Raw genomic sequence first — 576,716 nt, 5'->3', positions numbered from 1 at the left:
GAAAAAGTGGAAGGAGTCAAAACTGATGCAGTGCTTATTTCTGGGGAGCAAAGATGTTTAGCCTTTGCTGTAACATTTCCCTTTTTGCCAAGACGATTTCTTTCTTTCTTTTGGGGAGGACACACCTTATTTACCATTTACATACCATAAAATTCACCCACTGAAGGGTGTAAATAAGTGCTTTTATTTTTATTTTTTAAAAACATTTATTTATTTATTTGACAGAGAGACACAGCGAGAGAGGGAACACAGCAGGGGGTGTGGGAGAGGGAGAAGCAGGCTTCCCACCAAAAATAAATGCTTTTAGTACATTTGTAGAGTCTAGAGCCATCACAATCTAACTTCATAACATTCTCATCACTCATTTCCCAAAACCCTTGTACTGGTTAGCTCATTTTCTCCTTCACCTTCCACCCCCCCACCTCCTGCACTAGACAACCACCATTTCCTGTTTCTATAGATTTGTCTATTCTGGACATTTCATATGAATGGAATCATACCGTATGTGACTGATTCCTTTTTGAAAACATGAACAGTCATGTTTTCAAGGTTCACCCACACTGTAGCATGTATCAGTATATCCTTCCTTTTTATGGCAGAGTAATATTCCATTGTGTGGCTAGACCATGTTTTTTGCTTCTCTGTTCATTGGTTGATGGACATTTGGGTTGTTCCCACCTTTTGGCTGTTCTAAATAGCACTGCTGTGAACATTCATGTGCAAGTTTTTGCGTGGACATGTTTTCATTTGTCTTGTGTGTAGACCCAGGGGTGAGGCCTCTGCTTGGACGGTAGTTTTATGTTTAATTTGTGAGGAACTGCCAAACTGTTTTTCATGATGGCTGTACCATTTACCTTCCTAAAAGCCATGTTTTTGTGTGTTTCCTGACAGGTTAAGTAACACAGATGTTCTCAGTCCTCCATCTCACCACACGGGGCCCCAGGCCTTCCTCAGCAAGTTCCTGCCATCTTCCATTCCTCTCTGTGTTCACACCCTGCATCCAGTCTGTCAGGCTCTACCCTCACCACACATCCCGAATCCCGCTTCCTCGCCCCACTCCATGGGTACCACACAGAGCCAGCCCCCCAGCATCTCTCACCTGTATGCTTGCAGCAGGCTCCCCTGAGAACTGCCTGTGGACTCCTACAGTCTGTTCTCCAAGCCAGAGGATCCCCTTCTCTCTGCTGAGGAACCCCTACAGGGACTTAAGGCAAAGTGCTCACATTCCCCCTAGCCTCCCCCTCATCTCCTGCCATTGCCCTTCCCCCCTGACCTCCTTGCTGTTCTTCTAACTCACTTCAGGGTATTTGCAGCTGCTTCCCCCAGATGTTTACCTCCTCAGGCCATCACCTCCTCAGTGAGGCCTTTGGTGACCCTGAAGGCACTCTGCACCTCTGACAGACTCTGTCTCCCTGTGTTAAACTGTCAGTCAGCCATGAGGGTAGCAAAACACGTCTGTTCCCCTGGAACCGTGTCACTGAAAGGAGACAATCAGCCTCTAACTTCCTTCTCAGCTGCCTCCCTGGTTGCCCTCGGGAATGGTGGTGTGTATTGCCTTCCACATATTTTCTTTGCCTGTAGATGATATGTATATCTTTTATTTGTATTATTTATTATGTATATTTTTTCAAGGCAGCTATTACGCCGTGTTGCTGTTGATCTGTGGGCCTCACATGCATGAGGTCTGAGCTTCAGGAAGCCAGGAACCTGGTGTCCCTCGTCCCAGCAGGGGCCTGGCACAGTGTAGGCACTGATAATGTCGGTTCGTATGAACACACATTTGTAGCAGTGAATGCACTGCATCATATGGGAAGACTGCCTCTGGTCGGCCTTGATGGGATTTGCTGTCCTTTGATCCAGCGATGTTGGAATCAGGGAGACTCCAGACGTTGGTAGTTGATTGGATCCCCAGCTGGACTGCAGAAGCTTCTAGGCCTGGAGCCCCATGGCCTGTGGGTTTGCCTTGTACATTTAGGACAGGACTCTGGAACTCGGCTCTGGACCTCTGAGTTGCATCTGTGCAGTTGAATCTGATTTGATTTCATGTTAGTGCTGAGAGCAGGCAATGAAGCAAGACTGCTGTGCTCCCCCCTGCCCCTGGCACTGCAGTGGGGGGCTGCTTTTGGCGAGGGAATCCTTTGAACAGTAACGTTCCTGGGCCAGTCAACATTGAAAAGAAAGCCTTTAAATATCTGGCCATGGAGCGGTGCCTGGGCCTCCGCCCCCCGCAGCTCAGCGGGGGCCAGGGAAGTCAGGGTTGATAATGGTGCACTGTCAGGCCTGTCTGTCTGCGGGGCAGTGTTACTAGGCGCCTCTGAAATCATTCCCGTCGGACCCACAAGGTTTTTGTTGAAGGTTTGAAGTGAGCAAACTCAGAGGTCTCCTGGGCTCTTTTGTCTGAGCTGGGGGATGGGTGTGTGTCTGCGTGGGGGAGCAGAGGCCCTGGCAAAGAGATGATTTTCTGAAGTCAGTTCACTATTGTTTGAGCCATTTCAAAAAGTATATTGTTTAAAGTGTCTTTAAACATCCCAGAAAAAATGCTTGTTAGCACAAATCACCACCAGAAGAGGGGATCCCAGATACTCTTAATGTATTTGTTTTGAGGCGTTTTCCATGCATTTGGGCATGAAAGAACTTCCCTGGGGTGGTTGTTACACGACTGTATACATCTGTCAAAGCCCTTAAAAAGGGTGAATTTTACAGGATGTGAACTGTAGCTCATTAAACTCAACATAAAGAAACACGGTTGAAATGCTGTTGCTGGGATCTTTGCACATCGACCATACTTCCCAAACAGCCTTGCCATCATTAATACTCCTTTGCAAATGTTCTCAAGCACCACTCATGTTCCCTCTCACGACTGAGCTGTGAGGTTCTCCATCGTCATCCCCCAGGGTTGCTCATCAAGGTGGTTTGCAGTTTTTCTCCATTAAAACCCTGTGAACTGTTGACTCTGTGTCCCGAGTGATTTACTACAGCGCCGGGGAGTTGGAACATTTTATGCGCTCTTGATACTGTCAAACCGTTTTTCAGAAAGCTTTTGTCATTCTGTGCAGCCCCCTGGAGTGTCTGGGAATGTCTGTGAGCCATCATTTTTAGTGACAAAGCTTTTATATTTTCAGGAGTCTTGGTTAGTAGATTTGCTTAGTGTTCAGACACCAAATTTTACTTCTACTAAAAATCGGACTGAATTAGGCAAAGATTTCTTAGATACAACACAAAGTGAATGGTCCAAAAATGAAAAAAAAATCAGTAAATTGGACCTCATCAAAATTCAAAACTTTTGCACTTCAAACAGTGGTGGTAAGGACGCCATTAAGAAAGAGAAAGGACAGGCAGGAGACCTGGAGAAAATATTTGCAAAACATAGATCCCATAAAGGACTTGTATTCAGACTTTACAAACAACTCCTACAACTCAAGAAGAAGAAGAACAACCCCATCAAAAAGGGGGCAAAAGACAGGAACAGACGTTTTACCAAAGAGGATATATGGATGGCCAATAAGTCCATGAAAAGATCTCAGTATCATTAGTCATTAGGGAACCACAAAGTGAAACCACAGTGGAATCCTATTTCATACTCATGAGAATTCATGATTAGTTAGACTGACAATAAATGGTTTCTGGAGGGTGTGGAGAGATAGGAACGTTCATACTATGATGGCGGGAACGTGAAACGGTGCAGCCACTTTGGTAAAAACAGTTTGGCAGTTTCCCAAAAAGAGAAAGCATGCAACTGCTGATGTGGAAATACTGGGGTTCGGGAGCGAATGGTCAGGAAAGAATTCTTGAGACATCTTTGGTGCAAAAAGGTGGTTTTATTAAAGCTCGGGGACAGGACCCAATGGCAGGAAGAGCTGCAACGGGGTCATGAGGAGCGGCCCATTATATACTTTCAAGTTGGGAGGGGGTTAGGGATAGCGTAAGTCTCTAAGGAATTTTGGAAACAAGGTTTCCAGGACCTTGAGGGGCTAGCTGTTGGTAGGAAAAGGTCATTTATTACAGTCTAGTAAAACATCAGTCATGAGACCCTTCAGATATTTATCAGTGTGCCGTATGCTTGGGGGGTGATTGCCAACAGGTATCTTGGTTGGGGGAGGTAGAAATAAAGGACGTTTCCAAAGGAATTTTTTTAATCTTTTTTAAAAATTAATATATATTGTATTATTTGTTTCAGGGGTACAGGTCTGTGATTCATCAGTTTACACAACACCCAGCGCTCACGACAGCACATACCCTCCCCAGTGCCCATCACCCAGCCACCCCATCCCTCCCACCCCGCTCCCATCCCCAACCCTCAGTTGGTTTCCTATGATTAAGAGTCTCTTATGGTTTGTCTCCCTCTCTGGTTTCAACTTGTTTCATTTTTTTCCTCTCTTCCTCTATGATCCTCTGTCTTGTTTCTCAAATTCCACATATCAGTGAGATCATACGATAATTGTCTTTCTCTGACTTATTTCGCTTAGCATAACACCCTCTAGTTCCACCCATGTCGTTGCAAATGGCAAGATTTCATTTTTTTGGTGGCTGCATTATATTTCATTGTGTGTATATATATATGTATATATATACACACACCACATCTTTATCCATTCATCTGTTGATGGACATCTGGGCTCTTTCCATAGTTTGGCTATTGTGGACATTGCTGCTATAAACATTGGGGTGCAGGTACCCCTTCGGATCACTACATTTTTATCTTTGTATCTACTATCCCTAGTAGTGCAATTGTTGGGTCATAGGGTAGCTCTACTTTCATTTTTTTAAAGATTTTATTTATTTACTTAATTGACAGAGAGAGAGAGAGAGACAGCAAGAGAGGGAACACAAGCAGGGGGAGGGTCAGAGGGAGAAGCAGGCTCCCCGCCAAGCAGGGAGCCCGATGTGGGGCTCGATCCCAGGACCCTGAGATCATGACCTGAGCTGAAGGCAGTTGCTTAACCAACTGAGCCACCCAGGCACCCCCTCTATTTTCAATTTTTTGAGGCATCTCCATACCGTTTTCCAGAGTGGCTGCACCAGTTTGCATGCCCACCAACAGTGTGGGAGGGTTCCCCTTTCTCCGCATCCTCGCCAACATCTGTTGTTTCCTGAGTTGTTAATTTTAACCATTCTGACCAGTGTGAGGTGGTATCTCATTGTGGTTTTGATTTGTATTTCCCTGATGCCAAGTGATGTTGAGCATTTTTTCATGTGTCTTTTGGCCATTTAGATGTCTTCTTTGTAGAAATGTCTGTTCATGTCTTCTGCCCATTTCTTGATTGGACTATTTGTTCCTCGGGTGTTGAATTTGGTAAGTTCTTTATGGATTTTGGATACTAGCCCTTTATCTGATAGGTCATTTGCAAATGTCTTCTCCCATTCTGTTGGTTGTCTTTTGGTTTTGTTGACTGCCAAAGGAATTTTTATATGTAAAACGAGAATTACAGGATCCTGGAGGTCTGGCCGATGTTAAGCTAAGGTTGCCTTTTGCCTCTAGCCAAGTATTAACAAGGAGGCAGTTGAGTTCCTAGAGGAAGGTCACTCTGCCTGTCTCAAGGACTTGTCAATGGGCTGTAAGTAGTAAGGGAATTTAATTCTTTTTCTTTTGCCTTTGTTCCCCACATCACTACCACATCACCCAACTATTTTACTCCAAGTGTCTACCCAAGAGAAATGGACACATCTGTCCACACAGAGAACTTTCATGGGTGTGTTCATGACAGCATTTTTCATAAATGTCTAAATGTTCAACCTCAATGTCTATTAACTGATGATCGGATGGAAAAAATGTAGTATATCGCACGATGGACCGTTATTCAGCCACAAAAAGGAATGAAGTATTGATTAATGCTACAGCGTGAATGAACTTAAAAAACATTCTGCTAAGCGAAAGAAGCCAGTCACAAAGCCAAGCCATGTATCATATGGCTCCATCTATACGAAATGTCCAGAAAGGTCACATTTTTTGAGATAGAAAGTAAATTAGTGGTGGCCTGGGCCTGGGGCTCAGAACAGAGATTAATCGTAAATGTGCGTGAAGGGTCTTATTAGGGAGATGAAAATGTTCTAACACTTATTTATGGTGATGATTTCATCACTTGGTAAAATTACTTAAAATCATTGAATTCTATACTTGAAACGGGTGAATTTTATGATAGAAAATATACCTCAACAGAGCTATTAAAAAGGGGGGCTAGAGATGGCAAGGAGAAGGTGGGTATAGCTGTTCCCCAAATATGCACCCAACTGCCGGAGGCTTGGGAGAACTCCAGAAAGCCCTCTGGGTGCCCATGGGAGCTCTGGGGTTTCTCTACCCTGAGAGGACAAAGGACGCAGTGAATGAATGCCTTCAAATTGCTCCCATCCAAGGGATGCCTCTCGGCACTGTGGCTTTGCCCTTCTTCCTATCCAGATGTGGAGTTAGTTCCTCATCCCCTTGAGTCTTGGCTGGTCCTTGTGACTTGCTCTGGTTAACGGATATGGCCGAAGTGACGCTGTGCCATTTTAAGCCTAGGTCTCAAGAGACCTTGTAGCTTGCACCTTTGCTTTCTTGGACCCCTGCCCTGAGAATGCCTTCTGAGGGAGGTAGTCCAGCCTGGTGGAGCATGAGGGGCCACATGGGGGGAAGAGGGGGAATTGAGGTCCCCCAGCCAAGGTCACCAACCGCCAGACATGTGAAGCCATCTTGGACCTTCCAGCCCTATTGATACAGATGATACAGCCCAGTGAGTGAGCCCCGGCCCCACCAGTGAAGAACCACCCAGCTGATCCAGAGAACTGTCACAAATAAAGAGCTGTTGTTTTATGCCATTAAGTTTTGGGATGCTTTCTTATGCAGCAATAGGCAACTGGGACACACACTTTGACTTTGCCTGTCCCGAAGCCATCTTTGTTGCGGTGAGGTTGTGGACCCACCTCTCACACCTGAGTACGAGGCGGCACACCTTTGCCCTCACTCCATCCCATGACCTCCGGGGCTTGACCTAGACACCATTTCTCTCAGGGCAGTGGTTATAAACCTTGGCTATGCAGTAGAATCTTCGGGGAGGTAACTTTTTAAAATTATGAGGTATGTTACAGTCATTTATTATTGTGCAATAAATCATCCTAAACCTCAGTGGCTTAAGACAACAATAATTTACTTTGGTCATAAATCTGCAATTTGGGGAGGGCCTGATGCTAACAGCTGGGTTCTGCTACATACAGTGTCAGTTGGGGTAGCTCAAAGGCTGGGAGCTGGGATCATCTGAAGCCTGGCACTCTTGCATGTCTGGTGGTTGAGGCTGGGAGTCAGCTGGGAACTGTTGGCCAGAACATCTACATATGGACATAACATAGTGGCTGGATTCTTAGAATGAGCTCCCCAAGAGAACAAGGCAGACGTACATGGAGTTTGGATGAGCTGGCCTCAGAAGTCATAGCGTCACTTCTGCCATACTGTGTTGGCTGAGATGGTCACAGAGGTCTGTCTGGGTTCAAGGGGGAAGGGCCTAGACCCACCACTGGATGGGAGGAGTACCGACATCACTCTGTAAGAACTTCCAGAAGGAAATCTATTGAGGTGGCTAGCTTTGGAAAATACAATCTGTTTCTGGTTCCTAAGCCCCACCCTGGAGAATCAATGCTGAAGGTCTGGAGTGAAGCCTTAGGACTGAAGTTTTTACATGTTCCCAGGTGACTCTCTTGTATAACCAGGACCAGGCAATGGCCCTTTGTCTAAGACCCATGGCCCCTCAATCCTGAACTCAGAGCTGTCCCCACAGGAGGTGCAGCAGAGATTGGCTGTGGCCCTGCATGGTAGTGTGACCAAGGACCCTTTGGAGGGAAACCAGCCTCAGGCCAGCAGGGGGACCCAAGGAGCCAGAGGCCTGCTCTTGTGCAGGGGAGGGGGGTGTCCCTCACCGGCCCTTCTTGATGGAGGGGGGTGTCCCTCACCGGCCCTTCTTGATGGAGGGGGGTGTCCCTCACCGGCCCTTCTTGATGGAGGGGGGTGTCCCTCACCGGCCCTTCTTGATGGAGGGGGGTGTCCCTCACCGGCCCTTCTTGATGGAGGGGGGTGTCCCTCACCGGCGCTTCTTGATGGGACCTTTTGGGAGCCGGTGTATCCCAGTAGCCTCCTTCCGACCCCGTGTGTGTCTCACTGGCACTTCCTGGCTTGTAGACGGTAGTCTCCAGGCTGCTGGTGGTACAGTACAATAGGGTGGCAAGGCATTTGGTGGGCAGAGTTTCAGTCCTTCTCCCCAGGGTGCTCCCTGCCATTTGGTGATTTCCCCTCCCAGCTGTTCTCCAGCTTCAGTTTGTTTAGACTGATGCACGCTGAGGAATGTTGGAGGACTGCAGTTGGTGGGCAGTGTTCTCGGAGGGGCTGCCCGCGGCCCCTGGGGGTAGACTGGGAGGCAGGAGATGGGAGGAAGGGGACCTGGGTTTCAGCTCCAGCTCTGCTACAGTTTTGCTCTTTAGCCTTGGGTAGGTCATATCTCCCCTCAGAGCCTCAGTTTCCCCAACAGTCACATGTGGGGAGCCTCAGCTCCCATTCTCTTAAATGACCTGTGTGGAGTGGAGCTGCACTCCCTTGACAGAAAACCTAATGTGGCTCCCCATTGCCCACAGTCTTGGAGCCCTGCCTGCCCTCCACACCTGTGTACCAGGGGCCCTGCCCACCACTCCAGCCTCATCATCCCTTCCCTGAACTTGCCATGCACCTTCACCCCTCTGGGCTTTTGTATATGTTGTTCCCTCTGCCTGGAATACTTTCTCTTGCTTTCACTGCCTGGCAAACCCCAAAGTTTGGCTTTTATCACCTCCTCCATGAAGCCTGCTCCCTCCTGCTAGTTACCTCTGTGGTGTGTCCCTGCACCCTACCCCTTGGGTATTCTGTGATCTACATTGGGAGCAACAGCTAGCCTCCCAGCTGGGGGTGGGGCGCGGATTGAGAGAGGAGTGTTTGCAGACCAGCCCAGGCTTTGGAGTCAGTCTGGATTTCAGTCCAGCGCTGCTGCGACACACTCGCCTGTGTGACCTCAGGCAGGTCGCCCCACCAATCTAAGCCTCAGTTTCCCCATCCCTGAGTTGGGGCTCATTATCACTAAACAGAATTCTCATGATTTTTTAAGGACATCAGCGACAGAAGCAGAGAGTCTATGTGAAAGAGGTTTGGGGTGGGGTAGAGTTATCAGAGTTTTCAGAGCTCGTTGCTTCCCTTGCCTTTATCGAAGAATGTGGAGGTATAGGGGGAGCCGAGACCCCTGTTCCCTGTAGTGTAGGGAAGGGCGAGGCGTATAATAGGTGCTCACGTTCAGAGTAGGAATTCCTCAAAGATTGAATGAATGAGTGGATGAATGAATGAGTGAATGAAACGAGGCAACTAGTTTCTGAATTTGGATACACCTTTTTGCCAGACCTTGTCTGTGCACCTGGTCCGGGGACGGCGGCCGAGGCGGGAAGTCCCGCCCCCAGGAGCCCCGCCCCCGGAGGAGCCCCGCCCCGGGGCCGGAGCCCCGCCCGTCTCCTAGCAACTGTCAAACATAATTGCGCAGCGGCGTCCTGCTCCGGTGGGCAGATTGCGTCCTTGGAGCCTCCTCGCCTGGGGGCCGTGACGCCCAGGCTGCTAGCCAACGCCTTCCCTCGCAGGTACCGAAGGTCCCTCTCTACCTGCCGCTCCAGCTGGGCATCCCGTGCTAAACAAAACGTTAGCCCGGGTTCCTCCTCCATGGACCCTGAGCTTGTGCCCTGAACCCAGCACTCAGGGCCCATTCGTGCCTTGTCTCGCGGGGGGGGGGGGGGGGGGGTGTCTCGCTCTCTTTGACCTCACCAGACTCTTGCACGTGCTGTCCCCTCGCCCGGTTCGCCTGTCCCCACATTGCAAACTCATCCTGGGCTTTGGCGCTGCCCTTACCCTGAGGCCTCCCCTAGTTGGAAGCACAGGGTTTTCTCCCAACTTTGCGGTTCTTGGGTAATTGCGCTTACCTGGAGCTGGCATTCCAGAGTGCCAATGATTGACTCGTGAAAGGAGGAGCAGCTGGGGCTGGGGGAGGATAGAGACTCAAGTTGGAGAAACGGGTTGCTTGTTATCATGATTACTGCAAGCCACCATTCTCTGTGGTTCATTGTTGAGTGCCTACTGCATGCCAGGCAGTGTCTGAGGCCTTGGCTGTTCAAACCAGGACGGGACAGGGGAAGGGACGGAGGGGAAGGGTGGGTCATCCTGAAGGAGGCAGGGCTTACCTCTTGGGAACAGAGGCAGGTGACAGCAGCGCCTTTATTTTCTTGCAGCCAGGAGTGCCACGCCCGTGGGTGCTCTGCAGAATGTCGCTGCGTGCCTGGGAGTGGGAGGGTGAGGACAGGGTGAGCATGGGGCCCATGTCCTCCTTGGCCAGCTTTTACCAGTCTGGGAGTGAGTGTGATATGGAGGAGTACCTGAAGGTCAAAGCCCAAGCCCAGGAGTCAGACTCTGAGCACCCATGCAGCAGCGAGTCCTCATATGGGCCTGCCAGCACCTTCAACTCCGATGTGCCCCAGATTGTCCCCTGCAAATTCATCATCTCACTGGCCTTCCCAGTGAACACTGGTAAGTGCTGGAGCAGAATCCCAACACTCTCCGCAAAATGGGGTGCGCTAATGACCTTCTCCCAGAAGTTTGGGGCACCTGAGCTCCCTCCACTGGTTTCCCCAAGTGAGGTGGCCAGTGCCGGCAGCAGAGGTCAGGAAGGAAACTGCAATTTTAGGAAACTGCTACTGGGATACACCGGCTCCCAAAAGGTCCCATCAATAAGGGCCGGTTAGGGACACCCCCTCCTCTGCACAAGAGCAGGCCTCTGGCACCTTGGGTCCCCCTGCTGGCCTGAGGCTGGTTTCCCTCCAAAGGGTCCTTGGTCACACTACCATGCCGGGCAGTTTCCTTCTTTAAAATTTACAATTTTAGGCTCCAAAACTGCAAGGAAACCCCCACTGTGGGCCAAGCAAGGGAGTGATTAAATAGGCTTCACCTGCTTAATCCTCTCAACAACCCTAAAAAGCAGGTGGTATTATATCTGCTTTTTGTGGATGAGTAAATGAGAAAGAGGTTACAGCATGGGTTCTCATAATCTAGCTGTGCATCACCAAATTCCTTGTTTAAATTCTCAGATGTATTGAATGAAAATCTCTGAGTGTATAGGTATATCAATTACCTGTTGCCCCCCAAATTCTGTGTAACAAACCCAAACAGCTCCCCAAGTCAGGGGCTTCAAACTGGAATCCCTTGTTCTCCTGGATGAGCAGATCAGCGGCTCCAGGCTAGGGTCCCTGCGGTGGCTCTGCTCTGCTCCCCGTGTCCCTCATCCTCCTCCTGGACACGTGGGTCAGCCAGACACATTCTTGTTACAGAAAGGCAGAGACACATGAGAGGGCAAGCCCAGACAACGCAGAACTCTTCGAGTCTTTGGGCACCTCCCACCTGCTCACATTTTTTTGGCCAAAGGGAGTCACATGATTGAACCTCTAAGATTAGGGGCAGAGAAAAGAACTCCACTTTTGATATATATCTATTTTTGTCTACTTGCACTAACCCCCCTGAAGATTAATTTCAGCTTCTCCTTGTAGTTCTATCCATTCTTGCCTCAGATATTCTGGAGGCTCTTTGGTTAGATGTACATATACCATGTTTAGAATTAACCCGTCTTCTTGGTGACTTGAACTGTTTTTACCGCCAAGACCACGGGGAGGCAGGTGAAGCGCCACAGGTGAAAAATGTAAGGAGGCGCTCCCTCTCAGCATCATGCAGTGAATTTCTGCACCCTGTTACTCCACTGGCTAGGGGGCCTGGACCTGCATCTCAGCCCCAAGTGGGGCAGACAGCATGGGGGTGGGCGGCCTCCCACAGCATCAGGCTCTTTTTTGGTTCCAGGGAACTGTGGAGACGGGTGTGCTTTCCCATGTGAGGCTCAAACAAGACTCATTAAATCCATGTCTTCTAGGTTATAAAGGAAAATATACAATTCTGATGGAAAAATATAGGAAACACCCTAAAATGGACAAACCTGCTGCAAAGGTTCGCCGTTACTACCACATTGAGTATTTCCTTCTGCCCGATGATGCGGAGCCTAAAAAAGTTGACATGGTGGTGTTTCCAATGGTGGCCAAAGTGTTCCTGGATTCAGGAGTAAAGGTGTGTGTGTGTGTGTGTGTACACCTCACATGCAGTCTAATACTACAGAAAGTGTGCTTGCTTCCCTTGGAGCTTGTTACCAAAGGGGTGTGTGTGTGTGTGTGTGTACATACACCTCACATACAGTCTAATACTACAGAAAGTGTGCTTGCTTCCCTTGGAGCTTGTTACCAAAGGGGTGTGTGTGTGTGTGTGTGTGTGTGTGTGTGTGTGTGTATGTATGTATGTGTACATACACCTCACATACAGTCTAATACTACAGAAAGTGTGCTTGCTTCCCTTGGAGCTTGTTACCAAAGGGGTGTGTGTGTGTGTGTGTGTGTGTGTGTGTGTGTGTGTGTACATACACCTCACATACAGTCTAATACTACAGAAAGTGTGCTTGCTTCCCTTGGAGCTTGCTACCAAAGGGGTGTGTGTGTGTGTGTATATATGTATGTGTACATACACCTCACATACAGTCTAATACTACAGAAAGTGTGCTTGCTTCCCTTGGAGCTTGCTAGAAATGCAGGATATTGGGTTCCACCCCAGACCTACCGAATGAGAATCCACACTGACCTCATAATACCCATTACCAGACTATATATCTTTATCTTGTCATTTCTTTGGTGTTTCAAAAGTTTTTGCCACTCTTGTGATTTCCTTCTCTGTGTGAGTACTTGTGTGTGTCCATGTGTGTGCACACCTGCCTGCCCGCACACACACCCACCCTCCTGCCTGTGGCCTGACTCTGGGTCAGTGCTTGGAAGTTACTGGAAAGGGCACGATTGGCAGGTAATTGCTTTGACTCTGTCTTTTCCGATGAACCCAGACGTGTGACGGGGCCCCGGCCAGGACACCCATTTCCTGATGTGAGGTGGGGGCTGGGGGCGCGCCAGGCAGAGAAGGCAGACAGGTGGAGAGCAGCACCCTGGAGGACGAGGCTGGCGGGCGGAACCTCAGGCTGCTAAGCCTCCCAGGCCTGCACTTAGAGCCTCTTGGTGTTCTTTTACACAGACAGTGAGGCCGTGGCACGAAGGGGACAAAGTCTGGGTATCATGGACCCAAACTTTTAACATCAACGTGACGAAGGAATTACTAAAGAAAATTAATTTTCACAAAATAACCTTGAAGGTCTGGGACACTAAGGACAAGGTTTCGAGAAAAGTCAGGTATTATCGGTTAAAGAATACTGGGTATTCGGAAGATACAGGATCTTTCGGTAAGTCATGTATTTGTGTTTTGTTTGAAACATTTCTCGAGGCGTGTGACTTCTCACCGCTAACAGAATCAAAACCAGTGTCCCCTCCTTTACTTCATCTCACTTTCCCAGGGCGCATGTGGCTTTGGGTGTCAGTGGTGCGTCATCCCTCCAGGACAAGCTTGAGCATCAGGAAGTACTGCCCCCTGGAGTTGTGTCTGAGGGTGGGCAGTGTCTGTGTGCATGTGCATTGGTCACCACCTCTACCTCCATCACATTTCTGGACTTCCTGTCCCCAGGCAGCACCCACATGTGCATTCCCCACCGGCCTGTCTCCTGGCTGAGTATTGGGTGTTCACTGACAAAAAAACACCAGGAAACAAGAGAAAACTTAGGAATCTCATGACCCTGAGACCACCATATGAGTCTTTTCATATAGACCCTCGAGATTCTTATTCTCACAAACGGGGGTTAGGGGCAGAGGGAGAGGGAGAAGCAGGTTCCCCACTGAGCAGGGAGCCCGACGCAGGGCTCTATCCCAGGACCCTGAGACCATGACCAGAGCTGAAGGCAGATGCCAACTGACTGAACCACCCAGGCGCCCCTGGGTAAATATTTTATCAATGCCAGAAAGTCTCCTTTTGAGCTCACCTCCAAGGAGAGAGCTAGTAGGACTGGAAAGATCCAGGCTTTGAAGTCAGCCAGCTCAATTCAAACTGTCTCCTGTCTTGAACTAGCCAATGACCTTGGGCACCTTCCCACTTCCTCTGCTTATATGCCCCGAGGCAGGGTGATGGGAGTGCACCGCCCCCCCCAGCAATAAAGAGAGTGTGTGTTGTCTATATTTAAAAACTAAAATGCTGCCAATTAAACTATGCTGTGGGGTTAATTGTAAGATGCATCCAGTTTTTTGAGATGTCAAAATGTCATGGGGATGTGCATCCGAGAATGGAAGGAGTATGTACTATTGTCACTGTTGTTGGTGGCTCCAGATAAGTATAGTTACCCCCATTTTACAGTGAGCAAAGGAGACTGACCACCTGCTTCAAGTGTGTGACAGCGCCAGAATCAGAACCCATTTTTTGGTGACTAGAAACCCTCTGCTTTCTCTGGCTTTCTAGCCTGCCTTCTTGGGGAGCCTTTCTGGCACCGGGGACTTGGCACTTCTGACTGTTCATCTTTCACTTACATCTGGGGTTTCTTAACCTAGGTGCTGTTGGCATTTTGGATCAGATCATTTCTTTTTGTGGGAGCTGTCCTGGGCACTGTAGGATGCTCAGCAGCATCCATGACCTCCACCTGCTGGATGCCTGTAGTAGCCTCCCAGTTGTGACAACCAAAATTTTCTTCAGACATTGCCAAAGGTCTCTTGGGGAGGGGAGCAGAATCACCCCTGGCTGAGAATCATTGGTTTATATCTAAACTACTCATTGTAGGGTTTCTGTGTAAGAAAATGGGGTTCAAGGTGACTTTTCTTGCTTGGACCAAATGAAAGACCCACATCTTCAAAGCATGGGGTTCAAAACCACCTGCGTTAGATGCATTTGGAGGGCTGCCCAAATGCAGATTCCAGGGCCTGCCCCAGAGCTGTTGAGCCAGAATTTCTGGTAAACATCTGCCCTGAAGTGAGCTCGCATTGGAGCAGGGGTGCTGGGGCAGGTGTAGCAGGAAGGATTCCTGGAGAAGGGGCCATGGGAGGCAAGTGTGGAAGGGTAAATGGAGTCAGCTGGCCAGAAAAGGGAGGAGGAAGGGTGTTCTAGACCCTGCAGGGAGGGCCATGGGCCTTTGTGAGTGTTCTTGAAATGATAGCACTTGCCCCTCCCCAAGCCCCATCTCACACCTGACATCACTGCCTCTTATGTTAAATCATTTCTTTCCATAAGCAGTGTATGTTCACTATGTAAAACAATTTAGAAATTAACTAGCATATGGGCACCTGGGTGGCTCAGTCGGTTGGGTGTCCAACTCATGATTTCTGGTCCGGTCGGGATCTTGGAGTCGTGGGATGATGGTCTCAGTTGGGCAGTTGGCTTTTCTCCCTCTGCCCCTCCCCACGCACGTTCTCTCTCTCCTTCTGACATAAATAATCTAAAAAAAAAATTGACTGGGACAAGGGAGAAAGAAATAAGATCACATGATGCTTGACCAGAGGTAGTCATTGCTATCATTTCCCTGTGCATTTTATATGTAAGTAGAAAGAATATTTTAATGAAAATGCATCTGGTGTACATGTTGTCTTAAGTCCTGCCTTTTTTCACCTTAAAAGCTATCTTCTTGAAACTCTTGTCTGTGGGAGGGCAGAAACAGCATGAGAGGTTTGGCTCATGTTCCAAAGAGGATGGGAAATGTATTTGGGTGAACCATAGGTCCCATGCCCAGAACTGGTTAGTTTTCAGCCTGCTGGTCTTGAATGGAACATCCCATCAAAAGTCAGCATTTTTCCTCTATTAAATCTGCTCGGCTTCTTGGTTTCTCAGTTACTGGACAAAGACTGCACCATTCATGAAGCCCTAAGTCCTATGTGACCCCGGCTATGCCCTTAGCTCTTGGCCATCACTCCACCCAACACCTGGTTGGTGTCCCTGCCTGTGTGGTGTCCTTTGGGACTCTCTGCCCCTCAGCTGGCTCTTCCCTCTGCATCCAGGTCTCTTCCCCATCTCCTCTCTCCTACCACTGTTCCCTGACTGGTCTATAGCCCTGCTTTGACCTTGGCACTTCATTGCTCTGAACCTTTTTATGGCTGCCCAGCGGCTTAGGGAACCAGGTCCATTTTCTGAGTCTGGTCTTGAAGGCATCCTCTAATTTGTTCCCCAAGCCTCTTTTCTCACTGCTATTCTCACCTTCACTCCTGGTCCCTGAAAACACTAGGGTTTTCCCCATTGTGAGACCTGCCTTCAGCTATGGGGCCATACCTCGTGGGCCCTTAGCCTCATCTCTTTCTCCACAATTGGTACCTCTCCTTCAACGGTGAATCCAATTGCATCTCTTCTTTTCTTCACCTCTTTCTTGTAGCTTCCATTATCTGCATTCATTATTCCTCACATGTTGGTTGCTGCCACAAGCATACAGAGTCCCGTATTGATAGAAGTGAAAGATAGAGGGCTCATCTCCCTAGCTGGCTGCAAGGAGCCCTGGGGGGTGGTTCTGGCTTAATAAGTACCAGCTCTCTGACCACAGGAAAGTTATGTGTCATACTCCCCATCTGTAAACTAGGGGAAGTGGGAGTGCCTTCCTTCAAGTGAAGTGCGATGATTAAATGGAAGGACGCATGTCAAGTACGTAATGGTCTTAATCTGGAAGAAGCCATTGCCAGTTGAGGTTTGGATTTCCTGATATTTTGAAGCAGTGCCTAGACAACTGCTCCTGGAGGGCAGGGGCCCTGCCTGTCTTATCCACCTGCTCCATCTACAGCACTAGGAGAGTGCCGTACACATAGAAGGTGTTTGGTAAACATTTCTGATTGAGTCAATGGTTCTCCTACATTCTAGAGGAAGTGAAAAATTTGGTTTTAAATCAGAGAAGGTTATCTGCACAGGCCCCACACATCAAAGAGGAGTGGAACCAGGAGGATGCGCAAGAAAAAGCAGGAAAACACATCAAGTCTTTGCATGGTGAGTGGACATGACTTTGTGGACAAGCTGGGGGAAGTCAATGGCAGGGAAGGGGATGGATGGGTGTTGCTGGCATCGTGCATGGACACTGGGATCCTTTCTGTGTATCAGCAACTCCTGCTGGTGCTGGTTCACTCTAGAAGCCAGTGCTGTTTCAGTACGGGAATCACTTTTTGTTGTTGATCCCTTTTTTTTGTTTAATTTTTATTTCATGATTTACAAAACTTTTCTAACTATAGAAGTTATATATGTGTTTTTTTTTTTTTTTTTTTTTTTTTTTAGAAAAGTCAGTGAATATAGAAAGTATAAAACAAGCAGGGAAATCGGTCTGTAGTTCTATCACCAGGAACAAGCATTGTAATTTTTTGGTTATCATGGCAAATTCCTTTGTTGTAAGATTTTTTTTTTTTTTTACATAGATAGGGTTGTTCTGGATACATAATTTTGTATTCTGAGATTAACGTGTCCCTACATGCACTTTCCTATTTACTTAAGAACTTTGCATAAACTCCATTTGTGGTGACTACATAAATTTTCATCTGCTGGTAGCACTGTAACGTTCCCTGTAGGTGGGGAATGTAAGGATCTTGGGAGTGTTACCAGTATCCTCTAAAGTAAACAGTGTTGAATTGGACAACTGAATAGATAATAGACTTTTTTTTCCCCTCTGTGGGATATTATATAAGAAATTGGAGGCTCCCTCTTGTCTCCATTTGTCCAAATAATCCTAATTAGTCTGTATATTCATTCATTTACTCGTTTATTATTAACCAGCCTTTTTTTTTTAAAGATTTTATTTATTTATTTGAGAGAATGAGATAGAGAGAGCATGAGAGGGGGGAGGGTCCGAGGGAGAAACAGGCTCCTTGCCGAGCAGGGAGCCCGATGCGGGACTCGATCATGGGACTCCAGGATCATGACCTGAGCCGAAGGCAGTCGCTTAACCAACTGAGCCACTCAGGCGCCCCATATTAACCAGCCTCTTTATGCTCACCACACACCCATCCCTCTGCTTGGTGACTGCCATTACAAAATGGGTAAAGGGCCCTCGTTTCTTAATGAACTAGAATGGAACAGGAAGTCCATTTGCTAATAAATATTATCAGATTCTCACCCAGCAGAGTCTGAAACTTTGCCCAAGATCTCCGAGGAATATGAAAAGATACCCAGAATGGAAGATCTTGCCACAGTTCGGTAAGGATGGACCTATGTTATTTTAGGGAGTGGGAGTGGAACCCCCTCTTGTACAAGCCGTACAGACTCACCAGGAGTCATGTGGATTTTTAGTAACTTAGAGCTCATGCAATCCAGGTGAAATTAAAGGATAGAGAAAGGAATGCTGTGTTTATGAGGGCAAACATGCACTGTGCTTTTGCACTTGTTGGTTTATCTCAATCCTCATCATGGTCAGTCTGTGAGGTGGTATTACTATCTGTTTTCTTCACAACATAACAGAGTGGTTAGTGATTTGCTCAAAGTTTTAAAATTGGAATTCTTGGGAATCTTGGGAGTGTTGGTAAAGCCAGGACTCCAGCCCATATCTTCAGATCACTGAGTCCACAGCATTTCCTGCTGTGAGTGCAGTTACTCTTAGAGCCTAAGAAGGGTCTGGAGATTCCTTGGATGCTGTGGGGACCAGAGGTAGAATGGAGACCCAGCTGGTGGCTTGGGAGAAGGGAGAATGGGATGGGGAGAACAAAGGGACCTATGTCATTAAAAAATCTTGACTTTTAAAAAATTTTTTGTGTTGAATTTATGCACTAATTTGAGAAGAATTGTCATTTTTACATTGTGAGCCTCTCGCATCCATGATTATGGTATATCTTTTCATCTAATTCAGCTCCTTTATGATTTTTAATAGAGTTAATTTTTTTTCTTCCTATAGATGTTGGATAATTCCTGTAAATGAACTCCTGGATATTTTAGAGTTTTGACTGCTTTCATAAAAATATATTATTTTCCATAATATTTCTAGTCAGTTAGAAATTGATAGTAAAAATGTGGTTTGCCGAGCAGCAGCATTGGCATTACTGGGAACTTGTTAGAAATGTGGAACATCAGATCCACCCCAGGCTTACTGAACCATACCTGCATTTTATTTAACAGCATTTCCAGGTGATTCATATGCACATTGAAATTTAAGAAGCATTGGTTAGAGGAATGCAATGTCATTTTTTTTTTTAAGATTTTATTTATTTATTTGAGACAGAGAGAATGCGAGAGAGAGAGAGAGAGAGCACATGAGAGGGGGGAGGGTCAGAGGGAGAAGCAGACTCCCCGCCGAGCAGGGAGCCCGATACGGGACTCGATCCCGGGACTCCAGGATCATGACCCGAGCCGAAGGCAGTCGCCCAACCAACTGAGCCACCCAGGCGCCCTGCAATGTCATTTTTTAAAAATCTGCTCACAGGACGCCTGAGTGGCACAAATCGGTTAAGCGTCTGCCTTCGGCTCAAGGCATGATCCCAGGGTCCTGGGATCGAGCCCCACATCAGGCTTCTTGCTCAGCGGGGAGTCTGCTTCTCCCTTTGCCTGTCACTCCCCCTGCTTGTGCTCTTTCTCTCTGACAAATAAATAAATAAAATCTAAAATAAATAAAAATCTCACATTTGGTGCAGTAAATAGATTCTTAGATTTGGTCCCTGATTTTTTTTCACCTTCATTTATTTTTCTCTCTGTGTATTTTCTAGATGGAGTATTTCAAGAGAAACAGCTCTTTCTTTGGGAGCAGCATCTGGGATGGAGATGAAGGAATTAACTGAGAGATCATCATTTAACAGCTTAACAAACATGTTAGAAAAGCAAAAATTTCAAAGTAAGTTAGGATGGGATTTTGGAATTTTATACTATAACTAGACTCAGAAGAATTATGAAATATTTCAAATTCAGAATACTTCAGAAAGATTCTTTGATATCTGGCCAAATGTTACTTGAAAGTAAAAGAACACTACATACACTTTCAGCTTACCCCTTCTGTCTCGCCTCACCCAGCTGTTCCATCCCACCTCATCGCATTCACTTACCCGCATCATCCCACCCATCCGCACAACATCCCTTCCCACTCCACCAGTGTTTCCGTGCTCCTGACTCACGATGTCGTGAACATGGGGGGCATGAAAATCCCTAATGTTGACTATAGACTTTCAAATAAATAACTACATTCCTATGTGATAGATGCTGTGGTAGGGTAGGTAGGTATGTTGGGGAAGCACAAAAGAGTCAGGTTTATGGAAGGACCCTCGGAAGATAAGAAGTTATTTGCTTCTCATGGTGGAATGGGGGAAATAGCATCCCAGGTCGCAGGAGCCACTCATGCAGAAGCTTGTAGTCTTAGGGACAGACCGAGAGGCAAGGGTCCTCAGAAGCCACTACATTGACCTCTTCATTCTTGACCTTGTTCTCCTCACCAGTTTTTCAGCAAGCAGTTAGGTTTCCAGTATGAGGTGGAATATTCTAGAGCCCTTGCACTTGCTGCCTCCTGGGATGGTCCACTTCCTGTTTGTACAGCTGTAACTGCTACAAATCATTTCCTTAACTCTCTATCAGTTAATCTGCTTTTCCTGGTTCGAGTTCAACACTCCAAAGCTGCAGAGAGAAATGACTGCTTGAGGCGGGCTCTCTGCCAGGCGTCGGAAACACAGTTGCTCACATTCCTTTTTTAAGGCCCTAAAAGACTAGTCCACACTTTCATATCTGAACACCATCGACTTTTTCTGAGTTTTCTCTTTTCCAGATTAAATAGCCTCGCTTTTCAGAAATAGTCTTTAAGCATTTTAATGAGATTTTCAAACCATCTTTTTTATTTTGAAAAAAAAAAATAGAAGAGTACACACAAAAAATAAACAGTGTATGTACAATTTAGGTGTTAATATTTTGCCACATTTCCTTCATTTCTTTCTTGCTCTTTCCTTCTTTTTCCTTGCTCTGTCCTCTCCTTTCTTTCTTCCTTTCTTCCTTTGTTTCTTTCCCTCCTTCCTTCATCCCTCCCTCCCTCCATCCCTCTCATCCTCCCTTCTTTCTTTTTGAAAAGAAAAGCTTACATGGCGCCTGGGTGGCTCAGTTGGTTAAGTGACTGCCTTCGGCTCAGGTCATGATCCTAGAGTCCCAGGATCGAGTCCCACATCGGGCTCCCTGCTCAGCGGGGAGTCTGCTTCTCCAAACTCTGACCCTCTTCCCTCTCGTGCTCTCTATCTCTCATTCTCTCTCTCTCTCTCTCAAATAAATAAAATCTTTTTTAAAAAAAGAGAGAAGTTTACAGATACAGGGTGTCTCTTTTGCACACTGTGCTTTTAAGAAGCATACCCTAGGGGCGCCTGGGTGGCTCAGTCAGTTAAGCATCTGCCTTTGGTTCAGGTCAAGATCCCAGGGTCCTGGGATTGAGCCCCGAATCGGGCTCCCTGCTTAGGCCAAAATCTGCTTCTTTCTCCCCCCTACTTGTGTTCTCTCTCTTTTTCTCTCAAATAAATAAATCTTAAAAAAAAAAAAGCATACCCTATCCTACATAGAAATTGGTGTGACCCTTCCCTGCCATCCCGTTCTTTCTGACACATTCATACGATGTCATGTTGATTTTTGTTTTTATGAGTTACAGAAATGATTTCATACTGTACATATCTTCCTGCAACTTGCTCTTTGCATTCAGCTTGATTTTTAAAGTTCATTTGTGTCCATATATGTAAGTCCAGCTCCTTCCTTGTAACATAGCCCCATCAGATGGCTATGCCATCCTTCACCCGTGGACTCCCCACCGAGGGACATTTGAGTTGTCTCCAATTTCCCACTGTCACCAACACTGTGATAGCAAGCATTCTTGTGCAGGTCTCTGTGTGCCTGTGCCAGAGAGTCTAGGGCATTTGCCCAGTGGGGTCATAGGGCATGCGAAATGCACCTTGACCCCTCAGGAGGTATTGCTGGTTTTTACTCTCTGGATTGTACCTCTTTGCCCTCCTGACAGAAGTCCTGAGAATTCCAGCTTTTCCACATTATCAGCCATGCTTGACATGGTCAGGGGCTTACTTCCTAATTCCTCATGGGGTTGATATCATCTCATATGCTTATTTGGTCACAGTCTTATCTGATTTACTTATTCCTGTTTCTTTGCTTATTTTTCTGTTGGGTCTTACGCTTTTTTTTATTTTTTTATTTTTTGAAAGATTTTACTTGTCAGAGAGAGAAACAGGGAGAGAGCGCAAGCAGGGGGAGCGGCAGGCAGAGGGAGCCCTATGCGGAACTAGGTCCCAGGACCCCGGGATCATGACCTGAGCTGAAGGCAGATGCTTAACCGACTAAGCCACCCAGGCACCCCTGAGTTTTACATTTTTTCTTACCGATCCATAAGCTTTATTCTTTAAATCTTCTGGATAATTATCATGGTTACTTACATGCACTGCAAACATCACAGGCCAGGGTCTGTAACTTACCCTTTTACTTTATTTGTGCTGTCTTGTTTTGCATACCAGTTATGTAACTATTCCTTTCTAGTTTGTATTTTTGGTAATGTTTAAGAAATCCTCCTCATCCGGACATCAGTAGAGTCTCCTATACTTCAATTATTTTGAAGTTTTTTTGTTTTGCACCATTAGTCTGCCTTCCGCTTTGCATATGGCACGAGGTACCCAATAATTTCATTTGCCTCCAAATGGATAGTCAGTATAATTAATTGACTAGTCCATCCTTTCCCACTGATCTGAGATGCCTGATATCTGTTAAGTCCCCTTATACATACAGTGTATTTCTGGGCTTTCTATAGTCTGTTCCATTGGTCTTTGTATCACAGAACAAATAGTTCATGGCTTCAATTACGTTAGATATATATGTCTCCTCTTTCCTCCCCCTGGATCTGAGCTCAGCACAGAGCTGAATATTTTATGTACCTTTGCTCATTTACTCTTCTCAACACCCTACAAGGAAGGTGCTATTGCCCCCATTCTACAGATGAAGTGATTGAGGCTCAGGATGGTTAAGGATGGGGGAGACCTGGTTCTGGAACCTTGGTGGTTCAACTCCAAAGCCCAAACCTCAGCCCTACACTGTGGTTAAGAGCTGACTTGGGGGAGAAATTTGGTATGTGGCGGTGCTGATCATCATCCAACCTCAGCCCCCTCTGCCCGTGTTCTCGGGTCGGACTGGGTGGGGGATCAGGACGGCCCTCACGTTCTTCCTGCATGTAACTGACAGTCGGTCTGCTCTCTACACATCGACACATTTTCTGGTTGCAGGGGAAGGGCGGCAGCACAAAGGACAACCTCTGCCTTCAAGGATTTTCCAGAATCTTGTATGTATGCATGTATGCTTTCACATATGGTAGCTTGGATATGAGCTCCTTTGAACGCTTATGTCCTTCCTTTGATTTCACAGTTAAACAGAAAGACTCAGAGGGGAGAAAGAAGAGCCAGAAGAAAAGGAAGAAGTCTCGAGCAGAAGAGGAAACTGACCTCAAGGTGGAAGGAAATTGGAAGCATGGTACCTTTTCCACTGAGCTGGTGGTGACACCGCTCCTTGCAGGTGGCTATCCCTCGTCCCAACAGGTTCTGGTTGTCTTGTCCTATGTGGCTTGAATGTCCATAAACAGGATGCTCGCATTGACCAAGCCTCTGTTCTGCCACCGAGCTTCACACTCACAGTCACTTCAGCAAAAGTGCCGGTAAGCCTCTCTGTTGTACGGAGGAGGAGAAGGAGGCACAGGGAGCTCAGATGTATTGTTCCAGATCACACAGCAAGTAAGGGCAAGGCCAGGGTTTGAACTCGGGCCTGATTCCAAAGAAACCTGTGAGAATAGTTGTGCTGATTTTGTTTGCTAAATAAGATGCTGCTTTTTAGAAACCCCGTCCTATAGATTTTTACGAAAACATCTAGTAGAGGAAATGAGGGAAGGAGCCGGTATTTCTGTCCCGTCCTTTATTGCTCATGGCAAACTCTGAGCCTCCCATTGAGCTTAGAGGGGGGCTGAGGGGCGCCTGTCCTATGTCCTGTGAGGAATCAAAACTCGGAGAAGGCATAGCAACTCACTTGAGGTCACATAGCTCAGGGGCAGAACAGGGGTTTCATTCTCTTGCTTTGTAAGATCTATCACACTTTGGAAACTAGATTTTCTACGGTTTGACAAATAAGAAGGTATGCATGTTATATCCCTAGGTTTTGACAAGGGAAAGCTCAGAATGTATTTTGGGTAAAATTATATGACTTCATTTTTAAAATAGTAACATGGAGGGGAAACCCTCTTTCTTTTCAGAGAAAATCATTTCAAGCCTATTTCATTGTAGGCGGTTTTTTTTTTGCCATCAGGGTGAATGTGCGCCCTCTACTGGCCAATCTGCAGAAATCTAGGCTACGATCTTGAGCTGGAACGAGCCCTTGCAGCGGCTTGAGGTTTTACCCCAGGAAAGTCAGCATCAAGTTCCACAGGTGCCAGGAAAATCGAATTCTCACAAGCTCTTGTGTTGATGTTGATACATTCTGAGGAAATACTATTAATTTTTTAGTTTTCACTTTCTTTTTTTTTTTTTTTCAAGAATTTATTTATTTGACAGAGAGACACAGCGAGAGAGGGAACGCAAGCAGGCGGAGTGGGAGAGGGAGAAGCAGGCTTCCCGCGGAGCAGGGAGCCCGATGCGGGGCTCGATCCCAGGACCCTGAGATCATGACCTGAGCCAAAGGCAGATGCCTAATGACTGAGCCACCCAGGTGCCCCTAGTTTTCACTTTTAAATGGATTTTTGAAAACCCGCTCTCACCTAAAGTTGGGCCTTTCAGGCTGTCTTAGCTTTCCTGCGGCATTGGAGTCTCTTCTAGAAAAATGAATTTTCAGAGACGCATACCCACTCTCAGGCTGTGCTCCAGGAGGACCCAGCCTCCGCACAGCAGTTGCACACTCCTGCTCGGGGCACACATCTCTGGGGAACACCTTGTGGGCTGAATCCCCAAGAGAAACCTGGGCCTGTAGGTGGGTGAGCTCCGGGTGATCCGCTGACTTTGGGTCGAGGTTGATTTTGCTGCTTAATTTTGCTGTGGGAGGAAGGAAAAGCTCAGATGGTCTCAACCATCTCGACGTGACTTTTTCCAGCAGGGTGAAGCCCAGAAGTGTCTGGGCTTCCCCTCTCTCTAACCTGCACTGTCACGGCCCTGTAAGGAGACAGTGATTCCAAGAGCACCAGTGACAAACAGACTTTGAATCTTGGCTCAGCCACTGCCCAGCAAGTTGCCCACGTTCTCCAGGTCCTTCGACTCCATGTCCTCATCTGTAGAAGAGGGGTGAGAATTTTCACCCTGGGGGGGCTGCAGGAAGGATCACATGAGATAATGTGTACAAACTTGTACACAGTAGGACTCAGAGAGGTTACTGGTATGGAGGTGGCAGCTGCTTCTTCAGAACATTTGGGTGGGCTGGGTGCAGGGTGCTGGGCCTCTAGCAAGGAAGGTAGAAAGGTAAACCTCCTCCCTTACACCGATAGCATGGTTTAGGGTCCTAAGCTAAGAAGGGTCTTGGCAGGCCAGCTGGATGTTTGTTTTTGCCATAGAATAACACATAAGATCATTCCCAAAACCAGCACGATAATTTTTGGTAATCATCTTCGATTTCAAATTAGGCCCTAGGCTTTGCATCCCCTAGTGGTGAATATTTGTTGGCCAGTAACCCATTAAGGGTTTCGAAAGACTCTGGAATGAACTCTTATTTTTTGTTGCGTAGTGGAGGGGCCAAGTGTCACCAGGCAGGCCTGGTTTGGACATGGGTCCCACCACTTATTGGCCGAGAGACCTTGGATGACTTCTGAACATTTCCGACTTCAGTTTCTCTGTCTACGAAGCAGAGATGGTAGCAGCCACACAGGGCTGTTTTGAGGATCAAATGACGTTAAGGCACGCTCAAGTCTGGCTGTTGGAGATGCACGCACCTTGTGGGGTCTGTTTCCGGGCGCCTTTTCTCTTACTCTGGAGCTGGGCTCCTCAGCCTGGGCACTTGTGCCCCTAGGGGGACATTGGGTCATATGAGGAGGTAGTTTTGGTTGTCATGGGTGGGGGCAGAGGGATGCTGCTGTCCCATGATGCACAGGACAGTCCCCGCAGCCGAGAATCTCTGTTCTCAAGTGTCTGTGGTTTTGAGATTGTGAAACCCTACCCTGGAATTATGGCTGATGCCTCCCTAAATTTCTGAATGATGATTTGAGTGCACGTTTGCCCTGGAGATTTCTTCTAAACGGGGCAGTCTTTTCCATGAAAAGGTTTACACAGTTCTAGAATACAAATCATGATTAGTTATGGCCTTAACGAGTGAGCTTTGTTGAAGAGAAAGTCGTGGGAGCCCTGGGGGCTGCCCCCAGGGGCTGCACGTGGTCCCATGCTCAGGCCCGTGCACTCAGCTGCACACCCCGGGCCTGTGACTTGTTTTGGAAGGGAAGCTCATTCTGAGCATGAGTGACTGGGCCTTCGTGTGCACTATAAATACATTTACAAGCCTTGTGAAAGGAGCAGAGCTGATCTTTTTGAGCACCTGCTATGTGCTGGGCAGTGTTCCCAGCAACTTCTCCTACCGTAAACCCTCTTAATCCTTTACCCTAAGCATGGTGGGATCTCTGCCCATTTTGCACAGGAGGAAATTAAGCCCCACAGAGCCTCTAACTTGTGGTAGGCCACGTGATTACTAAGATAAGAGAGCCAGGATATGAGCCTAGGCCTCTCTGTACAACTGGAGGATTTGTTCTTCCCCCCAGTCCCCACACCAATATGTCTCCACCTGGTAAAATGTATGGACCCCTTTCATGAGAAAAATATTGTCCCAGCTATGTGTGTGCCACGCAGTGGCCTCCATTCACCCACCCTTTTCCCTACTTGCGCTATTGCAACACCGTCCTAGCCGGAGGTGGGCCATGTTTGATTTGGCTCCGATGTACCAGTTCTGTTCGGTATCAGTACCTATGCTTTTCTCATTGGACCACGCCTCTTAAAGCAGCACCACTGGCTGCCATAACAGAGACCCTGGCATTATGTGTTCTTGAATGTGTTCTGTTCTAAAGTAATTGCCTGGAGCAGCACTCTCCAAGAGAACTTTCTGCAGTGATGGAAATGTTCCAGATCTGTGCTGTCTGGTCCAGCAGCTCATAGCTATGCATGGCTATGGAGCATTTGAAATGTGACTCGTGTGATGAAGGAACTGCATTTTAAATTGTATTTAATTTTATTTATTTATTTACAATTTTTTTAAATTTATTTGTCAGAGAGTACAAGCTGAGGAAGAAGGCTCCCCACTGAGCAGGGAGTCTGATGCAGGACTCGATCCCAGGACCCTGGGATCCGAAGGCAGATGCTTAACCAACTGAGCCACACAGGCATCCCTAAATTGTATTTAATTTTAATTTAAATTTAAGTAACCACAAATGGCCAGTAGTTACTATACTAGAACGGTGGTTCTGAATCACCTGGGGAGCTTTTATAATGTTTTTTAAAAAAGATTTTATTTATTTGTTTGAGAGAGAGTGAGAAAGCACAAGCTTGGGGGAGAGGCAGAGGCAGAGGGAGAGGGAGAAACAGACTTCCCACTGAGCAGGGAGGCCAACGTGGGACCTGATCCCAGTACTCTGGGATCATGACTTGAGCAGAAGGCAGACACCCAACCGACTAAGCCACCCAGGCATCTCACCTGGGGAGCTTTTAAAAACCCTAGCATGGGGACGCCTGGGTGGTTCAGTCGGTTGGGCGTCTACCTTTGGCTCGGGCCATGATCGGGCTCCTTGCTCGGCAGGGAGTCTGCTTCTCCCTCTGCCTGCCTCTCTCCCTGCTTGTGCTCTCTCTCTCTGACAAATAAATAAATAAAATCTTAAAAAAAAAAAAAAAACAAAAACCTTAACATGGAGGCTACATCTCAGACCAAGTAAATCAGACTGCTTGAGGGTACCACCTAAGCATCGATATCCCTATAGATGATTCAGGAAATGCTTATATTACAAGATGATCATCAAGATTAAATCACAACAATTAAATTCTCTTAGGGAACTTATGGGACCTCAGTTTGAGAAACTGGCATATAATATGCTGCCAGTAGGTGTTTGCCAATTCTTTTTTTTTTTTTTTAAGTTTTCTTCTTTTGGTTATAATTTAACATTGGCTTTTCTCAGGTTGCTTGAACCCTTTGTACTCGTGTTGGGCTGTCATGAGTAACGGTCTAATGCTGTGCGTATTTCCCTCCCCAACCCCCAGGATGGCAAACTGTTGTGAGTCGTGGCAGGGGGAAGTCTGCCAGCATTTTAGATTGTTTTTTGACTTTAGAAACAGAAGTTCCTATCATGACTGAGGAGCAAAAACAGGACTTAAATCCCCTGACCATAAAGATCAAGTGTGTTTCCTGCCTTCCATCACAACCTGTTCCCCTCCATGAACTAGAGGTAAGAATGAGCCAGAAAAACTGATTGGAGAGCTCTTTTTCCCATCCGGTTGCCCATTACATGTCATCTCTAATTCCCCCCCAGTGGCCTTCTGTGAGATGTATCATCATCCCCATTTCACCATTTAGGATCTCACAGCAAGACATGAGAGATTGGTTTCCTGGGTTTAGGAGCTACCAACTCTTGATGTCTCCCCACTACACCAAAGGTGTCCTTCAGATGCAGATAGTGATCCTCCCTTCAGAAGGAGCCCCCAGGCTTCATGGATACAGCAGCAATGCTCACATAGATGCCACTCATTTTGAACCAACTAGGTTTAGTACTGATGTTAATCCTGGGAGTTCCCTTTTTCCTATTGTAGTATCCTTGTTTCCTGGATTCTGTCTTCCTCTTGCTTGTTTGCTCTCTGGTTTTGCTGGAACACATCTTCCTGTAGCTTCTTGAGAAAAGGTTAATGAGAGATACTTGTTTTGAGGTCTCATGTGTTTGAAAATATCTTTAATTCTACCCTTACACTTGACTGATATTTTAGCTGGGTATAGAATTCTCATTTTCCTTCAGTTTTGAAGGCATTGTTCTATCCTCTTTTATGTTCCATATTGAACCTTTGTATTTGCTTTTTTTCTTCTCTCAAAGCTGTAGGATCTTCTTTTTGTTTTCTGAAACTGCTTGATTATGTGTCTTGGTGTGGGCATACCATATATTATACTTCCATTTTGAAATAAAAATTCAGAGGAAGTTGCAAAGGTAGAGAGATCCTATGTACACTTTGCACAGTTTTTTTCAGTAGTTATGTCTTATATAACAATAGTATAATATCAAAATCAGGTTATTGATAAATGTGTGTGTAGTTCTCTGCCATTTTATCGCATGCATGGATTTATGTAACTGTCACTGTACTTAAGATACAGAACTATTCCACCACCACAAAGTTCTCTCATGCTACCCTTTTATAGTCACAACCACTACCTAACCTTGAACCATCCCTAACCACTAATATGTTTTCCATCTGTATAATTTTGTCAATTTGAGAATATTATTGTTGTGGGTTGAATTGTGTTCCCTCAAAAAGGTATGTTGAACACTTAACTGCCAGCAACTCAGAATGTGACTTTATTTAGAAATTGGGTCTTTGCAGAGTTAATCAAGTTAAAATGAGGTCATCAGGGTAGGCCCTAATCCAATATGACTGATGTCCTTATGAAAAAGGGAAATTTGGATGTAGAGACCGACATAGACAGAAGGAAGAATATATGAAGAGATGTAGGGAGAATGCCATGTAGTGAGTAGTTATGTTGTCACAAGCCAGGAAATGTCTGGGGCTACCAGAAGCTGGAAGAGGCAAGGAAGGATGCTCCTTTAGCAACTTCAGAGGGAGCATGGCCTTGCTGACACCATGATTTTGCACTTTTAGCCTCCCAGAACTGTGAGACAATGAAATTCTGTTGTACTAAGCCACCCAGTTTGTGGTAATTTATTATGGCAGTCCTAGGAAATGAACAGTTATATAAATGGAAACATCCAGTATGTGACCTTTTCAGATTGGCTCCCCTGTCCCATTCAGCATAATGCCCTTGCATTTAGCTGAGTCATTTTTTATTTACTTTTAATTGTTTTTAAGACCATTTACATTTAGTGTAATTATTTTTTTTTTAAGATTTATTTATTTATTTTGAGAGAGTGAGAATGAGAGAGAGAGAGTACATGAGAGGTGGGAGGGTTAGAGGGAGAAGCAGGCTCCTCACTGAGCAGAGAGCCCGATGCGGGACTCGATCCCGGGACTCCAGGATCATGACCTGAGCCGAAGGTAGTCGCTTACCCAACTGAGCCACCCAGGCGCCCCATTTAGTGTAATTATTGATATTTTAGAGCTTAAGTCTGCCATTTCAATATTTTCTGTTTTCTCTGGTTTTTTGTTTCTTTGTTTTCTTTTTCCTGCCTTCCTGTGGGTTATTTGAAAACTTTTTAGAATTTTATTTTGATTTATCTATATTATTTTTATTTTTGAATGTATAGGTTTTTAGTGGTTACTCCAGAAATTACATTGTGCATACATAACTTATCACAGTCTACTGGTGTCAACATCTTTCCAGTTTGAGTGAAGTATAGAAACCTTACCTTCCTTCAAATCTGTTTACCCTATCTCATTTATAATTGTCTTAAATATTTCCTCTATATAGACTGAGAACCACATCAGATGATGTTATACTTTTTGCTTCGACTGTCAACTGTAATTTAGAAAACTCAAGAGGAGAAGAAAAGTGTATTGTATTTACCTATACATTTGCTCTTTCTAATGTTCATTTTTTCTTTCTGATGTTCCAAGATTTTGCTTTTTCTTTTTAAATTATTTCTGTTTCAAGAACTTCCTTTAGTCATTCTTTTAGGGTAGATGTGCTGACAACAAATTCTCTTAGTTTTTCTTTGTCTGAGGACGTCTTTATTTCTCCTCTATTCCTGAAGGCTAGCTTCATTTGATTTAGAATTTGGGGTTGACATTTCTTTTTATTCAGCATTTGAAAAAAGTTATGCCACTTCCTTTTGACCTCTATGGTTTTTTGATGAGAAATCAACTGTCATTTGTGTTGTTCTTTCCCAATACGCTGGGTGGCACTTACCTTTTGAAGCTTTCAAGTTTTTTTTCTCTTTGTCTCTGGTTTTCAGAAGTTTGTGATGTCTCAGTATAGATTTTTTGGGGGGTTTATCCTGTTGGGTTCACTCAGTTTTCTGAGACTTAGGCTTATGTCTTTTGACATAAAATCCCAAATTTGGGATATTTCAGCCATTCTTTTTAAAAAATATTTATTTTGAAGAAGGGGGGGCAGAGGAAGAGAAAGAGGGAGGGAAGCAGACTCCTCGCTGAGCATGGAGCCTGACGTAGGGCTTGATCACAGGACCCCAAGATCATGATCTGAGCCAAAATCAAGAGTCAGATACTTAACTGACTGAGCCACCCAGGCATCCCAGCCATTATTTCTTTAAATACCTTTTAGCACTACCTTTTTTCTGCTCTCCTTCCGGGACTCCAATGTCATGACTATTAGTTCATTTATTATAGTCTCACAGGTCCCTGAAGTTTTGTTCATTTGTCTTTAGTCTGTTTTCCTCTGTGTTCTTCAGATTGGATAATTTATATTGTTTTATCTTCAAGTTCACCAAGTCTTTTCTCTGTCCCTTGCATTCTGTTATTGAGCCCATCCACTGGGTGTTAAATTTTTAGTTATTGTATCTTTCAATTCTAAAATTTCCATTTGGTTCTTTATATCTTCTATTTCTTTGATAGGACTTTTAAGTTTTTTCATTTGATTCAATCATGTTCACACTTGCTTTAAAATTCCTGTCAGATAATTCCAAGGTGTATCATTTTGGTGTTAGCATCTGTTGATTGTCATTTCTTGTTTAAGATGGGATTTCCCTGGATCTTGGTATGATAAATGATTTTTAAATTGTATCTTCGACATATTAAATATTAAGTTATGAGACTCTGGATCCTATTTAAATCTTCTGTTTTAAATATTCTGCCAGTGGAAGAAGGGGAATGCTGTCTTATTTCTGTCAGGTGGAGGTGGCAGTCCAGGTTCCCCACTCAGCAACCATGCCCTAGGAGCAGGGATGCCTTGCTACTACATGCTTCCCACATGATCTTCACTAACCACCACAGTGGTGGGGAGGCCACATTACTGCTGGATGGTGGGGAAAGATTTTGGCTTCCACTCTGCCTCCCTCAATGCCTTGTTACTGCTGGGCAGGGATGAAAACCTTGACTCCCCACTTGATCTTTTCTCATGGCACTCAAGTGAGGGGAATTGTTACAGTCAGACAAGGGTGGAAATCTGGGTTTCCCATTTGACTTTTGCTTATGGGAGTGGGGTGGGCCTGGTTTTCTTCATGGTCCTTGCCTGGGGTAGGGCAGTTACTAGCCTAGAAGTTTTCTGGCTCGCTAAGCTGCCCCATTCTTGTTTCTTTGGCTGGAGAGAGAAGACTTTCGGATTTTTCCTACCTACTCCCATTAGCATTTCTGAATTTCTGTCTTCTCCAGCACCTAGTCTAGAATATGTGAGGCCAGTAGAAACCCCAGAGAACTCATCACTTGTTGTTCCTCAGGTCCCACAGTCCTTAACTTTCTTCTCTCCATCCGAGTCTCCTTATGTTTGTTTTACATATAAAGCCCCGAGTTTAAAGAATCTGTACTTAGCAGGAGAAATAGGAAAAAGTGTGTCTATTTCACTGTGGTCCAGAACAGGAAGCCTGTGGGTATAGAGATATAGATATACATTTAAGATTTTTAAAAAGATTTTGTTTTTAAGTAATTTCTACACCTAATGTGGAGCTTGAACTTACAACCCCAAGATTAAGAGTTGCATGCTCCACCTGAGCCAGCCAGGTGCCCCTAGAGATAGATATTTTTTGTTTTTATTTTAATCACCTGGTGCTCATCATGTCACATGCACTCCTTAATTCCCATTACCTATTTTCACCCATCTTCCTCACCTCCCCTTTAGGAACCATCAGTTTGTTCTTGGAAGTTAAGAGTGTTTCTTGCATTGTCTTTCTTTCTCTTTTTCCCTTTGCTCGTTTGTTTTGTTTCTTAAATTCCACATATGAGTGAAATCATATAGTATTTATCTTTCTCTCACTGACTTATTTCGCTTAGCATTATACTCTCTAGTCCTATCCATGTTGTTGCAAACGGCAAGATTTCATTTTTTATGGCTGAATAATATTCCATTGTATATATATACCACATCTTCTTTACCCATCCATCTATCAGTGGACACTTGGGCTGCTTCCATAATTTGGCTATTGTAGATAATGCTGCTATAAACATCAGAGTGTGTGTATCCCTTTGAATTAGGTTTTTTTTTTTTTTTTTTTTTTAATTCTTTGGATAATACCTAGTAGTGTGCTTGCTGGATCATAGGGTAGTTCTATTTTTAACTTTTTGAGGGAACTCTATGCTGTTTTCCAGAATGGCTGCACCAGTTTGCAAATTCTACCCACAGTGCAAGAGGGTTCTTCTTTCTCCACATCTTCACGTTATAACCCCTGTTCTTTCTTGTGTTTTTTATTTTAGTCATTCTTTTTCTGGGGGGGGAGTGTGCGAGCATGGGGGGAAGGGCAGAGGGAGAGGGAGAGAGAATCTTAAGCAGAGTTCATGTTCAAGGTGGAGCCTGACATGGGATTCAATCTCACAACCCTGAGATCATGACCTGAACCGAAATCAAGAGTCAGACACTCAACTGACTGAGCCACCCAGGCGCCCCTGATTTTAGCGATTCTGACAGGTGGGAAGTGATATCTCATTGTAGTTTTGATTTGCATTTCACCAATGATAGGTGGTGATGAGCATCTTTTCTGTATCTGTTGGCTATCTGTATGTCTTCTTTGGAAAAATGTCTGTTCATGTCTTCTGCCCATTTTTAAACTGGATTATTTGGGGGGGGTTGTTGAGTTGTATAAGTTCTTTATATATTTTGGATAATTTTATCAGTTATATCATTTGCAAATATCTTCTCCCATTCCACAGGTTGCCTTTTAGTTTTGTTGATTGTTTTCCTTCGTCATGCAGAAGTTTTTTTTTTATGTAGTCCCAATAGTTAATTTTTGCTTTTGTTTCCCTTGCCTCAGGAGACATATCTAGAAAAAAGTTGCTACAACGAATGTTAAAAAAGTTACTGCCTTGTTCTCATCTAAGATTTTTATGGTTTCAACACTCACATTTAGGTCTTTAATCCATTTTGGATTTGTTTTTGTGGGTGGTGTAAGGAAGTGATCCAGTTTCATTCTTTTGCATGTAGCTGTCCAGTTTTCCCAACACCATTGGTTGAAGAGACTGTCTTTTTCCCATTGGATATTCTTTCATGTTTTGTCAGAGATTGACCATAAAATTGTAGGTTTACCTCTGGGTTTTCTCTCCTGTTCTATTGATCTGTCGTTCTGTTTTTGTGCCAGTACCATACTGTTTTGATTACTACAGCTTTGTACCATAACTTGAAGTCTGGAATTGTGATTTTGGTGTTAGCATCTGTTGATTGTCATTTCTTGTTTAAGATGGGATTTCCCTGGATCTTGGTATGATAAATGATTTTTAAATTGTATCTTCGACATACTAAATATTAAGTTATGAGACTCTGGATCCTATTTAAATCTTCTGTTTTAAAGAAGATTTGCTTTTCTTTCTCAAGATTGCTTTGGCTATTTGGGGTCTTTTCTGGTTCCATACAAATTTTCGGATTGTTTGTTCTAGTTATGTGAAAAATGCTGTTGGTATTTTGATAAGGATTGCATTAAATGTGTGGATTCCTTTGGATAGTATAAACATTTTAACAGTATTTGTTCTTCCAATCCATGAGCATAGAATGTCTTTCCATGTCTTTGGGTCATCTTATCTTGAATTTCTTTCATCAATGTTTTTATAGTTTTCAGAGTACAAGTCTTTCATCTCTTTGGTTAAGTTTATTCTTAGATATTTTATTTTTGGTGTAATTGTAAATGGGATTGTTTTTTAATTTCACTTTCTGCTGCTTCATTATTAGTGTATGGAAATGCAATGGATTTCTTTACATTGGTTTTGTATCCTTTGTCTTTATCGAATTTGTTTATCAGTTCTAGCAGGGTTTTTTTGGTGGAGTCTTTCAGGTTCTCTATATATTGCATCATGTCATCTGCAGATAGTGAAAGTTTTACTTCTTCCTTATGGATTTCAATGCTTTTTATTTCTTTTTGTTGTCTGCTTGCTTAGCTAGGACTTCCAGGACTATGTTGAATAAAAGTGGTGAGAGTGGACATATTTGTCTCTTCCTGACCTTAGGGGAAAGACTCTCAGGTTTTCACCATTGAGAATGATATTAGCCATGGGTTTTTCATATTAAGGCCTTTATTATGTTGAGATATGTCCCCTGTAAACCTACTTCGTGGAGGATTTTTTTCGTGAATAATGTACTTTGTTAAATGATTTTTCTGTACTGAAATGATCATATGGTTCTTATCATTTCTCTTATTGTTGTGATGCATCACATTGATTGGTTTGCAAATACTGAACCACCCTTGCAACCCAGGAATAAATCCCACTTGATTGTGGTGAATGATTTTTTTAATGTATTGTTGGATTCGGTTTGCTATTTTTTTTTTTTTGAGGGATTTTGCATTCTATGTTCATCAGAGATAATGCCCTATAGTTCTCTTTTTCTCTGGTATCTTTATTGGGTTTTGGTATAAGGGTAATGCTGGCCTCATAGAACAAATTTGGAAGTTTCCCTTTCTTTTCCATTCTTTGAAATGGTTTGAGAAGAATAGGTATTAACTCTTCTTTAAATGTCTGGTAGAATTTTCCTGTGAAGCAAATGGTCCTGGACTTTTGTTTGTTGGGAGTTTTGTGATTACTGACTCAGTTTCTTTGCTGGTAACTGGTCTGTTCAAATTTTCGATTTCTTCTTGATTCAGTTTTGGTAGGTTATATGTTTCTAGGAATTTATCCGTTTCTTCTAGGTTGTCCAATTTGTTGGCATATAGTTTTCATAATATTCTCTTATACTTGTTTGTATTTCTGTGGTATTGGTTGTTATCTCCCCTCTCTTATATATGACTTTATTTAATTAGTCCTCTCTCTGTCTTTTTTGTTGAGAAGCCTGGCTAGGGGTTTATCAATTTTATTATTTTTGATGAACTGGTTTCATTGATCTGTTTTATTGTTTTGTTTTTTGTTTTTTTTTTTTTTAGTTTCTATGTCATTTTTTTTCTCTGCTCTAATCTTTATCATATCCTTCCTTCTGCTGGCTTTAGGTTTTGTTTGTTGTTCTTTTTCTAGCTCCTTTAGGTGTAAGGTTAGGTTGTTTAGTTGAGATTTTTCTCACTTCTTCAGGTAGGTCTGTATTGCTATAAACGTCCTCCCTAGAATAATTTTTGCTGTGTCACAAAGGCTTTGAACTTTGCGTTTTTGTTTTCATTTGTTTCCATGTTCTTTTTTATTTCTTCTTTTATTTCCTGGTTGACTCATTCATGTTTAGTAGCATGTTATTTAACCTCCATGTATTTGTGGTCTTTCCAGGTTTCTTCTTGTAATTGACTTCTAGTTTCTTAGCATTGTGTTCAGAAAAGATGCATGGTATGATTTCGATGTTCTTGAATTTGTTGAGTCTTATTTTGTGGCCTAATATGTGATCTATTCTAGAGAATGTTTCATGTGCACTTGAAAAAAATGTGTATTCTGTTTTAGAATGGAATGTTCTTTTTTTTTTTTAAGATTTTATTTATCCATTTGAGAGAGAGAGCACAAGCTGGAGTTGAGGGGCAGAAGGAGAGGGAGAAGCATGCTCCCCACTGAGCAGAGAGCCCAATATAGGGCTCGATCCCAGGACCCTAGATCATGATCTGAGCTGAAGGCAGACACTTAACTGAGTCACCCAGGTGCCCCTAGTATGGAATGTTCTAAATGTATCTGTTAGATCCATCTGGTACAATGTGTCATTCAAAGCCATTGTTTCCTTGTTGATTTTCTGTTTAGATGATCTCTACATTGATGTAAGTGGAAGTGTTAAAGCCCCCTACTATTAATTCATTATTATCAATTAGTTCCTTTATGCTTGTTATTAACTATTTTATGTGTTTGGGTGCTCTTATGTTAGGTGCATAAATATTTACAGCTGTTAGGTCTCCTTGTTGGGTGATCTCCTTTATGATTATATAGTGCCCCTCTTTGTCTCTTGTTACAGTCTTTGTTTTAAAGTCTATTTTATCCGATGTAAATACTGCTACTTCAGCTTTCTTTTGACATCCATTTGCATGATAGATGTTTCTCCACCCCCTTACTTTTGATCTGTTGGTGCCTTTAGGTCTATAATGAGTCTTTTGTATTGATAGTTCTGTATTTATTGCTATTTTATTACTTGTTTTATGGTTGTTTCTGAAGATTTTCTCTGATTCTTTCTTGTCTTTCTCTCTTTCATGGTTTGATGATTTTCTTTAGTGATATATTTGGGTTTCTTTCTCTTTATTCTTTGCATATTTATTAATGGTTTTGATTTGTGCTTACCATTATGTTTGTATAGCAGTTTTGATGGTTGCTTAAGTTTGAACCCATTTTTTACTCCACTCCCCTCCATGTTTTAGTGCCCTATGATGTCATATTTTACATCCTTTTATTTTATAAAATCCCTTGACTGATATTTACAGAAATGCTTATTTTTAATCCTCTGGGTTTTTTTGTTTGTTTTTTACTCTTCATACTCACTTGTGTTGTTTCCATTCAAAGAGTTCCTTTTATTATTTCTTGCAGGGCTTATTCAGTGGTCATGAACTCCTTTAGTTTTTGTTTGAGAAACTCTATTTGTCCTTCTATTCTGAATGATAGCCTTGCTGGACAGAGTATTCTTGGCTGTAGACTTTTCCCTTTCAGCACTTTGAAGATATCTTGCTAGTCCCTTCTGGCCTGCAAAATTTCTGCTGAAAAATTTGCTGATAGCCTTGTGGAGTTTCCCTTGTATGTAACTGTCTCTTGCTGCTTTAAAAATTTTTTTCTTTATTGCTAATTTTTGCCATTTTAATTACTATGTGTCTTTGTATGGACCTCCTTGGGTTGATTTTTTGGGGTGACTCTGTGCCTCCTGGATCTGGACATCTGTTTCCTTCTCCAGATTAGGGAAGTTTTTAGCTATTCTTTTTCTTTTTTTTAAAGATTTTATTTATTTATTTGAGAGAATGAGAGAGAGAGAGCACGAGAGGGAAGAGGGTCAGAGGGAGAAGCAGACTCCCCGCCAAGCAGGGAGCCCGATGCGGGACTCGATCCGGGGACTCCAGGATCATGACCGGAGCCGAAGGCAGTCGCTCAACCAACTGAGCCACCCAGGCGCCCTTTTTTTTTTTTTTTTTAAAGATTTTATTTATTTATTTGAGAGAGAGAATGAGAGAGAGAGAGCACGAGAGGGAAGAGTTAGCTATTATTTCTTCAAATAAATTTTCTGACCCCTTTTCTCTCTTCTTCTGGGATCCCTATAATGCGAATATTATTATGGAGTCACTGAGTTCCCTGAGACTATTCTCAATTTGCATATTTTTCATCTCATTTGCTCATCTTGGTTACTTTCGATTACTGTCTTCCAGGTCATGAATTCATTCCTCTGCTTCATCTAGTGTTTTATTTATTCCGTCAAATGTATTTTAAATTTATTGTGTTCTTCATCTCTGATTGATTCTTTTTTATCTCATTGTTAAGGATTTCACTGATGTCCTCCACTATTTTCTCAAATCCAGTGAGTATCTTTATGATCATTACTTTAAATTCTCTGTCAGGCATATTACTTTTGTCTGTTTCGCTTAGGTCTCTTGCTGTGGTTTGGTCCTATTCTTTAATTTGGACATATTTCTTGTCTCCTTATTTTGTCTAACTCTCTGTGTCTGTTTCTGTGTGTGAGGAAAGTCAGCTACTTCTCCTGCTCTTGAAGGTCACGGCCTTATGAAGAAGAGGTCCTGTAGTGCCCTGCAGTGCAGTGTCCCCTGTTGCCCAGGACCTGGCGCTTCCAGGGAATGTCTCCTGTGTGTGCTGCCTATGCCTTGCTGTTGAGTCCTGCCCCCCCCCTTTTTTTGCAGTCCAGTTGTCTGCAGAGGCTCTCTTTGCCTGTTATGGGTAGTATTTGGTCCCCAGCAAGGGTGCAGCGCATTTTAACTAGGTGTACACTGGCTGTTTCTGAAATGAGACCTGCCGACACAGCTGCTGCCACTGGAACTGAGGTCACGAGGTGAGGTGTTGGTGGAGTTTGCGCCCATTTTCTGGGGGAGGGGCCCTGCAGTGTGGGTGCTGAGGCAAGCATGAGTGGGAAGGGTGGACCTGCCGAAGTGCAGGGGGTGGGGCAGAGGGCTTGGTGTAAGCAAGTTAGATAGTGAGTGTCAGTGGTGCACTGGTTCCCACAGATGGCCTTGTGTTTATGCTGGGGGGCAGGGGGAGGAAATAGCACCTGCCAACTCCTTTGTTCCTGGAGGGGTCTCCCAGTGATCCCTGCCTCTCTGGGCCATGCTCTGAGATGAGTAAATTGCTCTGACTCTCATCTGTGCACCACCCCCCCGCCATGGCATTTTTTTAAACTGCTGCTTCTAGGCTGTATCTGCATGAGTTGTTTGTCATGCTATCTCTTTAAGGGCAAGGACTCTTCTTCCTAATGCCTTCCAGGCTCCCCCAGGACTGAGATTGCTGATTTTTAAAATTCCAGGCTTTAAGTCTCACTGGTTGTAAGAACTCATGAAATTTGGCCCCTCTTGCTTTCAGTGTCAAATGTTATGGGGATTTGTCTTCCCCTTGTGGGCTCCCCAATATGCAAGTCCATTTTTTACTCTTCTCTGCACCACTGGCTCCTTCCGCACCACAGATGGCCACAGTCCGTCTCGCTCCCAACTCTGTCTTTCTCCTTCTTACCTTCTTTGATGTGGTCTCTTCTCTACCTTTAGTTTTGGAGTTCTGTCCGTCTTCAGATCATTTTCTGGGCTATTTACACTGAAGTGAGTGTTATCTAGTTGTATCCACGGGAAGAGGCACGCTTAGGGTCCTCCTATTCTGCCCCCTTCCCAGCCTCCTCAAATATCTTTTCTACACATTTCTTTTCTTCTGGAACTCCGATGATACAAATATTAGACCTTTTGATATTGTCCCATAGGTCCCTGAGGCTCAGCTTACTTTTACTTTTCAATCTTTTTTCTCTCTGTGTTCAGATTGCGTACTTTCTTTTAAAAAAAGATTGATTTATTTATTTTAGAGAGAGAGGTAGAGAGTGTGTGTGAGTTGGGGGGTGGAGGTAAAAGCAGAGGAAGAGAGTGTCCCTAGCAGACTCCGTGCTGAGCACAGAGCCTGACATGGGGCTCGATCTCATGACCCTGACATCATGACCTGAGCTGAAACCGAGAGTCAGACACTTAACCAACGGTGCTACCCAGGAGTCACTCAGATTGCATACTTTACATTGATCTATACTCAATTTCACTACTTATTCATTCCTCTGCCATCTCCATTTTGTTCTTTGGATCATCCAGCGAATTTTTAATTTTAGGTATTATATTTTTCAGTTATAGAATTTCCCTTTGGTTCTTATAGTTTCCATTTGCTGAGACTGGCTACCTTCCATTTGTTTCAAGAATGTTTGCAGTTACTTGGAGAATGTTTATAATTGTCTTAAAGTTTTCATCAGATAATTCCAGTATTCAGGTCATCTCAGAGTTCGCATCTGTTTGTTGTCTCTCCCCTTGATAATTGGTCAGCATTCCAGCTTCTTTGTATGTCAAGTAATTTTGAGTTATATGTTAGACATTTTAAATACTAGGTTGTGAGACCCTGGGTCTTGTTTAAATCCTATGGAGAATGTTGGCTTTTTGTTTTATTAGACAGTAACCTTAGGGTCAAGCTGTAATTTCCAATTTACCCTCTGTGGCTGTGGTTTTAAGGCCAGTTCAGTTTTCAAAGATTTTGTAGTGAAATCCAAGTCTGTCCTGCATGTGCGGTATTCAGGGGCCAGTCAGACCTGTGCCATGGTTTCTATAGTTCAGTTCTCAAAACCCCGGGTATGCTGCTTAAGGCCAGATCCACACATGCACAGTTCAGGGATAAGCCCAAGTTTACACATAACTTTATGGGACCCCTTTCTTGATTTCCCCCCCTTTCTACACTCTCCAGGTCCTAATGAGTCCTCTTCCTGGTCTGCTGGCTTGAAAGGTGTACCTTTAGTGTTTCCACTCTGACATGCCCTTCCTTGGACCCAGTCTGCCTCTGAGGACAGGTGGTGGGAAGATACATAGAGTAAAGACAATACTGAGGGTTTACCACATACTTTTTGTATCACAGTTCCTCTGGTCAAAAAGGATTTCCCTCTCTCAGATTTTCAGGTCCCTGCCCAGCTGCTGCCACTGCCATCAGATTGTAGCTTTGGAACTTGAGCTTGCATGAGGGCAGGACCCGGAGAGAAAAACAACATAGATCCCTCCAAACTCCCACTCTTTCTATCCTATGGGGGTCCTTCCTCCCATTCCTTAGAACAGAAAGAGCTCCGACTGTCCATGCCTGGTGCACAATTCTGGGATTCAGGCTTCCTTCTGAGTCCAGTCTGTGACATACAGGAGGAAAATAAACCCAGGAAATTCATAGCCTCGTTGGTTGTACTTTGAGTTTGGTTTCCATTCCCAATTTGCCCATTACCTTTTACTTTTCAGGGGCCTCTGACAGCTGCTCCACACATTCTGTCTATGGTTTCTGGTTGCATTCACTGGGAGATTCAGGGTGGGGTGTGCTTATTCCACTTAACCAAATTTTAAAGTTCATCTTTTACCATTCTTAATTTTTTCTCTTTTACTATTGTTTTGTAGATGTTCTTTTTATATTCTGTATACAAGTCCTTTGTTTTATATATATATATATATATAGTACATATTTTATGCCAGTCTAGGGCTTGACTTTATTTGATAAAGCAAAGCCCATTTTATCAGCTTTGGCTGTTATAATTAGTGTTTTTTGTGTCCTGTCAAAGAAGCATTTTCCCATGTTCATGAAGATTCTCTCCTATGTCTTCTTCTTGAAGATGTATAATCTTAGCTTTATATTTAGGTCTATGATTCATCTAGAATTAATTGCATTTTCCTATCCATGAAAATTTATATTTCTCTATTTAGATTTTCTTTAATATCTCTCTGCACTATTTTGTTCTTTTCGGTGTGCAGGTCTTACACATTTTTCATTGCATTTCTTTCAGGCATTTTGTTTTTATGCTATTGTAGGTGATATTTTTAAATTATTCATTGCTAGTAAATAGAAATACAGTAGATTTGACTTTGATGATATTCCTTTTTATACACATAACTAAACAAATATATTTATTTTATGTATCTGATCATTCTAATATCTTATGGCATTGTGCAACCAGTTTTACTAGTAGTACCTTTTATCTTAGGTATTTTGTAATTTTTACTGTGGTTTCACATTTAATTGAACTTTCTCCATGGGGATTCTTTGAAGCCTAGGTTGAAAGTAGATTTCTCTAGAAGGTTTTTTTTTAAAAGATTTTATTTATTTATTTATTTATTTGACAGAGAGAGATAGCAAGAGAGGGAACACAAGCAGGGGGAGTGGGAGAGGGGGAGAGACAGGCTTCCCGCTGAGCAGGGAGCCCGATGCGGGGCTCCATCCCAGGACTCCGGGATCATGACCTGAGCCGAAGGCAGACGCTTGATGACTGAGCCACCCAGGCGCCCCTCTAGAAGGTTTTTTGATAACTTCACCAGGTACCTGGGAGCATATCAACCCAGGATTATTTAAAAGTTTCAGTGTAAAATAAATAGTACACTTGGAGTATGAATTCAGATCACAAACTTGCATAAGGGTGAACTTTTGATTACAAAATCTTAGCATCAAGGTTAAAATATGCAAGATACCCTATTTTCTGTCCCTCCTTTGTGTCTCATTTTCCATGCCCTGTTAAACCCCAGACCTCTGAGCCCTTCTTCACCTTGTTGTAGCTTTCCGCTTGGATACCTATTAATATGCCAGAGGTGAGCTTATGCCAATCCTCCAGATGTCTGGGAAATATGGATTACCTTTTCTAAAAACCACTTATCTCCACCTTTTCTGCACCTAGCCTTGGGCTTGGAGGTAAAAATACAGATGTGCAAAATGCACATGGCCTGTCTTCATGGCACTCAGTTTGGGAGGAGGCAATAGTGACTTAATACTTATTAAGCCCCTGTCTTGTGTCAGCCACCATCTTGGTGCTTTCATGTATGTCACTTAATCCTGGGGATGACCTAGCAGAGCAGGCTCTTTCATTGGTACTTTTGCGGGTGAGAAAATCCAGGCCACAGGGGCTGCAGGTGGCAAATGTGGCACTAGGATTTGAGCCCCCTGTGGGAGCCTGCCTTTAAAGGGGAGGCAGAGTGACCACCATTGCAGCCTGTTGATCTGTTGTCACTTCATTCTCTCCTAGAGGCTGTGCATCCCTGTGTACTGCAAGTACCAGTTCTTTAAGACTCCGGTTCACAGAACAGAGGGGCGGCCCCATGGAATCCACATCTACTTCCAGGACATCAATGTCATCTTTCTCGGGGCGATGCAGCCCAGTGACCTGAGGGAATATCTGGAGGGGCCCCCCATGGTGGTGCAAGTTCATGACAGGGACCGCAAGTTAGAGGAGTATTCCCGGAAGCCCACCTTGTTTGGGGATGACCCCTTGGATGCATACGTCAACCTCCAGTCCCTCATCTCTCCGGAAGAGACAGAGAGCAACCCCTTTGAATCCCACAACAAAATATGGGACCCTTATGGGGTTGCCCAGGTCAGTTTTGCCGACCTTCTCCTTGGCCACAAGTACTTGAACTTGGTCGTCCCCATCCACAGCTGTGAGCCCAAGCCCACACACCGTGGCCAGAATGGCAGGAGCAGGAAGGTTGTGGGGTTTCGGGTCCCCACAGATGGCTTCCAGCACAACTCAATGCCGATGGGTAATTACCTCGAGGCCAACTCTGTGCTCAAGCTGCGGGTGGACATCGCTGTGCCACTGCGGGCCAGGGCTGAAGCCCCTGACCCAGAATTTACAGGTGCCCAGTTTGGCCGCATCGTTTTCGTGTTTGACTCCAAGAAGATCTCCCTCCTCCATGACCTGCTGCAGGACATCACCATGATCAATGCCAAGGCCCTTGAATTGGAGGCGTACCCTGTCAGGAACATTCAGCAGATCCTGTCGGCCTTTAAGGTGCGGATGAAGATCCAGGAAAGGCAGGACCTGGATGTGCTCACTGGCTTCCACCTGCTGGATGGGAAGATCCACCTTCTCATTCTGGAGGGTTTAGCTGACCAAGGCTTGAAGCGGCTGTGGGACAGCCATCAAAGCCGGTGGGTGCGTGGTTTTTTTGTGTTTTACGTAAAAGTCATGATGCCGGGATGCTGAGTGTGTGGAGTGGGGAAATCTTTTGAAGCCAGGCTCAGGTTTAGTGTCCTCATCGTAAGGATGAGAGAAAGATACGTTGATCCAGTTCCTCTCGGGGTTTATTATAGAGCACTTCACAGGGCTCCATCATTGGCTTTGATCCCAGGAGGAATTGCTTGCCTTTAGATGAAGGGAAGCCTTTAGGGGCATGTAGAAGAGAGGGTGGTTCAGGAAAATGGGCCCTCCCTTCAGACTCCTGAGGGGCCTACTTGGCTAACCGGGAGAAGAAAGTTCTGTATGGCCCTAAGATGGACACCACAGAGGAATAGATTTCCACCCAGTCTAAGGAGACCTATCTGATGATTTTGAGGCTGGAGAAGCTGCCTAGGCTGCAGAAAGTTCCCCTTCCCTGATGACCTTCAGGTGCACCTGATGATTGCTCAATGGGAATATTGTAGAGACGATTAAAGTTTCAGATTCTGGGCTGGAGCGGGTGGCCTCTTATGGTCCTTCCATTCTTTAGTTTTGGCTTCATGACAATTCTCTTTTCCTTTCGTTATTTGCAAGTATCCTAGTTTGGATTTAAAGGACCTCTTTTCTTTATTTTTATTTTTTAGATTTTATTTATTTGAGAGAGAGTGAAAGAATGAGGTGGGGGGGGAGGGAGAAACAGACTCCCCGCTGAGTGCAGAGCCAAACATGGGGCTCAGTCCCAGGACCCTGAGATCATGACCTGAGCCAAAGTCAGACGCTTAAACGACTGAGCCACCCAGGCGCCCCAGGACCTCCCTTTTTTAGTCTGGGAACTCCCCCTCTCTGTCTTCGAAGTTCAGGTGCCTCAGGACCCAGATGTTGAAAACAGCAGGCAGTCCTGAGGTTGAGTCCATTCATCCAGGAGGGGAGAGCAGCCCTGTGGGGACCTGTCTTGATGTGTTGGTAAGCTGAGAGGCACGGTGCAGAAGCTGGCACTGTGTCTAGTTACCTGCCTAAGAGAACTGAAAACAGGTCCACACAAAAAACTTGTATGTGAATGTTCACAGCAGCATTATTGATAATAGTCAAAAAAGTGGAAACAACTCAAATGTCCATTAATCAATGAACAAAATATATGTCCATATAATAGAATAATATTCAGCCCTGAAAAAGGAATGAAGTACTGATATACACACTTCAACATGGATGAACCTTGAAAACATACTGAGTAAAAGATGCCAGACATAAAAAGCCACATGTTGTATGATTCTGTTTATGTGAAATGTCTAGAATAGTCAACTCTACAGAGATAGAAGATTAGTGGTTCCCAAGGTCTCAGGGGAGGGACGAAGAAGTTAATGGGTACAGTTTCTTCTTGGGATGATGAAAATTGTCTAGAATTGGTATTTATGATTGCACAACATTGTTAATATATTAAGAACCACTGAATTGTAAATTAAAAAGGGTGAATTACAACTAAAAAGAGTGTGCAGTGAAGAATCTGGCCTTGCCCCAAAAGGTCTGGCCTTTGCTTTTGGCTTCTGGGAGGTGATATGTCATACCTAATAGGAGTGCCTTTGCTTAGCTTGGGGGATGACTACACCAGAACTTAGGATAGGATGGGACCACCGCACCTGACAGTCATAGGATAGAGGTTGGCCATGCCAGAAAGACCACCAGTGTGATTTTGGGTTAGGGCTTTGTTCTTGCAGTGTCAGTTGATCTGGAGATTGGGATTGCCATGTGGGCAATCAAGCAATTAATCAGTCATGCCTCTGTAATGGAGCCCAAATAAGAACTCTATATACCAAGGCTCAGGGGAACTTCTCTGTGCATATTGTCCCTCAGCAATGTTACCAGGGCAACGCATCCTGATTCCATGAAGAAAGAGCAATGGAAACTTGGAGTTCAGAACCATCCTAGACTCTGCCCTATGTGTCTCTTCCTCTGGCTGATTTTAATCTGTATCCTTTCCCTGTAATAAGCTGTGAGTGTGAGTATAACAGCTTTCAATGAATTCTGTGAGTTCTTGTAGGAAATTGATGAGCCTGAGGGTGGTATTAGGAACACCTTGAACTTCAGTTGGTATCAGAAGTCAGGGCAGTTTGGGGAACTATGACCTAAACTTGGCAGTTTGGCTAAGTCAGGGGGTGTGGTATGTGAATGATATCTCAGTGAACAATTTTGTCCCAGTGGAAGAAATAATATAAAATATGTTCACTGGCCCCAGTTCAGTTAAACTACAAATAAAAAATCATTAACCAGGAAAGAATTTCACATGCTTGGAAATTAACAAATACCTCCAAATAAGCCATGGGTCAAAAGTGAAACTGTAATAGAAATTAGACATTATTGAATTGAACAATAATGAAAATAGTATAATATCTAAATTTGTGGGGTGATGTTAAAATGTTAGAGGAAAGTTTATAGACTCAAATGCTTATATTAGAAAAAAGGCTGAAAATTAATGATAGATGTTACATTGAAATAATTGTTTTATTATTTTTTTAAGATTTTATTTATTTGAGAGAGAGAATGAGAGATAGAAAGCACGAGAGGGAAGAGGGTCAGAGGGAGAAGCAGACTCCCTGCTGAGCAGGGAGACCAATGTGGGACTCGATCCCGGGACTCCAGGATCATGACCTGAGCCGAAGGCAGTCGCTTAACTAACTGAGCCACCCAGGCGCCCCGTGAAATAATTGTTTTAAACTGTCAATAAGTTTAAATATGTATAAGAAATTCCAAGAATATAAAAAACATTTTCAGATAAGATAGTTTAATGAGGTTTCTGGATACAAACATTAATGTAAAAATCTCTCGAATTTCTGAATACCATATACATACAAAAAATCATTTTTAAAAAAGTTAATGCTTTTAAAGAATTATAAACATGAAATTCACATGAATAAATTCAAAAAAAAGGATTAGAACATCTCTATCATGCATATTATAGAACTTTTAGAAACATTAAAGAAACCTAAATAAGTGAAGAGACCTACCATGTTCGTGGATTGGAACACTCAGTATTATAGAGGTGTCAATTATCCGCAAACCAGATATATCGATTCAAAGCAATCCCAGTTTTAAAAGTATGGAGCTTGAAAAACTGATTTAAAAATTTACATCGTCATGTAAAAAAAAAAAAACACTCTTGAATAACAACAAGATGGGAGAACTTGTTCTACAAGATATCAAGGCTTCTTATAAAACTCTAGTGATTAAGACAATTTATTGGATCAAGGATAGACAAGCAGACATATGGAATATAATAGAAAATCCAAATACAGACCTACATGTAAGCAGTCACTTGACATATGACGTGTGACATTGCAAGATCAGCAGCAAATGAATATACTAAAACCATTGAATTGTACACATTAAAAGGATGAATTTAGATAATTTGATACCACTTCACACAGACCGGTTTGGCTGGAATTAAACATGTCAGATAATAGGAAATGTTGACAAGGATGTGGAGAAATCAGAATTGTCATTCACTGCTGGTAAGAATTAGATGAATTAGATGGTAAAGTCACTTTGGAAAACAGTCTGGCAGTTCCTCAAATGACTAGAAAGAGTTACTGTATGACCCAGCAGTCCCACTTCTAGGTAAATGCCCAAGATAACTGAGAACATATGTCCACACTAAGTAGTATATAACTGTTTATGAGAGCACTATAAGAGCCATTAGATGGAAACAATCCAAATGTCCATTAACTGCTGAATGGCTAAACAAAATGTGACATAGAAATACAACGAACTATTATTTGGATATAAAAAGTAATGAAATACTGACTCACACTACAGCATGGATAACCCTTGAAAACATTAAGTGAAGTGAAAGGAGCCAGTCACAGAAGACCACATATTGGACGAGTCATTTATATGAAATGTCCAAAATAGGCAAACCCTATAGAGACGGAAAGAGGGTCAGTGAATACTTAGGGCTGTGGGTCAGGGGGTGAGAGTATTAGGGGGTGATAGGTTTCCTTTTTAGGTGATAAGAAAGCTTGAAAATTGATTGTGAAGACGGTTGCATGTATCTGAATAGACTAAAAATGATTGAATTATACACATTAAATGGATGAATTATAGGGCACCTGAATTAAATCTCAATTGAAAAATACCTCTGGCAGACAAAAAAAAAAAATCTGTGAGAAAAGGAGAAACTTTTCGAAAAATGGTGTTGGCAAAATTGTTTGTCCATAAGAAAAAAGGAAAATAATTTCCTACATCAAACCATTCACAAAAGTCACTTCCAGCTGCATTAAAAATCTGTGTACATTTTCAACTTTTGAAAGAATTATAGACTCACGGGAAGTTTAAAGACTGTTGCAGAGATCCCACACACCATTTCCCCACACTGGTTACAACTTACTTATAACTATAGTGCCGGATCTAAGCCAGGAGACCAATGCCAGTACAATGTGCGGGTTGTTTGTGCCAGTTTATCACATACAAATCTGTGTGACCACTACTATAATGAAGACCTTGAACTAGTTATACCACCGCAGAGAACCCCCTCATGCTGTGTGTTCATAGCCATGCCCACCCTCTTTAACTGTCTTGTTTTCCATCTCCATAATTTTTTCATCTGTATGTGATCTTACATATTAGTGGAATCATATAGTGGATGACCTTAGGAGATTGTTTTTTCCCACTCAGCATAAAGTGCTAGAGATCCACATTCTTGCATGTATCCATAGTTTGCTCCCCTTTGTTGCTGGGTAGTGTTTCATGGAACGGATGTGCCACAGTTTCACCATCTACCTGTTGAGGGACGTTTTGTTTAGATTATTACAAATGAAGCTGCTGTGAACAATAATTTACAGGTTTTTGGGTGGGCATGTTTTTTTTTCTTTTTAATTGGATTATAATTGACTTACAATATTCTATTAGTTTCAGGTGTACAAAACAGTGATTTGATATTCTTATACATTGCAAAATGATCACCATGGTAAATCCAGTTACCATCTGTCACTATACAAAGTTATTATAATATTATTGACTCTATTCCCTATGCTGCACATTACATCCCTGTGACTTATTTATTTTAAAACTGGAAGTTTGTACCTCTTAATCCCCATCAGCTGTTTCACCCATTCCTCCCCCACTCCCAGCCCCAGCAGCTACCAATTTGATCTCTATACCTGTGGAATGTTTTGTTTTGTTTGTTTGTGCTGGTTTTTAGATTTCACATGTAAGTGAAATCATACAGTATTTGTCTATCTCTGTCTGACTTATTTCACTGAGCATAACACCCTTTAGGTTCATTCATGTTGCAAATGGCAAGATCTCATTCTTTTATGTGGCTGAGTAATATTCCATTACACACGCACACCCCCCACATCTTTATCCATTCACCTATCCATGGACACTTAGATTGCTTCTATATCCTGGTTATTGCAATAATGCTGCAATGAACATAGTGGTGCACATATCTTTTTGAATTAGTGTTTTCATTTGCTTTTGGCCGAATAGCCAGTAGCGATTTGCTGGATGATAAAGTAGTTCTGTTTTTAAATTTTGAGGACTCTCTATGCTGTTTTCCACAGTGGCTGCACCAGTTTGCATTCCCACCCATAGTGCACAAGGGTTCCCTTTTCTCCACATCCTCCATCACCAACACTTGTTATTTCTTGTGCTTTTGATAATAGTCATCTGACAGGTGGGAGGTGGTATCCCATTGCGGTTGTGATTTGCATTTCCCTGATGTTCAGGGATGTTGAGGTCTTTTCATTGTGTCTGTTGGCCATCAGCTTCTGTTTAGCTGCTCTGCCCATTTTTTGATTGGGTTGTTTGCTTTTTTGTTGTTGTTTTTGAGTCATATGAGTTCTTTATGTATTGTGGATATCAATCCCTTAGTGGGTATATTGTTTGCGAGTAGCTTCTCCCATTCAATAGGTCACCTATTCTTTTTGTTCGTTTCCTTCACTGTGCAAAAGCTTTTTAGTTTGATGTAGTTCCATTTGTTTATTTTTGCTTTTGTTGCCCTCGCCTGAGGAGACATAACCAAAAAAATATTACTTAGACCAATGTCAAAGAGCTTATGGCCTGCGTTTTCTTCTAGGAGTTTTTTGGTTTTATTTAGGTCTTTAATCCATTTGAGTTGGTGTTTGGTGTAAGCAAGTGGTTCAGTTTCATTCTGTGCATGTAGCCGTCCAGTTTGCCCAGCACCAGTTGTTGAAGAGACTGTTTTCCCATTGAATGTTCTCTCCTCCTTTGTCATGCATTAATTGACATCTGAATCCTAAGTTTATTTCTGGGCTCCTTATTGTGTTCCGTCGATCTGCGTGTCTGTTTTTGTGCCACTGCCCTACTATTTTGATGACTACAGCTTTGTAGTATAACTTGAAATCTGGAATTGTGAGACCTCCAGTTTTGTTTTTCTTTTCAAGATGGGTGGTTCCATACAAATTTTAGGATTGTTCTAGCTCTGTGAAAAATGCTATTGGCATTTTGATAGGGATTGCATTGAATGTGTGGATTGCTTTGGGTAGTATAGACATTTTAACAATATTTGTTCTTCCAGTCCATGAGCATGGAGTGTCTTTCCATTTGTTTGTGTCATCTTCAGTGTCTTCCTTTCCAATCTGTATTTCCTTTGTGTGATGGAGAGGACCTGCAGTCCTGTTATACATATAAGAGTGGTGACATCCTTGCCTTGTTTCTGATCTTTGATGGAAGACATTAGTCTTTGCACATCACAAATATGATGTTAGGTGGGTGCCTAGGTGGCTCAGTTGGCTAAGCAACTGCCTTCGGCTCAGGTCATGATCCTGGAGTCCCGGGATCGAGTCTCGCATCAGGCTCCCTGCTCAGCAGGGAGTCTGCTTCTCCCTCTGACCCTCCCCCCTCTCAGGTGCTCTCTCTCTCATTCTCTCTCTCAAATAAATAAATAAAATCTTTAAAAAAATATGTTAGGTGTAGGTTTTTTGTAGATGTCCTTTATCTTTGAGGAGTTCCACTCTGTTCCTAATTCACTAAGAGTTTCCTAATTCGCTGGTTCACACAATTCACAAAAATAAATTCCAGATAGATTAAAACCCATTTGGAATAATTATAGATTCACAATCAGTTGCAAAAATGATACAGGGTAGTTCCATGCACCCACTACCTAATTTCCTCCAATGGTGACATCTGACAAAAATAGAATGCCTTATTGATGGACACAGTGCAGTCAACTAGACCACAATTACCTGATCTTATTCAGAGTTCACCAGAAAAGAAAAATCCATTTCCGAAAAGCAAAATGAGAAAGCATTTAGATGAGTAGGATAAAGAAAGATTTCTTGAACAAGACAGAAATACACAGGATAAAGGAAAAAGATGCTGGATCCAGCTACATTAAAGTGAATAACTTCTGTTCATTCAAAGATATCATAAAAATTATGAAAAGACAGACTGAGAAAAAAATTATTTGCAGTGTGTGGAGCTGGTATCCTGAATATGTAAAAACACCCATGAATCAATAAGAAAATGAAAACAGGCCAAGGGAAGAGTGGGCAAAAGACTTGAAGAGGTACTTCACCAAAGAGGAAACCCCATGACCAAACACAGAGTCACCGAGGGGATAGGCAGGGTCTCTGCTGCCTTCCCTCAGTTTCCACGAGGTGCAGGAGCGACATGTACCAACACAGGGGAGTGGCGTAGTGGGGTGGGCTTAGAAACTCTGCCAGGCTGGGAGTGCCAGCGAGCCAAGCGTGAGCAGGGACAGAGAATGGGAGCGGGGGCAGAGCAAGAGGAAAATGAGGCAGCGTTCAGGATTCTCACTGCCAAGCTTTGGAAAGATCATCTATCAGCTGTTTTACTATTTTTTTCGGATGATTTATTATTAATGCATTCCTTTTTTTTCGTGTGTTTTTAAACAAGCAAAAAGAGAAAGAAAAAGGAAAAGAAAAAAGTTCTGCCACAGGGCAAAACCGCAGAGCATTCCAGGAGCCCGCAGAGCAGTGCTAAAGCCCTGCCCCGTGGCCTCCTTGCAGAATCACCAAAGTGGAACAGGGCAAATACAAGGTGCTCTACAACTCCGCGCTGCGGTTCCGCCACCGCCTCTATGCCGACCTGGAGACCATCCTGTACCAAGTGCACCTCTTCAAGCCGCTGTCACAGCTCATGAAGCACTCGGCGCTCTACATCCGCAACAGCGTTCTACAGAAGGCCTTCCAGGCCCTGACCAGGTGCGCCAGGCTGCCACGGGGGTGAAGGCCACCTCCCTGGGGGTGCCCATGGGGGGGGTGCACCGGGGCGTGCAGGGGTGCCACCCGTGGTGGTGCAGGAGCCCCTCCAGGGGCCAGGGGCAGAGGCAGAGGGAGAAGCAGGCTCCCTGCTGAGCAGGCAGCCCGATGCCAGGCTCGATCCCAGGACCCCGGGATCATGACCTGAGCCGAAGGCAGACGTTTAACGACTGAGCCACCCAGGCGCCCCAGTTTTTATTATTCTTTATGCCCAAAGGAGCCGAGCCAGGAGTGGACCCCGAGCCTGTGTCATTCCCAGTGACACACGCTCTCCCAGGGGGGTTTTGGAAACACTGGGGAAAGAAGGGCAATTTACTCCAACACAGGTCACACGAAGTTATCTGCTGTTCTTGGGGAATAGCCTAGAACAGCCTGAGCAGTGAGTGATGAGGACCAGAACCAGATCCACCAGGCCTGCCACAGTTTTCTCTACCAACTGAATGTTTGCTTTTGTTTGCTTCTCCCCTAACCTGTGCAGAAAGGCATCCCCCAAAGATCTAGATCCTCCACTATGTGCATGCCTTTACCTGTGCTGTTCCTGTGCTGGGCACCACCCATCCCGCCCTGCCCCCAGGCCTTCTGCTGGTGACCCTGCGAAGCTGTGAGCTCCTCCCGCTGGATTGAGCGTGGCTCATTGTCTGGGAGGGCCTTCTCCATTCATGTAGGGAGCAGGAGGGCTGAGCGAGGCACCCCCAGTTTGGAGTGGAGACTGACAAAGCGTAGTGCACTGGGGTCCCTGGGACCATGGCCAGCCTGTGCTGGGCTTTGTGGGGGCAGCGAAGGACAGTGACTGGTTCTTTTAGGAAGTCACGAAGGGCTGACCTTGAGCGGCAGTGAGCAGGCCTTCATCAGGTAGACAGTCCACTCACTGTAGCCTGGGGCTGAGGGGGCAAACCATCTCTCTTTAGGCTTTAAAACCAGCAACAGCCCTGGTTGGGAGTTGGCTCCCAGCTTATCAAATGTGTTAATAAAGGAGAGGATGGAGCCAGGAGGGAGAGGAAGGGAGAGAGCCCAGCGACGCGGAGGGGACTTAGTCCCATTATCCTGCAGCTCTGCCTGAGGGGCTAGGCAGGTGTGGGTTGGGAACCCCACAACAGTAGGCCGAAGCTGCAAGTCAAGAAGGGTGGACGGTGCAGTGGGCCTCAGCAGGTTCGTGTTGGGGAAGTGCTGGAGCATTTGGGTGTCCAGAGCCTGGGCAGTCAGTGAGGGGACGCTGGGCCCTGCCCTGCCTTAGGGAAAGAGAAGAAAACTGCTATTTATTAAGCATTCACAGCATCCCGGGCAGCTGCACATTCATCATGGCTTTATTCACATCTGAAAGGCCAAGGGGTGGGCCAGGGACCTCAGCTGGTGAAAGGCAGAGACGGTCCTCAGGCATATGCGCCTCACACTGGACCTCAGAAGTGCCAGAGACACTGAGCAGCGAATAACAACTCCTGACACGGATTCTGCAGAGCGTCAGCGTGAACCGAGTGCCCACAGCACAGCGGGCCCCTGGGAGAGGGCTCAGTCCTTGAGCTTTGCTGAGATACGAGGCTGAGTGTGAGGTGCCCTCTTCCTGTGGCGGGAGATCTACAGCCCCGATGGCTAGCTGGCTGGGCTGCTCCCTGGTGGGCTGTGGGGTTGGTGACAGGCATGGAATAAGGCCACAGTAGCAGAAAAATAATCAGAGTGGATTGTGGGAAGCCTTTAACTTCTGGGGGCTGGGAGGAGAGCAAAAAGGAGGCATTCTCTTTTGTGGGCTCGTCCAGGTGGAATCGAAGCTTTGCATCTCTGAGTTCTGTGACCTGGGATGAGCTAAACAACTCCTGAGCTTCATGTTCTCTTGAAAAATGGGACTGGTTTGATGGATCTTGAAAGGTAGGTGAGGCCATGTGGGTGGCCCTCTGCCTTGCAGGATCTACTGCATCTGCCATCACAGCACCAAGCTCAGGGAGGTGATCACCAGAGACCTGCTGCCATCCTCCGCCATGGTCAAAGACTTGAGCCAAGAGCTGGGGCTGCCCATTTCACAAGACGATCTCACAGATGGAAAAGTGATGGTCTTGCCATCTCAGCCGGCCCCCTGTCTTGAGCGCTTCCTAAGTCGGAAATCCACTCTCGCTTATGAGATCCAAGCCCACAGGGACAAGTACCTGCAGTGGCGGAACACCATGGTGCTAACTAACAAAGGCCGGGAGCCCAGCCTGATGCAGGTGGGTGCTCTCTCCTCCCCAGGTCAGGGGTCCCAGGCCTTGGCTCCACTTGGGACTGTCCAGTCACCTGCAGGGAGATGCAGGCTAGATGACCCGTGCCTATATCTGCTCTCCTGGGATCCTGGGCGGGGTGGGCAGGGAGTATAGGCCGCGGGGCTGAACCGGGTCAGAAGCATGCACTCCCAGCCCTCAGGGGGAAAAGAAAGCTCTTTACCTTGGCCCTAGAGTTCATCTTAAGAACTGGTGTGTGTGTGTGTGTGTGTGTGTGTGTCTGTCTCTCTGTCTCTCTCTGTCTCTCTCTCTCTCTCTCTCTCTGGTGTGTTAAATGTGTTAGAAGAACAGAATAGGAGCTAAGGAGCTGCCGAGGTGTAAGAAGGCTGGGTGTGCTGTGGCTGAATGGCCAGGGAGAGCCTCCCTCATTCCACACCAACCAAAAAGCTGCGACTTGAAGTTGTCCATCCAGGGGCTCTGTGCAGTACCCCCACCCCAATCTCTAGTTGTCCATCCAGGGGCTCTGTGCAGTACCCCCACCCCAATCTCTAGGAAAAAGAAAGTCTCTCAAGTTTGTAAGCTTTCAAAGTGTATATTGTTTATGAAAACCAGTGAAGAGGCTTTTTCCCCATTAGTGTTCAGGTTTTTACGAAAGAACCAGTTCTTGGATCTGTCAATCTGCTTTTTCTGTTTTTCTATTTTCTAATTAACTTTAGCTTTTATTTTTTATAATATTTTAAAACTATTTTTTCCTTTTTTCTAGTTTCTTTAAATTTTTTTTATTATTGAAGTATAATTGGCATATAATGTTATGTTAGTTTCAGGTGTGCAACATAGTGATTAGATGATTCTATACATTACTCAGTGCTTATCACAATAAGTGTAGTTACCATACAACATTATTACAATATTGTTGACCATATTGAATCCCTGTGACTTATTTTGTAACTGGACGTTTGTACCTGTTAATGCCCTTTATCTATCTCACCCATCCCCCCACCCACTTCCCTTTGGCAACTATAAGTTCTCTGTATTTAAGAGTCTATTTGTTTTTGTTGTTCATTTTTATTTTTTAGATCCCACATATAAGTGAAATCATATGGTATTTGTCTTTCTCTGACTAATTTCACTTAGCATAACACCCTCTAGGTCCGTGCACCTTATTGCAAATGGCAAGATCTCATTCTTTTTTAAGGCTGAGTAATATTCCACACACACACACACACACACACACACACACACCACGTTTCCTTTATCCTTTCATCAGTCGTTGGACACTTGGGCTGCTTCCATATCTTGGCTGTTGTAAATAATGCTGCTATAAACATAGAAGTGCATATTACCTTCTCAAATTAGTGTTTTCATTTTCTTTTTTTTTTTAAGATTTTATTTATTTATTTGACAGAGACACAGCAAGAGAGGGAACACAAGCAGGAGGAATGGGAGAGGGAAACGCAGGCTTCCCGCTGAGCAGGGAACCTGACGTGGGGCTCGATCCCAGGACCCTGGGATCATGACCTAAGCTGAAGGCAGACGCTTACCGACTGAGCCACGCAGGCGTCCCTAGTGTTTTCATTTTCTTTGAGTAAATACCCAGTAGTGGAATTACTAGATCGTATGGTAGTTCTATTTTTAATTTTTTGAGGTACTTCCATATTGTCTTCCACAGTGGCTGCACCTTTCTAGCTTCTCTTTTTTAAAAAGATTTTATTTATTTGTTTGAGAGAGACCATGAGCAGGGGCGGGGGTGGGGGCAGAGGCAGAGGCAGAGGAAGAAGCACATTCCCTACTGAGCAGGGAGCCCGATGTGGGGCTCTATCCCAGGACTATTTCATTCATTTTTATCTTTTCTTGTTTAATAAGAAAGGCTACAAATTTCCTCTGTATACATCCTTGGAGATATTCTGTAAAGTGTAATATGTACTGTATGTTCTGATTGTTATTTGCCTTAAATTCCTTATAAGTTACAAAACAAGACCAAGGTACAGGCTTGTAAAAAAGTCAAACAACTGAGAGTATTAGTAATCTTCCCTTACTCCCTTATTCTACCTTCTCAGTGTACTTACATATGTACACACATGGGCACACACACACAAGTACGTGAATATATCACATCCATATATGGATTAATACTGTTCTGCTCATGTTATTTAACAAAGGGTCTTGAAGATTTTACAATAATAGGGCTGTACAAAATGTTATAATATGTACAATTTACTTAATAGTTTCATATCACCTATATTTTGTTGAAACCACTTGGAAATATTGTTCCAGAGTTTTGAAAAATTGTTTCTGTTGTTTTAGTTATTGCTAATTTCAAATGACCTTATCCATACTATAAGCAATAATTGAAACCCAACCATCATTTAATTTTGTTCTATTTTTACTCTGAGATGTAATTTACATACGATAAAATTTAATCATTGTAAGTATATATAAATCAATAATTTTTTTTAGAAATTTATTTTGGTTCGGCAGTTTAAGATTTTTTAAATTTACTTGTCAGAGAGAGGGAAGGAGCACAAGCAGGGGGAGCTGCAGGCAGAGGAGAAGCAGACTCCCCACTGAGCAGGGAGCCCAACGCAGTACTCAATCCCAGGACCCTGGCCATGACCTGAGTCGAAGGCAGACGCTCAACCAACTCAACCATCCAGGCGTCCCTAAATCAATAATTTTTAAGTAAATTTACGGAATTGTACAACCATCACAATCCAGTTTTAGAACATTTCTATCCCCATAAAGTTTTTCCTTATGCCTGTTTGAAGTCAATCCCTGCACCCACCTCCAGCCACAGGTAACTACTGATCTGTTTTTTGTCTCTACAGATTTGCCATTCCTAGACATTTCATGTAAATATATGACCTTTTGTGTCTGGCTTTTTTCACTGAGCATCACTTGAGGTTCATCCATGTTGCAGGATGTATCGATAGTTCCTTTTTAAAATTGCTGAATTTCCATTGATTGAATGTACCACATTTTTAATTTACTCATTCCCCACATGGTGAAATTTGTATTGTTTCTAGTTTGGGACTATTATGAATATCGCTGCTATGAACATTTGCAAACAGATCATTACAAGAAAATGTTTTCATTTCTCTTGGGTACAAACCCAGCTATAGAATTGCTGGGTCCTGTGGTAAATTTAACATTTTAAGGAATTTTCAAGCAGTTTTACAATGAAGTTTACTGCATCATTTTACACCTCAGAATGCAGCACATGAGGGTTTTGGTTTCTCCACATCCTCACCAACGCTTGTTATTGCCAGTCTTTTTGATTAGAGCCATTCTATTGGGTGTGTGTAATGGTACCTGATTGTGGTTTTAACTTGCATGTTATAATTATTAATGATTTTGGATAGCTCTTAATGTACTTATTAATGATTTATCTCTGATAACTTCATATATTTACATGCATTTTAAAATCAGGTTGTCTTCTTGTTGAGTTGCAAGAGTTTTTTATTCTGGATATATTTGCTTAACCAGAACTATGATTTGCAAATATTTTCTCTGTAAGGAAAAACTCTTGAAGAGTGAAGCCTTTTAATTTTGATGAATTCCAGTTTATCAGTGTTTTACTCTTATTGATCATGCTTTTGGTGACATAGCTAGAGCTCTGCCTAACCCAAGGTCAGAAAGATTTTCTCCTATGCCTTCTTCATGGCGATTTAAAGTTAGCTTACAATTAGGGCTTTGAACCATTTTGATCAATTGTGTGTGTGTGTGTGTGTGTGTGTGTGTGTGTATGATGCAAGACAGGGGTCTAAATTCATCTTTCTGCATGTGGATAGCACCCCTTTTTTTAAAGATTTATTTATTTATTTGAGAGAGAGAGAGCATGCATGCATGGGAGGGGCAGAAGAAGAGGGAGAGAGAATCTCAGGCAGACTCCTTGCTGAGCACAGAGCCTGATGTGGGTCTTGATCCCACGACCCTGAGATCATGACCTGAGCTGAAACCAAGAGTTGGACTCTTAACCAACTGTGCCACCCAGGTGCCCCTCTAGCACCATTTTTCAAAAAGATTATACCCCCCATTGAATTGCCTTGGCACCTGTGTCAAGAGTCAGTTAACCATAAATACAAGAGTTTATTTCTAGGCTCTGTTATTACATTCCATCGACTTAGATGTCTATCCTTATACTAGCCCCACATCATCTGGATTACTATAGCTTTACAGGCAGTTTTGAAATTGGGTTGTGTAAGTCCTTTAACTTCTTTTTCAAAATTGTTCAGCTGTTTTGGGTCCTTCACATTTCTGTATAATTTGCCAATTTCTACAAAAAAAAACTAACAGGGATTTTCATAAGGCTTGTGTTGATTCTATAGATCAATTTTAGGGAGAATTGCCATACTGTCAATTTTGAAGCTGTTAATCCATAAACATGGAATATTTATACTTTTATTTGGGTCTTCTTTAGTATCCTTCAGTAGGTTTTGCAGTTGTCACGTACAAGTCTTAACACCTCATGAAATTAATGCTGTTATGAATGGAATCATTTAATTCTTAAATTGTTGTAAGAATATAGGAATCCAATTGGTTTTTGTATATTGCTTTCATATCCTGAAATTTTTTGAAGTTGGATCATGTCATCCGTGGGTAAAGACCGTTTTACTTCTTCCTTCCCAATCTGGATACCCTTCCTTCCTTCCTGAATTAGTCTGTGCAGATTGCCATACAGAACTTACCACAGGTTGGGTGGCTTAAACATCAAAATTATTTTTCTCACAGTTCTGGAGGTTGGGAAGTCAGGATCAACATGCTGGTAGAGTTGGTCTCATTCTGATGCCTCTTCTCTTGGCTTGTAGGTAGCTGGATCTCGCTGTGTGCTCCTTGTGTGCAGGTGTGGGGAGAAAGACAGTTGGCTGCCTGGTTCCTCTTCTTATAAGGACATTAATCCTATTGGATCAGAGGCCCATCCCCCACACTCTTATGACTCATCTAACCTTAATTACTTTCTTATCCAAATACAGCCGCATTGGAGATTAGGGATTCAATGTATGAATAGGGTTGGGGAGCATTCATTCCATACCTCCCCCTTTTACTGTTAGAGCCTCTAGTATAAAGTACAGTGTCAAATAGGAAGTGGTAAGAGCAGACGTGCTTGTTTTCTTTCTGATCTTGAGGGGAAAGCAATCTTTGACCATTAAGTTGGATATTAACTGCCGGTTTGGGGTGCACTTTATCAAGTAGAGGAAGTTTCCTTGTAGTCTTAGTGTGTTGAGTCTTTATCATGAGTAAATGCTGGATTTTGTCAAATGCTTTTTTTCTCTGCATATATTGAGGTTCTCTCCTTTATTTATACAGTGTATTACATACGTGATGTTTGGATGTTAACACAATCTTGCATTCCTGGGATAATCCCACTTGGTCATGCACATGATCTTTTATCTGTATATTTCTGAATTTAGTTTGCTAATATTTTGTATTTTTCTTGTGATAGCTTTATCTGACCTTGGTACCCATGTAATATTGGCCCTGTAAAATGAGTTGGTGTGATACTCTGGTTTCTTTTCAGATCGCATAAACCTTTTGCCTTTTACTAAAATGAGTTAGTGTTTCCTCCCCTTCTATTTTCTGGAAATATGTGAAATGTTGGCATTCATTCTCTCAGTATTTGGTAGAACTAACCAGTGAAGCTATCTAAGCCTCAGCTTTTCTTGGTGGGTAAATTTTAAATGACTCATTTGATCTCTTTACTTGTTATAAGTCTATTCAGGTATCTCTTTCTTAAGACAGGTTTGATCATTTGTGTCTTTCTAGGAATTTGTCCATTTCATCTAAGTCACCTAGTTTGCTGACATATGGTTGTTTGTAGAATTCTCTTATAATCTTTTAATATCCATAAAGTCAGTAGAGTGTCTCCTCTTTCACTCCTGATTTTACTAATTTGTATCTTTTCTCTTTCTTTCTTGGTCAGTCTAGCTAAAGATTTGCCAATCTTGGTCTTTTTGAAGAACCGTTTTTGAAGTTTGTTCATTTTCTCTATGTTTCTATTTCATGTTTTTCTACTCTAAACTGTATTATAACAACTTCTTTCTGCTTATTTGGGTTCAATTTGTGACTCTAGTTTCCTAAGGAATGAAGTTAAGTTTTTGATTTGGATCTTTTTTTATATATGTATTTACAGCTACAAATTTCCCCCTAAACACTACTTTAGATGCATCCCATAAACTTGGTTTGTTGTATTTTCATTTTCACCCACCATAAAATATTTAATAATTTCCATTGTGGCTTTTAGAAATTTAGAATTTAATTTTGTTGTGATTGGAGAACATAATTTGTATGATTTCTGTCCTATGAAATTTATTACAATTTGTTTTATGGCCTAGATCCATCCTTAGGCTTGAAAGGAATATATATTCTTCCGACACTGGGAGGAATGTTATATAATGGCATGTAATATTCAGGTCTTCTGTGTCATTGATCTTCCTTCCAGTTCTATCAATTGTTGGGATTGAGGTATTAAAGTCTCTATTCATGGTTGAATGATCTATTTCTCCTTTCAATCCTGTCGATTTTTGCTTATTTTGGGCCTCTGTTAGGTATGTTTGTGTTTATAATTATATCTTCCTGATGAACTGACACTTTAAATCATTATGAAATGTCCCTTTTTGTTTCTAGTAACATTTCTTAAAAACCATTTTGTTTTATGTTAGTCTGCTCCCACCAGCTCTCTTTCAGTTTGCATACTACATATTTTTTTCACCCCTTCTTTGACCTTCAAACTGTTTGTGGCTTTGCATCTAATATGTGTCTACTTTAAACAGCAGATAACTGGATCTTTTAAAAAAAAATCCAGCCTGACAATCTTTGCTATTTGACTGTCCATCTATGCATAATATAATTGATAAGGTTGGATTTATGTCTTCTGTTTTCTTAATATATTTAATATTTTGATCCTTTGTTCCTTTACTGCCTCCTTTTGTGAACAGATATTTTTAGTGCACCGTTTTAATTCCTTCATTGAATTTTTTCCTTAAAAAAGTTATTTCTTAGTGGTTTCTCTAGGAGTCTTCTGTAATATGCATCTTAATCACAATCTACTTTAGATTATTACTAGCTTTATTAGGGTAAAATGTAGAAACTTCTATAATATAATTCCATTTCCTCCCCCTCCTTTATGCTGTTGTTATATATATGTATATATATATATAAAAAACACATATACATTATTATGTTACTATATGTGTATATATATATATAACAATCCCCAAATACAGTGTAGTTATTGTTTTATGCAACCATGTCTTTTAAATTAGAAATTGAGAGGAAAAATATATTTATATAATATTTTGTATTTACCACATATTTATCTTTTCCAGTGATTTTGTTAATGTCTATTTTAGTTATCATCTGGTGTCATTTATTCTCAGCTTTAAAAGACCTCCTTTAGGGGCGCCTGGGTGGCTCAGTTGGTTAAGCGACTGCCTTCGGCTCAGGTCATGATCCTGGAGTCCCTGGATCGAGTCCCGCATCGGGCTCCCCGCTCAGCGGGGAGTCTGCTTCTCCCTCTGACCCTCCCCCCTCTCATGTGCTCTCTCTCTCTCATTCTCTCTGTCTCAAATAAATAAATAAAATCTTTAAAAAAAAAAAAGACCTCCTTTAGTGTATCTGTTAAAGCCATTCACTACCAACAAATTCTACCTTTATCAGAGAATATTTCACTATCATTTTTGAAAGATATTTTTTGCTGGACATAGAATACTTGGTGTTTACTGAGAATTTTTTTTCTTTCAGCACTTTGAAAATATTATTACATTGTTTTTCTGTTGTTTCTGATGAATATTAAGTCATTAATCATATTGTTTCCTGATACATGATGAGTCATTTTTTTTTTCTTGCTGTTTCCAAGATTTTCTCATTGTCTTTTTCTTTCAACCATTTGACTCTAATATGTATAGGTGTAGATCTCCCTATATTTACCCTACTTGGGGTTCATTGAGCTTCCCTAGATCCATAGGTTAATGTTTTGGGCCTTAATTTCTTCAATACTTTTTTCTGCTCCTTCCTCCCTCCCCCTTCTCAGACCTCCATTATGTGCATGTTGGTTCACCAGGTCTTGAGGCACTATTAATATAAAAAAATTCTTCTGTTTCCAATCCTCAGACTGGATAATCTCTATCTTTAGGTTCAGATTCTTTGTCAGCTTAAATCTGTTATGTCCCCCTAGTGCATTTTTCATTTCAGTTACTGTACTTTACAACTTCAGAGTCTTCATTTAGCTTTTTTTGAAAATATCTCTTATTCAGGTTGTCTATTTCTTGAGTCACTGTATATTTCCTTAAATTTCTGAAATAATTTTCTTTAGTTTGTTTTTGTTTTCTTAAAGATTTTATTTATTTATTTGACAGAGAGAGACAGATAGAGAGGGAACACAAGCGGGGGGGGGGGGGTGGGAGAGGGAGAAGCAGGCTTCCTGCCGAGTAGGGAACTCACTGCGGGGCTCGATCCCAGGACCCTGGGGCCACGATCAGAGCCGAAGGCAGACGCTTAACAACTGAGCCACCCAGGTGTCCTAGTTTGTTCGTTTTTATAACAGCTGCATTGAAGCCTTTTTTCTGTTAAGTCAACCAGCTGAATCCATTGGACAGTTTCTAATGACTGCTTTATCTTCCTGAATAAGGTTTACATCTTACTATTTTTTTGTGTCTCCTAATTTTTGATTGAGAACTGGACATTTAAAATGTATTGCAGCAACTCTGGATTCTGCTTTTTCTCCCTAGGGGTGGTGGTGGTGGCTGTCATTTAATAACTTGCCTGCACAAAATCTGGAATCTGTCTCCTCAGTGGTCTATAGCAAGCTCTGATATCTTTGCTGGTTTTGTTTTTATTTATTTTTATTTTTTAAGATTTTATTTATTTATCAGAGAGAGCACAAGCAGGGGGAGCAGCAGGGGGAGCAGCAGGCGGAGGGAGAAGCAGGCTCCCCACTGAGCAAGGACCCTGATGTGGGACTCAATCCCAGGACCCTGGGATCATTACCTGAGCCCGAGGCAGACGCTTAATAGACTGAGCCACCCAGGTGCCCCTGTTTTGTTTTTAGAGAGAGAGTGCATGCACATGAGTGTCCGGGGGAGGGGGACAGGGAGAGGGAGAGAGAGAATCTTAAGCAGGCTCCACACCATGGGGCTCGATCTCATGACCCAAACCGAAAGCAAGAGTCTGTCGTTTAACTGAGCTACCCAGGCACCCTTCTTTGCTGGTCTTTAAATTGTTTTTATTTTAAGCCTGGCTTCCTTGGGGACACCCCTGTGTCTGCATCAATCAGTCATCAGCCAGTAAATGGTTAGAAGTTTGCACACCTCTAGCCAGCCAGGTTTCCAGTCTTTATCAGTGGATCTGTGTGTGGGTAGGGGCATGCATTTCAAAGCTGGCTCTGGCTTTGACTTTTCACTGGGCCCTCTCAGGTCTCCTCTGCATGTGCACGCAGGCAGTCAGCAAGGGATGTATGAAGAGCATGTCAAGGTCCTTTGTGGCTGTCTCATTTCCTGTATCTCCCTTTTGAATTTTGATTAATTTGCTTGCCTGTTGCTTGCCCCGTATAGAATTGCAACCTCAGGCCTGCTGAGCAGCTGGCCTGCTCTGTTTGTTTGCCGCTGAGATTGCTATTGTTGCTTATAATTAGCCAAGCACGTGGGGTTTTTCAAGCTGCAGTTCAAGTCAAGTAAATCTGCATTCAAGCGAGCAGGGCAGCCCCTGATTTTCCTGACTTGCACATTGTAGTAGAACTACTGCTGTAAATGCCCCGGGGTGGCAAGAATGACACCAACTCTTAGTGTTCTTTCCTGAAGTTCAGCACATTTTTATGAGTAAACACATCTAAGTTTTTTGTATGTCTTTGGACAATTTCCAATTGTTGCTTTTGACAATTTTGTCCAGTTTTATTGTTTTTTGAGGAGAGGATTGAGCTCCTTACTCCACCATAATAGAAGTCCTATCTTCCTCCTTACTACCATTTTACTTATTTCTATTTGCTATAATGTGTGTGTGTGTGTTTGGGGGGGTGGGGTGGGGGGTTGTGTCTACTTCATCCTTTGTTTTATTTTTTTTAGATTTTTATTTGGGGGGGGGCAGAGAGAGCACAGCAGGGGGAGCAGCAGAGGGAGAGGAAGAAGCAGGTTCCCTGCTGAGGAGGGAGCCCAGTGTGGGACTCGATCCCAGGACTCTGGGATCACGACCTGAGCCGAAGGCAGATGCTTAATCGACGGAGCCACCCAGGTGCCCCTGCTTTACAATTTCCTTTTTCTTTTAGGAAGTTTTTGTGGGAAATAAACTTTCAGGTGCTTGCAGGTGCATGGTTATCATTGTATCTTTGCTCTTGAATAGCAGCTGAGCTGTTTTTAAGATTATATTTTCAAACCCCTGCACACAACTCTCCTTACAACCCCCACCAAATCCATCGCTTTCTAAAATCAGTAATTACAGGTAGGTCTGATGCCCATCTGATCCCTTTTCCTTTTTATTTTTTATTTTTTTTTAAAGATTTTATTTATTTGTTTGAGAGAGAGAAAGAGAGAGAGAGCATGAGAGGGGGGAGGGTCAGAGGGAGAAGCAGACTCCCTGCTGAGCAGGGAGCTCGATGCGGGACTCGATCCGGGGACTCGATCCCGGGACTCCGGGATCATGACCTGAGCCGAAGGCAGTTGCTTAACCAACTGAGCCACCCAGGCGTCCTCCCTTTTCCTTTTTAAACTATCACTTCCTCTGGAGTCTTTTACAACTTTCTCTTAATCCTTAGTGTTCACTCTAGATGTCCAGGTGGCAGCTCGTTTTTCACCGAAACTTAAAGAGCTTTCCTCCATTTTGTTTTCCCTTTTAATTTGTACTTGGTATCTTACATTGAATTCTGCTCTACCTTCCAATTCTCTAATTTGATCTTCCCCTGTGACATCTATGTTAATTTATAATTTTAAATTGCCTCAGTCATGTTTTTACTTTACAGAAATTCTCATGAGTTCCTGTTTTATTTTCATGACCAAGTTAACTTTTATTAAATATACACATAAGAGCATATGTGTGTGTACTGTTAAAAATAATAAACCCATTATCCAGCTCAAGAAATCAAACATTATCAATACTTGTATAGTTTTTTGTGTGCACTTTCTCATCTCAGCACTTACCCAGAAGTTACCATTATCCTAAATTTCATCTTTCACTTGCTTTTCTCTTGAGGCCTACTGCCTATGTTTATGTTTTTGTGTGCTCATTTTTTTATTGCAGTATAGTTGAGACTGCATGCATATACGTCCATAAACATTTTTAGATTTGCATTCTTTGAATGCTAAAAAATGGAATGATACTGGATATAATCTTACACAGTTTTAATTTTTGCTATTAATCAGATTCAACCACGTTTATGTGTCTAAGTGTAGGAATATACCACAATTTATTAATGGGCATTTGTATTCTTATGTTTTGTTATTTAAACATATTTTTAACATAGATATGCAAGACTTTTTTGAGATGTATACTTAGGATTAGAATTGCTAAGTTGTACTTCTGCTTGCCTGGGTAATACTTTATTTTCCAAAATGCTTATACCATTATATACCTGCCAACCATGCATGACTTTCTATTTTCCTACTTCCATGCTCACATCTCTTATAGTCAGACTTAAATTATTGTTAGTCTCTAATGCATAATAGTATCTATGAAGGTTTTAATTTGCATTTCATTGTTTACTAGTGCATATTTATGTTTTCATAAATTTGGTAATTTATTTATAAATGTGTTCCTTTGAACTTTAGGTGGTTTTATTTTAATGTTCTCAGTGTTCACAATGGCATTTTATAAACATTGCAAATCTCTTTTGGTGCTTGACTTCACTCTTACTGGTGTCTTTTAATGGATAAAAGTTATTTTGTAAAATTTCCATTTTTTCTTTTATGACTTAAATTTTTTGCCTTATTTAAAATTGTTTCCTATCCCAAAGTCATATGATTCTGTTTCCTTCTAAAAAGATTTAAATTTTTGTTCATCGTATTTAAATTTTATCTGGAATTCAGTTTTCTTTAAAGATTTGAGATAGAGTGAGAGCGAGCAAGAGAGACAGCATGAGCTGGGGGAGGAGGGCCACAGAGGGAGAGGGAGAAGCAGGCTCTCCACTGAGCGGGGAGCCCGACGAGGGCACTATCCCAGGACCCTGAGATCATGACCTGAGCCAAAGGCAGACTGAGCCACCTAGGCACCCCTGGAATTTACTTTTCGTATGAAGGTAGGAATCTAATTTCATTTCTTCCACATGATCAATGGTACCAGCCCTTTGCTTAAAAGCCCATCCCTTCCCCAATGATATATACTGCCAATTCGGTCAGATCAAGTTGTTCTTTATACATGAGTTTATGGGTATTTGAGATCTTTATTGAAATTGCACTTACAAATGCATTATTTTCTTCAAAAAATCAGTATCTCTGTTGCTTTATTGAATATTGTACACTTATTTTCTACTTAATTGATTTCTACTCTTATTCCTTCCTACTTTTGTTGGCTCAAATTTGCTCTGCCTTTTCTAATTTCTTCAGATGGGTGTTTAGATAATTTTCAGACATGGATCATTTTATTTAACATATTCATTTTGGCTAAAAACTTCTTATGAACATTAAGTGCATCCTCCAAGTACCTTTTTTTTTAAGATTTTATTTATTTATTTGACGGAGAGATAGGGAGAGCAGGAACACAAGCAGGGGGAGTGGGAGAGGGAGAAGCAGCCTTCCTGCTGAGCAGGGAGCCTGATGTGGGGCTCGATGCGGGGCTCAACCCCAGGACCCTGGAATCATGACCTGAGCTGAAGGCAGACACTTAATGACTGAGCCACACAGGTGCCCCAGTGCATCCCCCAAGTTTTTATACATCATATTTTCATGATGACTCAGTTAAAAATACTTTGTTTTCCATTTTCATTTGTTCTTCGATCCATAGGTTAGTTAATAGTATACACAATTTCCAAATATTTTAGGATTTTTGTTACTTTTATTCAGTTCTACCTTGACTGCATCATCAGAGAATATATTCTGTATAATTTCTATCCTTTGTTGATATCTGATTTATGGTCCAAAATAGGTTAGTCCTAGAAAGTGTTCCAGAGTACTTGAAAAACAAAATATATCTTGTAGTTGTTGATAGTGTTCCAAATACATCAACTTTGGTGGTTTTTTTCCCCCCAAATCTATATCCTTATTTTTAAATTCTGTCTCTTCTCTCAGTTACTAGGGGAAGTCTGTTAAAATCTCCAAATATGATTACAGATTTCTTTATCCTCTCCTGTTTTTGCTTTATATCTGTCAAGCTTATGTTGTAAGTATACACAAATTTTGGACTGCTTTATCCTGTTGATTTCTTTTATAAATATAGGTCTTTTTGTCTCTGGTACTACTTTTTAGATGTATACATTAAATACAGTAAAATTAATAAATCTTAGGTATACACTCTCAATTCATTTTTATCTATGTACATATCTATGAAACCATCACACAGATCAGGGCATAGATTCTATCAATCCAGAAAGTACGATGCTTCTGACCAATTAACTCTTGAGACCTACTTTCTTAGCAAACTCCAAATATACAATACAGCACTATTAACTACTTACCATGCTATACATGACATCCCTGTGATTTACTTATTGTATATCTGGGAGTTTGTCTCTTTTGACCACATTTATCCATCTCACCCACTCCCTACCTCCACCAATCTGTTGTGTATCTGAGTTCATAGTTTTTAGATTCCACGAGTTCACTCAGTATTTGTCTTATTTTAGCATAATGCCCTCAAGGCCCATCTATATTGTCACAGAAGGCAAGATTTCCTTCTGTTTTATGGCTGAGTAATATCGCATTGGGTATACACACATGCACGTTCTCTCTCTCTCTCTCTCTCCCTCCCTCCCTCCCTCCCTCCCTCCCTCCCTCCCTCCCTCTCCCTCTCCCTCTCCCTCTCCCTCTCCCTCTCCCTCTCCATCTCCATCTCCCTCTCCATCTTCTTTGTCCATTCACCCATTGATAGACACTTAGGTTTCTTCCATGTCTCGGCTGTTGTAAATAATGCTGCAATGAAGATGGGGGTGCATTTATCTTTTTGAGTTAGTGTTTTTGTTTCCTTCAGATAAATAACCAGAAGTGGAATTGCTGAATCACATGGTATTTCTAATTTTGAGGACCCTTCATACTATTTCCATAGTGGCTGCACCAATTTACATTCCTATCAGTGTTCCATTTTCTCCACATCCTTGTCAACACCTATTATTTCTTGTCTTTTTTTAAAAATTTTTTATTGTTATGTTAATCACCATATATTACATCATTTGTTTTGGTGTAGTGTTCCATGATTCATTGTTTGTTCATAACACCCAGTGCTCCATGCAGAATGTGCCCTCTTTAATACCCATCACCAGGCTAACCCATCCCCCTACCCTCCTCCCCTATAGAAACCTCAGTTTGTTTTTCAGAGTCCATCATCTCTCCTGGTTCGTCTCCCCCTCTGACTTATTCCCCTTCATTCTTCCTCTCCTGCTATCTTCTTCTTTTTCTTTTTTCTTAAAATACGTTGCGTTATTAGTTTCAGAAGTACAGATCTGTGATTCAACAGTCTTACACAATTCACAGCGCTCACCGTAGCACATACCCTCCCCAATGTCTATCACCCAGCCACCCCATCCCTCCCACCCCCGACCACTCCAGCAACCCTCAGTTTGTTCCTGAGATTAAGAATTCCTCATATCAGTGAGGTCATATGATACATGTCTTCCTCTGATTATTTCACTAAGCATAACACCCTCCAGTTCCATTCACGTCGTTGCAAATGGCAAGATCTCATTCCTTTTGATGGCTGCATAATATTCCATTGTGTATATATACCACCTCTTCTTTATCCATTCATCTGTCGATGGGCATCTTGGCTCTTTCCACAGTTTGGCTATTGTGGACATTGCTGCTATAAACATTGGGGTACACATACCCCTTCGGGTCCCTACATTTGTATCTTTGCGGTAAATACCCAGTAGTGCAATTGCTGGATCGAATGGTAGCTCTAATTTCAACTGTTTGAGGAACCTCCATACTGTTTTCCAGAGGGGTTGCACCAGCTTGCATCCCCACCAACAGTGTAGGAGGGTTCCCCTTTCTCCACATCCCTGCCAACATCTGTCGTTCCCTGACTTGTTAATTTTAGCCATTCTGACGGGTGTGAGGTGGTATCTCATTGAGGTTTTGATTTGGATTTCCCTGATGCCGAGCAATGTTGAGCACTTTTTCATGTGCCTGTTGGCCATTTGGATGTCTTCTTTGGAAAAATGTCTGTTCATGTCTTCTGCCCATTTCTTGATTGGATTATTTGTTCTTTGGGTGTTGAGTTTGATAAGTTCTTTATAGATTTTGGATACTAGCCCTTTATCTGATATGTCATTTGCAAATATTTTCTCCCATTCTGTCGGTTGTCTTTTGGTTTTGTGGACTGTTTCTTTTGCTGTGCAAAACCTTTTTATCTTGATGAAATCCCAATAGTTCATTTTTGCCCGGGCTTCCCGTGCCTTTGGTGATGTTTCTAGGAAGAAGTTGCTGCGGCTGAGGTCGAAGAGGTTGCTGCCTCTGTTCTCCTTTAGGATTTTGATGGACTCCTGTCTCACGTTTAGGTCTCTCAACCATTTGGAGTCTATTTTTGTGTGTGGTGTAAGGAAATGGTCCAGTTTCATTCTTCTGCATGTGGCTGTCCAATTTTCCCAACATCATTTGTTGAAGAGACTGTATTTTTTCCATTGGACATTCTTTCCTGCTTTGTCAAAGATAAGTTGACCATAGAGTTGAGGGTCCATTTCTGGGCTCTCGATTCTGTTCCATTGATCTATGTGTCTGTTTTTGTGCCAGTACCATACTGTCTTGATGATGACAGCTTTGTAATAGAGCTGGAAGTCTGGAATTGTGATGCCGCCAGCTTTGCTTTTCTTTTTCAATATTCCTCTGGCTATTCGGGGTCTCTTCTGGTTCCATACAAATTTTAGGATTATTTGTTCCATTTCTTTGAAAAAAGTGGATGGTATTTTGATGGGGATTGCATTGAATGTGTAGATTGCTCTAGGTAGCATTGACATCTTCACAATGTTGGTTCTCCCAATCCATGAGCATGGAACGTTTTTCCATTTCTTTGTGTCTTCTTCAATTTCTTTCCTGAGTATTTTATAGTTTTCTGAGTACAGATCCTTTGCCTCTTTGGTTAAATTTATTCCTAGGTATCTTATGGTTTTGGGTGCAATTGTGAATGGGATCGACTCCTTGATTTGTCTCTCTTCTGTCTTGTTGTTGGTGTATAGGAATGCCACTGATTTCTGTGCATTGATTTTATAGCCTGCTACTTGACTGAATTCCTGTATGAGTTCTAGCAGTTTTGGGGTGGAGTCTTTTGGGTTTTCCACATACAGCATCATATCATCTGCAAAGAGTGAGAGTTTGACTTCCTCTTTGCCGATTTGGATGCCTTTGATTTCTTTTTGTTGTCTGATTGCTGTGGCTAGGACTTCTAATACTATGTTGAATAGCAGTGGTGAGAGTGGACATCCCTGCCGCGTTCTTGACCTTAGGGGAAAAGCTCTCAGCTTTTCCCCGTTGAGAATGATATTCGCTGTAGGTTTTTCGTAGATGGCTTTTATGATATTGAGGTATGTACCCTCTATCCCTATACTCTGAAGAGTTTTGATCAAGAAAGGATGCTGTACTTTGTCAAATGCTTTTTCTGCATCTATTGAGAGGATATGATTCTTGTTCTTTCTTTCGTTAATGTATTGTCTCATGTTGATTGATTTGCGGATGTTGAACCAGCCTTGCAGCCCAGGGATAAATCCCACTTGGTCATGGTGAATAATCCTTTTAATGTACTGTTGGATCCTATTGGCTAGTATTTTGGTGAGAATTTTTGCATCCATGTTCATCAAAGATATTGGTCTGTAATTCTCCTTTTTGATGGGATCTTTGGTTTTGGGATCAAGGTAATGGTGGCCTCATAAAATGAATTTGGAAGTTTTCCTTCCATTTCTATTTTTTGGAACAGTTTCAGGAGAATAGGTATTAATTCTTCTTTAAATGTGTGATAGAATTCCCCTGGGAAGCCATCTGGCCCTGGGCTTTTGTTTCTTGGGAGATTTTTGATGACTGCTTCAATTTCCTTAGTGGTTATAGGTCTGTTCAGGTTTTCTATTTCTTCCTGGTTGATACATCTCTAGGAATGCACCCATTTCTTCCAGGTTATCTAATTTGCTGGCATAGAGTTGCTCATAATATGTTCTTATAATTGTATTTCTTTGGTGTTGGTTGTGATCTCTCCTCTTTCATTCATGATTTTGTTGATTTGGGTCATTTCTCTTTTCTTTTTGATCAGTCTGGCCAGGGGTTTATCAATCTTGTTAATTCTTTCAAAGAACCAGCTCCTAGTTTCGTTGATCTGTTCTACTGTTCTTTTGGTTTCTAGTTCATTGATTTCTGCTCTGATCTTAATGATTTCTCTTCTCCTGCTGGGTTTAGGCTTTATTTGCTGTTCTTTCTCCAGCTCCTTTAGGTGTAGGGTTAGGTTGTGTATTTGAGACCTTTCTTGTTTCTTGAGAAAGGCTTGTATTGCTATATACTTTCCTCTCAGGACTGCCTTTGCTGTATCCCAAAGATTTTGGACAGTTGTATTTTCATTTTCATTGGTTTCCATGAATGTTTTTAATTCTTCTTTAATTTCCTGGTTGACCCATTCATTCTTTAGTAGGATGCTCTTTAGCCTCCATGTATTTGAGTTCTTTCCGATTTTCCTCTTGTGATTGAGTTCTAGTTTCAAAGCATTGTGGTCTGAAAATATGCAGGGAATGATCGCAATCTTTTGGTACCGGTTGAGACCTGATTAGTGACCTAGGATGTGATCAATTCTGGAGAATGTTCCATGGGCACTAGAGAAGAATGTGTATTCCGTTGCTTTGGGATGGAATGTTCTGAATATGTCTGTGAAGTCCATTTGGTCCAGTGTGTCATTTAAAGTCTTTATTTCCTTGTTGATCTTTTGCTTAGATGATCTGTCCATTTCAGTCAGGGGGTTGTTAAAGTCCCTCACTATTATTGTATTGTTGTCAATGTGTTTCTTTGCTTTTGTTATTAATTGCCTTATATAATTGGCTGCTCCCATGTTCGGGGCATAGATATTTACAATTGTTAGATCTTCTTGTTGGATAGACCCTTTAAGTAGGATATAGTGTCCTTCCTCATCTCTTATTACAGTCTTTGTTTTAAAATCTAGTTTGTCTGATATAAGGATTGCCACCCCAGCTTTCTTTTGGTGTCCATTAGCATGGTAAATGGTTTTCCACCCCCTCACTTTCAATCTGGGGGTGTCTTTGGGTCTAAAATGAGTCTCTTGCAGACAGCATATTGATGGGTCTTGTTTTTTAATCCAATCTGATAGCCTGTGTCTTTTGATTGGGGCATTTAGCCCATTTACATTCAGGGTACCTATTGAAAGGTATGAATTTAGTGCCATTGTATTGCCTGTAAGGTGACTGTTACTGTATGTTGTCTGTGTTCCTTTCTGATCTTTGCTGCTTTTAGGCTCTCTCTTTGCTTAGAGGACCCCTTTCAATATTTCTTGGAGGGCTGGTTTCGTGTTTGCAAATTCCTTTAGTTTTTGTTTGTTCTGGAAGGTTTTTCTCTCTCCTTCTATTTTCAATGACACCCTAGCTGGATATAGTATTCTTGGCTGCATATTTTTCTCGTTTAGTGCTCTGAAGATATCTTGCCAGTCCTTTCTGGCCTGCCAGGTCTCTGTGGATAGGTCTGTTGCCAATCTAATATTTTTACCATTGTAGGTTACGTATCTCTTCTCTCGAGCTGCTTTCAGGATTTTCTCTTTGTCTCTGAGACTCGTAAGTTTTACTATTAGATGTCGGGGTGTTGACCTATTATTATTGATTTTGAGAGGGGTTCTCTGTGCCTCCTGGATTTTGATGCCTGTTTCCTTCCTCACATTAGGGAAGTTCTCTGCTATAATTTGCTCCAATATACCTTCTGCCCCTCTCTCTCTTTCTTCTTCTTCTGGGATCCCAATTATTCTAATGTTGTTTCGTCTTATCGTATCACTTATCTCTCGAATTCTGCCCTGTGATCCTGTAGTTGTTTCTCCCTCTTTTTCTCAGCCTCTCTATTTTCCATCATTTGGTCTTCTATATCACTGATTCTCTCTTCTGCCTCATTTATCCTAGCAGTTAGTGCCCCCATTTTTGATTGCACCTCATCAATAGCCTTTTTGATTTCTACTTGGTTAGATTTTAGTTCTTTTATTTCTCCAGAAAGGGTTTCTCTAATAACTTCCACGCTTTTTTCAAGCCCAGCTAGTATCTTTAAAGTCATGATTCTGAACTCCATGTCCGACATCGTACTAATGTCCGTATTGAGTAGGTCCCTGACTGACGGTACTACCTCTTGTTCTTTTTGTTGAGGTGATTTTTTTCATCTTGTCATTTTGTCCAGAGGAGAATAGATGAATGAGAGAACAAAATGCTAACAGGTTTACAACATCCCCAGCAAATATACTGTATACAAATCAGAAAAGACCTGAAACCAGGGGAAAAGAAAGGGAAAGAAAGAAAAAAGAAAGAGAAAAAAAAGAAAAAAAGAAAAAAAAGATAAAAACAAAAACAGAACAATACAAAAAAAGCAGAATGTGATCAAATATGATCAGGCTAGTGCATAGATCAGTGCCACACACTAGATTTTGGGTGTATTTTGGTCTGTTAGAAAAAAGTGCCTCCTAAAATTTTAAAGGAAGAAAGACATATATGTACAAAATAAGGGTTGATACAATGAACGGATAGAAGATGACTGTAAAGATGAAAATTATAAAAGATTTTATAAAAGAACCTGATAAGATAAGAAGTTGTTTGAAAAAAGAAAGAAGAATAAAAAAAAAAAGGGAGAGAATGTGATCAGGCAGGAGACTAAAACAGAGCCATACACTAGTGATTTAGGGTATATTTTGATCTGTTAGAAGAAACCGTATCTCAAAATTTTAAAGAGAGAACAACTTATATATATATATGCGAAAAATAAGGGTAACTACTATGAAGGGATAAAATATGACTCTAAAAATGAAAAATAAAATTTTTTTTTTTAAGAGATTGATAAGATGTTGGTTGAAAAAGGGAAAAAGAAAAAAAAAAACAGTTAACAAAAATTAACTTTGATGAACTAATGAATCATGGTAAAAAAAAAAGCCATGAATTCTATGTGCAGTATTCTCCTAGCGCTGGAGTTCTCCCGTTCTCCTTGATCGGTAAACTTGGTCTTGGCTTGCTGGCTGTTCGTGCTGATCTTCTGGGGGAGGGGCCTGTTGCTGTAGTTTCCAAATGTCTTTGCCGGAGGCTGAATTGCCCCGCCCTTGTCGGTCCGGGCTAAGCAAGCTGCTCGGGTTTGATCTCAGGAGCTTTTGTTCCCTGCAAGCTCTCCGTACAGCCTTGGAGAACCAGGGCAAAAAATGGTGGCCTCCCAATCTCCACCTGGAGGAGCTGAGAACTCGGGGCCCCGCTCCTCAGTGCGCCCCCAGAGAAAAGCAGTCACTCCCTTGTCCCCGGTCTCCGGCCGCTCTCCGTGCTCACCCGGCCTGTGACCAAGCGTTGCTATCTCTGGCCCCCGACCCCGTGTGGAGTCTCCAAACCCAGCAGATCCCTGCGGTGCGTTCCCGCGCCGCTCCTCCCCGGGAAGGAAGGGGAGTCTCCCCGGATCTGCCGCTTGTTGGGTCCCTGCTGCAGGAGCAGTGGCCCGACTGGGCCGCGGAGCACAGTTTATGGCAACCCCGAGCTGAGAGCCCGCGCCTCGGCTCCGTCTCTGCAGCCGGCTTCCCCGCTCCGATACCTGGGAGCTCTGCCGCACTCAGGCTCCCCCAGTCTTTCTGTGACCCCAAGGGTCCTGAGACCACACCGTCCCGCGAGGGTTCCACCCTCTGCTTAGTCACTGCAGCGACGTCCCTCAGCGGAGCCGACTTCTAACAGTTCCGATTTTGTGCTCCGCGGCTCTATCACTTGCCAGAAGCGGCCGGTGGAGGCCCCCTCCCCCGCCGTCTATCCTCCCAAATATCGCCTCGGATTCACTTCTCCGCACGCCCTACCTTCCAGTAAGTGGTCGCTTCTCTGTTCAGACAGTTGTTGCTACTCTCCTCTTTGATCTCCTGTTGAGTTCGTAGGTGTTCAGAATGGTTTGATCCCTATTCAGCTTAATTCCTGAGACCAGACGAAATCTAGGTCTCCTACTCCTCCGCCATCTTGCTCTCAACATTCTCGTCTTTTTTTTAAAAGAATTTATTTGAGAGAGAGAATGAGAGAGAGAGCATGAGAGGGGGGAGGGTCAGAGCTGAGTCAGAGCTGGGTCAGAGCTCCCTGCTGAGCAGGGAGCCCGATGAGGGACTCAATCCTGGGAACTCCAGGATCATGACCTGAGCTGAAGGCAGTCGCTTAACCAACTGAGCCACCCAGGCGCCCCACTTCTTGCCTTTTGAATAATAGTTCTAACAAGTGTGAGGTGAGGTGAAATCTCTTTGTGGTTTTGATTTCCACTTCCCTGATGATTAGTGATGTTAAGCACTTTTTCACTTACCTGTTGGCCATTTGTATATCTTCTCTGGAAAAATGTCCATTCAGATCCTCTGCCCATTTTTTAATCAGGTATGTTTTGCTATTGTTTGGTTTTTTGCTATTGCATTATAGTTCTTTATTTTGGATATTAACCCCTTACTGGTTGTATCACTTGTAAATGCCTTCTCCCATTCAGTAAGTTGCCTTTTCATTTTGTTGGTTTCTTTTGCTGTGCTGAAACTTTTTAGTTCGATGTCATCCCAGTTCTTTATTTTTGCTTTTGTTGTCAAATCCAAAAAAAAAAAAAAAAAAAAAATCACTGCTAAGACTGATGTCAAGAGCTAACTACCTATTGTTTTCTTCTAGGAACTTCATTAGTTTCAGGTCTTAGGTTCGTCTTATGAGTTGATTTTTGTGTATGGCATAAGATAGTGATCCAATCTTTTTTTTTTTTTTTTTTTGGGTATGTGACTGTCCTATTTTCCCAGAACCATTTATTGAAGACTGTCTTTTCTCCATTGTATATTGCTGGCTCCTTTGTTACAAACTGTATATATGTGGGTTTATTTCTGGGCTCTCTATTTTATTCCACTGACTTATGTGTCCGTTTTTATGGCAATACTGCACTTTTTTGATTACTATAGCTTTGTAATACAGTTGAATCAGGAAATGATGCCTCCAGTTTTGTTCTTTCTCAAGATTGCTTTGGCTATTCAGGGTCTTTTGTGGTTCCATAAAAATTTTAGGATTGTTCTGTGAAAAATGCCATTGGAATTTGCACAGGGATTATATTCAATCAGTAGATTGCCTTGGGGTGTTTCCACTAAATGGTGAACACTGCATAGGAAAAATTGTAGAGGCTCTTCATGATATCTTCTTCCAGAGAGGATTTAATTTTCTCATAGCAGGCAAAGGACAAATTCTCTTAAACAGGTTTATCCCTTCTTTGCCCATATTTCTAAAGCATAGATTTTCTGAATTCTGAACTGTGCACTCTGAAATCCAAATTTCTGTTTCCCTAACATGGTGACATTTTCCAAAATATCTGCTTAACATTTGAACCTCTTAGCTGCTTTTTTCTGCTTGGGGTCTTTTTATCTGCTTCATTCATCTTATTCATGTACAATTTAGGAATCAGCAAATACTTTGAGAGCAAACTGTATAGGGGAGGAAAAAAGGATTCAATGTACTTCTCTCCAGATTCTTGGCCCCTCAAATCCTGAGTTCTTCGCTCGCTCTACAGTTATGTCAAGCAGATGTCCAATTCTCTCCGCAATCTTGTCAGTTGTTGCTTAATATATTTTGAGACGACATCGTTAGGTGCAAAGGGATGTTCATAGTTATACCTTCTTGCTCTTTTTCTCACTATACAATGTCTTTTGTGGCCTCTTGATAGATTTTTACCTTGAATTATGGGGTCTGGTATTAAGAATGCCACTCCAGTTTTGCTTGTCTTGGCTTTGTGATTCCTTTTTGCCTAGTTTATATTCTTCCACCCTTTAATTCCAACCCTGTATTTTTTGTCTAAAGCAGTTTTTAAAAGATTTATTTGTAAGTAATCGCTACACCCAATTTGGTCCTTGAACTCATGACCCTGAGATCAAGAGTCCCATGTTCTACTGACTGAGCCAGCCACGCTCCCCTAAAGCAGTTTTTATAAACAGCATACTGTTAGGTTTTTAAAAAAAAATCTGAGATTAATTAATTGGCAAACAACCTGTTTACTGAGAATATTGTTAGGTTAGGCTTTTGAGGGACTGCCTCATTTTCTTTTAAATTCCTATTTGGTTCTTTTGACAAACCTGGTTTTTTTCTGATTTAAAAGTTTGCATTCTTTGTTTCTAAGGTGCTTGTCTTAAAGGCGACATTCATTTTGATATATTCCTACTGAATTGAGACTTTTTATATTAAATTTCTTTTTTAAGACAAATAGCACATTTAGACCCCCTTTTATCTTTTCCTACTCACACCCTACCATCCCTTTTATATATCAGTCTCCAGAATTTCAGTTCTAGGTTATTATACCTTCCTTGGTCCTTTTTAGACAAGAAAACTACTAGGATACTGCACACCACCACTTGCTACCTTTGTCCAAATACTCCTGGGTTTTCCTCCTCCCTTTTGAATCTTTTCTGAGTGTATTTTCAAAGGAAAGTCTCTGCATAAAATTCCCAAGTCTTGTACACCTGACACACTGCTGTCAGTGAATGGCCGTTTTGCCTGGGTGTAGTCTTAGCTTCAAGTTCTTCACCTTGTCCACAGCGCTGCTGCTGTTCACAGGTGGCCTGCTTGTTCTTCTGACAATTTTCAGAATCTGTCTTTGCCCTTGTGGTCTTACATGTCACTGTGTGCCCAGGCCTGGAATTTTCCTTAGCTATTCTGAGGCTCCTTCTTTCTTAAAATCTCCTACTCCTGCTTTCTCCTTCCTTTTGGGGCTTCTGTTATTTGAATGTTTCCACTTCGGTTCCCAGTTTCTAAACTCAGGCTTTCTAATTTTATCTCAAGCTGGTTCCCAGTCCACTAATTTGTTCTACAGCTGCCCCACTTTCGCGGGGCGTCTTGCTCGCTTGTGCCCTTTATTTCAACTCTAATGTTTTACACCCACTATTTGCGTTTCTTTAATCAGCTGCTTTTAAGAATGATTATTACATTTGCCTTAAATTTTTATCCCATCTCTTCCAATAGCTTGGCTTCAGTTCAGTTTGTGTCTGTGGTCTTTTATGCTGGTTCTACTTCTCAGGCATCTAGTTCCTTTGGCTGTGGATTCCAAATTTCCCTGCAGCCTTCAGCTCCAGGGCAGGGAACCCCAGGTGTCCAGAATAACTGCTGACCACTGTTCTCACCTCACCACATGATCTCTTTCGGCCAGAACTTCCATTTTAAACGCTAAGGAAGAAGTATCATGAAAGGAGAACTCTGTCTCCCCCGGTCGTAATCCACTCGCTCTAAGGTTTGGAAGGAGCAGGGGACTTGCACTTTAAGAAAGGAGGCCGACTCATTCAAACCAACCCTCCCACTGAAAACAACTAGAAAAACTGGACAGAATACTCAGTGCTCTATGTGTGTGCCATTACAAGGTCCCAGCTTAGATGGCCCCTCTGGCATAGTCCTCTTGAAGGTGCTCAAAGGCAGGAATTTTGTCCCTCATCCAATGATCTGTGGCCTTTGCCTCCAGGCCCTATTGCTCCAAGCTGTAGGGGTCTTGTTGCCTTGACTTTTCACTCCTGTGTGTGAGTCATAGATTTATTGAAACTTTCCCTTGATTATTTTGCATTCTTTACAGAAACTCCTCAAAGATTCCAAAGCTAAGACACTGGGGCTTGGCCTAAAGAAGTGGTTAATGTGAGTCAAGGTCACCATCTTCAGCTTAAAGGTGATTTTGCTGAAGGTTAATAGGCAAGTGACGGGCAAGCTACACTACACAGTACTTAAGAGTGCAACTCTTTCTTTTGGGGGTTCCAGCCACCTTTCCCTGCCACCTCCTGTTCTCTCTCCTCACTGCAGCTTTCATTCACAAAGGAAGCTGACAGACCATCTTGGGGGCTCTGGAGAGGTGACACTCCTGATGTAGTCAGCAGTAAAAGGTGACCATGGGCAGGGATGGCAGTCCTTGCTGCCTGAGGTTATAATCTTCCCTGTATATGCCACAAAAGCTTCAAGCTTCTCCCTCTTCTGACCATCTGAGCCCCAAATGCTATCTGTGGCTGGGTGTTGTGTGTTCCAGTTACTTTGACCTTAGGCAAATCTCATTTCTGGCCCTGACTTCCACCACGGACAGTGCGGGGTTGGAGCAGATGGCCCTTTGGTAGGGTTCTGTGATGGAATGGCAGCTCCAGAATTCGAGAGGTAATACCTGCCCTGTGGCCATGTCCCACAGATCACCTTGCTCACCACAAGCTGGCAGCTGGTGTTGAGGGGCCTATGTGTAATGACTGGTGTCTCTTTCTTCAGAAAAATATTACTGGAGCCTACCAGGTTAGCAAGAAGCCTTCAAAGGCTGTGGTGAAGGTGATCAGAATTTCAGCCCCTGCCAGAGATGCTGTTTATAACTACAGTATCCAGACCCTGAACTCCACAGAGCTTGCTAAGAAGGAGCTGTATCGAGAGATGGCCAAGGTGAGTGAGAGGCCAAGAGAGGGAGGCAGGCAGGCAATGCTTATAACTCCAGACAGAAAAGTAATTGGCTAATCCAGTGAGCTCTTTCTGCTTTTGACCATACTGCCTGGAGGTCAGCAGGGGATCTCTAGTGTGCACAAGAAAGCCAATCAGCGAGAGGAAGGAGACAAGGGACCAGGTACTGGGGGGAGAGGTGTTATGTTCCCACACTCTATGGGAATCCTCCACACACAAGGGTGAGCCGAGAGATCCTCAACATAGACTCATATGTACCTGGCTGCAAACAACTGCAGGGTCCTCACCTCTAGAAAGCATTTCATTGCTGTCACCCCAAAGGAAAAGCCTTGGCAGGCTTCCAACATGTTACCTTTAGAGAAGGGATGCTCTGTCAAAGAGAACAGGAACGTGACCCTCACAGTTCAGTTATTCTGAATGGTCCAGCTATGTTGTCAGGAACTGTCATTATGCCCCAATGTGCCACTGTTTCCTACGCTTGCTTGGAGATCAGAGGGCCAGTCAGCCCCGTCCATGGCTGCTACCAGCCCTTCTATCCTCGTGTCTGCCCCTTGTCCAGGAGCCAAGGAAGAGATTCACGTACTCCCAGGAGTACCTCTCAGCCATGGTGGAGCCTCAGGACTCAGAGGAAGAGGAGAAGAAAGCCAAGAAGAAATCCTGCCAGGCCTGGCTCACAGCCAACGGATTCCAACTGACAGGTCTTCACAGAAGCCCTGAAAACAACCATCACCTCAGACTGCCTCCCACTGGCACCGCCGCGGAGCTGAATGAGGTCCACAGGGTGGGGTGGGGTGGGGCCTCAGGTGGGGTGTCCGCAGGGCCCTCCGTCCTAACTTACTGGGGTGTTCGCCATGTAGGAGTGGAGGGAAGATGCCCGGTTTGCTACTGTGCTGGATCGAGAGAGGTGGAGCTGGGACCGGCGCCAGCAGGACTTTGACCTGTATAAGAAGCCACCGCTTTTCCTTGAGCTGCCCCCTCCTCCAGCACCAAGGCCTGCAACAGGTAACAGCGACCTCTGCAAGGCGGAGCCTCCTGACGCTGCGTGTAGTCAGGACCTCTACTGCTTCGCATCTCTGGCCTTTTTGTTTTACCTAAAGCTAGGAAGTTGAGTCAGAATAGGTCTGGCATTAATGTGCTGGGCTGGAACTCAGGAGCCCTGGATTCTAGCTCCAGCTGTAATACGAACTTGCTGTGTGACGTTGCGCAAGTCCCTTCACTGCTCCTGGTCCCTGGAACCCCACCAGATGGTTTGAGAGAGAGCACGTGCATGTGCGAGTGGGGGCGGGGCAGAAGGAATCCTCAAGCCGACTCCTTGCTGAGCGTGGAGCCTGACACAGGGCTTGAACCCACGACCCTGAGATCCTGGCCTGAGCCAAAATCAAGAGCTTCCTGCTTACCCGAATGAGCCACCCAGGCACCTCTCTGGGCCTGGTTTCTTAGCTACAAAACACCTAAGTTGGGAGATCAGTCTAAGGGCTTTCTGAGCCCCAACACACATTATGCATGTCTAGATGCCTGGCCAGCAGCTGGGGGCAGAGGCCCTGGGCACCTCTGGGACCTTCTAACTCCCTTCCTGCTCCATGATGTTGCCGTTTCCATGTGGGGGAGGGAGGGAGTCTAGAAGCATGGGTCCCTCTCATCCTTCTGTTTATGAAGATGGGCCTCCAGATCATTTACAGGTTGACAGAGAACCCAAATTTGCTGGTTGCCAGGAACTTTGTTCAGGGAGAAAGAGAGAGGAGTTTATCTAGCGACAAGGTCTGCCAGAGAAACCTTTCTCAGAAAGCCAGAACAGATAAACAAAAATGCATTTCTTTCCTCCCCCAACCCCTGAGGGCAGCTGGTAACAGCTCCATGAAACAGGAGGAAGTGCCAACAAGCTGCTGAAATTTGTTTCCCCCACTGTCTGGCCCTTGCTGCCTCCCTTCAGAACAGGCTCCGGGCTCTGGGGTGGCGTGAAGGTCTCCTGCTACCTGTTGGCGTGGCCCAGCCCAGCAATGCCAGATTGCCTCCTTGGCCCAAGTGCCGCCGCTGGGCTCCACCGCAGGCCTTCCCAGCCTGTGCTCCCTGGACATGTCCGGCAGCCTGTACCCGCTGACAGCACACCACAGATGTGCGCTGGGGCCTCTCCTCCTCACCATGTTTAAAGAAAACTCGGAAATGGCAGCTAGGAAAGGGAGATTTGAACCAGGGGTGCCCATGCCACAGGGCCTACAGTGAAGCCCCCTTTCCCAAAGGGCATGGGGTCTGGACAGCTGCTTCCCAAACTTCCCTGGCACTGTACCAGATTCGTACTCTCCATTTTGTACACAGTACTTCCTTGCCAACAAAACACTTTAAGACCTTCAGGTTTCACTGGAAAGTTACCTCCAATGTCACAAGATTCATCACCTTTTACCTTTTGAAGATTAGTTACCTAGTCCCTGGCAGAGTGCTCAGGCCAGCCCAGGTGTCTGCACAGCAGACCGACCAGTACTTGAAGGAAAAGGAAAGAGCCTGGCCTTCTCCTCCCACCTCAAGACAACAGCTGTAGTAGGTTTTCTGGAGCCCCAAACGGCCCAGAAAGGAGCCTAAAAAAACGCAAAGGCCTATTAGTGCCACCTTAAGATTCCGCATTGTCCCCCCTTCAGGAGTGGAGGCTAAGCTCTGTACAGACAGCAGAGAAAGGCCCCCGGCAGGAAAAGCGTGTGCTGTCATGTACCAGACTGTGCCGTTTTCACCCAGCACCTGAGAAGGACCAGAGACGGGCTTGATAATCCCCAGGGCACTGTGGCCTGGCCTGGGCACCGGCTCCTCAGCATGCAGGGCCCTCTTCCTGCAGGGAGAAGACAAAGCGCACTGGAGGCCATCCTCAGAGGGCGGATCTCAGGGTTCTGAGGAGGAACAGGATCAGTACAGCACAAACGCTAGAAGGGTAAACACAAACTTGTGCATTTTATATTTTTGGTTATTAAGTGCATCTGTTCCATGTACACAGTTTGTAGGCCGTTTCTTGGAGAACGCAGTCTACAAGAATGTGTGGTCTAGCAGAAGTGGCTATCCATGTCCCTGCCAGTCTCCTGCCACAGAGGCAGCAACATGAGCCCACTGCCACTGTGACATCTAAACTAGCGGAAGCCCCTCAAATCCCAGGTGTCACCAACTGCATTTTCTCGGTCTCTTCAGCACCTGGGACCAGGTCACGCAGCAGTGCCTGCAGGGCAAAGTGTGAGGAGGCACCCTCAGGCCAGGAAAAAGCCCCTCTGGTGTACAGGGGGAAGAAATGGCTCCACCTTCCGGAGAAAGTTGTCCATCGATGGGCCATGGCCTGGGGGCAGCAGGGAACACTGTCCCTTTGCTTCAGGACGTCCTGTCCAGAGGGTGGGCACAGACGTAGGCTTGCTTCTCGAGGACCTGCTGGGACACTTTCTTAATCTGCTCATCTAGATTTTCTGGAGAATCTGGGAGGAAAAAAGAATAGGCTTGTGAGGACCGAGTACTGCTGGGGCTACTGTGTCTCTGTTTTGTTTCAAACAAAGTTGGCCCACCCACTGTGAAGGAACCCTAAAGGTAACTCTCCTCCTCCACACCCCTAGGAGGTGATTCTGGCTGCAGGGAGAAAGAGGGATGGGGCTTCATCCTGAAAAACAAAGGGCTCATCCTATTAATCCCTGAGAACTCTGGATCTTGTGGGAGCAGGGGCTGGAGAAGGACCCTCTTGCCAGTCAAGCTTACGAGAGGAGCAACCATGCCTTCCCGCCACAGCACGGAACAGACACGCCAGCACCCAGAGCCAGGAGCTGCACACAACTGTGTGTTCCTCTCCTCCATCACTTGACAACAGGGCTGGTCTCTACAGCAGGGGGAACATGACATGGAGCCCTGGAGCCAAATCGACTCTAAGGGTCAGAAGACGAATCTGAGCCAGGTGTTCTCAGACATGGCCAAGGGGCTAAGGTAGAGGAGGAGCATTCCAGACAAGCAGCCCTATGAGCCAAGCCCCTGCAGAGGCTAGGGCCAAAGCCTGGGACATATGCTAGGAGGGCAGCTGCCAGACTCAGGCCAGGCACGTTGGGCCACACCTGTGGGAGCTCTGACAGTCTTCACCTGCAGGTACATGCTCCTATCTGGCAGGCCTGCTGTAGGTGCACCCGACCCTACCAGCCATCACTCAAAGGAGAGCTTGGTGAGCAGCCAGCAGGCCCTGGGAGGCTGGCCCTCAACAGTCACCTGGACTCAGGCCCACACCTCCCTCCCAAGGCCACCCCTACTCACACTTATCCAGCTGGGACAGGGTGAAGAGATTCTGGTAGTAAGCTTCTGCACAGAAGATGTTGGCCAGCAGAACCTGCCACAACCAAGACATGTTATTAAGTGCATCTGTTCCATGTACACAGTTTGTAGGCCGTTTCTTGGAGAATGCAGTCTACAAGAGGATGACGTAGGGCAACCCCCCACCTCCCCCGGTGTGTGAGTTTTAAGGAACTCAGCCAAACTCAGAATCTTGGCTGGGGTCAAAAGGCCTGGCTCAGGAATCAGACTCTTAGGTTCTAATTCCAGCCCTGACCCAATTAGCTCTGTCCCCAAGAGCAAATTACTCAACACTTCTGAGCCTCAGTTTCCTCTATGGCAGGAAGGCCATCATAATCCTAATGCCCACAGGCTGTTGTGGGACAATGCATGTAAAGACCCAGCACACAGTAGGCAGTCAGTGACTGCATCCAGCCCCTCAGGCAGGATAAGGAAGGCAGACGGGGTGAGGGCACAAGGTTTGGGACCCCATCACTCACCTACCCTCTTCCCTCAGGTAGAAAGACAAAAGAGAGTGGCCCCATGTCCTGAGCAGCCCAAACCTTCTCATCGGAGCTGACCACCAATGCTGGCCATGGCCACAACTCAGCCAACCTGCCTGCCTCCTCGGACCATGCCTGGGTCAAGGCCCTTGACTTGCCCATGCCACCCACTGACCCCCTCCCCCAACCACAGGCTTCATTAAAGTGCAGGGGATGAAGCCAGCAGAGAGGCTCACCTCGTGGTCGTGATTTCGGATCCCCACGCGGATCGAGCGGCTGGCCCTCGACAGCACAGCTGTCATGCCGTACAGGTTAATGAGAATGTTGGCTACCCGCTTCAGGACCATCTGCTCCTCCACGATGGTCTGTGAACAGAGCCCAGGGTGGAGACTCGGAACCCAGGGCCTCCCTGCCTGGGCACATCTTCAGCCATCTCCAAGACTCATTTCATGCCTCAGTAAAGGGGGGCTGACACTGCCTCTCCCGTTGGCTCACTGGCTGCCTTGTTTTCCCTTCTGTCTAGATTTGGGCATGGGTCAAGCCAAGGCCAGGTCCCAGAAACCTGGCTGAGACCACTGGCTGTTGCTTACTGTGCTTCATGTCACCCTGAGCAGCAACAGCCTCACAGAGCAGGGCCCTAGATTTGGGCCCAGGCAGGGCGGCCCTCCCTACTCCAAAGAACCTCTCTTTACCGGGAAGGTACCCACCCAAGTGGCCCCCGGGAATAGGCAGCCCCACCCCACCCCTTCATGGTGACCAAGATTTCTTTCTAGGCCTGGTCCCAAAGGCAGACACTTGGGAAAACACCCCATCTCCCTGACCCCGAAGTCGGCCTGCCATCCCCAGATCTGGCAGGGGCCCGGGTACCTTGCCAAAGCGAAGTAGCAGCGTCTCCACAGTGCGGCCAAAGTAATACACGTTCTCCTCAAGCTTGCTGGCACTGTCCTAAGTATGCCAGGGGAAAGACCACTTAGTGACACTTCCCCACGGTGCCCATCCCACCCGGCTGGGGCTCTGGGGCCCAGGATCTGCCACCAGGCTGGGTCATCCTCCCCAACACCCTGGTCACAGCCCTCTGGAAGGGGATATCCATCAGGAGGGCCCCACATGGGGGAGTATGCCACATGTGCCCACTCACTGCGACACTGGGGTGCACCGCTCCCAGCTTCCCTGTCAACCCCAGATCCACGGTTCGGCCCAGGGAGTCTCGCAGCCTCTGGCCGACGGTCTCAAGGATAGTGGTCACGTTGCCCCGTTTAAGCTCGCTGCAGAAAGCCCACGGCCCTGTGACCTCAGGCCCCACTGCTGGTTCCCATTGCCCAGCAACACCCGTTCCCTCTGACTATCCAAGGCATTCAAGGGACCAACTCAGGACCCAGGTGCTGCCCTGCCCTGGGCCTGCTGGATGCCCAAGACCTCCCCGCCTGTCAGAGAACAGCTGGTCTCTGAGGTAGAGCCACACAGAGCACTCAGTCACAGTCACAGCCAGCCCCCAGGGGGTGCCCTGGGGTGAAGGAGTCTGCAAAATGCTCTGAGCAGCCCATACTGGGCTCCAGCAGTGATTTCTAAGTGCTCCAGGCCCCTGATGGGGGGCAAGAGGAGCAAGAGAGTGAGAGAAGAGAATAGTCTCGTGTTAGCCTTTGAGCCCAGCGCCTGTTGGAGGGATGGCTCTCACCAGGTTCTGAAGGGAGCGCTCACTTCCCCCTGCAGCAGGGGGAGACGGGAGCTGCCGGGGGAGAACAGTGAGGCAGCTGGCCCCACTTATCACTAGCAGATGAAGGCCAAGCTCTAGAGCCTGGCTTTTAAGGCTCTGGTCCCCTTCCCTCCCTCCAGCCAGCCTCTGACTACATGGCTTCATGGCCCCCGTCCCAGGACAGGGATCCCCTTCTTGCCGCCCCAGGATGGACCTCTCATGGGCACATGGGGTTGGCACCTACTTGATCCTTGCAGTCAGGATGCGGCCGGCATGCTGCAGGCCTGTCAGGGCAATGTACATCCGGAGAATCTCGTTGGTTCCCTGTGGCCAGATCGGTATGGAGGTCAAGCTGGCCCCATTGGGATGGCCCTGTTTGTGCTGTGCATGTAATTGGGTTGGCCACCCCACTGCCCACTTGCCAGTGCCACGGAAGCTGCCGCTTTGGAAGCAGCCTCACACTGGGAGCAGGGCTGTGACCCGAGGGTGAGGGCAACACACTGGCTACCACCTCCACAGGGATGAGCAGGGGGCTGACCAGACAGCCGTGGCCTCCCTCAGGGTCTACCACCTCTCTATGACCAACCATACAGGACTCATTCCTTTTTCCAAGCCTCCAATTCGGCTTCTTTAAAATGGGAGAAACCACCTTCCCCAGGAGGGAGGGGTGCTGGTGCCCAGGAGCAGCAAATGCTGGGTGGGTGCCACCAGATTCCTCAGGGCAACAACTGGCCACTGAGGACGAGAGCTGGCAGCTCCCTAGTGCCAGGTATCCATACCCAGAGGGCCACCTCTCCCCTGCTGCTGTACCTGGCACACACTGCTCACCACCTGGGATTATGTCCGAGAGGTGGGCCACACCTCTGCCCGACATGCACAGTGGTGCTGCAGGTCACAGGGCCAGCACTGGGCACTGAAGCCTGCAGCCAGGCTGGGCTGTGGACAGGAGACTCCCATGGGAGAGAAGAAGAGCTTGGAGGCCTGCAGGCTAAGGTGTGCCCCATCCTGCACAGTCTCCAGACCGGAGCATTTGCTTCATACTGAGGGCTCCGTGGCCCTCCGTGCCCCACCCAGTCAGGACCAAATTCAACCGACCAAGGGGAAACGGCCTTAGAAGAAGCAGTCCTGGGGCAGCAGGAATGGGACATGTCCCCATGCCCTTGGGAAAGTGCCCCTTGTGCCCTCAGGCTGGTCACATCATATCCTGTCTGTCTCTAAGGAAGAGGACCAAGGGCTGGGATGCTGGGGGGCATACCAAGAACAAGAACAGCCATGAGTCCTTCCCCCTGGGTTGGGGCGCCCAGGAGCTGGGCCCCACCTACATGAGATCTGAAGGTGCCTTTCAGAAACCACACTGGTTGCTCAGGCTCTAAGCCTCGTCTACGGGCCTGCCTCCTACACACCCTACGACCATCCTAAAATTCCAACTGTCTCTCTCTACAGCCTCTGAAGTCAACCCTTCTCTTCTGCAGCATGCACCTAGCCTCTGCAAACCGCCCCCCCCAACCACGTCAGCCCCTGGGGAATTTCCCAGAATGGGAATGCATTCAAGTCATTCCCTGCTCAGAAACCTCTGATGGCTTCCAGTGCCTGCACAGTAAGATCCAAATTCTTCTGCTTATTGGTCAAGGTCCTCCATAGCCTGGCTACTTGTCTCCCCTTCTCATCTACCCTCTGCCCCCACCCCATCAACTTTTCTACCACCTGCCCCAGCTCCCCCCTACTAGGACTATTCACTGCTCTCACAAAGACTTGCTCATTCTACCCAGCGCTGGCAGGTAAGGCCCGATCGGGCCTGGCACATTCCATCTCCCTGTCCTTGGCCCAAACCACCCCCCCCCTTGGCCAGGCCACAGTTGTTTCTGCCCCCAAAGGCCAAATGCACTTGCTTCCTGAGACTCCAGCCCACTGTAGGGGGAGGTGCCGCTCAGGCCCTCACTGTGAGGGTATTCCACAGTCCACCCCGGTCAGCCAGGCCATTCAGTCAGACCGCAAGCTCCCCAAAAGCTTCTCTGTGGTCCCAACCCCCCTTTTCTTACCCCACCCGGGGTCTCCCCCTCACTGAATTCCCTTTTTAGGCTTGTGAACCCATGGAGGGGGGCAGCAATTAGAGAGAGAGGTGTCAGGGCGGGGGAAGCCTGTAGAGAGGACGCTGCTGAGTTGCCTCCATATCCTGAGGAGGAAAGCCAGACCCAGAATGAGCCCTGGAGGCACAACCAGGCCTCCTGTGGGATCTCTGCTTGTCCCACCACCGCCAATGGAAGTGCAGACTCAGCAGAAAGGGCCCTCACTTGGCCCCTCAGCCTCCCCTCCACCCCTGGGAAATGGGGCTACGCAGAGGTGTGAGGAGGGACAGACGAGAGCCCTTGGGGTGGGTGGCGGGAATGTTGGGCGTTCACCTCGAAGATGAGCAGGATGCGGCTGTCACGCAGGAAGCGCTCGTACGGGTAGTCCTTCACGTAGCCCGAGCCCCCGAGGATCTGCAGTGCCTCGCTCACGCACTGCCAGGCGCCCTCTGAGCTGAACACCTGCCACAGAGCCAGGACCCGGTTAGCACAGGGGTGACAGTGCTGGGTGCCTTTCACAAGGGGGGGCTTCAGCCAGGGTAGGTTGCCTGGGGACGGAGTGGGAGGCTCAGCGTGGAGAACCTGGCTCTAGGACGAGACTGACCCAGGTAGCAGCCCTGTCACAGTCTCACTGGGTGGCCTCAGGCACGTCCTTTTCTTCCTGGACCACAGTGATCAGTCGTGGCTCCCCATCTACCGTGACTCTTCCTACCTCTTGAGGCTTCCTTGGGGTGGAAGGGCCCACTCCATACCTTCCACATGGAGAAAACTCCTGTCCTTTTAAAACCCACCTCAGACTCCCTCTCCAGGAGGCCTGACCCTGCCCACCCAGCCCCATTCACCCACAGCTCACTCCTCTGCATATGAACTGCTTGGCTTGACACCTGGCTGTGGGTGACACACAAAAGTGGAAGGCCGTCCACCCACAATAAAGTCCTTCTCAAGAAAGCTCAGCTGCTATTGCATACTGATGGGAAACTATAACATGGCCTATATTTTCTCCATCTGCTATCAACTAGTAACAACTTGGCACAAACTGTGCTGGGGAGACACTGTCCTGTCCCTATCAACACACTCGACTGGGCACTGTTCCTTGCTGTTTCTCCTGTGCCATGCTGGCCTCCCCAGCTGTGTCCTAGGGCCATGCCTGGCACATGGTGGGGATGTCATAAATACTGGATCAATGATAAAATGACCTATAAGCTTACAAGAAGAGGAAGATGGCAGGGAACACTGGGTCTGAAAGGCTGCAGCTAAGGAACTATTCTGGGTCTCTCAGGCTGGGCAGGGATTACCTTCACCATGGCAGCCTCGATGGAGCAGTCAGGAAACCCTGGTTGGTCCAGCATCCCCGCAGTGAGGTAGGCCATGCTTTCCATTACATAAGCCTTCTGAGCCATCAGGGCAAACTTCTCCTGGGGTGTTCAGAAAAAAACACAATCAAGAAACAATTTGCATGTGCTGAGACCCAGATGTGCCAGCCAGCAGAGAAGGTAATGAAGTCCAGAGCCTCAATGCCCAAGAGCACCAAGCCCCAGCATTCATGACAGCGAGCCACATTAAATAAAGCCTTATCCTGTCTTCTTCCCAATCACTGCACGGCAGTCACCAGCACAGACCACAAAGGCACATTTCTCATGCCCACACGTGAAACCAATATATGCGGCACCCGTAACCTTCAGTACCTGAATTAGTCCAAATTCACTGAGGTTCTTGTTGAACTGTTTCCTCGAGCAGGCATATGCAGCAGTCATTTCTGAAGAGCAGAGTCATTAAAAAGAACCATTTTCTGGCTATCCGAAAACAATTTCCTAAGGCTATCATCATTACTCTACCAATACTCAGGCAGGAACTATGAGAAACAGGTCTGCTGAGACCAAACACCCTGCAAGACAGCGCTGCCCCTTCCTAGCATATCTGGTCAGACAGGCCTGAACCTGACACTTTTCCTTACCAGATGATAGGCCGGGCCAACAACTACCATCCCTGAACATCACCACTGACCTCACAGCATTGCTGCCAAGGCTGCCAGAGCTGCAGGTGTAAGTAAGGCACCTAGCACGGAGCCAGGGCCCTGGAAGCACCCGAAAGGAGGAGCAGGCTCATGCCTGTCACAGCTGTCCATCACTAGAGCAGGAGGGCAGCCTGTCGTGTATAAAGCTGTACCAGGTGCCCAAGAGAATATGGCAGCCTCCCAGTGGTCAGCGGCAAATGCCAGCCCCTCCCCCTGCAGTCAGCCTTCTCAAGAGTCTACCTCCTTTGGGGGCAGGCCGACCATGAGAGCCCCCATTAAGCTCTTGCATGAAGGAGTTTTCCTGATGGGGAAGCAGAGGCCCAGGGCACTTAGGCCTGATGGGGAAGTTTTCCTGATGGGGAAGCCCAGGCTCAGCTTAGCAAAGTGAGCCGAGGCCTGAGTTTGGAGTCTGACAGGATCAGCTTTTAGGCCCAAATGAGTATAGCCTTGGACAAATCACTTACCCTCTCTGAGCCTCAGGCTCCTCATCTATGAAATGGAGATAAGAGATGAAAACAAAGCCTCCCTGTCCCCACCTGGCCCTGAACTCTGAGGAACTTCATAAGCACTAGACCAGCGCCCCCCCCCCCCCCCCCCCGCAACCAGGGCCCCTTTCACTGCAGTCGCCTCCACAAAGCTAAGATGATAATGACATCCATGCCCAACAAAACCCCACAGGGCTGTTCTAAGTTCACTGACAAAACATTCTAGGTTTCAGGTATGCTAACAGAAAAAACAAAGGGAAGATCCTGAGGCTAAGTAATCGGAGTTCCACTCCTCACCCACCGAGTCTCCCACTGAATTAGCACTGATGTCTTGCTCACATCTGAATGTTTGTGAAGTAGCTCTGTTCTTAGTGGTCAGAGCAGCAACCCCTCTTGACCTCTGATGGTCCGCTCCCCCATTCCCTGACTCTGTGAGTAGGTAAAACAGGAGTGTGAAAAGGGAACATTAACCACTTGGGGGCAGATTGACCACATTTTTTGGTCTAAACCAAAGTCCGCATCTTAAACTGCAGCTGGGCTCTCTGTCCATCTGAAGGCCTGGCTCAGCAGCAGCCTGTGTAAGGACATCGTAGAGCCTCCGGGGTGGAGTGGGGGCTGCAGGGGCAAGACTGGGCCACAAAAGGCTCCTGTCCCTGACTTACCTACCAATCAATTTCTTGAGCATCCCGGCCACAGTGCTGCCCATGCTGAACCGCCCATTGTTGAGGATGTTCATGGCTACCTGTAGGGAGAGAGGGGGCGGCTCACTGCGACTGCACTCCCAAAGTGTCCTGCTCACCCCTGCTGTGCTGGGAAAAGCCCAAAGGACCTGGAGGTGACAGACCACAGCACTGCTTGTCTATTTTTACCAGATGGTTTCTTGAGGACAAAAGGCAAGTCTCTAGAGAATTCTGTGCCCACATCTGGGAAAGTTAATCATCCTGCCAATCCCCACCAGGCTGGGAGACAGTGTGGTCCCAACACATCACAATAAGGTGACTCAGTCACAAACATCCTTGGAGTCACCTCCTGATAAAGGAACTGGACAACATTATTCCAGTAGAACAGGCCAATTCTTAGTCCTCAGAGGAGGGGCAGAAACTAAGACCTACGGGGTACACCCTGCAAGCTACCAAGACTTTCCCACCAGCATGACCCTCCCGAAGGACAGCAGTGACCCGCCAAGCCCCTCCCACACCCGTGATGCCCAACTAGGAGGCCTCAATGACAGGCTGGGGCTGAGGGCAAAAAGGAGTCTGTGAACACCAGTTTTCCTAAAAGCGCAACTCCAAGTGTATTACAGCTTTTCACTGAATGCTTATGTGTGACTTGGATGAATAAATTATGCAACTGATTCTGAATTTATGATCACTTGTTAACCTGAACGGGAGAATCTCAAAGCAGACATTGTGAGGCTGGAAGCTGCTCCAACAACTGGTGGGGGGGAAGGTGAGTGCAGATTTCACCTACTGAGTCCTAGGGGACTGGGGAATGCAGGAACAAGGCCCGGCCTTGGGGGCAGAATGAGGGAGCAGGCACAGTTATATCCCACCACAGTGTGACACCCAGATCCTGGCCTGCCTCTTCTCGGGGCTGTGCCTCTGATCTCAGACTGCCTGAGTCTCAGGCCTCGGGTGTGCACTGGTCTCGGGACCTGCCAGGACTATGAGGAGCAAGTGAATTCTCCCACTTCATCCCCTCTGCCCACATGGGCTTGCAAAAGCCAGTTCATGGTTTTATGAAAGCAATCCATTTTACGGCCCCTTCAGAATTTCTTCTTACACTCATTAAAAAAAAGAGACAGAAAGAAAAAAGGATTTGAGACTAGATCTCATTCCCCAGAGGATCTTAATAGATTTTGCCCTTTTTCAAGACGGGCTCCTGAGCTCAAATATCAACCCTCCTCAACCATGGGGCCTCCCCTCCTGCCTATGAGGCACCTGCCCGCTTGACCAGCTTCTCTCCCACAGATGTCTCCTTACAACGGCATTCTACATCACACTTTGCCAGAAGTGACACACAATCCATGCTTCCAACAGCCCCTGCCCGGCAGTTCACTGACTGCCTCCATACCTCAAAGGTCTGACTATCGATAAAACCTCTGACTGGGTGCCTGGGTGGCTCAGTCGTTAAGCGTCTGCCTTTGGCTCAGGTCATGATCCTGGGGTCCTGGGATCGAGCCCCGCATTGGGCTCCCTGCTCCGCAGGAAGCCTGCTTCTCCCTCTCCCACTCCCCCTGCTGCTGTTCCCTCTCTTGCTGTGTCTCTCTCTGTCAAATAAATAAATAAAATCTTTAAAAAAACAAAAACAAAAAACCTCTGACTACCCAGGAGGAGGCTCGTCCTTTTTTTCCCACTTTAGCCAGGCGATTTTCACCTGGCCTCTGATCATTTTGTGGTCTCCGGGCACTCACTTTTTAGCATTTAGGTCAACGGGCAAGCAATCCTACTAATAACAAAGAAAGGGCTTTGGAAATCTATTTTCTTTTGCATACTAAAATAATTGTTTTTACATCTAATACAATGGGGAAAATGTCTCAATGCAGTGTGGAAAGGACTAGGGCAAGGGCCACTCCCATATAGGAACAAGCCCAACTCTCCACAGGTAACCCGGCAGCAGCGGCCAACAACTGAAAATGTTTGTGCCCTCTGACCTGGAAAGCCTACTGCTGGGTGTTTAAGGTGTGGAAATAATCAGACAAGTGCGCACAGATACAAGCAAGGAGACAGCCCACGCAATACGGTTCAGTGTTAAATGCCCGACCCCAGGAACCTGGGAACATCAAATGTGCCACCACCAGAGAAATACTCTGCAGGGTTAAATATTAGCAATATACATTTACTAGCATGAGAGAGTACTAGGATTTCTTGATAAGTGAAAAAATACAGGCTATATTACACAAATAGTATTACCAAATGTTTAAGAGACATATGCTCTTTAAAAAGGTCTAGAAAAGGGCACCTGGGTGGCTCAGTCAGTTAAGTGTCCGACTCTTAATCTCAGCTCAGGTCGTGATCTCAGGGTTGTGGGTTCAAGCCCCATGCTGGACTCCATGCTGGAGTGGAGCCTACTTTAAATAGCTTAAATAAATAAATAAAGAGGTCTAGAAAGATGAGCACCCAAACTGAACGATGCATAGCAACTCTCTTAGAATCGAGCTTCAGCTAATTTCATTTTTTCCATCTATATTCTCATCTGTATATAACATCTGAGTTACACAAATAATAAACATACCACTGTGCACACACTGCTACCTTTTTGTCCTTTCACCTCTTAAGTCATTTGGTCCACATTCACCAAGCAGCCTCTAGCCAGGGGCTTTGGCTGAACGCATTTATCAGATTCTCATTAATACCCAGGAAGGGAGAAAGATATTGCTGTGATCCCTGATTCACAGCCAAGGTGGGTGGGGCTCCCCAGAGCGAAGATACTTGCCCAGGTCACCTGGTAAAGGCTGGGAAACAATAAAGACAGCCAGATGGCAAAGGAGGGGGGCCTGGGTGGCTCAGTGGGAGTGTGCGACTCTTGATTTCAGGGTCATGAGTTCAATCCCACATTGGGTGCAGAGATTACTAATAAATAAGCTTTAAAAAAAATGGGCAAAGGATCTGAAAATACATTTCTCTAAAGAAGATGTATCAATGGCCAATAAGCACATGAAAAGATGCTCAACCTGATCACTCATTAGGAAAATCTAAGTCAAACCACAATGAGATACCACTTCACACCCTCCGGGATGGCTATAATTTTAAAAATGCCTAATAACAAGTATTGGTAAGGATGTGGAGAAACTAGACCCTCCTATGCTGCTGCTGGCAAAGGTAAGTGGTGCAGCCACTATGGAAAACAGTCTGGCAGTTCCTCAAAAAGAACATACCGTCACCGTATGACCCAGCAATGCTCCTTCTAGGTATACATAACCAAAAGAACCGAAAACATTCTGTTCACGCAAAGACTTGTATATGGATGTTCATAGGAGCATTATTGATAAAAGTCCCAATGTGGAAACAGTCCAAATGTCCATGAGCTCACGAATGGACAAATGTGGTGTGTCCCTACAATGGAATATTATTCAGCTACAGAAAGGAATGACAAGTGCTACAGCATGGATAAACCTTGAAAACATTATGCTAAGTGAAAGAAGCCAGACACAAAAGGTCGTATATGGGTTCCATTTACATGGAATGTTCAAAATAGGCAAATCCATAGAAACAGAAGTAAAGTAGCGATTACCAAAGACTGGGAAAGGGGAAATGAAAAGATATGGCATTTCCTTCTGGGGTGATGAAAATGTTCCAGAATTAGACCACAGTGATGGTTGTACAACACAGCGAATATACTAACACCCACGTGTACATTTGAAAATTAGTAAGTTTATGTGATATGAGTTTTAGGTCAATTAAAAAATAATAAATCTGACTCCAAGACAGGACCCATGGCTGTGCACTCAGAGAGACTGAGCTTCCTCAGTGCCCACTGGCCTGCTTTCTTTCACTTGCTGGAGAGAGGAATCCTATCCCTACTTGACGCAAGGGAAGCCTCGCAGTACCACACACTCCCTCTTCTGGGACCCGCCTTCTCCATCTGCTGATTTCCTGTCGGAGAACTACACACAGTCACCTGGCAAGCACACGCTGGTCAGCTACAAGCAGGGATGGGATAGGGGGAGGGGGGCCAACAAGCTACTCCATGAACCCGCGTGGCCCTCATGGGGGCTGCTGTCATGACGCACCTTAAACCCGCCTCCGACTTCTCCAAGGACATTCTCGATGGGCACCTTGGTGTTTTCAAAATGCACCTCACAAGCTGAAAAAGATGAAATTGAAGGCCTTACCTGATGAATGCAGAGCACTCGCACTGGACCCATAGGCATGAAATATAATTCATTCATTCGTTCACTCATTCTCCAGCTACTGAAAGAATAGTACAGAAACAAGGTTCCTGTCCACGTGGAGCCCCTACTTTGCTAGGGACATGATGATGTTTAAGTACTACAGATGAAATAGAGTGGTGACAGAATCAGAGGTTGGAGAGGGGGCAGATAGTAACATTTTTGTTAGGGGCTTCCATCAGGCTTTTCTAAGGGGACGCTCGGCAGAAGTTTGGAGGAGCACGAGCCAGAGGCAGAACCATGGAAGTGGATGGCACAGGCCTTCTAAGGTGCCTGGATTCAATGGGAGTGTGGGTCCCACTTAATTCAGATGCAGTCGCAGCCTGCACTGTGGCTCTGCGGAAGCAGATGGCCTTGCCCTGCCTTGCCCGCCAGCTGTCGCCAGGGGCACGGAGCCCAGCCAATGTGAGCCCCGGCCGTCCCTGTGCTGGTGTGGTCCGGCTCGGGCCGCCAGGGGCTCCTGTGAGCTGCTGTGAGAACAAGCCCCAGCAGGGTACACAAGCGGCCAACCGGGCCCCACCCACAGCCTGGAGCTGGCTGCCCAGCACAGGCAAGCTGCGAGAAGGGCTCACTGGCAGCTGGCAGCTGAGCACTCGAATGGTTTCTCAGGCAGGGGGACAGGGGCAGCCCCCAGTCAGGAAGCGCTTGGTGTGCAGAGGCAGGCAGAGAGGGGAAAGCGTGACCGCGGTGAGGACAGAGGTGGGAGGGAACAGGGGCTTTTGCACCATGTTTTCTGCAGCAGCATGTTTTTGCAGGCTGTCACATACAGCAGCTCCCAGCAACCTAACACCGGAAAAAAAGGGAGCCTCAGGACAAAGAAGGTCATGGCTCAAGAGTAGCCAAACAGCAAGCAACCAGGGCTGCTGACTTTTTATTCTACTATTCCAATGGCTTGGTTGTGAAATACAATGAAATCATCTCTCTGGCTGCTGGTCCTATTTTATAACAGATGGGCTATGGGGCCAGGCCCTCGTCCCAGTGGCTCTAATTCCTTCACAGGCTGCTGAGTGTGGGGAGGACGCTGCCTCCCTCTCTGACCTCACTTTGGGCCACTCTATCCACTCTTGTGGGGCCACTGATGATCCCAGGGACACCAACTACCCTGACTTCAGAGCGGACGCTGGCCCAGCAGTGGTGCAGGCTGCCACCCTGCTCTCTCCCTCACCCAGGTCACTCTGACCACCTTCTCCCCACCAGCACGTCATGCTCTTTATCTTGGGCCTTTGAGCATGCTCCTTCCTCTGCTGGAACGTCCTAAGTATCAATGGGCAGCATGAGTCTGGTGGTAGGTAACACCTGCTTCCATGTGCACGAAGCATTATACAGATGTCATAACACTCCCTTCCCAGGTCATGTCACCAGGTGCATTCTAGTATCACCCCTTTCCATTAGGTGAGGAAACGGAAGCATAGGAAAGTAAATGAGCTTGTTTGAGGTCACAGAGTTTCTAGGCAGTGGGGCCAGGTCAGAGCTCAGTGCCCTCTGACCCTGCTGAACCAGGCTACTATGGCAAATATTGCCATCCAGAACCCAGAATCCCTAAAGAAGAGGTGGCAGACAGAAGCGGGTCCGGAGGGGCCACCTGCAGTCCCCTGCAGCAGAGATACCCCGTGATCCGAACTAGGAGCCCCAAGAAGCAGTCTTGTAAGGACTTCATGGCAGTGCTGGTCGGGTCGGAAGCCACTTACAGGACACCAGCTTCATGGGGACCAAGTGCTGCTCAGGGAATGCAGGTGGCCCTGGGTGGGTATAAGGGACAGTGAGAGGAAGGAGGAGGGTCCAAGCAGGAAAGATGGGGTGTCCTGCAGTGGAATGTTTACCTAGGACACCCCTCTGCCTCCTTGGTGTCCATTACAGCCTTCCTCACAGGGCAAAGTGCTCACAGGGAGATCACTATGGCTTCCACATGGAGAGGGGCACACACAACATGTATTAAAAGAATAAATTAGCTTCAAGGCGCTCCTTGGCACTGCCATGGAGTCACTGTGGCATTCTTAATGTGATTTTACGGACATGTTTATATGGAACCAAAACTATTTACATCTTTACAACTGCACGTACGCACGCACACATGCGTGCTACTTACTGTTGGAGCCGCGTATGCCTAACTTATCCTCAGGTTTCCCATTAGTGACTCCACCAAAGTCTCTCTCTACTATGAATGCTGTGATTTTGTCTTTTACTGAGCTGTCGGAATCAACAACCTGTGTCTTCGCAAACACAGTAAAAATATTGGCCAGTCCTCCATTGGTGATCCAGACCTGAGGGAAGAAAGAACAAGGGCTTTGGAGAAAACCGAACTTATGCACCCCCCCATCAGCTCCACCCTTTGCCACAAGACACCCCAGAGGCCTGTAAAACTTCAGGCCAGAAACATAAAGCTCCTGGCTCTGAGGAAGCCAAACCTGTGTGGACAGAAGACGGGGCTTCACCCCAGGCTCCCCAAGAGGCACAGGTGGCCGTGTAGGTGTGTCTGCACACAAAAGGGAAGCCAATGGTACTGAGACAGCTCAAGCTCCAGAACCAAGGAGCCAGGGTTCAAGAAAGCAGAGCAGGCAGGAAGGAAAGAGAGAGGGGAAGAAGGGAGCAGGGGAGGGAGAGAGATAAGGAGACTTCTCAACAAACTGCAATGTATGGAACTTTCTGGACCTTGATTCAAGCAAACTGTCAGAAAATAAAACGGTAAGAGACAATCAGGGAAACTGGAATTCTGACTAGACAAAGAAATCAATTTTTAAATGTGAGAATGGCATTTTGACTTTGTATCTTAGTCTCATCTTGTGGAGACACTCTGAAACTCTCAGAGACGTGACGCAGGCATGGCCGTGCTGACAGAGGAAACAAGGTGGGCTGGGGGTAGTAGATGCTGAAGCCAGTGCTGGTGGAGAGGAAGCTCATTATACTAAACTTTTACATGTGTTTGAAATTTGGTCACTTCACCTCCCTGAGCCACAGTTTCTTTTTCCAGAAAGAGAGTTGCATCCACCCAAGAGCTGATGTGTACGTGCTTTACGACCCGCGGTGTGTGGGAGGTGGTCAGTGCGTGGTGAAGGCTGTGGCTGAGAGCCCGAGCAGGCCACAGAGCGCTACCTTGGAGCCATTGAGGATGTAGTGCTTCTTATCCTCACTCAGCGTGGCCCTGGACTTGATGGAGGCCACGTCACTCCCACTGTGGAAACAGAAACACGCAGCTGAGGTGAGCGACACTGGGGATGAGGAACAGTTCTGGGGGGTGACAAATGGAGGGTTTGGTACTTTAACACAGGAGTTGGCAAACTTTTAAAAATAAAGGGCCGGTTAATAAACGTATTCAGCTTTGCAGGCTACAGGATGTTCAGCTGCCCTATTCTGCCGCTGTGGCATGAGGGGGCCACAGACAACCTGTAAACAAAGGGCATGCTCCAGCAAAACCTTATTTACAAAGACAGGCGGCAGGCTGGATTTGGCCACCCCCGCTTCATCACACGAAAGAGCGGCAGTGAAAACCACCTAGCCTTAGGTTGAAATGTGGGGATGTGTACGTAGAACAAGCTCATCTGAGCTCCTGTGAGGAGGACTGCAGGGCACCCCTGGTTCCCAAGTGACGGGAAGCAGGATGGAGCGTGGTCCAAGTAATGGACTTGTCAGTATAAGTCCTGAGTCCTAAGTGGGCTGCGTGACCTTGGGCTGATGACACAACCTCACTGAACCTAACCTGTTCAGTGGGGACAGTACCGCCTGCCCTACACACTTGGAAAGTTGCTTAGGAGCCTGAATGCACTATCCTATGTAAGGGGTACTGCAGACCACAAAACAGTTATTTGATGGGTGCTGTCAGGTATGTCATCTCATTTCTAAGTCTCACTGGGCAGAGAAACAAGGTAAAGATAAGAGAATTTGAAAGAAAAGTTGCTGAGTCGACTCTCTGGAAGATTCAGGGATGGAAGAGAGAAAAGCCACCACCTATTCACCAAAACCCACAGCCCTCATCCTAGGGCACCCGGAAGATGCCCCGGGAGGCTGCCACGTGGCACCTCTTGCCAAAGGGCAGACCTGCTTGGCTCCGTCAGACAGAAGGCAGCGATGTGCTCCCCTGATGCCAGTTTGGGCAGGTATTTGGCCTTCTGCTCCTTGTTGCCAGCCAAGATGATCCCCTAAACCAAACACAAACAAGGCTGCTATCAGCTGTGGGGAGAAAATAAATATGTGAAACATGCTTGTAGAACACAGCCCCTCCTGGAGCAAACAGCTCCTGCAGGAGGAAATACCCTGGGCTCAGAGCCGGCAGCTCCAAGGGAGAAATGGAGAGCTGTGCTGCCGAGGAGCGCCCTGAAGTGTGCGCTCCGGCGTGGCCTGGGCCTGCAGCACCAGCCACGGCTTTGGGTTGGACTCAGGGATCGTCATCACTGCTCCTCCACTTCCAGGCTGGGTGGCCGTGGGCCAGGGATGTCCCTCCTCTGAGCCTCCTTCCTCTCAACTCCACACTGGCGGTAATGCTACCCACCAGAGGGGTGTCTGGATGATAGCGTGTGTCTACAGGAGTGCTGGGGCCACACCTGGCAGAAAGAAGGTGCAGAGGCAGTGTCCGAGCCTTCCCACACTCCTTCTCAGTGCCACGGGGAGAACTGTGCTCCTTCTACCAGAAGACTGCTCAGAATGTGAGTGCTCTTGGGGTGGGGGGGCCAAGCACACTGTTCACTTGGCTCCTTTCACTTTCTACAAAGTGAGCAGAGACAGCCTGAGTAGCGGGCCGGTCACTGAAAACTGTGTGTCCATGGCCCTGCCCTAAAATGCTCCAAGCCCGGGGATAAGGAAGACATGTGCACAAACAGCAGGGAGGACACACTCTGGGCCCTGGTGACTCCCGAGCTCAGCAGGGGAGGCTCGCTTCCAGCAGTGAGGTGAAGACAGGCTCCTCGGAGGCAGTGGCATCTGTTGTGGGCGTCAAAGGCGACGGGGACAGAAGGAAGATTCCAAGGGAAGGGACAGTGTGATCAAAGCAATGTGGCTTGTGTGGGGACCAAGTGCCATCCTGGGTGGCTAGAGAGAGGAGGATCACAGGGGAGTGCTGCAGGGCCCCCCTCCGAGACCCTGAGACAGCAAGCCCAAGTCACTTCATGGTCAAAGTGAGCAAGCCTCCTGCCTCCATACCCCCACGTGACTCCAGACCTTTACATAACATCAGAAGGAAACCCTAGACTTGACCTTGAGACCAATAGCCTGGTGTGCTGCCAGGGTCACAGCGATCGAGGCATCCAGGCCGACAATTTCTCCTAGACGTGCGTACATGGTGTTGGAGAGGCCCAGGCCACCTAGAGAAGAAACAGACTAGCTTTACTTATGGTCCAGACCCAAATTTCTCCCATTAAAGGCAAAGGGCTTGACTGCTTTTCCTGTTTATAAAGTAATACCACATTACCATTTTCAGAAACCACAGTACAGAAAGGTACAAAGAAAACAAAAATTACCCATAAACTTATCAGAGCATTTCTGAGTACATCCCTTCAGATTTTTGCTAGGCATATAAGCATATATAGATATATATGTTTTTATTATAAAAAGGTAACAATTAATACAAAAAGAGTACCTTCACATGCATTAAATCATTTAAAATGTTGTTGAGTATGTTCTGTCACAGATACAGATCTTTATAAATCTGACAGCTGTCTGGCAACCCATTCCCAGTATCCAGTGGGCTCTAGGACAGGTTTTCTCTGCCTCAGCACTGCTGACATTTTGGGATGGATTATTCTTTGCTGTGGGGAACTGTCCACTGCACTACAGGACATTTGGCAGCACCCTTGGCCTCCACCCAAGAGGTGCCAGTAACTCCCTTTCCCCTAGGTTTAACAGCCGAAAATGTCTCTAGACATTGCCAAACATTCCCTGGGGAGGTTAAGTCAACCTGGATAGAAATCACTCTTCTAGGGGCGCCTGGGTGACTCAGTCGTTAAGCGTCTGCCTTCGGCTTAGGTCATGATCCCAGGGTCCTGGGATTGAGTCCCGCTTCAGGCTTCCTGCTCACCGGGAAGCCTGCTTCTTCCTCTCCCACTCCCCCTGCTTGTGTTCCCTCTCTCCCTGTCCCTCACTCTGTCAAAAAATAATCTTTAAAAAAAAAAAAAAAGGATATCACTCTTCAAGGAAGAAGACAAAGATAAAAAAACAAAAACTCCACTGAGCTGATGTATTTTGCATTTCATCTTCAACTTCTAGAGGTGGCTGGGTGGCCTCTGTGTGTCTTAAAAATGATAGATTGGGGCGTAGGGTCATGTGGCCAACAAGAGCAGAGCTGGGCCTTCAATTTGGGTGGGGGTCCTAGCCCTGGAGCCACTGCACAGCCCAACTGCAGAGGGTGCCACTCACACATAAAGGGAAGGATGGTCCTGCCTGATGCGTAGTCCCCCAGGGTTCCATACCCAGGGAAGGTCAGGGCTCCAGAGTATCCCATCCTCACTCCTGCCATTACACAAAACTGTAAAACAAAACACTTTTGTGCTTACTCATTTCATATCCTGAGGGTCAGTACTGTTTGTTTAAAAAAAAAACCCCAAAACCTTCTGATGTTTTTCCACTAACATAGGTATCACCACAATCATGGAGGAACAGCAATCACATGGAGACAGATGACAAGTAGGTGGAGACTGCTGGCTGGGGAGAAGCTGAGGGGCAGGAAGGAACCACACACTAGGCAGCATGCAGGAACTGAGGGAGAAAAATCCAGGCTGAGTTGCCAAAAGGGCCTCCATTTTCCAGGATGGTGGTTTCCAGCCAGTCTTTAGAATGCTCCAGACTGGGAACATTTCCCCCAAAATTTGGGGGCACAAACATAAGGTTGCTATTGTCTTAATTTCCCAAGAAAAGATAAAAAAAGAAAAAGAAAAAAAAAAAAAAGAAAGCGAAAAAGCCCCAAACTCATCTTAGGAAAGAAAGAACACTTTCACACCAGTGAGGACAGGAAACAAGAAGAGGTGCAGACCTGTATCACCTCATGCCCACACACACACACCACCCACACATGCTGGCACGAAACACACAGCTGGAGAAAGACACATCCCAAACGGACACAAAGTGTTTGCAGATAAAATTAAGTACTTCTCCCCAATCAAGAGGCAATTTAAAAATGCTCCTGAAGGGGAAATATATATTATCACTAACCTACGTGTCTAGAGGTTTTCTTCTGCCACTTCTGTTTTCTCTAAGCACTTACTTATTTTTTTAGCTGACAGACCCACCACGGTTCCCTGGCTCTGCCCCCACCTTCATTCTGTTCTAATATTCACTGTGGACTGCACACTAGGGCAGGCGATTGCCCTGTGCCTTGTGAGCTGGGACACTGATGAGCCTCGGCTGTCTGCGCAGAGCTCAGTTTCCCCCCGCTGCACACGGAGGCTGCAGATTTGGGCCAGGAGACCAGGACGCACAGCTTCCTCCACATGTTCCGCCACCAGGGGAGGCGGCAGCAGTAATGGTTTCACATCTTCTTGCAGATGCGGCAGTGTTGTTTTTACACATTTAGAAATGTGAGGAGAGGTATGTCATAAAGGACAGGTAAGATACATTGTTTAACAGCTCAAAATGCTGCAATAAACATCCATATGAACGAAGATGTAACCTAATTAAAATCTGCCTCCGAATCTAATCAGGCATGCACTAGTTGGTCCTAAATGTTCACATCTCGTCTCAGACCAGAGGACCAGCTCCAGGCTGGGTACCAGTGGGAACTTACTCCACAGACATCGAGGGCCCCCCAACCCTGGCTGCGGAGGTGATGAGGAACAACACGGGCCTAACTTTAGTCTCTGGAGATAAACCAGGCAGGGGGACAGAACGTCAAGAAAACCTCCTGACTTCTCTATCTTGCTCTGCAAAACCTAACTCACAACCTGGTTGGAAAAATGCCCAAAGTATTAAATGTCCAAATGACCAGCTCAGAGACAGGAAATAGGCCCAAGCCTTTAAAGCACCATAGACAGCTCTTTCCCCTAAAGAGGGCTCTTAGCTGATCCAAGGGGGAAATGACTCCAGAGAAAGCTCAGGCAGAGGGCTCAGCAATGGGCACAGCGTACAGGCTATGGAACCCAGAGCCACACTTTTATGTCAAAGGGGACTGAGAGTAAAATTAAATGGTGTGTGTGTGCCCACGGTGTGACTGTTACTCTGCTCCTGTTCTTCCTTCCCCTAACCCCCCACCCCACTTCTTGCTGTCCCCTTAATCCCTACAGAATTTAGATGACCAACTCTAGATTAGGCAGAAGAGACAGTGGTAGTGATTGGCCAAATCTAAGAAGGCAGAATCACACTGGGATCCTGGGGAGAAAGGCCGGGTCTTTCATCTGGGGGCTAAAAACATCACTACAATGACCCAGGAATTACAGGGACAACCCAGAGCACAATGGGCCCTGCTCGAATGTTCTCAGTGATCTAATCTCCCACCTCAATGCACCTGTGTCCTATAGCCACGCACCTTCTTCCTCTGTACCAGGATAGGAAGCAACTGGCAGACCCCGACACCTGAGCTCTCAGCCTGTGGTCATCCCTCCAACAAAAAGGGCTCGCAGCTCTGGGGCAATTCTTCTGTGGAGAGACCAAAGGGCCTCACGGTGCAGATGACACTGGAATCAGCCAATCCGGCTTTGAGGTTATACACACCTCCTTCTCTGCTGCCCACAAGGACCTGGAGAGCACAGACATCCTGCAGTGGTCCTTAAGCCACACCAAATGAACACAGTGCAGGCCTCAACAGTTCTTCCTGCTCCTAAGTCCCTTAGTCCACACACTCACCTGCCAGCAACCCCAGATTTGGTCCATGGTGGGTGTTTTTAATTCCAGCGGTTTTATAGTTTGATCCGGGACATACTGCATTTAAAGGCCACCTTTCCCAAACAGAACCCTTTCCTGGACAAATATGGGGTACTTTCTTTCTTTTTTTTTTTTTAAAAATTTTATTTATTTATTTGAGAGAGAGAGAATGAGAGATATAGAGCATGAGAGAGAAGAGGGTCAGAGGAAGAAGCAGACTCCCCATCGAGCAGGGAGCCCGATGTGGGACTCGATCCCAGGACCGTGGGATCATGACCTGAGCTGAAGGCAGTCGCTTAACCAACTGAGCCACCCAGGCGCCCTATGGGGTACTTTCTTAAGAGCCAAACCAGCAGGGTGGTGTTTTCCTTTACTTACCATATTCTTCTGGGACTTGTAGCCCAAAAAGCCCCAAGCTCTTCAATTTCTCTAACGTTTCTTTTGGGATTTTTCCCTCCCGGTCAATTCTTTCAGAGTCCACTGCCAAGAGGAAATATTTTGATTAAGCAAAATATAAGCTACGTCTACAAAGATGAACAGAACAATTTTTGTATCCCATACAATCCCAGGGTCAGAAACTTCAAAATTGACATGTCTAGTCAGTTATTCAGCATGTGTTCAATTTCACCTAATTAGCCCAGCCAGCATTGTATTTCGAAAAATGGGCTGTACCAGGTAGTGTTCTGTTTCTTGATCTGGGTGCCATTCACATGGGTGTATTCACTGTGTAAAACTGCAGCACATTATATAAACTTTTCTGAAGGCGCATATATACCTGAATTTTTTATTATTGTTACCGTCTAGAAAATTAGAAACTAAGTACACAACTTCCAGAAATGTCCTAAAAATGTCAGGCTAGATAGCCAAACTCTGGGTAATATCTGGACCCATGTCTAACTAGTTTTCAGAAACCACAACTCTTTCACCATAGCCTACAAATCCTGAGGACAGTTTAATCTGTTCGATGCCTACTCGTGTCCATTAGCGCAGAATGGAGCAATCACTAGCATTAGGTCTATAATTATATACCTTGTACGTACACATTTTTGCCTGAATCAAGTTAATTAAAATCTTCTTTCAAATTGTCAGCATATTAAACTTCACTACTATTATAAATTTTAAAAACCACCATAACCTACACTTGGGAATTTTTATGCACATGGATCACTAATGAGAAATATGGATTCCCCAAGAGTCCAAACCCCTCATTTTTTGTTTTTTTTTTACAACTTTATTGACATATACAAGTGGCATATAATAAACCGCATATTTACAATATGTATTTTTTGAGTTCTGACATATTTGCCCATGAAACTACTCCCACCAAATAAATAAAAACTTCCTTTTCCACAAAGAGTTTCGTCATGCTCCTTTGTGATCAATCCCTCAGTCCATTTCCAACCCTAGGCAACCACTAATCATCTCCTTTTTGTCTACAGATTAGTTTGCATTTTTGAGGGGTTTTTTTTTTTAGTTTAATTGTTTTTTAAAGATTTTATTTATTTGAGAGAGAGAATGAGAGAGAGAGAGCACATGAGAAGGGGGAGGGTCAGAGGGAGAAGCAGACTCCCTGCCGAGCAGGGAGCCCGATGCGGGACTCGATCCCGGGACTCCAGGATCATGACCCTAAGGTAGTCACTTAACCAACTGAGCCACCCAGGTGCCCGCATTTTTGAGTTTTAAATCACATAGCAGGTAGTCTTTTGATCTGGCTTCTTTGACTCAGGATGATTCTGAGATTCATCTACATTACTGCATCTATCAATACTTTATCATAATACTTTTTATTGTTCAATATTCTACTGTATGGGTATAAAACAGTTTATTCATTCACCTTTCGATGGGCATTTGGATGGTTCTTGGGTTTTGGTTCTTAGAAATAAAGTTTCTATGGGCATTCATATTCAAGTTTTTATGTAGCTCTGTTTCCATTTCCCTTGGGTCACTACTTTGGAGTGGAATGACTGGGCTGTGCAGTACAGTATGCACAATAAGAAACTGTCAGGATCTGGGGAGACTCCTGCTTCCAAGATGGAGTAACAGGGATTGGAATTATCACCTTGCCTCAACATACTAAACATACAAGGCAAGCATAAGAGCAACGAGCAACGTGTCACTAGTAGAGAATGAGGCCTAGACCACGAATTCCCAACAAGGGCAACAGCACCCCCAAAGGTAATAAAAATTGGTTTGGGAGTGGGGCAGCAAAAAATACTTTTTTAATGGATAAAGAACAGAAATACAAATAATACACAGAAATATGGTGTAACTTGGAATTAAAATTTCATGAGTGGGGTGTAAACAGGAAAAAATGTCTAAAAAGGGTTGGGGGGGAGGGTCAATAATGAAAAACAGGTTGAGAAGCCCTGCTCTACAGGCTGCTCTGCTCCCACCTAACAATGCTTACAAAGCAAGCCATGACCAAAACCAAAGACACCACCAAAATTAAGAGTTCCTGAGGGAACGCTGATACAAAAATCCTCAACAAAATACTAACAAACTGAATTCAGTAATACATTAATTGGATCATTCACTATGATCAAATGGGATTTATCTGGGCATTTAAGGATGGTTCAATATCTGCAAATCAATGTGCTACATCACATTAACAAAAAGAAGATTAAAAATCATGGTCACCTCAACATATGCCAAAAAAGGCACTTAATAAAATTCAACATTCATTTCTGATAAAAACTCTCAACAAAGTAGGTATAGAGGGAATTTAACTCAACATAATAAAGGCCACATAGGACAAACCCATTGCTAACATCACACTCAACTGTGAAAAGGTGAGAGCTTTTCCTCTAAGATCAGGTATGACACAAGGATGCCCACACGTGCCACTTTTGTTCAACATAGTACTAGAAGTCCTAGCCACAGCAATCAGACAAGGAAAATAAATAAAAGGCATGAAAATTGGTAAGGAAGAACTAAAACTGTCACTATTTGCAGATGACAGGATACAATACCTAGAAAACCCTAAAGACGATTATGGAAGTTGCTTTCTGAGGTAGTGTGCAGTCTTTGTTGGCTTCCACCATGGCGTACCATGGCCAGGGCCAAAAAGTGCAGAAGGTGATGGTTCAGCCCATCAACCTCATCTTCAGATACGCAAAATAGATCTCGAATTCAGGTGTGGCTTTATGAACAAGTGAACATGCGAATAGAGGGCTATATCCTTGGTTTTGATGAGTACATGAACCTCACATTAGATGCTACTGAAGAGATTCATTCTAAAACAAAGTCAAGAAAACAACTGGGTTGGATCATGCTAAAAGGAGATAATATTACCCTGCTCCAGAGTGTCTCCAGCTAGAAATCAGTGAGAAATTCTTGAGAAGGCCATGTAGTTTGTTTTTTTAGATGTCCTTTGTTGTGAGTGTAGTTCTAAAACATTTGTTCGTATTGTTTTGATTACCTTTATGTTATTACCAGAGGACAATAAATGCTGTGGGATTGCTTTTATTTGACAACAACAACAAAAAAGGAAACCCTAAAGACTCCTCCAAAAACTATTAGAAAAAAATGAATTCCGTACAGTTGAAGGATAGAAAATTTACATTAAAATGCTGCATTTCTATACACTAATAATGAATTACCAGAAAGAGAAATTAAGGGGCACCTGGGTGGCTCAGTCGCTTAGGCATCTGCATTCAGCGTAGGTCATGATCCCAGGGTCCTGGGATTGAGCCCCACCCCACGTCAGGCTCCCTGCTCAGGGGAGAGCCTGCCTCTCCTCCCTCTGCCTGTCACTCCCCCTGCTTGTGCTCTCTCTCTCATTCTGTGAAATGAATAAATAAAATCTTTAAAAAGAGAGAGAGAGAGAAATTAAGAAAACAATCCCATTTACAACTGCATCGAAAAGAATAAAATACCTAGGGATAAATTTAACTAAGGAGGTAAAAGACCTGTATTCTGGAAACTATTAAAACAGTGAGCAAAGAAACTAAAGATGACAAAAATAAATGGAAAGACATAGAGGCATTCCCCATTTTAATGGCACTTCACAGATACTGCATTTTTTACAGATTGAGGGTTTGTGGCAACCCTATGACAAACAAGCCTACTGTGCCATTTTTCCAACAGCATTTGCTCATTTCATGTCTCTCTGTCACATTTTGTATTTCTCACAAAATTTCAAGCCTTTTCATTATTATTTTATTTGTTATGATGATCTGTGGTCAGTGATCTTTAATGTTCCTACTGTAATTGTTTTGGGGTACACGGAACTCAACCCATGTAAGACAGTGAGCTTAACTGATAAATGTACATTCTGACTGCTTCACCGACCAGCCATTCCCAGTCTCTCTCTCTCCTTTAGCCTCCCTCTTCCCTGAGACACAATAATAAACATAGGCTGATTAGTAAACCTACAATGGCCTCTAAGTATTCAAGTGAAAAGAAGAGTCGCATATTCTCTCACTTGCATTCAAAAGCTAGAAATGATTCAGCTTAGTGAGGAAGGCATGTCAAGGCCAAGAGCTAGGCCTCTGGTGCCAAACAGTTAGCCAAGTTGTGAATGCAAATGGAAAGCTTCTGAAGGAAGCTTTCCATAAAAGTGTGAATGCAAATGGAAAGCTTCTGAAGGAAGCTTTCCATAAAAGTGCTACTCCAGTGAACACAAAAGATAAGTGAAACAGCCTTACTGCTGACGTGGGGAAGGCTGTAAGTGGTCTGGATAGATCAAACCAGCCACATTCCCTTAAGCCAAAAGCTAGAAAAAGGCCCTAAGTCTCTTCAATATATGAAGGTTGAGAGAAGCGAGCAACCTGCAGAAGAAAAGTCTGAAGCTAGCAGAGGCTGGTTCAGGAGGTTTAAGGAAAGAGGCTGTCTCCATAACGTAAAAGTACAAGGTGAAGCAGCAAGTCCTGATGTAGAAGCTACAGCAATATCCAGGCAGCACCCTCCACCAGCAAAAAGGCTACACCTTACTGAAAGCTCAAGGTCATGGTTAGCATATTTAACAATACAATGTTTGGTTTTTTTTTAAGATTTTTTATTTTTAAGTAACCTCTACACCCAATGTGGGGCTCAAACTTACAACCGCAAGATCAAGAGTCGCATGCTCTAACTAGAATTTAAATAAAAACATGGAAAAAAAAAGTCTCATGCCCTACTGACTGAGCCAGCCAGGTACCCCAACAATAAAGCATTTTTAAATTAAAGGTATGTACATTTTTGGGGTGCCTGGGAGGCTCAGTCAGTTAAGTGTCTGGCTTTGGCTCAGGTCATGATCCCAGGGTCCTGGAATTGAGTATCGTATTGGGCTCCGTGCTCAGCGGAGAGCCTGTTTCTCCCTCTCCCTCTGCTCCCCCTGCTCTCTGTCAAATAAATAAATAAAATCTCTAAAAAAAATGTACATTTTTAAAGACATAATGCTAGTATACACTATTTAATAGACTGCAATATAGTGTAAACATAACTTTTATATGCACTGAGAAAACAAAAAATTCATTTGACTCATTTTATTGTGATATTTGCTTTATTGTGGTCGTCTGGAACCAAACCTGCAGTATCTCTGAGGTATGCCTACACCATGCTCACAGATTGGAAGAATATCGTTAAAATGTCAACACTATCCAAAGAAATCTACAGATTCAATGCAATATGTATCAAAATAACAGTGGCATTTTTCACAGAAACTAGAACAAATAATCCTAAAATTTGCATGGAACCACAAAAGACCCCAAATAGCCAAAGCAACCTTGAGAAAGAGGAGTAAAGCTGGAGGTATCACAGTCTGTGTTCAAACTACACCACAAAGCTATAGTAATGAACACAGTATGGTACTGGCACAAGAACAGACATACAGGTCAATGAGAACAGAGTCCAGAAATAAACCCACACTTTTAAGGCAATTAGTCTTTGACAAAAGGGGCAGGAATATACAAAGGGGGGAAAAGACAGTCTTCTCAAAAAACAGTGTTGGGAAAACTGGACAGCTATATTCAAAACAACATTAACTGGACTATTTTCTTATGCCATATACAAAAATAAACTCAAAATTGATTAAAGATTTAAATATAAGACCAGAAACCATAAATTTCTTAGAAGAAAACACAGGCAGTAAGCTCTTAGACCCTGGTCTGAGCAATAATTTTTTGGATCTGTCTCCTCAGGCAAGGGCAACAAAAGCAAAAATAAACAAATAGGACTACCAAACTAAAAAGCTTTTGCACAGCAAAGAAAACCATCAATAAAATGAAAAGGCAACCTACTGAATGGGAGAAGGCATTTGCAAGTGATATAACCAATTAAGGGTTAATATCCAAAATATATAAAGAACTCACAACTCCATGTCAAAAACCAAACAATCCAACTAAAAAAAGAGCAGAGGATGTGAACAGACCTTTCTGCAAAGACAACATACAGATGACCAATACACACAAGATGCTGAACATCACTAATCATCAGAGAAAAGCAATTCAAAGCCATAATGAAATATCATCTCAGACATGTCAGAATGGTTAGTATCAAAAAGAAAAGAGGGGCGCCTGGGTGGCTCAGTTGGTTAAGCGACTGCCTTCGGCTCAGGTCATGATCCTGGAGTCCCGGGATCGAGTCCCGCATCGGACTCCCTGCTGAGCGGGGAGTCTGCTTCTCCCTCTGACCCTTCCCCCTCTCATGCTCTCTCTCTCTCTCTCTCTCTCTCATTCTCTCTCTCACATAAATAAAATCTTAAAAAACAAAACAAAACAAAAACACCAGAAAAAAAAAAAGATAAGAAACAACAGGTGTTGGTAAGGATGTGGAGAAAAAGGAACCCTTGTGCACTGTTGGGTGGGAATGCAAACTGGTGCAGCCACTATGGAAAGTGGTATGGAAGTTCCTCAAAAAATTAAAAACAGAACTACCATACTATCCAGTAATTCGCTTCTGGGTATTTGTATGAAGAAAGCAAAAACACTAATTTGAAAAAATTCATACACCTCTATCTTTACTACAACATTATTAACAATAGCCAAAATACAGAAGCAACCTAAGCGCCCATCAATAGATGAATGGATGAAGAAGATGTAGTATACATAAACAACTCAGCCATAAAAGAAATGAAATCACGTCATTTGAGACAAGATGAATATGGAGGGTATCATACTAAGTGAAATGATGAGTAAGACAGAAAAAGACCATACAGGGGCGCCTGGGTGGCTCAGTCGTTAAGCGTCTGCCTTCGGCTCAGGTCATGATCCCAGGGTCCTGGGATCGAGCCCCGCATTGGACTCCCTGCTCCGTGGGAAGCCTGCTTCCCCCTCTCCCACTCCCCCTGCTTGTGTTCCCTCTCTCACTATGTCTCTATCAAATAAATAAATAAAATCTTAAAAAAAAAGAAAAAGACCATACTATTTCACTTATATGTGGAATCTAAAAACCAAAACAACCAAAACAGAAACAGACTCACAGACACAGAGAACAATATGGTGGTTGCCAGAGGAGAGGGGGGATGGAGGGATAGGCAAAATAGGGGAAGGGAAATAAAAGACACAAACTTCCAGTTATGAAATAAATAAGACATGGGAATATAATGTATAGCATAAAGAATACAGTTAATAATATGTAACAACTTTGTATGACAACTGATAGTAGCTAGATTTATACTGGTGATCACTTTGTAAAGTCTATAAACGTATCACTATGCTGTACGCCTAAAACTAATATAATACTGTATGTCAATTACATTTCAATTAAAAATATAGTAACAAAATAAAATCATTTCACACTGAAAAACATAAAGGATAAACTGGTCCTCGGGTAGTAATACATAATCCAATTTAACTGTATTGTCATAAACAATATAGGACCCTAGCTTATACTCAAAATAGTTTGAAGTTTAACAGGCATTATCAGTTGTGTCTGGGGACAAGTTTTATTTGCAATAATTTTGGTATATAAATATGAATATTTCGTATTTCATTTCTTGTTAACTGGTATATAAAATCTCCACACTTCCTACTCTGCTGTCATTTCCACATAAAAGAACAGCCACAGACAACATATGAACAATCAATAAGAAAGCTAACTTACTCCTTGGGTAGTGGGGGAGAAAGAAACCCTTCAAAGGATCAAACTGTTCCCAAGTAATTTAATGTGCCCTAGAACAAAGCTTCATAACATACTAAACACACACACACACTCACATACACACATGCACACCTGGCACAAACGATGCAGAATCCACAATGACTGGCACCCAGGAGAAAACCAGCAGGCACATGAAGAAGCAGGGAAATACAACTGATAGTGAAAAGAAAAAGCAATCAGTTGAACGTGACTCATAAGTAACACAGATAACAAAGACATTAAAAGAGTGGTTATAACTATATTCCAAATGCTTGAGAAAGTAGAAGATACAAGCATATTAAGGGACGCCTGGGTGGCTCAATCGTTAAGTGTCTGCCTTCGGCTCAGGTCATGATCCCAGGGTCCTTGGGTTCGAGCCCCACAGCGGGCTCCCTGCTCCGTGGGAAGCCTGCTTCTCCCTCTCCCACTCCCCCTGCTTGTGTTCCCTCTCTTCACTGTGTCTCTCACTGTCAGATAAATAAAATCTTAAAAAAAAAAAAAAAAAAAGGAGGCATGGAAGAAATAAAAAGACACAAGTTGAACTTCTAGAGATGAAAGCCATGGGGTGAGATCACCACCAGAGGAAACGCTGTAGAAAAGGTTAGTGCACACGAAGATGTAACAACTACACAAAATACGAGACAAAATAACAGCCTCAGTGAGCCATGGGAAACTCTGAGTGTGCGCGTGCGCACACACACGCACGCGCGCACACACACACACACACACACACACACACACTTGGAGTCCCCAAAGGAGAGGAGGGGTGGGAGAGTGGGGAATGTGGTATGGGTAGTGATAAAAATATATTTAAAGAAATAATGGCCAAAAGCTAATCAAAGTTGATCAATATGATCAACACACAGACCAAAGATGTTCAAAGAATCCCAAGCAAAAGAAACAGGAAGAAAACTACACCAACATACATTATAATCAATATCCCTAGACCCACTCAAAAGCAACCAGAGAAAAAAGAAACACTATGTAAAAATGATAAGATGGTGGCAGACAACTCACTGGAATAAATGTTAATTCAGAAGACAGTGGAGCAACACTTATAAAGGGCTGAAAGAAAAATACTGTCAACACTGAAATCTATTCTGATGACAGACTCTTCAGAAATATAAAAGCTGAAAATATTCATCCTGCAAAACTCCACAAGAAACATGAAGTCTTTTCCCACAGAAGAGGGATGGTACCAAAAAGAAATCTGGTTATACAAGAGAAAATGAAGATCATTAGAAATAGTAAGTAGATGAATAAACATAAAATCATTTTTTCTCTTTTAAAAAAATTACACTGGAGGGGCACCTGGGTGGCTCAGTTGGTTAAGCATCTGCTTTCGGCTCAGGTTGTGATCCCAAGGTCTTGGGATCAAGTCCTGCATCAGGCTCCCTGCTCAATGGGGAGCCTACTTCTCCCTCTTTCTCTCAAATAAATAAAATCTTTAAAAAAATTTTTTTAAATAAAAAATTACACTGGGGCACCTGGCTGGCTCAGTTGGAAGAGTATGCAACTCTTGATGTCAGGGTTGAGCCCCACGTGGGGTATGGAGATTACTTAAATAAACTTAAAAAAAAAAAAGCCTTTAAAAAAATGAAAAATTACAGTAAAAATAACAGCATCAGGAAAAAATTCTGAAAATAGTAGTGATCATGTACAAAATATGAAATACTTAATGCCACTCAATTGTATTCTTAACAAGGATTGAAATGGTAAATTTTATGTTATGTACACTTTACCATTAAAAAGAAGGAAAGAAAGAAAAACAGCAAGGTATTGTAGGGTTTATAATAAATATAGAAATAAAATATATGAAACAATAGCAGGTGGGTTGTGAAAGCAAAAATGTTGTAAGGTTCCTATAGAAAATGTGAAGGGATATAATAATAGCTCAAAATAGACTTTGATAAGACTTATATACCATAGGCGCCTGGGTGGCTCAGTTGGTTAAGCAACTGCCTTCGGCTCAGGTCATGATCCTGGAGTCTCGGGATCGAGTCCCACATCGGGCTTCCTGCTCAGCAGGGAGTCTGCTTCTCCCTCTGACCCTCTTCCCTCTCATGTTTTCTATCTCTCATTCTCTCTCTCTCTCAAATAAATACATAAAATCTTTAAAAAAAAAAAAAAGACTTATATACCATAAACTCTAAAGCAACCACTTAAAATAACAAGAGGTATAATTAATAAATCAACAAAAGAGATGAAATGGAAATATAAAAATATTCCATTAATCCAAAAGAAAGCAAAAACAGAAGAAAAAGGGAAGAAAGAAGAGACTGCACAAATAAACAACTAGATGATAGAGTTAAACCCATTTTAACTATAATATATATATATAAAATATATATATATATAATATATATATAAAAACTATATATATATATAATTTTAATGTGAATATTGATATATGTATGTATAATGCATATAATGTATATATCAACATTCACATTAAAACAATCACATATCAAAAACCAATTAAAAGGCATTGACTATCAGATTAGATTTTTAAAAAGACAACATTCGACTACGTTGCCTATAAGAAGTACATGTTATTTTTAAACTTTTATTTTGAAAAAAATTTCAGATTTAAAGAGAAGTTGCAAAATAATATAGACTTCCTGTACACTCTTCACCCTGCTTCTAACAGAACCTTGTAGAACCATGGTGAAATTCTCAAAATTAGGAAATTGACATTCATACAGTACTACTAAATTACAGAATTAATTTCACCTCTTGTCCATTAATGTCCTTTTTCTGTTCTAGGATTCAATCTGGGATCCTACATTGTGTTTAGTTGTGATATCTCCTTCCTACCCTTCAATCTGTGACGGTTCTTCAGTGTTTCCTTGTTTTTCATGACCCTGACACTTTTTTTAAAATTTGAGAGATGGAGGGGGGAGAAAGAGGGAGGGAGGGAGAGAGAGAGAGAGTAGAAGCTCGAGCACACAACTAGGGGGGAGGGGCAGAGGGAGAGGGAGAAGGAGACTCCCTGCTGAGCATGGAGCCCCATGAAGGACTCGATTCCAGGACCCTGGGATCATGACCTGAGTTGAAGGCAGATGCTTAACTGACTGAGCCACCCAGGCACCCCATGACCCTGATACTTTTGAAACACTGGTTACTTTGTACAGCGTCTTTCAATTTGGGTTTGCCTGATGTTTTGACCGTTAGACTGAGGTTGTATGTTTTGGCCAAGAATAACACAGGGGTTATGTGCTCCTCTCATGATCTGATAAATCCTATAGGGGTACATGAGGTCACTAAGTTTCATTACTTGGGGGGGGGGCACCTGGGTGGCTCAGTCAGTTGCTCGTCTGCCTTCGGCTCAGGTCATGATCCCAGGGTCCTGAGATCGAGCCTCCCCCATCAAGCGCCCTGCTCCTCGGGAAGCCTGCTTCTCCCTCTCCCACTCCCCCTGCTTGTGTTCCCTCTCTCACTGTGTCTCTCTCTCTGTCAAGTTTTATTACTGGGGATACTAAGCTTGAACACTTGCTTAAGGTCGTGTTTGCCAAGATTCTTCATATAAAGTTACTATTTTTCCCTTTGTAATTAGTAAATATCATAGGGAACTACTTTGAGATTATATAAACTGTTTCTTTCACCCATTAACACTAGCATCCATTAGTGGAACTTGCCTATACCAATTTTACTACAGCGTGTGCTTCATGATAATTTTGTATTTCTACAATCCCTTCTATGCTTATTAAGTCGATGAGAAACTCACTTTGAGTATAAAAGCACAAATCAGTTAAGAGGATAGAAAAGAATATAGCATACTAAGACCAATCAAAAGACAGCTGGAGTAGCATAGTAACACCAAAGTAGATTTCAACAAATGCTATTACCAGGGATTAAAGAGATCATTTCATAAGGAGTCAATTCATCACGAGGATATCATAATCCTGAATTTTCATGCACCTAATAATGGATCCTTAAAATATATTAAGAAAAAATTGATAGAAATGAAAAAAACCACACAACCATAGCTGGAAAAATCCCTCTTGTGGATAAAAAATTTGTAAGGATACATTTGAACAACACTGTCAGCCAATTTGTCCTAACTAACATTTATAGAGCATTCAACCAATGGGAGAATATTGTCTTCAAGTGCACATGGAAGAACATCTACAATGTAGACCATAATATGACCATAAAACAGATCTCAATAAATTTAAGAGGACTCAAATTATACAAAGTATATTCTCTGACCACAATGGACTACTTTTCAGGAATCTACAATGGGAATATCACTACAAATCCTACAGACTTTAAGAGGATAAAGAGATAAGAAAAGATTATAAACAACTTTAAGCCAGTAAGTCCAACAACTTGTTAAATAAACAAATTCCTTAATAGTTATGAATGATCAAAATTCACAGAAGAAATTATGTAACCTAAATAGCCTTATATCTATTAAAGCAAATGAATTAATTAGGGGCGCCAGGGTGACTCAGTTGGTTATGTGTCTGACTTTGGCTCAGGTCAAGATCTTAAGGTCTGAGTTCAAGCCCTGCGTCAGGCTCCACACTCAGCTGGGAGTCTGCTTGTCCCTCTTCCTCTGCCCCTGCTCGTGCTCTCTCTGTCAAATAAATAAATAGAATCTTAAAAAAGAAAAAGAATTAGTACAAACTTTTCCATTAAGAAAACTCAAGGCTCAGGGCGCCTGGGTGGCTCAGTCGTTAAGCGTCTGCCTTTGGCTCAGGTCATGATCCCAGGGTCCTGGGATCAAGCCCCGCATCGGGCTCCCTGCTCAGCAGGAAGCCTGCTTCTCCCTCTCCCACTCCCCCTGCTTGTGTTCCTGCTCTCGCTGTGTCTCTCTCTCCGTCAAATAAACAAATAAAATCTTTAAAAAAAAAAAAAGAAAACTCAAGGCTCAAATGGTTTCGCTGGTGAATTCTGCCAAATAATCATACCAATTTTACACAAAGTCTTACAGGAACTTGAAGAGGAGGAAACATTTTCTAACTTAGTCTATGCGGCATTATTCTAATTAAAAATTGGATTATCTTTTTTTTTTTTGCTATTGAGTTGCAGGAGTTCTTTATATTAGATATTAACCCCGTTTCTGATATATGGTTTTTACAAATATTTTCTCCCATTCCTTAGGTGACAGTTTCCTTTGCTGTGCATAAGTTTCTAAGTTTGCTATAGTCCCACATGTTGATTTTTGCTTTTGTTGACTATACTTTTCATGTTTGTTTTGTTTTGTTTTGAATTGCTGTTGGCTGTGTCTGTGCCAAGGATCTGCCCCAGGTATAAACCTAAGGTCTTCTTAGGTCTTTCCTGAGTCTATGCCTTTCCCTGGGCATGTGTGATGACTTTATAATTCCCCCTGTATATGTGGTTGCTTTGAATGTCCTCGTCTTCAATCTGGCTCCCAAAAGAGGAAAAAAAAATGAAGGGGGGGACAAAAAAAGGCACAGCATCTTAAATCCACTGGAAGTCACTTCGGCCACAGGGGTAAGGGCTTGCAACAATAAGAGAAGGTAGAAAAATGGCCTCTGCCTCTTGGTCTGTACCTCTGTGATCAGAAACAGTAATCAGAACACAGATCCCTAATATTTGATGGACAAGGTCTTTTTTTTTTTTTTTGCTACTCTGGCTCCCACAAGCCATGTGCTAGCTGCTCCAGGAATGAGTGCACAGCTGCCTGCTTTCAGGCTGAAGGTGGAAGATGGTAGCTGCTACTGTGCTCAGAGCTTACTGGCCAAATTAACTGCAATTTACTATCCTCGCTCCCCTGGAAACTGCAAGCCTTCAACAGACTTGAGATCCAAAAACAGTTACATTACATAGATTCTGCCATTGCAGTTGTTGTCCAGGTGGGGAGACAGATTCCTGGTGCTTCCTACTCTGCTACTGTCCCAGAACCTTCTGGTAAATTTATTTTTGGCAAAGGTACCAAGTGTATTAAATGGGGAAAGGATAATCTTTTCAACAAATGTTGCTGGAGCAATTGGATAGTTGTATGCAAAAAATCCTGAAATTTTACCTCATGTCATACGTAAAATTAACAGGAAAGGGGGTCATAAATCTGAATGTTAACAGTTAAAAATATGAACCTTCTAAAGGAAAATGAGACAAAAATCATCCTGACCTTAGGTTCAGCAGATTTCTTACATAAAATACAAAAAAAGAGAACCAGAAAAGAAAAAAATTGCACTTAACATTAAAAACTTTTGCTAATAAAATGAAAAAAAAAATCAAGCCACAGACTAGGAGAAAATTTTTGCTAAACATATACTGGAGAGGAGACTTGTATCTAGAATAAAGACTTCTTATAGCTCAACAATAGTAAGACAATCCCATTTTTTTAATGCATAAAATATTTGAAGGACATCTCACTAAAGATATACTGATGGCAAGTAAGCACATGATAAGATGCCCACATTATTAGTCATTAGGGAAATGAAAACTATAACCACAATGAGATACCACAACACACCCATTAGAATGAGACTGTGGAGCAACTGGAACTTTAATATCTGGTGGGAATGTAAAGTGGTAACCACTTTGGAAAACAGTTTGGCAGTTACTTAAAAAGTTAAATATGAACCTACCTTATAATCCAGATATTCCACTCCTTCATACATCCCCAAAAGAAATGTGAGTATATGTCTGTCTACACCAGACTCATAGAAAAATACTCCCAATATTTTAATGAGAAATAATATTTATTTACAAAAAAAATGAGTATGGTTTTATGGTTTTGCAGATCTTTTTAATATTTGGCTTATTATTATATGCAACAACAGATATCAGAATCTAGCCAGAACCAGGTAGAATCCAGCTGGGTTCTCATAACTTTCTGCATTTAATCTGTGATATATTTCTTACAGTTCCAGGAAAACCCCATTGGACACTCATGATAGAATTAGAATTAAAAAGGCAAAGAATATTTTACTATTATTAAAACAGTTTTGGCCCTGTGAACCCCCTTGAAGTATTTCTCTCCATGTGCACCCCCCCACTAACTCTTGTTCTGTTGCTGGTTTTAAAAGTCCCCTTCTTGTATATAAATATCTTTTATTTAGAAATATTTCTGTTTTTGTTCTAGTGGTTATCTTCCTACTTATATCTTTCCTTGTTCTTTTCCTTGTTCTTTTACTTTAACTTTTACTCTGATTTGTCAGGGTTTTCATAAGCTTTACAGAGGTATAATTGATTATTGCACCTATTCAAAGTATAGTGTTTAATAAATTTTGGTATATATGTACCCCCAAGTTGATGAACACATTGTTATGCTAGTAGTCTTTTGGACCCATATATTAGGTACAAATTTTATAGGCAGTTACATGCTTTATATATGAATTATATACTCACAATATCTTTTCTGATAGCTAAAATCTGGATACATACTGAATGTCAATTAATAGGTAAGCGAATAAACAAACTGTGGTATATCCAGATAAAGATATACTACTCAGGGTTAAAAAGGAATGAACTAGGGGCCAGTAAATTATAAATTATTTTTAATTTCTCTGGCTAATTTGTTGAAATAGTCCTAGTATGTCCACCTTATTGGAATTAAGTATATCCAAAATTTGTATTCTGAGTCAAAAGTAGAAATTTTCCCCAAATGGTATAGATTGTCCTCATCAATCTTGTCTCCCAGTGTTTGTGTTCCCTCTCCTGCTATATCTGTCAAATAAATAAATAAAATCTTTAAAAAAAAAAAAGAACCCTTGGGGTCCTCAGTGCTAGAGAAATACTACTGTCAATCAATCATCACTGAACTCCCCAGAGAGCTTCCTCAGCCAAGATGCAGCCCTGTCAAAGGGCTGGCTGAACTGTCTAAGGGAGGGATCTTCAGGCTAAACTGGTGCCCTCGACCTGCAGTCTGCAGGCTGCTAGACTATTCCTGGTTCATAACAAGCTCAGAGAGAGCAAACCTTTTTTTTTTTATAAGATTTTATTTATTTATTTATTTATTTGAGAGAGAGAGAGAGAGAGAATGAGAGATAGAGAGCACAAGAGGGAAGAGGGTCAGAGGGAGAAGCAGACTCCCTGCTGAGCAGGGAGCCCGATGTGGGATTCGATCCTGGAACTCCAGGATCATGACCTGAGCCGAAGGTAGTCGCTTAACCAACTGAGCCACCCAGGCGCCCGAGAGCAAACCTTTAAAAACACTTAACAGCAATTTTACATTGCCACACAACGAAGCCCATGATCAACGGATTTATATTTTGTAGGTCTTTTTTTTTCCTTCCATTTTTCTAGTTGTTCATTTTACTGTATTTTACAAAAGTGTTGGTTTGCAACAGTCTGGAAATGTTTAAAAGCAATCATTCACCACATATACGCTGAGAAGCACGAAACTAGGTGCCTTCTAATTAAATAGCAATTGGGATAATTTTTTTTTAAATATTTTATTTATTTATTTGAGAGAGAATGAGAAATAGAGATCACGAGAGGGTAGAGGGTCAGAGGGAGAAGCAGACTCCCTGCTGAGCAGGGAGCCTGATGTGGGACTCAATCCCGGAACTCCAGGATCATGACCTGAGCTGAAGGCAGTTGCTTAACCAACTGAGCCACCCAGGCTCCCCGGGATGATTTTTTTTTTAATTCTTTATTTAAATTCACTTTAATAAACCTACAGTGTATTAGTTTCAGAGGTCGAATTCAGTGATTCATCAGTTGTACTTAACACCCAGCGCTCATGACATCAACTGCCCTCCTTAATGCCCATCACCCAGTTACCCCAAACCCCCACCTACCCCTCCAGCAACCCTCAGTGTGCTTCCTAGGGTTAAGAGTCTCTTATGGTTTGTCTCCCTGATTTTGTCTGATTTTACTTTTTCTTCCCTCCCCCAATGTTCACCTGTTTTGTTTCTTAAATTTCAAAGCAAGTGGGATGATTCTTAAAGCAAAATATTTTCAATAGATATTATTTCTACATGATTAATGACATTCAAGAGAGCTTCTGTATACTGCTTCTAATGTAAATATCAAAGCAACCGTCCTTAAAATGGAAAATAAAGATCATACATACCCTCTTCAGTGAAGAATTTTTCTACAGGTCCCACAAACTGATTGATTTCATTAAGTTCATCTTGGCTAACTTCTGGAAACGGGAAAACTTCTTTCTAAAAATGATAAACATTTACTAAAAATTTAATTTTTAGCAACCTCCCATCATGGTAATATCAGTCAAAAGGGGAGGAAACAGAGTTGCTAGATTCCGTATCTGGCAGGCATTGACGGAAGTAGAATGCAGATCCTGGAACAGGAATTGTGCTTTAGACTCTACCACCGAGACAGATCTTCTGCCCAACTCAAGCAGGCTTATTCTTGCTTTTGAGCAGCTTTCCCTATCAGTAACAAGTTCCACTGAGGGTGCCATGAAACAAAGAGCCCTAACATTTCAAAGCCCTGGGTTCTGTTCCCTGATTTGCACTGCAGCCTGCTAACTGGGTGGCCTTAGCCAAACCCCTTCCCCTCTCCACGCTTCCACTGTCCTACCCATAACATGCAGGTAAATATTTACTCAAGGGTGTGGGGAGGATTGTGAAATCTATTTTCTATCACAAAATTCTATTGTGAAATCCCAATAGAATGGGAAAGCTCTCTACTGAAATGTAAGATTCTACGCTGGTTATTTTGGGAGTCTGAAGATGCTGCACTGACAAGAACACATGGTGGTGATGAGGCCTCTCATCTCACCAGGTTCTTACCTGGCTACGCACTGTACTCCTGCCTCCGTCCCTCCTGTTCCCAGGACATCTACTCGCAGGAGATCACTGCAGGAGACCCAGCTGTTGAGCCACATCAACCTGAATTCAACTCTGGCTCTACCACTTATTATGTGTGACTTGGCCTTTCTCAGGGTCAGCTTCCCTCTCCTCAGAAGGGGAGGCTCAAAAGAGATAAGGTGTGGCCTAGAATATGAAGAAGCTGTTAATTATTTGTATAAGACACTGGCTCTGCTCTCGTTTCTACCTCACAGCCTGGAAAATAGCTGAGCTTCAAGTCTGTCTCAAACTGTTAAATGGCCAATGTTTCTGGCTGACCTAGGATTCCTCACTAGGCCATCATTATATGCTGCCTAAAATCCTCCCGCTGTATCCTTAGCTCCTCTGGCTTTCTGGGTTCCTCCTACCCCTGCAGTTGCCAGAGCAGCACAAGGACTTAGATGAGTACTTGGATTTGGTCTCCTAACAGCTGAGAAGTGATGTCCCAGGCCACAGGCTGCCAGCCCCCAGGAGCCCTGCCTCTCCTCATGGCACCTTCCACCGAGTGTTCAAGAAAGGTCTTCAAAGCAGAGGAGTCCTCAGTCTTCCCCCTCTAGCCCCTTGTGTGTCTAGTAAGCCACCGAAGCCTGTCTACTCTAGTAACATGCTCCCAAGGCTGTTTTCTCCTCTCAGGACCCATGACTACAGGCTTGTGGTGTGTCCCTATCCAAAAGTGACAGCAGACTTAAAAGGAATTCCTGCCCCCCACCCCGCCCCGGGCCATCCCTGACCCTGCCCTCAAGATGGTCTAGACAGAAAAATATGCTGAGACTTTCATCACTCTACACCCTCTCAGAACAAAGCCAGCTGCTTAGCTGAACATACAGAGGTTCAACCCAGGCCCTTCAGAGATTGACTGGTTCCCGTGGGCTTGTGCAATAGGTGGCGTTAGAGGAAGATGATTCCCTTCTGATACCAGTGAGCACACCAGGTGAGAAAAAAGAGCCTGGCAGCTAGTTGGCCTTCACCTACAACCAAAGGGTAACTGCTGCATGCAGGAAGAGAGAGCTCAAGTGCATATAAGAACAAATCTCTGACAGCAATGTTCAAAAACCCAATGGGGTGCCTCATGGGTGCTGGGCTTGATTTCTATCAGCAGTTTTTAAATTTTTTGAAGTAGTGGAACCGGTTTCTCAAATAAGTCTACTACAGAAACCAAATACGTAAAACAGGTAAAAGCCGAGCTTTTAAGGTTAAGGCTCCGGGTGGGAAGGTCACCCAAATGCCTCCCATTCAACTCCCCACTGGCCCCTGCAGTAACCCCTGGGGCATTTCCAGGAATAGCAAGGGGCCAACTGAGGGCAGTGTGACAGCTATAGGCCTAGACGACCTTGAAGGTTTTTTTCAGAAATTCTAAGCACGTCAGATGCCATGTTCCTGCTCAAACCGCAGTAATGCTATGAATGAGAGGATGTCAGCTTGAATCAGGGCAGTAGCACGGGAGGGGCTGAAAAGTGGTCAGATTCTAAATATATCCCAAAGGTAGAGAAAACAGGATTTGCTGTTGGCTTAGACCTGGATTACAAGAATAAGAGGCATCCAAGGGGACTCCAGGTGCTTGGCCTGAACAAGTGGGACAACAGAGCCACCACCATCGATGATAAAGATGACTGGGGGGAGGAGCAAAATTGGGTGGTAACACCACGAACTCAGTTTCAGATACGCTAAATCTGAGGTGCCTATTAGACATCTAAGTGGAGCTTTTGGGTAGAAAGGTAGACATCAGGAGCCTGAAGTTCACGGGAGAAATCTGAGCTGGAGAAATATATTAGAGTCGTCAGGATACTGATGATATTTAAAGCCACAATACTGTATTAGATTAAAGGAAGAGTTGTGGATAAAAAGAGAAGTCTATAGACTGAGCCTCAGAAAACCCCAACTTTGAAACACAGACCCATACATACAGAGAACAAACTAATGGGTGCAAGAGGAGGAGGTAGGAGGATGGGAAAAATGGGTGAAGACAAGTGGGAAGTACAGGCTTCCAGGGATGAAAAGGTACAGCGTAGGGAATCTAGTCAATGGTACTGTGATAGTGTTATATGGTGACAGGTGGCAGCTACACTTGAGATGAGCCTAAGTATAGACTTGTCAAATGACTATGTTGTACAGCTGCAACTAATGTTAACATTGTGTGTCAATGATACTTCAATCAAAAAAAAGAGAAAAGTTTCAACTGAAACTAATGTAACACTGTATGTTAACTATACTGGAGTGTATAATGCTAAGTGAAATAAGCCAGTCAGGGAAGACAAATACTGTATGATCGCACTAATATGTGGAATTTACAAAACAAATGAGGAAAGAGGAAAAAAGAGAGAGAGAGACAAACTAAGACTCTTTTTAAAGATTTTATTTAAGAGACAGAGGGAACTAGAGAGACAGAGAGCGAGAGGGAGAGTGGGAGGGAGAAGCAGACTCCCTGCTGAGCAGGGAGCCCGCCCCCTGGGATCATGACCTGAGCCAAAGGCAGAAGCTTAACCAACTGAGCCACCCAGGCGCCTCAAGAAAGAGACTCTTAACTGAAGAGAACAGATGGTTGCGGGAGCATAGGTGAGTGGAGGAATGGGAAATAGGTGAAGAGGAATTAGAGTACACCTACATGATAAGCACTGAGTAATGATTAGAATTGTTGAGTAACTATATTGTACACCTCAAACTAATGTAACACTGTATGTTAACTACACTGGAATTAAAAATTAAAAACAACTAAAAAAAAAAGAAAATTCCCAACTCTGGCTAGGCTAGTCAGACTGGCCAACGTTTATAGAGGTTAAGGAGCCAAGAAAGAACCAGCATAGGAGACTGAGAAGGATCAGCCAATGAAGTCAACAGAAAAGCCAGGAGAGAATGGTTTTTTTAGAAGCCAGGAATGATGAACTGTGTCAAGGAAGATGAGAATAGACCACTAGATTTGACAACATGGAGGTCACTGACCTCACAAGAGAGCAGCTTTAGCAGATTGTTAAGGACAAAAGCTGGAATGGTCTGAGTTCAAGATGCAGCAGAGAGGGAACACTGATGTAGATGACAAAGGAGAGAATTACTGATCAATGCCCTTGAGCAGGTGAGAAGGCACTGGGTCTAGCGATCAGGCTGGTCTCTGCTAAGAGTAGATAGATATTAATCGAGTGTAGACCCTACGGGCACACATGTGGGGAGAAGGGGTAAATTCGGTGGTGGACGTTCTCCTTTGACTGCATGGGCTTTCTCAGTGAAACAAGAAGCCAAGAGGATGGGTGAGGATGGGGGAGGTGGTACATGAAGCTTGGAGAAAAAGCATGAAAGATTTGTTTTTCACCATTGTGCTGGAAGGCATGATGGACATTCCAGGATCGAGTGCCCCAATAGCCCCAGGTTCTGGGAAAAATGGTTTCTCTCAAACGTTAAAAACTGGCTTTGCACTTCCTAGTAGGGCAAGCCACTCTTGAGTTCCAACTTCTGCACCTGTATTGCCTGACTGATTATAGAGAAAGTCTAAGAAAAACCAGAGAATAACTCCTTAAACAACACAGTACCAGCCAACATTTCAGCCTACCTCAAAACATTTTATTTATTTTTTTAATAGATTTTATTTATTTATTTGACAGAGACACAGCGAGAGAGGGAACACAAGCAGGCGGAGTGGGAGAGGGAGAAGCAAGCTTCCCGGCTGAGCAGGGAGCCCGATGCGGGGCTCGATCCCAAGACCCTGGGATCACGACCCTAGCCGAAGGCAGACCCTTAACCCACCGAGCCACCCAGGCGCCTGCCTCAAAACATTTTACACACATTTTTTTTCTTTGCTTTGTATGGCACTTTTAGGAGAGGGCAAGTACCACTTTTACTATTTTGTAGATTAGCACACTCTGGCACAGGAAAGTGAAATGAGTAACTCAAGGTCACAGACTACTAAGTGGTGGCGCCGGCAAACATTACCTATTCTGTTGCCTCTTGCACCGACACAGTACCAGACAGTTTAAAAAGCATTTCCGCACACTACAAATCTCACTGTACAACACATCTGTGAGGCAGTACATATAACTAGCTTCATTTTAAGGCTGAAAGAACTGAGGCTGAAAGTAACAGAACCAAGGTCAAATCCATTAACAAGAGGATGATGTGTGCTTGATAACGTAGCTGTTAACTATTGAGTAACAGCTAGGTTACTACTGGGTTCTACCACCTATGGAAGGGACCGGGTGTGGAAGGCACCTTGGAGCCAGCCCGCTGAGGCAAGGGGAGGCGCTAGAAGTCAAGCTGTGAAAGCTAAGGAGCCGCTGGAAACGGACAGGAGAGCGCTACGGTCACGGTCTGAGCTGTTTAGGAAACAAGAGAGGAAGCCCCGCACGTTTCGGAGGCAGAACGCTGAGTTGAGGGTTGCCCAGTGACCACCTCGCCTAGGGTTTCCCAAACTGACCTAACAAGAATTAGCCGTCAGAACTGTAGACTGATTGTCAGGGCCCCGTAAAGGACTCTCCCCTTTCCCTGGAAAGATTCCAGTGGGACTCGAGAACTTGGGAGTTTTAGCACACGCGGGCGTATTTGTCAGCCAGGTGTGGGGACTCTCACTTCGACCCCTCTTTCCTTGCTAAATGGCAAAAAGCGGGAGGCAAAAGCGAGGGTCGGCCAGGGCTCGGCGTTACCTTCTCGATTTTGCCCAGGAAGAGCTCCTTGGCGAAAGCTCGGCTCGGCGGACTAGTGCGCAGCAGGCGCCGGCTCGTGGCGAAAGCCACCAGAGCCCGGGAGGCACGCGCCGCTACCGCCCGCCGCAAGAGATCCGCGACACCCATGCAGCCCGATGTGGCCATCCCCGCGCCGACAAATCTTCCTTAACGCCTCAGTCACACGCACCCTACAGGCGCCGCCCGATGACGCCACTGGCCTGAGCCACGTCCCTGGTCGGCACCACCCCCTTCCGTCGCCATTGCGCTTGCGCGGCCTCCCACAAGGCGGGGGTCTGAGGGGGGAGGTCGAAGGGGCAGGCCGGCGCCATGTTGCCAGCTTCTAGCTGGGCTGTTAATGGCCGCGGGAAGGCCTTTGATTTCAAGCGCTGGTGGGTGGCTGCGTCAGTGCCAGCAGGGGGAAACTTCTCAGCGCTCGGGAGCCGAAGCGGAGGCCCAGCTGTCTCCACTTGCTTCCCTGCTGCCAGTTGGGGCAACGAGGACGTGGCAAATCTAAGGAAAAGGAAATGGGAGGGGGATTCATAATATTGGTTATCTCTGGAGGGGAACTCAGTACGCGTAATGTTGCGTTGCTTAAGTGGATTTGTGAGGATTCCTTTTGATTCATAGGTTTCATGTATGTTACATATACTTATTTTGGAAGGGGAAAATAAAAGGCTTTGTTCTGCCAGGAAGAGGTCTGGATATAATCCTGAGTCACAACTATGGGATATGTTGAGGGAGCAGAAGGCAAGTTGAGGACAAAACACAAGCTGATACCCCGCAACCCCCACAGACTGCCCCCCCCCCACAGGTGGGATCTGTGTGACATTCCTCAGGCACTCCTGGCTGCCCTAAAGCTAAGGGAAGGAAAAACAAATGGTTAATTTACAGAGATTACAGTCCTATTAAGACCGGAGTCTCCCTCAGTTTACAAATGTCTTAGTGAGTTACAAGAAAAAAAAGCATTCTAACCTAACTTCCTAATTTTAATGTAGATAAAATTAAGTGTCCTTATAACCTGCAGCCCACTGACAAATACTTGAGGCAGGCAGAGTACAACTTTGCTTCAGGAAGCTCCCAACGGTCTGAACGTTAGTGCCTCGCTAGAGGGAAAATCAACCTTGGTTTGATAATAGGCCTCAGGTTTCCTGTGAGTCTTCTTTAGCATAGGAAAGTCCTTTTGAAACTTCCCTGATCTTTACTTCCCCCAGCCCCAAAGCATGTCATCAGTTCCTCCTCAGAAGCCCAGGGCAGCAGCTCTTTTCTGCCCATGGGTCCTGACCCTGTGCTTTAATAGAACCACTTTTTTGCACAAAAGACATCTCAAGAATTCTTTCTTGGCCATCCGCTCCAGACCTCACTTACATTCCAAAACTACATCAAGAAACACCAACTTAAAAGGCAGGCGGAAGAAGAGAGACCACGGAGGGGACCAAGAAGGGGTGTGTACACTGGGATGGGATGGGAAAGGCCATCGAGCCCAGGTAGGAGGGCCCCAGCAACCCCCCAGCGCTGCATGCCCAGGCCTGGCGATTACCTGACCGGGGGCAAGTGGGCGCTTTCTAATGGTCTTAAGTCGGCCTCTTCCAAGATTTCTTCTCGTTGTGCTTGTATTTACCACAATATTGGAAACAGCTTTCTGCCTCCGTCACGTTGGTGAGGTTCTGGAATATAAGTGAGGTTCAGTGGCGTGGAGTCTGGGGCCAACGACTAAGAAAGAATTCTTGAGACGTCTTTGGTGCAAAACGGTGGTTTATTAAAGCACAGGAACAGGACCCGTGGGCAGAAAGAGCCACCGCCCCGGGGTTGTGAGCGGTGGCTGATTATATACTACGGAGTTGGGGGAAAGTAAGTAAAAAGGGAGGTTTCCAAAGAACTTTCAGATGCTAAAGAGGACCTACTAGATACCAGAGGCCTTGCCATTGTCAAGTTAAGGTTGTTTACCCCTCGGGGCGTCTGGGTGGCTCCATCGTTAAGCGTCTGCCTTCGGCTCAGGTCATGATCCCGGGGTCCCGGGATCGAGCCCCGCATCGGACTCCCTGCTCCGCGGGAAGCCTGCTTCTCCCTCTTCCACTCCCCCTGCTTGTGTTCCCTCTCTCGCTGTGTCTCTCTGTCAAATAAATAAAATCTTAAAGAAAAAAAAAGGTTGTTTACCTGTCTAGTAAGGCATTAACATTAAGATAGTTGGGAACTTCCTGGAGGAACATTACACTCTGCCCACTTCAAGTATCTGTCGATGGGCTGGTTTATAAAGACATTTAATTGTATTTACATTTGCTTCTGGAAGCTATTGCTAAGGGTTTTGTAAGTAAACTGAGGCAGACTCGTGTCTTACTATTTGTTTTTCTTTTCCTTAGTTTTAGGGCAGCCAGGAGTGCCTGAGGAATGTCACATACATCCTATGGGGGTGGGGGGGTTGTGGGGTGTCAGCTTCTGCTTTGTCCTCAGCTTGCCTTCTGTTCCCTCATCATTCCCCCCCCCCCCCCCGAGCAATTTTGACCCTTAAATCTTTAAGGCTGTTGAAGGTGGAAGGTCTTATCTTCTGTAACGTCTTCCTGCTGTATAGGGGCGTAAAGAGGTCCCTACCTAAGGGTCAATATTGGTCAGGTGGGGAATGTGTAGGGGAGTTACAAAAGGGGGAGGCAGCTGAATCCAGCGCCGTCAACATATGTGAACCTCCTCGAGTAGAAGAGATCATCTGTTAGCTGGAAGTTACGGCAGTGAAGGAGCCTTGACACTAGGCGGGGAGACACCAGAAATGACAACAAAATAAGGCTAATATTATAATGAGAAAGAAATCTGAATGAAAGATCTTTGATATTGTTGATAATTTTCTTCCAGTCCAGGAGTTTAAAGCAATCCCTAAAGTATTCATGTCAGATAGAAACCCAGAAGTCTTTTATGGTAATCTGGACTGTACACACAGCATTCTGTCTTTGTAATAGCACACATTCCACCTTGTGTAGCCGTTAAAACATCTAATGTCATTCTATTGTGTAGAACTGCTTTCTGCATTTGAGTCATTTCAGTTTTTAGTAGAGAAACACTGTTTGGGGCGGCATTTAGGGCTTTGACCATGTACTTAGGAGTTTCCGTGTGTCTCCCATCCAAGTACTAACCAGGCCGACCCTGCTTAGCTTCCGAGGTCAAACAACATTCTCCAGTCTCAAAGACGTAAAAAGGATGGATGCTAGGTGGCTATATCAATGAGACACAGAACATTGTCCACCATGGTTTTAAATTTCAAGGGTTAGCTGGGTTGGTAAAGGTTTTAATAATGCATCCATGCATCCAGGCAAAACCCAGAGTACAGTGGCCTATCCAGTCTGGGGGAAGCCATGGCCACAGGTTAGAGCTGCATAGCCACTCGGTCCCAGCCGGGAGCCAGCCGTTTAATACTGGGCCTCCTTGAACTGCAGTCAGGATATTAAGGGTTATTCAGTTTTGGAGGGCCATCCTTTGAATTTGTAATAATTTCAGGCCCATATTTGATTGGGGAATTATGGCTTGATAATAATCCCTTTTTCTTTAAATTGCTCCAAGGGCATATAAGACTAGAAAGACATTATTTGGAGTCAGTATAAAGATTTTTAAGGCTTTTGCCAATAGCAAAGCACAGGTGGGTGCTACTGATTCTGCTTTGGGGGCAGACATGTTTGCTGACAGGGTTTTGGCCTCAACAGTCTTGAGTTTGACTACAGCATACCCAGTTTTTCTTACTACCTTTTCCATGAAACTATTGTCATCAGTAAACCAGCTGTCATTTGCAATTTTAATAGGGGCATCTTAAATCTGGTCAACTCGATAACCTCTGAACAGTTATGCTCATAGAAGTACAATGGTCAGGTCCAGGCATAAGGGTACCTGTGTTTAAAGTGTGACAGGTTTCAAGTATTATTTCAGGCATATCTATAAGCATTGCCTGTTGTTTAATAAGTCAGCCTCCTATCATCTACCGGTGGCCTTTGGTCTCTAAGACATTCTGGACCTGATGTGAAGTCATTACAGACAGGGATTGTCCCATAGTGAGATTTGAGGCTCCTACCAAGAGGGCTGTTGTATGCTTGGTTAAAGCCTCTACTTGTAATTGTACATTTATAGAGGTGGCTTCTAGGATAAATGTAACTATGAGGTATGAAGCCATCAAGAAGCCCTCTTTGACTTTTTTTTACGTCTGGACTTGGGAGGCGCAACCCTGGTGGTAGATCAAAAATGGGCAGTCCCCGACCTTGTCTGAGACTGAGCAGTACTGTGCCCAGGTGGTGCTGTGTGCAAACCAGATTAGTGAAAGAGGCAGGGTTCTAGTACTGAAAATCTTCAACTACCATTCTGTGAAAATGCTTAGTTTTCAAAATATGGTCCCCTGCAGGAACAGTGGCTCTCAGTGGTGTAACGGAGCTGTTACCTGGAGATGTTGAGATGCAAAGGAAAATTCCGAAACACATGAGAAGATACTTGCTGGGGAATTACTTGGTTACCGAGCATCCGGGAGGTTGATGAATAATAATGGAGCTCTGAATGTCACTGACAAGCAACCTTGTATTAAATGAGGAGTCGCTGTCTGCCCATGGAAAGAGGCCAGTTTGCAATAACCTTCCTAAGGGCTAATGCTACGAGATTTACTTGTATGAAAAACATAAGGAAAAGCTCTTCATTTTACTGACATGGGAAGGAAACCTACAAATCAAGACAACATATTGATTATTTATTTATTTATTTATTTTTAAAAGATTTTATTTATTCATTTGAGATACAGAGAGAGAGCACACGTAGTGGGAGAGGCAGGAGGAGAGGGAGAGGGAGAAGCAGGCTTCCCACAGAGCAGGGAGCCCGACACGGGGCTGGATCCCAGAACCCTGGGATCATGACCTGAGCCGAAGGCAGATGCTTAATGACTGAGCCACCCAGGTGCCCCGATTTTTTATTTTTGTAAACAGATTATGAAGCAGCATCAAATCTAATGTATCTACAAGAATTAAGCCATTTCCTTTTACTTTTGTCACACTGCCCTAGTTACAACCTGTTAATCGGATTACTTTGTAGATCTAGTTCTATTTTACAGGAATGCATACAAAACTATGTATTTTATATAGAGAAGTCTTTGTTTTCAGTTAACCAGATTTGTAATCAGATCATTCAGAATGCTTCACCTCTGGTCACCTGTTTGAATTTAAAATGTGTGATTGTAATTAAAGCTGAGTGAAAATTAAAAAAAAAAAAAGAAGCCCTCTTTGAGGTCTAGCCTTAATATCTTAATTACAAGGAATCACTGGCAAGCGGGGGAGAAGACTTGTCAAGAGATAAGGGCATCCCCAAGTGCATCATACAATCCAATCATAAAGAAAGTGGGGCCATCCATTATCTCCACAAGTCCACAGTTAACCCTGTGGAGGGGGGTATGCTTCTGGCTTTTAGGGAATGATTTCATTATCCCAGCCACAGAGAATTGGTCAAGGTGATAGCTGAGTTATACAGTCATTGGGGAATCAATCCCATTCTCCCCTGTTTAAATAATCATGTGCCCATGGGATCCTGTTATTATCCCCAGAATAAAAAGCACAAAGAATGTCTATATGAACTACTGTGCAATTTCTCTGAAGTTTACCTCAAGTTGTCTAGCTTAGGTAAACAAACATTTAAAGACGATCAGATCTAGGATTTAACATCTGCAAAGGTGGGTTATTGAACCATAAATTTTTCTCTCTAAAATAACCCTCATTTCCAGAGATAGCCGAATCAGGACTAATTTATTTGAAAAACAAGTCCATTTTTAACAAACTTGGCTTAATTATTTACATAAGCTCAGCAAGAATAGCGAGTGACCATATAGATCTTTTAGAATCTGCTTTGTTGGAACTTTTATAAGGAATCTCTAGGTTGAACTTTTAGTAGCCTCTCCAGGCCAGAAGCCATGCCAAGTACTTGCCATCAGACATGCCCGCAATACCTGCAGATTTGGGTGAATTTCCCTTCATGAGGTCCCCAAAGTATCCTGAGGTTCCTGCACCTGCCAGGAAATGACATTCTTTACTCACCTAGTAAGGTGGCCTGGAACTCTGTAAGCAAGGTATCAGGCCAACAGTTCCAAGGGGCTTTATGGCTCCAGGTTTGATAAAGTCAACCTCAATTCCTTAAAGCTGTTTGGTTATATCTGAGTCTATGCATGTCTCTCTTAAATATGACATTCCAGTCAAAGCCTTGGTAAAATAACCAATGTTTCCAGTGGTGTCCTGTTATAAGGAGAACAGATTCTTATTGAACTTATGCAAATGACTGACTGCCATGGAAGAAAGAATACTTACTGAGACCTTTTTAATTTTAGAGGGTTCAGGTAGAGAGAAAAGGTAAATGCTTCCGTGTGTTTACAAATGAGTATTTTATCACATTTCTCTAAGTCATTGATACCTTAAGAGAAAGTCTCCTGAGTCTGGAAGAGTAAACATTAGAGAACCAGCAATGTTTCAAGCAAGAGTCACAAAACTATAATCATCTTTTTAGTTCATTTAGTCACAAGTTACTGTTTCTTACTTAGTTTGAGTGCAGCTTCAGTTAGTTCTGGAAATTCTTACCCATTTCAGTTTTAGGATTTTAAAGATATTGAACACCTGTATTTGTCCTAAAAGTCCTTTTTATGAATCTCTTTGAAGATGAAACTCATTTTGCAAGAGAATAAGAACGATTATAAATGACAAAAACTCAGAATGGTTAAAGATCTGATGAGATGAGAGTTTACAATATAGCTGACAAGGAAATCAGGTTATTTCTGTGACACTTAACACTTCAATAGCCAGAATGTCGAGTGATGATGACCTTATATCAAAACATTAAAACTTTAGGAATTGCATATAACCTCTAGAATAGTTATAGCATTTACCCAATGTAACCTAAGGCTTATCATTTGTTTAACAGTACTTCCCGGGTGCCTTAGCATACCAAATAAAAGGCCTAATGAGTTAAAGAGACTTCATTTACAATTTAAATCTTGGGAAGTTTGTTAAAACCTTAGAAAGTTATAGCACATGCCTGAATAGGATTATAGATCATTACAAAACAATTATTTTTATTTAACCAAGGTGACAATAATTTGAAAGGCAAACTGTATGGTTCTATAGTTGTTAGCAAAACTTAGTTCCTTTAAAATTGAGAAGTTTTAACCAAGTGATTGAAGACCTGATAATGACAAAACATAGAAACTGGTTTTCTGGACAGACAAGAGAAAAAACCTTTGTTTACATTTTCTTATCTAGAGCAGATGAACAATTCAAGAAACCTTGTCTTTTGAACAGAGAGAATTTCAGTATTATACCAGTGTACCTTCAAAATCCATTCATTTTAATCTTAGTCCGTCCTGACCACACCTAAAATTCCTTTCCAAAGATTTCCCATCAGTCTTAATTAACATTTAGCAGAATTTTGCACTCTTCGAAACCTTAGTCTCCAGTGAAGTAGAACCAATTGTGAACTGTTATACCAGAATTCTTTAGATGGTAAATTTGTGAATCAGTTAAGCACAAAACATGTTTACCAACAGATTTAAATATCCTTAGTTTTTTGCAATAAGCAGTCAAAAGCACAAACCTACATCCAGTAATCAATGATTTAGCATTTTATCCTATTTGGAAAAGATGTAGATGTCCAACGAATTAATGCCATTTATTATCCAAGCAAACTTTAAAGTTTCAGGTTACCAAAGACTTTGAAAGCTATTTTAGCAATTACCCATGAAAACTTTGATGAGATAGACAATTAACCATCATCTTAGTCATCTTTTTGCTAACAAATTGCAACAGAGATAACACAAGCTTATTTGGCCCTCAGCGAACCTCGATAGAGTAAGTTTTCCCGTTTACTGTTGATAACTTGGAAGACATGACTATCTTAATTAAACCAACAAACTTGGTTTAGTTCAAATACTGAATTATGTTCCACCTGGATCCTCCCCATTGTCAATTTTTACCTGAGACACTGGTGGGGAAATCTGGAGTGGGTGGTGTTAAGTCCAGGGGGTGCGCTTCTTGCTCCTTGACTGTGAAGGGAGAAGGAGCCATGGTGTCTGAGGCACTGGATGGTCTATAAGTCAGTTACGCAGGCCGCACCCAAGGTGGTGCAGAAACAGAAGAAGGGGGAGGGAGACCAAAGAGCCAAAGTGCTGCCAGAAGTCAGAGAAAGCGTTCCCGGTCTTAGAGCTCAGCATCTCCAACAGAGGAGCAGACGCCATGTTTTCCTGCTAACAAGGGGGAACAGGCAGTCCATGTCAGAGAAGACTGGGAATTTCCTCGAAACAAAGGGAGTTTCGGCAGCTGCTTGGGAATATTCCTTAAAGTCCCTGTCCTGAGATAGACTAACCACAGTTGGCTTCAGTTGTAGCCATTAACCCGGGAAATGAGTGAGGGAGAGGCCCCCACATCTGTTAGGAGGAACAGAGAGAAAGAGTCAGCGTCCCTTTTGCTAGGGAGGGCCTTTGTTACCTCCAGCAACCTTGGTTTATTCGGAGGAAGCTTACTTAGATAATTATCATCCACTACGTCATGAGGGGGTTTACTAGTGGACACATTCAGGCAATCATATTCTGCAAGAGGCCCTTAGGTTGGGGTCCTGGTGTAGAGCAATGAAGGCCTAGGTACAAGCAATGAAGGTACCCCAGGTCCATTTGCCCTGTTTTCCTGCAGAAGAGATCTAACTTGATAGATCCCACTGAAGCCATGCAGTGTTACAGATCAGAACTTTCCTAAATTTTGCAATCCTAATTGTTTCCAATGGGTTAAAAGGCATCCCAAAGGAGAATCCTTGGGGGCTGAAGAAGCTCCCATCCCATGTTAGATAGGGTGCTAGAGAGGGTCCATTACCAAAGAAAATCCCCTCCTGACTCCCAGGTAGTGTCCCACGCGCAGGATATGTCAGAGGTTCCTGGCGTCAAAGCGACCCAAGGCATCCCTTAACAAAATCGCTATGATCACTGCCGCCATTAAAGGCCCCTGTAGGAGGGAGGCCTGCCCTCCCCCCCGCTTCCCTATCGCCTTCTAGACTTCTAGATGGGTGCCGGTGAATGGACCGAAATACCTTGCCTTGGGCACCTGGGTGGCTCAGTGGTTAAGCGTCTGCCTTTGGCTCAAGTCATGATCCCAGGGTCCTGGAATCGAGCCCCGCATCCGGCTCCCTGCTCAGCGGGAAAACTGCTTCTCCCTCTCCCACTCCCCCTTGCTTTTGTTCCCTCTCTTGCTGTGTCTCTCTCTGTCAAATAAATAAAATCTTAAAAAAAAAAAAAAAAGAAATACCTTGTCTTGAAGAACCCACTGTTTTAAACCATGGAGAACACTAGAAAAGTTTTACAAGGGGGAAATTATCCAATTTTGTAGCTTAAGTAGTTAGAGGACATTGACGAAAAACAGTAAAGATAGAAATCCATCATGATCTAAGTGACATTCCAACACATGTGGTCTTTACAGCCAACTTCCCTAGGAAACATCCCTGGTTGGGCTTTAATTCCATCGGGTTCTGGTTTTTGCCGGCTCCCAGTGGAGGTCCAGTGGCCAGAAGTGGCTAGACCAGGGTGTGAAGGGGATCACATTAGATCAATCAGGAGGAAACCTCACACGGGAGTCTTAAGATTGGCAGCCGTCCTGGTGACTTAGGTGGCTGTCCCGTGCCCAAGACAGATGACTTTGTGTAAAGACAGCAGTAAAGAGAGGGCATCAAGTTTCTGGGTCTTAATACCATCCCAGCCAGGGTACTAACTTCCAGCCAAAAGGCAGACTTTCTCAGCTCCCTAGAGTAGCCATGGAGGATTGCAGCCTGACCAATTGATATGAAAGTGTTCCAGTAAGACCGTACTCCTTGAAGGGCCCCTGTAATGAGAGTAAAGGAAAAGGAGAGAAAGTGCTCACCAATTTTGTACCGAAGCTCAGAGCTCAGATGTAAAGACTCAAAGCTCCACATTGGGCTCCATACGGTGAAGTTTGGGAATATAGGTGAGGTTCAGTGGTGTGGAGTCCGGAGCCAACGACTAATTCTTGAGACGTCTTTGGTGCAAAACGGTGGTTTATTAAAGCATGGGACAGGACCCGTGGGCAGAAAGAGCCACTGCCCCGGGGTTGTGAGCGGTGGCTGATTATATACTACGGAGTTGGGGGAAGGTAAGGAAAAAGGGAGGTTTCCAAAGAAATTTCATATGCTAAAGAGGACCTACTAGATACCAGAAGCCTTGCCATTGTCAAGTTAAGGTTGTTTACCTGTCTAGTAAGGCATTAACATTAAGATAGTTGGGAACTTCCTGGAGGAACATTACACTCTGCCCACTTCAAGTATCTGTCGATGGGCTACAGGTTTATAAAGACATCTAATTGTATTTACATTCCCTTCTGGAAGCTATTGCTAAGGCTTTTGTAAGTAAACTGAGAGAGACTCATGTCTTTTAGGATTGTTATCTCTGTAAGTTAACTATTTGTTTTTCCTCTCCATAGCTTTAGGACAGCCAGGAGCACCCGAGGAATGTCACTTACATCCTATGGGAGGGGGGTGTCAGCTTCTGCTTTGTCCTCGGCTTGCCTTCTGTTCCCCCATCAATGTGAACTCCTGGAGAACAGTGGGAAATCTGTCATCTCATTGTGCTTTGCCAGCTCGGCCCAATGAAAGGTTAACTTGATGACAACATCAGGGGGAAAAGAGCTCAAAGACTTTTTTGGTTACGTAATATTTGCAAGCATCTTCTGCAATCTGTGCTCTGTCCATCTTTAACTTTGAAAGGTTTGACAGATTGTTTCTTCATCAGTGTCCAATTCTTGCTGATTTCAGCACTTGGCTTCACCAGAAGGCTTTTGGAAACAACTGCCTTTGAATTAACCCCACAGGCAAAACAAGAAGTGAGATTACAAAAACTGGATTTCAAGGCTGAGCTGGTGTATGTTTTTGCCAAACCTTGTAGTGCTATCATTCAACCAGATACTCTCTCAGGTCCTGTTTAGTGTACAGACGTCTCCCTATATTAAGCAAGTGAGAAATTTAGTGGCACACAGTTTCCAAAACAAAAATTGGGGAAAATTAAAGTCATAGGTACTCTAGTAGCATGTACAGTGGAGAAAGAGTTTTGGAGTTCTACTACTTTGCCAGTTTCTAAGTTCAGTTTTCTCACGGGTAAAAATGAGTATAATATCCCTTATCTCACAGGACTTGTGGGGATTAAAATAATAGGAAATCATCTAGCACAGCAAATGATCAATGGTTGTACTATATGATTCTCATCTTACACTTGAGGATCAGCCTCTGAGAAAAAGGATGCTACTTTTAAACAGTTTGCTTGAGACGTAGAATTTCCTATATTCGGTGTTTGAAACACTCCGAGTAGCTCTGAATGTTCTTCTTGTATGATCACATCAACACAACTGATTCCCATATATGACTTAACCAGCAAATAAGCTGACACTCTTCTGTGGCTGTAATGTCAGTGTTAGCATATCAAGATGCTTGGCTTTAGCTCTCATGCACATTGAGTAGAAAACTATTCCTAGATCCTTCGGTGTTAAAGCTGCAAACCTAATGGAGAGATCTACTTACACAAATTGGGGAGCAGAAGGGGTAGAGTTGTCCCCTGTTCTAAGACTGTAAGATCAATAATCAGTTATATGAAAAATGAGTTAGTCTGGTGAAGGTTCCTGCCTCATAGCAATCAATATCCTAATAAAAGGGCTCACAAATACGTTGTGCAAATTTTATCACCAGTTTATTTCCTGCTGAGAAGTTTCTGCCACCTTACTGTCTGGAGATCAAACTTCTGTACATAGACAGGTGTCCCTTAGAGAATACTTTTTTCTCCTACACTAAATTACGTCCTTTGACTACTCCCTTTTTGATGTATATTCATTCCCACTTGGGGTAAATTAGTTATTATAGAACATGGAAGTCACAGGTTTGTTGAAAGCCACAAAGATAATGGAGTATTATGGGTTGAATTGTGTACACCCAGGATTCATTTGTTGAATTCCTACTGGTAGTATCTCAGAATATGACCTTATTCCATTCTGTTGACGATATAATTAGCTAAGTTAGGATGAGTCATACTACAGTAGTGTGAACCCCTATTCTAATATAAACTGGTGCCCTTTTAGGAAGGACCCTTAAAGGAAGGAGAATTTGAACATAAAAATGCACAAAGGGAGAACACCATGTGATTTAAACAGAGATCAAATGATACTTCTACAAGGCAAGAAACACCGAAGATAGCCAGGAAACCATAAGAAGCAGGGAAACAAGCCTGGGCAGATTTCTTCTCAACCCTCAGAAGGAACCAACTGTGCCAACATGTTGAGCTTGGATTTCTAGTCTCCAGAACTATGAGACAATGAATTCTTTAAGCCACACATTCTGTGGTTCTTTTCTTTCTCTCTCTCTCTTCCCCCATCTCTCTCTTTTTAATATACATTAAGAGGTTTATTTCAAAGAATTGACTTACATAATTGTAGGGACTGGTGAGTCTGAAATCTGTAGGCAGTCCAGCACACTGGAAACTCAAGCAGGAGCTAACCCTTGAGGCCCCTGTGGTTTTTATTAGAGCAGCCCTAGCAGAGTAATACAAGAGGTATGATTCTTGGCACACAGTGTTTTCAGAAATAAATAAGACCTAATAGTGACTGCAGGACTGAAGCTATGTTTTAGAACCTATATACCCAGGGGTGCCTGGGTGGCTCAGTTGGTTGAGCATCTGACTCTTGGTTTCAGCTTGGGTCATGATCTCATGGTCTTGGGTTCAAGCCTCACATTGGGGTCCACAGTCAACATGGAGTCTGCTTGAGTTTCTCTCCCTCTGTCCCTCCCCCTGTGTGTTCTCTCTTTCTCTCTCAAATAAATAAATCTTAAAAAAAAAAAAGAACCCATACACCAGGTGCCCAGCCCTCTTTCTTTGTTCTCTTTTCCCCATTATTGGCTGACCTGAAATATGGCCAAACTAGTCTAATAGATAAGGTCAGGAGCCCCATCGGTTCTTTCACTCACCACCTCTGCCAACTCATTGAGGGTAATAGTACTTTTAGGTCAAGATTGCATGAAGGGGTAAGCACAGCATCCATACACAGTGCTCATCATATGAGTGCTCTGTTTCTTCTTGGGTGTAATCATCAGTGTGAATATTTTGGGCTTGTCTAACAAGTCTCTCTGCCTAACGATGTATTTTCAGACAAGACACATTGTTCTGTTTTTCCCATTCCCTCACTGCCACCACGCCTGGGGCAAGACGTGACCCATCCCAGAGTCTCAGTTTCCTCATCCATAAAATGATGGAATCAATAAAAGTATGTATTTTTAAATAAGACTCAATGGACTAACATTGACTTATCCTCTCGTTTCAACCACTCTAGATTTCAGAGTCTAGCAATCCAGCTAAAAAGAAAAAAAAAAGTCTAAAAACAGGCACTTTTTTAAAAGACTTTTTTAACAAGTTGCTTTTATTTTTTATTTTTATTATTTTTTAAAGATTTTATTTATTTATTTGAGAGAGAGAGAGAGCACATGAGAGGAGGGAGGGTTAGAGGGAGAAGCAGACTCCCCGCCGAGCAGGGAACCCGATGCGGGACTCAATCCAGGGACTCCAGGATCACGACCCGAGCCGAAGGCAGCCGCTTAACCAACTGAGCCACCCAGGCGCCCCTTAAAGATTTTTTTTTAAAGATTTTATTTATTTATTTGAGAGAGAGAGAGAATGAGAGATAGAGAGCACGAGAGGGAAGAGGGTCAGAGGAAGAAGCAGACTCCCTGCTGAGCAGGGAGCCCGATGCGGGACTTGATCCCAAGACTCCAGAATCATGACCTGAGCCAAAGGCAGTCGCTTAACCGAGTCACTCAGGCGCCCTAAAGATTTTATTTATTTGAGGGAGAGAGAATGAGAGATAGAGAGCACGAGAGGGAAGAGGGTCAGTGGGAGAAGCAGACTCCCTGCTGAGCAGGGAGCCCGATGTGGGACTCGATCCCGGGACTCCAGGATCATGACCTGAGCCAAAGGCAGTCACTTAACCAACTGAGCCACCCAGGTGCCCGCACTTTTTTTTTTTTTAAGATTTTATTTATTTATTTGGGAGAGAGAATGAGATAGAGCATGAGAGGGGGGAGGGTCAGAGGGAGAAGCAGACTCTCCGCCGAGCAGGGAGCCTGATGCAGGACTCGATCCCGGGACTCCAGGATCATGACCTGAGCCGAAGGCAGTCGCTTAACCAACTGAGCCACCCAGGTGCCCACTTTTTTTTTTTTAAAGATTTTATTCATTTATTCGAGAGAGAGAATGAGAAATAGAGAGCACGAGAGGGAAGAGGGTCAGAGGGAGAGGCAGACTCCCTGCTGAGCAGGGAGCCCGACACGGGACTTGATCCCGGGACTCCAGGATCATGACCTGAGCCGAAGGCAGTCGCTTAACCAACTGAGCCACCCAGGCGCCCTTTTTTTTTTTTTTAATTTGAGAAAGAGAGAGAGCATGAGTTGGGTGGAGGGGCAGAGGGAGAGGAAGAAGTAGACTCCCTGCTGAGCAAGGAGGCTGCAGTGGGTCTTGATCCCAGGACCCTGAGATCAGGACCCGAGCCAAAGGCAGATACTTAACTGACTGAGCCACCCAGGTGCCCCTAAAATAGATACTTTTAAGTTCAGATTTGGTCCTCATGATGACAGTCTTTCAAAATCTCAATAGATTGGAAATATTAAGAGCGTTAACAACAACAAAAACAAAATACTTTTGAATTTCTCTTATGTTTCAAAAGCCAAAATAGCCCAAGATCCAAGTTCTAGAACATGTAGCCCCCACTACTACAGTATGAAAAGTGTGTGAAATAACACAAAGCTGTGTTGTTTAAACTCTTAGAATTCCTAAGGCAGTTGCTGTAAATAAGAGGCAGGTAATCACCTTAACTCTCTTGGGTCATCTGTACCTGCATGAAAGCCAGGAGAGCAAAATCTTATTTCAAGATGGCAAGGTGGCAGTACCAGCATGGCAAAACCTTAACTCGTGGGAAGTGGCACATCAAGAAGATGGAATGCCATTCCTTGCTAACGGGACTTATTACAGAGTACTACAGTCCCCCAGCACCCTTCATCTGCGGTTTCACTTCCTCTGGGTTCAGTTACCCCTGGTCAACTGCAGTCCAGAAGAGGATGGTCCTCCTTCTGATAAACGTTGGGAAGGTCGATAGTAACCTAATGCTAGGGCACAGCGCTGACATCATTCCTCTGACTTCGTCTTATCATGTGGGCATTTTATCATCTCACATCATCACAGTACAATGAGATATTTTGAGAGAGAGAGAGAAAGACAACATTCACATAACTTTTATTGCAGTATATGATTATAATTTTTCTGGTTATTGTTAATCTCTTAGTGTACCTGATTTATAAATTAAGCTTTATCATAGACATGTAGGTATAGGAAAAAACTATATGTATAGGGTTTGGTACAATCTACGCTTTCGGGCATCCACTGAGGGTCTTGGAACTTATCCCCCCCCCAACAGTGGATAAGGGATGACCACTGTATTCCTCTTCAACTCAAGTAAATAAATACTGGGGAGTATATTTGGGAAAGTGTAGCTCATCACCCTGGCGCCTGCAGGAGTGGAATCCTGACACACAGTGGGTCATTGTCAGGAAGGGTTGCCCAGCCTTTTCCCAGAAAAACCTTGGGGCTGTAGCAATGGCATTTAGCACTCAGCACTAACATTTCTTCGAAACTAATATTTTTTTGTAATGCTCTGAGCCAGTGACCGTGGGACGGCAAACCAGATAATGAAGCGCAATGTGGGGAATTCATTTTAATGGTTCACCCACTGAGAACAGAAGGTAGAGACAGTTCAGTCTCCCAAGTCATGCCTGCATTTCACAAATGCTCACTCAGCATGAGTTGATCAAGAATACAGTTTGCTCAACATTAGAGCTCAATAAAATACCTAGCAGATGACAATGTGATTTCCTATGCAGAGACTGATAATCTTCTCTGTTCTCCACGTTCTTTCATTTATCATTGCTACCCTGCCTGTCTCCAAGAAGGATCTGGAGTGTATATTCACATGCAATCAAAGGAATGAAGTGCATGAAAAACTCTTCTTGGTTGTTCCTGGAGGTTGTAAATGCGGATTACAGGACTGTGGAGATTGGGCATTAAGTAAAAAATTATTGATAATTGCTGCATCTGTTCCCTTTTAAAGACAATTACTCCTCTTAATCACTTAGTAGAACTTGGCATTCACTCAGATTCATTTTTCTTCTAGCTATAATTTATAGGAGAGGTAACTCAGTGAAACTGAACTAATTTTATGTTTTCCCCTGCAATACATTGTAATTAATAGGTTTTTCCTTTTTTCCTGAAGATCCAATATTCTATTGCTGGCCAGACTGTAGTTTGTAAATTCTTAAATGCCCAGGATTGCCGTATAAAAGGCATACAACTGATGAAGGAGCAGAAGGCAAGCTGAGGAAAAGCAGAAGCTGACACCCCGCAACTCCACCGCTCACAACTCCAGTGCAGTGGCTCTTTCTGCCCACGGGTCCTGTCTCCATGCTTTAATAAACCACCATTTTGCACCAAAGATGTCTCAAGAATTCTTCTTTGGTCATTGACCCCGGACCTCACCCCACCGAACTTCACAACAATGGGGTTTCACGATGTCCAGCCAAAGTTGTCAGACATATGGGTTGGGATTCCAGGTCACAGTGGAAGGGCCCTTTGGGGTGCCACAGACTAAGAAATAGTCCCTAGAATGAAGGCTTGTTTCTTCTCAGTGCCTGCCACATGTGAATGAGTAAGTACGTCCCTGACTTGAACACAAAATCCAGTAAATTGTATGGATTCAGCTGGTGAGATAAAGCAGTATATTCAGGCACCAACATTTTTTTTCTGGGGATACCAAATTTTTAAAAAAATTTTTTATTAAGTAAACCCTACCCCCAATAACCCCAAGATCAAGAGTTGCATGCTCCATCGCTTCTTGGCCTTTTGGCTAAGATCAAGTGAAGAGTTGCATGCTCCACTGACTGAGCCAGTCAGGCACCACTACCAAACTGTTTTTTAAGGGGATAAACAGTAATTGTAAATATACATGATAGGTTGTTGTAAAGTACGTCATCTCCATATGGGTGTTAAGGATAACGAGTTTAGTTTGAGTTCCAAATATATGAAATGGGTTTTAACTTGAGAAGCGAGAAGGACGACTATGGGGTAAAGATGGATTTTATTTTTTTTTAATATTGTATTCATTTATGAGAGAGCAGGGTGAGGGGCAGGAGGAGATGGAGAAGCAGACTCCCCGTTGAGCAGGGAGCCCAACACGGTTTGATCCCCGGACCCTGGGATCATGACCTGCGCTGAAGGCAGATGCTTAACTGACTGAGCCACCCAGGCGCCCCAAGGATGGATTTTAGATCCAAAGTTGACACAATGGTGTTTCTCCTTTACAACCTTTCCCTTGTTAATGGCTTTGATGCCAGACAAGGCTACAGGACCTAAGGGAATACTATGAAGAACTGAAAAGGATGGACATTTGGTTTATGACCAGCAAGAAATGCAAAAGCCTTGAAAAAGCTATTATGTCCTGGTCGGCGATGTGTTTCTTAGTTCACGGAAACAAGTAGGTGCTTCACGGCATGCTCTAAAACTCAGCTTTTGGAGGAAAAGAACTACACAAATGTCTCTGATGGGTTCTAAGTTTACTAGCAATATACAATAATGGGGGCAGGAAATATTTTTGAGGAAGTAACGTCCAAAATAACATTCCCACCACAAAATCCTTTGTGGGAAAAGGCAAGGTATGAATATAATAAATACGTCTTAATAATCTTTTTCAATACACAAAATCAAAACTAAAAGTCTAGGAGTTCTAGGCAAGAGAGTGGGTTGCACACATCCATCCATTTTTTTCTCCCTTCCCAGTAAAACTGGAATAAAGGTTTTTACAAGAACAGCACAAAAGATAAAACCTTAAACTTGAAGAGAACGAGAGAGGAGACAACACAATAAAAATCTGGAAGTTAGAAAACAGATGCACAAGTCGTCATTGGCATGGCATGCAGCCAAACCCTAAGCTGGGTGTGGAAAAAGCTGAGAAGCGATCTTTACACCACAGATTTCTCAAAAGCTCAGGAACTGGAAAGGCCAGTATCTCCTGAAATCAGGGTAAGGACTGGCTAAAATACAGAGGATTGGGTGAAAGGCGTTTGAGATGAGCTAAATGGATCTTTTTCCAAGTCTGCTAGGCAGTCATCTGCAAGTTAATTTCTCAGTAAAGTGAGGGAAAAAAGGCATTTTTCAGACATGCAAAGGCTCAAATAGTTTATCTTCCATGTATGTATCCTTTCTAAGGAAGCCACTGGAGGATAATGCTCCATCAAAGGAAAGGAACAGACCGAGAAAAAGGCTATGACTCCCAGGAAAGAGGGGATCCAGTACAGGAAGGTATAAGGGGAACCTTGGGCAGGTTACAACTCACCAGTCCTAGAAGGTAAGCACCTGACATTTAAGAAGATTCAGACATGTGTAACTAAGGAAAGTGTAGGGCTCTGTATCTGTATCCACCCATGAGAATAACTGGAAGCTAAGTTCTATCGATAAGATCCACAAAGATGGTGAAATATGGCTGAGAGTGAATAATAAATCATGACGAGGATGTAAGCAACGCGGATGCTTGTGTTGAAGCTTGATGGCTCTCTCAATATTTTGGCAAGAACTTTCTGATCTTCATAGACTTTATATTGGAATAAAATATCAATTTACCTGAACAAGAAGAATTCTCAACCACACACGCATTCTATGCAAGAGTATCTCTGGAAGGAATCCCAATAAGCTGGTACCAATAGTTGTCTTGGGAGAGAGATTTGGCAGGCTGGGGAGAAGAAGGAGTACAGAAAGCCATTTTACTGTTTGATTTTTGTTGTCGTTGTTGTTCGTCTTGATATTTGTACCATGTGCATGAATTACGTATTCAAAATAACAAGATAAAATCTAAAAAAAAATCATGCTTGTTGCTATTCATCACTTTATTGGAATTTCTGCCAATAAGAATTCTTGAGGGCACGATTACAAAATCACCTGCCAGGTTACTTTAGTATTTCCCACAAATTCTAATACAAGCCTTTCATTCTAGCTGTGTCACCAAGGTGGGCGGGATATTCAATTCAATGAATTTGGTAAGTGGGCGACACTAAACAGAAAGAATTTTCTGCTGCTGGTTCTGCCCCTAGAGAAATCTGTGAATCTGGAGGTTCACAGAATTTCTGTTCCAGCTCCTTGGCTTGCTAATGTTGTAACCTTTCACAAGTGACAAGCTGTCCAAGCCACCAACCTCCTCTAGGGTAAGGGTGATCTGAGAACATGAAGCAATGACACGGATGAAAGCAGCCAGCACAGTGCCTGGGGCGGTGGGGAGACTCTTTTAAAGCAGCAGCAGGATCCAAAGGAGTACTTTTTTTTTTTTTTTTAAGATTTTATTTATTTATTTGACAGAGAGAGAGAAAGTGAGAGAGGGAACACAAGCAGGGGGAGTGGGAGAGAGAGAGGCAGGCTTCCCACTGAGCAGGGAGCCCGATGCGGGGCTCAATCCCAGGACCTGGAATCATGACCTGAGCCGAAGGCAGACGCTTAACGACTGAGCCACCCAGGCGCCCCCAAAGGAGTAATTTTAACAGGTGCCATGATCTTCCTCTCTGCCATTCTTTCCTTTAACTTGGAAAATTTGGAAAATAGGATCCTTCCCGTGCCTCAGGAATTTCCCTGGCAGTCTAATAAGCTTTACTACTAAGATGGAAATAACAATAACTCCATCCCATTTAAAGGTGGTTTTTAACTGATTAATGTTTGCCCCTCAAAGGAGAACAGAGTGAATGGGAGTGTGGCAGGAGCCTCCAAGGGTGGCCCCCTGTGATCCCCAAGTTCAGGGCAGTGCGTCACTCCCTCCTGCAGTATAGCACTCCTGGTCTGTGTGACCGATAGGATGTCACCTCTGAGATTAGGCTGGAGGCACTTCAGCTTCTAACTTGGGCTCTCTCCCCGTGGTATATCACACACTCTGGGGGAAGCCGGGTCACTGATGCTCTGCCCTATGGAAGCCCTCCCCTGGTGAGTGAGGGAGAGAAGCCTCCTCTGGCCAAGAGCCACTTAAGTGAGCTCAGGGGCAGATGCCCCCTCCCTACTCCAGGCTTCAGAACCTGCAGCTCCTGCTGACATCACTGAGCCCCAAAAATCCACCAAGATAAGGATGCTAACTTTAATGCATTACCATGAGCTAATCCTCAGACCTTCTTCAGGTTTTTCCCAATCATCCCAGACTTTTCCAACAAAAAAAATGAAGCCCCTGAAACTGTGTGTTGCATTCAGTTCTTTCGATCTAGGAAAGTGCCTCAGCCATTCCTTTACTTTCATCATTTTGATTGTTTTCCTTTCATGTTTTTGAAGCCTACAGGCTGGTTATTTGGTAGAATGTCCCTCAATGTGGGTTCATCTGATGCTTCGTCATTAGATTCAGAACACGCATTTTTGGCAAGAATATCACAGAAATAATGCTATGCCCTTCTCACTGCATTTTTGTGGGTGGTGCATGATTCGGGTGGTATCTGCCAGGCTTTTTTACCGAAAGGTTGGTCTTCTTCTCACTCTAATTCATGTCTGTTGTGGGAAAGTACTTTTCTTAGTATAATACCCTCTAGATCCATTCATCTTGTTGTAAACGGCAAAATTTCATTCTTTTTTATGGCTGAGTAATACTCCACTGTGTATATTTTGTGTGTGTGTTTGTGTGTGTATGCATATGCCATATTTTCTTTATCCATTAGTCTGTGGATGGACCCTTGGGTTGCTTCCTTATCTTGGCTACGGTAAATAATGTTGCAACAAACAAAAGTGTGGTAGGAAGATACATTTTTTTTAAAGTAGGCTCTACTCATGACCCTGAGATCAAGAGTCGCACGCTCCACTGACTGAGGCAGCTAGGCACCCGAGTACTTTGACACTATGTAAATATCCCAGTCCTTATCAGATGTTTAATTAATCCATTTTTAACTTGATTTATGGATTCCTATTTTATTCAATGATCACTATAATCACTACTATAATTACTTATTTTAAAACTCAAAATATCCATATTTGTGTAGTAGGAGCCCTTTCAAGCTGGCTTCTGTGCCATTTTGAGCATGTCCTTACTTTCTGGCACAACAAAGTGCTCCAGACTCATCTTGTACTTTCCCTGCCCTTGCCCTGGAATCAGCCATTACTCCTTGGAGACCTGGTTCCTGTTCATGGAGAATAGTGTTCAGAAGCCAAGATCTGGGCACTAGGTACACTCATGGCTACCAAGGTCTTCAGTGCTCCCAATTCCTCTTAACGAACACAGTTAGGGAATATATGTATTTCGACACATTTACTTCTCTGTTTATTTCTATATTGAAAAACTTGAGTTTACACCAACTGGTAGCCAGCCTCCAAGATGGTCCTCCATGACCCTGCCTCCTGGGATTCATGCCCTTGTCAGAAAGGCACAGGGAGTGTAAGAAATGAAAAGAGGTCAATGGACATCCAAAATTCTACTGGCAGAAAACAGGCTGAGAAAATCACACAGCTGCAAACACATACTACCTTTCATGAAAAAAGAAGGATGACCCAGAGGGAAGAGCCAAGAGCAATAGAGAGTCACTCCAGGGCAGGGATAGTCCCAGTCAATGAGCGTCCAACATTTTCTTGGCTGCATTTCAAACTGCCTGGACCACTGACTGCTGTGTACCTCCCATTTCCCCCTTTATGAATAGCTGTACAGCGGCTATCCTGTGCTTTACCTCACCACTGTACACCGGTGTGTGCGCTTCGGGGGTGGGAGTGCTGATAACTTGTTTCTTCAGTTCAGGAGACAAAGGAACTGTGTTTGAAGAGCCTTGTCTGCACCTGGATGACAAAAGCATGGACTTTGAGCTGGTGCTATAATGGGATGAAATTTGGGGAAGAGGGGTGAGCATATTTTGCATGTGGGATGGACATGAATCATTAGAGACTAGAGGGTAGATGATGACAGGGAGCCTCCAGGATGGTCCGCATTCTTACCCTAGTGTAATTCCCACCCATTGCATGTGGGCTGCACTTAGTGCCTGACTTCTAATGAACAGAATAAGTCAGCAGTGACCCTGTGTCACTGAGACTAGGTCATAGGAGACCATGTGGCACTGCTTTGGTTCTTAGATCCACTGTAGGGGGAAGCCAGCTGCCATGCTGGGAGCGGTGCTATGGAGAGGGCCACATGATGAAGAGCGAATCCCCTGGCCAACAGCCACATAAGTGAGCTTGAAAGCTCCAGTCAGTCCTTGAGAGGACTGTGACCCTCGCTGACACTGTGACTGCAGCCTTGTGAGAACCCTGGGCCAGAACCACCAGCTAAGAGGTTCCCTGCATTTCTGACCCAAAGGAATTATGGGATAATAAATATGTATTGTTGGAAACTAAGTTTGGGGGTAATTTTTAGGCAACAATAAGTAACTAATACAGGGGTACCTGGCTGGCTGAGTCAGAAGAGCATGCGACTCTTGATCTTGGGGTCAGGAGTTTGAGCCCCATGGTGGGTGTAGAGATGACTTAAATAAATAAAACTTAAAAAAATAATGAATACACTCCAATGTATCCAATTTCAGTCCATCACTATGGGGTTCCTGCAATGGACAGATCTAGAAATGTCTATTTTTTAAAATCAGGAATTAATAATTCCAAATTAAATTTACATTATAGAATTTTTCTGAACACCTTTGATATATTTGTATCTTTCTACTTATTAAAATATCAGTTTTATTAAGATTCATATATTTACTTGCTTTATCTAACAATGTACATAAAGTAGTTTCGATTTACAATAACAATATTGTTAAACATAATAAAACCGAGCGAAGTTTAAGGTTTATTTGCAGTTCCCTTTGTTCTTGGACTATACCCACTGAGCATATACAGTCCAAATAATGGGTTCAAAAGTCACTTGAAATTGCCCTATGACCCAGCAATTCCACTCTTAGGTATATATCCAAAAGAAATGAAAACAGAAACTCAAACAGTGGTACATGAATGTTCACGGCAGCACTATTCACAATAGCCAAAAGATGCAAAGAACCCAAATGTCCATCAAGAGATGAATGGATAAACGAAACGTGATCTATCTCATAATTCGTTGGATGTGTAAGCAACGTCCTCCTGGGTCATGACATGTACTTTTGTCCCAGGAACAGGCTGAGATATGACCCTACTTATGGTAACAGGTGGTGGTTGTCTGGGGGAAAATAAGCATCTCTTTAATGTGCCCCAGATAGGGATCCAAGGGCTCTCTGGCAAAGGAAGGATAGTCTCCTCAGATATGGGAGCTGGGGAAGATAATTTCACTGGCATGGGAGGCTCAGAGTGATACAGGGATTCAAGTCTCCGTTTCATTTAGGTCCAACCACATGTCTCCATTCTAAGTTTCAGGATCCTATCCTTTCCCAATGAGTGTCCTAACCCTCACATAAGAAATTGCAAGACTGGGGGCGCCTGGATGGCTCAGTCATTAAGCGTCTGCCTTCAGCTCAGGTCATGATCCCAGGGTCCTGGGATCGAGCCCCGCATCGGGCTCCCTGCTCCATGGGAAGCCTGCTTCTCCCTCTCCTACTCCCCCTGCTTGTGTTCCCTCTCTCGCTGTGTCTCTCTCTGTCAAATAAATAAATAAAATCTTAAAAAAAAAAAAAAGAAATCACAAGACTGTGGATCCAACTTGCTGTAAACCCAGCAATACATAGTTTCCTTTGCGCTTGCTTTTCAACAATGCCAGCCCTGTGGCTACGAGAAACGAGCGAGTTTTTGAGGGCTGTCATAAAAGCTGTCGAGTTCTCAGACCCTGAGCTGAGAGTTAAAGAATCCAGGCTTGCCATTTTCTCTCTAGATGATCCAGTGTTGCACACAGGAAAACCCACCCGCCCCACAGTCCTTGTGTTCACCGTTAGAGCCACACCCCTTACGTGGGTTCCCAAGGCACTTTTTTCAGTTGTCATTCCATCACAATCCACCATAGACAAAGCTTCACGATTGTGACAGCACTGCTGTCCCGTTTTCCATTGGCAAGGTGCTCAGCACGACACTCAAGGCCACGCTCCATCCAACCAGTTCCCAAATCCCATCATTGTGGCTCTACGTCCTGGTACTGCTTAAGGCACCAACTTGGTACCCTCAGAGTCCAGGGAGCAGAAGGCACAGAGTAATTTGGCCAGGGAAGGTTTAACAGAAAGAATTTGTAACTAGAGGTGATTACATACTAAGAAGAGACAGAAAACATACTCTCGACAAATGACGTGGGGCTGAAAGAGATGTCTGAGGAAGAAACAAACCTGGGGGTAGGAACAGACTCTTCCCAAGACTGTACTTGACATTTCACTGGAGGAGGTCTGGTTGCAGCCCACTGGGTTGCCCTGGACCAGAGCTGGACTACAGTTACCAACCTGAGCCGGGGAACCACGGGCTTGTAGTGGTAAGCAGGACACCTCCCGCCAAAGAGCAGATGGGCAGAACCTGGTGGGCAGCGAACCTTGGGCCAAGAATGGCAAGCAGGAAACTCCCCTCTAGGGTGCAGGTGTACTAAAGAGTGTACGCAGGGCATTGCCAGTTGCAACTTGTAAACAGGAAAAACTGAGTCACCTGCCATGCAAGTAAGGCAAACTCACCGGAACCTGGAAGAAATCCCCTTCCTCTGGCAGTGCCCCTCCAGTGCCCTCTATCAACAAAGCTTAACATCATGCCAGGTGGCAAATGGAGACTCCAGCTCCATTACCACAGAGCAAGGCAAGGAGGGTGGATTTGGAGCTGAGTCAGTAAATTGATCATAATGGAGTAATTGTAAGTGAAAACTCAAGATGCAGAACGGTGTGCACGATGTGCTATCTTTTGTGGAGGAAAGTCTGGGAAATTATGTATCTTTGCGTAATTTTGCACAACAAAACACTGAAAGGATATACCTAGAAATTAGTAAAAATGGTTAACTAACTATGGAACAGCTCGGAGTGAAGTTAAGGATGGAGGGAATGGTGATGGAAGCAAGATTTTCTGAAAATTGATGTGGCTTTGACTTTTGAACCATGTATTTTATATGTCCAAAAATAGAACTAAACCAAAAAAGTAAACAAACAAACAAACAAAAACAGAGCAAACCCTAACTGGTTTTGCCATATAGCCACCATCACCAAGGAGCAGCTGACCTAATTCAGAGGTGGAATGGCTTCCTGAAAGTTACAGAGCCAGTCGGGGGGACACTACCTTGGAAAGACAGGTTCTGTGCTATAGGATGCAGGACATATTTTGAACCAGACTCCACGACATGGTGGCGTCTCCTCCGTGGTCAGAACACACAGGTGCGGACATGAAGGTGCAGAAGCGGGGGCGCGGCCCCTCTCACTGTTATACCTAGAACCCTTGCACAGAAATGTTACTTTCTGTCCCAGCAACTTTGAGCTCTGCTGATTTGGGGGTCTTCACTCCCAAGGAGGAAATGCTTCCATCAAAGGAAAGAGAGCAGATTCTGCTAAATAGCAAGATAGACTTTCACCCGGCCATTTGGGGCTCCTTATTGCCACGGAACCAACAGGAAGCAAAAGAGTTTATTCCGCTGCCTAGAGGGATTGTCCCCAATTACCGAGGGGGACTACTTCTGAGCTGCTGCTACACAATGGGGCAAGAAGGATTATGTGTGCAACCCAAGGGGTTCCTTGGGGCACCTCTTAGCAATGCTGAATCCAAAAAGGTAGGACACTTGAAGACTCAGGGCATCTGGGAAGGATGGGCTGTTATTCCACTCTGACAGGCTGAAATTTTGCCTGAGGGCAGGGGAAACATGGAACGGGTAACAGAAGAAGGAAGCCATTGATACCAACTGCAGCCTCATGATCAATTTCAAAAATGAGGACTGCAGTAGCCTCGTGCATTTCCTTGTCCTTGTCCTGCGCAGGTGTTTGTTGGCTTACGCTGTTTCCGTCTTCTCTCTCCTCCTTCCCATTTTTTTTTAAAGATTTTATTTATTTATTTGACAGAGAGAGAGAGAGAGAGAGAGAGAGAGAGAGAGAACACAAGCAGGGGCAGTGGGAGAGGGAGAAGCAGGCTTCCCGCGGAGCAGGGAGCCCAATGCAGGGCTCGATCCTAGGACCCTGGAATCACAACCTGAGCCGAAGGCAGACGTTTAACGACAGAGCCACCCAGGTGCCCCTCCTCCTTCCCATTTTTTTCAATTTATATGCAAGTTGTTGGAGGTTAACTTTGCAATTTTGTCTTTAGGTAACATGCTCAGGGAGGCTTTGATGATCTGAGGGTCATTAGTACGGCCCACGATGGGTACAAGGACTGCTCAGGTGGTGCCGCTCCTCATTCTGGGGAGGTGACAAACTTCTTCCCTCCTCTGAAGTGTGGCTGTATCTTGATAGGCACAGACACAGAGCTGTTTTGTTGTGCAGAAGGCCAAATGTGTGTAGGAAGATGCACACGGAAGGTGAGTAGCCAAAGGGGGTGGACCCATGGTAGTTCTTGATTTCTTGTCTGTCAGCTCCGAATCTCTTCATTCCTTATTCTGTGAGAATGGAGTTTGACTTTGTAACCGTTCTCCTTTGCTAGTTAGCAGTAGATGAGACGGGGCGGGGTGCTGCAGGAGGAAGAGGTGTACCCTCTTGAACGCACTGCGCATCCATCACTTTTTTGCACCTTGCCCTGTCTGAACCCCGGCAGGAGTGGGTTCCTTGGGTGTGCATTCCAGACCTCTAGCTCGCTGTCGTGGGCCAGCACCCTGGCAGGGGATCTCCTGCCTGCTGGCCTCAGCCGGGTGACTGTGTCCGCTCAGGCCTGGAGCAACCTACCATGCTTCACCATCATTTTGTGGGTGGCAACCACTTCTCCAGTGAGATGGAGCCATGGGACCACAAGAATTGCCCAGCCAACCCTTAGCCTCATGAGAAACATACATTGTTGTTGTTATTTTAAACCCCTACATTTTGGGGATTTTTTTTTTAAGATTTTATTTATTTATTTGACAGAGAGAGACACAGAAAGAGGGAACACAAGCAGGGGGAGTGGGAGAGGGAGAAGCAGGCTTCCCATGGAGCAGGGAGCCCGACGCGGGGCTCGATCCCAAGACCCTGGGATCATGACCTGAGCCGAAGGCAGACGCTTAACGACTGAGCCACCCAGGTGCCCCCATTTTGGGGATGTTTTGCAGCAAAAGCTAACTGACCCACCATTAAATTTTGAAGTCATTTCCCCAGCGATTTGTGATGCCATCTTTATTATATACTAAATTTCCACATAATTGGGTCTGCTTCTGGACTTTCCCTCCTGTTCAGCTGGTCTGATTATTCACATACCAATGCCATATATTTAATTATGGACATGTTACAGTAGTCTTTAAAACCTGGTTATACCACTAACGCTAAAAACAAAACAATGCAAATTATCCAGGACATTCTTGTCTTCTTAAAATATGAATTTTATTTATTTTTTAAAAGATTTTATTTATTTATTTGACACAGAGAGAGAGAGAGCACAAGCAGGAGGAGTGGCAGGCAGAGGGAGAGGGAGAAGCAGGCTCCCCACCGAGCAGGGAACCCCGATGTGGGGCTTGATCCCAAGACTCCAGGATCATGACCTGAGATGAAGGCAGACCTTTAACTAAGCCTAAAATATGAAGTTTAAAATAAATTTTCTAGCTCCACATTTTTTAAAGGAGTATTGACATCCTTATGTTAAATTGTGTTATTAAAGAATGTGGAATGGGGGCACCTGGGTGGCTCAGTCAGTTGAGCGTCAGATTCTTGGTTTTGGCTCAGGTCATGATCTCAGGGTCATGGGATCGAGCCGTGTCGGGCTCGAAGCTCAGCACAGTCTGCTTCAGATCCTCTGCCTCTCCCCTGCCCTTCCCCCCACTTTTGCATGTTCTTTCTCTCAGATAAATAAATAAAACCTTAAAAAAGAAGAATGTGGACTGTTTTCAATTTGACTCCAGATTTTTGTTTTTGATTATTTTAATCTTTTCCTCACATATATTGTGATTGTTTCTTAAGTTACTCCCATTTAAAAAATTACCCTGAACATGTATTTTCCCCCATTTGTTATTCTGATTTTTAATTTTTTTATTAAGTAAACTCTATGCCCAACATAAGGCTCAAACCCATGACCCCAAGATCAAGAGTTGCATGTTCCACTGACTGAGCCACCCAGGTGCCCCTTGTTCTGATTTTTAAAATATATTTGTGGCTCTTGATCCTATTATTAACTTTATATCCAATCATCTTGCTAAATTTCCTTATTTATAGTTTTTTCCTATAAATAGAAATAATTTAACTCTTTCTTTCCAATTCTCAGGCCTCTAACTGTATTTGATTGTGATGGCTAAAACCTTCACTACAACATTAAGCAGAAGTGAAGACAGTGGTCATCCATGTTTTCTAAAACCCTGATTTTCATGGAATGCATTCACTGTTTCTCTATTAAATGACGTGATGGCTTTTGGATAGAGGTACATACATCTTTTTTTTTTGTTACGATTTTATTTATTTATTTGACAGAGAGAGAGAGAGAGAGAGAGAGAGAGAGAGAGCAGGAGACCACAAGCAGGGGGAGCAGCAGAGGGAGAGGAAGAAGCAGGCTCCCAGCTGAGCAGGGAGCCTGATGTGGGGCTCCATCCCAGGACCCTGGGATAATGACCTGAGCCGAAGGCAGTAGCTTAACCAACTAAGCCACCCAGGGGCCCCGAGGTACATACATTTTATCAAGCTAACAAAGTATCCACTTAGTAAGTGTCTTACTTAGCAGGAATGGGTCTGGATTTTGATGAAGGCTTTTTGGCAACCATGGAGTTGATATGATTTTTTTCTCATTTCAATTAAAATGATTGATTATATTAGTGGATTTCCTAATATTCAACCATTCTTGCATTCCTGAAATAAACCCCTACTTGGTCATGAAGTGTATTAGTTTACATTTAATGTACCATTAGAGTTTTGCTATTATTTGATTCATAATTTTGCACTGATGGTCTTATATTTGTGCAAACTTTATCACGTTTAGAAGGCACTGCTATAGTAGCTTCTTAAAAGAATTTGGAAGGTTTCCTACTGTAATCTGAAATAGGTGGACTAGCGCTGAGATCATCTGATATGTGAAGGTTTGGAAGAATTCCCCTGTGAAGACTGATGGGCCTGGCAGGTTGTTAACTTTTTCATTTCTCTTATGGGAATTTGTCTGCTTAAGATTTCTCTCTCTCCTGAGGTCAGTTTTGGCTAATTATCAATTTCCTTTAATTCCTTTATTCATTTCCTTTAATAAGACACTTTTTTTTTAAAGGTCTGTCTTTTGATTCTTTGACAGCGTCTTGTCTTAGCTCCTTTTTTTCCCTTCACCACCAAGTCTCCAAAGGAAATCTATTGCCAAGGTGCCTCCTTTTCTCCAGCAGTGTCCTCTGCACCCCTGACTCCAGACCTTTCCGTATCTTTTCCTTTTGATTCCAGTGGGTCTCAGTTCTCCTCTCGGCATTTGTCCATGCAGGGTGGCTCTCTCTCCTTACGGGCATGAGCCCTAGATGTTACCTGTTCCTACTGCCATTAGCACCATACCATTTTCTCTTTTCCCTGCATCCCCCACCTGGATGTATATTCTGGTCTGCAACTTGATGTCAGCTCTGCTAGTTGAAGATCTTTATGTTCCCACTTACCTTTCATTGAAATGCACAGTTGTTGCTCTTTCCTGGTAAACTGTAGGTCTAAGCCACAGGGGACTTTATCTGTTCTTTTCCTGAACAATTCTTTCAATTTTTATTTTTTAATTTAAATTCAATTAATTAACATATAATGTATAGTTTCAGAGGTAGAGGTGATTCATCAGTCTTATATAATACAATCCCCAGTGCTCTTATATTGTTATATTATATAATATACTCAGTGCTGTTATATTTTATTATATTATATAATTATATTGTATAATACATCATGTGCCTCCTTAATGCCCATCACCCAGTTACCCAATCCCCCCATCCTCTCCCCTCCAGCAACTCTTAGTTTGTTTCCTATGATTAAGAGTCCCTTATGGTTTGTCTCCCTCTCTGGGTTTGTCTTGTTTCATTTTCTCCTCTCCTCCCCTATGGTCCTCGGTTTCTTAAATTCCACATATGAGTGGGATGATAGGATAATTGTTTCTCTGATTGATTTATTTCGCTTAGCATAAAACCCTCTAGTTCCATCCACACTGTTGCAAATGGCAAGATTTTTTTTTTGATGGGTGAGTAGTATCCAATTGTATATATATATATATATATATATATATATATACACACACACACCACATCTGTGTCCATTCATCTGTCAACGGACATCTGGGCTCTTTCCATAGTTTGGCTATTGTGGACATTGCTGCTATAAACATTGGGGTGCAGGTGCCCCTTCGGATCACTACATTTGTATCTTTGGGGTAAATCCCTAGTAGTGCAATTGCTGGGTTGTAGGGTAGCTCTATTTTCAACTTTTTGAGGAACTTCCATACTGTTTTCCAGAGTGGCTGCACCAGCCTGCATTCCCACCAACAGTGTAGGAGGGTTCCCTTTTCTCCACATTCTTGCCAACATCTGTCGTTTCCTAAATGGTTAATTTTAGCCATTCTGACCAGTGTGAGGTGGTATCTCATTGTGGTTTTGATTTGTATTTCCCTGATGCAGAGTGACGTTGAGCGTTTTTTCATTTGTCTGTTGGCCATTTGGATGTCTTCTTTGAAGAAATATCTATTCATGTCTTTCGTCCATTTCTTTTTTTTTTTTAAGATTTTATTCATTTGACAGAGAGAGAGTGTGCACAAGCAGGGGGGTTGGCAGGCAGAGGGAGATGGAGAAGCAGGCTCTCCGTGAAAGGGGAGCCCAACATGGGGCTTGATCCTAGGACCCTGGGATCACAACCTGAGCCGAAGGCAGACACTTAACCGACTGAGCCACCCAGGCACCCCATTCTGCCCATTTCTTGATTGGATTATTTGTTCTTTGTGTGTTGAGTGTGACAAGTTCTTTATAGATTTTGGATACTAGCCTTCTATCTGATAAGACATTTGCAAATATCTTCTCCCATTCTGTCAGTTGTCTTTTGGTTTTGTTGACTGTTTCCTTTGCTGTGCAAAAGCTTTTTATCTTGATGCAGTGCCAATAGTTCATTTTTGCTTTTGTTTCCCTTGCCTTTGGAGACGTGTCTAGCAAGAAGTTGCTGCGGCTGAGGTCGAAGAGGTTGCTGCCTGTGTTCTCCTCTAGGATTTTGATGGATTTCTCTCTCACATTCAGGTCTTTCATCCATTTTGAGTCTGTTTTTGTGCATGGTGTAAGGAAATGGTCCAGTTTCATTCTTCTGCATGTGGCTGTCCAATTTTTCCAACACTGTTTCTTGAAGAGACTGTCTTTTTTCCATTGGATATGCTTTCCTGCTTTGTCCATTAGTTGATGACAGAGCTGAGGGTCCATTTCTGGGTTCTCTATTCTGTTCCATTGATCTGTGTATCTGTTTTTGAGCCAGTACCATACTCTCTTGATGATTACAGCTTTGGAATAAGCTTGAAGTCTGGAATGATGATGCCACCAGCTTTGGTTTTCTTTTTCAACATTTCTTTGGTTATTTGAGATCTTTTCTGCTTCCATACAAATTTTAGGACTTTTTGTTCCCGCTCTGTGAAAAGGGGATGGTATTTTGATAGGGACTGCATTGAATGTATACATTGCTCTAGGTAGCATAGACATTTTCACAATATTTGTTCTTCCAATCCATGAGCATGGAATGTTTTTCCATTTCTTTGTGTCTTCCTTGATTTCTTTCATGAGTGTTCTACAATTTTCTGAGTATGGATCCTTTGCTCCTTCGGTTAGGTTTATTCCTAGATATCTTATGGTTTTTGGTGCAATTGTAAATGGGATCGACTCCTCAATTTCTCTTTCTTCTGTCTCACTGTTAGTGTATAGAAATGCAACTGATTTCTGTGCATTGATTTTGTATCCTGCCATGTTGCTAAATCGTTCTATGAGTTCTAACAACTTGGGGGTGGAGTCTTTTGGGTTTTCCACATAGAGAATCATGTCATCTGTGAAGAGTGAGAGTTTGACTTCTTTGCCGATTTGGATGCCTTTTATTTCTTTTTGTTGTCTAATTGCTGAGGCTAGGACTAGTATTATGTTGAATAGTGGTGACAGTGAACATCCCTGCCATGTTCCTGACCTTAGGGGTAAAGCTCTCAGTTTTTCCCCATTGAGAATGATATTTGCTGTGGGCTTTTCATAGATGGCTTTTATGACATTGAGGTATGTTCCCTCTATCCCCACACTGTGAAGAGTTTTATTCAAGAAAGGATTACTGTACTTTGTCAAATGCTTTTTTTTTTTTTTGCATCCATTGAGAGGATCATATGGTTGTTATTCTTTCTTTTTATTATGTAGTGTATCACACTGATTGATTTGCGGATGTTGAACCACTCTTGCAGCCCAGGAATAAATCCCACTTGGCTGTGGTGAATAATCCTTTTAATGTACTGTTGCATCCTCTTGGCTAGTATCTTGGTGAGAATTTTTGTATCCATGTTCATCATGAATGTTGGTCTTTAATTCTCCTTTTTTGGTGGGGCCTTTGTCCAGTGTTGGGATGAAGGTAATGCTGGACTCATAGAACGAGTTTGGAAGTTTTCCTTCCTTTCCTATTTTTTGAAACAGCTTCAGAAGAATAGGTATTCATTCTTCATTAAATGTTTGGTAGAATTCCCCTGGAAAGCCATCCGGCCCTGGACTCTTGTTTGTTGGGAGATTTTTGATTACTGCTTCAATTTCCTTGCTGGTTATAGGTCTGTTGAGGTTTTCTATTTCTTCCTGTTTCAGTTTTGATAGTTTATGTGTTTCCAGGAATGCATCCATTTCTTCCAGATTGCCTAATTTGTTGGCATATAGTTGCTCTTAATATGTTCTTATAATTGTTTGTAATCCTTCGGTGTTGGTCGTGATCTCTCTTCTTTCATTCATGATTTTATTTATTTGGGTCCTTTCTCTTTTCTTTTTGATAAGTCTGGCCAGGGGTTTATCAAACTTATTAAATTCTTTCAAAGAGCCAGCTCCTAGTTTTGTTGATCTGTTCTACTGTTCTTTGGTTTCTATTTCATTGATTTCTGCTCTAATCTTTTTTTTTTTTAAAGATTTTATTTATTTGAGAGAGCGAGAATGAGAGATGGAGAGAGAGAGCACATGAAAGGGGGGAGGGTCAGAGAGAGAAGCAGACTCCCCCCTGAGCAGGGAACCTGATCCCGGGACTCGATCCCGGGACTCCGGGATCATGACCCGAGCCAAAGGCAGTCACTCAACCAACTGAGCCACCGAGGCGCCCTGGTTTCTGCTCTAATCTTTATTTATTCTCTTCTCCTGCTGGGTTTAGGCTTTATTTGCTGTTCTTTCTCCAGCTCCTTTAGGTGTAAGGTTAGGTTGTGTATTTAAGAACCTTCTTGTTTCTTGAGAAAGCCTTGTATTGCTATATACTTCCCTCTTAGCCTTTGCTGCATCCCAAAGGTTTTTGAACAGTTGTGTTTTCATTTTCATTTGTTTCCATGAATTTTTAAAATTCTTCTTTAATTTTCTGGTTGACCCATTCATTTTTTTTAAAGATTTTATTTATTTATTTGAGAGAGAGAATGAGATAGAGAGAGAGCATGAGAGGGGAAAGGGTCAGAGGGAGCAGACTCCCCACTGAGCAGGGAGCCCGATGCGGGACTCGATCCCGGGACTCCAGGATCATGACCTGAGCCGAAGGCAGTCGCTTGACCTGAGCCGAAGGCAGTTGCTTAACCAACTGAGCCACCCAGGCGCCCGACCCATTCATTTTTAGTAGGATGCTCTTTAGCCTCCATGTATTTGAGTTCTTTCCAAATTTCCTCTTATGATCGAGTTCATGTTTCAAAGCACTGTGGTCTGAAAATATGCAGGGAATGATCCCAATCTTTTGGTACTGGTTGAGACCTGATTTGTGACCCAGTATGTGATCTTTCTAGAAAATGTTCCGTGTGCACTCGAGAAGAATGTGTATTCTGTAGCTTTAGGATGCAATGCTCTGAATATACTTGTGAAGTCCATCTGGTCCAATGTGTCACTCAAAGCCCTTGTTTCCTTGTTGACCTTCTGCTTAGACGATCTGTCCATTGCAGTAAGTGGGGTGTTAAAAGTCCCCTAATATTATTATATTATTTTTTAAATTTAAATTAAATTAGCCAACATATAGTGTCAACGTGTTTAATACTGTTATTAATTGGTTTATATAATTGGCTGCTCCCATGTTAGGGGCATGAATATTTACAATTGTTAGATCTTCCTGTTGAATAGACACTTTAAGTATGATATAGTGTACTTCCTCATCTTCTATTACAGTCTTTGGTTTAAAATCTAATTTGTATGATATAAGGATTGCCACCCCAGCTTTCTTTTGATGTCCATTAACACAATAAATGGTTTTCCTCCTCCTCACTTTCAATCTGGAGGTGTCTCTGGGTCTAAAATGAGGCTCTTGTAGACAGCATATTGAAGGGTCTTGCTTTTTTATCCAATCTGATACCCTGTGTCTTTTGATTGTGGCATTTAGCCCATTTACATTCAGAGTAATGATTGAAAGATATGGATTTAGTGTCATTGTATTACCTGTAAAGTGACTGACTTTATGTATTATCTCTGTTCCTTTCTGGTCTATGTTACTTTTGGGCTCTCTCTTTGCTTAAAGGATCCCCTTTAGTACTTCTTGCAGGGCTGGTTTAGTGATCACAAATTCTTTTAGTTTATGTTTGTGTTGGAAGCGTTTTATCTCTCCTTCTATTTTGAATGACATCCTTGGTGGATAAGGTATTCTTGGCTGCATAGTTTTCTCACTTAGCACCCTGAATATATCATGCCAGTCCTTTCTGGCCTGCCAGGTTTCTGTGGATAGGTCTGCTGCCAGCCTATGTTTCTACCCCTGTAGGTTAGGGACCTCTTGTCCTGAGCTGCTTTCAGTATTTTGTCTTTGAGATTTGCAAGTTTCACTATCATATGTGAAGGTGTTGACCTATTTTTATTGATTTTGAGCTGGGGTTCTCTGTGCCTCCTGGACTTGAATGCTTGCTTCCCTCCCCAGATTAGGGAAGTTCTCCACTATAATTTGCTCCAATATACCTTCTGCCTCTCTCTCTCTCTCCTCTTCTTCTAGGATCCCAATTATTCTAATATTGTTTCATTTTGTGGCATTACTTACCTCTTGAATGCTCCCCTCATAATCCAGTAGTTGTTCATGTCTCTTTTTCTCCATCATTTGGTCTTCTATATCACCGATTCTCTCTTCTGCCTCATTTATCGTAGCAGTTAGAGCCTCCTTTTTTTATTGCATCTCATTAATAGCCTTTTTGATTTCAAGTCGGTTAGATTTTAATTCTTTTATTTCTCCAGAAAGGGATTCTCTAGTGTCTTCTATGCTTTTTTCAAGCCCAGCTAGTATCTTTATAATCATTGTTCTGAACTCTAGTTCCGACATCTTACTTCTATCCATACTGATTAGGTCCCTGGCAGTTGGTACTGCCTCTTGTTCTCTTTTTTGAAGTGAGTTTTTCCGTCTTGTCATTCGTGCCAAAAGTGGTTGCTTTTTTATTTGTAGAGTTGCAGCTATTCTTTTCTTTGGTCTCTGGTTGAGTTCGCAGTTGTTCAGAATGATTTTGTAGCTCTCTAGCTGAATTCCTGGGACCAGACAAAACTAAGGTCTCCTACTCCTCTGCCATCTTGGACTATCTTCTCTCCTGAACAGTTCTTAAAGGATGTGGGGAGACATTCCAACTGAGGTGGCTGTGATTACCCTCAGGCATTTTTATTTTAGAATGGCTTCTTCCCTATTAACTCCATGGGAGATAAGAAGTATCAGTGGTCACGCTGGAGGTGAGGATGGAGCGTGTTATGAGTAACAGGAAGTGAAGAAAAGATTCCCCTAGAAATGCCTCAACAGTCATGAAGTTGCACATTAGAAATGGGGGAAATTAGCCTTCATGAAATCCCTGCCATCAGCCAGCCAATAAATCTTTATTACAGCCCACTCTGTGCTGAGAAGTGGGATGGGTTCCACTGGGAAGTGAGCACTGACTTGAATACACTGAATGAGTGGCATCTCAGCTGACACAAGGCTACCCAGAGTTGCCAAACTGGTGTCGATGTTCGTCCCAGGAACTCAGCACTAAAGTTAGATTCAGGGGTGTCCAACTTCTCCAGGACTCACATCCTTACCAGAATCACCAAACCCACTCAGAAACTCTAGGATTTCCTTCTGTGTCTTCCTTGTTCACCAAAATAACACTCTCTGTATGCCAAGTACATTGTGGAACATCCATATGATGGGCCATTTTGCAGACATTATAAACCATTGAGTCTTTCATTATAAGGGGAAAAAAAACCAAAATTTACACATACAAACTTGTACTAAACCGTATGCTGTCGAGTGCAAGAGTTCCATGGCTCAGTAAGTTTGGGAAACATGGCACAGACTGTCTTTCAGAGATTCATAATGCATATCATCCTTTCAAAGGCTCTGAGAAGTCCTGCAGTAAAAAACCAGTGTAACTTTGTCTAATCTGACATTTCCTACATCTTTTTTGCTTGTGAACTATTTGTTCACAATGGGCACCAAAGAACACTTACACAAGTTTTTGGGACATACATAGACGATCTGAACCAGGTAATTGAGAATATGTGTGAAGGGAAGATGCAAAGCAAGTAGACCTAATAATTATAACTGTTTTTGGGTGGTGGGATTGTAGGTGAGAGTTTTCCCCGCTTTGCATGAATCTATTCTTTCCAAATGCTCTAAATGTTAGAACACATTTGGTGAAAGCTAAAACAATGATTAAAAGCCTCCAACCACTGCCCCAAGTGTTCCTGGAAGTAGTGAGGAATGCCAGTAGGACTGGTTGGCCTCTCCCCAGCATCCTGGCTTCATGCTGCTTCCCTAGATCTCTGACCTCATTTTGAGCCACTAAATTACATCGTGCATTTCAGTGCTGAATTCCATCTTTGGTCCTAGGTGTTTGTTTATTCATTCAACAAACATTCATGGCAGTTCTGCTTGTGCTGCATGTTGAGATGACAGCAGGGTACAAGAGCCACCACTGTCCCAACCTGGTGATGCCCGCTGTCACAAAGTGATCACACCATTGAATATATAACTACAAGGGATGCATCTCAGAGGGAGTAATGGCTGAACTAAAGTTTGTTGGATGAACTAGGAGCTAACTAAATGAAGACAGGAGGAAAAGCATCCCATTGTTGGGGGAAGTGAGAGAACGCTTGCACAGGCCCAGCGGCAGGAGGAAACAGCTTGTCTGGGCATCTGAAAGGCTAGAGAGCAAGGGGAAAGTGAGGGTTATGTCAGATCACACGGGCCTCATGAAGGCCTTGTTAAGGATCTTTTTAAAGATTTTATTTATTTGAGAGAGACAGAGTTAGCGAGCTAGAAAGAGAGAGCATGAGTGGTGGGGGAGAGTCAGAAGGAGAGGGAGAAGCAGGACCCCAGGACCCCAGCTGAAGGCAGACACTTAACCGACTGAGCCATCCAGGCGTCCCAAGGATCTTCTTATTTTTTTAATCATACAGTCAATAGGAAGCCAGTGACTTGGCTTTAAGCGGGTTGCCCCTTAAGAAGATTCCTCTGATGCCATGTGGAGAATGGGTTGAGGGGGATGCTGTGGCATCTAGGAGACCAGTCAGGGAGCTCCAGGCCAGGGAGGAGATGTGCAGAAATGGATAGATTCAATACGTCGGAGGCAAAAATCTAAAGGGCTTGGTGACAGAATGGACTTGGAAAGTCAAGAGAAAGGACAGGTGTCAAGAACAATTCTTAAGTTCTGGTGTGTACAGCTCAGTGGTGGTGCCATTTGCCTCAACAGGGAACACAGCAGGGGCCTCGGTTTCAGGTGTGTATCTGTCTGAGACTGTGAGGTTGGTGGCAGACATAAAGAGTTTGGGGCATGATTGAGAGATCCAAGGGAACACAGGGCTTGGAACAGAGGTCTGGGCTGGACATGGAAATTTGGAAGCTGCGGGTGCACAGAAGGTTGGCTAAAACTGCAGGCCTGGAGAGAGAAGTGAAGGAAGAGGCTTCAGCCTGGTCCTCAAACCAACCTTGCAAGGCTCCACGGAGGAGTATTACCCTGCAAAGGGGACTTGAGGGCATCCTCAGAGAGGAATAGAGTGGAATAAAAGATGCCAAGGAGACAGTGTATCTTTTTCTTTCTTTCTTTCTTTTTAAGATTTTATTTGAGAGAGAGCAAGAGTGAGAGAGCACAAAGCAGGGGGAGCGGCAGACAGAGAAGGAGAAGCAGAGAAGCAGAGGGAGAAACAGACTCCCCGCTGAGCAAGGAGCCTGATGCGGTGCTCGATCCCAGGACCCACGACCTGAGCTGAAGGCAGATGCTTAACTGACTGAGCCACCCAGGCACCCCGAAAACAGTGTTTTAGGAAGGAATATGTGTGAACAGTATTGGAAGCTGCCCAGAGGTCAAGTAAAATGAAGGCTAAAAACATGCAGCACGTAGGGGCTGGAAATGGCCAGTATGAACCACTCTTGTAGAAGTCTGTGTCCTGTGTGGCTCCAGCCAGAATTCTCAATGTCAAAGGTAGCAAACGGCTGAGCGAACGGGCTTCTGTACATTTTTGAGGGTGGTGGTGATTTACACAGGCTAAGATCAGCCCAGTGGTTCTGCTATGCCCTCCCACTCCCGCTTGCAGCCATCAGCTCATTTTGAGATGCATTTTGACAAGACCAGTCCTGTGCTTGGTCACCAGACACAGAGAAGTGGGAGGGAGCTCACAATCTGGTGGGGGAGACAAATGCAATACCCAGAGAATTGTCTCCTCCAAGCGCCCGTTTAGCAGCTCACCTACACCAAGCAGCTGGGGAGCGCGGCCCTGTGGGTGCGTCGTGACATCAGACACAAAACTACAGCTAAGTGTTTCAGAGAATTTCAATGACCAGCTTCACCTCCTGAAGAGCCTTGGAGTAGCCTGGAAAAGGAATGGCCCCCCAGCTGCACAAGTCTGAGCACCTCTTTTGATCCCAAGTCACTTCTTTTTTTAAGATTTTATTTGTCAGACAGAGCGAGCGAGCGAGTGAGAGAGCACAAGCAGGGGGAGTGGCAGGCAGAGGGCGAAGCAGGCTTGCTTGCTCCTTGCTTTTATTTTATTTTATTTGTTTTATTTTATATAAATAAATATAAATTTATAAATAAATATAAGTTTATATATTTATTTTATTTTATTTATTTGTCAGAGAGAGCGAGCGAGCGAGCGAGTGAGAGAGCACAAGCAGGGGCAGCGGCAGGCAGAGGGCGAAGCTCCTTGCTTCCTGCCAAGCAAGGAGCCTGATGTGGGACTCGATCCCAGGACCCTGGCATCATGACCTGAGGCGAAGGCAGACACTTAACCGGCTGAGCCACCCAGGCGTCCCCCAAGTCACTTCTCTATGAGGGGTGGGCCACAGCTCATTTTGGTCACTAAAATTAACCTTTTTTGGGTTCCACAAATGAGATCTACCAGTTCTACTTCACTTTCTGGTACGAAATGGAAACTTGAAGGTAGTATTCTCTGGAGCTGAATTTGGTTCCAGGAAAGGAGAAATCGTACAAGCCCATCATGTTCTCACAGGTGAACCAGAATTCACCTTCCTGGTTTTTGCACATCACATTCACCATCGCGTGGGAAAATGGCTGCTTTGCCCTCATAAAATCATCTCTCCTCCAGCATCTGGGGACTGGCTCCCCCCACGGCATTCCCAGTCCATCTCAACACTTCAAAGAAGCCAGATCCTCTCTAACTCAATGGAACCACCAAATTTGTTGAAAGTGGCTAGAAATTATAAATCCCTTTGAAAACTTCCATCCGTGCCTACGCTGTGATGTGTACCTTTAAGTCTTATAGCAGCACCCTCGATTAAAGTCAGTCCCGTGTCTTTTTTTTTTACGATTTTATTTATTTATTTGACAGAGAGACACAGTGAGAGAGCGAACACAAGCAGGGGGCGTGGGAGGGAGCAGCAGGCTTCCTGCCGAGCAGGGAGCCCGATGCGGGGCTCGATCCCAGGACCCCGGGATCATGACCTGAGCCAAAGGCAGACGTTTAACGACTGAGCCCCCCAGGCGCCCCTAGTCCCGTGTCTTCCAGGAAAGCTGCTGCTAGCCGTCATGACAAGGACGGGGCCAAGTGGTCAGCTGGAGAGCTCTCTGTGCCTGCTCAATAGGGAAACAGCTGGACTTTTCAGACAAAGTAAAAACCCGAGAGTTTTAAAGGATTTATTTGATTTCTCCACATGATCACAGCTATGGTTTTACATCAATAGAGTCTGTTACTACTCACAAACAGAATGCATATTAAAACAAAAGCACTCCTTTCCTGCCCAAAGTTACACAGCGGGTACCGGGCCTCTTGGGAGCGAGGTGTCTCTCGAAGTCTTTGAACGGTATGCATTCAAGACCTGGTGTTAATTGATTAAAACAACTAGAAGGTGAACGACAGTTCCCAGGAGGAGACGGGTCCTGCGTGGGGCCTCGATGTGGCCGCAGTTAGGCTAGTGTGTGCGCCCGCCAGGTAAGGGGTACACAGCTCCTCCCGCCTGTCCCTTTTCACCACCCCCACTTCACACTGACTTGTTTCGCCATCTGTTTCCTTGATTATTGTTGTGATTGAAGACACTTGACAGAATTACTCCATTTCCGGGCAGGAAGGGTGATGATATTTTACAACGGAACTGTAAGATGCATGCTTACCTGTAGAGACACAGCTTCATATGGAATGCTGAGTCAACACCTAGGGTCATGTTTAAGTATTCGATGACTGTCTTTTCAGCTCATTTTAAAGAAAAACAAGAGGCTTCTGCTGCATGCAGCGCGGGATGGAAAAATCGCTCTACACTGGGTGACTGAAGACATTTTTAAGCAAGATGTGCACATCATATTAGGATGAACTTTATTTTTACATTGTTGTACAATTCATTCATAAACTTAAAAAAAATACAAATACATGATTTAATTGTTGTCCCAGAAAAGATTTTTGTGATGCTATCAGCCACTTCCACTATGGGTCTCCTGCTCCTGTCAGAAATTACTGTTTAATTGGAACAATTTGTGCGACTTGAGAGAAATGTCCCCAGTGTGTCCTGACAGTGCAGTGCTCAGCATCCTGCTGCCTATCGGGGGGGGGCGGGGATGGAAGACAGGCCCCCACAGCTGTGACTCTGTGGCAGGCTGGGGTCTAGAAAGAACAATCCCATGAAAGCAACACTGGGGGGGGGGGGGCGGAGAAACACAGTAATTTGTCAGAAACTTTTGCTGCCCAAACGAGACTTGGGCAGCGTGGCTCCGGCCTCCTTACTGGAACAATGTACCTTCTGGAAGCATTTCCCATGATGAGTTTGTAAATACAACACAAAGAGTGATGAAACCCCACTGACCTGAGCCCAACACTCTGTGTGAAGTTGGAAACATGGGGAGAAACAATTTGTTCAAGAAGCCCCCTTTCGCTAGATCCGGCCCTGTGACGCCCCAACAAAGCCTCAGGACACACGGATGACAGCTTTGGAGGTGAAGGTTCTGAATGGCCCATGGAGCACGAAGGACAGTGATGAACAGAGCCCCCCACCCTGGCCATCGGCTTTGCCATCTCTTCTTTTTCATTAGTGGTTGTCCCTTCGGAAAGGGCAATCTGGTGCCAAACAGCCTGTATCTTTTCTGGAACAACCTTGAGTTTACAGTTAGACTCTACTATTGGTACAGAGAGTGAAGAAAAGCCGACATATTTCATATGTTACCACTTTACTTCAACTATTTGTCAACAGTAACACTGATATAGTTTGCAAATACACAATACATAGAGTGTGGCCTCGCACGACTGACGCCGGGTGGCATGCAGTACAATTCGACTTTTCCTGGTCAGAACAACATCCTTTAAACTGCAAGACAGAGAATGCCTCGGGGAGCCTGACTCTGCAGGAAAACCAAAGAATTTAGGAGCCAGTAGGAGCGGGGAGCCTCCCGCCAGCCTGGACCAAATCAGACACACCCGTGCTTTTTACTTCTCTCCTTCTGGGAGAGAAACACGACACCGATGGGAAGATAAAGGTGGGCAGGTTAAAGTCACACTTCTTCCAAAAAAAAAAAAAAAGGCTAAACTCTAGATTGCTGTATTTGCTCTCTGTGGAGATTAACAAAGTGCTCGGTTTGCAGATTTGCTGGTATGGTGGCCTTGATGATATGACAAAGGGGTGGGTGGGGAGGGAAACGGGCAGGACCCCCTCGCCCCGCCCCGGCTGGCCTGCCAGGTGGGCTCCCCTCGGTCGTCCTGCCGTCTGGCCACGGCACGCCACGCCACGCCATCCACGGAGCGCGGAGCCCGCGGCCCGCAGAGTCCCGCACTAGCTTCGCCCTTTCTGAAAGGGCTCTCCGCCGGGGCAGGGGCCGTGGGGCAGTCCTCGGGTCCCACGGCTTAGGAGCACAGCACTGGCGGCTGCAGTGGTTCGAAGGGCTGAAACTACAAAGTACGGCCCGTGGGTGACTCAGTCACAGAACCAGACGCCTGTGGCGCCCGGCCCCGGGGGGGGGGGCAGATGGTGTCACCACAACACGGAAGCGACAAGAGCACAGCTGAGAGTCATGTTGATGCCCTGGCAGCTAAGTGGACCATGAGAAGGCAGCGGGGGGCTTCGCTGGCGAGGGCCGGCACTCGTGGCCGGGGTCAGAGGGGCCACGGTGATGACACGGTGGGGGGGGGGGTGTTGTGCTAGCACATGGCCACATGGAATCACGATGATCACGGCTACCACTCAGAAAACAAAATGGGAAACACACACACTGCCCTGGGTTGCTACATGCTAGAATCAGCGTTCGGGCTCGGAGCGGTTCCCGGCGGAAACTCGCTCGGGGGCTCGTGCCTGTTGCGGTTGGAGACAGGATGAGTAAGTTATGGTGTTGGGGAGACGAGGATGGGAGCTGGCCGTTTTCATGTTGGAGATGAACACTTCTGCCGTGGATGGGTGCCCCCCCTCGGAGGACTCTGAATGAGTGTGCATTAAATCATATGCATATAAAAGAAATATGGATCATGGAAATTCACAGTTATCGCAGCCATTAAAGTGTCTAAGAATCTGTGTAACCAATATCCTCAGACAACCAGTTACTGGTTGTTCCGAGTTGCTACTGTAGAGTTTACTGCATTTTTATCTATTTGCTTACCTGAAATAACAGAGCAGTTATAATACTGAGTACTTATGATAGTTTTCTGTTAATAAAATAAGGATTTATACAAAGCAATATTGGACTTTTTAAACAGTTAAATGCTATGTTACTTGGCACAGTTAGTAGTGATCGCGTAAAGATTTGAGCCAGTCCTGGAGGGACTTCTCTTCTTTTTATGAAAATATGGAAGTATCTGAATTTGTTCCTAGCATTTACGTTTTTGGTTTACTCTCTCTCACACATTCATGTAAGGTACTGTCTTCTTATCAGGTAAGTGGAGATCCTTGTAAAGTCTATATTGCTAATTTTGTGGACTGAGACGTTTCCTTTCACACACAAATACTACCTATACAGTATATATATATATATATTTATATATTTATATATTTATATTATATAAAGTTTACTTACGTTATTTTCATCAACCATATCAGGTCTACTTAATTTTTTGCCCATTGTCAATAAAAGAGCAATAAATGCAGCAAGTTTTGGGTTTTTTGTTTGTTTTGTTTTGTTTTTTGTTCTGTCTCTGGTTTTGTGTCTCGTTTCTTCTTTTCCTAGGCTGGGTTTTCATATGCGTGTACAGTTAGGGAGCAGAGCTGAGGGCTGCTTTGGGGTGGGGGGGGCAGTTCAACAGCTATGTGGCCGGTGGCACCGTTTTCAAGGCTGATGGTGGCCGAGGCCCACCCCTGGGGTCGAAGTGGATGGAACCCGGGACACCCACGCTAAGTGCGATCGGGAGCTTTGTGCCCTACAACGTAAGCCCTGTGGGCTCAGGGGGCTCCATCCAGGCCATGGGGAGCAGAGGGGAGAGGTGGAAACACAAGTGCCCTGGGTCTGGTCTGAGGCTGGCCGCCCCTGGGCATGACTCTACGTGGTGTGCAGTTGTTCCAGGGAGTCTGGGACCCTGCCCAGGCTGTCTACACAATTGTGCTGATGCCGCTGGGTTTGGCCTTGTTGCTGGTGGGGGGCGGCGGGGCAGGGGGCTGCCCGTGGTGGTGCGCTGCGTGGCCCGGGTGGCCCGGGTGGCCGGCATGGGCCGAGGGCAGCGGTGGGTGGCTGTGCACATGGGCCCCGTAGGGCGGGTGTCCCCCGTGGGGGCCGTGGTGGTACTGGTGTGCATGCTGGATGTGCTGGGGGGGGTGGTAGTGGTGGTGGTGGTGGTAGGGGGGCGGGTTCTGCTGCATGTGGCAGTACTGGGTGTGGTGCCCATGCACCGGGGCTTGCGGGGGGCCCTCGACAGGCCCCTGGTGATGGCTGGCCACAGAGTGCTGTGGGTGGGGCAGGCCCGGTGGGTGGGGGGGCGGGTGGGGAGGGGCTGAGGACGGGTGGGCCTGGGGAGGGGGCTTCCCTCTCTTACTCCCAAATAAGGAGCCCAGGAGGGAGGATGAATTAGGCATAGTCTGGTGTGGGCGAGATGGACACTCTCGTGTTGATGTAGCTCTCCGGCGCATGTGAGGACTGCTAATGATGGACCCCTAAAAAGGAAATTCATAGAAATCAAAATTAAAAGATCTTAAAGCACTATGTCAGAATGATTTTCTTTTCTTTTCTTTTTTTTTTTCAATGTAAAAAGTTCACCCACTGACTGCTAAGCCTTAGTTCAACTCACTGGCTGCAGAGGGCGGGGCTGGGTGAGGCTAGGTTAGCGTCACCTCCGCTCATGCTACTGGGGGCCGGCAGGGACTCAGAAGTGGCCTTCCACTGAGGGAAGTGGGGGTGGGGCAGGGCACGAGGGACCCTCCCGTCTGGTCAAAGCAGCAGCAGCAGCAGCACAAGTGTGACTTCTGCTCTCGTCCTGACACGGAAGGCGGCCTGAGCTTTCGGATCAGGACAACTGGCCTGGGGGTGCCTGTGAGCGGCGTGTGCGGCGTGGAGTGGGGTGGGCTGGTGTGCATGAAGGACCCCGTTCTTGCTCTGCTCAAATTGCACCCTACGCTCTCCTGGGTCCTCTCCACAGGTGCAAGGGCATCTGCCCTGCCTGTGTGGGCCCCGAGGTTTCCGGGAAGCTGGTGGTGGGGACAGGAGGGGCTCGGGGAACCTTGTTCTGGGTGGCCGGGCTGCCTAGGCATTTCACTGCAGCTACCTACTGCAAACCAAACAAGGAAAAAGAAGGAAACAAAAAGGTCTGCAAGCTGAGGTTAAGATGTGAACAGTAATATAGAGATGGTTGGAAGATGAATGAAATCTCATGAAATCCACACTGAATTTTTCTTTCTCTCATGGCTCTCCTCCCCCGAGCTAGCTAAGCAAGTCCACAGTGCCCTGACTGCAGACACACAGCAATAGAAACTCCAGGAAGGAAGCGATGGGGATGGCGGGGCATGGAAGTCAAGAGACCAGCAAAACCGCCCTGCCCGCCCCTCCCCCGCCCCCAGGACAGCATGGGTGGAGGGTGCATGGGCGCCTGGCGGCGGTGCCTCCCACCCAGGAGCAGTGCTGGCAGGTGGGGACCCCGGGGGGAGTGCCGGGAAGCCGGGATGTTAACCATGCTCGGGGGGCCACCGGGGACAGGGTTAAGCGGAAACTAAAACACAGAATCCAGAACCACCTCCCCCGTGGGTCCAGCCCAAACAAGCGGTGAGAGGCACGGGCGACTCTAGGTGGACGAAGCTGGCATGCAGCGGGGCGGAGGCAGGCATGGGGCGCGGGGCGTGTCTGCGCCTCTGTGCAGTGGGGGCAAGGAGGAGCAAAACAAAACAAAACGACGAGAAAAAAAAGACAACGGATATAAACCAAGGATTGGGGAAGCAACACACGACAGCCAGCTGGACGTAGGCGCTTCCTACTTACTTCCACATTGCTCTCTAGCGATCCCGCACTGCTGCGACGCCCTCGCTTCCCTGCCCAGAACATGCAATACCAGAGGTTAGACGCGGACACGAGGCCGGGCCGCCGCCGGCGCCGCCACAGGCCCGGGTAAGGGTCGGAGGACGGGCTCCATGGGGAAGCCGGCGGCAGGGCAGTAACGAGTTAAAAAAAGGGGGGGGGGTTTAAAGAAAAAAAATTCTTTTTCAACCAGCCCCAACTTCATACCCCTTCTCCCAGACTGGCAGTCCGTTGCGGGGAGGGGGTGCCTCCAGGTGGGCTGAGGCACGTGCACAGGTGGGGCCCCAGCCGCCTGCCAACAGGGGACAATGACGGGACAGGGGCAGCTCCTCCAATGGCTCAAAACAAACAAAACGTGGTCCTGCACAGCCCTGACTTTCCGTGGATTTCATATACACATGTATATGCATATTTGTACATACATATACATCTCCCCCCTCACAGGCAGGGTGGGGTTGATGGTTAGGAGGAAACTAAACTTGGCATCCTGTCTTTTCCTCCTGGGGGGGCTCAAATGTGCCTCTGGAGCCTTTTGTTTGGTTTGTGCAGTGCCCTGGCCAGGGGCAGGAGACAGGGTCAGGGGCTGCTGGGAGGGCCCTTCTGTGGGTAACCCCCCCCCCCCCCCGCCCTGGATGCTACAAGCATTCCCTCAGCTATGAGTGCTCCCTGCCAATGGTTTTTTAATATCCCCAGCACATGGCGCACAGTAGGCACTCAATATAGATTGACTATGTCAGAGGAAGGCTGTGTCTTCTTGGTTCTGGATGCCCAGGGCTCACCCTGGCCACCCCAGTCCCTCTGGAGGCTGTCTCCATGGATTTCTGCAGGACACTGAGGCTGGCAGGAAGGGTGGGTGCCCAAGCTTCGGGGTCTGGTCTCCGACCGGCTCTCAGGAAGGCAGATGAGAAGACCGAACAGAGAAGGGGTCTCCCACTTGACATTCTGTAGGCTTCCATCTGTGCAGCCCTGGCCATGAGCCAAGCACCTTTGTTCTCGGTCAAGCCCCACGGCAATGAAGGACAGGCGTCTATGCCAAGGAGGAGAGCTCTGGTTGGGGGGCTGTCTGGCCCAATTCCCACAGTGAGCAGGATTCACACCCAGGTCTGCCTGCTCACCTCTGGGGCTGGGAAGCTTGGCCACGCTGCCTTCTGAGCTGAACCCAGGCTGAGCCCAGGAGCCTGGAAGATGGAAAGGTTGCGACCTGCCTCTCCGTGGCTCACAGAGAGAATGGGTCTGTGGGTCCATGGCATCCGAGTGTACTGGACTATGCCTGAGACACAGCCTTGATCCTGGGCATACAACAGCAGACTCGGGGGGACATCTGGTCCCTTGGCTTTGCCTGCCAACCCCCAAACCCGAGTTCCAGCTGGGAGCTTTGCTTGACTCTGGGAGTGAGCTCTGAGGGGGCCTCAGAGCTCGCTCAGGACAGGGCCACATAGAAGATTAGGGCAAGAGGGTTTTCTACCAGTTGCTGAGGACCAGGGAGAACCAAATAGGACCTGGCCCTTATTCCCAGCTGGAAGAAAGGTGAAGGTCGCATATCCTCATCTTTCAGCTGGTGTGAGAAGAGGGCCTGACCTTCTTCTCTTCCTGCTTTTTGTCTCAACACAGTGGTCCAGAGACATGGAGCATGAGGAGGCCCTTTGGCTGGACAGTGACTCCACCCGGTGCTCCTTTGATTTTTTTTTTACCTCAGCTTCTGCATCTGTGAAATGGGCATGCCCCTTCCTCCGAGTGGGCTGGACATGAGCATCAGACACTCAGGATATTGTGGCATCATGCAGAAATGCCGACAGTTAGGTCTCTGTCTTTGGGGTTTTAAAGTCAGCTCTCTGGCTCCTCTAAGCCTAGAGGACTCCCCTGACTGAAGACCAGGGACAGAGGAAGGCTAGCCCACGCCCCCACCCCCACCCCTGCCAGTGCCCAGCAATGTCTTCTGACTGCCCTGCTTCTCCCAGTGGGACTTACGCCAGGTCTGGAGCTAGGTTTGGGGGCTCCATATGGTATCTAGTCTGAAGTAGAACAAAACCCTCTTCCTGCCCCATGTGGGCCAAGACTTCAGATAGTTTTATCCTGGATGTCTTTGAGTGATGTTAAGTTTCTTAGAATTCATCTTTTCAACTTCTGAAATCAGCACGAGATGTGGGGTATCCCCAGAGGAGCTCTCCGCAATCCAGTCCCAGAGCCGCTTACAGGCACAACCCACAGACACCTGCTCGGTGTAGACCTGTGTCCGGGGTGTGCACACATGCACACACCATGTACTAACGGAGGTGAAGTGTGCCGGGACAGCGGCTCTTGCCCATGCATCCACACTATCCCTCACCTGCATTCTTGACTCCAGGTACCCTCCCTCTCTCTTGGGGTCCTGCACCGGCCACAGGTGAGCCCCACCCGACCCGGTACCTCTCCTAGAGCCAGATCAGGCCAACCAGGGCCAGGATCAGAAACCATATCCGGAAGGGGTTCCCAGCATGGCTCTTCACAGCCTCCCCCTACTCCTCAGTGTCGGCACAGGATGCAGCAGGGGCTCTTGACCCAGGGTCTCACCCTGTGGCCCTTAACAATGCCAGAGGCTGAGCTGGTGCTGCTTTGGCCACTGGCTGCCAGGAGCCACCAACTCTCCCCTGAGGGGGCTGCTGTGGTACAGGACATGCAGGGCCCCGGCTAAGCCCTGGAGCAATGACAGGGGCAGGCGGGTCCTATGGCCTCTGGGAGACATCCTCTTTCTGGAGACCGGTGCTGGGTAGCTTGACTGGGAAGGGCAGGAGGATGTGGGGGGCTTGGGGAGAGTGTCCACCATGACTTGACTGATCTGGGCCACGGGCTAAGGCCCAGTCACACCTGTGTCCCTGGTCCTTGCAGGTCCTCGATCTCAGGCCGGCAGGACTCTGGTGCCACTGAATTGAGCACAGGGTCCCGGGCGATGGAAGACCATGTGGGGGGTGTTGGGCGGGGCCTCGCAGCTCGGGCCCCTCCCTCTAGCTCTGAGAACGTCAGGGGCTCCTGGAGGTCTCCTCGTGGGCCAAACTGTAACTGCCTCTTGGGTCTCCAAGGTCTCCATCTGAGGTGTGTCGTCTCCTGGGATGCTGTGTGATCGTAGGTCACTCTCTCGCAGCTGCTCTCAGGAGTGGTGACACGCCAACCGCTGAGCGCTAGCTTGCCCGAGGGGAGATGGTGCCCCGAGGCCTTGCCTCTTCTCCACGAGCTCATCTTGGTGAGGGCCACGCAGTGGGTGCAGTGACTCTGCCTCTGGAGAGCAGCACCCCAACCCAGTCCAGGGCATTGGATTCCTTGTCTCCGGCCGCTGAGCCCAGCATCTTCCGGGATGGCTGCTGACACCGGCCAGTCTCCCTCTGGAGATCCCAGGTGGCCCATTCCTAGTCTGGGTGAGGGCAGCTGCTAGCACTCCTACATCCCTTGCCTCACCCTCCAAGCTTCCTGGGTAGAGGGGGCTTTCTTCCCTGGGGATTCTTTTCATTGTCTCCTGGGAAGACTCCCCATCCCTAGAGTTTTTCTTAGCTCAGAATGCCCAAATGACAGTGGCCACAGGAACAGTAAATGGAAAGCAGCCGAATCTCAGAGCTCTGTCTCTCACGTGGCCATGGGCCTGGGCATGCGGCGGCTCTCCCTGACCCCCAGGAGCAGGAAGAGATGTGGCTGGTCATGAGGGCCATCCCGGCCATGGTGGGAGCCTGAGTTTCAACAGAGCCACAGTTACCCTGAGGGGCTGGACAAGACCCCTCAGCCCTCTGGGCACTGCATCAGAGAACAGAGAGGCCAGGGCTTACCCACTGCACAAACTCAAACAGAGGCCCCAGGCCCCAGCCTGCAGAGGCCCAGAGCAGTCCAGTTATGTTTAGCTGGGTTTAACAAGCCATAGGGAAAACCAGTGGTTCTCAACCAGGGGCAGTTTTGCCAACGAGGGGTTATTTTTGTGTCCCCCGCCCCCCACCCCTGCCAAGGACACCTAGAAATTTCTGGAGGCATTACTGACTCTTATGACTGAGGAAGGTGTTCCTGGCATCTCGTAGGTAGAGGCCAGGGACGCTGCTAAACAGCCTGCAGGGCACAGGACAGCCCCCCACAGCACTAAATGTCAAGACTGCAGGGGTTGAGAAACTCTGGGTTAACCCTCATGCTGGCAATGGATTTCTGATTTTTACTATGGAAAAAAAAAATGTGACAAGACAAAAAAAAAGCAAAATAAAAAAAATCCAACTCAAAAAAGAAAAAAAAAAAAAAGAGAAAAGAAAAAACAAACCTCTGGGCAATGACTAAGCCGCAGGGAAGCAGCACTGCTGGTGGGGCAGGGGCAGGATGGGGTCCCAGGCAGGCTCCCATCGCGGGGCCCAGAGCTGGCTGCGGGGTAGTGCCTGAGGCATGGTGGGCTGGTGAGCCCCCAGGAGGGGAGGGGGCCGATCTCGGCCTGATGGGGTCTTCTCCAACAAACCAGGGCCTTTAATCAGGCTTCTAGGAGAAGCTGCCTTGGCTAGATGGGAAGGGGGGGGGGGCTGTCCTCCACGAATCCTCTGACAGCGCTGCGGGCCAAGCAGGCTGGAGCAACACTCGCTCAGAGGACCTGGCCAGGTGGGGGCCGCCAGCAGAAGCCCCCAATGCTTTCCGCGCACCCCCCCCGCCCTGGGAAATCTGGGAGGCTTGAAGAGATGCTGCTTGCTTGGGTGTTAAGAGGCTGGCAGCAAATAAACACACACAGAAACAAAGAAACAACAACAAAAATCACAGTTCTGCCAGGGCTCTCCCCCCGACATCCCAGGGGCAGCTGCAGCCACCGGCTCTGGTCTGGATGGGGGCCTGGGCTTCCCAAGAAGGGAGACCTCTGTGAGGGAAGCAAGACCAGGGACAGCAGGAGAGGGGGGTCTCCAGACACAGTTTGGGGGGCTTCACTCCATTTCATTCATCAGCATAAAACACAGGGACGCAGCAGCACAGAGGACAAGGGACACATCCATCAGCGGGGTCTGGCTCACTCTGCGTGAGAGCAGCTTCCGGAAAACAAATAAAAGAATAAACGAAACCCCTACAAGGAGAAAGGGAGAACGGGGGTAACCTCCTGGCTGTTCTGCCTTAACAAGTGGGTCCTGTTGCCTCTGGCCTTCAGGGGACACCCGCTCTGCGTGGTCAGATGTTGCTACATTTGGGGACGGTCACGGGAAAGTGCTCTGTCTGAGCCCTGCTGCCACCACCGGCCGCCACCGCAGGCCCTTCCCGGCGCACCACGCGTGCCCCAGCTGCCTGGTCTGAGTCCTGCATGCGCTGGGATAGGAAGGGGGACCCAGCCCGGCTCTTACCCGCTTCCGAGAGGTCCCTCAGGGAGCTGCTGAGGGCGCTGCGCTTGAGGCCCTCCCCGCCCGCGTAGCTGTCATCTAGGCAGGCCCGGCTCAGCGTCCCGTTGCCCGACTCCTTTTTGAGGCTGGAGCACTGGGACATGCTGGGCCGCACGACGCCCTTCTGCTTCTCGAGCTCCGCTAAAACAGAGGGGGCGAGGGACCGGTGAGAGGAGCACAGCCTTGAGGGGACAGCCCGGGGTGGGCATGGGACCAGGGCCTTCTGTGCAGGCTTGGCAGCAGGCCCAGCTGCCATCTGCCTGGCATGGGGAGAAGTCAGGGCCCAGGGCTTGGGAAAGAGAAGGTATGAATGCTGCCTTTCACAAAGGGGAGCTGGAAGGAAACCCTGGGAGGGAGGCTGGAGAGGCGTGGGTCTTGGGTCTGCAGGAAAGATAGTCACTCTGCAGGCCTGAGGGCCGACAAGGAGACTGACTGGCCTGGGCCTGCAGATGAGCAAGGGGTAACCTGGCCTTGCCCTGGAGGGGGGCCAAAGGTGGGGATAGTCATGTGTCTCTAGGGACCGAGGCTTGGAGCCAGGAGAGGGAAGGATTATAATCAGCTTTGATGGAACCCAGGGGATGGGCTCGGCTGTGATCCCATCAGTCAGCTGGGCCTTGATGCGGAAGACAGACAAATAATAACCACACCAAAGTGCAAAGAGCTCAGCTCCAGAACTCTGGGGACGCTTGTCTCGTGGGGTGACCAGGGAACCAGGGCCCTCGCAGGACATGCCCTGTGGTCCCACAGGCAGGATGGGCCTGGGCCGTTGAAGCCTTGGCTCTCACGGGGAGGCCTCAGCTGCCCTCCCCATGTCGCCGCCTCTGGCCTGGGCAGGTGGGCTGTCCTGTCACAGGGCCGTGGGAAGGACAGGCGAGGCCGCACAGCGTCCCCAGAGATGCTGGGGCTGCTGGCTCTTCCTCTCCAGGGGCCCTGCAACTTACACTCTATCCTGTGCTTCTCCATCTCCTGCACTTCCGCAATGGACTCCCGCAGGTCGTCGGTGAACTTCTTCCGGTCTTGAGGATTGGGAGCATTAAAGTTTATTAACACTTTGATGTCTGCTCCGGGGACAGCAGATGTGAGCCGGATGCCATTGGGGTAGTCTGCAAAGGAGGAGGAGAGAAGAACCCATGGGTCCCTGTGTGACCTCTGCAATCTCCCTTCTGGTCAAGAAAATACTAAGAAGTCTGAGAGCCAGGCTCTCAGCAGACGTGTCCAGCCGGGGAAGGAAAGGCATCCACAGTACAGACCACAGGGACTGCCAGGAAATCCCCATCTCCCGACCTGGGTCCCTGTGTTGTTCCATCTGTAAGTTGGGGGCAGATATGGCTGATCTAGACAGAGGCCAGGGCCCCCATTCTTCCTCAGCCTGAAGGTCATGGAGACTGGACCCTTCAATTCAAGGTCCTTGGTCACTGCCTGAAGCTTGAGAGAGTGGCTAGGGGTGAAGTCCAGGAGTCAGAGGTAGCGTCCTGTGCTGGGTGGGGAGTTTTATCTGGTCACCTCAGACAATTCTGAGGGTACACTGAGCTCTGTTCTCTACCAAATGGCCTCTAGACTCTCAGTTCCCTTGGATGCATCATGGGTGGCCCATGCCCAAGGCACTCTACGCTGAGGGCAGTGTTTTTCTGCTTAGACCTGTCTGGTGCCACCTCGGAGCTCATGGGGTCTCTGTGGCTTTGGTCCCCTGGCAGCACCTCTCTCCTCAGTGGGTGTTTGCAGGTTCTTGGTTCAAACATCGATCCCACTTTTGCTCAGACCTCGCAGTCAAGGCTGGGTACTCAAATACCTAGAGGCCCAAGCATGCTCCCTAAATATAGGAAGCAAACCACATGAGACCTAAGAGCAACAGAGAGAGTAGGGAGAGGGGCGTGCAGCCCAAGACTGCCGCATGGGAATGCGGGCCTAGCAATGCCAAATCCCAGTTTTCAAGAGAAGTCAAAAATAACTAGAAGTTTAATATGAAGATTTAAGAATCAGCTCAACAAATTAAAAAATAAATCTATAAATAGACTATAATATAACTGAGCTGGGACTGCTCGACGGCCACCACTCTAAGATCCGTGGTATGAAGGAATGTCCCATAGAAATGTCAGCGTCAACTCTGGGGCTCCTGCCAGTGCCTTGTAACCAGGACTGAGGGCTAAACCCTGGGAATCTAAAAATGATGATGGCGCAGCTTCTGCCTGAGGATTCAGTCTGGTGGGGCCCACTGCTGTGAGCATCACGACCACTGCCACTTCTTCCAAGAGGGGGCCTGCTGCTCAGGATGATGTGGGATGGCACTATGCTCCCTGGGGCTGCCTGGTGGAAACTGAGGTAAGGCAGGCTTCCCAGCCTGGGGTGTGGCAGACAGAGCAGGAGGTAGAGAGATGGCAGGGTTGGGGACACAGCAGGTGCCAGTTCCATGTGGGACTGAGAAGGGGTAAAGAGCCCCAAATCCAACCCCTCAGGCCTCAGGGTTTGGGATGGCCCAGCCACAGGTCCCTGGTACTTTCTCAACCTGCAGATGGACAGCTGATCAGATGGTAGCTTGGCGACCTGTCCAAGAGGACGAGGGCTTCCCTGCCGCTGGAGTCACCATGACACTCCACGGGCGCAGGCCTCCCCTGGGGTCGGTTCAGAATGGGCAAGGCAGCAGGACCCAACCCCTACCCCCAACTCAGGAGGCCTGGCTCAGCCTGCAGCTCAGGGACCCCCAACAAGGATGGGACAAAGAAGGAGAGAGGAAAAGGGAAGGGCTTGGGTGTTGGACAAGGACCAGGTCAACAGAAGAAGTCAGTGGGGGTATCAGCTCCCCCACAAAATCCCTAGGCCCCATGGCCCACTCATACCCAGAGGAGACTTTTCAGTAGCAGCTAAGAATAAATCCTGTTTCAGGAGCTGTTCTAAGTACTTCATGTGCATGGACTGAGCTAAGTCTATGAGGTAGGTACTTCACAGACAAAGGGAATGGAGCCCGGAGAGGTTACACAGCTGGGCCACATAGCCACTGGGAGTGAGAGCAGCACCTGAACCCAGGCTCTCCGCTCAGGGCCGAGATCTTGTCCTCCACAGCCCCTCAGGCATGACCTCACCTGTGTGTTCACTTATGTTTGCACATCACCTATGCCATTTAACTTGATGTTTTCCCGCCAAATTTTTATTGATGTGAATACACTCTGCTCTAAATTAAAAAAAATCTTACCCCTCGTAAGCAGAAGGAACAGAAAAAGTAAATGTGATAACCACCATGTACAATGTTATTAAATTCTTCCCCATTACTGCTGCTTCTCAGACTCCTGGTCTACAAGCTGCTCTCCGCTGGTGACGCGGGAATAAGAGCACGCGTGGGAGCACCACCCTGGGGTTCTGTCCTCGGGAACCAGGCGGAAGGGGAGATCACTGGGGAGCGCAGCGCTTCCTGACTACAGGGCAAGAGCTGTGACGCCGTCTCCTGCCACATGGCGCACGGCCACGTGTGGACCAGCGCTCCAGGGCACACGCTCATGGCCAGGCCGCGGCAGGCCCCCAGCACAGACTTACACTGGTTCTCGAAGAGCAGGACCTGCATGCCATATAGGGAGAAGGACTGTCGGAAGCTGTAGGTCACGGAGTTCTTCTTTTTCTGGAAGATCTTGGTAACCTGGGGGTAGCCGGAGACAGGGGCTGAGTCCCATCATGTTCACTGCCCAGGCGCGGCTCTGGGAGCTCAGGATTCTAAGTGGGCCTAATGTCAGAACCCTTTCAGCAATTCAGAGGTCAGGGAGGCCTCTGGGGCAGGAGAGAGGGCTGTGTGCCCATGCATATCTTTGAACATGGATGCTGGCTTCTGTCCCTACAAGTCCCAGGTATCTTCCTGGCTGGCAATGACACCCCTCAAGCTAGCAGAGAGGTGATGGGCATGGTGGCATGGCATAGGACCCTGAAGGCGCCGGGCCAGGCACTTATGCCTAGGACCCCACCTGAGCACTGTAACCGCCTGAAAGATTACTTTTGAAGGAGAAAATGGAGCCTCAGAAGTTTGAAGTAACTTGCTTGAGGTCAGGGACTCTTAACAAAGGACTTGAAACCCACAGGTCCAGATTCCAGGCTCAGTAATCAGAGAGGAACAGCTGACTCTCAAGCAGGTAGGGATCAGGGACAAGGGCCTCTAGCAAGAAACCTGTGGCATGTGGGAGAGAGACAGAGACCCAAAGGATAGGTTCGCCCTACTATCTGCAGGGGCATCTTTATCTCCAGGGGCTAGCACCCATGCCACCTTTTTTCCGGGCAGGAAGCTCCTCAGTTTCCCTTTGGGGAACTCCCTCTCTGTCACCTTCAGTCCAGTAGTCCTGGGGGTGGGCAGTGACCCAGGCTTAGCCACTGAGACAGCATGGCACCTGCCTGGCCCCCGGGAGTGGCTTAGGCACTGGGCCTGGGATGCAGTGAGGCCTTGGCTCAGACTCTTATGAAGAAAATCCCACTGGTGGCCGGGGATGCAAGGAGAGGGGGCAGGTGAGGCCTGCAGCTGCCAAAGCTGACATTCCCTTCTTGGACAGAGGCTGCCTGAGAAGGGAGCCCACACAGCTGAGAGACAGTCCAAAGAGGAGTCCTGCTGACACTGTGAGCCTCCGGGAACAGTTGGGGCTGAAGGCCCAGATGCCCCTCCGGGCTTTTCCAGAAGCCAGTGAAGCCCTGTGCTCACTGGCAGTGCTGGGAGTCAGACTCTGCCTCTGCTAACCCAAAGACCGTGGGGCTAAATCCAGCCCTGTCACCCGCACCCCACCCCCACGGGTGCCTTTCCCGGAGCGCCAGCAGACGTGGCCACACAGAGACCAGAGGCACAGGTCAAGGCCACCCTGAGCCGCTCTCCCAGCCACGGCACACTGTGGGGAACCACATACCACCAGGAGGTCGTTAAACAGGAAGATTTCTCGCTGGTGCAGTCCAAGTTTCTGGGGCTTATTTGGGTCTGGAACCTCAAAAAGCCGGCAGTAGCAGACCAGCCTCCGGTGGGGCAGAGAGAGCACCTGTGTGGGGAGGGAAGCGCTGCTGTCAGTCAGCCCCCTGCCCCTTGGCTAGAGCCCAGGCAGCACACTCGGCACCCAGCCTGTGGGCCTGGCATTCGAGAATGCCCTCTCCCACCAACCGTGCGCAGCAGAGCAGATGTGTTTGGACTCCGAGCAATTCTCCCCCGCTCTTCCTCAGGAGCTCTCCTGAAGGGCCGTGGAAAGCGCCCCTGCTTCTCGTGACACCTCCTTCCCTTTCTTTCCTTCAGGCAGGTCCCAGACTTCTTAGAGCATCACACTCACATGGTAGCCCCCCCCCCCCCCAGTGAGAAATTCATGATCCCTGAGTCCCCATAAAGTGCCCGTCACAGACATAAGCCCGGTCGTCTCTGTCAAGGTTTCTTCAGAGAGTGTCTACTCTAGGTGAGGAAACTGAGGCACAGAGAGGTTGAGCAACTTGCCTCAGCCACACAACTGGGAAGGTGTAGAGCCGGGAGCAGATTCCAGGCCCCTCCTGGAGAATCCCGACGGTTCTGATGCCCGAAAAACCCTGTCCCAAGTCCTGAGCCAGCTGCCACCACTCTGTGGGGCCTGGCCTGGGCCTCCACTCTGAACGTGCCTAGCATGGGTTCATGTGAGAGCCCCCTGCCTGCCAAAGCCCAAGCTGCTCTCAAGGCCAGGTGCAACTTGTACGGTGTCTAAGGGCTGTGGTGACAAGCCATCTGGGAGGCCCGATTATGGCTCTGAGAGCACCCAGGCTCACACAAGAGACAGCAAGTTAGTAAAGGGCCAGGACGTGCTGGGTAGTGTCATGGCAGGCAGGCAGGGTCCACTGTGCAACAGGGGCCCTGGTGCAAGGATGCTCAAGCTCAGCACACCCCTCATTTAGGTTTCTAAACCCAGTCAGGATAGCGATCCCTTTCCCCAGTCCTCAGATGGGAAGAGAGTGCGTGGCCCAGGCTGGGCGCGCTCAGGGAGCGGCCCTGTTTGGAGGAAAAGTACCAAGGGGAGAGGATGGTGAGAGGTGGGGCCGGAAAGGCGGGTGAGGGCAGGTCACGGTCATGGCAGCACCCAGTGGTCTCCCTCTGGGGGAAGCTGGGAAGAGGGGGAAACGGACAGGTTTGTGATGCTGACTCTCGCAGCACAGGGCTGCCTGGCGAGAGGGAGAGACAGACACATACGGCATGTGCCACGTGACTGCCAGGTTAGCTGTGTGTCCAGGTGCTCCTGGGGTGAGCAGGCAAACCTGCTCCAAGCTGTGACAATGGAGTGTCAGGGGGCAGAGCGTGGGCGGAGTGGGAAGGATTGTCTGTTTCAGGCACAGTGCCTCCGGGTCTGGGGACAAGCCTTGGCCTCAGTGCTCAGTCGGGCTCAGATGAGAGGGAAGGAGACTATCTGCTCTAGCCTGATGGCCCAACCCGTGCCCTGCGGCCGCAGTCTCTGGGCCTGCAGAGATTCGAGGCTGGGATAATTATGAAAATCAAATTTCTTAGTGCTCCAGAAATTAATTCAAGCAGTTAGAATCGTAGATCTGGGAGCTAGGGGAGGCAGTGATGTGAACAAAGGACACGGGGGCCACCCCCAGGGCGGGATATCAGCCAGAATGTAAAAGCAGAAGGATACTCACACAGCCAAGCCCGTGATGCAAGGATCCAATCTATGCAGGAAACATGAAACAAACAAAGGTATTAATGATCCAAAAAATGCACCTGGGCCTGGAGAGAGCTGATGGGACGACATCCAAGTAGGTAAGCACCCCTCCTGTGGCTCCCATGTCCTCTGTCCAGACACGCCACACACAGTTCTCGCAGCCAGAACTCTCAGGGAGCAATGAAGGCATTCCCGGGCCACCAAGGGACCACTGCACAACTCTGGCTGTTGGTTTCTTAAGAGCCGCAGGCTCTCTTTAAATAGAACCCAGAGCCAATGGTTGTTATTCCCAAACAGCAGGGGCCACCCTACACCTGAAGTAATTCCACCACCCTGCCCCTAAGGGGCCAGGTTCCAAATGGCATCAGGGCCGCTCTCCAAAGCCGAAGCCAGTGAGGTGGGCCTGGGGTCACATGGAGTGGGGGTGGGTGGGAGTGAGGGAGCCAGGGACGCTGGGTCACCACATACCGGCTTCTTCCCCACGATGAGCTTCTCCACCTTCTGCACCTGGGACACGTGGTCCTCATTGGTCTTCAGCTCCCGCTTGCGAATGCGCTCATAGATCCCGATCAGCATCTCCCGGGGAATGTCCTCACCATCGTCCACACCTGGGCAAGAGAACGGCAGCCAGGTGTCAGGGAGGGCCAGGGCCTGGGTGGCGGTGGCAGCACTCAGCTTCGGGCCCCAGGCTCACCCCTCATTTACCAGTTTCTAAACCCAGTCAGAATGGTGATCCCTTTCCCCAGTCCTCAGCAGAACCCACAGCCGCTGAACATCTTCAGTCCATTACAAAGTGTCTCAGAATCCTTCCACCAGGACCAGGCCAGCACAGCCATGCTCCGAGGGCTTTGTGCACATCAGCTTGCTAACAGGCCTGCGCCCAAGTTCTTGCTTCACCCCTGACTAGCCATGTGACTGAATCTCTGAGCTGGGGGTCTTATTTGAAGTGGACCACCAAGAGCACCACCGGTGGCTTCCCGGAGATCTTGTGGGGAAGCCAGAGCAGCCCTGGTGTTTCCCAGAAAGTGAGAATTCCATGCACCTGCTGCTAGCTGTCATCCACATCATGGGCGCAGAAGCTGGGGGCCTGGCTTTGAACCCCCGTTGCTCTGACAACAGGCACGTACCCTTTCTGCTCAACCCTGAAAAACTGCTGTGAGGAAAACTCAGCCCCACTCAGGAGAGAAACGCAAACCCACACCAGTCCTCAGACTGCAGGCTGGCAAAAATCCAGGGGTTTGGTAACTGGTGCCGTTGGCGAGGCTGTGGGAAGGGGCCTCTCACACATTGCTGGTGGGACCCGGGCGTGGTTCCGTCCCTGCGCTGGGCCACTTGCCTGTCACAATTATAAACTCAAACCCCCTCTGGGCCACTGACTGCGTTTGGGGGGAATTTATCCCACGAGACAGGATACGCAAAAAGGTGACTCATTGCAGCATGGTTTCTAAATAGCGGAAGACTGGAGTTCACCCATGTACCCATTAATAGACTGATTAACCCGCCGCCGCGCAGGAGGGCAATGAAACACACGTGCCAGGAAAATGAGCAAGGCCATAGGGAACCGATACGGAAACATTCTCTTAGATTTGTTAAATGAGAAAAGCAAGGTGCCAAACAGACGAGGGTAAAACCAGTCACACACGGTACTTGCGAGAGCAGAGGGGCTCTGGTCGGTACACCAGGGACTGAATGACCCGGGCACACGGAGGGGTGGGAGGGGCTCCGCCACAGATCTTTCCTACTTTTTTTTTTTTTTTTTAAACAGACTACTTTTTTAGAACTGTGTTTTGTATGTGTTTTCAAAAAGATTTTATTTATTTATTAAAAGATAAATATTTATAAATAAATAAATATTTATTTATTTATTAAATCTTCAAAAAGATTATTTATATTATTTATTTATTTTATTTATTTATCACTCACTCAGAGAGAGAGTGAGCCCAAGCAGGGGGAGAAGCAGGCAGAGGGAGAAGCAGGCTCCCTGCTGAGCAAGAGCCCGATGCGGGGCTCGTTCCCAGGACCCTGGGATCATGACCTGAGCCGAAGGCGGACGCTTAACCGACTGAGCCACCCAGGTGCCCCTAGAACTGATCTTTAGAGCAGTTAAGTCCACAGCAAAATTGAGGGGAAAGCACAGTGATTTCCCCATAACACCTGCCTCCCCAACCCCCTACTACCAACCTCCCGCATCAGAGTGGTATATTTATTACAATCGGTGAAACTACACTCACACATCATTCACTCAAAGTCCACAGTTTACGCTGGGATTCACTCTTGGTGTTGTGCATTCGATAATGAATGTTTAATGGCACATACCCACCATCGTGGTGTCAGAGGGGAGAACGTCACTGCCCTGAAATTCCCCTGGGTTGCACCTACTCATGCCTCCCTCCCTCCAACCCCCAGCAACCACGATCTTTTATGTCTCCATAGTTTTGCCTTTTCTGGAATGTCATATAGCTGTGGCCTTTTCAGAACTGGTTTCTTTCACTCAGTAATATGCATTTAAGGCTCCCCCAGGTCTTCTCATGGCTTGATAGCTCATTTCTTTTTAGTGCTGAATAACAGTGCGTTGTCTGGAGGTGCCAGTTTATGTATTCGTTCACCTACTGAAGGACATCCTGGTTGCTTCCAAGTTTTGGCAACTATGAATAAAGCTGCTATAAATATCTGTGTGCAGGATTTTGTGTGGACATATGTTCTCAACTCCTTTGGGTAAATAGCAAGGAACGTGATTGCTAGGCTATATTACTTTGTTTTTGTTTTTTGTTTTTTTAACTGTGAGGATAATACCCATTGAAAAAAATCAATCTAGAGAATTCAAGAACAAATATCAATAAAATAAAAGCATTGCTCATCCGGCTTCCGTGCTGGTGAGCTATTCCTCCCCTACCCATCTTCCAACCCCCCAGAGGTGGTCCTGCTGCTGGACCTACTGGGTGAACTGGGGTGAGCAATTCCAGAGAAAATGTGTCCAGTGTATGTTGGGTGGGGGGGATGGTTTCCTCTATAAAGAACAAGCTGGATGTCTGCCCAGTGCAGAGCACCAGGTGGGCTTGGGGAGACTAGAGGCCTTCCCCCCACTGCCATGCACTTGCTGTGTGATCCTGGGCGAATCCCCTCCCTCTCTGCCTCAGTTACCCTTCTGGAACACAAGGAAGATGGAACAGAACACTCCCGAGTTCCTGGCTGGAAAAGATGGGATTTGGTGGGAACGGCCCAGGCTTAGAAGATAGAACCAGCAGCTTGCTCCACTGAGAAGTGGGATGATAATGCCCAACCCCCATGCCCCAGACTGCTGGGATGGTCACGTGCAAGGGTGGTACAAACCACAGGGCCACTGACATGAGGGTGGCTGCCTGGCAGTATCTGACCCAGCAACCCCATCCTTCCCCTGGCCTTCTTTCCTCTGGGCTAATCATTTCTGGCTCCCCCTGTGGTTCCCCATACAGGGCGGTGGGGGTGGGGGGTGTCCCAATTACATGGGTGAGGTTTCCAGGCAGAAAAAAAAAATCACAGTCAAATCACAAAGACCCTTAAACTCCCCCGGGGTCGCCAACAGCATGTCGTGTACAGCCTGCTTTCTGCACCCTGGGGCCACACAGGACTCTGTGAAGACCAGAATCAGGCTCAGCCCTGTGAGGAGTGAGGTGTAGGGTTGACAGAGGAGCGCACATCCCTGCACCATCAAAGCATCTGCTGGCCGCCCTCTTGTGCTCTGGTGCTGACTTGCGATTAAGGAAGTTCCCAGACTCCTCAGCTTCCTAGAAACTGGAGCTGAGACCTGAATTCCTCGGGGCCCACAGCACCCCTTAGACCTAGCGGAGGGCCACACACCCTGAGTGCTCAGTGCAGGGAACGGCCATCAGCTGGGTGGTCTGAACCAAGCCCTGGCCCCTGGGCTTCCAACTCCCCAGCTGGGAACAGGGGGCAGCCCAGCCAGCTCTGGGTGGGCATCCCCTTGGCCGGCTTGTTGCAGGGGTGCCCACCACCAGGGGGCGTGCTAGGACAGTTCAAACCCCAGGAGGGTCATCCTGTCCCAGGAGGGGGATGACAGAGCAGGGGCTTTGAAAGAAAAAAGGAGAAGAGGAGTCCATTTAAATGGCTCAACAAGCTCACAGACTTGGGACCTGATTTAAACCAGCTTTTTCCTTTTTTAAAAACATGACACCCTCAGGGGCGCCTGGGTGGCTCAGTCGGTTAAGTGTCTGACTCTTGATTTTGGCTCAGGTCATGATCTCAGGGTCATGGGATCGAGCCCCATGTGGGGTTCCATGCTAGATGCAGAGCCTGGCTAAGATTCTCCCTCTCCCTCTCTAAAAAAATGTGTGTGTGCGTGCGCATATCTCCACACACACATATGTATGCGCACCGGACACCTGACACTCTTTCTGAGGGGACCTCAGCCCGCTGCAGCTGGAGTTTCCCCAGGAGAGGGACAGAGTCCCTCCTCTTCCTTCCAGAGACTCTAGGTACATGAGGACATGCTCTCCCGCTAACACGGTGCACCTGGGAGACAGCTGTCCCCTTTTCAATGCCTTTCCTCCACAATGACACCAGGAAGGCCTCCCTTCCCCCTGCCCACCTTAGCACCTCAGCCTTGGGGCCCGGCCAGAAGCAGCTCTGGTGCTTTCGTCCACTGAATTCATTTTTATAGTGCCTGCCTAAGTGTGCCAAATGATACGGGCTTCCTGTTTATAGCGATGATGGAAAGTTCCTCTAAAACACACACACACACACACACACACACACACACACACACACACACACACACACACACACACACACACACACACACACACACACACACACACACACACACACACACACACACACACACACACAGGCAAGTCAGTTTCACAAGGAACGTCGAGCGTAGGAGAGGGGGGCAAGCAGTGATGGGGACAGGGTGGGCCAGCCCCGCCTGCCTGAGGTACCCAGCACCCGGGCTCCATACTGTGCTCCTTCGCATCCCCCGATCTGGCCTCTGGGGACCCTAGCATGCTGGGCCGAACTTTCTTAGGCCTGGCACCCCCTCTCCACCTCCACCTGTCAAACCCCTGTGCATCCTTCCTCCACAAGTGAGGTTCGTGGCACCACGAGACCCAGTCTGTGCTCCCACCGTGCGTGTCGCTGACTGTCATGGCAGTCAGCACTCTTCAGGGTCATTTGTGCCGTGTTTGTGGAACCAAGGCTCACCCTGGGTCCCTGTGGCAAGGACGGGGTGTGTGGGAGCCCAGCCCCTTGGCTCTGCCTGTGCCTGGCTGGGCACGTGTTCTGAGGGACGGCTGTATGCCAGAGCCCCGGGCCCAGGCCGGCTCACCTCGCAGGTTCTTGACGAAGTCCTCCAGCTTCATCTTCCGCTCAGGTTTGACATTGGGGCTGTACATGTCTGTGTTGAGCAGGATGATGGCGAATGCCAGGATGAAAATGGTGTCTGGGTTCCGGAACTGCCGAACCACCCCGGGGTTGCAGATGCAGTACCGCTGGCTGGGGGCCGGGAGAGGGAGCAGGGTTAGGACCTCTTCAGTCAGGGCAGGACGCAGGTCTGCCCCTCCCTCAGGATGGCTGCCGCTGCTCGGGCCCCGGCACTAAACAGCTGAGGCTGGCCACTGCCCTCGGAGCCTCAGTTTGCACATCTGGTCAATGGGGGTAACACCTGCTCCTCCTTACGCTAGTTACACCTCAGCCATCTGTCCTCTTGCTGGCGATAGGGGGTGGGGTGAGGATCGCTACTTCCTGAGGCTGCTGCTTCCTCGGAATTGGATGCAGCCCAGAAGGTGACCAACTTTGGGCCAGTGGGGTATGAGCAGATGGGATGAGGGCATCTTTAAGGATGTACCTTAAAGGGCAGAGTCCACTCTCTTCCCCTGCCTGGAACAGGGATGTGATGGCGGGTGTTGGACATGCTACCTGGGACCCTGAGATGAAAGGAGCCTGGCTCACGGAGGGGGTGGGTGAGGGGGACAAACTGGAGAAGAGGAACCATTGGGTGCCATGACTAAGGCAGGAGTCATCGGAGCTCAGACGACATGGGCTTCACTCCTGTCTTCTCCATTAGTGCCGCTACCTCCAGGAAGCCCTCCTGGAAGGAAGTGCCCGAACAACCCCCTCCCAGGGCCCCAGAGTTGTCCTCCTGTTGTGTCCTCATTCCCAACCTTGGTCCCACCACTGGTGATGAGCGCTGAGGGCTGGGTCAGCGGCTGACTCGTGTCTCCCACACCTAGCGTGGGCATGGAGGATCTTACCCAGCCACTGTGTACACAGTCCTGGGAAGAATGACTGTGGGGTGGTAGCTGACCTTGACTGTGGGCTCTCTGTCGTGCCAGGCACTGGGCTAAGTGTGCCCACATGCCCAAAGTGGTTTAGTCCTTCCACCAGGTAGGTGCTTTTGTGATCACCACGCTATAGGCAAGGGCATGAGGCACAGAGAGGTGAAGTTACCCGTGCAAAGTCACATAGTAAGTGGCAGAGTGGATGTTAGAGCCAGGCCATCTGGTTCTGCAGCTTGTGCTCTGAGTCACTGTGTGAGATAGGCTGCCCTTTGTGAATGGGCAGACAATGACGACACGGACTCATGAATGAGTGATGCTCATGAGGACCTGGAGGAACACAGACTGTCCAAAAGTCTCGTTCTAGAGATAACCAGCACAGCACGTGGCACACAGAAGGGGCTACTTACTGCCTCATTCCCCAGGCAAGTTCAGGGCCACCTGACCCTGCCTTGGGGACAGGGCTGGAGAGGGGGATTCCGGCCCTGAGCCATGGGCCTCAGAGCCAGGAACCTTCCTCTTCCCGACACCCACCCATGCCCTGCCCTGACCCCAACCTGAATGCCTCGATGAGCCGCTCCACCTTCTGAGCCTCCCCTTGGACCCGGATGTGTGCCTGGAACTTCCTGAGGGCTTCATCTAATTCCATGGCGGAGAAATCCATCTCATCCACCACACAGCTGAAACGAGAGACCAAGGCCCCATGAGGGTCTGCCGCCCACGCAGCCCCTGCTGGCCTTCCTGTAGGGGGCAGAGCACAAAGGGAGCCCATGCAGGGCAGGCCGTGAGCTGCCCAGAGCCAGGGGACCCGGCCGTCTCTTGCCCAGAAGGGCCCTCCGCCTGGCCTCCTCCAATCATTTCAGATTACAGCCCAAAGACCCTGTGCTTCTGGGGGAGTCGACAGACCCCCTGAAACTATAGGAAAATGTTGGCGTCCATCTCTGGGCGTAGCTTTCTACAGAGAGGCCAGAGCCTATGGCCTATGGCCGTTCCTGGTAAAGGCCCTCAGCGTGCACATTGCCCAGGGCACAGAACAGCACGTGACGGCAGGAGTCTTCTCGGGCTGTCTGTGAGCGATGCCAGCAGAGCCCGCCCATCTTCCCCAGGAGGTCGGGGCTGTCCACTAACTTGTCAGGCAGTGACTGTGCACTGAGCCCATCTCCCCACATGGAGGGGCCAGGGTGTCTTTCAAGGGGCACCTTGGAGGACCTGTGCCATCCCCATCTGCCAATCCGCCAAGGGGAGCGGAGCTTGCAGAAATGGCTGAGCGGGTTTTGTCTGGTTCCCCTCATCCCAGCCCTGCCCTTGCCCTCCGGCACGCCATGATTTGTCCTCTGAGCCAGACCCCTGAAGGGAAAAGGTGGGGTCTGCCCCAGGGACCCACTCAGCAGGCTGTGGTGTCCAGTGCATCTATTTGTAACAAAGCCATGGCCACCCCTGGTGGCGCTGCAGAGGCCTCGGCCATAGCGGGGCCTAATCCTCACTGCCAGGGCCTTCAGTCTGGGCTTGGGCATTAACTCTGGCGCCCCCGATCTTCTCTGAGTGCTCATGGCTCTGGGGGCACCATCCTTGGAGGCTGCTGCAGAGCAGGTGGGGGAGGGCAGGGGCCACACAGGGTAATTTGCCGACTAGCATCTGAGCTGGACGCCTGGTGTGGAGGGTCGGGGGTGGGGGTGGGGTGAGGATCGCTACTTCCTGAGGCTGCTATTTTCTGATGGGGGAGAACAATGCACGGATTTCCTACGGACCAGCAGCTAGCTTGGGGGGAGGGCAGGGGGAAGCCTGGGGGGAGCACAGGAATGGTTGCAGGGGGTGGGGGGCTGGCCCAAGACCATCTTAGGCCCAATTCCCTAAGGACCTCATCTGCTTTCCCCTGAGCTGCTTCCTGAGGCTGGTTTAAAAGGCGGAGAGGGGCGCTAACCATATGAACAATGCAGCAGGCTTTTTCCGCTGAGGGCCAGAACAGAAATGGCAAGCAGGGAGAATGCAGCCCAGGTGGGCACATCTGTCCAAGGAAGGGCACAGACGCCATTTGGCTGGCTGTTAGCTACAGCTGCCGCTAACGCCGTGGCTCACTGTGACCCGTGTGTCTGTGCATGTGCTGGGTATACGGGTGACTGAATGAGTATATACGTGTGCATGTGAGTCTGCGTGTGGTGGGTGGGGGGGGACCCGGGCCAGCCCTTCCCTGGGCCCGGGTTTCCTCACCTGTATAAGAGGCTGGGGCAGCTGCCCACCTCCTTCCAGGGGAGTGCAGACATGGCGGGCACGCATGTGGACAGGCTCCTCCTTATGGCGGACACGCCTGGACCCAGAAGGCCCGCTGCCCACCCCCTTGCCTTTGTTTCTTCCGTCCGATGAGGCAGGGCTGGACGGATGCAAGGTACTGCCCTTGTTACTAATGGTTCGCTCTTTACCCCACTTTGATTTTCCTGGCCTACATCTCGGTGTGTAGCTGCCTGGTCAGAAATATCCTCACTGGAGATGCTCCCCTGGGGCCTGAGCTGCCCTATTCCATCCTGTCCCATGGCTTTGGCTCCTTCCTCCTCTGTGAAAGGGGCTTAGTGAGATCCCCACACCCACCCTTGCGTGTTTGAGGATGACACAGGGCCCGTACACAGTAACTGCTCTATAAACCCAATGGTCCAAGTGCAGGGGGCCTTTCTACTTAGGGCAGTCTCAAGGAGGAATGGAGAGACTTGGGGTACAAGCTGGACAGTGCTTCTCAAAACTGTCAGCAGTTCCCAGGGAGCTGGAAACAGGGTTTTCTGCAGAGTTGCAAGTAGCTGGGAGGGCCGTGGCTGCCAGCCATGGTTGGACTCTCACCCCTAGATCTCCTAGCCAGAAGAGACGCAGGGGAGGGAGGCACTGGGGTTCCTCTAGGCTTCCCCAGGGCTCCCCCCACCCCCGAGGGCGTGTCAGGATGGTTGGCAGTCAGGCTGGGGGACTGAGTTCAGACCTCCAACCCCCCAGTGCTGTAGTGGCTCGGCCCTGCTGGAGAGGGATGGAGGGGCCAAGGGTGCGTGCAGGGGGACCCCACAGGGTCAGTGTGTGAGCTATAGCGTCCGAGGGTGGAAGCACGCATGTATGCCTCGCAGGCTGTGATGTGCAAAACCATGTGGGGTGTGTGTGTGTGTCCAGGAGCAAGAAAGAGCTAAGGGGAAGATTCGGTGTGTGTTCCGGCAAGCAGGGTGAGCCTGACGCCGCGTGTGCGCAGGTGCACACCCCCCGCCCCCCCCCCAGCCACAGAACTCACTCGAGCACGTCTCGGTTGAACTGTTTCTGTCGGTTGCCCAGGAACTCGCCGATCATCTGCCTGCTGAGGCCCTTGCGCTGCAGCAGGAAGTGGGCTACCCCCACTGGCGTGTCAGGCACAAAGCCACGCTCGATGAGGTACTGGACGCCCTTCTCAGGCTTCCTAGGGGCAGGACGAGAGACAGGCTCAGCCCTGGCTGCCCCAACCCCTCCTGGCTTGCCCTCCTCCCTGGGTACTCCGGGTGCTCTGTCCTGGTCCGTCGGGGGAACCCAGAACTGTCCAGACCCTGCACCAGGCATAGGCTGGGACTGGGCCATCAGTCAGAGCAGGGACCGTCCCCACCCCCCCCCTCAAGTTCTGCACTGCCCCGAACGCCCCTCAGTGTAGAAGTCACTGTCCTGTGTTTCACTGCCAGGCAGACTGGAACCCCTTGCCCAGCACATACTGGCCTGCCCTCCACCCACTGACCACAGTCTCTAACACGCGCCGAGCCCTTACTCTGAGCACCACTGTCTAGGCACCCTACGCCCACTAACTTCTCACACTCCTCCTGGGGGTCAGCACTCTTGTTACCTGAGCTGTTGAGGAGCCTGACAGCCGCGTGACCTTGCCAGCAACCTCAACTACCTTTCTCGTAAGGACTTCCTGAGTTAACAGTCAGGTGCCTAGAACGATGCGTGCAGTAAAGCGCCATGGAAGGTTCTCATGACTAGCCCCAATTTATAGGAGAGGAAGTGAAGGTGCAGCATTGACCCTTCCTGGGCAAAGGGGTTTCTGGGAAGGGCTGGGCTGGCCCTGCAGGGCTGATTGAGTCCACCTGCGCTGGGAGCCCTGGGGCCCAGCTGGGCTGTGGTGGAGGGAGGCCCCCTCAGGGGCTCAGCAGGGGTCCAGGTTGGCCCTTTCCTCCCTTTGGGCCTCTGTCCTCTTGCTGGTCTGTGGCATGGTACAGGCTTGGCTGACCTCACAGGGTGGTGTGAGGGGGCCGCATGTATGACCCCTGGACAGCAGGTGTCCTCTGACAACCCAGAGCCGCAGACAGGCCTGAGGAGCCGTGGAACCCTTGCGGTATACCCAGCACCCGTGCAGGGGGTGAGGGGAGCTGGGCCCCACCGCTTGCCCTGGCAGGTAGAGATCAGTGTTTTGATATCCCCTAGCAGCCTGGCAGCGAGAGTGGGTATCCACCTGTCCCCATAAACCATGCGGCTCTGGACTGACAGCAGCATCCAGCACATAGTGTGTTTCTACCTGCAAGCAAAAGCAGAGCTCCTGCTGCAAGGTGACCTTGCTATTTTTACCCCAGGATAACCACACACCCTAATATCACCTTCAGGAGTTTGGCAGGGAGCGGCTACTGGCCAGCTGGGTCCTGGCACGGCTCCCCCAGCCCTGCCACATGCCCCATTCCTCCCCTAGAACTCTGGGGTAGCCAACCAAGAGCTGCCCCAGCCCCTCGGCTGCTCACACTCCCTCACTGCCCTGCTCCACGCCAGCCCCACGGGGCCCCGCCCGTGCCCACTTCCTTCTTCCTCAACTTCTAGGTCAGAGGTCACCCTGGCAAGCCCACAGACGTCTCTTCTTTAGCTTACACGACATTAGCGAAAGGAATTCCAGTGAGTTGCCAACATGCAGAAATTGGGAGAGCTCAATCCAGAATCCAGATTTCCGGCTTCTCTTGAAAAATCAGGCCATCTGGCACTCCTGGGCCTGTGCCCCTGTGTGGCCATGACCGGAGAGCTGGGCTGGGCCGCCCCACTCAGGCACCCTGTGTCAGCCACCCAGCCCGGGGCCCCAGATCCAGGCCCGGCCTGCTTCCCCGGGGGGCTGGCTGCCCTCCCCACTCGGCCCCCTCCTGTGTTCATACACCAACATCACATAGCATCTCGGACTTCAGGATACGGAGCAGAGCGCAGCAGGAGAGTGGAACACACCACAGGAAGGAGAGTCTTATAAGGGGCCATGGGAATGCGGATTCTTCACAGATTAAGTACCCAGGGTCTACTTTTTGCTAGGTACCGCTCAGGATGACAGCAGTGAGCCAGGCTGGTCAGGAACACCCCACAATGGCAGGCTCTAATCCTTGGTCTAAAGGACAAAGGGACTGAATGATCGCTGGAGGGCAGAGGAGGGGCTCCTGCAGGTGAATCAGAGGCTTTCTCTGAGCAGGTGACCCTGGGCAGTAACCTACGTCATTAGGGAGCTTTCTGGGTGGAGGCAACAGTGAATGCAAAGGCCCTGAGGTGACAGAGGGTTTTGCATGATCCAGGACCAGAAAGCTGTTGGGGGGGGGCAGCTGAGAGTAGGGGCCCCTGGGGGAGGGCAGCTGTGCAGGCCACAGGGGGAATCTGGTCTTCCTCTGAGTGCGATGAGAAGCCCCAGTGTGTTATGAATCAGGCAGTGAGGGGACCATGCTCTGTGAAGAGCAAGGCTGGGTCCGAAGGGTGAGCTCAGGGCGGAGCTTCCCACGGGCATCCAGCCCGAAGGCAGGAGGTGGGGAGAAGCAGCCCACTTTCGAACACTGCCTGAGAGTAGGAATGACAATAATTGCTGGTGGATCCGAGTCTGAACCGGATGACTCCAGCTCCGAGTCTGAACCCAATGTGGGAGGGACTGGTTCCACCTGGCAGGTTTCACAGTGAGGTCACAGGAGAGAGGAATCTGATCTCGCTGGGCCTTGACCAGTGACCAGCAACTCGCCGAGCCACTGAGAGGAGGGATGTGGTGGCAGGAGGTGCAGGGAAGCAGCTGGGGCCGGGGGTGCGGGCCAGGCCAGGAGCTCCAGGGTCAGGATGAATAGGGCTGTCAAAGGAAGCCTCTGGAAGGCTTTACGCAGCGGAGTGGCCCACCCTTCACCATCCTCTTCAGCCAGGGCACTGGACATCCGATGGTGGGAGTCCCCTGCCTGGCAGGCCCTTGCTGGCCCCGTACACCTCGACAGGGCAGTGAGGCCCCGAGTGTGCTCTTGGGGGTCTGCCAGGCAGGGGTCCTCAACCCACCTGCCCCCTCACAGAGCTCCAAGCTGACGGAAGGGGCATGTGCCCTGGATCCTGCTAAGCGGCACACACAGTGACTTGCTGGGTGAAGAGATGAGTCATTAGTGCTGCCCACCCTTGTGGCAGTTAGGGGACCAGGTGACATACTATGGCTGATGCACCGTGAGAGAAAGGTGCGTGGCACTTCCTATGGGAGCCCCACGATCTCTGATGGCGCCTTCCCTTGACCCAGGGATCCAGGGAGCCCACCTGGAAAGGACGCTCCTGCTGTCTTGTCCCTGGGAGACTTGATGAGTACAGCCCCTGGCCAGCCTGTGACGGATGCCGACGCGCCAGGGGAACAACCCGGGCTGCGTCAGCATGCCAGAGCCCATCCAGACTGGCCAAGAAGGGTGAGTCTGGCTAGGAAACTAGGTCACAGGGCGTCTCGTCCCACCCCAAGGCACAGACACAGTGGTGGGGCTCTCCTCCCCAGCTGTGGCCTTACATTTCCTTCCTTAGGAGGGTGCTGCGGGACTTCTGTCTGGAACCCCAGGCCCTAGAGACACAGAAGAGGACACAGACTGGGGCTTACCTGGCTCCCGATCCTTAGGTCCAGCGAGGGCCAGGCTCACACAGAGCACACCCAACAGAAGCCCTGGAGAAGGCACACCTTCGCCGGTGTCACCAGGACCCTGTTTTAAAACCTTCCAGGGCCTCCCAACCCCTGCAGGACAAGATCCAGGCTTTCCGCCCCTGGATTCACTTCTTTATTCATTCCACAAACATCTATTGAGCCCCTGTTCTGGGCCAGGGGTTGTGCTAGCACGCCTGTGGTCCAAAGTCCCCATCCTTGAAAAACACCCTAGCTGGAGCATGGTAAAGGAGGGAAATAACCTCCCGGGATATAGAAATACAGCACAGCGGTCACGGGCATGTTCTCTGGAGTCAAAGCCCTGCACTCATACCCAGGCTCCACTTACAGGCTGGGACAAGTTACTTAATTTCCCCGTGCCTCAGCTTTCCTGTCTGTATAAGGGGGTCAGCAACAGTGCACACGGCAGAGGTACTGTGAAGGTTAAATGAGTTAATGCCTCTGAGACTTCAAAAAATATTGTTGGTCCTGTGGTTCCAAGAGGAGGGTCAACAACAAGCAGAACTAAACCAAAGCGTTGCTATGGGGACCTGGAGAAGGCGTGTACTTCGGCTGGAAGGGGCAGGAGGGATGATCAGGAAAGGCCTCCCTGGGGAGGTGGCATTGAACTGGGAGCCGGGAAGAGGGACCCCGCTAGAAAGAATGGTCAACGCAAAAGCCATATGTGACTCATAAGGCAAAGACGGCACAGAAAGGTCAAATAACTTGGCTCCAGGTTGCCAGGTGACAGAAAGCGTGCCGGGAATTTCAACCCACTCCTCCGCTCCAAGAAGCCCCCCAAAGTTTCACTCTGCTGTCCCTAACCTCACTGCTGCCGAAAAGCCCGTCTATCCAGCTGCTCAGCCAGCTTGCTTCTCTAAAGGGCCCAGAGTCAATAGGTGCCAAGGGGGACACCTGCGCCATCCACACCTGATCTGCCTCTGAGTTCTGGGTCCCCTGTAAAGGGTCCTTGAAAGGCATCAGCAGGACAGGCTGCAGTGGGAGAGGCCACAGCTTGGTCTTGCTGTCGGTCACCAGTCGGGGCCGGCTTTGCTCCACGTCAGCTGCTTATTCAGACTTGGCTGTGATAGGGGAGTGCGTGCAGACCACACCAGTGGTGTCTCCCACGTGCATCTCCTGTCCCTGGGCCGCGAGCAGTCAGTGGGGACGCCAAGCTTGTGGGGCTCCAGGAGGGCAGTTACAAGGCTGGGCACCACACTCACGGATCACCCAGGTGCTGGAGCCCCAAGCTGAGTGCTTGGCAAGCTCTTGTCCCAGTAGGGGTCTGCATGTCAACAACGGGCTTCTCCTGTCGTTTCTAGTTGCCCGAGCAGCTGAAGAGACGTGCAAGTGGGCGGCTGTCCACACCTCCCTGCCTGGCATCTAGCTGGCCTCCAGATTTCCCACCCCACCCACTCTGTCTCCCTGGCCCCGCGGGCTGACCTCACTCCCAGCCTGGCCAGTCAGAGCCCTGAATCCTGCCGAACACCATGAGCAGTTTGGAGCGAGCCAGCAGGGGCTGACGAGAGAGGAGAAGCTCTCTTCCTGCCGGGGTTGCTGTGAGGCTGGACCATGACCCCGGGACGGCTGGCAGGCCTCCTGCCCTGGTGGGGCACCGACAGGAGATGACTCTGCGGAAAATGGCCCGGAGATGCCCAGCAGCTTTTCAGGTCCAAAATCTGTAAGGCCTCTGCTTACACCAGTCTGACTGGGTTCCTGTCACTTGCAATGGAGAAGGCCCTGATTGACAGAGACCAACACAGGGTCTGTTTACCTATGGTGCCCAAGGATCCTCTGCGGTTAGGAGGCTGAGCCGTCCCTGTGACTGGTCTCAGTAGACCATGGGAAGAGGGACTCAGCAAGTTCAGTACTCGGACAATCTCTGCATGTCTGGAAGCGCCCTTCAATTCCGTAATCCAGGCTCAAATGCCCCCAGCGTCCTACAAAGGAGTGATGACCTTCCATCTGCTCACATACTTCCAGGGCCAGCAAGCTCACCACCTCTTCAGACTGTAGTTCATGCAGCTCTGATTTTTACAAAGCTTTTCCTGATGCCGGGAGCCCAAGCTGAATGGGGCTCGCCCTTACTACAGAGAGCAGGTGGAGGAGTTACCCTCCGTCATGACTGTCTGCCCTGCAGGGCCTGCCTTGGCATGGTTTTCTTCCCTGAGAAACTCAGCACCAGCCACCCCAGACCCAGGACATGGCCACGGACCCCCAGGGCTGTGAGGGTGGTGAGGGCCATGGGCTGGATGGGTAGCTCATGTCCAGGGGAATGGGAACCCAGCCTCCTTCTTAGTAGCTCCAAGTGCTCCGAAGAGAGCTGATCTTTCACCAGAACTCTGGAGCCAGCATGTCTGGCTCTGTGGCCTCGAGCTAGCACCTGACCTCTCTGAGCCCTGGCTCCCTAGAGCCAAGGGTCACAGGGTCACTGTGAGGATTCTGTGAGCTGACGCACATGAAGTGTCCCACACAGTGCCTGGGACCTAATATGTTTATATGGGCTGGCTGTCGTCATTGGTATTTTCATTACTCACAAGAAACACCTCACACGTGAGGAGCACGGAGTTGGGGCTAGCAGATCGGGAGCCCACCCCCAGCTCTGCTGCTCACTGAGAGAGGCTGGCCCAGCTCTGTGGCCTCTGAGCCTGCTTCCCACGCAGGTAGAGAGCAGCTAACCGCCCAGGGACGCAGGAAGGGTGAAATCTCAGAGCACCGCAGACTCACACCAGGGCTCTCCGCCTCCCTCCTGCAGAAAGGAACAACAGGCAGGGGGGGCACCTGGCAGGCCCCAGGGGCTGGGCCCTAGGTGGAAGGGAGGCCTGCCTCCCTGGGCTGGAAGGGACCCCAGGGGCCCCCCCTGAACAGCTCCCAGCCCAAGCCAAGAGTCTTAGCACACCATCACAGCAAGTGGTTGTTGAGGCCCTAACTTACATGCCCCTCAGAGACGAGGTAATCACTCATGGACGAGGGCAGCTCTGGGGATAAGCACACTCTTCCAGAGGTGGGAGAGGTCTGGCCTGGTCCACCTGGGACAAGGCTGGCTGGGGCTACAGTCACCTGGGCTCCTGCCAGAGTGAGAGGGGGCATGAAAAGAGGTGATTGATGCACTGAGGCCCGTGTCCCTGAGCATGTACGTGTGGAGCACAGAAGAGGGGATCCCATCAGGGCTGTGGGGGCACTGACCCAGGCTCCTGACGCTGTGGTGGCCCAAGGACCACCGCTCCAGGGCCGTGCGGCCTCCCGTGGGTGGTGTGGCTTTGCCTCCTGAGCTCTCCATTTACCCTTGTGGCTCAGTGAGCTGATAGGGGTACATGCGGCTACACGCGTAGTGGCCGTTCCCACACTGGAGCCGGTGGGGCGGTGTGAGTTCTAGCCTGCCCACCCCACTGGCTGTGTGACCTCAGGCAGGTGACCCGCTTGGGACCTCAGTCTACTTGTCTGCACAATGGGGTTAGTAAGAGGCTCTATTCCCCAGGAGAACGGGACTCAGAGCAAGACAGCGTGTGGAGCAGTGTCTGGCACAGGCTAAGCACATGGAACTATCAGCCACTGCCATTATCTCTGACTGTTCTCTGTTGGGAAAGCCTACTACTGGAAGGAGGTGGGAACTGGCAGCTATCTGGAAGGCTGGGCAGGCCTGGGAGGCAGTCGTGGGGGGGGCGGTGTGGGCCGGGGCGGGGGAGGCTGGGGAGGGAGGTGGTGAGGGCTGAGCCGGGAGGAAGCCTGGTGCATTGTCCCAGCCCCGGAGCCTCCCTGCTGGGCAGGGGGCAATTTCACATGGAGTCCATTGGCACCTGCCACTGGGGGCCAGCCATCCCACTCTGCCCCACACCCCGAGTGGAGCCAGACTTGCTGCTGACTGTTCCTCAGTGCTCTAGACCAGCGCTGTCCGCGAACACAATCTGTGGCAACCGAACTGCGCTAGATCGGCGCTGTCAGGCATGGCGGCCATGTGTGGCCAGTGAGCACCTGGCCGTGGCTAGTGCGCCAGAGGTGCTGGATTCGTGTTAAGTTTCAGTGAACTTTAACTTCAGTAGCCACCTGTGGCTGGACCGCAACGCGGTAAAAACACAGGCTCCCCCAAGTGATCTCTGAGCTGAAGGCAACACTGGCAAAAAGTCGGTTGGGGTTGCTCATGGGTCTTACTAAGCGGATTCCAAAATTCACATGGAAGAATACCCACCCAAAACAGCCGAGACGATTTTTAAAAAGAACAAAAGAGGGGGTTTTGCCCTCCTAAGATAACATGTGAAACCCAAGTCTGATGCTCGTGGAGGAATGAACAGGTCCTGTAACCATTAATGTGGAGCTTTGCAAGCATCTTCGTTCTGTTCCCTGATCTGTCCTGGGCCCCTAAAACACTGCCTGGTGTGTTGCAGGCGCTCAATAAACAGCTGCTGAATGAATGAAAAGGTCCCATTCATGTAGGAATTAGATGGAACTTCAAGTCAATGAAGAAAGGACTGTTGAATAAATAGTTTGGAAACAACTGGCTAATCTTTACAGAATAATAAAAGTTGGGGTACGCCTGGGTGGCTCAGATGGTTGGATGTCTGCCTTCAGTTCAGGCCAAAATCCCAGGGTTCTAGGATCGAGTCCCGTGTTGGGCTCCTTGCTCAGCGGGGAGCCTGCTTCTCCCTCTGCCTGCCGCTCCCCCTGCTTGTGCACTCTCTCTCTGACAAATAAGTAAAATCTTAAAAAAAAAAAAGTTGCACCCCTCATCTTGTGTGGTTCTCCAAAACAAATTTCAGCTTGAAGTCCTAAAGGGCATGCAAATACACTGAAGAAAATATTTTTAAAACTATACTTATGATTTGGGGCAGAGCCCCTTTTAATTATTATTATTATCACTGTATTGATGATTTGGGGCAGGGCCCCTTTTAATTATTACTATTTTTATTATTATTATTAAGTAGGCTCCATGCCCAGTGTGGAGCCCAATGCAGGGCTTGAACTCACGACCCTGAGATTGTGACCTGAGTTGAGATCAAGAGTTGGACACCTAACCGACTGAGCCACCCAGGAGTCCCCGTGGGCAGAGCTCCTTTTAAAATAAAAAACATGAAAAGCCAAAGAAACAAAACAAGAAAATATGAATTCTGCTAATTAAAATCTTCCTGTACAGCCATGGTGACTGTGCTTAATAATACTGGATTGTATACCTGAAAGTTGCCAAGACAGTAAATCTTAAAAGTTCTCACCACAAGGAAAAAAAAGTCTAACTATATGTGGTGAGGGATGGTAAAAACTTCTTGTCATCATTTTGCAATATACGTAAAAAATTGAATCATTACCTTGTACATCTGAAACTGATGTTAGATAGCAATTATCTCAATTTTAAAAACACAAAAAACTAAAAAACGTGTTAGATGAAAGAGCACAAAGTTAAAAGACATAAATATCTGAGAACCACTGAACTGTACACTTTATAAGGGTAAATTTTACAGTATGTGAATTATATCTCAAAAGAAATAAATTTTAAAAACAAGTGACAGACAGAAAGAAAGTGTTTATAATTACAAAGTATCAGTATCCCCGAACTACTAGTAAATCAACATGACAAATAACCTGAGAGAAAAAAATGAGCAAAGAATATGAACTGGGGGCGCCTGGCTGGCTCAGTTGGAGGAGCATGCGACTCTTGATTTCAAGGTTGTGAGTACAAACCCCATGTTGGGTGTAGAGATTACTTAAAAAAAAAGCGGGGGGCCTGGGTGGCTCAGTCGTTAAGCATCTGCCTTCAGCTCAGGTTGGGATCGAGCCCCGCATCGCATCATTGGGCTCCCTGCTCCGTGGGAAGCCTGCTTCTCCCTCTCTCACTCCCCCTGCTTGTGTTCCCTCTCTTGCTGTGTCTCTCTCTGTCAAATAAATAAAATCTTAAAAAAAAAAAAAAAGAAGAAGCTGGGAAATGCAAACTAAAATGACCAAGAGACAACTATGTCTACCCTTTGATTGGGGGTGGGGAGAGAACACTGAGTGTCGCCAAGCATATGGGAGAAAGGGGACCTCTCAGATCCACAGGCAGAAGAGAGCAAATGGGTAGAGACCCCCTTTTAAAAAGTAAGTTTCCAGTGAAAAACGTGCCTACCTAATTCCGCCTTTAGCTAGCTTCCCTACAGACTCTCTTGGGAGTGTATGTAAAGAATAGATCCACACTCCTTGTCATCTACGGTTGGTAATTACAGGGAAGTGGAAGCAAGTGGCCAGGTCAGTAATATGGATAGCCACACCAGGGACCACTACACAGCAGCAGGCGGGAGGGGGAGGGAGTGGCCCGGGCACACTGACAGGGGGTGGGGTGGGTGGAGATCTCCAACAGCAAGCCGTGAGGTGGTATCTCAGTGAGATGATGTCCACAACCCCAGGCCCCAGGTAACGCCAGCAAGGCCCCAGCAGCAGCTAACACTTGGGAGAGGACTTACTCAGTGCCGGGCGCTGCTCCAAGCACTTCACATAGCTGCTTCCTTCCAACTCACACCGTGCGAGGTGGACACTGTTGGGCCCAGCCCTACTGTACAGACGAAAGGCCAGGCTGTGAGCCCGGGCAGTCTGGCCCTGGAGCTGTGCTCTGAACCACGGCTGTCTGCAGTTCTGAAGAGCACACACATGCACGGAATAAAGATCTGGGAGGAGAGACTCCAAAATGACAAGAACCAGAGGGAATGTTATCCTAACTGGAAGGCTTTCATTTTCCACGGGGAATGTATTCCTGTACCGCGCACATAACTAAAAACAGAGCTTAGAGAGAACCTACACAGACCACAACTGGCTGGTGGAGGGACTGTTTTTTCTGGCCTCCACCTGTCGACCCAGCTGGGACCCCCACATCAGGATGTCCCTGGAAGCTGACAGGCATGCGGTGGGCTTGGGCACTAAGGGAGCCCCCCGGTTAGTTCGGCCCCCCTGCCCAGGAGGGCCCTGGCCTGGGTCTAAGACGACTCGGGAGCTGGCTGTGCCCAGAAGCAGGTGGGAGCAGACTTCTGGGACAGAGCTCAGGATGGGCTCAGTAGAATATGGCCCTTCCTGCTCACGTGCTGCTCTGGCCACAGGTCGTGCAGCGGTGAGGCTATCCCTACGTGCCGTGAACCACGGGCTGATGGGAGTCTCAGGAGAGAGCACCCGGGGGCTTGAGACTCGTAGTTCTCAGCTGAGTGAGGCAGTGACCCAGAGCTCCCTGGCTGCTCACATGTAGATGTCCTGTTCCCTATACCCTCCCTCTGGGACAGGCCTGTGTCTCCGAGATAACGCAGCACTCCCATGTAGCAGGGATGGTTCAAAAGTGCCCCCAAGTCTCCCTCCATCTCGAAGAGGAAGCAGAGAGTGGGGGAAGTGCAGCAGATGTGTGTCGGTCACCACCAGGCAGTCTGGCCGTGTCCCCAACCTTGGAGGAGTCAGCGCCAGGCTGACGTCCAATGACCCCCAATCCCAGAGGCCCCATGGATGGAAACGATGTGAAATATGGGAGGTTTAATAACCAGAGCCCGGCAGCGTCCCTTCCAAGGGAGTGTGCGGCCTCCTCCCCTTCCGCTTGCTATTTTCAGCCGTGCTAAGAATAGCCTGCTTTAAATATCCGTCTCCCTCCTTAAATCTGCTCTCAGGACTGCGCCCACAGCATCTTTCTAGAACTCCTGGTGGGGAATGGCCACTCAACAGACCCAATTCACACGTCTCCCAAAGGACCTTGCTGAGACATCTGTTAGCACCAGGCTTATCTGTGTCCTGCTTCCCCTGACGCGTGCCTCCGAGCCGAGCCCGCACCTGCCCTGGGAGATCTTGCTCACACACGGACCCCATCACAGCGCCGTCAGCCTTCACATTCACATTTCCTGAGAAGCTACTCTGTGCTGGGTGCTGCTCTAGGCGCCGACAGGGCCCTGAACTCCTGTCCCCGTGTTGCTTTGTCCCAGAGAAACCCCTCGTTTGGCTGCTGCTCAGCTGTGAGCCTCTGCAATCCCCACAACAGGGCCCTGGGAGGGGCCGGGCCCTGCACTCACCAGGCTCCAGTCTCCTCTACGACAGCAGCGCCGTGCCAGGTGCTGCCACAGACCCCGTTAGCGCAGTGTCACTCCCTCACACATGCTCTTTTAAACCCTCGGTGTGTGCAAAGGCCCCGGGGCGTGAGAGGAAGGCCCGCCCCACTCGGTCCTGCGGGGCTGGCAGGCACTCACTTGTTGAAGAGATTGAGGCCAATGCGGTAGTGCCTCTTGCGGATGACATCGTTGCTGAAGGCGGGTGAGTCCCAGCTGTTGCGGGTCTCCTTGTGGTAGGTTTGCTTGCTGAGTGTCTGCTCCCGCAGGCTGTCGCGGGACGACGACTCGGAGCTGCAGTTGATGGTGTCGTTGGAGTTGGATGTGCTGTTGATGCTGTCGTTGTCCCCATCCGAGTAGTCGGACTCCGACTTGCTCTGCCTGTTGGCTGAGCCATTGATGGCCAGGTGGCTGTCCAGAGGCCGGGGGGCCCGGGGCCGCAGCTCTGGCTCCTCCCGAGGAAGGCTCTTGGGGGGGCCGGCCAGGGGGCCGTGCTTGGGGCTGCCCTGTGGCCCGCCCAGGCTGCGTTCGTAGGCACTCTGCCTCTTGAGCGAGCCACGGTCTGAGCGGTCACTGAGGTCCACGGAGCTGTCACTGGGCGGCTCAATGGTGAGCAGCGGGAGGTGCTCCACCCGCAGCCGCTGCTCCTGCCGCTCCAGTGACGGTGTGCTCCGGCAGCTTGTGTCTGTGTCCCCCTTGTCGTCCTTGTGAGCCAGCGCCCAGTAGTCCTGCGCGGCCCCCCCCGGCCCGCAGCCGCAGGTCCGACTCCGTGCTGGGCGGCCGGTGTGCCGCCTGAGACAGGGGCAGGGGTGGTGACAGCTCCTCCTCGTCGATGTACAGGGTGACGTCACTGTACGAGGCTGTCATCTCGTCCAGCTTGTGGTGGTCCACGCCGTGCAGGGCTGGCTTGGGCTCGGGGTCCCGGGCCCGCCCTGCCTCGGGGGCCGGCGCCTCCTCGGCGTGCAGGCTGCGGCAGTTGAGGGCGTCATCGATGGACTCAGCCAGTGACTTCACCTGCCGCGAGAAGGCGTCCTCCAGCTCCGTGATGGCGTCCGCAAAGTCACTGGACGGGGCGGGAGACTTGAGGGTGGGTGGCTCGCCAAGGTCGCCACACTCGGGTGGCACCAGGGTCCCCAGCTGAGAGCCATCATCAGTCACCGAGACCTGCTTCCCCTCGAAGTAGGAGCTGTGCACCTTCTCTGGGCCCTCGAAGGAGAACTGCATCCTCATGTTGGACAGAACGATGCGGCGCGACATACGGTTCTCCGACATGGAGCTACGCAGGCGCTCGAAGTTCTTGTTCATCTGGTACTGACGGAAGGCCGTCTGGATGGTGCGGGCCGCATGGCGGGTCACGAGGCGGCCCCCATACTTGCGTTCTAGCATCTCCACCTGGTCGGGGGTGGGAGGGGAAGAACAGGACATTAGTGAGCACAACCCCGTGTGCTGGAGCAGCGCCATGTCCACCCACAGCCGTGCCCACTGCCCAGCCCCGCGGTGACACCATCCGGAAAAGCCTCGGCACATCCCAAAGTTGGTTATGGCAACCGCGGAGGCCTGCCTGTGAGGTTGTGCAAAACAGGGGTTCCCTGGGTCAAAGAAGATGGAGAAGCCCCATGTTGAAGTGAAAGCAAGGATGTTCCCTGTAGGACTTCCCAGAACCTTTAAAAGGTGGCGTGTTCCCAAATTTCTTTAACCACAAAAACCTTTGGCCCCAGTGCATCTTGTGGCCTGTGGTTTAACGAAACTTGGGAGATGCTGGAAGAGGTGCAGGCAGCCCCTCCAAGGAGGAACCTGAGGCATGAGCAGGTTAAGAGACCAGCCAAAGAGTTCAGTGAGATCCTGGATGCCAAGTCTTGGCTGCAGCCTTTTGGTCTTACTTCCTCTTTACAGCAGCGACCATGTGCTCTTACCAGCTGGGAGGATGTCACTGAGTTTCAGGGAGGCCTGAGAGAATCACCTTAGTGGGGGAGCAGGCTTTCAGGCCACATGCCCGGGCTCTAAGCCTGGCCCGGCCCCTCGTTAGCTGTGCTACTCTGAGCAAGGCTTGGGGCCGCACACTTCCTGTTTGCTCATCTGTAAAGTGGGGACGGTACTCAGCCCTACCTCGTAGGACCATGGTGAGCACCTGATGAGACAGACACAAGTGCTTAGCACGTGCCAAACACAGGGACAGCTGGGGCTAGACCTGCAGCTACATTCCTGGAAGGTCTTTACAGTTTGTGGGGTCCCCAACTCCCCTCACTGGACAGATGGGGAAACTGAGGCCCAGAGAAGACACCCAGCTCACAGCTGGAGGCCTCCAGACTCCAGAGCGAGCACTCATTCTGGCACCCCAGGTCCTGATGGCCCCTCTCCGTGATAAGGTACAGAGATGGGGCGGGGCTGCAGGTAGGTGGCACTGTCTGGGGCTCCCCTGTGTGACACACCAGCCTCCCAAAGCCCTGAGGCTCATGCCAGCCCTTGGTGACCAAGGACAACCCCAAGGGCTGCTAACCATGTCTCGCTCCTGCGTGAAAACATGCCCATAAAGTGGGAGCCTACCCTGTAAGAATCAAAGAAAATCCAAGATAAGGAACTGGCTCCTCTGCTAAGCCAGGGCTCTTGGGGTGTTGGGCAGAGGGGGCGCCTGATGTGGGGCCAGGAGAGGCCTAAGGCCCTCAGGAGGAAGGCACGCTTGCGCCAGGGAGGCAAAGCACCACACCCTGCTTGTCTAGATCCCGCCGGCCTATGCCGTGCCCGGCATCACATGAAAGCTGGTGGCACAGAGAGATAAGGTCCCTGCCCTCCAGAAGCAAAGAGTCTGTCAGGGAGAATGGACAGACACACATACTTAACTGAAATAAAACCAAACAGATGCCGAGCAAATCCAAGCCAAGGCCTGAGTTGGGGGAAGAGGGTCACTCAGAGCCGCTGTGGGGTGGGCCGGGAACAGAGGGCTTGGAGCCTCACATAACCCAATGCAGGTCCCGGTCCCCTCATGTCCCGGCTCTGGGAGGCCACCCACGTCAGGGATGCCAGTTCTCTGGGCCCGTGGGAGAGGGAGCAGAAGGCTCGGCAGAGCGGCTCCCTTCATAGGAGGAGCGGGTAGTGTGTGTGTGTTGGGGGGGCGGTGTGTGTGGATCAAAACAACTTTTCTGGGCCCAGAGTCAGCCAGGGTGGGTCTGTTTTTTCTCTTGCCCTGAAGTTACTGAACAACATCCAAAGAGATGACCTCACTTCCACATCTGTAAGCAGACTTTGTTTTTTGGGGGTTTTGAGTGGAGCTCTGAAAGCCGACGGGGCCGATAAAGGGCCCAAGGCTGAGCTCTGGGAAGCCCTCTCTCCTCTGCCCATCGAGGCCGGTAGCCTGGCCCCCCTCATGTCACCTTTGGGGGCAGAGTCATGACACCAGGACCACCAGCTTAGGCCCAGGGCTCACTCAGGGCTCTTTCTCTCCTGCTGACTTTGGACCTAGAAAACCAAGCAGCGACCTATTTGTCTGAGACCGGCTCTCCAGATCTGGGGGGAAGAGTCGGGGAGGGGGAGAAGAGGGACTTCGGAAAGGCAGAAATTGGCTCTGTGTCGTCATCAAATCCCCTCCCAGTCCCTCCTTCCTGGTCTCCCCTGGAGGACATAAACTGACCCAGGCCAGCTCTGATGCATCCCCCAGACTCACGGTGGTCATTCCTCCTTCTGGGCCACAACGGACCCGAGGCCCAGCCTCGAAGTTTATCGGGGTGCAGGGGAGGGAATCCAATCTGTATGTGCTCACCTGCTGTACATCGCCCTCACCCGATACTCACGTAACATCCAGTCTGCAGAGGGGCTCTGGGATCCCCCTTCTCGGAGGACAGAGGCTCTGGGAAGTGACGTGATGCAGAGCTGACCTCTAGCCCTCACTCTCCCTTTAAAAGGACACTTCTCAACCGCAGGGGAGGGATAAGGAACAGAGAGGAACGCCCTTCCACAAAGCAGAACTACCACCTCTCGGATAACTCAGGACTCCTGCTGTCATTGATGGGAAACCACCAGAAGGTGCGGAGGCCCTGAAGCCAAAGCGCTCCCTTCACTAAACGGGACTTTGCGTTCCCCAACTTTAACTCCTCATGGAATTGTGCATCCTACCTTCACCTGGCAGTTCCCAGGTAATCTGTCCTATTCCCACTCTTGCTTTGATTGCCAGGAAGCTCAATAGCTCAGGGGCCCTTTCACCTTTTCACCACCTCTTCCTTGCCACCCTTGCTCTGCCTCAGGGCCTTTGCACCTGGCGTTACTGCTTCCTGCAAGGCCCCTTCCTCAAACACTCAGTTCAGATGCCACCTTGAGGAGGTCTTCACCACTGCCCTTATCCAATGCTGTCACCTCCCAGAATCACTCCACTTCTTTCCCCTATTTCATAATCTCTGGAGTTTGTATCATACTCTGGAATTAAACTGTTTTTATTGCTAACTTGCCTGTGGGGTCCATCTCCTGGACCAAAGTGTCAGCTCAAGATCTGGGGCCTCACCCTGTCCACTGCTGACTCCCCAGCACTGAGCACAGTGTTTGGCACACGGTGGGCATTTGGTTAATGTGCATGGGATCAAAATGAACAGAAGCGCCACAGTAAGGCCATATGAAGCAGATGGTTATCTCCATAGATAGGCCTCTGTGAGGTCTTCAACATCCTCACTTGTTTCAACGGTTCTGCTGGAGGTCTTTTACTATCAACTGCTTCTGATCCACTTTGGACCTGGGTGTAAGTGATAAATGGAACAGAGACCACGTGGTCTTCCCCTGCTGTGGGCCTGGCCACGGAGCCAAGTGCCATGGTGCGGGGGCGGTATCTGCTCCCACAGCCCGACCAGAGGCCATCTGCAGAAGGATGAAGAGAGTCAGGGCTGAGAGGTAGCACTGAGAAGAGGGAGAGGAGGGGGCTGGTAAGGGACTTTGTCGGGGGGCTTGGGGGGAGGAAAGACCCAATGTGGGCAGTACCTGCACCACTCCTGGAAGTCAGGTGCCACACCAGGCCCAGACCTCTGCTCGGTAAAAGACAAATAGGAAGACTGGGGAGTACAGAGAGGGCGGCAAGGCAAGGGGTCAATGTGACCACCTAGGACTCATGAGGAGACGGCCCAGGAGCTGGCGGAGGCTGGACAGATAAGCCTGGTCCTGCACATTTGCACGGCTGCTTCCCACAGCCTGAGGTTCTCTTGAAGCCTGAAACTTGCCTTCAGTTTCACCCAAGAATTCTTATTCAAGGGCCTCCTAGGTGCCTGCACTCCTGAGGTCCTAGGAGTGAGAGCTCTTTGCCCCCCGCCCAGGGATTGTTCATTCCCTCTGCCCCCCGCCCCCCACCCAGCCAGGACAGGCCTCTCCCTCAACCCCAAGAGTCTGTCTTTAGCCCTCCCTGGAGCCCGGCCAAGCGGGCAGGCCATGCATCCCCCTCGTCCTGCACACAGGTACCAACCCCACGGTGGGTCTGGGCCAAGGCCGCTGGGGGAGGAAGCGAGCCTTCAGCGAGGCCGTTTCCCACGAGAACACAGAGTTGTAAACCAAAGGGGATATAATAAGCAACCTCACCCACTGGCTGTGGATGGGCTTGGTGTTCTTTACGGAGTGTGTGCTATTTATGTTGTAAACTGAGCTCCTGCCCTTCTCCTCGGGGACTCCTCCTGAGGACTCCCTAAGGGTTCAGGCCTCTCCTGGGACCTCAGACATTCAGCGTCGGGCCACCTAACCTGCGTGCATGGCCATGAGGACGCCCTTCACTCAGGGCACCTCCGCGGGTCGGGCAGAGCAAGAAAGGGAGTTTGGGCCGAGGTGAAGGCCATGTTCCCAGCACAGGTGCACCTAACTGAACTTCAGTCTGTGGGAGAGCTGAGCCTCCTGCTGCTTCAGGCCTCCCCAGCAAAGGGCCGGGCACCCACCCATTTCCAGCCAGAGCTGCCCCAGCTGCCTGTCCCCGCGTGGCGGGCCCCACCTACCTGCTTGTCCTGCAGGTCGGAGGAGAGCTCATAGCTCTCAGAGAGTGACCGCGAGCGCTTGATGGCCTCCTCCTCGGCCTGCTTGCGCAGGATGGAGGTCGAGTGCTGTAGTTTGGGCCTCCGTGTGCGCTGCTGCTGTCCTGGCGGCCCCGAGTACAGCCCATAGGCTCCCACCGACGTGTGCTCGTAGCGGTCGGGGCTCAGGCTGGAAGCAGGTGCCAGGGGGCCCTGGTGGTAGGCCGATGGGCTGTCCAGCGACGTACCGGTCTCGCTGCTGGGGGCCTCGCCCTCCACGCTGCAGGGGATGGAGAGACGAGAGAGGCCTCCTGTGAGTGGGAGACCAGAGCCCAGGGCCTGATGGGGAGCCAGGAGGTGAGAGGGGGCCACGCTCAAGAGGCAGCCCCGCAGCGTCCCCCACACTGCCGGCTGGTACCTGACACACTTTACTGATTGATTTTGCTTACTGTCCGTCTCCTACATGAGAACGTCAGCTTTGCAAAAACGGAGGTCCTCCCCACGATGTGCACTGATGGGCCCCAGTGCCCAGGGCAGGGCCTGGCCCGTGGTAGCAGGTGGTCAAATGGGTCTGGTCACCCTCTCTCCCTCACGCCCACCACCTGGGTTAAATAAACCACTGATTTTTGTCCTTTTTGTTCTTATTTTAAACAGACATTCACAAAAGTGACTCTTTTACTATATACCTATGTAGGGGTCAGGCACTGGGGGGTTTTTTATGGGCTGAGCTGTGTCCCTCCAGAATTTATATCTTGAAGTCCTAACCCCCAGTACTTCAGAATGTGGAGGAGACAGGGTCTTCAGAGATAGTTAGGTTAACGAGGTCCATCAGGGTCCTGATCCAACGCGACTGGTGTCCTTCTAAGAACAGGAGATTAGGACCCAGACATGCACAGAGGGACGGCCACGTGAGGACACAGGGAGAAGGTAGCCTCTGCACACCAACGAGAGAGGCCTCAACGAGAGAGGCCTCAATGACACCTTGATACTGGACTTCGGGCCTCCAGAACAGGGAGAACAGGGAGAACAGGGAGAACAGGGAGAACAGGGAGAAAATAAATGTCTGTTGTTTAAGCTGGCTGGTGTGTGGTCCTTGTTACAGCAGGCTGGAGAATAAATACAGTGTTCTACGTACATTTTTTTTTTAAATCTTAAAACTAGTCTGCAAAGAAAGAATTACTAACTCCCCTTTTCCAGGTGGGGAAACTGAGGCCCACAGAAGTACAGGGACCTACTTGTGGTTGCACAGGTAGTGAGTGGGTGAGTTGAGATCAAAGCCCAAGTTGGTGGGACGCCAAGACCTGGGGTGGGGGGTGTGTGTGTGCACCCCTCCACCTCGCTGCGCCTCATTCTCAGGACGCAGACACATCCCTCTCAACATTCCAAGCGCCAGACTGGGGGGACAGAGAAGGACTGGTTGGCTTACTCATTCCAAAGTCAGGAACTCAGAAAACAGACATTGGTTCCTGCTGCAGACTGCTTTTTAAGTATACAACAAAGAGGCAAGGTTGTTTCTACCACGGCTTCTAGTAGCCTCTCTGGTCAAGCCTTGCCATCTCCCTGTCCCTGCAGGATATCACTCAACCTTTAAAGACCCTCTGATCCCTAGGGCCAGGGCAGGGGGTCTCTCTGAAAGGGGCCCAGAAGAGAAAAGGGAACATAGCACCCCTTCCCAGGCTGCAGTCCTTCCTTCCTGGTCCTATCTTCAGACCAATGGGAATACCCTGGGTGTGAAAGCCTTGGGGCCAACTGGTCTACCCCCTGCCCAGCTCTGCTTCCAGTCACATCACAAGGCCTGGCAGGGCTGCCCTGTGAGCATAGAATGTGACTGTTCACAGACTCCTGGGAGAGACAGACTCAGAGTGGGGACAGAGGGAGGCAGCCTGCCCTGTGGTTCCAATTCTGCCCTGAGCCAGGGATGGGCTGCAAATCCCTGTGCTTGCCTTCCAACTTGGAGTTCAAGAATACTACAGGACTTCTGCTCCACCAACTGGCTCTGACCTCCGAGGACATGCAGTGGGTGTCCTGTGACAAAGGACATCCCATCCTGCTTCCCAGAAGCTAAAGTGTGACAAAGTGACAAAGGTCTTTCCTTGGGGAAGAGCTCTGGGTGCTTTGCCTTGATCTGGCTGTGAATCAGGGTGGGTCACCCCTCATTTCAAGGCCTGTCTCCCTGTCCATTATCCATGTGGGATGGACTGGATGCTTTTACGGTGTCAGAGGAATACCCACCCTTTAAGACTCTTCTGACATCACAGTTACCCAAGAGCTGTTTCCTTTTGGCCCCCTGTATGTGCGTCGGGTGGGGAAGAAGGATGGGGACCAGCAGAGCTAAAAATTCTCTCATTCTCCTGATAAAGCTTTGAACAATACTTCACAATAAATACTCGGTGGCTTGATCAGTAGTTGTATGAAAGAGAGAGGGAATCCCCCTATCAGACCTGCAGGCAGTCGATAAGCAAGCCCACCCATGGACAGCGACCCAAAGCCCCCGCCTTCACTCTGGCCCCACGCGCCTCCCTGCCTCACCTTTTCTGTGCAGCCTGTGAGCATCTCATAAGGAAGTCTTTCCACACACACATCCCCCATACTGGAAGTGCTTCAGTCAGGGGCAGAGTCTGTTTTTCCGAGTAAGAGGCTGACAGGAAACAAAATCTCATCCTTGAAGACAAGCAGCCGGGGCTCTGCTCAGAAGGTTTTAAAACAGTCTCAAAACCCCGAGTTTACAGAAACACGGGGAGACTGAAGGGCAATCCCCAGAGCAGGAAGCCCTTCCGTCGTGCCTCATGGTGGCTCTGTCAGGGAGTGGTGGGCCGGGACCCTCGCCGTACTGCCCCGACATGCCCCGGGATAAAGGAGCAGTGTCCACCTCTCATGTCTGTGGGGGATTCAACCCCCTACCTAGGCCTTACTCACTGGACCTCAAAGTAACAGTGAACAGGCAAAGGCGCATTCTTCCTGATAGTGGTGGGGATGGGGCAGGGGTCAGTCTGTGAATTTGAGAGGTCGTCATCATTCCCTGGAGGCTGTGGTTTGGGGCAGAAGGGGCTGAGGAAAGAGAAGCAGGTGACAAGCTACTGAACTCAAGGGCTGTATGTTGCTTGGTAGTGGGGAAGAGCCTGGCTGCCTCGATGGCTGGGGCCATGAGCAGGATGTCAGCGTGGGTCGTGACCTGACAGGGACAGAGGTGGCTGGTGGGTCGTGACCTGACAGGGACAGAGGGGGCTGGTAGGAGGCAGACACTTTCTGGGGCTGTGCCAGTCCAGGATTCCGGCTCTGGCATTACTTGGCTCCCAACTGTCTTAAGCCAGCAGGTTCTAGAACATGCTAGGAGAGAGGGCCAAGCCTCCGCTCAGAGCCAAGGGAAGGGGTCTGACAGTCACCTGCAGTCTCCTCTCCCTATCAGCCCTACCTTCCAAACACACCCAGGCTCTGCCAACTTCTCAGCAGATGGCTCAGGCCACCATCACTGCTCCCTGGATTATCACAACAGCCTCCTCAATGGTCCCCCTGCCTCTCTCTTCCCCAAGGCTGCCAACAGTGACTCTGATGAAACGTAAGACTGAGTGCCTCCCCTGGTCCCATCACACTTCGAAGACCCTGTCCTTGCAATGTCCTTGAACGCCTGACCTCGCTGCTCTCATCTTGGCTCCTTCCCCCCTTGCTCATTCTGACTTCCTGACTCGCTGGCTTCCTTTCTCTCTGCTCAAAGGGGTCAGGCATGCTCCTACCTCAGGGCCTTTGCACTGGCTCTTCTGTCTGGAACACTCTTCCCCAGATCCCTGCCATCACCAGATTTAAAATCACAGCTCCCTCCCCGTCAAGATTCCTGGTCTCTCTCTTTGCTTTTTTTTTTTTTTTTAATCTTTGATGATGACCATCATTTCAAAACATGTAATATATTTATCTGTTTTTTGGTTTGTTGTCTGTCTCCCATGTCACTATATAAGTTCTAGAAGGGTGGAGGTAATTTGTCTGTTTTGCTTACTGATGTTTCCCAAGTGCCAACACATGTGCCTGGCTAACAGTGCTCAGTAAATACTTGTTAAATGAGTGAAGGCACTTCCCCATGCCTGCTCTTGGCTGGGTCCTGGAACAGCTTCTTGCATCATCCCTGCCAGACCTCCTATGTGCCCCAAACCAAACTCATGATCTTTCTCCATTGTCATGCAGTGACCGAAAGCCAGGATCCTGGGCATCATCTCTTTAGTCCCTTCCCCACCACCAGCCCCCACCCCTGCCCCATTTAGTCTGTCACCAGTCCTGTTGAATCTACATGAACGGTATCCCCTTGACCGGTACAATGTGGCAGGTCTTCCACCCCACCAAAATCACCACCCGCCTCAGACCACCCTGATCAGAACAGAAATGGCCAGGCCAACTTCCTGCAGCCAGCATGACCCCACCACAGACACTGCCCCCCAGTACCGCAGTGGACAAAAGTGAGAAATGCATGAGTGCTTGCATGTAGCTTAGGAACCCACTGTAAGCCAGAGGATAATCAGAAGCTACACACTGTTAGACATAAAAAGAGTCTTGAAATCTGTACCAGACAGCTGGTTCACAGAAAGATCATTTTTGTCAAGTGAAAATGCCCAGTGCAACAGGCATTTCAGAAGTCTAAGTTGGTATAACTTTTTCAGAGTACTAGCTAGAAACCGCTATCAAATCCACTCAATTTGGCAGAGGCTCTGGCAGAACCCATAAAGATGCTTTACTTACAGCAACACCCTGAACCCCGAGCCCCCCCTGTCCTGCTTAGGACTCAGCTCTGCCCCCAGTTCCCTCCTGGGGGAGTGTGAACAGTCATCTCCCTCCCCACAGCAGATCAGACACCCCATAGATCTTTGCTTTATATGATGTCCACGCCTGACACAGCAGGGAGCTGGGGGTCAGGGAACCACCAGCCCCAGTCCAGCAACACTCCCGGCCACCCTTGCTGCCACCCAAGCCTCCTGCACCAGCAGCCCACCCTGCACACTGCTTCTTCACCACAGTGATTTCCTGGCTGGAGCTCAACGTCTCATCACCCAGGTCAGCTCCCTTGGGGAAGCTTCTTCCACAACCTTCGTCCATCAGCCAGGCCTGAACACTGTAGTGGGTCCTAAACCACACAATGGCATTTGTGGTCTCTCTCAGATGCCTGGGCCATATGCAAATCAGGGAGTGGGGCGGGCACCTGTTCTAAGGGCCTGACAGTCCCTGACAGTTTAGAGTTTCTGGAGCATTCTACGACAGTTGGGTGGCTGCTGCCCAGCACTCTCAGAAGATGCTCCTGGTCTAGTAATCCCTCTTCTAGATATTCACGCTAAGGAAACGAGCAAATCTGCAAAGAGGTAAATACAAGGAATTTCACTGCAGTGTTGGTTCTAATTATAAACATTTGGAAATAATCTAAATGCCCGTCAACAAGGGATTGATTTAAATTACTTATATATCCATATAATGGAAACAATGTCAAGCCCGGCAGGGGGCGGTGGGGGGGAGAGCGGTTGGATGGTTGTTCTAAGGAAAAAGACAAGATTTTTTTGGCTGACCGTGAGTTTAACATGAGCCGATGCTGTGACGCGGCTGGGAAGCCACTCACTAACACGAATTAATACAAAGCCAGAAGCAAAAACAGCCCTGCGGCCCGCTACAGGTGTCAGATCATCGCAGAGGACCGTGTCTGGGTGCTGCACTGACCGTCCAGAGCCCCAGAGTGCAGATCACAAACCGGGGGCACTTGCTCGCCCCACTTTCATCTGGCCGACATTGCTAATTGATCAGACTCCCTCCTGCACATCTTCCAACCCCGCACTCCACGTGACTGACCCAAGCGGGCGCATGGCATGAACTCTACTTGCCAACCCCAAATTACAGTATGCCAGGAATAAACCTCCAGGTCTGGAAACCACCTCTCACCAAAAGCTTGGACTGCCTGGCCAGGAGAAAAGCAGCCAGAGGGGAGAGATGATGCCTATCATCAAGCCCCTGACAGGCTGACAAGAGGAGGAGGGAGCAGATTTCTGTGGAAAGAACCATGACCAAGGTCACCCAACCTGACAAAATAATGCTCTCATGTGGTTAGGGCTGCTTAGGAGGTGGTGAGCTCTCTGTCCCTGGAGGTGTGCAAGCTGTAGCAGGTCAGACACCTGTCAGAAATAGAGCAAAAGGACTCCTATACTTGCTAGAAGCGCTACGGACCGTCTGAATGTGTACCCCCACCCTGTGGCTCCCCCCTGCCCGTCACTTGGAGTAGTCTACCTCTGAGGGGCCACACTCTGGTCCTGACTCAAATCCTACTTCCTGTATGGGGCCACCCCCTGCCTAGTGCGGCCCCCATTCCCACACTCTGCCACAGTGTCGATTATCTGGAGAAAGAGAGCGTGAGGGTCCACCCACCCCCAAAAGCCTGCTCCATGAGGCCTGGTCCCTTAAAGCCCTGGCCTCCTGCAAAGACAGGGACTGAGACTGGCTCCTTCCCGAGAAAGCTCCACACGTGCACAGTAGGGCTCTAGAGGTGGGCCCGGCCCAGCACAGCTGTCCAGGTGATAGTTGGAACTACACACGGATGTGTCCCCAGCCCTCCCCTGCTGGGGGCTCGGAGCTCTGAGTCCCTGGAAAGTGACCCCAAACTCCTCCTCCCCTTCTCTTTTCCCAACATGCCTTCCTCTGCTGGAAGCTGGTGTGTGTGTGGTTTTTATGGGGGTAAATGGCTGGATCACTACAGAACAGCATCTAGAGTTTCTGACTGCCCAAGGACGATGAAAAACATAAGAACTAAGAACACGTTTTGAAAAGTTCCCCTCTTCCCCGGCAGTATCCCTGTGCCTTTCCACCAAGTGAGGGGGCTGGACAGGCTCCCTTGCAGCAGCCTCTGAGTCAGATGTCTGGGTTCTGCGGCTTACCAACTGTGTGACCAGGGGCAGGAATACTTCTATGCCTCAGTTTCCTTTCCTGTAAGATGGGGGCAGAGTCCCGACTTCACAAGACTGCTATGAGGCTTAACAGAATTAACACAGAGGAAGTCCTTAAAAGGCTGCTTGGCTCATAAAAGGCACTTTGTAATTGCCAGCTCTGGTTATTCTGACTGACCCGGCCGGCCCAACCTACACGTCCCAGCAGCCAGAGGTGGGGAGCAGACAGGCCCAGTGTGCGAGCCAGGGTCACCCACCTCTGCCTGCTGCAGGGCCTGCCACGGCACGGACAGCCGCCTCCGGCCGTGGGCCGTAGTCACTGGTGATGAGGCCCTAGGGAGGGCGGGAGAGTCCCAGAAAGCGACCTGGGCCCCATGGCCCAGACGCCACGTCCTGACTCTAGCTGGGGAGTGAATCAGGGCCGGGGGGCCCTTGGCCACTGCGGCCACGGATGTCTCTAATTATGGCTTGTAAAGTCATGAATGACTTTTCTCAAGAAAAATGTTAGTCAGAGGAGGCTCTGGGCAGAGAGGCAAGGGGGCACGGGGGAAGCAGGGACCCTCTTGTTAGGGGGCTGGCTGTTCGTCCCAACATCGATGATGCTCGATGGCAGTAACAGCTAATGTGTATATAGTTAACGGTCTTCCAAGTGTTCTATGTAACTCAGTTCTCTAAACCACTCTACAGGCACAGACAGGAGGTTAAGCTCAGCCCCAAGGTCATATGGCTAGAACCCAGGCAGTGTGGCTTGAGTCTGCGCATTTACTCACTGTGCTTATGTGACGTCTCAGTCACTCACACACATGCACACTCGTGCACACACACCGGGTGGGTTAGCAGCAGTAACTCTCCTCTGTAAGTAACTCTCCTCAACACAGCCCAGGTGCTGTGTTGAGCGTTCAAACATAGCCTATGACCCAACTGCCATCCCTGGGAGCGAGGAGGGAGCTGTGCCTTCTGAGCTTGGGGCTCAGTGGAGTTGAGTCACTGGGCCAAGGTCACTCCTGCAGGACAGCAGGGCTGGGACTTGACCCCAAGTGGGTGTCTTGGCCAACTGGCTGCCCCTAGGAAAAGCATGCAGTTGATATGTTGGGGATCCAGGGTTGGGGTCCAGAGCCTAGGGGTCTTGGGGTTGCGCATGGTCATGAAAGAAATAAGCCTGGGCTGTGCGCGTGTGGCCAGCTATGGTCATATCACATGGTGAAGCCGCCCTCTTCAGAGTGGGTTGGGCCCCCCGCTGGAGGAAGGAGTGCTCTGAAGGCCTGCCTGTGGTTTAAATGCCCATGCCAGGAGCCTCGGTCCACATTGACTGCTGGCAGTCTGCGCGGGCCAGAGCCAAACAGCCTCCTGAAATACGGATGCCCCTCATGTCTCCAGGCCTTGTGGCCTCCCCCGTGCTCTGCTCTCAGGGTTTCTGGTTTCCAGAAAGGGAGTCTAGGCCAGAGCAGGGACAATTCATCCCCAGCCCTCACATGCTGTTGTGGGGCTTCTATAGCTCTTTGCTACCCAGGCCATATTAACTGAGGTCTATCACTCAGGCCAGGGAAGGGGACAGTTTGCTCTGTTCCAGGTCCTCGGGGAAGGATGCAGACAGACTAGGGCAGGGTCTAGGGAGGAGGTGAGGGTGGGAAGGAAAAGGAGGCCATGTCCTCTGAGGAAGGGCAGGGAGGGCTCAGCTGGAGAAAGGCAGCCTTGGGACCAGCCACAACCCCTAGATCTCTGCAGGATCATCCTGGGGCAATGGGAGCAGGCAGGTCTGTGGAACCAGAGGCAGGGTGAAGGCAGCCTGGCAGCTTCAGGGAAGTAGAGTTTTTTTTAGCAGTTCAGCTATTGGGGAAGGGGCTGCCTCAGGGGCTAGTGTAGGTGTTCCAACAGGGTCTAGAAAACCAGTCTCCAGGGACTGCTGTGGCTCAGGGCGGGTCACCGCACAAACACACTCACCCACTGTGCCACATGGGAGCCCTCGCACAAACCACATCCACATATTTAATCCCTGCAATGATCCCATCAAGGAGACTCAGTAAGGACTCGTGGCTTGCCCAAGATTGCAGAGCTGGGGGCAGAGCCAGGACCCAGCTGTGCGACATTCTCTGAGTCCTTTCCACTCTGTGAAAAGTCCCCGGAGCCAGGAGGCATCCACCAAGGGCTGGCCTGGCCATAAGGAGCAGGGGGCAAGGACACAGAGGGGCACGTTTCAAGGGAAGAGGGAGTGTGTTAAGGGACACACAGCTGGTATGCCCAGCAAGAAGGGGACAGAGAAGACTTCCCCAGGGAAGTGAGGGAGGCTCTCCACACCTTCTTCCCACGCTGGGGTGGGGAGAGGGTTTCCTGTAGAGGAAAGGCTGCAGCTCCAAGATGCTTACAGCCTTACAGGCTGGACCACACCTGGTAAGTGGTTCTTGGGAGGACGGGGGCCTGCCAGGGACCGAGGTGACTTATGAACACCCAGGAACACCCCAAAGCTCTGTCCCTCCTGGGAGGAGTGGCTGGGCGTCTCCCCTGAGGGGCAGGGTCGGGACGAACGCGACCAGAAGGAAGTGTCCTCAGGAGTGAGTGGTGAGCAGGAAGGGACGTGCTCCTAGCCTGCAGAGCCAGTGACAGTTCTAGGAGAGGCCACGGGAATGGGTCCAGGGGAGGCACGCAGGCACAGAGGTTGAGCCCTGTGCTTAGAGCCTCCAGACACTGGCCAAGCTTGGGACGGAGGGGCCGGGGGTGTGAAAAGATTTAGGGTGTGAGTCCACATGAGGCACACATGCTCAACATGACTTCTGGCTGGTTAACCAGGAGCTCCATATCTAAAGCAAGGGAGGTGATGAGCTTTCTGGATAATCCAAGAGGCGCCCCAGCAGGGCCTGGTGGAGGTGGGGGTGGGAAGGAGAGTCAGGTGGGTTCCTGCTTTAACTAGTTACTCAATTTGCTTTAATGACGATATACAGTAATCACAAAAGCACCAAAAAACCCCAACATCTGACTGCCCAGCACCACCCCTTAGATGACGAGTAGACCTCTCAAAGGCAGGCTCCACATGGAGCTCCTGTGCTCCCGCAACCCTAGGCCAGGTCCTCCGGCAGCCTCCGCAACCTTGGCTGAGAGCAACGCTATCCTTCCAGTGGCTCGGGCCGAAAATCTGAGAGTAACTCCTGGAAAATCTCTTTTCTTTACAGCCCACTGCAGAGGCAACATCTGACCCGTTGGCCTGCCCCCGGCCACCAGCCCGGTTTGCACTGCCCTCACCTCTTCCCTGTGTTGCTGCCACAGCCTCTCTACTACACCCTTCCACCCTCCTCCAGACAGCAGCTGGGATCCCGTTAAAACAACCCTGACCACGTCCCTCCTCTGCTCTCACCTCACTGGGATCTACAGCCCAAATCCTCAGAGTGACCCAAAAGACTATAAGACCCGAACATTCTTCCTGCTACCCCCTCCCTCCATGCCCTCTTGGCCACCCCACCCCAGCCCCACTGTTACTCTGTACTCCTGGCACACTCCTACCTCAGGACACTTGCACATGCTTTTCCCTCTGCCTGGTGTCTCTTCTCTCAGATGTCTACCTCGTTCACTCCCTCACCTCCTGCAGTTCACTTCATTTAAAAGCCATACCCCTCCTGGGCCCTCCCTGTTCTTCCCCACTTCATTTCTCTTTATAGTGCCACCATACCACTGTATGTGGGGATGTGACTGTCTGGATGTCAGGCCCTGAGGACTGGGGCTTCCCCACTAGATTCTGTTAGATTCTGTTAAACCACAGATTCTAGATTCTGTTAAAACACAGAACTCTGGCGCTTCATTCCGTGAACATGTACCAAATGCCAACTAGGTGACAGACCCCTGCCAGGCACTGTGGGCGTGGCAGTGAGCAGACAGACACAGCCCCCCTCGCACACTGGGGGATGCAACTAATTAATAATGACGGCTTGTGTTAGGAATAGTAACGGAGGAAGCTTCTGGCGCTGTAGGATGGCGAGTGGAGCCCGTGCCCTGGTGCTAGACGGGGGGAGGCTTCCTAGGAGGCATGCACCAACAGCCAGGACCCGAGGAGGAGCGCCGTGCGGCCGTGAGGGGTGAAGTCTGAGCGGGAGGAGGTGGGTGTCCGCAGCGTCCACGGGGGATGGAGAAGTTCAGTGTGGCACGCACGGAGGGCAGGCAGGACCAGAACTTGCAGGCCGAGTGAGCAGGGAAGGATGCAGGGCCAGCACTGTCTGCAGCCAGGTGGGAACAGAAGAAGAGATCTATGTGGGAGATGGTGACAAGCCAGAAGACACCTGTGGGAGGAATGAGAGGAAGGGCAGGAGTCCTCAGGGTCCTGATGCCAACTTGGTGAGGCCAGGGTCACCGAAGAGCAGCTGAGGCAGCAGAGAGCAGGGACAAGGTGACGCAAGGTTGGCACAGAGCGGGGTTAGAAGTCGGGCTGCGGTGGGGTGAGGAAAGGCCTTGGAGGACGGTGTCTGAGAAGACAGTGGGGGCTTGGGGTGGCAGCTGAAGGGGGCTGCAGGGAAGACTGGTTCTAAAGCTGGGATAGACCCAGGCACATCTGAACGGTGACAGAAGTGGGGGGCCCTGGGAGGAGCGGCACTGGGCACGGGCTGGGGTCACTGAGATTTAAGCTGGCAGGAGAGGAAGCGGCCAGCTGGGGCCCCTCCTCTGGGAGTCTCACTGTTCCCTGAGGGGCAAGGAGGGGGTCAGTGGGCTGCTGAGGGGGCCTGACCCCTCCCACCAGCAAGCCAGGGCTTAGGCAGGGCCAATTTCAGGAGTCCGAGGTCTTAACCAAGAGAAAATGGGAGGTTCCCTCCAGCCCTGTGCCCCATTGCACGGAGTGGGCCCACAGCCCCTACCACTGACCCCTGGTCTCCATCCCCACACCTCTTGGCTTCTGTGACCTTTAGGGTGGGCCTACCCTACCTTAGGGTAGGCCACCTTTCAGGTGGCCCCTGAGCCCAGAACAGCTGCTCCCAGAGCAACCCTAGCGTGGGTGCCCAGCTCCCTCTCTGCTGCCTGCCCTTTAACCTCCAGGCCAAACCCCCTCCTGCTAACCTCCCACCCTGAGGCCTGCCCTGCCGAGGCCGAGACAAGTTCTGGCCCAGATGCACCTCCCGGCTACAGCGTTACCTCTAATTCCCTGGCACCAAGACCTCCAGAAGTGGCTTTTAATATATGTATAAAAATATAGGACTCGGAACAATGAACTTCTCAATGCGGGAGGCTTACTGAACTGACATCCAGCATTCCCCCAGCTTGTCAGCGGCTCCTGCGGAGCGGGCAGGAGGCATGGAGAGAAGCAGGCAGCAGTTAGGAGTGGCGGGGTCTTCTTGGACTGCTCGAGCACAGCAGGAAAGGGGCCGTGTTGCACGATGCCCAAGCTGGAGGGGGCACGGTGGTGGCACCAACTCTTACTCCCCGCCCTCTGGTCCCGAGCACCCTGCACGGTGCAGCAAGGCACTTTCCATCCTGATGCCGTGATGATGTGAGTGAGGTGAGGCTCTCCAACCCCAGCTTCCCTGAGCCTCAATTTCCCACTTGCCTGGGGTCGGGGGCCAGACGCCCCTTTGAGGCAACGTGGTGGAGTCAGGTGAACGGTGCCCTGGCAAGAAGCCCTGCAGACAGCGAATGCTCTGCCTAATTAGAGGGGATTATCCAGGAGGGGCCTCAGCAGTGCTCGCCCTCAGATGGGGCTTGTTCCCATCAGTGCACAGCCAGAGGGAAGGAGAAAAGTCTGCTGTCCCGTGAAGCCAGCGCATGCCGCCAGGCCCTCGCCCTGTCAACATGTTTTCCAAGGTCATCTTTCCGGCCCCCGGGGAGGTGGTGGCTCCAGTCTCCCCAGCCCAGGCCTCACTCCTGAGCATAAAGAACATCTGTCTGCCCTTGCTGGAGACGGGCTGGACTGTCCCATGGCGCAGCTGTGAGTCACTGTCATTAAAACAGCCCAGAGGACCAGAGGGGGCTTTGGAAATACGGAGTTCAGGGTCCTGGGACAGGACAGGGAGGGGTTGGAGGGCAGCCCCAAGAACCTGCGAGCACATCACCCGTGAATGTTCCTGACTCTGGCTGCTCCCATCCGGAAGAGGGTCTTGGCTGTGCAGAAACACGGTGCCCAGTGCAGGGCCAGGGGAGCCCCTCGTGGTGCGTGGGGGCCTGCATAGGGCCTCCCCTGGAGCTCGGAGCATGGCAAACGTGGGGGAAAGGGGTCTCCCTGGCAGGAGGGAAGGAAAAGGGTGTTCTAGATCTGTATACAGGTGCCACCTCCACACCCCTGTCATGTTGAACTCTGGGTTCCCTTCATAGCACGTCTCGCTGACCACCTTTTTCCCTTCGTTCTGATCTGTAAATCTTTCTCTCCAGGAGAAAGTGCGACCTGGAAGGGTGGCGGTGTGGCTGCCGGTGCAGCCTCTGTTTATCAGGCCTCCCCAGGACCGCGAACAGGGCTTGGCGTGAGCAGGAGCTCAGTCAGTATTTGTTGGGTGAATGAATGAATGAACAAAGGAACGAATGAGCGATGCTGCCAGTGATTAAGAAGCCCACACACACACTTGGGAAGCGGCATCTCTTACTTGTTCGTGCATTCAAACACGGAGAGCTCTGTGCCAGGTGCATCCCCGCAACTGCGCCTGTCTCACCTTCTCCCCTGGACCGAACCCCTCTTGATTTGCTTTCGGACCCCCTGGGCGGCGCCCCCTTAGCCCACTGTCCCCTGGCATGTCACCTGGGCCTCTGGTCCACTCCCCTCCAGCGGCAGGGCTCACTCCTCTCTCACCTGTAAGCAGGAGCCCAAGGCCTGGAGGGGAGGGAGGCTTGCCGGGTCATTGACACATGGCACAGCCATGACAGGGATCTGTGTCCACACTCGCTCCCTCGCCTGGCAGCTGGGCCTTGGAAATACTCAACGGCTGCGGAACCCAGAGCACTGCTCTCCAGACCCCGAGTCACAAAGGAACAGGGGCCTCATGCAGTCTCATCCCTTGGGGACCCCTGGCTCAGCTCCCCTCAGCCTACCCCCCCACAACCCCGGGAGGCCTGTGGGGCCAGGCCGGCGCTGGCGGGGCCTCAGACAGGAAGCGGGAACAGAGTCTCACGCCACAGGTTGGCAAACGTGCACTGCTGCTTCGGCTGGAAGCCAGCTGGCTGAGGGGAGCCATGACGCTCCGCATGAGGGCAGGGGCCTGGGGCCGGCACGAACACCCTGTCATCAAGCCCGGCCAGGGCCTCTGCCTGGGGAGGGGCCACTTACAGTGGCATCACCATGAATCCCAGAGAGGTCCTTGAGCTGCCTGGGAGCTCACCCTACGTCTGGGGACCGGAGCACCGAACCAGGGATAAGGCCCAAACCAAGAGGAAAATCGGGCCTCAAACGCCAGGCCTGCAGTCAAACCCAGGACGGGCAGCCTCTCCACAGACAGGCTGTGAAAAAGCCCTTTATTCTCCCCAGTGCTATCTGGGCCAGGACCAAGGCAGGGGTGAGGCCCACCCATCCGGGACCCTGGGCCTTGTCCCCGGGACAGCTGGGTGGGAGGCCCGATGCCCACACCGCCACTCCTCATACGGACACTGTAGACTTCACAGAGCTCTCTGGAAGACAGAGCGCCTCCATGCAAGGGGCTCACAAGGTCTCCATACAGAGTTTCCAGGCCCAAAGAGTATTTAAAAAAGCAAACAACCCCTCCCCCCACTGCAATACATGGCCAACATTTACCATGTAGAGGCTTTTTATAATGAAAATCCAGACTTCTGACTTTTCTTGGGGAGAGAAACAGTTAAGGATCTGACCGTACTGGGCCTATAGTCTTGCTTGATGACAGACAGAGCTGGGGATAACTACCGCCAGATGGCACATGCTCTTCTCCACTGCCCCAGTCCTCACCACTCCCTAGTGCCCACCACGCTTGCCTACTCCTCCCCCATACGTCACCTTCCTGCCTATTGAAGGCATCTGCACTTGCTTGCAATGCTCACAGAGGACCCCTCTCAAAGAATAGCAGTCTGATCTGCAGCTCTGGGCTCAGTCCTTCCCAAGGAACCTGATTTAGAACACCAAGTCCCGAGGGGCAGGATCCAAGCCTTCCCACAGCTTTGCATAACTAGTGGGAACACTGAGGAGCTTCCGCTCTGTTGCATCCTCCGTTTAACTTTTACAAGACTCTACCGAAGTAATGCCACCACACGGGTCATGATCCAAAAGCACATGGTCATCACAGCCACCAAGCCCCAATTTTCCAGATGTCCTCATTCCTCAGTTCCATACAGTCAAGATGAAAAGCCATCGGATACCTGGTGTTTATTCTCAAACTGGACTCGTAGGTGGTCTCCTGGGGTTGGAAGCCCCCTCTGCCCATCTCTGTATCTGGAATGATGCCCCTGTGGCTCCACACATGCCCACAGAGCATGCGGGGAAGCTCTGGGTGGAGATCAGACCAGGTCGAGACCAGGTTCCCACTTCCGGGCTGAGTGACCTGGGGCAAGTTACTTCACCTCTCTGGGCTTCTGGCTGTCTCATCTTTGCAGTGGGTATCATTCTCCTGCCCCGCTTGTGCAACAGGAATGTGGGAATTGGGGGGGTGGGGGGGACACACTTGGCCTGCAAACCCCTGTGTAGACATGTGGGGCTGTCTCTGCTGTGGACCACACACTGCTGCTCAGCGAAGAAGGGCTCAATGGAGAGACTCTGCTGGGATTGCCAAGGCCAAAAAGAGAGGCTCGGGATGAGTGTTCTCCAGCCCAACACCAAACTAGGCACTGCCTGCTTGGGAAACCAGAAATGTCTCTTGTGGATCTGTATGGAGCTTTATACTTTCAGAAGCCCCTTCCCCTTCATCCTTCCCACTGCTTATCTGGCCTCAAGAAACAAAGTTTACAAAACAGCTTCCCTGACCATGATCTCATCTGTGTAGGACATCACCCTCTTCCCTTTCTGGGTTTGTTTGTTTGTTTTGTTTTGTTTTTTTTTGCCATTTCCTATAGCCTACTCTCTGCCAGACGGTCACCCCCAGCTAAGCCAGGGCAGTCCTTGTTGGTTTTGACTGCATAAAGACGGCCAGAGCCTGCAACCCCGGGGCTCACTCGGAAAGATTTTTCAGAATACACACACAATACACACACACACACACACACACACACACACACACACACACACAGCCAAAAATCTTCCTGGCTGAGCCAAATTAAATACAGAGGCCTCTAGTTATTTCCATACGCGCAAAACGGACTCAAATAAAGCAGTTCTCTGTGGCAGGCTCCAGCAGACAGGGCTGGGCCAGGCCCCAGGGACGCTCCGGGAGTGCCGGGCGGGAGGCACACGCTGGGGAGGCTGGCTCTGGGACAGAGTGTGGGCAGAGAGGAGGAAGATGCCCGCCATGCTGGCCCTCCTGCCTCCGGCCCACCCTGCTGGCCAGGACCAAGTGTGCGGGCCTTGTGCGCCCAGCTCTCCAGTCCCACCCCAGACCCGCACCAACATTAAACTGTCCTCAAGGGGGGATCACCCCCTGCACTTGCCCACCCTCAACTGCCTGCCAGAAAGCACTTTCTAAAATGCAAATCGTTCGCGTTTTTTATGGCATCAAATCTTTGTCATGGTCCAAACCTCTGAGTGTGGTGCCGACACTCCCCTCCCACAGGCTCCCTGCCCACCTCCCAGCCTGCTGTCCATCCCGCTGACCCCCTGCACCCCCATGCCGCAGCCGTACGGTGCTGTGACTTCCGGCAGTGCACTTCCAACGTGCACTGCTCCCCTCCCCGAAACACTCGGTACCCCACGGCAGAGGGAGCGGAGCCCATGAGAGCCCACAGGACTTCACTGCCCAACTGTGAGCTCACCCCGGGCGGGGGGCACATTTTAGCATCTGTGTCCCCAGGGGTTCAAAACCATATATGAAGTGACTGAATGAATCACTGGATGAACTGATGATGGTGCAAAGAATACTATAATAACAACAGATGCTCTGAGCACTTCGCACTGAACGAACTCCTAGCATCCTATAACGACTTTTTAGAACAGATTTTTATTTTTTAAAGCAGTTTTAGGTTCCCAGAAAAACTGAGCAGAAAGTAGAGATGTCACATATTCTCCGTGCCCCTCCCCCCACATAACCTCTCCTACTCTCAACACCCCCCACCTCCCACCATGGTGCATTTGTGAATCCCTGGACCTCCCCTGACACAGTAGGATCACCCCACGTCCAGAGTTTACATTAGGGTTCCCTCTGGGTGTTGCAGATAACCATCATTTGAGGCAGATGCTGAATCCTCTCCCCATTTTGCAGATGGAAAAACTGATGTACAGAGGGGCCGCGTAACTCACCGAGGCGCACACAACTCCTGCACGGGGTGAAGAGAGGGCAGGCTGACGGAGGCACCGGGCCCAGCACTTCACCCCCCACCCCCCTCCCCCCGCATGCTCTGCCCTCTGCGGGGAAAGCCCACCCACCACCCCGTCTGCCCACCCCCTCCTCCTGCGCTCTCGGGACCTGGACCTGCAGCACGGCAGCAGGCACGCAGAAAGGGTCTGGGGGGGAAGGATGAAGGCCCCGGGTAGGGAATGCCAGCCCCCCTCGACCTCCCACACCTGCAGCTCTGTCACACAGCCCTTCCCTGTAGACTGCTTGTCTGGCATGTGGCAGAGAGGGGCTGTGTGACCTTGGGTAAGTGACTTGGCTTCTCTGTGCCTCCGTTTCTCAGCCATTAAATGCGGGTATTGTCTACCTCACAGTCAAACGATAATGCAGACACAAATCCTCAGCCTGGGGCCTGCCACCCAGAAGTGTTCAGGGTAGCTGTTGTTACTATCACAACATAGGACTGTTGCTCCCCACAGTGCACAGGGGCCCCGGGGACGAAGGGAGGGGCTATAAGGCTGTGAGCATGCAACAGTGGGAAAAAGCCTTAAGGAGCACCCTTTGTTTGGAAGGTAGGCACCGGACCATCTGGCCCAACCCCAGCATCTGCACCTGAGGAGAGCGAGGGGTGAGTGGACAGGGCATGGTCACTGCTCAGAGCAGGACTGGGGTAGGACTCAGGCCCACTGCCTGTTTTTTTGTTTTTTTTTTTTTACGTAAACTTGGTTGAGGGCCCTCTGTGTGCCAAGCACTGTGTAAGATGTTAGCCGTAGTAATAATATATTCCTAAGGATATATTAGAATATTACAACTAATATAGCTATTGCAACTAAAATTTACTGAGCACCTGTTATGTGCCAGGCTCCAAAAGCGGCACCAGTAGAAGCTGCAGGATGGAAGAGACCGTGTGGCGAGAAGGAAAGAGGGCCTTGGCAGAGGCTTAGGGAACCGCGGCGCTGACACGTGTGGTGGGAAGAACCCGGGAGGGCCTGGTCTCTTAAGCCAGAGAAGAGCGCTCAGGGTGTGTCCAAAGGCCAAGTGAGGCGAGGGGCCAACCTGTCTCGGGGAAAAGGCAGGTGCCACTGACCGACTCTACCACCAGGCAAGGGGCAATGAAGGCAGTAGGAGCAGGGTCTGTGGGGACACTCAGCAGAGAGCCCCCATTCTGCCCAGGGAACCAAGGCATGAAAGGCAGATGCCTGGGGTACTCCTGACCTGACGCCAGCCCTTCCCCAGGAAAACCCTGCCTGACGGTGATGCACAGGCCTGGCCTCCCTTGGCCACCTGCAGACACAGGGCCTCCAACACAGACTTCCCTGAATGTAGCAGGCATCATTTGGTCTTCAAGGCTGGGAAACCGGACCAGGCTCCGGCTTCCCCAGTTGGGCCAACACAGCCAAGGGCTGTTTGGGGAACTTTACGGCTCTATCCCAGGAACCCACCCCCAGCAACTCGACATCTCCACCTCCACTGGACAGGTCCCTGATCAAAAACATCAAAATGTCTGGTATGTGTTTTGAAACAGTCTGGGAGCAATGAAATACAAGTGCCCATTACTTCTGTGTATGGTTAAAAGGTTGCATAAGGAAAAGTTCAAAATAGTGCTAAGAATCTGTTACCCTCCTCAAGGCCTTCCCGGGTCATTTTGCCATTTTTTACTAAGTAGGAAAACAAAAACAAAATCCCAAACCCTGCCCATTTAAATTATGGCTCCTGGAAAAGTCAATGACCCCAAAGGAACAGAGAATTGGAGTTTGCGTGGCCACACCTCCCCCTCCTCTTCCTCCTCTGGTAACTGCAGGGGAAAGAGCTGCTTCCCCAAACGCTTCCTCTCCAACTCCCCGCACGGGACTTACTGCACTTCAGGGTCCAGTCCGGGGCCTACCCAGGGAAATCACGGCAGGAATAACAACTGTAGTTGAGAGCAATTAATAAGAACCATAGGAACGACTGCATTTACTGAACACCTACAAGCCCGGCACTGTTCTAGCTCCTCCTTTCTTGTGTTCTCCATGGAAAATCATCCCAGGGACTATGGAGGACAGTTCTTACACCCAGATGACCTCCTGGGGCTGGCATACTGTTTCTGGGATTCAAGGCCACTTGCCCGAGCGTCCAAGGGCGTCCTCTTGTCTGCTCTGCCGAATACCAATGCACCTCTGTACCCATCCGAGGGCTGGGGCTCAGTGGGGTCCTGCAGGTTCTCTCCCACTCCTCTGCCTTCCTGCCCCTGCTTCACCCTCCACTCTAAGGCCCAAGGCTCCCACCTCCCAACAATGTCAGGGAGCAGGAAAGATACATTCACCAGAATACCAAATCTACTTTCTGCAGAGCTCGGACATTATTTTCACGTTTGCCTTAGTTTCCTTGTCTGTAAAGTGGGATTAATACCAACCACGTCCAAGTCTCTGAGGACGTTCAAATAAGGTAAGAGTGTGTAAAATTCAAAGGCCACCCAAGTGTCAGATATTACCATTTTTATTCTGTAGCCCATTCCAGCTCCAGTATCAACTCTAGACCCGTCAAAAACAGTCATGGTTTCACCCAAAGCCAGCTGAACCATTTTCCCCTTTCTGCCAGCCCATACTAGGCACCTGTTGTGTCTGCTACCCACAACCGTCTCTCCCTCCATGATCCCCACCTGACAGATAAGGCTCACAGAAGGGGCCACCTTGCCCAGGCCACTCATTCAGAGAGGGGGCAGAACTGTGACTCATGCTAAGTTTCTCCAACCAAAACGCCACTGTCTTTCCACTGTAGCCAGCTGCCTGTCTGTCTGGTGGCTGGACCAGGCTGGGGAGCACAGAGCAGCACAGAGAGGGTCCTGAAGCCGGGCTCTGGAGCTCTTAGCCCCATTAGGCGCCGGAGGCAGCCCCAGGTAGGACCAGGATGCCAGAGCTGCCCGAAGTACCAGAGCTTAGCACGGGCCACCAGCCCCAGTGTCCCTACTCCTGAAGTGTCCCCAGAGGGTCTCTCCATCACCCCTAGAGCAAGCCATTTGCCCATCCTAAGAAACCTTCACTCTAGCTGAGAGCCAAGTCACCTTGCTTTGCAATTTTTCCAATCCATGGACAAAGCAATTGCCAAAACACTCTGGACCACCCTCTCCTTAGTGGGCTACAAGCACATGCACATGACTATTGACTTTAGTCACTTGTCACCAAGCCTGTGACCTGTCTCGCTCCCAGTCACCACCACCTCGCACGTGAGCAGCACCCCACCCTCGCATGGCTCCCCCCAGCTACCACCCCTCTTCTTCCTTCTCGCTCTTACCCCTGGCCTTGTCTGTGGCCAGGAGAGACGATGCATTCCCGTCTAGCAACATGTTTCCCCTAACAAGTACCACGGTCCAGTTTCAGCACAACTGGACTCAGCCGTCCTGATGTCAGAGCTAAAAGCTACCAACTCTCAGGTATTAACTGTGCCCTTTAAGCACTTCATGCGGATTAACAACAACTCCATGAGTTCCTCCTGTCACCCACGGTTTACAAATGAGGAAACCGAGGCACAGAAAGCCCAAGGAACATGCCCAAGATCACAGAGAGTGTGAGGAGCAGAGCTGGGGTTAGGGTTACGGGCAGGCTGGCCACAGAATCTGTCCCCGCCCCCCGCCAACACTGGGTCAAACACCCTCCCTCAGCAAATGACCATAAGCGTCACGAAGCTCACCCCCTTCACAGATGGGAAACTGAGGTCCAGAAAGGGGATGGGAGGAGGTGACTGATGCCAGGGCTTCTAGGGAGGCTGAATGCCAACAGCCAGTTAGAGCGAGCTCTTCTCAGGTCCCTGGAGGGAGAGACCTTCCAAGCTTAGTAATAATCAGGATAAATAGTAACAACTACAGTGATTATAATAATAAACATTTATTGAGCACTTACTATAATATAATGTGGCGTCTGTTTTAAATGTTTCACGTGTACTAATGCATTTCAATCTTGTACCACCTAGCCTAGCCTCTCGGCCAGAAATAGAAAAGCAAACACCATTTGCTTCTGTCTTTTAAAACAGCCACTGGGGAGAAAGTATTCATGTTGGTGGACAGACCTGGACCAACTCGGCCAATAGGAGATTTTGGGGAACCTGAATGAGGAGACTGCCTCGTAGCTGGGGACTCCTCCAAATTTTCCAGTTTATTAACAGTCCTTCTCTCTCATGGGAGCAAGTTCAGCAGTCCACACGCATGTGTGTCCTCTAATGACGTCAAAGGCCCTGGCCTTGGGTTTCCTCCCCATGCAGAAGCTGGTTGTGTTTGCACTGGTCCTGCAGAGAGTCTGGAGACCGTTGGCTTTTGTGAGACCCTTATCCTTGCTGAGGCTGGCCTGGGGCAAGTGTGCCACTCTCAGAATGCACAAGTGCTCAGGGCCCAAGGGCACTATCTCAGAATCCAGCTGGAGCGTATGGGCAAGCAGCTCTTGGGGCCTGTGGGGTCTGGCAAGACACCAGGAGAGCCCAGAGGGTGGTCCTCAAACCAAAGCCCAAGGCTCGGGCATTTGGAAACATTTTGGAAATGCTGACGCCAGGGGATACCAGACACCTACCTGTTCCATGGCTTGGGAAAGATACAAAAGGCTCCATTTATGATGGTGACAGATTTTGTTAAAGATTATTTAAATTCCAGAGGAGGCACAGCCTGGCTACAAAGAACGGAGACCCCGAAGCCAGGAAGACTGAGTTCAAATCCCAGCTCCGAGACTTATGGCCAGTGACCCTGGGCAAGCCACATAACTGTCCCCCAACTGTTCCCACTTGGGGGACAGAAGCCCTTACTCACAGATTGCTCTGCGAATTAAGTACTTTGCGCAGAGCTGAATGGCAGCCACTGCGATTACTATTATTATACTGACCTTTGAACAGAGAGGAAAAAACAAATGTGCTCATAGTTTCCCCATCCAGACAAGCAAGGAGGGGACTCTTGCTATGGCTCTGCATCTGCGCCTTCAGTTCCGATTAAATGGTCACCATGTTAGGAAGGCGCAAAGCAAGGAAATAAAATGGAAAGAATGACCCTTTCCATCAAGGAGCAGGGAAGCCACAGCTACATGCAAATAAAGCATAAAAGGATATTCAAGTCAGAGCAGCTAGGATTGTGCCTTAGCCCCTCACGGACAAGAGATTATACAAAAAGCCACGCAGCTCCAGAAACCAGCAAAAAAGGACCGTGAGGAACTACTTTTTTAACTCAGTAGTCACTTCTCAAGAGAAGAGGTGGTGATGAAGCTGGTGTTGCTGGCTACCGGCTACCGTTTGCTGGGCATTGAATAGGTAGGAGTCACCAGGCAAAGCTGCATATCCCCTCTGGGGAGATACTTCTTAGCCCCATTTCATGGATGAGAAAATCAAGGCTCGGACAGGGGAGGTCACATCACCGAAGCCACACAGCTGGGAAGAGGCAGAGTAGGCTTTGTGTGACCCCCAAGGCCTGTCTGGGTTCTGTGACACACGGTTTCACGTTATTAACCTCGGTGCCTCTACATCTAGCCCAGGGCCTGGCACAAAGTAGGTGCTCAGTAGCTGGTGAGGGAATAAAGGAACATAGGAAGTGCAACAACGGGTGCCCCTGGGTCGTACACATCTCTCCTGAGAACAAAGCACCCCCAAGCCCAGGAGAGCATGCATGCATCTGTGGGTGCAGTCAGCCGCTGACGCCTGGCTGTGCCTTACCACGTGGCCGGGCACCGTGCTGCGCAGGCATCAGCGCACACAGGCCCCAGGGCTTAAAGGGGAACTTGCCCAACTAGGGGGACGGCCACAGCGGCCAGCAGAGTGGCAGGTCCAGGTGGCACTGTGCCATGTTTCCCACCATAATCACCATCCACCGCTCCTCCACAGCAGCTCAGGCAGTGGGAGCGGCCAGATTCTCCAAGGCTGCACCAATTAATTCTTCAAGAGCCTTAATGGCCTTTAAAGTCATTATGATTTGCTTTTGAGGACAAATGATAAATCACATTCAACAGCCTTTGAGCATCCTCCCCCACAGCACAAACACACACACTTCCACAGGGGACCTGGGCAATCTCTGCGGAGCTCTCCCCAGGCCTCCAGCCTGCTGCAAGCCCACTGGGCAGATATTCCACGTGTCATCACAATTCAGAGGAAATTTACAAAAGGGGAAGGAAGAAAATCCCATGGGTCGCTGGCAGCGGGGAGAGCAGAGTGCTGACTTGGACAGTCGCAGCTCGGACTGGAGGCCTGGGGCTGGCCAGCAGTGCGAGGGCTGTCAGACACGTCCTCAAGCATCTCTGTGAAGCAGGGTACCATTCCCTTCCACAGAGGGGGAAACTGAGGCTCAGAGGAATGTGGTCTGAGGAATGTGACTGGCATAACATCACAAAGCTGAGCTGGGACTTGAAACAAAGAGTTTGCCTCCCTGAGTCCTTCTTTGCTGACACCCTGAGCTGCTTTGGCCTCACAGATTCTCCTGGCCAACCAAGATCCCTCGTTCCACACAGTCCGGCCAGGTAACAACTGCACACACGCGCGCGCGCACACACACATATCCTGAGCTCTCGGAGCCCGCGGGGCCCTGTTCGATCCCTTCCAGAAACACCTATTTGCCTAGTCATCACACGGTTTGACTGTGCAGCTGTCAGTCCTGTTCATGTTTTTGAACTGAAGCTGTGTAAATATTAGCACAGCTAGTTCATAGTCCAACTTCCTTGAGCGAAAGCCTGAAAATCCCGGCAGGGCTGGCAGGGGCCCTCCTGAGGCCCTCCAGCAGAACATCTGGGTTCTACTTCAGGCTCCCCTTGTAAGAGCCCAGTGAGGTCACTGGATTCCCTATCTTAACATGCCCATTTAGAAAGGGAGGGTAGGGAGAGACCCGGGCTGCCGCGAGTCTCAAACAGCAGAGCATCAAGGTGCTGCCACGCAAAGGTGTCACGCTTGCTGTCAGGGAGAAGACTGTGCTTACAGGTGGCGTGGCCATACCTGGACGGGGTTATCTTGGACCTGTTATACACTGGGGGTCTCCTGAGGTCTCTGGAGCATGCTGGATCCTTCCTGGGTTCGGAGAGGGAGAGATGGCCAGCTGGGAGGACTCTGCGTGGGGGGGCAAGCTGGCCAGCCCAAGGAGTAGCTGGCTAAGCCTCCGCAGGCCAGGAGCTGGGCTGATTCTGCCCCCACCCCCCCTCCTTCAGAACTGCATACCAGGCACTCCGGAGCAAATGTGACCCACCTGCTCTGAGGCGGAAGGGTAAACTTCGGGTTGTGCCGGAGAGGGGCTTCTCAATCTCCAGGACACCTGGCCTGTGCTCTGAGACTGGGGGAGCAGCTGTTCATCACCAACCCTGACAACAAAAGGACTCAAGCAGGCTTCCCTGCAGCTAGAAGATTTAGAGTAGATACAAAGAAGGACTTCCAATAAGAAGGGATGCAGGACTGAGAAATAAGCCAAAGTGGTGACTATGGACATCCCACCTGGAAGGGTGATATTGGAGAGGTCCTAATGCAGGGGCACCAGGGCCACCCCTCAGCCTCTCTCAGCTGGGAGCAGAAGAGTCGTCGCCTGTGGAGCATGCCGACTGCGTCCCCACGAGTGTGCTGGCCCTGGGAGGACAAACACTCTGAGTTTTGATCACTGCTGTGTCCCCAGTGCCTAGACAGGGAACGCTCACAGCAGGTACTCCATAAACCGCAGAGCCTTGGTGCCGACAAGACTTTAACACTCAGCCTCAGTTTGCTCTCCTGCGATGTGGGGGTGCCGGAACCACAGGGCCAAGAATGCAAATGCGATACTGGGTGGGGCAGCTGCGTAAGACAGTAGCACGTGTGTGATATGAATACCGTGACCCCCCATCCTCGGACTCATGCCACCGATTCCAGACAGCTGGCCCTGCAGCTGCAGCTTGCCCAGCCTCCGCCCCAGACACACGAAGCGACGGGTTCTTGGGAACCACAACCCCACAACCCCACACGGAGCCTCAGGCCCAGAGTTCCAGGCCCCTGGGGTGAGGAGGGGGCAGAGGGGACCATATGCATGTTTTCAGGGCAACTGCCAGACACACGCCGCAGAATTTTTGAACTCAGAGATCAAACGGCTGCAGGTGGGCTTCCCCCCAACCCTCAGGGGGCCCGACACAAGCCAAGTCAGCTTGTCAACAAATCCTCTCCACCCCACAGCCTGGCTCCTCCAAGGGGCCTGCAGACAGCTCAGGGGGCAGCTGTGCTGGCGAGCGAAGCAAGGAAATCGATATTCCCAGCACATACACACTCTCTCTCCATAAATACGGGCCCCTGGACTCAGGCAGCCACCCACAGGCCCCAAATCAGAAAAGGGTTGGTCTCTGGGACACACGTTCATTCGCCCCCATCAAGACTCCATCCCTGACCACACCAGGCACACGAAAAACACGCACACACCCAATCAACCAGCAGACCCCTCACAGCCGCACTCAACACAACAGCAGGAGCCACACAGATCTCAACCTCCCCAAGACTCCAGGCTCCCTGGCACACTCCCGGGTCCCCGCCCCCCTCCCCCCCAAGCATACCTGGACCACCTGCGCACAGCCCCGGAACGAATCCCTCGTCCCCCCACACACTTGCCCAGGGTCTCCCTGAGAGAGCTGACTCGTAACCCTGGATACAGGCCCAGGGACTCGCATAACTAGGCCCACAGGAAGACTCCCTGGCAGCCTCAGCCCGCCTCAACCAGACGCAAGCACGGACGCCCGCCAGCCACACTCCGACTCACAAACTCCAGTCCACTGGCTCCTACCTGGCACCGGATACCCACTCCCATCAGTTTCTCCCACGGAAACTCACCCACACACAAGCTCCCATCCCGACAGTCACTCGGGAGCGAGTATGCACATGCACGTATGCACACACATACACACATTCACTCCTGTCCTGACAGCATCTCTTTTTCTCACGCGCACAAACTCAGGTCCCGGGTCTGGTTGCACACACACTATTTACTATTACAGCCACACTCCACCCCGTCAGCCCTCCTCCGTCTCTCACACACAGGCACTCATCACACACATCCTGACCGCCTCACGCACTCCGGCACACCCATCCCCGCAGCCTCTCTGGCACACACGTATGCTTACAGCCCCGGCAGGCTCTTAACAAATCACTGCACAACACAGCACCCGGCTCTCTCACAAACCCACAACATACTGCACGCAACTGTGCAATGGCTGGGGTTCCGCTGGCTCCCCCACCCTGCCCCGCCAGCCCATTTCCGTGCAGCCCCTCCCCAAGGCCCTCTCGCCCGAACCCCGGCGCCCACTCCCCCCACAACCCCCGGCCTCGGCCCCGCCCGGGGCCCTTACCCGCTGTCAAGCTCCAGCTCCAGCAGGGATTGGGTCCGCTCGGAGTTGCAGTGCAGGCACCACATGGCGGCCGCGGCGGGAGTTGACGGGGCCGAAGCGCCCGGGACCCAGGCCCCGCCGAGCGCGGCCGACTCCCGCCGGGGCGGCAGATCCCGGGGCCGACACCCGACCACCGGGAAACTGACCACCCGCCACGCGACCACTTCGGGTCGCCCGGCCCAGTGCCCGCCGGTTCCCGCTGCTCCCGGCCCTAGTCCCAGCCCCAGGCCGGCCAAACCCTCCCCTCCTCCGCCGCCGCCGCCACCGCCACCGCCACCCGCCCGCCTGGCGCAGAGCGAGGCCCGGCCGGAGGAATGTGGCCCGGGAGGGGGCGGGGCCAGGGGCGGGGCCGGAGGCCGGACTGCGCCCGGCGGGCGGGGCTGCGCGGAGCCTCGTGGGGAAGCGCGGGGGCGGGGCACGATGGGGCGGGGCTGCGCGCAAGGGCTGGGCAAGCCTAGCCAAGTGGGGAGGATCGCAGCGGAGAGGTTCTCCGCAACAGCATCCCTTGTATCTACAAGTTGGCCCTTTTCTGGGAGGTCTGCGCACTCCCTCCAAAACAGAGTCCTCAAATATATATATCTTCCCAACGTGTAAGCACAAGCAAATACAAAACCCAAACCAGCCAGCTCTGCTGATGGCGCCAATCTTTGCCAATCCTCACTTTGGCCGAAGTTTATAAAATGGGACCTCTGCTCCCGGGATGGTGTGGCTCCGGGGCTCTGATGCTCCCGACCCAGGGAAAAAAGTGGGTTCCATCCTGAGGCTGGAGACACCCATCTGGGGACTTGTGGGTGAGGATCTGATGAAAACAGCTTCTTTTTCCCTAAGCCCACCCAACCCCACCAGAGACAACTTTCAGACCCCCATGGCTGGCTTAGAGTAATCCTGATTAGCTATTAGAGCTCTCTACCTACATTTGGTCCCCAAGACAACATTGTGATATAGGTGGAGCTATTAGTGGCCCCATTTTCCAGAAGAGGAAACTGAGGCTCACCTTAAATGGGTTAACTCTAAGAGGTTTTCCCTCACCTTCTCTTCCAGGCTGCTCATTTCTCCTTACTATAAGCAATCATGGCTTGCTGTTCTCAATTTGCATATTAACTTGTTTATTATCTGTCCTTGGGCTTCATGAAGGCAGGAATAGAGCCCAGCACCCACACTTGTGGAATGCCCAAATGTGGTTGGGAGACATCAAGCGGACATAGACACAATCAAAACCCCACCTGCCCCATCTGCAAGTCCATCTCCTGGAGGGCCAGGCAGCTGGCACGTTTGCATAAGTCAGGAAGAAGTAGGAAGCCACTAATGCAGGGACATCCTCTTGTGCCCCTTTGAGTCTTTCATTTGGAGGGGGTGGTGCCAAGAGCCTAATGATGAGTGCTTTCCCAGATGGGGAAACTGGAGAGGGGTGGGGGACAGTGAAGGAAGAGGGCTGGGCTGGCCCAGCTCGCAGCCCAGGAAAAGGCCGTCCCTAGATCCAGTTTAGAGTACCAGGGTTCCCAGGCAACAGGCTGAGCAGGAATCCAGTGCCCCTCACTGCCTGTCTCCACATTTCTCCTCTCTGCTTCTGATGTTGTCTTTGCTACATTAAAAATAAAGACTCAGAATGGGAGAAAATATTTGCAAATCACATATCTGATAAGGGTCTAGTATCTGTGCCATATAAAGAACCCTTCCGGGGTGCCTGGGTGGCTCAGTCGTTAAGCGTCTGCCTTCGGCTCAGGTCATGATCCCAGGGTCCTGGGATCGAGCCCCACGTCGGGCTCCCTGCTCCGCGGGAAGCCTGCTTCTCCCTCTCCCACTCCCCCTGCTGTGTTCCCTCTCTTGCTGTGTCTCTCTGTGTCAAATAAATAAAATCTTTAAAAAAAAATTAAAGAACCCTTCCAACTCAACAATAAAAAGGCAAATAACCCAATTAAAAAATGGGCAAAGGATCTGAACAGACACTTCTCCAGAGAAGATATACGAATGGCCAATAAACGCATGAAAAGGTGCTGAACATCACTAATCATCTGGACAATGCAAATCAAAACCACGATGAGATAGCACCTTATACCCACCAGGATGGCTAGAATCAGGAAGATGGACAGAAGCACATACACACAAGGCTTCCAGAAGGAGAAGACTTCTGACAACACACTGCTCAAAGACTGCTACCTCGTTCTGCATCCTGGCTGGGGGGAGGGGGAGGTAGGAGAGGATTGGTTTGAAATCATCCAGTTGGGGGAGGGGGTGGAAAACTCCCACCCCAGCTTGAACAGCCCTCTAAAAATAGGTTGCAATAAATGGAGCCAAGAGAATTCCCCCAGCCCAGCTGCTGGAGCACTCCAGAAACAGGCTCCGACCGACAGCCTCACGACCTGGATTCTCCAAGAATTCCAGGCACTTGTCCAGGCCCACGGCCTAGCCGCCTGCCAGGATGGTCTTGGCGACATTGTTCCTGCTGGGATTTAGAAGAAGGGGGTTGAATTTCCCTGTTAGCATTTGGAATACCAGAGGATGGAGTCCCTGGAAACCAAATGCCTCTTAATTCTCTTGTTTTGTTTTATCTCCCTACAAAGTGTGCCTCTTAATTCTGCTCAGTTAACTGCCTCACAGATTCATAATTTAGGGAATCGTGAGGCAAACAACAAAGTTCCAGCCTGGAGAGGCAGAGAAAGCCAATTTCTCTGCTAAAATGACTAGACTGGGCAGAATTCTTACATGTTCCATTTGGGCAAATTGCTTAGCCTTCTGAGTCTCAGTTTCCTCAACTGTAAAGTATGCCTCATGGACCACATCTACCCTGGAGAATTCATCTTGCTGTGTAATTTCACTTAGTAAGCATTTATTAGTGCTTACTCTGTGCCTGTCATCTGAGGCCTCGATGGGAGACACTGATGTGACAAGTGTCCCTCAGTATGATGTTATGATAATCTAGAGGAAGGAGCCTGTAACTCTGCCCCACAAGAGGCTCCAAAGATGAAGGGACTTTGGGGCAGAGGCTTGAGGGATGAGTAGGAGCTCATATATAGGGGTACAGGATTCAAGAAAGGCATGAAAATGTTTAGTTCCACTGTACCGTCCTGGGTTTCAGACCTAAGTTACTTGCCTTGGCCTGTTTCACGTGTCATGACCCAATTTCATCCCCATCCCCCTGGCTTCTGACACCAGATATGTATGTAGCACCCCCACCCCCCAGCCCATAAGGCCGACCTTTGCAGTCCCTCTCCCAGAGCTGTCAGGATGAAGGTCAGCCCTCCACACAGCCTGCCTCCAGGTCTGTGTGCCCTGATAGAGGTTTACCTCTCCAGCCCTTGCCACTCATCATGCCCCCTCCATGCACATCATATGTCCAGCAATACAAAACTTCTTTCAAAGCCCCAAAGTCCTGCTCTGTCTGGCTAATGGCTAAGACTTTGGATTTCAGCTTTCAATGTCACCTCTCCCAGAAAGGCACCTCTGACCGGCCCCTAGTCCAAGTTAGACACTCCTCTTAGGCACTCTCGGGTTTACTCTGCACCTGGTCTCCCATCACACCAATGAGCTGTATTGCTATTGCCAGGCAGAGTTAGGCCTGCATCCTTCTCTGCAGCATCCACCACCCCTACTATGGGACCCGGGACACAGAGGTGCTCAGCAGTTGAATAAATCTGGCCTGAGAGTCAAATCTGGCCCACTGCCTGCCTTTTTTTTTTTTAAAGACTTTATTTATTTGACAGAGAGAGACACAGTGAGAGAGGGGACATAAGCAGGGGGAGCGGGAGAGGGAGAAGCAGGTTTCCTGCCGAGCAGGGAGCCCAATGTGGGGCTCAATCCCAGGCCCCTGGGATCATGACCTGAGCCGAAGGCAGACACTTAACGACTGAGCCACCCAGGCGCCCCTGCCTACTTTTTTAAAATAAAATTTTATTGGAACAGAGTCACACTCATTCACTTATGTATTGTCTGCAGATACTTTTGTGCTACAACAACAAAGCTGAAGAGTTACAATGGAGATAGATGACTTACAATGCCTAAAATATTTATATCTAGCCCTCCACAGAAAAAGTTTGTATACCCTGCAATAAGTCAAGTTCCTCTGAGGGAGTTTCATGTTGGCACCAGCTACCCTGCCTGTTTAGCCAGACCTCCAGTGCCCTGGCGCAGGCCCGCCATGGACAAGATCTGGAAGAGCAGAATCCAGATGTCATGGGGGAAGGTGGTGATTTAAACTATAGGGCTGGGCCAGGTGACCTTCAGACAAGATGGCCACATGATGGGACAATCCACTGCTAGCAATGACTCCTACAGAGCTCCTTGCCCGTGTGTACAAAGACTTAGGTCCAAGGATATTAGTTGTTTGTAACAGCAGAACAGGGAGGAGGAGACACGCAATGTCTCTCGGGGGGGACTGGTTAAGTACACAGCAATACGTCCATCAGTGGAATCCTATGTTAACAAGATGGCGGCAGCACCATACACATAGGAAATGATCTGAGATGTGACACTGTGATTAAAAGTCCAATAAATTGTGGGGGCGCCTGGGTGGCTCAGTCATTGAGCGTCTGCCTTCGGCTCAGGTCATGATCCCAGGGTCCTGGGATCGAGCCCTGCATCGGGCTCCCTGCTCAGCGCGGAAGCCTGCTTCTCCCTCTCCCACTCCCCCTGCTTGTGTTCCCTCTCTCGCTATGTCTTTCTCTGTCAAATAAATAAAATCTTTAAAAAATAAATAAATAAAAGTCCAATAAATTGTGATAAGTATTTACAATAAAATATATAGAACACTAGTGTGCTTATATAGCATCATATAACCATCGACTATTTCTTAAAGAAGATCCAAGAAACATGGACCAGTGGTTGCCTCTGGTAACCCTCTGGTAAGGGTAATTGGGTTTCCAAAGATTCCTGGAGACGGGCTTCTGCCCTCTAAGCCTGAAGTCTTATTGGGACAGGGCTGGGAAGAAGAAAGGAGTACTTTTCACTCTATGCCCTTCTATAGTTTTCAAAATTTTATACAAGTGTTACCTTAAAGAAAAAAAAAAGCCAGTGCAATAAAGAAATCAGTAAAATCATGGCAACCCACGGGACCGGAGGTCTTCTAGCATCTTGTAGGAGAATCTGAGGCCCTCCAGAACCAGTCCCCAAAGACCCCAAATTCTAGACGGTACTTAGGCCACCTCTCGGGCCCTCTGGGTTCCTTTTCCTCTGAGTCGGCTGTGTCTCACTGACGGCTGTGAAAATCAATTGGAGCCCATTTGACTCCCTCTCAGTGCCTGTTGATCGTTCATCTGTCGCTCTTCATAAAACCAAACAAACATCCCTACAGCACGGCCAGGATGCTGGGCGTGGGAGGGAGCTCTCTCATCATCCCTGTAGCCCAAGCCCTCATTTTACAGACAGGGAAACTGAGGCCCAGAGTGATAAAGGAATGTGCCCTGGGGTGTGTACTAGAAACAATGACACTGGCCCAGGCGTTCTGCCTCCCAGGCCGCAGTACCCCACAGTCCAGCACAGAGCGGGGCTGTGGGTGAGGTGTTGGTTCCCTACAGACGAGAACTTCTTCCTAGGAGTGTTGGATGCTGTGGGAAACCGGAGGCAGTTGTGCAGAATGCAGAACTGTGTAGACTGGTATCTCAGAGAAGCCCGTCAGTCCCCCAGAACAGAAAGTTTCCAGATAAATCAAGCTGCTCTGAAGTGCCAAGACACAGTGGCCACGTGACCAGCCACCAGCAGAGCTGAGTACCAACCATAAAAACTCAATGGTACTTGGGTTGGCCAAGACCTGGCCCATGACAGTGAGATTCAAGAGGCTTTAATGTTAGCACATCCTAAATTTTAGGGCTGGACAGAGTAACCGTGAGGAGCCTGAGGCCTACGGGGCGGGAGGGGGGGAGCACTTCCCCAAGTCACTCTGGGGCACAGCCAATAAGGCCTTATCTGACTTCCTTTCTGCAGCTCCTTCCCCACTGCTCTGACAAAGCAAACCACAGAGTCAGGGAACCATTGTGGTTTGAGGTGTAAGGAGGCTGTTTTCCTGTGGTCTCTGAATGAACAATAAAAATTAGATGCAGGTGCTACTATGCCAACAGTTGACAAATGGATTAACCCAGGCTGTGAGGGAAAGATCCTTAGGGAGGGCTTGCACTAACAGAACCACACAGGACACAGGGTCAGATGCAAGGAGAAACAAAACCCCTTACCAACACTGGGTGGCTCTATAGGTGCTCTGAAAAGCCTAGCACGTGACAGGTGCTCAGTGACTGACAATGTAAGAAAACAGTCAGGAATGATCACTTCCTCCAAGAAGCCCTCCTAGCCTGGATTCCCCAGAGCACTCCATGTTTCTAGGTCCCCAGTGCCCTCTGCAACCCCTGCCACACAGTGGGTAATAGTTTGTTGCAAGAGTGAAGGAAGGTGGGGGAGGGGTGGCCATGGGTCCGAAGGTGCTGATGGTTTCCCTCCTCAGTCTGGCCACCCTTGTATGCACCCTCCCTCTGTCCTCGTCCTTCTGCTGGGCCCAGCCAGGTCAGCTGAGCTGCTTGCCCTGAGATTTAGGGGGCAGGGCCCGTGGAGAATAGACGTGTGGCTTCTAAGTGCCACTACTTAGTTACAGGTTCAAGTGGATGGGAAATGGCCGTTTGCCGGTCTTCTTGCAGGATTCAAGAGGCCTGAGGACATCAGGAAGACATTTAGAAGCAAATATCTGAGCTGCTACCTTCATCAGTGAAGGGCTCTTCCCTGACTGCACCCCACCCCACTGCCCTCGAAATCATACTGCACATCACACTTCCCATCAGGTGGCCCTGCCAGCCCTAGGATACAATCAAAGTGACCCCACTTCAGCCCCTCAAACTCAACCCCCCTTTCCCTGGCCAGTAGCACAGGGAAGCCACTTGGCCAGATCCTCAGGTCTGATCCTCAGGACCCCTCTGTACCTGAGACAGAGCCTAGGCCACCTCGGTTCTCTGCCCCGGACAGAAGAGGCAGCCCTGTGGCCAGTGGGTCTGGACACACATCCCAGCCCCCAACCCCCTTGTGTAACCCTGGGTGAGTCACCGTCTGTCTCCTCCACCGGAATGGAGCTCTGTGAAGGAGGGGACTTTGTTTACCACTGTATCCCCAGTATCCAGATGGCGCGTGGTCTACAGTACGTGCTCAATAAATGTCTGATAAATGAGTGAATCATGTTGAACCACAGTCATTCTCATTCAGGGACAACCCCATGGATCGGGCAAGGCCTGTGAGCTGGGAAGGGAAAGGCAGGGCCCCCCTCCCACTCCCCATTCTTACCCTTGTCTTATTCGATCTGAGCCAACACTTCCATTTCCACCATAGATAGATTATGGAAGAGCTGGGCGAAACGGTCTTTCAAAAGCACCATTTTTCATCTCCAGTGTGCCCAGTACTTAAAGGAAAATTAAAGATTTTATGAAAAAGATTTTATCTGCTAAAGATTTTATAAAAAAAGATGCATCCCTTTGGCAGAGCAAATGACCATCCTTGACATATTTGGGTTTCTTTCCTGGTAGCTTTGCTTAAACTGGGGCCCATTTGTATTAAAGGGAGCAGGTAAAGTGAGGGAATCGAGGAAGAAATATGGAAATCTGCAAGGCCTCGTTCTGTTTCGGATTCAGACACGTGGCATTCCAGGGAGCTGCTAGGGAAGGAGCTTGCTTACTCCTGAGCAGTGTGTTCCTACCGCAGAACAGCTACCGAGGGGGTGCCAAGCCCAGGCAAGGCCCCAGTGGCCCTCTCCTTTAATGAATGGATACGTTCATTTATAACAAGTGCCAGGGACGCCTGTTTTGCAAACGGATGCCATTAAGTGCTCCTAAAACATCAGCCTCTCTTAAGTGGGTTAAAAATTCCCCTCCGCAATCTTCTTTATGTTATTGATTTAAACAACACCTTCTCTTATCCCGCTGGGAGGAAGACTGCAACCAGCTTGACCCGACTGCACTGATTCAGAATTAATGGACGCGGGATATGTGTAATGCCTGATTCCTTGTTTGAATAAATCCATAACTGAGAACATGTGCGTTCCTGAATGTATTCGACAACTGCCCACAACATTCATTACTACCTACTACGTGTCAGGCACTGGCTGGGGAATCTCAGAGGATGCAGAATCAAACAGATGAGGGCCCTACCTTCCGAAGCTTGGTGAGTAAGGGGACTGCAGGCAAATCACAATTATTGGTGCCAGCCCTGTTCCCACACAAGTTCACATAATCCTGACAGCAGCTCTACAAGGTGGGTTTGCACCCCAGTTTATCGCGGAGGCCCTGAAGCCCAGAGTGGAAGTCATTTGTCCAAAGACGCACAACCTCTAAATGATGGTGCTGGGATTAGCACCCACCTATGCTGACACTCAGCCTGCGTTCTCTCTACTCCACCAGTGGTTCTCAACGGGTGTTCTGGGAACAGCAACAGTAGCAGTCTCAGCTGGGAATTGTTGCAATTGCAAATTCCCACACTCCAGGTGGGTCTGATGCCTGCCACAGTTTGGGAACCTTGCGCCAGCCAGGGCACTGGAGTGGGTCATCAGAGCAGTATGGGAGCCACCCGACATAAGATCAGGACTGACTATGAGCTGGTGGGATGGCCATTTAGGGAAGCCTTCTTGGAGGAGGTGATGTCTGTCTTGGGACCTGTGGCATGAATGGGAATTCCCTGGGTGGCCCAGCAAGAGAAGGGTACTCCAGGTATAGGGAACAGCATAGGCAAAGGCTTGGTGAGCTTGAGAAAATACAATCGTAGTTCTGGGGATGGGTGAGCTGTGAGGAATGAGGCCAGAGGGTGAAGGGGGAAGAATTCTGCTGGCAGAAGTGGCCTAGATTTATCCCCAGGTTGGTTTTCCCAATGACCACAAAGCACATGTATACCAATTACTTAACATGATGCTTTACATCAGGGAAACTCGATCTTCATCAGAAAAAAAAAAAAAAATTCTCACTGAGAATAAATTGAATTTTCCCATAAAAACAAATCACCCAAACTAAAACATGGTTATAAAATCCTGCTTGGATCCTGTTATCAGCAGAAGGCCTGTGCTGGAGGCCTGCTCTGGGTTTGTTTAACACAGAGAACCCATGTTATAGAAGGCAGCCATAAAACAGAAGGATGCTTTTTATATCCTGATAGGGAATAAGATACAAGATATATTGCTAGGTGAAACAAGTAAAGTGATGAACGCTGTATTTGTATAAAAGGAAGGGGGAGGGGTAATCACACGCACACGCTGACGTGTGGGTAAAAAATCTCTGGACAACGGTTACCTTTGGGGGAACTTGACAGGGCTGGGAGGATGGTTCACTGTTCACTGTGTGCCTTTTATATCTTTAATTGTTGAACTACGTGACTATATAATGCCTATAAAAGTAAGATACAATTAAGCCTTTTTTTGAGTGCTACAGAGGTATTAGCACCAACCAACACTTTGGTCTTGAAGTAACTGGCAGGGCTGAAAGAGCACTGGGAGGAAAATAACATTCTCTTGGGTCCCATGTGATTGTGTTCCTTGTCACTGGACACAGAGTCTGTGGCTCACCTGGAATCATGTCACATGGCCTAGGTCTCACACTTCCATCTGCCTGGTGGGTAACAGGGATCAGAGAATACACTTTTTGCAGCAAGAAATATCCCTAAGCATGTAGTGACTTTACTGCCATCTAAGGCTGGGGGGGGTCAAGTGGGGCAGTAGGGGCGGTGGGGGTGGGGGGAGGTCAAGGCTATCTTCCTATCCTCTTGGGAACAAGAGTTAGCTGCCATCCCACTGTGTACCGCTTACATTGTGAAGAGAGAAGGTCAGGCCCCAGGGAGCACCTCCTATATGCTGGGCAAGTGTCTGCAGCTTGGCATACACTATCCTCTGGATGGTTGTCAAGTCCTATTATGTAGCCCACCAGGAAAATGACACACAGAGAGGTTCAGTGGACTGCCTGAGGCCGCTCAGCTCATAGTGGCAGAGCTGGGATTCCAATCCCTAGGCTATGCAGGAAAAGCCTATGAGCCTCTGAGCCAAGTGGGCCTTGGGCTGCTAAGGGAATGTGACCCCATGAAATAAGAGTAAACCTGGAGACCCAGACGGGGCTGCCCCAGACTCCTGGAGTGGATCCATAATGAGCATCCCTTATGCAACACAGCCCACAGACAATTTTGGTCTCTCTAGCAGTTTCCATAAATGAGTATAATTTCTGTGTTAATAGCAAAGATATCAAGGTTTGGAACCCCCTGGAGTGTTAGAAATGCAATTTGTAATTATAAGCACACAACAATTTGTTCAACACATCAGCTCTGTCTGCGGTAATTATTACCCTGGTTAAGAGTAATCCCTGCAGTGCACGGGAATGGGAAGCCAGGAGTGGGGGCGCTGGGCTTGGACCCCAGTTGTCTTCCTTGAGGCCATTTCTTCTCCCCAGATCCCTCCTGTTGCCTCCCACAGCGGGCCACATCTTGTGGCCGCTCCTCCCCCCCACCCCCCGTGGGCCTCTCACGGGCTCGGCCCTGCCTACGGGCACCCAAGTAGGGACAAGCAGGCATTCCTTCTTGGGAGGCACCCCTAGTGGATTCTGCCTCCCGCCCTCGGGAGGGGCCCTGTTCCAGCTGCTGTTGCCCGAGCACCAATTCTGCGCCCAATTCTGCGCCTGGTGCTCCGCGGGGCTCACACCGGGTCTCGGCAACCTTCCCAGCCATAAGAGAGAGCACAGTCCGCACCTTACAGAAGGGACGGAGGCCCAGATGTGCAAGATGCACTTGCACAAGATGCAAGATCACACACCAGATCACAGGGAGCTGTGATTTGATACCAATGGATGGCCCAAGCCATGAGGGTCCCCACTCTGGGATGCAGACTCTGGTTGGAAAGGGTGCTTCTTCATCCAACAGTCGTTGGCTCCTTTTGTGCTTTAACTCCAGGGCAAGGTATGGGGGCCAAGGGAAGCAGGGGAAGGGACTTCCAGGCTCTGAATGCCTCCTGGGTGTCTAGCTCCGGCTATGCTAACTGTGGGGCACTCATTCTGGGCCTTACACACGTGACTTGTGGATGCCCTGTCCACCCTGGGAAGCTGGGACCTCATCATTTGCATTTCACTGGCCAAGGCTGCAGAGCAGAGATCTGGACCCCAGCACTCCCCTGCAGAGTGGGGGTTCACCCAGCAGTCCCCAGGTTGGGCGTGGTGGCAAATTAAGTTTGGTTTAAAAAGACAGCTCAGGGCACAGCTCGTGGAGCCATCCTTGGAGAGGATGAAAGATGGGGTGGTGACAGCTGTGGGCTGGAGCCACTGAACCAGCAGTCTGGGTGTCAGACTGGGGTGCAGGCGAGGAGCAGGGGGAAGGGTGGCTGGCCCTGGCCTGACCAACCCCACCTCTCACTAGGCTGGTCTTGGCTGGGCCAGTCCACCTGCCACCGCTGGAGGGCTGGCGCCACCTGTCGACCTTCTGGAGAACTGCAGTCTGGCCTTCCCAGCCCCAGGACAGAGCCGGCAGGACCCATGGTACCCCAGCCTTGGGACAGGTGTAGAAAGGGGCAGCTGAGTGAGCTTCTGGACCCCACCCTAAGCTTCCTCAATCAAACCTCTCCCTTCCTGCCTGAACAACCTAAGACACCCTCCTCCCCAACCCTCCTTGATGTACAGAGGGAGGGCAGATGGGTTAGGAAGCAGAGCCAAGACTCAAACCTATTTTCACTGATATTTCACTCTAACAACAAATCATCGCCCTGCTTCAAACCCTGGCTCCTCACTGCTTACAAAATAAGCACCAAACTCTTTGCTATGCCCACAAGGCCCTGCAGATTTGGCCTCTGCTCAGCCTCTTCCAGAGGGTTGGCTCCTGCCCCGGCCCTTTGCAAATGCCAATCCCTCTGTCCACACTCTTTTTCAACTACTTAAGCCCGACTCCACCTTCATGCCTCAGCTCCTTCGGGGAGGCCTTGCCTGACCTCCTCACAGGGCCCACTGAGCAATTCCTCCTAGCACCTGGTTGATGTTGTTCAGGAGAGCATTTCCCTCTCCTATGCTGGACAGCTGTGTGAGGGTAAGGATCCTGTCTGCTGGATTCACCATTTACTTTAGCCGCAGGGCAGTGCCTGGCACATACTAGATACTTGAGAAACCTTTGTGGATGAAATGAAGTATGTCTAGTTCACATGAGTCCCTGTGTCAAAATTAACATGCCTTCATAAATAAAACATTCATTTCTCAAGGGGCCAGGCACAGAGGTAAAGGTGTTTCATACTTGAGCTCTGGTGGAGGGGGCGGGGGGGGTGATATTAACAGACAATAAAGTGGGGGGGGGGTCTGTGCACAGATGTCCTGACCAGGAATAGACAGCCAGGAAAAGCTAGAACTGAGATGTGACCCAGATCCGTTTTGAGTCAAGCCATTTTGTGGCCCTTGAGGCCAGGCATATGGCCCAGTTCCCTCTGAGGTTTCACCCGGCTGGGTTTGTTCAAGCTGCTCACACAGATGGAAGACAGTGTTTAGAGTTCCTTTTCCCCTGAGGTTACCAACAGAGTCCTAGAGAGAGATTCTAGAAAGTTAAGCATAGGAAGGCTGCCTACGTGAGGAGGAGAGCCCACCACACCTTGGGACTTCTCCTTTGGCAGTGAGCATGCTCAAGGCCGGTTCTACCACCAGCATGCAGGGCTCCTGTGTTTGTAAATCTGTAAAAGGCGCCCTCTCCTGGTGGACACAGCCTCTTAGGCTCCTGCTTGGGAAGACTGCATTCTTCCTTTGCCAACTGCTCTTATACAGTGCACAACCTGAACATCTATCTGTACACTAGAGATGCCTGGAGCTCCGCCCTCCTGGGTAACTATGACCCTTGGTCCCTGCTGCCCTCCTGACACCAGCAGTGGATCCTGCTCTTCCTTCAAGGGGGCAGGGAACCGTTCCGGTAAGCCTTTATAGTTATGCATGCAGGACATGTGGCCACATGTAGCAACCAGCTGCCTTCCTTTCTCAGACCCTGGGAGAGAGAAAGCCCCAGGGAAAGCCCTCTGGGAGATTTACATGGCAGAGATAAGACACTGGCAGGTCCAGAAATCACAAGGCCCACAGAGAAAACATCAGCAAAACTTAGCACTGACTTAAGCTGCCTCATGAAGGACTGTCAAAGCTTAACAGGAAGGCTGGGAACACCCCAGCCCACATCATGGGTATTAGCCCAGGTGGGATGAATGACATGTGGCTTGCCTGGGTCTTCAAGGAGACAGACCCTCAGTCCTCTCAGAGAGGCTGCGGTACATCCTGGGCTTCCACACTGAGCCAGGAGCCCGGAGGAGGCCAGGGCTGGCTCAAGGTCACCCAATGGCCAGCTGGCAGCCAGGCTGGGCCCACGCCAGGTCCCCAGGCTCCACCCTCCCTCCAGACCCAGATCTGCTGGAGTGGGGAGGAGGGGGAGCTGGTCTCCATCTCGGGCCTTCAACGGGCACAGAGGGACCGTTCTTTGCAGCTCAACAATCCCCCCTGTTTGCCCCGTGCCAGGCTACAGCCTCCCTCGAGTCCTGCTGACGAGGAAAATCTGGTGCCAGCATCCACAAATATGTGTGCCTTCTGGAGGGAGGAGGCAGTCAGGCTCTCTAGCCGAGTGGGTGGATTTAAAGGCCCAGAGGGAAGTCACAGGGTGGGGGCAGAGCAAGCTACTGGGTGTTTTCTTTAAAATACAGTGCAGGGATTAAATACACACACACAGATATATCTCCTGAATATTTCCGACCAGATACCCCCAAAATGCTCCTCATGTTTGCTCTGAGTAAGGGGGTGGGGGGCATGTGCAGTTTTCATTGTATAGTCTTACAATATTGAATATTTTTACCAGGTGTCTGTCTTCCTAAGCAAATATTAAACTCATAGAAAAACCAAAAATAAAAGGCCCAGGAAGAAAGGAAACAGCCAGGGGCTCAGAATTTCAGAGATGGAGGGAGCTCAGGTACTGACCTTCCCTGTAACAAACAAAAGCTGAGGGGCGCCTGGGTGGCTCAGATGGTTAAGCGTCTGCCTTCGGCTCAGGTCATGATCCCGGGGTCCTTGGCTCAAGTCCCGCATCGGGCTCCCTGCTCAGCGGGGAGTCTGCTTCTCCCCCTGGCTCTCCCCCTATTTGTGCTCACTCTCTCTCCCTCTCTGTCAAATAAATAAATAAAATCTTAAAAAAAAAATAAGACATTAAAAAAAAACCCCAAACAAACCAAAAGCTGAGATTACCTGTGCTTGCTGGGAGCTGGGCCATGTTGGTGGCCCATTCGTGCATGGTGGCATTTTGGCCTCAGAGTGACCTGAAGAGGCAGGCCCTATTATCGTCACTCCCGCTACACAAACCAGGAGACGTGGCCCAAAGTCCTAGCCACAAGCCTAGTCTGGCTCTTGCTCCTGGCCTTAACTTCCTCCCAGGGACCCAAAGTTCTCAGAGAGCCCCAGGGAGGAGTGATGCTGCTCCAGAGTTGGAATGTGCCTCGTCAGGCCACCGAGGGGAGTCCACCGGCGGGAGCAAAGCCTGCAACTTCCGGGGCCACGTAGGCAGGCTGCTGAGAAGCTGCAGGGCCATTTTCTCAGCCCAGGCCCCTGCTGAACCACAGCCCCTCCCCGGGGCCTCAGTTTCCTGTCTATTAAATGGGTGAGTCTTCCATGTTTTGCTTGGTAGGAATAAAGCTTACCCAAGAGGCGGTGCCTGGCGCATGGAAGATGCTCAGTCTATACCCACTTCCCCCCTCCTCCTCCCCTGCCCTGACAACTCCATGAGCAGTAAGGTAGTGGCCACTGCCCGGTGAAAGGCAGTGGGATCTGGAGGGCCGACTGGAGGTTGGCAGTGACCCCTCCTATCTACCGGGCATGCCCTGGACACTGAAGAGGACGCAGAGCCCCCTGGGAGACAGGTGGGCAGGGTGCCCGAGCATGTGTGTGAGCTCGAGTGAGCTTGCATACTGGCCTGAATCTGGCAGGCCCTTGCTGCACGCTGTGGCCCCTCCATCCTACCTCTCGCTGCCTCCAACAGACCAAGATTCGAAGAGCTTAGGAGGGGATGTTTATTTTCTAGACAGAGGTACCCAGAGTTGGGCAGGGAAGACACGGCCAGGGATCACCCTGGCCCTCCCTTACCTTGGTCCAGTGCCCTGGGTGGGGGGCCTCCTGCCACAAACAGCACAGCCTCGCTGGCCTCTGGGGCCTCCTCTGCGGCCCACGTAGGTAAGCTCCCTCAGCCCTTCCCCGGCCTGTGCAGTGGCCAGCGTGGGTCATAAGCCCTCAGCCCCTGCTTAATCCGCCAGGGCCCTGGTCAGCGCCAGCAGGACACGTGACACCCGCAGCTCCACAGACCTGTTCGGCAGGAGTGGCAGCTGGTCTGGTGGGGGAGGGCTGCCTGTCCAGCCCGCCCTGCCCTCGGGGCTGTCCCTGATCACCTCAACTCCGGCTGGCTCTTGGGGTCCAGAGCCTGTGGTCCTAGGCTCCTGCCCGCCTTCCCGGAAAAGGTACCGGTATGTGGATGGGGAGGCAGGGCAGATGGGGAAAAGGGCACAGCTGTCACCAAATGGTGCTGGGTAATGGGGTGTGTGTGTGTGTGTGTGTGTGTGTGCGCACACATGTGCACACTCAGAATGGGACCCTTATTTCGCACCGTACACGAATCAATTCCAGGTAGATTAAAGATCTAATGTAAAACATACAGAAGAATATTCATGACCACAGAGTGGGAAAGAATTTCTTAAAACACAAGACATTAATAATGAAGCGAAAGATAAATCTGACTACTTAAATTAAGAACTCTGAAGTGAAGACGTTCACCCCAAGACCCCAGAAAAAGTTAAAAAGGCAAGATATTTACAACGTATGTAAATGATCAAGGAGTCAAGTCTCAAATGCCTAAAGAACCTCCCACATCAAATCAACAAGAAAATAAAAAGACAGCCCAAGATGGGCAAAAGACTCGACCAGGCACTTCACCAAAGAAGAGATCCAAATGGCCAATAAACATACAAAATGGCCCAACCTCATTGGCAATCAGGGAACTGCAAATTAACCTCACAGTGAGAAACCATTCCACACTCACAGGTGAGCAACAATGGTGAAGACTGATAATAGAAGGTGCCAGGGAGAAGGGGGCACAACAGGAGGGAATGACCACCCAGTGTACTTTCCGACCCAGTTAGAGGTAATGCGCAAGAGAAGTGTATGCCCTGCGCACTAGGATACAGACGGGTGCAAGAACAACGCCCCAAGCTAAAAACCACCCACATGTCCATCACAGTAGACTGGATCCGTCAGCTGGGGCCTAGTGATATGAGGGAATACTATACAGCAGCGATAAGGGACTCACCACAGCTACTTAGGACTGAATGAGCCACACAGCCGCGAGTTCAAGCCCAAGAAGCCAGACCCAAACAAATATCTACAGCCTCAGGCTATTTCCAGACAGCTCGAAAATAAGAAAAACAGAAAAACTGAATGATACTGTAAAGAGTTGTTCAGCTAGGTGGTAAGATAGCAAGAACAAGAGCATTATTATCACGAAAGTCGAAATGGTGACAATCTTTGGGGCATACTGGTTGGGGATGAACACAGCGCAGGGGTGGGGGGAGGGTTGTTTCTGACAACGCTCTGTTTCTTGACCCAGGTGGTAGGCACGTGTGTATTTCAATAATTTTTCTTTAGGCTGCTGCATATATGCCTTTTCACTTTCCGGTGTGACAGATTCGTATCACATTTAAACAGACACACTTGTGTGGTATGGGTAGGGGATAGGTGGAGACCCCAAGCTGTGACTGCAGAGCCACCTGCCACACCTCGACACAACGGCCACCTCAGCCAAACCGCACATCCGAGCTGAAAGGGCTCATTGTACCCTCTCATTTTCAAGACAAGCACGGAGGATCAGAGTCAGAAAGGAACTTGCCCAAGGCTGCAGAGCAAGTCAGGGCCAGGACTGGAATCTAGGTCTTAAACCAGGGTTCTTTCCTCTTCCTTTTGGAAGAATTTTCCCATTGCAAATCGCCTTTAACACCAATCGGGGCAGACTCATTCTGTTTAGCACTTGGCGCTCTCTGGAATTTTTATTCACTCACTTATTCATTGTGGGGCGGTGGACACTAGAACACAAGCTCCTGGAGAGAAGGGCTTTTTGTCTGTTTTGCTCCTGTGGTAAAACAGGTGTTGCATACATATTTGTTGAATGAATAAATGAATGGAGCTGACATTTCTATTTGGACTTGGAGGCCCCAGAAACACTTAGCGGCTCCTGTGATAGCCCCAAAGGAGAAAATGAAAAATAACTGTATGACACTGACACACTTTCTCAGAGTTACTTTCCTAACTGTCTCAGGTGGCTGGCACCATCACCACTCCCATCTTCAGGAGGAGGAAACAGGCTCAGGGAGGCCTAGTGACTTGTCCCAGGTCACGGAGCTAGGAAGTGGACAGCTCGTGTTTGAACCCAGCCCCAGAAGCAGGCTGGTCCTCAGCCGGTCCACGAAAGGATCCCCGTATCAGGATCAGCGTGCTTCAGCCCCTCCTGCCCACCCCCCACCCCGACCACTTTTAGGTGCCAGGTACAGCTTCCAAAGTGATTTCTGGTCTCTTCCGAACTCCTTTGGCCCAGGGAGGGGAAGGGACTTGTCCAAAGTAACAGGGAGTCCAGCTCTCTGCCTTCAGCTTCCCAAGGTAGTGTGACCAACAGTGACCCCAGTGCAGCTCATGGATTTGCCATAAGACACTCAATTTCCGTATTGTTTCACTTCATACCAAATCCTCAGGCCCCCTGGCTAAGTCCAAAAGCTGGTCCTAGTTCTGCATCTGGATGAGCTGAATAATGAAACATTCCCAGAATACCCTCAGGCAACTGGCTTTATTAAAACACCTGGGCACTTAGCATTTTTACAAACCTATATTACCATCCTGATAGCTTTCACCAAGCCCTCAGATGATAATTAAAACAAACAAACAAAAATCTGTGGCTCTGGGAGTGCTGGAGCTACAACAGTCAGGAGAGAGGGACACGTCTGCGTCTCCGGGGCACCTAAACCGACTGATACATAATAAATCCTCTGTCCAGCCTCAGTTTGCATACCTCCAGTGAAGGGAACTCACTACGTCCTAAGGCAGCTTGTTTCTTGTTTGGATCCAGCTCAGTTGAGCACAAGGAAAACTTCTATCAGCCCCCTGGCTCTTGGGCCAATGAGGTGCCTCAGCCGCTGTTCTGCCCTTGGGGAATTCAGTCGTGAGTGATTGCGTCATCCCAAAGGAATGGGACCCAGCACAGGCTAGGATTACCTTCCAGAGAGGCAGCATGGGAAGCCCAAACCATTATACCCCCATCACATATGGCACGTGGATTTATGTGGGTCAGCCCAGGCTCCGTGCTCACTTGAGAACCCCTCTGGGAGGGAGGCCTCCCTGAGAGGTTCTGGGCATGAAAACTGGCAAACTGTGAGGCTATGGGCCCAAGGAACCGAAAGGATTGCCATCGGTGGTAGGTGGGAGGGTACAGCATGCCCAGTCGTTCCTGCTGGCCTGTGGGGTTGACATCATTGTTTTAATATTACGCTTCTAGAACCTTCATACACATTAATGGATGGGTCTGTGGTTTTCCAGATGAAATGGGATAATATATGTGAGAGCCACTGTGACAGGGCCTGGCAAGGAGCAGATGCTTAAAAAATGTTTGCTGGGTTTGAATTGCAATCGTGCTGGATCAGAATTTCTTCGAAGAGTCACTGAGAACTTGGCTGCCTGTGTCCTGCCTTCCCAAGTTGGCACGTGCTGTGGTAGCCCAACGGAATGGCCCTGGGAGCAGGAGGGGATTCCTGCAGCCTGGTGACTCATCTATGCCCCTGCGCACTCCCCGGAGAGGGAGGCACAGGGACTCTGGGCAGGCTTTGCTGCAGTGGTGACATCGACAGGAGTACGGATGAACAGAGCTTTCTAGGTGGCAGGGTGGGGGGTGCACTCCTGCGGGAGCTAGGACAGGGCAAGGCTGGGTCCACAGGGAAGGCAGGGTTCACTAGAAGATGCTGCTCCCCAAAGCAGGTTTGAGTTACACTTCACTGTGGCAACAACCAGGTCTGAGTGTGGGGAACCCCAGCCCACATGGGCCTCACCAACACGATGGGCCTTAGCCCAGCCTCTTTTATGCAAAACACACTTTCCTGATAGGAACAAACAATCCCATTCCCTACCCCCTGATTCCGAAACACGAGCCGGGAGTGATGAGACCATACACTGGTGAGAGCGCTGGCTTAGGCTAGTTGACTCCTCATCCCAGTCATCAGAACACTGGTGGGGAAGAAAGCTGAAGAAACAAAGGGTCACAAGTTCTGGCTTGGCCTTGGCACTCCCCTCTGCACAATGGGGAAGGGGCATGACTAATAGCAGGGGGGCTGCTGTGGAGGGCAGGTATGGGGTGGGCGGGAGAGGGCAGGCTGGTCAGAGCTGCAGCTGGAAGGGCAGACAGCCACTGGCCCTTTCAGAGCCGCCTTGACAGAGGATGGCCACCCTGGTCATGAGACCGAAGATTATTTAATGTTTGCAAACTGTGCAGGAGCCAGAGTCCCCTGCAGAGGAAGGCACCAGTTCCCTTCCTTGTCCCTCCCCTGCAGGGACCTCTGTGGGAACACCGAGTCCTCTGAGTGTTCCCTAAGCAGCAGCTCCCCAAGGATGGCTGGATTGCTGGAGAGCTGGAGACAGTGGGATGCGGTGTGACCTTGAACACGTTCCTGCCTCTCTCTGGCCTCAGTTTCTCCAGCTCCAACAAAGGACTGGCCCTAGGATGCTCCCTCCAGCTCTCACGCTCAGTGGTTAGGCTGTGGGCATTGTGGCACCTGGGGCACCTCTTAGCTCATCTTTTCCTACCTGGAGGTGGGGGTGGGGGTCAGAGGGGGATGGGGCTGTTTCTCTTCTTTCCTTTCAAACCCACACGTGGGTTCAGGAGCGTGGCCATCTTACCAGCCCAAGGGAGGAGCCAGGCATAATGCTGGGGACCGAGGAGAGTGACTAGAGGGGCACTCCTGTATCACCTCAGTTCAGAGCAGCTCCGAGGGGGGCTGCACAGGCCAGCATGTGGGTTGTCTCCTGGGCACTGACCACAGAGTGGAGCAGCGGCTTGTCAAAGTGCACAACCAGACTCCTGCTCCCAGTGCAGAACAAATGCTTCTCTCCCTGCCCCCCACCCCATTATAGAGTATGCTCACAGCAAAATGTACAGAGCTGACCAGGCAGAGCAGACTGCTGTCCCCATGAGCCTAATCTTGTGGATAGGCCCGGGGGAGGGGACACCCACCGCCATCTTTCTGCTCCGTTTGCTCCAGGAACAGATAGGCTGTGACAGTTGAGAGCTTGGCAATTTAAAGCGGCAACTGCCTGGCAGAAACATGGGAGGGGGGTTTCCCCATGACTGGGGTGGGGGTGGGGACAGCCTGGACTCACCTCTGCTAGCTGTCCCTGCCCCCTATGCTGCCCAAGGGCAGCCCTTCTGGACAGGGCAGAGATTTCCCACCGCGGGAGCCCCCTGGCCCGGGAGGGTCCCAGTAGAGGCTGGCAGGTGGGACAGGGCGTCCTGACACCTGAGACAACCCGGTCAGTTCTCAGACCGCTGCTGCCTCCTGTCCTCAAGCGCCGCCACCTATACCGCCCCCTGGAATAAAAACCAGCCTCTTGCCCACGTGGTGGCTGCAGGAGGGGTTGCCCAAGGTCACACAGGGGACCAGGGGCAGGGCTGGATTCGGAGCCAGCCCCTCCAGTCCAGCCAAAACTCCTCACTCCCTCCCTAGACGCGTCTATCTGGCTCCCAGCGAATTCCTGAGATGCCTCAACCTCCCGCCCGCAGGCTCTGGACCCTGGACGCGGTGGCGGGGTTTCTCCGACCCGGAGGCAGGAGCAGGGAGGAGCAGGGAGCAAAGGGAGGGAGTGCGGCCGGGGGAGGGGGGTACAGCTTCGCTTGGCGACCCTCGGGGCCTGGATTCACGTTTCCCCGCCCCGGGGAGACAGCCAACTGCATAGACGCGTAAATGGAGCACCCTGAGCTCCCCTCCCCCCCCAAGATCGCGCCTTTAGCATTCACAAGGTTTTGGATAAACGCTCCGCATAGCCGCGGAGGCCGAATCTCCTGCATCCTCACCGCTTGAGTCCTGGAGAGCAACACCCGCAGAGACCCGGCTCAGAAAGACTGGCGTTGACGCACCCCAGGCCCTCCGAGCCGCCCGCGTAACCCTGGCTCCCAAAGCCGAGAGCCCGGTGGCCTCTGATCCCCCAACTCTACAACCGGGAGACCAGTGTCATCCCCGCCACTGCGGCCTCGGAACCACCTCCCCGGCCGGGCTCCGCAAAGCCGCCTGCGATCACCCCTCCCTCCCCCCGGTTCCCAAGAGCTGCTCGCGCGTCCGTGTAGCCGCGGCCCCGGGGGCGGAGCTGCTGCCCAGGCCTTTCCGCGGAGGGGACGCCGAACCACAGCCCCCGCCGCCCCCAGCCCGGGGCTAAACCCGCACCGCACCGCACCCGCCGCGCGCGTCCCCCGCCGGCCCGCCTCCTACCTCGCGGGTCCGCCTGCAGCAGCCGAGCGCGCGCCGTTCCCGCGGCGGGAGCGGAGCGCGGGCGCGGCCTCAGCGCGTCCGGCCGGCCGGGCGCCGGGAGGGGGGGCGGTTTGCCCGGGGGCGTCGGCAGCCCGAGCCCGAGCTGGAGCCCGAGCGCTGCCGGCCCTCCTGCCCACGCCGCCACCGCGCGCCGTGACCTTGGCTGAGGCCTCTCCGCGCCCGGCCTCAGTTTCCCCCCTTTGAAAGGTGTGTGTGGGGGGTGGGGTGGGGGGGACCGGTGCCGCCCCGGCCGCCGACGTCACCCGAACCGGGACGAGGTGAGGGCGCTCGGGTCGGTGCGGCCTCTGCAGCCGATGGGCCCGGGAGCGGGATACACACAGTGCAGGCGCGTTGGAGGGGGCACTGTGGTCCCGGCGTTTCCCACAGACTCCGCAAGACCCCTAAATAAACACCTAGTAACCGCGGCCTCAAGCCAAGTCCCTTGGCCCCTCCCACGGAGCACTGCAGCCCCTGCAGGCAGGCAGGCAATGCCCAGCCCCCGCCCCCCGCCTCCCCAGTTCACAGATGAAAAAACTGAGGCCCAGAGAGGGGCAGCCACTGGTCCAGAGTTGCACAGCGGGTGGGGGCTGCTCACACCCACCCTGGCACCACGTCCCCTGAGGACCCTCCAGGACCCGCGCTCCTCGCAGTTTGGGAGGAGGATCTCGGCCTGCCAGCTGCAGGCCTTATCCCACAGCAAACATTGACTCAGCACCAACTGAATGCTGGGGATGGGCCTCGGTGGTGTGGCGACTGTCACAGAGAATGGGGTGGCACAGTCTGAGAGAGGGACCCAATCCGTGGGGAAGAAGTGGCATAAATAGGAGAGGCTGGGCCTGAAAGAGGCAGGAAGGGGGCGGGTGCTCTGGGAGGAGTGTGCTTAAGGAAACTGCAAGGATGGGGATGCGCATTGCCCAGTGTGTAGGGGAAAGAAAGCAAGGGTTCTGAGAGCCTTGAACGCCAGACAAAAAAAAAAAGAAAAAAAAGGCGTCTTCCTTTCCTAGGCTCGGGGAGCCCCGGACCAGTTTGGAGCAAGGGCGTCAGCGGTCTGGGCTGTGTTTTAGGCAGCGCCCCCTGGTGGCCAAAAGGGGCGAGACAGTAGGCGAGAGGGACACGTCTGCCGCGGTCCAGCCGTGAGGATGAGGAAGCGGGCTTAGTGATGTAATGAGTCAGGAGACGGGAGTCTCTGCCCGCCCTGCCACCCACAGGCTGTGTGACCTTGGGCAAGGCACGTCCCCTCTCTGGGTTTCTGGGAGAGAAGGAGCCTGATTTTCAGCTCTGATATCTCATGACCCTGGATATCGGGGGGCCAGGTGGGAGTAGCAGGCAGTAGATTCAGGAAGGAACAGACAGATCAGAGGTTCAGCACTTTATGAGACTTATTTCATTTCCTTGTGGTAGAAACTACTACCCCAGTTTTACGGACAAGGACACTGTAGCACAGAGAGGGTAGTTCACCTTTCCAGGCTCACACAACTGCGAAGTGTCTGGATGCAGGCCTATGCAGCTGCAGTTTAAATGGGGGGCCTGACCACCCCAGTCTCTTGTCTTGGAGCATTTATAGAGCACCTAAGGCATTCCTGGAGTATACAAGGCACTGGTGACAGACAGACAAGGAACTGTCCAGCTCCTGGTGGCTCTTCTTCACCCCATCTCACAGCAAACCTGATAGCGGTCACTCTGGGGGGTGGGCTTTTGGGGCAAAGCATGAGTCCCCACCCCTAACCTCCTGTTATGTTCTTTTGTATGTTGGAGGTTTTCTTTTTAAGAGCTATGAGTTCATTTTATAGTTTCAAAAATATTTTTAAAAAGGAAGAAAAGATGCTTGTAGTTTTAATAACTGAAAATGTTCTACTAGAGAAGGCTCTTCCTCTTGTTATCAAGGCCAGGAGTAAGGCAGGTGAGGGAAGTGAGCCTGGGCGAGTCTCATCACCTCTCTGAGCCTCACTTGAATTCATCTGTAAAATGAAACTAATGATAAAAAGCCCCACCCTGTCTCCCTTCAAAGGCTGCTGTGCAGATCAACCATGATATGGTGTAAAAAGGTTGTGTAAAGTGCACTGTATATTTTTATTTCCAGAAACCATGAAGGAAAATATTGATAAACTTAACTATGTAAAAATTAAAACTTCTAAATAGAATAAAAAATACCACAAAGTTAAAAGAGGCAAATGGCAAATAAAAAAAAAATCATCTGCAGCGCATATGCCAGAAGTTAATTGAGGAAAATGAGATGAACGTTAATTTTCCTCATACAGAAAGAGCTCTTTCAAATCGATAGGAAAAGATGATGAACCAATTAGAAAAAAAGAGCAAAGGCTATGAACAAGCGGTTCACGGAAAGATATTTAATCGCGCTTGTAATTAAATGCATATTAAATGCATCTTGTAATGAAATACAAATCAAAAATATAACATGCCTATCACTTTTTGTAGCCTTACCAAGTTGGCAAAAAGGAACCAGTTTGGTAATACTTTTGCTGTTGAGGGTGGGGGGAAATGCATGCACTCACAAACACTGTCGGGTGAGGGACAAGGTAGTGCTGCACTTTTGAAGGGTGATCTGGCAAAGCTACGCAGCAGGCAAATGTAAAAACACAAGGAGAGCCAACAGTATTCTGTGTAAGCAAACGGAGAAGCACCTCTGGTGTCCAGCAGTAAGGGGACCAAGAAACGGCATGAAGACACATAAGCCGGGGCTTTGTCCTGGGGTGGACTGGGATGATAATGATCCACCTCAGAGGCAGTCCTGGTAAGTGGGAAAAGCAAGGTGTGGTATGGGGTATGGTGTGTTACTTTTCATGTAAAAAAGACGGGGGTCTCCTATACATGCTGGTACATGCATATATTATCTCTGACAAGGGTGCTTAAGAAACTGGAACAGCGGTGCCTTCAGGAATGGTACAGAGAGTTGGGGCTGGAGTGGAAAGGAAACTGGCTTTTCGCGGAAATGTTCTGTTGCAATGGATTTTTTTGTGTGATATATGCATGTACTACTGATTTTTGAAAAGTACGTTAAAAAATAATCATTTGTGAAACTGGGCAGGGAGTTTCTAGGGCCTTCTCTGACACAAGCTGGGGCTGACTCCCTATGTGACCTTGGTGCAGGATGGTGTCCCTCTGAGCCTCAAGATCCCCTCCATGTAGTGGACAGGAAGCGTGAGATAAGAGTTCCAAGGCTCCTTATGCCTCTGATGCCATGCCAGCCCCAGAACTTTCTCACTGGATGAACCAACCAGCTATGGAATGGCTGCTAGGGAGGTAGGGGGGCTCCTCACCCTTGGACCTGTGGCAGCAGAGGCCAAGGGTCAGTTGCTCTGGGGATGGCGGCTTGTGTGACTTCTAAGACCCCTCCTGGCATGCTGATATGCTGTTCCTTTTTCCTTCTCCCACTCACGGTGCCCTGTCCAGAAACTGTCGGTTCTATTTCCTCTCCGGGTTAACCCTGGCAACATCCCATCTGTCTGGGTTGGAGGTCAGTTCTGGGGATGAGGGACAGATGACACAGCCCTGGGCACCCATGTGGGGTTGAGATGTCAGTGGGGGGAAAGCCTTAACGCTGGGAAACTGAACCTCTTACCCCATCCAGAGATCAGCCCTAGCCTCAGTCTTGCTCCTTTTTGCCCTCATAGGCAGCTCTCCATCCCCACTGCCTCTCTGGTTCCATGCCCCCAGGTATCTCCCAGAACGTTCTGTGGCTCCCCATTGCCTACCAAACCAAGCTGACACTCTTCAGCTGGACATTCAAAGGCTTTGCTCGTTCTGGCCTCAATTTACCCTTGTAGCCCTTCCCTCCATGCATTATGTCTCTTATTTAAAGCAATTTTCAACAATACAGATTTAATTACATCCCTCCCTTGCTTAAAACCCTTCTATGGCTCCCAGTGACCTGTAGGATAAAGTCTAAGTGTCACTAGCTAGACCCCAAGACCTGACCTTGACTGCCTACCTGCTTGTACTCACTAACCTTTTTTTTTTTTTTAAGATTTTATTTATTTATTTGACACACACAGAGAGAGAGAGAGAGAGAGAGAGAGAGACAGCGAGAGATGGAACACAAGCAGGGGGAGTGGGAGAGGGAGAAACAGGCTCCTGGCCAATCAGGGAGCCCAACATGGGGCTCGATCCTAGGATTCTGGGATCAGGACCTGAGCTGAAGGCAGACGCTTAACGACTGAACCACCCAGGAGCCCTTCACTAACCTTCGTCTTATATTTTCCCTTAAGCTTTTCTTTCTACCTCTTAACTCAGGCAAATGCCTCAGGTGATGGCAGCTGTGCTGATAAGACCTCCCACTGGTCCAGACAACTCAGACCTTTTGAGCTAAACCCCCACCTCGCACCTGCGCAAATGCACCAAGGACCCTGGTACCTTTACCTCATTATAATACTTAAAATCTCTGTCCAAGGAGGAGCCCCAGCCTCGTTTACATAACATACAACGTATGTATAGGCATGTTTCCTTAAGGCGCATGTGCTACCTTATGCCTGCCTCTACATAGGGTAAAAAGGCTTCCCTATCTAAATATTCATCCTAACCCTAAACAAAAGGAACCCATTCACCCTCTCTCGGGGAGTCATGCCTCTGGAAACCATTCCCTGTGACCTTATTTACTGCAAATAAAAGTTTTCTTTGTGTGACAGCTCAACCTGGTGTAGTTTCTGACTCACCAAGGAGCGAACTCACTTTGGTTTGGTTACATAAGCTTCTCAGGTTAGCATCAGAACTGGTTTCTGCCTTCCTGCCTAGCTACATCTTCAGCATCTTCCCCCAGAGCCAAGCTATACTTAATGCCTTTTGAGCACACTGTGCTATTCACGACACTGAGTATTTGCACATACTATTCCCTTGGTTCTGCAATATATAAAGAGTTCTTACGAATAAATAAGAAAAAGCCATGACCCACTCAAAATAAAAACGTCCAATTGACCTACCTAGGTATTTCAGAGAAAAAGTCATCCAGGTGGTTGCGAACATGCTTTTGTTAAAATGGAAGGGGGTTATCATCTTCATGCAAATGACACTGAAAAAACTGTATCATGGTCAAATGATTTTTCACAAAGGTGTCAGAGAACTTACTAGAGAGAATAGTTTCTTCAACAAACAGCACTGGGACAACTGTCTGTCTACACGCAAAAGGATGCATTTGGACTCTTCCCATGATACACAAAAATTAACTCAAAATGATCAGTGATCTAAATGTAAGAGTTAAAACTATAAAGCTCTTTGAAGAAAATAGAGTAAATAGAATAGAAATAGAATAAATTCAATTAAATAGAAAATAGAGGAGTAAATAGAATAGAAAATAGAGGAGTAAAGTTGTGACCTTGGGTTAGGCAATAATTTCTTAGATATAAAAATATCTTAGGCTTTTTTCTTAGATATAATGATTTCTTAGATACCCAACACATAAGCAATAAAGGAAAAAATTGATAGATTGGGACTTTATCAAAATTAAAAACTATTACATTTCAAAAGACACCATCAAGAAAACAAAAAATTAAGCCACAGACTGGGAGAAAATGTTTGCAAATCATATAACCAAAAAACAAAGCAAAACAAAACACCCCACAAAGACTTGTATTTAGAATATAAAAAGAACTCTTGTGACTCAATAATAAGGACACGACACAATTAAAAAATGGGCAAAACGTCTGAATAGGTATTTCACCAAAGGAGATAACACGAATGGCCAAAAAGCACTTGAAAAGGTGCTTAACATCACTAGCCATCAGAGAAATGCAAATCAAAACCACAGTGAGATAGCACCTCACACCCACTAGGATGGCTCTCATCAAAAGGACAGGCAGGTGTTGACAAGGATGTGGAGAAATCAGAGCCCTCCTACACTGCTGGTGGGAAAGTAAGATAGTGCCACCACTTTGGGAAACAGTTGGGTGTTTCTTAAAAAGTTAGAGAGTTACCCTGTGAACCCCTGGACTCTATTCCTAGATACCTACCCAAAAGAAATGAAAACATATGTCCACATAAAAAAACTTGTATGCAAATATTAATAGCAAAATTATTCATAATAGACCCCAGAGTGGAAACAACCCTAACGTCCATCAACCAGGTCTATCCATACCATGGACTATTATTTAGCCATAAAAAGGGATGAACTACTGCTACATTCTACAACATGGATGAACCCGGAAAACATGATGCTAAAGTGAAAGAAGCTAGACACAAAGGTCACATATTGCATGATTCCGTTTATAATGAAATGCTCAGAAAGGCAAACCTATAGAGACCAAAAGTAGATTTGCGGTTATCAGGGGCTAGAAGCGGGACAAAGCCTTGATGGAAACTAGAAATGAGGCTTCTTTTTAGGGTGATGGAAATGATTTAGAATAAAATTGTGATGTTTATACAACTCTGTAAATATCTCTAATAATCATGAAACTGTACACTTAAGGCAAGGGGATTTTATAGGATGTAAATGACATCTTTATAAAGTTTTAAGAGAATGAGTGGTGACTGAATGCAATGCAAGATGTAGATTAGGGAAAAACTTGACATGAAGGACATTCCTGAGATAATTGGTAAAGGTGACTATAAATTATATATTAGACCCCAGTATGGTGTCAATGTTAGACTTCTTGAATTTGGCTACTGAACCATGTTTACGCGACAGAATGTTCTTTCTTGTTCTTAGGAAACAGACGCCGAAGTATTATTCAGGAGTAAAAGTCATCATGTTGCATGTTGGCAATGACCTCTCAAATAGTTCTGGGGGAAAAATATTATTGTGAGAGAGCAGAATTTGGCAAAACATTATTAATAATGAATTTGGGTGAAGGGTACAGGGGAGAAGTTTGTTTGTTTGTTTTTGTATTATTCTTACAAGTCTTCTTGAAGATTGAAATTATCACAAAATAACTCTTGCAACTCTTAAAGAAACCACACATAAAAAAACTATTGTGTGGAACCTGAATTATTGTGTGAATAACCTGAGAATAAACCCATGGACCCCAAAGGGAGAAAAAGCAATCTAGTTGTGAACACAACTCCCATAGGGGGTATCCCCTGCTCATCACGTGTCTCTGAGATCACTCACCCCTCCCCCCACCAAAAAAGACACAGCCAGAAGCCAGAGGGCAGGGTTGGGACACATGCCTATGTACTTCTCAGCGAGCATTAATTCATTAATTCATTCATCCAACAAATATTTGAGTGCCTACTATGTGCCAGGAATCAACTGGGGCACACACATAAATGTCCCTACCCTCGTGGCACTGAGGTTCAGCTGGGGTCAGGGGAGGGTCTTGCAGGAGGAGGAAGGGGGTGTGCAAACCCCTCAGCTCTGCACAGGCCCCAGTCTGGAGAGCAGGTGTCTGAATCATCTCTGTTCCCCTGGATTATAAGGAAGTCAAATTCTGTCCCCTCAGAAAAGAGGGTCTCAGCTTTTGCACACTGGGGCCCACAGCCTAGAGGGACTGGGCAAAAATGCTGGGTCACCTCAGATAGGTAGAGCTCAGAACAGAACCAGAAGAACGGCTGCTAGGGAGGGTGGCTGCAGGCTGTGAGTGTGGAGGGGTGTAGGAATGGGGGGGACAGGGTGTCGAGGGAGAACCTCACTCCCCTCCCACCACAAAAACCAGCAAGAGGCTAGCCGAAGTGCTGGCCACGCAGAGCTATCATGAGGTGCCCCTCCCCCTAGTCCAATCCGGGAAATTTCAGGGATTCCCAAGCTGGGAGCCCCTGAATTATTTTAGGGGATCTTACATCCCATATGCACACCCAATGCTGCTGGTAGACCAAACAAATACTGTTTCACACATTAACATCTTTCAAACCAAAATAGAAGCTGTTGTGAATAAAATTCATAGACTTCAAATTCATCTGAAATGGGTTCTCGGTGGCTTATTGTAATTTTTCATCCATGGATACTAACCGTGGGGGTGGGGAGGTTTTTCCCAAGTTTTGGTGATATAAAGGCATCCTGCTTTTACTGGAAAAGCTTGGAGAGTGCACCTGGACCCCCCCCCCCCTTACTTCATGGTGGGAAGGACAGGGTTGGAGCAAGGGGCTGGCTCCAGACGGGTGGACCTCGGGCTCCCTGCTCAGTACACCCCTGGTCCTGGCTGCCTGAGAGCAGGGCGGGTGGGAGCCAGGGGCTGGAGGGATGCCCAGCAGGGCCGGTCCTGCTCACACCCTGGTACCATGGGTTATCATTTCTCCTGCCCCCAGCAGACTGGGAGGGAGACCCTCAAGAGCAGTGACTGGGATAAGGCTGAATCCCTTCTGGGTCCCAAGCAGCCAGCACAAGACCTGGGTGACCACAAAGGCGGGCAGGTAGAAGGGCTGCTGGACGAAGGGGACGTAGCTGGGCTCAGGCCAGCTGCTCCTGCTCTCCACTTGCTAGCCTTGCGGCCACTGAGCACCCGGACCGTGGCTAGTGCAGATGGGGAACTGAGTTTTAAAAAAATTTCATTTAACTCGTTAAAATCTAAATAGCCCCATATGGCTAGTGGCTTTGGTCTGGGGCAGGGCAGCTCTATGGGCTTACCAGTAACACAGAATGGAGCCACCGAAGGTGGTTTGGACCCACTGCATTCCCAGCAGGGATTTGTGGGTCCTCTCCTCACCGCAAAGGCTGGAATGCCGGGGCAAGCCTTGGCTCCCTCATCTGCTCTGGCTCGGCGACCACACACTTCCGGTGGGTATACAAACCAGGGACTCTATGTTATGGGCAACTGACAGGTCTTCAAGGGTAATTTTACCAGGCTGGCATGGGCCTTTGTATACAATGACTTTAGAACTTGCTAATGATACATGCGCTCTGAATACAAAATAATGGCCACAAATTCCCCCATCCTGGTGTCCAGGCCCCTCTGCAGTGGGACTTGTCCCCTCCCTTTCCCATCCAAAGGGGGGTTTATTTCCCTTTCCCTTGGTCACGTGATTTCTTTGTACACTCAAATGTGGCAAAAGCGATGATGGTTGGGCTGGTTCTGAGGCTGTGCCTCAAGAGGCTTGCCCGCTCCATACTCATCTTCACGGAACGCTGCCCTTGGACCTCAGTGGATGGAAGGTGGACGCCTGCTGGGGCCCACATGGAGGGGAACAGAAGGGACCCCAGGTGCAGAAGATGGCTGCCCACTGGGGCAAGGCGCCATGTAGAGGAGTACTGGGGTGCCCTAGCACCAAATGCAGACATGTGAGTGGTGCCATCTCGGAACTTCCAGGCGCAGCGGACCCTCTAGCTGAGTGCAGCAAAGGAGTGAGCCCCTGGAGACCAGCCGAACCACCCAGATTTTCCAACCCGCACCACCATCCACAATAAGAAATCATTGCTGTCGTCAGTTGCTACATTTTGGGTGGTTTGTTATACAGTTAAATGAAAGAGGTACACTACACTCATTGGTAGTGAGACTGTCTGGGAGTGTCAGCTCAGGGCCAGCCCATGGCCCCAGGAGCAGAACCACAGCGTGGAAGCATTCCCTGCACCGTGGGCAGGGGGCCCAGGTGTCCAAGAGCAATCTCTGAGGCTCCCAGGGGGAACTTATCTGCCCTTTAAACAGAACAGAGACTTGAGTGGGGCCAGAGGGAGACAGCCTTGGGGAGATGCCCTGAGGTTTGCACTGTGGACCAGGTAGGCTCCAACTGGTCACAGGCAGGACTAGATGAGCCGGGGTGCTGAGGGTTTCTAGATCAGCAGCATGCTGCTCCTGGTGCATTTACAAAGACATTTGCCCAAAGTCACCCTGACCAGGCCCTGCCCTCCCTCAGGTCCAGCTTCTTGGTCTTCCCTGCTATCCGGCTCCCTACCCTGAGGGCAGCAGACACCTCACAGACACTCCTCCAACTCCCAACTCAAGGGGAAGCCAGTAAGGGGCTGCCACAACACAGGCAGGGATCACAAATCTTCATGCAGTAAGGATGGGGGTCGGGGGGGCTGGTACAAGAGCTGTCAGCAAAGGACTCCGCCTTCAGTGGACATATTGTCCAGAGGCACCAGATGGGGCCTTTCTCCCATGACTGGCCCAGCAGCCATATCCAGCCTCCAGATGATGGAGCAGTGGGGGCACCAGCTGGGGACCAGCTGCCACCTGGGAGGAGGGCCGACACCACGGTGGGAAGCACGTGAACACCTCTCCACTTACCTGACCCACTACAGTGGTCAACCCTCCAATTCCCAAAGGCAAGCTCAATTCTGGGTCCCCATTTGGATGCAGCCCCTTTCCAGCTAGCAAGGAATGTGGACAAGTGATTTGGCTGGCCTCAGTTTCCCCATCTGCAAAACAGGGTGGATACTCCTAGGGTTGCTGCGAGAATTAAACGAGTACTGAGTAGGGCCCGAAACACATTCAGGCATGTCGTTCTGGTGGCTGCTGGGAAGCCTCCTCAGGCCGCATGGCTCCTTCCTTTGCCCTCCTGTGTCACCCCGCGGGTGTGTCAGAGTGCCATGTTGCAGCCTTGAGGTGCTCACTGTGGCCTGCTTATCTGGGGCATCTGTGTGTGCAGATGAAATGTGGCTTGTTACATAGTCTGGACTGAAGTTTGGGACCGAGCCCAGACTTCTGGTGTCTCTTGTTGTTTCGGGGGCTCCACCTCTCACCCCATCACTGTTGGTCAGGAGCCCCCAGTTTGTTAGGCTTGTCATGGGCTCCACCTTGACACCCCCTGCCCGGCCAAGCTCACGGAATCCCCTGGCCTGTGGGAGAATGGCTTGATGGTTTCTTAAAGGCCTTCCAGCTCTGACTTTCTCTGCTGCACCTGCTGGGGAGCCATAGGAGAGAGAGCTGGGACACGACCCTTCTATAAACCCAGTAGACCGGGAAGGTGCCGGTCCCTCCACGAGCACACCTGATCTTGCCGTTGAGGCGGACAGAGCACAGGGGGCACATGGTGGAGACCTTGGGAGCTCTGGGTCCTGCCGGCCTGGGTTCAGATCCCATCCGTGACAGTACTGAATGAACTTGGCCAAGGGACTGAACCTCGCTGTCAGTTTCCTCCTCCATGAAGTGGGGCTGTTACAAGTGTTGCAGGAAAACGACCTCCTTTGGGTTAGTGGGTGCTTCTCCCCTTCAGTTGGGGGATTTCAGTGTGCCACGGCCAGCATCTGCTTTCTATACCCACGAACGAGCCAGCGTCAACAGCGCTCAAACTAGGGCAGCCCCCTTTAGGGACAGACATCTTTAGGATTTCAGCACCAGAATTTTTTTTTTTTTTTTTTTGACATTAAGAGTTTGTGTTTCCTATACAAAGTCATCCTAGAATCCAGCTACAGGGGCGCCTGGGTGGCTCAGTCAGTTAAGCGGCTGCCTTCGGCTTGGGTCATGATCCTGGGGTCCTCAGATCGAGCCCCGCATCAGGCTCCCTGCTCAGCGGGAAGCCTGCTTCTCCCTCTCCCTCTGCCTGTCGCTCTGCCTACTTGTGCTCTCTCTCTTTGTCAAATAAATAAATAAAATCTTTAAAAAAAAAAAAGAATCCAGCTACAAAGGCTTTCCATACTGGTTCTCAGTCATATCCAACAGACCCCCCCCCCCCCCAGTGTGGAAAAGCCCGCCATGACAACACAAGACACCAGAAGATGCCATGATCTGTGTCAAGGGCCCAACCGTGCCCGGCACACACCGCTGCTCCACAAAAACCAACTGATATTATTTGTGTCCCTGTGTCTCCAGAGAGGCCAGGGCTCCGGGGACGGGCAGTGGCCTGTCTTGGGCACATGGAAGTCTGGGCTAGAGTTGTGACAGTACTCAAAGGTGAAATGTGGTTACTTATGTGGTTCTTAGAGGTTCTGAAGTTTGGGGCTGAACCCAGCTGCCTTTTCCTGTAGTTGCCCTCTACCAGCACCACCTGCCACCCTCAGTCTGGGGCTCCAAGGACAAGCAGCAGAGGTGGCTCGTGACCACCAGGTTGCTGGACATGTCCTCTCTCCCCATCATTGTTCACAGGTGGACCTCAGCTGGCCCTGCCTCCAGCAAACGCTTAACACATGAAATGGAGTATCCCCCAACTGCGACCCTCAGGCTCACACTGGCCCCCCCCAGACTCCCTTCCTGGGGAGGGAGTGCTGGAAATCCCTAGCCCCTCTCTCCTTTGAGTCTGAATTCCCTGGTGGCTGTCCATCGTGCTCCTGCCTCTGCCGTCAGGCCCATTCCGCATCTCTACTGGCTACCTTCTTGTCCTCTGGTGCCTTCCTCAGAGAGGCTCTTGCTGACCATCTGACTGAAGTGGCCTCCACCGAGTTATTCCCCCCCTCATCAACCCATTTACCTTCCTCACTGCACTGTCTGAAAGTATCTTGTTCAGTTGTTTGCTTACTTATTTCCTCTCTCCCTCCCCCCAGCAGCCTCACAGCTCCAGGGGGAGGAGATCTGGGTCTGACTTCCCCACTGTTTTCAGCAGGGCCTGGCACACAGTGGGTGCTCAGTAGATACTAGCTGAATGACTTATTAATAGAATAATTCACTTGGTACGCTCCCCGGGCAGGAAGAGGAGCCATGGGGGCAGGCGAATGTCCAGCTGCCCAGGGGGAAGGACACACACCAGAAAATCCCATCCCAGGGGCTGGGCATTCTGTTAATCTTCGCAGTGACCCATGAGGTGGTGATTAGTAAGCCATTTTCTAGATAAGGCAACCGGAGGCCCAGAGAAGTGAAGTGACTTGCCCAAAGCTACATAGCTTATACACAGAATGCTGGGTCTCAGGGCGCCCGGATGGCTCAGTCGTTTGAATACCCAAGTCTTGGTTTTGGCTCAAGTCATGATCTCAGGGTCGTGGGATCAGCACTCAGCGTGGAGTCTGCTTGAGATTCTCTCTCTCAAATAAATAAATAAATCTTTAGAGAGAGAGAGAGAGAGAGAAGAAAGCTGGGCCCAAGACCAGGATCTACAGCCGCACAAAGGAGAGTGCGCCGTGCAAAGGAGGAAACTGTAACAGCCAACATTTACTGACACCTGCCAGGCACTCACCCAGGTACTTTTCCAAGCTTTGCTCATTTGTCCACTTGGGGAGGTAATTACAGGTCCATTTTGCAGATATAAAACTGAGGCCCAGAGCAGCTCTGTGACTTGCCCTAGGTCATACAGCAAAGCAGCAGCCGATCTAGGCTGGGTACTCAGGCTGCCAGACTTCCCCATTCGGTGATGACAAAGGTGAGACATGCTGTGCCCCCCCGCTCCCCCCACCGCTGCCTCAGTTTTCCCTTTGTGCGATGAGGGTGTGGGCAGAATGACCTCTGACCTGTATGATGTCATCAGGGAGGCGGGACTCTTGCCTGGGAAGCCTTAGGGCTGAAAAGGGAAGTGAAGAGTGGCTGTTTCCCCATCCCACCCGCTCCCCACCCTGGCCCTGAGCCAGGTGGGTGGTTACTTCCCTTTGACCACTTCCTCCGGAAATTCCCCAGGAAATGCCCCTGTGCCTGTAGCCTGAGCAGAGGTCCAGCCTCCAGGCCCAGGAGCCTCACACCTTGCATTCTCCTGCTAAGATTGCCCAAAACAGAAACCAGGAGGCAAAATAATTAGCACGCTTATGTGTGTGTGTTTGTGCATGTGTGTATGTGTACATATGCATGTGTGCACACATACAAATTGCTGTGTGCATATGTGTATGTGATATATTGCTGATTAGATCAACTTCTTTATCTACATAAGAAAACAACAATAAAAGCTAGGGCTGATAGTGCATTGGGACACGCCGCACCTCTGTCTCTCAGGGCCCCTTCCCCTGCCCTCCATCTGGGTGGCACCAGCCTCCTGTCCCATCCCCTGCCTCCGGTCTCCCCCCTGCCACTCCATCCTCCATTCTAGCTCCCAAGGCACCCTCTTCGAACTCAGATCTGGTGTCTCCAAGGCAGTGGAAGAGATGGTTAAGAGCCCAGGCTTTGAGTCCAGCAGATTTGGGGTCTGAGGCCATTTGCGAATGGTGTGACTTTGGGCAAGCCACTCTATGTCCCTAAGCCTTGGTTTTCTCATCTGCAAAACAGGGATCATAAGAAACCCTACATCCTGGGGCTGACACCAAGGGATGCCACACATCGGGTCACCTAGCACAGCGCCTGGCAGGGCTTCTCAGCTCACAGTGGGGGGATGCTGGATGTTTCTGTCTGCCCAGCCTCTTTCTCACTTCAGGCGAGGCACCCTGATTTTCTTTGGGGAATCCCCTCCTCCACTCTTAGTCCATCTAGTTTTATCAGCCGATTCCATCCCTATCTCTAGAATATTTCACCCCCTTGCCAGAGTGGAGGGTCCAGGGATGGGCATGTGACCCCAGCTAGACCAGTGAGAGTCTGTTCTGGGAGTTCTGTTGGAACTGTTTCTGCTGGCGAAGTCATGAGAGATGAAAAAAGAGAAAAAGGCGCCAGTGTCTGGAGATAGAGTTTGAGCCCCTGAATCAAACTGTACCTGAAGCCCTCACTGTTACAGAAGTAGAAGACAATAAATTCAGCTTTTGGCTTGAGACAATCTGCTTTTGTTATTTGTTTGTTTTTATCACATGCAACCAAAAGAGTGCTGGTTAATACCATCTCCTTGCTTCAAAACCCCTGAGGGCTCCTCTGGGCCCACTGAGTCTAGCACTCTGGGCTCTGGGCCTCACCGGCCTTCCATCTGGGCCTCAGCTCTGGGCTTCATCCTTCCAGACTCCATGCCACCCAAGACTGATGATTATTCTCCAAACACACCATGGACACTCAACCTACAGGTTCCCCCCAAATTCTCTCCCACTCTCCACTTGCCCAGTGTTCCCACTCACACTCCAGACCTGGCTCAGAGGTCACCCCCCACCCCCAGAAACTTCTCAATATCCCTCCACCACTCCGAAATGCCAATGGCATCTACCTCTGGCCTCCTTCCACTTTCTAACTGTATCCCTGGGGTATAGTCCACTAGTTTTTTTTCTTTTTCTCTTCAAAAAGCTTTGTCTCACCATCTCATTTAAAAAATGAATACCCTGGGGGTGCCTGGGTGGCTCAGTCGGTTAAGTGTCTGCCTTCAGCTCAGGTCATGATCTCAGGGTCCTGGGATGGAGCCCCATATCCGGCTCCCTGCTCAGTGGGGAGTCTGCTTCTCCCTCTCCCTCTACCCCACCCCTGCTAGTGCTTGCTCTCTCTCAAATAAACGATCTTTAAAACAAATTAAAAAAAATAAAAAAGAATACCTTGGATCATTTAATATCTGACAAGTTCAAAATTTGGTTTTAACTCACCAAGTGCATTTCCTGAACCTGAAGCTTGACCAGCAGACACAGGACTGAATGACCAGGTACCTGCCCTCGGGGCGGGGAGAAGGGGGGGTATAGTCTGAACCAAACAATTTCCCATTTGGCTCAAGTCTGTGGTTGCAAAAACAGCAATTTTTAAAATGCTATAATCAAATTGAGACTATTTCTTTTCTTTGGGGATACTAATCCTTGACATTTATTGAGCTCTTTCGATGTCATTGCATAGGGCATGCCCTCACTTTATAGGTGAGCCACCCCATGTTCTCCCTGACTTACCTCAGCTACAAATGAACACACTGTGTGGGGCAGCTCAGAAGCGGTTTAAAAATTTGCCGCTTAAAGCTCAAAATCAAGCTGGGTTCCTCTGGTTGCTCATGAGCAGGTGGCTCTCCATACCTACTTCAATATGGGGGTCTCTGGCTTCGTGCCTGGCCCCTGGCTATGACGTGCCCCCTATTTTGCAGACATCAAGTTTCAGATTTACTGTGTTTGCTTCAGCTGCCTGTGTGATAGGAGTCTTAGTGGTTAGTCTGCTGGGAAGGTGTTTCAACATGTCACTGTTTTGAACATAATCACTTCCCCATATGTCCCTGCCAGGGGTGGTACCCCAGTAGCCTCTCGATGGCCAGTCAGAGGTCACTGAGTCTGGCCAACTGGTAAGTCCAAAATTTGAAGTTTGTGGGGAAATATGTTTGATTGACTCAGATAAGGAGTTCTGTTCTAGGACCTGTTTCATTCTCTGCAAAGTGGGGATAAGGTACCTCCAGGGCGCATCAGGTAGCCAGAACGAGGCAACATATGGAAAGTTACAGGCACACAGTAGGTGCTCACTACGTGCTCATTCTTTCCTGTCCTCGCTGCCTTGAAGCCAAAGCCATCTTTCACGCGTAGGTAGGCTCAGTTGCCCCCACCCCCACCACCTATCCTGACCCCTAAGCCTCACCGGGAACTGCACAGCCTGGCCAGCCCCACTGTGTGTGGGTCCTGAGGCAACCCGAACTCCACACTGAACCCCAGGGCTCCCGCTCCCTCACTCCTCATTCCCCAGACCAACTCCTCCTTCACCTTCAAAACCTAGTCCAGCTGTCATATCTTCTAGGAAGACTTTGGGGAACCCATCCAGATGTGAACTCTGACATTCCTCCTCTGGTCTCCCATGGGCTTTGGAGTGCACATCGGTCTCAGCTCTGATCACCCTGTATGGTAATTTCCTCTTTTCTTGTCCCATCTCCCCCAGGGTACTGTCAACATCCCTAAGACAGAGATAATGTGTTGCTCATGGCAGCCTGGCCCCTGAAGCTGGCCTGTTGCTGGGCTGGGGAGCATTCCCTACATGCCAAGCACGGAGCTGGGGACCCCACATGGAGCAGCCCTGATTCAAAATGAAGCCGGTAGGAAGGAAAGCAGAGGTGAGAGTTGCGAAGTCCAAATCCGTTACATAAACTGAACTGCTGGATCCAGCCGTTCCTGAAGCTAGTTTATCCCCCACCCCAGACTTTTCGGTTCCATGAACTAACGAAGCCCTCCTTCTGCTTAAGCCTGTTTGATTTGGATTTCCTCTCACCAGCAACCAGAAGGGTCCTCACTGACCGACTGAGGCTAACCTGAGGCTAATCCAAGGTCAAATGGCTAAGAAAGTAGCAGAATTGAGACTCATACCAAAGTCTAGGCTCTCGACCTACTTCAGCAGCCTGACTTTTCCCAGAAGCATTCCTCATGGCCCTAGAGCCCAAGCCCCAGCTGACAGCTGCCTTGATGCCCCCCTCAGGGCGGCTACAGCCTGGACACCCCACCCAGCCTGACCAGACTCCTTTTACTTCTTTCCCAGAAGCAGCTGAAATCACACTGATATGGATTTCTGGGTATTGGTTGGCTCATCCCTCAAATGCAGCTCATGGCCCCTCCCTCGTAGATCCAGGCAGAAGGCCCAAGAGCGCCTAACACTGGCCTGGCCCATAAAGGACTCTGAGGGGAGGATGCAGTGTGGACCCTCGAACTTGCCCTCACCTGTCTGACTCCTGCAGATGCTGTGCTCGGCAAACTCCTTCCCCAGCTTGGGGGCCGCGTGCATGCCTGGCCAGGCCTCCCATCTTGGCAGTAACCCCACATCTGTGCTGGACTTCTGAAGGCCACGCTGCTCTGGCTCTCTAATGACAGGGGTAGGAGACCTGCATTGCGTCTGCCAGCTCTGAGCCCAGGGGTAGGGGGGCTCCCGAAAGGATGAGACTGCCAGGTCCCCGGGAGGTGGGAGGGCCCGAGTTGGCTTCCTGGACCCTGTGTCCCACCCAAGTCCAATCCCCAGAGAGAAGGCCTGAGGAAAACCCCCGTGCCTCAAAGGATGCAGGCTCTTCAAGGTGTGGCAGGGGAAGGGACAGGAGAGGGCCGTCAACCTGAGCTTATTTGGTGCCATGAAACAGTCTTTCATGTTCAAGCAGCTGGTGGCTCGGGGAAGGCCTGTGGCTTGACTAGACTCATGCGGGCGGATGGGTGGACAGGCGGAGCTAGGACCCAAACCGGCGCTTGTTGGACGCCGACATCTCTGCAGCGGGAGCCCACTTGGAGGCCCAATGTGACTGTCGGGTGTGAGAGACCTATTTGAGCAGAGCCAAACTGAAACAGTCACGTTATTAAGTGGGACTTGGTCTGGCCACTTCCAGAAGGTTCAGGGGAAGGAGCATCTGTGGAAGTCCCACGTCTCTCCTCAAAGCCCAGACTCCCCCTAGGGAGACAGCAAAGCTCAGTCCCCTGCTCGCCCGGCCTCTGCTGAGAGCCCCAGGCGCCCACAGCCGCGTGCACGATTCCGGCCCTCTCTGTCCACCGCCTGCTCTCTAGATCAACTTCAAATCCACTCGCTTTTTCATTTGGTAAGTTTGCTTCATCCTAAGCATTGGTAGCTATGAAATCATGAATCTGGTATGCTGGCTGGTTTTGTTTCCTAACAGGTGATATGTATCTATGAAAACAAAACACACCCAACCAGGTACGCCCCCCAACCCCCGCCATGTACACCCTCCTCCTGCAGCCTCCTCTGCTTGATCACTTTTGTAGCCCCAGAGATAAGATGGTGCTTGGCCTGCAGCAGGTGCTCTGTAAGTCTGTCGAATGATTGAATTCATGAATGAATGACAAGCCTGAAGCCCTGCAAGGACTCACGGAATGCTTCACAGCTCCTGACTCCACCTGGCTGCTCACAGGTGAGCACATGAGGACTCAGGAAAGAAAGGAGCCTGTCTGGATCCCAGGTGAGCCCAGCTGTCCTGGCTCCTGGTCCCGCTGTTTCTGCCCTACCCTCAGGACTGAAATGGGCCTCCCTCCAGGACAGGTGCCAGCACCCACCTGGCCAGGCTCCCCAGCTTGCACCCTGGAGCCCAACAAAGACAGGTAGCTGCTGGAGACCACTGAACTGGAGGCCAGAGCCCTGGGCTCTGAGCTGCCTGACCACCCCAGGGTCCTCCCACGGCCCCCCTGGCTCACTGGGGTCATCAGGGGTTTCTACCGATGTGGCAGAGGAAGGCTTTGTTGACCTGAGAACAGAGAGCCACCCCGGGGGCTCTCACTCCTGCAGACAAACCCACCATGACGTCAGCCCCAGCTCCCAGAGGCCAGGGGGGCGGATAGCAGCACCCTCCTCAGCACTGGAGTCCAACCCGCTACGATTGGAAAAACTGAGACCTAGTGATGGGTTATTCATGGGGTCATTCACCCCAGACAGAGATTGCATGATGCACTGAGGGGCTCGGAGTCACTCTGGGTTCAAGCCCCAGCAGCCCAGCTTACACCTGCTGTGGGACATTGCACAGATCTCCCAACATCTCTGTGCCTGAGTTCCCACATAACCAAGGGTGCTAGCCATTGTCCTCTCCAGGGCTGTAGTGGGGTTAGATGGGGAAGCAGAGCTCGGTGGGGAATCTCCCTGAGGGGCAGGTGGCCCCAGGCTCCCCATGTTGCTCAAGGGGATTTCCCAAGGGACAGCACCAAAGAGGCTCACTGAATCTCTCTCATTCTGTGTGTCCAGAGCTGCCCATCCACCCGGGGGCTGTCTCGAAGTCCCTCCCGGCCCTGGGGAAGCTGCAGATCCTCAAGATTCTACTCTGGATCATTTTGAAAGAAGCTTCTGCTCCCTCTGCCCTGGGCCTCCTCGTGCTCAAAGTTTACGCTCTGTGGGGTGAAGGGGTAGCAGTGGGGAAAGAAACTGCACCAACTACACTGCAGGGGCCCTCGGCAAGTGTGCAACCTCTGTGGGTCTCAGTTTACTCAGCTGGAAAAGGGGTGTGGTTCCTTCTCGGGGTAGTTATGAGGGGCCCTCGACCTTCCATCCCCACCGGGGCCTGGGGCTGGGCTAATGCCCAGGGGAGTGAAAGAACTTCCCTCCCATGGCTGAAGCTGCCCTTGTAGGCAGCTTCGGGGAAACCCCTGAGGTTCTCTGGGCCCCGGTTGGGCCTCTGTGCCATCCAAGCAGTGAGGAGAGGTTACAGAAAACAGTTGCGAGAAACATCAAACACACCGATGAGAGCCCCAGAGACCCTGCCCCAGCCGGCTGCCCTGACCATCAGCGGCCCCTCACAGGTTTCTCAGGCGGCTGCAAACTTCTCCCTTCCCCAGGCTATCTGCTTGGTACTCACAGTGTCACAGGGGAGAGGGCGGAGGTCCTCCTGGAGCCCCAGCACCCTGCCTGCCTCCACGGCCCCTGGGGACGAGCTCTGGGCCCTCCCCACTGAAGGGCTTGACGTCTGACTTCCTCCCTGCTCAGCCAGCATCAAGGAAACCACGCCCTGGGGAGAGGGTGCCAGGCACCCTGGGGCCCCCGCCCACCTCTGACTGGGCCCCAGACACTCACTGCCCAGTGGGCTCCTTCGAGGTCCGGCCAGTCCGAGTGGCCTCAGCAGGCAGGTCAATAAATAATACAGCTCCCTCCCTGGCCAGTCTCGTGTGGCCGATCACGTTTCAGGCCACTCGAGTTTCTGGTGAGGCTGCTTTGTTCAGAGTGCCTGCCCAGCCTGGGGCTCTGGCCACAGGGGAACTGACACTCACTGAGGGCCAGCCCGAGCAGGCAGGACAAAGGCACATGACAGGTGGCCCCGGCCCAACTGGGACTGGGGTGGCAGGGGCCGGACATTCCACCTCACCTCCCTATGGCCTCCGTGCTCTCAGCTCCCCACCCCCACACTGGTGGTGTCCCCTGGAAAGCCCTTCTGCCTGGCCCACCCCCATTCCCGGAGGCCCCGCCCTGGCCCCACCTCCAGGAAGCCTCCTCACCCCCAGCTGGGAGTGATCTGTTCCCATCTGAATTCCCACTGCCCTCCTCTGCCAGTCTGTCTCCTCGGGGTATCAGTCAGCGTCTCTCCTCTAGACAGTGGCCAATACCTCCTGACTGGTGTCACGTCCCCCAGCCCACACCCCTCCCCCTCCACAGTCTCATTTCCTTCAGCAGCTCCAGTGATTGTTTTAAAACAGAAAGTACATCGTGTCATTATCCTGCTTTAAACCCGGCCCTGTCTCTCCCCTACCCCAGTAAACTCTCAGGTCCTCACGAGGATCTGGCACTGCCAGACTTTGGGGACTGCACATTCCTTCCCTCCTGGACCCCGGCTGGGTCTCCTCCACGTTCTTCAAACACACCAGGGCCTTTGCACCTGCTGTTCCCTCTGCCTGGAATGCTCTCCCCCAGGTCTTCATAAGCTCCCTCCTCCCTGCCACTCTCAACTCAATGCCACTCCCTCAGACAGGCCTTTCTTTCTTCTTTCTTCTTCTTAAGACCGTCTTATTGAGATATAATCCACGTTCTATAAAATCCACCTATTCAAGGTGTACAACGATTTCAGTATATTCACAGTTGTGCACACATCACCCCGATCTAAGATCAGAACACTTTCATCATCCCCAAAAAGAAACCTCGCTTGCAAGAAGCAGCCGTTCTAGTGCCCCCCGTAGCCCCCAGTCCCTGGCAATCAGCACTTCCTGTCTATGTGGGCTCGTCCGCTGTCAGTGGTCTTTTGTGGCCGGCTTCTCTCACTCAGCATACTATTCCCAAGGTGGCTCCGTGTCGTGACACATCGCAGCCCCTCATTCCTTCTCGTGGCTGCGTAGCATTCCATCGTGTGGACAGATTTAGTTTGCGTGCTCTGCAGCCAGTGGGCAGTTGGGAGAGGCCTTTCCTGACCATCCAGACTGGGGCCTCTCGGCCCCAGTCACTCAATCCACCCTCCCAGTTTGATCTTCTTGCCTGTAATCCCTGTCCAAGGACACCTTCCTCCGTCTATTTGCTTGGTTTACTGCTTCTCTCCCCCCAACCGTCGGCCTCGTGGGGCCTGGGCCGTTGCCTTACTCCTTGCTACATCCCCAGGGTCGGGCACAGGCCTGATGCGGAACAGGGGCCCAGCAAATAAATATTTATTGGCTGACTGAACAAAGCCTTTTCCAGCAAGATTTCCGTGCAATCTCCCTGCCCGGCTCAGAGGACACGTGCTGCCCTCACCAGGAAAGGCCTCGGCTGTGACCCAGCTTGGCGACTAGTAACTTGAGGCCCTTGAGCCCCAGGTTCCTCCTCTGCCCAGTGGGATGGTTGCCCTCATCCGCTGGCCTGATGTGAGGCTGGACACTGAGCACCTGGCACAGTGCCAGGGCGAGAGGAGGGCTTCACCCCCACACAAAGACTGGATGGGGGGCGATGGGCAACAGAGCAGCATGGGGAGGGGCAGGGGGAAAAGGGGGGAGGAGGAGAGGAAGGCAGGCCTGCAGGGCTGAGGTGGTAAGTCCCCTGTATGAAAGGGTAAAGCAGCCACCAGAAGAATCCATGTGTGCAGGGCGCCTGGGTGGCTCAGTTGTTAAGCATCTGCCTTCGGCTCAGGTCATGTTCCCAGAGTCCTGGGATCGAGCCCCGCATCGGGCTCCCTGCTCCACGGGAAGCCTGCTTCTCCCTCTCCCACTCCCCCTGCTTGTGTTCCCTCTCTCGCTGGGTCTCTTTCTGTCAAATAAATAAATCTTAAAAAAAAAAAAAAGAACCCATGTGTGCTTTGGGCAGTGCCCATGCAAGGGGTGGAGGCAGCTGGGTGAGCCCTGCCTAGGAGCTCCCGTCCCACCCCATGCCCAGCTCCAGACCCTGCCCAGGGAGGGACAGGGATAGCCTGTCCAGAAGGGGAAGGATGTGGGGAGGGGACTAAAGACCCTGTCCTCAGCCTCAGGGAATCCTGGCCACTACAGGCTCTCCCGGGACAGGGAAGCAGATGCTCTGGGGCCCCAGAGAGCAGGGCCAGGCCTCCCAGTGTGTGTCGGGGGGTGGGGCACATCACAGGAAGAGGGGTAGAGGGGTGTCCGCTCCAAGTGGGAAAGAATTTCCTTGCATTGGAGCTCCCCAGGCCTGGCCCAGGCTGTGGGGCGGAGAGCTCCCTGTCCCAGGAGGTGTGTGCACACGGCCTCCCGCAGAGGGCATCAGATGGCTAATTGTCCGGGAAGCTCCCTGGAAGCTCCCAGAGCCTGGCTGTCAGCTGCTCCCCAGCCCTCCTCCCCAGATGCACCTCAGCAGGGGAGGGGGGGGCCTGCTCAGCAGAACCCCCCGCCCCACTTCCACCAGCCCCCCAAGTGGGCTGCCTCTGCCCACCAGGCGATTCAAATACCCCATTGGCCCTCAAGGCACAAAACGATCTGTCGTTCCCAAAATAACACCAGATGCAAAAGTGATTTTCCAGCCTGGCCCCAGAGGCTGAGGACTACTGATGCCACAGACTAAAGCCTATGACAGATAGGAGCTTGGAGGTGTTTGCTCAGAGACAGAGCCACCGAGCGGCACCTAGCCTGCCCGGGCAGGCCCAAGGCCTCGACTCAGTTAATCTCACAACAGCCCTGGAAGTCGCTTACACAGTACAAAGGGGCTGGACTGGGGTTCGAACTCAGGCAGGCCTGACGGCCGAGCTGGACTTCTCCCTACTCCAGCACTCCGACGCTGAGACTCAGGAGGACAAAGGGAACAAGCGTCACAGGGAGGCACGCCGCTGGGTGCCGGCCAACGGAACCCGTTCGTGATCTTCCCCCGAACCACCTCGCTGGCACGTTACCCAAGGAAATAGGCCCAGAGGGATTTAGCAACTCACCCCAAAACGCACATCCTATAACCTACCGTCTCTGGCTTTGGGCCCCGGTGTGCACAGCTCCTAGGTGTCGGGTTCCCTCTCGGAGATCTGGGGCCAAAGGCCCAGAGACCCTGCCCCTGGCTTCTGGACTGCAGTCACTGAACCCCTGGGCAAAGGGCCAGGGCTGGCCGGCCGGCAGCCTGCTCCCCACACACACCTCTTGCTTTTCCAGATGTAAGCGGGTCTGGGCCAGGGGCGACGGACTCAGGCGGAGGGGAATCTGAAGACGCAAGTGGAAAACTATGTGCTGTCTGATTGCAACCCTCCAATTTGTCACTGTGGCTGCCGCCAGCCCCGCCTCAGGCCGCAGACCTGCTGACTCAGGTCTTCCCTGACGCTGAGGGGGGCTGGGATCCCACCAAGGGCCTGCTCTGTCCTTCTATCTGTCTGTCCGACTCGGGGAGTCACCTCAGTCCTCTTGGTGGCCTCCCAACAAAATGGGGTGGGGGTCCAGAGAGCAGAGCAAGTCTCCCGGAGCCCCCTAAGAGCCATCTTCCCCAGCTAAGCATGGAGGTGCCCTGTACTTACAGGTGCTAAGTGGGGGTTTGGGGCCAACCCAGTGCCGATTATGGGGTCCACACCCACCTGGCGCTGTGTTTGAGGGTAAGGCAGCCACCCCACCAGTGTTCCTATCAGCCCTGTGATGCAGGCCTGCCCATCGCCACTGTTGGGCTATCAGGCCAAAAAGACACTCTTGGAGCACTTACCATGAGCTGTGCAAGTCTCTACCCCAACAGCCCTGACTGGTAATTATCCCCTGTGCCGTTAACCCCGCGCTGTAGATGAGGGAATTCAGGCACGGAGCGGCTGATCTACCAGGCCCTGCGAGGCTGGGCTACTCCTCCTTGGACTGGGTGAGACTCTGGCAGAGCATGGCAGGGCCTCCCAGTGCTAGGCCCCCTGCATCCTGTAAACAACCCTTGAGGTTTCCATAGTGCCAATCCCCAGAGACTGCAGGAGAGAATGAGACACAGGGAAATCCAGCTGAGGTTGGAGGGAAAGGCACACAGCACACTCACCATAGCCGGGGGACTCACCCCCTGACATGGCCTGCCTCGCCGAGGTGCCAACCCGAGGAGGTCTATCCCAGGGTCTAAGGAGGGACAGGTGGCCACTGACTCACTCTTGGGGCGAACTTTCCTCTCTGTTCCCACAGCCAGCTACATCCGCATCCAAGAGAATGCCTCCACCCTCACTGTCTGCCCTGTTTTCCTAAAGCCAGACCCCAAGGCCTATCCCTGCCATGCCTCCCACCTTCACCCACCCATCTATCCAGGCCCAGAGGCCCAGGGTCCCAGACCCTCTCACCCAGCAGCAAAGACAACTGTGGCCACTGTAATGATGGTTTCCTATCACAGTGAGTGTGGGCTGAGGGGCTAGGTTTCCCTTTTCTCTTTGGCTGCCAGGAAGCTCAGCAATTTTCATCTCTACAGAAGGACCTCAGGACCCTGCTTATCTCTCTGTCCCATTCTATTTTTTTTCTTCTAGATCATGACATTCTGTTCTATATTGTGCTTATCCTGGTCCTGATGTTTTTATTTGATTTATCGTATGTATTTCCTATAAACGGTCACAAATATTTTGGAAAGGAACGAAGGAAGAAAGGAAGAGAAAGTTTATATAGTTTATAAAGTAGGTGATGAAGGTGGGAAGAAAGAGGGAGCCTCTTCCAATCTCTTAGCCTTTGTAAAACCTCCCCTTGGTAACAAATACGCCCTTAGGTGGTATCTAAATAGATGTCTTCCAAGCCCTTCCAAGCAGCTGCCTCTAAGCCCCTCCCATATAAACCCTGGCCCCACCTAATCCCCCTTTACAGACAAGACCCAGCCTTGCCCGAGATCACACAGGATCCAGCTCCTTGCTCCCTGGTCTGAATCCCTTCAGCAGGTGCAGGGGCTGGCGCCAACCCGGGGACAGGCCCCCTCCCCAGGGCGCAAAGAGCCCTGTTCTGCCTCCATGCGCGCTGGCGTGCACAACGCCCCCAGTCCAGGCACCCCTCCCTGTCCGTCCATCTGGTGAAGGGGAAGGACGAGAACAAGAGCAGCGGTAATCACACCTGAGGCTTACCCAGCGCTGGCCGTGCGCCAGGCCCTGTTCTTTGTACACCACCTCATTTAAGCCTACGCGAATCCTGTAAGGATCTGCAGGTGGGAAGCTTTGGCTGCAGAGATGAAGCCACTTCATGCCGCTGATGACGCCAAAGCCAGTTTTAAACTCGGGCGGCCTGGTGCCTGCGTCCAGGCTGAGTTCTCAGCCACTCGGCAACTGCCCCGGACAGGCACAGGAAATTGCCCCACGCCGCACTCTGAAGGAACGAGCGTGGGCCCCATTTCACTGACAGGTAACAGGCTCAGAGAGGCTAGGAGACAGGGCCAAGGTCACTCGGCTGTGCCCAGTGCCCGTGGGAGTCTGCCAGCCATACCGTACCTGCCGCTGGCATCCTCCTGCGGACACGCCGGGGCACAGCCAAATGCCCGCACACTCCCCACTACTGTTCCACACTCCTGCCTCCCTCCCTCCCCACTAGAGATTCTGAGTTTCTCCGGAGGGCTCCAGGCATGAGCTTTCCTGCCCTCCATCCCTGCTCCCGCCAGGCTGGAGCTGTCCCAGGGCTCACAGAGTCTGTGCAAATCGGCCAGCCCGGTGCCCAGCCTCCCTGCCACCAGGCGATGGCCAGGCAGAGCCGCGTCCACACACGCACACACACGCGCGCGGCCCGAGTACCTGAGGGTCCTCACGGAGATGCAGTACTTCCACATAAGGCTCCACACGGCGCTGCCGCCACCCTTCATGCCTGGCTAGTTGGGAGAGCCAGCGGCTGAGGGACCCAGGGCCACAGCCCTCTGACCCTGGTCGCCTCCCTGCCAGGGGCTGGCTGTCTTTGCTGGCTCTCAGGTCACTTCCTTCTTCATGGTGGGAAGAAGAGAGACAAGGGCTACAAGCCAGGGGAGAGGGGGAGGCGCGGGCTCCCACAGGCCACTGTCAGTCCCAGCCACCGGCCTTGCTGCCCCAGGCCAGCCTCTGTGTGCTGGCCTGTCGGGCTGCTGCAGCCCCTCCTGGCTGAGTGGCCCTCTCGCACCAGACCCCGTGGCTTCGGCACAACCTTGCGCCTGCCTCCTGCCAGGAGACAGTAGTGGCTGTGGGCTGTGGGCCAGGGGAGCAGTGAGTCACTCGGGGTGGGACGGGTGAGGGGCGTCTGCCCAGTGAAGGAGAGCGCCGGTCCTGTGTCCAGAGGCTGGCCTGGGAGGGGAGAGGCTGAGCCTGAGAGGGAGGGAGGTGGGCGGGGAGGCGAGGGCGGGCCCACATCCTCCCCCATCTCCCCAGAGGCCTAAACTCAACACCCGCCCCGCAGCCAGCCCAGCCCAGCCCGGCCCACCCCAAGCGGCGGGCCAGGAGCTGGCCAGGACAGGGAAAGGGGCCGCTCTGCCTGCTTGGATCCTGGGGGAAGCCTGGGGTGTATGGGACACAAAAGAAAGACAAAGTCAGGGCTGCGGCCTGGGAGAGTGGCTGGCCCAAGAGGGTCTCCATCTGCTGGGAGAGACAAAGTTCCTGGGCCTGGCCAGGCCACTTCCTTACTGTGTGACAGATGATGCTGTATGTGGCCGGCCCCTTTGACCTTAAGTTTCCCTGACCGCCTTGGGCTCACGGAATCCTGGGCACGGGTCTAAGCTCTCCACAGGGCCAGAACGGGCACATCCAGTTCTCCCGATGGCCTTATGAAGTGGATTTGATCATCGGCTCCGTTTGATATTTGAGGCAACTGAGGCACAGATGGGGAAAGTCACTCACCCCAGGTCACAGCCCTAGGAAGCGGGGGAGGTGGGCTTTGTGCTCTGGCAGTCTGGCTCCAGGCGCAGCATTTCTGGGTAGAGGTGGGGAGTGGAGGGGGGCGGAGGGCTTTGACCCCTCTGAGCAGCCGTGGGGGCTGGGCCCGAGCTGGGTCTGGGGCATTTCCAGACCGGGGTCCCAGCTGCAGCCCCCGCCCTTGTTCCCCACCCCTCTCCCCTCCAGCTGCTCCTGGGCCCAGCCCAGGGTAGGCAGCTGGGGCTTCCCAGGCAGAGCCCCTAGGGACAATGACTCACAGCTCAAGGTCAGCGTTCACAGAATCTACTTCTACCCACCCGTAGCCCCCAGGAAGTTCCCCAGGGTCAGGTGGGTCCAGCCCCCCGCACCCTGCAAGGCCCTGGGCATACAGCCGTACAGCTATGAATGGCTGCCAGGGTCATCCTGTCCGGGGCCCACCAGGACCCCCGTTTCACCTATAAGAAAACTGAGGCTCACAGGGGGCATCACCTGCCCACAGACAGTCAGGGAGAGTGGCGCTGGACCCTGAGCCTGGGTCTAGGGGTCAAAGCCTTGCTCTGTCCCCAGGCCCCTGGCCCTGGCCTGGGCAGGATGTCCAGGATTCCAGCCTGATCCCCACAATGAGGATCAGCAGCTGCATACTTGTCTGTCCCCCAAGCCAGGAAAGAATTTTTTATCTGAAAGCAACATTGGTTTCTACAAAGGCTGTGGCTTCTTTGGGGGGCTCGGGAACCCCAGTTCTCTCTCCTCCTCATCAGAAGCCACCACAGTGGCCCGCTACCCGTCATAGGAGCTCCTCCACAGCACCCTGGGGAGGTGGCTGCCCAGCCTCAGCTTGAACCCCCTGAGTGATGGGAAGCTCATTATCCCTCAAGGCTGCTATTCCAACCTGAGCCTCCACTGACCTAAGGAAACTCTCCCTGGGGCAGCACCTCACTTCCTTATGCCACACAAGAGTAGGACCTCCATTCAAGAGTTTATCTGGTCTGTCCTACTGGTGGAAGTTTTCTCAACATCTTCTGAGGGCGGAGGCAGTGTCTGTGTATGTGTCTCCATCACCACCACTCTGCTCACCCCATCCCCGGGCTCACTCATCCGTTCACACACCCATACCCAGCTCCCGCCTCCCTTCCCTCTCCCCTCCCAATCATCCACTCACCTATGCTCTCCTCTTCCTTCCGTCCATCACCTCACTCATTCCCCTCTGGCCTGGGCTGACCCCTGGTCCCCACAGGTAAAGAGCTAGAATAGGTGACTGCAGAGACCTCTTTCTCTTCCTGAAGCACCTTCCAGAACCCTTGTCCCATCCTCCCTACCAGCCTGTTGCCTCTCACCTGGTCCCCCAGGATTCCATCCACGGCCTGTCACATGCCAGGCACATCTGAGTCTTCCGTCTTTTTGCCCTGTGCTTTCCTGCTGCCTGCTAGGCTCTGGTTTCTCATGGCTCCTGGGCCCTCTGACCCCAGGCTCTGGGGCAGACCCGCTGGGCCCGGGCTTAGCACCGGGGTCCCTCACCATTCAGCTGGGAGGAGTATCTGTCACATGCACCTCCCATGCCTGTTGTGTGTGAGACACCAGCCATGGCGGGTACCTGGTAGGGAGGGGAAGGTGGCACCTTTGGCCCTGGAGGTGATCTCAGAGAGAGGTGTCATTTTCAGGACAGGGCCTGTCCTGAAACAGGCCAAGACCCTGTCCTGGAAGACACCCCTGCCCACCAAAACCTCCGGAGGGTCCAGGCGCCGCTCTGTTCTTCCCCTTGGCTGCACCCACCTGTGTGCCCTTCCTTTCCAACAGCATCACACTGGCTTCCCTCCCCCACTTCACAGATGGGGAAACTAAGGCACAGGGAAGGGATGGGTGCGGCTGTCCCCAGCTGCTGGGGCATCGCGGGCTTCTCAGAAGACTGCTTCCTTGGCTTGATGGGTGAGGGGGTGGGGGCCACCCACGAAGAGTTAGCAAAGCCTCAGGGAAGAGCTTGAGGGCACGAGGCTTAGTGTTACCACCTGGCAGGGGCCACGCCCTGGGCCATCTCCCGCACTCCCTCCCCGGTGGCCCTTGAAGATCGCTTTTCCAAGGCGCTGGCAGCCCCCACGCCATCGCTGTCAGCCTGGGCCAGCCTCACACCTGAGCCGTTACATGCCCCCTGCGCTGCTCCCCAACTTCGCAGGGTGCTGATGGCGCAGAGACTGTCACACGGCGGGATGAGGGTGGCGGTGGCCTGGGGGTGTGCTGCCCTCCTTCACGACCGCTCTCATCATGTCCTCTCAACGGCCCTGAAGGGTGGCTGTCATCATGCCCATTTTAGGGGCAAGAAAACTGAGGCTCCTGGTGCTCTGAGATTTCCTGAATGCTGACTCAGCACACCGTTGTCTTCATCACCGATGGTGGCTTGTCCCTGAGAATGGGGGCAGACTCCTTCTTCACCTCTGACTCCCTGCCCCTAACACTAGTCATCCCATCTCTCTGAGCCTCCGTTCGTTCCTCTGCAAAATGGGAATAAGCATCCTTGCTCTCCTGGCTACGGTGAGGAAGAAGTGATACCAGGCTCACAGAACCGTGTGGCCCTGGGTGCAGGCCTCAGCCTCTGAGGGCCACCTTCTGCAGGACAGCAGAGCTCATGGCAGCTGTCGTGGCAAGAGCCCCTGGCACGGCTGGGCACGCGTTAGGTGCCGAGTGATGTCGTCCCTCCAACTTCCCCTGTAGGACACAGGGGGCCACAGCAGGAAGAGAAAGTGAGGGAGGTCTGCGTGGGAGCTCGCCCCTCTCCCCAGCCACACGGCCACGGCCAGGCTCCGCGGAGAGCTGGCTGGCCCTCCACCCTCCGTGCGGTGACTCACACGGCCCACTGAGGATGAAGTCACTGCCGCCCAGGCAAAGAAAAGGATACATTTGTTCCCTGGGAGATGCCGATGCCATGGTGAACTTGGCCTGTGAGGGCAGGACACAGCCCAGGGCCTGTGCTCGGTGGAGGGACGCAAAGGCACGAGCAGGGAGGGCAGGGGGTGGAGCCCCTGCTCGTGGGGAGGGGGACTGAGGGGTGGGAGGCTCCCCTCCTCTGCAGGCCGAGGGAGGGCCTGTGAGCCTCGCTCCAGCCTCCAGGCCTAGCTGGGTTTGTCAATTCTACTTGCTCGGTGAGGAATGTCTGTGGTCTCAGGGCTCTGAATGCCCCCCAACCTCTGCCTCTGACTTCCGCCCGTCTTGCCCACAAAATGGTCACTCTCCACTCTCTTCCCTGGCAGTGGGCTGGCGGTGACAGTGGGGTTTATGAGGCCAGACAGCCGGCCCCCTCCTTGCTCTCTGGATCTCTGTGTGGCCTTCCCAGTGCTGTCCCTGCCTTTGGCCTGTCTCCCACCGTCTGTCATAAGCTTCATTTTAAACCCAACATCCTCCCTGCGACCGGCCATTGCCTACTCCTGGCCAAACCACAATGAGGCAGGCAAGACCCTTTGCCGTCTGCCACCCACATCAAGCCTCCTGATGCCCACAAGCGGTCCCTGCCCCAGGCCTCCTAGCTCCGAGCCTACCCACTCTGGACAGGAGTTCTGCATCCCTGGGCCTGTTACTCTCCAAATGCCCAGCAGATGGATTGTCTCCTCTGCTCTGGGCCCATGGACTGAACCACCAGGCTCCCATGCCCCCGTTCCCTGTCGTCTGTGGCCAGTGGGAGACCCTGGCAGGAGAGCAGAAGGTGGTCAGCGTTGTTCACTGCCCCTCGGCAGCTGCAGTGCCTGGCAGGTGGCCCTCTGTACGTGGCTCTGTCTCTCTCCTGCTCCACGTAACTGTGCCCCTCTCCCCACCCTCAGGCCCTGGGTTGTAAGGCCTCCCCACTGCTGGCAACCCGGTGCCACACCGTCCCCTGGGTCCTCTCTTAACCCTACCGCCATGTCTGTGCATGGCCCCACTGTGGTCAGCTTTGCGTACAGACACTTCCAGCGAATCCTCGATACCCCGCCCCACCACCAAGGCCACCGCCTCCAGGAACCCAATTACTCCTATGTTTGTTCCTTCATCCATTCAACACGTGGGGACTGCCTTGCTAGTGCCAGACACCACTCGTGGACCTGGGGAAGAGGAGGGGGAGCCAAACAGGGCTGATGTTCTGCTGGGAGGAGTAACCGGCCCCAAGCAAATAAATAAACCTGATAAGCTTTCCTGGGTTCCTTCCTCTTCTGCCCCACATCCTCTCTGGTCCTTGAGCCTCACATTGCATGGATATGGCCTGTGTCCACGTCCCTTTCCCTCCCAGCCCTGAGAGCCCATGGAGAGCGGGCAAAATATCCACGCAGTTTAGCTCTTTCCACACCTCACACACTCTGAGGAGTGGCGCTCACTATACCCCCCCTTTTTTTTAACAAATTAACAAACTGAGGTTCAGATGCCTTGTCCAGAATGATCTCTAAACTCAGCTCTGTCTATCCAACTCCAAAGCCAGAGCTCCTTTTTCCTGATTCAGGCTGAAAGCAAAATGAATCACCCATCATTTATATGTACAGACTTCCAGTGGTGCCCAGAGCAGGGTCAGGCGTGAGGCGGACACTCAACACATGCCAAGTTGGCTGAATGTTAAAACCCTTAACCTTCCTGCTTCTTAAGCAGCATTTGCCTTATGTGGAGGGGGTGCTGGGATGCCCCTATTTTTCAGATGGGAAAATGGAGGCCCAGGGTCATTAAGAGCATTGGGTCATGTGGGACCACTGGGTGGGTTCCCAAGCCCCCGGGGCATCTGACCAACCGACTTCTGCCATCTTGTCTCAGACCTAGGAGGCCAGGAAGGGCTAAGGGCACAGGCAGAGATGGTCACCGAGTCAGGCCGGGTGTTGGGGAAGACGTGAGAGAAGACCTCTGCCATGTCCATCTTGGGGAGCGTGAGGCACACTGTGTCCAAGCTCCCGACTGGGCATGCAGGGCCTCGCTTTGCTTGCTGTGCAGACAGGAAACTGTGGGGGGCAAGGACAGAAGCAAGGGCCAGGGAGCAGCTGATGCTTGGATCCAGGAGGTGGCTCAGATGGTGGGGACAAGTGACTGGAGTCTAGAAACATTCTCGAAGCAGAGCCAGTAGGGTTGGCGGATGGCTGTGATACAGGGTGAGAGAGAAAGAAGAGCAGGAGATGATGCCTGGGTTTCTGGCCTGAACAACTGGGGGATTGGAGGGTCCATCAATGGCGACAGGGACATGAGGACGGCTGGTGGGGAGAGGTGTGGGGGATGGTCAGGTGGGGACCATGCAGTCTAAAGGGACAACCATTGCTGGGTAGGAATGAGGGCTCTGGTTTTTCAGAAGTCAGAAATCCACACTTTTGCCTAAAAGCTCTTGATTTTTACATGTCTGCAATAAATTCAAACTTGAAATGCCATATGAGGGCTAATCCCATGCAAGTCAAATCAAGTCCATCTGTGGTGTCTGGCCCACAGGTCACCTCTCGTACTCTTTGTTCCTTTTCACCTGTCAAGGCTCACTGAGCTGCCACGTCCTACGGGAAGCTGCCCATGACTGGTCCAGCTCCAGGGATGCCCGTGGCTCCTCACAGCCCTTAGAGCAGGGAAAAATCCAGACGGGGAGTGACTTGAGGGTAGCTATGGAGCTTGCTCATCAGTTTCTCTTGCCCTGGCAAACAATTTGGCCCAGAGGAGGAGTTAATGAATGAGTATCTGCTAAATGAAGGACCAACCCTTTCACTTGATTTGTCTGCCTTTTATTTTGTAAATGAGGAAGCTGAGGCCCCGAGAAGGGATGTGCGTTGCCTAGGGTGAGACCTGAGGCTGGGCCTGCTCACTGTCCGCCTGTTTGTCACCTGCCCCTGAGATTGCGGGGCGGGGGGGGGGGGGGGGGGGGGGGGGGGGGGGGGCGGCCAGGAAGTACAAAGACGATTGCACGATCTTATCAAGTTTGGCCACTGGAGGGAAAGCCAGGATCCTGCAGGGGAAGCTCCTAAGTAATCGGGGTGGGGCGGGGTGAGAGACTGTTCTGGAATGTCTCTTGAGGACTTGCTGTGGTGGCCTGGCTATGGGACAGATGGAGCCCCAAAGGGCAGGGTCTGACATCGGCAATCAATCAAACCGACAGCCAGCCGTCCTGGCTTCTCTCTTCTGGGATCTGTGACTCTGTTCCCTTTTGGGTCTGGGGAAGGCAGATGGTGCTGGGGACCTTCAGGGTTTGTGCCCCTATCTGCTATGTAAGGAGATCAGACAGTGGAAGCCCCAGTCCCATTCCGTAATGTTGGAGATGGAGAAATGGAGTCACATAGGGGTTAAGTGACTTACTTAAGGTCACACAGCAGGGAGCAGAAGATCTGGGACTCTGAACACGGGTTCTGACTAAGACCCTTCCACACCCCTGAGCTGCACCGGCCAAGGGGTTTTTATAAACCATTCCTGCCCTGCCCCGCCCCCCCCTTCAGTGTCCTCATCTGCAAAACGGGAAGAGAACAAAACCTGCCTCAGGGGGCCTTTGTGAAGATCAAACCCATCGGAGGAGCCAATGCTGTGTGAATGTACTTTGAGAAGCTCTGTGAAGGATCATGAACATAAAGCAATGCCCTTCTGAGCTTCTAGTCTCTGCAGTTGCTGGCTGTGGCCAAAACTAAAGCTTCCAGGGAGAGACATTTCACTCTCACCCAATAGTAATAATAATACCCGGTGCTTACTGAGTGCTTACTGTTGCCGGAGCCCTACATGTGATGAGCTCACCAAATCCTAAGGCCCATCCATGAGGTGGGTACCACTATTATCTCATCTGTAGAGTGGGGAAACTAAGGCACAGAGTGATGCACAAACACCCCTAGGACTACACAAATAGGAAATGGCAGGGCTAGGATTTGAGCCCAAGCAATGCTCTCCAAAACGCACATTATAACCACTATGCAACATGACTTTCCTACTCTGGTGGGGACGTCCCTCTCTATGCCTAACCTAAATCCCACTTGCTGCTGGCCTTATCCATTCCCTAGGTCCTTCTCAGGCAAAGGAGAAGAGCTGTTCTCTGGGATGCCCATCCTGTGCTGAAAGGCCTAAGTTCTTTGGCCCCTGGCGCCTCACTTCCCGGATCTTGGCATGCGGGTCAAGGAACCCCAAACAGGAACCCTCCCCTTGACTGATCATGCCCACATACGAAACTCATTCAGAGAACTGGTGAGGACTGCACCACCCTGGGCCTGGACCTCATCTCCTCCATGGCCTTCCTGCCTCCTTTTTTTCTCATCCACTGCCCCAGCCCTGCCCTGTCCAGGTCAGCCCCCTGGCTGAGTCTCCTCCATTGCTTTCCTTTGTTCATAGACAGTTCCTAGCTCTAGCCTCATCCCACCCTTATGATGCAGACTCTCTGTGGACATGCTGGTATTTCATTTAATACTATTTACTATTTTCCCTTAAAATCAACTGGCTTAAAATGTCTAGTCTGGCTTAAAACAGCAAGTCTAGTCAAGTTAGCCTCGACCTAACTCTTAGTTATCAGGAACTACGGGAGACAGAGGTACAGGTGAAATGACACCAGTGGGGGAAGCGATCAGCCAGAAATGGAATGTGGGAGGTGCTAAAGCATAGGGCCCGGTTTTTTCAACAAATGAATGGCAAAGCTGGAAAAGGAAGGAGGAGTTTCCAGATATAAGGAGACTCAACAGACATATGCAGTGTGCGGATCGCATTAGCATCCTGATTTGAACAAATCTACTGTAGAAAGACATTTTTGGAGAAAAACGGGAAAGCTGAACACTAAAATGGATGTGGAACGCGTAAAGGAAAGATGAAACACGCCGGGCAAAGCTGTGACATCTGGCGCAGGTAGGTGATTCATGGCGGGACCTTGCTATGGGACCCTGAGCAGTCGCTCTCTGCTTCCAACCAGATTTCCAATTTACAACAATAGTAAGTTAAAAACAATGCACAAAATACCCAATTAACTGGCTTTCACTCCTGAATACATTCATTTTAAAAGGAAACTTTGTATCACTCCCCCAAATGGAAAACTAGCATCACTTGCTGTAAGTAGAAGGTTACCATGAAAACAAGACAATGTTATTCAGTTTCAGGCAGATACTGTTTCCTGCCAAAGGCGCTGGGCTTAAAATCCGCCCCGACTTTGTTAAGAAGAAGACTTGGGAGAGAAGTGAATGCACTCTCATTGTGGGCCCCACTGTATGGGGACACGGGCCTTACAGGTAAGATCCGTGAAACACATTTTCTTCTGCTTCTCCTCTGTCAGGGAGACAGCAGTGAGGAGCCCGGGGAGGCAAGTCCCCAGGTTATCCCTGCAGCAGAGAGGGTCTCAGCTGGGGGACACTGAGATGGCGTGGCAGCTTGGGGCTTTCTGCATCACACAGTCCCAAAGCTTTAGAGCTTGGGACAACATGGGGTGGGACACTGCCCAGGGTTACTTGGCAAGTCTGTGGGGGAAACCAGAAAGGATGAGACTCTGGGTTTTCCGATCTGCAGCCCTATGATCATCTAAACGTTGTCTTGTTCACGGATATTTATTGAGCACCTACTGTGTGCCAGGCACAGAGGATGGGGAGGCGGAAAGGGTGGGGATGAAGGAGACAGAGTTCCACAGAGCTGACATTTGGAGGTGGGGGCAGAGGAGACAAACACTAGGCAAACGATGAGATAGTTTCTGAGGTTGTGGAGAGTGATAAAGAAAACAAAATTGGGGGACGTGCAAGATGACAAGAAGGGCGGCCTGGCGCTGTGCCGGACAAGGTGACTGATCAGGGAGGGCCTCTCTGAGGAGGTGGGACTCCAGCTGGGGCCCGAGGCACTGGGAAGGAGGCAGAGGGGACATCTGGGGTCAGGCGGCTCCAGAAGAAGCCAGAACATGAGTCTGGTGAACTAGCCTTCAGCCACTCCTGACACTTTTTTTAAACTTTGTATTTTGAGTTAATTTCAGACTCCAGCAAAGTTGCAGGAAGAATACAAAGAAGCCTGTGTATCCTTCACCCAGATTCTCCACCTGTTAACACTGTATCCCATTTTGCTTTATCATATTGTCTTTCTCTCTCTCTCCACACATACACAAGTACAAACACACACACACACACACACACACTTAGCCACACCACACACACTTTTTTCCCCCAGAATTATTTGAGAGTAAGTTGCCCAGCTCAAGCCCCTGCCACTTCAGAGTGTCCATCCTAAAACAAGGACATGCTCTGACATAACCACAGTACAGTGTTCAAAGTCAGGACATGAACATTGATCGAATTCTACTATCTAATCCTCAGATCTTATTCGGAGTTGCCAAATGACCTAATGATGTCCTCTCTGGAGAAACAAAGCTAATTCTTAAGCCTCCTTTGCAGATATCCAGAGGGAAATGCATTCTCAGGATGGCCTTCCGAGGAGAACACCCAGCCTGACTCCTTAAAGTGGACAGCACAGCAGGTGGACGGCTGGCTCAGGGCCAGCTGCGGCCCAGTGCAAAGGGAAAAATGTGCATCCTGATAACGTACTTGCCAAAATAGCGTGCTGTACTTTGAACCAAGTGAAAAAGTTAGTAGGACTTTAAAAAAAAAAAAAAAAAAGATTATATATATAGCTTCACGGTTCACTCTCTCTCTGCAGTTCACTGTCGATCCTCATAAACCCACCCTGCAGGGCACACTGGGTGGAAGGGCCTAGAAACCAGAACCCCTGTAGAAATGACAGTTTGCATGGCACGGCAATGCACGTTGTAAAACAAAAACAAACAACAACCTGTCTTTAGGTACACTCTTGACATTTTATTTACTTGATTACTGAGTGGTTTTTTTTTGGTGCCCACTTAAATTCTGTGCCCACAGTGAATGTCTCCCTCACTTTACCCAGCTCCCAGCCCCGACCGCCACACACAGATATGTTGGCTCTGCTGAGTGCACAGAGGGTGCACACACCTTGTGCTTGGCAGTCTCACAATAAACCCAAGTGGTCATTGGACCCACTTCACAGATGAAGAAAGAGAGGTCCTACAGCACTTTGCTATATCGAAGTAACACACTCGGGGGAGCTTAAACAACAGAAACTGACATACATATATATATATATATATATATATATATTTTTTTTTTTTTGCAATTCTGGAGCCTGGAAGTCTGGAATCAAGGTGTCTGCAGGGCTGGTGTCTTCTGAGGCCTCTCTCCTTGGCGTGTAAATGGGCTCTTCTCCCCAGGTCCTCATGTGGGGTATTAGGCAGGGTCCTCCAGAGGAAGAGAAGCAACAGGATGTGTGTGAACACACATACACACATAAGGAATTGGTGTATGTGATTAAGAAGACCAACAAGTCCCAAGGTCTGCAGTTGGCAAGCTGGAGACCCAGAATGCTGATGTTGGGTTCCAGTCCAAATGCTGGGAGGCTCAAGGCCCAGGAGGAGCCAAAGTTTCAGTGTGAGTCCAGAGGCAGGCCTCAAGGGCAGCTGGGCAGGTGGAGTTCCCTCTTACTTGGCCTTTCTGTTCTATTCAGGCCTGCTGATTGGATGAGGTCCACCCATGCTGGGGAGGGCAATCTGCTTTGTTCAGACTACGGATTCTGGATGTTAATCTCATCCAGAAACACCCTCACAGCTACATTCAGAAGGACGGTTAACCAAATATCTGGACCCCTGTGGCCCTGTCGAGGTGATACACAAATTTAGTCATCAGACATGATCTTCCCCCTGTGTGTGTCTGTGTCCTAATCTCTTCTTATAAGGACACCAGTCATACTGGATTAGGGCCATCTTAGTGATTTCATTTTAACTTAATTACCCTTATAGAGACCCTATCTCCAGTACAGTCCCATTCTAAGTTACTGGGGTTGGAACTTACACATATGAGTTCGATGCAGTGTGGTGGGGGGGGGGTGGCAGGGGCACAACTGGCCCCATAACAGGCCCTGACTGGGGAAGGGACCCAGCTCGTAAGCTCCTGGGGCTGAGCACTTTCCTCCTCTGAGTTGCCTGGGCACCTGGGGCCCCTCAGGTTGGCATGCCCTTCCCCAGACAGGCGGACCCATCCATCCGATGTCTGCCAAGACATGGTGGAGGTGCAGACTGTCACTCAGTATGGATCATCTCATATGCAAAATCCAGCAATTACTGACACAAAAGTGCTTATCCTCAAGAGTCCGGTAATTTCTCCCCCACCCTCTGGCTACCAGAGGGATCTTGCTAAGACACAAGGCTGCCAGGAGAGGTGATGCGTAAAAGACTGCTGCCCTGGAACCTACCCATGACTGCAGTGCCTGCTTTTAAATGCCCTCTAAATGTGCCTGACGAGGACATGAGGATGGAGCCAGGCAGCCTCGTCCTACTCGAGGGGCTTAATTCCTCTCTTGGAACGTAAGCTGGGTTCAGCTCTGGCTCCCTGATTCTTCAACCTTCACTGACCACTCCGCTGAAGACGAGCTTCTCCAGGCCCCTGACAATTTGGTCAAATGGAGCCTCCCGTGTATACCTCACCCAGGCCTCGCTTGGGTCCAGCAGAAGTGCCTGAACGAGGAGGCCATGCTCCCAGGGAACGCGGGGCACTTTGCACCACCCAGCATACAACTCTTTCCTAACAGCCCTCCTATAGAGCCCAGGGACCAGCCTCTCTCACACATAGTGCAATGCTGCTGGGGGTGGGGGGAACACAAAGGCCTTGGTGGGGGTGGAAGCCACGGGGTCCCTGGAGGCTCCTTCCTACAGCTTCTCCCCTGGCGTCCCAGCATGGCTGAGGGGCAGGAGATGGCCTGAGCTGCACCAATCAGACTCTCACCCCAGACTTTACATCCGGAGTGGAGGCCTGTGGCTGTGGGCTCTGGGTGCAGGTAGCCTTCGTCATAGTGGGGAGCCTGCACTGGGGGGCATGGGGCTCCTGCTCTGGGCCCAGCCCACTTCTCCAGCTTCCTCTGACCCTCTGAACTCCCCAGAGAGGCACCCAAGTTCCCTTTTGCTCTAGTTGGCCATGGGCAATTGCTGTTGCTCACCACCAAAGACTATCAGATCCAGTGCTCATACACCACCACTCTCATATCCTTCTCGTGCCTTTTCTGCCCTGGGCACTGACCTCCCCGTGTCAATGGAAAAGCCCTCCTCATCCCTCAAGACCCATCTCAGCTCCACAAGAACCCTCCCGGCCTTCCCAGTTGAAATGATCATTCCCTCTCTTGAAGAATAATCACACTTTCTTCAAACTTCTTTCATTAATAAAAAGAAGACATACAATTTATCAAGTACCAGCTGTGTCCCAGGTGGCTTCACGCCTGTCAGGCACTCTTCCTAAGCCCATTTCAGCTCAGGATGGGAGGGCCGGAATGGGGAAGTGTTTTGGATGGTCACCGTGGCAGATCTGACCTCCCAAGATGGCCCCGTAGGCTTGGCCAGATCTCGCGACTCCTGGTCAGGAGGTGGGGTGTGACTTGCCTCGCTTGGACGTGGGAAGGACCCCGTGATGCCCCAGGGAGTGGACTGCCACAGAAGTGAGGCCTCATGACATCGGAGGCCTGGTCATGAAAGGTGACACACCTTCTATGTGGTTCTCTAGGAATGCTGCTAACTTTGGGAACATAGCCACCATGTTGTGAGGAAGCCCAGGCCCCATGCGGAGGCCCCGTGTGGGTGTTCCGGCTGACAGCCAGCAGCAACTGCAAGACAGAGGACTGGGTGAGTGGGTGGGTGGGGGAGGCTTCTGAGGAATGCAGCCTCTGTTCTTCCAGAAGCCCCATCTGATGGGAGTCGAACAGGCCCCGCCCAAGCTGCAGATCCATGGGAAGATCAGACACTGCCATTGTTTGAAGTCATTACATTCTGGGGTCACTTGGGAGCCAGCCACAGCTAGTGGGGCACTTACATGGAGCCAGGAAGCTTTGAACAGCGCAGACACAAAATGAAGCAAGGCGGCCCAGTGGGGTCCATCCCTTGGCTTGGACTGACCACATTCTGTTACCTCAGGGAGGTCCCTTACCCTCTCTGGACCTCTGTTCCGTTGTCAGAAATATGGGGAAAATAACAGTATCTCTTTCATAAGGCTGTTGGGAGGATTAATGGAGATACGTATAAACACTCAGGGAAAGTAAAGAGTAATAGTAATACTTATTATCTAAGGGACCGGCCAGATTGGATTCCCAGTCAGCCTGACCTCAGAGCCTGTACCATCTCCCCAAGTCACAGAGCATCCGGGGTCTCACTGCCACGTTTCTCCTCAACAGACTGAACTTCCAGCCAAGAGCTGAGGTCTGGGACTCTGGTGTGTGTTGGGAGCACCCTGGTACCCCCTAACCTGTCCTGGAAGGTTTGCCTGTCCGGCTCCCTGGGCTGAGCCCTTGGAGCTGCAAGCCAACCAAGTTCACTCATGGGGGCTGAGGCTTAGGGAGCGCTCTCCAAAGTGAGTTTCTTCACACTGTGGTTTTGATACACCTGGCCTTGGTTATTTCCAACAGAAGTGGTCAGTGAGACCTGGAACTAAGTGGTCTAATCTAGAACTAAGGAACTAAGTGGTCTAATCTAGAGTAATCCTACCTTTGTAACCAGACATCCATAGTATGCTCAGAGGCGAGGCTACAAGTCAGCCTGGGGGCAAGTGAACATGCCCAGTTATAATTACTCTTGAAAAATCCCTCACTCCAGAGGACCTGGAACACACCGAGGGAACAGCACATGCGTGTCTCACCCTCCACTTCAGGATGCCAGAGGCTGTGTGGAGCTATGGGTGGAGTCCCACACCATTTACAGTGCTCTCTCCTCTTCCTGTCTCTTGCTCTCCTTTCAACATTAAAAATAGCATCTGGCTTTTAATACCGAGTGCAGGCAAGCACGTAGAGACACGGGGACTCTCGCCCACTGCTGGTGAGGATGCACACTGTTACAACCACTTTGGAAAGCAATTGCACAAACCTCCGTGAGGCTTAAGGTACTCATATACCGCCCTGGTACAAACCCCACAGAAACTCCGCAAACATGAGCAAGGAGGTATGTGCAAGACCGTTTACTGCAACCCTTTCTGTAACGGCGAAAAATGGGAAGCCACCTAATTCATCAAAACAGCAGAACGGATGTTGGCACAATGGCAGAGTCATACAACAGAATACCATACACCAATGAAAACAAATGAATGAGAATTATCCATGGTAACATGGATGAAGCTCACCAATAAATGCAGAGTGAAAGAATCAAGTTGCACCTTGAAGAGACAGATAACTGCACACCTGTGTTCACAGCAGCATTATTCACAATCGCCAAGAGGTGGGAGCAAGCCAAGCGTCTACTGACGAAGGAATGGATAAACAAAGTGTGGTCTCTACATACAATGGAACGTTATTCAGCCTTAAAAAGGAAAGAGGTTCTGCAATCTACTACAGTGGATGAACCTTGAGGACATTGTGCTCAGTGAAATAAGCCAACCACAAAAGGACAAACATTGGATGATCTCACTTATATGGGGTCCTTAGTCAGATTCAGAGATAGAAAGTAGAATGGGGGTTGCCAGGGGCTGGGCAGGGAGGGGAACTGCAGGGCATTGGTGTTTAAGGGGGACAGAGTTCTGTGATATCCTGGAGATGGATGGTGGTGATGTTTGCACAACAGTGTGAACGTACTTCTTGCCACTGAACAGGACACTTAAAAAATGGCTAAGATGGTCGATTATAAGTTATGTGTACTTTACTGCAATTGAAAGATTTTTAATAGCAGGTTGCAGATTACATCATATATCTGAAGTTTAAAAACGTGTAAAACAGCTTTCGTGTTAGCAAAGTTATAAGAATGTGCATGGGAAATAGACAGATGGAAAGGGGGGGAGGTGGCGGCGCACTACTTAGGTTTAGCTCTGGGGGAGCGGAGGGGGGGTGGGATGGCATTTGGGGGAGGTCCACAGGGGCCACCCACCACATTGGTAACAGTTTATTTGTGAAGCCAGGCGATTGGGTATATTACTCTCTACGTTCTTCGCACCTGTTTCTTGAACAAGTGTACCCTGCGGTTTGCTGGGCTCTGGCGACTGGGGGGAGGGTTCCATGTCCTCCCACAGTGGCCTCTTGGCCAAAGCTGAAGGGTTAGCAGGGCCATCATCCCCCCTCTCCCCCCCCCCGCCCCCCCCCCCCCCCCCCGTGGAATGCAGAAGTGCCCTACAAACATTCTTTCATTCTCTAGTTGAAATAAGCAGCTCTGCTCCTCCCCCAGCCTCAGCCTCTGGCAGAGCTCCAGGATTATTTTACATTAATTTAAGATCCCTAATGAAGAATAATTAACAGCTTCAAGGGAGCCTGGCACACCCTGTGTTTAGAAGTGGTTAATTATGCATTGTCTGCAAAACATCCTTTTCATACTCTTAAGTTTTGGGTCGCTGTTTTAAACAACGGAATATGGCATCAGGAAAAAAGCCAAGAGGTTCTGTTTGCAAAGCCTTCGGCGGGGGGGGGGGGGGGGCGGGGGGGGGGGTGGAGGGTCTGTGTGAGCCAGGACAGCCACCATTTCCTATGCCCCTACTAAGTGCTTTCCCGAAGTTGTCCCTGTCAATCCCCACAGGAGCCCTGAGAGGTGGGCTAGCAGCCCTCCTACATCGTACAGGGGCGGGCTTGGAGGGAAAGTGAGTTTCTGAGCACTCTGCCGGGATGAGGTCTGACCATAAAGCCAAGTTCTTGTCTCCCTGATGTGTCACCGTTATTTATGGTCACTCACTGGGGATGGAGAGAGGACTGACCCAGCCCTGAGCATCTCATTTGCTGGGATGCATAGTTGGACTCCTCAGCTGGCAGCGAGTGGCCCCTGCAGCCAGACCACCTGGTAAAATCCTGATGGTCCCACTGACAGGCCATGGGACTCTGGGCAAACTACTTCTCCTTCCCGTGCCTCAGTTTCCCCTCAGTGGGAAAATGGGATAATCTCGTCCCCCACTTGTTTGGGTTGCCGCAGGGCCGGAGCTTGGAATGGGACCTCACATGTAGTGGGTGCTCAATGAGCTTCAGCATTATCATCACCTACTCTGCCTTCCTTTCTAGGCTCATCCCCTTATCGGTACCCTACACTTCAGTCTCACCTTTGGACATCTCTGAACCATGCCAGGCTCGGTCCTACTTCCTTCTGTTTGTTTAAGCCATGCTCTCTGCCCTTCCCCGTCTGGAAAGATCCCACTCCTACAGCCAGCTCTGATGCCACCTCCTGCAGGAAGACTTCCTTGATTTCTCCCAGACAGCCTCCCTCATGCTGCTGGTAGCTTTGTGCCACCTCTGTCTCCCATCTTTAATTTTCATGGCTTGTTAGTGGGTCTATTCCCCTTGGAGCCTGGGAGCTCCTTGAGGAACTTCTGGTTTTTTTCCCCCACATGCTTTTCCCTTTGCCTGGAACACCCACCTTCTTCTCAGCCCTGCCAACTTCTCCAGACTCTTCACTGCCCGCTCAGCTGTCATCTCCTCCGTGAAGCCCCCACACCCTGACCGCGACTCCTACCTTTTCCACCTGAGCCCCTGTGGGGCAGGGCTGTGTCTCAGTCATCCCTTCGGCTCCAAGGCCCTGGTGTGCTTGCATGGCCTCAAGCTGGGGAGCACTCAAGAGAGACTGTCTTAGAACAAGAGAGACCTAGGTCCAAATCCTGTGGCCTCACTTACTTGGCTGCCTGCCCTGCAGTCTCCACTGGCTCACCTGCTCAGAGTGGGGGCTTAGTGCCTCTTTAGCAGTAGGGCTGAGGATGAATGAACATGGAAAGTGCCCCACCTTCCACTGTCACTTGATAACTAACAGCCAGAATATGCCAGGTGCCCCAAGGCTCTAACAACAAACTCCCTGGGGCGAGGGTAGAGTTTCAGCCACCTGCACAGGGTGGAGATCCCACCTGGTGGGGCCTTCCGCTCAGATGTGGCAGTGCTCATCAGATGCAGGACAGGCTTCTTTCTCTGGCGCCCGCCCAAGAGCAGGGACTTGCTTTCTGAGGCTGCTGGGAGACCCTCAGGGCCCGCCCCCTTCGGAGAAAGCCCCTGGAAGAGAAAAGAAAAGCTGCCATGCTTTCCCAGAGCTGCTCGCATGCTAATAGCTGTGGACTTCACAGAGTGTGAAATCAGGAAAAACTAATTCCCTCAGAATAGCTGGTATTCTAATTCCCTCCTCCCGGGTCTTTCATTACACGCCGTTGAAGGAGACCACGGGGATGGCCCACAATGCCCTTCCCGCTGGCCTAGGCCCCCGCGTTTCTCGGCCAAGGTGTGCGTGCAGACAGAACACACGTGTAGAAGATATTGTCAGGTTTGTTAACATTCGGGCTCGTGGTGTCTGCAGGGAGCAGTCCCCAAATGCCACTATAAGCAGTTCCAAACACCAAAAGATGGGGAAACTGGGACTCAGAGAGGGAAAGCAACCTGTCCAAAGTCACACAACAAGGGAAGGGACTTGAACTCTGGTCTCCTGACCTCCAGACCAGGGATCCCCCATTCAGCCTCCCCAAATAGGTCTCAAATTCCTGCTTGGGATGCAGGCAATCACACCTGTGAATCACATGAGCCACCCATTAGGCCGGAGGGAATGTACCGTGGGAGGGCCAGGCTGCCCTCCCGTGGGGTCACACCTGCCCAAGATCCAGTCCACTCCAGGGCTGATCCCAGCAGCAAGAAACAATGAAACACAGCATTTGGCCACCGAACACTCTGGGGCGAGCACTTCCCTGCAGAAAGCCTACCAGTTTCAGGGCTAGAGGGAGAGGAGAGTACAATTAAGCCGAGTTGCAAAGTGACCCGCGGCAAACGCTCCCGCCGTTCTTGGTCAGTGGCGGGGACCCCTGGCCGACCTGAGGAGGCCCTGCAGTCGGCGGGCTGGGGGGTGGGGGGGACTTCACCTCACAGCCCGTTGCCCTGTGGCAGAGGTCCTCCCGGGAGGGTCCACGTACCTTTTATAGACTCCATGCAGCGGCTGCAGACACAGGAACTGCCAGTAATCCAGGCAAAAGGCCTTGAACTTGAGCATTTTCACCTTTCAGTCTCCAGCCAGCCCACCGCGGCTCCTCCACCGGGACTCGGAGAGGGGTTGGGGGGAGCTGGGGGCTTGGCCACTCCGGCCCACCCTGGTCCCGCCGCAGCCCCCACTCACATGGCCCGGCCCTGCCCAGCCGGCTCCTAGAGCACACGCCTCCAATACAAAGAGCAGCGCGCACAAAAGCCTAGCAACTCGTTGGTGCTGCTCACCCGGGGCAGTCTCAGACTGCTGCTGTCTCTGGTGGCTGGTTCTTCTTGGGGTTCCCCTGGGGCTCCCCAGGGCAAACCAAGGCAGCCCTGGCTGTGCCCAGTGGCAGGGGCCCCTGGCCCGTCATCCTGGGGGGCCTAGATGCTGGGGCTCCTGATGGCGGCTCAAAGTCCCTTCTTCCAACCAGGCCCCGGACACTTGGTGGCCTCACCCGCACCTGGCCGGGTGGTTGCCCACCCACCTGCCTGGCCCAGAGCGGCTCTGGCCCCAAAGACCTGGGCGTGAGGCCAGGAGGGGGCAAAATGACAGGCGAACGCTGACCTTGCTACCCAGATCGGTTACGTTTGGTGGAATCCCAGTCCGGCCTGGGTGAGCGAGAACTCACCACTTAGCCACATGGTGTGGGTGGGAGCAGCTTGGCTCTGAAAGGCAGGCAGAGAAAGACTGACAGGGCCGCTGGAGCTGTTGCCTGGGCGACGGGGACACATTGATAAAATCTAAAATGGAACCTCGATGACAGCTGCTCATTGGCTGCTGGGAGGGGACTCCCGCCGCCAGCCAGGGAGGGCGGGCAGGAGGAGAGCGGCGGGGCTGAGGGGCCGCAGGCAGCCAGGGGCTGTTGGGCGGGAACAAGGGGGCCACGGGCAGAGTGGGTGGCTGTGTGGTCCCAGGACCTGGCTGTCCCAGGTGACAGAGCAGAACCACTCGGCCTGGCCTCTCTCCCCATCCCTGCCAGTGGGTCCTGCTTCTGCTCTGACTGTTCTAGGGATCATTCCCTACACACCAGCCACAGGGACCTTAAAATGTCACTCTTCTCCATACCCTCATGTGGCCCCATGCCGCTCTCGGAATAAAGGCCAAACTCCTGACTGACAGACTGGCTCCTGCTGGCCGTCTCACCTCTCTAGGCTCCCGACCCGCAGACACCCGGCCCCCCTTCATGTCCCCTAATCCACGACACCCTTCAGGCTTTCCCATGCAGTGCTCTTTGCCGGAGGAGCCCCCTCCTCTGGGGCAGCGACTCATCATCCATTAATCACCTCCAACACCTCCTCAGAGCCTCCTTCACCCTGCACCCTGTCTAATTTGCTCCCCTGGATGGTGTCCTCCTCCGAAATGATCCTGGTTACTTATTTACTGCCGCTCTGTGCTGGCTGCAGCACGCGCATCTCCTGGGCATCTCCCAGGCAGGGCCCCCGCCTCTCTCTCTTTTCACCGCCCATCCCCCGGCTCGGCCCCAGCTGGGCCCACCACAGGCACCCAGTCATCGTTAGTGGAAGGAACGAAGGAGCTTGGGTAGCAGAATGGAAGGGTCTTAGCACACAAAATGCCCTTCTACGAACAGTACCCCCCCCATTCCAGGTCCTTGGTTGGCTGAACATTTTACACAGTGGTGGTCCCGTGGCGTCCTTACGACCCTCCCCTGCTCAGAGATGAGGGGACTGAAGCTCAGAAAAGACTCCATGCCATGCGTGAGGGGGGATATCCAGGAGACAGCAGCCTCAGATGGGAGCTGGTGCTGAGTCAGGTTGCCAGGCTCCTGGAGGCCAGGTGCGGAACCAGGGGCCTGATACCAGCCCCGTGCTCTGACAAAGCCAAAGAACAGAGTCACCTGCGCCAGGAGGGCATCTCTGGCATTGGCACGCATGCCGCTTCTAGAACAGTGGTTCTCAACCAGGGGCGATTTTGCTGCCCCCCCGCTGCCCCTCCAGGGGCCAGGTGGCAATGTCTGGAGAAATCTGGGGTTGCCACAATTGGGGAGGGGTGTGCTACTGGCATCTAGTGGTGTGTAGATGCTGCTCAACATCCTCTGATGCACAGGATGGCCCCCACAATAAAGAACAATCCCTCCCCAGATGTTAGTAGTGGTGAAACAGAGAAACCCTGCCCTGGAGAGTAACTCGCCTGGAAATATCCCATCGTGGACAGTTACAACTGGAAGGGCATTCGAAATGGCTCAGTCCAAGGCTCCTATTGTACAAACAGGGAGTGTGAGGCCCAGCCAGGGGAAAGGGCACACCCAGCATCATTAGCCTGGGCCCAAGCTGGACCCAGAAAGCCCCGCACTGTCCGGGGCTGGGGAGACATGAGCTGCTGGAGAACCGGGCTGATAACCGCGGGGCAGATGGGGAAGGAGGGTGACCGTGGCCATCCGCCAAGGGTGAGGAGCCTGTCTGCCTGTTTGCCAAGGTAGCACAGGCCTCGTGAAGTGCCGCCCCGCCCCTCTTCCCCCACCAAGACATCAGCTTCCCTCTCACGCCTGTGGCAGAGGAAGCCGGCTGTGCCTTTGAAAGGAGGCAATTGCCGGCTGGGACCTTTGTTTCTGAATTCCCAAGCTGTGAATGGGGCCTCCAGAACCTCCGTGGGATGGACGGGCAGAATGGCACCTCTTCCACTGGGGCCCGAGGGCCAGGTTTCCCTGAGGCTCCCACAATGCTGCTGCACAAAAAGCAACACGGAGGCCAGGTGCTGGTGGGAGAGGGTCGGTGGGGGCCCTGGGTCCAGCGCCTGGATCGGGCACCAATATTCCTCTGGTCTCTGCATCTCAGTTTTCCTCATCTGTGAAATGAGAACATTGAGCCTGGCTCTGCCTGTGCCCCAAGGCTGCTGTGAAGGTCAGCAGTCAGGGTGCATGGGACTGCAAGGTCACAGATCCCAATTGGCACCTGCCTCTTTTCTGTTCCTCAAATGGACCAAGCACGTTCCACCTCAGGACCTTTGCACTGGCCCTCCCCACTGCCTGATGCTCTTCCTCCAGTCACGTGGCTCACCTCCACTTTCCTTCTGGTGTCTGGTTAGATGGTCCCTCCTCACAGAGGCCTTCCTTGACCACCCTGCCATCACTATCCTCTTCACCCGGATTTATTTTTCTTCATAGAATTTACCACCACCTGACACAGTATTTTAAAGCCCGATTCCTTTGTTTGCTGCCTGTCCCTCTGCCTGACACAGTAGCTCAGCAAAGGCAGCAACACTGTTCACCACAGTATCGCAAGCACCCGACACCCATAGGTGCTCGGGAAATAAGGGCTGGGTGGAGGAGGGGGAAAGGGCAGAGCTGGGGGGTCCTGCTGTCTGCTCTGACCCCTAGCTTGGTCCTCTGGGGCTATGAAGACACTGGGTCATTGGCTTCGAGGTCAAGTGTGACCAGCCTTGGGCGGGGGGGGGTGGTTACTGTGGCCATTTCCTGACCATGACCTCCTGCCTAGTCTGGTGAAAGCTGGGTCAGGGTCAAATCTGAGGGGAGCAGGGGACGTGTGATAGCCCCTCCCCAACCCCCAGACACTCGGGGACAAAAGCCCCATGCGCCCTCCCTTCATTCTAGAGCCTTCCCCGCCTGGCCCTGAGCAGAGTGCTGACTAGAGGCTGGCAGAGTGGATAAAGCGGGGGGAGCCACACTGCTGGGTGGTTTTCAGAGAAACCAGTGGCTCAGCGGCTTTACAGAAGTTTCGTGACCCTCTCACCCTGGGCTCGGCCCATTCTGCCACAGACACCCACACACCTGCCCGGCACCCCGGGCCAGCCAGGCAGGGCTGTCCGGCTGTGAGCATGTGAAAACGCAGTGTGGCCATCGGGGTGTGTGAGCCTGTGCGCGGGAGGGTGGGAGTGAGCGTCTGACCGCATGAGGAATGGAGTGTGCGCATGTTCTGGACGTAGTGTGTGTGACCGTGCCGGCGCTGTCCCAGGAGCTGTGGGCATGAGGAGGTGTGTCCACGCGGGTGAGGAGTGTACTGTCGCCTTGGGTAGTGTTCACAGCACGCTCTGCTCACCGGCTGAGAATCCTGAACAAGTGACTTCTGTAAAATACTAATGTATTAGTTCTGCGCGGTGGTGAGGAGGTGGGTTACTGTGGGCTTTTGTCACATGTGCCCACTCCTGTCAGCATCACATGTGGCCGTGGCCATGGGGCGTCCCCATACAGGATTATCGGAGTGTGGGAGCCGCTCTCCACCCCCAGGGGGGCTGCCAGCACCACGACGGCTCGAGGAAGCAGCACCCGGATGGTCACCCGTCTGCCCTCCTCAGAGCCTCAGGCAGCCTTAGGCTTTCAGAGCCGGTGGCCAGGACCATCCCATCCCGGCGGAGCATCCATGGCTCTTGTCCCCAGCACAGGGGGCCCAGGCCCTGCAGTGTCTCCAGTGCTGGGGCTTACAACCTCATGGGCCTCCTTTCAGGCTCCCCAGAGGGAACTCGGCTCGGCCCAACCCTCTGCCTCACCCCTCCTGGCTCTGCATGCTGGGCCATATCCACCCTTGCGGATTGTCACTAAGTACGCCCCTTCCTGGCAGCACCACATCTCCCACCCCTCACAAGGACCAGCCTATTTCTAGTCAACGAGGCCCAGGCCCCTCCTCCCTGGCTCAGGCTGCTGCGTCAGACATGGCTCCCCACGCCAACACCACTCCAGGACCAGCGGCCTGTGACTTGTCTTTTGCGCCCCTGGCCTCTGAGCAGAGACTGACTGACTTCCGATCCACAGGACCTTCCTCAGTGTCTCGGTCTCCAATCCTTTTGTGTAAAGTTAGAGAATGTCTTTTTCTGAAGACATCTTATGGAAATGTCAAGGTACAAAACACATGTGAAGGCAGAGGCCCTCGGACACCCCCGCTCCCACCAACTACCATCTGAAAACCGATAGAAAGCAACAGCTTCGCCCTTGGGTCGCTGCCCTGTTGTCATGGGAACTGGTGGCCACAGGCTGGCCCTCAGAGGGACCCCAGCCTTGGCTCTCAGAGGAACCATTAGCTGAGCCCTAGTCCTCAGGGGACCATTCCTCCCTGGACTGGTTCTCAGAGGATGTGTCAGCAGTACCTCTGGTCCCTGGGGGAGGTTTAGGGCTGAATGGGGAGACTAATTTCCCATGATGCCTTTTGGGCCCACCCTCGGTGCCGATGGGAAGAGTAGGCCCAGAGGAGAGGGAGAGACAGTACCTGTAGCGGTCAGTGGACAGGCTGCTTCCGGTCTCCAGGGAGCTCCTGAGGTGGCAAAAGTGAGACAGGGTTACCCATGACCCCCACACGACAAATGCTCCCGGGGGCCATGCCAGCTCAGGCCACACTGGGTGGTCCCAGGACAGGTCCTGGGGTAGGTGAGCAGCCCTGGGGAACGTGTTTGGCCCCCGCATGCAAGAAACCATGTACTTTCTTTCTCCCTGATAGGTCAGTGAGAAGCTGCCCTGTCTCTATCCCACACGCCAGTTTGGAGAGCTCAGTTACAAAGGACGCTTGGCAACATCAAGTCCAGCTACTCCCTGTTCACTGGGGAAACCAAGGCCCAAGGCCCCACAGGGAATCTCCCAGCCTGAGGCTCCTTGTAGCCAGAGACCCAACGGGGGCCTGGGCCTGCCACCTTGCGGCTCTGGCCACTGGCCCTCTTGGCACTGACCAACCCTGCCCATGCACAAGCTGGCCCCTGCCTCCTCACCCTCCTCTCATCCTACCCCCACCTCCAACCATCCTGCTACCTTGCTGGTCCTGCAACATGCCAATCTCATTCCTGCACCAGGGCCTTTGCACTTGTTCCCTTTACCTAGGATGCTTGGCCCCCATCACCACAATTGACACTCACTTTCCAGCTCAAAGAGGCCTTCCTGGCGTGTCTAAAGCAGCCCTGCCCCTTATGCTCTCATCCCATCGCTCTGTTTTATTTCTTGCAGAGCCCCATGTGAAAGGAGCTAAGCCATTTATCTGTGGGCTTGTTCACTGCCTGTCTTTCCAGGCAGGGTCTTGTGTGTCCTGGTCATTGTTGGCCCCACTGAGGAGACCAGTCAATCCTGTCGCCTGCTATAAACGGTGGGTCAGAGGTGGTGAGTGCAGGTGAATGCAGTCAGGGGAGGGGAGGGAGCCCCACCCGAGGTCCCACGGTGGCCTGTGAGGCAGCCTCTTAGCCTCATCATGGCTGAGGATACTGAGGCTCAGAGTGGGGAAGCACCACAGGCAGGGTCTAACAGCTCGAGACTGGGACTGGGCCAGGATTGGGACTCAGGTATGTTTGGCCTGGGACCACCATGCTTATCCCTAAAGGGGCCACCCCTTGGAGTCCTTGTAGCCTACAGGCCAGGCTCATGAACTCCATGCCCAGAGTCCAGAGCCCCTGCACAGAGACTTGATGTCCGGCTCTGGATCCGGGCCCAGAGCCAGCCCAACCTGGGGTCAGACCCCACTCCACCCTCACTCGCCATGGGTTTGCTACAAGTCCCTTTACCCCTCCGTGCCTCAGTTTCCACATCTGTAAAAGGGGGATAAGTAAATCGTTCATGGGGGCAAATAATGGATTTGAAACAACTATGGAGAAACACAAGCCTCTGTTTGCTGTGCATGGTAGCATGGCCAGTGTCCTAGACCTCTGGGGCCTTGGGGTGTGGCCTGGCTCCCCCAGCACAGCCTGTCCCTGCCCTCCTGGGGAGCGGCTATTATGACACTGGACACACCCTTGGAGGCAGTGTCCCTGGACTACACCTCTCCTCCCATGCCACGCTGCCTGTCCTCCCGGGACACCACCTCTCTCCACCGTGGCCACCCTGCGCACCCCTCCCCAACAGATGCCTCAGAAGTTCAGGGCCCCTGCTTCCTGTGGGCCTGTGCTTGGCACTTGGGCTTTGCCATTCTGAGCCATCTCTGGGTACTTGCCATGGCTCATCCAAGCTTTAGCCTCGGTTTACCTACTTGCCCTTAGTAGGCTGACCCTCCTTCCACATCCCCACACTGACCTGCAATTCTGGTCCAGAGAAAGCATTGCTGGTTTGCTGGATCCCATGTTCAGTGGGTTAGATTCCGCAGAACAGAGCCCTGCCCCAGGCCCCTCCTCCTTCTCCAGCCCCAGCTGCAGAGGCTACAGACCAGCTCCCTTTCCCGCCCCCGGAGCCAGAGCCCACTCCAGGGCTCAGAAACTCTGCCTGTGTCAACGAGGCCTTGCCAAAGCTCAATGACAAAAGAGGACGTAAAGGGCGGTGTCAGGATGCTCTCCTGTCACTTCTCCAGACTGTTCACTGTCCTGTGCCTGCTCAGGTGGGCGATGGCTTTTCCAGGGGGAGAGAGGGAGGGGCTGGCCAGGCAGGCCTTACCTCCCTCCCGAGGCAGGACCCCATACTGGGAGTGGCAAGGAGCTCCTGCCTTCGGGAAGTCCCTAGTCCAGACAAGGGGACCCAGCATTCAGCACCTCTCCCCCAACAACTGGCCCCTCAGATGCAGATGTGCCACGGAGGAAATACCAATATGATGTGACAGGGACACAGCAAAGTGACAGCAAGATGCCCAGACACAGAGCCACTTGGCACAAGCCCAGGGATTCGGCTCCCTAGACCTAGTCCAGCTCTGACTACATCATGAGAACCTGGCAACATCCCAGTCGGCCGCAGAGAGCCCACCTAGTGCTAGGGGCCGTTCCCACACAGGTCCTCATCTAACGCTTGCACAACCCTCACGAGGCACAAAGCACGTGCAGCTCAGGGGTGCCCTGTACCTGGGACACCATTCTGTTTCCTGCCTCTTTAGCCTGTAGCAAACTCCTATTCACCCTACAAAACCTTGCTCAAGTGTCAACTCCTCCATGCAGCCTTCTTTGCCGACCGTGATCTCCTAAGCAGATTGCTTCCTTCCCTCCTTCCTCCTTTCCCCTCTCCTTCCTGCCCTTCCTCCCTTGTTCTCTCTCCCCCTTCCCTAATAACAGCAAATCTATTTGGAGCCGCTCTTCTGTGCTGGGAGGCACTGCTGTTAACACTTCCCGGGTATCAACTCATTTAGTCCTTGCTGGAGCCCGTGAGGGAGTTACGGTGATGCGCCACCATACTATGACACATGGCTCCCAGAGGTCGAAGGGTCCACGATGTTTTCCAGCCAGATAGCACTGTCACTGAAGTACACCTATGAAGAAGGGGACTGTCTTCTGAACACGACCTGCCCCCACAGGGCTGAGGGGCCCTAGCAGTCATGCAGGGCGGACCTGCCCTGCCGTGGCCCAGCCCGAATCCCTGTGGCAGGTCGCGGCCTCTGCCTGGGCTCCCCACTCCTCCCCCCCCATGTCTCTGCCCACCCCTAGGATCCCCCCGATAGCCTGAACCCCTCGGCAGCTCCCCTCCCGGAGTCGCACTGACCCTCCAACAGCCCAGCTAGGACTGGCTCTAAGTGGAGACCCTCTCTCCGCCATGTGCCCTGCGGGGCCCACGCAGCCTTGGAGCCGCAGACTGAGGCCCGTTCTGCTCACCACTGTCTGCTGCTCAGCCCGGCTGCCAACAGGAGAGGCTCAGGCCAGAGCAGGAGAGGCCTAGAGTGAGGGTGTTTGGAGACCACGAGAGGCCACCTGGCTGAGCATACCTGCATTTGGAACCAACCACCTGAGCTCACACCACAGTTCCAACCTTGGTGGTGACAGAAACCCTAAGCCTCGGCCTCCTCCTCTGGAACAAGGGGTGGCAATAACATCACATGGATGACGAGAGGAGAGATGAGAAAGGAAAAGCGTTTTGCAAACCAGAAAGCGCCAGGGCATGCATATTTGAGGTACTCACACAGCTATTATCATACGTGTAATAGTGTATATTGAGATGTCAGGCCTTAAATGTTCAAACATGAGTTCTAGAGCCAAGAGGGCCAGGGTTCAAATCCTAGCTCTGCCACATACTAGCTGTGTGACCTAGGGCAAGTTAATGAACCTCTCTGTGCCTCAATTTAGTCTCCCCAGCTGTAGTGTTTTGGGAAGAGGCAACTGGCTTATACATTTAAAGCACTTAGAACGGGGCACCTGGGGGGCTCAGTCGTTAAGCATCTGCCTTCGGCTCGGGTCATGATCCCAGGGTTCTGGGATCGAACCCCTGCATCGGGCTCCCTGCTTGGCGGGGGGCCTGCTTCTCCCCTCTCACCTCCCCCTGCTTGTGTTCCCTCTCTCGCTGTGTCTCTCTCTGTCAAATAAATAAATAAAATATATTTTTAAAAATAAATAAAATAAAATAAATAAATGAGGGACGCCTGGGTGGCTCAGTCATTAAATGTCTGCCTTTGGCTTGGGTCCCCCCATGATCCCAGGGTCCTGGGATCGGGCCCCACGTTGGGCTCCCTGCTCGGCGGGAGGTGTGCTTCTCCCTCTCCCACTCCCCCTGCTTGTGTTCCCTCTCTCGCTGTGTCTCTCTCTGTCAAATAAATAAAATCTTAAAAAAAAAATAAATAAAGCACTTAGAACAATGCCAGGCACAGAGTTAGCATTCCATAAATGCCAGCTATCACTACTATAGATAGGATTCAAAAGATTTGTACATTACTCAATATACCTTATATTATGTAACATACGTGATATAGATTATATTAATGTATAATACCAACAGTAAGTCAGCGAAATATCAATGTCTTACATTAACACTAATTCTGTATTAATAGACATTTATTTTATTCACATATATAAAACCCTCATTTTATATGTGGGGAAACTTCTTCAAGCCACTAGTCTTACTGGAGGACTGGAGTTGCTTTACTTCTCCCCGCCCTGGGCACATTGGACCAGGCTCGGACATAGGGCTCTCAGTCAGCCAGGCAGGGCTCCAACTCCTCCTCCTGTCTCCCGTTCGGGTGCAGGGGATAAGTAGCCCCTTCTGGCCATCCTGGACAAAGCGACTGCCCTGGGACAGTCCTTCCTTGGAAGCCCCTGCCCCCGCCCTACTGTACTGGGCTCCTGGGGAGGCCACTTCCTTTTCCTTCAGAATAAACCGGCTGCTCCAGTCCTCTCTAGCACAGCTCCTAAACAGCACCCAGCCCGTTTATACCAAGTTCAGGAACAGGAAAACTGCTCTGTGCTGGAACAAGTCAGGAGAGAGCCCCCCTGGGGGATGGGCCATGACTGGCAGGGCCACGAGGGGGCTCCTGGGGAGGGGGCTGGGTCATCCGGGGTTTTGGGGCCTTGGTGCTGATCACGTGAGTGTGTTGTCTGCAACAATTCAACAGGCTGTACACTGTATTTCAATAAAAATTTACATTAAAAAACCTGCGTGGTTCAGCCCCAGCCTGGAGCAGCAGGAAAAACCCAGAGTTTGGGCCTGTTGTAGCTGGAGGCCCCTTCAGGCACCCTACAGCAGCTGTGTGTCCTTGGGAAAACCCCTTCCTCTCCCTGGCCTCAGTTTCCCTCTGCTGAATGAGGAAGTGGTCAGTATTTCTATTCCTGGCTGTACAGTGGGGATGGCGCTTTTCAGAATTCTGATGTACTGATGCCTGAGCCTTAAGCCGGGCCAATTAAGTCATATAACCTCTGGGGGCATGTTCCTGCACTGTGGGTGTTCTGTTTTGTTTTTTTAATTCTTTACTTGGAAATAACCGTAGACTCACAGGAAGTAGTGAAATACAATGTCCTGGGAGGTCCCATGCACCCCCTTCCCCAGGCTCTTCCAGTGATAACAACTTGCACAACTACAGGGCACCATCCAGGCTGACATAGGTACCATCCACCAAGGTTATTCTGACTTCACCTGTGAGACAAGAACGTGTGTGTGTGTGTGTGTGTGTGCATGTGCACGCATGCGTGTCTCCATGTAATTTTAACACACATGCAGCTTGGTGAAACTCCCACCGTGATCAACGACACAACGGTTCCCCCACCAGGCTCTGTGCTCCCCCCACAGTCATGCCCGCCTCTCGTCCCCAGTCCCTCCCTGCTGACAACCACCCATCCGTTCCCTGTCTCCATAAGTTTGCCATTTCAAGAACGCTCTACAAATGGAATCGTACAATGTGTAACTCTTTAAGACTGGCTTTTTTCACTCCGTGTAATTCCCTGGAGGTTCATCCAAGTTGCAGAGTAACTCATTACCTCCTCTGGATGGCTGCGGACGTGATGTGGTACTCCATGGCACGGACGCACCACAGTGGTCCACTTGCCCACCGACAGACATCTGGGTCGTGTCCGGTTTGGGGGCCCTTATGAATAGAACCGCTACGAACATTCTGATACAGGATTCTGTGTGAATGTTAAGTCTTCATATCTCTGGAATAAGTGCCCAAGAGTGCAGCAGCCGGGTCGCATGGTGAGCGTACATTTATTTTGAAAGGAAACTGCCAAACTGTCTTCCAGCGTGGCCGGCCCATCCTACCATTCCCAGCAGTGATGCAGGCGTGATTTAGTTTCTCCACATCCTGGCCAGCGTTTCGTGCTGCCACAATTTTTTATCTTAGCCACTCTCAGAGCTATGAAGTGAGATCTCACTGTGGTCTGAGTTTGCATTTCACTGACGACTAATGACGACCACTGTTTCCCGAGTTTCTCTGCCACTCGTGTATCTTCTCTGGTGAAATGTCTGTTCACGTGCACCTTTATTTTTAAAAGCTCCCCAGATGGGTTTAATAGGCAACCAGCTAATCCCCTAGCACCATCTGAACTTGGAAAGTTTAAAAAGAACCTGGTCGCTGCTGTAAGAATTCTGGGTGGCCTGTGCTTTCTGGAAGGGATACTTGGAGGGTTCTCTGGTGGGGTCCAGGCTGCCACAGGTAGCTCTGAGCTACTGTGTCTCAGGCCCGAGGGGACCTTGTCTCTTCCTGGGAAGGAATGGGGAGAAAACAGAGCAGAGACAGACGGCATGGGAAGGGACCCCTCCTGGGAGCCCCCTACTCCAGGGAGTCAGCACAAAGCCCATGGGAGCCTCTACGAGTGGGTTTGTCTGGAGAAAGCAGTGGGTGGCTAAGTCCATGTGTGGGGTGAGGGCATGACCCAGGAGGGAACTTGAGGCCAGGCAGCTCCAGCCTGTCACAGGCCCTGGAAGGGACATATTTGTGGAATTTACGTCAATCTCCAAAGGGGCGGGGGAGGCCGCACCCCTCCCTGTTACACTGTCCCTCCCTCCCTGTCATTAAATAAGCTGGTGGTCACTGCATCAACCGTAGGAATAACAGCAGAGCACAGCAAGGAAATGAAATCATCCACTACCCCAGCTCTCTAGGGACTAACCAGTGTAACTATTTGAGAATATTTTCTGGCTGGGCCCTTCTCTAAATGTGTGCCCATGACTGGGCATATATACGTTTTTTGGTTACACAAAAACACAGTCTGTTCTATAAAATACTCCCACCCCACCCCCTTGCTCCACACTTCTCTTGAGTGTGTTTTTAGGTCTCAAATATTCCTGCTCGTCACCCCTTGGAAAGCCGCCTGGAACCCCTGTGGGTTCCCCGCTGCCCCAGGTGGGTGCTGGGCTTGGGTCCATCTCTCCTCTCCTGGTAAACAAGGCTGCGGGACCGTCCCATCAATACGGTCTCTGTGCACAGGTTGGGATGTTCCTCTAGGACCCGTTCCTGGAATTCCTGGGTCACGGGGTGGGAATGTTTTTATGTCTCTGTGTACACACGGATGCTGACCCAAGAGGCTGGACCAACACGCTCCTAGCAGCGGTGACGGCGAGTGTTTGGCCATTCTCAGGGCCACAGAAGTGTCTCTTGGGCAGAGGGCAAGGCCGAGGGAGGAGGCGCTGGGCGCCATTCTGCCCCATGCCTACCCTGTGTGCCGTGTAGGTGAATCAGCTGTGACACATGCCACGGACGCTGTGCGAGCAATGGCGAGCCGGGTCTGGGCTCGCGACTGCTCTGCCGGCTGCTGGGAGAAAGCACCTCAGGGCCAGGGCCAGGGAGCTGTCATCCTTCCTCTCTGGGGGGCACGCAAGCAGAGACACAGAGAAGGCGTGAGGTAGCCCTGGGACTTGAACCCAGGAGCGCCTCTCCCCTGTGCCAGGCCGTCCTGGTGTCTCATCCCCTTAATCCTTGAGGGGTGAGGCTTTTTGCCCGGTGTCACACAGTGGTGCTCACAAACCCACTGGGGTTCCCAGTTCTGGTGTCATGAGCTAAGGGACCCTGCCTCAGCCTCTGCTTCCTCATCGATGATCTTCCTGCCTCAGAGGCCAGAGTGAGGCTCTGGGAGCTGACAGACTGGAGGCGCCTTGTAAGCCAGACAGACGTGAGGTGTTGCCATGTTGGCCCATGCCCCGGCTGTCCTGCCCAGTCCCCCACACCCCTCCTGGGGCTTCCCTCTGAAAAGGCCACAGAGAGCTCCTGCCCACCCACCCTCGGCCTTCCTGTCCTGGCTCTGGGCCCCAGACAGCCTTGCCCACCAGCCTGAGGCCCCACCACCCAGCGGCACAGTGAGGTGATTGTCCCCAGGTTGGCCTCCATGCCCCTCTATCCTGCCAGGAGGCTCTGCCTAGGAGCTCAGCCTGAGTCTGGAAAACTCCCTGCTGGCGGGGGAGGAATGTGTCTCTGTGCAGCCCCCGTGGACAGAGGTGTGGGGAGCGATCAGGGCAATCAGGCAGGGGCCCTGAGTGAGACCTGGAGTGCATCTAGTCCATCTCTGGGCCTCAGTTTCCCCACCTGCACCATAAGAGGGTTTGTCTACAAAAGTGGTTCTTAACTTTGGGGGTGGGGGGGTCTCAGGCCACTTTGGGACAGTGATTCATGCATCCCACCTACTAAGCACACAGCCCCCACTTTGGGCCAGGCTCTCTAAGAGCTTAGTACTGACTCCTATCACCCTCACAACCAGCCTGTGACTCGGGATGTTCACATCCCCCCCCACTTCACAGATGAGAAAACAGAGGCTCCCAGACGTGATTAGAGGCATTATTCTGAGCACAGGGCGATACAGAGTGAACAAGACAGACATAACACCGTCCGAATGGGGGACGGGGCAGACAAGAAAAGTAGATAAGCATGCACGCAAACAAGGTCACTTGGACCAGTACAGAAAGTAGAAGCAGGTGTATGAGACAGGGGAGGGGGCGCCCTTAGACACTAGCCAAGAAAAGCCCCTAGGAAGAAGTGCGCACTGAGTCTAGGTCCGAGTGACGATCAAACTCTGGCTCAGAAGGATGGGGCTCTATGTAAGGAATAAGCAAGGGAAAGGCCTGAGGTGGGAGCCAGCTGAGCACGTTCAAGGTGAGGGTCCCTCTTGTGGAGCGGGGGGCCGGGCCAGGCATCTGCTGCTGGAACGAAGCCTGGCTTGGAGAGGGGGGCCCACAGAGACCCCCAAGACCACCACTCCAGCATCCCAGCTTCTTCTGCCACCCGAAAGGTCCCACCAGGAATTCTCTTCTTAAGGCAGAGACATCTGCAGAAGGTGTCTACAGGCCAGGGCAGCTGGTGAGGGCACATCCAGTCTTTCCTGGCTGGGGGAGTGGACTGAATGGACCGAGCCCTCCGCATGGGGCTCGGTCCCCAGCCACGCCTGTGCCCCAGGGCCTTTGGCACTGCATCTGGGACTGCCGCGACCTGTCATTCCTAGGCCCAATTTGCTGATGGGCTGGGAGCACAGAGGTGCCTTAGTCCCACCTGCGCCAGGAGGGTGGGGTGTGCTGCAGTCCCTCCCAACTGGGACTCCTTGCCCTGCCCATCTCCAGGAGAGATGCAGCTTCTAGGAAACCCACTGGGTCCCCTTGGCCTTTCTGGAGCGTCCTTCCTAGGTTTTCAGCCTCACCCCTACCAGGTGTCAGGCTCTTCAGGTGGGTGCTGACAGGGACTCAGTTAATCCTCAAGCTTGAGGGCAGCTGGAGGTTCTTATCCCCATCTTATAGACGAGGAAACTGAGGCTCAGAGGGGCTCACACCTGCCCGAGGCCTGAGGCCTCTCAGCTGGTAAGCAACCCCTCCCAGACCCTGACCCGGGTCATTAGGGCTCTGTTCCCCACCCTGTTCTCCATGGTCCCCATCATCCACTGTCATTCCAGGCAGCTGACCCCCAACCAGGAGAACTTTCTGACCCCACCCAACCTTAAGGTGGGAGATTTGCTGAGCCGTGTGTTCCTGGAGGCTATCTTTCCCCTGCGGGCTGGGGATAGGCGGGGTGGGGGGCTTTGGATAGCCAGAAAACAAGCCAATTCACCCCAAACTCAGCAACTTACACATTTAAAAAATTTAACTTTTAGTCAACATGTTCTCACGGTTCAAACATAAATAGAAAAGATATTAAGTTTAAAGTCTCCCTCCCTACCGCCCCGCACCCACCAAGGTTCCCCTGCCCCCCAGGGAGTCCCTGTCAGCAGTTTCTTGGGCGTTCTTCTAGAACGTCTTTGTGTGAATACACAGATGATATGTGCATGGCCGTAGGTACTACCTATGTACTTGCTCCTCACACAGAGGTCTTCTCCCAGACACACGGCCCTTGCTTTTCCCCTACCGATACATTCTGGAGCTGAGTAGTGCCGCCTGAGCCACCTCAGCCTGAAGACTAAGCCAGGTGAACGGGGCATGTCTCCAGGTGTAGGGGTGAAGGGCAACTCTATTCTGTGGCCGGGGAATGCTGGGGGGCCCTCCCTGACCCAAGCCCCTGACCCTGAAGTAGTGGGGGTGGGCACAGGGCATGCCTCCGGGATGCCATGGACCTCGGTGGCCACTGTGTCCCCTTCCATATCCGACGTGGGGCCCACTAACAGCACCCCAACTCACAGACGCACTCTCAGACCCACACTCTTACCATCACATGAGCATGCGCGCGCACACACATGCATGCCCAAAACGCAATGCGCATGTGATTGTGCATACGTACAAGCATGAAGACCGCCCCCCCCCCCCCCACCGCCAGCACCCAGCTGGGAGTACTCCGGGGGTGGGGTGGGACTCAGGCCACCAAGCACAGGGTCACGTGATGAGCAAGTCAGCCGGGATGTGACCCCGCTACTCCCGCCTTCATGCCCGCACTCCGCAACCACATTAAAGGCAACTCTGCCTCCAGCCTCCCTTCAGCTGAAAGCGGGGAACCAGGACCTAGGGTGATGAATAGCTCAGGTTCCACTTGCAAGCTCTTTTCATGTAGATTTGCCCCTCCTTCCTGCAAACTGGGGGTGTTGATTCAGTTCAGTTATATGAAAGTTAAAAACAACAAAGAACACTTCCAGAACCTACCGCGGGCCTGGCCCTGGGCTAGGTGCTTTATTGTAAATCTCACGGGGAAACCGAGGCTCAGAGTGGCCAGTAACAACGCAGCCACTGCGTGCTGAGCGCCTGCTGTGTGCTGAGCACTGGGCATGCGGCTTTTGTCCTTCCGAACACCCTATTATCACCCCCACCTTGCAGAACGGCCAGCTGGGCGCAGAGAGGGGAAGGGGCTTGGCCCCAGTCACACCGGAAGAGAGGGCATTTGGGGTGCCGTTCTTGACTTGAGGGCAGACTAGACTGGAGAGGGGGTGGGGCAGAGGGAGAGAAAGGGTCAGGTCTGCACAGCTGACGAGGGAGCCCAGCCCACAGTAGCAGGAGGCAGACCCCAGTTCAGTATGGGGGACAGTTTCTCAAGGGCTGCAGAGGGCCCTGAAGCCTTCATGGGGGGGTTGTCTGCAGGCAGAGCTGCTGGGCACTCCCATCCCTGGGATCCAGGGGTGTGGTGGTCTCTGGGTAAAAAGGGAGCCCCTAACCCACCCCCTCTGTTCACGAGAGAGGAGCTGGAGAGGAAGAAGCTCAGGGTGAAGGCCACAGTGTGGGGGCTTCTAGTTCAGGGGCGGCAAGATGCCATCACAGCATGCTCTGTTCCCCGCATGTCTGGTCTCTGCTCGGGACACAGAGCATTCTCCGGGCAGAGGGCTCCAGCCCAGGCAGAAGGCCTTGAGTGTCCCTGGCCCAGGGGGTGGGCTGCTGGCTGCAGCAGCAGGCCGTCCTTGGCTGGCTGGGCAGGGCTGAGCCTGGGGTGCAGAGCTGAGGGGGTGGCTGGAGGGCAGCGTCCCCACTGGCCTGTGTCCCTGCCCCTGACCTCCCCCCACTCCAACCTACAGGTGCTCCCACAGCTCCTCCCTGGCTGCCCCACAGGCGTCTCTGCACCAGCAGCCCCCACACTGGCGGCCCATCTTGGTGACAGCACTGCCACCCACCCAGACCCCAAGCCAGATCCTCGATGCTGTAGTCTGTGACACCTTTGCTGCCTTCCTCTCCCTCCCTGCCCCCAGCCTCAGGCCGACCTTCAGTGGACACTCTCCTCTGGCAATGCCTTGGCTTCCCCATTGGACCACCTCTGGCTTTTTCCATCATGTCCGCCCCACCCAGCCCAGGCCTGGTAAGGGGGCACCCTCTGGACGGTGCTTTCTGGATGAAAGAAAGAGAAACAGAAAACAAACTTCAGGCTGAAGGAGACAACGTGGGATGTCCTTCTCTTACCTGACAAACACAGAGGGCTGCTCTGTACTAGGCTCTGGCCTGTCACCAAGGCCTGGCTCAGGTGCCATCTCCTCAGCACAGCACCCCAAGGTCTCTGATCCCTCAGTCAGTACAGAGATAGCTGCAGAGCCCAGAAAGGCGGGGGCTGTGGCTGGAGGGAGGGAGCAAGTTTCGGCAGGGGGGTGGCTGGAAGGCTCCTGAGGGTCTGGCCCGGAGATCTTATGATCTGATACGTGTGCAATGTCAGTGAGCCAGATGTGGCCCTAGGACAGGGGGTGAGCAGCACTGCCGTCCCCAAGCTCAAGTCCACACCCTGGTTTTCCACTGATGGGCTGGGTGACCCTGGGAAAAGCCCTGCTCTCTCTGGGCTCATGTCCCTGTCTGGACCTGGGGCTGCCTGGCAGGGACACCTGTCTGTGAACTGATGACAGGTTCAGGGCATGTCTGAAGAATAAGGACAGGATGGAGGCAAAGCCATAGGCACAGCCTAGCTTGGGAAGGCTGCTGGAGGGGAGGGGGCCCTGCGTGTCCAGCAGAGCAGCCCCGACCCTGCCCGTGGGGCTCTGGGGTTGGCAGATCCTCAGCCCCAGGCTCCAGGAGGAAGCAGCAGCCCTGAGAACAGGAGGGAGGGCACCTGGAAAACCCAGACTTGATCCAGGGAACACACGAGCTGAACCCAGGACCCAGACCTAGACCACCCCTTTGGCCCACAGAGACCCCGAGATGAGCTATGTGCCTCCTGGAGCCTCAAGCTCCTCTTCTATGGAAGGGCCTCCAAGCCCTGCTCTGTCTCCGGGATGGTTCTGAGCTGCACACATACCTCCTAGGGAGTGTTCTATAAACTGGGAAGTGCTGTGGACAAATGTAGGGTGCTGTTCATTCCAGCCGCAGAAGCCCAGGCCCTCCGAGGCCCCCAGCCTTGCTGACCAATTGCTCTCACCTGAGAACCCCGTGTGCTGTCTGCAGTCACCCCCGTGAGTCCTCACCCTGGCCTCGGGGGCCCAGCAATGGCCCATTTTACAGATGTGGGCCGTGCCTGCTCCCATAGCCCTCGCTCTGCCTCTTCCCTATGCTGTTCCTCCCCTGGGAGGCAAAGCACAGACAGGATTTCCCTGCCTGGGGGGCTGGTGAAACAGATGTGAGGTCCATCTGAAACAGATGATTTTTTTGGGAAACACACAATGCCCTAGGCAGCTTTAGAAAAAAAAAATTGTTGTTGTTTAATATATACTATTGGGAAAAGAGGAAAGACGAAATGGTAAGAAAAATGGTTCTTGTTTATAGGCCCCAGTTGGCTAAGAAAGAGGGAGGTGTGGTAGCCTGCGGCGGAAGGGCAGCTGGTCCTGAGCATCGGGGGTACTGGAGATTTATGCAGACACACCCAGCTGCAAACCCTGTCCTCCCGTTCGCACAGCCCCTGGCACTCAGGGTCAGCTGCCTGGGTGAAGGCCCGCCTCCCCGGGGCCCAGCTGGGGCTTTGGCAGCTATGTGTGCCTTTGTCCACTCCCGAGCTGAGGCTGCCAGCTTGGCCTATGCTGCCCTCTGACTCCAAACATACTCAGCGGGCTGTCTGTAGCCTCAGTTTACGGCCCCTCCCCCACAAACACACACATGCGAATCCCCCTCCTACACTCCGGGGGCGTGGGCCGGGAGGGGCTGACCCTGACCCTGGCCAACTTGTCAGGAACGGCCGTGAGCCCTAGAGCCCCCGCATGGGTGGGAACATGACCTGGGGCGAGGGCAAGCAGGAGATGGTGACCAGAGTTGGGGAGCCCCCCGATTCCGCCACACCGAAGGAGGCCCCTGGACTGTGCACCGATAATAACCATTGACATCTCCTCTGACTGGAGTTTCTGTCCTTTGCAATCCAAAGGCTCCTGGATTAACACACTCCCTAGCCCCAGCCTTCCCCTTCCCAGATGTCCCTATTTTTTAAGTCCCAGGGTGTCCCAAAGCCTATCCCTGTGCAGTGAGAGTCCAGGGAAGGAAGGGGACAAGAATGTTATTTTAGGTGACAGATCCACCATGTGCTTTATTACCTCACTGAATCCTGATGGCCACCCTGCAAAGTTGGAATTATTGGCCCCATTTGACAGGAAAGGAAACTGAGGTTCAGAGAGGTTAAGTCATTTGCTCCAAGTCACACTGCCACCAGGCGGCAAGGTAAGGGGTTCCATCCAAGCAGCTCCTCACAGGGTGGCTGGGCCCTGTGGCAGGGGGCGGTATCGGAAAAGGCCTTCAGAACCCCAATACATGGGCCCCTCAGCCCTGCCAGGCCCACCCATTCTCAGGGAGCTTTTCCAGGGCAGCGTGATCACCCAGCAGCCCCGCAGATGGTCAGGGCCTGGAGTCGACAAGGATGGGGGATTGAGGGACCTGGAAGGTAGCTGCAGCCCTCTGGGTGACAACTGGGTGAAGCCGGGCGTTTCTCTTTTATTGGATAATGAGAGCAAATGTGAGGAAGCCTGGCTCTCTGTGTTATCTCAGGGCCCAGCAAGCGTTGCGAGAGACAGGCTGTGAATTGCAGTGAGGGCTGTGGTGATTAAAAATGCATCACTTCCCTTATTAACCATTCCAAACAGATGCCGGGACTGTCTTGACGAGGAATGAAACCGCCGGAGCCAATAAAACATCTTGCAATTAGCCATGCTCAGATTGGCCTCCCGTTGAGCGCCAAGGCTGCTCCAGTGGGACCCTGTCACAATTGGGTGATTTGTCCCTCTGAGGACAGGCCAGGGCACCAGGGTCCAACAAGGTCAGGCCTGATCGGAGACAGGGGGAGACACAGGGCATCTCCAGCCCGGGGCCTCGTCTTCCCAGCTCATCCCCAGAAAATCCAGTAAACCAAAGAGGGGAGGCCAGAGTCCGTCCGCTGGGGGGGTCTGCCCAGAGAGCCTGGCCCCTGAGATCCCAGGTGGGTGGGGGCCTGAGCGGCCACCACACTCGGGCTGGCTTCAGACTCACCGCCTCCAGCCTCGCTGGCCTCCTCTAGGCTCTCCCTCAACATGTGACGAGTCAATCTGCCAAAAGCCCATTCACTGAAAAGTCAATTTGCAGGACAACAGACTCATCAAAAACACTTGTTTCCCTTAACCTTTTAGTTTTAGTTGGCTGGGTTACATTTTCGTCTTCAAACGGTGTTTGCTTTGTGTCTATCCCAGCTCCCTGTGGCTGGGTGGGAGGCCGAGAGCAGGGACAGAGGGACCGGGAAGAATGAGGTGGCTGTATTATCACTCATGGAGGTGGCACTGGGCAGAGGCTGAGTGGGAGGGAGCAGGCAGGCCCACCGGAGGGGAGCCTCTAGCCGGGGCTGAGCCCAGGCTTCAGAAGCTCGGGGCTTCTGGGAGAGTGAGGGTGTCTGGGGGAGTGTTCCAGAGTCTCAAACTTATCTCCAGGGCTGACCAGGCCCCAGCTGACAGCAAAAGGGGCTTTTGGGAGGGGAGAAAGCTGGTCCCAGGGCCCCTGGTTGGGTGCTGCCTTGGGGAGAAGGGGTCAAGGGGTGTCATCTGTTGGGGGGGGCAGCGGAGCAGACAGGCTTCTCATGGAAGGACTGAGACTGGGGAGTTGCCCGTCTTCCTGTCTCGTGGTCACCAGGGGTCCAGCCCATTAGATCCAACACTTATCTTCAGCCTTTTTAAAAAATTAACCTTTTTATTTTGAGACAATTGTAGATTCACTTGCAGTTGTTGAAAATAATAGAGAGATCCTGTTTACATTTTACCCCATCTTCCTGCATGGTAACGTCTTACAAAAGTGTAGGACAGTATCACCTCCGATACTGACATGGTGCGGTCTGCCATCCTAGATTTCCCGTTGTACTCCTACTCATGCCCATGTGTGAGCATGTGCGCATGTGTGTGCACGTGGGCAGATGTGTGTTCAGTTCCATGTGCTTCTATCACATGTGGGGGTTCATAGGCGAGCCACACCATCGTTCCATTACAAGGATCCCTCGTCCAACCCCCTGTCCTTTATAACCCTAATCTCGGGCTGCTGCCTTCTCTGTTATGACATGAAGTCCATTCGTAACATCTATCTACACATATATTTTACAACAAAAGTCAACAGAGTGCCCTCACTGTAACAATCCAGAGAGAAAAGGAAGAAAGTGACCGTAAGGAAGAGACAGGACCCCAGGCATGATAGCAGTGGGTCTGGCTGTCCCACAGGGCCTCCCGAGGAAGTCAGTCACCTGCCTCTCTGGGCAGCAGTGGCTCCAGCCCAGGCGGATACAGCGGGTTGCTGGCAAGATGCTGCCAAGGGGGGATGCTGCCCTCAGTGATGTGATCCTTTGAACGGTAACAGCTCTTGGCAAAGCCCTGAACCTATCAAAGCCTGATCCTCCCTCGGCTTCGAGAAGAGCAGCGGCGTTCCTGGAAAACGCAATATATACTAAAACTATATTGAAACCACATTGAAACGCGTTTTGTGGTTTGGATGCCAAACGGAGTGAGGTCCAGGCTCGGTTACCTACACGTGGATTTTCACTCCCATGAACAGGCAGTTAGACATTCGCAGGTTCTTGGCTGTGGGGCGCTGGCCCCTCTGGCCCCTGCCTACTAGACCCCTCTCCTCGAGTGCCCCAGAACTCCTGCCCACATCATCCATGGCCCAGAGGAGGCAGTGCGGCTCTGCTGAAAGCCCCCCGCACTCACTCTCCGTCCCCACAATGACCGATCCACCTGCATCTGTCTCCCCAAAGGCAGGGGCTGCTGTTCCCCGGGCTCTAGCCCAGGCCCAGGGCTGGACAGGTGCTAATACATGTGCTCAACAGGACGGATCTGGACAGTCAGCCACGGTGACGATGGTGAAGCTATGCGGAACTGGCCGGTCAGGGCTTCCCGCCACAAGGAGACGGCTGCCTCCTTTAAGGTCTAGTTGGTCACCATGTCCCCCAAACTGAGCCTTTTTTTTTTTAAGATTATTTATTTATTTATTTAGAGCGACCACGAGCCAGCGGAGGGGCAAAGGGAGAGGGAGAGGGAGAATCCCAAGTAGACTCTGTGCCTAGCATGGAGCCCGACACGGAGCTCAATTTCACGACCCCGAGATCATGATCTGAGCCGAAATCAAGAGCCAGACGCTTAACTGAGCCACCCAGGGGCCCCCCAAACTGAACTTCTTAATTGGCTCAAATCCAGAACTGCCAAGCAGTGATTGGAAACTAAACTGCTTTGTGTAACTGGCTTGGCAGCCAAGGCACTTCAGTAAGAAAGCACATATGTACAGGTGCAGACCTTCTCTGAAGGACCTGAAGAAAGTGGACACAGCGGTGGCCTCTGGGTAGAGGGACAAGGAGGGAGGGGCCTGACTTTGCACTGTGTACAGACATTTTTGTACCACGTGGATGAATTCTCCCTCAATTGTATGAATAAATAATCACCAAAGATAGACTGAAGGTATCGCTTCTGTGATCAAAAATTTCTGAGCACCTACTGTGCACCAGTCATCTCCAAAGGGCCCAGCCCCCCTGAGCTGCATATGTCCTGGAGGACTGGGTTCCGGGTGGGGGGCCCAGAGCCCCCTAATCTCCCCTCTGTCCTGGGACAGACACCCCAGCGAAGTCAGTGGAGGCACCGGTGGGTGCCCAGCTGGACCCAGCCCTGCTGAGTCAATGCCAAGTGTCCCTGGGGCTAAGCAATCCATCGGGAGGTGGGGAGGCTGCATCACTCAGCCTTTAAGTGAGTGATGTGGAGAAACTGGAGCCCTCCCCCACTGCTGGTGGGGATGTAAAATGGGACAGCCGCTGCGGAAAACAGTATCATAGTTCCTCAAAAAATTAAATATAGAATTACCATACGAGCCAGCATTTCTACTTCGGGCTATATATCCAAAAGAATCAAAAGCAGGGTCTTGAAGAGATATTAGCACACACATGATCACAGCAGTGTTATTCGTGATAACTCAAGTGTCCTCTGATGGGTGCATTAATAAAGAAGATGTGGTCTACCCACACAATGGAATATTACTCAGCCCTAAAAAGGGAGGAAGTTCTGACAGAAGCTACAGCACGGATGAACCTCGAAGACATTATGCTCAGTGAAAGAAGCCAGTCATGAAAGGACAAACACTGTACGACCCCACTTACATGAGGTCCCTAGAGCAGTCACATTCCTTGAGACAGAAAGTAGGACAAGGGGCCGCCAGGGGCTGGGGGCGGGGGTGTTGGGGAGTTCGTGTTTCATGGGGGCAGAGTTTCAGTTTGGGAAGATGGAAAAGTTCTGCAGATGGACGGTGGGGACGGTTGCACAACAATGTGAATATATTTAATGCCACTGAAGGGCACACTTAAAAATGGTTAAAATGGTAAATTTTAGGCTATGTGTATTTTGCCACCACTTTTAAGGAAAGGTTATCGGTGCTCTGCCAGGCCAGGGCCTGCTGGGGTGCTGAGAAGCAGAGGCAGGGCCCTGCCTGGGAAGCCCCCAGTCTGGTGGGGGAGATGGAGAAGCGGGGAGATGGAGAAGCGGGTAGCTGGCGACAACAGAGGGGCCTGCATGGTGGCAAAGGGGAGGACCGGGCTCAGCGTGGGGACCAATTTGCCTGGGGGAGTCAAGAAAGAGGCATGAGTTGGATCTTGGGGTCTGCGGTGAGGGGGAGAAAGGGCATTCCTGGAGAAGGAACCAGCATGGGCAAGCTCTCCTGAGGGCACTGGGGTGCGCAGTGGGGGTGGGCAGGCCAGAAGCAGGAGGTGTCAGGCAGCCATGGAACCAGAGAAGGGGAGTGTGAGAGCAGGGCCACCCCACTGCTCCTTGGGGGCCCCTCCTTTTCTCCCCTCCATCTCTCCATGGCTTGGGCCTCTGCGGCCTTGGTTATTGCTGCCCTGGACTGCGGCTGTTTGTAGTAAGCGCCCACCGGGCCTGGCGCACAGACTGGCGCGAGTGAATGAATCCGTGCGTGGACGATGACCCCACGGTGACCACGTGTGACAGACGGAACTGGGTGAGTGCGAAAGCGCCAGAATGTCTGAAGTGCAGCTCCTGCTTCTTGTGGCCTCTCTCCTCCCAGCCTCCCGAGTGTGCCAGCGTAGCTGATGACCAGCAAGAGCGGACCCTGCCTCTCCGCTTCCAGATGACATCGCTGGCCCAAACAGCAAGAGGCCTGCCCAGGATCACAAAGCAAGGCAGGGGCAGAGCTGGAGTGGAATGTCCTTCTCTTGCTCTGGGAGACCCTGGGAGGGCCAGTGCCTCAGAGACGCAAGGGCAGGGCTGAGCGTGACGGGGGGAGAGAGACAGCAGGAGCCAGCGAGCAGGCGGGGTGAGGCATGCAAGGGAAAGTGGGGCCTCGAACGGGCCTGGTGGGTGCTTAGTCAGCACCCAACAACAATGCCTTCCAGGCCCCTGTCGGTCACAACAAAACCAGTCTGATCGTGACCCAGGGGCATTCTCAGGAGTGTTTGGGCTTCTGGCCCCTACCATTAGCAGACCTGCAGGGAGCAAGCCACACACTCCTTCTTACCTCCCCTGCAGTATTCCTGACTGACCAAATGGGGCGTGGAGATCTGAGGGGACCCGACATCCTAGGGGATATCACTGTTCTCTGGGGACACGTGTACCCTGCTATGGGCACAGGAAAAGGACAGTTGAGAGCCCTGTCCAGCCTGCCCCCCAACGTCCCCCCAAGTCCAGCGATGTAATCATGGTCCCCACCCCTGACCAGAACCCTCCATGGCTCCCCACGACCCACTGCCTGCAGAGAGAGCCCCCTCCGGGCACTTCAGATGACTCCTGCCCACACTGTCACGGTCATCTGTCACCATCTTCTCCCTCACACTAGGGGCTCAGGCCAGACATAACTACTTTCAAAAAAGCCTTCAGTATAACAGAGCACTTGAGCTGGGCTTTGGGGTCCAGCTTCAAGCCCCACTCTACCCCCTCGTTGGGTGTTGGCTGGGGTGTTATTTGGTGACTCAGTGGCATTGTCAGTATACTGGGGTAACAGCCCCACTTCCCAGGGTTACTGTGAAGGTCAAATGAGCTAATACCTGTAACCATGGCCTACCATTTGCATACCAGAGTGCCCTTCCCTCCCATTCATCCCGCATGCCCACTGGAGGATGTGGCCACCCTCTCCGTCTCTGGGTCATTTTTCTGTCCTGGTCCTTGGCACTCTGCATTGATACTGTTTGTTCATGTGTGTTTTTCCTACTGGCCTGCAGGCCAGTGGGAAAGAAGCTATTTCTTACTCAGCAGTAGGCCTTTCTGCTTAGGGCAGTGCCCAGCACAGATCCATTATTCATTCATTCATCAAAGATTTACTGAGCAATTACTCTATGCGCATGCCTTTCTAGATGCTAGAGGTAGCAGCTAACACACCATCTCTGCCCTGGTACGGCCGACACTCTAGTGGTGAAGATGGACCAAACCACCAACAAGGAACACGGCAGCGGGCAGATGGAGACTGTGCTGGGCAGGGAAGGTGGGATCTGCAAGCTAGATTTGGTGGTGGGAGCAAAACCCGGAAGGAATGGAGAGAGGGGTCATGGGAGTTCCAGGCAGAGTGAATGAATGAATGAGCAAGTGAAAAAATGAATGCATGAGCAGGAGACTGCCCCCCTCCAGCCCCCGACCCCTCCACAGCAGCTCTGAATTTCACACTCACTGCAAACCTCAGTGTTTGCATGGAGTCCAAATTCCCATGTTCAAGCAGCAGGATGTGACATGCCCATAAGACGGCAGTTACCATGCTCCATGTAGTTACAGGCGGAAGGTGGCTGACCTTAATTAGTACACCACTAATTAAACTGTCAGTACAGTAATGACCTCAGTTGTTAGCAAATCTGATTAAGGAGCTGATTCTTGGAGGCCTCAGGATTTCCCCCCATTTCATTAAGAAATCTCCCATTTTCGTTGTCATGTAAGCCTTTATTCTGTTCGCTGTGCCACCACCGTTGAGTGACTAAGCCCCCAGGCGGGCGCCCACTCTCAGACAGAGCCCAAATTCCATATCACTCTCTTAGGGCCCACTCCGTGGGACCCAGAGGCTGGAGGACAAGAAACTGGAGGACATGGGACACCCTGATTGATCCTGCCATGCACGGGGACACTGGAGCGAGTCTGTCAGCTCTGGCATGTGGCATACCGGGGGAAGGACACCGCTGCCCAGTGGACAGCAGGAAACAGCTATATGACCTTGGCCCAGCTCCTACCCTCCCTGAGCCTCAGTTTCCTCTTCTGTAAGATGAGATCAACAATACCCATTTTACAGCCGTTGGTGAGAGGCAACGGGGCAGAGAAGGCTCTCGAGCCCAACAGTGCAGCAGTGTGGCAGCTAGATGCTACCGTGCTTGAGTTTCCAGATGCCCTGAAAGTTAAATAGCTAGAGATACTTAGCTTCCCATCCCTGCCCCACGTCGAAAGCCCTGGGAACAAAGGTTGAGCAGCAGGTGCTAGGAGAGCCGAGGTTCTGGGTGGGGGTGAAGTAGGGGAGCAAACACACGCCCTCAGGGCCCACTGTGCAGCCAGGCCTGCTCTGGGGCTCCAATCTTTACATAAAAACCATGGGGGCAATGGCTCCTCTCCAGTCACCCCCTACTCCCCAGCTGCTTTGTAACCTCTGGTACCCATAGGTCTGGTGGCGGCACCTGGGGAAATGGCCTGGATGTCGTGGCACCAGGCCATGGGAGCCTGAGAGCTGGAGAAGCATAAAAAGACCCCCACGAATGACAGGCAGGGTACAGGGGTACAGAGTCCCCCCAGAGGCCCTCCCTCTGCACCGGCTCAGCCCCTCTCCCAGGCAAGCGGCAGGACAGGGTTAGTCTGTGGGACAAACCTGCCAGGGGCTATGTGTTACGAGTGCTGCATCCAGGGCTCCTGGCAGGCCAAATGAGCCTCTCCCAGTATTGGGATGAGTAGTGGAATCTGTATGGCAACTGTGTCCCTGGCAAAATCACGAGCAGATAGGCTTGAGTAGCTCCTGAGCCCAGGCAAAAGTGTGGCAGGAAGGAGACGGCTGCCTTGGGAGGACCTATTCCCAGCAACAGTGGTGGATGTGCCATACCGGGGAAGGATTTACTATTTGTTTCCAAAAATACAGCTGGGGCCTTGTCACAGGGAGTGAGAACGCCAAGGTGTTCTGCTCACATCAACAACCAACCTGTGGGCTTTTCCACTAAAAAAGCAAATGAATATAACAGCAAACCATAGACACAGGCCACCTTCATCGCCCCCTGGGGCTCCTGTCGGGGCCTGCTGGTGCAGTGGCAAGAAGTATGTTTATTTTCCTTCACACATCATTAGTGAGAAGCTATCCCTCCATGGAGAGGGGTGGGTGCTGCTTAACTAGGGGCTCCACAGGTCCCTGTCATGCTATAGGGTTCTGAGGCCTTGGAATGGCCCCCAAGATGTCCCCCTACATAATGCTCCAGGCCTCTCCTTTCTCATCCTGGGGATTGAGCCCAGCCCAAGAGGGTCCAACTCGGTTCTCTAACCTTACAAGGTCTGAGGTCACTGAACAGCCGCGAACAGCTGAGGCACTGGGCAGGCTGCCTATGGCAGGTGCAGATGTGGAGCTGGGTCTCACCCCTATAGCTTCAGGTCCCAGAGGAGGGATCCTGCAAGGCCAGAGACCAAAGGTTGCTCGCCCCAGAACAGCACAGTGCAGAGCCCCAGAGAGCTGTGAGGGAAGCTTGCATTCTAATCCGATGCCCCCTGGGAAGCCTAGCTTAACGAGGCACGGGCTTGGGTTTCCATAAATACCCGGACCCGTGATGTCACCACCCCGTGCAGAGTTTAACAGCTTCTGCCGCTGGCTGTAGGCCCAGCAGACAAGTGCTCTGCCACTGGCCCACAGAACACCTGCGTGGCACAGGAGGACACCAATGCCCCCTGCTCAAGACGGCGGGGTTGGACCTTCACCTGTCCGCGGAGGACACAGCATCCTGTCCCCACCCCAACCGTCCAGCCAACCTTCCAACAGGCATGGCTGGTCACGAATGAGCTGGGCACAAGAGGCTTTTTCCAATAGACATGCTGAAGGCTATACCAAAAGCCAAAATGGAAGAAGTGGCGTTGAAGACCCTGCTGTATATGGATTTGGGGGGATTACCTGCCCTCAGAGATAAGGAATTTCACAGGCCAACGGAGACCTACTGACTAACAGCCTTTTTCTCTTCGTCACCACCAAAACATACCTCCGCTGCAGGAGACAAACGCTGACACCTCAGCCCGGTGGCCAGCTCCCTCGGCGAGCCACCTGCATGGCAGCCCACCCCTCCCCCCACCAAGCCCCCACTCCAGCTCCACACTCAGCTGGGGCCCCTCTGGCTTCTGGCCCTGAGTTTCAGGCATAAACCTGTCACATATACTCACAAGTAGCGTCTTCGGCAAGCCATCCTGTCTGGGGGCAGTTTTCCCCTTCTCTCGCTCTCCAGCTGGGAAGGCTCAGCGTGGTTAGAGGAGGAGCAGGATGCTCAGGCGAGAAGTGGAAGGGAATAAAATTAAATTGAGGGGCGAGTCACATTCCCGGGGGCGGCGGGCTCCTCCGCCCAGGCTGGGGCGGGAGCAGGGGGTTGGCAGCAGCAGGCTCCGAGGGGCCCCGGGCACAGCAGGGCTCACACCGTGCCCAGAAACCTGCGAAGTCGTCCAGTCACCATGGTCGCCAGGTTGGGCGGGGGCGTCGGCCTCGCTGCTACCTGGGACCACCTCGGGCTTTTTCCCTCCCGCACATCCGGGGTGGCTGAGCGCGGGGAGGAGGGGAGGACTGGGGGGAGTCTGCGCCCGCTTTGCTCTCGCAGCATCCGGAGGAGGGGCGGGCGCTCGCGAGCCTCCCCCCGCAAAGAGCCCAAGGAGCAACGTAGTGCGGCCGCGCTGGACCAATCGCCGAAGCGCTCGTCGCCATGACAACTGCAGCATCAGGCGCGGCCACCCGGCGGCGCCCTCGCTGCAAAGTCACCCGCCCGACAGAGAGCGCCCGCGGGGGTGCGAGGCTACCGCAGCCTGCCTGGCCCCTTCCTGGCTGGCGCTGGAAACCTGGAAGTCTGGTTGCTAAAATGCACGCGCTGCCCGGAGCCTGCGATGACGCTGCTTTCCAGGGTGGCTTCTCTGCCTTTGGCACAGAGACATGCAAGCCATGGAACGCACAGGCTGGCGCCCTGGAGTCAGGCCCACCGATTCCAAGCCTGGCTTTGCCTCCTAAGGGCCTCGAGGCCTTGGGCAAGCCGCTTCCCTTCTGGGAGCCTCGATTGATGCTACTGTAAAATGGGATCATTACGCCTACGTCACACACAGTAGCTGCATAGATGCACAGCTGTTATTATTTGTGCTGGCCATGCCCTGGAGCTAGGGAGAATTTCTGGTCTAGCTGTGGCGCCCACTCACTCACTCATTCATTCGACAAACACCCCTGACCACTTTCCACGTGCCAGGCACTGCTTGTGGATGGTCAACTCAGTGATGAAGAAGGCAATGCTCTCAGTATTTACATCCCAAGAGGGAAACAGGAAATCAACAGATAGTCAACTATATAATTTTACATGGTAGGGGTGAGGACAAGAAGTAAAGACGATGGAGGAGAGAGGCGGATAATGGGAGGGAAGGAGGAAGACATCTCTCAGAGGGGGCAGTCAGGGAAGGCCTCTCTAAGAGCGCACATGTGGGCTGAGACCTGACTAGTGGAAGATCTAGGGAAGGAGCATTCCAGGCCGAGGGAAGAGCCAGTGTCAAGGCCCTGAGGCAGAAATGAGCAGAGTGTATTTGAGTAACACTGAGAAAGCCAGTGTGGCTGGAGTGGATGAGCCACAAGGAGGTGAAGGTGAGAAGGTCCACATCCCTCCTCTTCCCCCAGATTCACTTTTCTTTCATGCACAGATCTCTCTCTTTTCTTACCGGATGCTTAACTGATCAGAGTCTGTTTCCCTATCTGTAAATCAGGAATCCAAAACCTATCTCAGATATATACACATCTATAAGTTTTATGTCCATTATAATCCTTATGACAACCTCAATGAAGGATATGATTATCTTCCTATTTTAAGGGGAGAAAATTAAAGCCAGGGGTTTAGCAGCTGCCCCAGAGTCACACAGCTGGTGAGTGGTATGCCAGGGGTGTCTGGCTTGAGTCCTGACCCTTAAGCACCTGCAAAGCTTCCTCATTGGGAAGATTACATGAGGGAAGAGGTATGAATGCCTCGCCTCTGGTTGACAGCTCAGAGGGCCATTCCCTTTTTCCTATCCTGTCTGGACTCTCAGACCCGCTGAAGTTAGGGCAAGGAGGAATGCTGCATCCTTGAGTTTTGTTCCTTTCCTGACAGTGGAGAAAATGGAGCTCAGAGAAGGTGAGTGACTTGCCTGAAGTTGTACAGCATTGAGTGGCAGAGGTGGGACTGGAACCCAGTTCTGGCCCCATGTCCTGTATTGGAGCAGGGGTAGAGCTGAGCATCGGAGTGACTGTGGTAAATGTGGTAAATGGCATCAGAACTGCATGATGCTTCCCGATTCACCCTCTGGAAGCAAATCTTGGAGTAACCAATCTTCCTACACCGTGCACTTCCCTCCCTGAGAAGAATGCAGTCGTCATGGACGAAATTCACATTTTTGTGGGCTTAACATGTACGGATCACGCTCTTACCTCCCCCCCATCCCCACCGTCTCTCCTGACTGAAGTTCCACAAGATTTTAATAATAATGCAAACATAACAACTACAACCATGAAGGCTTCACAAGATCATTTTGTCAGATCCGATGGTTAGTGAATCCTCAGAAGTAGGTGGATTGCCACCCCCCTGCAGAGAGGTCTCACCTCTACACAGCAGAGCCCACTCACTCGAAGCCACATCTCTGTGACTCCCAAGCCCGGGGCCCTAGCAACTCCCCTCACGGTCTCCTGAAAGTGGGGATTATTTTATCACACCCATTTTCCAGAAGAGGAAACTGAGGCTCAGAGCACAGACAGCCCCTGATTGCAGAGCCAGCACCATCATCCTTTTCCTGGGTTTCCTGCTCTGTGGAGCCTTCTGGGCAGCGGGGGTGGGGGTGGGGGATGGCACCCATCTGCGTATTCGTTGCTCTCTGGCACTTCTTCCTTATAAGCTTACATGTCTGTTTCTTCTATGGTATGTTGTTAATTTCAAAATAGGGCAAATGGCGAAGACCCCAGTGTTCAGAAACAAATGCCAAGAGGGTAGGCAAGTGTTTACAGGACACCTGGGCTGTTCTGATTTCTGACGGTGGTGGGTCAGGCATCAGGGAGTCTCCAAAAATCATGGAGCCAAGGCCTGGTGGGAATTGGTGTTGGGACAGCAGCAGCCACCACTCACTCTCAGGGTCCCTCTAAAGATGCCCGCAGGCCCACCCCGCACTCCCACCTTGTCACTGTGGACCCCTGGAAACAACCCAGACTAGAAGGAGCAAGTGGCTGACAAAGAGTGGGTGGGTAAATTTTCCACATCCAGGACTCCCCTCCCCGACTGGAAAATTCCAACCTGCCGGCTGATAGGCACATTCACACAGGGAGCGTCTGGCTCCTGCACTCCGCTGCCGATGTGCCCCCATCTGTCCCCAGCGTGAAAGGAGCACAATAGCATTTGGCAAGAGGGCGGACATAAAGAGCTGGAGCACACCGTCCACAGATCCTCAGGTCACAGCACCTTCCAGACGGGCAGCTCTAGAGTCCCAGGGATCGAACCTCTTCCATGGGGGCAGTATGGAGCCCCAGCCCTCGTGCTCAGGCCACCAACTGTTCTAACCATGGAAGCACAGAACCATCCCCATTCTGACTCTTCAAAGCTCAGAATCACAAATCTTTCAAATCCCGGGTTTTTTTTTTCCCCCCTTTTAGCTTAAGCTTTATATTTTAAAGAAACAAAACTTAATTGCACGAATAACCCAAAGATCTCTTCTCTTTGAACAAAAGAAAATCCCCTGGCCCACTCCCCTTGCCCACCCCTGCAGAGGTAACTGATGTCCTCTGTTTGGAGCACATCCTTCCAGAACGTTTGTGAGGCAGGTAGCTACATTTATAGGCCTGTAGAAAATATAAAGAAGTACATGGACCCTAGAAAATGGTATCTTATTAAATTACGAAATTTTTAAAATTTGAGTTTCACGACACCAAAAGGCATAAAGATAACTGCAGTGAACTTCGGTGTCCCCAGCACCTACTACAAGAATTAGGACACAACGAATCTGATGGAAACCCCGTTGCCACCTCTGTTCTCTCCTCCCCAGCCCTTCCCAATTCACATACACACGTGAATTCACTCCAAAGTGAATCGTCCTATACATTGCTCCTATCCTTACAGGTGCCCACAAAGGGCAGGAATGCTTGCCCACTTTTTTAAACTTTACACAAATGGAATCACACTGCACGTCGTTTTCTGCAATTCTCTTTCCCCAGATGGAATCTCTAAAGCAGACTCTTCTTTGCTGAGTTGCCAAATCACAGGCTTTTCTGATCCCAGCGGTGGGCTGGGCTCCTGGAGCTGGGAGGGGTCCGGCAGGTTCGTGCACAGCCTGCCTTGAGCTTGAACCCTCTGCTCCTCACGTGCAGGCGGCGGAGGCAGGGAGGAGGTAGCTACAGCAATTATCTCTGGAAACAGACTCCTGGAAGCTTGGTAAACACCCTATCTGCAATGCACCGAATCCCACCAAGGTGCCCTGTCCCCTGTCCTAGGGGAGAAGCCCAGCCCCTGGCCCCAGGATACAATGGCTGCCGCTTCTCAATGCCATTTGGAGCCCTGGCCGATGGAGGCTTGGAAGGCACGGGTCTGGCATCAGTCTCTCTCCCGCTGCTGTGCCAGGCTGGCCAAGGACGGCCCTGGTCCACGGAGTCGGCCGACACCAGGAGGACACTCGCTGCAGATGCTCCCGCTGCATCTGGGCTGTGCTGGTGGGTGTGAGGAGGCGTGGGAGTCAGGCGCACCTTGGTGTGTCCCTTCTGCAGGGCTGGGACTCTGTCCTGCTCACCTAGAGGGCGGGAACCAGCAGGAGCAGAGGATGCTGGGAATAGCCTCATGCCCTTCTGAGCCTCCACTCATGAGCCTGTGAGGGGCCCGCAGCCCGATGGAGGGGGGCGCGTGACCATGAATGAGAGACACCATTGGCCAAGTGCTTGGCCAAGGTTGGACCAGCCACAGACCCTAAGCCAGAGCCGATGGGTCTGAGTGTGGCCTGGGGTGTGGGCTTCCACCCTCTCCTAATAGGTGGCTATACCCCCTCTGTGCTCCCCCACCCCCCAAGGCCCTGCACCTTCTCAGCAGGCAATGTAGCCTGGTGGTCAAGGCCGGGAGCCACCTGTGCCAACGGCCATGTGACTGTGGGCAGGTAACCCATCTATGCACTGAGGCTCACAGGGCGTCTCCCTCTACCTGCAGGTAAAGACTAAATGAGTTAACAGGTGCAAAGCAGTTAGACCATGGCCTGGTACAGTCTACTCGCACTAGAAGTGTTAGCCAGTGTGGTCATGATTCTCGAGCTGGCTGGGCTGCTGGGAAGTTCACAGAAGTGAAATTCGCTGGGCACTGGAGTCAGAAGACCAGGCTAACACCTCCCCACTCCCCGATGCCCCCAGCTGAAATGAGAGCACCCGGTGGGCCCCAAACCGACCTCACAGCACCTCCCATTTCTCACCTTTCTGATTAATTTGACTAATATTTTTCTTAAATCTTAAAAATAGTTTTTATTCAGAAGCTAAACTGTCATTATGGTACATCGTGTACTTAGTGGGCTAGTTACACCACCAATAAACATTCAAATAAATAGGAGCATGAAAGAAAAACCGCTGCCCTGAGGCCCTCTCTTGGCCTCAGGGGTCTGAGGGTCCCCAGCTGGGAAACCCTGGGCTCATGCTGGGGACACCAGGCAGGGGGAGCTCAGGGCGGGTGTCCGCGCAGGCAGTGGGAAAGGCCGTGCTCATGAGCTGGGTCAGGACAGACCAGGAATACGTGTGGCAGTGTTTGGGGAAGGCCACAGGGCTGTTCATGGTTACGGTGGCGTTGGAGACTGCCTCTTAACTTTCCAGGAAGCCCTCCTGCCTTGTCTCGGCTGCGGGGTTCTATGTGTGCATGTGTGTGTGTGTGTGCGTGTGCGTGTGTGTTGTGTGTGTCTATCTGGGTCTATCTTTGGTGATTTGCACTGCTCGGAAACAGAGTGGAAAGGCCTCAGGCCCATATGAGGGGGGCAGCAACCCTCCATGGACACCTTACATCATCGCCACAGTCTGGTCTCCAGGGTGGTCTCCTCCTGGGTCTTCACAGGGATCTACAAAGCCGTGCTGGGCTCTGTGTGTCGTTGGGGACCAGTAAGTGTGGCCACCCACTGCCCAGCCCCCAGCTCCTAGGGCCATGAGCATTCCCTGACCACAAAGCAGTACTAATTCTCTATCCACTTGTATCTTCATCCATAGAATGCTGACTACTTCTTGCTTGGGGTCAGGCCCAGTCTAGGCAGTGGGGGGACTAAGGTGAGAGAAAGCCACATGTCCTGCCTGGGGTAAGGGAACAGGTCTTGAGGCCTGTGGTGGACAGCCGACCCCTCGCCCCACCCAGTCGCTTCCCCTCTTGGCAATCACTTCTGTACCCTGCTCAGTGTCTGGGGCTCAGGTAAGGCTGATGCTACTCCCAGGAACAGGTATGGCACTCAAGCTGGGCCCATGACAGGCAGGCCCAGACTTCACTGGCATTGTCAGGAGAGATAAACTCTGGACTTGAACTTGAATGTAAACCTGAAAGATAGGAGCCGGCACTTTCCATGGGGCTCCTTGAGAAGGGGGCCAGTGCAGGGGAAAGTCAGACTCAGAGCATAAGAGGGACAGATCCAGTGTCAGCATGGGAACCTCTGCATCCAGTCATGCCTGTAGTTTTGAGGTTAGGTGAGCTGATAATCCCATTTCCTTTAGGCCAGGTTGAAGCGGGTCCTCTGTCACTTACAACCGAAAGTCCTAACACATGTGTCTCCTAATAGTTATGATTCCGAGTGAATATTATAATACTGAGTGACTGCTTCAATGGAGAATACAATGTGGTATGGGGGAAGGAGGGCCAAGTTTCTGGAAAAGGGATATAGGAAGGAAAAATGGAAGCTTCCTGGAAGGCAGGATGTTGAAGCTGAGTCTAACAGGATGACCAGAAGCTTGTCGGGCAGACAATGCAGGGAAAGGCATGCATGCAGGTGGAACAGCAGGTGTAAAGGCCTGGAGGTGAGAAGAACAATAATGAGGGTCAACTTACCAAATGGCGTGGGCTTCATGGTGAGGGTAATGGGGAGCCACAGAAGGATTCTGAGCAGAGGAGGGATATATGACTAAATAAATCCCTTCATGGGGTATGGGTTTAGAGGTTAGAGGCAGGGGGACAGTGCCTTTGGAGAAGGGGAACGGTGTGTCTTTAGGCTTGTGGTGGACAGCCAGCCAGCACTTCTCTCGGCCTTGAATACGTCATCGGGGGGGGCGGATGGGAGAGAAGAAATGCATTGGGGAGAGGTGTGGATGAGGTATGATGGGGAGGCTAGGGCCAAAGGCAACACCCAGGTTCCTAGCTTGGGCACTGGGTGGATGGTGGTGCCATTTACCTACATGGGGACACAGGAGGTGGTGCAGGGTGCAAGGAGAGATGACCCCACTCCTTTTGGATGCGTTGGGGCTCAGTGCCTCGGGGACATCCAGGAGAAGCATCCAGGAGGCTGTAAGAATCTGGCTGGAGGCACAGCACCAGGAGATCAGGGTGGGGAGGGAGTGGGGGTGAAGGGGGAAAGCTGGGCAGAGCCCTGGGCATGTGGACACTTATGGGAAGAAGCAAAAGCCAGAGCAGGGAGGTGGTGGGAAGAAACCTGCTGAGCTCCCCTGCCCACCGGTGCGAGCTCCATGCCTTCCCATAACACATCCCCGCGAGAGCGCGCTCACTCCCAGCCCGGGACTGGGCTGCGTTCCCCAGCCCCACCCCTCAGATCCTTCCTGGGGATCCACCATCTGCCCTGTCCCTGCCACAGTGAATCAGGCCCTGCCCCTGGCTCCCCAAGGACCTGACATAACATAAAGGCATTTCTTAGCAAAAAAGAATCCAAAATAGGCACCAAGCTTCATGCTCAAAGATGTTTATCACAGCGTTATTTATAACAACAATAAACTAAAACTCCAAACAAATATCAAGGTCCAACAAATAGGAGCCAGCTACAAATACACTGTTCTGCATGTGCTGGGCTGCCATGTGATCTTTAAAAGGGAAGTTTGCAAGCAATCATGTTGACAGTTGTTAGTTAGACAAAATGTAGGTCAACAAAGTGTGTATTCGGTACGAACCCTGCAATATGAGTGTAACACAACTAGAAACATGCCAATATACCACCATTAAGAGTCCGCACCTCTGGTGGTGGAAGTACTGGTCAATTTTATTTCCCTTTTCATTTTAATTGATTTTTTTGTAATTTCTACAACATGCTTAACTAAAATAAGGGGAAAATGTTGCATTCTGTGGGGGTTAGCGACACGTCTGGAGTCAGGTGGGGGCTTGAATCCAGCTCCCCCACCTGCCTCAGCGCTGGCCCGTCCTAGCTCCTCTCTCGGGCTGGTTTTCCCTCGGAGGATCCAACCCCGCCCCTCACACAGGGCTGTATGGGAACCAAATGAGTGGAATAGGCGGTGCACCAGGAAGAGTGGGTGCCCAGGACAGGTGTTGCACAAAGGTGACCAGCATCCCCAGGGGTCCTAAAATCAGGATACCATGGTGGGCGCCTGGGTGGCTCAGTCAGTTAAGCATCTAACTCTTGGTTTCGGCTCAGGTCATGATTTTGGGGTCGTGGGATGGAGCCCTGCCTCAGGCCCCACGCTCAGTGGGAAGTCTGCTTCAGGATTTTCTCTCTCCCTCTGCCCCTCTCCCTGCTCACTGGTGTGCGCTCTCTCTCTAAAATCAATAAATAAATCTTTAAAAAAAAATCAGAATGCAGTGCAGGTGACCCTTGGGCACAATGTGCTGGGCTGGGTGCTGGCTGTAGCCCTGAGTGGGTCCTACTGGACTGAGCGCCTGAGGTGGACCAAAGGGCCCCTTTCGGGCCCCTGATAGAGTCTTCAATGTTCCGTTGTAGATGGTACCACAGTGAGTCCCCTTGCAGCCTCTGACTCACTGGGTGTCCTCACCCACATTACAGATGGGGATGGAGGCTGGACACGAAGCCTGAGGTTCCCTCTAGAACCTCCCCACAGAGCTCGTTCCTGGCCTGAGGGGCATGTGGGAACCCAGGCTTAGAGTGAGGCTCCGCTGGGCTCCAGAGGGTAGGGGAAGCTGTCCAAGTTCTTCCTGTAGAGCCTCAGGCCTGGAGGCCAGGCTGGGCCTGCGGAGAGGACCATGAGCCAGGCTGACCCTGGGGAGCTCGGGTCCTGCGGTCTCCTCTCCCCACACCTCCAGCTGGCTCTGGGCCCGAGTTTCCCTCTGCCAGTCACCTGCTTGTTCTTACCAGATTCTCTAGGCCAGCGGGGGCTGATCCGGCTGCTGACCTGGGCTGCCAAGGCGGCCCGTGTGGGAGGGCTGGGGTCCTGAGTCACCCCACGCAGACGAGACACACAGCCCATCTGACCTGAGGAAGGCTGCCCCGAGGGCAGGCTGGGGTGGGAGAGGCTGGGGGCACAGCAGGCACGGACCTGGCTCTCAGGCCTCAGTTGAGGTCTCAGCCTCCCGCTTACCGGCTGTGTGACCTTGGGCAAGTGACTGTCCATCTCTGTGCCTCGGTTCCTACCCTGGAAAATGGGAAAAGCAGATCCCCACTGAGAATGAGCACAAGAAGGGTTATGGGAGATGTGTCTGCCACAGCACACACTCAGTGAAGGCTGAGCTCAGGGAGGGCATACTAAGCATAAGTGTCCTTGGCCGCTAGAGGCCTGTCTCGGTCTCCATTCTGGTTCATCCTTAGGAGAGGGGTCTGGGGGAAGCTAGGTACATGGAGACACCCTTGGGAGTGGGAACCAGAGGGAGTCTTCTCTGGGAGGACCAGAGAAGGGGTTCTCTGGGGCTGCGGCCTAGTCATACTGTGGCATATCATCTTGCACAAACACAAATCAGATCCATCTTGCTCTGGCTTCCCATGACCCTCAGAATAGAATCCACATGCCTGGCCTGGCATCACAACTCTGCCACTCTTATTCACATGCTGACATTCATCCCTTTGCCCACTCTGTTCCGTGCCAACCTCGCTCCTGCCTCAGAGCCTTTGCACACGCTGTTCCCTTTATTAGAACACCCTCCCTCCCCCCTCCCCGCGCCCCCCCCCCATCACTGCACGGCTTACTCTCTAGAGCTCAGCTCAGAGATCACCTCTTTGTGAGGCATTTCCTGAGCATCCTTGCTGAAATGCCCCCCCCACCCCATGCCCATTTTATTTCATCCAGAGCATTTAAACTCATCCTGTTCAGTTGTTTTTTCTTTTTCTACATGTCTGCCCTCAAGAGAATGGGTTGGGTCCCCAGTGGCAGAGTCACCACCTGTGACTTGGTCATCACAGCCTCTCCCAGTACACTGATGGGGCCTGGCATACAGTAGGTGCCTAATAAATGTTCACCAACTGAAAGAATAAATGGATACTCTCAAGCCACACTACCTGGCTCATGCCCACTGATCAGAGGGAACAAGGGCACCACCCTATAGCTTCTCATTATTCCCACATGCCTCAACCTTTGCAGGTTTGGTAAAAATCCCAGCCCAGACGAACGTTCTTCCCACAGTCTAAATCTGCACAGGGTAATTACTTGCGCATTCGCACTAATAATAGGTCTTATGATTATAGTTTATTTGCTGCGATTTTAGTTAATGGACCGGATGGAATATTTGCATGTGGAAAGTTCCCCAGCTATTTCAGGGAGCTCCCAAACTCAGAGCTCAGAGGAGAAAGGCTCTTGATGCAGTAAGAGCCTTAAGTGCAGGCGACACCCCCCCCCCCCCCGCCTTATGTCTCTGTCTCCATCTCCTCACCTGTAAAATGAGGTGATAACACCTACCTTGCAGGGAAGGAGTCCGTAGGCCAATCCCAAACCTCCACTGCCACAAACACTGCGCCATGGGCTAGCGCTCTTTGTACCAGTATCCAAGCAATGGCTTGCTTTAAGTGGATTTTTTTTTTTTAACTTGAATGCATTTAAAAGGGAAACTTTCTTTCCCTGCCCTAAGTGGAAACCAGAATCATTTGTCTGAAACATATCTCATGGAAGAGAGACCCTGAGGTTTTGCGACACATTTATGGATTTGTGTGTTCAATGCCTGTCTCTCCCACTGGATCACTGGCTCCTTTCTCTATCCTCTAGACTGCTGAGCCCCCAGGGGTACACAGTAGATGCTCATCGAGTCAGTGGTGAATGAACCGATGGCGGAGTCCCACCAGCAGGAGAACTGAAGGCTCCAACGGAGCTGGCCCTCCATGCATCTGTTCATTCTGTGCCTACTGCATGAGCACCTACTGTGTGCCGGCACCTACTAGGTGCTGGGAAACAGCAGTAAACGAGACGATGTCTTTTCGGTTCCTCTCTCCTTCCCAGTCCCCTCACCTGGCTCCTCCTTGTCGCCTTGTCCCTGGCCACTTACTGTCCGCACTCACCCCTGGTGGTCTCACCAGCCTCCTGTCTTTGTAAACCACCCAGACGCTGACCATGCCCATGTTTATATTTCCAACGTTGACCTCTCTGCTAATGCTGGACCTAAGGTCCAGGAAGGACTTCTAGGACAGTGTAAGATCAGCTTCGCCCTCTCCCTCGAAAACGGCTCCTCCTGCTGTCTCATTCTTTTGGCAAAAGGCGGCTTCACCCTGCCACTTGCTCTCTCCTTCTCACGCCCCATGCCTCCCCTGCCTGCTTTGGCTTCTCCACGCCTCCGTGGCCCATCCTGGTCCCGGCTACCCTCTGGATGACCGGAGAAGCCTCTCTATTCTCTGATTCTGGCCTGGCTCTCGACAGCCTATCTACAGATAGCAGCCAGATTTGATCCTTCGGCTAAAAGTAAGCAAGGCATGTTAACCGTTCTGCTCAGCACCCTCCAGGGCTCCTGCCCCACTCGGAGTAAATACTGAAGTCCTTGCAATGACCCACAAGGCCCTGCATCATCCCCCTGACCTGTCTTCTGTCCCTCTCCCCCTTGCTCACTCTGCCCCTGGCGCAACAGCCTCTTCTTTCCTCCAGCCTGTGAGGTCCTCTCCTGCTCCAGGGCTTTTGCATGTGCTGTGGTTTCGGCCCAGGGGAATAGTAAACCTATTTAACAATAGGCACTGACCTGACCACTCGGAAACACCTCCTGTGATGCTAGGTATTAACTCCTTTGTTGCAAGTCCTGGGGATCTGTGAGGGGGACCAGGAGTGGGGTGGGGCAGCGTGGCAGCAGCCAAGGGGCCATTCTGGGGGCTCAGGCAGTGGTCTTCAACTTACTGGCATGAAAATCTTTCAATATTTTAACAAAGGCGTGTACTTGTTGAACATTAGCCCTGATTCGGCCTGGCCGCCTCCTCTCCCAGCCACCTGCTTACGGCTTTGTCTTCTCCAGGTCTTTGCTCAGGGTCCCCTCCTCAGTAGGTCCTGCCCGATCCCTTCCCCAGTACACACTGTCGGACCCCATTCATGCCTTTTCTCCTTAGCGCTTGTCACCCTCAAAACTCTGCCTTGCCCCCAAGTGGAAACAACTCAAGTACCCATCAAGAGATGAACGGATAAACAAACACGGTCTGCCATACAATGGAATATTATTTGGTCATAAAAAGGAAGGAAATCTGACACAGGCTACAACCTGTGTGTGGATGACCCCTGAAAACATTGCGGGAAGACATCAGTCACAGAAGACCACAGATTGTATGATTCTACTTACACGAAATATCCGGAATAAGCAAATCTCTCAGGGCAGGGTAGATCAGCGGCTGCCAGGAGCTTGGGATCTGGGGGGGTGTGGGGAGTGAGTTCATGGGGACAGGGTTTCTATTTGGGGTGATGAAGAGGTTCTGAAATCGATTTTGGTGATGGCTGTACAACTGAGCGATTACACTATAAACCACTGAATTGTACACCTTAACAATAACCATGTATTTTCAATTATGTATCCTGGTTTTCGGTCGGTCCCCTCCTCCCGTTACTGTGTTAGCTCCATGAAAATAAGGTTTCTGTCTGTTTTGTTGACTGCTATATTCCCAGTGTTTGGGACACAGTAGGTGCTCAACAAAACACTGAATGGGTGAGTGAATGAAATCTGAGCTCAAGGCACAGCTCCACAGCGAGCCCCAGCACTCAAATCCCCCATGTTGTCCCTCTCTGTGTCCGCATCCGCCCCCACTGCTGGCCAGGAGCGTCCCCGCAGGACAGGTCTATGAGGTGCGGAGGGTGAGGACGTCACAGGCCTCTCTTAGGGTAGGTCCAGGCACACACCTGGTCATCCATGCATCTGTTCATTCAATGCATGGATCCTCTTCTGGGCCACACCTCCTCCCCATACCACTGCCTGGGGCTCCTTTGCTCAATACACATTGCCTGGGCACACCTGTGTGTCCTGGGCATTTGCTGGGTGTGAGGGAGACACACTGGAAGACCTCATACCCTCTAACTGGTAGGGGCTGACTGGAGAGCTCTGATCTGGGGCTCATGACCAGGGTCCAGGAGGCTCCCCTCCCCTCCCCCCATGCTTGCTTGGCCGAGGACAACGAGGGCAGAGGGGTTGGGACTGCATCCACCAGCCCCCTGGATGCCTTGACCAAAAATGCCCTGCTGCAAGGGCAGCATGTGGGACCACACTGTCCTTCCCCTTCTCGCAGCCCATGTTCCTATCTCCCATGCCGGATTCCTATTGCCTTCCCCCATGGTGGTTTTATGTAAGCTGTAGCTGAGGGGGCGTGGCAGGACGATGATCTGCGTAGGAGGGAAATCGAAGGAGCTCCCTCCGGGCCGAGTGAATGACCCAGATGAGGACCTTGGGCAGGGAAGGGAGACCACGCTTACCCGCACTGACCAGGAGCTAAATGGGTTTCTTGAATTGAGCCTCAGATATCGCTTCCGGGAGCTGCCGAGGGCGGGTTTGGATGACTTGATGCAGTTATTTGTGTTCACGTTTGCTTTTTAAACATGTCCTTGCATAGTACATATGCAGGATTCCAAAGCGCAAAATGCCGAAGGTTTATGGTGAAAAGTCTGGTCTCGCCTCTACTCCAACCTTCTCAGCTCCGTGGCTCCCATTCATAGAGGCAACCACGGCTCTCAGGTTTTCTGGTAGGCTTCCTGTGAAGGAATTGTTTTGTTTTGTTTTTCCAGAAACAAGCAAATATGGGGCAAAGACTCTGAACAGATATTTCTCCAAAGATGATGTGCACATGGCTAATAAGCACATGAGAAGATGCTCAGTATCACCTGTCATTAGGAAAACGCACATAACGAGAAACTACTCCTTACCCGCGAGGACAGCTAAAGGAAAAAACACACGGTAACAAGGGCCGGGGAGGACGTGGAGAAGCAGGGGCCCTCACACGCTGCTCGTGGGAATGTGAATGGGGCAGCCGTCGACACAACCCCCCCCCCCAAACGTTCGCAGCAGCATTGCCCAGAACAGCCAAAGAGTGGAATAGACCCAGGTGTCCATCGACTGTCGAGTGGATAAATAAATAAAATGTGTCCTGCTCGGCGGGAAGCCTCCTTCTCCCTCTCCCTCTATCAAGTGTGTGATAGTTCTCCCTCTGCCTCCGTCCCTTCCCCCGGCTCGTGCTCTCTCTCTCTCAAATAAATGAATAAAATATTTTTAAAAATTCATTTATTTGAGAGAGAGAAAGTGCGAGAGAGCAGCAGTGGGAGAGAGAGAAGCAGGCTCCCCGAAGAGCAGGGAGCCTGACACGGGACTCGATCCCAGCACCCTGGGATCATGACCTCAGCCCAAAGCAGCTGCTTAACTGACTGAGCCACCCGGGCGCTGCACACAGTTGGCTCTTGAACAATGCGGGGGTGAGGGGCTCTGCTCCCCACGCAGCTGAAAATCTGCATGTAAGTTTTGACTCCCCCCAAACCTCACTAATATCCTACTGTTGACCAGAAGCCTCACCAACAACATAAACAGTCAGTTACTACATATGTTTATCTATTACACACTATATTCTCCCAATAAAGTAGAGAAAAAAAAATTAAGAAAATGATAAAAAAGAGAAAACATATTTACAGGGCTGTTCTGTACAAAATCCACCTGAGTGGACCCACACAGTTCAAACCCGTGTTGTGCAAGGGTCAACTGCACTACTATCAAGTGTGTGATAGCATTGTGTCTAAAAAACAATGTACATACCTTCATTAAAAAAGGTTTAGTTGCTAGAAAATTCTAACCATCATTTGAGCTTTCAGTCAGGCTAAATCTTTTTGCTGGTGGAGGGTGTTGCCTCGATGCTGACGGCGGCTGACCGGCGGTTGCTGACGGCTGGCGGGGGGGGGGGGGGGCTACAGCAGTTTCTTAAAATAAGACAACAATGAAATTTGCCGCATCTGCTGATTCTTCCTTCATGAACCATTTCTCTGTAGCCTGTGACGCTGTTTGATAGCACTTTACCCCCAGTAGAATTTCTCTCAAAATTGGAGTCCACCCTCTCAAACTCGGCCGCTTCTTTATCAACTAAGTTTAGGTCATATTCTAGATCCTTTGTTGTCATTTCAACAATCTTCACAGCATCTCCACCAGGAGTAGATTCCATCTCAAAAACCACTTTCTCGGCTCATCCATAAGAAGCAACTCCTCATCCGTTCAAGTTTGATCATGAGATTGCGGCAGTTCAGTCGCGTCTTCAGGCTCCCCTTCTAGTTCTAGTTCTCTTACTATTTCCACCACATCTTCAGTTACTTGCTCCCCTGAAGCCTTGAACCCCTCAAAGTCATCCATAAAGGTTGGAATCAACTTTTTCCACACTCCTGTTCATGGTGTTATTTTGACCTCTTCCCATTCATTCCCACGAGTCATGAATGTTCTTTTTTTTTTTTTTTTTAAGATTTTATTTATTTATTTGACGGAGAGAGAGAAAGAGCACAAGCAGGGGAGGGGCAGGCAGAGGCAGAGGCAGAAGCAGGCTCCCCGCAGGCCAGGGGGAGCCTGATGCAGGGCTCAATCCCAGGACCCTGGGATCAGGACCTGAGTCGAAGGCAGACGCTTAACCAACTGAGCCACCCAGGTGCCCGAGTCACGAATGTTCTTAATGGCATCTAGAATGGTGAATCCTTTCCAGAAGGTTTTCCATTGACTTTGCCCAGACCCACCAGAGGAATCACTATCTGTGACAGCTAAACAGCTTCATGAAATGTATTTCTTAAACAGTAAGACTTGAAATCAAAATGATTCTTTGATCCACAGAATACAGAATGGATATGTTGCCAGGCATTAAAACAACATTAATCTCATCGTGTATCTCCATCAGAGTTCTTGGGTGACCAGGTACATTGTCAATGAATAGTAATATTTTAAAAGAATCTTCTTTTCTGAGCAGTAGGTCTCAACAGTGGGCTTAAAATATTCAGTTAACCATGTTGTAAACAGATGTGCTCTCATCCAGGCTTTGTTGTTCCAGTTACAAAGCATAGGCAGAGTAGATTTAGCATAATTCTGAAGGGCTCTAGGATTTTCAGAGAGTAAATGAGCACTGGCTTCAACTTCAAGTCACCAGCTGCATTAGGTCCCAACAAGAGAGTCAGCCTGTCCTTCGAAGCGTTGAAGCCAGGCATCGACTTCTCTTGATCTCTGAAAGTCCTAGATGGCATCTTCTTCCACTAGAAGGCTGTTTCATCTGCATTGAAAATCTGTTGTTTAGTGTAACCACCTTCATTAAGGATCTCAGCGCGATCTCCTGGGTAACGTGCTGCAGCTTCTACATCAACACTTGCTGCTTCCCTTTGCTCTTTTATGTTATGGAGACGGCTTCTTTCCTCCACCTCAAGAACCACCTCTGCTAGCTTCACACTTCTCTTCTGCAGCTTCCTCACCTCTCTCCGCCTTCTCAGAATTACGGAGAGTTAGGGCCTTGCTCCCCATTAGGCTCTGGCTAAGGGAAGGTTGTGGCTGGTGTTCTCTTCTCTCCAGACCACTACAGCCTTCTCCATATCAGCATTCAGGTTGTTACACTTTCTTACCATTTGTGTGTTCACTGGAGTAGCACTTTTCATTTCCTTCAAGAACTTTTCCTTTGCGTTCACAACTTGGCTAACTGTTCGGTGCAAGAGGCCTAGCTTTTGGTCTGTCTCAGTTTGCAACATGCCTTCCTCACTAAGCCGAATCATTTCTAGCTTCTGATGTAAAGTGAGAGACGTGACTCAGTTTCACTTGAACAGTTAGAGGCCACGGTCAGGTTATTAACTGGCCTGATTTCACTACGATTGTGTGTCAGGGAGCAAGGAAGCCCGAGGAGAAGGAGGGGGACGGGGGATAGCTGGCCAGTGGAGCAGTCAGACCGCACACCTTTATCGATTAAATTCCCCACCTGACATGGACATGGTCCACGACACCCCAGAACAGTTACAAGAGTAACATCAAAGATCACAGGTCACAGATCACCATAACAAATACAGCAACGACAAAGAAGTTTGAAACATTGCAAGAATTACCAAAATGTGACAACGAGACATGAAGGGAGCAAATACTGTAGGAGAAATGGTACCCCCAGATTTGCCTGAATCAGGATTGCCACAAACCTTCAGTTTGTAAAAAATGCAATATCTGCAAAGTGCAATAAAATGAGGTATGCTTGTACTCACAAAATATTTGATGAATGAATGAATGAATGAATGAATGAGTCTGCTTAGAGGACAGATAAAGTCGCTGGGCTTTTTACTCAAGGGATCCGACCTCTTCCTTCGCCACCAACCCGGCCAACTTCCCTCCCTCCTCACCTTCCTTCTTGGCCTCCCTGCGAATCCCTCCTCCATGGCTACTGCAGAGGCAGGGGCTGGGTCCTGGAAGGTCCTGGAAGCCCCATGTGAGACAGGCCCCATGATACTCCAGAGAAGCCCCAGCTTCACCCTGGCTGGCCTCTCTGAGTCAGCCGCCCACCCCCGTGTCCACATCCAGCCAGTCCTCAAGTCCTGGCCCGTCGTCAAGCCTGCCTTTGGATTCACGGAAACTGAATGGCTCTGACATGGAAGCAAAGACAGGGGTTTCCCTGAGAAAGCCACATCCACGGGGAGCCCCTGCCAGCCCTGAGGGCCCTGGAGCCCAGGGATGTTCCCATGAAGTTCTCAGAAGTTCTGGGGTTGGTCCAATCCCAATGTCATGGGGTGTAATACTCAGATATACCAGCAGAGGGCAGTGTGTGGCTGCTACAAAGTCCTGGAAAGAGTTGCCTACAAAATCTTCGGTACCCGAGGAGATCCGGAGAGGCCCAAAGCACCTGGCTCTCTCCCAAGCCTGCCCATGAGACCACCACTACCCTCCACGTCCATGCCCATGCTTTACTCCCTGGCTATAATGCCGTCTCCTCATCTCTGTCTCTGACAACCCGAATTCCTTCTGCTCCTTCATGTTCTTAAGGGTTAATGGGGCTTTGTCTGCACACCTGTCCCCAACCCTGTGCATAGAACACAGTTCACCAAGACGCCCCTCACGCCCTAAATGCTCTGGCCCCGGCTCATCCCCCTGGGCTCACCCCCCAACCCGTGGCCCCTCTCTCCCTCTGCTCCAGGCATGCTGTTCTTCTTTCCATCCTATAATGAGTGAATCAGTGAACTTCTTATGCCTCAGGGCCTTTGCGCTTGCTCCCTCTGCTTCCCAGCCCCATAGATGGCTCCTCCCACCACTGAGTTCTTGGCTCAATGTCACAGGCGCAGAGGCCCTCCCTGACTGCCCTGGCAATGTCCTTCCCAGTCCCGAAGAGTCTTGTCTCTGGCTCAGCACCTGGAATTATTTTAGCTCCACCCGGGTCCTAAGTCCCAGATGTATCCCAGCAGTCTGTCTCTGAGAGCCCAGGGAGGTGGGCTGAGCTGCGACTGGTCAGCTGCCATAGCGTCCTGAGGATGCTAATTCAGCCTTTCTCAATTTCCATTGTCTGTCTTTCTTTCATATTTTAATCCAAGGCATTTGGGGGCCTGTCTCCCTCATCCCTGCAAGGGGCTAAGAGGCCCGGCCCGGTCCTTCCTGTGCTCAGTAAGACCCACCCTGGATCTGACACGAGGCTCAGGGTGAGCACAGGCTCCACACTGTCACCAAGGAGATCATGAGCCCCTGAACAAGAGCAGCATTGTCTCAGGGAGGGGACTGCTACCGTGTGACCCTGGGGGATCGCCTCATTCTGACCCTCAGGCTCCTCATCTGCGACATGAGTGCAGGGGGAGTACCAACCCTGCTCTTGGTTTGCCGTGACGAGGTGGCCGCAGAGAAGCGATCAGATCCACGGATGGGGGCCTGAGGGCGTGTGGTCACAACAGCCTCTTTCTTCCCCTCGGGCCCACGGTACAGAAGTTAGGGGCCTGCCCCTGGCCACACTGCTGGGCAGAGGGGCTCAGGGACCAAACCCAGGCCAACAGACTCAAGCAACCACAAGCTCCAGGGCCTTCTCCCAGTGAGTCGGGTACCTGCTAAGCTGTGTGACCTGGGGTACAGTGCATGACCTCTCTGGGCTTCCACTGGAAATTCAGGGAGGGTGAGAGTTGAGGTCAATCATTACCTCCCCAGGGAGGTGGGGGACACATTTAGATTGTTCATAAACAGAGACTTCAAAGATGTCCAATCACATGCTAAGAGAGGTAGGTATTGTGTGTCTGGTGCACAGCAGGGGCTCAGAGGGGTCCCCACTGCGCTGTGTTACAGTGGTGGCAACTATGGTCACCCGTTTGAGCTGCGACCAGAGCCAGGTCTTTCCCTCTGAGCACCCTCCCTCCTCTTCACTTGGCTCTTGGCTGACTTCATGTAGCTCCATAAAGATGCTCCACAGGTGAATGCACCAGAGGTGGCCTCCATCCCTGTCCCTGGGCTGTGTGTGATGTAGTCCAGGTGAACACTGCCTTCCCCAGAGGTGAGCCCAGCTAAGTGGGGTCCCGCCCTTCCTGAAGCCCCCTTGTGGTTCCCCTAACCAAAGCATGGCAGGTCCCCCCCGCCCCCCCAGGCCTCCTGAGCCAGAAGCCGGGGCGGGTCCAGCCCTCGGGGTGTTGACAGCCTTCCTGCCGACATCCATGCTGCCCCACTAGGGAGACACTCCCTCTCAGGGAGGCAGGATCACAGGCTTTGGGGGCCAATGGAGCAAAGGATATTTTAGAAAATGGGTTCCCTACTTAATGCATGCCCTGCACCTCCCAGAGGCCAAGCCTACTTCCTGCTCAGTGATAATCATGGACACCCCCTCCCTCCCCAGCCATCTGAGGCTTTTTCTGCCACTCCAAGTCTCCAGGTAGGCCCAGTGGGGATGCTGAGGACACAATCACCAGCCTTTTAGGAACTAGTGTTTGTGAATGAAGCGTGGACGTCTTCTTGCAGAGGATGCTGAGTGAGCCTTTCGGGGCTGGCAATTTGCAGAGCACTCCAGATGTGGCAGGACAATGGGGGTCTGATTGGCAGGAGAGCGGGAGGGGCCAGCAGCTGCAGCTGCAGAGCAAGGAAAGGTAGGGGGGCAGGAGGAGGGGGGCCTGCAGGAAAATCTGCAGGGCGGTGGGAGCCCCGCAAAGGCATGGGGCGGGGCAGGTCTCATTCTACAGCCCCAAAATAAAAGCGCTGAGCCAGCTGAACAGGAGAAAGGCCTGGGCAGGAAGCAGAGGGGCTGGAGGGAGGCAGAGGAGGGAGACAGCAAGCTTCCCCTGAGAACTCCGTAGTTTGCTCATTTATCTGGCTAACTCATTCATTCACGCATGCACGCAGGAACGCCTTTGGAAGGCAACACGATGGAGTGGCAACATCTCTCAAGAGTCATTCAGACTCTGTGGTTTAAATTCTGGCTCCTTCACATATTTGGGTCCTTCTGCCTCAGTCCCCACGTCTGTGCAATGGGCTTGGTATGAGGCTAAGAAAGGATCTTACAGGCAAAAATGCCCAGCACCACCCCTGACTCTTACTAGGGGCTTACTAAATGTGGGCTCAGCTTTCCTATCTCCTCTTTTCCTTCTCAACCATTCTGACATCTTTTGAGTACTTAGTATGTACCAAGAATTGACCTGGGCAGTGGCAGACAGACAAAGACAAGACCTCTAGGCCAGGCTCTGGCTCTTGGGAAGTTCCCAGTCTTGGAGGCAGAGGGTAGTGAGGGACAGGCCTCTAAGTGATATCAGGGCAGGGGAGAATGTTCATTCATTTATTCACTCATCTCTTTACTTATTCATCCAATAAAATTTATTATTTCATTGCACACCGGGCTGCATAAAGCACCGACCCTTCCCAGGAAGGATTCACAATCTAGCAAGAATCAGGTATGTTTGGAACACAGAAGGCAAGAAACTGACTCAGTACTGGGAAGGCAGCACAGAGGAGGTGCCATCCGAGGTGAGTTTTGAAGGATGCATAGGAGTTCCCTGGGGGGAAGGAGATGAAGTGCAGAGAGCACACTCCCAGAAAAGAAACAGAATGAGCAAAAGCATAGCAGCCTCCTGGTGCTTTGAAAGACTGTCCTGGCAAAGGGCACACTTGCTTGGCTCTAGACCCAGAATACTGTCTCCATGCCCTAGGAAGGTACAGAAGCACCCCCAGCTGTGCTCGGTAACTGGTTCTGGGCCTTCAGTGATAGTTATCATTTACTGAGCATCTACTCTGTGCCTAACGTCTCCCAGGCCTGTGTATACATGGTCTCCTTTCATCTTTGCACACCTTTGAGAGGGGTCTGCATTTCTCAGGGCTCAGGGAGGAAACTGAGGCTCAGAGAGAGAAGGTAACTCACCCTCCGATACCACCGGTCAGGAGAAGAGCCGGGATTTGAAATCAGATCTGCCAAACACCAAAATAATGCTCTTCGCCTGCCTTGCATTTGGACATGGCTCCGGGGCCCCCTGGTCACTAAATTGTCCACATGGGATCTCAGCTCTGTTTGGTTGCATGCCTTGCAACCCCCAGGTCCTGCACCCGGGGGCTCTAGCCTCTGGCCACGCTCCCAGGCTGGCATTAACCCTTCTGGATTTCACACCACCACCCTTCACCTTAGAGGTGCTAGCCTCAGCCTTCCCCTCTGTGAAATGGAACCTGGCCCCTCAGCTCTGCCATTCCTGCCACGCCCCTGCCCACTCTCTGCATCCACATCTGCAAAACCCTGATAAACCATCTCTGGGCCTTTAAGGGCCTTTCATTTCTCCAGCCATGCTTTTCTCTACATTTTAATAAGCTGCTTGCAAAATTGGTGATTGATGAGTAAGAACGAGGAGGATGTGGGGCTGAACATTTTTTTTCTTGGAATCGCTTCTGGCTGCGCACTCAACTTTAAATTGATTAATAACGTGCAGGTCCAACATTAATTATCAGCCATTTGTCACTGGGGAAGGCTGGAGCCTGAGCCCCGTTTGCAGCCCTTCTCTTCGTGGCCAGCTCCGTGGCGTTGTGGGAGAGGTCCGGTGGCCCCTCATGGGCACGGAAGGCCCCCGACACTTAAGGACCTTGATGGCCTCAGTCCGATACCCTGAGCACTGTGGCAGCTTCTAGAGGCCAAAACCGAGCACCCCAGGGTGCTGGTGTCCCTGACATCTGCCTGCCCCAAGGCGGTTCATGGCCTCACCGGACCCCAGGCTGGCTCTGAATAAGGTGAAGGGGATACCAGAAGACCCCGGGATTTCTTCATTCAACCAACACTGACTGAGCAATGATGACATGCAGCCATTCTTTGGGCACTGAGGGCACAGCAGAGAGCAAGACAAGGTCCCTGACTTTTGGGGAGGCTCATAACAGAATCATAGGGAAGTGCAGGACCGTCAGAAAAGCAAAACTGGTAAGGTCGGAAGGGCCGGGAAGAGGTCAAGATTACCCACTCACACAGGGGATGAGGAAGACCTTGCTGAGGAGGTGGATGAGGGAGGGAGCCACAGAGATATCTGGGGAAGAACGTTCATGGCAAAGAAAGCAGCAGTGCAAAGGCCCTGGAGTAGGAGGAAATGGATGATTAAAAATAACACTTTGTTACATGAAAAAAGCCAGTCTCAGGGCGCCTGGGTGGCTCAGTCGGTTAAGCCTCTGACTCTTGGTTTTGGCTCAGGTCAGGATCTTAGGGTCATGAGTTCGAGCCCTGCATCTGGCTCTGCGCTCAACAGGGAGTCTGCTTGGGATTCTCTCTGCCCCTTACCCTGCTCACATGCATGCTCTTTCTTGCTCTCTCTAAAATAAATAAATCTTTAAAAAAAAGAAAGAAAAGCCGGTCACAAAAGACCACAGAGCGTATGGTCTCATTTATATGAATGTCCAGGATAGGCAAGTCCACAGAGACAGAAAATGGGTAAGTGGTTGCCAGGGGCTTGGGAGATGGGGGAATGAGGAATGACTGTTAATGGATACAGGCTTACAGGCGATGAAAACATCCCAAAATTAGATAGTGGTGATGGTTGCACAACTCTGAATATACTAAATCAACTGAATTGTGTGCTTTAAATGGGTGAACTTTATAGTATGTAAATTACACATCAATAAAGCCGTTACAAAGTAACTATGTCATATGTTAGGTCATCATTAGCGCCATGCAGGAAAAGGAATCGGGATAAGATGGGGAGGGGGGTTAGGAGGTGACACTTGAGCAGAGACCTGAGCGGAGTTTCAGGGCCAGGAATGGGTGACGTGAGCCATCTGGGGAAACTGACGCCAGAGTTAGGCATGGGGGCCGTATCAGACTCCAACCTGGGAGTGCCAGAAGGTACTTGGTGGGGTGTGAGCGATGAAGTCTCAGGTGTGCAGGACTGCATTTCATGAGGATTTGACACTTTAAAATCACTAAGAATTGCATCATCTCCAAGCTAGTGGGACAAATGATGTTTCAGGCTCAGGTCCCTTGGGTGGTGACAAAGGTCACCACAGTCCTCTGCTCAGAGTGAAGACGGCACTCTGCAGAGCTTACAGGTAGCAGTGATCCCACGCCTGAGTGCTGGCACACAGATCGGTAGCCCTCAGGGGCCCCACTTAACTCATGTCAGCGGTGGAGCTTGATATCCTAGGAAATAAAGGTCAGCATTTTATAGGAATTAACCAGGCGGAGGGAAATGGGCTTTTCCAGATCACCCTGGGGCTCCATCTCTGGGAGGGCTCCTCGGCCCTAAGTTTTAGGAAAACAGATATTAGCGTTTCCCCAAAGGCCCCCCCCCACCCCCCAGGGCAGCTTCGGAAGCCAGGAAAGTCCCCGCAACCCTTCCAATGTTCACTGTTGATGCCCCATTCACCCCGTCTCCCCATAAAAGCAGAACCATCAGTGAAGGAGGTGGTTGCATCCCTGGGTTCCTGGCAGAGGGCACAGCACCTGCAAAGGCCCTGAGGTGGGAGCATGCCTAGTGTGTTCCAGGATCAGCAAGGAGGCTGATGTGGCTGGTGCAGAGGGAGTGCTGGCAGAAGTCAGGGGAAGAGGAGTCAGAGGATCGGCTGGCACAGGCCTTGGACGGCCTTGGCTTTTACTCTAAGGTGGGAGCCTTGGGAGGGTTCTGAGCAGAGGACAAGAAGGGCCCCTCTGGCTTTATGCTGAGAACAGACAGTAAGGAGGCAAGAGCAGGAACAGGAGGAGCAGGGAGGAGGCTGGTATGAGCGGCCCCATGACCTTGAGTGAAGATCCACCAGACTCTCCCAGGGAGGGGCAGGGGGATCAAATAAGCCAGATGAAGACTATGGTCCTTCTTCCAAAATGAGACCTGCTTGGCTTTTTCCTCTTCTTTCTCTACACCATGCTTTTCCTACATCTAGGTCTTTGTACACACTGTTCCCTCTACCCGGGACACTCTTCCTTCTCTGCTATTTTGCCTGGTGCAACTTCATCCTCAGGCTCCTCACCCCATGGGTGCAGGAGGTGCTTCCTCTGCTGAGGGTGGCACCCCAGGGTAAGGCACTTCCCTCCCATCCACACAGCGGGCTTGGGCCTTCAGTGTAGACAAGTGTCCATGACATCTCCCTGAGCTCCGCCCTCAGAGCTGGGACAGAGCCAGGGGCTGAGGAGACCACAGGGTCACCTATCCTCAGGTCAGTGGTTGGGGTGGATGGAAGGGGTGGTGCAGACACTGGGCACAATGCCACCAAGTGCGGGTAAATCCAGCAAAGCCCAGAACTCTGGGCCAAGTCAGGTTGTGTCTCTGGCTGAATTTTGCAGAGCCTCACACTTTGTTCGTTGATTAATTATACAAATGTTTACCGAACCCTAGTCTAGGCCCTGGGGATTGGGCAGTAAGTAGGAAAGACAGTTACTGCTACTGTGCGGGAAGGGGTGCCCACGAAAGAGACTTTGAGAGGGCACTAAGTTTTGTGAAGGTGCACGGGGGTGGTCAGGGAGGGTTTCCTCAAGGAGGTGACCTTTGAGCTGAGACCTGGACAGCGACAAGGTACCAGCCATGCAAAGACCTGGGGGCACTAGTGGTTCAGACAGGGACCGGCAAGTGCAAAGGCCCCGAGGCCAGAGAACGCCCCATGCGCCTGAAGAGCTGCAATGAGAACAGAGTGTCTGGAGGGGAATGCTTTGTGAAGAGGAGGTTGAGGGGGAGGCAGGGCAGGTGTGATGGGGAGCCTGGATTTTATGCAAAGCGCAAGAGAAAGCATTGGACAGTTCAAACCAGCAGCATGAGGTCGTTTGTGCTTTTAAAAGCTCCCTCCGGCTGCTGAGAGAGTAGAAAGGAAATGGAGACCCAGAAGACCCCTGGGGGAGTGGGTCAGGGGGGTGGAGGGCAATGGTGCTGCCTGAAGGGCCACAGATGCTCAAGCCTGGATGGGAATTCAGGGGGCAGCGGAGGTATAGGCTGGAGATAGAAATTTGGAGGCCATCTTTCAATTTTATTGTTTCAGAGATAAACCCTTGTAAAGTCCAGGAATCAATAAACAGACTAACACTGGCCATCTTCCCCATCCAGATCCTGGGAGAGCATTTCACGAGTAAGTGCTTTCCAAATGACTCCGGTCTAGGGAGGGCAGCGGGGGCGGTGCAGTGAGATAGAAGCCCAGGCACCAGCCAGAGCTTGATAAACTCTGCCCACGCCTCGATGGCATCCACTCACCAAGGGCAGGGTGAACGATCACCGCACACATTCTAGAGCAGCATGGCCCGAGACAGGCGGAGGCTGGAGAGCCAGCCCCTGGGGACACCAAGGGGGACACCAAGGGAACAGAGCCACATCTACTCCATGAGTTGGGGCGAAGTACTGCTCTGGAGGCCTGATTTCCTAGCTGTGTGGCCTTGGGTCCTGGCCGAGGACCTTTAGTTTGCTCTCTGTGAAATAGGCATAAAAACATGTGTGCTGCAGGGGTTGTACAAGAAGGAAGTGAGCAGATACACACATCAGTGGTTCTCCTTGGCGGGGCTGCAGGCCCCGGGGAGGGGGGTGGGGGTCCTAAATTTGGGGGAGGTGTTCACTGGTTGCCATGGTGATGTCGTAGTCACATCACAGGCTACAGCTGTCACCTGCAGGCCACCAGGTGCTCCCCCTTCCAGGCCTTGGCACACACAGTTCTCCCTGGAACTGCACAGCACACAGACCTGTGTGTTGTTTGTCTCACCCCCTAAAATGTGAGCTCCAGGAGGGCTGAGACTTGGGGCAGTTTATGCTACTGAGTCCCCAGCCCTGAGGATGGTGCCTGCCACAACCCCTTCTTTTTGCATCTAACTTTACACTAACACCAGGGCTCGGGAGTTGCCAGATGAGGAAACTGAGGCAGGAAGAAGTCTGTTACTTTGTCTGGCCAGGAACTCCTCTGACCCCAAGCAGAAACACTGCTGGTTCCCCAGCCAGAACTAGTAGACTGGGGCCTCTCCAGGAGGCTGGGGGCTCCTCAGCGCCCCTCCCCAATCCGTGTTCCCAGCCTGCCCAGGGCCGACCAGCTCAGGGAAGGGGCCGCATCGATTCCTGCCACCTCCGTAAGCCAGAGCTGTCTGCGCGCTCAGATACCATCAGCTTCCCATTAGGCAGATCAATAGCTTCCACTGGTTTCCAATTTGTGTTTCCAGAAATTCATCTCCCAGCCACATTTTTAATTAACCCCCCTCTAACACACCCGAGGCGCCAACAGATCATCCTCCCGGGGCTGCCTCTGCAGACCATAGACCACGAGGCTCCATGAGCCACAGGGAACTGCAGGTGTGTTTGAAGCCGACCAGTTGTTCCCATCACTGGAGGAACTGGCCCCGCTGGCTTGGTGCCATCCACTCTGTCCCCCACTCCTCTCGGAACCCCCATGGAAGGGACCGGGTCCTCCCTCACAAAAAGAAAGATGATGAGAGGCCAAGGCAGTGTCCGAAGACCCCCCCCCCCCCCGCAGCTGGTAAGAGTTAGGGCAAGTGCTCCTTTGGAGGCAATTTGCAAAGGCTCTCCAGATGCTTCAGAACCATGGGGGTCTGGTGGCAAGTGGCCAGGAGGGGCCGGCAGCTGCAGGTTCAGAGCAGGGAAATGTAGGGGGAGCATGATCCCCAGGAGGCTCTGCCTCCCACACCTGGGGGCTCCTTGACATTCCACACTGCTCACCTGTTTATCCCTCTGGTGCCTACCACCCCACAAGGGCAGGGGCCTGTGCCCGTCTCTAACGCTGTTCTATCCCTGGTGCCTGGCACACAGTAGGTGCTCAGTAAATTGCTGCTAAGTAAACAGTAATACTTGCCATACTCAGAACACTCCATTTGCACTGGGCAGTGTTCTAGAAGCTTCACTTAAATGGTCTTATTTCATTTTCACAGCACTCCTTGAGGTGGGCACTACTAGTGTTTTCATTTTATAGGTGGGAAAACTGAGGTGCAGAGGGGTTAAGTGACTTGCCCGAGGTCACACAGCTAGCAAGTGGTAGAGCTGAGATTTTGAACCTATCTGACTCTGGAACTCCACACCACTCTCCCTTACCTGCTCCCCATGGCCTATCAGCTCTGAAGGACAGGAACTGGGTCCTGCACCCCATGTAATGTTGAGTGAATAAATGAGTGCATTCTGTACTCTTTGTTTTCTTTGAAACACAATACAGTCAACCAGTCTGCTGGCCCAAATCTGGAGTGTTTCTGGTTGGGGATGAAGGCGAGAGAAGAGGTGAATCCCCCTGGGGGACCCAGAGGTGACAAACCTCCCAGTGAGTTCAACTTGGGGGCCGTTACTAGGGACCCTCTGATTTCACCCACCTCCATCCTCACCAATCTGTTATATTGGGGCTCTCTGTCATCTATACAGAGGGTGCAGAGCCATGATTTTGTTTTATGTCGAATCTTAGAACTTTCCAATGAGGTAAGTGGATTACTGTTGACCCAACATCTGGGCAAGAACACCCTGGGGGCCACCCTCTCTTTCCTGTGCCGCTGGGAACCAGACCTCAGTCAGCAGATGTTCCAAGTGCCCTTGACCCCAGCCTCTCCCCTCCCCTCCCACTCCTTCCTTCTGTCCTGGCTCTCGACTCAGCTGCTCTCAGCGGCCACAGGTGCAGGGTCCACCATGGCCCCCTCCCCTTCTTCTCTCTCTTTGGCCCCCACCAGAAGCTGACCCGGATAACCACCTGTAGCAGGTACTGAGTTTCCAGGGGCTGACTGCTGGGGAAGAAGCGAGGGAGCTGGGTGAGTGGGGACAGGGGCAAACTAGAGGTCACCTGCTCTGTGTAAGGTGGGCCTCTGCTGGGGGCTCCAGCCTGTGGTTGCAAGGAGGGAACCCACCAGGACCGCCAGACTGTCTGAGCCATCAAGAGAAGACAGAAACCCAGCCTTCACCACCTGAAATCTCCCAATTTTCAAATGTCAGAAGTCATTACATTCTAAGCTTTTAAAGCAAAGATTTTAACCCACATTTTGCAGGCCAGAGGCAGTCTTTCAGCAGCTAGTTGATGACTTCTGCCCCATTCAGGGTGAACTCTCGGCTTGGCATTCAAGGCCTTTCATGGTCTGACCCCTCTGTATCCAGAGTGGACTTCCAGATATGAGGATGCTTCCCTGTCTCAGGCCTGCCCCCTCTGCCCAGAATGCTGCTGCCTCCTCTAGGAAGCCACCCCTGATTGCTCCCACCCTCTTCCCCCAGGCAGAATCCACCCTATCTGTCTTTCCTGCCCAGGCCCCACCACCAGCCAGGGATGGAGCCTGGGCTGGACCCACACAGCCCAGGTTCCTTCTGGTCCCCTAAAGGAGGGTCAGCAGCCACGTGCTGCTCAGGTACCATCACCTCCTTCCTCAGACTCCCACCCCCAACCAGCGGGGGCAGAGGAAATAGAGGAAAGAAACTTCAGGAGCATTGTGAATCCCATAAAACAAAGTCAAGCTGGCGTTTGCATTTGAAAATACTACCCAGTTACCAAAAACTATATGACCCCCACGCACACATGGGGGTGGCTGCTGTCCCTTCCTCCACTTTCCTGCTGTCCATTCCCAGGGTCCATTCGCTCCCTCCCAGCTCACCAGAGCATGTGACTGATCAGTGCAGAATGACTTCCTAAGTGAATTCTGGCCAAGGCGGAGTGTTCAACTTCTGCTCACATCCTCTCCCCTACCCCGTGGGGGTGGGTGGAGAACCAGCCTCCACCCCAAGGGAAAGGCAGGGCCACAAGAGGGAGGAGGCCAGTCTCCTGGGTGACTTGGAGCAGAGCCCTGGGCTCATCCAGGCCGCCTGTCCTCCTCGGAATCTTAATAGAGCAATGAACTTCGGTCCACTGCCTGGAATCTCCCCACCTTTGCCAAGGGAGCCCCCACTGGACTCCTCAGGAAGCTCCCCACCCCCTCTCTGGGTTCCCATTGGCCACACTCCACTGTGACTCTGCCTTGACATACCTGCCTCCCCAGTCCCCCACCCCCATACCCCCTCCTCAGGGCACAGGACCCTGCTCCTTCCCCTTCTTATTTTGGAACCTGCACGGGGCCTGGGGTAATCAGTCTTCATTGTTGAGCACTTCCTATATGCCAGGTATGGTTCTGAGCTCTTATTTAATCCTGAGCACAATCCCACAAAATTGTACAGATGAACAAACTGAGGCCAAGTAACGGGCCTTGAGTCACACGGTAGTAGGAGGCGGGGCAGTGAATCCAGCCTTAACCGCGGGGCAGCCTCCCAGCGCAGCAGGGCTAACCCCGGTGAGCGGACGGATCAGTGTCAGGGTGGATGGATGAACGACTAGGGAAGAATCCACGGATCCGCACTGCCTGGTGTCTCCTGCAGGTGAGGGGTCCCTGGGCCGATGTATCCCGTCCCCTTCCCATGCCTGTGGTTAGCGCTGGGCCAAGCCCCGAGCACAGGCTCCAGGCACATTCATCAAACAAATGACCAAACAGACATGCTGGTGGACAGCCGTGACAGCGGTCCCATACCGCGGGGTTCGCGCCCTTGCAATCCTATGTGCACATCACCCCCAAATACATCATCTCAGATCTGCTTGAGAAGAGGTGCCAAAGGCCAGCTCCGTGGCGCATTACAGCCAACCAGCCATGCGGAGTGAGCAGCCAGAATGAAATAGTGGAAGACTCGGTGGTTTTATGGGAAGGCTTATATCTTAATGAAAGGCCAGCCCAAAGCAACGATGAGCTGCTGGCACAGCCCCCCTCCCCGCCATCTCTCCCCGCTTCTGCCATTTCTGATGTGCAGAAGGTGTGGCATGGCTCAGCTGACCACCAGGGACAGAGGCCTGGGGGCCATCCAGGAGCGGGGAGAAAGATGAGCCAGGGCTGGTCAGAGCAGTGGCTGGGGAAAAGCAACACCATTTCCCACTCTAGTAGTAAAGTCCACGCCCTCTGGCAACCAATCAGGTATGCTTTCCACCTGTTTAATCCGCCCAGGAACCAATGCAGGTGAGCATTATCATCTCCATTTTCTGCATGAAGGAACTAAACAGGCTCTTGCCAAAGTCACTCGCCAAAGGTCACACAGTTGGTAGGTGCCCAACACTAGGCACCCCCTAGTTGTTTTTTCAAGCCATTTGTTTCTACCTCATGGCATGTCAGCTGGAGTGGTTCGTTTTGCCTTCCACTTTTTTCATGACCATGACTTCATGAGCCTCCTGCCACCTCATTTTTAAAAAACCCTACCTCTGGGGCACCTGGGTGACTCAGTTAAGTGTCTGCCTTTGGCTCAGGTTATGATCGTGGGGTCCTAGGATGGAGTGCCGCGTGGGATTCTTAGCAGGGAGCCTGCTTCTCCCTCTGCCCCCTCCCCTGCTCATGCTCTCCCTTGCTATCTCTCTCTCTCTCTCAAATGGATAAATAAAATCTTAAAAAAAAATCCTACTTTTTAGTGACTCCCTTCTACTCCAATATGTGACCTTGAGGTAAATGATGAGCCAAAGGCTCTATTTTTAGCCATCAGTGTTATTGCTAATATTCGGTGGTCAAAGAGCTATATGGTCAGGCATTTCCCTGTTTCCATCTATGAGGGGTTCCTTCAGGAGCATTCCGAGAGGCAGAATTACGGGTCAAAACTGTGGACACTGTGGGGACCCTCGATACAAATGCCCACACCATCCTCCAGCCTGCACTTCCCAGGCTGCAATGAGTATGCTCCTTCTGGTACTTTTCAGCCGTGCACACCCATCTCTCCTCTTGCAAACAGTCCCCTTTTGAGGAAATCTCCTCACCTCCACTGGAGTCAGCCTTCGGTGGGAGCCTCCCTCACCAACTCATCCCTCTGAGTTTAGAATCCTGACCTGAATGGCTCCGAGGTAGAGAAACACTGGACACTGGACACAACTTTGCATGGGCGTGCTTGCTCTGCAGATGTTTTTAGCACGGACAAAACTTGCAAACACCACAGAGATCCAAACAGGGCAGGTTGCAAAAACGTGTGCCATCGGATAGAATCTATACAAAACTCACAAGTGAAACAGCATCCTATGGACCACACAGCCCCTCTGCTGGGGACGGGGTAGAGGAAGCAGCAGGCTGCAGCCCCGGAGTCGGGAGATGTCTTGAAGGTAAACGTGAGGACAATGGACAGGATGCAGGTTGGGAGGGTGGCCTCCTCCGAGGTCAGGGGCACATGGCCAACATGTCCCCCTGGGGCCCTGACTGTGCAGGCGGACCTTCAGAACAGCAACCAGGGAAGGTCTTGTCCAGAGCATGAGTGGCAGGGGAATAGGGTACAGACAATGCCCTCCCTTGGAGGGGTTGGGGCAGCCTAGAGCACTACCTTCCTCTCCCTCCTTCCCCCACTCCCTCCCACCCAACTTTTTTTTTTTTTTCAAGATTTTATTTATTTATTTGTCAGAGTGAGAGAGCACAAGCAGGGGGAGTGGGAGAGAGAAGCAGACTCCCCGCGGAGCAGGGAGCCCGATGCGGGGCTCAATCCCAGGACCCTGGGATCATGATCCGAGCCGAAGGCAGGTGCTTAATGACTGAGCCACCCAGGCGCCCCCCCCCACAACATTTTAAGGCAAAATATCAACGCCAGCGGTCTGGATGGTGGGTGTATGAATGTCCGGGGCTCTCCAACCACACTGCCCGGGTTCAAATCCGGACTCCGCCACTTCCCGAGGAGGTCCTACAGGAACTGCTCTGTGGCTCAGTGCTTCACTTGAAAATACTGAACCTGCCTCAAGGGGTCGTTAGGAGGATTAGAGAAATTTTTCTTTATTAAGCATTTAGAATGGTTCTGGGCACATAGCAAGTGCTATATAAGTATAGGCTCTTGTTTTTATTTTCCCTAGGTTTGAAATATTTTGTAATTTAGAAAATCCATACAACTGGAGCTGAGTTATTCCCACAGAGGCGACAAAGTCTGTGCACCAGGTCCTGCTCATGAGCCCCCCCCCCCCGGCCCCGCCACCACCTTGCCCTGGCTCTAGCTTCCACTATACACCCCTACCCTGACCCCACATCTCATTCTCTTTGGGTGATTTTAGCCAAAGCTTTTCCTGTCTCTGGAACATGAAAACCTGCCTGATGCCCCCGTCGTAGGCACTTCCTAGGCTGCTGGGCGTCTGGGACATGCAGAGCGAGGGACACCAGCCACCGGAACCTCAGAAGCCCTGGTGGATTTAGGGTTTGCAGATTTACACTGGGTGGGGCAGGGCACCAATTAAAGGGAGGATGCAAATGAACCCGTCCTAAAGAGCTTATCCAGGGACCAGCCAGGCTCTGCAGTAAACAGTGAGGATGGCTGCGGGGGGGGGGGGGGGGGGGGGGGGGCGTGAATTACCCGCCCAGCTGTCATCCCTAAGCAGAGAAGTCAGAGGGGGCTGGAGGAAGGGGAAGATGAGAGACCAGGAAGCAGGTAAGGAAAAGGCAGTCCCCGGCCCCCACCACCCAGGAAGGTGTGCTGGAGAGGGAGAGCATCTGCACCAACTTCCTGCCTGCCCTGCAGAGGCTGGAGAGCTCATTCCCTGCAGCTAGGGCTTGGGATGTCCCAGCCTGGGCTTTCCAGACCTTGCAACCCCCCCCCAAAAAAAATACCCCGGCCAGGCCCTTCCCTGCGCTTATACTTCGGCTGTGGCTACCACATGTCTTGGATGGAGAGTTCTGGCTTTTCCTCTGGCAGCATCTGGGGGCCAAGTTGCCAGCTTCCTGGGTGGTAAGGGGCAGCCATGGTGGCTTCCTGATCCTTCAGCTGGCAGCCTCCTGACCCCCAATGTCTGGACTGTGGTGGAAGCCCATCTGGACCACTTCTGTAGGGCTGCTCTGGGCTGGTTCCTGGAGGCCCACAGAGAGCCTGTGCCTCCAGACTTTCCAGTGATGTTGGGAAGCACCTGATCCCTTGTATTACAACTCTTTCCACTTAAGCTAGCTGAGTGTTATGGGCTGGATGTTTGTGTCCCCCCACAATTCATATGTTAAATCCGAACCCCCAGTAGGATAGTATTTGGAGGTGAGGACTTTGGGAGGTAATTAGGTTTAGATGAGGCCATGTGGGTGGAGCCCCCATGGGATCAGAGTCCTTATAAGAGAAAGAGAGACCAGTGCCCCTGCTCCTCTCTGGGACACAGCAAGAAGTGGCCAAGTGCAAGCCAGAAAGAGAGCCCTCACCAGAAACTGAACTCACGGGCTCCCTCATCTCGGACTTGCAGGCTCCAGAACTGTGAGAAAGAAATGTCTATTGCTTAAGTCCCCCCCACCCCCAGTTGGCAGTATTTTGTCATAGCAGCCCAAGCTGTCTAATACACTGAGTGATTTTCGGTTTTGCCATGTTCCCCAACCTTTACACCATACACACCGGCAGCCCTCCACCCTCATTGCTGTTCCGTGCACTTGCCCCGTCTTTGCACCTGCCTTTCCCTCTGCCTGGGCTGCACTTCCTTCCTCCTATCTGCCCACCAGACTCCTACTCAGCCTCTAAGGCAAAGCTGATGTGCCCCCCTCCTTCTAGTGCACCTTTTCCTGGTGCCCATGATGCACAGAGTTAGCAGCTTCCTCCCAGCCCTGCGCCCCTGCTCCCCCAGCACTTGGACCCACATTCGTCAGTGCAACAGTCCGCAAGTACTGATCGGGTGCCCACGGGCGCGCTGCCGGAGTTCCATGGTGAGAAGGTCAGCATAGACCAGCGATGCGTACAGGTTCCCAGCCAGTCCCGCTCCTGATGAGCTGGGTGACCTGGGACCACTCTTGAACTTCTCTGGGTCCCGTCTGAAAAGTGAGGCTGTCAGGACTGCCTCAGGTTGGGAGCGTCCCTCTCCCTCAAGGCTCAGACGTGGTGTGCGGTAGGCCTGGGGCCGATGCACGGGGCCTGAGGGCCGTCAGGGTAGCCCCCACTGCAACACCACCGAAGCCCGAGAAAGACAGATGAGACGCGAGACAATGTTGTCACATGAATCAGTGTCTGAATCTGCCAAATTTTCATCTTGCTGTGATTAAAAACCAGCTAGAGCATCATAAACTTGCTCTTGCTTCGGGCGGCAGCCACTCAACATCAGTCCCTGGGTTGCAGGAAGCTGGGCCCCAGGCTGCTCTCTGTGGGAGGGATGCCCATGTATCGGGCTCCAGCTGTTCACCCGGGGCTGTGGGGGCACCTTCCAAGGTCAACCTCCACAAGGAGGGTCCCGCTGCCAGCCCCTCTCACACTAGAAAACTGAGGCTCAGGGGCGCCTGGGTGGCTCAGTCGTTAAGCGTCTGCCTTCGGCTCAGGTCATGATCCCAGGGTCCCGGGATCGAGCCCCACGTTGGGCTCCCTGCTCCGCGGGAAGCCTGCTTCTCCCTCTCCCACTCCCCCTGCTTGTGTTCCCTCTCTCTCGCTGTGCCTCTCTCTGTCAAATAAATACATAAAATCTTTAAAAAAAAAAAAAAGAAAGAAAGAAAACTGAGGCTCAGAGAGGGCAAGTAACCAGCTTCGGTCACACAGCTTGGAGGGAGCAGCGGAGCTGGACTTGAATCCTGGTCGGCTGCCCCTTTGCCTAGGTTTGGGGTAAGACCAGGACGCAGGTGCTAGTAGTGACAGGGCAAACACTGAAGCTGGTGGCTGGGGGGGGTGGGTTCAATTCATCTGAGCCGCCGGTTCAACACTTTGAAGAGGCAGCAGTTAAATGAACAGACCCCAGAGCCAACCTCCCTGCCCCACACTGCTGGGCTTCAGTTTGTGCATCTGTAAAATGAAGGTCCCGCTTGCCACCGCAGAGGGGTGGCGAGCATGAGAGAACAGCAGGCACAGCACCCGGAGGAGAGTATGGCACAGAAGCAGGGTCCTGCAAACATCGCCTCTCGGTGCTGCTTACTGAGCTGGGCATGGTCTTCGCGTGGGGGGTGGGGGGACGGGGCGGCGAGGGCCACCCTCTGGGAGCTCAGGGTCTCCCGCAGGAATGTGAGGGGCGGCTGCGGGGGGCAAGGGGGTCCCTTGGGAGCCTGCCACACTGCTGATGTGGTAAGGGCTGGTCCAACGAAGCAAGGCAAGCTGGACGCCTCTCTGCAGGGGACGGGCAAAGATACGCCGAGGGGGGGCACAGGATAATACGGGGAACAGCTCCAGGAGTACAAAGGCAGCTGTAGAACATTCTGCACGTGGTGTAATTCTAATCATGAGAGAGGAAGACGTACACAGAGTGCCATCCGCTTAATGCTTGTGTGCACCTGAAAACGCACAAAAAAGCCCTGCTAAGACACACTTCCAACGGACATCAGCGGGCACCTGTGGGAGGGGCTGGGCTGGGGACACGGGCCAAACGGCCCCTCAGGCCCTTCACAGCTTTAATGAGTCCTACAGAGAACGTGGTCCTGCGCTGCTTACTAAACGGGAACGCTGCGGGTGAAGTTACTGAACCAGCGTGTTGTGTTTCCTGGGTGTGGCTCTCCAGCACCGCGCCCTGTGCATCCACAGCCTACAGGTTGGCAAAAGGGGGACACGGATGTGTATTCCCAGAGAGGGACGGAGTGGCCACAGGACACGCTCAGAGCTGGGGAGCCCAGGCAAAGTTCTAGAGGGGGAGTTACTACGTTGTTCCAGTTTTTCTGTGGGCTTGATGTTTTGAAAATAAAACCTTTAAGAATGTGTGACCTGGAAGACGTGGTGGAGTGCCAGAGAGGAGGGCCAAGTACTCGGGGAGATTAGCAGAGGAGGGGTGGGGGTGGCAGGGGCAGGGGGCGGGGTGGGGGTCCCCAGAGCCCCAGCAGCAGAAGAGGCTGGGGAGCCTGCATGAAAAGTGGGAGGAGCAGGAGGGGACCGGCTGGGCTGGTATGCTGAGCCCCAGGAGATGCTGCGTAGGTGGGCTGCAGACACTGGAAAGCTCAGGGGAGGCCTTGCAGGTAGGGCCATGGGGTTCGGGTTTCCTTCTGTTGTTCCTCAGGAGCCAGGGGTGATTTTTGAACTGAGTGGGCAATGAAATACTTCGAGCAACTGGTTGCTCCCTACATGGGTCTGGCCTGACTTAGCCTGTTCCCCTCCTCCACCCCACCCCCCCCTGCATCCCCTTTCCTGTTCCCCTGGCCAAGTCCTTTCCCTTCTCACTCTGGGATATTCCACCTGGTCAGATGCTCAGCAGGGCCCTATTTCAGGATGAGAGTCTCACCAGAAATGGGACTGAGTCAGTGTCCCCCAAAGGTCTGGGTCCTCTGGTGGGGTGTCCCCATCCCCTCTGTGACCCTAGATAAATCTTCCCCTCTCTCGGTAAAACAGGAACAAGAATGCATTGTCTTGCCAGCTGAGGCACATGCTGGTGGCTGGACTGGAGGCTGTCAGAACATTTTGGCCTCTACGACTGCATCTGTGGCCCCAACAAATGCCCAGGGCCTGGCGCCTGGAGTGGGCACTGACCATGGGCCATGGCCTGCTCTAGGCCCTTTGCATCAGTACTATTCACCGAGGGCTATTAACAGTACAACACCCTTGTCTGGTTGGTAAGTATCTGTTGCCTTGAGCCCCCTCCCACTACCTGGCTGCCTGCATGGAACTGCTCCCCACTTTCCCACAATTCAGCAACTGAATGGTTAACATCTGGTGCAATAGGGAGCTTCCAGGAGGCTGTGAAATAGTTCAACCACGCCTCCCAGTCTTTCCTCTAGCCAATCCATAGGGAAGGAGGGGTCCTCAGGAATGAAGGAAGGCCATCAGGGAATGAATGAGGGGCTCTAGGGAATGAATGAGGGGCCCCTAGGGAATGAATGAGGGGCCCCTAGGGAATGAATGAGGGGCTCTAGGGAATGAATGAGGGGCTCCAGGGAATGAATGAGGGGCCTCTAGGGAATGAATGAGGGGCCTCTAGGGAATGAATGAGGGGCTCTAGGGAATGAATGAGGGGCTCCAGGGAATGAATGAGGGGTCTCTAGGGAATGAATGAGGGGCTCTAGGGAATGAATGAGGGGTCTCTAGGGAATGAATGAGGGGTCTCTAGGGAATGAATGAGGGTCTCTAGGGAATGAATGAGGGTCTCCAGGGAATGAATGAGGGGCTCCAGGGAATGAATGAGGGGCCTCTAGGGAATGAATGAGGGGCTCTAGGGAATGAATGAGGGGCTTCTAGGGAATGAATGAGGGGCTTCTAGGGAATGAATGAGGGTCTCTAGGGAATGAATGAGGGGCTCTAGGGAATGAATGAGGGGCTCTAGGGAATGAATGAGGAGCTCCAGGGAATGAATGAGGGGCTCTAGGGAATGAATGAGGGGCTCTAGGGAATGAATGAGGGGCTTCTAGGGAATGAATGAGGGGCTCTGGGGAATGAATGAGGGGCCTCTAGGGAATGAATGAGGGGCTCTAGGGAATGAATGAGGGGTCCTGTAGCACTTTAACCTCTTTGCCACTTATGTGCCTACAGGTGTACCGAGGTAGAAGCCATCAAAAACCCTCCCAAGTCAACAGAGGACAACGAACCCATTAACACTGACAGGGCGCCTACTACGTGGTGGACCTCATACTGCCCTTGGTGGGGGGGAATGGAGGAAGCATCCAGGGCGCTCACATCCCAGGGAGGGCTGAAGGGGCCCTGCAGGCAGATGAGACTGGACCACTTTGGCTTTGAGAACCTAATTTTCTCTGTCACAACTACTTTTGACTCTGCCAGTTTTCTTTCCAAAGCAGCGGTAGACAATCCATAAGTGAATGGTGTGGCCATGTTCCCATAAAACTTTTACAAACACAGAAGAGAACAGAGACCCCAGAAATAAACCCTCGGGTACATGGTCAAATGGTCTTCGACAAGGGGGCCAAGACCCCTCCACGGTGAAAGGTCAGTCTTCAAGGAATGGTACTGCAAAAACTGGATTCCACACACAGAAGGATAAAGTTGGACCCATACCTCACACCGTATGCAAAAATCAATTCAAGTGAATCAAAGACCTACACATAAGGGCTAAAACTATAAAAATCTTAGAAGAAAACACAGGGAAAACTTCATGACACTGGATTTGGCAATGATTTTTTTGGATATGATACCAAAGGAGTCATAGACAAAACATATGCAGGCACCAAAAGAAAAGAGTAGTTAAATTGGACTTCATCAAAATTAAAAACTTCTGTGCATGAAAGGACACATCAACAGAGAAGAAAACCCACAAGATGAGAGGAGATATTTGCAAATCATGCATTTGATAAGAGACTGATGTCCAGAATATATAAAGAGCTGCTAAAAATCAACAACAATGAAAAATAATACAATTCAAAAATAGGTGAAGGGCTCCAACAGATGCATAAATGACCAATACGCACATGAAGGGACGCTCAACGTAGGGAAATGCAAATCAAAACCACCGTGAGATACCACTTTATACCATTAGGATGGCTGTTACCAAAACAAGCATTGGTAAGATGTGGGGGAAATGGACCCCTTGTGCACTGCTGGTGGGAATATAACATGTTACAGCAGCTGTGGGAAATGGTAGGGAGGTTCCTCAAAAAACTAAATACAGAATTACCATACGATCCAGCAATTCCACTTCTTGGTAGAAAGGAATTGGAAGCGGGGTCTCGGAGAGACATCTGTACACCATGTTCAGAGCAGTATAACTCACAATAGCCAAAAGGTAGAAGCTAATCAAGTGTCCAACAATGGATGAATGGATAAAACAAAACGTGGTCTATCCACATGATAGAATATTACTCTTCCTTAAAAAAGAAGGAAACTCTGACACAGGCTACAACATGGATGAATCTTGAGGACATCATACAAGTGAAATAAACCAGTCACAAAAGGATAAACACTGTATGACTTCACTCACACGAGGTCCCTAGAGTCGTCAAACTCACAGAGACAGAAAGCAGGATGGTGGCTGCTGGGGGCTGGGGGAGGGGACTGGGGAGTTCGCGTTTAATGGGGACAGAGTTTCAATTTGGGAAGATGGAAAAGTTCTGGAGCTGGATATGGTGGGGACGGCCGCACAAGAGTGTGAGTGTACTTATGCCCCCGAACCTCACACTTACACGTGGTTAAAACGGTAAATTTTGTGTTATACTGATTTTACCACCATAGAAAAAGTAAATAAAAAATAAAAAGCATATGCCCATGTGAACACATTGTTTGGTCCTTCCAACCCCTTAAAAGGGACCCAGGGAACTGGACTCCCGATGTGGAGCAGGTGGGAGAGTGGCTCCCGGTGGGCGCAGAAGGAGGGTGGCTGCGGATATACTGATCATGCTGGATGACGATGAGGCTGATGATGGGGTGCTGGGATTAAGTGTGGATTGGAACCCTGATTTCACTACATGGCACAGGCTCTGGTTTTCCCAGGACAGCAAGGCATCTCTGTTGGTCTCTCTGTCAGCACAGAGGGCCATCACAGCCCGCCTCATGAGCTGAGCATCACCTCCTGGTTTCTCTGCGGCCCTGCCGGGGAAATGGCCAAGGACTGGGGTGGGGGCAAAGGACAGAACCCAAGCTGCTCTCCACGCCCCCAGGAAGGCTTTGAGAACTCTTAGGCCACGGTGGCATGATCCTTGGAAGGCATTCCTTTGGCACAGGGACAGTTCAAGAACATAATGCACATAGGCCTGCTGCCAACCATTCCAGCTCGGGGGGAGAAGGGTGCACATGGGGCCGGCTGGGCAGTCTGCAGCAGCAGTGACCTTCAGGCCCCAAGAGACAGGGCGAGGACTTTCTGTCCCTCTCCCTCCCTCCCTCCCCCTCTCCTGCCCCCCCCCCCCCCCCCCCCCCCCCCCCGTCACACTGGATCCTCAGGACTACTCTGTGAGGTGGCGACTATTGCTGTGCCTGTTTACAGATGGGCACACTGAGGCTTGGTGGGAGGGGAAGTTCTCAGCCCCAGTCTTTCTGACTACAACTTGCGTTCCTCATGCCTGGCCTCTCCTGTGAGGATAAGATACAGGGCAGGTGGGGCAGGGGAGCAAAGGAGGGTCCTGGCCCCCAATCCCAGCTCTGTGGCTCCTGTGCTGTGTGCCCTTGGACAGGCGTGTAACCTCTCTGGGCTCCCTGTACTCCTCCCCAAGGCCGCATGTGGCCCACATTCAATTAGTGTTAATTCTTCCTCTTCCCTTCCCAAAGGAGGAGCTGCTCACAGTCTAGAGGGAGGAGGGAAACATTTAATTAAGAAAAACTCAGGACACAGTCTGAGATGGGGCTGCAGAGAGCAATGAGCAGAGGGATCTCAGAGCATCGGGGAGAGAGCGAGGCCGGCGCCAGCAGAGGAGTCTCACGGGCAATTAAGCAGGATGCAGGAGACCTGTGGGGCTCTTGCCTGCACCCAGCTGCCCCCAGGGCCCAGCCCAGGCTTCCTTCAAAGTGGTGGCGCCCGGCAGGGTGCGGGGGATGAAATCGGCCGCCTCCACGGGGCCTCCTGGCAGACCTCAGCCGTGAGTGAAGCCCTAGCTTTCCTGTCTCTGAGATCTTACCCCGCTGTGTTAGGGATTAACTACAGCTCCAGGGAACACCAGACTAAATGAGGCGTCCACAGACTGAAACAGAAGGGGGTTCTGTGGAAACCTTACCCCCAGCGCCCTGCCACCCCAGGACCGAGAGCTTCCTGTGGTCCTGTGTCCCGGAGGAGGGCAGTGTCCCCACCATCGTCATCAATCAAGATTACAGCAGCAGCTGCCCCTGCGTCTGCGCCCAGCCCGGACACTCTGCCTCAGGGTCAGCAGGCCATGGCCCTGGGGCCACATCCAGCACCCCCCACCGTTTGGGGAGGAAGGTCTCATGGGAACACGGCCACACCCACCGCTGACCTATCGTCACTGGCTGGGACATCGGCAGAACTGAGTGGTGATGACAGACTGTATGGCCCACAAAGCCTCAAATAGTTACTACCTGGCCCTTTACAGAGTGTTTGTTGATTCCGTCCTGTACCTGTCTCGTTCCTCCTCACAGCCTCCTGGGAAGCCAGTGCTACTCTTCTCATTTCACAGGAGGACCCCATGGCTGGCAGAGGTCAAGGCCAGCGCCACAGGGACAGGGCTTCACCCTGTTCTGAGCACACCCAGCAGAGCCGGGCACAAAACAGCTGCCTGGTGACTACAGGCTACATGGATGGACAGACGTGCGGATGGAGGACGTGACTTGAATGAACGACCCTACTCAGCGTGGAGTTTGAGGTTACACGGACCCTCCTGGCACCTGCAGGGATGAGGGGCTGGCTGCCCCAGGGACCAAGGCCCTGAGCAGAGTCGTGTACCCATAAGCTGATGTGCTCTGAGATGCCACCTGCCAAGGTCCAGGGTGGCCAGGCCACAAGAGAGCCAAGGCCAGTCCTGAGAGGACAACCAGGGGTGGCCAGGGAGGCGCAAACCAGCTGGTGTTGCCTCTGGAGGATGAGAGGCTTGGAGACTGGTCTGGGGCCAGGACCAACTACAAAGAGCAAAAGGGAAAGAATGGGGCTAGGAGGGCCCTGCCCTCAGGAAGTGGGGGCTCCAGCCCGTGAGTACAGATCAGGGGAGCATCGCAGGGGCTGGGCACTGACCCAGGCCTCGGAACTCCTGGCTCCGACCACGGAGGGGCCAGACCAGGAACTGCCTGGTGCGCCAGGAGTGTGCAGACCTGCAGGACCACCCCCCCCCCCCCCCCCCCCCGCCGCTGGGGCTCAGGGCACTGTGGAGGCTGCAGGAGGCTGAAAGGGGCTCGCCATCCAAATTAAAGGCCACGTCTCTCAAGGCTGGGTGGAAACAATCCAGGTCAGCCAGGGGGCAGGCAAGTGCTCCTCACTCCTGCCCTGGATCAGCCTGCAGGGTGCTCTCTTTCCAGTAAGGGAGAGGACAATGAACCGAACCTGGCATACAGGGACACGCACGGCAGATGGCAACACCAATCTCAGGGGAAGAGGTCAATCCTGCAAAAACAAACAGGCTGCTCAGGGAAGGCCCCCAGGAGATGAAACCGTGTGAAGACTGAAAGGTGAGGAGCAACATGGGTGTCTGGAGGAAGAGTGAGCCAGGCAAAAGGCACTGCCAGTGCAAAGGCCCTGGGGCAGAGGTATGCCTGGAAGCCAGTGAATGACCGGGCACCTGGGAAGAGCTGAAAGCAGAGAGATGATGGGGCAGATGATCAGGACCATGCGGGGTATGGGGAGGACACTGACTCTGACCGTGAGCGAGGAGGGAGCCATGGCAGGGCACTGAGCACAAGAGTGGCTGGCCCTGACTGGGTTTTATCAGGATCCCTCTGGCAGTCCAATGGAGAATAGACTGAGTGTGGTATTAAAGTAGGAAGGAGCGGCACCTGGGTAGCTCAGTCCATTTAGCATCTGCCTTCAGCTCGGTCATGATCTCAGGGTCCTGGGATCAAGTCCGCACATCGGGTTCCCGGCTCAGCAGGGGAGTCTGCTTCTCCCTCTCCCTCTGCTGCTCCCACTGCTTGGGCTCTCTCTCTCTCTCTCTGTCAAATAAATAAAATCTTAAAAAAAAAAACGAAGGTAGGAAGGAAAGAAACAATGAATGAATGCAGAGAGAGAGAGAGAGTGTGAGGGGAACCAGGAGCTGAGCAGAGCTACACATTCAGGAGACGCAGAACGGTGGGGCAGCATGTGGGCTGGGTACCCCTCACCGTGTCCTGCAGGTGCTGCCAAAGCCCTCCAAGCTGGGGCTCAAGCACAGGCTCCACGGGAAAGCATTACTGCCAGCTCCCCACTAGTGCTTCCCCTTGGCTGCTGAAGACCCTGAAGCTCAGGGAGCGGCAGACTTTGCCAAGGGCTCATGGCCCATTACCGGACAGGACAGGTCAGGACCCTGCCAAGGTCACGTGGCCCGTTACTGGACAGGTCAGGATGGGGACCTACATCCTCCCAAAGGGCTGGCAGCATCCCCACTCCTTGGATACACACCAGGAGCTCCTTCTGAGTCAATCTAATGAAGGAGGAGGGCCTGGAGAACCTGCGGGGATGCAGGCTGGCGACCCTGCCCCGCTGGGAGGAGCATCTTCATGCACGATCCCCGGGTGAGGTGTGCTGAGTCTCCTGCAGGCCCCACCGGGCAGGGCTGGAATTTACCACTCTCTCTATTTTCCGAAAGACCATTCAAGGCCCTGAAAATTAATTTCCTCTAGGAAGACAATTACATGTCAAATAATACACCCACTGAGCAAATGATTAAGAAAAACCCAGCCAAGAAGGCTTTGTGCAGGCTAATTCTGAGCTATGTGAGTTCAGTACTGAAGGCCTTGTAAGGTTATTACCGGGTGGTAATGAACACAGGCATGCAGGTGAGGGGAGGAAGTCCATTTCTAAGGTCTGTGCCTTGCCGCAATTTATTTTGAACCTACAAATAGCATCTGTTGGGAAAGCCAGTCTCCTCTGTCCTCTAGTAAAAGCATCGCCAAAGGCCATGCGGGAGGAAGCAAACAGCCCTGAGCTGAGGGACTGCAAAGGGACATGGCCTGTGGCCACCGTAGGCCCCACACGTCAGGCTAGCCTGAGTCAGTGGCCAGCATACACCCAGGAGGGCTTGCGTTGAAATGTGGCCTGTGATTCTTGAAATGGCCAGACCGGCATCTCTACCAGCAATGACTGGTGGGAATGGAGAAGGCAGCTTAGTCCTTAGATGGGCCTAAGTCCCATCCAACCAGCCTTTTTCCATTACATGGTGGTATGACCCCAGCAGCCCTCAGTGTGCTCCCCCGACCCAGGCTTCAGGTGTGGAGACTGAGGACAAGAGAAGTGAAGCAAATTGCTAGGATCACACTGTGAGGCAGGACAGGGAACCCAGGCCCTCTGTGCCCCCAGCCCAGTGCCCTGCTTTGCTCCAGGTCCCGTGTTGGGCCTGCTGCTTGACCTAGGGTCAGACCAATGAATCTGGGTTATCACGGGATTTGGTATATGTAGAACAAAGATTGGCCAACTACAGGTCTTGAGCCAAATCTGGCCCTCTGCCTGCTTTTGTAAGTCAAGTTTTACTGGAACACAGCCCTACCCTACTTCTGTCTGTATTGGGGTATGGCAGCTTTTAGACAACAGCAGCCTAAGGGATGCTGCCGTCCCCTTAAGCTGACCCAGCCACTGTCAGAACTCATAGGCTTAGTGTGCGTTTGTGCCCCAGTCTGGCAAGCTCTTCATTGCCCTGAGGAGGCTCACATCAGGGTGCATGGCCCCATTGCAAGGCTGTGAGGGGGAGCAGCTTCTAGGGGTGGGGAGAGGGTGGTGACGGCAGAGCATCAGGACCCCATTTATGGACCAGGTCAACTTAGCAAACTGTGACTGCAGGGTCGGGGGGAGGGGGACAGCTTCTCAGGGGTCACGATGATCCCTGCGGAGCTCACCAAACTGTGCCCCTAAAGCAGGGAATTCCAGGACTCCAGAATGTTAACCATGCTCTACTCCTGAGCCTCAGTTTCTCTGCCTGTAAGGGCGGCTCATATCCAATGACTTCTGAGGTTCTGCTCTGCCTCAATAAGGAGAGGGATGCTGTCCTAATCTAGGCCCCTGTCAGCGAGGTCCTGTTGGAAGGGACCCGGCTCCCTACTACTTGTCTCCCTGCGACAGTCTGGTCATTTTCACACAAAATCATGAGAGGAAAAGGAGACATTCCTCACTGCAGAAGTCCTCAAGGTTTTTAAAAGATGAAATTTAGTATTTTCAATATTAAAGGGAAGTGTCTGTTTGAGGTCAGAAGCCTGTGTGTGTGTGTGTGTGTGTGTGTGTGTGTGTAAACAGCTTTATCAACACAATAAACTGGACATATTTAAAGTTTCTATTGTTGACGTTTAATTTCATGATGTCATAGAACATTTAACTTGAATCCTCTCGAAGTTATTGAGATGAGTCTTAACACATAGAATTCTGTCTGTCTTGATAATCATTCCAGGTGCACTTGAGAAGAATGTGTATCTGCTGCTGTTGGGTGGAGTGCCAAACAGGTCAAGTTGGTTGGTGATACTGCTGCTCAAGTTTTTTACATACTTACCGACCTCTGTTCACTTGTTCTATTAAGTATCAAAGGAGGGATACTGAAATCTCCAACCATAATTGTAGATTTGTCTATTTCTATTTATCTGATCAGTTTCTCCTTCATGTATTTTGAACATCTGTTGTGATGATTTAGGATTGCTATTTTTACCTTTATGAATTGATCCCTGAATGATTATGGAATGACCTTCTTTGTCCTCAGTCATATTCTTTGCTCTGAAATCTACTTGGATATTAATCTAGCCATTCCAATTTTCTTGTGGCTGGTGTGTTACATGTTTTCCATCCTTTCACTTTTAACATATTTGTATCTTTATATTTAAGGTGTTTCTTGTAGGCAGTATCTAGTTCTTGCTTCTTAAAAACATCTAATCTGACAATCACTGCCTTTTAGTTAGGGTACTTAGACCATTTACGTTTAATATGAATGCTGAAATGGTTAGGCTTAAATCTATTTGTTTTCTTTCCATCCCATTAGTTCTTTGTTCTATTTCTCTACTTTTCCTAAGCTTTTTTTTTTTTTTTTGGATTATTTGAATATTTTTTTGTGACTGCATTAGAGCTTTAATCTCTACAAGTTAAAAAAAAATATCTTGCATGTTTATACACAACCATTTGAACATATGGAATGCAGTTATAATAAGTTTTAAAGGCCTTTTCTGCTAATTCTAGCATCAGTATCTATTTTGGGCCAGTTTTGACTGACTAATTTTTCTTCTCATATGGGTCATATTTTCTTGCCTCTTTTCATGGCAGAAAACTTTTCACTGGATGCCAGACATTGTGAATTTTACCTTGCTGGATATCTTTGTATTCCTCTAAATCATCTTGAGTTTTGTTCTGGGTCATGGTTAAGTTATGTGGAAACAGTTTGATCCTTTGGTGTTTTGTTTTTAAGGTTGTTAGGTGGGACCCAGCAGTGCTTGGTTTAGGGCTAATCGTTTCCCCCTACTGGGGCAAGTCTGTGTAGAATCCTCTGGCTGATGTCCCGGGCATCATGAGGTATTCCGGTCTGGCTGGTGAGAATAGGAACTATGCCTTGTTCATAGGTGGGTGCTGGGCACTGCACTGCCTCTGGCTTCCTTTGGGTAGTTAATTCCCTGGGCTCTAGTAGTTTTCTCTCACACAGTGTCCTAGCCAATACTCCACTGAATGCCCAAGGGGGACCCTCTGCAGATGTCCCAAGTTCTCCCTCTGTGCAGTGCAGTCCTCTCCAGTACTTGTTTTCGTGAGCTCTAGCTTCCTTGGTCTTCCCAGACACTCAGCTCCACCTCTTCAATTCAGAGAGTTCTCTGGGCTCTGCCCTCCCCTCCCCAACTACACACATGCCACCTGCCAATTTGGGCCAGGACCTTCTCCCAAGGGAGATGCCCAAAGCACCACAGAGATCACTTTGTTAGTCTCCCTCCTCTCACGGATCACTGTCCTTTGTTGCCTGATGTTCAGTGTCTTCCAACTTATTCCATGTATTTTGCCCATTTTGGGGGTGTTTCAGCTGTCCCATTCTGTTTGAAGCCTGGTTTTGAACATCAAATTGGTCTTGTTTCCCCAGTAAATTTCAGGGAAACCCAGAGGATCATGGAATTTGATCCCATGTTACAAGCAGAGACTCCCTTTACACCCAAATCTCCTCTGTATGACCCCAGCATGTGTGAGTCACCTCTCTGCTTTCTGAATACAAAAACAGGGGGGAGGCTGGAGCTCTGTTTAGAGATAAGAAAATGAGACATGTTTCTTTTGCATAATTTGATATTAAAATTTTATGTCAACATGGGCATGGCCAATAAGCTTGCAGTGCAGGGATAACGCTCAGCATGTCTAACCAGCTGGCCCCATTAGCACCTCTTCTGACCAGAGGGCTGTGGCCATGGAGGAAAGGCTGGGAGAGCCGTACTAGCTGGCCAAGAGCCCTGCATGGCCTCCTACTCTGTCCAGGCTGTTGCAGGCATGGATTCAGGCATGTCCCCAAAAGAGACAGCTGGAATTAGCAGGAAACTAACTTCCCATCAGTGTGACATGTCTCAGGCAGTGATGAGCTCCTGTCCCTGGAAGGGTGCAAGCAGGAGCTGATCCTCTAGCAGGGATATCACAGGGGGTACTGAACCAGATGGTGCTCTCTGCCCCTTCCATGTGGCACGGATCCCATGACCATGCTCTGGGAGTGAGAATCCGGCTTCATGAGTTCGCAACCCTTGCTCCTTGCTGGGAGTGCATTTCCACGGAAATCCGGTGAACTGCACAGACCCATAGCATCTCCCTGCGTTGGCCCCATTGTCCTGGGTGGCCGGCCCCCTTGCCAGACCCAGCATGCACTGCCTCGCTGAGGGGACCGGGCCCGGCCTCACTCAGCCAGTTACATAACTGGCCGCCTTTGAAAAGGCACTGCACAGAGTCACACGGGTTAGCAAACTAGTTCAAGGTAATTTATGACTCCGAGATGCTTGGGTTTCTAAATACAACAGACAACTACAAACTGCAAAAGCTTCAAGCTCTCTCCCCAAGGGAGACTGCCTGGCCCAACCTGGGGCAGCGGGGCCGATGCCAGGTTGGCAGGAGTAAGCTGGCACACTTGCAGGCCTGGCTGGCTTAACCCACTGTGGGCCCCTGTGAGGTGCACCCTTGCGACCTCCTGAAGACCACTTCCCCTCGCCACCCCCTCCCTCCCATGTCTCTGGTGTGCATGAGAGGGTGATGAAGATTTTTTCCCCTGTGCTGCGATGGCAGACACCGTGCTGCGTTCAGAGTTGCCACCTCCTAGTTGGCTTGTTTTTCTTTTTTAATGCTAATAATATTTATTTGGGGTAAACTGGAATTCAGGCGACAGAAACTCCAGTACATGGAAACTACCTATTTTATCAAAGGTTGATGATGTTTCTCTTCTCCACGGGGGGGGGGGGGGGGGGGGGGTGGCACGCCCTGCCTGACTTTCCATCTGTCCAGAGCTGCCCTTGAACACTCCAAGTGGGTTCTCTGCATGCTCTCCTGCAGGTCGCCTTCCTGCCCTGGTGCTTGTGCCCAAAGCTTGAGACTCAGTCCTGGCCGTCTGGAAGAGGACCGTGGGATCTGCCCTTGCTTCACTGCACTGTTGCCGCTGCCCTCTGCCCCCAGCATCTGTTCCAGCAGCCCCCATCCCCACTGCAGGCCGGGCTCCCTCCCCTGTTCCAGACCCTCCCCCACCTCCCCTTACAGACACTAAATGGGAGTCAGCACTGAACGCAGGTCTCCAGTACCCACACCTCCCTGGCCTAATCCTCAGTGTCACTCCCAGCTGTAGGGATCCAGGATGAGCAGGACACAGCTCTGGCCTCAAACCCCAGCCTTTCTGACTCACACATGCACCAATCATGGCCACACAGTGCACTTTTTGCTACGACAGGGGCTAGCTGGTGAGCCTGGGGGACCCAGAGGAAGCCTGGAGAGCCAGAGGGCTTCCTGAAAAAGGTGATGCCAAAAGCAGGCTATGTTCCATGTGATCTCTGCAGTACGTGGGTATAAGCATCCCAGAGAAAGACACCGCCATGGGGACCGATGGGTCTATCTCTGCTGGCTGGGTGGCATTAAGTGACAAAGTAACAAATGGTCTGAGCCTCCTCTGCCTAGCCCTGGAGGGTCAGAGTTCTGGTGTCTTCAGGCGAACAGAGACACAGCCACAGCCAACTGTCCTGGGGCCCTGGGTCCTCCCTGGCTCCTCCCTGGGTCCTCCCTGGCTCCTCCCTCAAGAACGAGGGACACGGTGGTTGATCCACAAATAGCCCTATTTCTCTACCTCCCTGTCTCTGCACCCTCTGCACTGTGACTGGGCAGCAATTCCCATCAGGAGGTGGGGTCTAGTCCCCCCACCCCCCTCAATCTGTGCTGGCTCCATGACTTGCCCTGGCCAACGGAATGTGGAAATGATGCTGTGCCAATTCCACACATCAGCCTCAGAGAGCCTTGTGGCCTTGAGTGCCCTCCCTCTTTGGACCCTGCCACCACCATGGGCAGAAGCCCAGCCAGCCTCCTGGAAGAATGAGAGACATGAAGCCCAGTTGCCACCACCCCTGGTCGCCCCAGCCAACAGCCAGCTGGCAATCAGCTGGCCCCTGCCATCGACCACACATGCTTGAGAGAGGCCAGAAGACCTGCCCAGCCAGCTAGCTGCTCAGCTAAGTAAATGGCTGTTGTTTAGCTGCTACATTTTGGAGTGGTTGTTATGCAGCAGAAGCTAACTGATACAGCTATCCCAGAATTCTGGGCACACAGGCTACAGGATTTACGGGCAGACACCTGGCTGTAGAGAGATGGGTGGGCTGACCCCGGGGATCTCACCTGGCCCTCTTGTTTGCTGTCACCTCATCTCTGCTCTATAGATCGGACCCTGAGCTGCAGTGAGCACAGTTACAACTAGTCCTCCTGGCAGTGGCTGTGCCCAAGCCATCTGGCCTCTTCTACTGCTTACTGGCCCTATGCAGAGCCCTCCAGTGGCTTCCCATGACACTCAGGGTGAAACCCAAACTCCTCGCCAAATGACACGGTGGTCCCACTGCCCACCCTCCCTCCCAGCTTCGTACCTCTCACTGCACTCCAGGCACACCTGCCTCCAACCCACAAGACCCAACCTGACCTCCTAGCCTTTGCTCATGCAGCTCCCCTGACTAGCATGCTCTTCCCTGACACCCACACAGCTCCCTCCCCACCTCCTTCAGGCTTTGTCAAACAACCCATAGATCACTCCTTACCAAATGGCATGAGTCATTCTCTGCACCCTCCTCCTGCTTTATTTCTTTTCAGAGAACTTAGCATGACCTGGTGCAATAACGTCCATACTGTGAGACATTCAGTGGGAGCCAGTGAAGGTTATGAAGGGAGGATGGGGTGGTGAGAAAGAGGTCAGCCGTGGGACCTTCATAGCATAGAGCCATTGACTGGGAGTCCATGTATCCTGAAGCAGCCTGCCATCCCCCACTGTCTGACAACCACAGAGACACTTTTGGTAGTGATGTGCTTTAGCCACTTCTAGGAGCTGGTACTATACTCAGCAGCACAAGCCCAGATTTACAGCCGTGGCATAATTGCTTACAAGTCTCACGCAGGTGACACATGTTTGTCAAAAATACCTTGCCTTGAGGTGGCCCCAGAAATCTGTTCCCTGGGACACAGGAGGATCCACAAAGCAGGGTCTACCTGGGAGCTCCTGCTATCTGAAATCCTCTAATTGAGGGCCCAGAATTTAGGGCCCTTCTCAGAAGTGCTAGAGCCTGAAAAAAAGAGAATTCTCTAGCTGGGAGCTGGGACACCCCTGCAGCAGGCAGGAGAAGCAACAAGTGGCCTCGCTTAGCCTCAGAAGCTGGGGAGAGCATCCTCCAGGGCCTGGGAGGCCCAGGGAAGGCCCAGATCCACCATGGATCCAGGGTTCAGGGGTAAAGCTCTTTTACACTCTGGGAGGGGCCCCATGGGCACTGGTGTCTTAGACCAGTAACCAGGAGGCAGAGCTGGGGGCCTGGTCAGGGTCCGAAGGGACTGTGTAATGTTGTGGTAAAGAGCACGGAGTCTGTAGCCAGATTGTCTTGGTTCAAATCCCAGCTCACTCACTGACCTGCTGCATGACCTTAGGCAAGTCACATAATGGCTCTGAGCCTCAGCTTCCTCATCTATAAGATGGGTGTAAAAACAGTGTCTCCTTATGGGGCTGTAAGGAGCATTGTAAGTATAAGGAGCACTGAGCCCCACGGAATGCTCAGGCCAGGGCCTGGCACATCACAAGTGCTATGGAAATGACCTGTCATTAACAACATCAGAGGCCATGACTCTGCACACCCCAGAGCAAAGGAGGAGCCTTCCTGGCAAGGATACAACTCTGTTCCAGGCTTGAGGGTGATAGAGTGCTGCTCCCAGAGTTCTCCATCCCCTTACCAGGCAAGGAGCTGGCAGGCAGTGAGAGAAAGGAGTCTATTAAACCTTAGGTGCTTCATCATCAAAATGACAGGGGTGAGAAGCAGAAGCAGCAACAGCTTCTCAGGCCTTTAGGAGAAATGTGCCAAAATGACTTTCACGCCAGCTCACTGGAGCCCATGGGACAGAAATGAAAAGGCAGGCTGTCAGGTCTGATTGCTCTACTGCCAACCCCAGGGATCCAGGTCCCAACCTACCAGCCCTACTGTGTACAGCCAGACACCAAGTGGAAGGAACACAGGACCTGCCTTCAGAGAGTTGGAGCCAGACTCCATGTTGGGGCCACCCCAGTTGTCATTACCACCTCAGCCTCTCCTTTGTGCTCATGTTTCCTCATTCTCACAAAAACATCTACAGATGGCTACACAGGGCTTACTGGGGCATTTGCACATACCGGAAATTGCAACGGTAAAAAGAGGGAGAAGGGAAGAATACACAGACAATAGGCATGACTGCAGGGTGTGCTACAAATTGTCAAGGATCTGAGGGCCTCCATACTTAGGATTTTTAAAAAGGCTTCTTGATATGTGACTGGAGAAAGGAGGCCCATTTCGTAAATGGTGCTGGGACAAGTCAGTATCCACATGGCAAAATGAAGTTGGATCCCTACTTCACACCACATCCCAAAAAATAATTCCAGACACATCAACAATCTCCATTTGAAAGAGAAAACTTTAAGAGGAGTTTTCTCTGGGGGAATATCTTTCCAAACTTGGGGTTGGGAACAATATCTTAAACAAGGTATAAAAAGCTCACTAAGCATACAAAAATTGGTAGATTTGATTGCAATAAAACTAAAAATTTGTTTTTTACCAAATGACCGGTGAAAAGACAAACCACAAAAAGCAAGAATACATCTGGAATATGTACAACAGGCAAAGGATTAGTATCCAGAATACATAAAGAACTACAAATCCACAGGAAGAAGAGAAGCAATGAGCAAAAAGATCACAGCAGGCATGTGTTAGAGGAGGAAACGGGTGCACAGATGAGCATGGGAAAATCTGTTCAACTTCACTAGGATGCAGGGAAGTGCAAGTTAAGGTCCCAACGAGATATTTCATAACAATTAGACTCACAGTGAGTAAGACATCTGATAGTACCAAGGATTTGAGAGAATACAGATCAACTGGAATATGTAGTGGTTGAGTGTGACACCTGGTCTGGCCACATTGAAAATCACTTTGGCATTTTCTTTTTTTTTTTTTTTTTCCCATTCAACAATTTTATTTAGCTCTAAGCTCAATATTCCCTACAAATATATCACATTTGTATTTTTTTGTTTTATAAAATATTGCTTCCCCTAAAAGAAGATGCCTTTTCATCTTTGTTTTTATGAATATTATGGAGATTACTCACAATTGGGCATTAGAAATAGCCAATAAATATTAAAGTAGAGGAAAATGTTCAAAACATACATAATATAGTTACAGGTCACTATATGTCCAGACACAAAATGATTTCAATTTCATCTCTCAATACCTGGGACAATACTGCTGTCTCAAACTACTAGACATTTCAGTAAGAACGGCAAACTGATATATATAAAACAAGAATTTTTTTTTAATAGGCTGCTTTTTTATATTAAATATTAGTATAAAATGGTAGTATCTATAAGATAAACTATTATACTTGGAAATAACTATTTTGTAATTTTGAAATGAATTCATTGTGGGGGAAAACAGTTTTAAAAGGATTTAAAATGTGAAATGCTTCTCAAGGTACGTAATTTACTGGTCTTTTGTAGAGTTTACCTGAAGTGATCTTTTACAGAACAGAAATGCAAAAATGCAGGAAGATAAAATACCCTAAAGCAAAATTCCAAACTATAAATCTTACAAAATTGGTATACCACACATAGTGTGAAATACAGATGTCAAATTGTTTGGGCACTGTTTTTTGATCACTTGTTAAAGAAATACATTACAATTAAAATATTTTGGTACCATTTAAATACTGTTATTCAAAAATTCTGATTTTTGACAAGGATAGAATACCAGAAAATTTTGCTTTGAATTTTGGAAAGTTTTTTCCCCCTAAAACATTAACTTTTTTGAATACGTATCAAAAAAGTGAAGTCTAATGTGATTCATAAATAGTGAAAAATAAGCAATTGTCTACCTTCATTTTGTTAGATTTTTCTGATAAGGTTAAGTTCTCATTCAACATGCTCTCTTAGTCAAAAGCAAATTCTGGTTTCTTTGGCAGTATGTACAAATAACTTCATTCCACATCTGTCATTTCCATTCCATCATTTTCTTTAACATATACCACAGAACCCAAGGTTTTCTCTGAAAGAGATCCTGAGCCAATCTCTTTACTTCTTGTAAAGTGTTCTTCGTTTGTGTCTTCTAATCTTATTTTCTTGGTGTTTTGAAATAATTGAGTCACTGGTTCCAACTTGCTTTTCTCAGTCCCTCGCATCAAATGATCATCCACTTTTGAATCCATATGCATAGCAGATACCTGAGTAGCAGATTTACTAAGGGAAAATCCCATTGGGATGGTTGAATAAATATACTTTGCAGGTACCTCTTTAAGTAGTGGGAATGTTTCTTCAACTTGATTGCTGGGAAAAACAGGAATTGTTAGTCTCTTCAAATGTGAAATTACTTTTGAAATAGAGGTGCAAGCTTAATCAAGATCATCAGAGAACAGCTATAAAAATCTAGTTACCTATTTCACCCGAACAGAACTGCCCTCTTCCGAGAGGATGCAGCAGCAGAACCCGACCTAGGAGACTCCCCGAAAACCGGCTCCTGGCTACGGCTGGAGAGCTCAACAACCTCCCAGTGCCCAAAAGCAGCTCTAGGGAGTAACGAGTCCACTGAACTTGGGTCCAAAACGGTACCGTATCCCGAGGGGGAAAAAATTGCAACAAAGCTGCAATAGTGAAGCAGTAGGTGTTTTAGAGCCGAAGGAAGAAGGCAGGAGGAGATACAGCCCTGCGCATGCGTGTTCTATGTGGGTGCGGCGGCCGCAGGCAGGGAGTAAGAATTAAATGATGAAGAAGCGGGCAGCGGCTGGTTACTAGGAGACGGGACGCTCGTGTGGGACGTCTAAGCGCTGCGTGGGCGTACGCCTGCGCGGCCTGGCATTTTCTTGTTAGGTTGACCATTCACATACCTTATAACGCTGTAAATCTACTCCTCGGTCTTACACAAGGCATGTACAAGAAGATTTCATAGCAGCACTGTTAATAATGGGGGTGGGGAGAAAAATGACCTAAATACTCATTGACAGGAGAATGCAAAAATAAATTGCAGAAGAGTCATACAATTTATTTTCACACTAGTGAAAGTAAACTACTGCTACACAACAGCATAGCTAAAGCTTAGAGTAAAAAAAGTGCAAATTTTAGAAATCTAAGTATAGAAAACAATTTTTTAAAGCTCAAGAACAAACAATATAATGTTTAGACTTATTCAGTAAGCCTATGAGCAAGAGAATGACAAACACAAAATGGCAGATAAGGGGTGACCTCCAGGTTAGGATAAGATGCAAACACATGGATGCAAGCTATTGGGAATGTTCTAGTTTTGGAGTTGAGTTGTGGACTCACAGATGTTTGTTGTTTTGCTATCCTTTATCATGTACAAAACACATTAAATATTAAATAGACACAGGCGAAGGAGAAAAAAGAGGAACACTGTGTGAATCTGGACAGATCTAGTATGATTTCCTTGTCACACAGTTCACTGTTTTCACTTCGTGTAACAGTGCATACCAAGAAGTTTGGAGAGGCCAAACTGGAGGTGAAAGGACTGGAAATTGGATGAGGGCATTCTTCCCTCTGGGCCTCAGTTTCTCCATATGCAAAATAAAGGGATGTACCAGGAATGACAAATGGCTGGTATCCATAATACAGGTCTCCCCATCCTCCCCCACTACAGACACTACTAATGGATTGCAGCACTATTTCACATGAATCACATACACAGCCTTGGACTCCTCAGCTGGGCCCTGCTGGCTGGTCGATCTGAGATGGCACACTAATGATACCTACTTGTTGATCTGGAGAGCCCATCCAGCTCTGGCCTGCAAGTTTTGAAGCCTCACCAGCAGGCACTGGCTAGTCTGAAAGGCCGGGGCCCTAGGGAGGAGCCTGCTGGCTTTGGAGCAGACCTTAGCTAGACCCTGGGAGCATGTAGCCTCAGCTTCCACAGTGCCCCCTCCCGTGGCCTCCAGTCTGCTGCAGCTGGCCCCTGCCTGCTCACCATCTGACCAGGCCTTTTGCTTCCATCTATTGGGTGGGCAGGCTCATGTTTACCCTATGCTGGTGAGCTGTGCTAGACTTGAAAACAGCTCAACTAACAGAAGGCCAGGCAGGAGCTCACATCACCCTCTAGTCCAGAGAATACTGGAAATGGCCCCATTGTGCCTGATCCAAATAGCCCTCTGAGGCAGAAGGATGGTATTCCTTTCACTGCCTTTGCCTATTTGGGCCTGCGGGCCTTTGCTCCCGTGCTTTCCTCTGCCTGCCCTCCTCCTCCTCCCCTCATTGGCCTCAGCTCACAAGACTCCTCCTTGGTTGCACTACTCCATCTCTTTCCTCCCCAGTGAGAGTTGACATCCTTTCCTCTAGATGTCCACAACACAGAGGTCAGCTTTCTCAAGGAGAACTTGTGTGCTGGGTCTGGTCCAGCTTCTGTGGGTGTCTGCCTTCCAGTGTGGGAAGCCCATCAGGGTCTAGCTCACAACTGGCGTGAAAATAATAATACCATCAGGAGCAGCCACAATGCCTCAGAATAAAAGGGCTTCTTTAAGAACTGCCCACCTATTGTATGAGCCTCACAGCCAGGGAAGTTGGCACTGGGGGACAGCACTCTCTATTCTAACAAGTAAATCAAGGGCCACAAAGGGGAGTGACTTTTCCAGCATCACTGCCCACCTTCCCACCTTCTGGGAGGCTGGGAAGCTTTTCTGCCATGTTCCATCAGAGCCCTAAAACCCCAGTCCTGTGTGGAAACCCCTCCCCTCCCCTCCCCAGAGCAGGGGAGTGCTGAGTGACCACAGCCCCTTATCATAGAGCATCTGGTTTCATCCTGCTACCTGCAGATTCTTTTAATTATGAGATCATATTGAGAGACATTATATTCAGTGACATGGTGCCTTGGTGATTCATCTCTCTTTCATTTTATTCATCTTATGCAAATTTTAAATGACTGCTGGGCTGTGTGCACAGGAAGTCTTGATTTACTAGAAAGAACTGTGGTGAGTTCTTAGAAAACAAAGACGGGAACTTAAGGCATCGAGACATGTCCAACAAGCAGAGTGAAGACAAAGGTGTCTCCCGCTGCTTTGTCCTGGAACAAAGCCGCCAGCACATGCCCACATGTGGCCTGCCAGACCCTCAGATCAGAGTCCGTCACTGACACCCATTGTCTGGAAGGGCCTGAAACCTGCTATTATCTTCGACACCATCCACAGACTCCAAGAAGCAAACAGCGCAGACTTGCAAAGACGCTGAAACAGGAATGCTCACTTGTGTTCCCAGAAACACAGATGCCAGATGTTTACTTCTGGTTCCAACTTCTCCTGGATTCATTCTCTTTCAAGCCTTGGAAACTTTGGGCACCACTTCTTGCTCTACAATCCCTCCATTTCTCTCTACCCCAGGAAGTTCCCCACCTGGACAACTCCAAATACTCCTCAAAACCATCTCTGGTGCCCCCTCTTCCAGGAAGTCCCCTTGCCTTCTCTCTGGCCTCTTTGTACTCATTTCCTGCTAGGATGATCATAATGGGTCAAATGCTGCTGCTTGCACATCTGTCTCCCCTGTCATGGGGTAGGTTTGTAGGAACAGGGCTCATGGCTGAGGTACCCCCATTACCTCCAGCCCCTCAGCATGGGCCCTGGTACATTGTGGGGATGCAGTAGGACCTCAAAAAAGCATGACCTAAATACCTGGGCTCTGTCTTCCTAGAACTTATAGTTTAGTGAAAGATATCTAATGACAAAGAAGGTGAACTCAAGGTACTCTGAACACAGACCAGATAATCCTTTCCTGAGTGCTTCACAGCTAAGCCAAGATCTCACTGGTGAGTAAATATCAACTGCACAAAAATGGGAGTAAAGAACTTTCCAAGGAGAGGGAGTAACAGACAGATGTTCTAAGGTGGGAGGGAGTAACTTGCGTAAGTACTGAAAGGCCAGTGGTGCTTTAGCAAAGCAATGTGGTAGTGAGCAAGAGCTCACAGATTATGTGTAGCAGCTAGGATAGTCTGGGTTATGCTGTGTAACAAACGATTCTCAAAATCTCAGTGGCCTACAATAAGGTTTATTTATAGCTCATGCTACGTGTCCATGTGGCTCTCCTTCATATCTTTTCCCCTCTGGACTCAGGCTGACAGAGCAGTCTCTATCTGGAATATTGCCATTATCACAGAAGAAGGAAAAGAAAACTGGTAAATCACTCACTGGTTCTTAAAGTGTGTGCTCAGATTTCTTTCACTGTTCACCAGCCCCTCTCCCATGCCTGAGAGCAACATGGATGGTGCTGTATAATCCTCCATCCGAGAAAGGCACCACAATAAAGGGCACTGAATGTGGGGGAATGGTAGTACAGTTCCACACCATGCTTGGATTTTGATGTTTATCCTAGAAGCAATGGAATCTGTTGAATAAATTTTTCATTTCTAACAAATCACTCTGGCTGAGAGTGAGACCAACAGATTGGAAATGGGCAAGAGCAGATTTAGAGAGAAAAATTAGGAGGCCACTTCAGTTTTCTGGGCAAAAAAAAAAAAAAAAAAAAAAAAAAAAAGACTAGGGTCAGACTACTTTAGACTAGGGTCATGGCAGTGGAAATGGAGAGAAGCCAATAGACTTTGAAAATGGGAAGTTCTAGGGATGTACAAAGAGAAGCACAGGTGAGTGAATGTGTGACCCCAGGAGGTAGAAAGAATGTAGCAGAGTTGGCTTCTTATGTCTTACCGCTTGCTGGCTCCCATCTTTTGGGAAGACCAGCTACTCTACTCTCTACTTGTCCTTGGGCTCTCTGTGTTCTCCTATTAAATCTCCCTTCTTGCTTAAAAAAAAAAAAGCCTGAGCTAAATAAAGAAGGGAACAAATGGATTAATAAGGTGAACAGCAGCTGAGTGGAGTGACAAATGAATGACAGAGTGACCAGGGGAATGAATTCACATCTCCAAGTGTTCAAAGAATGAAGAGAAACTAGACTCAACCAGAAGAAGGCCTCCCCACTGGGCATGTCTCAGAAGGATCCCTCCCTCCCCTACCAACACACCAGGCATCTCTCTTCTTCCAGGGACAGGGAGGCAGACGAAGGATGGGCTCCGTGGAACCTCTATAGCATCCTCTCCTCTCCTCTGTGTGGTCTCCCTACACTTCCTTTTCAGAGTTCCAAACTTGATTTTCAGTGTGGGAGGGCTTGGGATTCACAAACATCCCCAAAGAGAATTTCTGTAGCAGCAGCATTAGACAACCTGACAGGAACTTAGAGCTTTGGGTTCCACACAGGCACAGAAAGCCTCCTCTGCCCTGGGTGCTCTTGTTAGCCAAGAAAAGTAAGATTCAGACACAGAATTGTATGGTTGTGGACTCAGCTCAGCTCACCATGGACAGCGACCACACGACCCCCCCCCCTTTAAGGGTGTAGTCGCTGTCCATGGTGCTCACAGGCTGACTCAGCTGAAGAGACTTCTAACACCCAGCCACAGTATATCAGAGCTGAGAAGGTTCCAGGATCTCAATTTTCGCAGTGCCTCATTTTACAGATAAGAAGACAGAAGCCTAGAGAGGGGAAGGAATTCCCTCAGGACCACTCAGTGAGTGGCACTGTGGGATTGGAAGCTAGCCTCTAGAGGCTTGCTCAGACACAACTCATTTCCTTGGAAGGCTGTTGCCCACTACCCAGAATAATTAAGTCCAGAAAACTCATAGTAGTGCATAGTAGGTACTCAGTGGACATTTGTTGACTGAATAAATGATTATAGTGAGACACAAAACACAAATCTTGAAGCTGGGAGTGGACCCCGAATCCTGAATTCAAACAGGAAGTCTTGTTCCTTTTTGGTATGGGTGAAATGGTATGGAAGGAAGCAGTGGGGGAAGGGAAGAAGTGCTGCTATGAAGACAATGCGGTGTGGGAAGAGCATATGAGCAGGCACACCCAGGACGTTAAGCACAGAGGAACACTGACCTCTGTTCTCTCAGGCTTCACACAATCTCCCACCCAGGAAAACTGGTTGAACAGCTCAGGAGTTTCCTTAGGGAGGGTGGTCACCTGACCTCAATCTGGCCAATCAGTATATTCTATCCTCCCTGGCCACAGTGATTGGCTCAGGGCTGGGTATGTGACCAATGAGATCCCAATGGATCAGATCTCAGCTGTAATCATAGGGAATGAAAGGTTCTATTTTTGTTGGGGTGAAGGGATATATCAGTTTGTGACTGTTGATGGCCATCTTGCTTTCCCAATGGGAAAGCTTACCTGAGAATAACACCTGCAAAGAGGATAGTAAGCAAAGCCAATAGGGGGAGAAAGATGATTCCTGCTGATGTCAGCAAGCACCCAGGTACAGCCTCGCCTGAAGCTGTCTGCCCTTAGGTTCTCAGTTACATAAATCATTCTCTCCTGAGTTGTTTGATTGCTTGTTTAAGCCACTTTGGGTTTTCTGTCACTGGCTATCAAAAAAAAAAAAAATCTGACTGCTCCAGTTGGCTAAATGGAGCATCCTGGAATTGTGACAGTATGGACTTAGGCTAGCTTCAAGAAAGGATTTCCAGATAACACTGCAAAATTCTAGTCTAACCTGGAGATCCAAATGGATTCAAGCTGTACCTATTGGAGGTCTGCTATAGGCTGGGCTACTCATATTACCCAAATTAATCCTCAAGGGATTGACCCCATTAAGGTAGCAATGGATGACCCCATTTTAGAGGATGTGACTGAGGCTCCAAGAAAGGAGGTGACAGGGATATAGCTTGGAAGTGCAAACCCAGATTCTGCTGCTTGTGTCCTGGGAAGCCTCATGATGTGGCTTGTCCATGTGACAGGGGCTGCGGCACCCAGCCCCACGTCTGGTATACTGTGGATGCCTGAGGCTTGGTAACTGTCATGTGGCCGTTACAAGACTCACAAAAGCAATTCGCACTGAAGGGAGGAAGAACTTCCTTCACCGGCCCCACACACCCTCCCAGCTCCCTGAAGCCTAGAATCCCTTTTTTCCCTTACTTTCCTTGGCAGAGTCATGCCCACGTGACCACAGGACAGTCCCCTGTTCACAGCCAGCACCAGGAGCTGCTACAGGGGAGGCCAAGAGCCTTCACCCCTCCACCATATTTGGGGACATCTGTTTCTTTGGGGCCTTGGGGGACCCTACACCCCACTTGCACACCAGAGGTTTTTTCTAGAACATGCAGAATATCTCACTCAGTTTGGAAAGGGATATATCCATCACTGCCCTTCCTATGTCTTCCTTGAAACTCAGCTCATGCACTACTTTCTCTGCATGGTGGGCTCCCGTGTCTGCTGCAGGAGAGGCCGAACTGACAATAAATCAACAGCTCAGCACTTGAGGGCATGCATGAGGCAAAAGCTGATAGCTGGAAAGCTCTGTTTAGAAAAGACCTCACACTTCACCCTGAAGAGGCTGCAGGAGACCCCGGGGTTCAGAAGTAACGCTTGGGCCAAAGTGAACTGGAAGGCTTTATGATGGCTGGAGACTTCTGGCCATGTTGGGGGATGTGGCGAGGTCCCTGATGTGTCATGAAGGCTCATTGTGTGCAGGTTCAAGGTGCACAGAGAAGAAAAGGCAGAGGCCTGTCCCAGAGGTGTTCATAGATCAAATATGAACAGGCACCCAGCCAGGCAGAGCACCATAGTTCATGAGCAGCTCTCGTGGGTGCTGAGTGGAGGGACAGGAGCAGAGACCCAAGTCTGCTGGGGAACTAGTCAAGAACAGAGAAGTTTTAACTGACACTAGAAGGCTATATCCATTAGATTTGTTTGGCTGAAGTGACAGAAAACCCTCCTAAGAGTGGCTTAAACTACAAAGGCATCTAACACTTAATATTTAATGATGACGTGAGGGATGGTAGGTCCAGAGGTGGTATGGTGGCCTGACAATGTCATCAGTGACTCGGATGCCACCCACCTCTCTATTCTACCATTAAGAGAATATTGGTTCTGGGGCACCTGGGTGGCTCAGTTGTTGAGCATCTGCCTTTGGCTCGGGTCGTGATCCCAGGGTCCTGGGATTGAGTCCCACATCGGGCTTCCTGCTCTGTGGGAAGCCTGCTTCTCCCTCTCCCACTCCCCCTGCTTGTGTTCCCTCTCTTGCTGTGTCTCTCTCTGTCAAATAAATAAATAAAATCTTAAAAAAAAAGAGAGAGAGAGAATATTGGTTCTGTTAATACCCCCTCACAGTTGCAATGTGGCTGCCTCCACTCCAGCCATCACATCTGCATAGTTAACACTCAAGCAAGGGGGCACCTTCTTCCCTGCCACCTCTTCTCAGGAAGGAAGATCTCTCAAAGAAGCCACTATAAACTTCCTCTAATACCTCATTGGCCAGAACTGGGTCCCAAGCCCTTTCCCCAACCAACCGCTAGATGCAGGAAAACTGGCTTGGACCAACCCTGATTCCTCCAAGTTTTGCATCCACAGAAAGAAGGCAGGGTGGGCTGGACAAAGGCTACTGTGTGAGCACCCAATACCACCCAGCCATAAGGGACAAATGGACAAGGGAGCTGAGGATTCAAAGCTAAGGAACAGAAGAGCAGTAGGAACAGCACATGCAAAGGTGCAGAGGTGTGGGAGACAGCCTGGGTGCTCGGGATTACTGATGGTTCATAACCACAAGAACACCGCACAGGTGGGAAAGGTGGGCAGGGCCTCATTTTACATTTTCGGCCTGGAGTGGGGCAGGCACTAGGCAATGGGAGGTACCGAGAGGTGCTGAGCAAGAGAGTGAGTTCAGGAGCAGATGGAAAATTGCAGTTGTGTAGAGGTGTACTTTAGGAACTGAGCAGAGCCATTCTGTGACAGCCAATAATGTCACTAATAAAACTCTGAAGGCCTCTGTTCAAACAGATGATTATAAGACGAGAGAGTAAACATGACCTTAATTAATGAATTCACTAATGGCAGGTACCTGCTTCTGCATATTAGAACACATACCCTCAGCCTGGTCCTTTAGACAGCTACCCTGTCACATCTGTGACCATGTGAACCCTCACCTGTCCCACCTGCCCTCAGCCTGGCTTCCAGCCGCACACCCCCCAGGGTGCCTGAAATGACTCAGTGCTCTGTGTTGTAACTTACACAGGATGCCCCCAGCTCTGAGTGTGAGGCTGACTGTGTCCCACTTTACAGAAGAGAAAGCAGAGACTGGAAATGGATGGGTAAGGGGCTTGCTGTGAGGTGTGGGGTGGGATGTGAACCCAGAGCCTCTGCCTTTCGCAGTCCACCATGCTAATTCATGACTTCAGAGTGGGTACCCCCTCAACCCCCAGCCAGGATGCTTGCTAAACCCAAGGGAACTCAGAACTCCTGCTCAGTCCAGTGTTGCATGGGGTGGGGGGTGGGGTGCACGCAGGGGCTCAGGAAGGAAGAGGAGAGGGGAGGGATGAGGGCTCTGCTCTGTGGGATGCTCACCCATGCAGAGGGCACACGTGTGTGTGACCCCACAAATGTGTCATCTGTTTGTTATGACCTGGGGCCTTCCAAGCTGAGCACGAGGAATGCCCTGCACCTGCGGGGACCACACAGTTCATGGGGTGCATAGGTGGGCAGATGCCCTCATAGCCCATCCCATGACTGAGAGGACAGAACCCTTAGTTAAGGCCCTCATTCCGGGCAATCACATCCTGGGATTGCCCAGGCTGCCAGGTTGGTCAATTCTGGCCTTGATGGGCAAACTGGTATCTAGGGGGCTGGTTTTTGTTTTAATTATACATTTACAACCCAATGGTCCAGCCCCTTGGCTGTTCTCTTGTAGCCCTCTGCCTCAGGTTTTATTTCCCTCAGGGACCAGTTTCTGAGCCTTAAATTGAGTCCCATTATGGATATAAATACCGTCCCTTTCATGTGTCAACTTCAGTATACGAGGCCACCCCAAACTCCCCCTCCCGCACCAGTGAGCAGGCGTCTTTTAATGCAGTTCTGTACAATTATGAGCTGAGGATTTAGAATAACAAGGCCAGGAGGGGCCTGTCCGACCAAGCAGGGTGGGTTTGGGTGGGCGCTGACCATTCACCCAGGAATCCTCAGCTGGCAAATTGTCAGGCAGCCGGGAGAGCTGCTGCCAAGGGACGAGGGGGTTTAGAGTAAGTTGATTAAATGGATTAATCCAGCCGCCTCTGGGATGGCAGGCCCTGGAGCGAGGCTGTACGTTGTGAAAGACGGAGCGTCCCAGTGCCTGGACCCACCCCTTCTAGAAACCAGAGAGTGAGACATGGCTTTGAAGTCAGAACAGGGGCATTCAAAGGTTAGTTATCAAAAGCTAAATGAGCCTCAGTTTTCTTATCTGTAAAATGGGACTCGAATGCTCTCGCCCTTAGGTGGGGGGATTAAGTGAGGTAACACCAGATAATATCAGGAGCTGGTGGGGGCTGAAGGGTGGCCCCAGGCATGCTGTCACTGCTGTTGTGATCCCTGTCTTCCCGGGCGGGGGGCATACTTTCTCCATAAGGTGAGTCTTTTACTCTGTCTCTGTCTGTGTCACAACTCCTCAGCTCTGCTGTTCTGGTGCAAAGCCAACACTGGCCATGGGTAGTCCGCACTCTCAGGCCCTGCCTTCTGGGTGATGGGGGTCTAGGCACTTGGGACCTTCCTGTTTCACACTAGTGTTTCCAGCGGTGGGCGGGGCTGTCTTCCCATAAAGCTGTACTTGGCCTTGGATCGTTAACCCTGTTCTAGCAGGCTGCCTGATCGAAGGAGCATGGGTGGGTGGGCATGAGTCCCCTGAAGTCATCAGGCAGAGGGGCGTGTGCCCTCCAGGGCACATCTCCCAGCCCCAAAGCAGTGGGGCAACTGGTAAATCCTGTCCCTGGGGGCTTGCAGCTAAGACAGGAGCGAGGGGTGCTCTGGTCCTTATTGAAACGACCTGGAAACCCAGTTGTGTGGAACAGGAATTCACCCAGGTCACACAAGCTCAGTTCAGACTTCCTGGGGCATTGTGACTGGCTCCTCATCACTGTCATGGATGAGGGAAAGGCCTGAGGCAGGGGGCAGGAGGACCGGTTGGGTCGCACCAGCCTCACTGGTCAAGGAGCAGCTCTGGGCGCCACGTGGCACATGTGCTTTGCCTTTCTGCACGTAAGAGAAGGTCTCTTTGGGAGGACTGGCTTCTGCTCTCTGAAAGAGGGTCCACTGTGTGCTAAGCACAGCAATCCTATGAGTCAGGTTTAGAAAGCCCAGCACAGAGAGGTTAGGGAAGCTTCCAGGTCACACCGCTGGTAGGGGCATGGCTGGGGTCTGCAGAATGCCTATGGAGGGATGCATAAGGGACTGGGAGAAAGGCAGGCAGGATGTGCAGCTTTGGAAGTCAGAAGCCAGGGTATTCCTTGGGGACACTTCCCAGAGCCCCTGGTCCCGGGCCTGGCCACCTCCAGCCCGCTGGCTGCTTCTGCAGGGCCAGCTTTGAGGGCTGTATTCTCAGAGGGCCGGGGGCATGCTGGACCCCGCTGTGGCTGGTGTCCCAGGTGAGGAAGTGAAGCTCCACAGGGCTACTGCTAGGATCACAAACTCCGATGCCTCCAGGGGCTGGGCCTGGAGGGGCAGGGGGAGGCTTATGGAGCAGTGGGGACTGCGGAGGGCTGGGGACACAAGCTCTGTCCAGTGGGCAGCTCCGGCTCAGCTCCAGTAGAGAACTCCCTGAGGGAACATCCTCCCTGGTTGGCTGGATCTTCTCAGGCCATACCAAACAGCAACAACAAAAAGCTCCACACACCTGGATTTTCATCTGAAATCTTCCAATTTATACATGTGAAAATTAATTTCTTAAAAATCTAGATTTGGGGGCATCTGTTATTAGCTCTCTATTACAGATGGAGACACGAGGCCCAGAGAAGGGAGATGCTTGCCCAAGGTCACAGAGCAGGGGGCTCTGCTATAACCCAGGCCCCACGGCCTGTATCTCTAACTACTGGCTCTTTGCTTCCTGAAAGGGTGCAGGCCTGGAAGAGACTTTGAAAACGGTCTAACCCCCAGTGCCCCATCGGATGCCAAGTCATCCTCAGGAAATAAGCCCTCGACACCTACTTGCACATCCCCAGACACAGGGAGTGCACTGATGCTCTGGAAGCTGGTTTGGCCTCCCTGTGAATTGGCCCGGGATAGCCCCGGAGAGGTGTGGGGCAGTCACAGGTCTCCCTGTCCCCGGCTGAGAAGCTCCAGTCCCCTTGGCTGTCTTTGGCAGGGGACCTGGTAGAGATGACAGCCATGCAGCCAGGTGCGAAGTGGAGATGAGCTGGTGAGCACGATGCACTTTACATGCAGACATTTAGGTACTCACTCAACAAACACTGCAATGTGGCCAGCCTGGGTATAGGCCTGGGTGTCCAGCTAGGTATACACCACAGCCCCTTGAGCTGCTGGCCTCATGGGAGAGCACTATTCAGAGAAAACCATCCCCCAAGCCGCCACAAAAGCCCACACAAATAACCATGTTGTGGTTGAGGGTCACAGTGAAGGGCAAATAGAGGCACAGAACACCCAGAGCAAGGACTGACCAAGAACCGGGATGCTGGAGCCAGACAGCCTGGACTCTGTGATCTGGGGCAGTGACCTCACCACCCCATGCCTCAGCTTCCTTATCTGCAGAAAGGGGTACCTACTCGTACCTACCTCCTAGAGCTTTCATAAGGATTAAGTGAGTTCATTTGTTTAAAAACACTTGGGACAGTGTCTGGCAGTGGATTGGGCTACAGCTCACCTCAACAACAGCCCTGTAAGGAAGGTTTTCCTGTCCGCATTCTAAAGATGAGAAAAGCAAGGCTGAGAAGGGTTACGAGACCCAGGGCACGCTCACCTCCTCTTCATGCTGCACCCGAATGTGCGCTTTCTGTCCAGCTCGCCTGTGTTCTCTGTTGCCACTGCAACCACCCAGCAAAGTAGGCATGCAGAATTTTTGAACAAGTTAGTGTGTGAATGAACACTCAAACCCTGTCCCCATCTTGGGCTCTCAGAGCATGGACTGGATGGGATATTGAGCTCCCCCAGACTGTCCAGGAAGCACAGAGCGTGAGCATGCCCTCACTTACACGCCAAACGGCATACGCTGTGGGGACTTGGGGGTGGGGAGCGAAGACACTGGAATAACTCCTGGGGGACATGCCAGGTGGGCAAGGCACAGGCCCCTGAAGATGGTGCACGTGTAGCCGAGTTTCTAGCAACCAAGGAGCAGGGAATGAGGACGCCCAGGAGGGGCAGAGGACAGAGCCCAGCCCTAGCCCTGCCCCTGTCGGCTCTGAGTGGTGGGGAGAATCAGCATAAGCCCTGCCCCCACTGCATCTCCTGCTCAACCCGCCAAGGGGAGAGGAGAAAAGAGGGCTAAAGCTGCTGCCACGGTGCTCCCGGCCTGTGGGCGCTGCTTCAAGGGTCCTGTACACATTGGAACATTTAATCTTCCCTGAAGCCTCATGAGGTAGCTGCTGATTTCAGCCCCGCGTAGACAGGAGGACTCGCTCAAGGACAGAGCAAGGATTCAAACCCACCCTGGCACCCAGGAAACGTCCCTATCCTCACTTTTATGGCTGCCTGGCTGTTGGGCAGGGAAGACTCCCAGTGCTGATACCTGGCACCTCTCCAAGGGACACAGACACGTGTCATGACGGCTCCTGGGAAAGTGGAGAGGGCGCGCCTGGGCATTGGATCTGCAGCAGACCCCAGCTCTGGGGGCCACGGTCCCAAGGTCAGCGGTAAAAGGGCAAAGAGCAGCAGACGCCCAGCCCAATGCTCCAGCTCCAGCAGCTCATGTTGTGCAGTGCCCCGTGAGGTGGCCGTGGCCAGACCCATCTGCGGTGACACAAGGGACTTGCCCAAGGTCAGGCAGACTTAGAGGGCTTAGAACCTTGGTCTGCCAGCCTATGAAGCTGTCCCCCAGAGAGCAGACCATCCTCAGGCATGACAATCGGGTGAGCTAAGTATAGATGGGGTGCGTGTGTCAGGTTACAGGTGGGGGGCGGTGGACAGGCAGGGTCAGCAACAAATGCCACAGAAGAGCAGCGTCCTGAAGGCTGGTGGGGAGAGGAAAGGTATTCTCGCTGGAGGACCCAGCTTTTGCCAAGGCCTGGAGGTGGGGTACCGTGTGGGAAACAGGGCTCGTGTGTTTATGGAGGAGCATCAGGGTGTGACAGAAGGTAACACTGGGAGCCCCTGCCCCCACCTGTGTGGAAGCCCCTGGACTCGCACCTCCTCCTGGCTCGACCCAGGTCCTGGCAGTTCTGCCCCCATCTATCTGTCTCCTGCTGCCCGGAGGCCCCAGCCCCTAGCTTTCTCTGCAACATCCTGCGCTTCCATATTGTCCTGCCTTGGCTCAGACACAACAGATGGATTCCCGCCCTTGAAGTGATAATTAAGCTTCTCATTACCAAGAGGTACCATCATGACATGTCCTCAAAGTTTAAAATAAATTAAAATTGAAGAAAAAAGTAACTCAGATTGTGGAGGGTCTAAATCAGCATGGGAATAAGAGCAGGTCCCTTAGTTCCTATTAATGATGGAGCCCTCCTGGTCCTAGAGGGAGGAAGGAGAGGAACTTGCCCCACACCTGGCCTGTGTCTATTCAGTGTTTTATCTGTCCTCACATTTTTCTGAGTCCCTTTCTGCATCTGGCCCAGAGCCCTTACAGAGCTCACAGGCTGGAGAGGACTCAGAGGGTGATCACAGCCCTGGGTGGGTGGAGGGGGTCTTGGTGAGGCCAGAGGAGGCTGTGGGAGGGGGTGGGAATCAAGAAGGTCTTCAAGGAGGAGGTGACATCTGCACTAGGTCTCCAAGGATGAGCCATCATCTAGCCACGGTGAATGAACAGGAATACAAGACAAATGAATAAGTAAATGAGTGAATGAATGAATGCGTGTCCACCTGACAGAGCAAGGAGGGACGGCCAGCCCAGGCCAGGCTGAAAACACAGGGTACCCAGAGTCAGGAGGGGCCATGGTGTGATAACTGCCTCCCCATCTTTATGGCCTTCTCACTGCCACAATAGACTGAGTTGGCTGCTTGGGAGTCCTTATCTGTCCTCCGCTCTGGGACACTGCCCCTGGGTGGCCTCAGTGTCCCCACATGTACTTGTACCCACCTCCTGGGGGTTTGTGAAGAGGGGATGGTTGGCGTGCCGCCCAAGGCTGAAGAGGGAGGAAGAGAATGGTGGAGAGCCCCACAGTGGTGGGCTCATGGGGTGAAAGGCATCAGAGGGGTGCAGTGGAGAAAGGCCCCGCCTCCAGCTTGAGGCTCCAGCTGGTGGTGGCTTTCCTCACCAAGAGGGACTTCCTGGAGAGTAGGCAGTCACAGTCACCCAGATAGGCAGAGCTGGACACGGGATAAATGTGGGACAGAGCATCAGGGTCAGAGCTCCTGACCCAGAGGAGATGGTGTGGGGCAGAATGGAAGGGCCTTGAGGACATCAGGGACACTCACTCACTGCGGTTGTCAAGGCAGAGACCCTCATGTTTACTTCACAGCTTCCTGATGCCCAACACAGCTGGGCCCAGGGAAGCCACTCAGTAAACACGTGCTAACTTGACCCAAATGCACACATTTTCACTTTAAACCACTGGAAGAGAACTTGCTGAGTTCAACAGACTGATAACCCAGACTCAGGCTAATTAGCTAGAAAGGTGAAACCAAGGATTACCAAATGAACAAAATATAGACTCGCGACAAAACTAAGAATCCACACTAATAATTAAGACTCTCACACAGGCAGCCCACTTTAGCCTCAGGGCCTTTGCACTTGCTGTCCTCTCAACCCGGAACACTGCCCAGTGCATTGCTTGCTTCCTAAACACCTTCAGGAATTTGCTCAAACATTCTTCCTGACTTTATTTTTCTCCACTGTACATACCGCCACCTGGCTTTATGTATATTTCACTCCTTTTTTTTATCCATCTCTCCCACTAGGCTGTCAGCTACCTGAGAATAGAGACCTCTGCCGGCCTCAGTCACTGTTGTGCCCCGGTGTCTGGAACCAGCCTGGCACATTAGGGCCTCAGCGAATGTGCCCTGGGTGAGTGCATGTTGTAGATTACAAACAAGAATGTTCTAGGGAGTGATAAGAGTTGTTCATTCGCTATTTATCGAGCCCCTACTATGTGCCCAACACTGACCTAGGCTGTAGGCACAAAGAGTGAGACAAAAAAACAAAAAAACAAAAACAAAAAACCAACAGCTCTGCTGCTCCTGCAGCGTTGTCACTGTGGAGGGGAGACAGTGAGCACGGCATATGAGATGAGGTACATGCTACAGAGGAAACAGGGGGACTCAGGAAGCTCAGGAGTGCCAGGGTGTGGCTGGAGCAAGCTAGGGGCCAGCCAGCACTGGGCTGGGGCAACAGTGGCTGGAGAAGAGATTGCACAGGACCTTGTGCCCGCTATGGGGACTCCCCCTCCAGACGGAGGAGCCATGGCCGGGTGCTGAGCAGGGGTGGGGCCCCGAACGCCCTGCGCGGATGAAGTGGGTAATGGCTAGGGGCATAGCATCTACAGTGGCATCCTCCTCGCCCCCCCCAAGCCTCCCTAGTTGTGTAGGCAGGAAAGGCCCCACTGAGGACGTGACAGGTGAGCCGAGGAAGCCCTGCACGCATATGCCTGACATGCCTTGTTCTGTGTCATCTGACTTGGCCTCTCTCGCTTGTCACCACCTCCTCCCGCCCCCAGGAAGAACCCTCCTTCTAGGGGCCCCCTCTCCAAATACAAACCAACCAATCCAGAGCATGCACCCTACCACCTCCTTTCTCTGTCAGGCCCTCCTACTTCGGGCCACTATCCACCAGCTGTAATCACCCCAGGGCCTGATGCCAGGCAACTCGGGGCGGCCCCCATGCCCCAGAATCCCGAAATTATCCCCACCGCGTAGCCAATCCTAAGCCTGCGATCCTGCCTTTGCCTGTTCCTTCCCACAGGAACCGCAATAAAATCTCCCGCCTTAGTTGTTCCTCCTCCTGGGGCTTCTCCATGTGGCCCTGTGGGGTGGGCGTGCCCCTCCTCTTGGGGACTGTAACACTCTTCTGAATGGCATCATGTCCTGATCTGTAGGCCTTTAGTGAATCTCACATGTTCTCTTAATGCACTTTATTTTAAACCAGCCCTATGAGGCCCTTTGCAAACACTTCAGAGTAAACAGATGAGCTATATACGTTGTTACAAGACCTTAAACAAAGTTAGTATGACTAGAATTCCTTTTCCCCATAAAATGGCAGCCTCCATAAGAGTGGAGGGCATGTAAGAAATTACACTGACCAGACAAGGCACCTGGGAAATCCTCAGTATCTGTCTCCCCAAACTGAGAGCTCAGGCCAAGTCCCGGTCCCTAACTTCCTAGTGTGCATGGAATTTGGTTGGTTTCTCAAATTCAGCTTTTAAACTTGCCAGCTTAGCAGGGAACTTGTCAGTTCTGCGCTCATCCTTCTAGCAATAATCAAGTTACACCATGCGTGAGACAGCCTGTTCCCTGAGTTATTTAATTAGAATCTGCAGATATTAGCAGGGAAAGAGTCAGCACAGCATATTTCAAAACAAGCTACGTCTCTGGGAGAGCGTGGGGATGCACGTGTGTGGGAGGAAAGAACAAGATGAAGTCCCTGGAAGATACTAGCTTGACTCTTTTCGTTGGGAATATCTATCTTGATGCATTTCCAGAGACACGCCTAGAGAGGGCGGGGGCTGGAGCAGAGCTTAGCTTCACCCCATGGGAAGAAGGGCGGAAAATTTCAGACAGCTGTGGTTCTGGGAGCAGCCTGACCCAAGGGAACCACACAGAAAAGTCCCCTCCAAGACTGCTGTCCTGCTTAGGATCAGGTTCAGCTGCTGTAACAAGGGTTCCCCACCCCCCCACCCCATGTGAGTGGTGAATGGAAGCTTGCATCTCTCTCCTGCTTGGTCTAGAGGCGGATAGTCCAGGGCCACCCTGCTCCAGGAAGCTCCTCTCCCCGATGCCCCGTCATCCCATACGAGTTGCCCTTGTCCACGTGGGCCAGGATGGAATGCAGGTTCCCAGGAGCAGGACAGGGGGAGAAACAGAAGGGGCCTGATTCTCTCTGCTAGGAAACATCCCAGAAGCACAAATCACTTCCTGTCCCATCCTGGAGAGACAGCCTGGTACCACAACCAGCCTAGCTGCAGAGGAGGCTGGGAACTCCGTAGTCTTTGGCCACTACATGCTCAGTTCAAAGTCGGGTGTCTCGTTGCCTGGAGTAGAGGACAGTGTCACTGGGAGCCCCATGACTTGTCTGCCACCTCCCTTTCAACGTTCTCTCCCACCCCCGACCACTCCCTATCCTGAGTTCATGCTTTATGAGAGATCATCCATCAGACAAACTGCATTAAGTAGTTCGTAATTCAGGAACAAGCTGAAAACCCACCAGTGGGTATCAAATTGCTGGTGGGACCCCACTGCTGTCTCTGAGGCTCCCCACCCAGAGCCCACTGTGCATATGCAGCCAGGGATATCTTGCTCAGTGAAAGACGGGTCACGTGGTTCCCTGCTCGTGGGTCACCCACTCTTTAGACCATGAAGGCCCTCCCTGAGGAACCTATTGGACTAATGAGACCAGAGGCAGCCAGCAGCCCAGCAGCCCAGGCCCTGAGCTCACAGGAGGAGAGTCTCACTGGTGGAATGTTCTGTCCTCAGAGTGGACTGCTTTCCAAGCCTTGAGCTGGGAGACATTTAAGTTTGGGGATGCAGAGCAAAATGCACCAGTGGGGGTGGTCCTGGAAATAAGGGGTGCTGGTCCAAACCGCCACCCCCAGCCTGCCTCCCCCCAACCTCTGTCCTGTATGTGCATAGCCTCCTTCCATCTGGAAGGCCTCCTCCCATTTCCTGTGGGTGGAGTCCCTCCCGGATGGGGAAAGTGGAAAAGCCAGACTCCTGCATTCCAGGACACTCAGCTGCCAGGTTCAGTGACCCTGAAGCCACTTTGGGGGCCCAGCCCCACGCCACTTCTGACTCCGCATACAGGCTGGTTCACAGGATGTTGTTACCCTGTTATAAATTCTTGGTCATAATTAACACAGAACCAAATGTTCCCCTTAGTCCCCCGGAAAATGTTGCGTAATGTAAGAAGGTAATACACAATCTCTGCATTTCCGCCCTGCAATACTCCTGTGATAATTCTCTTGTCATTTTTCTACTGAGTTGTTCTAATTAACTCCCAAGTACTATCTCACTGCACGCATCTCAAACTGGAGCTTGCGCAGTCCCAATTCTGTGCGGGGAGGATGTAAAACAGGGTACCTGTGATACATCTTTCTGGAGCATCAAGTTTATGACATGATTTGGAAGAACTATCCCCGCTCTTCCCCAAACACAGAAGGTAAGAGGAGAGGAGAGGAGAAATGCCTCAGGAAAAACAGTCCCATCTCTGAAGCTTCACCCAGGTGCGGACGGAGGGACGCATCCACAGCGAGGGTGGCCTCTCCTCTTGTCGGCTGGAGACGTGGGATACCCTCTTGATTTGAATGCCGTGCAGAGAACTCAGCGGCACCGTGCATGCTTCCCCTGCCCCAGGACCACGTGCCCTTGCCCGAGCGTCTCTGCACACCCAGCCTGCACTTCTTGCATTGCTCCCATTGGTGGCTGTTTGGGCTCAGCCCCTGGCCGATCCCCTGTACCGCGATGCCAGGCTTCCTGTAGCTTGGCCTCTTGCCCTCCATTTAAAAGGCTGGGATCGTGGCTCAATTGCTCCACAGTCTTCCATTTGGTCCCTGTCCGGCCATGGGAGAGAAAAGTGGCTTGACTTTTATTTCTGTGACATTGATTCTTAGGTCTAAAGCAAGATGCCTTAGAATCAAGTCGAAGAACCTTCCCACTGCCCCCTGCCGGCCCTGGCTGTGGCCAGATGGAGGCGCTGGGGCCATTTCATCAGGCTTCCCGGTGACCTTGGCGTTGGTGGAGTCTCCTTCCGAGGATATTCCCTGGGTCCAGTTAGTTCCCTCCTGGGCTTCACTACTGCTGCTGGCGCTGGGGGTGGAGGAGAACCCCGGGCTCCACTGGGGGGCTGCGCTGGGGCGGTGGTCCTGGATTCTAGGCTGGGTAGGACACTGTCAGGCACTTTGCCCTTCTGCTTTGTCTCCTGGTCCCCTTCAGGCCACTGTGTTTCTTCACTGAAGAACCAGACAGGTACACAGGGCTCGCTGGCAGTATTTTTTACTGCCTCTGAGACCTGCCGAACCTCTTGGGTTGGGGAAGGACTGTGGCTGTTGGGGTCAGCAGAAGCGGAGGGCCTTACCATGAGGGTGCAGCCCTCCGCCTTACATTTCTCAGAGCTCACAGTCAGGGGAGTGGCCATCCTGTGGTCATACCTCCAGCCTGGTAAGGACTGGATCTGGTCCCACCCATGGCCCACGTTTGTCGTCACCCGAGTCACCCCGGGGTCTCTGTCATCCCACAGTGGCTCCCTGTAAGGCGGGAGTTGCTCTCCCTGCCCCATATTTACTCATAGGTCCTTCGTAATGTCTTTTAACCTTCCTCTCTTGCTGGGGTCGATGGTCATCAATTTTCTCAAGCGGTTTTCACATCTGAGGGACATAAATACCAGAATGTAGCCTTCCCTGCTTAGTTATTTGTTGTTGTGGCTCCCAGAAGTCTTCCCCCACAAAAGGCTGGCATCCAGTGACCAAACAATAGAAAACCAGCCCCAGGCTCCACACATCCACAGGAGGGCCATCATGTTTTCGGTGCAGGATGCATCTTGGGGCAGCAAAAGGGGGGCTACCCCAGAAAATGCTGAGTTTGTAGCCAGCGAACTCGATGCTGAGGCCAAATTTGGTGAGTTTTATATTCAGCTCACCGACAAAAAGCATATTCTCTGGCTTCAGATCTCTGGCGACAATACCTTATTGGTGTCTGTACCAACCACCGGACGACAGCCGGCACAGTTTGCCTGGAGGCCCCTTCTCGGTCACTCGGCCATGGTGCACTAAAGACTCACATGGGTCTCCCCTGCTTACATATTCTCAAACGAGGAATAAGGTTTTGTCAGTGTGGATCACCTCACGTGACTTTACAATATTCGGGAAGTTCAAGGCCTTCATATTTTGGGCTTCACAAAAAAGTCCCTGGAGGCCGGTAGCGTTCAGCTGGGTGATCTCGATGACCTTCACAGTCACCTTTGCCCCGGTCAGGATGTGCTGGGCCAACTTCATGGTGGTGAAGCTGCCCTCACTGATGGTCTTGAGGAGCTCATATGTAAGACAGGTCTCCTCCTCAGCAGAAATGGCCCCAAGGCCCTGAAGCAGGGTGACGGGCTAACTACACTGACAATCCTAAATAGCAACGCTAACTATGCTTACTAACTATGATAACTAACAACACTAAGTACGCTAACAATACGGACTGTACAAAATGTGCTAATACGAATAATGCCAACTATGCTCACTATGCCAATAATACTAACTATACTATGCTTACTATCTACACCAACAATATGAACTATACTAACTGTATTAATACCCTCACACTAAATAAAGACAAAAAAGGGGAAACCCCCCCCAAAAAGTGAGAAGTGAGAAAAGAATGAAGAAAAACTGAGAGGAAAAAAAATAAGAAAAAGGAAAATAAAGAAAATTGAGAAGAGTAGAGAAAAAAGAAAATGGAAAAAAGTGGGAAACAAGCTCTTAGGGTCAAAGTCGGTCAGGTTCACCAAAGCTTCCTGGGCTATAAAGACCACAAACCCAGGCCAAGTCAGGCACCAATCACGGCTAGAGAGAAAACCATAGTGGTTTCCTTACTTTTTGTTCCCAAGACCCCTTTATTCAAAAAAATAATTAATTAATTAATTAAAAAAGGACCCCAAAGAGATTTGTGTTGGGTTTTTCAAGATTGATATTTACTTTATTAGAAATCAAAATCTATAGGCTACTTCCATGGCCTTTTCATTTCTAGTTTGGAAAAAAAAAACCCATAATTTTGGCTTTTAAAGACCTCATCATGTCTACACTTAAAATACTCAATTCCTCTGGCTTAAACTCTGGTCTCAAAATGATGCTACAACTTAATAGACATCACAATACTATAGGAAAATGTTCTGTTGCATAAAACGCAGTAAGGGTCATTATTAACATCTATGAGGCTCGGAGGAAGATTGCTTTCATCATATTTTCACCAATAAGGGCATGAGCAAATTTCTCATCAGAAACCTTGCACGTCAGAAGGCTTGGGTTGAAGTGTTCAAAGTGTTGAAGGGAAAAAGCTGTCAACCAAGAATCCTACATTTGGCAAAACTGTCCTTCAAAAATGGGGAAGAAATTAAGACTTTCCCAGATAAACTGAAGCAAAGAGACTTGCCCTGACTACTGGACCAGGCCTGCAGTGGAGGCAGTCCTTCAGGTTGAAATGAAAGGGCACTGGGCAATAACTCGAAGGCCTATGGAGAAATAAACTCTGGTAAAAGTAAACACACAGGCAATTACGAAAATTAGTACTGTTATGACTGGTTCGTAGCTCTACTTCTTGTTCTCTACATTAAGAGACTGATATGTATATATATAATTAAATTTAAGAGAGCATGTGAGCAGGGGTAGGGGCAGAGTGAGAGGGAGAGAGAATGACTAGCAGACTCCATGTTCAGCACAGAGCCTGACACGGGGCTTGATCTCATAACCCTGAGATCATGACCTGAGCTGAAATCAAGAGACAGATGCTCAATGAACTGAGCCTCCCACATGCCCTGAGACTAATATATTTTTAAAAAAACCTAATTATTAGTCTATGCTTTTGGACACACAATGCATAAAATGTAATTCTGTGACATCAGGGTAACTGAAAGAGGGTGGGGTCAGGGCTGTAGAGGAACTGAGTTTTCATGTTATTGAGGTTAAGCTGGTATAAACTGACATGACAGTGTTGTAAATTTAGGATGGTAAATGTAATCCCATGGTAACTGCACATACACAAAAGGAAATGAGAAGGGAAGATGAAATGTTTCACTGCACAAAAAAATCAACTAAATGTAAAAGAAGACAGTCATGCAGAAAATGGGAGACAAAAAGCAAATAGAAAACCAAGAGGAAAAGGACAAATGTCCTTCCTTACCAGTAATTACTTTAAATGTAAATAGATTCAACAGATTAGCAGAATGATCCAACTATCTGCTGTCCACACCCTTGAGAGCCAAAGACACAAAAACTCGAACATGAAAGATTGGAAAAAGATAATCCACGCAAATGATCACCAAAAGAGCAAGATGGCCGTATGTTAATGAAGAGGTCCAACACAGCAAGATAAAATGATAAACATTTACACACCTAATGAGACATCATCAAAATATATGAAGAAAAAATTGACAGAACTGAAGGGAAAAACAGTTCTAAAATAATTGTTGGAGGTTTCAATACCCCACTCTGAGTAATGGACAGAACAACCAGACAGAAGATAAGTAAGGACACAGTGAACTTGAACACCACGATAACCCAACCGGATTTAACAGACACGCACAGGACTGCCCCCAGCAACAGCAAACGCCTCCTTCTCAAGTGCACACAGGACCTTCTCCGGGACAGACTCTTGCATTAATTAGGTCACAAGTTAAGTCTCAGTAGCCTTTATAAGCTAGATGTCATACAAAGTACCTCCTCCGACCACAATATGATGAAGTCAGAAATCAGTAACAGAAGGAAAAGTGGAAAATCCAAAAATTTGTGACAACTAAAAACATATTCGTAAAGAACAAATCTGTCAAAGAAGAAATCACAAGGGAATTAGAAAATACTTAGAAATGAAGGAAAATGAAACACAGCAAAACTCACAGAAAATAACAAAGCAGTGCTACAGGGACATTTATAGCTATAAACACTTACATTAAAAATCAAGATGGGGCGCCTCGGTGGCTCAGTCGGTTAAGCATCTGCCTTCGGCTCAGGTCCTGGGATTGAGCCCCGTGTCTGGCTCCATGCTCAGCAGGGAGTCTGCTTCTCCCTCTCCCTCTGCCCTCCCCTGCTTGTGCTCTCTCTCTCAAATAAGTCAATAAAATCTTAAAAAAAAATCAAGACAGAGGGGTGCCTGGGTGGCTCAGTCGGTTAAGCGCTGGACTTTTGATTTCGGCTCAGGTCATGATCTCAGGGTCTTGAGATCGAACCCTGCGTTGGGCTCTGCACTGAGCTTGGAGCCTGCTTAAGATTCTCTCTCTCCCCCTGTCCCCTCCTTCTCTAAAAATAAAATCAAGAAGACATCAACACTGTAACTATGCAACTTAAGAAACTAGAAGAAGCCAAAGCTAGTAAAAGGAAGGAAATAATAAAGATTAGAGCAGAGATAAATGAAACAGAGAATAGAAAAATGAAAGAGAAAATTAACAAACCCAGAAGTTGGTTCTTTGAAAAGATCAACAAAACTGACAACCTGCTAGCTGGACAGACTGTGGGAAAGATAGAGAAGGCTGCAGGACTGCATCACCACTGACTGTACAGACACAGAAAGGATCCGAGTGCTATCAACAAGTGTAATCTAACAACCTGGAGAACCCAGACAAAATGGACAAGTTTCCAGAAATATAGAACCTACCAAGACTAAATCATGAAAAAATAGAAAATCGGAATCGATTCGGAACTAATAAGGACGAGTCAGTAATCGAAAACCTCTTGACGAAAACTGTCCTAGCCCTGACAGCTTCACTGGTGAATTCTACCAAACACTGAAAGAATTAACACCAATCTTCTCAAACTCTTCCAAAAAATTCAGGAGAAAGAACACTACCTAACTAATTCTATCAGGCTGGTGTTATTTTGACACCCCCCCCCCCCAACTCTGATATCTCTGGCCCACTTCCAGACAGTCACCAGAGGATTTTTCTAAAACATCCAGCCAGGGGCACCTGGGTGGCTCAATCAGTTAAGTGTCTTGCCTTTGGCTCAGGTCATGATCCCAGGGTCCTGGGATTGAGCCCTGCATCGAGCTCCTGCATCGAGCCCTGCGTCGGGCTCCCTGCTGGGCAGGGAGTCGGCTTCTCCCTCTCCCCCTGCCTGCCACACCGCCTACTTGTGAACTCTCTCTCTCTCTGTCAAATAAATAAATAAAATCTTTTAAAAAAACAGAACATCCAGCCAGGTGAGTTCTTTGCTCAGTGACTCGAATCTGGTTCCTATGAAATCTTTCTCTTTCCTGTGTAAAGATAGGACCAGTAGTGCCTCCAGAATCAGGCTGAACACATATGGATCCCTTCCAAGAGCCTCAGTCCACAACTCCAAAATTGGGCAATCATTTTTTGCACCTCTGCTTGGCCACAATATTCATCAGACTCCTGAGAAAAATGACCAATTAATGGATCCATAAATTATAATACCATTTTGCAATTAGATATGTTTTTATAAAAGGGAGATATTTGGAAATTGGGCCTTTAAGATTTTGTCTGCATCTTGTTTGTGTATTTGTAGGTGTGTCCATATACGTTGTAAATGTGAGATATTTTCTCTACCTCCAGGCGGTATTGTTAAAATTAATTTGTGAAGTGCTCTATTTAGTTGGTTTAAAGGCAAGTGCTTATAAGGATTGGGCATTCTACAACTCAAAAAGATAGAAACTAACCCTAATTGTTTTCTCAGGTTCATGTGATCTTAGAAAATATTTGCTATTAAAGCGAACTTAAGGTTGTTTGTTTCATTAAAATGGATATGCCTTTAGAATTGCCAACATTAAGTATAAAAGTTTTATTCTGCCTGTGTTTATTGAAAGTCAAGAAATTTCATATTATCTCCATTGCAAAATTCATCAGAAAAGAAAAAAGAGCTGTCTAATGCCTATGAAGCTTTCTGGGCAATCGAAGAACAAATACACAGATGTAAATAATTTTATTAAATGTAATCAAGACCACTGGGAAAAATAAGGGAAACAATTATGTATGCAGGGAAGTGAGACTGGAAAGAGGGAAAACCTAGGGCAAATTCTGAATGAATGTAAAAAGGAGAGTTGTAGGTTTGTGAGAAGGGAATCTCTAGGAAGGAATTGTATGCAAGGTCAGGACGGAGATTATGGAGATTAGCGTGTAGACAGAGTTAATCAGGGAGTATTCACCTGGGGAAGCGAAGGGGGGAGCAAGAGAACAAGATGGGGCAGAAGGTGAGCGGTGATTCAACACCAACAGAAGCCGTAGGTGACTCTCTGAGGAGCTCCAAAAGTTGGACTGCCCATCAGAGGCATCATAAATAAGGTCAGAGGGGTTGGATCTTCATGAAGGTCTTTGGATGTGACCACCTGGGAAGGGGGCATGCCCTTGGCAAGGCAGCTGTCTGCAGTCAAGGCCATCCCCGATGGCGTCTGAACGTTGAGGACTGTTGGCAGCATTCCTACAGCTGGGAGACCTTTGCTCCTGCTGGAGGTGCTGGTCAGCACGTCCCACACCCATCATAAGAACTTAAATCCATGCGGTGCCCTGGATGTCCTTGTCAAAATCAGTCTATGTCAACGTGGGAGATGACACAGAGGAAAAAGGAAGGACTGCATAAATTTTTAAAAATTCATCTTGTTGCAATGCATGAGTTTTAATAGCAGAGGTACACCGGTGGAAGACTGGAATTTGGGTTTTCTCTCTGTTAATATGACAGGGCCTTCTTAGATTATTGGTCTGAATTATAAACAAAGGTTTTTCTTTATCTTTAATCTGCCTAGAAAAACAAAGTTTCTATGTCTTGTCTCCGGGAGGTCTTTGATTACTTAGGAAAGTTGAGTCTTCTCAATAATAAGAGAGCTAAGGTTTGTTAACAACCCTGTAACCCTCTGCATTTACCTTGAGAATCTCTTCTTGCCCCCTTGGCTGAGTCAAGAATCATGTTTTGTAATGATCTGTAATCCTTTTTAGGCATGTGCTTTAAAATCTTCTGATATTTGGCAAACTTCCAGAAATTCTTCTAAATGAAGTCTTTCTGACTAATTAGGCTTGTTCATTTGGTATGTCCAATCATGTGGGAAGCATTGTCAAACAAGGAACGATAAACCTTCTTAGGCTAAATTGTACAGGTGAGTGCTATAACTGTTCTAGAAATTTTATAAAATTCCAAAGGCTTTGATCTGTCCTGGTATAATGTCATCACTTGTAATTCTAATTACTGAAGAACTGTTGTCACAGAATTTCTTTGTCAACTGCATTGTATTGACAAATACAGGTCTCTGATCCCTTTAAGATTGTAAAGCTAAACTGAGTTAAGAATTTCCAGAATGAATGAGGAAACTGCATTCAAACAGACTCTTCTTTGAAACACTGCTGGTTCTCTAATGTTTGCACTTCTGGATTTAAGTCTGCCTATGACTTACAGAAATTTGGTAAAAAAAAAATTCCTTTGTAAACAGATATGAAACATTTATCTCTTTCTCTCTACTTGATACCACCAGAATTCAGAAACTCTCAGTGAGTATTTTTATATTTTCATGGCAATGATTTGCATAAGGTCAAAGAATCTGTTCTCCTTGTAATAGGACACAATTGGAAACACTGGTCATGTTCCCAAAGCTTTGGCTTTAATGTCATATTTGAGAGAGATATGCACAGACTCAGATATGACCAGACAGCTTTAAGGAACTAAGGTTGGCTTTATGGAGCCAATGAAGCCACTTGGAAAAATCGCCTGGTACCTCGCTTACAAAGTTTCCAGCAGCTTTACCAGGTGAATAAGAAAGGTCACTTCCTGGAAGGTGCAGGAACCTCAGGATATTTGGGGGGCCTTGAGAAGAGAGAAATCCACCCAAATTTATAGGTATTATAGGCAAAATCTGATAGCAAGTATTTGGCTTGGTTTCTTGGTCTCTAGAGGTGGTTAAAAGTTCAATCTGACATTCCTTATGAAAAGTTCCAGCAGGGGCACCTGGCTGGCTCAGTCAGTAGTACATGTGACTCTATATCTGAGGGTCATGAGTTAGAGCCCCATATTGGGTATAGAACTTACTGAAATAAGTAAATTTTTAAAACAGAAAGTGTTAAAAAAAAAAAAAAGTTCCAGCAAAGCAGATTGAAAACAAAAACAAAAACCTATATGCCAATCATCATTGTTTCTACACCTATGTAAACAGGCCAACTTTATTAAAATTGGACTTATTTTACAAAGGAATTAGTCTTAATTTGGCTATCTTTGGTGGAAATGAGGGTGATTTTAGAGAGAGAAATTGTTTCAGTAACACACTATGTAAATGTTGGATTCTGGTTCTGATGAATTGTCTTTGAGGGTTGGTTGGTTGCCTAAACAACTGGGCTGGGTTCTGAATTCTGGTTTCCTTGAATAGCTAACTATGACTCCAAACTAAGGTTTCTAGTCTTCTTCTGCTGTCTTGACTTGAATCACTGAGAACTAAAACTGCTCTTTTTTCCTGAAACCCTACAAACTGAAGCTGGACAACCGGAGGTAAACTTCAGAGGAAAGTTGCCACAATGGCCCATGTGGAGACCATCTTTGTGCCTGTGCTTTAGGGGCCACTCGGAAAGATCCCAGAGACACATGGATCACTGAACAAGCTTATTGCAGCCATCCCGACTGGACGATCTGCCATTGGAAAATCCAGACTTCGAAATGTGCATGGATGGGGACAGTTTCACAGATCAAAGACCACGAAGAGCTGGATGCAGGGGTGACTCATGAGTTATCGTCCGCTGCCAAGGATGCCAGAAACTGGACGACTGCCCAAGGGAACCATGCTGGCAGCCCATACAAAGACCCCAAAACCCTCTATAATGGCTTTAGGACCAAACATAGATTTAACTAAATATCAACCCAAATATTCCTCGGAGGACCATAGAGGATCTAAGGAATGGGGATTTGGACACCATGCTGGCACCATGCTGGTACTAGCTGGAAATATAATGAATCCTTATCCCAGAACATCTTATGGAAGAAATAATTAGCCACAGTCACCAAAGCACCCGTTATAGGAAAGACGCTACTCTTCAATGGATCTAGAAGTACATTGCGGGTTCCAATCTTCAGAGAACGGCTCAAAAACATGCCAGTTGTGCTAGAAACAATCCCAAGACTGGGCCCCCACCAGTTCTAAAAGGTATACAACTTAGAGCCACAGAACCTGGAGAAGACCGGCAGGCAGCCTTTACCAGGATGCCAAAAACAACAGGTGATTCTCAGTATTTGCTAATATTTGCAGACACCTTTACAAGCTGGGTTGAAGCTTTTCCATGCTGTTCAGGGAAGGCCTCAGAAGTGGTTTTTGTTTTTTTAGGGCGCCTGGGTGGCTCAGTTGGTTAAGCAACTGCCTTCAGCTCAGGTCATGCTGGGGTCCTGGGATCGAGTCCCACATCGGGCTCCTGGCTCAGTGGGGAGCCTGCTTCTCCCTCTGACCCTCTCCCCTCTCATGCTGTTTCTCTCTCGCTCACTCTCTAATAAATAAATAAAATCTTAAAAAAAAAAGAAGTGGTTTTTGTTTTTTTAAAAAAGATTTTATTTATTTGAGAGAGAGAGAGAGAGATCACGAGCAGGGGGGAAGGGTAGAGGGAGAAGCAGACTCCCTGCTGGGCAGGGAGCCTGATGCAGGGCTCGATCCCAGGACCCCAGGATCATGACCTGAGCCCCAGGCAGATGTTTAACCGATTGAGCCATCCAGGTGCCCGAAGGCCTCAGAAGTTGTCAAAACACCTGTAAGCAAAATCATCCCTAGGTCTGGACTGCTGCTAATAATTCAGAGCAAAAATGGAGTGAAAAATCACATGAATGGTGTCCAATGCCTTGGGCATTCAATGGAAATCACATGCTCCCTGGAGATTGCAACTGACTGGAAAAACAGAAAAAATGAAATTCGGCGAAGATATGCCAAGAAGCCAACTTAATTCGGGAAAAAGCCTTGCCATCTGCCCTGCTAAGAGTAGCCACTAGAAGTGGGCTTGGTTTAAGCCCCTGTGAAATGTTATATGGATGACTTTCCACGACTTAGAGGAGTTCCCGGCGGGGCTCACATCAGGGTACTGGATACTATCAGGTACACTCAATACATAAGTTTGCTTCCAGCAACTTAACCTTCCTCCCACATGTGCCCTTACACTGCCTGAATCCTTTGTGGCATCAAAAGGTGTCACCAAGGACCTGAAGAGTGGGTGCCCAGAGGCCCAGCTCCAACCTCATCAGACAACTTCAAGGTGCTGTTGGCCCCCCTCGGAAGGCTACAGGGAAGTCAGCCCTGGATCCATCACACCCAAATTACGAGAAATGCACAGGTTCCCGACCTGGGACGAGGAAGAATATCAAAAAGGACCCCGCTCAGACCAATGAGCTTCTGATGGACCTGAAACCACTACTACTTAGGGGGAGCTGGTCCAAAGAAATCAGTCCATGAGTACAACACGCTACTTGGTCACAACAACCCTCCCCTAAAACCCTAGACAGAACCTAGGACAAGAACTATTGACCGAAGTACAAAAGTCCCGGTAATGCAGAATGTTGGCTTTCAATCTGCAACTAAAGAATAGTCCAGACAAGCACAGAAAGCTTCCATTCCTCTACCCCAGTTTTCACCCCACTGCAGCGGGAAATAACCAGATTGATCATCGTTCCAAATACACTCAAGGATGAGGACCAATCAAAAGAAAGTGGGGACTGAAACCAGTAACCAAAGGGTTAACGGGACAAAAAAGCACAACTGCAACTTTTTACCCAGACCTTCCTCCTTTGCCCCTAAGTATCCCTGACTCTCCTCCTGGGGAGGGGGGAGGGGATTTGAGGTTTGCCCTCCCATCTCCCTATTTGGCTGCCTCTGGAATAAACCCTCTCCTTGCTGCATACTTGAGGTCTCAGTGACAAGAGTCTTTGCTGTGCATCAGGCAGATGAACTTGGGTTCGCTTACACATATAGTAGGTACTCAGTAAAAACCACTGAATGAGTGTCGACTCTGAGGCTTGGAGAGTTCAGTGTCTGGTTCATGGTGACACAGAGGGTAAGGACGAGGAGGAGAAGGATTTAATTCCGAATCATCTGACCCCAGTGCCTCTATTCCCATCCATGGTGCTGAGAAATTTCTGCTCTCCTCCTGAGGCCACCTGCTCAGCCCTTAGCGCAGCACCTCTGGACCCAGCTGCAGAAGGCCCCGGCCCCTCTCCCTGATTTGGAGCCAGCTCTCATTCCATCCCGGAGGTAACAGTTCAACCCTGTTTACCCAGCACGCAAACACCCCAGCTTTGTCTGCCACCTTTGGTAATTTTCATACCTCCTTGCACACAAAATAAATAGCACGTTCTCATTTTGGGTTTGGGGTGGGGGGAATGGCCCAGTTAATTACAAAGGCTGCCTTGACCTGGCGCGGAGTGATGGGAGATGTTCACAGGAAAATGGATTAATTTTGACTAATTGCTTTCACTTACATGTCTTAGTTCCAATTAAGACATTTGTAACTGAGCCCACCCTCTCCAGAAGCAGCTCCCACACTCCCCAGACAAGCAGCCCTCAGGTTTCACTGGCTGCTCAGGGTCCTGAGAAACTTGCTGGCTGGGACCTATGGGAAATGCCAGTCAATGTTTCAGGATGCCTCCCGGGGAGGCGATCTAGGGGAACTGCCTTGTTCAGTGTTCCTGAGGATCGATCAGCTCACACTTGTGAGGCAGGCACAGCCTGGCCGTGTGTTCTGGCCACCTGTTAGAATCACAAAGGAAGTGGTTAAAATTCAGAATCCCAGGCCCCACCCTGGACCTACCTAGTCGGACACGAGAAGGACAGGGCCTGGAAATCTGGAAATCAGGGGGCTAGAACCGATTCGGCCTGGAAAGGCTCTGGGTGTCAAGTCTCAGGTCTGCATTTGAAAGCCGGGCTATCTACGGGAGTTGTTCCAAGTATTTCTTTGCCTCCGCTTCCCAGAGTGGGAAAAATGGGGCTCACCATAACGCTCTTGAAGGGGTGGGGTTGGTTGTGCAGGTGAGGTGAGGCCCCGACCCACGGCAGTCATTAAATGGTACTTATTCCTATTAGTGGACATGGCTGGGTTCATGTCAGGGGGTTGATGAGAACCACGGAGAACAAAAGACAAGTCTTTTGTGCTGAACAAAGTCCTTGCACCTCAAACACAGAATCAGCACCCTCTCTGGGCCCTCCAAGCAGCTATTCATTCTTTCAAATTCCAAACTCTGCAAAGTTCTTCTTTTCCCACCTCCCCCCAACCAATAAATCGTTAGAAGGTTCAAAGTGGAGGGCCTCGGCAGCCTCCCTCGGAATGGAGTGGAAAACAGACACACGCACCCTGGGAATAAGGGAGCAAAGTCCTACGTTTGCAAAATGGTCAAAACTGAGTCATTTCACTTGTGGAAAATGAATACATCTGATCTTGCAAATGTTTCGCCTCAGGGAAAAGCGTGCACGCATCCGCAAACAGGCTTCTCCTGGCAAAAACCATTCCCCACTGCTCCGGGAGGCTCCACCAGCCCACCAAAAGCCGGCGGCGCACGTCCTTGGGGTGTAAAGAAAAATCCTCGCCAAGTGGGGACCCCAGGGTTGGGGGGTCAGATAAGGAGAGTCTCTCAGGGTTCATTTCCTGAACATTTAGCAAAGATCATCAGCTCTTGGTGTCCGTCCAGACCTTAGCTAGGATCATGAAATCCAGGCACTGCCTTTCTGAGTCAAATGTAGCCCCTCTGCCCATGATTTTTGGTGAGTGTTTATTGTGGAAAGGGGGACGAAGCAAGGGGAGAGGGGGGTTCTCCACTGAGCAGGGTAGATGGTCTAATTTTTTTTCCCCCTTCCAATTTATGGCCTGAAAATACTTATGAGTTCTGAATCCAATTAAGCAAACATTAACTTGTGCCTGTTCTGTGGACAAGGCATTGTGCCCGGGTTCCCAGGGAGACCAAGGTGAATTCAGTCCACTAAGCCTGCTGGTGCCTGCTCTGTGCTCTGTGCTCTGTGCTAACCAGGGGGCCTCAGCCAGGTTCCCTACTCCGCCTGAGGGGTTAAGTGCTCAAGTCACTAGGACAGAAATCAATGTGAACACGGGTATCAGAAGCGAGCACAGAAAGCCAAGGAGTGCAAGCAGGGGGAAGGGCGCTTCAGCCATGACCCCCTCAATGCTTCGGGGAGGCAGCAGCGTGAGGGTTCTGAGAAAGGCTTGGGTCTGCCGAGGGGAGGGGGCAGAGGAAACAGCACTAGTCCCACAGACAAGCTCAAGGCAGGCAGGGAATCCAAGGATGCATCTAGAACTGGTGAGTAGCACCATTGGGTGGCTGCAGAAGATGCATGGGGGACAGGAGCAGGAACCTGGGTGGCACAGATGGGAGGTGCCGGCCCCAGGGGTTCAGTGAGAGCCACAGCTGTGGTGATGGGCAATGGGGCTTCCTGGAGGTGAAGGCAGGGTGGGGCGGTCACTACCAGACTTGAGTTCTAGAACACTCTCTCTGGTGAGCCCATGGGAGAACACTCGGCAGAAGACCAGGGTCCCTTTAGGAAGAGAGCTCATGCTCACTCTTCCCTGGGAAACAAAGTTTGCAGCTATCTGGGGGTAGTGAGCTGAAGCACAGAGAGTGGGTCAGATCTGAATTGTCTGGCGGTGGGGGGGCTTCCTGTCCTGTGCCCCTATGCCTACCCTGTGTTAGTGAGCAGAGAGCGGGATACACACACCACCCCCCCCCCCAAGTGGTGACAGCTCCCTGGGAGACAAAACATGCCTGGCACAGGATAGAGATGCAGTCAAGGCCTGACAACAGCATCTTAAAATCCCAGCAGTGGCTTCTACCATGAGTCCTAAAGGTCTCTGGGTCTGTTCCCAAGAGTCTACACAGCAGAGTAGAAGTCACTACGGGGTTGGGTTCTTGAGCCTTAGAAAAAGTTAGATGCAGTTTTAGATGCATTTAGATGCAAAACTTCTCTGCTTGGACTCCCATGGCTTTCCTTCCCTGCTCGGCTCCTTATCTCCACGTGTCCTGCTGAGAACCATTTGGTTCGAGCTGCGAACATATGTTCCAATTTGCAGACAGTCCCCCGCTCCCATTCCCAGGCCGTTCGTTATTCTCACCACACAGGTCCTTGCACATGCTGTTGCCCCCACCAAAATGTCCTTCCCACCCTGCCCCCTGAGCGGACAATCACGCTCTTGCTTCAGGGCTCTGTTTCAATACCTGCCCTGCAAAATCAGGTTTGTGATAGCCCACCACACACAGCCCCGAGGGGTGGGGGCACAGGGTGTTCAGGGCCAAATGTCCACCCCACACACATCTCCCAGCACCCATTCAATTAGGAACTTGGCTGAATTTGCAGGTGAAAGCCCTCTGGTCTCAGGAGATCTTGTGAAGGGCCATGGTGAGTGGGGGGGGGGGGGGAGCCTGAGATCCTGAAGCAGCGAGAGGCAATGGTGAGGGGGCTGAGGGGCCTCTTCTCCCTATTCCCCATGTGAATCCCCTTCCAATGTCAGTACATACCCCAGTGACGGGATGCTCACTACCCTTCGGCAACCCACCCTCTCTTCAGACAGCTCTTTATTTTTAACAACTATTCTGGATAGGTGATACATTCACGCGGTTCCAAGCTCAAGCAATAGCACAGGACACGCTTTGAGGAGGCTCACGGCCACTCTCGTCCCTGCTGGCCCTGCTCCCCGCCTCCCAAGTGACCATTCTAAGAACTGCTTGCGTCTCCTGCCATCGCTTATTTATGCAAACATTACAAGCAAGAAACCATGTTCTTTTATCTGACTTTTCTTACCCAAAATGTAATGTGAGATACATGCTCTCCTGCCCCTTGCTTTGCTCACGAAACATCAGCCCACCGAGGGCACCATCCCCTGGCTCTCACAGCTGCACAAATTCAGAGTGGCCCATGGTTCCAGAATGCCCAGCTGCCCCTCCTTCAGCATCTCCTGGCCTCGGCCATTCTCCGTCTCTCAGTGTATCTCCTCTCCCCTCTCAGGCCTGTGGTGACTTGGCCCTCACCCCACTGGTAGCCCTTGTATGACACTCTATTCAGTACCTCCCCCCACCCTAAGTGTGCCTCTGCTTCCTGCTAGGACCCTGCCCTCCCACTGCCCCCTATTCTGCCTCCCTGGCTTGGGACCATCACCCATGTCTCCTGGGTTAAGCCAAAGCCAAGTGCACAGGTACAGAATGGGGCCTCCCCATGCTGCATCCCCAGGATGCAGCCACCATCATCCATCTGCATTTCTCTCTCCCCGGGCTGCCTAGAGGACCCCACCCAAGCCTGAAACTCCCAGCTCCAGGCCCAGGATGAGCATCTTGTCTCCCCAGCCTGGTCACAGGGCTATTCAAACCAGCCAAAAATTTGAAATCCCATCTGCTCCCAATGGGCCTAGGCATCCCCGTGGCTCTTAAATGGCCTCCTTGCTTCTCCTCCCCTCTCCCACCCTCATCACCAGCCCATCGTCTCCCACCCTCATGGCCTTCTTGGTCCCCCAACTCAAGCCTTGAGAACTGCCTGCCGCCAGCAGGCCAGGGCCAGGAGCGGCAAGAGTGCGGGGCTCTGACCTGGTGAGACCTCATCAGAGAGAAATCAAAGCACATGGTTCCATGGAAGCCACCCGCTCCCCGGACACAGAAGCACAAGCACAGGTTGATGACCCACATACCTGACACTCCGGGAACCTTCTTCAGACCTGCAAAGAGAGAGAACACACGCTTAGAATGCAAGTACCCTCCACTATGGGGGATCCACATGAGGACGTTAGATATGGGGACCCATGAGGTCCCCAGCGACCCTGGGAGCATTTCTCCAGCCTCAGCACACTGGCCCCCGGGGCATCCCATTGCTAGGCTTCTGACCTGGAACTCCACCCTGAAAACCACCTCCTCCTAGAAGCTTTCGGCTTCCCAACCCCTTCCAGTGCACATCACCTTGACTGTAATCATCTTCGCAGGATCTGAACATCCCAGAAGTTGGGGAGCAGCCCCATGGGGGGGGTCCTGTGGCTCCAGAACTCTGTGGCCTGGGCCCCACGAGGCAGCGGTGGAAGGAATGAATGAGTGGGGACGGTGCAGCTGGCCTCCCTGCATCCTCTACTTGGTATTTCCAGCATTAAGCCCCACTACCAGCTCCATTTTCAAGTACCAAGAAATCAATTACACCACTTTACAAAGGAGACAAGCCTGAATGTCAAGGAATTGGACAATTAGATCGTATCGCACACACTTGAACTTTCACGGAGACTGTGAAATACATGGCATCCATTGACAGCGGTGCCTTCGCACTCTGTAAACCAAAGGAAAGGGACTTGGGGATTAAAATGCTCACAGCGAAGGGCTTAAAGCCACGGCCGGGCTCCCAGGGTCTGAAGGAGCAAAGGGCTAAGAGCAAGCACATTCGGGAATCTAATCCCTGGACGTCCCAAATTGGATTTTACTGCCAGCAAGCTACAGAAATAAAAACACACTTAACCCAAAGTCTTTTTTTTTTTTTTTTTTTTTTTTGCAAATTGCCTTTTGCAGTAATTTTACAGACCAGCTGCATGGCCCCATCAACACTAAAGCCCAGGGGAATGGCTTCTCCCACTGAGGCGGCCTTGCTGATCTTAGGAGAGCATCCTGTGCCCTTTCCTAGGTCTGCTGTGTCAATGCAGATTCTACCCAGGTTGTCTTTCAAGCTAACTGAAGGCCCAGGGGCGCAGGAAAGTTTCTCCAGGATGCCATAAAGGATCTTAAACACCAGCAATTGTTGGCTGTCTGGAAGGCTCCAGCTGTCCCCAGCTCTCACCGCAGCTATGCAGTGCCTGCCAGGGCCACAGGCCACTTCCCCACTCAGCCGGTGCAGAACGAGAAATAAGACCCATGATGATGAGGAGGAGAGACACCCCTTACTCGGTCCTTACAAGGTGCCAAGCCCGGGCTGGGCCCTGACGCATGCTACTGATTTTCACAGCAAGCTGGCAGGGCCAGCATGGTCCTCACTGTGCAGAAGAGGGACTGAGGCTCCTGGAGGCTGCCCAGTTAGTTAGTTAGTTAGTTAGTTAGTTAGTTAGTTAGTTAGTGCACAGTGGCATGACCAGTCAGCATTGAGGTGCTCTTCTGCCACACCTCAACAGCTGACAAGCAAACCACACCCCTTCTGTCCAGTTAGAGGTCAGGATGGAGGTTCCTTGGGCGGGTGATGGAAGGGGGCCCTTGGGGGCTTGCAGGTGCTGCTCATGTTTGGGTCCTGATCCAGGTTCCGGTTACCCAGGTGCAAAATGGTGATTAATAAAAAATATATATTTGATCACTCAGGTCACCAAAATGTATTTCTCATATATATTTGGTCTTTGTCCACAGTTCCTGGCTCACAGCACCCCAAACTCTTGAAATTTTCTTTCTTTTTTCTTTTTCTTTCTTTCTTTTTCCTTTCTTTCTTTCTTTCTCTTTTTCTTTCTTTCTTTCTTTCTTTCTTGTTCTTTCTTTCTCTTTCTCTTTCTTTCTTTTTTTTCTTTCTTTCCTTCTTTCTTTTTCTTTCTTTCTTTCTTTTTAAACATGTATTTATCTACTTGAGAGAGAGAGGGAGAGAGAGAGAGAACACACATGCAGGGGAGGGGCAGAGAGAGAAGGAGAGAGAATCTTAAGCAGACTCCCCACTGAGCGTGGGGCCTGAACTGGGGCTCCATCCCAGGACCCAGAGATCATGACCTGAGCCGAAATCAGGAGTCAGACTCAACCGACTGAACCACCCAGGCACCCCCAAACCCTTGGAATTTCTGAGAAATGAGAGCAATGGGAACATCTTTTGTTATATTCTTTGGTCTCTGGTCCTCAGTCCCTGAAATCACTTCAGAGCCATATGGTGAAATGAGCGTCTTGTTATTCATAACAAGCCCCTTTCCACCATAACTAGGTTCATGTTAATGAGGTGGCTTTTGGAAAACACCTAAGGATAGGCGCTGGTTGCCCGGGGAACCAACCAAGAATAGAGGGTTGGAACTTTCAGTCCCACCCATGACCTTCAGGTAGGGAAGAAAAGGCTGGAGGATGAATCAATTACCAATGGCCAATGATTTAATCAATCAGGTCTACGTAATGAAGCCTCCATAAAAACCCAAACAGATGGGGTTCAAAGAGCTTCCAGTTGGTGAACACACAGAGATTCAGGGACAGTGGCATGCCCAGAGGACAGGGAAGCTCCACGCCCCTTCCCCATCCCTTGCCCCATGCATCTCTCTGACCTGGCTGTTCCTGAGTTATGTCCTTTTAGAAGAAGCCAGTTCTCTAGTGAGTAAACTGGTTTCCTGAGTTCTGTGAGCCACTCTAGCAAATTAATTGAACCCAAGGGGGAAGTCACGGGAACCTCTGATTTATAGCCATTCGGTCAGAAGCACAGGTAACAAGCTTGCAACGGGCATCTGTAGTGGAGGTGGGGGGGCAGCCTTGCAGGACTGAGCACAGCACCTGGGGGCTCTGAGGCTATCTCCAGGTAGACAGTGACAGAATTGGGTTGAATCAGAAGACACACAGTGGGTGTCGGAGAATGGCTTGGTGGTGTGGAAACTTGCCCCCCTCCCATATGTGTTGGAAGTGGGTACCAGAATCTTTCCCAGGAGGCCCACAGGGTGAAAACCCACCCTGCTGCACACTTATGACACAAACATTTTCAGTATATGTGCTGTTTTATTAACAAATTGGAAAAAATATAATATGAGGGAGAAGGTGGGGGATAGAGAAGATTATCAGTGAGCTGATAACTGTTGAAGTTGGATATATGGGGGGGTTGTCTGACACTGTTTCACCTACTTTTGTGCATGTCTGAAGTCTTCCACAAGTTGAAAAAACAGTTTTTGTAGGATGAGCAAGTCTGGGGCTCTAACATACAGCATGGTGACTACGGTTAATAATGCCGGATGGTGTACTAGGAATTTGCTAGGGATAGATTTCAGGTACTTGCGCCACAAAAAACAAAGACAATTATGTGAAGAGAGGAACATGTTAGTCAGATTGCCCGTAGTAATCATTTTACTGTATATATGTACAACAAAACACGTGGTACACCTTAGATACCATTTTTATTAAAAAAAAAAAAAGACAAGGCCTGTGACATGAGTGGCCAGTAGCTGTACCTGGACTCTGTGACTTCTGTGATGGCAGAAATAACACCCCTGCCAGGTTCAGCCCTAACCTTTGAAAGGCCTGGCAACTTCTGCATTCTTGCTCTTAGGAAACCGACCACCATGCTGAGAGGAAGCCCAAGCTGCCACACAGGGGAGGGGGGGAGAAGGGGGAAGGGGAAGGCTCCCGGCCATCAGCCCTAGCTGAGCCTCCAGCTGCCAGCCACTGTGAGCAAAGCCTCAGCTGATGTCACACACAGCACAGAGGAGCTGTCACCACAGGCCATGCCCAAACTGTGAAATCCTGAGTAAAGAAATGATGACTGTGGTTTCAAATCACTAAGTTTGTGAAAACCCAAACACTGCCCCACTTCTTGCCCAGGGAATGTTCCAGTCCCTCAAAGCCCCCTCACCCCTGCTACGGACGGAATGTTTGTGTCCCCCACATTCATACATTGAAACCTTAATTCCCTCCCCACCCAGTGTGGCTATACTTGGAGATGGGCCTGTTGGGGGGGGGGGAGGTTAAGTGGAGGCCCTAGGGGTGGGGACACTGGAGAGGAAGAGACACCAGAGCTCACTCGCTCTCTGCTACATGAGGGCACGGTGACAAGGTGGCTCACTGCAAGCCAGGAAGAGAGGCCTCAGCAGAAACCAAACCTGCCAGAGACTGACCTGGGACTGCCGGCATCCAGAACTGTGAGAAAATCAATGTCTGTCATGCAAGCTATCACCCCCTCCAGCCTCAGGGCTTTGCACACACTCTTCCTCCCACTTGCAGTGCTTTAGGTAGTTAACACCCCCTGACTACTGGTCATTTTCCTTCACTGTGTCCCTCATTCGGCGGCATCTCTGGCCACCTTCTGCAAACTCGGCCAGGCCTCCCACCCTGTTCAGCCTCTCAAGCAGTCCACCCCTCCCCCACAGCAGGGGTAGTCTGCAGCTGAGATTTCTTTGAATAATGGTTTGATTATTACTGTTCCCCCTTCCCCAGCTCATCACAGGGCCTGGCACACGTAAGTGCTCCATCGTAGAAAAGACAGTGCTACCCAGGAAAGTAAGAGCAGCCCCTGACCCACAAGTTGTGCTCCTAGGTACAAATACCAGTGAGGCACACAACATGGCCCTGGGTGGGGGGTGCTCCCTATAGAGCCCCGAGCTGGAATGTGTCACAGCAGGGGAATGGATGAATGTGGCCCATCCACACAAAACAAGGGACACCAAGCAGTCAGGGGAACACACAAGCCCTGGTGGCCCCCAGCAGCAGGGTGAGTGGCTTACCCAGCCAAAGAGGGCACATGTCACAATCCATCGGACTGAAGCAAAACAGGCAAAACTCAGCACCTCAGCTGAAAGGTGCCCACCTGGGAGTAAACTGTGAAGCCAAGCAGGGACATGGCTGTCACAAAAGTCAGAGCATGCATCATCCCCAGAGAGGAGCTGCTGTCAGAGGAACATTAAGTGCTTTCCAGGCGGCTGGACTTGGATGGTGAATACAGGTGCCTACACTGGAGTGAATCTTTAAACTGTACACACACACAAACACATGTATGTGTATGTATACTTTGTATGTCCTCCGCGTGTATAAGTCACAATTTCAAAATGGAAAAGGTGAACAACTGTTCAACAAAGTGATGAATTACTTTAAAAGGAGGGAAAGAGTCCCTGCTTTGTTCCTCAAACCTCCAGGCCCATGGTCACAGGTGGGCTCCTCTGGCCATACCCAACCTCCCCTGTGCATTTGCTGGTAGTAGATAAAATGAAAAGCAGGTATTTCCCAGTCACGTGTGTTCCAGAGGCCTGAATGTAAACACCTTGTTCTAGATGGACCGTGGGCTTCCTCCCTGCCCAGCAATTCCAAGTGGCATCAGCACACACCCACACAGGCCACGGCTCCCCAGCTGGCAGGTGATGGAAGACCAGAATGGCTGACAGAAGTGTGTGGTGCTTCCCCTACCAGGGGATGCAACAAAGTGCAGATGAGCCCTCTGTCAGCTGGAAGACTCTCCAGATTCGTCCTCAGGGAGCCTGAAGCAAAAGCAAGCCACAGAGGAGTGAGGATGGGCTATCCCCAGGAGCAGCAGTAGAGGTTCTTGTTTTGTTTTTTGTTTTCCATTTTATCAGAGCCGTGACAGAAAAGAAAGCAAGCAGGGGCTGTGTGTGCGCACGTGTGTGTGCGTGTGTGCGCGCGCGTGTGTGTGTGTGCGCGCGCACGTGTGTGTGTGCACGCACGCGTGCATCTTACTCTTCATCCCCATCCCCGACCTCTCACCCTGGGGGAAGCCAGCTGCCTTGTCTTGTGTGCAGCTGTGGAGAGACCCACGTGGTGAGGACCTGAGGCATCAGCCACCAGCCACACGAGTGAGCTTACAGGTACATCTCCTAGCCCCTCGGCTGGCACAGCCCCAGCCAACACCTTGCTGGCGACCTCAGAACCCCTGAGTCAGAACCACCCAGCTAGGCTGTGCCCAGGCTCCTGACCCACACACGCCAAGACACGAAACGGTTGCCTCTGTAAGCTGCTAAGCGTTGGGGTCGTTTGTGATACAGCAATAGAAAAATTCTCCTCCCTCGCATCACCCGACTGGGTAGCCTTCACCCAGTCCCATTTGAAGCGATCTTATTTGCGTCTGCTTACTGTGTCTGTCTTCCTCAATAAGGGGAAGCTCCGTGAGGACAAGGGACTTGTGAGGTGCACTGCAGAGTCTCCGGTGCTAAGATGATGTAGAGGCCCCTGGTTAAATGGTTGAGTTGCAGGGACACAGCCATGTCAGGAGCCCATCATTCTGGGATGTTGTGTGCCTAAGAAGCCAGGACGTACCAGGGAATGAGAACAGACCCTGAGTCAGACCTTCCAGGTCCCGGCCCCAGCACTGCCCCTTACTGCTGCCAAGCGACCTCAAAATGTCACTCAACCTCTATGAACTTCAGTTTCTTCATCTGTGGATTGGGGATGATAACAGCCCCCAAGAATGCTGTAAGGAGACAAGGCGCATGTGTGACACAAAGTGATTGATTGATAAAGCTGCTTTTCTCAACACCTGCCTGAAGGTGTAATTTGAGAATGTGAGCTCCCTGCCACTAGGCTGCTGGGCAGCTGCTCATGGGCAGACCCGTGGTGCAGGAGGGAAGGGCGATTCTCTAGTAGATGATGCATCCCCATGCGCCAGAGCCCAGCGGGGGGCCTGGTACCCAGCAGGCTGCGGGGGGGCGGGGAGCAAGGGGATGTTTGTTGTGTGAACCCATGATGGAGCTGACTGCAACCTCATACGCTAACGGCTGCACACAGCAGTTCCCTTTTAAACCAAGGATGGCATATTCAGAACCCCATGCTCATATTTGAACCTCATGGCATATCATCATGGTCTTAGGGCAGAAGAAGAATTAAATGATGTGGGGAGAAGGGGCAGAAAGGGGTCAGGCAGAACTCTGGGGAGGGTGATGAGCTCCGTGCATGCATGGCCATGACGTCAGTGTGGGTGAGGTAGCAGGTGGCTGGGAGCGTACTGGAGCCCTCTGGTTCCCTGCCAAAGAGGGTGAGAACCAGGAACAGGATGACTTTCCAGATTGGTATGAACAGATGCAAGGTCACAGATGCAGGCTCACACCTGTTAAACCAATGCCTGGAGCCAGCATGAGGCTCTACATGTATGCATGCTCAGACCACGATGCCTTAGTTCATGTTGCCCCAGACGTACCTGGAGATAAGGATTCTGGCACCAGGAGTTGATATGGGAGGTGAAGGCCAGGGGGTAGGGAAGGGAGACAAAGAGAAGGCAGCTAATCATGGCTGTGTTTAAGCCCACCACTGCGGGAGCCCACCACTGTGGACCACCGGAAGCTGGTCCACAAGGAAGCCCCGGGATCCAGTGCAGAGCTCTCCCAGCCAAGAGGCAAGGCAGCCGGGGCACTGGCTGAAGTCCCCCAGAGACGCTAAGTCTCCACGCTTCAGCCTGCTGCACAAGTGGCCAGGCGGTCTCCGGCAGCAAGAAGAATCCCCAGGCAGCAAGAGGTCAGGCTGGTGTGTACTGAGGAGGCTAGGGCTAGGGGCTGCAGTGGCCAGTGCCCTTGGGACTAAGAGAAAGCTTCCTGCTGTCCTTATGACAACACAATGGATGACTGAGGCTTCGCGTGGCTTTCAGAAGGTCAAGGGTGTAAGTGACCATTTTTGTTCTTGTTTTGATTCCGTGGTGGAACTTGCAGACCGACTCATTAAACATGCATGCCGATCCCCTCCTTCCATGCCTTGCTGTACATCAGTCTGTCTCTGGAAAAACTGAAATCTACATTTCCCAGACACCCTTGCAGCTAGGGTTCTGCTGGTGGTCTCAGCTGCTCTGGGCAGATGCCTGCCCGAGGTGTGGAAGGTGGATGTGAGCGGCATGCGTGGTCGAGATGGGGTGCCTGGCTGGCAGGGAACAGAAAGGTCTAGTTCTCCCACAGCAGTAGGCTCCAGCGTCTGGGTCTGAGCATTACAGGCCATGGTGTTTCCATGGCAACAATCTCGGGCGGGGTTAGGTGACTGTCCAGGCCGTGTTGTCCCTGGTCATGGTGCATCAAAGCTGATTCCCCTGGTAGTGTTGGAACCTCAATCTGAACACCCAGGAATAAATCCCACTCTGCTCAAACCAGGAAGAGTGGATTCTGTTGTCTGCTATTAACCACTGTGACTGGCACACATTCAGATGCTGAAATCACCTCTATTGTTTTTTCTCACTTGGAAGAAATACAGAAAAGCTTAAGAAAAACAAGTACAAAATCATCTGTAATCCCACCACCTGGAGGTAATGGTTGTCATATTTTTGCACGTTTATCTTTAGGCTTTGTTTTCTACCTTTTTATGTAGTCAAAAAATAGTCTGTGGCATTCGAGGCCACCTTTGTTCACTGAATGTGGATTATAAATGTGTCCCGGCGGCTTTGTTCCTGAGGCCTTCAGCAACCTGGACCAAATCAGGATCCTCTCTACTTTTTTTTTTTTAAACCTCCTTAAGGAGGTTTAACTGACTTACACAAAGCTGTACGTAATTAGCGTATACAACCCGATGACGGAGGAGAGAAGTAACATCTGCAAAACCATCATGACTGTCACACCATAAACACATCCATCACCTCCTCTACCCTCTTTATTTATTTTTTTCTGATAAGAACACAACTTAAAATCTACCCTCTCAGCAAGAGTTTTACGTATACAAAATGGCATTATTTTTTTTTAAGATTTTATTTATTTATTTGACAGAGAGACACAGCGAGAGACGGAACACAAGCAGGGGGAGTGGGAGACGGAGAAGCAGGCTTCCCACCGAGCAGGGAGCCCGATGCGGGGCTCGATCTCAGGACCCTGGGATCATGACCTGAGCTGAAGGCAGATGCTTAACGACTGAGCCACCCATGCGCCCCTAAAATGGCATTACTAATGACAAGCACTGTGCCACGCAGATCTCTAGGACTGACTCATCTTGTATACCTGAAACTCTGTGCCTCCATCTCCCCCTCCCCCCAGGCCCTAGAAACCACCACTCTACTCTCTTCTTTTATGAATTTGACTATTTTAGCTTGCTCATCTAAGTGGTATTATGTAGTGTTTGTCCTTCTGCGTCTGACCTACCTCACTTTGCATAATGTCCGTCAGATTCATCCATCTTGCTGCAAATGGCAGGGCTTCCTTCTTTTTAAGGGCTGACTAATAGTCCATTGAGATTCTACACCACATTTTCTTTATCCATTCATCAGTCAATACACATTAGGTTGCTTCCCTATCTTGGCTATTGAACAATGCTTCAATGAACATGGGAGTGCAGCTATCTCTGAGATGCTGATTTCTATTCCTTTGGGTATGTACCAAGAGGTGGGATTGTTGAATCATTCGGTAGCTCTAATTTTTTTTTAAAAGATTTTATTTATTTATTTGTCAGAGAGGGAGAGAGAGAGAGAGAGAGCACAAGCAGGGGGAGCAGCAGAGGCAGAAGGAGAAGCAGGTTCCCCGCCGAGCAAGGAGCCCGATGCAGGACTCAATCCCAGGATCCTGGGATCACTACCTGAGCTGAAGGCAGATGCTTAACCGACTAAGCCATCCAGGCATCCCTGGGTAGCTCTAATGTTTTGTCTGGCTTTGATTCCAGGGTAATGTTGGCTTCATAAAATGAGTTCAGAAGTAGTGTGCTTCTTTTTCTAGTTTTTGGAAGCATTTGAGAATTGGTATTAATTCTTTGAATGTTTGGCAGAATTCACCTGTGAAGGAAGACATCTGGTCCCATTTTCCTTTGTTTGGAGATGTCTGGTTACTGATTAAGCCTTCGTATTTATCAGTCTGTTCAAACTTTCTCGTTCTTCCTAATTCTGCCTCAGTAGGTTGTATGTTTCTAGGGATTAAACCATTTCTTCTAGGTTGTCCAATTTACTGGCTTATAAGTGTTCCTAATAGTTTATCTTTTTTATTTCTCTGGCATCTGTTGTGATATCTTCTCTTCATTTACAGTTTTATTTGAGTACTCTCTCTTCTCTTAGTTTTGCTAAGGGTTTTTTGATTTTGTTTCTCTTTTCAAAACACCAAACTCTTAGTTTCATTTTTTTTTTTTTACTATTTGCTATGCTCTATTTCATTTACTTCTGCGCTGATCTTTATTACTTATTTCATTCTGCTAACTCTGGGCTCTGTTTGTTCTTTTTTAGTACCTTGAGATATAAAGTTAGGTTTTTTATCTGAGATTTTTCTTTTTTAGTGGAGGTCTTATTAGGTACCTCTTAGTACTGCTTTTGCAAAGTTTTGGTATGCTGTATTTTCATCTTCATTTTTCTTGAAATATATTCTAATTTCCCTTTTACTGTCTTCTTTGATCCAATGGTTGTTCAAGAATATGTTGTTTAATTTACATGTATTTGTGAATTTCCTCATTCTCTTCAGTTACTGATTTCTCGTTTCATTCCATTGTGGTCAGAAAAGATACCTGGGATGATTTTCATCCTGTTAAATTTGTTAAGACTTGTTTTGTGACCATTATGTGATTTATCTTGGAGAATGTTCTGTGTGTGCTCGAGAAGAATGTGTATTCTACGTTGTTGGGTGTTCTGTATATGTCTGTCACATACATTTGGTTTATACTGTTGTTCAAATCTGTCATTGCCTTTTTGATTTTGTTTGAATTTTCTGTCCATTATTGAAAGTTGGGTATTGAAGTCCCCCACTATTATTGTATGCCTATCTATTTCTCCCTTTAGATCAGTCAATGTTTGCTTTATATGTTTAGGACTCTGATGTTGGGTGTGTATATATTTATAATTGTTACATCTTCCTGTTGTACTAATCTGTTATCATTATATAATGACCTTCCCTATCTCTTATAGCAGTTCTTGACTTAAAGTCTATTTTATCTCATATAAGTATAGTCACCCCTGCTCTCTTTTGATTACCATTTGCAAGGAGTATCTTTTTTTCTAGTCCTTCACTTTCAGCCCTTATGTGTCCTTAAAGCTAAAGTGAGTCTCTTGTACACAGCATATAGTTGGAGCCTGTTGTTTTATCCATTCAATCTTTCTATGCCTTTTGATTGGTGAGTCTAATCCATTTATACTTAATTATTAATAGGTAAGGACTTACTAGTGACATTTTGTTCATCATTTTCTGTCTCTTTTGTAGTTCTTTTGTTCCTCTCTTACTCTTTTGCTGTCTTCCTTTGTGATTTGATGATTTTTTGGTATTAAATGTTTTGACTCCTTTCTCTTTCTTTTGTGTATCTTCTTTAAGTATTTCCTTTGTGGCTACCATGAGGCTTGCATAAAACATTATAGTTATAACAGTCCATTTTAAGCTGACAACAACTTAATTTCAATCACAGACAAAAACTCTACACTTTTACTCCCTCACACACATTTTATGTTACTGATGTCATAATTTGCATATTTTATATTGTGTACCCATTAACAGATCTTTGTAGTTATAGGTTTTCCTTAATACTCTTCTAATTTTTATACTTGGGTTAAAAATGATTTATGTATAATCATTGCAGTATTGCATTGTTCTTTGTCTATTTATTTACCTTCACCAGTAAGATGTATACTTTCATATACTTTTGTGTTGCTGTTTAGTGTCCTTTCATTTCAACTTGACAAATTGCCCTTAATGCTTCTTGTAAGACAGGTCTAGTGATAACAAACTCCCTCAATTTTTGTTTGTCTGGGAAAGTTTTGAGCTCTCCTTCATTTTGGACAGTTTTGCCAGGTATAGTATTCTTGATTGGCAGATTTTTTTCTTTCAGCCTTTTTTTTTAAAGATTTTATTTATTTATTTGAGAGAGAGAATGAGAGAGAGAGAACATGAGAGGGGGGAGGGTCAGAGGGAGAAGCAGACTCCCTGATAACAGGGAGCCCGATGCGGGACTCGATCCCGGGACTCCAGGATCATGACCTGAGCCGAAGGCAGTCGCTTAACCAACTGAGCCACCGAGGCGCCCCTCTTTTAGCATTTTGAATATATCATTCCACTCTGCTAGCCTTCAAGGTTTCTGCTAAAAATTCTGCTGATAATCTTACTGGAGTTCTCCTGTATATGATGAGTTGCTTTTCTCTTGCTGTTTTCAAAATTTTCTCTCTGACTTTTGACAATTTTAATGTGCTTCAGTATAGACCTCAGATTCAACCTACTTTGTATCTTTTGTACTTATAAATCTGGATGTCCATTACTCTCCCTAGATTTGGGCAGTTTTCAGCTGTTCTTTCTTTCAATAAGCTTTCTGCCTCCCTTCACTTTCTCTTCTCCTTCCGGAACTCCCATTATGTTATATTGGTTTTCTTGGTGGTGTCCCATAAGTCCCGCGGGCTTTCTTACCTCTTTCTTATTCCTCTTTCATTTTGATTCTCTGAGTAGACAACTTCAAATATCCTGTTTTCAGGTTCACTGAGTCTTTATTCTGCCTGACAAGTCTGCTACTGAGGTTCTCTACTGAATTTTTCAGTTCAGCCATTATATGCTTTAGCTCCAGAATTTCTTTGGCTTTTTTTTTTTTTTTTTTTATGGTTTCTCTTTGTTGAACTTTTCATTTTGATCATGGGTTATTTTTCTGCTTTTTCAGTTGTCAATCTGTGTTCTCTCATAGTTTAATGAGATTCTTTAAGATGATGATTTCTAAGTTATTGTAAGGCAATTTATAGATCTCCATTTCTTTGGGGTCAGTTACTGGAGCCTTGTTTTCTTCCTTTGGTGATGTCATGTTTCCCTGATTCTTTGTGATCCTTATAGCCTGTGTTGATGTGTGCACATTTGAAGAAGTAGTCATCCCTTCCAGTCTTTATGGACTGGCTTTGAGAGGAAAGACCTTCCCAGACAGCCTCCTAGAGATTCTGGAGCTATCTCAAACCAAACCTCAAACTACGGATATGTCTACTCCACTCCCACTCCCTCCTGGGGAGGTAATCTCAGGATTGTGTGCCTTCACTCAATCACACAGAGCCATGCCAGGTGCTCAGAGTTACCTCTTCCTTTTCCCTAGGGCAGTACCCAGATATGCCAGGGCACTGGATGCAAGTTCTACTTCCTTCCCTCCCTTTCTGAAAGGTATGTCTTATGATTTTGTGCCTTCTCCCTAACCTACTACAGCCTGCCAAAAGTCACCCAGCTCTTTTCCATACAGTAGGGCACCAAAATGCCAGGACAGTGCATACAAGAAGTTTCACTTCTGTCCCTCCCTGCTCAGGGAGGAATCTTGGAGTTGTGCACCTTCTCTCAATCCTGCAGAGTCAAGTTGCTGAGATCCTCCCTGACTGCTGAGATCTGCATGCCATGTGGGGGAGTATGTGGGGCACCATCTGAGGGGGATTGTGGTTTGGGGATATATGTGCTAGTTGCTATGAGCCTCTGCCCTTTTCTTGTTCTTAGCTGTTCTCAGATGATCCAACCATACCTATTTCCTCAGTGTTCTGGTGTGCCAAGATAAGCAGGGCTTTTGGACATAGGCCCGAAAGGCCAGGAAGCTGGACCCTCACTTGTTCTTTTTCCCATGGGTGAAGTCATGGGCTGGGGGAATCTCTCTTGGCTCTGAGTCTTGTTGGTCTCAAGGGAGGAGTGACACAAAGTGAAACTGCTCTTTTTACTCTTTTCAATATGTTGGTCTTTGGATTTTGTGGCCACTGGGGTGCTGGTACTTTCAACTGAACTCCAGAGCTCTCACAAAGGTATTTTTGCCTGTAGATGATGGCCAAATCAGTGTTTCTGTGGGAGAGATAAGGGCTGAGACCGCTTATTCTGCCATCTTTCCGATATCGCTTCCCTTCTCCATCTACAGTTGTAACGCTCTGCTCTAAGAACAAAACACACACTCCACCCACAGCCTACAAGGCCAGAGGAGTCTGGGCCTGCTCCCTCTCCACCTTCCGCAGCATCCAGCCTCCTCCTGGCTTACCCTACTCCAGCCACACATCTTCCATTAAATCCCTCAGGCAGCCAAGCTCCCCAGCTCCTGGGGATTCCTGTTCCTTCTGCCTGGAAGATCTTTTCCTACATATTTGTTTTGCTGGCTCCCTCTCATCTTTTGGATTTCACTTTAAATCCCAGCTCCTGGGACAGGCTTTCCCTGTTTGCCCTATTTAAATGGCCCTCCAAACCCATCTGGGATTCTCTACCACATTACCCCATTCTTCCTTTGGTGCACTTGTCAGTCTGAAATGGTCTCATTTGTCCACTTGCTTATTGTCTGTCTTCCCCAGTAGAATGTCAGCTCCAAGAGGGCAGACACTGTGTCTGTCTGGTTTACCACTACATTCCCTGCCCATTCCCTGAAAATTTCTTTTAAAGCAACATTTCAAATGTAACATAATGGTCAATGTTTAATGTGTCATACCTCACTTTGCCCTTTCATATTTGTGAATATGTAGTAGTTTCTGAGTATAAATAATACTGCAATTGACATCTTTGTGCATAATATTCTTTGTCTCTGCCTCTTGTGATTTTGTTAAGCAACACCCTCAGAAGTAGAAATACTGGCTCCCTCAAACAGCATGAATATTTTTAAGGCTCCTTCATACACATGAGCACACTGTATTCCAGAAAGTCTGAATTAAAGACCTAACATAGGTCCTACCACCCTGAATGTGAGGGCTAAGAGACAAGAGATGAGTCTTTAGACTAGCAGTGCCCATGAATCAACTGGGGATCCAATCAAAATTCAGACTCTGATGTAGGAGGTCTGGAATGGGGCTCAAGATGCTACATTTCTAACAAACTCCCAGGAGAATTCCTCCAGAGGCTCTCATTGCTATGCTCTCCTGCCTGCTTTTTCCTACAGGGTCTGGGTTCTGTACTGACCCAGCCCCTAGGCACCTGTGCCTCTGGTCTAGCCCCCAGCCACCCACATCAGCAGCCCCAGCAGGAAAGCCTGTACATGGTTTCACTCTCCTGCTTCCATTTGGTTCTCAATTCCAGGTTCCATGACACCTGGTATTATGTGTGGTTCTTAGGGGTTTTGAGTCGGTTTTCTACCAGTTGTGGGGTGAACTTATCCCTTCAGATCTCAGGATGCTCCACTGCCCTGGATGTGGCAGTAGGCACCTGTGACTATTTTTCCTGCCTGCCCTTTTTTTCCTCATCTTATGCCAACAATATCTCTGTTTTTCCTTTGAAGACCTTGCCCCCTGAGCCCTTTCTAATGTATATGATTTGGGGGGATGTTAACTCTCTGTAATACCAGAATTAAAAGGTGAGCATATAACCTATATCTGGCCAATCAGTGGATTTCATCCTTTTGTTTCAGGGACTGATTCAAGGCTGGACATGTGACCTGGGCCCAAGCAAACCCATGCCAGGACTTGTAACAGAACTTTTGTGAGTGAGAAGCTCTCTTCCCTTGGGGAGCTGTGAGGGTTACCACATGCAGCAAACTGACCACACAGGGAGACCAACATGGCAAGCAGTGCTAAGGTAACTCCTGATAACATAATTTGAGCCCCTGGGTCAAGCCAGACCTGATGCTGATGTGATTTAGACTGGAGTGGGTTACAGTGGAGCTATGACCAAAGCTATCAAAGCAACACACTAGCTTGAGCACTGATGCTTTTGCATGTCAGTGTGTTCACCATAAACTATGGTGGAAGAGGACTGCCAAAGAGAACCCCCAAGAGTGTGCATGCACACACATATCACACTCACAGTTCAGGCCAGAATAGTGTGGATTATGGTGGGGGTGGGGTGGGTAGGACTTGCAGTCAACTGAGAGGAGGTCTGCTCTAGTTGAATAGGAGGTTTTACCACATTATTGGCATCTTTATATGATATACAATTAGCTTTGAAACAAAAATAAAAATAAGAGACGCATTAGTCAGCTACAAAGTAGCTTAATGGGTGCATGAATCAAAACAGCATTTAAATATGGTACAGCAGCCTCTTTGGAGTCTTTAAAAAGCCTTGTGCCATTTATCTCTCCCCAAGGAGGAAATCCTCAGTGTTGCTGCTGTCTCTTTCTTGTGCATGAACAGGGACTTCAAACGCATCATCTCGTGGGATCTGTGGAGGACAGGCGGCGGGGTCAAGGTCACATGGGCTGTTGGGGCACAGCAGACATGTGGACAGAGGTCTTCCTACCACAACCCTGGTTTGTCTCACCACCAGAGGCAGGTTTCCCGGGGATCCACAGGGGCTGAAACCGCAGGGCCCTTAACTTGTATGACGCCCTCCTTAGATCTGACAAATAATTCTGGGTTCTTTTTCTTAAAAAGTGCCACTCAAAAATATGTAAGTTCTCCACAAGGCATGGATCAGCCCCAACCCCCAACCACATCCAAGGCTGTTTCCCTCCCTTCTCCCTCCTTTTTCAAGAACCCCAAACCCAGGGGCCGGTGGGCGTTGTCATAGACTTGAAATAGGTACTCAAAGGCTCTGCTTCCAGAATGTTTCTGCTCCTCCTTATTTGCAGTTTCCTCTCCATTACTGATGATTTAGATACTTGTTATGCAAATGACATCTATAGAGACCCATTCAGTGAAATGCTTACAGGGCTCTTTTAAGGTCTTCTTCATCTTAAAAATAAAACCAAATCCTCCTGCTTCTCCCTGGGCCAGTGCTGGGGGTCCCAGTCTGTGGAAGGGAGAAGCTTCCCAGCCTTGCCCACCGTGGCTCATAAGAGCAACCCCCATCTCTTGGCCTCAGGGAGCTCTGTCCCTTGCCTTCTAACCTGTCAAGGCTGGACAAGAGCTGGGTGCCACGCTTGCAGGCTCCACTGCTTTACCCTGACTCAGTTTCCACCCAGACATCTCCCTGTCCCTCAGGCCTTCTCAGACTTTCAAGAGCATCCCAGGCATCAGACTGAAGGGACACACCTGCTCTTCCCATCCCAGTGCAGAGGAGCCCCCAAAGCTGGCAGCACTAGACAAAAGCCCATTGGGGGGGGCTGGCACCCTGCCCAGAACCACCTTGGGCTTCTCACCTTCCTCCCTAGAGCGTGATTCTCAGCACCCCATACCCCTAATATGAAAGGGGACCCCCGTCTCTCCTGAAGTTACATGACCTGTGTTAATGATTTTGCAGAGCTGCTTGAAAAGTAATGGTTCTAGGAATAATAACAATTATTATTATTTGATTTTATATTATTATTATTACTGTTGTTATAACAACTAACATTTACTCAGCAGATTCTACAGACCGGGCCCTTTCCAATCACTATACATGTATTGACTCATTTAATCCACATGCTGTCCCAGGAGGCGGGCAGTACCTTTAATTCATTTAACTTTTCCACTCTCTGGGGCTCCTTTGTCTTAATTGCAAAAGGAACACATGATCACTGGAGGAAGCCAAACTGTCCGGAGGGGTGTAGGACACGTCCCCAGTATACCCTGTGCCCGCAGTCTCTCCTCTCCATCCCCGCTCCACCACGGTCCCCTGGCATCACCAGGGACAGCGGTCTCAGGTACACAGTCTGTGCTTGTGCCAGCATGTGCAAGCGCATATCAGGAGGCTCTATGAGAATTATCCTCCCTGTTCTGTGGAGGAGGAAAATGCAGCTCAGAGAGGTTAAGTGACTCACCCCCAAGGTCACAAAGCAGGCACGCAGAGGAGCCGGCACCTAACTTGACCCCCAAATTTAACAGCAAAGCCTGTGACCTTCTCCACTAGCGAATATTGCCTCGGAAAGTCCTGTCAGCTCTGAACAAAAGGAGTTAATCATGATCATAACAATAGGAAATAGCAGTGCGCATTGAGTAGTGATCACATACTGTTTCAGGTGGCTTATACATACTCATCTAGACCTCCCCAGAGCCTATCATTTGCACAGCCTCCTCCCCATTTCACAGATGAGGGAACTGAGGCATCATGAGGGGAAACCACTGGCCCACACAGCCATGAGGAGTGACAGAGCAGGATGCAGACTCAAGGTCTCCGACTATAAAACCAGCCCAGGAAGGAAGTTGGGGGTAGGAAAGGGCAGGGTTTGGCCCTGAGTCAGTGGGTAGGATGGCCACCGTCCCTACCTTGAACTCACATGGATGTCTGAGAGAGTCTGAAACTGGCCACCTCAGGGCCTTTGCACAGGTAAGTCCTCCCTGATTCTCACCCCTTGCTTGGCCTGGATAATGCCTGTTCCCCGTCTGGCTCCCAGCTTCCTTAGTGATGAGCCCCTGGAGCCCCTGGGTAAATTCCAGTGCTTGCCACTGTCACAATGGTGCACAGCAAATGTGGGATAAACATGTGTTCAGTGAACAGTGTTCTGTGAGTTATGTGTTCTCTTAGTGGGAAGGCTGTGCCGGGCTGAGAGGATGCTACGCGTGAAGGCATGCGGGCAAGGTGTGCTGCAGGAAGACACGTGGCCCGACAGGCACGTGTCTTCCTCCTCCTCCCGAGGAGGCACGGGAAGGGCGGGGTTACGGCAGGGCAGGCCTGGATCCCGAGGAAGCACTGCAGAGGGTGGGATGTGGCTGGGCAGGAGGCCGGGCCCACAAGGGCAAACGCCAGTGGAAGGCGAGAGGGAACCAGGAAGGACCACAAGCATTGGTCGTTGGAGTTCAGAGCCAGACCTCACAATTCCAAATAATAGCAGACACTCAAGAGCAGAACCCAATATCTCTATGGACAGTGAGGCTTCCTGCCTCCCACAGCCAGCCAGTGGGGAAAGCCTGCAGTAAGAGTACTGTTGCCAGTCTGTTGGCGGCCGCCTGGGGGGACTCTGCAGGCCATGTGGGTGCGGGGCGGTGGACACACAGACCCGATTCTGGACAGGAGCTCTAGAACACCCCCCCCGCCCCTCCCTGCTGTGTGACACTGAGCAAATCCTACTCACTCTGGGCCTCAAGCTACCCATCTGCAAAATGGGGATATGAAAATCCACAGAAGGAACGAGCAAAGAGGTTTTTGGAATAAAATGGGTATAAATAAAAAATAAGCAGATCTCCTTTTCTGGGCTTGACACAAGACGGGTGGTACATGAAATGTTTCTGAATGAAGACGGAGATAAATGAGTGACTGGCCGCCCCGTTGCCTCCCCTCGCATCACGGCAAACGCTTTTATGAGTCCAGATGGCATCTACCGCCCTTATTAAAAATCTCCAAAGAGCTTCCGTCTCCCAGGGAGAGGAGAGGGCAGCTCGAGCGCTCTGAATCAGGACACCGCCAGCAGAGAAGGGCCGAGCCGACGGACGAGGCCCCAGTCCACAGATGCGCGGTGCCCGGAAGCCACTGCGGAGACAGCAGGTGCTCAGGCCAGTGTGCGTAATCACTCGGTCAGCCGCCTTGCTGCTCTAGCAGTAAGGAGCCCAAAGGTTTTCTTCTGCAAATGTTCAACCGTAAAAGGTATTTGTGGCAGAACAATCGATACGGCCCGGGTCAGGCGGAAGGCAGCGAGCTGGAACCCGAGAAACTGCCCAGTCGAAGCCGCCTGCCCTCTCTAACTGCTTCTGTTGTCTTCTCTTGGACAAGATGGTTTGCAGAAAGGGAGCATGGACTTAGAATAAGAATTACACATCCAAATAGGCTCTGTCAAACCCCGAGCAAGAGCTGTATCTTCGACAGTGCTGATTTCATCCCCCCATATCAGCCTCCAGGGGCGTCCAGGGGCTTCTCTGCGGCAAACTCCCTGCTGGGCAGTCATCAAGTAAAGCATCAGGGATGGAGCCTTGTCAGTGAGACATGCGATTCTGGAGGCTGTGTTCCCCTAAGGTATTTTTTCTCAGCCACCAAAATGAGCCCAGCCCAAAGCTAACTCTCCCACCTGTTTGAAAAATGACACTGGTTAGGTCTCAGGTGGTGGTGGGGAGGGGGGGGGAGGGGGAGACACCAGAGTGTGCCCAGTGGAGACCCCCAGCCGGTGAGGAGTGCCCGGAGGCAATGCCCCTCCGTCTCGGCACCACTGCCCCAGGGCAGGGGAGCAGGTAGAGTCGGGCCCCTAAGAGAGGGAACGTCCCCACCACAGGATGCAGAAACTGTGGCTTTCCATCACGAAAATGGTTAAATCACTACAGCTCTCTTGAGATGGAATGGTTGTGCCTGAAAAACAGAACTCCCTGTCCCTGGAGGTCTGCAAGAGTCTGGGTGGGTGGAGAGGGCCTGCAGAATAGATGAGGGACCTAGACTGTCTACCGGGGTCTCGTTGGCCACCAGGAGGTGTCAGGATGCAAAGATCTGATTGTTCTTCCCTGGTAGGCCAAGTGCAGAAACCTCCTCCTCCCTGGCCAGAGCCGGTCAATTGAGCACGGACTATGGGTTGTAGGTAAAATAATTCCGCATCACACGCGCTCTTGCTGATGGATGCTCACCATCTCACATGAGACATGTGCAAAGCCCAGCTCTGTGCCAGGTCCTGGGAAGGATGTCAGCAAAGCTCAGCAGAGAGCCACCTGCTCAGGGCTCAGGGTATGCAAGGCTCCTGGAGGGAGCAGAGGCGCGGTCAAGCATCCCAGGCTGAGGGATCAGGGAGGCATAGAGGTTTCTGGGAAGAGACCTGAGTGCAGCCACCTACTGGAGAGAGCACAAAACATGTCTTCACTCCTCCAGAACCCAGGGTGGGATATGCAGGCCCTAGCCCAGCTGTCTGCAGGCAGGGACACTCTCCGCATTTGCTCCTGCACAGGCCACGCTATAAAAAACTGCATCTGCGGGTAGGAAACACCCTTACTGTCCAGATGACATTTTGGGGAAAAAAAAGTTTGCCACTTTCCTCTTCCCTCCTTCCCCAGCCGAGTCCTCTGAGGACAGCAAGGGTGTCAGCCTTCAGCCTGCCAAGGTGGGTGGGGGAGGGTGGCAGCTGGCGAGTGATTGCAACCACCGCCAGGAGGTGCTGGAGCAGGGCCGGCACACAGTAGGTCTGTCTTCCATAAGCAGTTGTCGAATGAAGGAGAGAGGAGGGAATAGCAATGCCGTGTGTGGGACTTAGAGTGCTGAAAAAGAACGTCTGGGCAATAGGGAGCCACGGCAGGATCTTGAGCGGAGGAGGGACAGGATAAAAATGGAGTTCCAGAAAGAGCACGTGAGCCATCTGGCAGTGGCCAGAAAAGGAGATACGACGGGGATGAAAATAACAACGATCAGAACGATGAGCACTCCCTGAGAGCAGGTGAGGGGCCCGGCATGTTCCGAGGGCTGTGTCTCAGTTACCACATTCTGTCCTCCCAGAGTAACTCTGCGGGGTGGGGACTGCCACTGTCCCCTTTGCACACAAGCACAGCGACCTACCCGGGGTCTCAGTGCAAGGATGCAGCGGCACCGGCTCCTCACAAGGCTGGTCTGCTCTATGGCCTCCTGGCCCTGTGTCTCTGGGGCATTCCTCAGCACACCGGGCCTCAGGCTCCCCATCTGAGAACTGGGAGTGAGAGATGCTCCTCTCTCGGTGTGGTTCTCTCTGACCCCAAAGACTACGTGTGACGTGCCCACTGCGGGGCAGGCAGAGACCGCCCTTGGAGAAAGCCTCACATGCATTTTCAGGAAGGAGGGAAAAAAAAAAACCAACTTTCAAACGATTTCCTTGAAAGGCTAGTTTTAACCCAACTGGCTGGCATTTTGATTTTCTCTCCCTAAGAAGAGTCTGGAAGGAATTATCCAGTGTTGACAAAATTTGGGAACCTTCCCAGGCCTTTAGGATTCCATCTCCATTTCAGTTCTGGATCAGTCACCTTGAAACAAAATCCAATATTCTCTTTGACTGGGCACCTTGTGGGTAATTTTTAATATGCTGCAGCAGTGAGTGAGGATGAGGGGCAGACACCCCAGCTCCGTGTCCCCTCCCATTGGCATGGCCAAGCTGCCGACCCTCACCCGCCCCCAGAGACCCAACCCCGGACAGAGGGGTGCCTTGGGCCCTCCTCCTCCTCCTCCACGTGGGTCCCGACGTCAGTCCCTGTGTCTCAGGTCGTGGGGATGGGACCAGAGCAGCCTCCCCCAGCTGCCCAGGAGGGACCTCCTGCTGGTGGGGGAGGGCAAACTGCCAGAAAGGGTGGGCTTTGGGTCCTCCTTGGGCTGAAGCCAGTCCATGGGGGCACTCCTGAGGGCTCTGAGGACAATCTCAGAAGACTTGTGCTACCAGCATGCTGTCCCTGCCAGATGCCTCACCCCTGCCCAACCCCAGGAAGGTTCTGCCTCCTGTTTCAACAAGAGGGTTTCCACCTCCAATGAGAATCAATATGGGCCGAAAACCAAACATACGTGGCCAGCCCGAGCTTCCCCCCAGTGGAGACTGGCATATCCACTGGTGTTGGCACACCCACTTGGATGTGTGATGGACATCTCAGACTCACCTGGCTGAAGCTGAATCCCCCACCACCTTCCCACAGGCTTTCCCATCTCAGCCAGGGACCTGTCTGCCTTTCTACATGCTCTGGCCAAGCACCTGGGTCAGTCCGTGTACCCTCCTGGTCTCACGTACCCTCATCTCATCCACCAGCCAGTCCTGGTGGCGCCGCTCGCAGAATTGACCAGAATGTGTTTCTTCACCACCCCTCCCCCGCGGATCTGGTGGCCAGACCTACACCAGCCCTGCTTCTCGTGGTTGTGGTCCCCTGCTCTGCCCTCACCCCGGAGTCTGCTCCTCACACACTGCCAGATGGACCCCACTCAGACCACGTGAGGCTACAGCCCTCATCATCTCCACACCTGACATGGCCACCCCAGGGGCAAAGCCAGGACTTCCCAGGCCTTACTGAGGGGGCCAACCTCATTTCCTGCCACCACTCTCCCCACTGCCCAGCCACCCACTTCAGCTGGCTGGCCTCCCCATCTTCTCTCACACACCAAGGCCATTCCTGCCCTTGCTCTTGCTGTCCCTCCTCCAGAACACTCTGCCCAATGACCACATGGTTCCCTCACCTCCTTCAAGTCTTCGTTCAAATGTTACCTTCTCAGAGAGGCGTTCCCTGACCTCCCCCTCCCACTACACTGACCCCTGGGTGGTCTCAGTCTGCCTGCGTGCAACGCATTCCCCCCAACCACCTGCAAGGCCACAATCCTGGCTCTGCCACTTACCAGCTGTGTGACTTTGGGCAAGGTACTTGACCTCTCTGTGCCTCCATTTCCCCATTTGTGAAATGTACCTTCACTCTGGGCCAAGGGTTTTGATCACTAGGCTCTAGTCTATCTCTTCCCCCACTCTCCTACTTGGGCAAGTCCCTTCCTCTAGATGTCATTTCCTAGAGCTGCCAAATACGGAGCTTAGCCAATAAGTGGTCTGAGCCCCTGAGGTGCTTTTAAAACATGTCCACGGGGGCGCCTGGGTGGCTCAGTTGGTTAAGCGTCTGCCTTCGGCTCAGGTCATGATCCCAGGGTCCTGGGATCGAGTCCCGCATCGGGCTCCCTGCTCGGCAGAGAGTCTGTTTCTCCCTCTCCCTCTGCCGCTTGTGCTCTCTCACTTGCTCACTCTCTCTCTCAAATGAATAAATAAAATCTTAAAAAATATATATAAAAAAATAAAACATACCCGCGAAATGTTTGGTACTCCTTTATTCAGAAGGTGGGGCTAATTCCCCCTCCACTTTCTGGGGAGGACACAGGCTGGACTTAGTGACTTGTTTCTAATGAACAGAATGTGACAGAAGTGGCGTCGGGTAGTTTCCAGTCATGACAGATGTTGCTGCCCCACCTCGCTCGCTCTGGGGAAGCCAGACGCCATGTTGTGAGGCCCCTCAGACAGCCTTTGGAGAAGCCAGAGTGGGGAGGACTGAGACCTCCTGCCAACAACCACATGGGTCTTCCCCCCCCAGGAGGACACAGCTCCAGCCAACAGCTGAACGGCAGCCCCATGGAGACTCTCAGCTGGGCCATCCCAGACACTGTGAGCACAGTACATGCTTATTAAGCTTCTAAGCCTCTTAGTCTAGGTAATCTGCAATGCAGCACTTAGACCACAATACAACCCCTTCCCCTCGGACACCCCAGCCCCTGTGAGAGCCCCCTCCTTGCATTCCCCAGCCCCTGAGCCCTGCCATTTTGTAAGATCAGCTGGGGTAACTGGGAACCGTTAGTGGGCTCTCTGACCAGCCTGCAAAGCAGCAGGAAAGAAAAATGCTCAAAACGCTCTCAGCTCCTCATTCCAGAAGCAAGCCCCAGACAAGCACCAGGCCCCAGGATGGTGCCTGTGGGACAGGGTGCACCTCCCCGTGGAGCTGTGTGAGACCCTTGGACATCCTGAAGGACCAGGAAGCAAGGGGAGAACAAAGCCAAAGCAAAGCAGACAGCCCTGGAAACCCAAGGGCACCTGTCCTACCTGAAATAGTGAGAGCACATGGACTCATTTTTAAAATGTGTCATATCACTGAGCTATCTCAAAAGTAGGGAAACAGTTGAAACAAAACCAAATCAACTGAGGAATGGCTAAAAAATATATGTATGGTCCATCCACACAATGGAGTATTATTCAGTTGTAAAAAGGAAAGAAACATTGGCCATGCTCCAGCATGGATAAATCGGGAAAACACTGCGCTAAGTCAAAGAAGTCAGACACAAGAGGCCACATAGTGTGTGATTCCATTTACATGGAACATTCAGAACCAGCACATCTACGGACACAAAAAGTAGATTCGAGGTTGCCAGGGTCTGAGGAATGCGGGAGTGGAGAGTGAGCGCTAATGGGTGGGGCGTTTCTTTTGGGGGTGACGAAAACGTTTTGGAGTTAGGTAGCAGGTGATGACTGCACAACTCTGCAGATACACGGAAAACCACTCAACCGTACACTCTGAATGGGCAGACACTATGGTTTGTGAGTTGTATCTTGGTAAGGCTGTTAAAGCTACAGCATAGAAATGTACGGCCCCCGCCAAGGAGGGTGCTGTAGCAGGAGGGCCTGCCCAGCTGGGGTCCCAAGGTGACACACCTGCGGGGGTATGAGGCGAGCCAGCAGCCCGGAAAGCTGCTTTGCTCTCTCTATCTCCGTGCTGATCAGAGGGAAAAACAAAAATCTCCCCTGAGAATTCATAATAGCAGAGATGTGATAGGCCGGGAACTGTGCAGAGCAGGGCCAGGAATAACACCAGGGGTGCGGCCCTTCCTACCACGAACCTGAGGGCTCAGGACAGAAATGGCTTTGTCTCCTTTGAGGACATTAACCCTGAAATGCCAGAAACGAGCCCAGCAGTTATGGCTGCAGAATACACCCCTGTGGGTCCCTCACTCCCACGTACTCCCACCCCGCCCTGGGAAGCTGTCGGGTTTCTCTTCTGAATCTATTCCTGCGGGCCCTGGGTGAGGTGAGAGGGGCCCCTTGCTGACGGTCTTTGAGCAGGGAAGGACGACACACCTCGAGGCGCCTGCCCTGTGCCATGTGAGTCCCCTGCCGGCCCTTCTGCGGGTCGACCAGCTGTCCGTGTGCACGGTCAACCACACTGCCGATCATGCTGTTGGTCACTCTGCAGTCCACAAAACCAACCATACAACTGGCCAGGCTGTTGGCCACAGGGCCTCCCATCCAGAAAAGGCAGGGGCCTCCATGTAATGCACAGCTGCTCCCGGATGAAACCAGCCAGCTGACACCAGAGGAGACAGACACAACCCCACCACATAACAAGTGGGAGCCTGTGTCCTACTAGGGCTGGGGCTGGAGGAGAAAGCCAGCACCACTTGGATGGTGGGCGTGTCCCCTGGTGGTGCTGAAATGTCCATACTGTCACACATACCCTGCCTGGGTCATGAGGCCCTGGGAACAGACATCGGATGCCAGCGATCTCTGAGATTCTCCAGGCTACCCGAGTCCTGGTCAAGTCTCTGTCTCACGCATTCATTCATTTCTTCCTATCAACAAGTATCCGAGTGCCGACCACGTGCCAGATGCTGGTGCTAGAAAGCCACCTGGTCCCTGCTCTTGGGGAACTTACATCCTGGGCATCAAAGTCAACAGGCAGACAAATACACAACTGGTCATTTTAGATGCTGGGAAGTGCTACCAAGTGAAGCAAGGTGATGTGGTAGAGAGGATTCTGAGGATTTGGTCGAGCCCTAAAAGATGATTTTCAGAAGGTGACAGTTATGGAAAATGTGAGGTGAGTAAGTGACCCACATAGGTGCCAGGGGGATGGACCCTTGAGGTGGAGGTCTGGGTTTTCAGATGTGAAGCAGAGAAGATCCATGACCCAGAGGGAGAACAAATGGTCAGTAAACACACAAGGAGACACCCCACCTCCCCAGCCATCAGGGCCATGGCCATCCAGACATCACGCGAGATGCCGTTTGGGACCCACTAGACTGGGTAAAATAAAAAGTCTGGTCATTCCAAGTGTTGGCAGGGACTCTCATCACCATGTGTGGGTGGGTTTAAGTTCAAAAACCTCGTATCTTATGACTAATTCCACTCCCAGGAATGTGCTGTGTAAACTGGGAGGTGTGTGTGAGAACATTCAGGGTGTTGTCATTCAAAAGGGCCTTGAAACAGAAACACCTCAGTGCCTATCAGTAGGAAAACAGATAAACAAATCATGACAGTGGACTCTGCAGCAGTGAAAGTAAACTGACTATAGCTATGGGCAAGAACCTGGATATAGTCCTGTTATTTAATCAGGAACAAGGAAAGAAAGTTCTGGAAGACAACACACAGTAAAATATCTTCAAAAAAATAAAGTTAAGAAAAGCCAAGCCAGGACTTCCAGTTTCTGCTTACAATATAGAGTGTTAGAAAGAGCTCACCCTAAAAAGATAATGATGGCAAGCCAGGCGATAGATTAATTCACAACTTTTCCTCACTCATCAGAGAGCTCAGGCTGCAGGAAACCAATAAACTCAAAATCCAAGAAAAGGGAGGTACCTCCAAAAAGAGAGAGGATGTGAGTTCTGGCTTACTTAAAATGTTGCAAAACAATCGCTGAAAAACTTCCACAGTGAATCGTGTTCACCAAAACTTAGAGCCAAGGAGCTCAGAGAGCAACAAGCAGGTAAATACAAAAGAAAAACAAAAACTTTGGCACATCATATTCAAACTTCTGGAAGATAAAGAAAGACAAAGAAAAAGTACTGAAGCCCATCAGAGTGAAAAAGACAACACTATAGTAACTATGGAGGACCAAAGAAAAGAGTCACGGTAGATTTCTCATCAGAAAATCATGCAATCCAGAGGATAACCTAGAATCTATAATCAGATAATAAATATTTTAGGCTTTGCTGGTCGCATATAGTTCCTATCACAGGTTTTTGTTTGTGTTTTCTTTTTCTTTTTTTTTTTTAACTTTAACACTGGGCCACGGGCTGGATTTTGCCAGTAGGCTGTAGTGTGCTAACTCCTGCTCTGGACAGACTGATCAAGGAAAAAAAGGAGAAAACACATAACTTACAGTAAGGAGTACTAGGGACAACCCTATGCTAGTTGGATATCCTGGTGAATTCCTTAAAAGACACAAACTGTCCAACTTCACCCAAGAAGAAACAGATAGCATGAATAGTCCTATATCCTAATCTTAGTGAATTCCATCAAACATGTATGGGAGAAATGACACCAATTCTACACAAAATCTTCTAGGATATTAAGGGAGGAATCACTTCCCATCCCATTTTATGAGGCTAACATTTGCCCTGATAACCAAACCAAACAAAGGCACTGCCACAAGGAAAACTACAGACCAGTATCCCTCATGAACACAAGACACAAAAATCCTTAACAAAATCTAGTGAATAAAATTCAGCAAGAAGACTGCTTCAACATTTGAAAATTAATCATGATGTTTACAAACTAAAGGAAAAAATATGATTATATCTATAGATGCAGAAGAAAGCCTGGATAAAATTCAACATAGACTTGTGACAAAACCTCTCTACCAGCTAACAATAAAAGGAAAATTCCTGAGGCGGAGCAAGATGGCGGAGGAGTAGGAGACCTAGATTTCGTCTGGTCTCAGGAATTCAGCTGAATAGGGATCAAACCATTCTGAACACCTACGAACTCAAGAGGAGATCGAACAGGAGAGTAGCAACAACTCTCTGAACAGAGAAGCGACCACTTACTGGAAGGTAGGGCGTGCGGAGAAGTGAATCCGAGGCGATATTCGGGAGGATAGACGGCGGGGGAGGGGCCTCCGCCGGCCCCTTCTGGCAAGTGATAGAGCCGCGGAGCACAAAATCGGAACTTTTAGAAGTTGGCTCGGCGGAGGGACGTCGCTGCAGTGGCTAAGCGGGGGGTGGAATCCTCCCGGGACAGTGTGGTCTCAGGACCCTTGGGGTCACAGAGAGACCGGGGGTGCCTGAGTGCGCCAGAGCTCCCAGGTATCAGAGCAGGGAAGCCGGCTGCAGAGACGGAGCAGAGTCGCGGGCTCTCAGCTCGGGGTTGCCATAAACTGTGATCTGCGGCCCAGTCGGGGCATGGCTCCCCCAGCAGGGACCCAACAAGCAGCAGATCCGGGGAGACTCCCCTTCCTTCCCGGGGAGGAGCGGTGCGGGAACGCACTGCAGGGATCTGCTGGGTTTGGAGACTCCGCGCGGGGTCGGGTGCCAGAGATAGCAACGCTCGGTCACAGGCCGGGTGAGCACGGAGTGCGGCCGGAGACCGGGGACACGGAAGTGACTGCTTTTCTCTGGGGGCGCACTGAGGAGCGGGGCCCCGAGTTCTCAGCTCCTCCGAGTGGAGATTGGGAGGCCACCATTTCTGCCCTGGTCCTCCAAAGCTGTACCGAGAGCTTGCAGGGAACAAAAGCTCCTGAGAGCAAACCGGAGCAGCTTTCTTAGCCCGGACCGACAAGGGCGGGGCAATTCCGCCTCTGGCAAAGACATTTGGAAACCACAGCAACAGGCCCCTCCCCCAGAAGATCAGCACAAACAGCCAGCAAGCCAAGACCAAGTTGATCGATCAAGGAGAATAGGAGAACTCCAGCGCTAAGGGAATACTGCACATAGATTCATGGCTTATTTTTTTTTTTTACCATGATTCATTATTTCATCAAAGTTAATTTTTGTTGACTTTTTTTATTTTTCTTTTTCCCTTTTTCAACCAACATCTTATAAATCCCTTTTTTAAAAAAAAAAAACATTTTTTATTTTTCATTTTTAGAGTCATATTTTATCCCTTCATAGTAGTTACCCTTATTTTTGGCATATATATATATATAAGTTGTTCTCTCTTTAAAATTTTGAGGTACAGTTTCTTCTAACAGATCAAAATATACCCTAAATCACTAGTGTATGGCTTTGTTCTAGTCTCCTGCCTGATCACATTCTCTCCCTTTTTCCTTTTTTTTTTTCTTAAATCTTCTTTCTTTTTTCAAACAACTTATCTTACCAAGTCCTTTTATAAAATCTTTTATAATTTTCATCTTTACAGTCATCTTCCATCCCTTCATTGTATCAACCCTTATTTGGTACATATATGTCTTTCTTCCTTTAAAATTTTAGGAGGCACTTTTTTCTAACAGACCAAAATACGCCCAAAATCTAGTGTGTGGCACTGATCTATGCACTAGCCTGATCATATTTGATCACATTCTGCTTTTTTTGTATTGTTCTGTTTTTGTTTTTATCTTTTTTTTTTTCTCTCTTTCTTTTTTCTTTCTTTCCCTTTCTTTTCCCCTGGTTTCAGGTCTTTTCTGATTTGTATACAGTATATTTGCTGGGGACGTTGTAAACCTGTTAGCATTTTGTTCTCTCATTCATCTATTCTCCTCTGGACAAAATAACAAGACGAAAGAAATCACCTCAGCAAAAAGAACAAGAGGTAGTACCGTCAGCCAGGGACCTACTCAATACGGACATTAGTACGATGTCGGACCTAGAGTTCAGAATTATGACTTTAAAGATACTAGCTGGGCTTGAAAAAAGCGTGGAAGTTATTAGAGAAACCCTTTCTGGAGAAATAAAAGAACTAAAATCTAACCAAATCGAAATCAAAAAGGCTATTGATGAGGTGCAATCAAAAATGGGGGCACTAAATGCTAGGATAAATGAGGCAGAAGAGAGAATCAGCGATATAGAAGACCAAATGATGGAAAATAAAGAGGCTGAGAAAAAGAGAGAGAAACAACTACAGGATCACGAGAGCAGAATTCGAGAGATAAGTGATACGGTAAGACGAAACAACATTAGAATAATTGGGATCCCAGAAGAAGAAGAGAGAGAGAGAGGGGCAGAAGGTATATTGGAGCAAATTATAGCAGAGAACTTCCCTAATGTGAGGAAGGAAACAGGCATTAAAATCCAGGAGGCACAGAGAACCCCTCTCAAAATCAATAATAATAGGTCAACACCCCGACATCTAATAGTAAAACTTACGAGTCTCAGAGACAAAGAGAAAATCCTGAAAGCAGCTCGGGAGAAGAGATATGTAACCTACAATGGTAGAAACATTAGATTGGCAACAGACCTATCCACAGAGACCTGGCAGGCCAGAAAGGACTGGCAAGATATCTTCAGAGCACTAAACGAGAAAAATATGCAGCCAAGAATACTATATCCAGCTAGGCTATCATTGAAAATAGAAGGAGAGATAAAAAGCTTCCAGAACAAACAAAAACTAAAGGAATTTGCAAACACGAAACCAGCCCTCCAAGAAATATGGAGAGGGGTCCTCTAAGCAAAGAGAGAGACTAAAAGCAGCAAAGAGCAGAAACGAACACAGACAACAGACAGTTAACAGTCACCTTACAGGTAATACAATGGCACTAAATTCATACCTTTCAATAGTTACCCTGAATGTAAATGGGCTAAATGCCCCAATCAAAAGACACAGGCTATCAGATTGGATTAAAAAACAAGACCCATCAATGTGCTGTCTGCAAGAGACTCATTTTAGACCCAAAGACACCCCCAGATTGAAAGTGAGGGGGTGGAAAACCATTTACCATGCTAATGGACACCAAAAGAAAGCTGGGGTGGCAATCCTTATATCAGACAAACTAGATTTTAAAACAAAGACTGTAATAAGAGATGAGGAAGGACACTATATCCTACTTAAAGGGTCTATCCAACAAGAAGATCTAACAATTGTAAATATCTATGCCCCGAACATGGGAGCAGCCAATTATATAAGGCAATTAATAAGAAAAGCAAAGAAACACATTGACAACAATACAATAATAGTGGGGGACTTTAACACCCCCCTGACTGAAAGGGACAGATCATCTAAGCAAAAGATCAACAAGGAAATAAAGACTTTAAATGACACACTGGACCAAATGGACTTCACAGACATATTCAGAACATTCCATCCCAAAGCAACGGAATACACATTCTTCTCTAGTGCCCATGGAACATTCTCCAGAATTGATCATATCCTAGGTCACAAATCAGGTCTCAATCAGTACCAAAAGATTGGGATCATTCCCTGCATATTTTCAGACCACAATGCTTTGGAACTAGAACTCAACCACAAGAGGAAAGTCGGAAAGAACTCAAATACATGGAGGCTAAAGAGCATCCTACTAAAGAATGAATGGGTCAACCAAGAAATTAAAGAAGAATTAAAAAAATTCATGGAAACCAATGAAAATGAAAACACAACTGTTCAAAATCTTTGGGATACAGCAAAGGCAGTCCTGAGAGGAAAGTATATAGCAATACAAGCCTTTCTCAAGAAACAAGAAAGGTCTCAAATACACAACCTAACCCTACACCTAAAGGAGCTGGAGAAAGAACAGCAAATAAAGCCTAAACCCAGCAGGAGAAGAGAAATAATAAAGATCAGAGCAGAAATCAATGAACTAGAAACCAAAAGAACAGTAGAACAGATCAACGAAACTAGGAGCTGGTTCTTTGAAAGAATTAACAAGATTGACAAACCCCTGGCCAGACTGATCAAAAAGAAAAGAGAAATGACCCAAATCAACAAAATCATGAATGAAAGAGGAGAGATCACAACCAACACCAAAGAAATACAAACAATTATAAGAACATATTATGAGCAACTCTATGCCAGCAAATTAGATAACCTGGAAGAAATGGGTGCATTCCTAGAGATGTATCAACTACCAAAATTGAACCAGGAAGAAATAGAAAACCTGAACAGACCTATAACCACTAAGGAAATTGAAACAGTCATCAAAAATCTCCCAAGAAACAAAAGCCCAGGGCCAGATGGCTTCCCAGGGGAATTCTATCAGACATTTCAAGAAGAATTAATACCTATTCTCCTGAAACTGTTCCAAAAAATAGAAATGGAAGGGAAACTTCCAAACTCATTTTATGAGGCCAGCATTACCTTGATCCCAAAACCAGACAAAGACCCCATCAAAAAAGAGAATTACAGACCAATATCCTTGATGAACATGGATGCAAAAATTCTCACCAAAATACTAGCCAATAGGATCCAACAGTACATTAAAAGGATTATTCATCAGGACCAAGTGGGATTTATTCCTGGGCTGCAAGGCTGGTTCAACATCCGCAGATCAATCAACGTGATACAATACATTAACAAAAGAAAGAGCAAGAATCATATGATCCTCTCAATAGATGCAGAAAAAGCATTTGACAAAGTACAACATCCTTTCTTGATCAAAACTCTTCAGAGTATAGGGATAGAGGGTACATACCTCAATATCATAAAAGCCATCTATGAAAAACCTACAGCGAATATCATTCTCAATGGGGAAAGGCTGAGAGCTTTTCCCCTAAGGTCAGGAACGCGGCAGGGATGTCCACTCTCACCACTGCTATTCAACATAGTATTAGAAGTCTTAGCCACAGCAATCAGACAACAAAAAGAAATCAAAGGCATCCAAATCGGCAAAGAGGAAGTCAAACTCTCACTCTTTGCAGATGATATGATACTGTATGTGGAAAACCCAAAAGACTCCACCCCAAAACTGCTAGAACTCATACAGGAATTCAGTAAAGTAGCAGGATATAAAATCAATGCACAGAAATCAGTGGCATTCCTATACACCAACAACAAGACAGAAGAGAGACAAATCAAGGAGTCGATCCCATTTACAATTGCACCCAAAACCATTAGATACCTAGGAATAAATCTAACCAAAGAGGCAAAGGATCTGTACTCAGAAAACTATAAAATACTCATGAAAGAAATTGAAGAAGACACAAAGAAATGGAAAAACGTTCCATGCTCATGGATTGGGAGAACCAACATTGTGAAGATGTCAATGCTACCTAGAGCAATCTACACATTCAATGCAATCCCCATCAAAATACCATCCACTTTTTTCAAAGAAATGGAACAAATAATCCTAAAATTTGTATGGAACCAGAAGAGACCCAGAATAGCCAGAGGAATACTGAAAAAGAAAAGCAAAGCTGGCGGCATCACAATTCCGGACTTCCAGCTCTATTACAAAGCTGTCATCATCAAGACAGTATGGTACTGGCACAAAAACAGACACATAGATCAATGGAACAGAATCGAGAGCCCAGAAATGGACCCTCAACTCTATGGTCAACTTATCTTTGACAAAGCAGGAAAGAATGTCCAGTGGAAAAAAGACAGTCTCTTCAACAAATGGTGTTGGGAAAATTGGACAGCCACATGCAGAAGAATGAAACTGGACCACTTCCTTACACCACACACAAAAATAGACTCCAAATGGTTGAAAGACCTAAACGTGAGACAGGAGTCCATCCAAATCCTAAAGGAGAACACAGGGAGCAACCTTTTCGACCTTAGCCGCAGCAACTTCTTCCTAGAAACATTGCCAAAGGCACGGGAAGCCAGGGCAAAAATGAACTATTGGGATTTCATCAAGATAAAAAGCTTTTGCACAGCAAAAGAAACAGTCCACAAAACCAAAAGACAACCGACAGAATGGGAGAAAATATTTGCAAATGACATATCAGATAAAGGGCTAGTATCCAAAATCTATAAAGAACTTATCAAACTCAACACCCAAAGAACAAATAATCCAATCAAGAAATGGGCAGAAGACATGAACAGACATTTCTCCAAAGAAGACATCCAAATGGCCAACAGGCACATGAAAAAGTGCTCAACATCGCTCGGCATCAGGGAAATCCAAATCAAAACCTCAATGAGATACCACCTCACACCCGTCAGAATGGCTAAAATTAACAAGTCAGGGAACGACAGATGTTGGCGGGGATGTGGAGAAAGGGGAACCCTCCTACACTGTTGGTGGGAATGCAAGCTGGTGCAACCCCTCTGGAAAACAGTATGGAGGTTCCTCAAACAGTTGAAATTAGAGCTACCGTTCGATCCAGCAATTGCACTACTGGGTATTTACCCCAAAGATACAAATGTAGGGACCTGAAGGGGTACGTGCACCCCAATGTTTATAGCAGCAATGTCCACAATAGCCAAACTGTGGAAAGAGCCAAGATGCCCATCGACAGATGAATGGATAAAGAAGAGGTAGTATATATACACAATGGAATATTATGCAGCCATCAAAAGGAATGAGACCTTGCCATTTGCAACGACGTGGATGGAACTGGAGGGTGTTATGCTGAGTGAAATAAGTCAATCAGAGAAAGACATGTATCACATGACCTCACTGATATGAGGAATTCTTAATCTCAGGAAAGAAACTGAGTGTTCCTGGAGTGGTGGGGGGTGGGAGGGATGGGGGGGCTGGGTGATAGACATTGGGTAGGGTATGTGCTACGGTGAGCGCTGTGAATTGTGCAAGACTGTTGAATCACAGATCTGTACTTCTGAAACAATAACGCAACATATTTTAAGAAAAAAGAAAAAGAAGAAGATAGCAGGAGGGGAAGAATGAAGGGGAGTAAGTCGGAGGGGGAGACGAACCATGAGAGACGATGGACTCTGAAAAACAAACTGAGGGTTCTAGAGGGGAGGAGGGTAGGGGGATGGGTTAGCCTGGTGATGGGTATTGAGGAGGGCACGTTCTGCATGGAGCACTGGGTGTTATGAACAAACAATGAATCATGGAACACTGCACCAAAAACTAATGATGTAATATATGGTGATTAACATAACAATAAAAAAATTAAAAAAAAAAAGGAAAATTCCTCAGCCTGACAAAGGGCATCTGCAAAAACCTACAGCTCATATCCTCACATTCCCACTCTCCCACCCTTGTCTGAGCCAGCACTTCCTCCGTCCTGGACCTTGCAAGAGAACATACCTTCTAGCATGTTCTGCCCTGGCTGTTTAAAGGGCTGGCACCCTCTCATTCTTTAGGTCTTGACTTAGAGAAGCCTTTCTGACCCTTGCCTTCCCTTGTCACACCCTGCCATACCCTGCTTTACCTAATGCTCTTGTTTCTTTGTGTACTTGAATGTCAGCTCCAGGAGGACAAGAGCCCCTGGGCTTCCTCACCAGCACTGTGCCACCTCAGTAAATATTTGATTATGAATGTGCAACATATGATCACAGCTGCAACTGCAGCTTGATTTCTTCCACAACCAGGGAGATCATTACATATGGGAGACAGCCCATTTCATGGGTAGACACATCCAAAAATAAAGGCTGAAATGTTATGTAGCTGGGAGGACTCTCAAATGGGGAAAGTGAGGCTCAGAGAGGAAAGGGAGTTATCTAAGGTCACAGGAGAGCAGAGATGACCTTAGCGCCAAATGTGGCTTCCACCACATCCTAATTGCTGGAAAGCACTCTGACCTGTCAGGAGACCCATCCTCTGAGCACCAGGCATGTTTAGGTCACTGGCTTAGATGCCAACTGCCTGGCCCACTTTTCTGGGCATATTTCTCTTTGTTCCTTTCCAGGACAGACCTGCTGCAGGGCACCTGCCCCAAGGTAAGTCCAGTCCCATCAGGAACATCTTCAGAGGAAATAATGAGCATTGGGCTTTGACATCATAACTCACTCTGGCTTGTAAACTTCTTCAGCCCCGTTCGACACATTCAGCAGGATTGAAAAGAGGTATTCAGCAAATCTTGTTAGCACTAATGCGAGAGGGTTTATTGCTCTGTTCTCCTCATCCCAAGTGGCACAGAGGGGAATAAGCATTTCTTCTCTAGAAGGTTCCCCCAGCTGCATCAACCAGGCATGTGGCCATGAGGGGCTGCCGGCAACCAGGCCCCAAGCACCAAGCAGTGAGCACGGGAGCCCATCTCAGCCTGGAAGGCAGGGCCCCAGCTAAACTCTTTCTGGAGAGGAAGTTCACACCGCAATACAACTTCCAGTCATTAGGGTCTCTTTCGAGAATATGAGTATTCTTCCATAAGAATATCACAATTTTGGGGCGCCTGGGTGGCTCAGTTGGTTGGGCGACTGCCTTCGGCTCAGGTCATGATCCCAGAGTCCTGGGATCGAGTCCCACATCGGGCTCCTGGCTCGGCGGGGAGCCTGCTTCTCCCTCTGACCCTCTCCCCTCTCATGCTGTTTCTCTCTCTCTCTCTCAAATAAATAAATAAAATCTTTAAAAAAAAATAACATCACAATTTTGTCCTTACATGTAACTTTAAAAAGGAGCTGTTTTCTTAAAATGTGAATCGTTGTTATCAAAGGATCAAGTTCCCTCGCCCTCCCTTCCCCGCTCTCGGAGCAAAGGAAACTCACTTTCATGGAGGACTCATGTTGCCCTTGTCCCCTCGTCCCCTGGACAGGAGCTTGCATACATGTACTCTCACCTGCTCCTGCCAGTGACCCTGATGGGTAGGGCTGGGAGAAACTGAGGCTCAGAGTGAGCTTAAACACTGTCCCCAGGCCCCAGCATGAGGCAGTGTCATGGTCCAACTTTGACCTGAGTCTGCTGGACACAAAGCGTTCATGGAATTCAAACCACCGAAGTCAGCCCCGTGGCCCAGCTTTAACACATCCTTGCCTTCTTAGAGCCGAGCACAGCATGTGGGGTATAGCAATTCTCATACTGAGAAGCTACCAGCGTGGTACAAGTGAGCCCAGACAGGAAGAGACAGACACACAGACAGAGGTACTAATGAATTTGTCTGAGACCTGGATTAAGCCACACCTGAAGCCAGACCTTGTCCTGGAATTCTCAGTTCCAAGAACTGATATGTTAATCTACTCTCCTCCCCACCTTTTAAAAAGTCTGTTGAGGTTGGTCTTTTTGTCCCTTGCAACAGAGTTCTCGCAGCCGCCTGTATAGATCTAGCCCATGTGTCTTCTTTCTGGACTCTGGTTCCAGTTGAGAACATATAATCCACTTTCCCTTCACCCTCCTACATCCTGTTCTTTCTCCCCGAACCTTCTTTCTATCTTCCCACCTTTGCCCCCCAGGGATTCCTCTCCTTGTTTCTAATGTTAATGTTGGCTGTTCCTGGAGCAGGGCCTTGAATGCACCAAGCACATTCCTTGCCCAGGGCCTTTGCACCTGCTCTTCCCTTTGCCAGATGTTATGTGTCCTGCTCCCTTTCTTCACATCAGATTTGATCAAATATCATCTCACCAAGAAATCCACTCCTGGACACTGGGTCCTAGAGACCCTCTCAATGCCCATAACTCCTATGCCCTCCCCAACTTGTTTTCCTTCCTTATGCTAGCACTACCTGAAATGACATCCTGTTTCCTTGTAGGTTATCTGCCACCCACTGAAATGGCAGTGCCCTGATGGGGAGGCCAGGCCTGTGTCATCCCCATTGGGCCCAGCACTGTGCCTGCCTCTAGATGGAAAGCCTATAAATATCCTAAAACTTGAGTTTAGAAGAGATCTTTTCTTAGACCATGAATTGTGATCAAGGAAGGAACAGTGAGAGAATTTGTATAAATACGATCATTACCAGAAATGAAAAGTCTGACAAAAATGGTGTTTACAACTGCTTAAAATACCCCACACCTGGAAAGAAGTCATTTGGGAGTGGGAAAAGCTGGGAAATTGGGCTCTTTTGCATTTTAAAGACTTGCCTACTTTTCTTACTTTAAAAAAAGAATCGATAGCTGGGGTTGGAGACTCTCTGGCACTCTGAGAAGACCCACTTGTCAGCCCAGCTGGAATGTCTCAGGCATTTCCACGTGTGGAATAAGTGTCTGGAGAATGGACTGCCAATTCTCTCATGATCCAAGGATGTGGCAAAGCTGACTCCAAAAGTCACAGTGGTTGATCCCAGCAAGGAGGCGCTGGCCCCAGCACTCTGCACATGGTTAAGTGGTGTTTCCCCATCTACGGCGCAGTGGTTTGGGCACCCAGGAAGGACTTAAACTCTTTGACAGACCCAAGTTCCAGTGGAAATTTAGGTTTTAACTGGAATCCAGTCTTCCCCAGGATCTGCACCCAAACCTCAAAGGAGACATCTAACAGCTGGGAATAGAATCCAAATCCCCTGAAGGCATCAGATCAGGGGTAAACACATTCAGATGCTATAAAAATCTCCTATATCAAGATGCCTTGGACTTGCTGCCCCTTTAGTCTAAGTATAGCGCTTAGAAGAGTTTGGTTGGCAAATGGAGTATGTGGACAAGTTCCTTCCTCCTTCCTTCCTTCCTTCCTTCCATCTTTCCTTCCTTCCATCCTTCCTTCCTTCCCTCCTTCCTTCCATCCATCCATCCATCCTCCTACCAACTATCCATATATCCACCTATATACATCTACCCATGCGCTCATTTATCCATAACTTCCATCCATCTACCCATCTGTCCACCATCATTTACACACTCATCCATCCATCCACTGATCCACCCAGCCTTCCATCCATTGCACAAATCCACACTGGGCATCTATTATGGGTGAGGCCCTATACTAAGCAGAGAGGCATCAAGCCCCTCATGGAGTGTACAATCTACTCAAGTAGACAGACTTGTAGACAGATCACTCCTGCAGCATGAGTGGTGTCATGAGACAGACAGATGCAGAGGGAACAGCAGGGCCGCTGAGGGGGGTGAGGCCCATATCACCAGCATCTAGCCCAGCAGAAGCCCTCAGTAAATGCCTGATGAACGGATTTGTCTTACTGGTCTTGAATGTGTTCTGAATATGATTTCAGTATGAAACACGAAATATAAATTTTTAAATTATGAATATATTTTATTTGTTATCTCGTTCATTGTCCATCCACCACCCTACCCCCTCCCACCACCAGAATGTAGCTTCCAGGAGAGCAGTAACTGCTCCTGTCTATGTTTATTGTTAAACTGCAGGACTCAGAGTGATGCTGGCAAATAGTAGGTACTCAGTAAACACTTATATTTAAATAAGAATCTTTTCTGGTTCCCGACCCTAACTCTGTGTCCTATTTTCAGCCATGCTCTTTGCCTTGGAGTATGTCAACCGCTCCTGGTCTGCAGATCTGCCTCTCAGAGCATCTGTAGGATCTGGAACTGGAATCCCTGTGGTTCTCCCTCTTTTCCTGCCTGGCCACGGGTATCTGCCAGCTCAGCTAATCAGAGCCCTGCCCTCCTAGTCACTCTGACTTGTTCAAAGAGAAGGTACTGTTTGAAGAAATGTTCATTTTCTAGCTCTTTCCATCCTTACAACAAAAACACTGTAAGGTAGGTGTTCTGTTATTATCCTCATTTCACAAAAGGAAACTGAGGCCTAGAAAGGTTAAGTGACTTGCCCGACGTCACACAGCTCTAAAGTAGCATAGCCAGGACCTGAATCCTGCTGTTTGGCTCCAGAGTTCAAACACTAAACTACCGTGTCTTTTGAGCAAAGGCCAAAGCCACGTCAGTCCGCAGACTTGGGCTCCATCTGCTGACAGGTGTCCCTTTCCTCACTGAAGCCTGGAGCTATCAGACTGGCAAAGAAAGAGGCTCCAGAGGAAGAAGCCAACCAGAGGCAAACAGAAGTGAGAGAGGAAAAGCGCCCCTGGATCCATCAGTGCCTGAAGGTGGTTTGCAATTTTAATTTTTATAGGCCCCAAATTCCTCTACTGGAATTTTAGTGGTCCTTAAGTCCGTGTGAGTTGGGTTTCTGTTTGGACTAACAAGCTAGATCGCTTCCACATGCTTCAAGCTGGGGACCCAAATTTGTGACCATCCTCTTGTGAGGAGTTTGGACTTTGCACGTTGGCTTCCTCCTTGTCTCTCACCTGCATCCCCAGCTCCCTCCATCTCTTAGCGCAGCCTGTCCAGGACTAAGCCCACCCTGCAGCAGTCTCACCCCATCCCCGGGTAAGCCGAGGAGGCCCAGAATTACTAAGTGGGGATCCCTAGAGTCTGCCAGCTCCCCACACTGCAACCTTCCTGCCTGTGCCCCATGACACGGACCCCCTCTGTGCTAATGAACTTCTGCCTCGGTCTCCCCTACGGCTCTCCAGCATACCCCTGGGTTTGGGGACACGTGTAGATACTGCCCTGGAGTGGACCCCATCCCCCACCCCCCAGATGCTGCCTAGAGTCCTCCTCTAAGCCAGTGGGCCCACACCCGCCTCCCTCCCCAGACACCCCGGTCTGGAACCTTCTGAAGGTCTTGCTCCTCCCTTCCCCACGAGTCCTCCCACCTAGGTTTCAGTTCTAAGGCCACCTCCCCAGAAGACCGGCACCCAGACACCCTCTGCCGGATCCTGGCTGACTTTCCTCACGGTGCCTGCCCTGTTGGAAACGACGTTCTGAATTTGTGCACCAGTGATCGTTTCACTCTCTCCAGCTGGAACGTCGGCCCCGGAGGACAGGAACCTACGCGCCCTGTTCACTGCCTTAGCCCAGCATCGGTAAGGTACACAGTTGGCACTCAGTAAGTATCTGCTGAGGGAAGGAGTGGCCTGCTCTGAGCCTGCTGCAGAAGAAGGAGAGGCCGCCCTGATTGGTGAGCATACCCCCAGGGCAGATGCACGTGGCCCAGGGGCCAGGCGCACGGGTTCTGACCCTTAGCCCCTTCCTGGGCCACCCAGGGCTCCCCGAGAGCCACATGAACAGCAACAACCACCAGAAAGGCCCAGGTCCCCCAGAGCAAATCCCAGGCACCCGGCACCGAAAGCACCCCAGACACCCAGCACAGAGCCACGCATACTGGGCCCTTCGACAGCCCTAACGGAAGGACCACTATTGTTCCCACTTAGAGATGGGAGGTGGCATGGCTCACCAGGTTCACACAGCCAGGATGCTGTGCAGCCTGGGGGATGCCCTGGACTGGGAAAGGGTGGCGAAATAGCCCACAGAGGCTAGGTCGAGTGTCTCCTTCGGGCACCCTTAGTGGGATTTGACAGTTCTTCCTGTTGGAAGCATCCAAGCGACCCCAAGTCATCACACCACGAGCTGGTGTTTGGCTCCAGAGTTCAAACATGAAATTACCATGTCGTGTGGAGCATCAGAGAAGCCTGAGCCAAAACAGCTGAATGGTAAACCTGGAAAAGCCAGCTCTCTGGATGGCAACACCCACCATCCCAGGAGGTCGGGACACGAGGCAGTGGGGTTTCAAGCGGTGGGCTGACTCACGGCCTTGCCTGCGGCCCCCACCCAGGCCCCAAATGCCAGAGCCCAGGACACGAGCCAGGCTGTAGCTGCCGCACTCCCTCAGTAAACAGCCCACCCGAGGACCTGGTCTTGTTCCTCTAAGTCAATTCCCGGGCTCCTCACCCTGCTGCGAGCTCCCAACCCTTTTCATTGCAGTTCCCTTCCGCCCCTGACTGCCCCCCCGAGAGCCAGTTCTGAAACTGCCCAGGAGGCGCAGAGCCCCACCTACCCTGACCACCTGAGCCGCACCTGGGAACAGGTGCACACCTTGAACTCAGGCAGTTTCCCAGATTCCCCATCTCAGACCTCCAGTGCCTAGGGTACATCTTCAGTCCCTGGACAGCCTGACTAGAACCAAGACACCTCCTGGGCTGGGCCCTGAGGGAACGTTTCTGGGCCCTTCTCCACTGTGCCCCAGGGCCAAGCAGAGAATGTGGTCCAAGGAGCATCGCCAGCAAACTGATACCCCTTCTCCCAGCACCCTGACATGACATCCCTGCTCTGGCTCACCCTGTTGCTATCTCCTCGGCCTCCTCGTATATTAGCTCAGACATTCAGTCTCCCTAACACTGGACCCCAAACCTTTCTAGAGCCAGGCATGTTCTGGGACCACTCTCCTCACATTCCCAAGGTTCTTCACGTCATCTGATTTGTTTTTTGCTTTGTGCGAGCCCCAGGGCACACCCACAGCTGTGTTTCCAGATGCTGTCTCTATCTGGACTTTTGAGCACATGTTCATTTACTGGTCCCTAGGGCAAGCTGTATCCTCCAGAAGGTCGTGGTCCCCAGGGCAAGCTGTATACTCCAGAACAGCAGTCCTAGTGGTAAAAATCCAGAAACACTAGCATATCAGTGGATAGAGAGCAGCTTCCTCAAGCCCCTCAGGCGCCCCTCCCCTGGGGGCCCCAGGACCTCCCCATGATTCAGGATTAATCCCTGGAGCAGAGCCACAGCTGGGCCTTTGTGAATGGCCCGTGCTCTAGAACCCTTGTGAAATATCTTCAAAGCGCACCTGTATCCCGGGGTGCTCCCTGAGTTGCATTTATTCTGTAAACATTCTTTGAGCACCTGCCCTCTGGTAGGCCTGGGGTGAGAGGACCCTCTGATGTAGGCTCTGAAGCCTGATGGAAGACAGTGTTGAGGACACACATGCATAGAGGGGCTGGTGTCCTGGATGCACGGCCAAGGAGGCACCCTCGGGGAGGCAGAGTCTGGGGGCTGGGGATCTCAGGGCAAGCCTGGACACCCATCACAATGCTGCACAACCGTCCCAGACACCTGACTCTCAGAGAGGCCCCTCTTCATGGCTGTACGGTTCTAGATGAGGCTGACTTGGTGACAGTCCATCCCACTCACAAACCCCAGGGCACACAGGCTCCAGAAGCCGCTTCGTCCCAAGGGCCAGAGACAAGAGCACAGCACTATCTTTCTTATTTCCAAGACAGTGCAAACATTCTTTAGCTCTTTTATTACATTTCTCCTTTTTTCTATTAAATCTCTGGGAATCTTGGACGCTGGGGACTAGAAGGTCCCTGAGGTCATTTGGCCTGATCCTCCCCGGATGCTTCAACATCCTTTTTGACTCACGGACTTTACAAAGTCAGTAAGTATTTTTGAGAACAAAAACTAACAGTGTGCTTCTGGGTGATAACCTTTAAGCTGCTGATCACTTTCACTCTTCCATGCAGGGGTAGGGACCGCCCCCCCCCCCCCGCCTCCCCCCGCCCCGCCCACACAGGGCCATTCACCCTGAAATGCAAGCTCCTGGCTTCCTGGCTGTCCCTGCCTGTGCTGGCTACGTGACCCTGTGTTCCAGCTTGGGGGGCTGCTCCAGCCTCACCTCCTGTGACAGCCCCATGAGCAGAGGCACGTCAGCAAAGTGCAGCCCCCTGGCTGGGCAGGCATGGCAGGGACAAACTCCCCACCCTCCTGCCCCCAAAGCCCCTTCCAAAGGGGTGGGAGCTGCAGAATTTTCCATGCCTCTGAAGGATGCCAGGAATCATTTCGTTTGCCTCTGGAGACAGCCCGCGTGCAGTTCATTACCTCAATGCCGGCTGTCAGGGTCCTCTTTCGATTGCAAATGCACACACACATTTCCATCCTTGCCCAAATGCTGTTGAATCCTCCCATTGCTCATCCCTATTAATTGCATTTACCATAAAGAGAAGAGCAGCATCAGGAAGAAGTGGTATGTGGTGCTGGCAATGCCTGCAAACAGGCCTGTTTGCTTCATAACAAGCAACTTTGAGGACTATTGATGGCTTAAGGACGTCCCCATAATGGGCTAGACAGGGTCTAACTTTCATTCCAAGGATTAAAACAAAACAAAGCGAAACAAAACCATGCACAGGCAGGAGACCAATTGTCTGTAATAACCATCCATTTCTAACTGGCATGAAAGAGGCCCTTCAGGCAAACACAAGTCCTATAAACAAACTGCCAGCCGCCCCAAAGCCCAAGACCGTAATAATGATAATTATTATTACCGTTCTTATTATAATGGTAACTTGCATTTTAATAGTACTTTGTACTATAAACAAAATATGGGCTGGCTGCAGCCGAGAAACCCAGAAGCAGCTCACTCTTGGGGAGACAAGTGAACCCCCAATTTGAAAACTGTGCAACAGATCTAAATATAGAGCAGAAAAGTTAAATCTTAACTCAGCCCAGGAGATCAGAGAGGGCTGCCTGAAAGAGGCAGCCTCTCTGTTGAGCCTGGACAGGAGAAGCAGACATTTTCCAGGGAGAAGAGCCAGAAGGGTTCCTGGGAGTGGGGAACAGAATGAGCAAAGGCTTGAAGGTGGTAACAGCACGTTGCATTTGGGGAACTTGGAGCTACTCAGTGTGGCTGGAGCTCAGAGTTCCAGGGGGTTCCGTCTGGTGAGGTGGGCCCAGAGCAGGCACTCAAGGGTCTTACAGGCTGTGTGGAAGAGTTTGGATTTTACCACAAGGCAATGGGAAGTCACAGAAAGATTTAACTTATTATGCTCTGCTCTGTGTATGTGTGTGTTTCACCTAAGGAGGACTTGTGTTTGCATTCAGTCTCAAAGATACTGGGACGTGATCCCTTCCATGGCTTCTCTTACTCCTCCCGCAATTTCAGCTTCTGGAACTGCTGCATCAGATCACTCAGCCTGGCCCCCAAATCCCTAACCTGGCTTTTCATAGATTTATTCTTAATTCTTCAAGAAACGTTCTTAGATAAAGAGATACCCGGAGCTGTGTTTTGGGTGAATTCCTCAGGACTCATTTCAAAGCTACTATTTTCTCTTTGATGATCTCCTGTGTTTGACCGTCTGTGGAGGCTTACAGCTCTCATTCCCATGATGAGTTTTTAATTTTTAGGAGGACTAGCTGGTCCTTTTTCATATCTATCCCTGTCTCTTTTGCTTTCTGTTTGGATTTCACAAGTGTTTGTTCTTTTCCTGGATGTTATTCCTCCTTTTTCTCTTAGAGAATCCTGCTATGGGTTGACTCCTCCAGAAAGACACACTGAAGTCCTTGCCCCCAGAACCTCAACTGTGACCTTATTTGGAAACAGGGTGGTTGCCGATGTAATTGGTTAAGACAGGGTCATCTGGGTGGGCCCCCAGCCCCATGTGACCAGTGCCTTTAAGGGGGGAGATCTGGACAGAGACATGCACAGACACAGGAGGACGGCCGTGTGAAGACCCAGGCCGAGGCGGGAGCTGGTTCTCCCTCGGAGCCCTGAGAACGACCGACCCTGCTCACCTACTGGTTTTGGACTCCCAGCCTCCAGAAGTGTGAGAGAACAAACTTTGGTGGCTGGCAGCCCCGCCTCACCCCGTCTGGGACATGTGGCTATGACAGCCGCAGGAAACGAACACAGACCCCAAACATCCCTCACTTCACAGACATTTCAAGGACCTTTCGTGTGGCTTTGCAGTGGCCTTGTGCGGTGTTAGTTTTGGAATTCTGGGGTGCAGACGCAGCTCCCCACCCTGCTCAGCCTTCCCTGGCCAGCAGAGTGTGCTGTCCCAAAGCAGCACCCTCCCCGTCCCACGAAGCCTGAGACAGGGCTAGAACCAGGTCTCACACTGGCGCCCAGGACCCCTGCTCCACAGTGACATCGACGGACTGCACCTGTGGCCAGTAGGCGGCTTGGCCCATCCCGGCCCTGCAGCTGCAGCCCTGCCTTCAGCCTCTGGCAGGCGGACAGACGCCCCTGTCCCTGCAGTGTGGTAAGAGCACCTATTTTCAACTCCTCCTATGAGCCAGCGGGGCCCGTCCTGCCCAGGGCTCCCACAGTGGGTCTGGTGCCTGTCTCCCACTTGTCCTGGGCCAGCTCTGGTCCCGGCCACGTGCTAGCTGCCTCTGTGGCATCTGAATCCAGAGTTCAGCAGACCCATCGCTGCAGGCCCACTGATGACCTTGAGTTTCTGAACCACGTCTGGTCCGTGGCAGCGTCTGTCTTTGCTTGCAGAGCAGTTCTGCCCTTTCCATTTCTGGATATGCATTTAGGAGCGGGGGACAAGGTGCTGAAATCCGCCAGTGAGCCCATACAAGGAGTGGGAAGACCAGGGTGCGGTTTTCGGAAGACTGCTCGGGTCACAGAGTGGAGGTGGCAGGGAAGGACAGCAGGGGCCGAGGCCACACGCCTCAGGACAGGGTTGTGGAAGCATCTGAGAGATCTGGAAGAAGAACTGGCAGCCCTCCGTGATTCTGTGGGGAGGGAGAGGGCAGCAAGGAGAAGGCAGGTCAGGAGGGCTGACCCAGGCGGGTGGATTTATGGTAAGAGAGAGAGAAAAGAAGGCACGCAGGTTTGGGCAGGCTGGGGAGAGAATGCCAAGCTGAGGTGTCTAGAGCACCCTCAACAAGCTAAGAGGCAACACTTATGCCTGAGCTTGAACCCCGTCTCTTCAGCAAGGCTTTCCCTGACCTCCCGCGCTAGACACTGCCCAACAGGCCAGGCCCTGTCCACCTGCTCCACACCCAGGGCCTGACCATGTGACTGCACCCATGACCAACTGGTTTCCAGGCTGTATTAGCTCCAGCTGCCATTACAAGTACCACAGACCAGAGGCTTAAACAACAGACATGGATTGTCTCACAGTTCTGGAGGCTGGCCATCCGAGGTCAAGGCGTCAGCCCGGCTGGTTTCCTCTGAGGCCTCTCTCCTTGGCTTACAGATGGCTGTCTTCTCCCTGAGTCCTCACACGGTCATTCCTCTGTGCTGTTCGAGTTTTCATCTCTACTTTTCATAAGGCTACTAGTCAGACTGGATTAGGGCCCACCGATATGACCCCATTTTAACTGAGCTCCCTCAGCTTGGAAGCAGCAATGGCTCCCCGCCACTGCCAGGCCCCAGGTGTCCCTTGTCAGCTCTACCAACACCACCACACCTCTGTAACCTATCCCTTCACTAACCTCTCTTCGCTTTCCCCTTGACTGTGTGGGCTCTTCCTTGCCCTGACCCTGAGTGATAACTGCCCACCCACTTTCCATCCCTTGGCTCTAGGCTAATTTCTATAGGAATCTTATCATCCCCTGAAGCCTATCACAGACCTGCAGTCCCAAAGGAGCGGGGCCCTCCTAGAAACGCAAGGGCACACCCCTGTGGTGGACTGTATTTCCCAGAGATTGAGGGGTCCATGCTCCCACCTTCCCAGCTGCCCTGACCAGTGGAAATCAGGACACCGAATGACTTTCAAGTTCAGACATTCACAGGTGATAAAAGTGAACTGCGACCTATACCTCACGCCTTATACAAGAATGACCTCTAAATGGGCCATGGGCTTAAGTGAAAACTGAATTTACAAAACTTTTGGCTTTTATGGACCTGGACCTAGAACCTCAGCCAGAACTTGGCAAAGCGTTCTTAGACTTGACACCAAAAGCATGCCCCCTGAGAGGGAGAGTCAGTGAGCTGGACCTCAGAAACATTTCATGTTTTTACCTCACACAAGATGCTCTGAAGAGGGTGAAAACCAAGTACTGACTGGGAGGGATACCTGCGAATCACACATCCGACAAGCACCAGCATCTAGAACATTCACAACAGGACAAAAATCAAACAATTCAACCAGGAGACGGGCATGAATGGACACTGCACCTCAGAAGCTATACAGATGGCAAACGAGCACATGGATGCAGGCACCATCGCCAGCCCTTGGAGGAACGCAGATTACCACCTCGGTGGGAAATCTGCACACATCTGGGGTAACGATGGCAATGAACAGCATCTCCACACGGAACGCTGGAAAGAGTGTGCTGGTGAGACGGTGTGGCCACTCTGGAAAAGAGGGTGGCAGTTCCTTTCAAAACTAAACATGCAACCACCATATGAAGAAGCAACAAAAACCTATGTTCACACAAAAACCTCTACACAGATGTTCATAGAAGCAGTCTTTGTGACAGCCCCAAATCAGAAACAACCCAGCGGCCCTTCCGTGGCTGATGGTTAAACCATGGTCCATCCATACTGCAGAACATTACACGGCAGTAAAAAGGAATAATCTATTGAGACACACGACCACTTGGATGGATCCTAAAGTCATTATCCAGAGTGAAGAAAGTCAATCCCAAAAGGTTACATTCTGTATGAGGCCATTTATATACCATTCTCGAAATGACAACATTATAAAGATGGAGCATGGATGAGCAGTTGCCCGGGGTGAGGGAGGCAGGAAGGAGAGAAGAGTGATTATAATAAGGGCACCAGGAGGGACCCTGTGGGGATGGAACTGTTCTGTATCTTGACTGTGGTGGTGGTTGTGATTGAAGGGCCCATCTCTCTCCTTCTGTCTCTCTGTTCCCCTCTGTCTATCTTGAGATGCTTGCCCTTTGGACCCAGCTACCACGCTGGAAGGAAGCTCACACCACATGGTGTGGGTGTCCCAGCCAACAGCCTCAGCTGGACCCCGAGATGACCAGCATCGTCAGCGAGACCCAAGAGTGACAAAGCCTCCAGATGACCCCAGCCTCAGGACCAAGTCACCCTGAGCTGTTGAGTCCTCCAGCTGGTGCCCCAGCTGTTGTGGAGCTGAGGCCATCCTGACCCACAGGGTCCGTGAAAGAGAATACAGGAATATCATCATTTTAAGGCACAAAGGCTTGGGAGCTTTGTTCCCCAGGCCAAGTTGGCGCCTCAGAATGAGGCCTGCTATCCTTGAGGCCTTACACACTCTGCTCACCTGCACCATCCAGCCCTCGCTTTGCTCCACCTCTGAGTGGACAGCTGTGGGGAAGGCTGTGTGAGCGGCCTAGCAGGTCTCCTTGCTTCCCTCCTAACCGGATGACGGTGCATTCCCAATCCCCTCACACACCACAGTGGAAAAGGTAAGCCTTAGGTGAACACTCCTCTTCTTTGTGTGTGCATCAGTGCCCTGGCTGAGACTCCCTCTGGGAGGGAAGGAGGATACCACCTTGCCCACGCCCTTCACCCTCCCCACCCCACCCTGCAGCCTGTGGTCAGCTCTAGGCTGCACCTTGCGACAGGGCAGGGGGCTGGACAACCCACCTTAGAAGAGCCAGAAGAGAGCAGCTGTGGGGGGAGTCCTAGGCAGGGGAGCAGGTGGTCTGTGGGCCCATGGGGCAGAGCCGATAGCCACAACCGGGGTCTGGATGGGGGTGACACAGGGCTGCGGGCCCAGCCCAGAACCAGGCAGAGACACTCAGGGGTCACTGAGGGGATCCTGAGGCCCACCCAGACCTGGAGCTGGAGGGCCCCCGGGGCCTGGGCATCTGTGGCTCCCAGGCTAGGATGGCAACAACTTCAAAGGCAGCCTCCTCTTGGTGCTATAGAGATTTGTTGGCCTTTCAGGGGGACCCTGCAGAAATCCTAATGGGTTTTCTTAGAGAAAGATCCAGGGGATGCAAATGAACCCATGTCTTCCTTCATTAGAATGGGAAATGCTCGCTCATTGCACACAAATGGGATTTTAAAAAATCAACTTTGCCAACCCACGCGGAGCGCCTACAGCAGCATGAAGGAGCCATGTTCCCAAAGGGCAGCCTCCTGTCAGGGCGGGATGGGTGGTAAGGGGCACTGGTGGCCTGGATTATGCCTGCCCTGCCTGGGGCTGGGGGAGGGAGCTTTCTGTGCGAATCCTCCCCTGATTTCCTGTCTGGCAGACAGGAAGCACTGTGCCTGGCCCTGTCTCCTCCTGCAGGGAGGGTGCCGGCTTCCACACAGGCCCTCCCAGCCCAGCAGTTAGGGCCAGGCCCTCCCCTCACACCGCCTTCAGGGCGAAGCTACAGACATGACTTAGGAACCTGCTTCCACCTTGGCCACAGGGTCCCTGGGGCCTCCAGTGTCACTGGCTGGAGAATGAGCAGGGCCCCCATGACAAAGCCCCCCTAAGTCAGTGGCATTGACAAGTACCCAGACTCAGGCCCTGAGGTCATCATGACTGCATGAGGTAGTCACCAGGTGGGGCCCCATCTTAAAGATAAGGAGACTGAGGTTCAGAGAGGTGACTCCTGATCTGGTGGGGATCTGTATGCCCCTTTTCCAGGTGGGCACACTGCAGTCCAAAGACAGCATGAAGAAGGTCAATGGTCACACGGTCTCATGGGGCAGCAGGGGGAACTGATGTTTGCTGAAAGTATTTGGTGATCTGATGTCATATCAAGGCCATGAAGGTCCAGCTTCTAAGCTTAGGCGAGGCCCCTGGTGGCCTACCACCTTGCCCCAGCGTGCTGGGGCAGCCCCACTCTTGCCGTTCACATGCCCAAGAGGGGCATCGGGGAAGTGCAGATGGCCCTGCCAGCCAGCTGCATGTATCACCCCTCACTGCAGGCCCGTTCTTCAAGCTTTAGCCCAAGGCTGGCTGTGAGGTTGGTAGGAGTGAGCCCCCGTCAGCAGAAAGGGGGACCCTGGGCTTGGAGGCCCCGAGCGACCTGCCCAAGATCATGGGACAGGGAGCAGAGCACGGTGGCTGCAGCCTGGTGTCCGGGGGCAGAGACGTCCCAGTCTCCCCGGCCTTTCTGTGGGGAGGGGTCTGCCCTGCACCCTGGGAAGGGCTCCTCCTCTGCAAGCACATGCAGTCTGAAATGACAAAGGGGTGACTGCGGCCTGGAGGCAAATGGTGCAGAGAAGAGCCGAGCCCATCCAGGACTGCCGAGGGTCAAGTGGCCTGTCTGTTTTCTCCGATTCTAACAATTTGCACTCATTCCCCCCAACAGAGGACCTCTGTAATTTACTCTTGCTGTCTGCAAGCTTATCCACACATTAAAAGTTAATTTACTCTCTGCTCCTTCTGCCTGTTATGGCCCGTGTGGGGGCTTTTTTCCCCCCAAAAGCATAAGCCCTGCATCCTTGTGAAATTAAACATTTAAACAGCAATTCCAAGGTTCAAGCTGACTGATTACCATCTTCCTGGGGGCTCCATGCGGCTCACGACCAGGGCTGAACAATATGTGTGTGGCCTTGGTGGACACCCAGACTGAGAACCTGCCAACCAAGGCACGTGTGCCACAGGAAGGCGCTCAGAACAGAGTCGGAAGCAAATTCGGCACCCGCTGGAATGTTCTGTCGCCCCGGGGAGTCTTGTTCTCGATGAGCTGGGCAGCACGGGAAAACACCTATGTTCTGGTGGTGACTGTGGCTCCGTGACCTTTAGAGCCGAGACCCTGACAGAGCTACCTGGCTCTCCATTCTGGCTCTGAGGCCGGCTGGCTGTGTCCATTTGTTCCCGTGTGACCCCTGGGCAAATCACGTCAATTGTCCAAGCTTGTGCTCCTTGGCCACAAAATGGGGTGAAGACTAACTACCCCCAAAGCATTCTGACGTGGGGTACGTGAACGCTTCAGCCCCGCACCTGGCCGAGAGTTAATACCCATAGAGTGGGGGTTATTAGTCTACTGAAGAAAAGCAGAACCCCGAATTTTCTGCTACTGGGAAAGAAAAAGCATGCAGAGGAAAAAATGTACTAGGAAGGAATACACCAAAGTGATAATAGCTGTGCTCCAGGAAGGCGGATGGGCCCATTTATTTTAGCCTTTATTTTCCAAACTTTCTGTAATGTTTTCTATTTATTCAATAATAAAAACACATTGACATTACAATAGTGCGTCTGATCATTTGTGCATCAATAGCCATGTGTTGTCTGCTGGTGGTGGCGGGGAGAGACCTGGTGGGGGCAGGTGACAAGACAGAATGGGATCAGCCTTGGGTCACAGGGAGCTACGGGGGGGCGGGGGGGGAGGACGCCCCTGGCCCAGGGAAAGGGGGGGAGTGGGGTGGGGAGGGAGAAAGCCAGCTGGACAAAATGACATCTGACCCCTTCTTAGAGGAGAGGAAGCCACTTGATGTGGTCCTTGCAGAGGTTCACTGATGGACATGAGGGCTCACATACGCTTCCTTTGTCAAAGCCTGTAGGGGCCACCTGGAGTCCCACATGCTGCCCTTAGGGACCAGCTGATCCAGAATGACACCCCTCCCCCAGACCTCTCTGCCCTCAGCGGGCTGCCCTCAGCCTCTCTACCCTCAGCTGGGCTGACCATGAACTAGGAAGGGTGTCCTTCCCCCTGCCCAGAGTCAAAGCCCTCCCAGAAGACCCCCTTCCCTACAAGGAGTTGGCATCGAGGGCAGAAGCAACCCTACAGAATTCTTTCTCTCCCAGCTTTATTGAGGCATAACTGACAGGACAATGTGATAAATTGATACATGTACACACTGTGAAATATTTGCCACACTCAGGTTAATTAACACATCCATCACCTCACATAATTACCTTTTTGTTTGTTTGTGGTGGGAACACTTAAGATCTACTCTCTTAGCAACTTTCAGGGAATACAATATGGTCTTCTTTACTGCAGTCACCATGCTGTACCTTAGACCCTCTGAACGTACTCGTAACAGGAAGTGTGTGCCCTTTGACCAACGCCACACATTTCCGCCCCCCCCCCCCCCGACCCACGGCCCCTGGCAACCACCATCCTCCCCTCGGCTTCTAGGTCTGATGCTTGTTTCAGATCCCACAGATAAGCGATAGCATCTTTCTCTGTCTGGCTTATTACCCTGAGCATAATGCCCTCCACATTCATCCACGCTGTCGCAAATGGAAGGATTTCCTCTTTTTTTATGGCTGAATAACGTTCACAATAGCCAAGATAGGGAAATAACCTACAACCTAAGTGTCCTTTGACGGATGAATGGATAAAGAAAATATGGAATATGCACACAGTGGACTATTATTCAGTCCTATAGAATTCTTGGGGAACACACCTAGTTGTTTTGACTCTGAAAAAACTAGAAATGTGTAGAAAGCAGACTGGAAGGGCATTTGCTCCAGCTCAGTGGAGCCCTGTAAAATTTATTTTCTTCTTTCTGCTTTCTCGGACCCTCTAAATCTGAAATGATGATCAGGCATGACTTTTGTAATCACCAACAATAACTTGTTAAAAAGGACCTTTATCAGAATTCAAAGCCTGGCCTTTCTCAGATGAGGAGGTTGAGCTGGTGAACTAAGAGCCCAAGGTCACAGAGCTGAGGCCTGGCAGGGAAAGGAGGAAACCCACGTGAGTCTGACTCCGCCTGACAGGTGACTTTGGGGCAGAGATGGGAGTAAGAAGGTCCCTGGCCTCCTCTCTCAGGACTGGGGATGCTTTATGTTAGGGAGCTGGTAGAGCAAGGAGACAGATCACCACACTGGCCCCCAGCCGAACCAACACCTTACAACCCTCACACCCCATCCCGCACTGGGATTTTTTTCATCTGCTCTTTTTACTTACTGCCTTGCTGTGTGATTCTGAGTGAATCAATAGACCTCTCTGTGCTTCCTTGTCCTCATTTCTAAATCAGAGGTGATGATTTCTTGGGGCAATCAAATGAGATCCTGAGTGACAGAGTTAACTGCAAAAGGCTGTAACACGGGCCAAGAAACAAAAGTATGTGCAAGATGGGGAAATCAGGCAAGACCACATTCCAGGTTTCCTGAGTCCTATCTGAGTGCACTACTGCATTCAACTCACCTTTGGGCGGAGCCACCTAGGATGATCTCATATCACAACAAACCTGTATGATGAGTTAGACTATTCTAAATATTCTGCAGTAGACAGAACTGGTGGTGGGCAAAGAAACAGAAATCAGCTTGCCCAAGACACACAGCAAGGAAGGAAGGTGACTGGAAGTAACACACAGGGCCCCCCGACTTCCTCCTGTGCTCTTGTGGGCCATCCTCATCTGTTGTTTCAAAGCCAGGTAGGAGGTCAGGAGAGGGGACACACGGAAGGGCTGATTTAAGAGGACTCTGTGTGCAAAGGGCAGACCTCGCCATCACAAGAGGCATCCTGGACAGAGCACCACACTTTTTCCCCAGGGATGGTTTAATATCAAAGCTTTCTCGGTAGGGGAGAGAGCATATTCATCTCCAGCACTGCAGCCAGATGGGGTGGGTTCTACCACCCACACCAAAGCATGCCCACTAATTCAGCCTCAACACCATGCGTCTGCTTGCTAAATCAGTTCACCTGTCGTCATAAACGCTGTGGCTCTTTGGATAGCTTTGTTACATCAAAATTCCACTAAGAGGACAAATGGGGAAAGAAGGGAAATTCTTTTTTTTTTTTTAAAGATTTTATTTATTTGAGAGACAGAAAGAGAGAGAGCACAAGCAGAGGGAAGGGCAGAGGGAGAGAGAAGCAGACTCCCCACTGAGCCTGACGACGTGGGGCTCGATCCCAGGACCGTGGGATCATGACCTGAGCCGAAGGCAGACGCTTAACCGACTGACCCACCCAGGTGCCCCAAGAAGGGAAATTCTTACAGAGCACTTTAAAAGAAGTATTATATTATTTTCCATCCCATAGAGACACTCCAGCTAACTGGTAGCCAAGTGCCACCAACAGGAGTCTTCAAAGAACATCTGCTTTGTGTACAAAATAACATCCTTACTGTGTACAAAAGTCTGTGCTGGAACCTCACACCCATTAGGATGGCTACCACCAAACCAAACCAAACAAAACCAAACCCAGAAAATACCAAGTGTTGGCGATGACGTGGAGAAATTGGAAGCCATGTGCACTGCTGGTGGGAATGCAAAATGCTGCAGCTACTACGAAAAACAGTATGGTGGTTCCTCAAAGAATTAAAAATAGAATTACCATGTGATCCAGCAACCCCACTTCTGCGTATTGACCGAAAAGAATCGAAAGCAGGACTTGAAGAGATATTTGCACACCTGTGTGTAAAGCAGCATTTCTCACAATAGCCAAGAGGCAGAAACAACCCAAGTGTCCATCGACATTTTTTTTCCTAGTGATGAAGGGACACATAAAATGTGGAATACCCATACAAGGGGATATTCTTCAGCCCTTAAAGAAGAAGGAAATTCTGACACAGGCTACAACATGGACAAGCCCTAAGGACACTGTGCTCAGTGAAAGAAGCCAGTCACAGAAAGACAACTACTGTACGATCCCACTTGCCTGAGGTCCCCAGAGCAGTCACATTCCTAGAGACAGAAAGTAGAGGAGTGGCTGCTGGGAAGTCAGTGTTTGGTGGGGACAGCGTTTCAGTTGGGGAAGATGAGAAGCATTCTGCAGATGGATGGTGGGGCTGGCTGCACAACAGTGTGCACGTACTTAACGCTGCTGAACCGGACACTTAAACGTGGTTAAAACAGTAAATTTTATTTTATGTGTATTTTGCCAGAAAAGTCTGTGCTGGATACTTCCTATGCGGGATATAAAAGGAGTCCTACTAATGGGAATGACCACTTGTAGGCGTGTTTGTGGTGCCAGTAGGTACTCCTACTCTGGCCATTTTACAGATGACTTCTCTGCTCAGCCCTGCCGTGGAGCTGGGAGTCCACCCCCGCGAGGCTCATTTCCACAGACAGAATCAGCCAGCCTCCCCCGTGCTCCTGGGTGAGCTCTTTCAGCCAATGTGGGGAGAGGGCCAGCAGGAGCAGAGGAAGGAGAGGCTGGGTGGGGTATATGTCCCCTGCTCCCTCCCTATGCACACAGGCCCTGCTGGGCGGCCCTCTCTTGGAGCTACGGTGCTCACTGGATTCCATTAGCACCACACAGACGCGCACACACCACTTGCACATGCGCACACACATACACACATACATGCATGCACATGGCTGGCCCCCCACTGCTGCTCATCTCCGGGTGCTGCATCAGCCCTGCTGGCTTCCTTGACGTCATCCATACCTCTGTAAACTGTCCCTTCATTTAACTTCCCCGTGAGGGCACCTCAGTTTCCCCAGCAGCCCCGTACGCCTGTCTCTCTGCCAACAAGCATAAGACAAATTTCTAGTCGGGGTGCCCACAGATCGCAGGCTCCTGATCCTATCCCTGCGATGCCCACACTCCAGGCCTGCCATAGGAGTGAGGTGGGAACAGAGTGTGTGGACACAGGAAGCACGCACGAGTAGAAGGATCAGCTGTCCCCAGAACGAACGGACCTCACCTCAGCTGCGGCAACGGAAATGTATTTGCCATGCAAATTAGTAAGATGCACAGACACAATCTGGCAGGCTTAAAACCAAGTCTGGGGCCCCATTTGCTGGCAAATGGTAAGTGGGTAACAAAGGAGTCTGAGTGAACGGACAGCAGACCCTGCCCATTAGCAGGGGAACACTGACCTGTCACATGGCCCAGGTCCAAAGACAAAGCCTTCCTTCTTCTGTCCATCCTTCCTCTCAAGTTTACTCACCACGTGCCGGCGCCCATGCCAGCTCACAGGGACCAGGGACGTGACCGTGAGCAGACAGGGACTCGGGGTGGGAGGGGGGGTGTCCGGGGGACTTGGGCCTCCCCCAGCTCCAGTGCTCGGCTTTCCTGCCCTAGCCCCTGGACCTGTGTCCAGGTCACACTGATGGTGGAACTGGGCCAAGAGTGTTCCAGCTCCACCTCCCCCTGCCCATCTGTGAAACCCTTTCCAGGGTGGCCACTGTCCCATCTTCCAAAGTGAGGAGCTGGCATTTTCCATCATAATAGGCCGCAGCGGTAAGGGCCTGCTGGTCAGGGAAGATTACAACGCCTAAGAAAGCTGGTGCGGAGTGGCAGAGTGTGGCTGCCACTCCAGCAGCTCCCCCCGCCTCTGGGCCGGACGGTGATAAGGACAGCCCTCAGCCTGCCGCTAGGGCCGCAGAGCCGCTGCAGGGCACGCAGGGCCACCGAGTCAGCGAGGAATCGGGACGTCCAGTGAGCAGCAGTGCCCACTGGAGCTTGGAGCTGGGAAAGCCCGACGACAGACAGACGCTGGGCTGTGGCTGCAGTGAGCTGTGCCATCTGCCGAGCCCTTGCACAACTCTTGTCGCGCTCCTGCCTCCCACCATCCCATGACGCGGGCACTGTTCTTATCCGGGGTTCGCAGATGAGGAGCCTGAGTCTCCAGGCGGTGAGGTAACTCACCCAGGCGGCTCCAAGCCAGTGAGGGGAGGCTGACATCGAGCCTCGGTTTTCTGATCTCCAAAATGGGGCCCATGAGGCTCGGCTTTGAGGAGCTTTGGAGGCCCGGGTGGCATAAATAGGTGTGAAAACCTCTTAGCGCTGTGCCTGGCATGTCGCTGGAGCTCAGCTCGGCAGGGGCGGCTGGCTCCCTGTCCCTCTCCCTGCTCTTTTGTGCCACACTATCTCTCGCGTCCAGCCGAGTCCCAAGCCCTGCTCTTCCCGGCACCCGGGAGGAACCAGGCCAACCTGTGTTTCCCAGGGCCGTCCCGAACAATAAGACCTAGCAGAAAGGCAACGTATCGTCTATCCATCTCAAAACTGGACCCCCTGAAACACGAAGGACCGACCACTCTGTGCCACAAGTCCACCGCAGGTAGGATACGCCAGACTCATTCAGCCACTCCGCCCATCCCAGAACCCCTGGACTGGAATATAAACACTCACTCGCACCACGTCCCAAGACCATGAAACAGTCCACACAGCTTAAATGGGCCCAACATTCGTATAGGAGATGCCTCCTAGCTACCCTGTCTGTCCATGCATTCGTCCACCTGTCTGTCCAACCATCCATCGGTTCAACAACCCACGTGCCAAGCACCGTTCTACGGCAACACGGACCAGCAGTGAGCAAGACAGAGAGGAACCCCCACCTTGTGGGGCAGGGTGAGGTGGGGGCATTGCACATAGCAGGTACAAGATGAGGACCCTCGCATGCTCACACCACCCCCTCCCCTCCCCCACCTCCTGATTTTCCTGAATTCCACTATTATTTTTACATCATCCAGTTTTCAGACTCACATTCTGTTCATAACTGGATTTCATCATTACCCTGTATTGAAATGGATTAAATGGTCACCACCCACCCTTCATCACAGCTTCTCCGTTCCTGGATTCTTCATTCTGATTCATCTGCGAACCGAATGCATTTCCCGTGTTCATCTTTGAGACAGTCTGCCTGTTGCTTTTACACATAAACAACAGCAAGGCTGCGTGTAAATTATTCTTAGGGGAACACACCCTCCCCCCACGCCCCCAAACTCAGAAACCTTGTGGACCTTTCTCCATTATCCCGAGATTTCTGCCCTTGTAGGTGATGCATGTTTTCTGCCTAGACACCCGGAGAAGTCCTTCTCTTGTCTGAACTTGGATATGTCTGATCAGATGTTTCCAGAACACAGAGGGCTTGTCAGACCTTCGCTTCTATAGTGCAGCTGATTGTTAGCTGCTGCCCCCACCAGGAGCTAAACTGTGCTTCGGAGCATCATGGGCATTTCTTCCACACCGGCTGGCTCTCTGCTAATTGCTTTTATCTCTTCCCCTCGTTCTTTCCCAGCTGCATTCACTCTGGTTATCTTAAGTCTTCCGCTTCTGACATTTTCTCCATTTCAGCAGTCTATCTTCTATTCCTCGCTGCTCCTAATTTATTTATTTGTCCTTAATAACCCTGCTTTGATCTTCAGTTTTTTCCTTAGGTCCTTCAATCTCCCTTTTCATCTCACCCTGATTTTTTTTTTAATCTTCTATTTTTTTGAGCTCCTCAACTGCGGTTCTTATTAAGTTGCTTTATAGCATGCAGCAATTATGAGAAAATTTCATTTACGGTCCTTTTTTCAAGATGAGATTCTTTTTATCTAACCTCACATTACAAAAATTTTTAGAGAGCATGATTGGAAAATAGCTTTAGGTTGAACCATATGAAATTGCTGATATGTGGCCATTTTCGACCTATAAAAATAGTAATTTCATGGTTCAACCTAATACCACGAACACCCAGTTAAATACTTATCTATGCACTTTTTATTTTTGCTAAAAAATAAGTTACCAGGCTCATGATACTTCACTCCTAAAGATATTAGCAGGACTCTCCTAAGAAGAACCGTGCCCACGAATCTGTGTTGGGTTATTTATCTCTTCCATCCTTCAGTTCCATCTTTCTCGCTTATTTTATTCTCGAATGTGTTCGCACGGCGTCTGTCATCTCACATATGCCTGCGCAGCTCAGTGCAGATGTTGGATTTGCTCCGATGTGCTGGGCGCGGACCCTCACTCTCTCTCCACGGGTCTGCTATTCTCTCCCAGGCACAGCGGAAGGGCCGAGAATCGGGGGTCCTGCCCCCTCTTCCCATGCCTGGAAGGCTGGCACAGAGCTCAGGGAGACTGTGTGTTGTCCTCATTAGGACACCGAAGCTTTGCTTTGTCTGCAACAGGGGGTGAGAACCAAATCCCCAAGTCATCCTCTAGCCCAGTGCAGCAACCTTGAGTCATCCTGGCGCTGCCTGCAGAGGGCTGGAAGAGCCAGCGAAGGGCATTCCGGAACTTTCTGCCCTTTGCATGAGTAATTCCTTCTGCCGGGACTCCTTCTTTCCTTCTCACCCTCCTCCTTGCCTGCCTCACCTTTTCTCTCCTTCAGGGCTCAGCTAAGATGTCACCTCCTCCAGGAAGCCCTCTATGTCTCCCACAAAAAACTGGGTTAGGGGATCTGCCTCTATATACCCATTGTCCTAAGGGTTTCCTCTGTCACCACCCTTATCACCTGAGATGTCACTGATGAATTATGCATCTGTCTTCTGTTAGGCTGCGGGTGTCTGAACGGCAGGAACTGGGTCTTTTTCACCACACCCCACCCATGCCTGGTATACTGCCTGACACACACTTCAAAATATGGTTCAAAGTAAATGAAAAAGCAGGTGGTGTCCAAAGAAACCTAGGTCGCCAATAAATAATTATGCAAAGATACACATTGAATTTTAGTAAAATTAAGGAATTCTGTTCACCCTAACACCATAAACAGAAAGAAAGACAAACCACAGAGTGGGTAAAGACATTCACCATACATGTATCTCACAAAGGGCTTGCATCCATAATACATATATTTTAGAACCTCCTACAGCTCAATAACAAAAAGATAACCCAATTTAAAAAAATGAGCAAAAGACTGGGTCATGCATTTCATAAGGAGGAAGTTCTAATGGCTACGACAGCTGTGACAGGGTGCTCGAATCAAACCACAGCGACATCCCACCACACACCCATCAGAGCGGCTAAGAGCCAAGAGGCCGACAACCCCAAATGTTGCTGAGACCATGAAACAAAAGGAACCCTCGTTCTTTGCTGGTGGGAATGCAGAGAGATAGCTGGAAAATGGTTTCTATGAAAGCCCTTGGCAATTCCGCCCCCAGCGCATACCCAGCAGATACGCGCACGTGCGGCCACCAAAAGTCATGGAATAAAGACGGGGGCGGTGAAAGTGGACCAGCTGCAATTATACACAAAAATGTTGTGCCTCTCACATAAAGTTGAGGGCAAGAAGCCAGACAAAGGACTATATACTGTATAACTCCATGTCTGTAAAGTACAGAACCACAGAAAACTAATCTATGCTGATGCAAGTCAAAACAGTGGATGGGGTGGGGAGCCAATGGCCGGGAGGGGACCCCAGGGAGCATTCTGGGGCAGTGGAGAGGTTGTCAGTCTTCACCTCCGTGGTACGCGCAAAAATCCAACAAGTGCGCAGCTAAGATGTGTGCCCTTTACTCTGCAAATATGCCTTAATAAAACATTTTAAAATCATAGATACAATTTTTAAAAATACTTTTGCATGCATTAGATAATAATGCAAAACCAAGGTGAGGGTTAGACACAAGATTGAGGACGGTGTTCACCTGGGGAGGGGGAAGGCTGGGTGAGGAGGAGCACGTGGGGAGGTAAAACTCTCAATATTCCCGCCCTTTGCCGTGCACACCTCACCTCTCCCAGGAAGCCCTCCCTGACTACCATCAACCGTCCCTGCCACCCCAGTCATTTTGTTCACGTCACCCCTGCATGCTCTGCTTTGCCTTACTTACTTGTTGACTCCATTTATCCACAGCATAAGTACCTAAAGAGAACAGATTTTTCTCACGGCTATATTCCCAGTCTGGCACACGGTAGATGCTCAATAAATACATCTTGAATGAAGAATAAATCACCGTATAATATTAAGGACATCTTTCTCTGACTTATTAAACAGTTTGCCAAATAATGCAGCTTTAAAATTCAGGGTTTTAAAAGTATCTAGTAGTTTGGAACCTAGTGAGGTCTGGGTGGGTAGGTGGCCAGACAGAGATATGAGCAAAATAGAGAGTGGGTATTAACTAAGTTTGGAACAGCCACTCAAGGCTAATGGAACAGGTCAGGCTGGAGAATAACTTGGGGGAAGAAATTCTTCCAGGTTTAGAGGCAGTTTCCCAGCTTCCCACCGCTGCAGGCAAAAATACCAACTGCAGAGGCTGCACGGGGCCCTTCAGGGTCTGGCCACCAGCATCTTCTCCCCGCCAAGTCCCTAGAACTCTTCTCAGACTCTAACCTCATTGTTTACTCTCCCCGGCTGTCCCCTGTGCTCATTCCTTGTCCACCTGGTGAAATCCTATTCACCTGTAACAACCCAGGCTCGGGAACCCACTCAGGGGTGCCTCCTTTCATCTCCCCCAGCCCAAGCCCCTCAAACACACCTGCGCCTAAGTCCCCGCACGCATGCTTTCTTGCATGGGTTCATTTGCACATCTACCTTCCAGGTCAGCTCATGCCTGACCCACAGCCTGGGCTAGATACATAGTTTCAAGCGAGGGAACAAATGAACAGTTTCTGAGGGGAAATGGGTGGCTGAGCTTCCCCACTGTCAAACAGTGTGCTGATTCTAGGCGAGCCTCCCCCTTCCCCTGTTTTTATCTGCCTCTCTCCCCAGGCTGCCCACACAAACCCCAAACTGGTTTTCCAACTGCTCCATGTCCACCTCTTGGGGGAGGAGTGGCAGGACTTGCCCTCTGAGCCCTGACCGCCCTGCCCATCGAGTGCCCGGGGGGCCGTCCCAGGAGGCAAAGGCCACATCTAAGTCAAGGCAGGGCAGCTGGACCAGGCCCACAGCAGGGCCACACCTGACCAGAAGGCGGCCGGGGGACAAGAATCATAACCAGACCAACCCTCTACGGAAACAGCATGTGAATCACCCATGAACAGCAGCTTCCACGGACGGAGTGTATGACCCTGAGCATCACCTACTCTCCCGCTGCCGGTGTCTCCAGGGTCACTTGTCCTCAGCAGCCATGGCCGCTGTGTCTGGCTGAACCCAGATGAAACACTGGCGTTTGCTCAGGGGCCGGAGCACGTGCTGTCAGATGGCGGAGCCACACTCAGCAGGAGGCAAGCTTGCCTACGAGACATCCGGAACCTAGGGACCCTGCTTCCTGACTGTGCAGGCATGCGCCAGACGTGACGGCAAGCGGCGTCCACTACTGTTCTCTGCCTTCCCTCCCCTTCTCTCCAGTGTGGTTAAAGGAGCACAGACTAAACATGCCTGTGCTGTGATACCCTGTGATGCATTCCTTTCTGGGTCCAGCGAAGCAGCCAGCCGCGATTTGCTGAGGCCCATGGCATCATTCCCCAGGCCTCCGTGGCGGGGCCAGCCTTCCTGAGCCAGTGGGGCTGAGCCCTCTAGGCCAGTTCAGTTTGGGCGTCCCGGGGGGCAGCAGCTATGGCAGCCTGGGCCCACCCTGATGCCCTCCTCTGCCCACCCTGGGCCCTGCCTGCAACTGCCCCCACCTCCCCAGCTCCTCGGAGGACCACACAGAAGTGTCTCCAGGGGGCCTGTGCTGGGGGGCGGGTTCTCATTCCAGCAGCCTCGTGGCAAAGCCTTAAGTCCACAGCACCTCCTCCTAACAGCCCAGGGATGGTGGGCCTGTGCTGGACGCTGCTGTGTTTTCCCCATTGGGAATTTTCTTTGCTGCTTTCCAGATACTCTGTACTGGAGCCACTTGCTCCCCACACTCCCTAGGGCCATGGCTCCCATCCTCTTGCCATCTCGGGGCAAAGGAATGGAGCAGAGACGTCATCCAGACTTCACCTGATATCCTACAGCGGAAGCTCACTGAGCAATATCCTGCGATGGCTTGCGACTTTGAGCAGGTCGCTTCACCCCTCTGAGCCTTAGATCCTTAGCCAGGGTGGGAGGCAGCACAGCCTGGCCAATGAGTATCCCGCTCAGCTGGGTTTCCAATCCTGGCTCCATCAAATGATAGGGATGTGATGTGGGTGGAGTGGCTTTACCTTCCCAGCCCTTTTTCTATGAGTAAAATGGGGGTCTTACTAACATCTCCCAGCTGGGGGATCCAATGAAGCAGCACATGTGTCAAGTGCCTGGCACATAGTAGGTTCTCAATTAAGGGAAGGTGCTCTTGTCCCCAGGTGACATGCAAGGACCTCAGTTCTGTCCATCGAGTCTCTCACATGCTCATGGTGGGAGGTGTTGCATGGAGCTGGTGGGGTCTGCACCTCCCTGTGCTGCTTGGGAAGAGGGGAACCCCAACCCCCAAGCCTCCCACCCCAACCGTGCAGAGGCTTCAAGCTGCCAGGCCACCTGCTCCTGCTCAGCCCTAGGGAGCAGGAGCTAATCAGTGCCAAGGTAGATTAACCCCGGGAGCCCCAGCAACTACTCAGATGATTCCAACTTACGAGATGAAGCCTGGCCCCTGAGAACTGCAGGCTGACCATGTCACAGTGTCCAGAGCCCGCTAACAGCCTCAGGCACCTCTGCTCTGACTTTGCCTAACAAGGAGAAGGCTGGGTGGCAGATCTCCAAGGGGCAGAGTGGACGTTCAGGGATCCTCAGGAATCAAGTGGGTGTGTTCTGCATATTTTCCATCCCAGTGGAGACCTTTCTGGGAGGAGAAGGTGCAGGAGACTGGCCCCAAGGCCCTTGAAACAAATGCCGCCTACGTGGAGGGCTTGGTCTGCTCTGGACTGATATGGCAATTGCCTGGTTAATGAGGCAGGTCCGGGAGGTCTGGCGGGAGGGGAGCAGGCCGTGAATCTACAATCACAGCGGAACAGACAGCAGATACATCCCGCCTGGTAAGATTGACTCAATAAACATTGCCACTCTGTTCCCAGGGCCCAGGGGGTTGGCCTGAGGCTGCAGACTGGGGACAAAAAGACAAGAGTCCCCTAGAATGTAGGCGCTTTGGGCGCTCTGCTCCCTGTGGTAGCACTGTGCCTGGCACATAGTAGTTATGCAGTACAGGTTTGGTGAATGACTGAGTGATCTCCACCCTCAGGAGCTCACAGTCTTAGGAAAAGACAGAAGAGCAGGAGAGCAGTGTACCTCCACTTGATCACCGCATGCTGGAAAAACACAGCCTGGAGAAGTGAGGATCCAGCCCTTGCTTTCATGTCTGTGGTGACGGGGGCTTAACTACCTACTGGATAGCACTGACCAAGGAAAGTCTCCCCAGCAGTGAGCTCTTCATCTTTTTGTTCCTGAACCCATTATTTTCAATAATGTTCCATAAACTTACTGTGTACCATGGAGCACAGTAAGTGGAAAGTAAGTGTCCCATAAAACTTACTGAATTAGGAAGGGAGGGAGGAGATATCCCTGCTGGTGGTCCCTACTCTCCTCTCTGGTTCCCCGCAGACCCACCTGTTCCCTGTCCCATGTCATCTCACAAAGACCCCAACTCCGGGTCAGGCGTCCATCCTCTGATTCCCTTTCAGGAATAGGGTCTTCAGTCACCTCCCCTGACAAGTCCCTCCCCACAGTAGGAGCCCCCGGGGGCGGTGGATGAGTCACTCTCCTTGGCTCTCCAAGGGCCCCCCAAGAAGGACTAATCTCCTTAGCACACCCGAGGGCCATGCGGGGGTCCCAGTGCTCTGCCACCACTACAGCCCTGCTCAGTAGCCACTCGCAACTCAAATGGAGCTGCCCCACCTCTAGGCCTTTGCCCTTGAACTTCGCTCCTCCTGGAATGCCTTCCGCACGGCCACATCCTCTCCCCTCCGGCTGCATGTTCCCGTATCTCTCCATCTGGCCTGAGCACCTACCACACCCCACATGACCCTGGGCTGCTGGGAGTGCCTGAGAGCAACTGGCAGGGCTGCATGCCCAACCCCTCTGAGAGGCCCTGAGGGATGGTTTTGAGCACGGGCTTTGGAATCAGGCAGTCCAGAACCTGAATGCCACCTGAGACACGTCTGTGTTGTGTGGACCTCAGGGGCAGGTTCTTGAGCCTCTCTGAGCCGCAGTTTTCTCATCTGTACAGTGGGGCTAATTGAACCCTCTTGCCAAGATTGTTGTAAAGATTAAATGAGATAATAGAACAGCCCTGCACACAAGAGGTTCTGATAAATAGTGGCTGTGAATACTAACAGGAAAAATAACCGTATTATTCCACATGCCTCTAACGAATTTTAACAAATACAAGTGAATCACACAGTTTGGGAGAGACCTCGGGGCAGCAGCTCAGGCAAACCAGTTTCTGGGGTGAAAAGGCCAGCAAGCCAGCGGTGTTCTAGACAGATCCGAACTAGATGGATTCTGGCCCCCACGTGCGGAACACAGAGGCAATGAGGAGCCCTGTTCATCAGCCCATTGGAGTCAGGGCCCGGGATTTACACAAACAGCCCCGGCCCCTGCAGCTCCGCCCTGGTCTGCATAGTCAGCCCGTAGTCACGGCCCTCCTGGCCAGGCAGGCCCTCTGGGGGTGGGGGAAGCTGGCCTCCAGCTTCTACTTCCCAGAATGCTGGGAAGATGGTCAGGCTAAGCCCAAAGGCTTTAAGACACTGTGTCCCCCTCCCATGCGGATCCATTCCCAAGCCCCGGGAAAACCAAGCCTTCTCAAGCTGTGAAGCTCAGAAGCCATCTCCACATGCCCCTCCCTGCACCCACCACTCAGGGCACTGCCAGGGCTTCAGGTGGCCCCCACACAGACAAACTTTTGATGTATTAATTTTCACATTTCAGAAAAATACACAGCAGGCCCGTTGTACCCATGAGCTCCCAGTAACACCTGCTTAGGACAGAGCCCAGCACAGTCAACTAAAGGGCACTTGTATAAGAATCTGCATAGCCAGTGATGCTCCTATGACTGGGCCGCCGTCCTCCATGGTCCTACTGCCCCTTCCCCGAGCCCCTCCCACCCAGGTCTTGCCTCCATGTCCCTGGAGTACCCACCCCCTTCTCCGCCTGCACCCAAGCCTGGGCACCTGCTCCTCCTGGGGGCCGGCCGGCGCTGTCAGAGACCTTCCGACTCAACACTCAAGGATCACCTCCTCTGTCAGGGGTGAACCGGGAGTTCCTCCTCTCTCTTCCTGGCCTCCTTCTGCTGGAACGGGTGGTAGAATTCCAACTCGGAGCTCGCCACCAGCCTGTCCCTGTCTCCCACTCTCTCTGCACCTGGATGGGTAGGCCTGTCCCTCGCCCACACCTGAATCTTCCGCACACAGGTCTGGCATGGAGTGGGGGTCAGTAAATGTTTGTAGGCAGACAGGAGGGAAGAGAAAGGAAATGCCCTCCCAAAACTGATGAACCAAAAAGCAAGACGAATGCCAAAGCGGTCCCATTGATAGCCCCCAGTCCTAACTAGAAATCAGAGGAAGGTCTCCACCAGACTACACACACACTTGCCCCACTGCAGGGCTAGGCTGCAAATCCAATGCCTTCCCGAATGACTGGCAAAATGCAACTCGCCAAAGGTGTTTCACAGGTGACATCTGACAGGCGCCCTCCCACAAGCACTAGGCAGCCTAGAGGTCACCAGCTTTCTGCCCCCAGGAGGGCAGCTGTGTGTGCTCACCTGAGACACAGCCCTGCTGAACTAACGTCACTTGTGCTGTTCCTGGGGCCCAAGCATCCGGGTCTTCCTGTCTGCCATGCAAATGGTTCACTGAGTGTCCATACAGGCCTCTCCTCCAGCTTCTATATCGACAGGCTGAGGCAAGGAGGGGGCCTCATCTGGCCTGCCCAAGATGCCAGGGAAAACACAGCCATCTCCATAGCAGCAACTCCTGGACCAGTGGCCAGGCCTGGGGCATTTCCATGTGTCCTCACGATGGCTCCACTGCACAAGATTGCCCCTGCACGGGGCACCAGGTGAAAGGAAGGGCCTGGCCGGCTGAGAAGTGGTAGACTTCCTCCATGGAGTTCTTAGCAACCTCACTGTTATGTACAAGGAAACCGATGCTCCAGGACTTTAGAAAGCCAGGCTGTGGGCTGCAGGGCATATGAGGTCGGAGGCCCATCCACATCTGTGTCCCCAGGTCTCCACGGCCAGCTTCAGCAAACCCAGCAGGTTTTTACTGCCCCGAATACATCATTAATCCCATTGATCTAGTGGTTAGCAAATCAATCAAAGGGGTCAAGGCCACAGGAATCCCCCTATTTTATTTGGCCCCTTCCATAGCTGCCTCTACCAACCCACAGCATAGAAGGCATTTCAAGAAAACCACAGAATGCCAAGTCCCACGGGGCGGTAAAGATTGAGAAGCTGTATCTCAATAAGGGTGTTTTAAAAAGTCAACCGTCCAGCCCCCAACAAGGTCAGGAATATCTCCTACGGCATTCCTGAGAGATGGCCATGAGATGCTTCTTGAATACCTCTAGGGATGAGCAGCTCACCCTTGTTCTTTTTTGAAAAAAAGCTTTATTGAAGTAAAATTCACATACCATACAATTCACCCATTTAAAATGTACACGTCAGTGGCATTCAGTATATTCAGAGTTGTGCCACGACTGCCAAAGTTTTAGAACACTTTTATCATCTCAAAAAGAAACCCTCTAGGGGCGCCTGGGTGGCTCAGTTGGTTAAGTATCTGCCTTCGGCTCGGGTCATGGTCCCAGGGTCTTGGGGTTGAGCCCCATGTTGGGCTCCCTGCTCAGAGGGAGGCTACTTCTCCCTTTCCCTCTACTTCTCCTCCCAGCTTGTGCTCTCTCTCTCTCTCTCTCAAATAAATAAAATCTTTTTTTTTTTTTTTTTAAGAAAGAAACCTTCTATCCCTCCCCTTTCTCATACCCCAGCCCCTGGTAAACACCAGTCTACCCCTGTCTCTACAGATTTATGTCTTCTGAATTCCATATAAATGGGATCATAGGTAGACTTTTGTGTCTGGCTTTCACTTGGTATCATGTTTTCTAGGTCCATCCATGTAGTGGCATGTGCTAGCACTCCATTCCTTTCCAAGGCTGAATAATATTCCATGGTATGATAGGCCACATTTTTTTCTATCCATTCATCTGTCACTCATCATGGACACCTGAGTTGTTTCCATGTGTTGACTATTGTGAATAACATTGGTGTGAACATTTGTGTACAAGTTTTCATGTGGACATAGGTTTTCATTTCTCTTGGGTCTATACCTAGGAGTGAAATTACTGGGTCATATGGTAACTGTGTTCAACTGCTTGAGGAACTGCCAGGCTGTGTTCCAGAGTGGGGGCACCATTTTATACATTCCCACCAGCAGTGTCAGAGGGTTCTGATTTCTCCACATCCTCACCAACACTTGTTACTGCCTGTCTTTTTGATTAGAGCCCTTCAATTGGGTGTGAGGTGGTATCTCATTGTGGTTTTGATCTGCATTTCCCTGATGCTAAAGGATGTCAGACATCTTCTCTGGTGCTTATTGGCTATTTATGTATCCTATTTGGAGAAATGTCTATTCAAGTCTTTAGCCCATTTTAAAAATGGGTTGTCTTTTTGTTGCTTTGCTCACTTTTTAGTTAGGTTACTTTATATTACTGAATTATAAGAGCTCTTTATATAGGCACAAGTCTCTTATGAGATATGTGATTTCTGAATATTTTCTTCCATTCTGTGTGTTATGTTCTTGATAGTGTTCGTCAAAACACCGAAGCTTTTTATATTGATGGAGTTCAATTAAATTTATCTATGTTTTCCTTAGTTGCTCATGCTTTTGATATCATATATAAGACTCTTTTGCCAAATCCAAGGTCACACAGATCTATCCCATGTGTTTTTTTGTTAAGAGTTTTACCACTTCTAGCTCTCACATTTCGGTCTCGGATCGTTTTGAGGAAGTCTTTGTTTATGATGTGAGGTAGGGTTCCAACTTTATTCTTTGGCATGTGGATATCCAGTTGTCCCACGACCATCTGTTGGAAAGACTGTCCTTTCTCCCACTGAATGATCTCAGCACCCTGTGGGAAATAGTTGACCACAGATCTATGCATTTGTTTCTGGACTCTCAATTCCATTCCATTGACCTATGTGTCTATCCTTATGCCAGTACCATATAGTCTAAATTACAATTGCTTTGTGTTTTTTTTTTAATAAATATTTTATTTTTTTGACAGAGAGAGAGTGAGAGTAAGAGAGCACAAGCAGGGGGAGCAGCAGAGGGAGAGGGAGAAGCAGGCTCCCCACTGAGCAGGGAGCCCGATGCGGGGCTTGATCCCAGGACGTGGGACCATGACCTGAGCCAAAGGCAGATGCCTAACCACCTGAGCTACCCAGGCGCCGCTGTAGTAAGTTTTGAAATTGGGAAGTGGGGGTCCTCTTCCTGTGCCTCTTTTTCAGGATTGTTGTGACTATCCTGGGTCCCTTGCAATTCCACGTGAATTATAGGGTCTGCTTGTTACCCTCACTCTTGATCAACATGAACGTGCAGGATAGATTTTACCCAGGGCTCCTTTAAAACTTCATGTCCTTCACTTTGAGTCAAGTTTTCAGCCATAAAAGATCATATTAAACTTGATCAAATCCAATCAATTGGCACACTGAGTAATTACCAGACTGCAAATTAATGTGACTGATGCCCTGCAAACCTGCCTGGCATGACCAGGTCCCCTGTGTGGGACTGGACACTGCCGTAAGAGATGGCTGGATGGAAAACAAGCAGATGCCCAGGCTGTCTCAGGAATGGCCATCACCCCCCTCCCAACCCCCAGGCACCCAAATCAGGGACCAGCACCATCACAGACTTCTGCACTCCCAAGTCTTGTCGATGCTACCTCCCCAAAAGCTCATATAAGACCCTCCCTCCATCCAGAGCCCAGACCCCACCAGCCCTCCCCAGAGCTTCCTCCTGCTGCAATGTACTCCCCTCCCTCCATGTCTACCCAGCTCAGTCTACACTGTCACTCCCCACAGCCGCTGTGGGGACAATACAGGTCCCTGACCCAGGCTGTTTGACCCTTCCCGCCTTTGCTGTTTTGGTTCCTCTGCTCCAGTGTCCCTTTCCCTACCACCAAACAGCCCCAAATCCCTGATCGGACAGACACCTCTCTCAGAGATCATTTTTCTTTCATTCTGGATTTCCTCCCCACTGTATTACATGCTTGAAAGTCTTTCTGTACACATTCAACAAATATTTATGGAGTGCCTGAGTCAGGCAGAGGAAGTACTGGGGACACAGTGGTGAAAAGTGTTGCCACCTTCATGGTAACTACATTCTAGCAGGGAAGACAGCTAACAAGTAGAGACATGAACCCAAGGAGTGCAACCACCGGGACACAGAGCAGCCATGAATGTACCTTGAGTAGGAAATGGCAAACACCTTCCCCAGCATTACGAGCTTCCACTGCCCTGCGGGAGCATGGAGTTCCTGTGGCTCTACATTCCTCACCACCACTTGGCATTATCAGTCAGTATCCTTCATTGTGTATTTCCTTGATTACAGACGAGGTCAAGTACCTTTTTGTTTATTATGCACTTGCATATCTCATTTTGCAAAGCGCCACTCTCCCCTGGCCCCAGGTAACTTTGACTGAGTTCTGCTCTGTGCCCGAGTCATCGACACAAACCCTCCTCGGAGGATCCATCATGCATATCCTACCTGGCTCTCTACTGCCCACACCACATTTGCCATGGGCTCTTCTTCAGCTCTGTGCACCCTGTTTGCTGCAGCAAACTTCGGTGGTGACTTTTGGCCGTGACAGCCCATTGCCGAGTTTGGGGAACTTCTCTCCTTGCCAGCCTTCCCTTCTCTAAGGCACAAATGAGAAACTCGCCCTCAGAGCCCCTACCGCAGTTCAAGTGCAGCATGGGGCCTCGCTCTGCCAGTCGGGCACCCCTGTGTAGGAACTGGGCCAGAAGCCTTCAAGGTGAGGAATCCATCCCGGCAAGAGGACAGACCACGGCAGGGGAGACAACTGGCGCTCGGCATGTGGTAGCACAGCTGGAGCCCAGCGGGGCAGGGGCCCCAGTGAGCAGACTGCAGTCTTGTTTGGGTGCTGTTCCTGACCATGCAGCTAGTTTCTCTGGGCCTCCTGGCTGGCACAGAGCACCCAACAATATCCTTCAATAACTGACTTCCCTGCTTAAACTTGCAAGAACAGATTCTGTCCTTTGTAACTGAGCTCTGAAACTAAAGTGGGGTTCGAATAAACACTTGTTGAACGAGTGGGTGAGTAGCTGAATGAACGGATGGGTATCTCACTACACCGTGAGCCCCAGTGCCTGGCACAGAGTAGCCCTAGGACACGCTCGAGGGCTGGCAGAATGAATGCGGGAGTGTCTACGGGACGTTCGGAGCAGCTGATGCCGGGGATGCTACTCAAGGGCTGGGAGGAGGCAAGGAGCAGATGGCAGAGGCTCAGCTCCTCATTCGCCGTCTGGCAATGGAAGAGAAGGTGACTCCTGACTCGCCCGTCACTTTCACTTGCACCTACACGGCGGGCAGCACCACCTTTGTTCCCGAGACACAGTTCTCAGGAAAGGCTCCCACGGTCCATGAGACAGCAACGTGGAGAAAGATGAAAGAAAACCCCTCAACCTGGGGAATGAAAGAGATTCCAACATCAACCAGGGCCACGGTGCAGAAGCGCCGGCTCACAGACGTGCCCGGAGGCCCGAGTGCGCCACGCACTGCTGCTTGGTGAAGTCAACAAGGACACCAATTAAGTTAGCGAGAACCATCAGCTCACCACCACAAAAGCCACGCTCCAGACACGCACACAGTGACAACGATCCCACCGGGCGACTCGAGGTGATTGTGCTCATCCTCAGGCTCCCTCGGAAGAGCGAAGGGCAGCAAACAGCAAGAGTTTTATTTTAAAATGATTTTGAGCCCAGATGGTTTCCAAGTCATAAGGAGCAGGCGGAGCATTTTGCACGTGTGAAGGCATTAATAAATGCCTCTTTGAGGCTGGGGGCGGGGAGAGGCAAAGCTACATAGGTAATAAAAAGCCGAGATACTATGAAACATTCTCAGCAGCATCAATATGGGGCTGCGTGGACGGCTCAGGAAAGACACAGACACAGCCCCTATCTTACCCCCAGTATGGCTGGGCCAACGGTTTGGCATGGTCAGTTCACTTCAATTGTCTCCACAAATGCATGAGACTCGGAGCTCAGAGGGGGTCCTGGACGGCCAATGTCACACAGCTGGGCTGAGTGTAGGCCCGTTTCCATGTGGGCTTCACCACGTTTCTCAACCTCAGCTGTGATTTCTGGCCCAGGGCCCTCAAGGCAGAACCCACTTGTGAGCTCACAGAACAGGCCTCATCAAGGCTCCAGAATAAACTGGTCCCCCAAACCAAGGTGCTGTTTTCTTACCGATTCCTAAATGTCCCCGAGGCTGGGTCCAGGGGACAGTGAGTCCAAGTGGTGGAGTCACGGCCCTGGAGTTGGGCCAATTTCGAGAGATCTGTCCAATATCTACTGGAAATACATTTCAGTGGGCATTCCTTCGGACATCCTAGGAATCTATCCAAAGCACATAATCATTGCACAAAGATGCAAAAAAATATTGGCAGTGACCAGCTGCTCACCAGCAGAAGATGAAATAGACAATGATATCATACACGTGACATGGGGAATGGTGTGGCCCCTAAAATGCTGCTATGGTACGACCTCTCCCTAACGGGAGTCCTACACACCACACCAGCCCCTGTGAGCTCCATGAGAACCACAAGGTCAAATATGCTCTGCGGATGTCCCCCATCGGGAACAGAAGGCCCTCAAAAGGGGTCACTGGAGCAAGTTTTATGAGGGGCTCAGGTTAGGGGAGCCAACCGGAGATGCTGAAGTTCCCAGGGCTGGCACAAGTGGGGAGCTGCTAAACCCCTAGTCCTAAGAGACGGGCGGGGGGGGGGCATTTACAGAGCCTGAAAGGTTGGCAGGGGGAGACCCTCTCAATGGGGGCTGTGGCTGTGGACAGAGGGACACAGCCATGGCCTAACCCCTGACCCGGCAGAATGAGTACTCCAGCCTCTTCCCATTCTGCCCCCATGTCCCCACCACCCTGTGGGCACGAGCCAGTGACAGGGCGTCCTTCCAGGGCCCAGAGCATGGTGGAGGGGAGCGAGCAGAGTGGGTCCAGGTGGATGGATGTATCTCTTCCTCTCAGACACTCAAAACATGTGTTCATTAGCATGTCCCACATACACATTTAGCTTCATTTCCTCCAGCCTCTTCCCAAAGCATCTGACCTTTTCTTCTGGGGCCTTTGGGTCACCTCGACCTAGAACAGGTGGTGGCAGACGAAGCACATCATTGTCGGCAAAGTGACAGACTACAAAACTTCACTGACGCCGGTATGAGCTCACTCAGTGTGGTGACAAAGTATTCGCCCAGGAGAAATCTGGCTCAGGAGGAAGAGCTCCCACATAATGGACAAGGAATCTTCATTTTGTTCTTAGTGACTCAGGTTCATTGGCGGGTTGGTTGGCTTTGTGTCACAGTTCAGCGATTTTTAGTAACTTTACTGAGCGGTGCAACCACCTGCAAAAATTGGTTTTAAAGCACTTTCTTGCTCCAGTAAGACTCCTCATACCTAATTACACACAGCCCATCCAATTCTCATCAGCAGCCCCTGGAAACCACTAATCTACTGCTGTCTCTACAGATCTGCCTATTCTGGCCTTGCTGAGGATGGAGTCCTGAGGTACAGTGGTCTTGTGTGATGGGCTGCTCTCACTGAGTATAACATTTTCAAAATTCATCCATGACATAGGATGTATGAGTAAGTAGTCCATTCCTGTTTCAAGGCTGAGTAGTGTTCCATGGTATAGACGTACCACATTCCATCTATACATTTACACCACTTTCCAGAGCATTTCCCCCAGAAGCCACCTAGAGGAACCCCAAGGCCCAGAAAGAGGCAGGAGAGGGGAGAGCAGGGGACCTCCACACCTGTCCAAGCAGTGTTGGACATTCAAAACACCTGTTTCCAAGTTCACCAGCAAGAGGAAGCTGACAGTCAGCAGACTCAAGAATGGATCATTCAACATACAGTCATGGCACCCACTTTGTCCAGGTTCAGGAATCCCTCCCTGGAGTTGCTCACAGTGATGTCAGCCCTCCTGGGCCCCCCAGGGACTTCCCCAAACAGGACAACTGCCTGGTGACCTCAAGATGGCATGGCCATGTGGCCTTTGAGGAAATGGCCCCCCCCCCAACCCAGCCCCATCCTGGTGGGAAGGAACATTAAGCAGACACACCAAACATAATGCTGCCTCATTAATATTCATTACCGCCTCACCAACTGCCCTGCCTGCCCCGCAGGCCCTGGGGGAACCAGTGGAGGACTTGAAAAATGGGCTCATTAAGATGTTAAATAATTCAACAGCAAGCAGACACTGCCAAATGCTCGGCAGGCTTTCTGCTTGGGCAGCGGCACCAATGCTTACCCACAGACCGACCACCGCTGCCGGACCCTCCCAGCCTGGGGGACTGTCCACGCCCGTCATGGGGCAGCAAGAGAGGGCTGGCACCCTTAACAAGGAGGGAGATGGACTTTCTTTGTCCAAAGATTAGCATTCGTTTCAGCAAGGCCCCTGGAGCTGCTCATGGCTTATTTCAATAAAGCTGAAGTCGCCCAAAACAGCTGGGAAACTTGACTTGGGGATGCAAATGTGTTTGTGGATGAGAGAACCAGGCCAGCTGGGGCCTGGGGCAAACTGGCCCTTCCAAAGGGACAGCGCTGCTCAGCTCCCATGCCACGTCCTTCAATCTCAAACCTGGAAACCATCACAGAGGAGAAAGGTGCTTCTCACCAGCATGTGGGTGACCAAAGAGGAGGATGCCCTTATACTGACCCACTGAAGCAAATGACTAATAATCCAGCCTAGTTTCTGGCCTAGAGCAAGGCACAAGCCTTAAAGCAAAAGCAGACTTACTCCTTTGGTTTACAGTATTACCTCAGGAGTTCCCTGAAAAGCAGCAGTGCCTGAAAATGTTCCTCGGCTCGTGTCAACCCTTGCAGAGAACCGCCTCCTCCCCAGGTGTGGAGGGCAATGTCCATCTGGATGCCCACGTCCTGGGACGTACAGCTCCATCAGCCTCATTAACAGTCTGGCCAAACCACTCCTCACATCTCCCTTCATCTAGATCCGCATGGATGGGGTTTTGCTGCCAAACTCCTGTTACTATTAATAGCTACCAGCTATGGGAATGCTCCACAGGCATTTACTTCACTTATTTCTCAAAACAACATCGTGGGCAGCCTCCTCTGCTCTTCAGGAGGGAAGGGAAGGAGCAGACAGAGGCAGTGATGAGTCCAAGGGAAGCAGGGAGGCCAGTGACTAGGGAAGCCAGCACAAGCCCAGAGTGTCTGGCTCTGAGATCATGCTCATAACCATGGCCTCAGGGTCGGCCACTGGAATGACCCTGTGTGGTCAACACCACAGGAAGTCCCCAGAGGAAGAGACCAACTAAGATGGTGAGACATGGGCCGGGTGCTTCTGCCTGAGCACTGCCCCACGCCCTTTGGGCAGAGGCAAGGCCTTCCCAACCTGGTCAAGGTGGGGGGGTCACCTCGTGCCTGCCTAGAAGTGGCCTCTGGGGGTAAACACGGGGTCCCATGCTTGCCTGCTCTCTGGCCCACTGCCTCTCTGCAAGCCCACCTGGCTCAACCAGAAGGATGACACTGTTCCTGCGGCTAGGGGAGGAGCCAGAGAAAGGACAAAAAAAGGCGAGAGACTCAGGACACAGACCCCTCCCTCACACCTCACAGCACCTCTGGGAGGCACGTGGGGAAGCTTCCGGGCAAGCCCGAGTGGAGGGTCCACCCTCATAATAAGCAATAGAGCTGCCATTCCCACCTGCCAGCCCACACTGGCCACCCGGCACCCCATGCCCCTAATTCGCTCACAAAACTCGGGCTCCCGGAGCCTCTGGGGACAGAGGCCGGAGCGGGTCGGTGGCCCCCCTGAGCCCTGCACGGTACTGCCATGGCTGCAGCCAGGGAGGCATATGGCTCGGGGACTGAATCAGAGGGGCCAGGCCTCCTCCGCACCAGCATCTGCCACAGGACGAGGACGTTCCACCTTCAGTTAGCGATCTGGAAAATGAAACTCGGCACCCACGGTGACCAGATTAATTTTAAAGGACCCCAGGTACACGCAGCTGCCTGGCCTCGCAATTCAGTGTGCCCCAGAGACGACTGAGTTTCCTCAGCCAGGCCCAGATCCTACCCAGGGACAGGAACCCCAGGAGCAGAGGAGTGCGAGGGAGAGGGAGCAGCCTGCCCAGCCCTACACCCCTGCAACCCCAGAGGGGTTTCTTCCGTTTTGGTGTGGTTAAAAGATACCCAACATGAAATTTGACATTTTATGCACACAGTTCAGTGGTATTAAGTAAGGACACTCATGGTTGTGCAACCATCCCTACCGTCCATCCAGGGAACTTTCTCATCTTCCCAAACTGAAACTCTCCCCATTAAACACAAACTCCCTGTTCCGGTTCCTCAGCCTCTGGCACCCACCATCCTGCTTTCTCTTTCTTTGGATGTGACTCCTCTCGGGACCTCCTCACCCTTTGTGATTACTTATTTCACTGAGCACCATGTCCTCAAGGTCCATCCACACTGTAGCCTGTGTCAGAATTCCCTTCCTTTTGAATCCTGAATAACATTCCGTTGTGCGGACAGACCACATTTTGCCGATCCTTTCATCCATTGATGGACACTTGGGTTGCTTCCACTTTTTGCCTGTCGTGAATAATGCTGCTACAAACATGGGGTGCACGTATCTGTTCGGATCCCTGCTTTCGATTATTTGGGGGTACAAACCCAGAGGTGGGATTGCTGGATCATACGGTGATTCCACGTTCAACTTTTTGAGGAATCACCATGTCGCTTTCCCCAGCAACTGCGCCAAACTGCACCCCACCAGCAGTGCACAAGGGTTTCCATTTCTCCACAGCCTCGCCAACCAGAGAAGAGTTTCTCAAAGCTAACTCCAGGGGATGGTATGAGCTGTGACAAGCCATGGAAAAGCATTCCAAGACCAACCAGGTTTGGGAACTGGTGAGCATGTGTCTTTCCCGCAGGGCTCCTCAGAACTGTTAATATGCCAGTGAACTCAGGGACCAGACAAGGGACGAGATAAGCAGAGCTGCTCCAAACTCTGCTTTCTTCAGAGCTGTCAGGGATGGCCGGTCTCCAGGCTACAGGACCACACCAGAGAAAGTCCAGAAACACAGAATCAGCATTCAGGAACAGCTGTAGCCATTTTCCAGGGTCCTGACATCCAATGTGGGATCTTGTATTTGACCAACGTATCAATTGCAATGGATTGGTAATAACAAAACAAGGGATCTTTTTTCAGAGAGACAGGTTGAGAACTGTCATTCTAGAAGATGCTGTTACAGAGACTGGGGCACGGGTAGGGGAAGGTGTAACCCCCCCCACCCCGGGCCCCTTGGCTTTCTCCCTGCGTGTGCTGTGGTCCACTCTTCTATCTGGCTCTCCATACTTTGCAAATAATTCCCCAGAATGTTATCTCTTAATAGAAAAATGAATGCTTCATGGCATAACTGGCCTCTTCTGGGTTAGAGACATGGGCTGCAGGAGGAAATCATAGAAGGACAGAAGCTCAGGTTGAGGAGCGACCCTAAAGGCTCAAGTGCTTCCGGGAAGATGAAAACTCTCCAGCCTCATAGCCAAGTGGTGCCCAGCCTTTGCTTTCCTGACTGCCCGGAAGGGAAGATAACCACCTCCTGGGGCAGCCTCCTCCAGCGCCCATGAGCGAAAAGCCTTCCCTTCACCCTAAGCCGGACCTTGCCCATGCAGGGGGACTGCTGGTGGCTCAATCCCTTGGGGCTGGCAGGCCTTCTGCCTCAGAGAGAAGCTGGGGAGGGACCAGAGAGATGGGCCAGCCTGAGTCCAGTGTCACCACGGAAGGATGTGCAAACCGGCCTCCCGCTGTGTCCACCCCTGCCCTGCCTACCAGTCCTGTCAGATATGAGAATCCAAGCTTCTGCCTACCAGAGATATGCTGGGACACCAGGGAGACCATGGCTCTCTGCAAAAGGAAGTCAAAACAAAGGCATTAGAGGGAAGAGGAAAAGCTTATTAATTTTTGGGCCCCATTCCAGATTTGACACCTGGCCCATTTCAGCATTTTCTGAACTGACAGACTCAGGCAGAAGGAAGGAAGGAAGGGGGACATCTTGTGCCCTAGAAATTTACTGCCCAGAGCCACCTACTAAGGCGTGCTGATTTAGAATCACAGGACATTAATTAGCTTCGGACGAGAATGGGAGGTCAGCAAAATGCAGGGATTCAGAGCCAGGCTCTGGGGCGGGATGGTTGGGGCTGAGTCCTCACTTGGCCATATAGCCACTGAGCAACCTTGAGTGAGTTACTTAACCTCCCTGAACCTCCAGTTCTTTGTCTGAGAAATGGAGACAATAAGGATGCTGAACCCTGAGGCCGTGGGGAAGCTTAAGCGGAGAAAGACGACGCAATCCAGGACTGGCCTGGAGAGAGAGCAGGATAGGGGGGCCATTGGAACTAGCGTGCCCAGCTCCCCACCCTGGCTGGGAGTTGCCTCAACAACCCAGTCCAGGCAGAGGGAGGGAGAAAACGGAGGCCTGCCCCAAGCCCCTCAAGGTGTAGCCTGAAGAAGGATGCTCACCACTCTAGTTAGGAGGATCCAAGGGGATCAGCAGAAAGGCCTATAAGGGGAATTATTTCTGTGCTGGGGGGGTCAATGCCAGAACCACAGGTCTTCACCTGCGCTAGGCCCTGGGCTCAGCCACGGCGAGGACTGCCTGCTGTCTAGGGTGCAGTGGGGAAAAGGCGGCTGGCCACAACGTGCCTCAGGACTACCATGCCTCAAGACGCTTTTCATGTAGACTCCCAACGTGCTTATAAAGCACCGTTTACTTACTCTCCGATACTGAATTAGGTAAATATTATAGCAGATTTCTGCAACGCCTACCAAAGTGTTTGGAGATCAACTCAACGTTTGGAATCACACAATTATCTTAGGCCACCATCCACCAAGAAGGGCGTGGGACAGGAACGCGGCCTGCCAGCAGGATAGATTCATGTGTTCCTCCTCGGGGGCAGCCCCACGGGAGCCAACACCTCTATGAATAATTCCATCAGCAAAGTGTCCAGGCTCCCCGCAAGGGATGCAGCCAGCACAAGAGCCACTGTGCTCAGCAAAGCCCAAGCATGGGAGCCCATCAGGTGTTTTAGAGTCTCAGCCTGTCCAGATGCAATTTACTAAGCAGGAGACCCTGGACCATAAGCAATGCTGCCCAGTGACAGGAGGCAGAGTCTGCCTTTGTCTGTTCTCAGGGCAACAGCTAGAAAGTTAACCAAAGGTCAAATTGTCATGTACGAGAAAGGGTTTTGCAACCCACTGTTCACACCTATGACCTCTGGTTAACACCTTTCCATAGAAGTTAATGCGTTTTATGACCACCAGGATTTCTATTACCCCAAAGGGATATTAATGTCCCTTTTATCCCTGAACCAAATAGACTTTGCTTATGGCCAATTAGTTTTATAGCCCTCACAATACCTTTTGATCGTGGGGGATCTACTGTAACTTTACATCAGGTAACACTAAGTGTTTGTGTTTAACACACTAAGCAGTATTTCACCAGAAACATTCTCCTCTAAAGGAATGACATGAAGAGTCATCACCGGATATGATTTTATTAGATTTCATTATGATTTGGGCCCATTTTTCTCTCTTGGAAACATATGGACAGTGTTAACATGAAGGTTCATCATAAACAGGATTGAATATGCATATCCTCACTTGGCAGGTGGTAAGTGCTAGAAACACTTCTAGTCACACGTTCAACAAATATTTATTAGGCCCCTAACGTGTTAGACACAGGCTGGGAGACAGAAAGAAAATAAAACAAGGCCCTTGCCATGAAGACACTCAAATTAAATGGAGACACATAAATAGGTGGGTTCTAAGGAACCTGACCAAGGTATGTCCACAGGGCAATGAAAGCAAGGAAGAGAGAGAAATTAACTGCCTGGCAGAGAGAGAAGCAATTTAGCTTGGGTTTTGAAGAATGAATAGGAGTTTTCTATAAGAAAGGGCATTCTAGTAAGATGCAACAGCATGGCAAAAGAATGGAGGTAGGAAAGAGAATCAAAAGCAAGAAAAGGTTTGATGATCTAGTGCAGAGGGTGCAGAAGAATCAAGAAGGCTATTTGATTCATTAATTCACCAGTTTTCAATTAGACAGACAATACAGCTTAGGAACTAAAAACATAGATTCTAAAACCAGTCTGCCTGGGTCTGAATCCACATCTGCCATTTAGCACCTGTGTGACCCTAAGTTAGTTCATCTCCCTGTGCCTCAATTTACTCATCTGCAAAATGATAATAACCGTACCTACCTCAGATTATTATTCATTCCATCAGTAAATAATTACTGAGCACCTACTATTGTCAGGAATTGTCCTAGGCTTGGGACCCGTCAGGGAACAAAACAAAGATTCTTGCCCTCTTTGTAGCTCACATTCTAGTGGGAAATGGTAGCGAGAGCAAAAGGAAGAGCAGGAAGACATGGGATCAGAGGGGTGACAGGGACAGACTGTGTAGGGCCCCTGTCCACTTGCCCTGGGTAAGGCAGGAGTCACGGCAGCATGCTGAGCAGAGAGGAATGAGGGCTGACTTGGGTTTTATCAGGCCCCGTGTGGCTGAGAGCAGAGCAGGGAGACCATTTATAAGGCCGCGATGCAGTTGAGAGCTGGCGGTGGTGTGGCCTAGGTGGGGGTCATGCAGGGGCAGGGAGGGTCGGATTCTGGGTGGATTCTGGAAGGTGAGCCAGCAGGATTCACTGATGGATGAGATGAGTGTGTGAGGGACAGAGAGCAGTCGAGGACACTCAGAGGATGAAATAAGTTAATATGTGAACAGTACACAGGGCAGGGCAGGGGTGTGGCAAGCCCCCAGGATGCAGCAGGAAAATATTTATGGGGTGTCTGCTTTGTGCCAGGTATAGCTCTGCTATACGAAGGCCTGAAGAGTTGGGACAACTCCCATCCAGGGGCAAAGGAAAGGTTTCTGAGCAGGCTGTGATATGGGCCCAGCTCAAGGCACAGACCTGCAGGGGTGAGACCAGGCCAGGCTGTCCAGGTCAACGGCCATGGGGACTCTCAAAGGTAGCATCTTATAGGAAAAAGTCCATACACTGGGCCCAGGAGGGGTCACAGGCCCAGCTGGAAGGTGCAAGGGCACATGCGTTGGGCAGGGATCCCCGCATGGCTGCGGTGGCAGCTGGGGACAGTCCCCCACATGCCGAGGCCCATGGTCCAACACCCCCAGCCGGGCTGCCCTCCCTCTGTTACCTGCTCCTCACCCTGGAGCCCAGCCCCAGCCCAACCCCAGAAGCCTGGCCTCAGTTTCCCAAAGGGGTAAAGGCCAGGAGAAGACGTTCTGACCCTTACCCTCACGACTCCCACTGTGTGCCCACAGCAGGGCTCCCCTCATTCTACGAATGTGGCTGGTGCTCACCTCCAAACTGGCCACGGTGAGTCGGCGGCTGTAGCCAGAGCTGTGATTACTCATCCATGGGCCCCACGCAGTCTGGTTCTAAGAAATGAACTGAAAAGTCCGTCTTTTTTGCTCCCTGCCCTCCTGAGGGTCCCAGACCCCATCACCTGGCAACAAGCTGATGTTTTAATGTCATTTGCCAAGAAGTTCAGAGGTGCTTTTCCTTTACAAGGCTTGCAGGATCACATCAGTTTAAGAACTTACCAGAAGCTGCAAGTTCATCAAAGATCCCTGTTCAACAGACAGGAAACACAGGAGCAGAGAGGACAGATTCCACAAAGGGCAGGGTGGGCTGGAACCTGAGCTGGCTCCTCCACAGCCAAGCCCACCGCTCCCTCCCTGTGGCCAGCCTCTCACGCCTTGAGCCCTTCCATTCGGAAGGCTCTGAGAGAATGCACCTGTCCCAGCCCCAAGCCCAGCTGTGTGACCGTGGGCAACTCACTGCCCCGCTCAGAGCCTCCCTTTCTCATCCCTACGCTGCAGACACTAAAGACCTTCTACCGTGCAGGTGTGGGTAGAGTGAAAGACAATGTGTGTAAAATGCTTGGTAAAGGGTTGACAGTGACAATTACAGCAATTATTTTTATGGATTTTATATTGAAATCTATCTTGGAACTTGGAAAAGCCAAAATCTTCCTTTAACTTGCAAAGATCTTAACATCTTTTAAAAAATTGAAATCCTGTTTTAAAACATTACCAAAACCCTTTGTATGGCCTACAGGTGCCGAGTAATCTGTTCCTGCTCACTTCCCCCTTCCTAGCTCCTCCCTCTTACCGCTGCCCTGCGTGCTCCAGCCTCACCGACCTATTAAATTCTCCAAACAAGAAGACTTATGCTCACCTCAGGGCCTCCGCACATGCTGTTCCTCTGCCCGGAACACTGTTCCCTCCACTGGATACATGGCAAGTTCCTTCCCTGTTTTTCCTCAGGCTTCAGTGTAAATGCTACTCCCTCGGCACAGCCTTCCATGCTGAAAATTCCATCCATCCCATCTCACCCAATTTTCTTCTTTTGGCACTCAGGACAATTTCTGCTTCATCTGAGAACTCTAAGAGTATCGGTCTGTCTTTTTACCAGTAGAGCCCAGCCTGGGTGCCTGACACAAGGTAGGCACACATTACAGAACACAGCGTAAATAGATAAATGTGTGATATAAGTTGGCACCATGCGTGTACGCACACACTTACACACGCGTGCATGTGCATGCTCAGTCAACACAGGACGGCATAGAGTGGGGTCAGGTTCTAGAGTGCCTAGGTTCAAATCCCTCTTTTGCCCTAAACAGCCCTTAGATAAGTTTCTTGCCAATTTTAAGGCTAGAATATTGTTACGGTTGGCCGAGATCTCAGCATCACACTATTATACCACGACTGTATGCTGTTTGACGGATACATGGTATGTACTGCTGCTACATAAATGCTGGCTGTCGTCAGTATGATGTGGATCACAGACACAGACTGTTCAGCTGTAAAATGTTTACTGAGCGTCCTCGGGCCAGGGACTGCCATCATGGGGACATGGAGGCGGCAGCCCCCATCCCAGCCCCTAAAGGTGCTCATGACCTCCTGTGTGACAATTTGAACAGCAGCGCAAGAGATGAATGAGCAGTCGAGGCAGCTCGGCCGGGCTGTCCCAGGCTGCAGGGGACTGACTGTCACGTGAGTGATTACAGACCAGTGCAGGGGACACGGGGAGGTGGCCAAGGGGTCGCAGGGGACTCTCGGAAGAGGAGAGGTGGCAGGGCACTCACATTCATGGGCCCATCTACTCAGTCTCCCCTCAAACTTGTATCACTCCTGATACCAAGCGCAGGGGGTCCAGTGGCCACAGGAGGCAGTGGCGAGCGGACCACCACCGGAGCAGCACGGGGGGTCCCCGTCCAGGGTGTGGGGATCAAATCCTCCGCCATGGGGCACATGCGTTCGGCAGGACACCAGGTACGGAGACGCAGCATCCCCGCCGTCTCTACTGGAGCAGACAGGCAGTGAGGTCCTGAGGGCGGGCTCGCAGGTGAGCTGGTGGCTCTCAGCATACTCTCCTGTCTGTGGAGGCAATGAGCCTGCGCTCTCTCCCGGCCATTCCATCATCAGACCTGCCACCTGCCTGAGCCCCTGCCCAGAGGCTTCCCCACCTTGCCTCGTCCCTCACTGCCCTCCCGCCTGGCTCAGGAACATGGGGCTGCCTCCCACCAGAGGGTCTGAGGCCGTGGGGAGGAGGCGTGGACTGGGAGGGAGGTGCAGAGCAGGGTGGGCCAGCTGGACCCGCTCCACAGCGAGGATGGGGAGCAGCAGGTGGGGGTGGGGTGGCCAGTAGAAAGCACCTAGTGTTGCTGTCCTTACACCTGAGCTTTTCCACCCAGCTAGCTGGGCACCTGGCCCATTTTCTTGGCCCTCTGGGCCTCAGCTAACCCCTCTATCATGCGACAGCGGTGGGACTGAGGGGCTTGTGCATGGGTCTCAGCCCAATCAGACCAGCCCATCTGGTGTAGCAAACATTTTATGCCCCTCCTTTAATATCCTGAAATGAAAATCACAGCTGACATAGCATGCCCACCAAATAACTTTTAAAAAACCAATACAGTGCCCTAACCATACTATAAAGTAGAAATCAAAGGAAAAGGATTTATGACAAAAATAATACAGGTTTTAAGATGTCAGCACAATTTGTCGGGGCCTAACATGACCCCGCCGTGGGATAAGGCAAGGAAGTGACGTCCACCCCTACTCCTGGCGCTACAGAGGCGGTCGGCAACGGGCAGGTGTCAGATGGAGCCTCCGACACCACTCAGGGCATTGCCAAGGTGATGCGATTTTTCTGAAATCATGAACAGCTCTCAGTCAAGATCAAAACAAAAGAAAGTGCAACTTCTCACCATTTAGAGACTAGCTTTGCTCCTGGGAAAGTCAGCACTGAGGTGGAAATCAGGGTCCAGGCTCAGGGGATAAAGGGCAGAGTTTCCCTTCATGAAGGTCTGATGGGATGTTCAAAAGTCATGAGGCATACAGGAGAATTCTCCACTCTGGGGCCCGCCCCACACACTGCTATATGTCCAGCGTGTCCACCCCCTGAATGCCAATCACCCCCAGCCCCTGGACAGGCAATCACCCCAACCAGCACCTCCATGATGGGGACACACGGGGACAAGTCTCGCCGCTGTACCAGGAGTCGGGTAATGGAGTTCATGGCCACCCCAAGGCTGCTGCCCTCCCCCAGCACCCTAGGAACAGGAAGGGGTTGGTGAGGGGTGAAGTTAGAGGCAGGCCTGTTGCAAAAATGCACAAATTATCACTGTTCTCCCAATCTCTGCACACTGCCCCATTGAGCAACCTGTTCCCACGATCCCTCCTGGGGAACCCTGGCACCTGCCCTGCCCGCAAGCCCCCTCCTGCCGTTTGCCAGGATGATCTATACCCAGCATCGCCACCGTCAGCCTCAGCCAGGAGACGAGCCAGACCCTGAGAGACGGGGCTTGCAGAATGGTGTGTACAGGGTACTCAGTTTCTCCTCTGCTCACTCCCAGTCACAGCCCTGATCTCAAACCCAGGACTGAGACAGCCAGAGTCCCAGCAGCTGTGAGGGGGACCTTGTTCATGGGCATCCAAGCCGCCCTGCTTGGCCCCAGCTCTCAGAGCTGGATTTCTGGATCTACTTACATTAAGGTTGCCCTGCCAGGGTCCTGGGGTGGGGGAGATCGAAGGCCAGAACCCCTGGGGCTAGGCTCAGTGGCACCAATGTTTAACAAGAACAGGGTTCCTGAAGGGGGAGGGGAGGAGGCTCTCAAACATCAGTGCCCAGTGCAGTGGTTCCTAAAATAATTAAAGAATTACTGTATGAGCGACCCAGCCACCCTACTTCTGGGTATTTATTTATCTGAATCGAAAGCAGGGACTTGAAGAGATATTTGTACATCCACATTCACAGCACCATTGTTCACAAGAGCCAAGAGGTGGGAGCAACCTACGTGTCCATCCACAGACGGATGGATAAACAAAGTGTGGTCTATACATACGATGGAACAGTATTCAGCCTTAAAAAGGAAGGACATTCCAAGGTGTGCTCCAATGTGGATGAACTTGCGGACACTGCACTAAGTGGAAGAAACCAGTCCCAACGGTTCAGTGTATGGTTCCACTCACATGAGGTCCCTAGAGTCGTCAGACTCACAGAGACAGAAAGTAGGACGGTGGCTACCAGGGGCTGGGGGAGGGGACTGGGGAGTTCGTGTTTAATGGGGACAGAATCTGTTTGGGAAGATGAAAAAGTTCCGGGGACGGATGGTGGGGACGGCTGTACAACAGTGCAATGTGCTTAGTGCCCCTGAACTGGACACTTAAAAATGGTTCAGATGGCCCAGCCTCTACCCTATTCCAGCTCCACATAGTACCAGCTCCCCCAAAAACTTCCTTCCTTTCCTTCTATTTTCCTGACTTTTCTCTCAGCATTAAAATCCTCACAGATTCGCCCAGAGAAGCCTGCTGTCTTATTTTCTGGTTCTTGTTTTAAAGAACCCTTGTCCTCTCCCTAAGAAACCAAGCCAAGAGGCATGCAACTCCCCAGGGAGGGAGGGGCGTGGGCTCTGGGGCATACCTCTGGGGTTCAAATCCCAGCTCCACTGCTTACAAGCTGTGTGGCCTTGGGCAACGCACTTGACCTCTGTGCCTCCCCTGTCGAAGGGGAGTCATTCTAGTACCTAGCAACCCACACAGGGCGGCCGGGAGGGTTATACGAGGTAAAGCGTGCCGAGCGCTCTGAACAGAGCCTGGCTCCAGGCGAGGGCTATTTACGCGTCTGCTGTTACTATGACTGACAACGTGAAACAGGCGCTCTCTGAACGTTACTTCCGGGATCTTTAAAAAAGTACAGCTTCCGCTAGCTCTGGAATACTAGGTTTGTCTTAATTTGATCCTTCAAAACTTTGGCACGGATTGTCTGTGTGCCCGTGTGTGGTGTGTGTCCCTGAGTCCCTGCGTCCCTGCGTCTGTCTACACGTGCACATGTTTGCATGTGATCTTCCTACAAACAAGATGGCAGGTCTCTCCCCAGGGAAGATGTCTCTGTGACAAGATAGTTACCAGCACCCCTGCCTGCCCTTTTGTACGGAGCCCACCTTCCCTCCCAGCTCCTGCCCTCGACGCCCCGGATGCGGTGCTCCTCCACGGCACACACTCAACATGGCAGGCACCATCAGACTCTGCACCTTTGCTTGTGCTGTTCCTTAACGAGGACCCTTTTCTCAGTCCCCCTGGAAGATCCTGGTTTGCTCTCCCAGAACCACCACCTCCAGAGCGCCCGTGGGCCTCCCCAGTCCTGCTCTGCCCACACCGTCCCGGCTCTGGGGCACTTCTTACACATCCCTCCTCTGAGAATCCTTCCCACAGGCCCTCCTCAGAGGACAGGTGCGCCCCCTGCCCTCCACACCACCCCACAGTGCTGTGGGGCTCCCGGAGAGACCCTGCGCCCAGGGTGGGGTGTGGGGGACCCAGCCGGGGACTGGCAGAGTCGTCCCTGTCTTCCTGCCTCCCTTGGGCAGTCACAACTTCACTCCTGCACCACGTCCCCCCTCCACACGGGCACCTGGGGTGCAGCTCCACAAGAAGGGACCCAAGACCACAGCTGAAGCCACATGTGGGTGCACCTCTCCAAGAGGAAGCCCACAGACCTTCTCTTCCCTTCAGGAGCCCCTCCCCATCCTCCCTTCTGGGCAGCACACTGAATTTCCTCTAAATTGACTTCCCCCTCGTCATATTGTCCTAGTGCTGGTGACACTAATACATTCTTGCAGCTAGACTGGAGGGGTTACTGTGGCACCCCCAAACCATCCCTTCCAGGGGCTGCTCCGGCTCAGATAAAAAAAAAAAGAGAGAGAGAGAGAAAACAACTCCCGGTTGGTGCCTCAGCGATGGCGAGGGGACAGAGAAATTGCCCAGTGGGCGCCCAGGACCCAAACCACACACGGTAAAACCCGCTTCTCCTTCCTTCCCCTCCCCTGCACCTCACAACTCTTGTTGTGCTTGATTAAAGACAGAAAATATTAGTGTTCCTTAATTCTTTTCCGGCATTTACAACTAATGAGAAATGTATCCTATTACTCCACTCCTTGCAGTTTCTCACCCCATGAAAGCTAATAAATCTCTCTCTCTCGCCTTCCCCGACCACTGCACACGGTGTTTATTTTGTTTTGTTTTGTTTTGTTTTTTTTAAAGATTATTTATTTTGAGAGAGTGAGAATGCGAGAGAGAGAGAGAGCACATGAGAGGGGGGAGGGTTAGAGGGAGAAGCAGACTCCCCGCCAAGCAGGGAGCCCGATGCGGGACTCGATCCCGGGACTCCAGGATCATGACCTGAGCCGAAGGCAGTCGCTTAACCAACTGAGCCACCCAGGCGCCCACGGTGTTTATTTTGAAATGTGATTTGAGTTTGCCGGCAGTCAGCTAAGAGATGTGGATTATTGCTGAGGCACTGGGAAAAGATGGGGGTAGAAGGGGCTCCGTGTGTGGACTGGGGGCTCTGAGACCACAGGCCTGGGGCCAGGCTCTGGGGATCCGACGAGCTATACGGGCTGTATGTGTGTGCATTTGATTTTCTTTGAGAGTAAGATCCATCAGGTTCCTCTGGGGGATCTGAGAGCCAGAGAAGGATTCAGAGGGATGCCCCCATTAGAAGTAGTAGGGCTGGGCTGCCCCTCTCCCTCAAGAAGAGGGGGTATGGTGGGTGGCTTGGTTGGCACTACCCACCCCCCAGACCCGGCTTTCTAGGGAGGTCCCAGGGCCCAGCTCCCACATCCTGCTGCGGCCTGAGAGTGATACACCTGTCCCCAGTTGGTGTCACGGTTATGTGATCTGCTTCACTTCAGGGTGAGGGTCCTGCGAAGACCTTAAGGCACTTGCCTCCAGGGCCTCAGAGGTGGAGAGAGACCAAATCTATCCAAAACACCCCTATTCACAGTAGGGTCTGTACACCCCACACCATCCCCCGACAACAAAACCCCCAGATCACACAGCCCCGGAGGATTCTCTCTGGGTACATGCCCCCTGCTCCTGCATCTCCAGAGTCAACCAGGATTCCAAGCTGGTCACAGGGTTGCTGGTGGTAGGGTGAATGGGGCTGGTTGCTGAACCAGATGGAGGTGTGAAAATATGAAAGGAGAAGGGGACTCCGTCCAGAAGCGTCCTTCTGAGGAGGGAGGCTGTGCTGTCCGCCGCCACTGAGGCCAGCCCCTCACCTAAGGCTTAGAGAGCCTGCTGGTCCCTGCCCATGGACATTCATCCAGGACCCCAGGTGGCCTGCACAGCTGAGGACCGAGCTCCTTGTCATGCATGAGTGACAAATGTCTGAGCAGGTTATTCTTATGTCTGTGAAATGTCTTCAGTCCCTGCTGCTACGTGCTTAATGCAGAGTGCTAGTTATTTGCAGGTATGGGGCCGTAACCTCGAGGGGTGGGGGCAGGGAGGGGCGTGTGCACGTCCTCGGACAACCCTGGTGAGTCCGCTCTTTCTGTCCTGTTCTCACACTGCCTCTCCCTTCTCTCTGATGCGACTGGCGCATCTGAGACAGCAGGCTGGGGACGCAAGGAGCAGGGAGGGGCTCCACAGGCAGAAAGGCCTGGGTCTAGGCCTGGCCATGCTGCTGTCATCGGCCTGACCCCCTGAATTCAGGACCGACCCCCTGGACTCAGACTGACCCCCTGAACTCAAACTGACCTCCTAAACTCAGACTGACCCCCTGACCTCAGACTGAACCCCTGAATTCAGGACCAACCCCCTGGACTTAGGCTGACCTCCTGAACTCAGGACTGATTCCCTATCCTCAGGCTGACATCCTGAACTCAGGACCAACCCCCTGGACTCAGACTTACCTGCTGAACTCAGAACTGACTCCCTGAACTCAGGACTGACCTCGTGAACTCAGGAAACTCCTAGAAGCTTCTGCCTGTCAATCTTACCTTTTAGAAACTAAGGAACTACTGGAACAGAAAAAGAAACATTTGAGGAAGCCTCCTGTGCAGATGAATCAGAAAGTGCAAGAAAGTGCCTCCCTCTCATTATGTTAAAATCCCCCTCTGAATATTCATCCCAAGCCCTAATGAAAGGAGCCTTTCTCTTGTCTGGGGAGTCCTGGCTTAGGAAATCATCCCATGATCTCCTTATTTGTACAAATAAAATGACCATGCAAGGCTACTCCATCTGGTGCGGTCTCTGTCTGCAGGGACCCACTTTGGTCCCATAACACTGCCTTCTAGATGCGGGGGCGGGGGGCGCCTCAGCAAAAGATACAATTTCTTTATGCCTTTGCTTCCTGCAAAACAAGGTGAATGGGTCTCCCCGTCAAGGACCTGGTGAGGGTGGACGTGACCCTGCACAGAGAGCCCCGCACCGGGCTGGGCACCGCCAACATTCACTCACTGCTGTTCAATGGCTGCTGCTGCAGAGTTCAAGGGTGAGAGATCTCACTGCAAGCTCGCAGGCAGAGAGCAGGGACACAAGCCCTTCAGAGGGGCCAGGGCAGTTCAGCAGGTCAGTGTCTAGATCTGCAGCAGGGTGCCACGAAGGCTGATGTCTCGGCCCCTCCAGTCCCCAGGGCTGCGTCCTTCATAGTCTGGCCATGCTGGACCGGAAACCCCTCTGACGACCCCCATCATCCAGCTTTCCAAATGAAACTGGCTGCTCCCTCTGCTCAGCTGACATTTCCAGGGGCTGGGTGGGCCCTCTGCCAGCAGGGGATGAGGAACTACGGTTCCAGATGGTCCTGAGGCTACCCCAAACTTGCTCTCCCTCCTCACATCACCCAGGCAGTCTGGGAGAGATTTCAGAAAAGAAGAAAGCTAGTGCCCCATATTAATTAATTCACTCCACCCTCACATCAGCCCTATGCAGTGGGTCCCACCCTTACCCCCATTTGTCAGATGAGAAAACCAAGGTCACAGCATGGGTGCTGCCAGGATCGGTACCCAGGCTGACTCGCTCCAGACCCAGGTTCTAAATAACCACAGCACACTTCCTCTGGAGAAGAGCCTGGTGGAGAAAGTGGATGAGAGGGGCAGGGAAGCCAGGCCTCCCAAGGCCCAGGCAAACACACTTCAAGCCTCCACTCCTCTGTGCTATGGACATGCGGCCCTGCTTGCACACACTGCAGTGACAGGAGGCTCACTACCGCACAATAGGCCCTTGCCCCATCATCAGGCACCTTCAATTTGCAGAACCTTTTCCCATTGAGGTGATAGCACCCTGCCAACCCACCTTTTCAAGGGGAGAACACATCTTTTCCCTGTGCCGTGACCACCCTGCGGAGATGCAGACCTATGGAGGTATCAGCTCCATGCTGGGCCTGGGCTGGGAGTAGAGAGAGATACAGTGGAAGGGGTAGAGTTGCTGCCATCAGCTCCCTGGGTTGGCTCTCTGTATCTGGGGCCTCTGGCCTCTGTTGGAGGCAGCCCATGCTGCCCCCAATCCTTGAATATCCTGGTGAGAGAGTCTGTGTTGTAGACACGACAAAATGCTCCCTGGCCAGGTTTTGAAGGTTGATTTGCTTGTCTGAGGCTGGATGGCCCTGGGTTGGCCACAGGCTGCCCTATGCCTTGCTAACAATTCTTGATGCTCCTGCCCAAGGAGGAACTTCCTGATGGTGGAGGGATGTCCCACTGTGCTGCCCTAGAAGCTGGGTCCAGGGGTAGGGCGGCCTCAGGGGAGGCCCTAGCCCTGTCCCAGAGCATGTCTGCTGTCCTCTGATTTATACATCCTGGTTTCATACATTTGGAGAGAGTGTTTTCTACTGATACACATTTTAAAATATAAAAGGTCTGGAAACCGCTTCCACGGAAGACCCACCTGCGTGGGAAGGATAGCACTGAGTCAAGGGTCATCCAGAACAGAGTCCCTGGGCTGACGATGACTGCCCCATGGAGGATGGTGTCAGCACCCCTCACCCTCATGGGGCTCCGGCCCTGGCCCCCCATCTGCATACAACCGAGTACTGCTGGCCTTCCTTCCAGCGTGAGGACCCATGGACCAAATGCAAAAACGTTCCCCATTCTGAATTTTTCTTCCAACAATCTTTGTTTACCCCTTCGGCCCTCTGCCGCCAATCATCTGCAAGTGAGTGCCCCCAGATGACAAAATCATGGACCGAGGAACACGAACATTAGGGGGCGCTCTGGAACAGCCGCGGGGCCTGGCCCACCCTAGACACAGTGTTGGACTGCACACACATCACAGTAGTTTTCTGTGGCAAAACGGCTCCAAGGCTGTGGGCCAGAACATGATGGAAGCACAGAGGATTTCATATTAGCAGAGCTACATTTGGGCCACACCTTTGCCCTTGGAGATGTGTGTGCTTGGGAAAGTAGCTTCGCTCTGGGTCTGTTCCCTCATCTATAACGTGGGGTTGGTACCTGCCCAGAAAGCGCTCTGTGGAAATCTGATCAAAGACAGCACCTCCTCTGGTTTTTGGGCAGATGTTTCTAACCCCAGCTCAGCCTTTAAGAGGAGACCGGGAGCTCCACACAGGCTCCCAGCAGCGGAGGCAGCCCTGTCATCGCTTGGCCCCAGGCCCCAGACGCTTCCTTAGTACCCTCCCCCCGCCCCGAGACCTGCCATTAGGAGTGCTGAGCTGTGGCCCTGGACACCCTGGGCACCACTGAGCTGAGTGTCCACACGCAGACTGGACAATGGTGGCTTGCAATTCGGTGAGCCTACATCAACCCTGGCTCCCATTATACCCTGAGTGGCCACACCAGCCAGACTCTTCTGCACCGACACCTGCTCATCTGGAAAACCAGGTACTGACCTGCCTCAGGAGTTGAGGGGACAGGCACTGCCCACAACCTGCTCTCCTCTCCTGGGCCTTTTAAGACACAAGTAGGAGCCTATCATGCCTCCATGCAACCACGATGCATACACAAGCCTCTCTCTCTCTCTCTCTCTCTCTCTCTCTCTCTCTCACACACACACACACACACACACACACTAAGCTGCAAGAGCCTCTGAGATCTTCAACAGATCAGAGGCAGCTGTGGAATAGCACTTTTAAAAATGAAAGCTGTACAAAGTTTCCATTTGGGAAGATGAAAAAGTTCTAGAGACGGATGGTGGAGATGGTTGCACAACAGTGTGAATGCCACTGAACTGTGTGCTTTAAAAATGGTCAACTTCATGTTATGTATATTTTGCCACAATAATATATGTAATAATGTGTGTGCACACATATACATAAATGTATTTTTTTTTTAAAGAACTATCCACATGGGGCAAAGAGATAGGCCCTGTGTGACAGCAGGGACAGTGCCACATTCACCTTGGCAGCCCCAGGCCCAGGTGGGGCTGGGCACTTGGGCACCCAAGAAATATCTCTAGAAGAAAAGAAGTGTGAGGAGGTGCTGGGTTGGAGGTGGGTTCCAGTTCTTCGTGACCTGGGTCATTTACTCGGCCTTTATGGAGCCCCAGACTGTAAGATGCGGGAGACAGGCTAGTCCCGGCAAAGATGATCACAGGATACTTGCTGACCTTTTACAGAATGCATCTTGGCTGTTGTACTGCATATGATCCACACTACACCGACAGGCAAGATGGGCGCACAGGGATGCCCCTCTGGCTCAGGGATGTCACAGAGCCAACAGGGCAAGCGTATGCCTTGGCTGCACGATGTAGGCCTTCACCATACCCAGCCATCCCAGGGCATGTTCCTGTGTCAATGCACCTGCACGGTATTTTCAGGGGGGCGGGGGCTCACCGGCTGCACTCTCCACTCACCCTCAGTGAGCTTCACGACCATACTCACTTGGTGACAACCCTTCACCCCACTCCTGATGGGCACTCCTGCTTCTTCAATAAGCAGCTCATTTTAAAAATGTAGTATTTTGCCTTTGTTGAGCTGTTCATGGGCTTTACTCACCAAGACTGGACTGAAGTTTCATCTTAGGTGGATGCCAGGTTTTAACACCCATGCCTGAGGCAGAAATCATCCACAGGCAAAGAACCCTTGAAAGTTCCTCAAATGACCTGCTGGGGGGTGGGCGGGGTGGGCTTGTGTCTGGGCAGGTGTCGGGGCCTGATGGGAAATTTGAATCCCAGCAGTGATGCGGATGGTGAAAGAATCTGAAAGTGCCCCACCCGCCTGCATGGTTGACTCCTTCTGGGTAAGTCAGGTCTCAAAACCGTCCTGCCCAGAAGCTCGGAGCTAGTCCCAAGGCCGTGAGGAGCTCAAGAGAAACCACAGGGAAGGGCCCCCAGCGTAGGCCTGGGCACAGAGAGGTGCTCAAAATGTTTCCTGACTTGCATCTTCACCTCGAGGGGCCAGGCCCTCCGCCACACTTCCTCGGTGGCTGCCTCTTCCTGCCTGCCCAGTGGCACGCCCTCGCTGGCCCCGCTGCCCAGCAGAACTCACAGCTCCTGGGGCAGGGGACTCATGACCACCGTGGCACGCCAGCTTTGAGGAAGAAAGGGATTCAGCTGCCTCTGAGCAAGCGCCGCATGCCCACCCAAGGCTGCCAGCCAGCCAACAACCGGACGGAGGGCCATCTAGACATCTGGAGCCCGCTGGGGCCCCCTCAGCCACAGACCGCCTGCCCCTGTCCAAGGCCAGATAAGAGCCTCTTTGAGAGGGAGCTTCTGACAGACTGTTCTGGAGCAATACCTTCCTCCTGTGGGTGGTTCTCAGCTCCAGATGGCTGGAAGGAGGGGTGGCTGGCCTGGCGCCCACCCTTGTCTCTCTGCCACTCACAGAAGCACCCGCAGCCAGTGGGAGCTGAAGTCAAGCAGATGTGCTCAGCAGGGAGATGGCTGGGGACCGACAGCTGGGCAGCCCCACTTCCCGAGCACTGGCCCCTGAGCACCCAAGACAAGTTCTAAGGACAGATCTGACCATCACCAGGGATGCGCCTCCTGCAGAGGCATTGTCTTCACGGCCTGGGATTAACCAATGTGGGTGGTCCCCTCACACCCACCACCCGCCGCCCCCCCCGCCCCTCCCCGTCTCCCTCCTAGAATTGTCTGGATTTGCATCTGTTCTCTGGGCATTCTATTTCCGGGGAGGCAGATCGGCAGAGTGGGAAGTAGCCAAGGGCACTGGATTCCCCTTCTGCTGCCTTTCCAGCCTCGCTGTCCCTCTGGGCCAGAGTTTCCTTGTCTGCCCACCCACGATGCCTCACAGGCCACACGTGAAGATGAGGAGAATTCAGTGACCTGTTATGTCCTTCCATTTGCTCCACACACATCTGTGCTGCGTCTGCTCTGTGCCAGGCACTGTTCCAGGTGCTGGAGATACAGTGGTGGGCCAGGCAGAGGGTGGTCCCACTTCGTGACCAGAGGTGGAGACTGGCCCCCGGCCTGCCTGACTCTACAACAGGCGGTTGCTTTCTAAAAAAGCAGCTGATTAAAAAAAAAAAAAAAAAAAAAGCCGCTGATAATTAAATACAACGCTGTCTATTTCTTTAACACTCAGAAATAGCTCTTCTGCAAAAGTGCAGAAAAAGGTGAAACTGCAACAGTTAGACACAATGTCCCAGGGATCGTCAGGACGTGTAACTCGCCTGATCATTTGCACATCAGGCCCTGGGCTTGGCATGCAGTGGTGCTAAATAAATGTCTGCCGAGTAGATGAATGGCGAGGTCCACTGTGTCAGAATAACGTAACCCCAAAGACTAGACAGCTAGCCTACTGACCTCAGCAAATGTGTGACCCAGGCCGCTACTGGCAATTGTGAGCAGCCAGCCCAGACACTTGACACCATCTGTGTTTCCAGTCTCAGACATGCGATCAACCAGAGACAAAGGACTGTCTCGGGGTGAGCAAGGCACTTTGAGGAAGACTTCCATATCGTCTGGCCTCCCCACCATCACCCCCACTAGACTGAAGCAGGCTGGCAACTCCAAATAACACAGCGCAGTGACAGGCACCACGGGGCTGGCCATCTGCTCTGCTCTGGGGGCGGGGAGGGAGGGTCAGCGATGCTCTGCCAGCTGGAAATCCCAGCTTCACACACTACCGAAGTACCCTAAGAACCTCAATGGGGACATACTCCAGAGTCCAGAGTCCTGGGGAGCGCGGCGTATCAGCTATCTGTTGCTACGATGATGCTCCCGACAAACTGCTCCAAAACTTAGTGGCTTAAAACAGCCACCATTTGTCATCTTTCACGAGTCTACAGGTTGGCATGTCTTGGGCTGGGCTTGGCTCGTCTTGTCATGGGTCTGCGGTCAGCCAGTGGCTCAGTGGAGGATGGCCAGCCTGGGATGGCTGAGGTTCGATGACTCAGAGTCAAACTCACGGAGAAAGCAATCAGGATGGTGGGTGCCAGGGACTGGGGAGCGCAAACGCGGAGTTACTGTTTAACAGATAGGGAGCTTTAGTTTTGCAAGATGAGAAGGTTCTGGAGACGGAGGGTGGTGATGGCTGCACAATGTGAGCAAACCTAGTGCCACTGGACTATATACTTAAAAATGGTTAAGATGGTAGGGGCGCCTGGGTGGCTCAGTCGGTTAAGCGTCTGCCTTCGGCTCAGGTCATGACCCCAGGGTCCTGGGATAGAGCCCCATGTCGGGCTCCCTGCTCAGTGGGGAGTCTGCTTCTCCCTTTCCCTCTGCTCCCCCGCTCCTGCTCTATCTCAAATAAACAAATAAATAAGATCTTCAATTAAAAAAAATTGTTAAGATGGTAAACTTTATGTTATGTGCATTTTGTCACAGTTAAAAAGAACAAAACAAAGACCAAACAGAAATAGTAGTGCAAAGGAAGTACAGATCGGCAAAGATCGTGATGGAGGTTTTCAGAAGCCCCTTATTACAGAGCCTTTCATCGACTTTAAAGTCCTCAGCCTGGGCATCCTGCCGCCATGTGGGAGTCAGGCCCTGGGGGCCATCAGTGCACTGATTCAGAGACGCCCACTCCCGGCATGGTCAGCCCAGGTGCGGCCACAGGCCACACTCCCTAGGCAAATTCCACGTGTGCCCAGCTCTCTGCACCTCCAGTCAAGTCCAGAGGTGTTGCTAGTTGGCATGAGGTACTTTCAGGAACAGGGTCTCACAGATAGAGCCAGCAGCTTGCTCATCAGCATGGCTGCAGTAAGAATGGGTCCTCGCTGGCCCTCGAATGCCCTGTGATGGCATTCCCACCAGAATCCTGAGACGCCCTCCCCTCCCCCATATGAAAGAATATGAACAGCCAGCAAGAAGCCAGTGTCCTTGAGGCGGGTACCCAGCTGGGTCCCCACACAGACCTGGCTCTGACAGTGGGTGAACGCGGAGGATTCTCACGGTTCTGCTGACCCAGGCGGGGGCTTGACTGGCAAATCCTACCCCTGGAACACTGACCTGCTTGCCTTGGGTAAGCCTTTCTGGAAACTGGGTTCCAAACACCCAAAAGGATTTCCTTGAGCTTCCAGAGTGGGCCATAGTGCTCTTGGTGCCTGCTTGGGGTCAGAATCTGGTCAAACATTCCCTCCCTTCAGAACCTGCTAGTGAAGTCTGCAGGGGGAGGCTGTTAATTCATCCACAGCCACCTTGATCTCCAAAACTGACTAAAAATTCCCTAACTGGCTTTGTCCAGGGCCCCCACCCCTCCCAGATGCCCCCAGATGCTCTGGGACTCCCTTCCATTCCCTCGGATAACATGATCTCCTGGCCGCTTGTCCCTGTCACTTTCTCCCCTGGCCCCAGCTCCTCCTCTGGACCTCCCACACCTAGTCCTCACCTCTGTCCAGGGTTAGCCCAAGGCACACGCCTGGGCCCTGGGATGAAGGTCTAGGCTCCTGTGGCCTCACCACCCTTGGGGGCCCCCAGAAGCCGCGGGTCACTCTCCGGCTGGCCACCCCTGCTTCGCCTGATGCAGGGCTCACCCCATCTCTGCCCTCACTGTGTCAAGCGAGCACTGGGCCCACTTCTTTTCTTTAACCAAAAGCTGGGCCAGATATTTCTCTCCAGTAATTTTCACTACATGAGCTCTCACCCAGCAGTTAGGGGTGTCAAAACCACTTACAGTCTTCATTCCATCACATTAGCAGGCTTCTCAGTGTCAAGTGCAAATTTGATAATGAGCTTCCGTGGTCTCCATTTGGATCTCCCAGGAGAGGCTTTAGGGCCAGGAGGGGGCAGGTTCTGGGGCCTTCCTCTGGGCTGGCTCAGCCACCTCCAGAGCCACACAAGGCTTAGTCCCAGCCTTGCCACCGAGGCGTGGCCAACATGACAGCCTGGCCGATGCCCTGGGAAAGGCCCCTGCAGGGGCTGGCCTCCGGACCCCAGGTGCTCTCACTGACCCTGTGCTCTTAACGGTCCTTCCCAGCGTCCCAGCTGATGTCAAGGCCCAGCTCATGACAGTGTGGGTTCCGATGTCCTAATGCCCCAGGTCGGGAATCAGTCCCCCGTGGGGTCACCACGGGGTTGGGTGGATCCCCCTCTCCCATCTGCCTTTCAGAAGTTCAGGAAGGGAATGTTTTGGACTGAGAAACTGGTGCTCTTTCCAAATCCCCCACCACGTCTCCATGGCCACTGGAAAGTCAGAGTCTGCACCTAGTGCGGGAGCAAACTGGGCTTCTCCTGCTGAAGTTCTTAACGACGGCTCTCACCATATCACTGAGTGCTGGACAAAGTTCTCAAGGGCCTTCTGGCTCACCTCCCCTGCCTCCCACTCTCCACTCCCACCTGTGCCCAGACCCTAGGCAATCAGGCTCCCGCGTTCATCCCACCCCCAAACCCGCTCCTGACTCCCCCGTGGAATAACCTCCTCCCTCTCTGCTGGGCTCCTCTCCACCCTTCAAGACCCATGCTTACTGTCCCCTTCTCCAGGAAGCCTTTCCTGACGTCTCAAACCACACACTGTGTCCTGCTTTCTCAGATGCTTTTTGACTCTCTGGTAATGATGATGGCCAACATTTACTGAGTGATCAGTACATACCAGGCATTGTTCTGAGTACCTTACTCATAGGGCTTTAATCTCCATGACTCTACGGATACTTTTAGAATCTCTATATGATATACGTGAAACTGAAGCAAAGAGAGGTTAAATAACTTGCCTGAGGTCACACAGCTGGTCAGTACAGAGCTGGGCTGGACCCGGGTGCTCAGGCCCCAGCATCCGTACCTCTGACCCCTCTCTTCCCCGAGTAAGGGCTCCACCCCTGCCCTACACTGTGGGCAGCTATCTCGCTCGTCACTGAAATCACCTGATGGGTCCCAACACCACCTCCTGAAGGGTAGGACTTCAACACCTGGTCGTAAGGAAGGAAGGGCATGTCCCTCGGGGAATTTCCTTACGGCTTCATCACAATTTCATTTAACAGAGTTTATTTCTATTCCTCTGTCATTGCTGTCAGCTTACTCTTGCTTATTTCAGTTGACTACAGGAGCCAGTGTGGAACAGTGAAGAAAGGTCAGCCAGCTCTGGGTTCGAGTCTCCACTCTTGCTGTGTGGCCCCCAGGCAGCTTACTCCATCTGTCTGGGCCTCGCTTTCCTCTTCTGAATACCGGGGTGGAAGAGCCGAGGTCCCAGGGGAGGCGAGGCCGGGATGAGGTGGTGCGCAGGTGCAGACCCCGACGCAGAGGCAGCAGCCACCCCGCCACTGCCTTCGTTCTCTCGGGTCAGGACAGAGACTCCTGGTCAGGACAGGTTTCCAGTGCAGCTTTGGCCCCAAAAAGCCTTACGACAGCTCACCTCTCTGGGGCCGTCTCTCAATCTGTCCAGGGAAGTCCCTTCGGCCTCCTGCATGCGGGAGATTCGGAGATTTTGTTTTGATGTGTAGCATCCTGGTTACTAGTTACAGCAGCTCCACATTGCCCCAGACAACGTACAGATAGGCATTTCCTTCTCGGCCTTTCTAGGGCTTCTCACCAGTTTTCAGGGGACGGAGCCAACAGCAAAAGGTCTGCAGATTCCAGGAAGACAAGCCAGGTCCTCGGGTTTGGAGCAACCATGGAGGGGATGCTCCCCTTGCCAGCCACCATCATGGCCTCTTGGGTCTCCTGCCCTCCACCCTCATGCCCCTCAGTCTCTTCCCCACGCAGCATCCAGGGTAGTCTAGATCCAGATCAGGTCTCACGCTTCCATGGCTCCCTTTCCCTGGGGTAGAAGCCAGAGAGCCCTACAAAGCCCCATGTGGACTCTCCTTCCCTTGACCTGTGTCCTCACCTCCACTTCCCTCCCCTTACCTACTCTCAGCCAACCAGCCTCCTCACCATTCCTCCAACATTCCTCCAGCCTCAGGGCCTTTGCACTGGCTGTGCCCTCTGCCTGGCTCTCGCTCTTCCCAGAGATGCACACAGCTCACGCCTCACTTCTTCTGGCCTTTGCTGCTCACTCTACCCAAAATTCCAACAACATCCCATCCACCCCCAGCTGTCCTTGCCCATGCTTTCTTTTTCTCCTAATCACATTTCCTCTCGAACACACTAAATATTGTCCATATTCATCTCAATTATCTGTTTCTCTCCATTGAAACGTGAGCCCATGAGGGCAGGGCTTTTCTTATTTTGTACACTGCTATAACTACTCAACAACTGAATAATGCCTGGCACATGTAATGCTTGATAAATATTTCCTGAATGAACAAATGAACAATGTTTGCTGGAAAAAACCTAAGCATTCAGGAATATTTTAAATGTTGCTGTGATTCGCGGCCAGCAAAATGCAGAGGAGAACCTCGAGTAGCTGTCACAGACATCACTCAGAGGACTGAAATCACAGTGTTTACACACCAGCATCTGAAAGAGTGAAATACAGCAGCTCAGAGCTGGAGCGTGGTTAAGGAAGACAAAGGTCCTGATAAGGGCCGCAAATGACTCCTGAGTCAAGAGGCAAGGAGGCCCCACCAAGGAAGTTGGAGCAACAACTCCTGTACCTCATGCCAGAATTAGAGGCCAGGCAGGAGATCCAACAAAGGCACCCCTTCACTGCTGAGTGGTGAGACCACAAAGCCCAAAAATGGGGATTTCTGACCTCCGGTAGCTTGAAGCTTATTAAGTACAGCAACAGTAGCAAACCCAGTGCTCACTACAGACCAGATGCTATTTTAAGTGCTTTGTAAATATTAATTCACTTAATTAATTCACTTCCCAGCGTCCCGCCTGATGTCCCAAGCCTGTTGGGTAGGGACCGTGATTATCCCCCATTTTACAGATGTGGATGCTGAGGCACAGAGAGATTTTTGTATCTTGCCAAAAGGCACAGGAGCGAACATCATAAGACCATAAGTAGCACAGCCAGGATTTGAACCCAGGATGTCAGACTCCACAGAGAGTGCAAAGCTGCTCAGAGAAGGGGCAAGACACCCACAAGGCCGCTGATTGCTCCCCGGAAGTAATCAACTCACTCCTGAACAGCATAAGATGCACATCTACCCAGCTGAGCTCGGCTGGTGGCGGCTGGGCGCAGTGACACTCAGGAGGCTGTTGGAAGTGCCTGCATCAGGGTCGAATGAAGCCTCAGCGATACTTTATTATGAACGCATTTCAATGCTGCCGTAGAGAAAACTAAATTCAACTCCATTTTCATAAAAGTTCTATCCATCAAAATATTAGATAAGGAACAGTCAGCCTTTGGTTTCTAAATGCAAAATGGAAGCACACACAGGGTGATAAATGTAATGATACTCTTAAGCAACTCTATTTTTGAAGTAGCAATAGCCTCATCTTCTGGGTAGCATACTGTGTGTGGGGGGCGGGGGGGGAAGCACAGACTCTCTGAACAATGCCTCACGACCAGAGCGAGAGGGGAGGGCACCGATGGCCAGGATGGCCAACACCATGGCTTCCCAAGCATGGGAATGATCGTGTCCCATGGCTCTGGTCCCCAGAGCCCCCCCTGGAAATGGAAAACCATCCCGACACACAGAGTAACATGCACTGGACTGAGGCCCCCCGATGCATCCCATCGCCAGGTGACCCGAGGGTCCAAGCTCTGGCTGACACAGGACGGTGGCCCACCTCTCGGCTTCTCGTCTGAGGAGAGGGGCTTCGTGTGACAGCGATCACCCGTGTGTGTTTACCTACTGGTCCAGCTCGTGGGTCCTGTATCTTTCCTGGCCGTTGGCCCATCTGCCCATGTTAGAGTACACAACGGCCAGGTGTATGCACACCTGCTCTGTGGTGGGCTGGTGGACCCTGGCCGCAGGCGCTAGTGGCTGAGTCTGGAGGCACGAGCGGACACGGACTCCCTGGCAGTGCCCTGCGGGCACGCTGAGCCCCTACCCCACCACCGCAGCCGCCTCTCCTCCCGGCTCCGTGACACCTGGAGTGATGCTGAGCAGAGGCGGTCCAAGTCGCTCTGAATAAAGGTGTCAGCGAGACATCACTGCAGAGAATGAGGACAGTAGGTGGGATTCAGCAGCCGCAAACCCCCGGCTGGAGACTGGGAGGGAGGACAAGCTCAAGCCCCACACACTGACAGGCTGCAGAGTGTGAGCCAAGCACAAACTCTGGCAGTAAATCCTTTGAACGACACACGTCCGCCGGCGGCTCCCGTGTACCTTCCTCCCTCCTCCCCACGGCTCAGGGAGAGGTTCTACTAGAGCGCACTGACCCTGCTCGTGACGGGCAGCAGAGCCCGCACCCTGGGATGCTCTCCGTGACCCCACACGCCCCACACTGGAGACAAGGAACCCCAGGCCCAGGGCTGCTCTGCTTTCTCGGGCTGCAGGTTAACCACCTGTGCACCCGCGGCCCCAGGGCAGGCCTGTCAGAAGTCCACACAGCCTTCCCTAGGTCACCCAACATCCCGACAAAGCTCCGCATGGCACGAGTCACATCCACAGAGCCCTCGCCCTGGCTCGCTCTCGACTATCCAGAACCAGCAGTGAAACTGTCCCAGATGGCGGGCTTGCTCTCAGAGACGTCTAGAAGGGCCATTCCAAACCTCCACTCCGGGCAGCTCTAGAGGCTGCCTTCATTTTTGTTTAAAGACTAGTCTTCTGGTCACAAGGAAAAAAACCAAAAGCCAGTCATTTTCTTTCCAAACCAGTTGAGTTTACCCCACAGCAGGCAGGCGGAGATGCCTGGCCCAAGGGAGGGAGAGGTCACCGCATTGGTGCCACAGCCTGGGTCCTGAGGATGGTCTGTGGTGGGCGACAGAAGCCTGTCCCTGCCCATCAAGGGACAAGGGGTGTGTAGCTGTGGAGAGGGGCTGGGTTGCCCTGGTCCAGGGCCTGCACCAGTATTTGAAAGGAAAAATGTGTGCCTGAATGTGAGTGCCCCCAGCACGTCACAGGCTCGGCCTGTGGCTGCCTCAAGGCCAAAGCTTCAACCAACACAGGACAAAGTCCTCACAGGGCTCGAGGAGCCAAACAGTAAGAAAGGGTTCTTCTTGGTGATTGAAAAAACTCCGCTATGTGTTCACGATTGATTTGCTCCCCAAAATGGGGTACCTGCTTTCCAACTAGCTTCAAACGCATAAGCCAGTGGTTCCCAGTTAAAGGCAACTTCCAACCCAATGCAGGGGGCACTGGCCACTGTCTGCAGACATTCTTTTCTCACTATTTATATATTTTTAATAAAAAGGATATGCATGAAAGTGTACAACGTGTTGATCCAGCATACAGATGCATAGTGAAATGATGACTATAGTCAAGCGGATTAACATGCTTCCCCCACCCCCACAGCTGCCATTTGTGGGTGAAGCCCATGAAATCCCCCCTCGATGTATTTCCAGCGTCCAGTGTGTGTGGTGTCACTAAGGATAGTCAACATCCCTCTACCTTAGATCTCTAGGCCTGTTCATCCCACATCGCTGCACCTTTGTACCATCTGGAGACATTTCTTACTGTCAAGACTGAGGAGGGGGCACCACTGGCGCCCACGGGGTCAAGGCCAGGGATGTCGCCCCACATCCTACAATGCACCAGATGGATCCCACAACAGCGAACTATGTGGTGCAGAACATTCAAGGAGCCCAAGCTGAGAACCTCTGTCCTAAACAGGTGGACCCTGAGCTGAAGCTGCCTCAGAAAAAAATAAGAGTAGACCTTTACAATACCATACATAATGTGTGTTTCATGGGGACAGAGCTTCTGTCTGGGAAGATGGAAAAGTTCTGGACATGGATGGCGGTGTCACAGTTGCGACAGTGTGAATGTACCTAATGCTATCGTTAAGGTGGTCCATTTTTAAAAAAAGATTTATTTATTTGAGAGAGAGAGCAGGGTTGGGGGGGGAAGGGACAGAGGGAGAGAGAATCTTAAGCAGGCTCCACGCTGAGCGCGGAGCCCAATGCAGGACTCAATCTCACGACCCTGAGATCATGACCTGAGCCGAAACCAAGAGTCAGACGCTTAACCAACTGAGCCACTCAGGTGCCCCACGATGGTACATTTTATGTTATGCATACTTCGCCACAATAAAAAAAGCCTACAATTTATGTTATTTACTTATATAATTATATATTACATGTTATGACATAATTATAATAATGCAATAATGTCTATGCTCACCATAGAACCCATGACTTCCGTCTCACCCTCATCCCCTCCGGAGGGCTGAGCAACCTGAAGCCGAGGGCATGCAGTGACTTGTCCACTGTCCACAGTGGGAACACCTGGGCAATACAGGCAAAGGCCTGTATTCCCGGGGCTCTGTTCTCAACTGAACTGACCTCCCCAAGCCCAGTGCAGCCTTCAGGATAGTTGGTTCAGCCAACAGCCATTGGGCACTGGCTCTGGGCCAGGCCCTGGGGAGGCAGAAGCAAGGAGACATACAGACACCCCTCCCCCAGGGAGCCAGGCCAAGGTGAGGGGACAGAACACGAACCAGAAACAGAACCCACAGGGACACACTGTAAGGCACGTCAGATGGTAAGTGCCATGAAGAGAAGCAAAGCGCACCAAGGTGGCAGACGACCCTGGGGCGAGAGCACCTACTGAGAGGGCGTCGTCCTGGTACAGAGCTGCAGGAGGCCCTGCAGGAGGCCAGGGAGCCCCACCCCGCCCCCAAAGCAGCCCTTCCCTCCTTCTCTGCTCCTCAGCCTGAGAGCAGGCACTCTGCACGGATCCCAGCCAACCTGCTGTGTGTTCACAAGCAAGTTCCTTAACCTCTCTGCGCGCAGCTTTCTGTTTATATAAAATGGAGAATAAAACCTACCGCTCACTGTTGTGAGGATTAAATGGGAGGTGTGTAACTACTTATCACCTTGCTGGTACACACAGGGTTCATGGAATGCAGTGCCGAGTCATCCAATAATGACGAGAATGACAGTGTCATCCTCTCGAAGGGGTACAACCCCACCCCAATCCCCCACGGCTGGGGACTCAGGACTAACGTCCCCAAAAGTGTGATTTCTTATATTTGTACATAAGCTGTCCATGAGGAGTTTCCCCCTGGAGTGCCTAAGACTGACAGACGGACATTACCTTCTGGCAAGGCCGGGTATTTCCAAGGACACCCGCACCTGTTTCTCAGACCGTACTAAGCACCTACACTGCAGTCTCATGTGCAGGGGGTACTTGGTCCCACTCTGCTTTACATAGCTTCCTAGCTGATCATGCACATTAGCCTTGCCTCCACGAAAGACCAAACACAGGCCAGCACTTGCTGATTTTCCCTCCAATTCCCCAGCCCAATGGGACCCAAGAAAATTCAGAGACCTGGGCACATTTTCCTTGTTTGTGCCTGCCTGAGACCCTCACGTTCTGCTCTCCATGCCATCCACACGGTCTGAGAAGGCTGGGGAGACTGGAAGGGGCCTTGGGGGTGAGGTGGGGAATACACTAGGGTCTGTGAAGTTCTCAGAACCCGAACAACCCCTTAAAGGGGTCAAACTCTCGAACCTTAGGAGTGCAAAACGGTACAGCCACTTTGGAAGGCAGCTTGGCAGTTTCTTACAAAACTAACATTACTCTCACCATATGATCCAGCAATCGGGCTCCTTGGTATTTACCCCAAGAAGTTGAAAACTTACGTCTAAACAAAAACCTGCACGTGGATGTTTATGGCAGCTTTATTCACAGTTGCCAAAACTTGGAAGCAACCAAGATGTCCTTCAGTGGGGGAATGGATACATAAACTGTGGCACATCCAGACAACGGAATATTACTCAGCACTAAAAAGAAATGGGCTACTGGGCCATGAGAAGGACCTAGGGAAACCTTAAATGCATATTACTAAGTGAAAGAAGCTGGTCTGAAAAGTCCCAACTGTATGATCCTCTGGAAGGACTAAGAAAATGAGTGGTTGCCAGGGCTAAAGGGAGGCAAGGATGAAGGGCTGGAGCGCAGGGGATGTTTAGGGCAGTCAAACCCCCTGTATGATACTGTTACGGTGGACCCATGTCATCATACATGTCCGGCCCCACAGAATGTATAACACTAAGAGTGAACACTCATGCCATCTATGGACTTCCGGTACTGATTATGGGGCCACACTGACTCATCCACTAGAAGGCCTGTGCCGCGCCAATGTCAGATGTTCATGCTGGGGGGACCGCAGGGGGCCGGGAGGCACGAGTCCAACACCCTGTATGGACAGCTCCATTTTCCTGTAAACCTAAAATGTTCTCAATAAATAAAGTCCTTTTTTGCTTTTTCTTAAATCTAGAACCCAGAGAAGATGACAGAGGCAGGGGCCTCCAGCCAGTGAGCAGCATGACCAGTAGGGAAAGTGAAGGTTCTCACACACCCCTCCCCTACGCCCTGGATTGCCCCGCCCCTCCATGCACACAGTTGCCACACCAACTATCCACTCAATCACTCAAGCCAGAAACCTAGGGAGCCTTCCGTGATTCCAAACATCACGCCTCCCCCCTCACACCCAGCCCATCTGTGGGTCTCGTGGTCTTTGCCTCATAACGGCCCTCAAATCTGGGCTTCTGACCACCCCTCCCCCACCTCCTTAGCCCGACCAAGCCCCATCATCTCTCCACCACTGCGGTCCCCACCCTGTGTCCCTGTGGTCTGTTTCCTACCCTGACCAGGGAGGTCTTCTAAAATGATACCTTGGACTTTATCCTCCCACAACAACCAGAGCAAAACCCCAACTGCCCCGGGCCCTGCCAGCCTCTCCCCTGCACCTGCACTACCCTCCACCATGCAGGCACTGGCATGTGATATTTTCCACTAGGACAGGCCCTGGCACACAGCGGGTGCTCAATAAATACTGTTGGATATACCAAGGAATAAACGACCCTGCAATGTGCTGATAGACGTTATCATCTGCATTCTGTAAATGGGGAATCAGGAGAGTACCGCCAGATCCCTGGGTTTGGAGGCATGCTCATGAATGGAGTGTTTAAGCCACAGCGGTTTACTAAGAGTTTATGAACTTGATGACCGCAGAAGACCCATTACACTGCTCTGCTGCCATTCAAAACTCACCGCTTTGGAATCATCTCTTCCTGTCCAACCCCCACCCCCACCCCACCTCTGCTGTGCCCCTCCTGTGGGGAAGCCTCCCTGCCTCACTTTCACCTGCTGTCATCCTCTGATTACTGATAGATGCCGAAGGGGCCAGCAGACACCACTGTCCAGCTGAGACCACCCAAGAGACTGGTCAACGGGACCCGGCTGCGGTGGTGCTCAGCGGGAGAAGTTTCTGCATATATGATTATTAATGACTTTATTTATATACCAATATTTAGTACTGCTTGCAATTAAGCAGATCTGCTTTCAAAATATGACTAATCAGAACAGTCGTGCTGGCAGGGAGACTTCTGCGAGGAACGCACAGCGTTCTAGCAAAAGTTGCCCCCACCAGTGCCAAAACCAGGTGCCGGGTCTCAGGAAGGAAGCAGGAGGAAGTGGGAGGGAAGCGGGGGAGGAGGGCAGAGGGAAGGCAAGGTGCAGTCCTCAACCCAGGAGCCTTCATTTGTATGATGCTAGTTAACTACGTTCTCTGGCCTGACATTTTCTGCTACTTGGAAGCCAACCAGAAAGGTATGGGCTGCCTAATTCCCTGGGCTGACATTTTGCAGGGAGCCAGAGGAGGGGAACCTGTTTAATGATGCGGAAACCCGGAGGGTATGTACAACTTGGCATTAATCACCCATGGGCCCCTGTCCCCACAACACCCTCGCTGACTTACACCCAGTAAGGGGCACGACTTTCTGGTTTTTCCCTGAGGGACCATTTTTGGTCAAAACAGGTACCTCTGGGTTACCTCAGTGGCTCAGTTGGTTGAGCGTCGTCTGCCTTCGGCTCAGGTTGTGATCCCAGAGTCCTGGGATTGAGCCCTGCTCGGTGGGGAGCCTGCTTCTCCCTCTGCCCCTCCCCCTGCTTATGCTTTCTTTCTCTCTCTCAAATAAAAATAAATAAAAATCTTTAAAAAAACAAAAACAGGTACATCTGGCAAAGGGGGGCAAACGCTCAAGTTCTAAAGATTGCCTCAGTCTTGGTGTCCCAAACAGACTGAGAACTAGTGTCCCTCAGGGGCGCCTGCATCTAACTTTGCCCACCTGACTCACAGCTGCCTCTTACCTGACGTCCAGCTCAGGTCCCTATTCTGTGCTAGACCTTGACCCTGACCCCAAGGTCCTCCAGGTGGGTAACATGGGCAGAGAAACAGACAGCCATCCTTCCCGGTGACCCTGGGGACAAGGCCTGATCGGGAGGCCTCCTAGAGGAGGAGGCTCAAAGCTGAGGGGAAGTGGGGTCTCTGGGCTGAGCAAGCACATGGCAGCATGAAGCCACGTGGTGGGTGCTAAGAGCCTCCAGAGTGGCAGGCCCTGGTCCCCAGGGGCTGGCTGCCAAGAGCAGTGGGGCATCCATAGACCCCCACACACACCTCTCACCCCTCACTTCCATTGTTCTCTGCTCAAGGTCACCCACTAGAGGCCCTCCCCAACCAGGCCGCCTAAAACTGCACCCCATCACCCTCCACCTCCTTTCCCTGTTTAGTTTTTCCGTCTAGTGCCCCCCTCTGTGGGACACTCAAATCTACACTGACCTGCTTCTCTCTTTGTGCCTGTCCCTCCCACTAGAATGTAAGTTCCCCAGGACAGGGGACCCAGGCAACAGAGCAGAGCCGGGTACCCAGTTGGCACCCCCCCCAAACATGGGCTGAGTGAATAGTGAGGAATAGAGTGGGAAAGCCAACTGCAGCCCACAGGGGTGTGACTGCAAAACCCCTGGCAGGGCCGGAGGAAGGTGGTGGCCTTGGCGGTGGGAACCATGCTATCTGGGTCCTGGGCTGGTCACCCTGCAGCCAGAGCTCCTCCCGTGCAAGGGAGGGGACCCTGCTCAGTGTCCAAGCAAAGCTGGAAATCTCAGGCTTCATGTGAGATCTCCTGATCTGTAAACGTTGGCAACTAATTCAGGTTTTAAAAATATATCTCTGTCATCTGGGCGTAGTCCGAGGAGCCTGATTTGCCCACTCAGAGGAAGAGAACATGGGAGGGGTTTTCTGAGCAGAAGGGATGCCCTCTGTTTTGCACATGGAAAGAGCAGCCTGACCAGGTAGAGTGGACGCTGTGGTGGCCACCAAGATCCCCCTTTGGCACAGGGCCCGGATCCCACACCTGAGCCCCTTTCTGCAAGCCGCCTTGGACCAAGGTTATGACTCCCTTCCCCAGGGACAACCACATCCACTGTCTGGTCCATGCAGAGCAGCAGAGGACCCGTCACGGCCCAACATCGCCCCAGCCCTCCCTGCTCTCTGTAACCTCCTTCACTGTGGCGACATGTGACTGTGCTTCTGTCCCCTGGGCTGCTGGGGTGGAGCTGGGGCAGGGGGCAGAGCCCCGGGACATGCGGCCCCAGGAAGGCTGACAGAGCCAAAGCCTTATGCCAAAGGTCCAAGGTGAATCTCCCCAGGGCAACACACCCGTGAATTCATGGCTGGCAGCTCTGTCTCCTTGGTAATCCACAGTGTTCCACACTCCAAGCCTCTAAGTGTGACCCCAGTCATTCCAGGGGCCCAGCCAGGAGCCAGTGTAAAAGAGCCCCATGTTGGGGCTTTATGGGTCTGTAAAATACCCGCCCTGTTTTTTCTTAGGCACATTTCATAAACCAGTGCATTTTATACCTGGGGGAATCAGCAGCTCCTATGACTACATGAAGCCGTTTTTGCACGTGCTGCTGTAAACTCGGGTGACAGGATAAGGATCTTTGCCTGTGGCCATAAAACCAGGTCTGGAACAGGCCAGCCCCTCAGTGTGTGGATGTCAGGGGCAATGAGCACCCACACCTGCCCCCATCCGTTCGGGTAGCCTGGGTCAGTCACAGACATGGGCGGTGACACCAGTCATAGCAGTAATAAGAACAGTCGGCATGTGCTGACCACATCCTACATGCCAGGGTCCCTGTGCTCACACTTGGCATGCCTTCGCCCTCGACGATCTTCTGAAGCACGGTCATCACCCTCATTTCACCGATGTGGAAACTGAGGCACAGAGGAATTAAGTGCAGCAAGGTCACACGGTTGGCCTTGGACCCCAGGCAGTCTGGCTACAGGGAACAGCCATTAAACCACTAAGTCATTTTCCTGGAAACAAATCCCAGCCTGCCTGGTGGTGGTCGACCTGCCCGGGCGGTCCTTACATGAGCAGGTAGCAGCAGGCCTCCCCGGGCACCGGCAGGGCACCAGGTCCTCCGACTCTCAGCAACCCACTGGGTCCTCCTCCAAGCCTACAGGGTGGGGCCATTTACCCCTACTGAGCAGCAGGCAGAAGGGGAGGCGGGGGGACCTCGAAGACGGCTTTGAAGGCGGGAGGGGCGGGAGGCGCCGAGAAACGCCGCGTTGGGGGATGATGCCTGGCGTGGGCGTGGAGACACAGCCCTGCTGTAGGAGCACAGCCTGTCTGGAGAAAAACCTCACCCTGCTTGGGGTACTGCACCCCCTAGGACTGGTAGCTGCACCCGAAGTGGTGACTCCTGTGACGGAAATGTTCACACGGGCCCCGAGGGGACACGCAGGAGGACGCCAAACCATGAGTGTGACCTGCTGTGGATGCAGCCCAGCGTCCATCCCCGAGGGAGTGGCTGGTGCATCGTGGTGGACGCCCCACTCCCCGCCCCCAGAAGGTTCTGGTCAGGGAGGAGCAACACGCCGGGTGCACATCAGCCTTGACATGCATGTTGAAAACACAGAACTGAGTGACACAAGAGAGATGAGATGCCTCAGCATGGATTTCTTGCATCAGGGGCCGTGTCAACACGGCACCCCAGAGGGGTGCTCTCTGGGGAAGCTTGTCACAGGGCGAGGCAGGGCGAGGGCTCCAGGAGGGGCTGTCCCCGCCTGACCCATGGGGCCTGGAAGAGTAAACTCACCAGAGACGTCCTGCCTCGAGGCGAGCCATCGGCTGTGTGGCCCGCAGGGGTCACGGGTGCCTGTGTGGGTGAGGCCCCCCCTCGGCTGAGGGCCTTTCTCCAGGGAAGGCCCGCCCCAGCGGCAGCCCCTAGGAGTGAGGGGGTAAAGGGGGTACACAGATCACTATGCGTGCTGGGGACGGGGCCCTGGAAGAGCACAAGACAGGGCCCTGGAAGAGCCACGCCAGGGGGAGGGAATGGTCGGACGTGGAATAGGAGGAGAAATGAATGGATGGAGCTGGACAGAGGCCTTGGCTGGACGGCGATGATAAATGCACCCCGCCTGCCGAGTGTGATTAACTCGCCCTCCTCATGGGAGGTGAGGCACAGAGCGGGGAGGGCTGTGGCCGCAGTGCACACGGGGGAGACGCCTGCACGCTGCAGATGGGGGCACTGCGTCAGAGACGCTCCCAACCACCAAACGGTACCCCTGAGTCTGGAGCAGCCAGGGCCCGTCGGAAGCTGGGTTAATAACTAGAGCGGTGGAGGGACGTTCATCACTGTCAGCCCTGAGTGCAGGGCCAGGCAGGGACGGGCGTGAGGCCACCAGGCCTGGGCCGCCCTTGGCAGCTGCCCCAGGTGCAGAGAGAGGAGCTCCGTTGGTGGGGGGACGAGGCCAGGCTTGGGAGCAGGTGCAGGGCCCCTCAGTTGGGCCTCCAAACAAGGGCTGAGGCTGTGCAGAAGCAGCGGGGAGGGGAGAGAATGCCTGTCATGTGCCATTGGTCCCTCGCTGAGTCTTTCCTGAGGGCCTACTGTGTGCAGCAGCTGAGGCTTCAGGAATGAGCAAACACACAAAATCCTGCCCCTGTGAAGCCAGCATCATTTGGGGGAAGGCAGGTAAGAAGCAAATATATCCAGAGCGTGATGCACAGGGGATCCGTGCCAAGAAGGAAAACGGGAGGAAGGATCGGCGGGGGAGAGCCAGAGTCTCAGAGCCAGAGTCTCAGTGCTGAGGGAAGCGGACGCCCAAAAGGGAGTGAGGGAGCGGGCCACGTGTCTCTCTGGGTAAGAGCCAGGACACAGAGCATCGTGCAGCTGCCCTGCAACCACTCCCATCCCCACCTCCTCCCATTCCCCTGCCTCCGTTTCCTCATCTCCTAAAACACAGACAGTACCACTTTGCTCAGTAGTTCCGTGAGAGCTGACAGCCTCTAGCACATCACTATATAACCCAGAAACTCCACTCCTGGGCAAACACCCCAAAGACTTACAAGTATGGTCTCCAATGTTTGGAGCAGCACTATTCACAATAACCAAAAGGTGGAAACAACTCACGTGTCCATCAACACATGAGAGGATAAACCAAATGTGGTCTATCCATACACTGGAATGTTCCTCAGCCTTAAAGAGGAAGGGAATTTTTTTTTTTAAATTTATTTATTTATTTGACAGAGAGAGACACAGCAAGAGCAGGAACACAAGCAGGGGGAGTGGGAGAGGGAGAAGCAGGCTTCCTGCTGAGCAGGGAGCCTGATGCGGGACTCGATCCCAGGACCCTGGGATCATGACCCGAGCCGAAGGCAGACGCTTAACGACTGAGCCACCCAGGCACCCCTAAAGAGGAAGGGAATTTGGACACAGGCGCCAATATGGATGAACCTTGAGGACATTATGCTCAGTGAAATAGGCCAGTCACAGAAAGATAATGTTGTAGGATCTCACTTACGGGAGGTCCGGAGAGCAGCCCAGTTCCCAGAGACAGAAAGCAGAATGGTGGCTGCCAAGGGAGGAGGAATGGGAGCTAGCGATGAATGGCGACCGGGTTTCGGTTCTGCAAGATGAGAAGAGTTCTGGAGATGGCTGGTGGGGCTGGTGGCACAGCCCTGTGCGGGTACTTAACGCCACTGAACCAGACACCTAAAAATGGTTACGGTGATAAGTTTTATGTCATGTGTATTTGCTACAACTTTTATTTTTATTTTTTAAAAAGATTTTATTTATTTATTTATTAGAGAGAGCGCGTGCACACACACAAGCAGTGGGGAGGGGCAGGGAGAGGGAGAGAGAGAGGGAGAAGCAAGCTCTCTGCTGAACAAGGAGCCCGATGCAGGACTTGATCCCAGGACCCCAGGACCATAACCTGAGCCAAAGGCAGACTCTCAACCGACTGAGCCCCCCAGGGGCCGCCCCTTGCCACAACTTTTTAAAAATAAAATAACACTCTTTTGGACAGAAAAAAGTATCTGGTACATAGTAAATGTTCAAGTGAGGCCTGGTTCCTACCAGCGCTACCCCTGACCTCCTCAGGACAGAGAGACAAGAGCACAAGGCTTGGCACACACAAGCTGGTGACTCTGGCCAAGTTCTCAGCCCCCCTGAGTTTGGCTACGGATGAGGAGGTCCTTCTAGCCCAGCCCTTCTCTGAAGTCAGTCCTTGTCCCTGAGCCTGTCGATCCAGGATACCAGCATGCAAAAGCCATCACGACGGGGCTTTGCACAGGATCATAGAGATCAAAAGATATGCTGGAGTGTATATAAATAGCCCCAGAGCTCTGGCTTTGCTGTTGAGCTGGCAGAGCAGGGGGACCCCAGTAAGCCTGGCTCCAAACTCAGCTTCCCGGAGCAGCCCTCCACAGACCCTGGTAGCTGACTCAGTAGGCCCCCAGGTTCAGGCTCTGGGCCCAACCCCCAACCTCACTGCCTGTCACAATTCCTCTTTTTTAAACTCAGATTGGTTTTTCAATCCAAGCAGGCCCCTCCCCTGCCTGTGAAAGCATCTGGCTTGCCTGGGTAAGGATGCAGGGGTCGGGGGCGGTGCGTGGAGGGGAAGCAGTGAAGCACACCTGGGACACAGGGGAAGGGGCAGGGCTGGGGGCAAACAGTAAAAATCCACCCCCTTGCCCACCTTACCCCATCTGGGACTCAGTCTTGCTTTCACTCTGACTCTCATAATGATTCTCAGTAGTCTCAGAATCAGCCTGTGGATACTGATCAGCACCCCCAACACAAGCAGCAGACACATTTTCTGATGGGCGCACCTCCGCCCTCCCTCCACCTCCCGCACACCAGCAGGCATCCCCCTGAGGGCTGACTCCAGCATCCCGGGCTGCGGGCTGGCACTTAGGAGGCTCGGCAAGTGCTGGTTAAGTGAATGAATAAATGAATAAATTAATGACTAATTCAACACATGTGGGAAGAAAGGAAGGAAGAGAGAGAGGGAGAGTCCCAGACATGTGGTTGCCTACACATCTCTCAGTCTCTGCCTCTCCCTGGGTCTCCCTCTGTCCCTCTGTCTCCGTTTCTACACCCTCACCACAATCCATCAAGGTCTGTCTGTTTGTCTGTCTCCCAGCAGGCAACTGAGAGCAAATGGACCAGAGGGCTCTGAGCTGCAGCTGGGGTGCCCCTCCCCCTCCTCCCAGAAGGTCTATCCACCTGTCCACCTTCCCATTTTCTTTTTTAATATATTTTTTTTAAGATTGTATTTATTTATTTTGAGAGAGAGTGTGCAAGCAGGGGGAGGGGCAGAGGGAGAGAATCTCAAGCAGACTGCCCACTGAGTGCAGAGCCGATGCGGGGCTTGAACTCACAACCCCAAGACCATGATCTGAGCCGAAATCAAGAGTCGGACGCTTAACCTACTGAGCTACCCAGGCACCCCCCTTCCCACTTTCCAAAAGGCCAGCTTCTTCCCCTTCTTCTTGGCTGGAGCAGCAACCACCCAGCTAACCCACAGACTCTTCCCCTGAGAGAACCCCGCCGGCCCCCATCACTTCCCCTGGGTGTCAGAGTCCAGGGGGCCTGAGTCAGCCAATCCTCTGCCTCTGTGATTCATACTGTATGAAGTAACTGGCCCTCATCCACTGAATAAGATTAAATTTAGCAACAATCCTAACACGAGGCTCCCCGGAGGGCCCACCTCCATTCCCAATGACTCAAACTCTGAGGCTTCAGCCTCCCAGAGATGTGGTCAAACATCTTCAAATCACAGCTGTAAAACCACCTTCACCGTAAGCTTAGGACTGACTAAGAGGGGCCAAAACCAAATGTACGAACACGGGCTTAAACACATGGTTTTAGTCTGTCATGGACTGGCCTGGAGGTAGGCAGTAAAGGGGCAGTCCAGTTATCAGGGGCCTAGGCTCCCTCTAGCTCACTGCATCCCTGTGGTGCAGCCCTTGTCCTCACAATCCACAAACGGCTGCCTGTGCACCAGCCACCACATTCTCATTCCAGCCAACAGGAAGGAGCAAGAGGGAAAAGACCCATCCTTTCTTTAAAAGACATATCCTGGAAGCCGCGCACCACACTTACAGCCAGAACAGGGCTACAGGGCCATCTCTAAGTACCAGGGAGGCTAAGAAATGCAGTCTGTATTCTCCCCAAATTTCCAAAATAATAATGACTGTGGACTGCTACAGAGTGAGCCTTCCTACAGCCAGTGCTGGACTTACTGGCCTTGTGCCACAGGGACAGCACTGTTCCCTATTCTTATGCCCCCTTTCCGGATGAGGAGCCTCGTCCCAGCTGCTCAGGACAGAGTCGGTCTCCAAAGCCAGACTTGCGTGCACCCACCACCTTGGCAATTTCTGTCTATCAAGCTGCACTTGGCAAACAGGGTCTGAGAAGTGACAGTGTCCAATACCGACCCCACGGCCCTTGACCTCCTCCCTGTGCAACCGAGACCGCGTCTAGACCACTGCCTGAGACGGTGTCTCAACTGTGGAAGATACCTGAGGACCGACCCAGCATGGGTCTCACTACAGCAGCTCCACCTGGGGCGTGGCGGGGCTGGGCTGGGCTGAGCCCACAGGCCCCAGAGGCCCAGACCCCAGCTGGGGAATTTTCCATTAGACCTGGGGGCACAGGCCGGCCACCAGCTCATGTGTTGGGGAGGAAGTGGTTTGTTTCAATCAAATTAAAGCAAAGGAGAACCACTCGGGGAGAAAAACCGTGAGCTTCAGCTTCAGCTGCCACCTTGAGAAGAAAAAGAAAGCCAGCCCCCTCCTAGAGGGACACAGGTAAAACCCAGGACGTGGAGTCCCCGAAGGGCAGTGTGGGAGGAGGTACCGAGACTGCCTGGGGCTCCCTGTCCCTCCTAACACCCTCCCTCACCTCCCCAGCCCAGCAGCCTCTCCAGCAGGCTCTCCTCGTAGCCCCCCTGCACAGGGGAGAGGCCAGGGGGCACCTGGCTCCCTCCCAGGCTGTGAGGTCGCCTTCCTGTGCGCCTGGACCTGTCCCCCTCCCTGGCACACGTCTGCACACACAGGGCTCTAGAACCACTTACTGGATTGGACCTGAAGTTCCAGTTCAGTGGAGAGATTAAAGACACTACATTTTACAATAAAAGCAGTCCTTGCCGAGAAGAAGAGCTGACTTTCTGGCAAAATAAAAGCTGCTGTTCCCATCCCTCTGGGCTCCTCCTGCTGAGAGGGACGGGACTTTTGGCATCTGGTAAAGGGATATCTGGGAAGATGGTGACGAATCAGCTTCCCTCAGTGGGGGGTCTGCTTGGGATTCTCTCTCCCTCTCCCTCTGCCCTTCCCCCCGATTCTCTCTCTCTCTCTCTCTAATAAACGGGGGAGGGGAGGAATCAGCTAGCACATAGCAGGTGCTCAATAAATGCTTATTTCAGCCAATCTCATGGTGGAGATCTCCAGTGCCAGGAAAATAGCTGCCTCGAGGAGAAAAGCAGTAGAAGCTCAGCCACTAGAAATTTTAATGAGTTTGAACACACACCTACGCAGTAAATGGAGGCACAACTATACTGATAATATGCATATCACCAGAGTCCACCAAAATGACATTGAAGGATGATGTTAAATAATCAAGGGAAATAGAAGTCCCACTGTTTTCTGCCTGTACCTCAAAGGATCATGGATTTTGCCCCCAGGGGTGTGCACACTCCATTCTGGAGACCCTGGACCCATCCACATAACAATCATGGATTTATCTAAAATGTCTGGTTTTAAATATAAGCAGTTTGCTGGAAGGGCACCCAACGGTGAACCGGACCTGGCTTCTGCTTGCCCCAGAGGGAGAAGAGGCAGGCACCCCGGCATGGCATGGTCGTGGGAAGTCAGATGGGAGGCTCCTGGAGGACCCAGGCCTGCAAGAAGAAACCTAAAGAAGGATGGATTCCAAAGTGTATAAAATCATGACAAGTTCTGAGAGGGGAGCCGGTCCATAAAGGACATGTGGGCTTTCTGGAGGCAGGCATGGAGGTGCAGGAAGGGCATTCCAGGCAGAGGGAACAGCGTGGGCAAAGGCACGAAGGTGGGACAACAGCACATGTCTGCAGCGGGTGCCAGTACAGAAGACATGCAGCCTCTGGGCCACCCCACCTGGGGCGGGTTTCCAGGCAAGAGAAATAGCTGCGTGTTGTGAGAGGAACAGGCCCAGGAAGGAGTGGAAAGGAGAGGGAGAGAGCGCCCACCTCCTGCATGCTCCCTGAGTGGCAGCTCAGGGCTCGGCGCCCTCTGGAGCATCCTCTCCCCAGAGCTGCTGGGTTGGAGCTGGGGCAGGAGGCCCCATGTGTGACGACCTTTCCCCGGGGAGTCCCCTGAGATCCCTGGCGGGATGAGAGCGCATCTGTGGGAAGCCCCACCGGCCCCCCACAGACGACAGGTCCCGTTGCAGAAGTGCCATGCTCCCAAGGCCCGTGATGCCAGGGGAGACGGCAGGGACGAGAATGCTGCGCTCTCGATGACTGCAGTTATCCAAAACTCTTTAGCGACAATGATTTCCTCCAGACCCCCTTTCTCCTCCCTGGATGTTTTGGCTGCTTCGCCATATGGCTGGAGTTAAAAATACAGCTCAGAGTGAGGGGGGTGCTGGCAAGAGCGGGCAAGCATTCCCGGAGGAACTGGGTGGGGGACTGTGGCCTGCTCGGGTCCCCTGACCCCATCTCTGGCCGGGTGGCAGAGCTGGGGACATCCCAGGCTCAGCGGAGCCGTTCTCCAAATGAACTGTAGAATGAGAAGGCCCTCGGGACATGCGGTCACTTGCTAAGTTACCCGACACAGACAGGTCACCACGACAGGGCGGAGAGAGAGAGGCATAGCGTGGGCCCCGCCTGCTGGCAAGCTGCAACACAAACTTGTGCCAACCTTAGTTAGGGCAGGAGCGACAACATGGCCTGAGCAAACCCAAGGTGGCAGATTAAGGACAGCGGCAGACCCCTGCTCCTCCTCCCCTTGAGACCAGCAGGAGGTGGCACAAGTGGCCTCCCCGGACTCCCACAAAGCCTCACGGCTCCCACCAGACTTTTTGGAACGCTGGTGCTGGGACCCCTGGGCCTCCAAGGGAGAGGCCTGACTCCCCGAGCCCGCCGTGCTGGAGCAGCCACGTGCGCTCACTTGGGTCAGCAGCTCCAGCTGAGCCCGGCCTTCCAGACTTGTCCACAAGTTCCCGGATAGGTATGCGAAGTCATGCCAGACCCTCCCGGATAGGTATGCGAAGTCATGCCGGACCCTCCGCTCATCTGGGACGTGAATACCACTGCGTAACTTCCACCGGCAAAGAGAACAGAAGATGCCACCAGTGAAGCCCAGCCCAAGCCCTGACCTGTGGAGTCTCAGCACAGTGAACTGTTACATAGCCACAGGGGACCAGAACTTATAGACTGGTAGATTGATTGAGTCCATCCGTCTGTCCGTCCGTCTGTCCATCTAACCCTCCTTCCTTCCTTCCTTCCACACATTCATTAAAACCCACCCTGAGGCAGGGTCTCTTATAGGCACCCCAGAGACAAACAATTCATTCTCCCTGTCCCCATGGGCGCTTCTGGGCTGGATCCTCAGTGCCCACCCAGCGTGTCTGGGTCTATCGCGTGTCCCGTGTCCCTCTCTCCCTGTTTGGCAGCTTTCTCCCCTGGGGCCTGTCACTTCTAGGTCCCCCTCAACGTACTCTTGTCTGGTCCCTGCCCCTGCCTTCATTTTCTCTGGGTGTGGAGAGGACATGTGGGATGTTCTGCCTTTCACATGGGTCTTAGTATGCTTAGTATGCTTGAAAAAGTCACCTGCATACTAAAACAACAAGGGTATTTAAATGTTGCATTAGAAAAGATCTCTTTAACACAAAAGAAGGTAGTAAGGGAGGGACAGAGGAAGAAAAAAAGATATAAAACTTACTGAAAGTAGGGTGCCGGGTGGCTCAGTTGGTTAAGCGACTGCCTTCGGCTCAGGTCATGATCCTGGAGTCCCGGGATCGAGTCCCGCATCGGGCTTCCTGCTCGGCGGGGAGTCTGCTTCTCCCTCTGACCCTCTTCCCTCTCATGCTTTCTATCTCTCATTCTCTCTCTCTCTCAAATAAATAAATAAAATCTTTAAAAAAAAAAAAACTTACTGAAAGTAAATAACAAAGTTGCAGATAGAAATCCTACCTTAGTGACCATTATATTGAGTACAAGTAAATTAAACACTCCAATCAAAAGGGGGAGACTGGCAGAATGGACTAAAAGCACGTAATCCAATGTGCTAAGAGACCCGCTTTAGATTCAAAGACACAAAGAGGTCGAAAATAAAAAGATGGAAAAGGGGTTATCATGGAAATAGGAAGCCAAAGAGAGCTAGAGTGGCCACATCAAACGCAGACCCCAAGACAGAAGCTGTTAATGCAGACAAAGAAGGACCTTTCATAAGGACAAAAGGGTCGGTCCCTCGGGAAGACACAATACTTCTAAACATTCATGCACCAAGCAACAGAACCCCAAAACACATGAAGCAAAAACAGAGAGAGCAATAAAGGGAGAAATAGGCAGTTCCCCAGGAATAGTTGGAGACATCAGCGCCCCACTTTTCATAACAGACAGAACAGTCAGAGGGTCACCAAGGAGACAGAGGACTTGAACACTGGAAGCCAACCAGACATGACAGACAGGCCCAGAACACCTCCCAGCAGCTGGTGCATATTCCTCTCAAGTGTGCTTGGAACATTCTCCAGGACAGATCAGATCTTAGCCCTTAAAGTGAGTCTTGATTTGGGGCGCCTGGGTGGCTCAGTCGGTTGAGTGTCCGACTCCTGATTTAGGCTCAGGTCATGATCTCCCGGTCGTGATATGGAGCCCCAGGTCAGCTCCACGCTCAGCACGGGGTCTGCTTGGGATTCTCTCTCTCTCCTTCTCTCTCTGTGCACCCCTACCCCTGCTCGCACTCTCTCTCTCTCTCTCTCTCAAAAAAAAGCAAAAACAAAAACAAAAAAACTAGTCTTGATTCATTTAAAAGGACTGTAATCATACAAAGTATATTCTCAAAACACAAATGGCTGAAATTTAAAGAGTCCCCTAAACACGGCTAGATGGCAGCTCTTGGGAATGTGCTTGAGTCAACCTTGTTCAAACCACCACCCTCCCTACCACCCTTGCCTCTCTGTGCCTCTGTTTCCCCACCTGTACAAGAGAGGTACTTCACAGAGCTGTAGCAAGTGTTTATAAGAAACCACTCAGTTGTCATAATTATTACTTGTTATTGATGGAGGGTAGTAATGATAATCCCTTACGTTCCATCTCTGGGTGAGGAGGCATTCACTCATAGAACAGGTTAAGACTTTCAAAACGCCTCCACTCCCACTGTTTAACTCAGTCCTCATCATCTGTTAAACGGGAAAAAGCTGGTAGTGGTGAGGCCCCAGTATGGTGGCATCTGTTGAGTCCTTTGCCCAGGGCCTGGCTCACAATAAGTGCCAGAGAGGGAGTAGGTTGGCCTATGGGTGGGCATTGAGAGGGGGTGGTCGGTTCCCTGCACACCCCTTGTGGGTGGAGGATTTTACACACCTCCAAGTTTAGAGGTGCTGAGCTGGGTGAGAGCAGAGCCTTGAAGAAGTCTAGACAGAGATGGGAGCCTGTAATGGGCTGGAGGGGGGGCAGAACATTCTTGATGGCTCTGCCTTTTTGTGGGGAGTCCTCCATCCTGTTGAAACAATGTAAGTCTCCCCCTTTAACTGCAGGTTAAAGGGATGATGACAGCATGTCTTACAAAGATGCTGGATTCATGATCAGCTACATTAAATGTGCAGAAGTCAGACAGACAATAGAGATAAACGCCAAGACCCAGTCACTGAATTCTAAATCCTGTGACTTTCCTCTAACATTAAATTTCTTCTCCACCTAGGAAAGAGGGAACAACAGGAACAAAAATTGGCAAGCATGAGGGGTACTCTGCTTACTTATATTACCGATTTAATCCTCACAGCCCTCTCTGAGGGAGATGATGTTTTATAACCCCATTTTATAGGTGAAAACACTGAGAGGCACAGAGAGGCTAAGTAACTGGCCAGAGGCAATACAGCCAGACGGTGGTGGAGGGAGTGGTCTGGCCCCACAGTGCGTGTCCTGACTATGTATGAGTATGTACTTTGTGTGTACCCTGACCAGGAGCCATCTAGAACCCCCAGCCACCCTGGGGGAGTTGAGCGTCCTTGCTTGGGCTGCTTCTCCAGAGGGGTGAGGGAGAGTGGGGAACTGGAGGCAGGGTCCGGGGACATCAGCCGGCCCCCACTCACTCACAAGCCCAAGAATACTGCAGGCAACAAAGACCTACATGCACTCTGCCATCTGGAGCCTTTCCTTCTGGTTAAGCAATGCTCTCGCCTTCCCATCTGGACGGGTAGTTGTTGGGTGAGGGGACAGGTTGGGACCATGTTCCTTTTATCCACAACCCATGTGCTTCTGCTCAGCTCCACCAGCACGCCGGGCCAACCTCCCAACACCCCATACCCCGAGTCTCGTAGCGTCTCCCGCAACCTCCTACTCACTGGCCCCCGCCTTCCCCAGGAACAGGGGTCCCATCCACACCCGAGTGCAGTCCCAGCCCTCCTCTGAGCGGCAACCCCAGGGACACCTATCTCCCAAAGTCCCTCTGGGCCTCTCCAGCTCTGCTCGCCCAGCAGCCCCGCCTGCGCATCCCCTACCCCCTCCTCTCCCTTGCTGTCCTGGCCCCTTGCTCACTCTGCTCTAGACACATCTGTCTCCTCGCCGTACCTCAACCACACCAGGCATGCTCCCCTCTCAGGGCAACCCCCAAAGGGAGATCTGGTTGGCCCCCTAGATCCACTGTCCCCTGTTAGAGAAAATGAAGCTGAGGCGCACAGAGGTACATTCCACATGCTAAGGGGGAGGAAGGAGAGCTCAGTCTCCAGGCCACAGCCCCATCAGTGTCTTACCCCCGAGCTGACCACACGGGCCACTGGCCCATTCATCTTCAATTTCAGGCTGTCCAGAGACCCCTGCAACCTATCTCCAAATAATCTGCACTCTGTACTAAAGGAAATCCCTGCAAGGGTCCCTAGCAGCTGCCCCAGGACCGCTGGATACAGGCTGGAGACTTTTTCTTTGAGCACTGGGACCATCCTCACTGAGGCCTGCCACATCAGACAGTTCACAGACAGGCTGCAAATGACCGTCATGAGAGGCTCTTCCAGACCTGCCAATCCAGGACACCCTCCTTGGACGCCCTGTTCCCTGAGGTTCGGATGACGAGGGCCAGGCCCCGGTGTCTCAATTCTCCATGAGGTCTGACACTCTTCAGGCAAGGGCATACACAGAGCCAACAAGCCATTCAAATCAACAAGGGATTTGGAGAGTTGGGGGGGGGGGGACAGAGCCAGAAGAGGGGCACATATGCCAACTCCCCTCAAGACCAAGTGTCCCAGTGAGTCCTGATGAATGAACACATGGAGAAAGGCCCGAGGTGGCTTCTCGAACAGCTTTCTAGCAGGCTGGCAAATGCCCACGGGTTTGGAGTGGGGAAGTGGGGCCGGCTCAAAGCAGAATGCCTAGCACCAGCTGGGTGGCACCTGCCAGCTTCGAGAGTCGCTTCCCCTGCATGCGCACACCCATTGCCCATGGCCACCCCACCAGCCGCCGGCTTCCACCCTCACCCTGCCACAAAGGGACCTGGGCTCCGGGCGCTGAAGTCACGCTTCCAAGGTGACCACACCGGTGAGGCACCAATTCTGGCACTCGGGAAAAGTCATAGCTGTCCCTGGGTGGGCCATGGTGCTGGAGTTCATTCTGAGTTGTCTGGGGGAGCTGACCATACAGGTCTGGAAATGGCTCCGTGTTTCGTGAAACGTTTACACGAAGCAGCAAACAGCCTCGAAGCTACACAGTGTGGTGGTGAACAGCATGGGCTCTCAAGGCAGTCAGCCCTGGGTGCCGATCCCACTTCTGCCACTGGGTAACCGCAGGCAACCTGCTTCGCCTCTCAGAGCCTCGGTTTTTCCCATCTGCAAAATGGGATGATAACGGCTCACAGTTGTCACAGTGTTAGCCCGCCAACAAAGACACCAAGGAGGATGCATCAGCACACGGCACCTGGAACGGGCTCGGTTATCACTGCGGTTTGACTATAATCAAATCCTGCTCCTCTGTGAATCTTGCCTCCTCCAAGAAGGAACACCAAGCATTTTCACAATCAGGGCTCAGACACAGCACAGCTTGGGAGCGGTGAGCCAGGCTCGTTCACCACTCCACCCCCCGCCCCTGTCCCGGCAAACCTGGCTGAAATCTGGGTACTAAGCAAGTGCCCCGGGCTGGTCCCTGTCTGTCTGGACCTTACCTGGCCCAACTGTCCCCACTCACAGGCCTGGCGTGGCCACTGACAACACCTCTCGCCACCCCCCAAACCTGCCAGGCGCCTCTCACCTCCCCTTTCTCATGTGCTGTTTCCTTGGCTTGATACCATCTTCCTCCTCCTCTTTCTAGCTCAAATGTCACCTCCTCCAGGAAGCCCCTGTTGACACCCGAGGGTGGCCATCTGCTTCCTGCTCTGGGGCTGTACGCCACTTAAGCCCACTTCCTATCCTGGCCCAGTATCTCGGGAACCTTCCTTATAGGCCTCTGTCCCCGTCCATGGTTTCCAAGCAGAGGCGGTAGGGGAGCTGCCCAGATCAAGGACAAGAATCAGGCTGAGCTGCCCAAGTGTTCAACAGTTAGTGAATAAAAGGACATCAGATAGCATAGCATACGTGCAGTGCTCAGCCTGGTTCCTGGTATGCCACAGGCACTCCATAAATGTTAGCTCCCCATCAGCATGGCTCCAGACACCCTCAAGGATGGACAGGCAGGACATACAGCAAAATAGTGTAAAACTTTCATTGTAGATCCCGAGAGGGTGTTCTGCCTTGTATGGTTCTCTCCATTTCCCTGTATATTTGGGAATTTTCGTAATAAAAATTAGGGAAGACAAGCCTCAAGAGCATTCTCAATACCCTAACTGCTCCTGCCCCTGGAGCTATCATTCCCCGCGTTCTCTAATGCCAGGCACTTCATGCGACGTCTGACTCTGATCTTCCTGAACAGAAGCAGCCCTCCCCATTTTACGTGGCAGGGGGCTTGGGGGGAGACTGGCCTCAGGAAGCCAAGGGCGATGCTTTGCCTCACTTGGAGAGCCCACACCGCTGGGAGGTGGCCAGGGCAGGACGGGGATTGCGCACACCAGCTGCTGGGGCGGGGCTGAACTCCAGGTGTTGGTCACTGGGTGGCCTGGAGGGTCCCCAGAGCAAGGCCAGGGCAGTCGGGGTGGGGGAAGCATTTGAAATACTCAAGACCGCAGCTCTTCACCTGTTACAATGGAAGCACTTAGTGTTTCTAAGAACTGGTCCGCCGTATCCTGCTGGAAACACGAGCCCCACAGAGGGGCAGGATTCAGACTCTGAAGGCCGCTCGCTGACGTCGCCGGCCAGCGCAGCCTGGCTCCCAGCTGGGGCCGTTTCAGCCACGGCCTGGCCTGGGTCTGCACTGGCTGCGGGGCGGTGGGCTCGAGGCCCGTGGGAGCTCAGGGCTATGAGTGGAACCCCGGACAGCCTCCCAGCCACATGTGTGCCTTCTGCCCCATTTCAGTTAGGTCAGTGCACCTTCCCCAGCCCAGTTCTTGCTGCACACCGGCCTGTCTGTGGTGGTGTTTTCTGCAGCTCTGTGGCAATTACTCAGATGACAAGCTCAGAATGGCGCCCTTCCCAAGTTAGGCAAAGCAGTGTTCTTTCTCACAGAAACAGACAGCAAAGAACAAAAACCACCATAAGCTGTCAAGACACTGTCACAGATGAAAGAGCTGACAACTAGCCACCCAGCTGACAAAATAAGGCCGATGCCCCCAAACTCCCGATGTGGCACCCCCCACCTTCAGCCCGGCCCGGCCCCAAGATCTCTGCAGCCTCCAGGAGGCCAGAACACAGAGGGTGGAGGCGGGCACGGAGGTGGGAACGGGAGCAGGTCCTCGCTTCATCTCACACACAGTGCTGCTCCCTGTTTTTCTCGAGCCGAGCCAGATAAAGAAGCTTTTCCCGATTTATTTTCCAAGTTGTAAAATAATCATTTGCTTAGCTTGTCAGACGGCTGGGAGAGAACTTCAGAGAAACACTCTCTCCTCGTCTCTCTGTGGATTCTACCATCTGCTGGGAAAACAGGAGCGGCTCGCCCTGGGCCCTCGGAGTTGGAAACATTTTGTCCAAGCAGGACCCGCCTCCCAGTGTATGTTGCAGCTCCTTCTGGCCGAGGGACATCCTCCCCGGCATTGGATACTCTGCTTTAGCTTGGCCGGGAGAACAAGAACATTATTTCACGAAACTGTGAACACAGTATCTCCCTCTGCCACCTTCGCAGCCACCCTCTCAGATCAGGAAAAGCCCTCAGGGCCTCTCCTGGCCTGTACGTGGTCCCCACTCTATGAGGGGGACCAGGGCACAGGGACACAAGGCTCTCGGGGCTGCAGAGCCTGGACCGTGGGTTCGGTACTTCCGGTGACTCTGAGGAACAGAACGCTTTCAGAGGTGTCGTGCCAGGACCCTCCCAAGTACAGCTCATGTCATGACTTCTTGCCTGCCGCCCCCTCTGCACTGGCCACCCTTAAGCTCCCCTCCAAACTGCCTGCACCATCATCACGGTTAATGTCACCACAGACCTGGGGAGAGCGCTTGTTTGGTAAGTCAACAGAGACCGAATGCCACTGGAAACCTCCCCCAGAGTGAGTCACCGACTCCGAGCTTCAGAAAAACGTCCTCTCCGGAGTGATGTGACAGTGCTTGAGGGCTGGAGGGGATGAGAAAGCGAGGGAGGCCACTTCACAGGGCCCTCTCCCCAACCTCGGGGGGGCCGGGGCTTACTTCGGCCGGGACACCCTGGAAGATCAGAGGATGGAAGGGGTCGACTCATTCAACCCTTGCCCCCTCTCACCACCACCTTGGGGGATGCTGAGGACCCAGACTTGGTGACGGGATCCCACATGGCAGGACAAAAGCCAGGCCTGCTGGGCTTCCTCCGGCCCTGGAGGCCAGGAGTCAGGCAGGATCCCAGGGGTATCCAATCATTCCGCAGCTGGGAGGGTGGGTGGTGGTGGGTGAGAGTAGGGGGCTAGAGCGAGACCACCTGAGTCCCGATCCTGGCTCCACTGCTAAGGGGTAGGAGAGCCGGCGCAAGTCACAGGACCTCTCTAAGCTTCAGTCTACACATCCATAAAATGGGAGCAGCGACTGTTCCCGCCTCATAGGAGGGATGTGGCCATGCAGTGAACTGGTAAATGCAAAGCCCCACAGCAGTGTGGGGCACACAGGAAGCCTCCAGGGGGTGTGACCATAGTGCACTCACCCCTGCTAACCAGAGATTTGGTTCTGTAGGTTCACCGGTACCAGCAGTGCCTGCTCAAGTGCAAGCTGACTGCGTGAAGGAAAACACAGCAGTTCTAATCGATCCCGCTTGCATTCATCCATTCAACAGATATCTACGGGGCACCTATTATGTGCCCGAACCTCTAGTGGGAGGGGTGGTTCTGGAAACATCATTATAATGTAGCCGACTAAACACTGGATATGAATTCTGATGTCAGAAAAAATCAATTAAATAATCCAACATATCCAAAGGCACCCTCTTTCTTCCCTGTTATCATCCTGTTGTCCCTATAGCTGAGAAACTCACAATGCTATCTTTCAGCAGAGGTCTTCTGAGGAAGGGTTTAAAGTTGTGGGCTTTAAAGTTTCTACCATGCCTGGGTGAGGTGGTACAAGATCCCTATTGTCCCAGGATGAGCCTTGTCAATGATCTTTCACCTGCATCTCTCTGTCCTCCAGCAAGAGTGGGGACCTGCGCCTTCTGGATGTGCAGGGGCAGCCTGTCCACATGGTGGCAGGGGGCAAGGGGCTCCTGACTCCAGCTAGAGCAGCCAGCCAGTGGCTGCTTAAGATAAGGTTAGCCAGGCCTGCCTTAGCCTGACACGCTCAACACACCCTTGCCTACGAGGACCCCCATCTGCCAGCAGGAGGGCCTGGGTGCTGACGCCGGCAGTGCCCCCTGGTGCGAGGGGGCACCAGCACTGGGAGAAAGTGGAGCCAAGTGCCCCAGCAGGAAGTAATCCCGACACTGTGGCCTGGCGCTGCCTGGCGCCTCAGGAAGCTCACACAGAAATGTTCCTGGCTCAATCACAGGTGGCCAACCCCAACTTCATCCTGAGTTCTGGACCCCAGGAGGTCTCACCCGGGTTGTCAAGAAGTTTACTCACCCCACCTGCCTGTGCATAGTTGGCTCCAAAGGAATGAGAAACTGACTGACAAAGGAAGAACCTGAAATGCATTAAGCACCTACTGTATACCAGTCTCTTCCATGCCCCTTATCTTCCCTTAACCATTAGAAAAGGTATGGGAGGCAGCTGTGATCATCCCTGTTTCGTATGCATTAAGAAAAAGCTCCGAGGCTACGAAAGGAGGCATGACTTGTCCCATGGTCACACTGGCTGGCGAGTGCAGAGCCGGCCATGGGACCCAAGTCTACCCATGTCCCTTTCTCTATGCAGAGCTGTTTATTCTCTTCCTCTGTTCTCTGCTCTTGCCTTTGTCTCTCCAAGCACATCACTAACAGCTCTGCATACAGTAGGCACTTCCTAAAAGTCAGCTGCTCTCGAGGAGGTTGGTTAAACCATGCTCAGGCATCAATCACTTCGCTACACGGATGGGCAGTGGGCATCGTGAATCCAGAAGTGGAAAAGGAGCCCTCAGCTCATTCCCCCTACACCCCAGGTATGTGAGAAGGCAAGTGTGATACCACCCCCCCCCCAAGAGGCTCCTATGAAGAGAGGGAGGCTCCAGCATTCTCCCTCCTGAATGAAGTGGATGCTGGGAAATGGGACCAGCGTGCTCCATCTTGAGGGAGCCCACTGTTCTGTGAATGTGCTGGTACCACACAGTCTCATTCGTCACGGTGCGGTCTGGGGGCCAGCAGCAACCATATCACCCGGGAGCTTGGGAGCCTTCCCCAGACCTGCTGGTCCGAATCTGGATTTTAGCAAGATCCCCAGGTACGAGGTGGGCACAGTCAAGTTGGAGAAGCTCCCCTGACCTAGAACATGGCTGGTGGCGGTGTTGCCAGGGTTCCTCTCAAAGGGGATGCCATCACAGGCTCTGGCTGTGTCTCAGTGAAGGGAAGCCAGTGTGGCAGAGCTGGGGACTTGTGAAATAAACCCCGCAGCCACGTGCCTGGCTCCCCCCGACTCCAAGGCACCACCCAGATGCGACACTGGGGATTCCCCACAGCAAGCGGGACTCACTGTCTTTCCAAATCCCCCCGTCCCCACGCTTGGTCACCAGAGGTGACTTTGAAGAGAAGAAAGGAATGCATTCCCCAGGACGGTGCTGGGAGGCATCTGCCAACAGCATGTGTCACTGTTGCCTAGGAAAGTGGGACGTGCATCCCTGCCCTTGTGTGTCGCCTCCCTAAGCTGCTGAGGATTTCACCTGGGCAGCCCCCAGCTTTTCTTCCAGTCCCTGTGTGGGGGATAAGAGCTCAGTCCCCTGCAAGTAGCACCGGGTGACCCACAACCACTGTGGGAGGTTCGGAGGGACACCAGAGAGCCAGGGGCGGGGCACCCGGAGGAGGCTGCAGGGTCTCTGCTTTCTTTCAGTGACACCAGCTAGGAGTTATCCACGGCCTCCCTCCTCCCTCCCTGGGATAAAGAGAAAGCAGTTTGCCACCAGGCCTGCCACCACAGAGCCATGAGGCTGACCCACGTCCTGACCTCACCCTCACCGCCCTCCTTCTTCAGAGCCCACCAGAACCCAAAAGCCCTGCCCAGAACCGGTGCAGGACACAGGGGGGCAGGCAGGCATCCCTTGTCCCATGGCCACAGCCTGGCACAGCCCCACAAGGTGGGGGAGACACCAGGTCTCAGATGACTGTAGCTGGACTCGAAATCAGGAGCCCCTCCCCCATCTCCAACCCCCACTCCCACCCTGCAGAATTTTGGAGTCAGGATCAACTCCTCCCCCATCATCCCTGCCTACCCCTGCCCCCCCTCCCCCGCCTCCCAGGAAACCTTTAGGAAACTGCTGACTGCTAACCCCCCTACCCCCAACACAGTGTTTTTCTCCTCTGCCCCGGGGCCAAACCCTGGAGTGTGGCCAGGTGGTCCCGAAGACAGAAGGACAGCGAGGGTAGACAGGCTCAGAGCACCCAGGAACTCAACGCTGGAGTCACCTGAAGCCCCCGTGCCCCCTGCCTCTCCCCAGATGGGCGCCCGGACTTCTGCGGAGAGAAGCCCCGCACCCGACTTGGGCACCCCTGGGAGGCGAACGGGCTGCCGCCCGAGAGCTGCAAGCTCGCCCGGGACGCTGGGGGTCAGCGCGGCTGGGCAATCCCGCCCCCATCCTGTCCCCGGCTTAATCCTTGGTCCGAAATAGTCAGGGTAATCCCAGGGTGAAGCGGGCGCGGTATTAACCCCGGAGCCGCGAAGGAAGAGACGAGACGTCCAGAGGGAGGAGAGCTCGGCGCATCACGAGCTAGAGGGAGCACAGGGTCCTTCCCGGAGGGACGGCGACTCGCGAGTGACCCAGGCCCGCTCGAGGGCGGGATCTGCGCCTCCCGCGCCCCCTTCCCACTGGGTCTCGGGCTCTCCGGGTCAGGAGTTCTGGCCCCGCCATCCAGAGCCCCAGGTCTGCGCGCGGATAGCACCCCGTGGCGAGGCCGATCCCGCAACCGAGCCCCGGGGGTCAGTGGAGCCCGAGTCGGGAGCAGTCCGTCCGCGGAGCCTGGCCGGTGGGAGCGCTGGGCAGCCGCCCCGGAGCCGCTTTCCTGTGGGGAGCCCAGTCCCCGCCCGAGGTCCGGCCCCAGGTCGGGGGTCCGCAGGTGCGACCTCCGGCTGGGCACCCTCCCCGCCTCCGCCCGCCTCCCAGCCCGGCCCCGAGGGGAGAAGGGCCCCCCAAGAAGTTCGCGCATCCCCGACATGCCCGCCGCCCCCGGTCCCTGCTTACTTGTCGCGGCGGCCGCCAAGCTCCGGGATGACGCCGAGCGGCTGCGAGCCGGGGCCGGGGCCGGGGTCGGGGCGGCGGGCGCACGCGGCCAGGTGTCGCCGGTGCCGCTCCAGCAGGCCGGCGTTTTCGCGGCTCAGCCGCGCCACTTGGCGCTCCAGCTCCTCGATGCGCCGCCGCCGGCGCGCCAGCAGCTCCTGCTGCGCCGCGACGATCCGGGTCAGCTCCTGCAGGTACTCGGCCGCCTTGCCGGGGGGCTCGGCGGCGCTGGCCATGGCCCCCGCCCGGCGGCCGGCAGCGCCTCAGGCTAGCGGGCGGCGGGGCAGCGGCGGCGGCGGCCGCGGCCGCGGCGGCGGCGGGGCGGCCATGGCTGCGCGGCGGGGACGGCGGCTCGGCGCGGCGCGGGGCTCGGCCCGGGGGGCGCGGCGGCGCGGGGCTGGCTCGGCCCCGCCTCGGCTCCCGCCTCCGCCGGCGCCCGCCCCCGGCGCTTCCGCGCCTCGCGCTCCCCGCGCCGCCGCGCTCCGCCGCCCGCTGCCCCACGGACGCGCCGGGGCGGGCAGGGCGCGGAGCTGCGGCCGCCGCGGGCAGGCGAGGAGTTTTGCAAAGTGCCGGCTGCGGCGCGAGGGGGAGCGGGAGCCCGAGCGGCCGGCGCGGGAGGAGGCGGGAGGGAGGAAGGGCGCGACGGAGGGAGGGCGCCGCCTGCCGGGCCCGGCGCTCCGCGCCCGGAGCCCCGCGCCCGGAGCCCCGCGCCCCGCTCCCGGCGGGGACGACTACCGCCTCATCACGCGGCCCCTCCCAGCAGCTCTGATGTATACATTTAATTTAAAAAGCAATTCGGCAAAATATATCTTCATACTACTCTTAGCGAACAATTTTTGGTGTGAGTAGAAAAATAGCTAATAAACTCATAAGAACTTCGAATTTAAAAAAACTGATCAGTCTCCTAAACACTGGGTTGGTTTTATTGAGACCCATGCAAGTTTTCTAGACTGTCCCTTCTGCGTTTGACCCTGAAGCTTCCAAGAGGTCGAGACGGACGAGCCGCCCAGACTCAGGCATGGTCATTCCAATTGCACCCCGGGTTCTGGGAGCTGATCTCACGGTGGGGCAAAGACTCACCCAGACACTGGCATTGAGACCTTGGGCAGCTTGTTTTGTCTCTGAGCTGCTGTCTCCTCAGCAATGTTTTCTATTTCTTGACTTTTTATCATCTTTATAATTTTCATACTCCACATTTCTTTGGGGCTAAACTTATTTTTCAATCTTTTTGGCTTGAAGAGTTAGGTGATTTTCATTGTTTCTCGTTTTAAAGCAAATGCCTTTAAGGCTATAAATTTACCTCTGCGTAAAGCTTTAGCTACATCTCCTAAGTTTCTAAAACGCCACAATAATGTACTAATAATTTTGATGGTATAGTTTTCTTTGTTAAGGGTAGCATTTCACTGGCTTTGCTGACTTGATATTCCATACCCATGTTTGTTGATATCTCTCTACCTCCCGGAGAGGATGAGCCCTGCATGGAGGCCCTCCAAGACCCTAAGCCCTCTTTGGGTATCCCCTGGTCATGGCCTATGGAGAAGGAGAGAATAGCAGTGGGGCCATTTATTGGGGTCCTAAATTCAATAAATATTCCATCAGGATAAGGTTATATACACACCTTGGTGAATGAAAAATCAACACTTTAAACTTGGCCCTCATTGCTAGACTAGTAATAGTCCTCTAGAAATTAATGTTTTTTTATAGATCCTGTACTCGTTGTGGTCTACAAATTAATATCATTTTTATAAATTCTATAACAATCCTCAGAAGAACACAATATTACATTCTATTTGTGTGTGTGTATGTAAAAGTGTTTATCACTTCAATTTATACATTGAAATGCCAACATCTTTACAATCCTATTTTAATATTTCCTCATTTAGAAATACTCCAGGAGCCTCCCCAAAAGGGAGGTGCCCCTGGCTTCTCTTGACTTTTTGGGGGGAGAGCTGACCCCAGAGTCAAGCATGGGGCCTCTGCCAATGTTTGGGAGGTGAGGAAATTCAATTCTAAATCCTGGCACATGTCAGTGAGGATGGTGGTGAGGAGATGGAACTGCAGACCCCTCTCCCAGCCCCAGCCCCCGTTTGCCTGTCTCATACCCCACCACCACCCCAGAGGCTCCTTCTAACAGTTCCAGGTGGAAGCTGACCTCTCATTTCCATTTCCACACTGCCTCCCTGCTCTCTGAAACTTGCTACCTCTCCATTCAGCAAACAAAGGGCCAGTCAGTGCCAGGCCCTTGTGGGTGCTGCACAGCTTGTGGGGATGAGGCTCCACCCCTGACTCACGGGCGCTGCCAGGCCAGGCCAAGGCAGAAGACGACAATAGGCAATCTGGAGGTGGGAGCCTCAGGGGACCTGAGCCTACACCCCAGGACTGGGCAGGACCCTTTCCTTCCGGACCTGCCAACCCTCGCCCCCCTGAGCCAAACAGAGATGTCCACAGAGCATAAATGGAGAACCCCATGGGTGGCAGCAATGATGGAGAGTTTCGTGATGCATTGCTCTGCTCCTTCCAGCTCCTATCACTGAGCTTCTCAGCCTTAGGCAATGGGAGAGGTGAATGGAATGAGCCACTGCCAACTTGCCATCTGCCTCTGTCTTCCTCGTTTTCCTTGACCTCCATTCTTGGCATTCTGGGGTATTCCAGTTAGTGCCAAATCCCCGGCGCTGGTGGTTACAAGAGAGTCTGCCACTAGCAATGCGGTCACATATACCAGCCCTCCCAGCTCACACACAGGTGTGCACCCAGAACAAAGACTTCCCTTCCCCAAAGACTTCTTCCTTAAAGAGCATCACCTGGTCACTCATTTAGCCAATGTCACTGAGCAATGACTCGGGCCAGGCTATGGGGACACTGTCCATGACACAGACAAGCGCTTGCTCTTCTGGAGTACCCCCCATGGAGACAGACAATGAATGTAGGGTGGGTGGGCATGCACTCTGGGCAGTCATGCAGGGCCCACTCACTGTCACTGTCTTGATTATCTTAATTTTTGGACAAGGGACCCAGCATTTTAATTTTGCACTGAATCCCCGAAACACAAGGCCAGTCCTGGGGGAGTGCAGTGGTGTGCTGGGTGAGCCTGGAACAATCAGAAGAAAGCACTGTTTAGCAGTTGCCGATTTCTGTGGTGTAAATACTCTCACCATCGCCAATTCCACGAGACCCCAGTGAACGTGGAGCTGAGGGGGAGCCGTGCACTGCAGTGCAGACAAGGGGCAAGGTGTTATGTGGCTGTAACATGTGCTTGGCATGTTTGAGACTCAGCATAAACCTAATAGTATTAAACACGTGTCAGGAGGAGAGTTTCGCCTTTGGGTCAAAGACGCTGAGAGCTAGGAGCAAAGATTCCCACCAAAGAAGTCTCCATGGACACCTCCACCATGCTCCAAGCTAGAGAGTGCACCTCCCACCACATTCCTTGAATTGTAAGAGGAATGAAATGCTTACATACCTCTGCCATGTAGGCTCAACTTTGGAAGACAGTCCGGCAAGACCTGTCTTATGACAAGCTCTGTTGTCACGGATTAAGGTCTCCCTGGCCTGGATCCCCACCACTGGTCCCCAGTGTTGTGAGCTAATTGACCTCTTTTCTGGGCAAGATGCTTAGCCGCGCAGGTGTCTCATGATCTCCCCACGGAATAACACTGATGGGAAGAGGTGGCTGCTGCAGATAGGTAGGAATAAAGCAGGGTGCTTTGACATGATGGGCAAAGCAAAGCAGTCATAACAAATTTAGACCATTCAGTTTAGACACTCTCTCTTGTTTAAATTCCCACAGTGGACGATGATAGAGCTGGAACACTGCAGTGGATGCTATGGTGGTTGCCCAGACCCCCTTCGGGACCTGACCCTCATCCCCCATCAGCCAGGCACATGGGCAGCTGATGGCTCATGACCGAGTCCATCTTGGGAAATTGCCCTTTGCTGACGGCATCTGCCTCGCCCAAGGATGTGTCCCCTCTTTCCCGGGCAGCTCTTTCCCAGTGACGGGTCCATGTAGGATTACAAAGCCCAGCCCCCTTGCCTGAACTTAGGCAACTCTGCAGGATCATTCCAGCTCTAGGGGCCCCGATAGGATCCATTGCGGTCTCTATCAGGATTGTAGCACAGCCCAACTTCTCCATCTGCCCAGTCCTGTTTCTCTGCCCCCTCACTGGAGCTGGTCCTGAGAGTGCTCCCCACTAAAGCTCCTACAGGCAAACGTGTATCTCAGTTTTTCCCTGGGAAGCAGCGTGGGACATCGTTCTTTCCTGACCTGTCTGCACGCCACTACTCTTACCTTGTTATGATTCGTGGGGTTTACGTGCTATTCTCTAACTCTAATGTCTCCCTGCTTTGTATACAGATTGTTTCTAAACCCTGAAAAGCCAATAATTGGCTTTTCCAATGTTATAATCATATAAATACAAGGCCAAATAGTTCACCTTGAACTGCAGAGAAAAAGATGTAAGTATGCATTCAAAAGAAAATACAAGTAACAAACATTTGAAGGAGGAGACAGGGGAAGGAGATGCCTATTATGATCATTTATTAATTTTTACTATTATTATCCACATTGGGCTTCTCAGTAAGATCATCCACCTTTTTTAATATTACCATTTGTTGTAGCATATTCATTTTTCTTCTTAAAAATCTTCCTCTGAGAGTTCTCTGATTCACTGTTGTAATTTGGGCTGACTGCTTCCTTGGCCTGCTACATGGCTATCATTGGAGATTTCTTGGCATTACACTTCTGGATTGGGTCCACGGTTTCTTGGATCCTATGTATTCTCTTTCTTGGAATCATTTTTTATTTTGTTGGGTACAAAAAGTCTCCCAGAGAGTGCCTATAAGAAGGTCTTTGAGTCTTTGTGCATCTGAAAGTGTTTATTTTTCCCCGCACACTTGATTGACAGTTTAGCTGGGTATAGAATTTGAAGTTAAAAATCAATTTCCTCAAAACCTCGAAGGTTTTGCTCTGTTTTCCTCTATCGCATGGTGTTACTAATGTTCCTCTGATTATTGTTCCCTTGAATAAGAGATTTTCTTTGGGAGGTGTGGAGAGGTACTGACCCCAGTCAGAATGTGTGGAACTATGGTGAGGGGCATTTTTGATCATCACAATGACGGGGGACACTCTGGTATTAATGGGCACCGGCCTGGGATACACTGTACAAAGTAGTCCCACCCAACCCAAACTGTCCTCCTCAAAATGCCAAAAAGAGGAACAAAGGTGGGAGACTCATGCTACCTGATTTCAAGGCTTATTATAAAGCAAGAGTAATCAAAATAGTGGTACTGGTGTCAAGACAGACATAAAGATCAATAGAATAGAAGAGAGTCCAGAAATAGATTACACACATATATGGACAGTTGCTTTTCAACAGAGATAACAAGGCAACTTGATGAGGGTAAGGATAGTTTTTTAACAAATGTTGCCAGAATAATAGGAGATTCACTTGCAAAAGAATGACTCTTGACCCATGCCTCATAGCATCTATGAAAATTAACTTGGAATAGAAAGTAGACTTAAATATAAGAGCTAAATACATAAAACTTCTAGGGGGAAAAAAAAACAGGACAAATCTTAATGGCCTTCAGTTTGGCAAAGATTTCTTAAGTATGATACCGAAAACATGAACTTTAAAAGATAAAATCATTAAATTAGACTTCATCACAATAAAAAAACTTGCTTTTCCATAGACACTGTTGAGAAAAAGAAAAAGTAAAAGTAAGCTACAGTGTGGGAGAAGATATTTGCAATGTGTGTATTCAGTGAAGGGCTCGTGTGTAGGATATATAAAGAACTCTTAAAATTTAATCATAATAAGACAGATAATCCAATTTAAAATGGCAAAAAGATTTGAACACCTTACCAAAGAAGACAAACAAGTGGCAAATAAGTATGTAAAAAAGATGCGCCACATCGTTAGTTGTTAGAGAAATGCAACTTGAAACCACAGTGACTTATAAATGACGCCCAAACCATAAGCAACAAAAGGAAAAGTCGATTGGACATCACCAAAATTCAGATCATTTGTGCCTCACAGGCTGTCTTTCAAGAAACTGCAATGACAACTTACAGAACAGAGGAAAAGAGTTTTTACTAATCATGTATTTGATTAGAAACTTGTATCTAGAATATTTAAAGAACTTTTGCAACTCAACAAATAAAAAGGGAAATAACCCTGATATAAAATGGGCAAAGGATCCGAATAGACATTTCTCCCCAAGAAGATATAATAAGCACATCAAAAGATGCTCAACCTTAGTAGCCATCAGGAAAATGCAAATCAAAACCACTTGACATCCACTCGGTTGGTTAAAATGAATAATACAAAAAATAATAAGTGTTGACAAGGATGTAGAGAAATTGAACCCTCACGTGCTGCTGGTGGGAATGTGTATGGTACAGCTGCTTTGGAAAATAGTCGGGCAATTCCTCAAACGTTTAAACCGAATGACCCAGAAATTCCCAAGTATATAGCCAAGAGAATCAAAAACATACCTCCTCACAAAAACTTGTACACAAATGTTCATAACAGCATTATTCATAATGGCTAAGAAGAGGAAACAACCCAAATGTCCATCAGCTGGTCAATAGATAAATAACACCTGGTATTTCCATACAATGAATATCATTTGGTAATAAAATGGAATAAAATACTAACACATGCTATAATAGGGATGAATCTTCCGAACATCATGCTAAGTGGAAGAAATCAGTCACAAAAGACTACTGAGTGTAGGATTCCATTTATACACAATTTCCAGAATAGGCAAATCCATAGAAGCAGAAAGTAGATTTGTGGTTGCTTAGGGCTGGGCTGGGGGTAGTGAGTAGGTGAAGATTTCTTTAGGGGTAAAGAAAATATCCCGAAATGGATCACCAGTGGTGATGTTTGTAAAACTCTGTGACTATACTGAACATCATTGAATTGTACACTTCTAAAGGGTGAACTGTGTGGTATGTGAATTATATCTCAATGAAGCTATTAAAAGAAAAAAACCCACGATATCTACTAGAATGGCTTCAATTAAGGAGACTGACCATTCTTCTTCCAGAGTCCCCATCGGGTGCAGGGCAGCGGGGTGGGGTGGGGAGTGAGGGGTGGGTAATTGCCTTCTCCAAGCTCAGCATGAAGCCCTCCCAGGGCCCCTGCCCAGTTGAGGCCCTCGATGTAACTGGGGGGAAGCCTGGCCCCCCTCGCCTCACTCAGTGCACCTGTGCAGCCTCCAGCCCAGGGCCTGGCCAGCAGAAGCCGCAGATCACTGTTTTCCTCTTGAAAAAATAGCTGTGTGAATCACTGCGATGGACATGGTTAAGTTATAGTTCTCAGGCCCCATGACTGAAGTGGATCCCAGGACAAAGGCTGTGAATGGGGCAGGTTCCAACACAAGGTGACTGGTGTGGGAAGATAATGCAAATCGGTCGCCAACATTTTAAGGGTGGGAGTTTTCACACAAAGGATCTAATTTGGGGCTCCTCTCAGACAGGCCCCTCCTGGCTGCAGTTGTCCCAGGTGGATGGTGGCATTGCCGTTCTGTCACTTGGCCGCATTCTGTTGGCCAAAGCCAGGTTCAGAGGAAGGGTAATCCCTTACAGCCCTCTGGATGGGAGGTGCCACAAAGCCACATGGCAAAGGGTGTGGAGGAAAGAAGGGGGGTGAGCAGCGGGCCGTTTGTGCAAACATGGCTTATGTGGCACCAGCCACACAGCAGGGGCTCAGGAGGTGATGGCCCGCATCCCTCACTTCTGCAGCTGTCCCCTACTCCCTAGCCTGGCTTGAAGCCCGGAAGGTGGGGGCATGAGAGAAGGGTCTCACCCTCAGGACACCCCAGCCTCCAGGGCCCCTGGGCAGCATCGTAGAGCTGGCCGTCCCTTGTTGGTTGTGGTGATGATGTGAGGTGCTTCTGTGGCCACATCTGTCTATCCGGGAGGACATGGTGCCATGGGCTCCCACCCCATTTTGCCACTCCCGGCGAGCGTGAGGAGCAAGCAGCCCTGCTGGGAGGCGCAGTGTCTGCTTGGTAAGGGGAGTCTCACTGTGGAAGTCCATGAGCAGAACGCAGAAGGCCAGAGAGGTGGGAGGCGAGATGAGTCAAGCCAGGGGAGACCTGAAGTCCCCGAGTGCCAGGACAGCCACTGCCTCCTAAGCCCTGGCAGCAGCCATCCTCCCCTAACCCTGCGTGGAGGCCCTGCCAACAAGCCAGGTGTGGATTGTTGGGTGCACCATGCAAATGATGCAGTTGAAGCCCAAGACAAGAGTGACTTGCCCAAGGCCACTCAGCCAGTTAGAGGCAGGAGGTCTTGACCTTGAACTCCAGGCTCTGTCTGCATTGTTTCCCCCCAACCCTGCACCACTGCCAGTGGTTTATTGATTATTTCACAAAGCCTCACCCTGAAATGAAGCCTTCTTTCATACCCTACCATAAGGGGTGCCGAGAAAAGCGGTCAAGGTAGTGCCTCCTGTTCCTGGGTACCCACGTGCCCTTCTCTCCACTCTACCATGCTGCATTTCCTTGCCTTGGACATGTCCCATGCTCTAATGTCTTTGCATTTTTGTACATGCTGTTCCTTCTTCCAGATACTCCTTTCCCACACTCCCCAGAGTGGAAAACTCCTGCCCATCCTACAAGGCACAATCCAAGAGGCACCTCCCTCCAGAAGTCCTCTCTGACTTCCTTAGCCTACTTGAGGGTTCTTTTGGCTCTTCCTCTTGCTATTTTCATTTTTAATTTTTTAAAAAAGATTTTATTTATTTATTCGAGAGAGAGCACGTGCAGGCGCACATGAGCCAGGGGGAGGGGCGGGGGGGGAAGGGAGAAGCAGACTCCCCGCTGAGTGTGGGGCCCTAGGCAGGCTCAACGGGGAGCTCATCAGGTCAGGGTGGGTGTGGGGCTCAATCCCAGGACCCTGAGATCATGACCTGAGCCAAAGTCTGACGCTTAACTGACTGAGCCATCCAGGCGCCCTCTTCTTGCTATTTTTAAAAGATGGTCTTCACCACTTTGATGGGGCTGTGGGGGGGAGGAAGCACTGACTCTTAGTCACTGCTGGGGTGACAATTGGCACAAGCTCCTTGAAGGACAACTGGAGAATGGAACTGTCCTCCAGATTTCAAATGCACGCACCCTTGGACATGACAACTCCAGTATTAGGAATTTATCTTACAGTAAACTCACTCACATGCTCAGGAATCATGGAGAGTCTGTTCTGTGGAATCTCTGCAACCTTAGATGACATTGAGTGGCTCTCTACGGACCAACGAGAGCGACCTTAGGATAGAGGAGGTGCCGGAAGTTGGGCACAGAGGCGGTAGCCATGGAGGTTTCTAACGGTGTAAAGATATGAAGGAATATGCAGATTGTGTGCTTGAATATGTATAGACTATTTCCAGAAGGTTGCACTCCAGATAGTGCTGGAAGTGGGTGCCTCGGAAATCTTTATACCTCCTCATGTATATTTTACCTTTTTACGAAATGACAGTAGCCCAGGGGTAGGGAGGAGACTGGCCCTCTAGCCTTTTGTAAAGTTCAGATCTTGTTTCTCATGTGCACATGTATTGCCTTTCCAAAATATAGCCATGATAATTAACTGACAGAAAACAAATAATCTCGGGGTATTGCATTCTCTATGCACATCTGCCTCTCATTTTTACCACATTCTGCGGGCTGGAACTGTGTCTGATTAATCCCTGTACCTCCACTCCCACATTCTGCCACCAAGAAGGGCTCAGGAAACATCTGATGAATAAATGAATAAATGAATGAATGAATAGATGAGGGAATAAGTGACCAAGAAGCCTATGAGGCAGGGATAGTCCCTGAGCTCCTAGTTCAGACCTGAATCAGCACAGGGGTCCTTCTCAGAGCTCTGCCAGGCTCTCTGGCTCCCTGAACCCTCACTAGCAGGAGTCAGGAGCCAAACAACCAGGGAGGAAGCTCCCTCCTCCCCCTGGACACCCTTACCCCCACCTTTAGCATTCCTTGTCTTCACTCCCAGCTTGCCCGACCCTTTATTAAGTACAGACAAGTATTGGACAGGACAGATAGGCAGACAGACAGACAAAAAGTGGTAGAGCCAGGACTCAGAAGTCCCACTTTTTCACCAACTTGCTGATAAGCCCAGGGCAACTCTCTTCTCTTAACTCTCTCTTAAAGCTTCACATTCCTTCTCTGTAAGTGGGGAGACTAAGCTCCCTTTCCAGGCTGCTCAGAGGGTAAAATGGGGTCACATCTGGAAACACACGGAAAGGTGCCTGGCACGGGGTAGGTGCCATAATACTGTCCTGCTCCTTCTCCGCTCTCGGATCCCCACCTCAGAGGTTTGTCAGCATCACCAAGACCAAGTTGGAATAGAGACACTGTTAAACGATAAGCATTAGTAGGAAACTAAGTATGTGTGTTAGCAATATCAAAGTAGCCATTAGAAAAGGAGAGAGAGAAGGTGTAATTTTCAAAGCAGTAGAGGCCAAAAAAAGGGGGGGGGGAACAAAGACAATCTGATCAATTTAAAAATGAAACAATGAAATTGTGATGAATTAAAAACATAAACTAAGGTTCCAAACATCAACCACTGCAATAAATATTCATGTTTCCAACTCCCCTATTAAAAGGCAGAGGTTCTCATGATGCCCAGCTGCCTGTATTTACAGGAGGAAAAGCGAGGCAAGAGCTCCCTCCAGGTTGGAGCCCCTGCCCACCACCCCTCCCACCTCACCAGCGCTGATGTTCCAGACCACCAAGCCTCAGAGCTGGCCATTCGGCCCCTTGCCTGGTGGGTGGCTGGGGAGCACTGTGTGGTCAGTCCGGACGGGGCTGGCTGGTGGTTGCTGTCACCTTCTCTATCATTGCTTTTCTGTAAATCAGGGAGGATGCTCACTCCTCAGCTGCCCCACCTTCTACAAGCAGGTAACTGGCTATAGTTGTGAGCACACAACAAGGTACGATTGAAGCCCTTCCTGAGGTCTGGCACCCTCAGCTCCTGGAGCATACATGCACAGAGCATAGTATCTGCACTCAGGCCTGTGCCAAGTGCCCTGGGTCCACTGTCTGCTGGGCCTAAATGGAAGACTTCCATCTTCCCTTCAGATAAAGGAGCCCTCAGAATTAGATTGTTAGTGGGCGCCTGGGTGGCTCAGTTGGTTAAGCGACTGCCTTCGGCTCAGGTCATGATCCTGGAGTCCCGGGATCGAGTCCCGCATCGGGCTCCCTGCTCAGCGGGGAGTCTGCTTCTCCCTCTGACCCTCTTCCCTCTCGTGCTCTCTGTCTCTCATTCTCTCTCTCTCAAATAAATAAATAAAATCTTTAAAAAAAAAAAAAAAAAAGAATTAGATTGTTAGTGCTGTAGCTCGTCGGGGCCAACAATCCCTTATTACAAATGAAGAGGCCCAGAGAGGGAGAGTGACTTGTCTGAGGACACACAGCATGTTAATGGCAGCCCCCCCATGTAACCCCAAATGTGGTCATTCAGATCTTGCATTTGTGAATTTGGCCATCACTGGAGATACCTAAATGCCCCCTTGGTTTTTCTCTTTGAATTACTTCTTCTTAACAAAATATCTTTGATTTAAAAGCTTTCTTACCAAAATATTTAGTCTGAAATAACACTGTATCACTTGCCGTATTAGAAGGTAATCCATAAAATAAAAGAGAATGAAAAAAATGTTACTATCTGGATAGAAACTGTTGTCATTCTACCCTGTGAGTCGAGGCCTGTTCTTTCTAGATTAGCAAGTGCCAGAGAGGTGTTAAAGACCTATTAGCACATAGCTGAGCCCTTCTCCTTCATATAATCAGAAGCACTGAAGAAGAGAGACCTTTCCCTCCCTGTCATCCTATGTTGTTTGGTGCGCTTCTGTCCACATCTCAAACGACCTTGGGGACTTAGTCTCAGATGCGTTAGGGCCCCACTGGGCTTGTCCTAACCCTACCTCAGGTGTCTGCTTTTCAAATGTAAAATGGGATTGAGAATGTGTACTACTGAGGGATGTTGGAGGCCACACAATTAATTGAGGAAATATGTAAATCACCCAGCATGGTCTCTCCCTGAGAGGGACTCAGAGTTGCCCTCACAGCAATAACTCTGAGGGGTGTCCTGTTAACAACCCCCCATCCCATGGGAGGAACATGCAACTCTCCCCTTTTACAGATGGGGAGCCTGAGGCCCTGGGACAAGGCCTTCTCCCCTAGAGTCTGCAGCCAGGAGCCTCTCAGGGGCCCACGAATATGTTTGAGAAGGGGAGTGGGGAAGGGAGGAAAAAAACATACTGACGAACACGTCAAAATGAATAAATGTTTAATTAAATGTCCAGAGAACATAACATTAGTCAACTAGTCAATTGCACCTCAACTCAGCGCTGGTATAGTTATATATAAATTCTATTTAATGAGGCGTGTGGGTGCCTTTTAATATGTTTGATGTGACATGGTGTGGATATGCCAAACAGGACCTAGCAGAGATCTTAAAATAGCCCTGCCCACATGAAGGAAGGGGTTTGCCAAAGAGCCCACTTGCATTCGTTCATCTAATCATTCATTCAGCGAGCATGGAGTCTGTGAATGCAGCAGAGCCCACACGACAATCCCTGATCCTGCTGGAGGGTGGCTCAGAGTCACCTCCTCCGTCTGGCCCTCATCTCTTAGGATCCTATCTTGAACTTGATTCCTCCCTCCATCTCCCCCAGCGCAGGGCCCCTCTCCTGGACACATGAGGAAACTGAGGCTCAGAGAGAGCAGGGCATGCCTGAGGTCACAGAGAATCATCTAGTTGGTGGCAGAGCAGGGATTAGCACCCACGCCTCCCCGCTGTGCCTCTCCTGGAAGCAGGCAGGCCTGCATCCCCCAGGGAACCCTTTCCTGGATCCTCATAAATATGTACACGGCTGACCCTGTCCAGACTCCCCCTTCCGGAAGTCTGCAAGGAAGCCCATTACAGATTCATGTGGCACTGACTGCATTTCTAATTAAGAGAACACGGTTGTTCTAATTTTAACATCACTCCCGTACTACCTCCGAACGCCGCCCCTCCCTGTCATTTCTATAAGGGATGTTTTCGCCTCCGAGGAGCATGTGCAGCCCTAGCTCTCTTGCCTGTTACTTGGGATGAATCATCTTCTGGAGGGCTCTTCGTAACGTGGGTGACTTGAATCACTTGTTCTGGGGTCCCCGACAGACGCTTCCTCCATTAAGTGAAGAACGCCCACCCAGTTAGCACCTGCACCAAGCTGGAGGCTGGAGGCCACGGCCCCTGTTAACCGTGACCCTTGGAATAACATGCAGCCGCCTCCCCAGGCCTGCCAAGCCTCTGTTGCTGACTCATCTCCTCCAACTCTCTCTCCTGCACGCCCCACCCCTCCCCCCTGGCCTAGGATTGCCAGATGAAATACAGGGTGCCCAGTTAAACTGGAATTTCAAATGAAAGGCAAATGATTCTTTTTAGTTATAAGTATATCCTATGCCACGTTTGGGACATACTTGTAACTAAAAAATCATTTGCTGTTTATCTGGAATTCTCATTTCAGAAATTTCACCGGGTGTTCTATATTTTTATTTGCTAAATCTGGCAACCCTATTCCAGCCACATGGTCCCCTTGCTCTTCCACAATCACACGGCTAGCCTTCCCACGTCTGGGCCTTTGCATGTGCTGTTCCTTCAGTCTCGAACATTCTTCCTTTCCCATCTTTGCTGGTTCCTTGATACTAAGATCTCAACTCAAATCTCACTGCTGCAGAAGTCCTCCCTGACAGCGCCAGACTGAAGAAGCATCCCACCTGCTGCTATCTTCCTCTCTTCTACAATCTGGTTTTATGCTTCTTGCGGCACTGACCATGATCTCTGAGACGATCTTATGTGTTTGTGGTTTTTCCGTCTCCCTCCACTACAGTGTCAGCCCGTGAGAGAAATGAGTCTGCCTAGCAGGGGGCCGGGCACCTGTGCACATGCTGGACGCTGTTGAATATGTACAAGCCCCCCCGCCCCCTGCCGCCTTGCGAGAGAGCTTCCGTTTGGTCCACACCGTAGCTGCGGAAACCCAGTGGGGAGGTGAGTGACCTCTCCTTGGTCTTCAGCTGGCCCTGTGTAGGCCAGGGAGTCCACCCACTACTTTCTATTAATTAACTCATTTAATGTCAAATCAGCCCAAATGACAGAGGTACTGCTGCTGCTTCCATTTCCCAGCTGAGGAAACGGACACACAGAGAGGTTCAGTAACTTGCTCACAGTCACACCGCTCAAACCCAGGCCTTCTGGGTCCAGAGCCTGCACGTGGAAAACAATGGCCTGGTCCAGCCCCTCACTTCACTCACTTAAATGTTTACAGGAGACCGCAGAAGCCCTGCCCTAGCCACACAACCTCCACGCTCCCCTGATCTCAGCCATGCCCCTCCCTGCCACCATCACTGCCTACCCAGCACGTACGCAATTCCTTGTCCTGCCCCTGGTTGGCTTAGCAAGTGCTGTTCCCTCTTCTCGGGAACTCTTCTCTCTTTCTCTTGTCCACCAGGAAACCTTTAATTATTCCATCGAGATGCCTGAACAAGTGTCTCCTCTTCCAGGCAGCCCTCCCTGACTATCCCCTCCCCACACTAGGCCGGGGCCTCCTCCGAGCTTCCTCAGGACTCCTCCCACTCTGGCCCTGGCTTAAGCCTGGGCTCTCCCTGCACTGGACCATGAGCTCTGGAGGGGCAGGCGTGGGTTGGAGGCCTCTCAGGGCCCCGGTACCCAGGGCAGTCTGGGCTGAGGGGGTAACAGAAGTTCAGGATTGTGAGCACCGTCCCTCCCGTCAGCAGGGACCCTCAGCTGCTTTTGTCCTCAGCTGGACTTTGGCTCCCATCTCGGGCTGTTGGGGCCAACTGGAGTTGACTCCACTGATGTGACTGGAGCGGGAGTAGCCACAGAACTGGGGCGGCTGGTTGATGGAGGAGGGGCTTCTGGAAATTACATCTAGGTTGGGATTTGGGCTTAACAACCTTCCAGACCCCCCCCCCCCCAGAGGAAAGCACATGCTCACGTTTAGGAATTTATCCTAGGGAAATGATCAGACAAGTGCACAGAGCTGTGTGCACGAGGGTGTTCATTTCAGTGAACAGTCAAGCATTGGAAACATTTGTAACAGTAAAACACTAGAAGCAAGCTGAGTGCCCATCCCCAGGGTCGGGTTTAGTGACTTGTGCTGTACCCAAGCCAGGCAGCTGGCCTCTGCCTGCATCTGCTGTTCCTCTTGCAGCATTTTCCTCCTGCTCTCTATCTGCCATAATAGCCACATCCCTTTCCGCTTCGAGCCCTTCCACACGCTGTTCCTCCTGCCCGGATCGCTCTTCCCTCCTCTCCTTTCTTGGTTAACTACTACTCCCTCTTCAAATCCCAGCCCAGTCATCACTTCCTTTGGGGAGGGCCTCCCTGCCCAGGTCAAATCCCCCAATAACATGGGTCTTGCAGGAACCCGTTATATTTACAATGGTCCCTGGATTGGTATGATTCTTGGTTTATCTTTCCCCCCAATTGAACTGTAAGCTTCACAAAGGTAGGAACTGATCTGTTTTGTTTCCCAGTGTAAATCAGAGTCTAGCACAGTGCCTGGCACACAGCGGTTGCTCAGCGTTTGTTGAAAGGATGTCCGCATTAATGAATGAATGACTAATGGATACAGACCCATACTTACTGACATGGCAAGATGCCTGTGATATATTTACATGCATGAAGAATGTAGGTTACAAAATCGCTACAGCTTGCTGACATTTCTCTAAGAAAAACGATTTCTCTGTATGCATATATGTAAAAGAAAAAAAATCTTGTAAGAAAGCACAGCAAATCGAAATGGAGTTAGCAATCAGCAGAGGGACTGAGGTGATGTTCCTTTTCTTCTTGCTTATCTATAGTTTCTGCTTCAGTTAGCTCAAATTATCCTGTAATTAGAAAAGTACATACAGGGCGCCTGGGTGGCTCAGTTGTTTAAGCTACTGCCTTCGGCTCAGGTCATGATCCTGGAGTCCCGGGATCGAGTCCCACATCAGGCTCCCTGCTCGGCAGGGAGTCTGCTTCTCCCTCTGACCCTCTTCCCTCTCATGCTCTCTGTCTCTCATTCTCTCTCTCTCACATAAATAAATAAAATCTTTAAAAAAAAAAAGAAAGAAAAGTACATACAAACCCCTGGGGGGGCTTGTTGAAATGCAAGTTCTGATCCACCAGGTCTGGGGCGGGACTCCCAGTGACGGCCATGCTGTCAATTGGAGGACTAGTCTCTCTCTTAGATGTCCTGAGGCAGGCAGGGAGAGCCAGCAGCTGCTTGTTGTTTCCTTCAGACCCTCACAGTGGTCACTGTCAGTTAAATCGGGCCAGGGTTGGGCGGGGAGCTGGCCCTCGAGCCCACCCAGACCTGCTTAGCTCTCCCTCTGCTGTTTAACCTCTCTATGGCCGTGGACCAGGCAGTCCCTCGAGGGCAGTGGATGTGCTCCCTGAAGACCTGGCTCAGTGGGCAAGCTGGGGCCGGGGCACTGGGGCTACTCCTTCCCTGGACCCTCAGCCCCTTGGAGCTGGGAGCACCTGATCAGAACTGAGGGGGACACTGAGGCCCAGAGAGAGAGAGGAGGGGACTGGCCAGATAGGACCAGAAGCAGAAGCCTAGGGGAGACTGGATGAAGGACAAAGGGGCAGAGCAAGACGATGGCGCATATTTTCCCCAGATTGACCAGTCATCCTGTCAGCTACCACTGAGGGGATTCCACCCTCACACCCATTTACCCCTAGGAGACCTCTTTTAGCTCAAACACATCAGGCTCCTGCTCAGGCACCATCCATGGCTCCCCATTGCCTATGGGAGAGGTTTTACAATGTTTTGTTGACTCTCATAGAATTTTCACAAAACTCCATCCCCCCCCAACCTTTATAAGTTGGCATCTATGATCTCTCACCCTATGTTTAAAGGTATACTTTTATTAATAGGAAAGAGAACGTATTCAACATTTTGCAGGATGAAATGCGATGAGGATTGACCATAATTAGAATACTTTATGATATGACTTGATAAAATAGATTCTAATTATCCAAATTAAATACCCTCCTCAGAACCTGAAATCATGTGAAATTTTATTGAATGGGTTTTATCCTTTTTGTAATTCAAAATGTGAGAAACCTCAAAAAGAGTCCAGGGAGATGGGAAAGAATCAATTTTGCTGACTTCTCTTTGGCTATCCTGACTTCAGAACATCTCCACCCAGGCCACGTGTCCCCAAAGTGTAGGGGGAGTATTACAAGACTGGGAGAAACAGGGTGTCGGTGTTTTGAATGCAGTGATCTCAGTCATCCCAAATCAGTACCTGCCATCATCCCCTGAGTCTGAGGGCTGAGAGCTTTTTATACCCAGCACAATATGCCACAGCTCCATTCCGAACAGGTGAGGATTCAAACTCAGGCTACTACCTGTTCCTTCCTACTGCTCATCACTTACTGTCCCTACCTGAGTTTCTGACCTTGCACTCAAACTGGTGCCTCTGCTGAGACGCCCATTGTTTCAGCTCAGGTTCGGACTTACCTCCTCCTAGGACTCTCCTCTGACCCACCAACCTGGCACAGTCCTTCTCCAAGGTTCTAGCACTTTCTATCCCATAGAAGGTGCTTGTCTGTTTCCCTCCCAGCCCCTCCATAAAGAAACCCCATCTGACTTTCTGACTTGCACACTCCTCCCCTTGCCCTCATTCCCGCTGGCTCCTTGGGAAGCTGCCAACACATAACTTGAGCTAATAAATCTTTGGAGAGTAAATACATGGGCAAGCAGGGCATTGATAAAGAGTGCCAATATCCCTTGGAGGTGATAACAGCAACTCAACTTTCCTGGCTTAGGGAACAGAATTATTGACTTGGAAGCCAACATGAATCTGCCTCCAGCCCTTGAGAATTGTTCTTTGATTTAGATCATGAGCTCACATTCTCCTCTTGCCCACTTATGGGAAATATCATGTCAGTGGTTCCTGAAAACAACAAAATGATTATATTTGCACATTTGAACACCCTGCACCCCACCCGCATGCGGTCCCCTGCCCACTGCATCTGGAACATGTGGGCCGTAGGAGCAAGGAGCCAGGGCTGCAGCCGTCGTCTGCTCCTTCTGCATTTTAAGATGCTTCGGCTCCAAACCTATAATTTTGAACAGGGGTAAAAAACCTTCTAGCATACACAGCATCTTTTAGCCACTCCCTCTGTCTCTTCCTCTCTCTGTGTCCATCCAGGGCAAGTTGCCAGAGAAAAGCTAATATCTTCACAGCTTTCATTATGGGTGAGCAAAAACCAGTCATTCTCCAGCTCTAAGATGAAGGGCTCCTCTATCGACCCCAGCTGACTGGCTGCAGCTGCTGGATTAAGTCCTGCCTGAGCGGAGTGGGAAAGAGTGCGCAGAGCGATTAGCAATGTCTGCCAGGGCCATGGGAAGGGAACGTGGAGATACACGCAGAGAATTGTACCCTTTATGAAATTCAGATTGAAAACTGGTTTCTTTGGCCCACACCAGTTGTTTTTTTCTATTCTTTAACCATGAATTTTATTACCACTATTTATAAAGTCGAAGGTTTTACCCCTTCCAACCCCAAAGTTGGATTTTAGGAATTTCTAGAAAACCCCACTGGCTTTTATCCCCACGGGGCAGCTGGAGCCAAGAGGGTGAGGTCATGCACTCCAGGTCACAGTCCCCACCACCAGCTCCTCAGGCATGTCATCTGCCTGGCCTGTCACACGCATGCTTATGAGCCCAGGCTTGATAACTGATTTGCTCGGTTGGCAGGTGGTGGAGGGGACTGCTGTGGAAAGGCTCCCAGAGGGTAGTGTCATGGCCCCCAAGAGAGCAAGGGTGGCTGTCTCAGACCACCCAGGGAGAGGAAGGAAGAAAAGTTCACATTTTCAAGCACCACATATCTGTACCCACCGTGCAGGGGGTTTTCTAGCTCATTAAGCCCACACAGCAAACCTCTGGAGGAAGTCATATTGTAATCACTGTTTTACAGACAGAGAAACTGAGGCTCAGAGAGATGGTGTGGCTTACCCAAGGTCAAGGTCACCTGGCTGGTAAGTTGCAGAGGCAGGAGTTCTACTCTGTGCCTGGGCCCCATCCGCCAGGCTCAGGGGCTGCTGCCTTTGCCTTACCCCTCCTCCGTGGGGCAGCGTCCTAAGGGAGGGAGTGCCGCTGCTCTGGGGTGATTATGCCTTACTGCAGTGAAGCAATGGGTCTTTCAGATTCCATTTTCCCGGTTCTTATAAATGGTCTTTATTTGCTTTCAGTAAATACTCCCCAGATGAAAGTGGTCACCTGATGAGGCTGCTAATGAAATCCTCCACAGAATTTCATTTGCTAATTACATACAACATAAAACTTAACAAAATAATAGACAATCACCGAACTCATGGTCTTGGGTTTTGGTTTCTTCCTTTTCTCACTCTTTAAGCACTGAGATTGCTCACTTCACTTGATGAAAAAATCGTGGATCTAAACCGGCTCCTCGAGAATTAATCATAGGGTAAAACGCTCGCGGGGATCTGTTCGTACACCCATGTGAGCTGTCTCAGCTGCAGTGGCCAGTACCATCAGGTGGGGACCTTGAATGTCAGGGGAGGGGGCTATGACACAGTGTGTTACTCAGGTGACCCTGGCCTCGTCCCTTCACGTCTCTGGGCCTCAGTTCTCCCATCTGTACAATGAGGGAATTGAACTAGACCAACAGAAGCAGAAGACCTCAGACAAAATATCAATATGTAAAGTATTGGTGTGTATCTTGAATACAGAGCTGCCACTGATCAAAACAAAAAAGACAACTGTGACAAATTTGCATCCATGACCTTGATTCTTCTCCCCTCCTTTCACACCCTACGTTGTGTGGCTTCGTTAAGTCCTCCCAGCAAAGGGAGAATCTATACCCCAAGCCCTGCTTCTAGATTCAGACACATGACTTGTTTAGTCCAATAGGTTCGAGTGCAGAGATAGCATGCCAGTCCCAGCCTAGCGCTCAAGAAGCTGGATGGTGTTCCCACTTGCTCTCTTCTATCTAGGTTGTCACCATGAGAGGGACATGTCTCACCCATCCTGTGGGTCCTGAGAGGAGGATGAGAGACACACAGAACAGAGCCACTTCCAGCTGAGCCCAGCCTAGATTACTTGACCCCTGGACTCATGAGAATTAATTTAAGACACTGAGATTGGGGGAAGGGGGTGAGTTTGTTACGAAGCAATAGCTAACTGATACATTGAATACAAAACTGGGCATATGAATAGGTATTTTATAGTATTTCTTTTAAGATTTTATTTATTTATTTATTTATTTATTTAAGAGAGAGAGAGAGAGAGAGAGAGCACGAGTGGGGTAGGGGCAGAGGGAGAGGGAGAGGCAGAGAATCCTAAGTAGACTCCGTGCTGAGCATGGAGCCTGACATGGGGCTCCATCCCACGACCCATGAGATCATGACCAGAGCTGAAACCAAGAGTCAGATGCTTAACTGATGGAGCCGCCCAGGCACCCCAGTATTTCTCTTCTGGAGTGACAAATAAGTTTAAAAAAAGTCAACATTTGGGTGGAGGACAGACAATACACAGAGAAAAATATAAATGATCAATAAACAAACAAAAAAGTTCACCTTCAGTAGTGATCCAAGAACTTGAATTAAACTTATAACAGTCAACTTCACCCTCCAAACCAGCAAAAATAAGTATACATGAATGACAGTGTGGTGTGCTGACAGGGATGGGGGGAACAGAATTGTCCAGCTCTTGTGTCCAGCTGGTGGGTGTGGGAATCATGCAATGCTTTGGAAATCAATTTAGCACCATCGAGGCAAACTTATAATGGACATACCCTTTGCCTCAGCAGCTCCATGCCTTGATATCCCCACCTGCTGAGAAGCTCCAGCCCCCGGGCCCACAGAGCCATGAACAGGAACATTTGCTGGAGCACTGTTCAGTACAGCAAAACTCAGAAATAAGCTTGCTGTCCAGCAAGTGGGGAATGAAGAATAAGTTGAATAGTAGCTATACAACAGAATAATACATGACATCTGAGGAAAAAAACAAGAGCTGAGTCAGACAAAGTGTGGCCACAGTCACACAAAGTCATAGAAATACACACAAAAACAGGAATATTTTATTTACAGATGCTTATTCTTAACAATAAAAGTTGCTTTGGAAGGGTATGCTGCAAATTTATGAAGGTAGCTAGCTACCTCTGAGAAGGGAGGCAAGGAAGAGAAGACAGAGGGTAAATGAGATGCAAGTCATATTTGCAGTTTTTTGTTTGTTTAACCACTACCACCACCTCAGCCTGGGAGTGCATGCTCCCGGTGGCGCACACCAAGTGGAAGGCACAGGAGGCTGTCTTATCACGCTTTGTACTTTTCTATATTCAGTTATTTTTCTTTATGAAAAAAATAAAATGACCCATGGGACAGCCCGAAGTAGAGCTGCTTGGAAGGGGGGATGCAGGCCCTGGCTCCCTGCCCACACAGCCTTCCCCTGCAGGGGCAGGGGTCCCCCCACCGCCTGCTCCAGATGGGCAGAGGCAAGAACCGGGGTGGAACAGCAAACCTGATGCCAGTCTGCGTGGATCTGAATTCTGGTTCTGCTGCTTGCCAGTTGAGGGACACCAGAAGAGTGGCTTAACCTTGCGTGCCTCAGTTTCCCCATCTGTGAAGAGCTGAGGTGATGACAAAGTGAACTAGAGATGGGAAAGGGCTTGGCATGTGCCTGGTTGGGGGAGGGTTGCAATAAATGTCGGCAGCTTTGCTTGCTTGGGTGGCCCCAGACCTCTTCTAACAGCCACACTGGCCATAGGGAGCCATGGCTGGCTGTGGGAGGAGGTAGGTACCTGCCAGGCTGTCTTTGCTTGGCCCTGGTCTAGGTGGCATGGAGGTGGCTGGGGAGGCTGGGACAGCCTCCCCAGCCACCTCGGGCCTTTGGGGTGTAAGGGACTTAAGAATTTCAGCTGCTACCTTCCTTTCTCGGCCTGGCTCCTCTCCCCACTGGCCTGACGCTCAGGGTGTTCCAGAAAGCTAGAGCCCGTGATGGAGGAAAGCCCACAAGTCACTTAGTCCTTCATGGGGCTCATTCTTGTATTCATTCAACAAACCATCCCAAACATATCCTTCCCTGTGTGGTCCCACCTCCACGGTTTTCCTTTGGGTGTAGGACCCACACCAATGGAGCAAGGAATCCTTCAGAGCCATGTTTCCATGAATGTGTGGCTGATGGCGTCCCCACCCAGGATGGAGGAAATAGGAGCTCAGGGAGAGGAAGACCCTGCACCAGATGGTGTTTCTGTGCCTTTCGTCCTTGGAGGCTCCTGCCTGAGTGCTTGGCCCCATGCCCTTCCACCCATTTGCCAGGGCCACCCAGAAAACCCTGTCCCAGCAGGATGGATCCACCCAGGGTCCAGCTATGTCAGTCAGACTCTCTGACAAGTGGCAGGAAGCTAGCCTTCAATGGTTCAGCCAGAGGGGAATCCGCATCACGCGTTGTATCAATCACCTACTGCCACAATAATGCTGCCATGGGTCTGCAGGTCAGTGGATCCAGGATGGGCAGATTCATTTCAGGTCCCTTTTAGGTGTCTTTCCTCCTCCCTGGACCAGCAGTTACCTGAACTTCCTTATTATTATGTCAAAGGCAGAAGCACAAGAAGGGTGAGTGGACGCTGGAGGCCTCTTTAAGCCCAGGCTCTGAACTGACATGCTGTCACTTCCACCACATTCTACCATGTCAAGTCATAGGACCATGGCCAACTTCCATGGGGAGGGAATATACGCAGCCTCTAAGGGGTGTGTTTGCAAAGAGGGAGAAGCCTGGGATGATAATGCACCTGCTTCCCGCTGGTAGCCACTCAGGGCGGTGGGCAGGCAAATGTTAGAATGGCCACTTTATACAATAGGGAACTGCTGTGGTCCAGAAAGGTAAAATGATTGCTCTCTAGCCCCAGCAGGCAGGTCTACGCTCCTGGCCACCTCATCTCTAAGCTTCACACACTCCCCACTAGCCCAGACCTTTGCCATTCATCCTGGATGCCCCAGGTCCTGGGCTTTCTCCTAGCCAGTCCATCCAACCTTGAGATGTAACATTTCCAGAGCGCCCAAGATACACACACACACACACACACACACACACACACACACACGGAGAAGCAGATACAGAGAGTTAATTTTTTCCAAACTTAGGAATTCTGGAGGAAAAAAAAACCTATATGCAATACTGTATTTTTAGCGCTAAATGGTGCTAAAAGCATTTTTTGGCACCCTTTAGAGAGTGAAAGTTGCATGGTTTGGGAGCAGAAAGCTGAACATGCTGGGTGTTCTCTGGTTTTGTCAATGCACTCACTTCTGGCAAGGTCGGCCTTCTTCTGGCAGTACGTGTGTTTGCTGTCTTTGTGAGTACTTTAAAATGGTGGTCACCTCTGAGCATAAGAAGGCCCAGGCCTCCTGCCTGCGTGTCTGGCCGTCTCTCTATGGTATCTGAGATGGGTAAAGGGAAGAAAATACCATATCCAAGGGGAAACCAACTGAGCAGATGCAGAGACCTTTCTATTTTGATCTGAAAGAAGTTGAGGGGGTTGACATGCTGACACCCAGTCAACCCTGAAGGATCACCATACGTGGGTGTGATCATCCCATTGTCCTCACTAGCCATGAGAACCAACCCCAGCTACAGACAGGGAGGGAGCTGTCTGCTGAGGAGCCTTCCAGGGAAGACGCCTTTAGTCCTTAGAAGGAGACAGGGAGAGCTTGTCTCTCTGCTTCTCTTCTTCTTGTGGATGCTGCCATGTCTGGTTGTGATGTGATGCCTGGATCTTGGCAGCCATCTTGTGTCGGTGAGGAGGCCTCCCTGAAAGCAATACTGACGCTTAAATTGAGTGCTGCATGCCAGGCAGGCCCTGTGCTGAACATAGGTTGAATGCTTTCTAGGTTTTTCCGTGTGCCGGGTCCCGGGACCGTGGTAGACCCAGCCTCAAGGAGGTCCCAGCTGGGAAGGGGTAGTGGGGTCAGACAATGGCAACACAGCATAGGGAATGACAGCAGAGGTCCAGTGGACAGGGGGGAGCACCCTCCCTCCTGCTCACTTGCTGTCTATCGCACCATTCTGCAAACGAATGCTCTGTCTCCATCTGGACTCCTTACGGGCCCCGTACCAGTTTTCCCCAACAACAGTGACAGGAGCACATGTGGACACTGCACCTCCCATCTATCAGCTTATCTTGTCC

At 50.4% G+C, this 576,716-nt stretch overlaps 4 protein-coding genes, 1 long non-coding RNA gene and 2 pseudogenes across 11 annotated transcripts; 3 read left to right on the top strand and 4 right to left on the bottom strand.

The window, feature by feature from the left end:
- Window positions 1–9,494: 9,494 nt before the first annotated feature.
- Window positions 9,495–85,283, top strand: CFAP92 (cilia and flagella associated protein 92 (putative)). 7 transcript variants are annotated; one of them, XM_027585526.2, is made up of 16 exons: window positions 9,512–9,612; window positions 10,255–10,549; window positions 11,937–12,127; window positions 13,127–13,331; window positions 16,799–16,921; window positions 18,040–18,115; window positions 19,612–19,736; window positions 23,279–23,425; window positions 28,111–28,295; window positions 43,244–44,148; window positions 52,141–52,335; window positions 54,290–54,587; window positions 80,107–80,271; window positions 80,846–81,058; window positions 81,144–81,288; window positions 85,077–85,283. In XM_027585526.2, the coding sequence occupies exons 2-16, from the start codon at window positions 10,288–10,290 to the stop codon at window positions 85,133–85,135; spliced, it is 3,294 nt and encodes a 1,097-aa protein (XP_027441327.1). In that variant the 5' UTR covers window positions 9,512–9,612; window positions 10,255–10,287; the 3' UTR covers window positions 85,136–85,283. The 7 variants fall into 7 exon arrangements, with proteins under 7 accessions (XP_027441330.1, XP_027441327.1, XP_027441329.1 ...); XM_027585528.2 differs by having other exon boundaries at window positions 18,028–18,115; window positions 28,180–28,295; XM_027585524.2 differs by having other exon boundaries at window positions 18,028–18,115.
- ACAD9 (acyl-CoA dehydrogenase family member 9) lies at window positions 83,194–127,605 on the bottom strand. The gene is made up of 18 exons (XM_027585531.1): window positions 127,403–127,605; window positions 122,039–122,132; window positions 105,364–105,465; window positions 101,392–101,498; window positions 100,240–100,340; window positions 99,298–99,376; window positions 98,294–98,468; window positions 96,049–96,122; window positions 91,983–92,058; window positions 90,503–90,573; window positions 90,113–90,232; window positions 89,151–89,279; window positions 86,996–87,075; window positions 86,197–86,323; window positions 85,926–86,003; window positions 85,295–85,423; window positions 84,541–84,613; window positions 83,194–83,726 (listed from the first exon to the last, which is right to left on the bottom strand). Exons 1-18 carry the CDS (start codon window positions 127,565–127,567, stop codon window positions 83,626–83,628), a joined length of 1,881 nt encoding a protein of 626 aa, XP_027441332.1. The 5' UTR covers window positions 127,568–127,605; the 3' UTR covers window positions 83,194–83,625.
- LOC113917633 lies at window positions 108,025–108,388 on the top strand (annotated as a pseudogene).
- A 40,786-nt stretch (window positions 127,606–168,391) lies between the features above and the next one.
- IQSEC1 (IQ motif and Sec7 domain ArfGEF 1) lies at window positions 168,392–552,742 on the bottom strand. Its single transcript, XM_027582489.2, is given in 17 exon segments — window positions 168,392–172,150; window positions 173,466–173,515; window positions 178,814–178,990; window positions 179,791–179,952; window positions 182,375–182,474; window positions 183,715–183,840; window positions 185,447–185,476; window positions 185,938–186,077; window positions 190,793–190,959; window positions 192,299–192,421; window positions 194,998–195,159; window positions 206,772–207,373; window positions 207,375–208,022; window positions 212,579–212,873; window positions 310,764–310,808; window positions 423,161–423,187; window positions 552,471–552,742. Coding segments are annotated over 17 exon segments (3,684 nt in total). The 3' UTR covers window positions 168,392–171,592.
- LOC113916350 lies at window positions 277,827–280,427 on the top strand. The gene is made up of 3 exons (XR_003517918.2): window positions 277,827–278,675; window positions 278,860–279,053; window positions 279,827–280,427. It is a non-coding gene; the product is annotated as an uncharacterized LOC113916350 (long non-coding RNA).
- Window positions 334,476–351,310, bottom strand: LOC118357223 (annotated as a pseudogene).
- LOC118356772 (uncharacterized protein C2orf15-like) lies at window positions 387,178–388,067 on the bottom strand. The gene has a single exon (XM_035726408.1). It carries the CDS (start codon window positions 387,996–387,998, stop codon window positions 387,723–387,725), a length of 276 nt encoding a protein of 91 aa, XP_035582301.1. The 5' UTR covers window positions 387,999–388,067; the 3' UTR covers window positions 387,178–387,722.
- Window positions 552,743–576,716: the final 23,974 nt, after the last annotated feature.

This window comes from Zalophus californianus, chromosome 1 (genome assembly GCF_009762305.2).
Source record: "Zalophus californianus isolate mZalCal1 chromosome 1, mZalCal1.pri.v2, whole genome shotgun sequence".
Taxonomy (NCBI): domain Eukaryota; kingdom Metazoa; phylum Chordata; class Mammalia; order Carnivora; family Otariidae; genus Zalophus; species Zalophus californianus.
This window is presented reverse-complemented; position numbering and strand designations above follow the sequence as displayed.

What these genes read in the sequence shown, in the direction of transcription:
- ACAD9 (XM_027585531.1), bottom strand. Translation starts at nt 127,567, where the DNA reads ATGGCCACATCGGGCTGCATGGGTGTCGCGGATCTCTTGCGGCGGGCG. An exon ending in AAAATTCTTCACTGAAGAGG is followed by an intron (nt 105,466 to 122,038) that starts GTATGTATGATC and finishes TCCTCTTGGCAG; the next exon opens with TGGACTCTGAAAGAATTGAC. An exon ending in CGGTGCACCCCAGTGTCGCA is followed by an intron (nt 86,004 to 86,196) that starts GTGAGTGGGCAC and finishes TGGCATACTTAG; the next exon opens with GACAGTGCCAGCAAGCTTGA.
- CFAP92 (XM_027585524.2), top strand. Translation starts at nt 10,288, where the DNA reads ATGTCGCTGCGTGCCTGGGAGTGGGAGGGTGAGGACAGGGTGAGCATG. An exon ending in AGAAAAGCAAAAATTTCAAA is followed by an intron (nt 19,737 to 23,278) that starts GTAAGTTAGGAT and finishes TTGATTTCACAG; the next exon opens with TTAAACAGAAAGACTCAGAG. An exon ending in GGGAGCCCAGCCTGATGCAG is followed by an intron (nt 54,588 to 80,106) that starts GTGGGTGCTCTC and finishes CTCTTTCTTCAG; the next exon opens with AAAAATATTACTGGAGCCTA.
- LOC118356772 (XM_035726408.1), bottom strand. Translation starts at nt 387,998, where the DNA reads ATGGGATTTTCCCTTAGTAAATCTGCTACTCAGGTATCTGCTATGCAT.